This window comes from Vipera berus, assembly GCF_964194415.1.
Source record: "Vipera berus genome assembly, chromosome: 5".
Taxonomy (NCBI): domain Eukaryota; kingdom Metazoa; phylum Chordata; class Lepidosauria; order Squamata; family Viperidae; genus Vipera; species Vipera berus.
The window spans coordinates 43,580,376-44,006,770 of NC_138207.1; the positions used below are offsets into that span (position 1 = coordinate 43,580,376).

Below are 426,395 nucleotides of genomic sequence, written 5' to 3' on the forward strand. Positions count from 1 at the left end.
CTTTTCTACTTCCTTTTTATCCTTTTTTTTCTTGGATACTACTCATTATTCAATAACCCCAGGGCAACATAAAGCCAGAAAGAAAACTGAAGGGTGGCAGGCATGATGTGGCCCTCTCACAATCTCCTCAGGTCTTCTTGATCTCAGTCCTTGGAAGGTGGGGAGGGTAAGAAAGAGTTTGACTAATTCCACTATCTTGCATTGATAACTTTCTGGAATAAATAGGGTATATTTATAGGATCACCTGCTGCCGGCGTCAACTTCCCTCCGCCCTGTGCGTTCCCACAGAGAGGGCCTCCTCAGGGTGCCACCGGTCAGAGAATGTTGGCTGGTGGCCCCCAGGGGGAGGGCCTTCTCTGTGGGTGCCCCGGACTTATGGAATCAGTTGCCGGTTGAGCTCCAGACGGCGCCTGACCTTCGCTCCTTCCGATGCGATCTGAAGACCTATTTATTTGAACAAGCCGGCCTGGCCTGATGGGGGATGTGTTGGGGTTTTTATTGCGGGTTTTTTATACCATTATTTATTGTTTTAGCTCGGGCTCCTATTTAATTCTCTTTTAACTTTTGTATTTTGCATTTTATATGTGCCCTGTTCACCGCCCTGAGTCCTTCGGGAGAAGGGCGGTATACAAATATAATAATAAATAAATAAATTTTCATACTGGATGTGACCAAAGAGTACTTGTGGCTGTTGTTGAAAGTGGTAGAAAGGAGTAAGCCTTCATTACATAGCATGGGCTTGAATTTAACGTGCTCTTGTTTGGTCTGCGGGATGCTTTTGCAACCTTCCAAAATTGGTCAATGAATTGCCCACAGGATTAAATGATTTTGACATGACATAGACGATGAATTTATTTTTTTAATTACATTAAGTAGCACCTTGAAGACATGGAACAGCACCACAGGGAGGGTGGACTAAGCTGTAAAGGACAAGAAATTAGCCTGAATCAAAAAAGCCTTGAAAGTCCCCAAAATAAGAAAAGTGCTGATGCTAATTAAAATAAAAAGTAAGTGGAGGCAAGAGATAACATAATTAACCTCTTGCAGAAAAAAAGGTGGTGGAATTCTAGGAGCTGAAGCATTGACAAATCTGATGTTAGATTAAGACGATTGCTTCCTGGCAGAATGTCACTAAAAACTCGGATAATCAGTGTAAGGAACAAACAACTATTGCTCTCTGGTGCTCTCTTGTGATCACTTTAACTTGAAATTGTTGGTAGGCAATCTTAAGAATTTTAGAGGGTCCCAAGTATAAAATTAGAAGGTGTTAGTCAAAAGACCTTGTACGCTGTCCTATTTCTTAGTATATCTGTTGAAGGGCGGCAGGGCTTTAAAAAGCAATGACACAAGTGAGGGCAACAAATGAAAGAGAGTGATATCTCATACTATCACATGTGGAAAGTTTCATGAAGGACTGATTCACTTTTCAAATATCCAATATTTAGGCTAAACATTTTTGTTAAAGCAATAAACCTGAAGTAGGGTTGAATTTATAGAAAAGCTGAAATAGAGTTTAATTTATAGGAAAAAAACCCCATTTATTTTAATTAGCCATTGCTTACCTAAACAATAAGTAGAGAAGAAAATCAGAAAGAAAAGCACATGTTAAAAAGCAAACCATTCCTGATTTTCTTTTCTACATGTAGAATCCCACAGGAGCCATTTTTGTTTAACTGAAAGAAAGGCTGTCAAAGTGTATCTCCTGAGTAAATATTTGAGGTTATGGATTAACTAGTGTCCTCTGCATTCAATGGTGGAAGAATAGACTACTGTGATTCAGCCAGGGAGGTCAGTAAATCTTTTTTGTTGTTCATATATTTCATTTAAAATCCTAAACAATATTTTTACCTAAATCAAATGCAAAGAGAGATAAGAAATGCAGACTATCATCAGGGAAAGTTTAAAAGAGAATTGACAATACATTTAGTTTAGTTCTGTTATCTTGTGTATGCTTTGTTTTGGTTTTGGATTAGGCTTGGGTTCAGTTAAACATGCATTGCCTAGATTTTGAACAGAAAGTTTAAAAACACCTTAAATTGAATTATTGGCAAATAAACAGAAAGCTGCCAACTAGTTAATCAGATAAAGAGACAGAAGTGGTAGATGGGAAGACGCTACTTCCAAGGCCAATATATGGTAAAAAAAACTAAGAGTAAAGTTAAACTATGCAAGAGACTTCGGAGGCCCTACTGAAAGAATCAAATATCAGCCTGTGCTTTCTTAAATATATAATCTTGAAAATATATAAAAATATGTATTTCTCTAAAACGAATCACCATTTTTTTTATGGTTGTTCTCATAGTTGTGGAATCGGTTGTGCAATGGGTAGAATCATTTCTCTTCTGGCATTTTCAGCTGCCTTCATATTGCTTAATGGATATGGAGCCTCAGGTATGTCATCCCTTTGAACATCAGGTTAAACTATTCTGCCAGCCACCGCATAGTCTCTAAGCATAATTGAAAGAATCCAATGTCATTTGGATTCTGTACAATACAATCCTTTTTCCAATTATTCCTAGTCACACACTGGAAGTATGGGGTATATTTTACCATCATCTTGATGTGAAAACAAGTACATGTAGAATTACACAATTTACCTCACTTTGAAAAAATAGGTGTTGCAGCATAAGAGTTTACATTCATTAACAGAGTTTGGATTTTACAGAATAGCCCTAGGAGCAATAATTGTAATCTCCATTGGCTTCATTATTTTACTCCAAAGCATGTTTTTTCTTACTTTAAAAATTATTTCTCATATCAGGTAAATAATATAACACAAATATGTTTCTGAAACTAGTAATATAAAAATACCATAAATACTCCATATGCCCATTCCCAAGTGTTTTACAGCAGCCAAGAAGCCAATCGTGTCCTGAAGATTCAAAAGCGCGCAAATTCTTTCTTGGAAGAATTAAAGGCAGGTTCCTTGGAAAGAGAATGTTTAGAAGAACAATGTGATTTTGAAGAAGCTAGTGAAATATTTGAAACCATGGAAAAAACTGTAAGTTTCTTTAAAAGATTGGGAAATAGAGTGAAGCTTCATTATCCAATTGAAAGAGCAGAATAAACTAAAGAGCAGAAAGAAACATCCTAATTTAGTAATCTGACACAAGATGTTCTCTAACCCTAGCAGCTGGTGGGACTACTTTTTGTTGGGATTAGACTGTTCACTACCAAATTATCACTCCTAACATTTGCTATAAAAAAAAACAAACACTTCGACTTCTTATTTGTTTTGGCTTCTCTTGGCCTTGGTTGATTATTGTGGAACTTGATTCAAATTGGATGGTTTATATGGGTGTACCATCATATCCAATTAAGTCCACTATTACTATTTGTATTGCCCATTGCATTGGCAGTTGACTTTATGTCAAAACAATAACATCACTGCTTAAGCAAATATTGTAAACATTGGTTATATTTTCATTGTGCTGGATGGATGATAGCGGATATGATGGATAAATGACTCTGAATAATTGTTCATTCTTTCATTATCAGACTGAGAAACAATCTGCAAAATGTTGATGCTATACAATATGGCTACTTATAGAAAAGATTTTTAGAGTTTTAAATTATTATTTTTTTCTTTTCAGTTAGCTTTCTGGGCAAAATATATCGGTGAGTAAAGATGTATTGAGTATTTCTAGTGACCATTTTTATATCTCCTCTTCATTATGTATTTACTCCATTCTTATTAGTTGTGTTCCATTAGTTTATTACTTGCTCGATTTTATGCTATTGAGAGAAGTAATTCTTTCCCTTTCCAGGGAAGAACTGGTTTCAACTCAGTTCCATCAAAGCTGAATAGCAGTGGGTCTTAGGCCCCCCTGATATCACAACAAGCTATTTTTCTATCCTTGCAAGTTGCAGAGATTTTACACACAGCCCTCAGTGCCAATCATGCCTGTTCCTGATTAGGAAGCCTTCCTTACTATCATTCATGACCTAGGCCTTTGGCAAATTCATGTTGTGTGCTAGTTGCACCCTTTCCTGGATTATGAGTCCCTACAAACAGTCACTCATGCCCTGATCATCTCACATCTGAACTATTGAAACACTCTACATAGGGCTACCTTTGAAAAGTATTTGGAAGCTATAACGCACAGAAAGCAGCTGTGTGGACAGTTCTTGGGACCCTTAGGATATCCATGTAATACCTCAGGTGTGTAAGCTGTATTGGTTTTCAAAGTTGTCAATTCAAGATGTTGGTTATTACTTTTAAATCCCTTTGTGGCATGGGTTCCTCCATCTGTCTGGAGGAAGATAATAATTGTGAGTTCCTGATCTCCTATTATGGGTTCTTTTTATTTTAATTGAATTCTTGGTGTGGTTTTTTTCATTATTGTGAGCCACCCACAATACTCACAACTCATACTGGTTGAGTTAAATGGCTATATAAATTTCTTAACTTTCTTAAATAAATAAATAAATGGCTAGATTGGAATGAAACTTTCAGTTAATTGAGTATTTATTGTTGTAGCCTTGTGACTCCACAATAAATCTACCACTAAGCAAACAGCTAGTCTAAATTAACTCAAATAATGCAAAGGAAATTTTGTTCACCAAGAAAAAAGAAGCTGTTTGTGCTGTTAATGTGAAAATCAACTATCCCAAATCTTCTTAGGGCTATAATATCTGAGTTGCAGAAATCAAGAAAACTACATAATAGAAAAGAATTAAAGATTTATTTCTTTCCTAACTTATGGGTGGTTGTCTAGATATTTTGCTACCGGCATATGATAGGCCTGTTTTTAATTCCTCAGTTTGATGAATATTCCAAAATCAACTTGAGTGCCAAGCAATAACATTGATCAACAAAAACAAAAACTGCAGAATGAAGCCTTGCAATAGCAATACAAATAAAAGAAATATGATAAAAATGCAAATGAATGATTTTTCATCCCATTACAATTTAGCGATTTACATATGTCAGATGAATTTATGAGCAGCTAAGTATTTTACAGCTCTCTAACATTCAGCTTTCCAGCAAGAGAAAACCAAACCATTTTCCCTTCCAGGTTTCTTCTTGAATAGTAATTCCACTTGGAAAGGGATTGTGTGTTAATTTAAGTAGATACCTTTCTTTGGTTTGTGCGCAGGGACGTGGTGGCTCAGTGGGTTAGGATGCTGAGCTTGTCGATCAGAAGATCAGCAGTTTGGCAGGTCAAATCCCGAGTGCCGTGTAACAGAGTGAGCCCCTGTTACTCGTCCCAGCTTCTGCCAACCTAGCAGTTAGAAAGCATGTAAAAAATGCAAGTAGAAAAATAGGAACCACTACAGTGGGAAGGTAACAGCATTCCGTGCGCCTTTGGCATCTAGTCATGCCAGCCACATGACCACAGAGACGTCCTCGGACAAGCGCTGGCTCTTCGGCTTTGAAACGGAGATGAGCACCGGCCCCTAGAGTTGGAAACGACTAGCATGCATGTGCGGGGGAACCTTTACCTTTACCTTATGGTTTGTGCTAGAAAAGTTACAGGGTGAGCTGGTAGCATACTCAGTAATTATAATTATAACAAAGTAAGTACCTATTGGTTTAACAAGAGTAGCAACTATTTTATTCCTCCTGTCCTAGTATATAGAAATATTGGAATAGCCTGAAATGTTGTTGTTGTTGTTAGCTGTGAAGTCGTGTCCGACCCATCGCGACCCTATGGACAACGTTCCTCCAGGCCTTCCTGTCCTCTACCATCTTCTGGAGTCCATTTAAGCTCATGCCTACTGCTTCAATGACTCCATCCAGCCACCTCATTCTCTGTCGTCCCCTTCTTCTGTTGCCCTCAATCTTTCCCAGCATTAGGCTCTTCTCCAGTGAGTCCTTCCTTCTCATTAGGTGGCCAAAGTATTTGAGTTTTAGCTTCAGGATCTGGCCTTCTAAAGAGCAGTCAGGGTTGATCTCCTCTAGGACTGACCGGTTTGATTGCCTTGCAGTCCAAGGGACTAGCAGGAGTCTTCTCCAGCACCACAGTTCAAAGGCTTCCATTGTTTGGTGCTCAGCCTTTTTTATGGTCCAACTTTCACTGCCATACATTGCAAATGGGAAGACCATAGCCTTGACTATACGCACTTTTGTTAACAGGGTGATATCTCTGCTTTTTAGTGTACTGTCTAGATTTGCCATGGCTTTCCTCTTGAGGAGCAAGCGTCTTTTAATTTCCTGGCTACAGTCCCCATCTGCAGTGATCTTGGAGCCCAGGAAAATAAAATCTGTCACTACCTCCATTTCTTCCCCATCTATTTGCCAGGAATTGAGAGGGCCGGATGCCATGATCTTGGTTTTGTTAATGTTAAGTTTCAACCCAAGTTTTGCACTCTCCTTCTTCACCCGCAACAAGAGGCTCTTTAGTTCTTCACTTTCTGCCATTAGCCTGAAATAGATTTTGATAAAGGATTGGAATAGAATAGAGCTAGAAGGGCCCTTGGAGGTCTTCTAGTCCAGCCCCCTGCTCAAGCAGGAGAACCTATACCATCTCAGCCAAATGACTGTCCAGTCTTTTCTTAAAAACCTCCAGTGATGGGAGACCCCATGATTTCTGAAGGCAAGCTGTTCCACTGGTTAATTGTTAGGAACTTTCTCCTTAATTCCAGGTTGCTTCTCTCTTTGATCAATTTCCAACCATTATTTCTTGTCCTGCCCTCTGGTGCTATGGAGAATAATTTGACCCCCTCGTCTTTGTGGCAGCCTTTCAAATACTGGAATAGTGCTATCGTGTCTCCCCTATTTCTTCTTTAGACTAGACAAACCGAAGTTCTGCAGCCGTTCTTCATGTGTTTTAGTTTCCAGGGCTTGGATCATCTTAGTTGCTCTTCTCTGAACTTTTTCCAAAGTGTCAGCATCTTTTTTGTAGTATGGTGACCAAAATTGGTTGCAGTATTCCAGGTGTGGTCTCACTAAGGTTTTATAAAGCGGTACTAATACTTCGCATGATCTTGATTCGGTGCCTCTGTTTATATATGACCTTCATTTCTCATCCACAAACCTGATACCTACTCATCTCTGTACACATGAAATGAATATAGAATATATAGAAATGAATATATCCCTCTCTGCCTAAACAAATATCTGTATTTTATTGTAACCTTGAAAAAAGGATTAAATTCCAAACAAGTTCCTGCATCTCTTTTTCCTAATATCTTCTGAACCTCATTTACTCAAAAGAAGTGAATCATAACAAAGGGAAGAATTTGTGTGGCTGAGAGAAAAAGGAACTGCATTCTGTACGTACTAAGGAGTCAGATTAGAAGGGGAGGCATCCTGGTTCGAGTCCATCCTCAGTCACAAAAAGTCACCAAGTGGCCAGTCACTACGTCTCAGCTAAGTTCCTTACAGGGTTATCATTGTGGGGACAAAATGAAAGAACGTTTCCATTACTTTATGCTCTTGGAGTAAACATGAATAGAAATACATCAAGTGTTAAATAAATACTGTGAAGATCTGTATGATCTGGGTTTTCTGATGCTTTTTTTTTTAGATGGAGATATGTGTGTTTCCAGCCCATGTTTGAATGGATTCTGTCAGGATGGCATTGGGCGATTTGACTGCATATGTAACAAAGGCTGGGAGGGACGATTCTGCCAAAATGGTAATGCTACTTTTGATACTCAGATTTATTATCACTGATATTATACCATGGGTTCCTTATCTTATCTCAAACAACTCTAATTGATTACTTACAACTATATAATGTGCATATGTGATGGCATCTCCAATGCAGCCCTTGTTACCAACTTCCATTCCACAAGATTAATTTATAATCATAAATGTATGGGATGGTAATACAGGTAGGCCTTAACTTACAACCGTTCATTTAACAATAGTTCAAAGTCATGATGACTTTGGAAAAAGGACTTATGACTTGTAGTCACATTTACAACTGTCACATTTACCACTAGTTTTAGAGTCTAGGTCACAAGATTATGATTTGCTAGACACATGATTTTGCCAATTTCATTTTTCACATTGCAATAGCAATAGCACTTAGACTTATATACCGCTTCGTAGTGCTTTGCAGCCTCTCTAAGGGGTTTACAGAGCCAGTATATTGTCAAAAGAATCTGGGGCCTCATTTTACCGACCTCAGAAATATAGAAGGCTGAGTCAACCTTGAACCTGTTAGGATTGAAGTTCTGGTATGTGGGTAGAGTGTGCCTACAAAACTGCATTCTAACTTTTGTGCCACCACATAACTTTATAGGGAAAGGATATATGATATTAACTGATCCGTAATGATTAATTAATTTTTTGTCATAAGAACATGTCATGCCATTCTATTTTTGCTGCCCAGAGGTCATCTACACTAACTGCTCCATTGCCAATGGTGGCTGTGAACATTTTTGCCATGAGAGTGAAGGAAACAATAAGCAATACCGTTTGTGCAGCTGTGCTTTGGACTACCACCTGATGGATAATCATACTTCTTGTGCACCTTCAGGTAAAGAGATGATCAGGCAAACATACATTTATGTAAACATTATTTAAAGTGTGTTAGATTTTGCAGTGTGATTTTTAAAATTTACCAATCTCTTATTGCTTAGAACATATTAATCATGAGAATATTATTCGGTACACTATAGAAATATTGCTGTTTATTTTACTGAGGGACAAGCATTATATACTGTTTCTGTGAATCAGCCTTGTTCAAAGAAAAATGCATTTAGGCTCACCAAAAATCACATAATGGGTTTTTTTCCAGAATACCAGCTGGCTGTTTCCCTAAGACTTTTAAATACTTGTGAAAAAGTAAGTTGGAATTCTTTTGGAAAAAAAGTGAGAAAACCCTAACTGAGTTCACACCTCCCTGTGTGACAAAAACATGCAAAGAGCAAAATCCATGATCAATTTTGCAAGCAGTTCTAGTGGCTTAATGTTCTGCCAACTGAGCTGTCATGGATTGTGTATTGAATAAAATTTCCTGTTGTTGTTAGTTGCGAAGTCGTGTCCGACCCATCGCGACCCTATGGACAACGTTCCTCCAGGCCTTCCTGTCATCTACCATCTTCTGGAGTCCATTTAAGCTCACGCCTACTGCTTCAGTGACTCCATCCAGCCACCTCATTCTCTGTCGTCCCCTTCTTCTATTGCCCTCAATCTTTCCCAGTATTAGGCTCTTCTCCAGTGAATCCTTCCTTCTCATTAGGTGGCCAAAGTATTTGAGTTTTAGCTTCAGGATCTGGCCTTCTAAAGAGCAGTCAGGGTTGATCTCCTCTAGGACTGACCGGTTTGATCGCCTTGCAGTCCAAGGAACTCGCAGGAGTCTTCTCCAGCACCACAGTTCAAAGGCTTCAATTCTTTGGCGCTCAGCCTTTCTTATGGTCCAGCTTTCACTGCCATACATTGCAACTGGGAAGACCATAGCCTTGACTATACGCACTTTTGTTGACAGGGTGATGTCTCTGCTTTTTAGTGTGCTGTCTAGATTTGCCATTGCTTTCCTCCCAAGGAGCAAGCGTCTTTTAATTTCTTGGCTACAGTCCCCATCTGCAGTGATCTTGGAGCCCAGGAAAATAAAATCTGTCACTACCTCCATTTCTTCCCCATCTATTTGCCAGGAATTGAGAGGGCCGGATGCCATGATCTTGGTTTTCTTAATGTTTAGTTTCAACCCAAGTTTTGCACTCTCCTTCTTCACTCGCAACAAGAGGCTCTTTAGTTCCTCTTCACTTTCTGCCATTAGAGTGGTATCATCTGCATATCTTAGGTTGTTGATGTTTCTTCCGGCAATCTTAATTCCAACTTTTGATTCATCTACCCCTGCCTTTCTCATGATGTGCTCTGCATATAAGTTAAATAGGCAAGGCGACAGTATACAGCCTTGCCGGACTCCTTTCCCAATTTTGAACCAATCAGTGGTTCCGTGTCCAGTTCTCACTGTTGCTTCTTGGCCCACATATAGGTTTCTCAAGAGACAAATAAGATGGTCTGGTATGCCCATCTCTTTAAGGACTTGCCACAGTTTGTTATGATCCACACAATCAAAGGCTTTAGCATAGTCAATGAAGCAGAAGTAGATGTTTTTCTGGAACTCCCTAGCTTTCTCCATGATCCAGCGTATGTTGGCAATTTGATCTCTAGTTCCTCTGCCTCTTCGAAATCCTGCCTGTACTTCTGGTAGTTCTCGATCCACATACTGCTGGAGTCTAGCTTGTAGAATTTTAAGCATAACTTTACTAGCATGAGAAATGAGTGCAATGGTGCGATAGTTTGAACATTCTTTGGCACTGCCTTTCTTTGGAATTGGAATGTAAACTGATCTTTTCCAATCCTGTGGCCACTGTTGAGTTTTCCAAATTTGCTGGCAAATTGAGTGTAGCACTTTTACTGCATCCTCTTTTAAGATTTTGAATAGCTCAGCTGGAATACTGTCACCTCCACTAGCTTTGTTGTTGCTCAGCTTTTCTAAGGCCCACTTCACTTCACATTCTAGGATGTCTGGCTCTTGTACAATGTTGCGAACCTCTGTCCATAGTTCTTCAGGCACTCTGTCTATCAGATCTAATTCCTTAAATCTATTTGTCACCTCTACTGTATATTGAACAGGGATATGATTTAATTCATACCTGACTGGCCTAGCGCTTTTCCCTACTTTCTTTAATTTAAGCCTAAACTTTGCAACAAGAAGCTCATGGTCTGAGCCACAGTCAGCTCCTGGTCTTGTTTTTACTGACTGTATAGAGCTTCTCCATCTTTGGCTGCAGAGCATATAGTCAATCTGATTTCTGTGTTCACCGTCTGGTGATGTCCATGTGTAAAGCCGTCTCTTGGGTTGTTGGAAAAGAGTGTTTGCTATGACCATCGTATTCTCTTGACAAAATTCTATCAGCCTGTGCCCTGCTTCATTTTGTACTCCAAGGCCAAACTTGCCTGTTATTCCAGTTATCTTTTGGCTTCCTACTTTAGCATTCCAATCCCCCATGATGATAAGGACATCATTTTTGGTTGTTAGTTCTATAAGGTGCTGTAGGGCTTCATAGAACCGGTCAATTTCATTCTCTTCAGCACCGGTGGTTGGGGCATAGACTTGGACTACTGTGATATTGAATGGTTTGCTTTGGATTCGAACTGAGATCATTCTGTCATTTTGAGGATTGTATCCCAGTATTGCTTTTCCTACTCTTTTATTGACTATGAAGGCTACTCCATTTCTTCTGAGGGATTCTTGCCCGCAGTAGTATACCTGATGGTCATCTGAATTAAATTCACCCATTCCTGTCCATTTTAGTTCGCTGATACCTAAGATGTCGATGTTTAGTCTTGTCATCTCTTGTTTGACCACGTCCAGCTTTCCTTGATTCATGGATCTTACATTCCAGGTTCCTATGGAGAAAAAATCTTTACAGCATCGGACTTTCCTTTCACCACCAGACATATCCACAGCTGAGCGTCCTTTCGGCTTTGGCCCAGTCGCTTCATTCTTTCTGGCGCTACTAGTACTAGCCCTCTGCTCTTCCCCAGTAGCATATTGGACGCCTTCCGACCTGAGGGGCTCATCTTCCAGCGTCATATCGTTTTGCCTTTTGGTACTGTCCATAGGGTTTTCATGGCAAAGATACTGGAGTGGTTTGCCATTTCCTTCTCCAGTGGATCACGTTTTGTCAGAACTCTCTGCTATGACCTTTCCGTCTTGGGTGGCCCTGCACGGCATAGCTCATAGCTTCATTGAATTACGCAAGCCCCTTCGCCACGACAAGGCAGTAATCCGTGAAGGGGAAAATTTCCTACATCCCTTATTTCTAAAAGGAAACTGTTGTTCTTCCATGATCCATTTTATATTTTATTTAAAATTGTTTTATTTTAACTTTTCTACTTAGCAAGTGTTACAAAAGTATCTCCTGAGAACCTGTTATGTAGATTAAAAGCCCTGGTGGTGCAGTGGGTAGAATGCTGTACTGCAGGCTACTACTGCTGACTCCTGGCTGCCAGCAGTTTGGCAGTTTGAGTCTCATGGCTCAAGGTTGACTCAGCCTTCTATCCTTCTAAGGTTGGTAAAAAGAGGAGCCAGATTGTTGGAGGCAATAGGCTGACTCTGTAAACCACTTAGAGGAGAGAGGGCTGTAAAGCATTGTGAAGTGGTATATAAGTCTAAGTGTGATTGCTATTGTTAAGAAATACAAATGAATCCTCAGTAAGACAAGGTTCTTGCATTAAGAAACCTCAAGGTTATGAATTATGATCCTGGTAGGATGGCAGTTGTGGATTCAGGGGCCTTCAAAATAATTGTGACTCTGATAGCCGATCATTAACTGGAGGGGTGAGAAGTGTATGGACTAAATATCAGTTCTAGGTACTGCGTAAGCAAACATGGCTTTGGAAACTCCATGAATAAGACATACATTTTTATTGGGATTTTCTTGGTATAACGATACATTGAATTAGAGATGGATGACTTTGCATCATACAAATTACCAGCAGAAGGCATGTTCTGTTGGCAAAGAAAGACATGAATCAAATACCTTTGAAATTGCATTGATTTTAGTAATGTTTAAGATGTAATTCTAAATATACTTACTATGAAGTATGTTTACTTAAGAACAGGAGGATATAATTCCAAGTAAACAAGAATGAAACAGCACTCTTCAGTCTGAATCAAACCATCATTTCCAAACTATTTCTCCACCCCTGCCCAATGTGCTGAGTTTACTAGAATTCTCAGATTCAACATAGAATCTATAGAAACTTGAAAGAAGACAATTCAAGAAGTTTCAGTGTGACAGTTACTCAATGAATTAACTGTAACATGCCACTTTATACTTGGGACAAGAAAACATTTCTGAGTGAAATAAGGTTTCCACCTGTAGTACCCCAGCATAAATGTTGTTATGAGCTTCTTGGAACCTGAGAAATGAATAATGGTTTGCCAAATATTACTATCTCAGAACATCCTACATGTAACTCCTTTGCTGGATTTCAGCAGTTCCTAGTGGCTAAACAGAAGAAATAGGAAATCTGTACCCTAGCAAACTTGGAGATAAAGAAATAAAAAGCATCCGATTTTCCAGACTTCTCTTTTCTACTCATGAAAATATTCAGGTATTACTGAACATTTATCAGAAATAAATAAAACACAACCTCACAGTCATATAAGTATAAAAATACTTAACTTTCCTTATAAAAGCCAAAGTAATTGGGAGAACATTTCCCACTATTTGAGTAAATGAGAAATTGAGAGGGCAGTTTATAGGAATTAAAAAACCTTTAGAAAGAGGCAAAATACAAACCAGCTGAAAAATCTTGGTTGAATATTGGGATAATTGTTAGGGTATAATAGTGGTAATTCAAATTTTCTTTTCCTTCCTTTTTGCAGTGGAGTATTCCTGTGGGAGAATTGTGGAATCCAAATTAAAGGTTGCAAAAATAATTGGGGGTAATCCTGGAAAAAGAGGAGACAGCCCTTGGCAAGTATGTAGTAATGAAATCTTCATTTTGTAGTAGCTTTGATCTTTCTGTGAAATGGGCATCTGTTTTATTCCATGTATTGGCCTGTAAGTCCTTTTTATTTCAGTGTCTACAACATCAGATGATGATAACTTTATTGTCACTTTGAATGTACACCAATTGGCATACATCAAAATGAAATTTCGTTGCATACAGCTCTCAAAGGGTCACCACCTCCGATATATACTCCTTGTTCGGGGCCCGTTCAAATTTCACATTGTCCATTTTAGTCTCTAGGGAGTGAATGATGGCAAACAGGACAGATGGAAATGGGGCTCCATGTGGATTAGCCCTCAAATTCGCTTGTATTCTGACAACCTCGCCTTCTTTCCTTTTTCTGATCCTGACTCTTCCACCCTTTCCTTAAAGAGGCCTTGCTTCTTTTCGCCCCTGGAGTACGCTGCTGCCGCCGCCACCAACTCCTCCAAAAGCCTCTCTCTCTTCCTCTGGGCCTGCCGACAGCCTCATCCAGTTCCTTCACTCCATAAGCTCCAGGTCCTCTCCTCCTCTGGAAACAGCCCTGATTTGCAGTAGAATCCATCACTGGGCCAGCAGTCAGATCTTGCTGCTGGCAGAACAAATTCAAACAGCGCCAACGACTTTTAATGGTCTCACCAACAGTTCCAAAACAACTAGAAACTCGCCAGGCCAGCAAAGATTGTCGGTCGTATGTCATATGTTACCTTAGTTCCACCATGTTGCTCAAACACGTTAAAATCTTCCTGATCATGTGGCCTATAGCCCTTACTATCCCTCCCAAAACTATTCACCTTCAAGAGCCAATGCAGCCGCAGCCATTCCAGGCGCCGCCATATACTGTTCATTATATTTTCTTGACAAATACTGTCATGTCAAAGCAAAAGGCTTAGAATATATCAGATTGGAAAACTTTTAGGTATCTAGGGAACATACTTAAGAATGGGAAGATGACTTAAGGGCTACAAAGAGGAAGTGAATGACCTATAGCATATGAATGAGTAGGGCTGAATTTTGTGTGTTTTTTTTAATTGTGATATTCCTATGTTAGGACTTACAGTATAGTTTTCTACTTCAAAATGGTAGGAAGCTATGCTGTAACCTTTCAGCAACCATGTCAGAGGGATTGCTGAAGTTTGAAGTCTACAAAAAAAGAGGATTTGGAGCTGATGCATTGTATAATGGATTCTAGTTACTATAACCAGTTAAGGAGACCTGATTTTTCCAAATTGCTTTGTTGAACAACATACCAGCTTCACTTAAGCTTACACCACACAGATGTCTAAGAATGGAATTCTCAGGACTCTCATCCTGGGATTGGGATATACAGTCATTGCATTGCATTGCAAAAGGACACTGGGCAATGCAGAAGCAACTGTAATTTAAAATTAGGGCTAACAGCACTTTGAATCCTCACCTGCAACTCCATTTTAGAATTATTTCAAGACAGTAAAGAATTTTCAGAGAAGATGACAAGCACTCAGCCTGAGCTGTGACCAAATTAAGAATTCCATTTGAGTTACTGTAATATAATATATTCAAACAGTTTTCTGAGCATAAAAGTGACAACTTCAATACCAATTGGAAAGATAAGTACATCAGAAGAAATGTAAATTTAATTTTATGCAGTTCCTACAGTATTTGTCCCAATGATTTCCATTCCATTCAGAATATCCTGACCAGCAAAACATCCAAGGGCTATTGCATTTGACCTAACAATTTGGTAAATTCAGATTCTATGATCACCAGCAGAGCAAAATACAGAACGCGATGGGCAAGGGAACAGATTTAACAGCCTTTTCCTCCTTCCATTGCAGGTTATGTTGGGCAATAGTGCAGGAGAATTTAAATGTGGTGGTGTTCTCATTCATCCTGCTTGGGTATTGACAGCTGCACATTGTGTGTTTCGAGAATCGAGAATCAAACTGATCCTTGGTAAGGAAAACCCTAATGCCTGTATTCTTTTTTAATATTGCATGTGTCAATAAGTCTTTTACCCTGTATAATGCGGTGTTTCTCAATCTCACCAACTTAAAATGTGTGGATGTCGATTCCATCTTAAAGTCGTTGAGGTTGAGAAACATTGGTATAATGCCTATTTTTGTAGAGATTTCTGAATTCCTAACTCTGGGTAGATACATCCATCAAGTCTTCATGCCCAGTCTAGAGAAAAGAAGGACTAGGGTGGACATGATAACAGTATTCCAGTATTTGAGGGGCTGCCACAAAGAAGAGGGGATCAACTTATTTTCCAAAGCACCAGAAGGCAAGAAAAGAAGCAATGGATGGAAACTGATCAAGGAGAGAAGCAACCTGGAATGAAGGAGAAACTTCCTAACAGTGAAGGCAATGAACCAGTGGAACAGCTTGCCTTCAGAAGTCTTAGGTGCTTCATCAATGGAGGTTTTTAAAGAAAAGACTGGACAACCACCTGTCTGAAATGGTATAGGGCAGGGGTGTCAAACTCAATTTTATTGAGGGTGTGGCCAGGGTGGGCGTGGCCTAGTGGGTGGGCGTGGCTACAGTGCGTATGGCCTACTGGGTGGGCATGGCCAGCTCTACATCGTTGGCATCAAGGGTGCCTATGGGACAGATCTGAGGGTCTCTGGCAGAAGGAGGGTCTCTGGGCCAAGGCAGTGGGGGCTGTTCCCTCACTGTTTCCAGGATGGCTTCGCGGGCCGCATGAAACCACTTCACGGGCTGGATCTGGCCCCCGGGCCTTGTGTTTGACATGTCTGGTATAGGGTCTCTTGCTTGAGCAGGGGGTTGGACTACAAGACCTCCACTTTCCTTCCACCTCTATTCTGACTGATTGATTGAGAGCCAAACTAAAATAATATTATTCTAAAAAGATTCTACTGGTATGTCTGAACTGATCTTTCCAGAAATAACTCTTAGTAACAAGAAATTCAAATTTAAACTTCATTAAATAAACTACCTTGCCTGTGAGGCAAGGTAACTGACAATAAAAATCCAAGGCCATGAACAGGCACAAGCATTTACAGTTGACATCAGAGCTATGATTCCAGTTTCAATAAAATTTAAGAAAAACAAAAGTATCTTACCACTAGCATATTCAGAGATAAGAAGGTATGAGATCAAGGTTTCCCAGAACACAAAATTTGTTCTATTAATCATCATCCTGTTTTCAGGTGGAGGCTTAAATGCTGGAGGCACCTAGTCATCAATCAGATTTGATCTATTGGGAGAAACAGCATTCTCCTAAGGAGACCATTTGCTTTAGGCTCCTAAGTACACAGCCTTTTCACATTTCTACTTCTTGATCCTAGACCTAGGGTCTGAGATATGAATTTCAAGGGGCATAATTAGAAGAGTGTTTCTCCAATGATTTTATTATTTGTTTACTGAATTTATAAAACATCCATCTCAGTAATAAAATGACTCTGGGTGGCTTTCAGAAGATAAAAATAAATATAAAAACAATTAAAATAAAAAGAATTGTATAAAAACTAGAATCAAGGGACAGGTGGCACAGAAGTAAGGTCTTCCTCTTATCCCATCAACCATCTCCAGCAAAGAGTGTTCCCATCAGGACGCTAAGCCAACCAGCAAAACCAGGCCCTTCCAGAAGACCAAGAGGGTAAGAGCAGATCTTACCTCCAGTGGTAGAATGTTCCACAGGCAGAGACCACAGGGGAAAAGGCAAACTCCTTAATCCTGCCAGGGGAAGTTCCTTAATAGATGCTTACATCATCTGTTTACAAGAGTTGAAAACAAGCTTATGGGATTTTTTTTTAATCTAAGAGCAGGACCAAAGGATTTATAGGTAGTTGTCAACTTACAACCATCCACAGTTACAACAACCTTGAAAAAAGTGACTTATGACCAGTTTTCACACTTAACAATTATTGCAGCAACCCAATAATCATGTGATCAGAATTCAGGTTCTTGGCAACTGACATGTATTTATGACTGTTGCCCTGTCCTGGGATCATGTGATCATCATTTGTAACCTTCCCAGCCAGCTTCTGACAAGCAAAGTCGATGGAGGAAAGCCTGATTCACTGAATGACCACACAATCCGCTTAAGAACTGCAGTGATTCACTTAACTACTGAGGCAAAAAAGGATGTAAAATGAGGCACAACTCACTTAAGTCCCTGCTTAGCAATGGACATTTTGGGCTCAACTGTTAATTATAATAATTTTTAAATTTAAATAAAAATATAATGCAACAGTGATACACATTGGAACAACAATTTTAGAAAACAACAATTTTAATTTCACCTATAAGCTGAAGGGATCTAAGCTGATAGTTGCTGATCATGAACTTGAGTGTATAGCGGGTAGCTTGATGGAACATGTGAAAATAGATATAATTCAATTCAATTCAATTTATTATTACAGCCAAAGGCCAACACATAAATTAAACATTCAAATAAAACAAAACTAAACAGAACCAACACAAGAAGACATAGCAATATATTATAATTAATGATGTAATCAATGGATGACCATGGTCTGCCTAGTTATACAGAAAGTATAACAAAACCTAGCTACCTTCAGAAAAACTGAATCATACTGGCCTGACAATAAAAATACATTGAGTATAGTCTAATGCTGGATAAAAACATGTAATAAAATTAATTATAAAAGATTATTAAGAAGATTTAAAATGTTTATTTATGTTTCTGGCCAATCCCCAATGCTGCTGCGCAGAATCTAGCCACCTGTGCCGTAATCACTGCCTGCTCGTCCTTAAGCAACCACTGGAGATAAATATTTTCTGAATGACCAGGATACCTATCAATTATGAGGAAGATATGGTTTTTCCGAATATCTCTATAGAAAGAAAATTGAAGGAGTATGTGTCCAACGGTCTCCACTCTCCTGAACCACAGGAAGCAGAGTCTTTCAGCCAATGGTGTCTTTTTATACTTGCCGTATAGGATGGCCAATGAAAATGCATAGCACCGTGCAAGTGAGAATGTTTTCCAGTGGTTTACTGACTCCAACTGACTAAGATACCTGGCAGGTGTAACCACATATCTAATAGAGTCTGGAGCCAGAAACAGCAGAGCTATACCTAAGTCCCCTTGCCTCTCAATGTCCTCTACTACCCTTTGACACAAGGTTTGTTTTGCTCGGTCGTAGTCCAGTTTGAGAATTGAGGCTGATGAGAAACCTAGTTTGGCAAGGTTGGACTCGATTGCCTTGATCCATGAAGGCAATTTATCTTGAATAATTAATGGAGCAAGGCCTTGCGGAAAGCAATTAAGCCTTAAGGTAAAGGTAAAGGTTCCCCCACACATGCGTGCTAGTCGTTTCCAACTCTAGGGGCCGGTGCTCATCTCCATTTCAAAGCCAAAGAGCCAGCGCTTGTCTGAGGACATCTCCGTGGTCATGTGGCATGACTAGATGCCAAAGGCGCACGGAACGCTGTTACCTTCCCACCGTAGTGGTCCCTATTTTTCTACTTGCATTTTTACGTGCTTTCGAACTGCTAGGTTGGCAGAAGCTGGGACGAGTAGACAGATGTTTAAGGAAGCTATATATAGATTCTTGCTTTGACTTTTATCAATCCTGTCTCCAGGTGCAGAAGTGCCTTTGGGACACAGCATGGCATCTGCAGAATTGTTCTGATAAATTTGGATTGAACCAGTGGTGGGATTCAAATATGTAAACAACTGGTTCTCTGTGTGGATGCTGCTTCCAGAAGTCTGTTCTGGGCCTGGGCAACAAAAAATTGGCTACCAGTTGTGCTGAACTGGTGCAAACTGGTTGAATCCCACCACTGGATTGAACTCTTAAATAGATATAAATAAAAGTAATTGAACCAAAAGCATAACTCCCATGCCTATTTCACTATTCCATCCACAATTTGTTGACCCGTTCTATAGAAACAAATTTATTTCCAAATGTATGGTTTTATATATACGAAAGAAAGGCATTTGGGGTCTGGAAGGATCTGCTGTGTTAGTTGTGTGGCAAGTGAAACTGAAATTTTATTAGATTTATAGAGTTAGAGTCCTTCAGTTTTGTGAGTTATTTTTACTGTGGTTATTTAATGGTGCATATTGAATTTATTAGCTTTTACTTGTTAATTTTGATTGCGATTGGATTGCATTACAAGGGCGTACCTGTTACAAATATGATTTTTTGTTTTTCTATGTGTTACTCAGCAAATCTTGAAAAGCCCAGAAAAGGCAAGAAAGATAATCAAAAGGTTGGAATATTTCCAATCTGAGGAAAGGAATGTTTGGGAGTTTTAGGACTTACACAGCAAGTAAGATGGGGACCTATACTGACATATAAAATTACTTATGTAGTCCTGGACTTATGGCCACAGTGGAGCCCAAAAGTCCTATTGCTAAGTGAGACAGTAGCCAAGTGAATGCTGCCGCATTTTATGACCTTTCTTGCCACAGTTTGTTAAGTGTATTAGTGCCGTTGTTAAGTGAATGACATGGAGTTGTTAAGTGAATCTAGCTTCCCCATTGACTTTGCTTGTCAAAAAGGTCACAAAAAGTGATCCCATGACCCCGGGATACTGCAACCGTTGTAAATATGAGTCAGTTGCTCAAGGGTCTGAATTTTGATTAGGTGACTATGGGGATGCTGCAATGTTCATGTGAAGAAATATCACAAGTCACTTTTTTCAGTCTGGTTGTAACTGCAAACGGTCACTAAATGAACTTAGTAAGTCGAGATCTACCTATATACACAATGTAATAAACTAGACTAGGAGTTTTTCTCCTTTTCTTGCAGTATTACTACAATTATTTCTTGCAGTATTACATGAGATTATTTAATGAAGCTCAGTGGTGAAAGATAAAAGACTGATAAAAGAGGACTTGTTGACACTGCCTCTTTTTAAACTATGAAGATATAATGCTGTCCATATTAATTTTGATGACTTGAAAAGGGGGAATTTGACAAAGTTGTTGATGTAATTAACTATTATGGAGTCTGTCTATCACTCAGTGCCAGCTGTTGAAAAACACAAATGGCAGACTGGGGACTACCCAGGGCCACTCTTTGGTCACAATAGGAAGAAAATGCTGGGTTAGATTAGAGCAGGGGTCTTAAACTGCCAGCCTGCAGGCCAGATGCATCATGGCAAAACTGCACCCACCCCATTGCCAGCAATGGCAAAAAAGTCATGATATGTTGTGACACGTCACATGACGTTGCAAGTTTGACACCCCTGGATTAGAGGAACCTATTATCTGTTCCATGCTGTTCTGTACCAGCCTGCTACCGGCCCTGCAGAAAAGGCAGGGACAACCCCTTTACAAACGGCAAGAGGCTGGAATAAAGCCTGCCAAATTTATTAACATAAAACAGACACCAACCATGAAACAGGAGCTATGAAACGAACTATCCAAGCGGTTGCCTTCAGCAAACCAGCCCTCCCACACATTCCCCTTAAATACAGCTCAGGGCGTGGCCTCTCTCTGCCTCCTTCTGAGGTGCCCCATTGCCTTCCTCTGTTTACTCCTGATTGACTGCCTCCTGTGTCGGGCGTCCTTGAACAGGGCCAGGTGTGGGTCATCTTCATCCACGCTGTCAGGCTCACACAGCTGGGTCTCCACCAGGTGGGAGGGGCCTGGCTGAGGGCTCTGCGGAGCCTCAAAGCCATCATCAGCAAGCTCTTCAACACCCCCCTCCTCCTCCTCTGAGTCGTCCGACCCAACTGCCGAACCCACAGGCTGACCCTGAATCACAACACATGCAGGCTTTTCTTAATTTTTTAAAAATATCTGGCATTCATATACTTCATCTCTTCTTGGTTTGAAAAAGTGAAATGTGTATAAAATGTTTTTTTGCATCTCCCATCCTCTTCAACCAACAAGCTATACAGAATGAATGGTCTTCAGTCCACCCACCTCTGTTCTAATTTTCTCCATCCAATTCCATTATATGCATGTTTTCTCTTTCCTTTCCATTTTTCCTGATTATGGGTTAACAAGAACAATATAGTAGGCAATTTTCCTGCTGCATGCAAATCTGTAGTATAATTGAGTAGCTATTTATTCCTATTATAGTTTGGAGTTTGCTTATTCTAATATTCAGGGAGAATGTTCAACCTTTATTAAATGTCTTTTTTAACTGTTTGGAGAAAGATAGACTTGGCTTACTTTCAAGAAAATAATATTTCCAAATTTTTATGTTACAGGGAAATATCACCGACGACGAATAGATGAAAGTGAAATAACTATCATTGCTGACAAGATATTCTTTCATGAAAATTACTCTTCAGACACCTATGATAACGATATTGCAATACTACATCTATCCCACCCAGTTGTTGTCAATAAGTATATTATACCCATTTGCCTGCCTACCCAAAACCTGGCAAATCAACAGTTGATGACAGAAGGGATTCAAACAATAGTAACAGGCTGGGGAAGCCAGAGTGCGAATAGTAAGAAGAACTTCTCCTCTGTTCTCAATTTTATTGAAATCCCTGTAGCATCACGGAATGACTGTATCCATTCTATGTGGAATTCTTTAACAGATAACATGTTCTGTGCAGGGATACCAGGAGATATACGAGATTCTTGTCATGGAGACAGTGGTGGTCCTATGGTTGTAAAATTCAAGAACACCTGGTTCCTACTTGGATTAGTGAGTTGGGGAGAAGGTTGTGGGGATCCTAATAATTTTGGAATCTACACTAAGATCAGCTCATATCTTGACTGGATCAGACAGAAAATGAAATCATAAAATTATTATGCTAATGATCAATAAAAACAGAACATACAAGTGACTCTGCTTTGTGTTGCTTTTCTACAATAGTCTCGCTATGTATCACAGATTCTTTGCAAAAAATGTTGGCAAATTCATTTTGGTCAAATGCAGCAAAGGTTTTCTATGACAATCCTGGATTTACAACCATCTTGATTTCAAGAGAACAATTGGGGACTTTCCCAACTGCTTGATAGACAGTTCAGCTCAAAACTGGGTATCAGGATGCAAACTGGAACTTCATTCTATTACCCACGAGTAGCTTCTTTCTGGATGCCATTTTCACTTGGTGCCTTAGTTTACTAAGTCCCTCTGAAAGATGATGTCTGGAGTGGTAGTGAAGAAAGACAAAAAGCCAACTCAACCATAAATGAATCTATGTCCATGTTTGTGTCTATAATTTGGTGACAAAGGAGGTGAAACATACATATTTCTCCTCCCTTATTGCAGTCTTTAACACCATCAATCATATTATCTTACTGGACCTCCTGTGATGGTTAGGGATTGAGGAAGAGTTTTGCAGTGCTTCTTCTCCATTCTCTATGAATAGTTTTAATCTATTGTAGAAAAGGTTGATCAAGTGACACATCATTTACCAGGTACCACAGGAATCAGTCCTCACCACCTTGATTGTTAACATTTACAGTATGTGAAACTCTTGGGAAAGGTCCTCCAACATTTTAGAGTATGCTGATGATATCAAAAGCATAAATTATTATGCTTTTGATATCAAAAGCATAAATTATAAATTAACATTTCATTAGTATGCTGATGATATCAAAGCATAAATTATTACCCTGAGTTGTGCAGAGGTGCTGCTATTACTATGTCTTGGTGCCTGGAGCCTGTGAAGATCTAGATGGGAGAGAACAAGTTCAAATTGAATGCAAGCTAGTGGGAGTTGCTGCTTGCATAATGGAGTTTTCTTTTTGGTGTGTGTTATCCTGGAATAGACACGATTATAGAGTTTGTGGGGTGAAGCCCATGGCTATTTGGCATAACTCCTACGGTATTCTTTTAGAACTGTTATTCTATTTGTTTACTATATTCACGTGGAATATACATATGTACCCTCAATATGCTACCATCTATTTTCTTTCCCGTTCCCTTTCCTGAACTATAAATTGCCATCCATGGATATAAGGCTACACATCAAAATCTGTTTCTCAGAAGGAAGCCCCTCAGACAAAAGGCCATGTGTTAAAGCTACATATTTGTAATCTAATCACCTTAATGGTGTATGGGGCATCACAGCTGTCACTGTAGCTCCTTGTGTGGCAGGTTGTCCTGCTCAGATCCTTTTTAGGATCCAGATCCATCTTTTGCATCACTTTTAATTGGCTTTTATATCAAAGTGATTTTCATCTTGTTTTGTTCTCTTGATGCCAGTGACCAATTAAACTTAACAATATTTGACTATCTGGGAAGATTATGTTTAATTTAGATGTTTTAGGAGTAAAAAATTTGGTCCATCTTATTTTAAATATTTTAAATCGATTCCTTTCCATGTTTGTGACATGGGGTATTTATCCTCCCTCAAATCTCTGATACATACATAAATGCACATATTGATATATGAATTATCTTCCAGCTAGAAAACCTGTTGAGGAAGATGTATTTGCATGTGCTTAAAGTATTTGCATGTATTGCATGTGCTTAAAGCAGAATATTACCGAAATATATCAAATAATAACTACAGCTCGGAGGGATAAAAAGTGCAGATATCCAGAAAACATTCTATTTGAAAGAAGAGGAAGAGAAGGTTTTTGAGAAAGTTCCAATGTTTTTCAAAAAGTCATTTATGGTGTGATGAATAAAACATAGGAAAGCATTCTCTCTTCCCCCCCCCCATCCCAAGTTCTATAAAAATGTGAGGATTATAAAAAAAAAGAGGCCACAAGCAAAGAAAAAGAATCTGTTTAACTTTAAAATGATTAGGCTGCAGTGGGGGAGGGTTTTTTTGCCATAGTATCCTAAAACCAGAACTTCCATGTCAATATTTGCAATAGTTTAATCATCAACATATAATTTTCAGTAGCTTTTCTTTCCTAGCTTTTGTAGCTGTTCTGCACTTTTCCCTTCCTAATCAGGTAAGAGAACACAACATTTCTAATTTGCTGCAACAAATCAGAGACTGTTTCCTTTAAAGCTGCCTGGTTTTTTCTTTATTTTCTTACTTTAACATGTACCTGATTTCCTGAGCAACAAAGTTTCTGTTATTGGATGCCAATTGTTGTTTGATGAAATGAGCATAATCAACGGCTGTGAAAACAAAATGAAATACCATCTGTTCCTATAGGGTGCTTCAGTTAAAACGTTAGTTTTAACAGGAGATTAAAAGGAAGTGGGCCTTATCTGCTTGCACTACTATTCTTCAGATGTTTCTTCACTTGCACACATTGAATATATAGCCATTGCTAGTGCATCAGATCAGTGATAAAAACAGATACTTCTAACTTCCTCAACATGCTAATTTTTCCTTTAAGAGCAAAATATCTGAGTTATTATTCCAGTACATTTAATTCTGGTTTTAGGCACTATCCAAATGGCCACAAAATAAATTTGGCTTCCATTCTCTTTGTTTCTAGATCATAGCCTTCACAACTATTCCCCATACAGGATATACATAATTCTTATTGTCTAGTTCGCTCTTTCTTATCTCAGTACTTGAGGGATATTTTGTTTAGTCTTGTTTCCTATGTATAGGTGACTGTCTCCAAATCAGTATATTCTACTATTCACTTTCGATATACAATGGCTAGAATTTTCTTGGGGCCAACCTTGATTTTCCTAATCTGCTGCTTCATCATCTTTTCACATTCGTTATCAGGTACCTATTATTCATTACCAACAATCACAATATGGATCATGTATTAACAACCATAGTTAATATTTAAACCCATATGTTTCTGATTGTTACTTTAAGAACAATGCTATTTTAATTTCATAAGTGTTGTTTTGAGATGAAATTTGAAGATGAAACACAGTCACATGTTTTTAAATATATTTCATTTATGGATCTCTCCTCCCGCCCCCATATTTAAGCCCAGGAGAAATGTCCAAACATGTCCCCCAGTTTAGCCCTTCAGTAAAGCATATATTATACATGTATATGCAGTATGTTCAGTGTGAATATACATATATAAAAGGTAAAGGTAAAGGTTCCCCCGCACATGCGTGCTAGTCGTTTCCGACTCTAGGGGCCGGTGCTCATCTCCGTTTCAAAGCCGAAGAGCCAGCGCTTGTCCAAGGACGTCTCCGTGGTCATGTGGCCGGCATGACTAGATGCCAAAGGCACACGGAACGCTGTTACCTTCCCACCGTAGTGGCCCCTATTTTTCTACTTGCACTTTTACATGCTTTCGAACTGCTAGGTTGGCTGGGACGAGTAACAGGCGCTCACTCTGCTACGCGGCACTCGGGATTCGACCCGCCAAACTGCCGACCTTCTGATCGACAAGCTCAGCGTCCTAACCCACTGAGCCACCGCGTCCCTTGTTACATATATATATATTACCCTAAATTGAAGAAATTGGAATTCTTAGTGATATATTACACTTTACCTACAGTATTTGTGAAAAAAGAGAAGGCAAACCGGGTTCTGAGGATTCAGAAACGTGCTAACACTTTCTTGGAGGAGATTCTCCCAGGAAATTTGGAGAGAGAATGCAGAGAGGAACAGTGTTCATTTGAGGAGGCAAGAGAGATTTTCAAGTCAAGGGAGAAAACGGTGAGCAATGGAATTGTAGGGACATCTGACTATTTCATGCAAGTGTAAGAGGCAAGTGTGTCTAATCGAAACATCCCATAGAAACTGCTGATTCCTGAAAATAACCACATTCATGGAAACTACTGTTTTGTTTGCTTTATTGTTATTGTTGTTTGTGCTTTCAAGTCACTGTTGACACCTGGTAACTGCCTGGACAAGTCCTTTTAGTTTTCTTGGCAAGAGTTTTTCAGAAATGGTTTGCCATTGCCTGCTCCCTAGGGCTGAGAGAAAGTGACTGGCCTAAAGTCATCCAGATGGTGCTGTGATAAGGCAGAACTAGAACTCACAGGCTCTTAGTTTCCAGCATGGTGCCTTAACTACTATACCAAACTGGTTCTCGGATACCACTGTAGCTATTGTTAAAACATTTAAAATTAGCAATAATTTGGTACATTAAAATCAATAAATACAAGAATTACACATACAATGTTTGTCTGCTACTCAGATTCACTGGTTTGAGAAGGGCAGTTATACAAACTGAATAAATAAGTAAAATACAAGAGCAATCTTTTGACTTTCAGTGGCTGGAATAAATATTTCTATTTCTTTAAACAGTCAGCAAAAAATCCTCACGTATTTAAAATGGAGTTGTATACATACTTCTCCAGCTGAAATCATGATTTCTTGTGATTCATCCTTCACCTCCTACAGGTCTTACAGGATGTCACACTAAAGAGGTATGGGAATATTTTGGATGTGTTTCTTATAGCCCAAACCCTCTTTGAACAGATCAGTTGTGTTACATAACAAGGAAATGATGAGGCAAAGCATTAACACAACAGAGTATAATAATCTATATTAGTCTGGATTAGCTTCAAGGTTGTGGAAACTATATTATTTTTTAACAGAAGGGTGGTTCAAAAGTCTTAACCTAAGAAAAATATTCTGCAATTTGCTTCAAATGCTAAATCTAAACAGTGCTGAGACTAATCTTGCTATGCTTAATTACACTCGTTTTTTTTAGTTTCAGTGACATAATTGAGGGCTGAAGGAGAATCATTTCAACCAGATACCTCCTGCAGATACAGGGACACTTAACAGCATTAATAAATAAATAATAAATTAATAGCAGCTAGTAAGTAGAGTCTTACTTTGGAGCAAACTACTGTTTAAGTTACTACAGGTTCTTTCTGTAATACAATCAACAAAGGACTGCTCAGTCTTTAAAAAAAAATCCAGGCCTTTTAGAGCTTTTAGTTTTATAATCTGGTATATATATAATTGAGAAATGGGTGCCATATGTATTTGTATATTCATGATGCAAATCCTCATAATCTATGCAAATCAGTGAGGCAGATCCACCTTCTGTTCAAAACTTTTCTATAGAACCAGGTTGATTTTAAATCATACGTGTCTTAATTATTTATGTTGAATTGTTTAAATTAATTTATAAGGGTGCTTTGGCCTAATCACCTGTTTTTATTTTTCATTTATTTTGCAGATGGAGTTTTGGTTTGATTACAAAGGTAAAACTTTTGCTCATAGTCTGTGTATTCTGCGCAAATAATTGTTATAAACACCTATGCTAACATTTGAAATCTATTGAAGATTTTGCTTTTGTTCTAGCAAGAATTTTATTTACTTGATATAATTATTTTAATGTATTATTCATATAATGAACTGTTATAGTTTTCCTCCATTGTCCACTAATCTATTGTATTCTCATTTTATTGACATTATTATTTTTGTTGTTATTATTTAAATATTTTAGATTATGTAGTGTGTTATTGAAACTGAAGTGAGTAACAAATTACTTTAATGCATAAATAAGAACTTACTTCAAATATTTACCTGGATTTGATTTCTATCATCAAATCTCTTTTTCCAAACAGATTCCAACCCCTGTAAAGAAAATACATGTAAAAATGGTGGAATATGTAAAGTCAGACACTACACATATTCCTGTACGTGTCCCCCAAGGTATGGAGGAAATCAGTGTGAAATAGGTGAGTGGAGAATAACATTAGCCTACCTACTGTTGTTGTAACATTTTGTGGAAGCTTTCCTAAACTGGTGACACTTTGTTGGCCAAAAGTCATACTAGCATGGTGAATAAAAGGGTAGCTTAGAGAGGACGTATGTCAGGAAAAGCTGTCATGTAGTTGGAATCAGAGAACCAAAATAATAGCCTGGTCCCTGATTTGTCAAAGGATTTGCTTCAAACTTAAGAGCCTTGGTGGAGCAGTGGGCTAATGCCTCCTTAAGTAACACCAGCTGCCTGCAATTAGTGCAGGTTCGTATCCCACCAGGCTCAAGGTTGACTCAGCCTTCCATCCTTCCGAGGTAGGTAAAATGAGGACCTAGATTGTTGGGGGCAATAAGCTGACTTTGTAAAAATGCCGCTGGGGGGGGGCGAAAGCCCTAATAAGCAGGTGTATACATAGAATGAAGGCTATTGCTAAGCACATTGATTTGTGCTTTAGATTGTAAGCCGCCCTGAGTCTTCGGAGAAGGGCGGGATATAAATGGGATTAAAATTAAAAAAATTAAAAATTAAGATGCATCAGTTATTATCAAGGAAGAGGACTAATTTCAGAGGTCTCACCTTGACTTTTGAATGTCTACTATTTGAGCATCATTCTGGCAGAGCAAAAGTTTTGGTCACTGTTGGTGACGAACATTTTAAAACCAGTAACATTTAGGTTAATACATTCCTATTGGCATTTGGGTGTATTTAGAGTTAGGTTTTCTGGTGAATGTTACTTTATGCTTTGCTTTACAGTGTGAGATAAGGATATTGGTGGCTGTAGAATTATCCTGTGGTGCAATTTTTGTTTATGTGTTGTGCTGCAGAGAAGCATCAAAGCTATTACTAAATGGACCAATCTTTATTATTTTGAATAATAATATTCTTTTTTCTTTCTAATGTCTTATCACTCAGAATTTAAACTCAGGTTTAATTCAGTTACCATAACAACTACTTCCTAATTTCTCCTTTTCATTTCCAAATGTGAATTATAATATCTGTTTTCATTCCAACATAAATTTCAAAATTTTTTTTATAAATAACTTAAATATATATATAACTCCATTCTTCCCAAAAATTGCTTGAAGTAGCTGATTAGGTGAAGTGGCTGGGTGTGGGCCCCTCTGTATCCAAAAGTCATCTCTGGCCCTGGATAGGATTGCACTATCACACACAGACCCAGTGGATAACTTAGGGGTCCTCTTGGACCCATAGCTCCTGCTCAAAGAGCAAATGGCAGCCATGGCAAGAACAGCCTTTGGCCAACTCTGCCTTGTGTGCCAGTTATGCCCCTTCCAGGACAGGGTGACCCTCTATACCCTGGTCATCTCCCAATTGGACTATTGCAATATACCCTAAATGGGCCATCTTTGAAAAGTATCCAGAGGTTTCAACTGGTGCAGAATGCAACTGTACAAGTCATACTGGGTGAGCAAAGTAAGTGCACATACAACACAATTGCTCCACAAACTGCACTGGGTGCCAGATTGCTTCCAGGTCCAAGTCAAGGGGTTAGTCATTACCTGTAAAGCACTACATGTCATAGGGCCAGGCTACCTACAGAACTGGCTTTGCCCCCTTGTATCATCCTCTCCCCCTCATTCAGGCAACAAAGTATGCTGCAGACCCCAACAGTTTGCAGGGTCTAGAACAGGGGTAGGCAACCTTGGCTCTTTTATGACTCATGGACTTGGCGAGTTTGACATCTCTGGACTAGAATACCTCCAAGGTCCCTTCCATTTCTGTTATTCTACTCTATTCTACTCTATTCTACTCTACTCTACTCTACTCTACTCTACTCTACTCTACTCTATTCTATTCTACTCTTATCTTTACCTCTACTTTTTTCTGTTGAAGAGTAACTTAAAGTGCTCTCTGTGATTTAACTAACTCAGTATTTTTATTTCCTCCATTATTATTGCATATATTGCATGTAACTATTTAAATTAAAAGTTAAAGTTAAAAGGAATGATAACATTCTTTTTCAAAAATAAAGTTTGCTTCTATTTATTTATTGTGTGATTAATCTATCTCCTCCCAAAGGAGGACAGGCTGAATTCCCTAGTTGCATACCACAGAGTCAGAAGTTACTGCTATAGAAATGTATTTCCTTTATATATATACATGTTGCCCTTATACTTCCACACTTACTACACAGATGGCAGCCTATCTGCCATCTGTGGGAATCCTATCTCACATATGTTGGGATTGGAGAAAAGATCAGGTAGATGCCGCCCCTGGAAAGTAGGTGGTGGTAGCGACTAAGCTGCTATGTTAAGGCAGGTGGTGAAGCAGGGATCAAAAGATGCTGGGAGAGAAGGTGTAAAATTAGAGAGTAAGTCATAACACTAAACAAGACAAAAATTGGCTATTTAAAGGAACCTGGAGAGCCAGTTTGGTCTAGTACTTAAAAGCACTACAGGTGAAACTCAAACAATTAGAATATTGTGTAAAAGTTCATTTATTTCAGTAATGCAACTTAAAAGGGGAAACTAATATATGAGATAGACTCGTTACAGGCAAAGCAAGATAGTTCAAGCCGTGATTTGTCATAATTGTGATGATTATGGTGTACAGCTCATAAAAACCCCAAATCCACAATCTCAGAAAATTAGAATATTACATGCAATCAATAAAACAAGGAGTGTACATAGAACAATATCGGACCTCTGAAAAGTATAAGCATGCATATGTACTCAGTACTTGGTTTGGGCCCCTTTTGCAGCAATTACTGCCTCAATGCGGCGTGGCATGGAAGCTATCAGCCTGTGGCACTGCTGAGGTGTTGTGGAAGACCAGGATGCTTCAATAGCAGCCTTCAGCTCTTCTGCATTGTTCAGTCTCATGTCTCTCATCTTTCTCTTGGCAATGCCCCATAGATTCTCTATGGGGTTCAGGTCAGGCGAGTTTGCTGGCCAATCAAGCACAGTAATCCCACGGTCATTGAACCAGGTTTTGGTGCTTTTGGCAGTGTGGGCAGGTGCCAAGTCCTGCTGGAAAATGAAGTCAGCATCCCCATAAAGCTTGTCTGTGGAAGGAAGCATAAAGTGCTTCAAAATCTCCTGGTAGACTGCTGCGTTGACCCTGGACTTAATGAAGCACAGTGGACCAACACCAGCAGATGACATGGCTCCCCAAATCAACACAGACTGTGGAAACTTCACACTGGACTTCAAGCATCTTGCAGTGTGTGCCTCTCCATTCTACCTCCAGACTCTGGGTCCTTGGTTTCCAAATGAGATGCAAAAGTTGCTCTCATCAGAAAAGAGGATTTTGGACCACTGAGCAACAGACCAGGTCTGTTTTTCTTTAGCCCAGGTAAGACGCTTCTGACATTGCTTGTTGTTCAGGAGCGGCTTGACAAGAGGAATACGACATTTGAAGCCCATGTCCAGGATCCGTCTGTGTGTGGTGGCTCTTGATGCACTGACTCCAGCCTCAGTGTACTCCTTGTGAAAGTCCCCAACACTTTTGAATGGCCTTTTCCTGACAATCCTCTCCAGGCTGCGGTCATCCCTGCTTCTTGTGCACCTTTTTCTTCCACACTTTTCCCTTCCACATAACTTTCTATTAATGTGCTTTGATACAGCACTTTGGGAACATCCAACTTCTTTTGCAATTACCTTTTCAGACTTTCCCTCCTTATGGAGGGTGTCAATGATGGTTTTCTATACAACTGTCAGGTCAGCAGTCTTCCCCATGATTGTGATTCCTACTGAACCAGACTGAGAGACCATTTAAAGGGTCAGGAACCCTTTGCAGGTGTTATGGCTTAATTAGCTGATTAGAGTGGGACACTTTGAGCCTAGAATATTGCACCTTTTCACAATATTCTAATTTTCTGAGATTGTGGATTTGGGGTTTTCATGAGCTGTACTCCATAATCATCACAGTTATGACAAATCACGGCTTGAACTATCTTGCTTTGCATATAATGAGTCTATCTCATATATTAGTTTCCCCTTTTAAGTTGCATTACTGAAATAAATGAACTTTTGCACGATATTCTAATTTTTCAAGTTTCACCTGTAGGCTAGAAACCAGGATATGTGAGTTCTAGTCTTGTCTTAAGTATAATGCCTGCTGAGTGATATTGAGCCACTCACTATCAGTTTTATCCTTAGAGAGACAGCAGTGGCAACCACTGCCAAAAAAACATTGCCAAGAAAACTGCATGGATTGATTCAAAGACACACACACACACACACACACACACACACACACACAGAGGCCCAAGTATAACTTGAAGGTCCCTCTATTAATTTAAAAAATGGTAAATTGTGATTTGGGTTCCCACTAGTGATAGTCTATTATTATAGGATTATGGTCTGTTGGAGAGAGTAAGTAGTAATGACTCAAGGACCTTCATCCCTGTCTCCAATGCAGAGAAATTTGAATGCTGGTACAAAAATGGAAATTGTGAGCAATACTGCCAAGATACCGAACATTCACTTCGTGTGACCTGCTCCTGTGCAGCAGGATATACACTAAATGAAGACGGGAAGAGTTGTACCCCCTCAGGTAATGACTCATTTTACTGGTTTAAAAATGTGGGTTTAGAAACTAAATGTTCCAGCAGCCCTTTTCAATCTGGTTTTCCCTAAATGGGTTTATGTTATGGTTCCAGAATTTCCAACCAGTCAGCATGAAGAGCACTTTAGATGCACAGATCATGAAGTATTATGTTGAAAAAAATTGGACCAAATTTCCTCTTTATATGTAGAATAACACTTGGTCAATGCTTTAAATATTGAATTCATTTTTCCCAGCCCGTCATAAGTAAGCGGTGGCAGCTCAGGATTATCTACTTAAATATATTTAGGGATGTTAGTTAGTTTTATAAGTAATTAGAGGTACAAAGACTGATCAGACACATACATAACATTTTCCTCAACCAATGCAAGCAGGGAGGTTACCGAAATCCGTAATTAGATATTTACCATAATTTAATTTGTTGTTCCTTGATTCCACAAAATTTCCCAATGTAGAAAAGATAGCAAGAGAATTAGTAGGCAAAAGGCAGTTATAAAATTGCAGTTATGGAACAGAACAACACTTGGATGGGTTCATCTTTTGTTTTATAACCTAAAAATATTTGCCTCTGACCAACTGTTTTTCATCCATCTTGTCATGGAATATTGTTACAGTTAAGAAGACAATTAACAGCGGTATCTAGCAATTATTAGATGTTCATATTCTGGCTGGCTATTGGTACTTTGATCCATCAATCATACATTGATTTTTCCTAGTGCTTGACAGGTTACAGGTTTTTATTTATTTATGTATGCAGTATATATTGAGAATTTTATACAAAATAAAAGACAAATCTAAAAAAAGAAAGGAAAAAGGGAAAGAAAGAAAATGAAGTTATGAAATATAATGACTTTCAACCTTCCCTTCAACAGATAATTACAGTCTTATAATCTTCTCTCCTCTTAAATGTTACATCAATTCTTTCACCTCCTCACTTAGTTCACATCTTTTTAAATCCTCAAGCCCATAAATCTTCATATAACTTTTTTTCTTCTTTCAGTGAAACAAATTAGGACACAATGGAAATTAAGTACAGTTACCCACGTTGTCTCCCAAGTGTCCATCTGTATATTATACCTAAAATTAATAGTCCATTTTGTCATGCAGTCTTTAGCTTGTTCTTCGGTTTCAAATTTTAGCAAAAACATTTTTGCTATTGCATGCTCATCCATTAGATATAGCTCAATTTCAAATCCCGTTTTGTGTTTTTCAATTCCAATTGTCTTTTTATCCATATTAAACCTTTCTTTTAACTGAGCATATGAAAACAATTGAAATGTCTTCCAATTGTTCTCTTCACTTCATCTTAAATTCTCCATCTACTTGTTGTAATAACTCTTGCTACATTAGCCATTTCTCCTTATCTGCTATTCTTTTCTATAAACAACTTCTTGTGCTGAATAATTTGAACGAAGCCTGGGCTTATACGAAAAGGTTACATTCCATTTAGTCATGAGTTCTCTCTAGCCCTTGGCTCATGTGTATCCAAAATATCCTTCCAACTCAGTGGCAAAGAATGCCTTTTTCAAACTTTTCAAAATATTCATTACTTTCTAGATAGGCAAAAACCATGTGTTATTCAATGTGCTACATGTGAGGGGAGCCTTGACATTGGTCTGGAAGTTGTAGCTAGTACAAAATTCTACATCTAGATTGACACAGAAAGCCACAGACACACGACACCTGTTCTGAAGTAGAAGCACTGGTTACAAGTTTCCAATCAAGTCAAAATCAAGGTAATTGTTATAACTTATATTGCCCTGTATGACTTATAATTTAGTGCCCACCCTAATAAGTATGCGGCCATCATCAACATTCTAGTGGCAAGGTTTCCCTGAGATGCCTCTTCTGCCAGTGATTTGCTACGTGGTGACATGAAAGCCACAATTCTTGATACAAATCCTCTTGAACTCCCTAGTTAATTACATTTGGCATCGGGCATTGTATGCTTCAGTACTGGTTAAGTCTCTCTATTCATCCAGGACTTTTGCTAATACAGTTTTCAATTTCTGTCCAGGTGATATTACTGTTGGATGTTCACAAACTTTAAAGAGTTTGTAGCTTTTAAATCTATGATTTTAGAAGTCTTATTCATTGTTATTGTAACTATATTAAATTACTTTTAAATTTTAACTAATTCTTCCATATCTTGAGAAAGTAAAAAAAGAATAAAAATATAGTATATAAACAAAAAAGATGAATTACTGTTTAATGCATTTTTTCAATGACTCAGTAACAAAGGAAGCATATAAAATAAGATCATTATTTTTTTTCATATAAACTGCTCTTCATGCAGCTGCTGAGAAATACATTTCTGGTTTAAGGATTTACAGATGATGGGCTGTATTTTCATCTTTTGTCCTTCAAATCTGAAGAATTGCAAAGTCCTAAGATGAGTCTTAGTGCTGTCTTCATTAGCACTAAGTCTTCATATGTCTATTAATGTTTAAGCTAATGAAAACATGCTTAAGCAACTTTCCTTAAACTCAGTGGTTTAATCTCCCTGATTTCAGATCCGTTCCCTTGTGGGCTGATTAAGCGATCCACACGTTCTTATGAGGGAGGAAATATCACGCAAAGCGAAACAAATGCTCATGAAAACATGACCAATTGGAATCAGATGTTAAGTTGGGCTTCCTCAGGATGGTTGAATCTCACAGGAGAAACTGAAGACAACATGGAAAAGCTAGAAGGAAATTTCACAGAAGAGGATTTACTCAGATTGTCAAACATCAACTACACAGATAGGAACCCCAAAATAATTGGGGGATCTTTTTGCCGCCCAGGAGCATGTCCTTGGCAGGTAACACTTCTGCGCTTAAAGCGTTTGATAAAATAACCTCATTTTACATTGTTAGAATTGAAGGGTGAGGTTCCTTATGAAGCAGCAGGGTGCAATCTTTTCAACGGAAGTTAATTCTGAGTGGCAAGCTAGGAGGTAAGTTCCAAAAAGCAAAGAAAGACAGAACACAGATGTTGGAACTCTCAATAGTTCATAATTAACTCCTTCTATGTCATTCAAGATATTTACCAGCATCTTTTGCAGAGACGCGGTGGCTCAGTGGGTTAGGATGCTGAGCTTGTCGTTCAGATGGTCGGCAGTTTGGCGGGTCGAATCCTGAGTGCCGCGTAACAGAGTGAGCACCTGTTACTCGTCCCAGCTTCTGCCAACCTAGCAGTTTGAAAGCACGTAAAAATGCAAGTAGAAAAATAGGGACCACTACGATGGGAAGGTAACAGTGTTCCGTGCACCTTTGGCGTCTAGTCATGCCGGCCACATGACCACGGAGACGTCCTCGGACAAGCGCTGGCTCTTCGGCTTTGAAACGGAGATGAGCACCGGCCCCTAGAGTCAGAAATGACTAGCACGCATGTGCAGGGGAACCTTTACCTTTACCTTTTTGCAGAGATCTAGGCCTCCTTAAGGCTGTGGAGAATTGCATGTAGGCTTGGAGCCTCAGACCATGAACGTCTCCTTTCAACAAGCACAGTGCCAACAGGACCTCTAAAATTTGTCCAAAAAGAGCCTTGGTGGAGCAGTGGGCTAATGCCTCCTTAAGTAACACCAGCTGCCTGCAATTAGTGCAGGTTCGCGTCCCACCAGGCTCAAGGTTGACTCAGCCTTCCATCCTTCCGAGGTAGGTAAAATGAGGACCCAGATTGTTGGGGGCAATTAAGCTGACTTTGTAATAATGCCGCTTGGGGTTTGTGTGAAAGCCCTAATAAGCAGGCATATACATAGAATGAAGGCTACTGCTAAGCTTGTAAGCCGCCCTGAGTCTTCGGAGAAGGGCGGGATATAAATGGAATTAAAATAAATAAAAAATAAATAAATCCTTAAATGATACCTTTGCCTCCCAAGGGAGGACAACTGACTGTTCAGTATATGCTGTCCTTTTGTATAAATATTGGAAAAAGGAAGCTTGCAATACTGTTCTGGGTGTATGAAGAAATGTGTTGCTTCAAATCATTGTATTTTTGTGTATAACGATTAACCTCTGATTCAATACTAAATAATTGAAATGAGAATGTAGGAAATTCATACAGATTTGCAGCTGGGGTTAAAAAACAATTATTTTTTTTCTCCCTAGGTACTGATTCAAAATAATAGAGGTTACGGTTTTTGTGGAGGCAGCTTGATCAGTAGTCAGTGGGTACTTACTGCAGCGCACTGTTTTGATACCATTACCCCACATCAAGTTACAGTGGGTAAGTTGTAGAGAGACACAAACAAAATTACAGTGTTGTAATGCTTGATTTTCCCCACAATGTATTCTAAAAGAAGCAGTAGAGTCTCCTGTCCTGGTATCACATAAATAAATAATAAATGAATGAATTTCTAACCTTAGCAGTTACAGAAGCAAGCAAACGTATACCTCAGTGTTTCTCAGCCTCAACACTTCAACTCCCAGAATTGTTCATCCAGGAAGTCAACACATCTTAAGGCTGAGATTGAGAAACATTGATATATTTTAATTAATTTTATAAAATGATACTGTATCCTGATTATTTACCAGCCTGAGTATATTATGGAGGTGTACTTGATTTGCAGATCACCTGATTTGTTCAGGCCTTTGGAGAGAATTGCTAGTTTAATGCCCTTTTTCTTTCTTTTTGTTCCCCTCTGAGTTTATTTTCATTATTATCAATTTTTTTTGTTTACTTCTGTTTTGATGGTTTTTATATTGTTCTTTCTTTTTAAATGTTTAAGAATTGTAAACTGCCCTGAGTCTCTGGGAGTTGGGCAATGTATACATTTAATAAATTATTATGGTTGGTCACACAATCAGCTAAATATTTTGCCTGGATTATTATGGTTGATCATAGTTGGCCAGAAACTTAGACAGAATTTGATTTTTAATCTACCTAAGAGCCCTTTCCAAGGAATAGAGTTAGGCAGATGTTGTTTTATGGTGAGTTTATTTATTTATTTATGAAAATTTACATGGCTGCCCAAGTCACTCTCAGTGACTTTGGTGTTAAAAGATACCATCACTGGATATAAACTGTTCCAAGTAAAGCTGCCTTTTGCAATTGACTGATGATAATTTTGTTGAGGCTAATGGTTTTCAAGTGGTGCTCCAGATGTTTTGGGATTGTTCCCAAGGCTCCTGTTACTATTGGTACTATCTTTGCCTTCTTTTGCCACAGTCATTCTACTTTTTCAGTTTTCATATATTATTTCACAGAAAACATCTGGCTTGTTCTAGGGCTCATAGTCGAGTAGTAGTATATACTGTATTCTTCCTTTAAAAAAATAGTAAAAAATTGAAAGCACCAGTGGAAGAACAATGATAATGTTATTAATGGAAGACAATGTCATTTCAATTTCCCATAGAGTTCTCTAAACGAGGTAGGGTAGTTGCACAATGACAGCTTCATCTAGAAACCCCCTTGTTTTTGAAGTGCCTGAGGAAAAAAATACTTTACAAGCATTTTTAATGTACAGAATCAGTATTTCTATAACCAATGTGCAGTATTTCTACCTGGATCTAAGGCTATTCTTTTTTCCCCCCTCATTTTCCTTGTTTTCCACTGTCAGCACTGCTTAGTTTTTGTTTGTTTTCACACTTTCATTTGCTTTTCAGGAGATTTTGACAAACATCAGCGAGAACGAGATGAACAAAAAGTGAGAGTACGGCACTATTGGAGACATCCTCAGTATAACTCACAGAACTACAACAATGACATTGCTTTGGTCCAATTGACTAGCGATGTCATTTTTACCCAGAATGTACTTCCCATCTGCCTTCCTCGTCCTAACTTAGCTACTTTGCTGATTGAAGACGTAGCTCATGGAACAGTTAGCGGATGGGGTGCAACTTATGCTAAGGGTAGGTTAACTCGCTTTCTCATGAAAGTTAGGTTGCCCATTGTGAGCATGGAGACCTGTCGGCAGTCAACCAAGAAGCTCATTACGGACAGCATGTTTTGTGCAGGCTATGATGCGGAAGGGCAGGATGCTTGCAAAGGAGATAGCGGTGGACCTTTTGCTGTATCTTATCATAATACTTGGTATCTCTTGGGGATTGTCAGCTGGGGAGAAGGCTGTGCTGAAGTCGGAAAATATGGAGCTTATACTCTAGTACCCAATTATATTTCATGGATAAAGGAAGTAATCGAAACTAATTCTGGAAGTTTTTTTGCATAGCCTGCACTGAAAACCAATCTGTATAAAATATATTTTTTGTGAATTTAGTAGTAGTCAGATCACATTGCAGGTTTGTTTCCTATAGCTGTTCTTAACTGAAGTAAGTAATTAAGTTGCCATTTTTTTTTACAGAAACAATTGTTCTATAAATCTGTATCAGTATCCAATTCAGATTTGAGCATGAGCAATTGGATAGGTAGAAATACTGCTTCAGCATCCACTTCCCAAAGTGATTTTTCAACCCTTGCAAAGGGCTTCAAAGATACTGTCAAAAATAGTGTCAGTGTCCTACCACAAGCTGTGTCTTTCACATGTTTGAACAATATATGGGTTAAAAACAGGTGGACGTGCAGGGTGTTCTACAACTCTGCTTTCATTATTCTGATCCACCCTTGAAATCTTTCCCCTCCTCCTCCCAACCCCCACCCCCACAAAGGCCATGGGGTTGTGTGATCCTGCAGAGTGCAGTAGGCTATGGTGGAAAAGAAAGAGCCAAACATTCAATTCGTGCTCATATGAACATGCATAATTTGATGACTGATCAGACTGACAAGTCATTGTCATGGATTCACAAAATGTTTAAACTATAAAATAGCCAAAGATGAAAAACCTGCAGCTGCACAACTTGCCTTGTTTAGTTAGTTACTCTTGAAGCATACAACTGCAGGTTTTTAATTGACCTGGTTAGTTGTCTCTTGTTATTTTCAGAATGGTGGATACAGGAGCTGCTTCTGTCAATCCATTCCCTGCATCTAAATAATGATCTAAGTCAATGATTGCAACAGTCCAAGGAGTAAAAAGAGATATAAAGCAGCCAGTGAAATTGAGTTAAACAACAAAACCTTAAAAATATATGAATATGGTGTGATTGCTTTTGAAAGTAAGAATTGCAGTGTTTAGGTAAGCACACTATGCTATTTGAGGTCTCCATCTCCATCCCCAGATTGTGCTGGCAATTTTGGTGCCAGATCACGATCATTCAGCAGTACAGATTGGACAGATTTGTTTCTGGAACATGGAAAATAAATTGTAAATATTCAGCAGTTTTTACACACACACATATAGCCTTGAGCTGTCTCCTAAAGATTATTCAAGGCATAGACTTCAGATTCTGAATTGTGTAATATAATGCATGTTATCTGAAATAGAGACAGTGCCTCCCAGTGCTTCCAACTAGGAACATTTACAACAGGAATGCCAAATCTCTTTAAACCTCTCCCATAAAGGTCAAATGTAAATACATAAGGGATATTCTCCCTGCCCCCTCCCCCACTGCCCAAGGTTATACTTCTTCTCCACTCACTTGTTCTCTGATGAATAGTATTTAGAGACATACTGAATGTGGAGGGAGTCTCAAGCACAGGACTGAATTATACTTGAATGATGTGCTATGACTTGCATTCCATAAAGTGGGTAGGGCCAAGTGAAAGAAAAAAAATAAAAAATTTGATTTTATTCCATTAATTAATTTTGAATAAAATATGCTTCACCTTATTACTTTTGAACCAGTATGCCTAAGGATATGCTTTTATGCCTCATAGCTGTAAGAATGTCAGTACTACATTGTGCAGCTACAGGTCAGAACAATAGTGCCAACAGCAAACTACAAGGATTGCTAGAATGACAGGTGCTTGAAAACATTACCAGCCCAAGCCGATCAAGTGTATGTATCTGAGCTACAAGAACAAGCTTCTCTTCCAACATGGAAAACAGATCTACAGAACTATATCTTTTATATGATTTAAGCAAACAGTGAGGAGAAAGATCTCAAGAAAGGAATGTTTCACATTCTTCAAGTCACGTTCCCAAATATAGCTAGGATTGGAGCAGAATTAGTCATAGTCTAGCGGTGGCTCAGTGGGTTAGGATGCTGAGCTTGTCTATCAGAAGGTCAGCAGTTTGGCAGGTCGAATCCCGAGTGCCGCGTAACAGAGTGAGTGCCTGTTACTTGTCCCAGCTTCTGCCAACCTAGCAGTTCGAAAGCACGTAAAAATGCAAAAATACGGTGGGAAGGTAACAGTGTTCCATGTGCCTTTGGCATCTAGTCATGCCGGCCACATGACCATGGAGACATCCTCAGACAAGCGCTGGCTCTTCGGCTTTGAAACGGAAATGAGCACCGGCCCCTAGAGTTGGAAACAACTAGCATGCATGTGCGGGGGAACCTTTACCTTTACCTAATGTAAGCAAAAATAAAGCTTTTGAGCATTATTACAGCTGAACAGATGAGACCCTCTGAATGAAAACATATTTCATTTTAATTATTAAAATTGTGAACTAAGTGGATTACAAAAAGGAACAGGTTTCTTTTTTAATCCTTAGAAGACATTTGTTTACATCCACTTCCTCTGTCTACACCACACTTCTATTTCTAAAAGCCTCATTTATCTCCCATGTATTAGTCTAGCTGCTGCAGTTTATTAATTTAAGAAAATATTCTACTGCAAATTGATATAACAGCTTTGCAATCTTCAAGGACATTTTAGCAAAGAGGAAAGATCCTTTAGGATTTTTACAGCTGAACTATAAGGCAGCATCTACAAAACTAACAATGGCAAAATAAATCTGGATATATGCTAGAAAGCCAAGAACTTTCAGCAACGGCCTCCAGTTGCTTGAATAATTGAATAGCATGTTCCATCCAACAGTAATGCAATTATAGATTGCTATCATTGCTCCCTGAAGTGGGAGTTGAAGAACCTCCTCCCACTGAACCTCCTCACATCACATTCTTTAATGATTGCAGACTAATTTGATGGAAGAAAGCCAATTTGGTGTAGTGGTGAAGTACCAGACTAGAAACTGAAAAACTGTGAGTTCAAGTCCTACCTTAGGGTATTCAAAGAAAAATATATGCCATATATTTTATTCCTTTTACTTTACCACTAATATCTATGGTAGTTCTAAGCTCTTGTGTTTAAATTCATATTCATTCTTAATAAACAGCATATTCCTTTCCTTTGTTCTCATCATTGTTCTTGTAAGTGGATGCCTAATTTTGAGTATCAGCTCAGCAGAATGCCATTAGAGAGCAAAACAAAACTTGGCTCTTTGAGCTGTCGGGCCTAGACTGAGGGGTTTTAATTGGATTTTAATGTTTTAACTTTTCTAAATTTTGGGCTCCAAATTTAATTAATTGTTTTAATTAACTGTTTTAAATCTTCTAATTTTTGTATGGTATGACTTTAATTGCCCTGTAAACCGCCCTGAGTCCTACGGGAATAGGGCGGTATATAAATCAAAATAATAATAATAAAACAGACTGCAGGAATTTCAATAAATCCATATTCCTATTGTGATCCTAAGCATATTAATGACTCCAGTTGGTTCTGTTTTAATAATTGCCATCAGGCAATTGCAAAAGGCAGCTTTGTTTGGAACAGTTTATATCCTGTCACAATACCTCTAACAACATCAATATTAACAGCTGCCTATCCCAGATTCTTGAGGACTTGATATAGGGATAAAATCCAGTCTGAACATCTGGCTGACTCTATAATATGAAGTGGAATTTCATTACTTCCAACTATTGTTACTTAAATGCGTTCCTTCTTTCATGAGCATTAAAATGACAATACATTTATAGAAGAGATAAAGAGATTACAAGGCTTCAGAAGATTCTTAAACCCAATGATATAAGCATATTAAATGTTTAATATGTTCTTTCTTTCTCTTTTAAAATGTGATATATTTGTCCCAAAGTAAAAATGGTATTTTTTAAAGGTGCCTTATCATAGTGTTATTTGGTCAATTAACAGAAATCTACATATGTAAACAGAGCACAAACACACTTTACCTCTAATTATAAAAATATAATCATAGCTCTTGTATTCTTTGAGACTTAAGAATAGTAAAACTTCTATATACATATTCAATTCACAAAATATCACACAAACCCCACCTCAGAAACAGATTTTAATGTATGAGATTTGCAGCAATACAAGGTTTTGTCTGTACAAAGGAGACGAGAAGTCAGGGTTAAATAAAACCATAATGAACAATGTCCCAGGGTTCATAACTCTACATGTATTACAATCAGCTGAACCAACAATTTGAAGATGCACTTAAAACCCCCAAAGTTTGTTTTTTTAAAAAAATGTAGACATTTTCTGAGAGTCTATACAGGAGACATCAAAGGTGATTCTGCGGAAGGTCACAATGGCATTTTATTGCCTTCGATGCTGATTTTTACAGCATGGGATGTTCTGCTTTTTTTCCTGATGTCTGTGAACTTCCGCATCTGTTTGTCCAGGCGGCTGACCCCTTTCTTGGAACCTGCCTGGAACTTGAAAAAAACTTTTATTTAGTATTAGAACAGTCATCAATGACATCTTGATATTTATAAACCACAAAAACATACATATACCATCCCTTGCTGCTGTTGCTATCTTTCATTTATAGAAACTAGTAACACTGTGAGGGACTCTCAAAGGCTTATATTCAAATACTGTCTAGAGATGTACTGTACATTAAAGATATACAAAAAAGGTGTTGCTTTTTATAAAAATGGACACAATTCTTCATATACTGCTGAAGTTTGGAATCTAGACCATGGATTTAAAACTCAAGCACCAGCTCGGCTATTCACATAGGCTTCGTTCATAAGAGACGGATAGGAAACAAATATTCCATACATCACTGGAATATGCAAATGAGTTCACAGGAACATTAACAACATTATAAGAAATCCATTAAATGTCCTCTCTAATATCTTAGGCAAGGTTTACTTTCCTCTTTTAATGTAACATTTAGTCTTGTTTCTAAGCATTAGAGGCAGCAAGTAGTATTTAGAAGGTTCTGTGATTAACATATAATTCTGGCTATTCTCATAATAAATGCACACGTTCATTCACTGCTTAAGAAATGATTACCCTATGTTCTCAAGATTTAATACTATGTTAGAAACCAAGTTATTTTTCCTGTATTTGATTTATTTGGATTTTTGTTGTATATTAAAAAAAATAAAAATCTACTTTAAAAGATTATTAAGTCTGCAGTCTTTTGCAGATTGGCTTGGTAAATACTGTACAATATGGAAAATATAACAGTGAGGGGCAAGAAAAAGCAAATATTTATGATGCATCACCACCGCTATCTAGAATATTAATTTACTGAACCCCATTGGATTTCTTTCAACTGGCAATTTTCTGTCCCACAGTAGGTGAGTAGAAACTCTTCGAAGGAGATGGCATTATCTGTTGAGCAGTCTATCTCCCAAACAGCTATATTTTTCTCTTCTGCTTCCCTTTGGAAATGTCTATTGAAATTAGTAATAACACCTGAATCTGCATGTGAATGAGATTTTTTTTTCCTTTTTACTATCCTGCAAACCCTTTTATCATGGTGGAGTCGGGGTGACTGAATTGAGCTGCGTGTTTCCTGATGCCCTTCCTGACACTTATGTGGAGTTTGCAGCAGATATTTTCTCTTTGGGCCTTGTTAGAGAAACATCGGTCGCTGCCTAGGATTGAAATCTCAATCGCCTGATTGTGAGGCAAGGATCTGCACCTCTAGGCAACCATGCCACTTCTGAATGTGAATGGGATTCAAAACCATTAAAGTCCCTAGTATACATAATAAGTAGCTACCTGACAAATCAAAGAATATTATCACACAGTTTCATGAGAAATGTTTTACAAATTTAGCTTACACATTCATGACAACATATAGAACAAAATAAAACAAGAATCAAAATGCTGCATCATCCATAGAAAATATCTAAAAATCTATATTAGGACAAAATCTTTATTACACCTTTTACAAAATCACGTAAAAGATCTTGAGTTGGGATGTGAATTCCCAGGACTTCTAGGGGAAGATAGCTGACCGAAGACAGGACTCAAGACAGCTCCAGAAACAAGCAGAACTGACATTGGACTACTCACCTGGAATTGGTATGAGCTGGATTGGTAAGAATTGTTAGGATACAGTAAAAGCAACACGTTGGGCATGTGGAAAGCTCACCACCACAAGAAAATGCTATATAAAATAGCTGTTAGTATCCTTGCTGAAAAGCAGCCTAGTTTTAAATGTCAAGTCTTTTTAGTTTTTCAGTCATAAAACCCTGAAAACCTCAAAAAACACAAAACCCAATGTATTCGTTATTTTCCCTGATCAGAAAGCTTTAATGAAACCTCTGAGTTGATGAAGACATGCTCTTTTGTCTAAATGGATAACAATGGCAAGCAGAACAGCACATGCACAGCTCACACTTTCTTTCAGGGATACCTCTTAGATCAGGGACAAGTGAAATATAAGGCTACAAGGGCATCCGGTTGCCTTCAATGCTGAACTTGACAGCTCGATGCACTTTACTGAGACGTTTCTGTTCAGCAAATCGCCTCTTGTGTTTTTCCAGACGATTAATACCTTTTTTAAGAGTCCCGGGCTAGAAATTAAAGAATGGACTACTGATAACAGACAACATAATCACTTAACACTCTTTTTCTTTGCCTTGTTTCACATATAAAAAATAAAAGTCAGAAGAGATGAATGCTTTTCATTTCATACTGCGATGAACAGAAAGGATGGCGTAAAGAAAGTCATCTACAAGCTTTGTGGGATAATTATGGGATTGGACCGAAAAAGAACCGTTCGTGTAAATATCTCCAAGATCATTGCCAGAGCAGCAATATAAAATGGTTGATAAATATATAGGTTGCATTTTCACAAGGGACAGAATAGCATATGAAGTGCATGGATGAAGCTATGGAAATGATACTGAGAGGAGCAGTGAAGAACAATTTAAGTGAATCCTGCAACACCTAACTTAGAAGAAATCTAATTTCAACGTTACTGAATGTCTTCCTTCTCCATTAGCCACTTACCCGAGAGGACTCCATTTCCACATTCCATTTTGGCCTCACTACATAATCCTTATTGGAAGGCATTGGAACTCTGGCACGAGCACAAAATCCTGGATCACCAGGTCGGAGAGCTCTAAAAAAATATAACAAAGGTACTGCTAAATAACACGAGTGTGTTTTAAGAATCTCTCTCAATCTCACCAGTTGGCTCTTTTGTCCCACAAAAAGCTCAAAATTCTTCATTACAAACCACAGAATGAAATTGTGAGGTATCAAAACAATATTTAGAGTAACCAGCCCCACATACTTTTCCTCTCCTGTTAATACTTTTTCCAAGTCCCTGCGGGGTGTCTGACCACCAGAGCTGCAAAAACAAAAGGAGGATTGTTAGTACTACAAAATATGAGTAAACAAATATATATATATATTACTTTCATAATATCAAAACTTTTACAAACTGAATGACAAGTTCCAAAACATTCCAGGGAAGAGACTCCAGAAGACTATGTGCAGCAACTTTTTTGATTACTGTTTAAATTATACATAACTGAAATCACTACATAGCTTTTGGAGTCGAAACACCAAAGGCATTATATATTCGTATAAGATACTTACCTGCTCAATCGCCTTCGTTGAGGCATCTGCTCCAGATCTCTTTGTTCTCTTTCTTCTCTGGTCATTCCCTTATAGTTTGATGTTAAGCCAAAAATGGGCCGGGACCATTCATCTGTTTAGTTTTATTTTAAAAAAGAGAGAACAAGAGTTAATTAAGTAAAAGTAAGAAAACAGCATACACCCAGTATCTACCCAATAAGAAACGTGACTTCCAACAGCCACTTGAACTGCTTAACCTTAAAAAGATTTTAGTCCATTTAAATTAACAAAGGGTGAGTATCTTTAGAACAAAACTAAATTAGTTTAACAAATTTGTTAAACTAAATTTAACAAATTTATAGTTTCCTTTAATTAAATCTGAAAATATAGCTTTTAGAATTATCATAAATACTGAGAAATATACATTTTAGTTACTGTTAAAATCAGCACACATATAAAGACACAATACCAGCTTGACAAATATTTAAGACAGCTGTAGTTTAGGCCCCTCACTTAATAATGAGTTTAAAGAACTGAAATATACAAGTTTTATGTATATTTAAGCCTGCATTTATCAGCAGTAATCTTGCAAACACCTGAATTCCCAAACACAAAATGAAAGATAAAAATGATTTTCAAAAAAAAAAAAATAATAAATTAAAATAAGACTGCAAAGCACTGCATCACATATTCAACAGTAGGAATGTTTGGTAGCGTTTTCTATTTTAGAAACAGAAAACTGATAGTAGAAAAAAGGAGCTAATGATTCATCAGGTCTGCTCTTTGAAGGGTCTTTTTTGTTCTTTTTCATTCATTCATTCATTTTTGAATTATTATTTTTATAGTTTGTCAGACAACTAGATGTTCAGACAGGATTTGGCATTTTTATCCATTTTTCAAGTCCTTCCCAAAGACCTGGGATAGGTAGATTATTTTAATTAATGCTATTTTATTTTAATTTTTCTCAGATGATGGACTTTATAGTGAATTTTATTTTTCAGTAGAGTGCAGTATATTACTTTACTTACTAATTAGCTTTCCTGCCATATCCTTGTTGGGCCGTGATTCCTTTGGGTGTTTGTAGAGATACATCACTGCTCTTCCAATCCCACTGTGTTTTAAGGTCTCTTGGCTCACACTAGGTAACTACAAAAAAGAATGATGAAAAACCATAGTCTACTTCAGCTTTGTTTTGATAACAAAATTCTAAGCATATTAGGTTCATATATCAGGAAGGATTTTTTAAAGTAGGACAAAACAGATGCTCAGGCCAGCTGTGGAGATCCACACATATAAGATGCAAGAAATTAAGCATCTGTTGGAAATCATTTAAATCCAGAGATTCCCACATTTTCAAATTTTCACATTTTTATAGAATTTGGCCTCACAGAGCAGCTATACTTCATTATTGCATTAGTTTTAAAATGAAAATATTTCTGTAGGTACTGAAACTATGCAAGTATCACAAATCATCTTACTGTTATGTGCCTATTAATTTCTCAAATATTAATCTTAGCCGAATACAAAACAAGTCTTCTAAAGAAATTATGCTGACTCTGCATGCATGGGAGGCTGACCTCTTGCAAAATCTTCAAAAGCTCCTCTCGAATTTTTAGGGCAGGAAGACTCCGATCTGGTAATGGAGTAAGCCACTCTTTGATGGCTGACATTACACCACTGTCAATGAAGGTTTCCTTCAAGTCCTGCCTAAAAATTGAAAACAAAAGGTTAAACTAGCAGTTCAAAAGTAAAGAAAAAGGCATATTTGATGGAAGTCTATTTATTTATTTCTTTATTCCACTGTCTAAAATGACAAAAATATTAAAACGGGATGGGAAGCCATTTTCAATATGTTTAAATCACCTATGTACCTACCTTCCTGTTACAACTATTTGCCCTTCTGATCTATTAGTTTGATTTCTCTATTGGGCAAGATCTTTGAACAGACAAGCAGCATCTTTATGATAGATATGATTCAATTAACAGGACCGTGCAAATGTTTTTTTTAAACATAAACGACATCAGACTATTATCTTCTTGGATAAAATTATTAGTGGATCAGGGAATACTGTAATTATAGTATACTGGATATAACTTAACAAGGTCTTATACAAACTTCTAGTAACATACAGGTTTGATAAAACCTCCTGACTGTATGAACTGTCAACCAATTGAGCATTCTGCCATGTAATATGTTGAGTTCTCTTTTGCTACATATCTTCAAAAGACATGGATTCAGACAGTATTGCAATCTGTCAAAGGTAGTCTTATGGATCATATTTTAAACAAGTAGTTGGACTAGATGACTTCTAAGTTTCCACTGAATCCTATGATATGTATAAATTCAATAAACTCAAACTCAAACTCAAACTTGAAGAACAACTTTTAGAGGATATAGGCCAGGGGTGTCAAACTGCCGGCCTGCGGGCCGGATGCGTCACAAAGAAACCACGCCCACCCCATTGCCGGCAATGGGGCAAAAGTTCCGATACATCGCATGACGTCACGTGACATCGCGAGTTTGACATGTCTGATATAGGTTAATTTGGTGCAAAATCCTAAATAATCTAAATGCACAAAGTTATGTGGATTCTAGTTATTACAAGGAAATGATTCACTGATATTACCAACAGATTTGTAGCTAGATTGGTTACACTCCAAACAGGTTATCTGAAAAACTCTTATCAAGTTAGGTTTTATTCACCTTTAAAATCCTTTAACAATTCAGTGATTTTAATAAAACCTTCCAAGGTATAATAAACCATTAAAAGTCATAAGTTATTTTCAACAGAAAGTTAGTCTTCAAAAATTTAAATTCATCTCATTTTAAAATAATAAAACAAAGTAAAGGATAATTACAGTATCTATTTACCTAGATAAAAACAAATAACGATTTAGCATATGACCATCTACATCAAACCTTCCTTTTTTCCAAATTTGTACAGAAAAACGAATTAAGAGTTTTGCTTACTTTTTAAGATGCATGACTACAGTTGGAAGCAAAGTTAATTTCTTTAGTGCTGGTTTCTTCTGTGTATTCAACTGTCTATCTTCCTGCAAAAAATTATACATGGAATTAAACATAAGCAGAAAAAAGCAAAATGCTTAAAACATTTGCAAATCAAACCAACTACAACCTTTTGTAATGAAATAACTAAAAAAGGAAGCCCAACCAAGCCTAAACAAAATAACTGAGAAAAAAATAGCAATTATGATTGTGTAAATTTCACTGGTATTTCCTACATTTATACCTGAGGTTTTTTTATGTGCTGAATCATTGATTTCTGTATCCGGACTTCATTCAGTGTACATGTTAGCCACACAAGAGTACTTATACTCTTGTGGTATTAGGCAGAAGCAGGAATAAGAGCTTTTTTCAAGATCTTGACACTACTGCTAAGCACATTTGATTTGTGCTTAGATTGTAAGCCGCCCTGAGTCTTCGGAGAAGGGCGGGATATAAATGGGATTAAAATAAAATAAATAAATAAATAAAAATTCTCCTATAGAATGTGAACTAAGCAAGCAGTAAAAAAAGGCAAATTTAACAAGCAATGCTGCACTTTGTAAACAGAAAAAATGTGGTGAGCCTCTTTTAAAAGATTTGCAAATTATCAGCTTTGGCTCTACAGGTAGTCCAAGACTTCTAACCATTTGTTTAAGGATCATTTAAAGTTAACAACAGCATGGGAAAAAATGTTTTATGACCAGTCCTTGGATTATGACCGTTACAGTGTCCCGTGGTTATGTGATCAAACTTATGTGGCAACTGGCAAGTATGAGGGCAATTCAGAAATAAACCTCCGTCTGGTTATCAATTATAGACATTCGCAGATACAGAACTTTTATTATACACATTAAAAAACTACGACATTACATTACTTTTCAACATAATCACCATTCAAATTGAGGCACTTGTCATAACGTCTCACAAGGTTTGAAATTCATTCTGCAAAAAAAATCTCCCGCATGGAAATGAAGCCACCCTGTAACAGCATCATGAAGCGCACTGTCATCGTCAAAGGGGTGCAATGCAAGCCACTGTTTCATGTGCCTGAAGAGCACATGCCTGAAGATGGTAGTTGCTTGGCGCCAAATCTGGGGTGATCAAAAACATCCCAACGGAACTGCTTCAAAAGTTCTTGGGTGCATCTAGTGGTGTGCGGGTGAGCATTATCGTGAACCAACACACCGGAAATCAGCATGCCCCGACGCTTGTTATGCATGGCTCGTCTGAGTTTTCATAACGTTTCACAGTAGACTTCTGAATTGATGGTCGAATCACGCTCCGTGAACCTCATTAGCAGTACTCCTTTGGCATCCCAGAATACTGTTGCCATAACCTTTCTGGCAAACAATATTTGCTGAGTTTGGGGTTTCTGAGTAGTGCGTTATGACACCACACCATTGACTGCTGTTTGTTTTAGGGGTTCACGTACGACACCCAGATCTTATCGCCAGTCACAATTCTGTTAAGAAATTGTTCCTTGGCATAACGTGTGAGAAAGTCCAAAGCAGAACCCCTTTCGGTGTGTTTTGTGCTCCTCAGAAAGAAGTTTTGGTACCCAATGAGCACAGAACTTGTGGAATCCCAAGTTTTCTGTCACTACCTCATACAAAACACTCTTGAGAAATTTGGGGAAAGTGCAGATATTGTGAACCGACAGACTTCACGGACCTTTTTGTCAATTTCCTGCATGAGTTCATCGCTGAATACAGAGGGGCAGCCACTCCTTGCCTCATCATGCATGTCAGTTAGTCCATCTTTAAACATGCAACACCACTGACGTAGACACCCTCCCTCATCATGTTTGGTCCGTAAACATTACACTTCGTGATGAATCGCAGCTGCCAAAGGTTTTTTCACACATAGGGATCGTATTACTGCATGCACTACACATTTGGCGGGATTTTCTATGGCAGGGTTCAACTGCAACACAACCTTCTCCTTCCACTTATTGCCTACTGAACTACTGCGCATGGTGCCGTAGGACGGGCATCGCTATCCCCGCCCATTTCTCGCACATGCTCAAGTGAAGGCTTATTTCTGAATTGTCCTTGTATTTACGACAGTTTCAGTATCCCGGGGTCACACGATCATCATTTGTGACATTTCCAGGAGGCTTCTAACTAACAAACTCAATGTGAAAAGCTGGATATGCTTAATGATTACAGAGAAAAAGGGGTAAAACCAAGCACGGCTCACGGCACTGCTTAATGACAGAAGTCTGATCTCAATTGCTGTCATAAGCTGAGGACTACCTGTATTCAATTCAGTGAGACAAACATAGTACTTTCCTGAAATCCAGTTTAAAATAATTTATATAATGCGTGAATTATATCCTTACAAGCCTTGGAAAGCAACAAACACACCTCTGCGGCCTCATTCATCTTAACGATCATGGCACTGACTACATCGTCGGCATCGCTAATAAATGTCCCGCCATCACGATTGCGCCGGCGTTTGCCACTCATGCTCTTTTTCCGTTGTAACATCATATCAAAATCTGACATGAAATCCATACTGAAAGACAGTGTTTCACAAAATTCAAGGATTAACAGGATATAGTTATAGCTTAACCAAGTTTAAGCAAGAATGGTTCCAATACATATAATACATGATGTATTTGGGACAGATCTATCAACAAAATAAAGAGCACTTTATCTACTCCTAAAAATTATGATGTACAATTTAGAACAATGGCCACAATCCTAAAATTATAAATGTACTGGTATTTAAAGAAAAAAGGTAGCACCCTCAAGAATTACAAAAAGCAATTGTATGGAAATTTTCTGTTTTGTTATTCAGGAAAAGCAACAGTATCAAGCTGTAAATTAGGACTTAAGTTATCTGCTATCAATCCCAATATAGAGTACATGAAACAGCCAAGCGATTTTTATATTTTTACCACCTTAAGACTATAATTCCATTCTTTATCCTAAACCCCACAGGATAAAGGATCTGCATAGGCCTTATCCTGCACAGAAACACACGGAACCTAAACAAATGTTCTATAAAAGCAAGCTGGTTGTGGAACCAAAAATACAAATAATGGCTTTCAAAGGGTACCTTGTCCAATACAAAGTATAGGAGCATGGATGGATGGCTTTGTAGATAATATCAGAAATAGAAGTTTTATTTAGAGAAAGTACTGACATCCTCATCTTAGTTCTACCTCCTTTATAGAAGATGGCAATGTAGAATTCTAATAATAAAAACATTTGCCCTAATTAAAACTTTTTGCTAAAGTTTAGTATATGGCTGTTCCTCAAACCTGAACTAGGATTAGAAAAAGATATTTAAACTGGGGAGCGAAAGAGAAATACGTGTGCTACCTTGAAATGCCTGGAGAATATGCAAGATTTTTAAACATGATACATAATTTGATATACATCGTATCAATTTGGTTTCTTGTAAAATTACAAGAAGCTTACTGTTTTCCTCTTTTGATATTGTCATCAGAATCTGATTCTTCTGCTATTTCTTTTCTTTCTGCTTTCTCCTCTTCCAAATCCTCTTGGTTAAATCCCTTGGGTTAAACACAATAGAAGTTGGTTAAATATAACTTAATATAATATATATTATATAATGCATTATATAAACAGTGTTTTTAAGAATACTTAACAGAGATCAATCATAGAATTTATATAAAGCTTTCAAGGTTCATACTAATATTTCATCCAGGATATCACATTTCCAGCTGGCTAGGGTTATCAATTGTACATCCAGTAATTGATAAAGCTAACAAACAAACAAAAATCAAAGGTGATGAAATGGCATGCAGGATTTTGGAAGTGTCTAAAATATTTCCATCGGGCAAGATGATAAAAAGGTAAAGAAAGATAAGCCTGCTTCAAAAGCACAGCTGATATGCCTATGTATTTTTTTTTGACATTATGGAAGTAGCTTGCTAATGGTCTTCAGAAATGCAAATACAGCTAACCTCTGTAACTAAAGCAAATAGCATGGCTTCAACACCAGCAACTTATATTTAGTTAGGCTATTCTTTTTTTGTTTATTTTGTGTTAATTGCTATTTATTTGTTTTTATGTTTTTTATATTTTATGGTATAGAGCAGGGGTGTCAAACTGCTGGCCCGCAGGCCAGAGCGTCACAGAGAAACCGCGCCCATCCCATTTTCGGCAATGGGAAAAAGTTCTGATACGTCGCGCGACGTCACATGATGTCGCGAGTTTGACATGCCTGAGTGCAGGTTGCCTTTCAAATCCAGGAGCAGAAAAAAAAAACCAATAAATGTTTTCCCAATGAAGCATAATAATGAACTTGAAAATGGCATACTATTTTGTTACCATAGTCTAAGAAATATACTGAACAAAGATGAAAGTTACTTAAAGAAACGTGTATTGGCAGATCCGTCAAAATTACAGGAAGGAGTGATGAATGGGAAGAACAAAATATAAATTCATGATGTACTTACTGTAAATTCCTCTTCTTCCTCATCTCCAGATTCTCCAAATATATCTGCTATGAGGTTTCTGAAAAAAACACACCAACAAGCTGTTATTCATAACCATTTTCTGTACATGTTACCTAACACCACAACTTTTATTTACTTTAAGAATTTATATGGCAACCCAACTTAAAACACCACTGGATAGTGTACAATAAACAAAAAAATATTGTTCCAGAACTTAATCTTAAAATTACTTACTCTTGCTCATTTCCTGACTCACTATCACTTCCAAAAAGATCTTTTTCTTCTTTCTTCTTTCCACTGTCACCCTTGTCATCGTCTTCCTCGCTATCAGAAGCGACAGATTTCTTTTGCTTTTCATGTTTCCCTGTTGTAGCATCACTGTCTGATTCATCACCATCAGAGATAACACGGCCCTTTTTTGCAGCTGCCAACAGATGAATAAATAAATGAATCAAAAACAGAGCCAATTTGGAGCAAAATAATTATCAACTAGTTGTGAAAAAAATCTCAACATTAAAAGCAAAAGGAATTATTTACAAAGATAACTGCAGAAAAATTAAACTTGTGTCAAGTAACAGCAAGTCCTCCTAAGTTTATTAATAATTCCAGTAACCACTCTGAAGTAATAAGGTCCCATTTTAACATCTTTGTTGTATCTAGGGGCCGGTGCTCATCTCCGTTTCAAAGCCGAAGAGCCAGCGCTTGTCCGAGGACAATTCCGTGGTCATGTGGCCAGCATGACTAGACGCCAAAGGCGCACGGAACGCTGTTACCTTCCCACCGTAGTGGTCCCTATTTTTCTACTTGCATTTTTACGTGCTTTCGAACTGCTAGGTTGGCAGAAGCTGGGACGAGTAACAGGAGTTCACTCTGCTACGCGGCACTCGGGATTTGACCCGCCAAACTGCCATCTGATCAACAAGCTCAGCGTCCTAACCCACTGAGCCACCGAGTCCCTCTTTGTTGTATAGCTAGCTTAAAAACATTTTTTCCCCAAAAAGGTCATTGTAGATCTCTGCCAATTCATTTTTATCATACTTCCTGCTAATCAACTGTACTAAGGCAATTTTTCCAACCTGCTGTTATAATGTCAAATAGCAACCATCTGGGGGGGGAGGGGGGCGGAGTATAATGGGCCACTGTATGGCCCACTTCATTTAGCATGGAAGATGTTATCAAGCAAAGATCTGTTTTCTCTTCATTTTAATGAAGAGAAATCATCCACCACCCGCACGTTAGAAAGTTCATTTTGGACTGCTGCAGTATTTGTAATGCAATCAAGAATAGAGTAAAGAAGCCACTTGGATAAGCAGTGAAATGTTTTAAACCAAAAAAGGAAAGAAGTCCAATTGCCACGATTCAACTTCCAGAAAACTACAATGGATAACTGAGAATCATCGACATGCTGAAGACTGAACATAATTTCATTTTTAAACGATTTGCCCTACACAAACATTAAAAGAAATCTGCACTTTCCACTTCGATATCTCTTACTGCTTTCCCCTATCCTATAGGGGGAAAAATTATCAGTTTATGGAAAGAATAGATAAAACAGAAAGTGCTAAATGGGTAGCAGAAGTAGTACAAATATATCATTAAATATATCTAGGGAAGATAGGGAAGTTGCAATACATGCAATAGTTCCAGTACTTTTCTCTATAATTAAGTGAACACACTAAATTGCTTTTGATGTACTTTTCAATGGATGTAGATTGAGAACAACTTCTAGCAGCTGGGGTTCACCATGTCCTATTTATTTTGGTGGCCTAATGCTTCAGGTGGTAGAATAATGGCATACTGATATCAACAGAATTTGAGAAATTTTTCAGTTCCTTTCCTCCAAGTTTTGAGGATTCAGCTTTTCAAGATGTGTTACATTTAGTCCATTCCAAAGCATGAAAAGGTGACAACTGTTAGACATATCAAAATGAATCACTGTTCACACATATATATACCCTGACAAGACTGAGTGGCTGTGCGTGCCGGCATCTCGGGAAACTCAGATCATTCCATCTCTTACTATGGGGGGTGAGTTATTACCCCCCGTAGATAGGGCTCGCAACTTGGGAGTCCTCCTAGATTCACAGCTTTCTTTAGAAGATCATATAGTAACTGTGACTAGGGGGGCCTTCGCCCAGGTTCGCCTGGTGCGCCAGTTGCGGCCCTATCTAGACCGGGATGCCTTGCGTACAGTCACTCATGTGCTCGTGACCTCTCGGTTAGACTACTGCAACGCTCTCTACATGGGGCTGCCCTTGAGGACCACCCGGAGGCTCCAACTGGTGCAGAATGCAGCCGCGCGAGTTGTGTTGGGGGTCTCCCGATACTCCCATGTTACACCTCTGCTCCGTGAGCTGCATTGGCTTCCAGTTGCCTTCCGGGTGAGATTCAAGGTGCTGGTAATGACCTACAAAGCCCTACATGGCATGGGTCTGGAGTACCTTAGGGAGCACCTGCGGCCGGCATCAACTTCCCTCCGCCCAGTGCGCTCCCACAGAGAGGGCCTCCTCAGGGTGCCACCGGTCAGAGAATGCTGACTGGTGGCCCCCAGGGGGAGGGCGTTCTCTGTGGGTGCGCCTGACCTGTGGAACCGTTTACCGGTTGAGCTCCGGATGGTTCCCGACCTTCGCTCCTTCCGACGTGGGCACTATGGTTTAATCTGTTTTTAATTTTTGTATTTTGGTATTTATTGCCCTATTCACCGCCCTGAGTCCTTCGGGAGAAGGGCGGTATACAAATTAAAATAAAAAAAAATATTTGTACATTTATCCCCTATTCTGTACTATGTTTATTACTACTGAATGTGCAATCCCTAATGTCAGGATTGCTTATGCATTTTAGTCACCTGGATGATGCAAATGATAATATGCTGATGTGAGACACATCACACATAAAACTTCAGAGCCAAAACGTTATGTCACACATTTAGTTTGGAATCACAGCATATATAGACTGAAAATTACTTCTAAATTCATTTTTCCTTACGTGTTCTTTCTTCATCTTCACTATCAGAGAGCACAACAGCTTTCCTTTTGGCCAATTTCTCCTCCTCTTTTCCATCTTCTTCATCACTGTCTATCTTCTGATTTTTGGGACTTCCTTCTTCTTCACTGTCAAAACCATGTAGTCTCTTTCCAACATCACTATCTGAAAGCTGGGCACTATTCACCAGTTCCTCTTCCTTCTTATTTTCTCCATCACTGTCACCTACCTCTATTTTCTTTTTATTTCGGGGGGGATCTTCACATTCAGAGTCGCTGGACTGGACCTTTTGCTCCTCATTTTCAGAGTCACTGGCAAGAGGTTTTTGCACCGTCTCATTTTCTGAATCAGGGTCAAGGGTTTTTGGGTGCTCCTCAATTTCCGAGTCACTGGCTGGATGTTTCTGGGGCTCTTCATTTTCTAAATCACTTCCATGCCTTTTATGCAAGCTCTCATGTTCAGAATCACTGCCTGTGTTCTTGGGAGGTTCCTCACTTTCAGATTCACTGCCATGGCCCTTCAGAGGCTCCTCTGCCTCAGAATCACTGGCCTGATTATTTACAGCATCCTCATTCTCCGAGTCACTGGCGGGTTGAACAGGATTATCTTCCATATCAGAGTCACTGTCTTTCTCTCCATCAACCCCTTCGTTTTCTGAGTCACTGCCATTATGATTAACGGCATCCTCGTTTTCTGAATCACTATGTTTCTGTCCCGGTGTATCTTCATTTTCTGAGTCTGTCATGGGATGTTCTAGAGTTTGTCTGTCATCTTCCCCATCACTAAGTTCATTCTGGAAAAATAGAAATAATAATATTAAGGAAGCCACAGAAAGTAAATGAAGGCCAAATCAAATACTATAATTAAGCAAATTACAGCTGAAATGTTTAGCATTTAATTGTAAATTAAGTACAGGTAGTCCTCAAAATAAGACCGTAGTAAGACCCATTGGGGTTGTATGCCATGGTGGTTGTTAAGCAAAACAGCTTCACTTAACAACCCACTCCCTGTTCTCCCTGATGCAACCATTAAATGAATGTGAGGGTCATTAAATGGAGCACTGGGTACCTCAGGGATGGGAGAGTCCCTGGAAGGCCTACAGATGGCTACCCCAACCTCAGGCACCTTGTACTCCCACTTCTCGCCAGGGTCCCTGCAGTCCTTCAGCTTCCCTCCCAGCTAGTGAAAAGGATCAAGCCAGCCGGAGTTTGCAAGTCTCCAGCTGCCTTCCCACCTAGCAAGCAAGGGGAGGTGAGGCCAGCCAAAGTTTCCAAACTCCAGCAAAAGGAGAGATCAGGCCGTCTGGAGCCTCCAGCAAACAAGGGGAAATCCCACCGAAGGACTTGCATGACCTGGCCTCCTCCAGGTTCCAATAACACCCAACTAATGCTCTGTTTTTGTAGCTTCTGACAGAGGCACCCAGCCTGATACAGGATCAGTTTCTTTGGCAAACTCCTGCTATTTTGCAACAAGGTTTTTTTTAATTTTTTTTAAGAGGCTTCATTTTTTTAAGGAGGCTCCATTTGTTACTGGAGTTTAAGGAGCCTCCTTAAAAATGGAACCCAGTACAGGTTCACGAGAATAACACTTGTTTTGTTATTAGGCTAGGTGTGTTAAGAAAACTGATGGGTGGTGATGGGTGCCCTGTAGGAAGACCTGAAAGATTAGGTTAGGGACAGATCGTATTGAAGAAAATCTAACTATGTGGTTACTAAGAGTTGACATCAACTTCAAAGGCACATACTAAATCATTGATGCATATTAGCAATCAACTAGGTTAAAATCTTCCGTTCATACAACATAAAATCAACACTTATTTCCACTTAAATAATATAGGAAACTATTAAGTGAAATAGTTTCAAAGGCAACAATCTGCTCAATCCCAAATTATTTTTTCAGCCTGGACCCTTTCCAAAATGCTTCACTAACACTATTAATAGGTATATAGTAATGAAAGTTATTGCAAACCTTGTTGAAATATACAGTACACATGAAATTTATGCAAAATGTTTATTTCCTTGTACATTTTGAAAAATGTATATTGTTTTATAGTGAAATACTGTAATTTGCAGTTTACTTTTAAAAGATCATATGAATTAAATATTAACTTTTAACTTTTAAGAAATCCTTTGCTTAAACAGATAGGAACCATGGGCAGAATAGTTTCCAGTTAATATTTAAAAATTTATTTCATACTACCTCTGAATGTTGTCCTATGCTTCCATTCTCTGATCCAGAGTGTTGTCCATTTCTGTTATCTTCCATGTCTGATCCTGAATCACGCTCATCCTGTACTGGTGTGGCTCCACCATCATCTGTAACACATTATTTGTTTAAATCAAACTAAAAGTTGACAATGGCTTTCAATACGTAGAAACAATTACATTAATGCAAATGAATACTGTACTAGTTTTAATTATCTCTATATTCTTGTTTAACACCTATATGAGACTGCTGAGTGAGGTAAGTCACCACTTTGGAGTTAATACGTAATACTGCACTTTTCCCTTCAGAATTGATGGAGAATTTGGAGGTCTTCACATGTGAACTTACTAGCTCTGCTAGTTACCAACAGGTTTCAATTAACAGTTCAAAGTGCTGGTTGTTACCTATAAAATCTTTCGTGGCATAGAGTCTGGATATCTAAAGGATTATCTGTCGTCCATAATCGGACAAAGTTGGCATGCTCTGGATCCCATCCTTTAACCAGTGTCAACTGATTGGACTCAGATAGCAGCCTTTTTCTGCTGTTGCCCTCTCACCCTCAGGTATGTCTATCCTACACATTGGCTGTATTCTAAAGAGTTCCAAAAACTGGCTTTTTCATTAGATCTTGGGTTAGAGTGGTGTTGAAGCCTCAGTTTTAACAATAGCTTTTATTACAGGATTGAGTGTTGTTTTAGGGTTTTTTTCATTGTATCATGCTTTATGAATCATTTTGTTAGCAGACTTAAAAATGGCTAAAATAAAAATATAAATAACAGAAACAAAATGTTGAATTAAAATATTCCATAATTAAGACTTGTTTAGACATTCAATTTCAGACAGCGGCTGGAATACCATGGAGCTAGAAACTCAACAGTCAAGATTACCAATCCTGAAATACTGTAAACATATTCAGTGAACCATGGAAACAGATTCTATTATTACATACAAATAATGTAGTAAGGTACAGGAGTAGGGCGGCAACTGTTTATATAATATTCATTGAGAAAGTTTATGTTCTGGACCATTTAAAAAGGAAGACATAACTAATCAGCTTATCAAAATGAAATTAACAAGAGTTAAAATGTTAACAATACAATTGCATTTTGGGGGCTTTTTCCTAATAGTTCCCATTTACAAAAAAAAAAAGTACCGAACTCCATTAAATTACTAGCCTATTGATCTCCTCAACGTTATCAATAAATAACATGCCAGATATCTAGGTATCCATTAAGTTCTGGTATTGGCTAGACCTAGAGAAAATACATTATTAGTCAAGAAACAAGTTTACTTTTCACTATGCTCTTGTACTGAAACATTGGGGGGGGGGAATCACTTAAAAACCATGTGCAAAGCTATATGCAGCCTTCATTGATTTTATAGCAGTCCTTGATTTAATTTCCCAGCCTAATCTAGCATATAAGCTTCAAAACCTTTCTGTTTATAGATAGAAGCTTCCTTCTGCTTGTCTATAAATTATAGGACAACTCAACTATAGAGGTCAGATGCATTACCCAGAATCACTGTATCAAGAAAATGTCTGGTAACAGAAGAGTTTGGCATATTCTGGAACTATTATTTTTCAATTATTACATCAATCCTTTAGTTGCCAAGATAAACAATTTCTCCCATTATCCCTCAAAATAGGCAGAACAATATACAGTAATCTGTTTTTAAGCACATGGAGTAGTTCTGCTCTTCCAGACCTATACTGGTCTAAAGAGAGCATTGCGAGCTTTGGCTGAATACTGAATACAGTAGCCTTAGAAATCAAGTATAGTAAGACAAAGGCACTGGTGTTTGCCAAACACCGTAAAAAACATATCTGGAAATTAAACAATCGTCCAATTGAATGGGTGTTATTTAAATATCTTAGTGTTGTACTTTATGACATATCTACATGTAAAAAAAGCCCAAAAATCAGCTACAGCTCTGCAAAAATTATTTTACAGTAAATAGACATTGCTTATTCTTGCTGCATTCTGAGCGCACTCAGGACAAGTTCAAACACAATTATTAATTGGTGCCCAGATAGATCCATACCTCTTTTGCCCCCTTGGAAAGGGTTCAGACTAAGTTCCTCAGGAGCATATTCCAAGTGTTCCATATGTAATTCTACATTGAGAGGATGGTGTCAGTAAGATTGAATCCAGTGCTTGGATATGAATTGTCAGGTAGTGAACTAAATTGTTCTTTTCCCCAGAAGATCTAACTCCTCGGGTTCTTTCCAATAATTTTGTTTCCCCTTGAACTAAGGCAACACACAACGAACTGGAACTCTTTGGGTTTTCCTTAATTTAAGTATCTATGCTAGGGCATGATTATACAACAGAAGCAATCAAATGTCATAGAAACATCATTATTCAAACTAACCTTATATTTCTCCTTAATGACCTGCCAGTTATATGAACCAACTGCTGTCCCAAAACTAAGGATGGCTTTAATGTTGACACAATTCAACACTCTTCTATCAGAAATTTTAGAGGGCTGATACAAGGTTATCCCATTCAAATCCAAATTATGCCCATATAGAGGAACCACTGAACCCATCAAAGCTATATTGTTTGTTTTATGCTGATACCTATAGTGAGCTGTTAACTAAATTTCTTGATCATTTTCATCAGTTTTATTTTAAACTCTTATTCCAGGCTCAATTCTTTAAGTTGGCCAAATTATATCATGCAATATGTAAGAAGAGCAACATTTTGATTGATTTGCTTACCTAATTAATTTATTCATTACTATTCATGTTATGTATATAATATACTTTATGGGCTGGTCACTGACTGCAATAATATATATTTCTCTCTCAATTGAATTTCAGTATATTTCTATTCTACACTAGACATAAAAGTGAAAATAGAGTAGGTTCCTTAACATACTGTCTTCAACATACTGACTACAGTATTTCTCACCATTAGTCACAGTGTTTAAGGCTGACATAAGCTGTAGTTTAAAATACCTGGAAGTTAATAAAAGCCATCATCACTATTTTATAATTACTATACATGAAACAAAGAAGAGGAAACTTTACTTGAAGAATTTGGTCCACAAAACGTTTCCTTTTTGGGGGAAATGTTACTAACTCAAACCTAATTCGAAGCTAACACAAAAAAGATAAATCTATTCATCAAGTGAATTGCACACATCCCTTTCAAACACAGTCAATTGAGAGCCAGTTTGGTGTAGTGATGAAAGATTCTGGACTAGAAATCAGGAGACGGTGGGTTCTAGTCCATAAAAGCCAACTGGGTGACATTGGGCCGGTCACTCTCTCTTAGCTAATGTCACAGGTGAGGAAAATAGGTGGAGGAAGGAGTATAGGTATATTCACCACTCAAATCACTTACACAGAAGGCAGGATAAAAATCTAGTAAATAAATAATAGCTCTCCATTCTATTTTTAAATTATATTTGCTTTCCATAGTTATTAAAGACTTATAGTATAAATAATAGTACAAACAATAACCAAATTGTTTGGTTATTCGGGCTGTGCAGAGATCTGGATTCAATGGGCACCTCCATAACACACATCTCAACACACAGCTCTAGCCATACAAACTGAATTACATTTTATCTTTGTTCCTTTTTCTTTCCTCACTGATTAGAAAATTAAACAGAAGCTTCAAGAAGGGAGTTGGTGGACTGGAGAATGTCTTCAAGTCTTTTGTCCTCCCACAGGAGGTTTAACAGGATCACAGATCGTAGGAGGGCAAAATCTATTCTCCTTCCTTGTTTTGCAACTATATTTTGAAACCTGCCTATTATCAAAACACAACATAGAAATACGACACGCAGTTAAAGTAGACTGGGCAAATTCCTCTCTCTCCCTGCAGGGCAGCATCACTTTCATTAAGTATATCAGCTTCGTCCCGACGATTCCAGAAACAGCAGCCCAACTGATCTAGAGCAGCGTTTTCCAACCTTAGGAACTTGAAGATGCGTGGACTTCAACTCCCAGAATTCCCCAGCCAGCATAGCTGGCTGGGGAATTCTGGGAGTTGAAGTCCACGCATCTTCAAGTTCCTAAGGTTGGAAAACGCTGATCTAGAGGATCTCGGGTTGAGGAAAGGCTTAGGAACTCGGGCAACGGTCGGGTACCGACAGATTCATAACACAATGGGGCCTAACGGGTACGCCACGCACCCAGTTGCTGGAACAACCATACAGCAAGAAAGCTCGTGACTCCCTTGCTCTCATATGCAAGCCGTAGAGTCGTCCCAAAGGTGTTTTTTCCAAGAGGCAACGGGAGCTGAAAAAGCACTTGGGAGACAACCACGACCTGGATGACTTGAGAATCTCGACAGGCAAACTCTACAGTCCAAATCCTACCAGCCGAGAGCCCAGCTCGCCCTCCCGCCTCCTCCGACTGTACCTGACTGCTCCCCACCGTAATACTCCGTCTCCATAGCCCCGCCTCCCACTACAACCGGCTGAACAGCGGAGGGGGGGGCGCTCCGATGGGGACGGCGGGAGCCAAAAGGGAGCTCAGACACCGGATCGGAGCGGGGAGGGGGGCAAAGGGGAGGGGGGAAATCACCTTCCAGTGTCTAAGCCGGAAGCAACAGTATCCACGACCTTCCCATCAACCCCCGCGCCGTAGTTAGGCAGTTCCGTAGGTCTGAAATGGCGCCTCCGCCCCCTCCCCGAGCGGAACCCAGGAGCTCTTCCGCTTGAGATGAGCGGCAGGGCCCTTGCTGTCGCAGAAGCGTTCCAAGATGGAGGGCGTTGGCCCCGCTGAGCTCGTCGGCTCGAGGTTCTCGGACGGAGGGGGAAGAGTAGCGCTTGGGATATCCCAGGGGTAGGCAACCTCGGCTCTTTTATGACTCATGGACTTCAACTCCCAGAATTCCTGAGTCAGCTATGCTGACTCAGGAATTCTGGGAGTTGAAGTCCATGAGTCATAAAAGAGCCGAGGTTGCCTACCCCTGGGATATACCTTTCGGCGGGTTATGAGACTTGGATGTTTTGGGGAACTACTGTAGGTCGGAGAAGACGGACGATCATTTATTTTCACGAATGAAAGCGAATATACGTGTCGCAGGATAATGTCGCAGGATCCAACCTGGGTCGGTCACCGGGACCGGAGGTTTTGTCTTCCGAGCTTTCGGATTCGTGCCGGAGCCCATCTTCAGGGAACTGCTCTCTACGGTGCCATCTTCGGCGAATTTCTTTCTGCTGAGAGCAGTTCCCTGAAGATGGGCTCCGCCACGAATCCGAAAGCTCGGAAGACAAAACCTCCGGTCCCGGTGACCGACTCAGGTTGGATCCTGCGACATTTATTCTTCCTAGGATAGCCGCGAAAGTTTTTTTTTTAATAAAAAAACGGCGGGATAAAACAAGGGTTTATTTTCAGAGTGTTGTCACATTGGGGGAACACAATGGCCTTGGTAGATTGCCTGTTTAATCCACTTTGTGCCTCGGAGTTCAAAAAGCCGCACGCCTCTTAAAAATACAGTTAAGCCGAGCGGCCATGCTTACTCTCTAAACGAGAATTTTAATCTGTTTTAGCCGCTTTGGCGGAGTACAGACCATTCCCGTTTCAGCCTTGGATAAAAAGGACTACAAGTTCTTTGCTACAAAAATTCGCCCAGCCTCTAGATAACAGCAGGATTTATTTTCCTGTACCTTGTTGATGCCATTTAGCTGTCGTGCACATTTCGCATTATATTAACGCATGAAATGAAAGTCCTAATAGGGTGGCCCGTTGTTATTAATTGATGAGGTTAGAAAAAGGTTGATTTGCATTTGCAGCCTGACGTCCCCTTGTGAATACTCAGACTGCAACAAAGTTGTTCCCCCCTCCCCATCCCCTTTGCTGTTTGCCATAAAGAGCTCTCTGGCTTCTATCTCGAGCAGGGAAAAGTCTTTACAAAGTTTAAACAGACTATAAGAACATCTAGTGAAATCATAGCATACTAGGACAGGAAGATAATACTGTACTAACTCCATTAAAAAATAACAGATAACGTTACAATATTTCATGGAAATGGGATGGTTGAGTGTTATGCGCTCCTGGCTACTTTCCTTTGTGACCAGAGGCAAGCTCGCCTGACCAATAACCAGCCAAGACACAGTGAAGGCCTTTTGTTTCGTTTATTGCAGACATGTCAAACACAAGGCCCGGGGGCCGGATCTGGCCCGCGAAGTGGTTTCATGTGGCCCGTGAAGCCATCCTGGAAACAGTGAGGGAACGGCCCCCACTGCCTTGGCCCTGGCCCAGAGACCCTCCTTCTGCCAGAGACCCTCAGATCTGTCCCACTCCTGCCCAGGCCCCCATAGGCACCCTTGATGCGAACGATGTAGAGCTGGCCATGCCCACCCAGTAGTCCATATGCACTCTAGCCACGCCCACCCAGGCCATACCCACCCGGCCCCCTAAGGGCAACCGCAATGCTGATGCGGCCCTCAATGAAATTGAGTTTGACACCCCTGGTTTATTGCAATAAGTGGGGAGAGAAGATATCAAAGCTTGGTTCTCTCCAAAGTTCCCATTTTTATAGATCCCTGGCCCCGGCCACACATCCCTCCTCTTTCCCCATTGGCTGAGGTACTATGAGGTTACACTCTTTCTGACCGCCTCCAACATATTTCCTGCTACTTACTAAGTCATACATCCCATGTACATTAAAATTAAGAGGTAATTTATGCAAGGTGTGTCAGTTAATATTAATCAACTAATTGCACATGTGCAGTTGCTTGAGTTCTAGCCCCCTTTTTGTGACCACTTAGAAAAAAATAGGTTCTTTCCTGTTTTGCCACTTATCTTCTCTTACAGATGTATTGATAACTTGTCTTCTTCCTTTCCCACTCTTAAGACCCAGCTAATTTTTGCCTACGTGTTTCACTTAGCATCCTTTCTTTGTGCTCTCCTTTCCTGGTTCTCATGTTCTCCATTCACCTAGTAAATTTCCACTGCAGCATATTCAGTTTTAAATTTCTCTTTCAATATTACAATTTGGAGACCTTTCATTTACTTCTATCATTGAGGAAATTTCCGTACAGGTCAGTCTTGACTTATCACCATAATTGGGACCAGAATTTCCATTACTAAGCAAAGCACTTATTAAGTGAGTTGCACCCAATTTTATGGCCTTTTTTGCCATAACTGTTAAGCGAATCACTGCAGTTGTTAAGTGAGTCGTGATCATTAAGGGAATCTGCTTCACACATTGATTTTGCTTGTCAGAAGCTGGATGGAAAGGTCACAAATAGTGACCATATGAGCCTGGGACACAGCAGCCTTCATAAATACATGCCAGTTGCCAAGCACCCAATTTTTGACCACTTGAACATAGGAATGCTGTGATGGTTGTAAGTGTGAGGACCAGTCATGTTGCTTTTTTCAGTACCAATGTAACTTCATACTGAATGAATCATTGTAACTTGAGGACTATATGTACATGATTCCTAGCTAAATGACCAATACCAGTGATGCAACAGTAAAACCAATAGATGAAAAAGAAACTCTTGTTCTGCAAAAAATTGAACACAATCCCCCAGTAATTGATTACTTGTTGCACATTAATTATCCATCTTTCCAAAAATAAATGTATCCCTTGCAGAGCAATGTCCAGGTAAAACTCTCAGAAACAAAAGCTGGTGGGCTCTGCCAGAAATGGCAAAAAGCTGAAACTCACTAATCTGTAATGTACCCTCCAGCCGGTAATATCAACATCCCATTCTTTCTGCCAGATGTTTCTTGTTTCATGTTTAACCCAATTCCTGACCTTGGTCCAAAAGGAACCTGACAATCTTCATATGAACAATCTAATGTTGCATCTACTAATTCATTCCCAAAAATACTAACAAGAGGTGAAATCTATTGAAATCTAAGAGTGGGAAGAGGGGAACAGTTCAATAATACTTTTCCAAGTCCAAGCAACTAAAGTTGATGTTTTTCAAACTCCTGATGGAGTATGAAAGGAGACTTCTGGATGCTCAATGTGTAATTTTAGCATATGCAGAGAATGTACATCCTCTGCAGGTGGCGAGGCTGGACAGGCCTCTTGGAAATAAAAAAGATATAATTCCATTTTCTGTAACACCAAATTTTCTACAGGAGAGAAACCATGGGCCTGGTTTCATGTGCTTCCAAGATATGCATGCAGCCTCATAGGTATAATAGCCTGATATAACATAAGCTTGCTTTCTCAGAGAACTTTTCTGACTTCACACCATTACTTATGCTTCTTACCAAAGAATCCTCATAATACATTTGTTTGGCCTTATACATACTATGGCAGACATGTCAAATGTGTGATGTCACATGACATCGCGCAACATATCGGGATGGTTTTGCCATTGCCGGCAATGGGGTGGACGCGGCTTCCACATGACACATCCTGCCCACGGGCTGGCAGTTTGACACCTTTGTACTATGGTATTCACTGTTCAATTTTGTGGTACACCTTGTGTCGAGATTTGGTTGTTTGCAAACATTTAGGGGCCCTACTCAAATTGAACATTTCAGTGAAATCCCTAAGTAAAGTGAAGCTAATACAATGTACTGCGTAATACACATAATACACGGTTCCCCCCTTACTCTTTGTTGAGTTGAATTTTCAGTATTATTATTTATTAAATTTTATATGTCTCCTGACTCCCAATTACTCTACGATGTGATCTTCAGATCTGGGAACCATGAAGTCCAATCCAAATTATTTTATCATTATGTCATAGAAATACTTCATAGTCAATTGGCAGGTATATCTGAATCATTGGTTTGCTGAATAGCCAAGTGTCCTTTCAGCTTCAATTTTTTTTCATCATTTCTAAAAGATAACCCCCTCCCCCACAAATTCTAAGTACAGTCTTGGGTGACTTGCACATCACATTACATTGGTTTTGTCTGCTGCCACACCTCAGTGAATGGCTGCTGCACACTTTGAAGCATCAACAGACTCCTGTGGAGGCAAATATCAGCTTCCTAATGGACACTGCTACAATTGCCTAACCCATGATTTCTTTTCACAATGTCAGTATGGAGCTCCTACTTGCACCCAGATCACTGCTGCAATCTGAAAAATCCATCTCCTAGTTCTGGGCACAACAATTGAACAGTTGACAAATTAGGTTGCACAAGCCTTGTGTGCTGTTGCAGCATCATAACACAAGGCTGTTGCACATTGTGATGCCTACTAAATGCAGGCAGGCTCTTAGGAACATTGTCTGGAAAGCACTCTTATGTGGTAAGGCTTTGCTGAACCTTGTTATCTATCCACAATGCAACAGTGGAGACCTTTCACTTTCACTTAGGCCTTTGGTCATAATATAGAGTCAACATCCTATCAAGTTAAATCTGTCTGATTGTAGCCATTGTATTGAGGTACTACACCACATAGCTCCAATGATGGTGCTTCCAAGTCATGGAGTAGGGGTACCCATGGATGAGGTGCCAAAATATTTATTTAAAATGTTTATAGAGCAGCCCATCTTATATGGAACTCTGGGAAGCTCCCAATCAAAATCAAATCAAAATGGGCATGATGCAAAATCAAATCTCTTCCCCCTTTCCTTATGTGTGTCATTGCCATCATCCATAAATCATCGTTCAGATGGAGCATGTATTAAATATTTTAGATTGTGCTTACATCATCAGGAATGAATCACTCCAGCCTCATATCCTTCTTAACTGTACTATTGTATGGATTGTTGTGAGGAATAGGGAAATATTTTGCACCCTGCCTTACTCTTGTATAATATTTAGGCTATAAATCTAACAAATAATTAAAAGAGTAAAAAAAAACCTTCAAAAACAAAACAAAAAAAATCAAGGAACATTCATTATGTGCACATTTTATATATGCTGGTCATTGTTGAGCTAAAGACAACAGATGAATATCTGAAGTAATTTTCTGGATCAAGATTAGCCACATTTATTAATCTGAATCAGTATTCGAAATGTCTGCTGAAATGCTGGCATTAGTGGAAAGGAGAAAGATGTTTGGCATCATCCTGCTGAATATGGAATAAATTCAGCCAGTGGAAGTGTGTGTGTGAGAGGGGGGGAGGGGGTTTAACAAACCATTAATCATGGTTACAGTGAACTAACTTATTGTCATGTCAGCTGCTAAATTTGGTGGAGTGTACCTCCACACAGTACTCTCACAATTCATTGTGGAGAGACATGTTTGGAAGTATGGAAATTCTATTGTCTCATATGCCAAATTGTCAGGCTACAGCTTCTCTATTTTGTTTACAATTTAATATAAATAGTTAGTTTTGAGATCCAAATCTAAAAAGATCTTTTGTATTTTGGCAAAGTACCAGAAAAGCTCAGTTCATATTCTTCCCCATCTAACTTAGGAAATGGATAAATGCACTCATCTATTAACAAGGAAATAAGTTTTTTTCATGATATGCTTCATCTTTCTGATTTAACTGAAATTTTGCAAAGCTTCTTGTAGAAACAAGGAAAAGTTTGTGCCTGTATTACTCCAGAGGATCTGGCAGTGAAATTTGTGCAAGAAACATTACATCCCCAGTGATCTGTTCCTGTTTTTATTAGAATTTCAACCATTGCCCCAAAAGCTTATTAGGGATGATTGGATTACTCATCTGCCCATCCACTGCAACACTCTTTCCTAACATATATAACCTGATGCAGCACCTTTAAACATTTAAAACTATGTTTAAGCAAAAAAAAAGCTACCTTATGTGCTCAGGAAGAATTATTGTTATTTTGAAGAATTCTCATTTTTTATGTAGCATGTACATCAATTACATGAGCATGTATTCTAGAATGAGACTAGATTACAATAATTTATGTGTAAGAATAAAAAATATTTTTCCAGAATCTAATTCCAGAAAGCAATCTAATAAGCTCATGTATATTTATAGCTTTATTGCTTCTTTCAGGTATGTCCAGGAATATTTGCTTAGGTTAGATGAGCCAGGACTTGACACCAAATAGGTTCAATATATGCATTTAATGCTTTGTTGGCTGGATCCCAAAAAGAGGGATGGATGGATCACGTAGATTGTAATAAGATTGCCCAGCAGGGAAGGATAAACGTATAACATCCAGAGTAAGAAGCCCTAACATGGTAGTATTTATGTCCAGGTACTTGGACGGTAACCTATTTTGACTTTATTTTCACAGATGGATGAATGTGGTAATTTGGGATTATAGGGAAAACGCTGTGATCTTTATTTTAATCTCTCCCTTCCTCTCTTTCCCTTCTTGATATCCCCTACCATTGGTTTTTAAATTTAACTGTAGCAGCCAAGGACATCGGAAAGAACTCTGATTGGATGTAATGATTAATGGGAAGTTGCAGAAGGCAAAAGGTATATAGCCAGTCATCTGAAGTTAGCATTAAGCTGCAGCAATATTATATCCAGGATTGCAGAATTCCAGATCTCACAGAGGTGTAATTGGAACAGTTTGATACCCTTTCTTAGCCTATGTGACAGAAGAATATCTACAAGATTACTAATTTTCTCAAAAGAAGGAAAAGCCGTGTAAGACTTTTATGCTATTTTAATTCTTTTATCCAGGGGGGGGAGCTATTAAATAAGAAGCACCTGAAAAGTTCTATCCATATATGTTGACATAAAGAAACTTGTTCTTTAGAACAGCATAATTAAGTTGCTCAGTGTTATATACCGGTAGTTGACTTATGGTGGTATAAGTGAATTTTAATATGTATGTAATTAAATTTTCAAATATATATACAATACTACAAAGTTGTCTAATAAAACTGGGCTGATTTCATTGCAACATGACATTTTACTATGCAAGTTTGCTTTTCAATTAATCTAATGAAATAATTAAATTAGAATTTTCACCATTTAATACAAGGAGGTTAGTGCTTTTCATACACATAAAAGGAATGAAAAACAGGTAGAGAATATAAGCAAACAATACAAAGGCAAACAGTATAAAAACAAACTAATATGGCATTTGGAATAGGTTTTAAATAGTATTATCACTTGGCTAAAATTGTAAGAGATTAATTATTTCAGTCATACCTAATATCTAAAACTGTGTATGTATTCTTATTCATAATGTTTTGAGGAAAAACAAATTAAGCTGTAACCTGATGCTGTTCATGAATACATAGAGCTAATTCCAGGACTTTTTTCTTGTGTTTCATGTGATTTCTTGGAGGAAACATCATAAAAGAAGTATTCCTTCCTTCCTTTGCGAAAATTAAGAATGAATGACCCTTTTGGAAAGGCAGTTGTTAACCATGGATCTTTTATTACCTCATCAATGCTTGAAAAAGTTAACTGGTAAATAAAAACATAACTGATAATGCTTATAACCAATGAGTTTTCAATACTGAAATTATTATTACTATTATATTCAATTAGTTTTTCGTAATGTCTTCTCTTACAAAATATCAGGTGTGCTAATAGTGATCAACATAATATTTTTACCTGTCAATCTCTGAGCATCTCTTACAACCAAGAAGCAAGAATCTCGGAATTGTCTAACTAGATATAATGAAGGGGGGAAATATGTTTCAATAATCTGGGTAACTGAATATGCTTACTTTAAAGCCCAATTTATTTCTGAGTTCATCAGGGTGGAGCTTTCTTTATCTTAAGCAGTGCTTTTTTTCTAAAAAAAAAAGGTGCCGGAACTCAGAGGTGCTGTCACTGGGAGCGATGCCGGTGTCTTGCTACAGCGTCGCTGCCCATCATTTGCACCTCCGCCCCTGTGACTCGGAGCCACAGGCCGTGGGGATTCCCCTCCCCACAGTTGCCACGCTGTGGCCCGTGCTGAGCCCCCACCCGGAACTGCTCCGAACCCCGACCCAGAGCTGTGTTCCCCGTGACAGTGGTCTCCGGCGCCAAACAGCTGATGGCCTCTGGCACCAGCACTTGTTCACTTACTGCCCCGTTGCTTCCAAATGCAGTAAGTGAGCGAACGAGCAAGTGGCGTTTGGAAGCGATGGGACAGTGAGTGAGTGAATGAGCAAATGGTGTTTGGAAGCATCGGGGCAGTAAGTGAGTGTGTGAACGAGCAAATGGCGTTTGGAAACAACGGAGCAGTAAGTGAGCGAGTGAGCAAGAGGCCTTTGAAAGACATGGAGTGAGTTGGGGAGAGACTGAACGAGGTGCCTTTGAAAGAGACGGAGGAGTGAGTGAGAGCGACTGGAGGCTTTTGTGAACAAAGTGCGAGTGAGTGGGGGGGCTTTTGCGAGCGAAGGGTGAGAGAAAAAGGGAAAAATGAGGGGGAGAAGGGAAAAAGAAAAGGCATTGACTTCTGCCTTCCTCAGTTGCAGGAGTAGAAGGAAGCATTAACATTGAACCTCAACTTTTTGCTTTTCTATAATATTATAAACTAGCCATTTCTATAACAATAAATGAATCTAACCAATGAAACCCAAAATACCCCCCCTAAATTAGACATATTACATTGAGAAAAATGTTTCTCATTTCTTTCCTGTTACCTTTATTGATTTCATTGCAGAGATGTTAACATAGGAAATAGATTATTTTGTTATCTAATTTTACCTTCCAAAAGACAGAAGCAGATGAAAAATGTGAGGTTCTTTCCTGTTGGCTCTTTTGAATTAGCTGTTTTAGATTCTAAAAGTTTAGTTCCTAAAGAAGTAACCTTGTAAATAATTTTAATGTCCTCCTCTAGTGTAGGGGTAAGCAACCTTGGCTCTTTTATGACTCAAGGACTTCAACTCACAGAATTCCTGATCCAGCATGGCTCAGCTTGGAAACCTCTCTCTTTCCCCTCAGCGTGGCTGGCTCAGGATTTCTGGGAGTTGAAGTCCACGAGTCATAAAAGAGCCAAGATTGCCTACTCCTGCAATAGGCTTTTGAAAGCCAATAGAGGGAGCTTTTTTTTTTTTGCAAAACAAAGGTGCCGGAACGCCATTCTGAGCGTTCTATGAGAAAAAAAAGTTTCTTGTTCTTGTACTAACAATTTGTTGATTCCCTAAAAAATAAAAAGAAGATTCCAGATAGCTTGTAGGCTATTCCCACTACACTTACCCCACTCCTACCCACTTACTTTGCCCTTGTACATGCAGTACATCAGTGATTCAGGAATCATTGCTGTACTGCTGATCCGCTGTATTGGATTGGGACTGTTTATTATCACAGATTTATTTTGGATGGTACAAATGAAAGCAAGGCATTGAGCAGAAATATTTTTCACTTTTGCAAGTTTTTTATCCTTTTATTTTTCATAGTTTGGAGTGCGAGTCCTTCAAGGTAGCCAGGTCAGGAAATGGAGTCCAGAATAAATACTGAAACAGGCTATACTAAGAGAATATTGAAAGCCTGAAGGTGTTTTCCTTCTGTCTTCTGCCAAAGAGAGCAATTTTGGTGTAACTGTTAAACTGTTAATCTAGAAACCAGGAGACTGTGAGTTCTAGTCTTGCCTTAGGCATGAAAAACGGGCTGGGCGACTTTGGGCCTGTCATTCTGTCTCACCTCTTCACCTTACAGGTTGGTTGTTGTGAGGAAAATAGGAAGATGAAGAATAATTATTTGTTCTCTGCCTAGAGTTACTTATAAAGTAATAAAGGTGGGATGGAAAATATAATTAAATAAATATCAGAAGGTGTAGGTGTGGAGGGGGGAGTTCCTCTTTTTTACCATTTTCTAGCTATACTGCAAAATTTATTTATTATTTATTATTTATTAATTTTATTTGTATACCGCCCTTCTCCCGAAGGACTCAGGGCGGTGAACAGGGCAATACATATTAAAAAACAAGATACAAAAATTAAAAACGATTAAACAAATGCCCATGAATAAGTTAACACACATTAAAAATAGATTAAAACAGATTAATAAAACCCAACCCCATCCCATCAGGCCAGGCCAGCTTGTGCGAAAAGGTAGGTTTTGAGATCGCGCCGGAAGGAGCGGAGGTCAGGCGCTGTATTGGAAATATGTATACAAGGAAAGAAAGAGCATCTTCCAAGCTTTTTAATAAAAACTTCCTTCCCCCTCACATCTGAATCATAATATATAAGAACTAGGCTTCGAATTTTCTTCTGAAATGATTTTAATGTGTTGTGAATCTTCATTTGTGCGAGAAGCTAAGATAATCCCTGAGTGCTACAAAATCAGTCATTGATTGCTCTCACCTAATTAAAATGCCAACTTCAAAAATAGAATATACTCTGAACTAGGGGCAAAGTCCTATAATAAATAACCATGAAAGGAACTTCAGTTACTTCCTGACTTCCTCATGGAATAGAAGGAATATTTTTTCATGACAGCGTTCTTCCAGGGTTTCATTGCCAGGGTTTTCTACACATGATTTCTCTGAAACGGAGAATGGGAATTAAGCTATATCTACTCTTCTAGGGCAGGTAATGTGATTTTGGTCTTTTCTTCACTTAGTCTTGTAGACAATATGATTTCAGAAATGGATAAATTGTTACTTGGAAACCATCATTGTACATGGCTATTACTATCAAGTATTTTATTCATCTACTAATTGTAGAGCATCAGCTACTTGCTTTGAGAATAAGTACAAGTGCTGGGATAAAGGTTTATCTAACACTAAGTTAAAACTGAATCCTCTAAATTTGGGTGTTTGTTAATTTTTAATACAAATATTTGAATTATGAAAATTAAATTTAAGACTTTATGATCAGACCATGAGCTTTTATAACCCAAAATATATGGGAATTAAATTGAATATTACTATTTTTAAAAAAGATAACATTTTAACATATATGGGCCTGGAGGTCAAGAAAGATATTTTAAAAAATCTTTGAGCTTTTTTATTCATTGTTTATTTGTTAATAGTTATTCTACTAAATAAGAGCTTTTAAGTGTGAAATAATGAGAGAAAAGTTTGGATATATATATATGTGTGTGTGTGTGTGTGTGTGTGTGTGTGTGTGTGTGTATATATATATATATATATATATATATATATATATATATATATATATATATATATATATATATATATATATATATATATATATATATACACACACACACATATATATATACACACATACACATACTGCTCAAAAAAATAAAGGGAACACAAGATAAGACATCCTACTATTAAATACAGTACATTGTGTTGTTTAAGTGTTCCCTTTATTTTTTTGAGCAGTATATATCTCCATATTTTATCTTGTGGCTTCTGAAATGCATTTTTATCATAATTATATTTTATTTAAAGGCCTTGAGGTGAATTCTGCTCCACCCCCTGATGTATCCATATATCTCTAACTCTGCAAAGTCCCATTAAAATTAGCATAAATATTTAGAATAAATCCTGAGGATAAAAGATACTGTTCTGTTTAAACATGGGGCACACATAGCAGCTTTTTAAGAAAAATGTTTTACATTTGTGACTCTCAGAATATAAATTCATTTAAAGTTGTAACTATGACCACGTGATTGTATCATAGTATTATTTCGGAAGTCTCAATTCTCAAAAAGTGATTACAAAGTTTACACTTTGCAAAAGCAGAATAGGCAGAATTGCCTTGTTATTTTGCTAGACAAAGATGAGTGTGATGAGCCAAAAAATTGCGTCTTCTGGAAGGGCCCAAGACGTATGGCCGCCACTATCACAACTCCCAACAACCTATGTCAGTAGTAATCAAAATGATAATGGAAATATTTTTATGTTGCTCATAATAATCTTTATCATATAAAAATAACATTTGATAAGGGTATAATTAAAATATCTTGGGGAGTAAATATGATTGTGGGGAGTGCAGAAATCAAATAATTTTGCATTTTTGTTGCACAGAGCAAATATTGAAGAGTAGTATATAATACTTTTTAAAAAGAATATTTTGCTTCTTGAAAAGGAATAGATGACACTGAACAAATGACATCTGGAGAATAGATGGCACTAGAAAGTAGATTTTTTTCTCTCTGCTGTTGTAAGGTTTTCTCCTTGTATTTCATGAAGGGCAGATCTGTACTTACTTCTTGGCTAATTGCGGACGAGCAGCTGGCCACTTCCTCAATGCAGGAATGGATGAACGCAAATGCATGCCACACCCATGCTTTCAAGCTTTGATTCAGACCTGCTGTTTTCTGATCTGATATGCCTGAAGTCCTTCAGAGGAGACAGTCTCCAGCACTTCATTTCTTTTAGGAGCACCCTAACTCCGTCTGGCCCCAGAGTTTGGCATGTTTATTCATTTGTAGTGGCTGGTTTCTGCCCTGGGCAGCCATCTTGTTCTAGATTGTTTGGCTGTAATGTTCTCTGCTGGTCAATAACAGTCAGTACTCTGCCCTTTACCCCAGAAGCTCATGTTCCATTCACCCCTTGCATTTTCCTTTATGTTTCTGCCTAGTAAAGAGACAGAATAAGTGAGTAAAGAATGCTCCCTGTGCACTCCCACCCCTTGGCCACCAAACTGCAAAGCTTCCATTTCCCTTTCTTTGTTTTCTAAAAGCATCTTTAAGTTGCAATATAGGAAAAGTAATACTTTATTTCTATGAAGAATTCTTCCTTGCTACAAACTTTATAAGATGCTACAGAGAAATATAAAAACAAAACAAACAAAAAAACAACTATCCCCTGTTGCTTTGGATGTTGTTGCAGAATTATGATGGTACCAAAAGGCAAAACAAAAAAAAATCCACAACCCACCAGACTGTAGTTTTATTAGAGTCAATAGAGATAATGCAGGAGGGATGAGTGAAGGGATTCATGTGTGCAAACATCTGGGAAAGCAAACGAATAGCACAGGGACTAGTGAGTTAACAATCTCTAAAAGGAAAGACAGGCATTGGTAGATCAGTTCACACAAGAACTGCCTGCAAAGTTTGCTTTTCCTGCCTAGCTGGGAAGAGCAAGAAGCAGAGAAGCAACCAACTGACCTTGCAATAGCTACAGTTTGGACTGAGCACCAGCCTGGTCCCATTGCCAACCATTACACTCTGGACTGGAACTTCTGAAGTTGGTGTAAGGAACAGGTGAGAGCTGCACAGGAGGCAAGCAACTTAGGCTGTACAAGGGTGTTGAATTGCCTTAAATGTTTTAATAAAACATGTCATCTTGCTCCATGTTTATTATTATCATTTCTCAAATGGAAGTGAAAGAAAGAAAGACGTGCTGCAAATCATCCAAAGATGTTATAATTTAGCACAAAAAAAGGAAGTGTTGTCTTCCAGTTCCAGTATTTTACTCTGTGAACCTCCAAGAATTGGTGTCAATAAAGTGTCATGGTCCTTCAGTCAGCTGTTTCAGAAGGACTTGCAATATCTGACTTTTGACTCAAGTTGCTTTTAAAGCAGAGGATCAATCAACTTATTTCAACCTAATCTAGTTACATGACATAATTTAGATTTGGGGGAAACAATTTTCATTTATATAAATTTCCCAGGCATTATTTCAAGGTCGTCTAACACTCTCTGATCTTTCTTAGGAAAAATACATACTACTCCTATCTCTAAACTTATAACTTACTCGTGGATTCCAGATTCTTGTTCATGTTTTTTTGCTAAAATATTTTATCCTTCTATTGTATTTCTTACCCCCTATCCCTTGTTTTTCCCCCAACAGGCTGCAAATAATCAACTTGTTTGAACAAGATGGTTGTGCTTCAAGCTGTAAGTATATATTCATTTACATTCATATGACATTGAATAATATGCTGTTTGAAATATAAACTAGGCTTGACAAGAAGTTGAGATTCAGGTCACGTGTATAGGTAGTCCTCGACCTACAACTACAACTGAGCCCAAAATTTCCATTGCTAAGCAAGACAGTTGTTTCGTGAGCTTTACCCCCATTTTATGACCTTTCTCGCCACTGTTGTTAAGTAAATCACTGCAGCTGTTAAGTTAGTAACACAGTCGTTAAGTGAATCTGGCTGCCCCACTGACTTTGCCTCTTGGAAGGTCTCAAAAGGGGATCACATGAACATGGAATGCTGTAACCCTCATAAATATATGCCAGTGGCCAAGCATCCAAATTTTAATTTTTGTGACCCCAGGGATGCTGCAGCGATTTTAAATGTGAAAAATGTTCATTAGTCACTTTTTTTTTCATTGCTTCTTGTAACTTCAGATTGTCACTAAATGAATAGTTGTAAGTGGAGGGTTACCGGTATTTGTTGAAGGTAGGCCTTGCCCTTCCCCCTTCATCCAATGGCTTCCCAGAAGTACTATCACGAGGACTAGAAAATCTGTTTAAAAAAATAGCACACTCTGGCGCAGCTGCCTGATTGGACAAAGAGTTTCCAGAATAATTAATCCAGCACAGAAAAAGAACATTATTCTCCTATTTGAACCTTTATATTGCTTTCAGTTTTTAGAACTTTCTCCCGCTTGTGAGCTAAATAGTGATATCTTGTTAACCTCAGTTAGACTATTCTTTTTTCTGTCAGCACTACGTATTTGGGTTTAAACCAAATGTTACCTATATTGATTCTCCCTTTTACAAAAGATATAATTTTAAACATAATACTCCACTGTTTGTTTATAAAAGTGCTTAGTTTTTTATTTGGTTTAAAAAAAACCCCAACCCCCCCCAGTAAAATCAGAATTACAATAAATACCTTTAAATTCAATGTACAGTTAAAAACTTGATGAAAAAAATATGTTTTGGCCATTTACCTAAATACTGGAAGTGAGGGTCCAAGCACCTCTCCCTGAGGAGTATGGTTTTCATACCCTGCATAGCAAAAAGCTTCTGTCGGGGGCATCTTTAAAATAGCCTCTCCTGCTGATGTAAGTAATTGGGTAATTCCTAGAGAGAGGACTGGTCCCGTGCTAAGCCATTTGAGGCTTTGAAGGTCATCTTACATTGTGCTCAATAGGCAGTGGGCACTCAGTGTACTTCTTTCTGTTATAGACATGATGTCTACCTTGTGCCTTTCTATTTTTCAAAAATAGCCCCATATAAAATGTGTTGCAGCAGTGAAGATGATTGAAACGAGGCATGAATAATTTTCAGCAAGTCTGCCTGGCTCAAGGAGGGCTGGTGTTGGTGCAGTAGTTTTAGCTGTGCAAACTCCTTTTTCATTGCAGTTGCCTCTTTAAATTCAGTGAGATCTGGGGATCAAGAACCTCTCTGAAATAACAAGCTTTCTCTTTTGTGGAGAGTGCAGCCTCATCCTTGTCTGAATTTAAGCTTAATCTTTATATTTCATCCAGTTCATGAGCAAGATTGAGGGATATTCAAGGACATGATTGCTTCCTCATAGTTAAATAATAACCGGAACTCATCAAATATTGATGGTAACTCTGAATGATCCATAGTCACTTATATGCCTGGTATGTGGTGACTTGTCTTTCTGGCTTCTATAATTAGTACCTAATTTGTTCTCATACAATTTCTGCTGCATTCTCCTACAATTCATTGGGAAAGCCATTGGTCAATGTTAATCTATCACAATATGTTCCAACAGAAATGACTGCAACCACCACAAAATAGGTCCCCCAAGTTCCAACCCCACCAGATGTCTCAGATGGATAATATGATTGATAGTATTTTTAAAAAAGGACCAAGAGGTCCTGTGAACTAGTAGGAACCCCTGTTCCAGTGTAGTTTTAATTTAATTTAATTTAGTTCAATTTAGGCACAGCCTGATTCTGGAATGATTCTGGGCATCTCACAATATCACAATGAGAAAAAAAATGTAATACAATTTTAAAAAGAGTAAACAAAAACAAATAAGGTACAAACAAGAAGGCAAATGTGGCCTACAATATAAGATTGTATATCAAAAGCAATCTCAGTAACATAACCTGGATAAAATTCCAAATGAACTAGGTCCAGAAAATCTATTTCATCCAAATGCATCTGGAATTGCAAAACCACTAGTTTCTTGATCATTTTACTCAAGCCTGGAATATTTGACACTGATCTATAATTACAAAAATCTTCCTAGTCAAAGGAGGGCTTTTTTTTTAGTAAAGGTCATAACCTGGTAGGGATCACATGCTACCCTCAAGCAGGTTCACCTCCCTTCACCTCCCTTACAATCTGGCAGATTTAATCAGTCAGAAGGGGCAAGAGTCAAGCAAAGCAGATAGTTACTCTCATCTTTTCACATATATTGACTCTGTTGTATAAGCTGCAAAAAATTCATATTGACAGAACAAATGATTGCCAAAATTACATTCCAGTAATCATCGTATCGTAAAATTGATGAGAATTGCTTTTGGTGAGGCCATGGCTGCTTTTCTCTAACATCTTGATGAAAGAGATGTCATATCATACCGAAAAGCATTACTTGTCTATTCTGCGCACATGCAAGGGATGTAGAAAAGTAAGTTCTTTCAATGCATCCAGTGCCATGAACTAGGATTTAAGATGAGTCTTAAAACTGACTCATTGACAGTTTAAGCATAAAGGCTGGTGAGAGGAAGGAGCAGGTGTGGGCATTGGAGAAGAAGGATGTGGAAGTTGACAGCTCCCAGAGGACAATACTGGGAAACTTACAGAGAAAGCATTTGCTGGATTACCCTTATCAGAACACTCCACCTTTCTACGCTGCCCTGGCTATGACTCAAATCATTGCCCAGGTAGAGAAGATATTTGATTCGTCAGTCTAAAGTGTCGTCCTCAGAGGAAAGGAAGAGGTCAGAGACTACACAACTAATGAGTTGCTTATATCTTCACAGGTAAAGTTGGAAGCTTTAAGACTATCAGTATAAGACTAGGAGAAGAAACCTCAAACAGCTTCTGCCAGAATAATTTACTTGTTTGGTTAGGCACTTTATTTTGAATATTAGTGTGTCTCTAAAGAGTTTGTTTTCAAACTCAGTTCCTGAAACTCAATGGACTAGAAAGAGTAAACTTCAGCTTTTCTCTACACCATTGGAGACTCCAGTGTTTGCCTTCTGTTATTCTCTAGTCAGTTTTCCACTTCCCTGTCTACAAGAATTGCTGGAATAGTATGTTCCCTCTTTGAAATACTAACATTAGCTTTTATTATTAAATAGCTTTTGGAAGTGTTACAAAATTCTCCTGATAAAAGCTGTAAGAATTTAATGTGCATGAATAGAACTACCATACTCTATTTAATTTTTTGTTCCTTATATATGACTTATATGTGCAGCTGCTTTCATTTTGATTGAAAACCATGAATCTGTTGGATTTGGCAACACATAAAGCAAAAAAAATAAATAGATAAGTCAGAACAAGGAAAAGCAAAAAATCTTTTATAGATTATTGTTTCTTTAGGGTGATCATGTATGGCTGGAATTACATTCAGGCAAAGAGTTTAATGTGCCCATTGGGGCAGTGGTGAAGGTATCTAACTCAGGACGGTTCTTGCTGGAGGATGATGAAGGCAAGGTAGGCTAATAAACACTTTCGTCTATCCAATTTTTGTATATGAACTTCTGCATCCAATAAAGGGCTGGATAGATCTGTAATTATTAAAGGCTCAACACTTGAACTTTTAGTGGGATGTTCTGATGCTCAGTTCTAAAAAGTGAGTGTGATTACTGTCAGAATGTAAATGTGATTTAATCTAAGCTTGTATTTCAATTAATGTAATGCAACTTATTTAAAAGTAACTAATAGGAGTACTCCCTAAGTACCAATAATTTTCTTCTCTTTTGTTTTAAAAAATTACACTTTGATGAGAGCTTTAGGTGGTATGTTGGAGCATTATTCATATTTGCCCCTTATGCATTCCAGAGCTGGAAATAAGTTTGAATGTGGATATAGAGTCAAATCTTTGGATTTTACAAAGCTCTGGGATTCACAGCCAAAATTAAACAAGTGTTATGCAATGTAACAGGACAAACCAGAACCCTGTACAGTATCATGCTTTTAATTGCTCCATTTTCAGTAAGCATACTAATGTTATTTATGGCCTGAATCTAGATTGTCTTAAGAACTATTTTCAAGAGCAAACTAAGCTAATATATGAAATTCAGACAGTTAAATGCACTTGTATTTAAGGAGTACTGGATCAAAGCTCAAAACATTAGCACAGTGCGACCAATGCATCCGGCCTCCATCCAAGGAGTGGAAGATATGATACATCTTGAAGAGATGAATGAAGCTGGCATGATACACAATCTATATATCCGCTACAAAGAGAACAAAATCTATGTAAGATATTAATTAATATTCATTAATAATATGTAGTCAAGTACAGATTCTGAAGCCCCACTTTTATAAATTCTTTCTAATGAGAGAATTATATATTTTCTATTGCTTAGAAATAAAATCATATACAGAGAAATGGCTTTAAAAACAACCAAAACTTCTACAGACTGTTTGTAAGAATCTTCTGTATACACACTTTGTAAATATGATGTATTCCAAGGCCTTTCACACACTTCATTCAAATCTTCCAAAAAGTATACAAAAATGTAGATCCTTTTTACATAAACAATAAAAGTGTAAGATTTATAATGACATTGCTACATAATAATAAAAGCATATAGATTAATTACTCAAAATATAATTATTTTTATTACTAAAAAAATGACTATTCTGAAGAAATGTGATTTAGTTTAGATTTAGATTTATATTTAGTCATTCTGCATTCTACAGTTTCTACTTTTCCTAATATAGCCACCTATAATTTCACGTATTTATAAGGAGAATAAGTTGATAATATTGTTTGATATTGTAAATATTCCTATCAATAACTTATTTTGAGATAGATGTTGATACTTCATTTGAAAACTCATCACTAATTTATTCCAAGATTCTTGCATTCATAACATTTTTAGACCTACACAGGCTCTATTCTTGTAGCCATCAATCCATATCAAGTGCTGCCGCTGTATACCATGGAACAAATCCAGCTCTACTGCAACAAGAGGATTGGGGAACTGCCTCCTCATGTCTTTGCCATTGCTGATAATTGTTATTTCAACATGATGAGGAATAAGAAAGATCAATGCTCTGTCATTAGGTAAGGGGCACATAATGTGATGGAGAAAAAATGTGTTAGTACTGTAAAATATTTAAATAGCTTGGAGGAAAAGAAATAGAATAAGTACTATAGAGACTGTAGCCAAGAAATTAAAAGACGCTTGCTCCTGGGGAGGAAAGCCATGGCAAATCTAGACAGCACACTAAAAAGCAGAGACATCACCCTGTCAACAAAAGTGCGTATAGTCAAGGCTATGGTCTTCCCAGTTGCAATGTATGGCAGTGAAAGCTGGACCATAAGAAAGGCTGAGCGCCAAAGAATTGAGGCCTTTGAACTATGGTGCTGGAGAAGACTCCTGCGAGTCCCTTGGACTGCAAGGCGATCAAACCGGTCAGTCCTAGAGGAGATCAACCCTGACTGCTCTTTAGAAGGCCAGATCCTGAAGCTAAAACTCAAATACTTTGGCCACCTAATGAGAAGGAAGGACTCACTGGAGAAGAGCCTAATGCTGGGAAAGATTGAGGGCAAGAGAAGAAGGGGACGACAGAGAATGAGGTGGCTGGATGGAGTCACTGAAGCAGTAGGCGTGAGCTTAAATGGACTCCAGAAGATGGTAGAGGACAGGAAGGCCTGGAGGAACGCTGTCCATAGGGTCGCGATGGGTCGGACACGACTTCGCAACTAACAACAACAACATAGAGACTTTGTAAATGGTTCTGAAAAGTTACTAGGGAATACTTGGGAGTGCAAGCAGAACACATCTTTAAAGTAGTTACGCCACATGTCTTGTATGGAAGCCTGAAAAAGATGTGGGTATTTAAGCAAAGTTCTGTGATTGCACTCCCACAATGTACCAAAACACTTCTCATTAATAATTTTTGAAGTATGCAGCTGTAACAGAAAATAACATTAACTTTTCTTTCTCAAAAATTTAATCAATTTTACTTTTTTTTTAAAAAAAAAGTGGAATTGTGGGAAGAATACATACATTTATTTGATTAACACTTCTGATGTACCAGTTTTACAAAATTTATTCCAGTGGAGAGTCTGGAGCTGGGAAGACTGAAAGCACAAAATTAATGCTGCAGTTCTTAGCTGTTATTAGTGGTCAACATTCCTGGATTGAGCAACAGATTCTAGAAGCCAATCCGATTTTGGAAGGTAGGCTACGTGTGCAAGGCGAAATATTGAGAACTTTGCTTTTGAAATACTCTTACGTTTATAGCACATTTCATTTTCCTAAAGAAAGTGACTCTGGATTCACTGGTTTGAAACCCAATTGTATAAGGGCACTTCCTTGCAAGGATTTTTTTTTCCAATTTGAAATAACTCCAGACATCAGCAGTGTTGGAGGACAGAGCTGATTTATTCTAAATTGAATATGCTGTAAAACTGTGGTGTGGTTTGGTTTGGTCTGGTTTTGAGACACTATGGCTCCATTTCCCCATCAAAGAGTCCTCATTTCAATCTTGTAGTTTTTGAACCAGGTTAAGAAAAAAGTGGGGGAGCACACAAAAGGAGGAAGAATAAAATGGTCAGTTTCAGACAGTTTTTGTTTATTTATTCTATATTATTTATTTTGTTTGTTGCCATCTCACCACAAAGTGACTCTGTTGTTCTAGTTCCTTTTCTTTGAATCAAGGATGAAGTTATTTTTGTTATCGTTAAACTAAGAATATTTGGGGGCAGGGTGGTGATTTTCCCTCCTTTAGAGCCTTTCCAGTCAGAAATTATGGCCATCAGGGAAGTAGTTGAAAATACTTTTGAACCACCCCATCCCAGAAATCATCTCTTACCTCCTAATGTGCTTTTGTATATCGCTGCCTCTCCTCCTGCTTTGGGTCGAGCCTTTCCGTATCTATCCCATCCCCCTTTCAGCCAGGGATCAGTTGTCCTCTGCCCATCCTTGCATCACAGATATGTCAGCAAAGTATTCAGTGCTCCTCCACCAGCGTTCTATGCTATTCTGTCTGTCGCTCTCTGCTTACCAATCCTTCTCTCAGATCCAGCTTTCCTTCCTTCTGTAATAGTATTAGTATTAATACATCTGCTACCGCTAATAATACTAACATACCTTGGGAAGCATGGAAAGTATCATATGTGTGTATATTTGTCAGCTTTACACTAGGTAGACCAGATCAGGACATCAAATCCACATAAGGACTAAAACTGTTTTTACTGAGATTGGCTATAAAAACAGAATTGCAAGTCTATGCTTTACTTCCCACACCTTATACTCCAGTGAATTAGAGAGGTACCTGTCTGAGTTGTTTCCAAATGTTATCATATTGTGAGCCCTTTTTGCCTAGGCCCTAGGTAATGGTTCCTGGATACTTCTATCAAAGCCGTCTTCCTTACTTTACAATGCTTATGAGTTCTGTATTTGTATGCCTGCATGGGTGTATATGCTTAATTTCCTTACTTGGTGATCCCTCACACTTTCTCTGTATGTTCTCCTGTGGCCCTCACTCCACTAGAAATTCTGCTCCTCTGGTTTAGGTTTTCAAATACAGAAATATTTTGCAACGTATTTGAACATTGCATGTTGATAAGGGCATTCTTTAGTACTAAAGTGGAAATCTAATTGCAGTTCTTATAGCAGAAAATCAGTGGTGTTTTTTTGTTGCTAACAATGCTTTATAAAGAAAAATTCTCAGTGTTTTAAATTACTTCAAATAGTGTAGTAAATGTCATTTGCATGCCAGACTACTAACCCACAATCCAAAAACCATGAGTAACAATGGCTCTTGAAGTTGGATTACCCAGTTCTTCCTTCTACTAGAGATAGTTTTTGTCTTTTAAAAGCTAACGAAGATTTCCATCGAGAGAGGCTTGGCAAAGGAATAGGACTTCAACTGTCCTGTATAGTTTCTGATTAAACGCAGAAAATTAAAGCAGAACACCATTTATTTCAGAGTAGAAATGTAGAAATATACATGTGTAACCAGGATTTGATTTCTTTTTTTCTGTATTGCACTAACTTTCTCTGTGTGAATTATTGAACTGGGTTTTAATGTCAGCCTTTATTCATATATCAGACTACATTAATGAAAATACAATTTTTCCTTTAGAATCTTTCTGTGAATCCCTCTTCAGTCTTCTCTGGAGATTACTTTCTTTAATTGATTAATGATCTGGGAAGCCCTCTGCTTATCTTTTTCCATACCATAGAAGAAAACTGCATTTTAATTTTTAAAGTTTAAAAGGAGTTTTTTTTTATTTTAAAAAAGTTTGATTCTGTTGATCTCCTGTTAAATTAGCTTTATTTTCAAAGTGCTGAATGGAAAGAAGAGCTGAAGCCTCTAATTACCATGGCTGTATGCTACATTGGCAGGAGTTGGTACTATGGGAAACTATTTTGACTTTTATATTTTTAAACATCAGAGAGATGGCACAAATTGTGAAATCCCTATATATTTGCCTGCCAGGTTCAGGACATAGACATCAGGTGTGATGTCTCCTCTAAAATGTGTGGTGGTAGCAGGAACTAACAAGCTACTATCCCAAAACAGGAGGAGGGACCAGGGCGTGAGTGCTTCTGGGAAAGGATGTTGGGGATCTCTATCCTCTGAGCCTCCGCATTGTTACATAGGTTACATTTTTCTAATTTTGCTTCACAATGTTGTCTCATCTCTTGCAGCATTTGGTAATGCTAAAACAATTCGAAATGATAACTCAAGCCGCTTTGGGAAATACATTGACATTCACTTCAACCAAAATGGTATAATAGAAGGAGCTCGAATAGAACAGTTCCTTCTGGAGAAGTCTCGAGTGTGTCGCCAGGTAAAGAGATGTATATATTAAGAAATACTATTTCATTGTGGCAGCTTTTTTGTTTCTGCTATTAGTAATATCTTTGTGGTCTTTCTATTGTTTTAGGCTCCTGAAGAAAGAAACTATCACATATTTTATTGCATGTTAATGGGGATGAATCCAGAACAGAAAAGAACATTGAATCTTGGCACTACTTCAGAGTATACTTACCTAACTATGGTAAGGAATCAAGAGCTGGATATGTGACTTTCTACGTATCCATAGAATGGCACTTTCTAAGGTCCTAAACATTACACCAAAATTGTGTAGCTGTACTCCAGTGTATTTTTAAAAGGACTTTTAACATTATTTTGCAAAGGGGAAAAAGATAGTTATCTATAGGGAGTCCTTGCTTATCAACTACTCATTCAGTGACAATTCAGTGACACCTTGGCATGTAGTCATGCTGGCCACACAACCACAGGAAATGTTTTTGGACAATGCTGATTCCCTTGGTTGAGAAACAGAGATGGCCACTGCCCCCTAGAATCTGACATGACTAGACAGAGAATCCTTTACCTTTATATTATGCGTACTGTTGTATTTGAAAGAGATGCCTTGCATTATTCTATGCTGATTTGCAGGGCAAATGTACTTTCTGTGAAGGTCGTAATGATGCCAAAGAATATGCTCATATATGCTCAGCTATGAAAATTCTCATGTTCTCTGATTCTGAACAGTGGAACATAAGCAAATTGCTGGCAGCCATTTTGCATCTAGGAAATGTAAAATTTGAAGGTAAGCCTAGTACATGTATATATTTGCAAACATATGGGACATTTTCACGCAACTAATGTTTTCTTTCTCAAAACTTCACAGTTTTACTACACAGTGACCTCACCTTCCTCCTGAGTTACTTGAGTAGAGCACTGTCCTTTTCAGCTGTCCATTAGGGAAGCACAAAGAAGTATCAGCCAGCCATTTCCCCCATCTTTTTTTCTTTTTCTCAGTGCTCTTGATTTCCTAGTGATAAAAAATTGCTAATAAACCAGCCATTGTACTGTATATGGGAACAGATTAATTAGGATTAGGAAGGATAGGATGATTTCAAGGTTCAATGGCACTTTGAATTCATAAGAAGGAGGAAGTTCTGAGGCACTGGGATGTGATTTCCCCTATATCCTTCCTATACTCTTACAGAAAACCTTTTTGGTATACTGCTGAGTTTGCTTGTGGGGAAGAAAGTAATACATCTCTTCTGACTTCTCCGCTGTAGCTTAGCTGAGCTGAGCAAAAAAAAATTAAAGCCCTTTCAGAAAATCAAGCTTTTATTATGTATATTATGGGTAGACAGGGATAAAGGAAAAGAAACATCCTACACACCAATTTGATATGGTTTCTCTCAGCTACTGCTTCCTTTGCCAGGTTCACACATAGAAACAAGAGAATCAAATGCGCAGCAAAGATCATTCATAAAACAAATTTAAAACCTGGTCTGCATCTATTTTCACTTTTCCCTTCATTGCTACATTTTTCTGGGTTCTCCAATCCTCTTCCAGATTGGTTTTCTTTGCTTACTTATCTGGATCCCATCTAGGAAAAGATGCCCTTTTTCCTATCAAATAAAAGAACATGGACCAGTTTCTGCCTTTTAAAAGCTCAGCTGTGGAAGGAAATTTTTCACTTCCTTCAGTGGCTTTTTACTTTTGGTTTTCCTGGGCTTGACATATAACATAAATTGACAAATTCAATTTGATTGATAGATCAGATTCAGCTTTTTCCTTTAACTCTTTCATATCTGAACCTCTTAAGGATGTGATTGTCTTTAAACAGTGTTTGACAGAAGATGTTTTTCAGAAGATTCTCTGTGTCATAATGTTGTGCCATTGTTTAACTAACTGCCACATTTAAATGTGTTAATTTTATATTAAAAGAACCTAAGAACAACTTCCAATTTCAGGTCAGGATAATGCATAATATTATTGAACAGGATAACAATATAATGTTTTCCAGAAACTAGAAATTTCCTTTACTTTAGCCAAACAACTTCCTCCTGAATAAAATAAAACAAACATATTTGCATTTTTTACTTACTTTGAATAAGACTTACTGTTTTTCTACAATTAGGTGTTGTATATGAAAATTTGGACTGCTCTCATATTCTTGATTCTGTACATTTTTCCACTGCAACCAAACTACTAGAGGTATTGGCTTTATTTATTATATTTATTACAATTACTCCAAGAAGTGTAAAACAGTCCCATTTCTCAGTTTATTCTTGCAAATAATCTTTTGCAGTAAGTTTGACTGAGAAATGGTATTGTTTCTGTGTCCTATTAATAAATTTCTGTATTCCTTCATTAGATATAGCTCTATTCTTCTTTTATAAATCTTTTCTGTCTGTATAAAATCATCCAGTACAATATCAATTCCCACAGGTGGATTCTAGAGAACTCCACAAGAGCCTTACAAACCATTCCATTATCATCCGAGGGGAAAGTGTCTCTACGCCCCTAAGTGTGACTCAAGCAGCTGATGTGAGAGATGCCTTTGTCAAGGTAAAAGAGATCAGCCCTGTTTTCTCAATGTTTTGCAAGAATATGTTTGTTTTCAAAACTTAAAGATAGGAAACCAAAATATTCTGTTACAACAAGACACTCATGTTTGTCAAGGATTCTTTCACCCATCTACTGTTCTTCAAATGTTGTGTGAACACAAGGGAACAGTGCTGTTCTCATATTAACCTCCATGTGATGAATTGGATTATGGTTATAAAAAATTGTTAACATCACCAATTAATAAATATTCAGGGATATAGAGGACTCCTTAGTGTCATTATATATGTAATTCTTATATGTCTGTTTGATCTGTTAAAATAATGTGCCTCAAATATAGCCTCATGCTTCAGAGCTATGTAGAGCAAAAATAAGTGATTTAGTTGTGCCTGCTTAGCCATGGCTTCTGCCATTTTCTTGAAGTTAGTGGAACTATTTACTGCATAAAATCTCATTCTGATTACAGATAATCCTCACGTAATAATCATTCAGTGAGTGTTCAAAGTTACAACAATGCTGAACAAGAACACTTACAACTGGTTCTTGTAGATGTGGCCATCTCAGTGTCCCACAGTCATGTGATCGCCATTTCTAATCTTCACTGCCAGCTTCCGAGGAGTAAAATCAATGGGGAAGTCAGTAGGAGGTTGAAATGACAATCACATGACATGCTTAATAACTCACTTAACAACAGCAATCAGAACTGCCACGATTGCTGTCATACACCAGCGCAGTCATTGTGCTTTATGGCAATGTTGTTTAGTGATAGAATTACCAGTTCTAGCTACTGTTGTTAAGCAAGAACTACCTGTATGATGTTGCATGAAGGGGCTGCAATGCAGGTCAAATGATGGAAAATTGACCTGACCCTATTCTAACTAATAAGGAAGTTAAACAGGAATGCATCTAGCCTTCTCTATTATTCAGTTCTTATATAAAAAAACTTTGGGTGGCTGTTGATAAGCTGCCCAGAGTCACCTTGAGGTAAGATGAGCGTCCTATAAATGTTATAAATAAATAAATAATAAGTGTCCTATCTGCCACTTTGGAATGGCAGAGTTAATGTCACCTCTAATTAGAAACTTTTTAGCCTGCTCATATGACAGTCACGTGCTACCTTCTAAAAGGCCGATCTCTAGAATTGTAACCAAATTTTTTTATCATTGCTATGACAGAAGTTTCTGGACCTGATTGGTTCTCCAAGTTTATCTAATGCATGCATAAATAGGCTTTTATTTGATAGCTGTGCAATATATTTTTAAGCTCTATGTGTTTAGTGTATGAATGTACATTTTAATAAACTATTTAAAAACCCTAACTTTTCTTTATTCCTTTTCTAAACCTAGGGGATCTATGGATTCCTCTTCATCTGGATAGTGAATAAGATCAATGATGCAATTTGTAATCCTTCTCCAGATGAGAAAAATATGTACAAATCCATTGGGCTCCTGGATATATTTGGCTTTGAAAACTTTAACACTAACAGGTATAGTCTATTTTTACTTCTTTTGAAAAATTTAGGGAAATAGCTGTCAACTCAGAAATAACAGTTGGTGGCACTAACTAAATTCTTTGTAGTAGAAAAAAATGAATGAAGCCACAAAATGGGGAGCAGAGAAAATTATAAATAAGAGATGTCTAATAGAGTACTTTTTCCATAAAATCACACACACACACACACACACACACACACATATGGTAGAGCTCTAGTGTATTTAATTACTTGATTTATAACTTACATTAGTTTCCAAATTGAACCTTCAGACTGAATCAGATATTAATCTTCATATGCTTTAAGTCATAATCAAATTCTGATATTAGTTATCTTTCAATAAAGAATCCCACTAAAAATGACAGGTTGTATTGTACTAAAAATCAGGACCTGTAGATAATTAATTATATAAATTGCAATTAATATTGAATTTGGTGCCATTTTCTTCTAAACACTTCCTTACTTGTCTGACACATGACTTTTCAACATTGCTAAATAGAGTAACATTTTCTTTGAAAAAAATTAATAAAACATATTGTGATTGATCTATGTAGCCTGACTTTTAGTCCCTCCTGTATGTTTCTGATGGACACTAATAATAATACCATCATCATTCATACAATCGCAATCCATCATTTGCAAAAGGCAGCTTTCACTGGAAAAGCTTACTTACTAGGATACCTTTACTATTATTAAACAAAAAAAATTGGAAGGACTCAGTAAGTGGATAAAAATGCCAGATACAGTCTAAACATAGACTGTGAAACCAACCATAATAATAAAACCATAATAATAAATTAATTTTAATTGTAAGAAAGACAAAAAAAAGTCTGGATTGTGAACTTTGCAAACCTGGAAACAGCAGAACAGACGAGAAAGAACAAGAAACAATAACAAAATACAAAGACCCACAGATAGAAATAGAATGACTGTGGCAAAAGAAAACAAAGATGGTAACCACAGTAATAGGCACCTGGGGTGTGATTACAAAACATCTGGAGCACCACTTGAACACCATCAGCACTAACAAAATCACCAGTAGTCAGTTGCAAAAGACAGCTTTACTTCAGCTTTTATCCTGCATTGATACCTTTAATATTATTAAATAACATCTGCTTATGGGAAAGACTTGATAAATGGACAAAAATGCCAAATCCAGTCTAAACATCTGGCTGATTGCGTGACCACCACCACCAACAATAATAATTCCTTCTTTATAATAAATAGCATGTTAAAATACTGCAACTGTCTAGTTCAGGTTAACTCTAGAAGTGACTAATTAGTCTTACAAGAGGATTACAGGTAGTCCTTGATATATGTCCATTTGTTTAATGATGATTCAAAGTTATAACAGCCTCAAAACAAATTATTTACAACCTATATTCACACTACCCTTGCTCCATTTTCATGATCACATGATCACAGTTTGGGTGGTTGGCAAAACTGACTCACATTTACAACCAGTTGTATCAGCAAAAATTTCTGGCAAAAAAGCCCCATTGTGGAAGCTGGATTCCATTAATGACTATTGAAAAAATTGTTATAAAAATCAGGCCCAACTCAACTTATGAACATAACAATTTATGATGGAAATTCCAGTCCCAATAGTCGTCATAAGTCAAGGGTATCTGTATTCTGAAGTCAAGCAATGGTTTCCAGACCCAGCTGCAAATCTCTGTGACAACAACTAGATAGGAGCAAAGAAATGCAGAACACTTTTTCTTTCTGCTGCCTTCTAGAACAGTATTTCTCAAATTTAGCAGCATGGCTGACTGGGGAATTCTGGCAGTTGAAGTCCACACATCTTAAAATTGCCAAGTTTGAGAAATATTGATCTGAACCTTCAGCTATAATCCATAGCCTTGCAGTTTAGATCTGCAATGGCAGCTGGCCAAAATTGATAGCCAAAACATCTGGATTATATCAAATTGTAGAAGTCTGAATTATTGGCCATCAAAACACTAAGTACTTATTGATATCTCCTATTGTCCAAGAATCAAGCTTACAAATGGGGCAGTTGTGAAATATACAATATATATTACACCATTATTTATTATAGTTTAATTCATGCAGTATCAGTTGTTACCATGTATCATTAATATCATAACTTTTTGATGGATCCCTGGCATTTTATATTTGTATTTATTCATGTAGCTTTTTTATTTCTTGAGAGGGGCATTTGAAACATTTTCAATGAAAACTCTTCCTACAGTTTTGAGCAGTTTTGCATCAACTTTGCCAATGAACATCTCCAGCAATTCTTTGTACTCCACATCTTCAAATTGGAGCAGGAAGAATACTTAGCTGAGCAAATTTCCTGGAACCATATTGATTTCAAGGATAACTGTGCTGCTTTGGAAGTCATTGTACTCAAACCCATGAACATTGTTTCACTGATTGATGAGGAAAGCAGATTTCCCAAGGTAAGTATCATTTTTCCTTAAGGCTTCTGTGGGTATTATTATTATTATTAATAATAATAATAATACAGTAAGTGCTGCCTATGCAAAGAAGCTGAAGAAACAGTGGACCACCTGGTAAGCTGCTGCAAAAAGATTGCACAGACTGACTACAAGCAGCAGCATGACAAAGTAGCAAAAATGGTGCATTGGAAGATCTGCAAGGAATATCATTTGCCTGTAAGCAAGAACTGGTGGGATCATAAAATAGAGAAAGTCATAGAAAATGATAAAGTGAAACTGTTCTGGAACTTCAGAATTCAAACAGACAAGCACCTGCAACATAACACCCCGGACTTAACAATTGTCGATAAGAAAGACAAAAAAGTCTGAATAGTGGACATGGCAGTGCCTGGAAACAGCAGAATAGACGAGAAAGAACTAGAGAAGATAACAAAATACAAAGACCTACAAATAGAAATAGAAAGACTGTGGCAAAGGCAAGCAAGAGTACTACCAATAGTAATAGGCGCCTTGGGTGCAATCCCAAAACAACTGGAGCACCACTTGAACATCATTGGCATTGACAAATTTGCCATTAGTCAATTGCAAAAGACAGCCTTACTAGGAACTGCTTCCATCCTGCGATGATATCTGTAATACCATCAAACATCCACATCTGCCTATCCCAAGTCCTTGGTAAGGACTCGATAGGTAGACAAAAATGCCAAATCCAGTCTAAACATCTGGCTGACTGTGCAATGATCAATAATAATAATAATAATAATAATAATAATAATAATAATAATAATAATAATAATAATAATAATAATAATAATAATAAACAACTTTATTGTCACTTTGAATGTACACCAATCGGCATACATCAAAATGAAATTTTGTTGCATAGAGCTCTCAAAGGGCTACTACCTCCAATATACACTCCTTGTTCGTGGCCAGCTCAAGTTTCAGATCGTCCATTTTAGTCTCTAGGGAACAAATGATGGCAAACAGGATAGATGGAAATGGAGCCCTCAAATTAGCTTGTATTCCTGCAGAACAACCTCGCCTCCTTTCCTTTTTCTGATCCTGTCTCTTCCACCTTTTCCTTAAAGGGGCCTCACTCCTTTTCGCCCCTGGAGCATGCTGCCACTGCCACCAACTCCTCCAAAAGCCTCTCTCCCTTCCTCTGGATCTGCTGCCAGCCTCATCCAGTTCCTTCACTCCATAAGCCTTGGGACCTCTCCTCCTCTGCCTCCTTCGGAAACAGCCCTAAAACTACTGATTGTTGGGTGTTGTAGCAAATAGCCTATATTTCACTGAACAGAAATCAATTGCATTTCAAAACTGAAAAAAGAAGTAAAATAATCACACCATTTTTCTTTTGTGTTCTAACTAGTGGTTAGTTGTGAACAAAACAAATCTTTTTATTTTAATTTGACTAGTTTTACCTTTATTTCTAGATTCTGTTCTTTCTTCCTACCTTTGTGTCATAAAAGAGTGATATATTTGCACTCTACAGGTAGTCCTCGACTTATGATCACAACTGAGTCCAAAGCTTCCATTGCTAAGCAAGACAGTTGTTAAGTGAATTTTGCTCCCATTTTACAACCTTTCTTGCCACAGTTGTTAAGTGAATCATTGCAGTTAAGTTAGTAACACAGTTGTTAAGTGAATCTGGCTTCCCCATTGACTTTGCCTCTCAGAAGGCCACAAAATATCACATGACTCTGGGACACTGCAACCATTCTAAATATGAGTCAGTTGCCAAGCATCAGAATTTTGATTACATGACCGCAGGGATGATGCAACAGTCGTAAGTGTGAAAATAGGTCATAAGTCACTTTTTCAGTGCCATTGTAATTTCAAACCGTCACTAAATGAATTATTGTAAGTTAAAGGCTACCTATAATAAACTGGCAGGAAGCCAGTCCTGCCCTGCGGCTTTTTTGCCTGCCCATTGGCATTCTGTTTTTCTGCTTAGGTAAGGAAGTATCGCTGAAAGGAAGACCCAGTGACCTTGGGTTGTCTACTAATTAACAAAGTGAGGATACTTCATTTGAATCCACCATACCTCATCATAGATTAGATATGGCCCTTGTTACTTTTATCATAAATTTGTTATTATTGTTGTTGCTCTTTTTAGCATATTAACATAAAAAGAATGAATCCATTTTGCTTCAACTCGTGTTTTTGAATGTTCCCAGGGGACAGACACCACTATGCTAAACAAAATCAATTTGCACCACGGCAGAAGCAAAATCTACATTCCTCCAAAAAATGTCCATGATACAATTTTTGCTATTAACCATTTTGCTGGTGTTGTTTATTACCAGTCAGAAGGTGAGTTTCAGCTTCTTTTCCATTGGTTAATAGATATTTTTGTTCCAGGATCAATACCAGTAAGGAGATTATCTTTCTATAAATAGTTTTAGTCATTGTTACTTAAGTCATCATTCCACTAGTGATTTATAGCATCTTTAAGCCATTGTTGTAAAGCCTGATCTGAATATTGTTGTGTTGGAACAATGATGATTAGACGTTCTAGCAAATGCAAGAAAATTGGGTGGTTCTTCACTTGTTCCAGTCCTAGCTACCTCTTTTTTTTGCCATGTCCTCATGACATTTTCTTTGTCTCACCAGCCATGTCAGAAAGAGCATAAAGTGTATAAACAACCCTTACTAGTGCTGGTAATAAAAGAGGTTTTCCTCTTGTTCTGACACAACTCTTTCTGCAAATAGGGTCTGGCATACTTCACTGAGTATTTGTTGTTGATGAGGGCAGGCTTCAGAATCTGCTTCTGATATAGCTTCTGTTGGCCTCTTGAGGCTGCTGTGGGCATTTCTGTTCTTTCTGATTGCTGTTGTTGTCTTCCAGAACTGGTTTGGCTGGAGATGCAGAACAGACTGGACACCTGGATTACAAACCGGCATCTGCCCATGTAGTGTATGACTGGCACTTTCTGAAGCACTTGTCAGGTCACATGCAGGCTCCTTAAAAACATGAGTTTATTGATTTTTAAAGAGTGCCAGTCCTTGTATTGCACAGAAAATTGATTTAAACCAGAAAAGAGAGCTGAGTTATGCTAGTTGCATATTACTACTTCTGTCTTACAGGAGTGTCAGCTCAAAGGGGCTTTGTGCAGCTGTACTTCTTCCTGGTTTTATTACTTGTATTAAGCACCCAAGATCCCATACAACTGCAGTTTCTAAACTCTCTATTTGTACAATGCATCATAGTTAGTTATATCTTCATAAGTGCAGGGGAGAAGCAGGGGCCATTTGGGCACTCTGCTTGGGTGTTGGCAGCATAGCATGCTGTGAGGGCTTCATGCCAGACACAACAATAAATCTTTACTCTCCAGACATTTAACTCCATATTTAGGAATTAGAAACTGTATATGGCAGAAGATGACAGACTTCACATGACTACATAAGTTTCCTTATTACAGCTCAGAAAATAGCCATATAGAAATGGAAAATCTGCTTTCTGCAGTACTTAGAAATTAGAATGTGTCCATATATGTATATATGTATGTATGTATTCCAAGATTTAAGGACTTCTTTTTTTTCTATTCATTGGAAATTTGACTGCTCTCTTTTTGGCCTTGACATTAAAAAGTATTTGATCAATATTTACCTCATGGTTCAGTCTCATCTCAGAATTTGTCAGGTAACAGGTGTGCCATGAGTAGAGATTGCTCAAAACAAGAAACTTAAGAGCACTCTCTGCTATTTCACCCTGTACCTCTCCCTCCCCTGCTATCAGTAGATTGTTACATGATGGGTAGCAAAACTCACCTGCTCCCATCCCATAAAGGGAGAGTGATTGGCATTGCTTTTTTAATTGTCAGATACTTGGTGAGAGTGGAAACAACGCCAGGGGAATGCAACATTTTTTTAAAAAAATTGTCTATAATAAGTGAGGACAGAATGATGTTCAAGGCTTGTAACTGTGGTAAAATATGTGTTGGCAAAAATATAGGCAACACAACCTATGTCGGTATACTTTTTTTGCTAGCTCAGTGACTAATATCTAGAACTTCCAGCCCTACACTTCTTTCAGTTGCAAAGAATTGGTTTAAATGGAGTGGTGAAAACTAGCTATCTATGCAAGGAAAAGGCTTAACCTAATAAAATGACCATGAAAATGCAAATAACATCAAATGGAAAGACTACATTTATTGTGTTTCTTCCCCACAGGTTTCCTTGAGAAAAATCGTGATATGCTTAGCTCAGACATAATGCAACTTGTTTATTCATCCAAATACAAATTCCTCAAAGAAATCTTTCAGGTGGACACAAGTATGCATGTGTTGCCTTTTGGCCGTGGGACCATTAAGCACCTTGGAAAGGATTCCTTGAAGGTTAGACTGATGAATGGATAATACTTGTACTTCCATTTTCTTAGTAAATTCTGATAGATTTATGTAACAAATTTAAGCCAGTTACTGCTCAGGGCATAAGTTGAGGTCTCTGGTCCACAGGGCAAAACTTTCAGATGACAGGATGGCAGAGATCAGGTGCTGAGCCTCCAACATAACCACTAGGCTCCAGCAATTGAAGGCAAGTAGGAAAAGGAAAGAGAAGGATTACACCAGGGGTATCAAACTGCCGGCCTCCTGGCCACATGCATCATGCCAAAACTGCCCCCACCCCATTGCCAGCAATGGAAAAAAAGTCACGATACATCGTGACACATCATGTGATGTTGCGAGTTTGACACCACTGGATTACACAATCAATTTTTCCTTGCTCTAGTCTGGTAGCAAGGAATATTAGAGTTGGTGACACTTGGGGACAGAGGATGCTTGGGATTGTGGTTATTCCCATTGTAGAGGTGCAGATATGCAGTTTGTTTCTCTTGGGAATGAAGGCAATGTTTATCTTGGCTATTATGAAATTCTTTTATGTTATTCTGTGCAGAGTAAGGAAGATGATCTATCACACAGATAGATCAGATCTATGAACAAATTGACAGGAAAAAACATGGGTTAAAGTGCATAATAAGAAAGAGCAATGGGCAAAAGATGTATTCTAAATTCACACAAGGGGAGGGCATAAAGCACTATCAGACTTACAAGACTTTGTTATGATAGACAAAGTTATGATAGACAAAATAGCTTTAGTTTTTGTGTGAGTAAACTTTGTGTGGATTTCTTTGTTTGGTTTTCATAGTGGGGTTCACACATGCTTCCTATAAGATTATATAATAATGTAGCATTTTATATCTCACAAAATTTAAGGAGAAGTAACACCCTTCTTTCTGCACATGCAAAATTATTTCACAGCATCTTCTCATATATTTATCTTCTTTAGATCTGGATTGTCATATAAGTCTTGCTGAGTAATGAAATAAATGAATACACTTTCCCCTTTTAATTTTTCTGGCCTAACTTAATCATTTTTCTAATACAACACCTAATTATATAACTTGCCCCAAATATATGATTTTCTGCTTGTTAAATATCACCTCAAAGTACATTAAAACTTGATTAAGCCCAGGATTCATTGTCTGTTTTTCTAGCAGTATTGGTATTCTACTTGCAGTCCATGGTCCTCCAAACCCACAATGTAAAAGTGTTTTTCTTCTGTTTTTTCTCATTGTCCAACCTTCACAGCTATATTGTCACGCTTTAAATATTCTAAACTTTAAAATATATTTACACTTCAAGATACTGTCTGTTTTGCCATTGCCTTTGTCCCGTTTATAAATGTAATTATTTCCAGCATACCATTCATTTTCTGAGCCCAAGAAAACATTATCTATTACCTCCATTTTCTGGTAAAGATTATCTTCTAAATGTCTAACATCAACTCATATTTTTCACTTTCACTTACTTTCTTCTTACTTTCAGCTAACACAGTGATGTCATCTGCATATCTCAATGTTTCAACTGCAATTTTAATTTCCACTGTGTGATCTCTTTCAAGTCTGCCACAATGTAATTGAATCAATATGGCAACAATATATATCCTTGTCTCACTCCATTCCCTTTTATGAAACACTCTGATTCTCCAAATTCAGTCCTTACAGTAGCTTTTTTATAGTAAAGATTCCTCAGCCTTCACAGTCCAGTATGATCTACACAAAGACTTTGATGTAGGAAATAAAGAAGAGGCAAACAGATATATTCTCTTGATCTCTGCAAATCTAATTTTATATCAGAACGTATGTCCTTCTGGCTTTCCTAAAGCCTGCTTATTCATTTAGCGTTTCTTTTTCTGAATATGGCTCTGTTCTTTATAGCATCTTAAAACAAAGATTCGCCTCTGTGGATAATATGTTCAACAGTTTGTTACTTTGTGTGTTGACTTGCGTTTCCTATACTAAATACAATCTAAACTTTATAAACCAAACTTTTCCAATCTTTAGACAATCTTGTCCCATTTTGCATCTTTCACATTTCTTCCATAAACACCTGTTTGAATATTCTAATCTTAAGCATCAAGTACAGTGACCAGTTTTTCTTGGAAAAAAACAAAGGATAAACCTGGAAAAGGGAAATCTGAAAAAAGTTAATAAGGATTTCAAAAATTAATTGTTCATGTTTATAACCTTGTATTATACCATCTAGGGACGCGGTGGCTCAGTGGATTAGGATGCTGAGCTTGTCGATCAGAAGGTTGGCAGTTTGGCGGGTCAAATCCCAAGTGCCGTGTAACAGAGTGAGCACCTGTTACTCATCCCAGCTTCTGCCAACCTAGCAGTTCGAAAGCACGTAAAAATGCAAGTAGAAAAATAGGGACCACTACGGTGGGAAGGTAACAGCGTTTCGTGCGCCTTTGGCATCTAGTCATGCCGGCCACATGACCACGGAGACGTCCTCGGACAAGCGCTGGCTCTTCAGCTTTGAAACGGAGATGAGCACCGGCCCCTAGAGTCGGAAACGACTAGCATGCATGTGCGGGGGAACCTTTACCTTTACCTTTTACTATTATACCATCTGGCCTTGGGGATCAGAGAGTGGTGTAGATGGATGTACAGTTTGTGAATTATTATGCTCTCCTGATGAATTATTCCACAGTTTTAATGGTTTTCATACTTTGTATAGGAAGTTCTCAAATTACAACTGGTTACATAAAAACTGTTCAAAGTTAAGAAGGACTTCCCCAGAGCTATATATGACCCATTTCTCTCTCTCTCTCTCTCTCTCTCTCACACACACACACACACACAGAGAGAGAGAGAGAGAGAGAGAGAGAGAGAGAGAGAGAGAGAGAGAGAGAGAGAGAGATCACTTGGTTGCCTTTTGGATGCTTGGCAATCTGGCTGACCTTTACAGCCAGTTGCAGCATTCCATGGTCACATGACTGCAATTTGTAACATTTTTTTTGTCTGTTTCCAGTGTTTACTTCTGATTTCCAACAAAAAAGACCTATTTGGGAAAATATATTCACTTAAAGACAACAGCATTCACTTAAAAACTGTGGTATTTGCTTAAAGACTGCTGAAAAAAAAATGTGAAAAATTTGGGCCCAGTTACATGATGCCTCAATTTATGATCACAATGACTTATGATTATACTTCCAGGTTCAATTACAGTCATAGATCAAGGATTTCCTGTACTATTTGCATTGCTGTTTTATTCTGTGTGCTTGGTATTGTTTATGTTTTAATTGTAAGCTGCCCAGAGTCACAAATGTGAGATATGTGGCTATAAAAATTGAAATAAATAAATTCAAGAGGAAAAACAAGAAAATAAATAGTAAATTAAACTAAAGGACTTTAGCTTTCTGAAATACTGTCCTTTATAATAAAGTATGGTCACTATAGTGTAAATTCAGATGTGATGTATTGTTCTTCTTAAAAAAATCTAATAGCTTTTTATATTTGATTATTTGATAACATACTTAATTAAAATATTTTTCTTTGTTCTTTCTGGCTTGTGTTCAGTTATAATATTGTTCAAGGCTTTTTTTCTGTCTTTTCCTAACATGACAGTTTATTCTACAAACTGGATTTTTTTCAGTTTGCTTTTCATAATACAGGGTTTCTTCTCTTCCTTTTCACATAAATTAAAGACTCTCTTCTTAACACTGATTTTATATTCTGACTATATTTCCTAGGCCATATCTTCTTAGCACTACTATTCGCTTTTATTTTCAAAGTATGATCCATATGTGCATGTGTGTGTGTTTATAAATAAATAAACATTTGTTTTTGCAAAAGTCAAGCTAGCTTCTCCAGTGCGTGCACTGGGGTTCAACTTACCTGTCAGCTAATTTTTGATATGGTTTTGGGAGAGTATTTGTTAAATGAGAGTTGTAAGATTGCAAAATTATTGGTAAGATCCAATAATCTGCAAAGCTGTGTACTGCGAAGCTGAAATTTATGCTACTTCTTTCTCCTCTGAGCACTTACATGGATACAGTAGACAAACAAGAAGTTTATATGAAATCAAAACAAAGAAAGGGGCAGCCGTAAAGATGAATAATAATAATAATAATAATAATAATAATAATAATAATAATAATAATAATAATAATAATAATAAGAAGAAGAAGAAGAAGAAGAAGAAGAAGAAGAAGTTGGAAGGGACCTTGGAGGTCATCTAGTCCAACCCTTATACCATTTCAGGCAAATGGTATTCATTAGCAAAGCATCTATAATATTTTACTTGGAAATGTTATTTCAAGAAAGATAGAAAAAAGTTTTGCTGCATGTATATATATCAGGTTCATCTTGAATTCCTTTGCAAAAATTAAACTATTAAACTTGCAAAGTAAATATATGGAGAATAGCTTTGTATACTTGCATTCAACTATCTATGTCCTATATTTTTTCCTGTAAAAAATATGCACCATAGCTATAAATTGTTTGCTGATGGTAATTTGTCAATTATGCCATTTCTGTACTTTCTGCCCACAGGGATCAGATTCTGCCAAACGCTTGCCTACACTAGCAGGACAGTTCAAACAGTCTCTGGAGCAGTTGATGAAAATCTTGAATAGCTGTCAGCCTTATTTTATCCGCTGCCTTAAACCCAATGACCAAAAGAAACCCATGGTAAACTTTCATTATGCTTCTCATACGTCATGTCATATGGTTTCAGGAAGGGGGAACTAATTTTGTAAGAATTATATAATTGATTAATAATGTACTTCTTAGATTTTTTAATAGTTTCCAGAAGACATAGCTATGTTAGTCTGTGTGCCAAAAATAATTCCAGAAGATGTTTTGTGATAACTTCCCTAGAATTCCAGGAGCTTAACTCCACACATCTTAAAGTTGCCAAGTTTGAAAAACACTGTTTGGCCTAAACACAATTTTTATTTTTTTATATAAAGGATATTACCACATGAAAATATGTATTATAAAAATTGTAAATTGAAGTAAGTAAAAATTTAATAAATTTATTAAATATTTAATGTTTATCCTGCACTTGGACCATTCTTGGTTAGTTTAAGTCAGATATCACAGATATATTCAAGACATACCATATCCAGGATAAAAGTCATGATGAAAACAAACTTTTTCTTGTTGCCATTGGATTGTTCATACCCTGCAAATTGTAAATTATTTTCAGGGGAAAAAACCATTTATTAAAAGATTTCCAGACAGGGAACAATTGACTTCATTTTATGTTACTTTAGATGACACATGAACAGATACACTAACTAGCCCTCATGAGGGGCAGCACCTAGCTGAACTTGGCTGATCTCAAGATCTAGGGTAAAACTTGGTTAGTACTTGGAGGAAGACTACCAATAGCAGGGCAATAGTTCAGACTGGGATGTGGAAAAATGATAGAAACAAACGATTGCCACTTTGTTGCCAAGAAAACAAAGATAGCTGACTTGATTAAATCATCAGAGGTCAAATTTGATGCAAAGATTGCTTTCTTTCAGAACTGTGCTTCTTTCTCTGTGTGACCAGGTGGTTTACCTGTACATAGACCTACCTGACAATATAATTTTAGAAAACCTCAAACAATATTTTTTTATTAAATCAACTCTGGATTTGGTTAGCTAGAGAATGTTTATGCTTCTGTGGTAAATTTGACATTTCTTTCACTTTCAGCAATTTGATAGAGAACTCTGTATCCGACAGCTGTACTATTCTGGCATGATGGAAACCATTCGGATTAGGAAAGCTGGCTATCCAATTCGCTATAGCTTTGCAGATTTCTTTCACAGATACAGAGTCCTACGGCCAGTGTCAGCTGGAGAACAGGTATCCTGTTATATACCTTCAAGAATGGTTATTGTTTTAAATGATTCTTTTATAATAATAAGTAGTAATAAAGCAGATTGATCTGTTCTAAAATCCGTTCTTACAGCATTTATTAGGTGCAGTATCAGCATCAATATTAAATTCTATAAATAACCATAAATAAATTCAGAATAGCTCACACTAGAGAGAAGTTTCCTGAGGGTGGGGGCTCCAGCACAAGTCCAAAAGCTCAGAATACAAAACCTCTGGTCCCAGTGACCGACCCAAATTGGATCTATAAATATTCTTAGTTTTCCGTTAGTACCTAAAATTTCTTTCTTTTATTTTTGTTGAACGGTGATTATCAAACATTTTGAAGTACGGTATGTGGATAACATAAATCTATGGAAAAAGTAGTAATTGCTAACACTGGAAAATCTTAGATAATCAACAATTAAAATGTGAATTAACAAGGTTTCTTTAATCATCTTATTAGAAAAGATTGCAGATAATCTTAGAATAATGAAACATCAGAGGCAGGAATTACAGTACTACCAATTTGGGCATGTATTAAATGTAGTAATTTGTTATATGTTTTGATGATAGCACTTGTTTATATCTCATTTCTGAAGTTAGAGGTATTATTTGCAAATAGAGATGAAAAAATGTATAAAAAGGTACTTCCTAAGCATGGCCACAGTTTGAAATGCCAGTTGTTAAGAGTCATATAAATTTGATGAATAAATAAATAAAATATTTCTCATGTAGCATTTGTATTTTTACCCTAAATTAAATGTGATTATTACCTTCTATCCCAGCTGAAAAATGATGTTCGTCAAAGTTGCACTTGTATCTGTAAGAAAGTAATGGAAGATGAAGATTGGAAAATTGGCAAAACCAAAGTTTTTCTGAAAGTAAGTTACACAGTGACACAAATAGATACTTTTCATAACTAACTGTGCAAACCTATTTCTGTTTCCAAGAAACAAATTCAACTGGATTCAGGGCGGTTTGTGGAATGTCCAATTGCATGTAAATTTGATGGTATAATCTTAAGTATTTTTACTTGAAGTATTCAGATAATTTAATTCTTAGTAAAAATAGATCCCAGAGCCCCATTCTGTTTTGTGGGATAAACCCAAGGCCATGCTGGAAAGAAAGAATATCCAAGCGGAAAATAGAGATAGGCGGAGTCAAAATAAAAAATGCAGGGTATAAATTAACTTTGAGGATATAAAATAATTATTCTATTTCTGATCAAATAAATGCTCCCTAGATGTCAAAAAAAGGATGTGGAAATCATAATCATTGGAAATCATTGGTCACGCTGTTGAATGATCTCTGGAGGGCCCGGGACAGGGGATATTCCTCTGTCCTAGTCCTATTAGACCTCTCAGCGGCTTTCGATACCATCGACCATGGTATCCTGCTGCGGCGTCTCAGGGGATTGGGAGTGGGAGGCACAGTTCTTCAGTGGTTCTCCTCCTATCTCCTCGGACGTTCGCAGTCGGTGTTGGCAGGGGGGCAGAGGTCGACCCCGAGGTCTCTCGTTTGTGGAGTTCCTCAGGGGTCGGTCCTCTCGCCTCTCCTGTTCAACATCTATATGAAACCGCTGGGTGAGATCATTCATGGTTTTGGAGTTGGGTATCATCAGTATGCTGATGATACCCAGCTTTTCATTTCGACCCCAAACCACCCCAGTGATGCCCTCAACGTGATGTCCCGTTGCCTGGAGGCGGTTCGGGTCTGGATGGGGAGGAACAGACTTCAACTCAACCCCGACAAGACTGTGCATACCGGCATCCCGGGATATTCAGAATATTCCACCTCTTTCCATGGGGGGTGAGTTTTTACCCCCCATAGATAGGGCTCGCAACTTGGGAGTCCTCCTAGATTCGCGGCTTACTTTGGAAGATCATATAGTGGCTGTGACTAGGGGGGCTTTTGCCCAGGTTCGCCTGGTGCGGCCCTATCTAGACCGGGATGCCCTGTGTACGGTCACTCATGCGCTCGTGACCTCTCGTCTGGACTACTAACGCTCTCTACATGGGGCTTCCCTTGAAGACCACTCAGAGGCTCCAGCTGGTACAGAATGCAGCCACAAGAGTTGTCTTGGGAGTTTCCCGGTACTCACATGTTACACCTTTGCTCCGCGAGCTGCACTGGTTACCAGTTGTCTTCCGGGTGAGGTTCAAGGTTTTGGTAATGGTTTTTAAGGCCCTACATGGCATGGGTCCGGAGTACCTCGGGGATCACCTGCTGCCGGCGTCAACTTCCCTCCGCCCTGTGCGTTCCCACAGAGAGGGCCTCCTCAGGGTGCCACCGGTCAGAGAATGTCGGCTGGTGGCCCCCAGGGGGAGGGCCTTCTCTGTGGGCGCCCCGGCTTTATGGAATCAGCTGCCGGTCGAGCTCCGGATGGCACCTGACCTCCGCTCCTTCCGACGCGGTCTGAAGACCTACCTATTTGAGCAAGCCGGCCTGGCCTGATGGGGGATGTGCTGGGGTTTTTATTGGGGATTTTTATTATTCTACTGTTTTTAGCTCGGGCTCTTATTTAATTCTTTTTTAATTTTTGTATTCTGTATTTTTTATGTGCCCTGTTCACCGCCCTGAGTCCTTCGGGAGAAGGGCGGTATACAAATATAATAAATGAAAATGAAAATGAAATAACATATAGACAACTCATATCCATACCTCTGATTTTTTTTTTCTTACAGGTAAAATAAATTGCTCATGACCAATACAGTAATATATATTTTTATACATATTTTTGGCAGCAGAGCCTTTAAGAACAGGTTTTTTAAAAAATATTTATCAGCGCACCACTGATCAAATTCCAGTGGGTTTAGTAATAAATTGAATTGTTAAGAAGAACAATTAAATCCAGCTACTATTGTGTATACAGAATCATTGAATCTATTTTGCTATAGCCTTTGCTCAAATAGTTGGGCTTTTATTTTTCCTGAATCTTTAATAGGATTATCATGATACAGTCCTGGAGGTGCAGCGAGACAAGGCACTCAGAGAAAAAGCCATTCTAATTCAGAAGGTGTTGAGGGGCTTCAAAGACAGGTAAACATGTTTAGTGGTAGTGACAAATGTGAATTATTAACAGTCATAGTTTTGCATTGTTTAGATCAGGGTTTTCAAACTGTGTTCCATGCAGTCCTTGAGTTCCTCAAGAACAGGATGAGGTTCTGTGACAGATTAAAAAGCCACTTGAATGAAGCCAGTTTTCCATGATCGTAGCTTTGACTTTTTATCAGGGGTTCCCAATATTTTTAAAACTCAACAAGTTGGGCAGCCTGAAAAAGCTTGAAAAATCCTGTCTAGGATGCAATAAGGTCCTCATAGAGTAAAAATGGGCAGGAGGGAGAAAAAAGACGGTACTTTATAGCCTAGGAGGCAAAACATTGGCCTTCCATTACAGAATGGGAAGGATGAAGGGAAAGAATGAAGAAAGCCCATAACTAATAGTGACCATGGGGGGAGGGGTGTCCAAAAAGACAAGATGACAGCCACTGTCAGGCAATTGAAATCCCACCCATTTTTATGTTCATTGCATCACATGTTAAAAGGGTGGGCTTTGTTTGCATGGTTATGGATGCCATCTTGACTTTTGGGACTCCTTCCTGTTATGTGACCCTCCCATAACCAACAAATAAGTGTCTTGTCAACCCTCTTTGGCTAACAAGAAATGAAAAGATAAGGTTCATGAATTTAAAAAAATGTAAAAGAGAAACAAAGTAATAGTCCAGCATGTTCAGTAAGCATGGAAAGTTGGAAAAGAAATAGGAAATGGCGATGAATGGAACACTATCCATAGAGCAAAAGGATCACTGCATTTAAATTGGTCATTTACTATTTTTTCCCAAGCCTTCATGTCCACAATAATGGAGCCACAGCACATACCTAATTTCCTCTAAAAACATGCTAAATCACTTTAACTCATTTAGGCACATGAACTTTTTTCTCTCTAGATTCGTGGTACATTGAACATTAAAGCATTAGTTTTAACGGAAAAAGCACTTGGAGTAGGTCATGTCTATTTAAGATAATTCCAATACACATCATAGAAGAGAGAGTTCACATGTCATTGTTTCCATAAAGAAAACGAAATCACTTGGTCTTTTTTTTTTATTGAAAAGTTTTACAGTACATTTTATCTTTAACAATCCCCCCTCCCTCCACCCACCCCTACCTAACCCTCCCTATCCCTCCCCCCATTCCCCCCTCCCCACCCCGACTTCCCAGAGCTAAGTACAAGGTATAAAACCAAAGAACAATCATAAACATCCATATGCTAACAACAATAAACTATTAAGTCTATCGCACTCTAGCTCATATGAAATGACTACAAGCAATACTAATATTACATATAAAAAGAAGAAGAAGAAAAAGAAAAAGAAAAGAAAACTTATTCAAATGCTAAATGAAACTTTTTAGTCCCATATTTGTTCTGGATATAATCAATCCACTTTTTCCACTCCATAATATAATGTTCTTGCAAATGATCTTTCAAGTAAGCCGAAATCTTTGCCATTTCCGCCAGGTCAGAAACTTTTAGAGTCCATTCTTCTATAGTCGGCAGTTCCTCCTTTTTCCAATATTGACCTATTAAGAGTCTTGCTGCTGTGATTAAGTTCAACATCAACTTAATGTCCACAACAGTAGCATCTGTAATTATGCCCAATAAAAACAATTGCGGACAAAACTTTATCCTTTGCTTGAAGATCTTCTGCATATTCCACCAAATTTTTATCCAAAAAGCCTTAACCTTTTTGCAGGTCCACCATATATGAAAATACGTTGCATCTTCACCACCACACCTCCAACATTTAGGTTGATAATTCGGATACATACTTGCAAGCTTTTTAGGATCTAAATGCCATCTATAAAACATTTTATAAAAGTTCTCTCTTAGGTTTTGGGCTTGCGTAAATACGTTCCTCACCCAGATCTTTTCCCACGTGTCCATTGTAATAACTTCTTGAATATTCTGGGCCCATTTTATCATACAGTCTTTAACAAGTTCTGTTTCTGAGTCAATATCTATCAATGCAAGATAAATCCGTTTGATATGTGCTGGACCCTGGTTTCTAATTTGCTTTATCAAATTTTCATCAGTCATTGAGAAACCAATTTTCTGATCTTCTTTCCACCTGGCACGTAATTGAGTATATTGAAACCAAGTTTGAACGATCTTCTCATCTCGCAAGAGATTGTACAGCTTCAAACACCAGACGTTCCTTTTCAAGCTTAAGATCTCCTTATACGTAGTCACATCATGTTTGAAGCCAACATTTATATTTTCTATTGCATGTTTTGGGATTGCCCACAACGGCATCTTGTAGTCTAACTTATGTCTATACTTCTTCCAAACTTTCAACAATGCCTGTCTTAAAATATGCACTTTAAACACATTATCTACCTTCTTATCATACAACAAATATGCATGCCAGCCAAATAACAAGTCGTGGCCCTCAAGATTTAATAATCTCCCTTGTGTCAAATTAATCCAGTCACTTATTCCTGACAACGCAGCAGCTTCATAATATAATTTAAGATTAGGCATTTTAAGACCACCTCTTTCACGAGTATCCTGCATAATCTTAAGTTTAACTCGTGGCCTGAAATCACTTGGTCTTGATACAATTAGGGTACTTTCCTGATTTGTTTTTGGGGATAACTCAGTTCTCCAGTACCTGTTCCATTGAGCCTGCTTTGAACACTCCTTTAATATTCTTTTTATTTGTGGAATAACTTAGTTGTATTTGTTGTTATTCTTTCTTTGTAAAGGAAACAGTTTCTGAAGCAAAGACATAGTGCTGTAGTTATACAGGCTGCCTGGAGAGGACACTTCGCTCGGAAAAAATTTAGAATGGTAAGAGCTTGCCTTTAACCTTGAGGTCCAGCAACAGAAGATGTTTCACGCCACAATTAAAGTCAGGCTGTTCTTTCTCCCATATAGCTCATATTGGGATTTGAACGTCTGCAAGCCCTTTTCCGGAGCAAACAGCTTATGAAGAAGTACGAAGAAGCCCGTGGCAATGTGATTAAGTTTCAAGCGTTGTGCAGAGGTTACTTGATGCGCCAGAAAATTGCTGAGCAGCTGAAAGCTGTTTGTGTGATACAGGCTTATGCCAGGGGAATGTTTGTTCGTAAGAGTTTGCACAAAATGAAGAAGGTAGGAAAGAAGCATGGAAATAGGAATCACAGCACAAGTCTTGTCCATAAAAATTGTGCAAAAGAGAGATTTTGATAAGATGATAGAATAAAATAGTTATGTAATACCTAATGCTTTCAAAGAGAGCGACTAGTTGTAGTGGAGAGCCTGGAAAATCGTAAGTAGGATATAAGAACAGAATGGCTAAAATTAATGTTATAGCCAGCCTGTTTCTGTGTTAAATAAATAACAGTGTCAGAATTACCTAAGATTATTGTCAATGCAACAATCCGCTATTATACATCCCTGCCAGATGGCAATTAGGCATTTACTTAATTTTTTCAAAGAAAGAGAATTTCTTTCTTCTTCTTTCCTGAGGCAGTCGGTTTTGCCATTGATTAGCTATTTCCACCAGTACTTGTCCTAATGTCCAACCAAAATCTCCTCCCCTCCAGTTAAAACCTATTCTTTCTTGTTTTGTCTTCTAAAAAAAATCTGAAAAATTTTGCCCTATCTCTTAACTATGACAATCCTTCAATACCTAAGTTGCTGAATAATCTCAATTCTTTATTTAATAGAAGATAAAAGGTGTAAAGTTTTCTTCTACAACAATTCCTTGAAAAGGGTGAGCTCAATATTTTGCTTTAAAGTGAGTTTTAAGGTGTAATGGGATGCACTGGAAGGCATACATGCTTAGGATGTTGGTGTGTGTTCTGTCTTGACTGCCCCAGGTGGGACCCTCTAAGGCCTCTTCCTCTGCAAATCTTACAATATCCCATGATCCCAAGGAGAGCCCATTTAATAAATGCTATCATCAGGTACTCTTCCACAGAGAAATCCTTTTTGGACCAGAGTTACTTGAGAGCAGACTTGGGAGTAATCAGCAGAAGGAATACATATGATGATATTAAAACCCTTTCAGAATGGAGTCGCACAGTTAGTAAGAATCAAGTCTATATCATGTGTTTAGTTTAGTTAAAGAATTAAAAAGTTGAAAGAACAAAAGGAAAGGAAGAAAAAGATAAAATAAAACTGACTTCTGAAAAGATTATCTCAGTAGCAACTCGTACCAACTCATATTCAGCTTCACTAGTTCTTAGATTGCAAATCTGTTCTTAGGTTTCCAGCCTGGCTTCTGAATCTGGATGCTGCTTATCTTGGTTTTGAGCTAGCCCTAGAAGAGTACTCTCATTCCTCTATGGAAGGCAAGAAAAGGAAAACATCTTAGTTCATTAGTGCTTGATTTTTGCAACCTTCAGATTTCTCTGTCCATTTACCTGTATCAACATATCAGGTTCTCGTTCTGAAGCTCTTGAGTGAGATTCCTTCTGCTTAACTAGATGAGGCATTTCACTGGCCAAAATAAATAAAGAAATACTGTAGCTTTCTGTTAACAGTTCCTTGAAGCAATGTTTAATAAATTGGTAGGAACACAATTATTATTGTGTCAAATCGTTGAATAGCAACTAATTTTGTTACTTTGTTCTGATGATGCAGGAGTAGCTATAAAGTGCAATTTGTACATATAAAGTCGTAACTCAATCCCTAAGTCCAGCTTAATGGATTCCTACATTTCTTTACAGGAACGTTTGGTAATTCCAGAATCAACAGATTATGCTAAGAAATTAAAAGTAAAGGAATCTGAAGAAAAGAAACCTGAATCACTGTATGATGTCATCAGTGACCAGGAAATGGTGGACAGAGTATTTGGTTTCTTGCCTTCTTTCATTGGGGGGCAAGAAGGCCAAGCTCCTTTGGGCTTTGAGGTAAGAAGATGTGGAGAAATAATTAAATTGATTGTCTATTGTAATGGTATGCGGGAAAGAGCACATTACCTAGCCTAGACAACAGTCTGGTAAACAAAATCTGAGTCCAAAGGAGAAGGGTGGCAAAAGCATCTAGGAGGGACCCTCCCTAATTTTTGGAGAGTAAAAGTGAGGTACCAAAGGGTACTTTCAGACTTACAAGCTTCTGTTAATGTAACCTTGTAATAAATGTCAGGCTAGAATTCCTGATTGTGCTTCTTGAACAATGAAGTAATTTTGGGGACTAATAAGCACATTTGATATTTTCAAAATATATCTTGAAAATGGCTGCACTGCTAGTGGTGACCAAAATAAAAATATTGTTTTACCAGAAATCAAATTGATAAAGTTACTTCACATTACTTCCTTTATCCACCACCTCAACTTACAGTTGTCCTATTTCTGGGCAGTGAATACCTTGCAATAGCAGAGCAATGGATTTCAGCCATTCACTTTTATTTTCTATGAATATATAAATAAAATGGGAATCATGATGAACTTGGCTAGAGAATCCACATTTCTCAGAGGTCAAATCTCTGAGGTTGCCATAGCAATTTGAGCAGGATAGCTGTTCCCTCATTTCCCAGAGCTATAAACCTGCTGTAGACTGCTGCCTGTCAATCTCCTCACAAGGAGCAGCTATCTGGAGTACTTGTCCAGAGAGACCTACTTGCTGGTTCTTCATTCCACTGTAGTCATAGGTTTCCCTTTTTGTGGAATCGTCTTCTATTTTACCATTTTTTCCCTGGAATGCAATCCCTGAATGCTGGAGAGGATATTATTTAAAGCTTTTCTGCCTGCAGCTTCAACACCTTGTTCTATCAAGGCAAAAACAGGTTAAAAACACTAAAGAAATAAAACTGTTTTTTTTACTTCTGTACCTTGTAGGACCTGGAGAAAAAAACACAGATACACAAACTGAATGAGGTAGACCTGGATATGATCCCCATAACCATAGAGCTGGATGAGGAGTCAGATGACTTGGCACAATACACTTTCCCCAAATTTGCAGCAACTTACTTCCAGGGATCTGCCACTTATACACACATTAGACGTCCCCTGCGCCACCCTTTGCTTTATCATGATGAAAAGGATGATATTTTGGTAATTATTTATCATAATTTAATGTGTTTTAAAAGCAAAGCTCCCAGTTCCTTGAAGTAATGTTTCATAAATTGCCTTCGGAATAAATTTGAAACAGCTTGTTTTCTTTCCTTGATAATAAGCAGGGAAATTAAAACACTGTTTGCTACATAGCCTTCAGGGACTGAAGAGTAAGTTGTTCTGAATCAGACTATGTTTTTTCTGATAATTGAAATGTCGTGCTGCCTGTTGTAATGAATATTATACAATGGATGTCAATGCAGTGATGTGGATAATAATTGTATTTGGTTATGTTAATTTTTATTGTGTTCGTATATTGTATATTCTATGTATATTTAAGGCACCAGATTAGAAACAAGGAGGCTGAGTTTTAGTGTCACTTTAGGCACCAAGCCAGCTGGGTGACTTTGGGTCTCAGGAAGCCCTAAGTAGAAAGAAAAAGCAAACCATTTCTGATAATCTTGTGAAGAAAACTGCAATGACTAAGCAGTTGCTAGGAGCTAGCACTGCCTCAAAGGCCACAAAAAAAATAAAAAATAGAAGATGTTATTATAGCAATTGATGGTCATGGCCTTATCTCCTATAAAGTGGTCTTTCTCAGTCATCTAATAAGTGCAGATATTAATAGTTCAATCTTACTTTTAATTAATTTTAATTAATTTTAATTTTAATTTTAATTAATTTTAATTAATTTTAATTAATCCTTTATTTATAAAACAGGGAACATTTGTCATTCCAAGCTCAATGAAAAAGTTACCAACAATATAAAGATCAGAAACAAAGAAACCAACCTAACCTACCATGACAAGGAGTTCTAGACAATTGATGCAATGGCCATGTATAAAGTTGTCTGCTTTAATCCCCACATTTTCATTTTGTCTAATTGCTGAAAGACACAAGTAGCTGCAGTTGAGGAATGCAGTTTGTTCTCAAATATTGAAGCAACATTTCACTATTTCTCTTGCAACTTGAAGGGTTATCCATTAGAAATGGCACATTATGATACATTATGTTTGTTTCACTGCTGCTTAATTAAAAAATGACATCTAGCAACTTACTTCATAAAACACGATAAAGACCTAAAATTGAGATAAAGGCAAATATGCAGTAAGACCATAAGTGTAATTTAGATTAGCCTTCTCTAATCTGCACATTCCAGATGTCTTATAATATTTTCAGACAAAATTTGTGCCCATTTTTCCCTGGCAACATTTATACAATGAATTATTAATATTTGTTTCCATATTTTATTTTGGGAAGTACGCATTAAGTACAGTAACTGTATTTAATGTGAATCACATGCAGTTTTCTCTTTCCTAAATGTTGGCCTCAAAATAAGGCAACAATGAAATTGTTAACAAAATTGACTTGATTGGACAAAGTGGTAAAATCATCTACTGAATGAGTTGCTAGTGTTTCTCTTAGCACATCATGTTTATTATTATAACTGTATGGTAAACATAGAGGTGCACTAATTTTCATAATGTTCAATAGGAATTAAATACATTCATGTGCTGATGTACAAAAACCAAGGATGTTAATTTCTGTTCATTCAGCTAATAAGTATTTGTTATTTAAATGCATTATAATTGCAAGGACAGTATGTCTACTATCTGTTCTCACTAGGCATCCCTAGCTGTATGGACCATCATTTTGCAGTTCATGGGTGATTTGCCAGAAAGAGGGCAGAATATCAGTAGCAAGAGAAGTTCCAAGGAGACCCAGATTTATGAGAGCTTTGGCAAGAACAGCAAACCACAGCCTGTAAGCAGTTATCATCCAGACATAGTAAGGGGAAAATATTTTTCATTGCTATAAGCTTATTTAAATAAAAAAATTAGAATGCTTTATAATGCTATTTTGCTTTGCAGCATGCTAGCTTCCTATCATTTTAATTAAAAAGATCTAACAGGAGCCAGTAGGACAAGAAGCCTAAATAGCATCAGGGGAGGTGTCTGATGTCACCTACTATCTTGACATCTGTGATCTGGGCAAGTGTTACAGCATGTAGCTCAGTGGTTCATAATATGGGCAGCTGTGAACAATTTGAACCCTGCAGCCAACAAATATTTGTAGCCTGTGAAGAGCTGAATGTTCATCTTTTCAGAGAGATATCAAGCATCTGAAGTGTCATCTTGTGTGTCATGTACAAACCATAGACTCTGGGCTTCAGTGATTTTAGAAATGTTTGCTCTGTCTTTGGGACTTAAAAGTTAACTCACAATAGATTAACATTTAATTTCCAAAGACAGAGCAAACATTTCTAAAATCACTGAAGCCCAGAGTCTATGGTTTGTGCATGGCATACAAGATAACACTTCAGATGCTTGATAACTCTCTGAAAAGATAAATGTTATCAAACTCTTCCCAGGCTACAAATATTTGTTGGATGCAGGGTTCAAATTGTCCACTGCTGCTGGCCCACGGGCCGGTTGCATCATGCAGAGGCCACGCCCACCCAGCTCCGGCAATGCAAAAAAAGTTGTGATACGTTGCAACTCATCATGTGACACCTGTGAGCTAGAGCTTACTGATTTGAATTAGTAGAGTTACTAGGGACAGGGTAACTGTCCGTAATTGTGCTATTGTTAATTGTAAGCAGTTTTGGTTTAGCCAGAAAATTGGGTCAAAGTTCATTAGCACTCTGTTTAGTGAAAAGAAAGCACTACATTCCATTTGCATGATTTTTTATAATACTGCCAGGAAGTTAATCTAAAGTGTCTACAAAACACTAGAAAGACTCAGCATGAATCTTACTAAAAAGGAAGCAGACTCAGTTCAATTCTTTCTATATATTCCATAGTACACTAAGAAACCTAGGTAGTTCCATTCCATCAGTAAAATAAGATGAGAATGGTTTGCTGCCACAATTCCTTCTTAAATTCAGTCTTCTAAAAATCCTTCTCACTCTGTAATGTTTTTGACTTTTAAAATTTCTTTAACTATACTAGTTAATTTTCTAAAGCTTACTGTATACTGCTAGTAGAGCATTAATGTCTTAGAATGTGTCATTTTTCTACATGACAAATTTATTGAGTCTAATAAAGAATATTAACATTTTGTCAAACTCTGGACTCAGGGGAGCTATTTATTAATAGCTATTATTTAACCAATTTGTCAACGCTGTGACAAATTGAATTGAAGCCATTTTTCATTTTGGCTTCATTGCCACATTTTAGTTTAGAGATTTTAGATGAAGGAATTTGCCTTGAAGTTATTTTAAATGGTTTCATCTATCGGAACCATGACACAATTATTTGTTGCAGCGTTTAAGCCATTCCATTTCTGGAGACAAGTAACTTAAAATGCTAATATAAAATCATAATATAAAAATAGTAACATAAGTAGTAATATCTTGATGGATAATTAAGTGACACTACAAAGAGGAGAAAACAGTTGCTTTCCAAATGCTTATGAATGATGGCTCCCCTTCTGTTTAGCAGTTTCTATCGGTTTGGGGGAATCAAGCTAACTCTTTTTTTTCTTCATAAATTGGATAACCTAGGTAGACATCAAAAAAGTTAACAAGTTCTCCAAGGTAATTTCTTCTGTGAAACTGAAGCGCAACTCCAAAGTGGCTGATAAGGTTTGTTCCATATTTTCTTCTCACCATCCAAAAAGGCATTACAGTCTCCTATTGAAAATATACTTTGTGTGTGGCTTATTGCAAGGCAAAAACTTTCTGAGATAGCAGCAGACATATGCAGATGTTTCCCTCTCCTCTTGTATCTTGAATGTAAAAGAATGATGTCAGCAAAGTAGATTGCAGGTTAACAGACAGACATCTTATGTCCAAAGCGAGATGAATGGAGCACATCTCTTGCCTATAGTAGGACCTTCCTATTTTGTTTTGAGATTAGTCTGGTCCAAACATTTAAAGTGCACCAGGTTGGAGGGGCTGAGCTGGTTTTCTGTTCTAGCATGGATTGGGTGCCTTTTAAAATAATCCTAATCAAAAGAGGGCGAATGGTTTTATGTTTATTTTAGATAAAAAGCCAGTTGATGGATGGGGAAGATATGTTTCAGGAGGAATGCTCTGAGTCTGAGAGGCCTATGTCTAACCTTGAAAAAGTGCAGTTTATCATTGGAAATGCTATCCTGCGTCCTGCCATCAGGTATTACATTTATTAAATAATACCTTTATTTTCAATAGGAAATGCACAGATCCAGATGCAGAAGTGCATCTTAAAATGGCTTGAATAAAACTCAGGTTTCCTTCAGGGATTGTAATTGTGTATGTGTGTGGAATAAGGCTATATAAAAAGCTATTTAGCTTTATCAGTGGTGTTCCTGATATCACTAATTATGAGGTTGGTGGCTATGACACTTGTTCCTTGTACGTCTGACATTAAAACTCTGAAGATTATTTCTTCTGATGGCTGATATCATTTTTAATTTTCTTTGCAAGAAGCTTGAAGCAAAAAATTTTCTATTGCTCTTGAGCTGATTTTCAAGATTTTTAAAAATAATGCTGTATGCTGTTTATTTTTATGTCAGTTGCATTTTTAAACAAGAGTCATAAAATATTTTAGCTAAGATTAGATTTAATCTTAGAACAATATATGTGTGAGGTTTTAAATCTCTTGAATTTCACCTGACAGCCTCCATTTTTTGTTCAGTCAATTTCATAACAAGAGTGAAGTCTAGTGGACTCATTGGTTGGATTTGTTTTCCCTGCGTGATAGTTTAAGTAAACATTGTTATAGGTAAAACTTATGTATAGGACATGAAATAACCCTGAAAACCAAAATGCATGACAAGTAACAGAGCATGAGAGATATCTTCAACACTTTTCCATCTTTCCGCCATGACCCTTCAACTGTGCATTTTCCTATTCGTTTTGTTTTGGGTTTTTAAAATCTTTTTTTTCCCCTTCTACGATTTTCCGTTTTTCCCCTATTATGCAAAATAGGAATGTCATTAAATCTTACATTCCCAAAAGGAGGAAAGGCAAACCCTTTGGCTCTTCATCCTTGTTGTATCCAACTGAGACCACAGTCCTTTTAAAAAAAATGTAATTAAATGTAATCTCTGGCCAGAAAAGTTCGCTAGCCTCTGAGATGATGAACTTGAAACGTAACAAAATGCCTGCTTATTTGTTTTATGTAACAGGGATGAGATTTATTGCCAGATCTGCAAACAACTCACTGAAAATAACAATAAAACTAGTTATCATAGAGGTTGGATCTTACTGTCACTCTGCCTTGGTTCTTTCTGCCCTTCAGACCAGTTTGTGAAGGTACTGATTCTGTAATTGTTTGCTCATAGTGAAAGCTACCTCAGTTAGTGATTGAGGATCATGTGTAAAATAAATTTTTGGCCCTGGGGTGACAAACGTCTTCAGCATAGGGGCCAGAAGCCGTACTACTGGCACCATTCAGGGGTACTTTTTGCACAAGTTGCACAGAGACAGCTGGTCAAGCCATAGTAAAAATGGTTGCCTGAGGAGGCAGCAAGCACTCTTTCTGTGCATGTGAGGTAAATATATTTTATTTAGGACCATGGGCTACATGGTTTTGGGTATAGGTTGCTAAGCTCTGCTCTAGTCCATAGTTGCCTAATGCAAAATTCAGCAGCAAATATTCTCTATTCTTTCTGGTGTTTCCCTTCTTATTGTATATCTTGGCTTTCTTCCTGTTCACTCCCAATTCCTGGCCGCTTTCTGTGTTAGTACTATCCTAAAAACGTCATATTGGCAACATTTGGATTTTGATACCATTGTGAAGTTTGTTTCTGTCTTATACACTGAAGGTTGATATTTGCAGTTTTCAGACACAGGCCAAACATTTTCATGTTTGCAGCCTAAAAATGATTTCACTTTCTACTTTGTCAAGCCCATTCTTAAAGAGTATTTAAAGAATATTATTATACTGGAGACATGATATTCAAAGTACAAAGAGTAATATGGAATTGACTATAAACATTTTCATTATGTTCTACTTACTGTTATAGCAGATCCTAACAAATCTCTGTGGATATATGCTTTCAAATAACTTATTTTACTTCCTACTACTTCAGTATCTTCTTAATTTCATTCGGTGTGGACCATTATTGTATGCACCATATTGTTCTGAAAGGTTGAGGCGAACTTATATGAATGGAACACGATCTGAACCACCTAGCTGGATGGAGCTGCAGGTAACTGTTACCCAAATTACATTATATTTTATCTTCCCTTTTCTCACATCAAAAACTGTGATATGATAGGACAGGACAGGTAACCCTATCTAATTTAATCTTTTCCAATCTGATATCCCCCAGCTATGTTGGATTAGAATTGCCATTGTGATGAGTCTTCTGATGGGTCAGGTGTGATTTGTATCAGATGAGGGTCTTGTGATGGATCCTTTGATGGGGAGATCACATCAGGTGAGGGTCATTGGGAGGTGAAGTGCTGGGGGAGCATGGGGGGGTTGCGTGTGTTGGTTGAGGGTCGGTGCTGCTGATGTGATCCATAACGACCCATCATAAGTCCCTCACTTGATGCAACCCACACTGACCCATCACAAGACCCATGCCTCCCCATCACAAGATCTACTGCCCACACAAAGCCTTTATAAACAGAGGAACACTGACATCCCCTAAACTCCGCTGAAAATCTTACTTAGCCTGGTAATGAAATTTTCAGAAACCAACCCACAAGCTCGGAGAATGAATCTCCACCCTCATCATACAACTGAGCTACAGATATTTGCCACATTTTTAGCATTAAGGCACTAAAAGGTATGAAAAAGTTAAATATTGATTAATCTATTCTAACAGTTTCACAAAGCCTTTCCTACCTAGATGTAGGTAATCTATATACACTATATTGTAAAAGTTGAGATTCAATCTTCTTCATGTGTGGAATGGACTTCTATTTCTTAGTACTTTCTTAACTTTGCTTTTTAGGCAACCAAGAGTAAGAAGCCAATTACACTTAGTGTAATCATGATGAATGGCAACAGTACCAAAGTGCTTGCAGATTCAGCCTCCACTGCAAAGGAGATCTGCCAGCTGGTAGCTGATCAAATGAACTTGAAAGACACATTTGGCTTCTCTCTCTACATTGCATTGTATGATAAGGTGAAATGAAGTTATGTGTTATGCCAATATAAATGCACTGGAAATGCACACTTTTTTAATAATTTCATTTCTAATTTATTATTTTTGTATCCCAGAGTGGGAACAGAAAACACTTGGCTGGATGATTTGGGCTTTTCTTTTGCTGCCAGTCCAAGGCTCTAGATCAGGGGTCTTCAAACTTGGCCCTTTTATGACTTGTGGACTTCAACTCCCAGAATTCCTCAGCCAGCGTGCCTCTTTACCCTTTTCTTACATAAAAAGCACTTAGAAGTTTTATAACTGAAGGCAATTCACATAATCAGAATTGGTATCTTGCTTTTTTAATTGGTGCAGCCGGAAGACTTTTCCATGTATTCTTCTATTTAATCTGATCATATGAATGTCATTGTTTGAGAGCAAAATAACCCACATGATCTAAAGGGGTATGTATTTTTCACATACGTGTCACTATCATGCTGACAATATGTTTTATGTTCATTTTAGTCAGGCTACATAAGTAAGTCATTCTTTGCACACTCATTCTAAGTGAACTTTTTTTTCAATTTGCTCAAAAGTTACATAAAGACCCCTTGGATGTTGAGGTTGTGAATGTTCTTGGAATTATTTATTTAATAGATGGCCATAAACTGACAGAGTAAAGAAATTAATGAAATGATAGATAGATTGAGAGAGAGAGAGAGAGAGACAGACAGACAGACAGACAGACAGACAGACAGACAGACAGGCAGACAGACAGTATTTGCAGCAGAGCAAATAGTATGATGTAGTAATAAAACTTGACAGAAACGTAAAAAGTAGAGGTGCGCACAGACTGGCAAGAAGTCCCTTGGCACAAGGCAGTCAACAATTGTGAATGTAAGTGGATAGAGAAGCAAAACAAAAACAAAACACTGGACTTATCTAGTTGTACAATAAAGCCATGGGTGCCTAAAGACCACAGCTATGGGTAAGAATTCTGTGGCCTTCTTAAATATTTCAGGACATTGATCTTATCGCAGCTGATCTATGATCACTTACTGTGTTAGCTGAGAAAGTTTACTACTAAGTACTTCAATGAGATTAAGGTACCATCCGTGATATAGAGAACATACTGGTAATCCATGTGCCACAAACTGAACTTCACAAAAGTGACTCTAATAAGGAATGTGGTGATACTTACCCGTAGTACTCATTGAAGACAGGCATTAAATACTGCTAAAGTAAATGCCCTTCAATAGAGTGTGAAGGATGTGATAAAACTATTTCAGAATAAGAAAAGGAACATCCAAAAAGTGTCAATTTTTTACTATCGTTTGTGATATCTTAGTCCAGGTTTCTCTGCTTGAGTCTCCCAAGGCTTTATCTCCCCACCCCCCCCAGAGCATACAGCTAAGGGGGATAGGCCACAATCTACTTGCTTTTTCAAGGAGGAGGTATAACTATCCAAAAGTATAAGTTATTCTAAGGTTCCTTTTAGCCAGAGATTAAGTCAGCAAAGTTTCAGGTTAGCCTCAAGACAAATACAGCCAAGTTTCAGTTGAGATTCTTGGAATTAGAAAAATTGAGATATGTAATGAATGTTAGTGCAATTTACAAAGAAACGTGCCAGGAAATTTATTTATTACTTCAGAATATATATAATTTATTAGACTAGTTTTTTTAACCTGCTGCAATCCGGTAGCCTCTTGATGGCATTTTTTTCATTGTTTACCCAGACATATATAGGAATATTAATATAATGTAACTTCTCAATCTGTGTCAATTGATTGTTTCACCCTGCCCTACAATTAATGTGGAAGAACATACGAGACCATCTCTTCCTTTTGCCATCCTATTTATGCACAGCTATACACAATGCTATTAATTTTTCTTTATAACTTTTGGGCAATTTTCATTCAATTGTTATTATATTAGGTTTTTCAAGGCAATTTGTGCTTCTTTACCTGAGCAGATTTTTTTTCCTTAACAATGAGCTTAGGTCTGGTCACTGGGCAGTGGACGGGATCACATCATGGATGCCATTTCTCAGTGTGAACAACAGGAAAAAGAGAAGGGTGGCCAGGGACAGTACACTCCTTGGCGTCTCTACTTCAGAAAAGAGATCTTCACCCCCTGGCACAACTCCAAAGAAGATCCCATCAGCACTGAACTCATCTATTATCAGATAATACGTGGCATCCGGTTTGGAGAATACTGCTGTGAAAAGGTAGATTTTTTTTGGTACTCTGGCTATGAGGCCCAAGCCACCTGGAGAAAAAGTGACTTTTAAAGATCATATCTCTGCCAAGAATGATTTATCATACTAAATCCATTGCTCTACATACTATCTGTTTGTTTGTAAAATTCATTGGTTGCCCTTCTTACCACAGGGTAACTCTGAGTGGCTTACAATCTTAAAAAGATAAAAAACTATCCAAAACCTAAAAGACATAAATAAAATACTGTAGAGATCCAATTACTGAGCCCAGTTAAAAGATGGGGAGGGAGGATCTGTTATTAATCTATCAACCATCTTCCATGTGAAACCGTGTTCTGAACCAGCCCTCTTCTGGCCTTGTAGTAAGGCAAACCCCTATTCAGATAGAAGAGACTGGAGAGCGTCCAAGGCTAAAAGGCGTCTGCCAAGATTTAATACACAATTAACATAACAAGAAACAAAAACACTAGAGCTTGACTCCTCAAGCGGAAGAGTTGCTTTCAGCAACCAGCCCCTCCCCAAACACTCCTTTTATTGAGAGCTCAGGGCGTGGTCTCCCTGTGCCTCCTCCCGAGGAGTCCCACAGCCTTTCTTTGTTTGTTCCTGCTCGACTGCCTCCTGCGTCGGGCGTCCTTGAACAGGGCCAGCTGTGGGTCATCATCCTCCGCACTATCGGGCTCACGCAGCTGAGAAGAGGTCCCCGGCTGAGGGCTCTGCAAAGCCTCCAAACCATCATCAGCCGGTTCGTCTCCCTCCTCCCCCTCATCTGAGTCATCCGATACATCGGAGCCGGCTGTCGGCCCCACAGGCTGGCCCTGAGTCACAACAAACCGCTCCATTGGAGCCCCAAGCCAGCTGGCAGAACTAGGTCTTTAAGTCCTTGTGGCAGGTCAGGAGGCTTGGAGCCAATCTCACTCTGGGGGGTGGGGGGTTTAAAATATTCCAAAAGGCAGGCACAAAAGTAGAGAAGGCTCTTCTCCTGGATGCAGCCAGCTTGATATCTTAGCCAACGAGACTTGCAGCATGTCTCCTCTGCCAGCATGGATGGAAAGGTCCCTCAAGTATCCTGATCCCATGCCATGAAGGTTTTTTTCTAATTCTAAGCTTATTTCTCCTGGAAATACAGTAATATTTCTTTTGTTTGGTCTAGCTAATCAGGCCTAGGGAATGAAGGTGGATTAAGAACTCTTCCAGAAAACTGACTAATCTGATTATTATAGGAGGAGGACTTGGTGGAAATTGGAGCCAAATACTGTTACATCAAATTTGGAGAGTCCATCCAAAATGATTTGGTTCAAAGTATTCTCCAGGAATGTATCCCAGTAAAGCTACTAAGATCCAAATCCCAAGAGAAGTGGGTGAACCTCATCACATATGCTCACGCTAAGGTATGAACACCCAAATGATGTAGGATTTGACATTAATATTAGCTTCTATTTCTATTGTAGCTGGGTATGAATGGAATGCCTAAATTCATTTCCATTGTAATTTTTTTTATCTGTAATGTGCTGATTAAACAATAAATATGTGAAGATTGTCGGAGGTACTTTAGGACCTTTAGGCAATGTACTGTATTCAAGAAACATACCCACTGAACTGCAATATATACCTTCTATGTTGTAGGCTGCTTACACACAGGACCAGATTTCCCCTCAATGTGTAAAGGAGCAGCTGGTAGACTTTGCCCGTGATCAGTGGCCTCTGCTCTTTTCTAGATTCTTTGAAGTTACTAAATTCTCAGGTACCGTGATGGGAACATACTTTATGTTGGAGGAGGTATAGTGAAAAGTAGAGAAAGGCTAATATTTATATTGTGCTTGCAGGGCCCAGTCTGCCAAAGAAACATTTCATTGTGGCAATTAATTGGAAAGGTGTATGTTTCCTAGATGACACTGAAAGACGACTTCTAGACTTGTCTTTTCCAGAAATTACTGGCATCCATACCAACAGGTACTGTTATTGGACTTGCTGGACTGGAGAGAGCTCTTTGTCAACATTTAGGACAATTCTATCATATCATTGTCTGTATTTGATTCTTCTGTTATTGTGTCATAAGAATTGAAATAGTTTCCACTTTCCTCATGATTTTCTTTCCCTAAGGAATAAACCTAGTGAGTTTGTTTACTCAGAAAGTATTTTTCTAGCTCTTAAAGTATTGTGTCCTCCAGGTTGAGAATCTAATGCAATATAATTCATCTCTGTAAAGAAAGATGAAGGAGTTGAATTAACCAAAGTAATTCTATTTCAGGTTCTAGGAACATTGCAACTATTTTGATTATACAAGTATATGCTTTGTTCACAGGATTTTACACAGTATCTGGACTTCCATTTTTGGCCTTTCTGAGTTTCCATTTACGCCCTCCTGTGTTTACTTACCATATTATTTTTTCCTGTATAAAAATATCTATAAAGAAGAAAAAGCTATATAATATGATTTTTTGGTAGCACTAATGTTTGTCCATTTGGAACACTTCTATGTTTAGAAATGTTTGTTGTTTTTGTTAGCTGCGAAGTCGTGTCCGACCCATCGCGACCCTATGGACAACGTTCCTCCAGGCCTTCCTGTCCTCTACCATCTTCTGGAGTCCATTTAAGCTCACGCCTACTGCTTCAGTGACTCCATCCAGCCACCTCATTCTCTGTCGTCCCCTTCTTCTATTGCCCTCAATCTTTCCCAGCATTAGGCTCTTCTCCAGTGAGTCCTTCCTTCTCATCAGGTGGCCAAAGTATTTGAGTTTCAATTTCAGGATCTGGCCTTCTAAAGAGCAGTCAGGATTGATCTCCTCTAGGACTGACCGGTTTGATCGCCTTGCAGTCCAAGGGACTCGCAGGAGTCTTCTCCAGCACCATAGTTCAAAGGCCTCAATTCTTTGGCGCTCAGCCTTTCTTATGGTCCAACTTTCACTGCCATACATTGCAACTGGGAAGACCATAGCCTTGACTATACGCACTTTTGTTGACAGGGTGATGTCTCTGCTTTTTAGTGTGCTGTCTAGATTTGCCATGGCTTTCCTCCCCAGGAGCAAGCGTCTTTTAATTTCTTGGCTACAGTCCCCATCTGCAGTGATCTTGGAGCCCAGGAAAATAAAATCTGTCACTACCTCCATTTCTTCCCCATCTATTTGCCAGGAATTGAGAGGGCCGGATGCCATGATCTTGGTTTTCTTAATGTTAAGTTTCAACCCAAGTTTTGCACTCTCCTTCTTCACCCGCAACAAGAGGCTCTTTAGTTCTTCTTCACTTTCTGCCATTAGAGTGGTATCATCTGCGTATCTTAGGTTGTTGATATTTCTTCCGGCAATCTTAATTCCAACTTTTGATTCATCTAACCCTGCCTTTCTCATGATGTGCTCTGCATATAAGTTAAATAGGCAGGGCGACAGTATACAGCCTTGCCGGACTCCTTTAGAAATGTTTACTCCTTGCATATGTTAGAAGTTGAAGGATATCAGATTTTTGTTTTCTTGCCATTTTACAAACTATTTTCTTTTGAAATATTTTGTGACTACAGGGGAGTCAAGACATTTGGACAAAGCTGCACCCTTAGCACACTGCGTGGTGAAGAGTTTGTCTTAACATCTGTCAATAGTGTTGCAATTGCAGAATTAATAGTCATGTTCCTGGAAGGACTGAAAAAGCGATCACTTTATGCGGTGGCAATACAAGACAAAAAGCTGCAAGGTAACTTAGATATGTTTATCTTTTGTTGTTGTTCAACAGAAAAAAAATCTATAGCACGGAGAGGAAAAAGTTCAACTGCTATAAGATATAACAATTAATAATATTTATTTAATAATAATAAAAGACAGTACAAATTAAACCTGAAAAGAAAAAGAATATAAAGTGCAAGAGAAAAGAAAAAAAGGAAGAAAAAGAGAGTAACACGTGCAATATGTGGATCCATTCTTATGCCATTCTCCACTGGGCCAAGTAATATGGGGTAGGCACAGTAAGGTGATGCAAAAACAGCTACAGATGTATCGGATCCTTATCATAATCTCTCTCTTGAAAGAGTTTGTTTATACATTGTTTTTACACTCTTTTCTCAAGAAACATGATCGGCTAGAAAAAAATTGGGATTGGGCTCTTTCTCCCAATTTCTGCCAGTTGATATTGTTCTCTTATCCAAGTTCTACTTAGGCTTTTTTCAGTTTATTTCTTGGGAATTCATAAGTATTTTACTTGTTATCTTTGTGTAATTTGACTTTTCCTAGTGGTGTACACTATCAATTGCAGAGAAAAAGGTCATCAGGCTATTTCTTTTCCCAGTAATGCTAGATGAAGAAACGGTAGAAAACACTGATGTTAAACATGTTATAGCCACTGTATGACATAGCCTGAAACATCTATGCTTACACAAAATAGAGATAATGGTATTTTTTCATTGTCAGAAAGAGGACTCATCATACACTTTATATTTGATGTATAATAGCTGAAATAATATGCTTCAGTTTTTATTTTCCAGGTGACACTACCATGTTGGCCTTCAAAAAGGGGGACTTGTTGATTTTAACCCAAGACAAAAGACTAGGAGAAAATCAAGGCTGGATCCCTGCTCAAAATGAGCGAACCAATGTTTCTGGGCTTGTGTTATTAGAGACCATCTATATCATCCCTACAGTTACAAAGCCTTCCAGTCAAATATTGGTAAGGATCAAATAATGCAGATGCAATGCTTAACTCGGACAAATGACTGCCACTCTATCCCCTGAATAATAAAGATAGTAAACTAATAGTGGAAAAAAGAAGGTTTGAGGGGCACTCTTCTAAAATAGCTCTTTGTCAACCTCTAAGATATTCTTTACCATTCCAGTTTATCTTGTTCCTTTCTAGCCAGATGGCAAACAAGGCATAGTACTTCAGCTCCTAGCTAGATTTAATTTGTAAGGATACTTAAGCCAAATTCCCACTTCATTCTTTTCATTGCAAGAATTTCTTTTTTAAAAAGTCACACAGAGCAGTCTTTTTAATTGCAGTAAAGGAGGTATCTTAGGCCATCCTGATGCTTACAGAGACCAGATTAAAACAGATTAGAGTTTAGATGCTGTGCTGTTCCTTCTAACAATGTTTGACTAATCCCTTGTGATAGCCTCAATCCAACAAGCATAGTAAGCAGTCCTAAACCTCTTCTCTGCATCTTTTCAAAACTGTTGACTTGAAAACAGGCTTCTAATTATTGAAGAGATTAATGAATCCAAGTAATAAGTGATATTCTCCCTTTCTTTTCAATATGTGGAATACCAATCTTTTTAGGCATTGATAGACTTTGGTCCCTAAATCGTTGTACAGCTTCAGGTGTACTTTCTACATGCTAATTTACATGTTTGGATATTAAACTATTGCAGTGTTTTCTCTAATAGCAGATTTAAGGATGTTTTACTCTCCACTTGGAATTTTCCCTTTAACTTGGGACCTCAATTCTGTGTTTAACAGTGGATGCTCAGACAGATTCCCCCCCCCTTTTTTTTTAGTTTTTTGGTCTTAAAAGTTAACTTTGCCCTGATACTAATTTTCCTGCCTTGCTTTATATAACAGCATAATCAAGCCTGCACAGAAAATTACTGTAATCCATAGGTAACTAATATAATGTTATAAATGTGATTATTCTTATAAGATTGTTATCAGAATCTATGTGAGATAAAAATATTGTCCATTGGCCTAAATATTTAGATATATAATAATTAATTGCTAAATTTCATAATGTGTTCCATTGGTCTTGCTCAAGTACAGCAATAGCCCCTTGAGAATCCTTTTTGGGATGACTCCTCTCAACGCTGATATGCTTCCTTCCTTGTCTTTTTCTGACAAACACGTTTGAGCAAACCTAGCAGAAAGAGAAGTCCTGCTCACAAATCTTTTCCTGAAAATCCATACATGGAATTAATTTCTGATATTATGCTGCTGCCATGGCAATAAGTGGAGTGTCTTCAAATGACCTTATTTTTCCAGAGCTTGCTGATGATGTCACCTGAACAACGGAGGTTAGTGTCTCTAAACTCTCATGTGGAAGAACCTGAGGAAGAAAATGCAAATGTGAAGCCATATACTCTGGAAGAATTCTCCTATGAGCACTTCAGGTATACCTTATTGTGTTTTATACCATTTATACAGTTCCTTGAAAAGCATACCTTTGTCACCTTTTAAGCCTAACTGAGGAAGAATCGATGAGTGTTGCATTAAAACCTGTATTAGTTATTAAATTCTATTTTGTCTTCCATACTGGTCTGCTAGAAAAGGGTATCTGGTCCATGTGTGATTGTTCTGTGTGAAGGACATAAATTGTTGTGTCTAATGTACAAAAAATAGAGTGAAGTACAGAAAGAGCTTTCCTGCTTAGCAATATTGAAGTGCTATCTTAAAGTTAGCTTTCATAAACTAATCCTGACTGCACTAGTGCTGATTAGTGCTGCAAGAGAATACTAGCGTTAAATAATCACAGCACCCAAAGGCATTAGAGGGGGCAAAATGGTGCTGCTTCACTGCATTTACATGGGATATTCCTCTGTAGAACATACAAGCTTGATTGGAACAACTTGCCAGCACCACCTTGCCGCAGCCACCTTGCCACCCTGTGGGTATATTGAAGAGACAGACAGATCCTCTTCTATCTTCAACCCCCATTCATTACAGCCATGTCTGTAAGTTAGAAAGACCGAGTCCTATGTTGCTCTCTGAGTCTTTCATCAGTCCATAACAGACCATCCCAGCACATATAGCTCTTTAATTTCAAAGCTTGATAGAGTTACACATTTTCTAGATTCAGGTTCAAACATTCAAGTGTTTCCTCTCATTCCTAAAGGCCCCTTTTGTAAGAAAAAAAAATCACCATTTGACAACATGATTTATATCCATATCAACTTTTTAATTTGTTTGATTCTTTCTGATAGATGTTAACAGAGAGGCATAGGATTTTGCTTTATGAAAATGGCTTTGTCCTGTTGTTACTTTATGAATTAATTCTAATTCTGAGTGGTAAGTGATGGTAGGGCTAGAGAATCTTAGGGAAGATCCAGATCCTAACTAGGGTATATTGGCCTGTAAGCAGCAGATATAAATTAGTTGTCTGTATTGATCAGACTATGGTTTGAAACATTTTTATGTTTCTTCAGAGTACCTGAGAAGGAGTCAATCAGCAAGGCTGTTTTACCCAAGTCCCGAGGGCGGAATCATCTGTGGGCTCATTCTAGGGAGCCCCTGAAAAGGCCTTTGCTAAAGAAGGTGTGTTCTAATCCAGACCTCTTGGACTTTGCTTGCCAGACCTTCATTGATATCCTTCACGCTAAAGTCAGTTTATTTGGTAATAGGCAGAATATAATTATTTTCTCTGAACTGGATTCTACGCTTTGGTGCCTGACTTGGAACTATTTTTAATTTAAAAAATGAAGAAACAGATAGGTATTGATAAATACCTTTGCATGTTTGTTAATTGTTTGACATGGTTTAATTTATCCGTGTGCAGAAAATTGAGAAGAGGATGAAGAGTGGATCTAGATTTTAGGTAACCAAATTGGATAATCCAGGAGAAAAATTACATTAACGGTGATTGCCAGAGCAAACAAATTCATTATGCTAAGAGAATTGGGCCAAAACAAAAGGTTTTGGGCAAAATAATGAGTTAGTATAAGATAGGTATGTAAGACAGCATTATCTTAATAGTCAAATGTAGCTTCTACTAAAGAGCATTTACTAAGTAGTTACTTACTGCAGGAGTATTGAGTTGGTTTGTAGTTGTACTTATTTTTTGGGTACATCTTTCCTTATATTTTTTTTTGCTCACCCATTATGAAATACATGGGAGATTATCCCTCAAAGCAAGAGAGATCTCCTGTGGAACTTACTGACCAGATATTTTTAGTGGCAATCCAGGAGGATACTCTGCAAGATGAGGTCTACTGTCAGATCTTGAAACAGTTAACAGAAAACCACAACAGGTAATGAAAAAGTATTTCCAACCAAATATTTCAAATTGACATGACCATTTGGCTGGCACTGGACGTGCCAAGTTGGAGCATTAAATTGGAAGTTCTCTCAATAGGATAGATTTTATATCAGTGGTTGTAACAACAAAGAACAAATTGATCTATGGATCGGTGGGGGAGGGGAGGCTGCATTTGGATTCCAGAAACTCCTTGAGTTTCACAACAAAAAATTACTATAAGCACAAATCGTAAAATCAGTTGCCTAATAGATTTCTAAGTCTGAATAATTTTTGGCTTAGGTTTTGGATATTTGTATGCAAATTTTGAAATTATTCATCAAATTGGCAGGTATAGCCTGAACAGTGGTTGGCAGTTACTGTGGCTTTGTACAGGCCTTTTTCCACCTAGTAAATCATTGCTGAAACATGTTCAGAAGTTCACTGAGACTCGTCTGAAGGAGAACCTGGCATTGGAATGCAGACATAGGATCCAAAAAGTGATGAGGTACAAGGTTGTTTTTAATTCTCTGATTGGCTCATGCTTTTTATTCTTTAAATAATTCTATAAAGTCTATATAATGTATAAACCAATCTACAATCATTATGAAGAGGACAATCTTCCTTTCCTGAGGAGAGATTAATTTAGTCTCCTCATCCTTTAGTGGTTTTGTTAAGGTATTTTTGTGAATGCAATTTGTTTTCTCTCCCTTCACTCTCTGGTCCAAAATATATATGATATTTTATTGCATGCATGTGTAGAAACTGTGTTTATGGTTTTTTTAAAAAAAACCTTCAGCTTTAGTTGTCTCTATTTTTACCCCCATCTCAACTACCTTTCCTGTGAGGCTGGTGAAAATTGACTCTCTTGTGCTAGCATTAAGACCTTCTCCATTAAAGGTAGTTCTAAGAGTCATTTGTATTTCTGTTCTTCAGGAGTGGCTGTCGGAAGTGGGCTCCACACAGTGTAGAAGTGGATGCAATTCAGAATAATATCACCAAGATTTCTCACAAGGTTCATTTTCCAAATGAGACAGAGCAGGTGAGGATAAGTTCTTTTATTTTCATATTTGATATATATCCCAGGTTTAATATTTGTTATTATGGGTGGGAGAGCGGGAATAGGAGGGAGGAGTAAAGTATCCTTGCCCTCTTGAGTTATATATAAGGTGGGATAAAAATGTCATCATCCTCTGTGGAATGGGTGGGGAAGAGAGAAAAATAAAAAGTCAGCTTGGAAGAAGTGACTATTGAGAGAAACTGTTATGGTGAGTAAGAAGGGTAAGTGAGCACCTGTCCAGCCTAGACGAGTTCAAATCACCAGGACCAGATGGATTACACCCCAAAGTTCTCAAGGAACTGGCAGACGTGATCTCAGAACCACTGAACTATATTTTTTAAAGATCCTGGAGCACTGGGGAACTACCAGAGGACTGGAAGAGAGCTGATGTAGTTCCTATCTTCAAAAAAGGGGGAAAAATAGATCCAGGAAACTACAGACCTATCAGCCTGACCTCAATACCTGGGAAGATTCTGGAAAAGATAATCAAACAACAAATCAGCGAACACCTTGATGCAAACGAAGTCATCACTAAAAGTCAACATGGGTTTGTCAAAAACAGATCATGCCAGTCAAATCTTATTACATTCTTTGACCAAGTGACAAAATTAGTGGACCAGAGGAATGCTGTAGATATAATTTACTTGGACTTCAGTAAGGCATTTGATAAAGTAGATTACAACCTACTATTTGATAAGATAGAAAAATGTGGGTTAGATAGCATCACCACCAGATGGATTCGTAGCTGGCTGACAGGCCGTACTCAGCGTGTGGTTCTCAGTGGAGCTGCATCTACATGGAAGGAAGTGTGTAGTGGGGTGCCCCAGGGCTCTGTTCTGGGCCCAGTGCTCCAACATCTTCATCAACGATTTGGATGAGGGGATAGAAGGGGAACTCATCAAATTTGCAGACGACACCAAGCTGGCAGGAATAGCCAATACTCCAGAAGATAGGCTTAAGATACAGGACGATCTGGACAGACTTGAACACTGGGTGCTATCTAACAAAATGAAATTCAATGGTGAAAAAAGTAAGGTTCTACATTTAGGCAGGAAAAATCAAATGCACAGGTACAGTATAGGTGGTACTTTGCTCAATAGTAGTAACTGTGAGAGGGATCTCGGAGTCCTAGTAGACAATCACTTCAAAATGAGCCAGCAGTGTGCTGCAGCTGCCAAAAAAGCCAACACAGTGCTAGGCTGCATTAACAGAGGGATAGAATCAAGATCACGTGAAGGATTAATACCAGTTTACAATGCCTTGGTAAGGCCACACCTGGAATACTGCATCCAGTTTTGGTCACCACGATGTAAAAAAGATGTCGAGACTCAGTACAGAGAAGAGCAACAAAGATGATTGGGGGACTGGAGGCTAAAACATATAGGGAACGGTTGCTGGAATTGGGTATGTGTAGTTTAATGAAGAGAAGGATGAGAGGTGACATGATAGCAGTGTTCCAATATCTCAGGGGCTGCCACAAAGAAGAGGGAGTCAAGCTATTCTCCAAAGCACCTGAAAGCAGGACAAGAAGCAACAGATGGAAACTAGTCAAGGAGAGAAGCAACCTAGAACTAAGGAGAAACTTCCTGACAGTTAGAACAATTAACCAGTGGAACATCCTGCCTCCAGAAGTGGTGAATGCTCCAATACTGGAAATTTTTAAGAGGAGACTGGACAGCCATTTGCCTGAAATGGTATAGGGTTTCCTGCCTGAGTAGAGGGTTAGTCTAGATGACCTCCAAGGTCCTTTCCAACTTTATTATTATTGTTGTTGTTGTTGTAATAGAGTCACCTTGAGGTAAGATGGGCAGCCTATAATCTTTCTTTCTTTCTTTCTTTCTTTCTTTCTTTCTTTCTTTCTTTCTTTCTTTCTTTCTTTCTTTCTTTCTCTTTCTTTCTTTCTTTCTTTCTTTCTTTCTTTCTTTCTTTCTTTCTCTCTCTCTTTCTTTCTCTCTCTCTCTCTCTTTCTTTCTTCCTTCCTTTCTTCCTTTCCTATCTATCTATCTATCTATCTATCTATCTATCTATCTATCTATCTATCTATCTATCTATCTATCTATCTATCTATCTATCTATCTATCATCTATCTAATCTATCTACTGGGTTCCATTTAGGCACACCTGAGCAAATCATAAGGGGTGATAACATGATGGTCATCTTCTGTTGCTTGTTTCACCATCAGATAATCACATTGTGTTCTTAAATATATTTTGCTTTATTTTCCAGAAACAAACAGCCAAGTAGGCAGATAGCCTACTTTTAGCAGTCTGTACGTCTGTGCAAACTGCACCTATTCTTTTTCCTTCCAAACTAATCATTTTAGTTTCCTGTTCTTATGTTCCAGGTTTTTGATGTAGGAACAAACACAAAGGTATGGGATCTATGTCAGATGATTGGCAACAAGATGGAATTGAGCTCCTTGGATGGATTTAGCCTCTTTATCAAGATTTCAGATAAGGTAATTTGACATGAATATATCATCATCTCTATCTGATGAAGAGATTTGGAGAACTAGAAAGTTTTGATGGGTCTAAAAATATTTTTACTTCTTATTCCTCATGTATCCAAATGGCTGTTTGGTCATCTTATTCTATATTATCTCCACTGTGCCTCACTTCTGTCACTGCTCTGCAGTTTTTGTTTCATTTCTGTTCTTTATTCTGTTTGAGTTACATTCTAAAGGGATTAATGTTGAAGTTATTTTAATTCAGTGACTTTTATTTGCCATTCAGTCCAACAACTTTTAGCTTTAGACAATTTCGAAAAATATATAATAAGCAACAATAACATTCAGTGTATAAAGTCCATGAAGATAAACAAGTTAAGTTAATCTCTATGTTAAAAGTTACATTTTAAACTCCCTCATACATTGAAACTAAAAAGAGGCCACTTACAGTTATTATAATTGTTTTATACATGTGTTGTTTTATCTGAGTGTTGCTCACTTCTCAAAATAACTTTTTCTGAGATGGGTGGCTATATAAATTTGATCAATCAATCAATCAATCAATCAATCAATCAATGCATACCTACAGCTTCAATTCCATTAATTCTGCAAGTTTGGCTCCAGTACAGAAGAAGTGGAGTTGCTGCTCTTAAATGGGGACCTACGAAAATTACCCAGTTAATAATGTAAGAGCAGAAACAGACTGCTTGTGTGAGGGAAACGATCCTGATATAAGAAAGCATCTTTAACTGTGCCAGAAAGGCAGCTGACAATTTCTTATGCTGGTTCTTCTGGAATGTTATCTCAGAGAATTAATAATTCAATTTTTTGTAGTAACTCAGCTCCCTTTTATTATCTGTTCTAGGTGATCAGCCAGAATGAAGCAGATTACTTCTTTGACTCCTTGAGGCAAGTGACTGACTGGACTCGGAAGAATAGGCCAGGAAAAGAGGGTATGGACATGAAAAGATGAAATATGGGGTCTCTTTTGGGTCCTAGCTTTATTAAAGGTGATTTACAGTATCTGAGATATTTTTGTATAATACATAACCACAAACAAAACAAGATAAAAATGAAATCTTTCTAACCTCAAGTTTCCTTCTGCAGTCTTCTGCAGTCTTTTGAGTTACTGTTACAAATAAACCAGGTAAATTTCTTGGTTATTTAGCTATTAAATTGAAGCAAACCATTTGCCATGGATTTTTTTGTTATTTAGCTATTAAATTGATAGAAGATGTCTTTTTGTGATAAGGAAAAATTGCTTTAAAGTAACCTAAAACTGTTTTAGGACGCATCACATGTATGCTCCATCAGCTTTCTCCCATCTGCAACTCTCATAAGGTTGAGAATGCGAATGATCATATTGGCTGAACAGTTTGGTAGAATCATGGACAATCTCAACCCGTTTGGAATTGGCTACCAATTCTATGTTGATCACCTCTTCTTGAAAAAAAATGTATTGAAATAGCTAAGACATTTAGGCAGAAACATGGATTTATTGAATATTTATCACCCAAAGTATAATTGACTTGAAAAATAATATATCTTTTTCCCAGCTGTTATAGAAAGCTTATTTTCCTCATGCTCTGGTTCAGTGTAGTTTATATCTATGTGTTTAGGAGATATCAGGAATAGAAGTAAGAATTTTAAGTGTTTGTACATGTCTCTTTGAAATGTTTTACTTAAATGTCTGACATTGCTTCTCTAGTGTTTCCCACCACTATGAATTATCAGGTATATTTCATGAGAAAGTTGTGGCTGAATGTGATACCTGGGAAAGATTTGAAGGCTGATTGCATCTTTCATTATCATCAGGTAAACTGGATTGATGATAGCAGTGAAATAATCACTAGCAGGCTGGACTATTATCTTAATGAATGTTTGCATCAATTATTGTTTGCTTATATTTGTATATATGATTATCAAAATATAGACATTTCACAACATGTATGAATACTGGTTATACAATAGACTTGGTAGCAATGAGATAGATCCCTTGGGTGTATACATAGGATTGGTAAAACTGAAATTAATCAAATTAAAATATCAATCATCCTCATGATAACTGAACAAAAATGGAAAACTAATGTTTTACAGCTGACACTGCAGGTATCTTAAATAACGTTTTGGAACAGTCACAGCTAACCAAAAAAGCAAGCTTTCAGAATGTGTCTGAACCAGAGGTTTTTTACTTCCAGTTTGGCGTTTTATTGCAAAACAAAAATCTTGCAAAACTCTTTCTAGAAATAAGATCTAGATGCCACAGCACAAATATTTTCATGTTTTCATTATGAACACATCGTTTCAAATATGCAAATAATCTCAGTCAGTGCTAACATCTCTTCTTTACATGTACCTTTCAGCCAGCATGAGTCAATGTACTGATGGTCTTTGTTTCAGGAACTGCCAAAGTATCTGCGAGGCTATCACAAGTGCTCAAAAGAGGATGCTATCCAATTGGCTGGGCTGATTTTCAGAGTTCGTTTTAACTGTGACCGAACACAACATGCTGCAATACCTAAAATACTGAAGGAACTAGTGCCTGAGAACATGATTCCAATACTATCTCCAGAGGAGTGGAAACGAGTATAAAGGATCTTATATTACTTTAGTATTGTATATTATTTAAAACTTACATTGGTCTTCCTCTTTTGATCAGCATTGTAAAGCTACTGATTTATTTCCCATAATTTATTTATTTTCCATAATTTATATACCACCCCAAAAATTCATCTGCAAATAAGTCTAGTCTACTTCTTGCAAAATTTCTCACTGATAACAATCATTTCAGAAACTGCAATTCTTATACTTCTGTTTAATTGTTACAGGTCCCACACTTTACTTATTTCTTTGACTTCTTATTTGGAGGTTTAATTTGAAGGAATAATTTACAGTGCTCCGTGCCATCATTTTTGCCTATAGCAAAATATGTTATTTTTAATCCTGGAGTGAAAAGTTCTAAAGTAAATCAGTTTGTGTGAAGTAAATCAGTTTGTGTGTACAAGGAAAGACTACTTTCTCCCTACCCAAGAAAACAGTTCTAATGGGGGAAAAACTGATTAGTTTTGATTCATGTTATATTACAGAATATTATTTCTGCTGTCAACAAACTTGGACAAAAAAGTGTGGATGAGGCCAAAGTTGCCTTCTTGAAGTTCATATATCGTTGGCCAACATTTGGTTCAGCCTTTTTTGAAGTGAAGGTCAGTTCAATGGTTCCAGACCTCTAGGAGGGGGAGGGGGAGTGCCACCATCTAAAGTTTTTTGTCTAAAAGAAATATTTTATGGATTGCTCGCTACTGTAAATTCTAAGAGGACTCATTCTCATGGCCTTAATCTATTTCAGTTGCCTCTCAAGAGTAGCTTTTCACCTACCCCTATTCCTGCTGTAATTTGTTCCATAGTTCTGGTGATTCCTGTGCTTAATAACAGAATGACAATTAATGTTACGATATGAAAAAACAGCCCTGTGAACCACATTCTGCCTTCTTCTATTTTACTAGCAAACATCAGAACCAAGTTTCCCTGACATAGTATTGATTGCTATCAACAGGCAAGGGATTTCCATAATACATTCAAAGACTAAGGTAAGAGATCTTTTTAAAAACCTTAATTATAATCTGGAAAAGTGCACACAATTGATTTCTGCTAGAATTAATTTAATGCATTTCTTAGGTAAAGAATTGTGAGAGATTGAAACAGTCTAAATCTTTTACAAGTAAATAACTGTTTGACCATTACTGTGAATGTATCAGTTCTGCTGTTATTTCTGTTGAGAATATATACTGAGCGATTTTTGAAGCCTGAATCATTTTCTTTACTGCTCAGATTGGCTCTCCAGAATGGTTTCTTTCACAGAAAAATAAAATCAATCATAACAAATTTTTGTACTTAGGTCTGGTGAAGCTAGAAAGGATAAACTTATTGCTAAATGAAGCTAGTCATGAGATGGCTTCCAGAAAGGGAATCTCCAAAGCTGAATTGTAATAGTGACCATTGAGGAAGGTCAATCCATGATTAGAAGAATTTGGTCTAGGGATAGCTCTCCCTAAAAATAATCCATTTTAAATCAAAAGATGTTGGGAGAGTAATGTGAAAAAAACCTCATGAAAGTATTGCTTCTTAGAAGTATCTGATCTGATGTCCCCAAATAGCCACAAGTCCCTTTAAAAAACAAACAAACAAACATACTGATCTTTTCATTTTATAGCAGTCTTACATTTATGATTTGTGTTGTCTTACAGGAGATCTTAGCTCTTTATCCCTTCAATAAAATTTCTAACTGGAGCAGTGGCAGCACGTATTTTCACATGACAATAGGGAACCTGGTACGAGGAAATCGAATTCTTTGTGAGACATTTCTGGTAAGACAAACAGAACTTTTCAGGTTTGTTAAGATCTTGCATTAAAGAGGGGGAGAATGAAAATAATATAGTATAGCCCTTAGTCCTTTTTTATTGTTCAGCTCTAAGAATATGTCTACTAATTTTCTGTATAAAAGGAAAGAAAAACAATGAAAGCTTTAACTAAGCTGTACACTTTTCCCCAATCCTCCAGAAATATATGAGCTTTGGCCTGACAAGCCAATGTTTTATTTCAGACATGTCAAACACAAGGCCCGGGGGCCAGATCCGGCCCGCGAAGTGGTTTCATGTGGCCCCCGAAGCCATCCTGGAAAAAGTGAGGGAACGGCCCCCACTGCCTTGGCCCTGGCCCAGAGACCCTCCTTCTGCCAGAGACCCTCAGATCTGTCCCACTCCTGCCCAGGCCCCCATAGGCACCCTTGATGCGAATGATGTAGAGCTAGCCATGCCCACCCAGTAGGTCATACGCACTCTAGCCACGCCCACCCAGTAGGCCACGCCCACCCTGGCCATACCCACCCGGCCCCCTGAGGGCAACCACAATGCTGATGCGGCCCTCAATGAAATTGAGTTTGACACCCCTGTTTTATTTCATCACAACCCACCAGCTACAAGGAGTTCTTACCACAATTCATTTAGTGACTGTTCAAAGTTACAATAGCACTGAAAAAAACTTATGACCGTTTTTCACACTTATGACCATTGCAGGATCTCCATGGTCATGTGATCAAAATTCAGATATTTGGCAACTGGCATGTATTTACAGTATGACGGTTGCATTCTCCCAGGGTCATATGATCCTCTTTTGCGACCTTCTGATAAGCAAAGTCAGTGGGGGAGCCAGATTCACTTAATGACTGTGTTACTAACTTAACAGTTGTGGCAGGAAAGATCGTAAAGTGGGGCATAACTCATTTAACAACTGTCTTACTTAGCAACAGAACTTTTGGGCCCAATTGTGGTTGTAAATAAAAGATTAACTGTAAGTCCCTTGGTTGCTAAAAAGGAAGAAAGAAAGATCCCTGATTTCTAGCCAGCAAAACTTTGTCAGCCTACATGATTTCTACCTTTCCTAAACATATTTCATGAAGGAGAAGGAAGACAGTTACTGTATTTCCTAGAAACAATGTTTGATTCATCACATTCCTATATACAGTTTTCGATGTTTCTTTTGGTAGCATTTCATGTAACTGCTGAAGCTGTGCTAGTATATTTGTGAATCATTGTAGAGAAGTAGAAGCTACACTTAGACATTGAACCAGATTCTTCCTGTGGGGGTGTCTTTGGGAATTAGTTTCGTTCCTTTTTTGTGAAATAATCAATGATTGGGGGGAGATAGGTTTTCCACAGCAGTCAATATCTTACCTTTGGAAAGTAGTCATTAATAATTTTTAGTTCATCTGGTTTCAGGCCTGGAAAATAGTTCCCCATTGTACATTATAGACAAAAATTCTGAAACAGACAATTTCTCCTATTTCCCCTAAAGTCTTATTGGAAAAATGTTCTTCTTGGGCCAGAGCGTCAGAAGGATAAATTCCTCTTGGTTTTAGGATATTTAAGCGTATGACTCTATGAGGAATAGATGACTAGCCTTTACAGTAAATCTGGCTTGTGCAAAGATAACACTTTAAGTAGGAGTAATAGCACAATGCTTGCATCGATAGGGAAAGATGTTCTTTCAACTATTAAAAATGTTTGTAACTCTATCCAAGGGATGATTTAATATTGCTTTACCGATAGAATATTTCTAGCTCAGGGTTGAACTGTGGTGTCCTTGGTGCTCTTTCACCATGCAGACGTTTCATTACCAAACTAGGTAATATCAATTCTAGTAAGGAGTGGGGTTTGCTCTCTTTTCTATATATTAGTGGCTTGTCCTGTCCATGTTGGTGGGAGTGGTCTTGGTGGTTGCTTGATTGGGCTGTTGTTTGCTTCTTTGACTGTTGGTCTAATGTTAATCTTGGTGCTAATCTGCTCATCTGGGTGTTGATTGCTAGTGAGGAGGTGTTTTGGTATTTTTGTTTCTTTTTGGCTTTTTGATTGTCTGTTTTGATTAATATGTAGATGCTGTTTATTTCTATAAATATTGTTTTGCTTTTTTCCCCAAGGGTTACAAAATGGATGACTTGTTGACATCATACGTTCATTTGCTAATGAACATTGTTAACAAACAGAGAAAGCCCAATATCCCAGTCTGAAGATGCAACTATCATCATGCAAAAGTTGTGCCAGATTTGCAATATTTGCTCTCTTGAAAGAAATGGGATTTGGTTACTTTGCTTTTTTTTTTAACCAAAGAGAAGAGAATCATACAATTGCTGCTACACCAGAAATAAGTGTGGTCTTAGCTGACTGCAACTTAATCATATCTGGCTTGGCTACACGTTGTACTATCAACGTATCAAGATTTTGTACACTACCATCTTTTTAATAATTATAACCTCCTTCCTTGGAAATATTGATCACATTCTTAGTGTAGTCTAGCCATCAGCAGTACAGTGCAAAATGATGTTTGCTATTTTTTAGTTATAAATACATTACATTGAAAGAAAACAGCATGCTGATGAGTTGAAGACTTTATTTTCTGAGGACTACCTGAACTTGATAAAACATGCCTCTGTGTCATATATGCCTACTAGTCTGCAAATTAAAAAAAGGCACTGGATTCAGTGTTGCTCCCACTCTTTCCTATTTCTGGAATATGCTCCCGTGACGTTATTATGCATGAAGACTGAAATCTGCTTAAATAGTTCTGTAAATTTACAAAGCATTTATTGTTTGAGAGAGAATTGCAGTTGTATCCTTTTTTAAATACTATTTTAGTTTTTTGCTTGCTTTCTATAATCTATATACTATTCGACAAGCTTCCACAGTGGAATTTCAGCCTATGTAAACATACCTAAAATTATGCTTTGTCAGATCATTTCTGACAAAGCTATAGATCCGACCAAAAACAGCCTTTGTTCTTCTTGCCCTTTGCCACCAATTCTTTTCATGGAAATGATTGTTTTCTTGGAATAGTTTGGTGTAAGAACAAGGAACTTAATATCTATGGTTGATACTGCAATGTTTTGTGTATAAGAGGAGACAATGGTATTTTTTTTCTAAGATATTTCATATTATGAAAATCACAGTGCATTTTTACCTGTTCTTGAAGTATTTTTAGCAATTGATAGCAGCCAGCATGTTGGCTGTTATTTTGCCAAAGTAGTCACATCATCTCTTGTCAATTGAGATGAACGTATGGTGTTCTGCAATTAATGGTCATATGCATATGTATGACCAGAATGGGACAACTCCCTGCTGTCAGCTCACCACCAGGTTGCCTCTGCCAATTCACTGCTGTCAAGTCGCCTGCAGGACAACTCCACATGGCCAACTCGCTGGAGGATAACTCTCCACTGATGGGAGGGAGAGCCATGTGGAAGGGCAAGTGAGTGGGTGGACATAGCGCAGAGCGGCAGCAGCTGCCAGGGACTTCCCATTGTCTCACCCACCCACCATTGCTGCTGCCCCTGCCACCGAATTCTGGGCCGAAGAGGCTGGGGACACCAGCGGCAGCAGTGGGCAGCAAGGAGGCAATGGCTGCCAGGATTATCCCATTTACACACACACACACACACACATACACACACCTGTCACTGTCTCTGGCCTCTTGGCAACAGCAATAGCAGCATGGTGAGAGGTATGAAAATCTCCGGCTGCCACCACCACTTTGTGCTTTGCCCACCTGTTGCTTGCCTGCCTGGCTCTCTTGGCCATCCGCAGAGAGTTTTTCCCCAGCAAGTTGGGCATGTGGAGTTGTCCTGCAGTAACTTGGCAGCAGTGAGTTGGCAGAGGCAACTCGGCAAGCTGATGGCAGTGGCAAGCTGATGGCGGTGAGATGGCTGCACCAAGCTGGGCACAAGTTGTCCTAGACCAGGGGTAGGCAACCTCAGCTCTTTTATGACTCAGGAATTCTGGGACTTGAAGTCCATGAGTCATAAAAGAGCCGAAGTTGCCTACCCCTGTCCTAGACCTATGTATGATAGAGTAGTAATATTTCTGTGTAAGTGAAATTCCGTATTTTTAAAAATACTTTTAAAAAATGAAAAGCATAAATATATTTTATGAATTATGTTTGTTGCTGATGCTGTTTGCTGTGAAATTAGCAAGATCAAGATGACAAGGACTATACTGCATATTTTCTGAATTCTAAACGTAAATTCCACATTATGTTGCAACTAAACATATTTTGTATATTTGTTTTATGTTAAGTATGTGTTCCAAATATTTTCTCCATTTTTAAACACAAATACATAATACATATAGTTCCATTTCTTCCAGAAATATATGGTACTAAGTCAAATACTGTATAAACCAAATAAATTCCTGAATAATCTATCATAATCTGCTTTTATCAAACTCCTTAATGATTCCGACTAGATCAAAGGATGATTGTGGCAGAATAGAAGTTAAACAAATAAATAGCTGTAGCAATCAATGTATGATATATTAGGTAATAAAATGTAATACAAGTTGTTACTTAAAGTGAATGTACTTTTTATGCCCTAATCAGAGGTTGTGGATATGATGGCCATTTGTTTCATACAGATTTATCATGAAGTAGATGGTGCAATTTATCTGGAAGACTCTCACAGTTATGGAGAAAGGCACTACATTCAAAACTGGGGGAAAAATCAATGCTGTAATTGGGAATATATCTATTTCTGATAGAAAAACATATTACTTTTGTTTAGGAAGAAAAGCTGGATCCATCAAGAGGAGACAAATTGTGGTGGCTATTAGAGGCCTGTGGAATATTATTAGGCAGCATAGTTTAAAAATTCAGGATGCTTATTAGTAAGTACAATGTAACTAAACTTACTGTTATATTATGCAGAGATGAGTAATCATTATCATAGGAAAAATAGTGAAATAGTGAAAACTGAAGAAATGAACTTGCCCTATGAAATAATATCAAGAGTCTGGATGAATAAGGTCACTACAAATACCTGGTCATACTTCAAGCTGTATGCCTCATGTACGCTGAAGTCAAGAAGATTGGAACTAAATACATCATAAGAGTAAAGAAGAGCTTAAAAGTTTTCCTCAGTGGAGGAAATGCTATCGAAGGCAATTAACACCTGAGCAATGCCAGTCATTAGATACACAGCTGGATAAGTGGACTGGACTCAAGCAGAACTAAAAGCCCTGGATATGAAGACCAAAAACATAATGATAAAAAATTATGCCCTTCATCCACGCAGGGATGTTAATAGACTTTATTCAGTAAGAAGTACATACAGGTGTGGAATGTCGTTAAGTACATCAAACAGTTGAAGAAGAAAAATGGGCATTGGAAGAATATTTAAAGGACAGCGAAGAAGATGCATTGAAGCTAGTATACCATGAAAGCTTACTGAATACCTGAGAGACCCAATGGGCCTACAGGAAAGACCAAATGAAGAACAGAAAAAGACGGCAAAGTATTACATGGCCAGTACAAAAAAAGAAGCAGGGTAAGTAACTAACAACTCCTGGCAATAGAAAAGAGCAAGAACATTGAAGAAAGAGTCAGAGGTGCTAATTCTGATTGCATAGGACCAAACCTTAAGAATGAATGCACATAAAGCCAGAATTGGGGACAGCAACAGACAGCAAATGCCTGTAAGCAGGAACTGGTGGGACCACAAAGTAAACTAAGAGAAAAGAAATAAAGTGTTCTGGAACTTTAGAATTCAAACAGACAAGAATATGCCACATAGCACCCCAGATTTAACAATTGTTTTAAAAAAGAAAAGTCTAGATGGTGGACACTGTAGTACCTGGAAACAACGAAATAGAAAACAACTGGAGAAAATCACAAAATGTAAAGATCTGCAAGTAGAATAAGTAGCAAAAGAAACCAAGATAACACCAATACACATAGGATAAGATCCAAAAATATCTGGAGCACCACTTGAATACTATTGGTATTGATAAAATCACCATCAATTAATTGCAAAAAGTAACTTTACTTGGAACAGTTTACAACCTGTGATCATACCTTTAACATCATCAAACATCTGCCTATTCCAGGTCCTTGGGAAGGACTTGATAGGTGGATAAAAATCCAGTCTAAACATCTGGCTGATTGTGTAACCATCCATAATATAATCAGTCCTAATTGAATGAAAGCATATTTTACTGGAAAGGAAAATACTTTGCATAATATTCGAATATCATCTATGGAGAAAGATGCATTAGAATGAAATATCACAATGACAATGATTTCTATTAGACAGAATCCTAATAGAAATAAAAGCAATACAGTTATGTATACGTGGCTTGTAAAATAGTTTTTAATGTTATGTTTAAAAGATACATAGCTGTGCTTATCATTCCAACTATAGAAAGTAATTACAATATTTTAACCCAGCAGGAATTTTTGATAGAGAAAAGTACAGAGTAAAAATATTATGTGTGCACATTTTATTAAAAGTTTTACATCCATACATTGAAAGATAATTAGTATGTTGAATGAAAACACTCCATCAAATCTTATACAGTGAAGTGGCTTACCATGCTAATAGTTAAGGATTGTCTAAATAGTTGAGGTTACATATTTAGCAGTGCCAACGATACCACAGGATAATGGGTTAGTATGTTACAGTGGTTAGTAACTGTGCATTTAGTATTAAGAGTTATTTGCTAACTTCAGGAATTATTTATAAATTTATATAAAGGAAGTGCACATAAAATATGAAAAAAATATTTTACTTTAAGAATATAGTGCAAGCAAGTATGGTGCAACTACATTCAAGATATTGAATAAAATAATATGAACCTGTTCGATTGCATTTAACAGCAAAATCTCTCATCTACTGGTTATGTTTATATCTTTATGATCACTGAAGAAATTACCACAGATAGTCTTCAACTTATGACTATTTGTTTAACAGTCCTTCAGTCACCATAGCAAATGGGAGGTTAAAACACTTTACAAGCACTTGTAAAACATTGCACCACTTTCATCCTTGTCACATGACTGCATTTTGCACACTTGGCAACCAGTTTACATTTATGACCAACTACCAAGTGCCCTGTGATCATGTGATTGCCATTTGCAATCTTCTTTGCCGGCTTCCTCAAAAGGTCAATGAGTAAAACTGGCAAGAAAGGTTGAAAATGGAAGATTTGAGGTCCATTCTTCCAGTGCACAGAGGGACTTTTCCTGCTCTCTGGGCAGGGAAGGGAAATCCTCCCCCACGTTGCAGGAATGGAGCTCAGATCTGGTAACATGCTAGCAAACGTGCAGGCTCACAGCCTTTCAGAAAGTCAGCTTTGCTAATGGTCTGAAAGTTTCAGAACACTGAGTCTCAGAGCCTTTCAGAATTCTGGCTTTGCTAGCGTTTTCCTCTCCAGAGGACAAAATGCTAGCAAATGCTAATGTTCTCACTATGCACAATTTAGACTCCTTCTCTGAGTTTTGCAATCTGAATCACTATGAAAATGGAGCCCTTGTACAAGCTGGAGCAAGGTGGGCCTAGCCAACTGACATCTCCCAGCCAGTAGATTTCCATGTGCTGGTGGGCACTGGGCCTCCACACTGTAAGGCCACCCCACACGGCTCCTTATCGACCGCAACAGAAAGAACTTGCATTGCAATTGTTGAGAGAGGCAGTCACGTGGGTGCCTTGCTTAAAGACTACTATGAGTTACAATCCAGGCTCAGTTGTGCTTGTAAATTGAGAACTATTTGTATTACTTGAGCTGGAAACATGTCCCATTGTGGCACCTACTTGTGTGTATGCTATGGAGTAAGTATTTGTAATAATCAGGCTGTATAGGTAGAATTCATGTTTTTCTGGGTAGGATAATGCAGCAGGGTGTTTTGACTGGCTTCTGGTTATGATGGTGACATGAATAGCTGAAACCTGTGATAGCACCCCTGGGGGGGGAGGAGAGGGGGAGGGAAATCCTTCAACTTCAGTCTTCTAGTCTATTTTATGGCGATTAAAGACCATTTTAGTAAGGGATTAAGAATGTTTATCTAACATGACGTCAGAGGATGACATCACTAGAATAAATTGATTTATCATTTATATATTTTATATAGCTAAACCACTATATAAGTATTAATGTGTTCTGTGTTATAACTACTGGCTTATGCCTGTGCACTGTTCCTCAGCAATGTAATCAGTCAGTTCTGCTGCTCTAGCAAAAATGGAGCACAAGTGCTCATATACTTCTCTAGGATGTTGCAAGTGTTGTCTCAGCATTTTAATAGACTGAGCAGACAGCATAAACATAATACTTTGTTTACTATGCTAAAATGGATGTGGTATTTCAGACACATAAGCTCAAATATATTACTAGATCACATAGGAAGGTCTTGATGAAAGTAATTCATTCAATGAGAATGTGCTTACTACTCTCACTCTATTTATAAAAAATATGCTAGTCCTTGTGCATTTTTTCCTTTTCCATTATACTGAAAAGTATGATTTCAGATAAAAAAATGACCTCTCTTGTGCCAATCACAATTGCTAATAATAAACCAAGTAGGAGATAATATACATCTTTACTATAATTACTGAAGAGAAACCAAGTTTACCAAATAAGCATCTTACTCTGCACTAATCATTCTGCTCCATTTCATGTTCTGATCATAAGAACACAGTACTATGGTGCAATATTACAAAAACAGACTCTTTAGGTTCAAAATGGAAAGCCCAAAGTATTGCTATAACACCATACAGTGCAGGTTATTTGGAATGGCATTAGCAGAATCACAAAGAAATGGAGAGCAATTGTAAAGTGTAGCATATGGATTACACCAACTGATATTCACAAAACCTTCTTGCTAACAGAATAATCACTGATTCTAGCTATGTTTGCCTGAGACAGCATATCTCAAAAAGTAGAGGTTTCTACTAAATTATTTTGGTCCATTCAGGTCTTATTTTCTGCTGTTTCTAATGTGAGAAAATGTATAATAGATAGAAAGTTTAGCTTAAGCATTAGTATCTGTTTCAGCAGCTGAAATATTTGGTTGGTAAAAGAAAACATATCAAGCTTCACCATTACAGTGATATGGACAGCCATCTAATAAAACCAGTGTAGATTTATCATGTTTTCATAATGGCTTAACTGAAATTGTTAGTTCACTATTTAATTATTAGTCCCTTGCCATTTTAAGATAATGTTCACAAAGGGTACAAAGTTACCTATCTCCCACTTCTACATCTTACTTTAACAATGGAATACTATGACATATACTATAAATCTGGCTCTCTTAATACTGAAAAATGGGGGGAAAAATCACAAAACACAGTTACAAGAAAAGGAAAATAGTGCATGTTCATGTACAGCCACAGTTTCCCCCCCACCAAAGGCCAGACTCTGTGGACTATACCTGAGCAGAAAACATTTAGATTAGTAGATGCAACTGGTGAGGTTTTGTGTTTCTTGGCCCTTTAACCAATCTTGGATGACTGCTACTGGGGAAGAAGTGTGCCGTGTGAAGGAAACAGAGGCCTGTTTAAGCAGAATTCAGATCCACAGCTTTGGGTTGTGTTTTCTTGGAGGTCAGCTCAGATAACTTCTTCAGCCTTTTCTTCAGCTCCAAAGGAAACTTCTCATAGCATTTCTTGCACACTGGCTTCATGTCAAATTCCACAAACTTATTCCTTTGAAAGAAATAAATTACCAATAAATTCTACTCAGAAAGTCATGTTGGGCTTGAAAACTAAGTAGGGAAGATGTGAGGTACATTTTCCCTATAGTTACTATTAAGGGGAAAAATTCTCCAAAGTACTGGTAGTAAATCTACATACAAATAAGTGCCTCGTTCAACCTATGGTTTAAAATAGAATACTTAAGTGACTATCCAAGCATAAGATCCTATTGGTATCTGCTATACTGTTAGATATGTTTAGTTTTATTATGTACTTAATAATAATTCTTGTTTAGTTTTATTATGTACTTAATAATAATTCTTGTAATAATTAGGGGGCTGGAGGCTAGAACAAATGAAAAACAGTTGCAGGAGTATGACTAGTTTAATGAAAAGAAGGACTAGGTGTGACATGATAGCAATGTTTCAATATCTAAGGGGCTGTCACAAAGAAGAGAGGGTCAACCTATTCTCCAAAGCACCTGAAGTCAGCACAAGAAGCAATGGATGGAAACTAATCAAGGAGAGAAGCAACCTAGAACTAAGGAGAAATTTCCTGACAGTTAGAATAATTAATCAGTGGAACAACTTGCCTCCAGAAGTTGTGATGTTCCAACTCTGGAGGTTTTTAAGTCACCATGTGTCTGAAATGGTATAGGGTTTCCTGCTTGAGCAGGGGGTTGGATTAGAAGACCTCCAAGGTCTCTTCCAATTCTGTTATAATTCTTATGTTTCTCCTGTGGTCCACTGATTCTACGGTCTTGCTATGAAGGACAAACTTAATACTCTAATTCTTATACATTTAAAAGTAAAATTTCATTGACTGTTGTTGTTGTTGTTGTTGTTAGCTGCGAAGTTGTGTCCGACCCATCGCAACCCCATGGACAACGTTCCTCCAGGCCTTCCTGTCCTCTACCATCTTCTGGAGTCCATTTAAGCTCACGCCTACTGCTTCAGTGACTCCATCCAGTCACCTCATTCTCTGTCGTCCCCTTCTTCTATTGCCCTCAATCTTTCCCAGCATTAGGCTCTAGGCCACTCAGGTATGAATTAAATCATATCCCTGTTGAATATACAGTAGAGGTGACAAATAGATTTAAGGAATTAGATCTGATAGACAGAGTGCCTGAAGAACTATGGACAGAGGTTCGCAACATTGTACAAGAGGTAGCAACTAAAACCATCCCAAAGAAAAAGAAATGCAAGAAAGCAAAATGGCTGTCTGAGGAAGCTTTGCAAATAGCTGAGAAAAGGAGGGAAGTGAAAGGCAAGGGAGAAAAAGAAAGATACACCCAATTGAATGCAGAATTCCAGAGAACAGCTAGAAGAGATAAGAATGCCTTCTTAAATGAACAGTGCAAAGAAATAGAAGAAAACAAAAGAATAGGGAGGACCAGAGATCTCTTCAAGAAACCTGGAGAGATGAAGGGAGCGTTTCATGCAAAAATGGGCATGATAAAGGACCAAAATGGCAGGGACCTAACAGAGGCAGAAGAGATTAAGAAGAGGTGGCAAAATTACACAGAAGAACTATACAAGAACGAGCTTAACGTCCCAGATAACCACGATAAGGTGGTCACTGACCTCGAGCCAGACATCCTAGAATGTGAAGTGAAATGGGCCTTAGGAAAGCTGAGCAACAACAAAGCTAGTGCAGGTGACAGTATTCCAGCTGAGCTATTCAAAATCTTAAAAGACGATGCAGTAAAAGTGCTACACTCAATTTGCCAGCAAATTTGGAAAACTCAACAGTGGCCACAGGATTGGAAAAGATCAGTTTACATTCCAATTCCAAAGAAAGGCAGTGCCAAAGAATGTTCAAACTATCGCACCATTGCACTCATTTCACATGCCAGTAAAGTTATGCTTAAAATCCTACAAGCTAGACTCCAGCAGTATGTGGATCAAGAACTACCAGAAGTACAGGCAGGATTTCGAAGAGGCAGAAGAACTAGAGATCAAATTGCCAACATACGCTGGATCATGGAGAAAGCTAGGGAGTTCCAGAAAAACATCTACTTCTGCTTCATTGACTATGCTAAAGCCTTTGATTGTGTGGATCACAACAAACTGTGGCAAGTTCTGAAAGAGATGGGAGTACCAGACGATCTTATTTGTCTCTTGAGAAACCTATATGCGGGTCAAGAAGCAACAGTGAGAACTGGACACGGAACCACTGATTGGTTCAAAATTGAGAAAGGAGTCCGGCAAGGCTGTATACTGTCGCCCTGCCTATTTAACTTATATGCAGAGCACATCATGAGAAAGGCAGGGCTAGATGAATCAAAAGTTGGAATTAAGATTGCCGGAAGAAATATCAACAACCTAAGATACGCAGATGATACCACTCTAATGGCAGAAAGTGAAGAAGAACTAAAGAGCCTCTTGTTGCGGGTGAAGAAGGAGAGTGCAAAACTTGGGTTGAAACTTAACATTAAGAAAACCAAGATCATGGCATCTGGCCCTCTCAATTCCTGGCAAATAGATGGGGAAGAAATGGAGGTAGTGACAGATTTTATTTTCCTGGGCTCCAAGATCACTGCAGATGGGGACTGTAGCCAAGAAATTAAAAGACGCTTGCTCCTTGGGAGGAAAGCCATGGCAAATCTAGACAGCACACTAAAAAGCAGAGACATCACCCTGTCAACAAAAGTGCGTATAGTCAAGGCTATGGTCTTCCCAGTTGCAATGTATGGCTGTGAAAGTTGGACCATAAGAAAGGCTGAGCGCCAAAGAATTGAGGCCTTTGAACTATGGTGCTGGAGAAGACTCCTGCGAGTCCCTTGGACTGCAAGGCGATCAAACCGGTCAGTCCTAGAGGAGATCAATCCTGACTGCTCTTTAGAAAGCCAGATCCTGAAGCTAAAACTCAAATACTTTGGCCACCTAATAAGAAGGAAGGACTCACTGGAGAAGAGCCTAATGCTGGGAAAGATCGAGGGCAATAGAAGAAGGGGACGACAGAGAATGAGGTGGCTGGATGGAGTCACTGAAGCAGTAGGCGTGAGCTTAAATGGACTCCAGAAGATGGTAGAGGACAGGAAGGCCTGGAGGAATGTTGTCCATAGGGTCGCGATGGGTCGGACACGACTTCGCAGCTAACAACAACAACAACATTAAAGTTATTTAAGTTAGTAGCTATCACCAGGTCTAGAGGTAATACATTCTATAGGTTAATTGCATAACATATAAAGAATAGCTTTCCTTCGCCTGTTCTAAATCTCCTTTCAGGCAACTTCACTAGGTGATACTGGTCCTAACGTTTGAAAAAGGGACGGTGATAAAAGGTCTTTTCACTTTCTTCATGGCATAAATGACTTTTTAGACATTACTGTTAGCCTCTGTTCCAAGCTAACGAATCCCATACTCAGAGAAATGTTTCAAGCCCACCAAGCATTTGAGATGCTCAGTTCTGTTATATCAGCACCCGACACAATATTCCAGGTGTAGTGGGACTACATTAAAGATATTACTGTTCTATTTGAATCCCTTTCTTATGAAAATCCCTTCTGAGTTAGTCTTTCCTGGCCACTTACTTCAAGGTAAGCTTGATGTTGCAGGTAGAACAGGAGAAGCAGTTTACACACCAAGCTTTGTTGAGAGCAGATACCACTAGTGAGAAATAGTAAAGAATAGGATGTTATCACACTATAACATTGTTCCAAATTCAGGAGACGGATTTGAAAAGAATCATTGAAAATTGTGCATGCAGAGCTGCAATGGGTGTATTGAGAGTCCACAGCTTACCATCCCCCTCGATCACATGGCTGCAGTTGTAGCAGACGTCTCCAAAGAGCTGCATAAAAAAGAACAAAAGCAATAATTTTCATTCAAAGGAAGGAATGTTTCAGCCCTTACAGTTTATTCATTGGTGCCTCTAGAAGAGTGGTCTCAGTTATTGCTCTGAATTTCAGTCCCTTCCTTCACAGCTTTTCTTTCACAACTGAAAAGAATCAAGTTTTAATTCCTAAAAACTGCATATCTTAAACAATTTTAAAGTACAGAATCGGAGCAAAGTCTTTGATTTATTTAACCGCATTTTTTTGAAGTTGAAAGCTGTTGCTCTGATCTTATCTATCCATAAGAGAGAGGATGAGGATCTGATGAAGTAAGGAGAGTTTATTTACACGCTTGAAGGGTTTTCCTTCATAATGTTCAGATTATTTTTTCTCTAGTTTATACCTAAAAATTCATAAGAATTATACTTGTTGCTTTGGAAGAACTCATCTAACTTCAGTTATACAGTTTATCCCTTTCAGGTTTGAGAGGACCTTAGATTAAACTAAACAATTGTACATTCCATAGTTAAGGGGACCTTTGATCACATGGGAAGGCTCCTTCAATTGGTGATAAGTGCTTGATAATAATTAGAAAGTATTCCATCAGTGTGACAAGCTGTATTTTTAATTTAGTTGAATATTTAAAATATCTCTAGGTTGATCCTCCCAAACACTAATACTTTTAATGTTTATTTGCCCCACTAAAATCAATGTATTGTAGAGGAAAGAAAGGACAGTAGATTTGATGTGCGGTATAAGCCTGTTATAAGCTCTAGGCAATGTAAAAGGGATGAAGAGATAACAACGCAAGATTCCCCTCAACTGAAATGCAGTTCTGAAGAATTTGCACAATGTGAAATGAGAGGAAAGGGAACTCCATGTGCCCTTTTAAAGCCTCTTTGAGATCCTGGTCTTCCAGTGCAGGGGTACACCATAGAACAGGAGTACCCAACCCCCGCTCTATGGACCAGCACTGGTCCGCAGCATGCCAGAAACCAGGCCAAGCAAACAAGCAAAGCCCCATCTGCGGGATGCAGGCAGCACATGAAACCACGCCGCCACTGGTCCACGGAAAAACCTTTCTCCATGTAAGCCGTTCCTGGTGCCCAAAAGGTTAGGGCCCACTGGCATAGAGCAATGAAAGATTCCTAGAGAATTTCCCCAGACTACAGATTCTCTTGTAACTGAGCAGTGCTACTGATCAGTTTCCTTTGAGAAAGCTGTGGAAACCTGGGTTGTTTTTAAAGCACCTTTTTGTTTCTTTATAAGGAGCACTGTGCACAGCACAGTGAAAAATAATCTATTTCTTTCAGCAGTCTAGCTTACAACAAACAATAAATTATGCCTTATTTTCCATTGCAAGACATGATGTTTTCTTCCAGTAAATTCCAACTAGAAAACTCTTGGCACTGACTTCTCTTTTTTCTGCCCTTCATTCTGCTCCATACTCACGAATGGCTATTTATGGTTAGCCAACCTAGAGACAATTTGATTTGCATTTACTTCCCAAGTGCAAAGTATTCCTAGACATTAAGTATTTATTAAGACTAGTATATCTACCATATCTTTAAATTTTATCTTTTTAAAAATTCTCATTCAAAATTTGTATCTTACAGAAAAATATTATGCCTTGTTTCCCCTGTCAAACAGTAAGAAAAGGAAAAAAATAAAATAAAATAAAAAGAGAAATAAAATATCTTCTAAAGGACAGTAGACTTTACCTGATTGTAATGAGTCTCACAGTAAGCCAGACCCTTTTTCTCATAATGCCGGTGTCCTAGGAATGGCTTCTCACATTTGGCACAAACAAAGTGCTATAAAGTGAAAAGGACATGTTATATCAAAGGGTCATTATCAAAGAAGTTATGTCAAACATGACATAACATTTGTTATGGAGTTTCATATGGGAAGAAAGCAAAACCAGAGATACTAAGCTCATGTTATTTCATTGTTTTGTTTACAGTCACCTCCTCCAAGAGGATGTTGTTGTGCTTTCAAATAATGCTGGACTAGAAACAATGATCTAAGAAAGTACCACCTTTGAATATATTTCATTTTTATGCTACTGCATACTGATTTCTAAATTATACCAAATAGCTAAGAAGAAATGGGAATTATACAGTATATTCCAGAATCAAACTTTGCAATAAAATACGCTGTGTTTCACTCCAGATTCCTATGTCATCTTTATTATATAGAATTAGTAGTGGAATGTCAAATTTCATACGAAACTATCATTCTCAATAACACTCATATTTGTGCTGAACTTGAATTCTAGTGCTTCTAAACATATTCACAATTGCACCTTTTGAGTCATTGTTACCCCAGCAATCCTAGGTAAATATCTGTTGGTTATAAGGTAGGAATATTGTCTTTTCTTTAGACATTTGCTTTTTTATTTAGCAATATTTCTACACTGGATTCTCACAATCACTATCAAGATGAAATACCTTGAAATCAAAACATATCAAAACAGAATACTCATAATATTCTCTTAAAATATTAAAAATATCTTGGATCTATTCATCAAATATGTACCGTACCATAAAATTTGAATTACATCATTTAAAACAGTATATAAAAGTTAATACAATCAGTAACTTATGGTCTAGAACAGGGGTGTCAAACTCAATTTCATTGAGGGCCGCATCAGCATTGCGGTTGCCCTCAGGGGGCCGGGTGGGTATGGCCAGGGTGGGCGTGGCCTACTGGGTGGGCGTGGCTAGAGTGCGTATGGCCTACCGGGTGGGCATGGCCAGCTCTACATCATTCGCATCAAGGGTGCCTATGAGGGCCTGGGCAGGAGTGGGACAGATCTGAGGGTCTCTGGCAGAAGGAGGGTCTCTGGGCCAGGGCCAAGGCAGTGGGGGCCGTTCCCTCACTGTTTCCAGGCTGGCTTCGCGGGCCACATGAAACCACTTCGCGGGCCGGATCTGTCCCCCGGGCCTTGTGTTTCATATGTCTGGTCTAGAACCATGTCTTCTAATGTAGTATCAATGATAGAATCATATTGTACATATGTTGCAGCGTTTCCTATGATTCTACTTGCTTTTCAATCACATTTTAATCTGACATTCTATAAAGCTATGAAATATCTTGATATAATTGACAAAGATGAGTTAATTTTCCCCCATCTGCCCTATTAACATTTGTACTTATTTGTACTTGCTGTACAATAGTTAACTTTCAAAAGACAAAGAGAGATTCATTATAGCCATCCTGTTCTGAAATGTTAGAAGACTATTCATAGTTTTTATTGTAAAATTTTAGTAACAGGATTTAAAAAATAATAATAATTGTGGTCTTTCAGATGTTTCTGAACTCCTCCTCCTATCATTAATCATGGATCATCCTGGGAACAATTCAATACCACTTGGAGGGTCACAATTTTCCTGACCTAATATATTAATAAATTTATCTTTTAAAGCAGAAAACAGTTTCATCTATTATTGTTTCATGTATTTTTTTACTATTTATATATTTGGGGCAAGACAGGCTACAAATCTAGCTAAATGCAAAATAAAGATTGATTTCATTTAAAACTGTATTGTGTACGAAGAACAGCGGCAATATCTGTTTATTAAAGCAGGAGAACCCACTGTATCAAAAATGGAAGGGTAATATTGATTTCCAGCAAGCAGCAGATTGGGGAAGTTCTCACCTCAACGTGCCATTGTTTTCCTAGAGCATTGACCACTCGACCCTCAATAGGCCGCCGACAAGCCCCACAGATTGGAATGCCCATCTTATCATGGCACGGCAGGCAATAGAGCTCTCCTTTCAGCTCCCTGGCATCAGCGGTCAATTCCTTCCTATACCACAACATTAGTAGTTAAAGACTTTGGGACCAATATTTGTCACAGATAGCATGTGCTAATAGTCACTACATAATCTAAAACAGGCTCTACCAAACATGAAAAGGGGAAAAGTTCTTAAATAGAAATATACTCCTTAGACTTCCTTTGCCTCATTATTCATTCTTACACATACTTTGGAAGAACTATTTTTAATATAGACTTTGGTTTATCACTTGTATTTTAGAAATCAGAAATAATCAGAATTACTGAGCCACTGTCCATTAAACCTCAGAAGGGTTTTCTATTGTAAATTTTTATCTAATTAATTTTGTACCTTGGAAACTTTACATCTAGCTTCTTAATAGGCAATTCATGTTCAGAGGAGATTCAGTTCAATAATTTACTATGTAAAAGGAGATTTATAATGACTTAGCACATGGCCAACGTACCCACAGTGGGTGCAGCTGAAATGATCCGGATGATAGGAGTCATTCTTGAACATAAGAGGCTGTTCATCAATTATCAAGTGGCATTTCTGGCAAATATATTTGCCCAAGCCTTTGGCTTTCTCACGATTGTGGCAAGGCCGACAAAGGTGTCTAAAATGCAGTTGGAAAGAGAAATGCTGAGAGACATCATTCAAATAACAGTAATTTGCAAACTAATTTCTTGTTAGACTTCAGAGCTTCTGAATCTTAATGAGAACATTAATTAATAAACCATGTTTGGAACTTGTGTATTATTGCATGAATTACATCTACACTGAACTGGTTTAGGTAAATGTCAGTATTATTTTCTTCAGCAAATGGAATTTTTGTGCATCTGTTTATGGGTTTTAAAAATTCGGGAAATTTCAAATATACAAATGCACACAAATGCATTTACATTTAATTTTGCAATTTTCCCTATATAGAACGTGCTCCATTTTGTTCATTCATGGGACTGAATGCACAGATAACATGAAAAGCTAATTGATAAACTATGCAAATATCGATTAGAAAAGAGCTAAGCAACTCAAATTAATGCACAGTCTCCCAGGCTTCCTGAAAGATCCAAGCAAGGTCATTTGGCCTCTAGGTCCTTATCAATAGAAAGGAGCTAATAATAAATTTCAGTTCCATGAGGCCACTGTGAATCTTGTGTTCCTTACAATCCCCCAATAGAAAGCCCAGTCAGCATAAGTGGAAAGGAATGTTATTAGCACACTTGCTTCACAAGTCTCCTCTGCTCTTCCTCCCCAAAGCCGAAGATACTAAGACAAGAGCTACAGTTCACAGAAAGAAAGCAGACAGCGTCCCTTTATAAATGGGAGTATGCAGCTGTGTTGCTCTCAGGATAAAGGCATCAATTTTATTCCTCTCTGTGGAATGAAGTCTAATTATACAGGGCAAGACATAGAGACCCTACTGCAAGTGTCCTAAGAAGAATACCCTCCCATTTTACTGAATAAGGGGCCTTCAGCCCTTACCACTGATAAACCATTAGCAGCCCAGCTCATTTGGAAGCCCTGTCTACTATCCTATAGATCCTTGTCCAGTGCAAAGCAAAGGGAGGTCCTAGAATCACAAAGCCGTTACTATGGTAGCCGTCCTTCTCGCTCGCATTCCCACCATTATAGAATTATCCCTTTCTGAAATGTCCTGTTGTGTCTGTAGCACTAGATTTCCCCTCCCCTTCTGCAATACTCTCCAAGACCTCTAAGGCAGCCAGAGGACTCCAAAGGCACAGTGTAAAAGGCAGAGGTCCAAAGAGAGAGGCTTTAATGAGCAGGGAAAACATTGGAATATTCATAAATACAATAACAATTAGTAACTCCCTCTGCCAACAGCTTAGCTGGAATTAAGACAGTCTTTCACAGGCATGTTATCTCCCCCCTCTTCTGTGAGCAAGATGATAAAGGACAATCACACCTAGCAGAAGTCTATATAGTGCAGCTCCCTTTTCACTGAATTTCCTAAAGTCAACCTCTGATGGAACTTTTTACAGCTGTGTTCTCCTTTCTAAATTTGCTGGTGTCATAAAGAGCTCAAAGATTTTCATCACAACTTGATCAGACTGCAAGCAAACTGCAAGAGGTAAGAGCTTTGGTATCAGGGTCAACATTTATTAGCCTAGAAAATACAGCATCTCCTAACTTGTATTGGTGTTTCCAAATAAACAGTTTCTATTATTTCTGTTCAAGAATTGTTGCCTGTAATGTTAAGAACACAGTTGGGTGTTCTACTTAATATTACTAGATTATAGTATATAGTATAATGTATACATAATAGGTGGAAGATTGTTGATTAAATATTACATTTATAAATGAATTACCACTGTTACAACAAATTGATATAAGTTTATTTTTTAATGTTCATAATACTCATAAAAGTATAACTTTACATGAAGAATGAAAGGCTTTGCTGTTCTAAGAAAATAGAAGTAGCTGTGATTTCTAATGTTATTTTTTAAGACAAATAGTTATGATTCCCTTAATAAACTAGAGAATTGAATACAAACAAAAGACAATCTGCTGCATGCCTAGCACTTGGGAATGTTTGTTAAGCTTCATTAAGATATAAAGTACTATTTATCTTTTTGCTGTAGAGGAAATCCTTTATTTTATATATTTTTTAAGTATCTAGAATACTTTGTGGTCAAGTTGCAGAATTAATACTTGCCATTAGTATAAAGTGTTTATGTTCCAAAAATATTAGAATTATATTCAAATAATGCTGAATTTTTCATTTATATTATTTCTATGCTTTTCATTATATCTAAAAACTTGAATGAGATTAACCATAGGGAACAGAAGCTTTTCCAGTATTTATATCGCTTTTATTTACAAAGATCTGTCTACAAAGCACTTTGAATCAAGCAAATGGTGCATGCAATGCACAGTATATACCACTTCTGTGGAACTGCAATTGAATGTGTACACACACACACACACAATATAATGTTGCATGTTATGTATAGGGATAATTAAGAGTTGAATTGAAATATGGCTAACTGAAAAATTTAAAAGTAGAAAACCCTCTCCCAGAATTGTACCTAATTTGCATGCATAGTTTATAAAAAGAATAGCCAGGATTCATATGCCCATATATAATGTTTTTGTTTATGCATCTAATTTTAGAGGATCTCCTGATTATCTGGAGGTGGCTTTTTCAAAAGTCTGGCAATGGGGTTATCAGACAAAACCTAATCAACATCCAATAGCAAGGAAAACAAACAGCAATTTTTGCTAGTTCATATAACAAATAATAAAACACAGATTTCTTGGCACTGTAATATTTTCATCCATGTTTATTTATTTGGTATTTCAGGTTCAGATTGAAGACCAGTTGTGAGGAATGAACAGCCAAGCAGACTCTTCAGGCCTGTTATTCAACATTTCCCTGTCAAATTCAGAGCAATGTGGCAAAGAGAGTCACATGGAAAACATCCTTTTTGCTATTTTCTACCTTCTCGATTTCATCCTAGCCTTTCTGGGCAATGTTTTGGCACTCTGGCTCTTCATTCGGGACCAAAAATCAGATACCCCTGCCAACGTTTTCCTGATGCATCTTGCTGTAGCCGATCTGTCTTTTGTGCTCATTTTGCCAACTCGGTTGGTCTACCACTTTTCAGGCAATCACTGGCCATTTGGAGAGCTCCCTTGCCGACTCACAGGGTTTCTTTTCTACCTCAACATGTATGCAAGCATCTACTTCCTCATGTGCATCAGCATAGATCGCTTCTTAGCTATCGTGCATCCTGTGAAGTCCCTCAAACTCCGCAGGTCACTTTATGCTCATTTGACCTGTGCCTTCCTGTGGGTTATAGTTGCCGTGGCCATGGCACCTCTTTTGATCAGTGTGCAGACAGTTGAGATGAATAATACCACCATCTGCCTCCAACTCTACAGAGAGAAAGCATCACGCCATGCTCTTGTATCACTGGCTGTTGCATTCACTTTTCCATTTTTTACTACAGTAACTTGCTATTTACTGATCATACGAAGCCTGAAGAAGGGGCACCGCATTGAAAATCATCTGAAGGAAAAAGCCATCAAAATGATAATCATGGTTCTTATGATCTTCTTGGTCTGCTTTGTGCCCTATCACGTCAACCGCTATATTTATATCCTCAATTACGATGGTGTGAAAACTTCTTGTGCAACGCAGAGGATCCTGGCACTTGGCAATCGCATTACTTCATGCCTCACCAGCTTAAATGGTGCCCTAGATCCGATCATGTATTTTTTTGTTGCTGAAAAGTTTCAAGAGGCCTTGTGTGATTTGTTTTGCAGCAAAAGAGTTGCAAGGTTACCTTCAAGTTATGACGGGAAAACAAATGACAGCTCTTTAAGTGCTAAATCTGAACTGTAAATACCCCCCAGCAAAGTACTTCCTTAACAAAAGTTTGCTGCCCAGCAAGATTTGATCTCCTAGAAAGCAGAACAGCTTTTCTACAAAAACACAAGATCTAATACTTAATTGTTAAGGAAACAAAGCATATACAACAATCCTAACTGGAAAGGGTGACTGAGGTGGTAAATGGTGCTATTTCCAAAGCCCTCTATCCCAGGATGGATAGTATCTCCCTTTTTTTGCCTTCTACCTAGCATTTTTAAGGGGTTTGGGGATGGGTGGGTGAGGAGAATTACAAAGATAAGAGTTACAGATACTATCAGGAAACACAATTCTTTTGATTTCCTGGAATACTCTTTTGAGTGTTACTGTCAGTGGAAATATCACCAATAGATTTTTCATAAGCATAATCTGGTTCTACAGAAAACTAAAAGGCAGCTTTACCTTATCATCATTTCAGGAATCAGATCAGGTTGTGTGAAATTATGAATCTTGTGATAATTTTTGCATAGCAAATAGTAGAAAGTAATAATTCCATTAGGATATAGATTGAAATTTCAGTGAACAAAAGTTTAGTAACTTCACCAGAAATAGATGATGAAAGAATTGACCTTTTAATATATTCAAATAGTGAATAGAGAAGTTTTAGTAATATTCAGGAGCTGTCCAAATCCTATTTTGTGCAGTCTACAATATAACAAGGCAGGCAGGAATTCACCCCAAAGTTGTTTAATATTTAGCACTTAGCAATAGCACTTAGGCTTATATACCACTTCACTGTGCTTTACAGCCCTCTCTGAGTGGTTTACAGAGACAGCATATTGCCCCCAACAATCTGGGTCCTCATTTTACCAATCTCGGAAGGACGGAAGGCTGAGTCAACCTTGAGCCGGTCAGAATCGAATTGCTGAACTGCTGGCAGTCGGCAGTCAGCAGTAGCCTGTAGTAATGCATTCTAACCATTGTACCACATGGCTCTTTACATCTACAATGCAAACCTTTGAGAGGTTTACGAATATGGGGTTTAGTTTTAAGCAAACTTTATAATTCTCCCACCATAGCTGCAGAAGAATACAAAAGCTGCAGATTCTTTTTGTTATACCTCAAGATGAATAAATTACAAACATCATATTTGAACAAAATGCTCCTTTTAATTATAGCTTTGGCTGTAGATACCATTTTCAATAGCAGTGAATGCACAAAACACATTTTATGTGCAGATTCTTATAAGAATGAATACGGTTAATGAATTTTTAGACAGCTTGCTACAAATTATTAACTTAATTCAGTTTAATAATTTAAGATGTAAGTCTAGCTGGGTACTTAGCCCTACTTAAAGTAGACTGCATTTACCATAGTGTCTTAGAACAATGATTGTCTGAAGCTGGAGCAACTGTGCTTGTACAGCTATCTGCTTTACTTTGCCAATATAACTTTACTGCAATTCTATCACAAATGTGTGCTATCATGTTTATTATCTTTCTACATTTCAGATTCTAGTCAACTTTATACTGTGCAACTTATAAGTTTTGATGTTTTCCATTATGTTTAGAACACACGCACATACAAGCTAAATGTTTAGCTAAAACAATGTAGAATTCTCCCATTTGCCTTTTAGCAGTTCAATTCTAACTGTTTTCTAAATTGAAGTATGCTGTGGTCACAAATGCATAATATCTACTACAGGAAAAGCACAAGGACTGCCGTTAATTTTTCTAAAAATTCTTTTTAATTTAAAAATTGTAAATTTTCTTAGCCAATATAATAGAACAAATATAAAACACTGTAAAGATAGATTCAGAGAATTTACAAACAAATAAAACATTTAATTTTCAATAATTATTTTCATTAAGGAAAATAATATAAATGCTAAGAATAGGTTAGAAAACTGAAAGTTGCTGCACGTATTTTGAGGCTATTCTATTTTGTTTTTCTTTTTCCAAATAATTTTTCCATTTATTGTTTTTTACTTTTACATTCTTTATAGTCTCATTTGTACTTAAAATGTATATTTAAAAACTACATAACTGGAAATACATTCAAAAGGAGAATAAAGCAATTTTGTTTATATTGGTACAAAATTCTGTCTATCCAACAACATTGTTGCTAAGTATTATCCATCTTAACATAACTGTATTTATACAGACACTTAGCTACTTCCTAGCATTTTGCCTAAAAGAATTACCATTTTGAAAATGGCTGCCAACACATTCGTTCTCCAGACTTTTTGGAGACATACCTTCCTTTCCATAACATATAACTAGTTTAAATAATGCATTCAACTTCATATTTACCTTCTATGCCTATCTCATCAACTGCTAACATTTAACATATAAAATACAGACATAGTTCTATCTATTCTTACCTGCCAGCGTTCTTCACAAAACCCAAATCAGCAAGAACCACATCACAGAGTTCACAACAAAAGCATTCAGGATGCCAATTATTGTTCATTGCTTTGATGACTCGGCCAATGATGAATTCACCTTGAAACAGAAATACCACACTTCATAAACTTATTTCAATTCAGAAGACTCCTTAGTATTCCATAGTAGTAGTTAGGTAGCAAAACTTTTTGAAAGCATTTTGTAGTTTGCTATATTACAGTAAAAGGGACGCGGTGGATCAGTGGGTTAGGACACTGAGCTTGTCGATCAGAAGGTCGGCAGTTTGGCAGGTTGAATCCCGAGTGCCGCGTAACAGAGTGAGCGCCTGTTACTCGTCCCAGCTTCTGCTAACCTAGCAGTTCGAAAGCACATAAAAATGCAAGTAGAAAAATAGGGACCACTACGGTGGGAAGGTAACAACGTTCCGTGCGCCTCTGACGTCTAGTCATGCCGGCCACATGACCTTGGACAAGCGCTGGCTCTTTGGCTTTGAAACGGAGATGAGCACCGGCCCCTAGAGTCAGAAACAACTAGCACGCATGTGCAGGGGAACCTTTACCTTTACCTTTATATTACAGTAATGAGAAACCTAAGAGTAAAACTAACTTGCTCAAGGCCACTGAGACAAATCCAGGTTTGTTAGATACAGAACTAATATCTATTTCACTGAACCACAAAGACTGCCCTATAAAGGTCTGAATGTCAGGATTTTCTTTAAAAAATGTATAATTTTCCATGTATGACTTTTGTTCTTACCTATGACCAGTGGAGTTATAAAAAAAATTACAATACTTTCTTCTTAATTTGCTCTCTACTGCCTCCCCTTAATAAGTTAATGGTTATAGAATACCCAGAACCCTTAATAGGTTAATGGTTATAGAACACCCAGGATCTCATAATTAGATGGTTTACAACTAGTATTAATAAACAGACAAAATTAGATTTGAATCGTTTATGCAGAAAACTTACCACATTCCCCACAGCATGGTGCAAATAGCATCTGGAAGTCATGCTCACAATATTTTCTCCCTTCAAACTGAAAGATATATACAAGAAAACATATCTTTATAAAACACAAGAAAGTATAAGAAAGTATGAACACAAAGCAATAGAATTCTCTCATTAATATCTGGGGGATCTTGCATTATTGATTCTTACTTTTGGGAAGTTCATTCCAAAACATTAACCCACCTTCAAATCACAATAGCATTTTCGTGCATTTATTATAATTGTAACATTCATTAGATATTTTGTAACAGTGCTCTTATCTCACTTCAATAGCTATACCCTCTGATTTTAAATATGCCTTTCTTTACTGACTATAAAGAGATTTACTTTTAATGTACAAAAGATAATATCCCATGATCTTCTGATACTGTTTGGCACTGCATTTCTATTAAATCAAATCAATTAAAAAAATAAAAGGAGGCACAACTGGACCTGTAATATTTTTCTTTTAAGAAAAAGTGTTTGTTTTCCCTTCCTTCTGTTTCACTATCATGGCTTCTAATTTTAACTGACTACAGTGTACTGGTATGTTTAAAGCTGGATAAACTATGGTTACTCTTAACTATGGATAACTGAAACATGTATACTTTCATGCTTGGTTTATGACATTGGTTTATACACATCCCAGGAAAAAAAATCATTTTCTAAATGTTTGGATTTGTAATCTTCAATTAATGCTCACAGAAATGAAAGCTTCCAATATTACCTTTGCAGCTATACTAGAGGATGTGAAAGGAATACAGGCTTTCAAGCTAGTACACGTAGCTCTAAACTATAATTTTAGCATAGACTTAAATCATGCTGACTAGAATTTCTTTGAGTTCTAACTCCAACATTTGTCCAAGATTCTAAGCCAGGGGTGTCAAACTCAATTTCATTGAGGGCCGCGTCAGCATTGCGGTTGCCCTCAGGGGGCCGGGTGGGTATGGCCAGGGTGGGCGTGGCCTACTGGGTGGGCATGGCTAGAGTGTGTGTGGCCTACTGAGTGGGCGTGGCCAGCTCTACATCGTTCGCATCAAGGGTGCTTATGGGGGCCTGGGCAGGAGTGGGACAGATCTGAGGGTCTCTGGCAGGAGGAGGGTCTCTGGGCCAGGGCCAAGGCAATGGGGGCCGTTCCCTCACTGTTTCCAGGATGGCTTCGCAGGCCACATGAAACCATTTTGCGGGCCGGATCCGGCCCCCGGGCCTTGTGTTTGACATGTCTGTTCTAAGCTGAAGAAATCTGGCTAACATTGTACCTGAACTGGTGACTGCTGAACTCTTCTTGCTACTTGTCTAAGAAAGTGAGAGCCTGTTGAAAGTTGGATGATATTAAAAATTACATAGGGGACAAAAGGGAAATGGAACACTGAGATTAAAACTCAGACAACTGTATACTCCATAGAAAATAATTGAGTTAGGCTTCTCAGTCTGGAAGGAAAAAAAACTAAGTAGCTTTCCAAACTATTAAAAGTGTAATAATCTCACATCATAAAAGAGGCCATCTGGAAACTGGCGAAAGCACTGAGCACAGACAAAGCAGTTTTCATGATACAGTTCTCCATTGCTGTTTACAATTCGTTCAGTGGGATCAAAACGGGCTCGACAGCGTTCACATACAGCATTCGCGAGGGCATCTGACATATTACTGAGAAGCAAAAGAGAAAAATAAAAAATACCTCTTCTAAATAAAAAGTGTAGCCACTAAATTCAGTTACATTAATAAAAAATAACACTCCATTTTTATACCTTTATTTATATTCAAGCACAGTTGAGGTGTCAATTATAAACATGATCAGAAGGGAAATATTTAATGATCCTATATAAAGTAGAGTAGAGCAGAGCAGAGCAGAATATTTTATATGCTTAAGACATTTAAGCATATAAGACATTTTCACAAATTTTTGATGCCTGGCAAAAAACATATCCTACATTTAATGTTCTGTTAGAATTCTCTCACAGGAATGATATTGTTGGGCTAAATAAGAGGAAGGAGCATCTTTTTGATTCTGAGTGAAAAATAGGATATAAGCTAATAAATAAATAAATATCGCTAGAATATTGTCATCTCCATTTTTCGCAAAACTAAGTATAATCATTATCTTTCCTATACATTATAAATCAGGCTTTCTACAATTAATGCACTGGGTTAGTTATTCAGCTCTAATGCTATTTTCTCTATAAAATTACTAATACATAATTATAAAATTACTAATACTAATAATAGACTAATACAGCTACCTCTTCCATTACTGGTTTTCTTTGTGCATGTATGTAGAATAATGTTTTAATTTTTTTTGAATTTTTATACATGTCTCAGTTTTTATATTGTTTGTGAAAGTGAGACTACTTGTTAACTTTTCTACATGATTTCTGAATTTATTTTTTACCCTCCCTTTTTTATTTTTATAAATAATTTGTGAATTCATGAACTATTTTTTCCCAAATTAATGAATTAAAAATAATGGATCAGAGATCCATTGGAATAAAATATGGTATATTGGAAATATTATGGATATATTCTACATATCCATAATATATTTCTATGCTTTCAACTTTTATGCTAACTGTTCAAAGCAAGAACTGCCAAAATATCAGAAGAGCGTTAATAAATAAAAATGAGAGATTGTCATGACACAAATGTCATTTCCATATGAGTACTATGTGAAAAACTAAGTGCTAATGGATTACAAGAAACAGAAGTTTAAATTTTCATGAGGGAAAACATGATCTGCATCTTGTCAGAGCCATAATTATGCCTCATGTTACTTTTGACCTTACAAGCATTTCTAGATTTTCTCATCCATCCCACATAGCCACCTACTTGCAAAAGGCTAAAAATGTCAAATAGTTAAAGATTTCTTATATTAGAACAGCAGCAAGCTTTCATAACTGACATTAGGAATTAAAGATAGGAGTTAAACATTTTCCAACAAAATGGATACCCACACAACTTTATCAAAAAGTATCTAATCACAGAACCTGCTACACTCGCATATATCAAAAACATCTCAGAAACAATAAGCCAGGGGTGTCACGTGATGTGTCATGATGTATCACGACTTTTTTTCCATTGCCGGCACAGTTTCGGCATGACGCATCTGGCCCACGGGCTGGCAGTTTGACACCCCTGTCTTAAGCAAACCAAAATGACCCAGTAACCCAAGAATAAAAAACATGAGTCATCTACAACATAAAATGCAAGGACAAGCTGGAAAAAACCTAGCAGAGCACATCCACAAATTAACTTTTAGAAGACATATTCAAAACCCCCTTAATTTCACAACATATGGACTCAGTCATAACTTCAACTGGAAAACTATTAGCATCTTAGACTAAGTCAAAATGCTAGGGCAATTCAGAATTCAGCTTGGCATTCAGATAAATCAACCACCAATAGACACATAGAGATAAACCACATTCACACACCTTTCAAAAGAGACAAAAATAGTAAGTAAGAAAGAAAAAGACTAGAACCTGTTTATTGACTCATTAGTCCAGCAGTCAACATTCATATAAGCAGGGATCAGTACCAGACAAATAATCAGGAAAATCAGGAAAAACAATATTCTAGTGAAAGAGTATACTACATCACCATCAAAACTGACAGGGCAACCTATGGGATACAAACAGGCAGCAAACCATACATTGATATTACCTAATTGGGTAATTAAATGTCTACAAGCAAATAGCCAAGTTCAGAGAGTACCAAGAACTCCACAAATCAACCAGGCCACAGATATTCTCTTCTATTGAAGTTAAAGACAGCCATCCAACTAACTCTATAAAAATGAAAATGCCAGTTAATTAATAGATACTGCTGAGTGTTCTATTTCTAAAGTATCTTGGAATATGGATAAATACATAATAAAAATTAATTAATTCTAAGTGCAGAATATGACCACCATAAACCTTAAGATCTTAAATAATACTAACATGTAAAATATTAAAACAGATGTAATATATCAAACATTCATTAAAAAAATGAGCAATCCTTGCAAATTCTATTCCTTTCATTTATCCATTGGAAAAAATATCTAAATATAAATTCTTCATACGTAGATACATTAAGGTCTTAGTAATTTGATTCTACTTGCAGTTTTTGCAGCAAATGTAGAGACTGTCCAATTTCTACTCTTTGAGTTTAAAAAACAAACCCAGTGTTTCTGCACTACAAACCTGACTGCCTTATAGTATATTCCAGGCTACAAGTAATATATGGCAGAAAGTAGGTTTTTCAGCCAGCTTGATCTGCAATATATACAGACAAGGTCAAAGGCCAGAAAATGAGGACCTCTGAAAACTGCAATATAGCTGTTTCATATCATTTCGCAGAATATCAGCCCAATTAGCATTTTTCAGCCAAAGGACTACACAACAGTAGCAGATGTGTGAAAAGCAACCAGGCCAACTGTTTAGTTAGAGCACGGGTCAACCTCGCGATGTCATGTGACATGTTGTGACATATCATGACTTTTTCCCCATTGCCAGCAATGGGATAGGCGCAGGTTTGGCATGACACATCCAGCCCATGGGCCAGCAGTTTGACACCCCTGAGTTAGAGGGATGCTTTGGAGAAACTCTGTGTGGGAGAAATGGAGTACTAGAGAGATTCATTGCTTTCTTCCCAATCCTTCAAGCTGGAGGAAGTACTGATTGGCTCAGACCTTTCAGCAACTGTAGTGAGGACAATCACAGATCATCTCAGAGATGATTCCAGGGTCTGGGTAAGATGATTTCACGGTCACTGAAAGAATGAAAATCACTATGTAAAAGAACTGTAACTTACCTTGAATGTAACTAGGTTAGGAGAACCTAGTCGTGACCCTTTGAGAATTGGGATAATCTCACAATAGTTTCTTATCATTTACATCTTAACTTGAGCTTTCCTTGAGGCTGCCTTGAAGATGATTGATAGGCTGCAACTGGTTCAGAATTCAGCAAGCTGATCTTTGATGGGAGGAAGTAGGTTTGTTTATGCTATACATATGGCCAAATTGTTACCATGCCAAGGAGTCAATGACCAGAAACCAAGAAAGCCAATGCCCTTCTACAGGTACTTAGTAAGCATAGTTTTTTTTTTTATTCTTGTGTAATGAGATGGATCAGGCAACATTTTATTTCCATAAAGTTATAATGATATAACATTTCGTTACATGAGCTCCTTTTAGGGATATTCTATGTCCGTGGTGGCGAACCTATGGCATCTGTGTCACAGGTGGCATGCAGAGCCCTCTCTGTGGGCACAAGTGCCGTCGCCCCAGTCCTAGGCCTTTAGCTGGGTTTTATAAAACCTTTTCGCTTTACGCCTCCACCACCGTGTGCAAAAAAAAGAGGTTCAATCAATCAATTTCAAATTCTTGCAGGAAAAAAAAAGATCTCGCAAAGTTGGAATTGATTGATTGAACTTCTTAGTCCCACCCAGTCTGCAGTTACCACTGCAGCCACACCCACCCAATGGACCACGCCCACCCGGCACCCAACAATACATAAGTGGGTTTTGGGTTGCACCATTAAAATATTCATATTTTAATCAGCATATTACACTTTTGTGCAGTAAACTGCTACTTGGCCAATGGTTATAAATGCCTCACTATGCATCAAATTATCCATTAAGGAGAAATGAAACATGTTTGTCTGAACTATGCATAAAGAATAATATATTTTTTAAAAACTAAAGAATTTAGTCACTGCAACTAAAGAATTTCTAAAGATCATCAAATTTTTATAAGGGAGCTTTTCATATGTTTTAAAGACAGAAAATATGGAAATTTTGCCCTGCTTTAATGGATTAAAATTCCTGTTTCTTTGCAGTATGATCATGCATACTGAACACAAAAGTTAAACCAAGTATTAATATTGTAAACTTATTTTGGAAAGGAAAAATATAAATTGATTCTTGTTGCTAAGTAAGCTAAGATATCTTTTAAGTCTATTTATACAGTGCTAATTACACTAACCTATTTTAACTTCAAGTGATGGTTTCCATAGCAGGTTTCCTGTTTTTATACAGAACTGATGTTATCAGAGCCAAAGCAGCACTTCCTTCAAGCACGGGGGGGGGGGGGGGAGAGGGAGGGAATTCAAAGCTGTTTTTCCTTACTTTCCACTTCAAAGTATGTCAGAGCAAACATTCTAAGTACATCAGCAACTGTTAATCTGAGCAGGTATCCAAATAACCTACCCCAATATCCCAGTTGCCCTCTCTTTCTCATCATTCAAAAGTGACACTGTGCCACTCAGGCGCTCTTGTCGGCGTTGATAGAGTTTGGAAGATGTTAGTCCCCGAAGTCTCACACCAGCCATGGATCTTACCGCTGGGAAGAAAACTGCATGAGGATAACCGAATAGCAACTCTGAAGTACAAACTCAGAAGGTTCAGGAAATGGGTTTCTTCCAGAAAAAGTTTTCTTCTTGTATTTGCTAATTAAAAGAAGTGACGTCCATTCTTCTCATACATTACTTTCTCTCAAGAACTATACAGAATCTTTGCCTGCTTTCCTTCTTTCTTCAATCCAACCCAATAATAATGTTATGAATTCAAAATTACCTTTGTTCAGAAAATTTAAAACACCGTATTTCAAAATGTTATTCCCCTTAATTCCCTCATTAAAAATCACAGAAATGTGATAATTACTATTAATTTAATAAATTATAAATAAAAAAATTGACTAGCCATCTCAGAAAAGATAGCTAAGAGATTTTAATAGTAGATATTTCATTAGTAAATAACAATGATACTAATAAAAACATATCCTTTAGTTTTGGCCCTCCTTAACTAATTTTGCATTATTTATGCTCTATCTAGTTTTTTATGTCACTTGAGCAAAAAGTGCTAGAAAGAAGCGGAGTGGCTTTGATACTCACTCCAAAAAGCATATTCTACTAAAATACAAAGAAGCATGGTAAATAAACATATTTTACATTCCTAAATACTCCCCACCCCCAGTACATAACTTCAGACTCAGAAGGTTACTGACTCAAGCTATTGCTTTCTTTACACCCACTTTCTGAAAAAGTATCATATTACACAAATTGGAGTCATAACTCTGAAGTTTAAACTGTTTTGGTAATCCAATACGCAAGCACACAAAAAGTTATTTTTAACAACCTTCAAAAATATAACTATTGAATTTATTTAGACTATTGGTAGCAGTATTACTTTATCTTTTAGATCATTCCTAAAGGTTCAGGAGAAGCCTGAAAAATTATCCTATTTCTGGACTAATTATTTTCACAGAACTAGAAGTGAAAGATCTTGGGTATGCTATGAGTGCTCATTATCTAATTTGCTATTATCATACATAGTCCTGATAACATGCCTTGTCAGAGGGTCTTTATCTCTTAAATCTCATCAGTCATCTATTAAATGATCAAGATTCATCCAAGTAGGGAAAATTTCAAGTTCCCCCCAATACTTGATTCTATTATATTTATTATCTAAGGTAAGCTTTGTGGACTTGTAATGACTCATCTATGCTACTTCTCTGATAGTCTGCCCTATTGTCATAATCCATTAATTGGGGGTTCACAATTGTTTTGGCGGCTGTAGTTTCAAAAGATGTGATAATTTATATCAGAACAAAAGCAGAAATACTATATCATTAACAATAAAAAATTTATAATAATAGGCATTTATTTATTAATTTGCTTGCAGCAGTTAAAGACACTGAGCTTGTCAGCTGGAAAGACATTGAACTTGTCAGTTGCAAAGCTGATAGCCCAGGTTCAAGACCCAAGACCCCTGCAATGGGATGAACTCCCATTACTTGCCCGTTTCTGCCCACCTAGCAGTTTGAAAGCATGCAAATGTGAGTAGATAACATGAAGTAGGTACCACTTCAATGGGAAGGTAACAACGTTCCGGGTGCCTGAGTATATAGTCATGCTGGTCACATGACAACGGAAATGTCTTCGGATGATGTTGGCTCCCTCAGCTAAGAGACGGAGATGAATTTAAGAATCTTTAGACTGAGACAGAAACGACTGGACAGGGGAAACCTTTACCTTTCCTTTTTTTTGCTTGTAAGTATTTATGCATTTTCATGAACTATTTATACCAAATAGTTCATGAACGCTTGTACTATATAATTAATGTTTTTAATCATGTAAGACATGTTCAGAATAACCTGAATGCTATAATTTGTACTCTCAAAAAACAAAAAAATAGGCTGAGAGTCCGCCACTGAATTAATAGAGCCCCATCATTTCAGTCTCTAATGATTTCTTCTTGCTATTTATTCCTCATTGTTTATATTTTTTTGACAAGATTGATGTACTTGTGCAAAACAAAACAAAAATGCAGACTTTTTTTCCAATGACAATAATAAATAACAGAATTGTAAGCAAAGAATATAATAGTAAGAGTTAATACAGTATAGTTGCCTTCAGAAAACGCCAAATGTCAGGTGATGGCACACAAACAGCAGATTTCCTCAGTACGCATGTCTTATCTCAAACAAAAGGAAGGAAGCTCTCTTAACAGAAGCACAAGAGATTCTCCCAGCTGCCCACTTGAAAAGTGAGAGAATTTAGGCTTCAATATTTGTAAGAGAAACAAGGTATCAAGAATTAAAAAGAGTGCTGCAGACCATTTGATAAAAAGAAAATGATCTCTAAAAGATTGGGGGGGGGGAATTCATAAAACAAGTAAGGAGAGTTTGACTTCAAATACGGGGTCTTCAAGCAGCAGCCCATTCTAAGGAATAGTAAAATAGAAATATTGCATACAATTATTTTTTATTTAACCTATATTTATGTTCTCAGTAACTGCTCTCCAAATTGTCTTTTTATGCAATTTGGAAACTCTTTACAGAAGAGTTGCTCCAAATAAAGGCAGACTAAAATCAGACCAAAATCTGCCCAGAATCAGATTTTTGCTGAGAAATTCTTTTAACAATCTATTTGAATAATTCCACATTTTTATTAGTTTTGTCATTAAATGCTTTGCTTGTTCTAACATACATTTGCACAGCATTTACTCTCCCCAATAGACAGACATGTATTTTATTGTTTAAAATTATTTTATATTTAGTAAATTTACTATAGTACAAATTTACAATAATGTACAATCAATTCAATATCTGGTGAAACATTTACAATTTTAATGGTCCAGAGAGGCAAATAATAACATCTAAGATTTAACAGGTTTCTAAAGAGTCAAACAACAGGATAAAAGCTTTCACCCATTCTATGTAAAGTGCCTGTTTGATATATTTCACTATTCTATAATAGCAGGGCTTTTTTTCTCATAAAATGCTCAGAACGGAGTTCCGGCACCTTTTTTGGATGGAACCTTGTAGGGTAGGCAAGGCAGGTTGTATGACATGTGTGAGTTCCGGCACCTTTTTCTTTTACAAAAAAAGCACTGTATAATAGTTTTTTAGCTAGTAAGACATGCAGAAAGATTGTTTAAGAGAAAACCAGCCCATGTAGCAAGTGTATTTTACATGTGACTTGTTTGATCACAAGGATTATAGCAGCAGAATATTGCCTTTTTTCAGGAAGTTTTTTTTTATTTTCCAGACTAGGATTGAAAAACTGGATTTCCCTATGGCCTCCCATCTAAGTACATATCAGGATCGATGTCCGCTTTCCTTCTTTGCCATCAGCCAAAGACAGGAGCTGCCATCTGCTGTTGACAACAAGCATTTGGTTTTCAATATCTGCAAGGCCTCTCAAAGCAAAATGATCGCATCACATATAAGAGAAATGAGCGGTTTCAGCCAGAAGAGGGAAAGTTCATCGCCTTAATAAATATGTTGTAGTATAAAGGTTAACGGGAAAATAAGTTTTCTCTTCAGCTGGCAGTTATGTTTCATACCCCTCCCCCCCACCAAAGATCGCGATTTCAACACCCGACAATTCCTTTTTAAGTCCCGCGGAAGGGCGAGTCCGGACAGCTACTGAGCCCCCGGGGGTAGCGGCCGCGAAGCGCGAGCGGTCCCGTGGAAGAAGGAGCCGAGGCCGTTTCGGCGTTTAGTCACCGTCCGCCCTGGCAAGTGAAGCCCAACCGAGCTTCCAGGCGACTGCGGTGGATCTCGCTGTGTTTCTCTTCCTACCTGCCCGTCATGGCGGCCGTGAGTCCAAAGCGCTCTTGGCCAGCGAGCTTCGGTGCGAGGGTCGTGGGGAGAGCGACGAAGAGCGCGCTAGAGCACCCTGATCCCGAATGCAGTCGCCCCGCAGCCCGCCTGGTCTTGTCCTCCGCCCGGTGCTGGCTGCCGTGGTGGGCCGCCCCTCTAGGTCAGGACAGGCGGCCTGATCTTCCTCCCGCCCCTCGGCCCAGCACATATTTTTCCTAGAAAGGGAATGAAATAATAAATAATGAAATCGCGAGGGCGGCAGTCCTGAGCGGTGGGACTTCATAGTGCCGGGCGGTGAAAAGCAAACCGCAGCGACAGTACGGCTATGGCTTGCTTGCGCTATAGGGTTGCGTTCAACTCCAGAGATACACTTAATAGCTTGTAGGATTAGAACGACCAATAGGTCCTGTTAAATCCACGGTACGAGTCTCATTCTGTGCCTCTGGCCATTGTATCTCTCCATCTTTTTAGGAATATTCTTAATATCCCAGAGCTGTTATGTTTTTAGTTCAGTGGTTCTCATTTAATTTCTTATGTCCCAACAACTACTATTACAGAATACACTTATTTATTAAATTTGTTTGCAGTCCATGTTGCTCTAGGCAGCTTACAACATTAAAAGCAATAAAACCATAAGGATATACATCTATAAGCACACTAAAAATACAGGTTACGACTAAAAGGTGGGGAGACAGCACAGAATGTACAGTGGAAGGGGGATGTGCTATTAGTCCATTAACCATATTCAGTGATACTCCCCCAATAGGGTCAATCTTGGTCATATCAAGGTAAAACAAAGAAAAGATTTATGCATGCATTCTATTTTGTCAGAATACGACAAAATTTTAAGGAGATAAAGTTAGTGCAGTAATATTCACAATAGTTATTAAATTATTAATTCAAGTATTAATACAATAATTTAATTATGAAATTTAAATCACAAAAATAATTTTCATTACAAGTAAAGGTGTAATGAATGTATGTCTAGCACATGGGATTGAGGGATCCTACAAATGTTGATCTGTTTTTCAAGAATGAGTGTGGGGAATTTGAGAACATGAGGTAGAACATTGCGGTAATACATGGATTGGTATATATCTATAATAAATATATAATGAAGCTAGACATCTGGAACTGGTGTATGTTGTAAATGACCCTGGGAACGACCAAAACAGATCAGGTGTGTTTAATGTTGCAGTTACAGTATAATATCTAAGTGTCACTGCAATAATAACCCAACCTTATTCTACTGGATTTTGCTTCTTTAACACTTTTGGGTGTGTCTTGTTGATTTCTGGCTGCTAATCACGAAAATAACCTGTAATTTAACCTATCTCGTACCCTTTTATAGAAACCTTGTTTTTACAAAATGGTGATATAGACCCTTCAATACCTGTTGGTTATGCCGCATACATGAAAGAAACATACAAAAACATTCAATACACCAAGTACTAATGGAATATTGTGGAGATCTCAAAAGTAATGGCTCTGCTGCTCGGAATGCAGCTCAAGTATTATTGTTACTTATGTAAATGGGAGTCATGGAAGAGAATTGCATTTTATAAAAAATAAATGAGCACTCTCAAAAACTTTGGTTCCAGCACAGAAAAATTTGGTACATGAACCACTTGCTAACCTCCCAAAATATTTTTGGTTTTGGTTCACACATAAAGCTGTGAAAAATTTTGTGAGTGATGAACAAGGTGAAGGTTTTCATTATTTGGGACATGTTTCCAAGAATAACACCAAGATTAAGGAAGGCATTTTTGTTGGTCCACAGATCAGATACACCATTAATGACAATGTTAATGGGACCAGAGAAAATCATCTGGAAAGGATTCAAGGATGTTGAGAATTTTCTTGGCAACTACAGAGCACCAAATTAGATTCAGCTGGTTGATAAAACTTCTTAAGGCATACAAGACCACGAAGGGCAACATGTCACTGAAAATTTGTTTTTCCGCATTCATTTGGACTTCTTTCCCAAAAATGTAGGTGCAATCAGCAGCAGTCATGGTGAAAGGTTTTGGAGTAATGCTTGAAATCACAGCTGGAAGATCTGTTTAATTGCTAATGCTTTATTTTGAATGTTGATGTACCAGAGAAAATATGCTTACCACAGATGTACTACTAATGGGAAATGATTATCAATTTTTGTCCCTTTGATTACTGATTATTCGCCAAGTCATTTTAAATTCCTAGTGACCACACAGATTTTTCCCCATGACCGTTTGTCCCTAACTTGGTCTTTCAGGTCTTTTTGTCCTCTTACTTTGAAATTATGAAGTAGTGATCAAAATGAAAAGAACCCCTACTCTGGGGCCATAATGTTCCCGCTATGTAGAAATAGTGAAGTAATCTGATATCATCAACAAGCAGCACAACAATCTTAGAGCATTGTACAAAGTGCCCAGACTCACTACTAGTCCCAAGTTCTGCCCCCTCCCTAGCAATAGCCAAACGGGGCCATCTCATCTTTTCCCGCGAATGTACAGTGTGGAAGCACCGCCCCCGTTTCTCCTGCCTTCTGCGAATGCGCAGTTGATGGCTTTGAAGCCGGAAGGATGAGGTAAAGGGCGTCTAGACCAGCGTTTCCCAACCTTAGGAACTTGAAGATGCGTGGACTTCAACTCCCAGAATTCCCCAGCCAGCATAGCTGGCTGGGGAATTCTGGGAGTTGAAGTCCACGCATCTTCAAGTTCCTAAGGTTGGGAAACGCTGGTCTAGAAAATGCTCTTCTCGTTCAAGCGCCCGCGAGGCAGTGGGAGAGTGGCGGGGGCGGGGCTACCTGCGCAAATTCGTTCTCCGCCCATCTGAACCTTTGTACGAAGGCGCGCAAGCGCTTGCCTGAACGAAGATCACGTGTTTGAAGTTTAAAGAGACCAAAACCAAGGCGGCTAATCGCCTGCGTAGCAGGGGGCGCTTTGCGAAGGCGGCTGCGTCCCACCGTTACAGAAGCGCCGGGCCGAAGAGCAGCCTTCCCGTTCATCCACCGTCTTCGCCTCCCGCCTGTTCCCGAGACCGCTCGCCAAGATGGCAGATCTGAACCGAGAACTGCAAGAATATTTAGCTCAGTCCAAGGGCGGCGGTAGTGGCTCGGCGGTTTTGTCCGTTCCTCAGACGCCGCCTCGGGACGAGGCAGAAGAAACTGGCTCGGGCTTGGGCGTCTGGCTGCGGCGCATGAACCCTTTCCCCGCCACCGGAACGTGGTCGTCGTCGTCGTCCGACCCGGAGCCGGATCCGTGGCTACCGACAAGGGTGTCCCGTTGGCAGAGACTGGTGGGAAGTGCCGTGTGTCTGCTGCTGGCTGCGTTATGTTTCGGCCTGGCCGCGATTTATGGCTCGCTCCTGCTGCTCCGGAAGTTTGCACTGCTCTGGTCCTTGGGCTCGGCCTTTGCGTTGGGAGCCGCTGGTTTCTTGCAGGGCCCGAGTCGCTTTCTGGGCGACCCTGAGCGGCGCGGCCTGGCCATCCTGTATTTGGGCTCTCTGGGCGGAACTCTGTATGCCGCTCTCGGGCTCCGAAGTACGCTGCTCACGGTGCTGGGAGCTGTGGTCCAGCTGGGAGCCGGAGCCGCCTACTTCTTTTCCTCCTTACCTGGCGGTACTACCGGGTTGCGCTATGTCAGCAGCTTCCTGGGTAGCTTCGTGCGACGAAGTGTTTCAAAAGCTCTTCCAGTGTGAGTTAACCTGTCGTCGGAAGTCCAGCTCCCAGACTTGGGAAGACTGCTCCGCGAGGAGGCACCCCGGGCCGCTTTTCAAAGTAACGCGCAGAGCAGGATATGCAGGCTGAATCCCAGGAATCCTGGAATAGAGAGTTTCTTCTGCGTCTGCTTTGTGAATTCCAGAAGACAAAAGACAAGGAGATAATTCAGTTGCCTCACTGTGGCTGTTTGACTCCTAAGAAGTACGAGTAAAATAAAAGATGTGACTTAAAACTGAACTACCTACACTGGGAGGTAGAAGGAGCCGAAGGTTTTGTAGAGTCTTGTGTGTTCATCCAGCCATTGCAGAAACGTGCCCCATTAACCATTTTTAAAATGTACAGTCTCACGATTTCTCTCACTCTCGGCTATATAGGAGAGACAGCTTAACATTCCCTTTACTTATTCGTTATTGAAGTGTTTGCCCTCTTCTGACACAATTTTGGGGTGGATGTGATTAGGATGCTTTGTCAACAATTTAATTGATGGTGCTATTAGCCTTTGGACTGCTGTGATTACAACTTCTCCATTCCAGTCAGTGGTACTGCCCTTTTGGCCATTTTGTCCTGAACTGCAGAACAAACTTGGGTTAGATGAGGTTAAGTATATAATTTGTTAAAAATGTGTTCTTTTAACATATCTGTATGGTGAAATTAGCATGTGAAGCCATATACATGAAAAGGTTTTCTGTATATGTTCTGGAATCCCATTTCTCAGGAGTTTTGCCTTGTTGATCATTCCCATCCCCTTTACTTTATGCTACTCTTCTGCATTCCAACAATGCTTTTGCACCCGTATTTCTGAACAGCCCGTTTGAAGAAAAAAACCACTAGTATCAACTGTCTCTCCCTCATGCTGTCTCTCACTTTGCTTTATTTCTTGTTTCTCATGTAGTTCTTCCCTCTTCACATCTTTCAAGAGTGCTAGAATGATAGTCAGAGGATACTGATGGGCTAGTCAGAGGTACAAAACATCTTGGTGCCTGTGACCTATCTTTTGGGGAACTTGAAAGATACACCAAACGTTTGTTCCAGGCACATATTGTCTGCATGTGGGAGAGGGTTGCCCACTGAGCAGCCTCTGAACTCTTTAAATCCACTGCCAGCACAACATCAGCAGGAGAGTACAAGACTTTCCTCTCTTGCTTTCCTACCAGCCCTCTCCTAGGTCTGGACTGAGCCTGGATCTGGTTACCTGAAAAATTTGCCCCAAATCCAAATTAGGGCAAGTGATTGTTTTTTTCCTGAGGGACAATCAGCAGTAGAAATGGACCCAGAGGAATCTACGAATTATTTTGCTTTAATTGTCCCGCATTAAAAGTGTAAGAACAACCCAGTTTGCCTTGCTACTACATTTACAAACTACATAAATTCAGGGTTGGTGTCACAATTTTGCAGTGCAAATGTACTTCATATTGTAGCTCGTAAAGCATACCTCTTATGTGTTGTGTTCTCCGAAGTCAAAAGCATTAAATCTAGGGAAGTATGTTTAAAAGTCAAACTCAAATGCTTAATAAACTAGCACATTCTATAAAATAATTTCTAACATGTTAAATACATGCAATAACTGTTCAATTGTCTATTATTGAATAAGAAAGGTCTTATGTCGTAGATGTTTTATTAACTTGAAAGCAAATGCTTATATTTAAGCCCCCCAAAAATCTACAGACCTCCACCCTAGACAATTTAGTCAAAAACAATTCTTGCTAAATCTAGTGGCACTTCCACATTCGTGCATTAAGAAGGGATCAAATAGTGAGTTACAGATTAATAAAATGGTAATTTTTAATTTAAATTGGTGTTTGAGTCAGTGATTTGTGTTAGCATATATCATGCAATAGAAAATAGTTGTAAATCCAAAAGCTGCTAAATATTTAAATGTGGAACAAATTTTCATGCAATTATTTGAAGTTTCAGAAGTTCAATAAAATGAAACTTTGCAGTCCTTTCTATTTAAACTTAAGTGAGGCTGCTTATGCCCCCCCCAAATGACTATAGGATTGCAAGCCAAATGTATTTTTACTATATAAATTAGTCTACAGACTTGGAGTGTATTATTCTATTTCAGCTTTTCTCAATTTTTTTATTCTGGAAGAACTCTTGAAATGGTCTCAAGGAACCCCTGCATAAAAATGATAGAAAATGCAAAACCATCACAATACAATTCACTTCTAACCTGTACAATCCAATTTTACAACTTTTACAACAGCAAACTGGCAGGTCAGCTGCTGAGTTGTGACATAAAAATTCCCATTATTGCAAATGCTAGCATTGTGTCATTTCTTTTTTTTAAAATTAAGTTAGTCTCTCACAGAACTGTTACAACTTCAACCTTAAGAGTTTGGTAGAACTCAGTTCAGAAAGGCTGTTCTATTCCCTAGTGTGACATATGGGGGGAAATGTTATTTTAAAAACTTTAAATGGAATGTTTAAAATGTGATGGATTTTTACTTTTTATGTTGAGTTCAAAGAACATGGAAGTATGTTGTGCCAAATTACCAATTTACTAATTACATTTTTTTCATTCACTATTTAAATTCCTGCACATAGGAAGATAACCACTTTCCTGTGATGTTCAACCCTTGGGATTTATCAATTTATTTAAAATCATGTACTTTTACTATTTTCTATATTTTCTTAATATTGAATTTGATCTTGGATTCATACATTGGAATGAAAATAGATTTTATATCTATGAAATAAATTTGAAAAACAAAACTTGCCACAGGAAGAAAACTCCACATAGTCAACTATTGGTGGTGACAACTCGTCACAGTTGTCTGGCTGGCAGCCAGAGGGAGAGCCAAGTGAGCAGCTAGGAAGAGCTCAGAGCCATCAGGGCAGCCAGTGGGGAGGCGGCAGTGGTTGGGAGCTTCTCATACTCACACACACTGCCATGCTGAGCTCAGCTGCTACAGCACTGTGTTAGAAACTGCCACTGCCAAACCAGGCTTGGAGCCACTGCCAAGGTGGCAGCAGCAGGGCGTATCAAAATGGGAAGACCTTGGCTGCCAGCTCCCCTCCACCTGCCCCACCATGCTCTACCCACCTGGTCACCCGGCTCTCCCTCTGGCTGCTCACCATGCATTGTCCCCATGATAAGTTGGCTCTGTGGAGTTGAGTAGAGATGACAAGCTGGTGGCAGCATGTTGGCCAGTGAGTTGCCCTAGCCTAGACCCCAGAATTTAAGACTTTACAGTGAAAACGGGAAAACAAGTTTAAAAAAAGGTACCATCCTGCTTTTTTATTAGTTTGTGCTTATTCACTCCTTTAAGTGAAAAGAAAATTAGATCCTAATTTTAAACAGAACTACTCTGTTTAAATTAATGCAGTTTATCCTGGTGAATTTGTCATTACAGCAGTGAGACAAATTAACTTCTGAACAGGAATAGGTATTCCCAAAGCTAATTGATGTCCTCTACTTGGTAAGGAAAAGTCAAAAATATTCAAAATAGAATATGCTTTATAATTTATCTACCAAAAATGGAGAGATATCTGTACATCATATGTACTTGTTCTATACAAACTTATATAATTTGTCATTTTTCTCATAGAAAAACATGTAAAAGTCCTTTACAAGGTGGTTTAATTCACTTTTCTTTAACTGTGTAACTAATAAGTGGTGTTAGGTACCAAAGATTGTTTTGATTTTGTGACTGTTACGACTTGCAAAAAATGAAGAAATATGTCTGTTTTGCATACTTCTAATGAGCATGATTGCCTTGTTCATTGTGTTTTGAATAAGTTGGTTGGCTTACTGTACAGCTGACCCTAAAATATTTTAAATTCCTCTTACCTAAATCACATTGATCTTTTAATGGCTCAATATCTATGTACATAATATATAGAAATTTCTAGGCTGCAATTGTTTACACATTTTATAATAAATCCTATCATATATATTAGGCTAGTTATCTGCCTAGTTTTTATGCCAAATCATGATGGATTCGCACATCATGGTAAGCAAAACAAAACACATTGTGATGTGTAAAACCAACTTTTGATAAATAAAGCTTAAACTGTCTCAGAATCAGAATACTGGATAATAAACATCTCAACTGAGGACATTTTATTGTAAAATAAATGTAAAACAGATACAATACTATAATGGAAAGAAACGGTACTTACACCTTTAAGAAAAATATGGAAAATGTGTAAAGGCTTTTTTTAGGTTATGTCTAGAAATTCAGACTATAGTTAGGTATTCTTTCTTGATATTTCTGAAGCTATGTTCATCTATTTTAAAAAAATATTAAATGGTTTGGTTAAATTATAGCTTCAGAAACAACAAATTCAAGTCTTCAGTTTAGAAGCCCATTCAGATTCTTCAAAGGGTTTTCATTAGGGATTAGCTAACATTTCTTTCTTATTTGAGGTCTTCCATTGCATTTCAAAGTGGTCAGCTGGCATAATATTGGGGTGTTTTTCTGAATAAATCAGAATTGATCATTAATTATCAGATCACAGAACAATGTTCATATGTTTTAACTATATGTCCTTATTGTACCATATACAAATATCTCACTCTATGGACCAAGAAGTACTCGGAATCTGTACATGAAACTCTTCTGCTCGTTCTGGTTACGGAAGGGAAAGACATTCCTAGTAATTAACAAAAGTGATTTTCATTTATATATTTTTATAACATGCTAACTGAACATGTGAGGCTTAAAAACTGTGTGTAAGTAACTGATAGCTAGTTCTGTGGCAGTGCATGTATCCAGTACAGACAATGTCCATAGAAATTTTAGGAGATGGTTCCTCTATGATATGTGAAAACGTGTATAGAAAAATCACACACTCTTGTTAATTTTTGGACAAATTGCATTCTGTATTCATACAAAAACAACTTAACTTTTCCTGACAACTGTACATATAGAAACAAGTTCTTGACATGAACTGAAATCTGGATGTGTTCCATATCTCACATCACTAAAAAGAAAAACAAAAACACCCAGCTTTATCTTCAGATATCAATTTAAGAAATATGGATATGGCAAGGAATTGGGATGGCGTGGAAATGAAACAAAGATTGTTGTGATGGTATTATTAGCTGGTATTTAATGTTGGAAAAGACCTTAGGAACTAATGAACACTCACTTATCTCCATCTAGAGTCCATGTTTGTAGGATTGCAGAATTATTTTTGCAATGATTCTGCAACAAGTGGAAAGACTGGGTTTTTCCCCCAGTCGTGTCTACTTCTATCGACCCCTTCCTCCACCTCTAGAACCTCCTCGCCTTGACTGGCTTGAGTTCATGTTACTTCCTCTTCCCCAGTTACTCCCACTTCTTCCTCCTCTAGAAGGATTGTTTCCTGGGGGTCCTCCAAATTCTTCTCTATGATATCCATCATGGTGCTCTCCTTCCAAAGAACTGGATCTCCCAGATTTTGACATTCTCTGTGAAAGTCCCGATTTTCCACGTCCTACAATAAAAAAGGGCAAACTGAAATAAGTTCATGTTATTGTTATCTTTCTGATAGAAAATACAAAGAATGTCATCTCAGTTTTTTACACGCTACCATCCCAGAATCTTTGTGTGTGTATTTAAATGAGAGACAGAGACAATTTTTTTTAAAAAAGTTATTTATACAGTTCTGCTACTGTACTGGCTAATAAATATATTTAGAATTTGTAGCTATTTAAGAAAGATGTACAGCATGCCTTGTCAGATCACAGTCTTTGGAAATTAAAGAAGATGTATACTATTCAATGGCATCTTTCAAACTAATGGCCAGCATGGGTAGCATCACCTGTCTTAGCTTTTCATTTGAATGTCCCTCAATATTTTATTTTCACCAGCCCTTCCGTTATTATTTCTAGCACAGTATGAAGAACCAAGGAAACTGCTATAAACACCTGCTTCTTCAGTGTGGTGCAACAGTGATGCTAGGGAGATCCCCCCTCCCCTTTTTAATGCTACATTTAATTTATAATAAACTATATATATGGCAGTTAGACTGGGTAGTTTCAGGGTTTTAATTTTCCAGGTAATGTTATCTGTATGAGATAAACGGGAATTTTTTGGCTTTACCAATTTTTAATATATTTATTATGGATCAGTATGAAATCTATTATTTTGTGGGGAATGACTCTTATTTTTATATTCTCAGTCTCAAAAGTAAATACTTTCAGAGGAAAAATGAAGGAATAGGAACAAAAAGTGACACAGAAGCAGATTACAGTAACAAGGTTTTTATTTGGTCACTGCATCAATCCTAGGGAACCCCTGAGAGATAGTTTCTGAAATAATTAAATATAATTTACTTTCATTTATTTAGATAAGCCTAAATTGGAGTGAAATGGTAAGAATAAATTGTTTTGCAGTCCCAAACTTTTACATATGGATTTAATTTTTAAAAAGAAAATAGTTACGTTTTTAAATATTTTATTAAGATTCATTTTTATTTTATTTTTTATGTCCCCTTATTTTTTTTACAAATAACTCAAAGTGGTGAACATATTCAATATACCTTCCTTGTTCTATTTTCCCCACAACAACAACCTTGTAAGGTGGGTTGGATTGGGAGAGTGACAGGTCTAACTTTATCTAGCTGGCTTTCATGGCCAAGCAGGACTTGAACTCATGGTAAATTGATTTCTAGCCTGGTGCCTTAATTACTAGACCAAACTAGCTCTCATTCCCAGCATTTCTCAATTGCCATTTGCTATATATACTCATGGATAAGCTGAGATATTATATGTTGGACTATATACGATACTACTCAATCTCTCAAAGAATTGTAATTTACCTTTTCCTCTCTCCTCTGGATGCCCAGCTTGCATTTCCATTTCCCTGTGGTCAGAGGTTCCTGGTCCATCATGCCAAGGACGTTTGCGGGGTGGTAGTGAGGCCATATCCATTCCTTGCAGTGAGGAGGAACGTTCTCGATTTGCAGGAGAATGTCCATCGTGAGAAGGATGATCTTGGCGGGGACCTGATCATGACAAAAGACAATGAGGTGAGAAATTTAGTCCAAGTAAATAATTTCATAGTAGAAATTTTTCTGTAAACTCTTTTTTGTTAAAACCAAAACCAAACCCAGTGTGACAGAGATGCATGCCTTAAACTCCTTTCAATTAGATATTATCATTTATTATCAACTCTTAATTACACATGCACACAATTATTTGAAAGAATATTTGCTCCCTTTCACTTTTTATGAATATTGGTATACTACCAGTGTTATCAGAAGTTCCGTGGGTCATTCAGAAAGGGGAGTCTATGTGAACAATAACACGAAGGCTTGATCCTTGTTTAACTATAATTACTGAAACCTAACACTTTATAATTGGTGATTGGTCTTTCAAAAAGTCATAAGAGAAACAATAAAGTGAAATATATTTCTTGTCTTTATGACTCAAAGTACAGGGAAAGCAAGCTATACGGATGTCAAAAGAGACAGAGTGAAATAAAACATATTGTTTAACTTTTTAAAAGTAAACTCAAATGACTGATAGCTCTTTATGGAAAGCTGAAGCAGAACTTGAAGGTGCATGGTAGAATTTTTTTAGAATGATCTAAGCAGACTGCCTAGCTTTTGGTAAGTGAAAGGAGGCAAGAGATATAGCATAGCATTTGTCTTTCAAATCAAGTATGTGAAAACAGCATTACTTCCAAGCAAGTGGAAAATACTGCATGAACACTAGTATTCAATAGTGCTCAAGTCTAGCAGAAATTTAAAATTTTCACCTGGTTCTCGATTTGCATCCATTCGGCCTTCAAAATGAGGAAATTCATCTGGAGTGGGAAGGAGACCTTTTCGTCCTCCTACATTAAAAAAAAACATATGGGATATTACAGTGCACAGTACTGTAATACAAAGTACAAAAAAGGCTTAGAATAATGTGGACCGTATCACATTTTATTTTCAACTGAACATGAACTATACCTCTTGGAGTACCCCGACCTCTTCCCCGACCACCGTGATCTCTTCCCCTTGCATTTTCCTCTGACGAGTCAAAATTTTCTTCTGGCACAAAATCATCAGGTCCAGGAAAACTGTCTCTTCCTCTTGGTCCTCGGCTTTCATGCCTTGAGGGTGTGCCTCTCCTAAAGCTTCAGCAAACAAAGTAGGAATATTACATTATGTAGGAGTTCATGCTGTCACGATTATGTTCAATTAAAATTTTAATTTCTTTACAAAATAAACTTTGACACACTACAATTGTTACACAGAATGACATTATTAAACTGGAAAGGCTTCTCAGCCTTTTGACTAAAATCAAATGTAGATATTAACAACTATTTACTTATATTCTTTGACAGAAATCAGAACTTTTGTTAAAGTCACAAAGTGACTTTGCAACAACAAATGTGTTTGCTCATATGAGTTCTAATCAATTAACTAATCAAATTGAATACATTCATATATGATATAAAACTCATGAAGTACTCATTGAGTTTGAAAACACTGGACAAAGTGTTAATCTATTCATGGTGGAAAGGGGACAAACTTATTTCTATTTACAGCAAAGAACTTAATGAAAATGGATTCAAATTTGTGAACATTCAAACTCCCATTTGTATTATGTTCTCATTTTCTCTGTCTTAACTGCAGTTTTATTAGCCTCTGACATTCATTATCACAAGAAAGGCCACTGTGGTACCACACTGCCTATTAGGAAAAAAATGGTTTAGTATTATGACTGATTAATAAAAAAAAGCAAATTACAGATAAGAATTAGTGGGTTATCTGTTGACAAATAATGGCAACCAAACTGCAAACCAGATTCAAAATTAGCAAGGTATCATTGATGCCAACCATACCTTGTTTATATCAATAAAAATTGTTGTATAGAGAGAGAGAAGTGAATTTTTGAATACTCAGCTTCGTGAGACTTGAGTGAGTGAAAATTTTTTCACTATGAACTCTACAAAATTCAGCTGGTACAACTTCATTAGCAGAGAAAGGGAGGAGTGTCACAGATAAAAGCAGGGCTTTTCAACCAGTGGTACGGGTACCACCTGTGGTACATTGGTACCTAGCAGGTGGTACGCAACCATCCTAGAAAAGTGGTAGTGGGAGAGGGGAATGAGCTGATCCGGCGGCAGCACCACACAAGCCTGAGCGAGAGATGGCTGGAGCTGCAGGGCTGTCAGGGCTGAGCGGAAGCACCAGGATCAGTGACAGGCTCCAGCTGGAGCTCGGCGCTGATCCTGGTCCTTCTGCTGAGCCCAGAAGAAGTGCCGATCAGCTGGAATGTTGCAGCATCTCCAGGGTCTTGTGATTTACATTCAGATGCTTGGCAACTGATTCATATTTATGATGGTCACAGTGTCTCAGGGTCATGTGAAGTGACCAAAACCTGCTGCAACCACCCAGCAGAGGGGGGGAATAAAAACCAAACATCCCCGACCCCACCCCCACTGCCATTCCTCAACAGAAATGCTCACAACAATGAAAACCTTGGACAGGAGGAAGAGCGCCGCCGGGTGGGCAGGCAGGTATCTTGCTCGGCTGTGGATTGGGGGGCACTTTTTTCAGTGTCATTGTAACTTCGAACAGTCACTAAACAAACTGTTGTAAGTCGAGGACTACCTATACTTCATCACTTTTTTCCTTTTTTTTTTTGGTCATCAAGTTTTTGACACCTTGCTAGACAACTGGTGGTACTCAGATGTTGCCATATCCTAAAAGTGGTACAATGGGTGAAAAAGTTGAAAAGCTCTGGATTAAAGGTCTGATTGTTAGGCCTCTAAGTTGAAATAGTTCTTTGCATTCTACCCAAAGGGACTGATCTGTATTCCTAATAAATCTGTTTCTCACTTCCTTTATTTGATGTCTAGAGATAAGTACTAAGATATAAGTGCTATAGAAAACCATTTTTATAACTTTGTTTTAATAAGGATCTGATAAGACACATGCATAGGAATTTAAATATGTACAAATATTTAAATTAGCTGATTTATTATTAGAATTAAATACTTTTCTTTAAATATGAAACAAGAAAGAATACTTTGCCTAATTTTCAACTAATAAAATTATTAGAATTCTTACTTTTCATCTCTTCTTCCTCGATATCTTGTTTCCTCTGGATCATGAGAGAATCGCTCATCTGAAGTTCTCCGTCCATCCCATGACCCAGGAGGTCCACGGTTTGGACCCCTACTATCTCCTTCATTGAATTCCCTGTGATCAGGAAGGAAAGGAGGGCCTGGACCGCTTCTTCTCCATTTCTCTTCTTGAGGTGGACCTCCTCTTCCCTCAAATTCGCGTAAACGGTGCCCAAATCGCTTGTCTGGATGAAAGTCTTCACGAAATTCATCTGTTCGATCAAAGTCATCATGGAAATCTGAATGAGGCGCCCTCCTGTCTTGCATACCCCTACTGTCTCTACCATCATTCCATTCTTGACCACCTCGGAAGGGACCTCTTTCAGGACCATGATCTGGGCCACCACTATTCTGGTCATGTCGCCTTTCTGAGAGTGGGCCAACTTGATGGTTTGGTGGACCACGCGAATCACCTTAAAAATAAATGAAAAATATCTGAAATATTTAAAATATTTTTTTAATCCACTAAACATGTATTTTTGCAGTTTTATGAAAAAACTTTCAGCTATTAAAGGCAAGTGTAATAGGAGGAGAATAACCTTGAGACAGGAGGAAGAACTGCAGCCTAGACCCGAGCTCCCCAACCTTTCTGGGTTGGTGGCCTGGAGGGAAAAGGAGAAGCAGGGAAATGTGTGTATGCGTGCACATGCACAAACAGGCACACACACAGCAGTGCAAGCGCTCGCGCACATGCGCTAGTGGGCTGCTAGTGCCTGTGTGATGCTGGTGGCAGACCTAACGCCCCCATGTGCAAATGGGGCCGCTAGCACCTGCACGGCAGTGCTAGCCAAGTCGGGGTGCAAGCACATGTGCGCGCACTCACCAGTCATTCCTGCGGCCCAGTGGCCAAAAGGCCATGGCTTGGTACCGAGACCCCTGGCCTAGACAATAGTCTGATTAATAAAATCTGATACCACATCAGAAATGTAATTTGAGAAAGTATCTCAGAACTAACCCTCCCTCGTTTCCAGGAATGAAAAGTGGGAGCGCTTTCAGACTTGCAAGATTCTGTTATGACAACCTTGCAATAGAAGTGCATTAGTATTTATGATTTTGGTTTTCTGTTTTGGACTGCTTCGAAGGGTTGACAAAAAGCTACATATGATTCTGTCTGTTTTTCAAAATCTCATAAAGTGTGTGTGTGTGTGTGTGTGTATGATAAAAATAAAGCTGCCTTTAGCAATTGACTGATGAATTTGTCAATGCATATGGTGTTCAAGTGGTGCTCCAGTTGTTTTGAGACTGCATCCAAGACACCTATTAGACTCTAGTGCAATCAGCTCAGTGAAGGCCACCTAGAACCATGCTCACCTTTGCTCCCAAACCCCCAGGGAATCACAATTCACAATTAAACTTCTGCTACAATGCATGTTATATGACCAATTAAGCTACCTGAGTTAGAATCACACACATCTTTTACTGAAATAATGGGAATACTTTTCTTTAAACGTATCCTACAGCATATTCATTTATTTCATTCTATTGGTTACCTTACTGTCCTATCATCATTTATTATGTGTTGTAATTGAGATATTAAAATAAAAGTTTATCAGAGCCTTTCCAGAAGACAATTTCATTCATAATCCTGCTGTTCAACTATTGCTTACAGCTAGTTAGCTGAAACACTAATTTAAGTATTTGCATCATTAGATTTGCTACACTTCTGGTCACAATTAAAATTATTATATGTTTGAATATCTTTGAATACACACAAGAAGCACTAATATATTATTTTTCATGGTTTTGAAAATTATATGAAAATTATATGAACAATCTAGGTCATTTACTTCCACCTACTATAAGACTTTAGAAATGCTTTGGTCATCCATTTTGATCCAACCATGTGTTTCATTACCTTTACTAGAAACAGGTCCTTGGTTGTGAGGGCCATGACGACCTGGTCCTCCATGCTGCCCCAATCCTGGTATCAATGGTGGAGGACCAGGATTCTGTCCTTCCTGTAAGTTTAATTTAAGTGAGATGAAATGAAACAAGAATTTTAACTTATATATGCTATTTTATAAGCACCATAAGCACTACTGCCTAATTCTATATGGATTTGTGTAAATAAATATTGTCACAATAAAGAAGTTATTTTTCTTGTTTTTGAATAATGCAACAAGGTAATATGATTCTCAAGCAGTACATCATTTTAGAGCTGGCCTGTACAACAAGCCAAGCAGCCTTGTGCTGCACAGCATCACTTTTTGAAGAAGTCAATAAATTAACACCTGCCCCCAAAGATCACTGCCAAGCACCACCAATAAGTAGCATAATAATTGCCAGCTCCACTAGTCATCAAACAGCTGGCCAGTGTGCTAGGTATTTTTTTTTGCAGCCTGTGATAGTTTTTAATTTATCAATGTGTCCCTTTCCCCTCCACAAGTTGTACAGGCCTGTCCAAGTAATCAAATAAGATGGACAAATCCTAAAATTGATTTAATAAATTTAACGTAATATCAGAGACATCCATGAGACTTAAGTTCAAAAGTACAGGTAGTCCTCAACTTAAGACCACAATTGAGCCCAAAATTTCTATTGCTAAGCAAGACAGTTGTTAAGTGAATTTTGCCCATTTTACAATCTTTCTTGCCACAGTTGCTAAGTTAATCACCACAGTTGTTAATAACATGGTTGTTAAGTGAATCTGGTTTTCCCTTTGATTTTGCTTGTCAGGAGGACACAAAAGGAGATCATGTGACCCTGCGACAAAGCAACTGTCATAAATATGAGTCAGATGCCAAGTGTCTGAATTTTGATCATGTGACCATGGAGATGCTGCAACAGTCATAAGTGTGAAAAATGATCATAAGTCACTTTTTTCCAGTGCTGTTGTAACTTTGAATGGTCACTAAAGGAACTGTTGTAAGTTGAGGACTACCTGTAATGTCAGACAGTATTTACTTCACAGAAAGAATAGTGTAAGCTTGGATCCAATTTCCAGTGGAGGTAGTGGACCAATCATCAGCAACTGAGTTTAAACATGCTTGGGATAAACAGATCTCCATCTTTCAACAAAAATTAAAAATAATAAAATAAAAATAAATAAGAAATAAAAATAAGAAATAAAAAAAGAAAACAAAAAAATTCAAAGGGCAGACTCAATGGACCACTAGATCTTTTTTTGCCATCAGTTTTCTATGTTTCTATACTGTATATAACACAAAGTACAAAAATGCCAGGTCCTATATTGTTTTCAGACAGAAGCTTTTAATGTACTGCTTTTCAAACAACATGCAAATATAGGTAGTCCTTGTTCAGTGACTGTTTAAAGTTACAATAATGCTGAACAAGGGCATTTACATCTGTTCCTTGGAATTGGGGCCATCACAATGTCCCCATGGTCCTGTGATTGGCACTTGGCAACTGGTTTGCAGTAACATTGGTCGCAGTGTCTCATGGTCACACGATTGACATTTATTTCACTTCCAGCCTCTAACAAGCCAAGTTAAAGGGGAAGTCAGCAGAAAGTAACAAATGATGATCATTTGACCATGCTGCAACCAGGCCAGATTCAACTAATGATGGCAAGTGGAACTGCTGCAACTGCTGTAATGTGACACTGCACTTTACAATCGCATTGCTTAGCAACAAAGTTGCTGGTCCCAATTAGCATCATTAACTGAGGACTACCGGTACTGAACAAGCTTAAAAACATACTAATGATTCATCTGGACATAGATAAATTAAACAATTATTACTGAAGTATTAGAACAGGGCTTTTCAACCAGTGGTACAGGTACCACCTGTGGTACATTGGCACCTAGCAGGTGGTACGCGACCATCCTAGAAAAGTGGTAGTGGGAGAGGGGAATGAGCTGATCCGGTGGCAGCACCGCACAAGCCTGAGCGAGAGATGGCTGGAGCTGCAGGGCTGTCAGGACTCAGCGGAAGCACCAGGATCAGTGACAGGCTCAACAATGAAAACCTTGGACAGGAGGAAGAGCGTCGCCGGGTGGGCAGGCAGGTGTCTTGCTTGGCTGTGGATTGGGGGGCACTTTTTTCAGTGTCATTGTAACTTCGAACAGTCACTAAATGAACTATTGTAAGTCGAGGACTACCTGTACTTCATCACTTTTTTCCTCTTTTTTTTTGGTCATCAAGTTTTTGACACCTTGCTAGACAACTGGTGGTACTCAGATGTTGCCATATCCTAAAAGTGGTACAATGGGTGAAAAAGTTGAAAAGCCCTGTATTAGAAAACCCTTGAAGAACAGAGTTCTGGATTTTCCTAGCCTTTGGATGTTTAACTCTCTTTCTTAATGCTTAAAACAGCAAATTGTATTGTCATGGTCAGTGAGACAAAATATTATTTGGAATTCCCTTAGCAATGTGCTTTTACATACCCCTGAATAGAATTTTTAAGTCCATTATTAAAATCTACATTTTGAGATTTGAAACCTAAACTATGTCCCTTAATTTCCAGTTAACTTTATTACTACTGAAGTTACAACAATATTTATACACTGTTTCCAACTGGACCTGATGAGCCAATTATTGCTCTCTCAGATAGTTAAGTTACTTTATAGAATACATTTATTATATACTTTGAATTGATATAATTTTCTTCCTGAAGATTATTATGCAAGAAAAGCTACCTCTCCCATACATACCTGACCAAACGGGGCTCGAGGACCATCACCAAGTAAAGGAGTTTTCTGTTGCTGGAAAGGTGGAGGACCCTGGGAAGGGTGGGGCCCCCTTGAAGGATTCTGTTGTCCTTGAGGCCCAGGTGGCCCTTGCATATTTCCTTGAGGTGCTACCATATTAGCTTGTGGAGGTCCTTGTTGTCCTTGTGTACCTGGTGGCCCACGCAATTCCTGCAGAGGTCCCATCATTGAACCCTGAGGTGGAGGACCTCTGAGCTCCTGGGGGCCATGCCCCAACAAACCATGAGGTCCTCTAATTTCTTGTGGTGGATGACCCATCATCATCCCCTGTGGGCCAGGACCCTGAGTCTCTCGTCCTGGAGGACCTTGCATGCCTCTTGGATTAAGTCCCATCAAAGGTCCTTGGGACACAGGACCCTGCATCCCTTGAGCTCCCTGTACTCCATGGGGTCCTTGTATCCCCCTTGGGCCAGGTGGTCCCTGACCACCAGGTGGCCCCTGAGGACCTAGATGGCCTTGTGGTGCAGGTGGAACTTGTTGACCTAAGTGACCTTGAGGCCCAGGTGGTCCTTGTGGGCCTAAGTGACCCTGTGGTCCAGTATTACCTGGTGGACCTGGAGGGCCCATGGGCCCATGAGGACCAGGATGTCTCTGCATTCCTTGATGTCCATGAAGTTCTTGAGGTCTTGGAAGTCCTTGTGGAGGTCCTTGAGGACCAACAAACCCTTGTGGTCCACCACCTCCTTGGTGTAAAGAAAGACCTTGAGGTCCCATTTGTCCTTGAGGTCCTGGAGGCCTGAACTGTCCCTGTGGCCCTGGTGGTCCAATCTGAGGCATATTCATTGGCATCTGCTGAGGTGGATGGGCTTGTTGAAATCCTTGAGGTACCTGAGACATTGGACCTTGTCCTGGAAAATGTTGGGGTCCATGAACAGGTCCTCCCGGAGGAGGTTGCTGTTGACTTTGTTCTGCTTGCTTCTGTGCAAGTCTCTCAATCTTCAGTTGCTGTGGAAAAAAGCAATGTAGTTACAACACATATGCCTAAAATTGTTAGGAACAAATGGAAACAGCTATTTCTACTTGTAGTTTTTATTTTTAATTGTTGCTTCAACTGAACAAATTAAGAAATCTGACTGGCAAGCGATTACAATATGTGACTGAACACTACAATGTTATAGCATAACAAAAAGGAGTTGCCAGGAACAGTATTCATTTATACATACAATAAATGAGCACTATCCATATATTAAGTATTAATGGCTTAGTACTCTATTTTTCTTCTTTCTATATTTCTGGACACTTTCTCATCCAATCAACTCAAAATAATAGCAACTGTTTTCTTCAGCTTAAATATTATATGTATTATACTTCCAAAGATAACACAATATATCCTAGCAGTATCCTTACTACTGTTTTCCAATTCCTTTAATATGATATAGATGTTTTGAGGAATTCTAATGACTAATCTTACTTTATTTTACATACCTCTAGAAGCTGTGGATTAGTGTACTGAAGTGCTGCCATTTCTTGCTCTATCTCTGCTTGAGTCTTCTTTTTCTCCTCTAATTTAAGATCTTCCTTTCGATCATTCAGAGGCTCAGCTGGTGAAGGGATAGGAACTTTATTCTGCATCCAAGCCTAAATAGAATAATTAAAGCTTTGGGTATACTAATACTGATATTATTTATTCTACTGAGATTAGTAAATTAGATACTGAATGCTGAAGAAAATAGTGAAAGACAATAAAATATTAAAGCCTTCTGGTGATTTGGGGGCTCCTTAATTAAAAAAGAGAGAGAAAGATTAGCAAATCTTTACAAATTTTATCTTGCAATACTTTCCCTCTTTTATTTTCTAGTGGCAAAGGCTGTACTTGCTACAGAAATTATATCTGGGTATCTAAAATTGGCACCATGCTAAGGATGATGAGAGATGAGGGAATTCTGGCAAAATCCAAATTATGTCAGCCTTAAGTTAGAGGAAGAATGTGGATTCTTACTGTTTAAAATCATCATATCTCTCAAACTCTGGTCAATCTCTTTTAAAATTTTAATTACAATTATAAGATACAAAGAGGCCTAGGACTTGAGATAATGGGGTAGGGATTAAGGAATTGGACTTGGATCAGGGAGACCCAGCTTCAAGCTTGTCTTTGTGAAATTAAAATGAAGCCCACTCCATGTGTACTGTCTCATCTATCAAGAGAAAGGGCAGGATACAGATACAATCATTAATCCAAAATAGTCTGGATTTGTCAAATATCTGTATGCCACATATTTTGTGTGTTCTGAAAACTTTGTACAGATAAAATACTTTAGAATGCAGGCAAGATTTTTTTTAAAATATACAATTTCAAAGTAGGCAGAAAAATGTTTCAGAATTGAAATCCATTGCCTTATTTTGTCCATATAAGAAGCTAAAGGCCTAATGACAATTGATCTAAATCAGTAATATTGCATATAAAGTACATATGTTCAATTTAACTAGGTCTTTTATATTATAAACAGTTCATTCATTAGTATGCATCTGTCTTTTACATTCTAATAGGTACTGGAATGTGAAATAATTATTAGACACCAATGTGACAAAGTAGTAAATTCATTTCAATAAAAATATTTAAGGCATACTAACCTGTTGAAACTGGGCAGGGATTGGTTTTGCATAGGGAACTTTTTTTTGTGGTACTTTCTTTTGGTCCTTTTGCATTACCTCTTCCATACCCCAGTCTAATCCTGGGATAGTCATTTCAATTTCACTTGTCTCATCTTTCCCTTCAAAAATAGGTTGAAACAGTCAGTTCTGTAGTTTTATATTTTACATTTTTTCCACCCAAATAAGATGACAAATAAAGAAATAATTTCCCCAGTTCCTATTATTCAGGGAAAAAATCATTTTCATTTTCAGATGTGGCAATACAATGTCATCCATATTTATTCAGCAGCAGTATTTCACTGTCTTCAAGTAATGGATTTCCAAAAATGTATTATTTCTGCATGATTTCTCTCTTACCCATCTGTTCCTGTTCCATGGCTAGTTTCAATTGTTCAGGAATTCCCATCCCTGGAATCACTGCAAGGCTATTGGGTTCTAGGTCATCTAGAAAGAAAAAATACAATTATCAAGTGAAACATGTTTGCCTTGGAACATGTTGAAAATATTTAATTCCTATAACATCAGTATCAAGAGAGACTGAAAAAATGCATGTTTCCTACTCAAGATTCTATGTTGGATGGACTAAGACAGGGGTGTCAAACTCAATTTCATTGAGGGCCGCATCAGCATTGCGGTTGCCCTCAAGGGGCCGGATGGGTATGGCCAGGGTGGGCGTGGCCTACTGGGTGGGCGTGGCTAGAGTGCGTATAGCCTACTGGGTGGGCGTGGCCAGCTCTACATGGTTCGCATCAAGGGTGCCTATGGGGGCCTGGGCAGGAGTGGGACAGATCTGAGGGTCTCTGGCAGAAGGAGGGTCTCTGGGCCAGGGCCAAGGCAGTGGGGGCCGTTCCCTCACTGTTTCCAAGATGGCTTCGCGGGCCACATGAAACCACTTCGCGGGCCGGATCCGGCCCCCGGGCCTTGTGTTTGACATGTCTGGACTAAGATGACAAGAGTGGAATAAATATTGGGTCTGTGATCATGCATGCTCCCTTCTGAATCTGAATTGCCGTACAGCCCTTATGCATGGACGTATGTCATCTTTTCCTTGGGAGCTCAAGGTATCCCATGGGCCTTCTTTCACCTTCCCTCCACAATAACAATCCAATCCAATGACAACTGGACTGAAAGTAAGTGGTGCCAAATCACCCAATGATTCTTCCATATCAATTAAGGACTTGAATTTTAATTGAGTTTTTGCAGTCCAAATCCAAATTCTACCGTAAACCATTATAATATGCTATATAGACCAAAAATAACTACCATATTCTACTCCATCTTCTGACATTCCTGGAAGTAAGTTCAAGTTATATCGGTCTCGCATTTTATCTCCAGGTCGATTCCGGGTCCAGAATTTGCTGTCAAAATAAAACTACATGATGATATGTTCTCTTTTGTCTGTTATGAGGATTAAATCTCTTCCCCCTCCTCCGTCAGGTATTTTCCTGCTGCAGAGGTAGGGTTAGCCATCAGGTGAGTCATTGCTATCCTTCAGGGAAAAAGACAAGAAGCACACCAATGGGAATGGAACTAGTTTCTACATTTTTATACTCTGCAACTTCAGACTATGATGGCTTATGGAATTGGATGGTCAGTTACTTGTACACAGAGCAGATGGAAAATATATATTCCTTAGGAGGAGGAGTAAATATTTAATCAACTTAAAAATGGTGGAAATTTGTTCACCATCTCATGTGTTTCCTATCTTCTTAGATGTTATTTATGCCATCTCATTTCTTTAGATACCAAAATATAATTTATTAAAATATGTATATACTATCTTTAGGTATGAATGTTATCAGGGAAATGAAAAACAGATTTTTTTATTTTTTATTTTAATCCCATTTATATCCCGCCCTTCTCCGAAGACTCAGGGCGGCTTACAAGCTTAGCAGTAGCCTTCATTCTATGTATATGCCTGCTTATTAGGGCTTTTTTTGGGCCCCCCCAAGCGGCATTATTACAAAGTCAGCTTATTGCCCCCAACAATCTGGGTCCTCATTTTACCTACCTCGGAAGGATGGAAGGCTGAGTCAACCTTGAGCCTGGTGGGATGCGAACCTGCACTAATTGCAGGCAGCTGGTGTTACTTAAGGAGGCATTAGCCCACTACTCCACCAAGGCTGCGGGTAACCTGTAATAAACTTGACTAAATTTAAACATGAGCAATTAAGATTCTTCAATAAACATGATACTAAAAATGTGGATTTGCTTTACTGTTTCTGAGAGTGTTGTGAGAAACTGCTATTTTCTTGTTTTATTAATCTGGTAAGAGGCCCAGATATTACAATAATGTAGACGACAATGTTTTCTTTAAATCTAATTTTTTTATTTTGAATTATAGTAGAAATATAAATTGTCATAATTAGATGTTTGCAGCTAATTACAGTAGATGTATAAATGGAATGATTTCTACTAAAATTAATAAAAAAATAATTTTTCCAAACATATATGTGTAAGTATGCTACCTTTTCTCTGGGACTCCATAATTCAAAATGAATTATATTTTTTTCTAATTTTTATTTTTCACTAAACTAATAAAATTAAATGTGCCTTGTTTTTATCTCTTATTAAAGAGAGAACAATAATGATAATGATGGCTGTTAATTAAGAGAGAAATGTTCTTGGGATCAAAAGAGTGCCAAACGTCATACTGCACTCAAAATACCTGGTGTGATCATTTGATCCTGAGCACAGAATGTGTCCTAGAGGATGCCAAGCCAAGCTCCAAATCATTCCTTCATGGGCTATTTCCATACCACCCACTTCCTTTTCAACCCTGAAACATATAACAAACAGTAGTTAAATAAATAAATAAAATATCTTGGAACAAGCCTCCAAATAAATTTGCTATACAACTTCTTAATCTTGGTCAATGCATGTTCTTTTTCTGTTGAATACAAACACTTGTTGCAGATTTAAAATATGAAAAGCTTATTCAATTATGAGTTCTGGTTTTTTAATTTTTCAGTTTTCAAAGAATCTGTACATATAATTTACATTCTTTCCATGTGTACCAAGGTTAAATAGAAATATTTACAAGAAAAATTTATCTAACACCTGATGACACCAAAAATCAAATACTGTAAGCTATCTTAGATTTTTAGAATAATTAGGAACATGAATCCTGAAGCTTGAAAAAGTTATATTAAAATATGCTGAATGTCTACTGCAGTTTCACATTTGATGGGTGAATGAGATACTTACCCAACATGCCAGAACAGCAAAGAACCATCAGATCCTCCGCTGGCAAAAAGACCTTCATGAACAGGATGCCAAGCCACAGCTATATTACCGATTAAAAAAAATCACTATTAATGCATATACTTTTGTTTTCTGTTTTCTAATACAGTGCTAGATCATAAATGACAGTATCTATCTTGAGATTTGATGTGCAACATGGAGAACAGGAATCAGCATGTGGGAAGGACTGGGAAGGTTAAGGATTAGCAATGAGCATAATGGAAATTTAGAGAAATATCACAGTATGCCTTGGAGTTTAAATGTTCTGTGTTCTTTTTACTCAAAGGTAAGTGAAATGATTCAAAACTGTAGCATCAATTACATTTCACAACATATAAATCTGCATAAACATATGAATTAGAATTACAATTGCATCAGTTTGATGATTTAGGATGGACTTAAGCAAAAACAACCAACAGAAAAGTAACTTTAACCTGTGGCCTCTTTTTTATGACCTCTGAAGACCTGTAGTTCTTCTTTCAGATTTCTGATGTCAAAAAGTTTACAAAGGTGATCACGAGATGCTGTAAGCAGCCAATTGCCATTGAGATTCAGCTTCACTTCCATCACAGTGTTTTTATGAGCGTGTCTGGAAGAAATTGCATTAATGAATAACAGTATAGATTGTAATATGGTAACAATTACACAAAACTGACAGACCCTCAAAATGTAATTAGTTTCATTTAGAGTTTAGCATTTAATTCAAACAGCTCAATTTTTATTTTACTAGAAGTCAGAATTGCTAATCTCAGAAAAGGGGCAAGTAGAAACTCATATTAACTTTCTTTCTGAGATAAAATTCCTAAAAGGTATACACAGTAAGCAGATGAAAAACCCAAATATAAATGCTTCCATAAAACATTACTATTTTAATAGCTGTCATCGTTTTTAATAGCAGATGATTGATTCAAGCATCCTTAGCATACTCTTTCCACACAGCCATAAAAGGGACACAGAAGTTAAGAAGTGCTAATAAGCTCCTGAGAGGTTTTTACTTTTTTTTTTTTACAAAAATAAGCCTGGAAGGGACAGGATTGTGTTGGGACCATAGTGCTTAGGAAATAGGGATTAATCCCTCTCTCTCATATTTTCCAATGCAAGCCCACCCTTAGCAAAATTTTCAAGTGTATTTTCCATATATATCAGCTAGCAAGTGGATGAGAAATAGAATATTGAGAAAATGGGATGGAGAAAAAGATTAATTTCCTTTCAGTACCTTTGTCCCAATGTAATCCCATCCTCCTCCTTTATCGAGATGGAAAATCAGATCATAGACTTCCAATGTCTTATTTTTCTCTATCTATTATAAAGTCAGTCTATATTAAAAATCAGGCTACAAGAGCAAAGAGCAATATTAGACTGGTAATTTACTGAAGGTAAGATCAGGAGGGACATTAAACATTTATGACTGCATTGTACCCCACTTTTTATCCAAAGAATTTGAAGAAATGTACATAGTTAAAAGGACAAAAATATTCGACAACTACACTTACAGGGTAGCCAGGCTTTGGCCAGTCTTTGGATCCCAGAATTTGATTGGCTGCTGGCTATCTTTACTTCCAGAAACCACCAACCCCTTTGTTGGATGCCAGTCAACGCATTTGACATCAGCACCATGACCTTTTAATAGTGCAAAATCAATTAGTTAATGTTTCGCCCAACAATGACAGGAATTAAAATCTAAACAAATTCAGAATTAGCAAATTTCTCTGAAAAAGCTTCACTGGTGTTTTAAAAAGCTTTAAACAAGTTTGTAAATTTTCAAATTACATAAAACTTTATTCCCAAGTAAAATCTTTCATTATTAAAATGTAATAAACAATTGCAAATGTAAATAGGTGTTCAAAATTTAGGGAACTATTGTAAAATATTGTTCTTTTTCTAATCAGTCTAATCAAATGATATAATGTGGTATGATTTGAATTTATAAAATTATTTTTAAACTTTTTAAATTCAAATATTTTATAATATTATATTGGTCTCCAATAATATAGGGATTAATGAATATAAGATCAATGTAGGGTTGAATGTTATTTTATATACTGTATTACTACATACTAAAAGTCCTAAGTGTAGAGTACATCCAAAATCATTGGAAAAGATCAATAAAAACCCACTATATCTGATGAACTGATTTCCCATTATTGCTGAATGAGGATGTATAGTTGCACTCCAAAATGAAAAGAGGCTAATACAGCCTCTGTCTGATAGGAAAAAAAACCATATATTTATGTTGTTTATAAACTTGTATACCATATTCAAAATAACAAAAGCAATGATTATGGCAGTGTAGGAATTTGGACACCATTCCAATCCTTTATAATACAACCTTGGGCAAAAATAACAGCTTCCAAATGTTTCCTGTGGTCAGCTAAGTTTTTCTATTCTTGCTTTTGGATCTTCATTCCACTTTGTTGGGGGAATTAGCAATTAGCTCACAAGGTGTAACAAGATGGTGAGTCTGTTGTCACTGTGAGTTGTAGTGGGGGGGCACAAAGGGAGGCTCAGCCAATCTCACTGTAAACATGTTGTACTTTGATAATAAAGGTTCATTCATTCAATTGTTTTGTTGATTTTTTTTCCACCTCAGAAATATTTTTAGATCTCTTTGCATGCATTGCATGCTTGAAATCTGCCTACATAGATTAAGTAATATCCAAATATGAAGACTGTGAAGACCATTCCTACATGTCCCTACTTTTTTTTTCTATTAGTACTTCGCAATTCATTTGGAGGTATGTTCTGGATTGTTGTTTTGCTTAAATCCAACTTTTTTTTCAGTTTATTTTTTTTCACTGAGAGAAAGATGTTAAAGGAAAAAATGTATTTCAAGGTAATGGGGAAGCAAGGATAACTGACGGATAATTTTTCAATTTGTAATTGTCTTTTATATGGTTTTATTTCTTGTATCCATAAATCTTCCAGAATTACTTGAATAGTTACTCTGTGGTGAGATGAGCAGACAATAAATTTTACTGATAAATAAATAAATAAAATAGTGAGATGGGCAGTGCCCAAATTTGATAAATAAATAATGAAGAGATATGGTGAATAGTGCTGGGATGTATTCATTCATTCTGATCTACAGAAGGAGTGAAATATAAAAACAGATTAGTAGAATTAAACATAATTAATCAGCTGAAACATGTTTGTGCTTGGAAGCACTGAAATATGTGTTTTTTGCAGAATATAAACTGTTATGTGGTAACACTATCTATAAAGATGTGCTTATCAAACTTGTAATGTAGATTTTTTCTCCCAAAAAATACAATTGTGTAAAAACAAAACATGCTCATTTATATGTAAGACATGATGACTATGATATATTAGACAGTGATGGCAAGACAAGAACATCCAACTGTTACTGAGTCCAAAGTGGAAAGAAAAGGTCAATTCTGCAAAAAATATATACACAATTGGTGTATATGGGATGTTAGAAACATGAACCAAGGCAAACTTAGTCCTTGTTACTGAGCTCTTGTTAGTAAGTAGGTAGTCACCTAAAAGGCATTATGGAGAAACATCGACAAAACACTACTCAGACCCTTGAGCTGGTGTCTATCACTATGTTGAGAGTCAGTCTGATTAGCAGTTAAGGCACCAAGCTAGAAACCAGGAAACGTGTGAGTTCTAATCCCACTTTGGACCAGTCATTTTCTGTCAGCCAACTCACCTTACAGGGTTCTGATTATGAGGAAAATAGGAGAAAGGAATATGCTGCCTAGAATTATGTATGAAAAAATAATAAAAGCTGGTTACAACTAACTAACTAAAAATATTGCACCGGTAGTCCTCCACTTACGACCACAATTGGGACCAGAATTTCTGTAGCTAAGCTAGGGCAATTGTTAAGCAAGACAGACATTATTATTACCTTTTTTGCCACGGTTGTGAATCACTGCTGTTGTTAAGTGAATCGTGCAAATGTTAAGCGAATTTGGGTTCCCCCATTAACTTTGCTTGTCAGAAGCCAGCTAAGGTTGCAAATGGTGATCATGTGACCCTGGGATGTTGCAACTGTCAGAAATACATGCTGGTTGCCAAGTGCCTTGATCACGTGACTGTGGGGATGCTGCCACAGTTGTAAATGTGGAGATCAGTTGTAAGTCATTTATTTCAGAGCCACCGTAACTTCAAATGAAACAAAAGGTTGTAAGTCGAAGACTACCTGTACTGGGTTCAGACATTACTGATCGCAGGCAAGAGCACATATAGCTTCCTTATGACTGACTGATGGCCTTTTGATTGAGTTGGAAGTGGGACCATACATGGTAGCAAGAGGGGACGAAGCAGGTTTGCTGCAGTCTCCATTTGTACATTGTTGTACTAAGCTTTGAAATCACTATTATATCACTATTATATTGGATAATCTATCCACACTGAAAAAAAGTTGCTACAATTAAGTATTTTCTTGTCTTCTAGCAAATAAGAGAGGAATGGGGTGACTTTGGCTATGAAATAACGCTATACATAGTACAGTATAGATCAATGATATCCAACCTCAGCCACTTGTGCAAGTTGAGATGTGTGCGCATGGGCTGGCCAGCCGTTCATGCAGCCCAGTTCCAAACAGGCTGCAGCCCAGTAGTGGGCCATGGCCCAGGGATTGGGGACCCCTGGTATAGATGAAGCAAAGTTTGAAGATTTTTTTTATATCCAACGTGTTTAATTTCCTGCATCCTTGGTCCACGAATACAGAATGGAGCCTGAAAGTGATGTTTCCAGTATAAAAGTTAGCTGATCGATGTTGGAATAAGAAATGACATCCTTTCCCTTTGCTTTGTAAAAATTCAAAATGAAGTTGAACTAACTGGTGTACCAGGTCTTCTATCATCTGAGGTAGCTGTTAAATTTCAAGGCCAAAAATATATGCTATCCTAAAAAAATATGTTTGCTGAAGAAATCAAGAAAAGCACAAGCTTTTCTAGGGGAGGCAGAGGATTAATAGGATAGATCTGATGTTCATAACCGATACTAACTGGCTTCACTGAATGTAGGCCTTACTGACCGAGGGAAGATAGTAATTTTTGGTAAGAGGCCATGCTGGGTCTGGAATAAAAAATAATTAGGTGGCAAAAAAAGAATACAGAACAGAATACTTCTATGCATAATAGGCTGCCTCTTTAGCTATTACCTAGTCCAGAGGTGCCCAATCTTTTGGGCACCAGTTCAGAGGAGAAAGGTGCATGGTTTTGTGTGCTGCCTGGATCCCACGGATGGGGCTTTGCTTATTTGTGCGGACTGGTTGCTGTCATGCTGCAGCCCGGTACCAATCCACAGACCGGAGTTGGAGACCCCTGACCTAGTCCACATTAGTTTCAGGGTTCTAAAATTAGTTCAGTCTTTGGAAACAGGACAGGTGACTAACTATGATAACAGTCACAATATAGTTAAAGAAGATCTGTTGTAACCAATCTAATGGTAAGAGGGAGGAAGGAGTAAGTATCAAAATAAATCTGTCCTGAATCTTCCATTCCAATACTGTATTGATTCCCATGCCCAAATCAGAACAGTTAGAGACTCAACAGTATGAATTTAGGAGTCTGTTAAGAATAGAATTGATAATAGAATTTAGAAGGCCATTATAGAAATGTATAGCTTCCAGAGGGGATGAAGGGTGTGATTAGATTGGGGTGAGCCAGGCATCTTAGAAGTTTTATTAAAAATCCCTGGTGATTTCCTCAGTGCAGTTAATGATTCAGAGTATATTCTGTAGGAGCTGGATATTTTAACTAATGTCTTGAAATGACAAAGATGTCATGAGGGAAAAAAGGGGGGAAGGAACACCATGGAATTTTGATGAAAAATAGAGAAATGGTTAGAGAAAATAAAATTAAGAATGAAAAAATAAAGGATTTTGGCAAGGCGGAAGGACAACTAGCTCAAGGAGGAATGTGCTAATTTTGTAGTGACTGAAACAAATTGAAGAAGTATAGTAGAACTCACACCCACTAATTTCACATGCATGGTGAGACGCTCCCACCCAACAATTCTGAAAACAATACAAGGTCCTGACTGGGGCTCTGCTGAAGTATATACAACATATATACATGGTATGTATGAATTCACAAACTACTATGAACTCTTGTTAAAACATTTCTTTTTTACAATTTTGTTAATAGAGATTTACTGATTTGCTTTGTTATATAAGCTTATGGAGGTATTTTAATTGTAAGTTCTATAAAAATATTCTAGAAAACATATGTCATATGTATTATGACTTTTATTTTCCAAGAAAAAATGGCCCAGCTTACTTAACTCTTTAAATAAACGTTTAAAGCTTTGGAATTTAACTGTCTTAAACTATATAAAATTAAATTTAGCAGAATTAAGCACTACACTCTACTAAAGCAAAATTTGTTTTTAAAAACAAGGTAATTTCAGTTGAATTTTCCCCCCAGAATTTAACACTTTTCATAAATAATGTCCTGAATAACTGTATTGTAAATGCAAACAATCAAATTAAGAAAACACATTTGGACATTACCACAGATATAAAAATGAATTTGTTTTATAGTTATATAAAATGAAATTATTTTATGCTGATTAAAATGTAAAAAATATTGTATTTTTACAATAAAATATTACAAGCAAAATTGACACAAAACTGCTATGAAAAGGAAGAAATCAAGCCAAAGCTTGATCTACAAACAAACAGTATTTATTCTATGCACTCAGGCCATGGATTAGTTAGTGCATTCATTAAAGAAAAGTTTATAAACCAGTGACAACTAAAAGGATTTCATGATAAACCCTCACAAACTGCAAGATGGGAAGCATGTAAGTATAATAATAAATAATAACCTATTACAAAAATTTTTAAGTACATATACCGATTGGTATGTATACTGATTAACTATGTAACAAACTGATAATCATCCTAAATATGTTTAATATGCAGAAATAAAAAAATACAAAGCAAATAGTATTAAGCAGAAATATAGTAGGTGTTGAGACTGATTTCCTGTGTTAGGCTTTCCGTTTTTTAAATTATGCCTGATCTATAGTTTAAGATAATTTGGGAAAGACAATTTGAACACGTGTCAATAGTAAAATGAGTAATTTTTCAGTATGTCCTAAATAAAACACGGGCATTTTAAGAGCTATTTACATAGAATAGAGAATAAAGAATAAAGAACAGAACAGTCCCTTAGCTGCTAGTGGAACAAAATGGTGATTCATTTCTCCATTATTAATTAATTATAACAAGTAACAAATAATATATTTCTAAAAACAGTCATCAAAATGTATTTCCTTTTCATTCTTGCACAATACTAACAATATCATCCTGGTATGTTATTGGGAACCAAACTAATCAAGGATAGAAGTAACCTAGAACTAAGGAGAAATTTTGTAATAGTGATGACACTTAACCAGTGGAATGACTTGCCTTTAGAAGCTGTGGGTACATCGATGCATGTCCACATATTATCCTATATTTAATTAGGAATGTATGCTTAATGCAGAAAATACAGCATCTGATTAATGCACGAACATGTATATATTCCAAATATTTACCTGACAATAGAAGCAACCATGCTGTTTAAGGTAATGCAATGTGCAACACTTAATAGTCTTTTCAGCACAAAAGCAGAGTAGTTAATAGATGCTTGAATCTCATATTAAATCATAGGAACTTGTCTGGTAACCGTTACTGTAACAGAAAATTTGGGTGCTTTATAGAAAGTTTTATAGAACCTGGTAATTACGGTAGTGTTGTAGAAATCTCTCTTCAAGAATCAGCAGTTAAGGTTTGTTTGCCCTCTTTGAAAATTCACAAAAATCGATTTTTTGAATAAATAAAAAAAAATAAACTAACTTTCACCCACTGAAATTTCTAGATTGATTTTAGAGATTTTAGTAGTCTCTACTAATTGTATCTATATCAGTGCAAGGCCATTTTTAAAAAATGTAAATTACCTTCTTCAAAAAGGTAAAAGAGCAATACAGTGATAAGGGAAAGTTTGTGAACCCTGTAGAAATATCTGACATCTATAGAACTACAATCACATCAGCTTAATCTAAACCTATTAATAATTCTGGCTGAACAAACAACACACAAAACAATGTATGTCATGCCTTTATTTAACACATTAAACCAACATTCACTGTCTTTGCTGGAACAAGTACAGTATGTGCCTGCAAGTCTGCAGATCTGTTAAGGGACTTAAGTTGAGTTTGATGTTCCAATCCATGAGATGATAATCAGGCTCGGTTCTGAGAGGCTTTTGTTTTTACCATCACTGAAAACTGGTTTTCGTGATACAGGTGTAGAAGTGAATCATGGCCCTCAGATATCATAAAAAAGATTGCAGATGATAAAGCTGAAAAGGACTACAAAACCATTGCCTCTGTCAAATTAGTGAGGCAAATAATAACTAAATGGACAAAATGCAAAATGTTGCTTTTCCTAGCAATGACTGCCCCACAGAAATCACTCCAAGAGCAAACACACTGAAATGAATTGAGAATTTGTATGTTTGCAGAAAATTAAGTTCCAGCAAAAGTATCTCATTCCATCCATGAATCAAGACAGTAGAATTATCAAGGTTTGGAGCTGTTTTGGAACTTCTCCATCATTAAGAGGCAAGGGACTCTGGATTGTACTAGCAAACTGTATAGGAGTATGTACCTATTCATGACCTGAAACCTAAATCAATGTATGTCGCAAAGCATTAAAATAATCCTACGATGTAAATTTGGATTTTGAAATGGCCAATTCAAAGTCCTGATATTAATCCTACTTAAGTATTGTTACATAACCTAAACTAATTACCACATACAAGGCAACGCAGAAATATAGGAAGTCCTCAACTTACAACCACAATTGAGTCCAAAATTTCTGTTGTTAAGTGAGACATTTGTTAAGTGAGTTTTGCCCCATTTTACAACCTTTTTCCCACAGTTGTTAAGTGAATCATTGTAGTTGATAAGTTAATAACCCAGCTGTTAAGTGAATCTGGCTTCTGCATTGACTTTGCTTGTCAAAAGGTTGCAAAAGTTGATGACATGACTTTTGGACACAGGAATGGTCATAAGTATGAACCAGTTGACAATTTTGATCACATGATCATGGGGATGCTACAACGGTTGTAACTGTGAAAAATGGTCATAAGTCACTTTTTTCAGTCCCATTATAACTTTGAATGGTCACTAAATGAATTGTTGTAAGTCGACAACTACCTGTACTGATGAAGTTCTGTAAAGAACAATGGGCAAAATGCCTTCCAGTCAATGTGCAGGATTGATTATGAGTTACAAGAAATGTTTTGATTAGGTAACTTCCTTCTAAAAAAGGTACCACCATTATTCAAAATAAATATGCATATTTTTTTTAAAAAAGGTCCTAAACATTAAGAAAATAACATATTAACCAGAATCTGGGTGACTAGCATGAGTAAGATGAAATCAAGACCATAGTACTGCAGGAATTACCGATCTAAAGTTTTCATAACCTTTCCCTTCCTCAGCATACAAACAGGTGCCTTCTTCCCATATAGGACCAAAATAGCAGACAGAAGTTGGAAATAATTTTAGTATAATTTTTTCTCACGACTGCTTGGTGTTAAACATCTGGGGAAGTAAAGTTGAACTAAAGACAGCTCCTCCACTGATAGCAGAGCCAACAACTGTGGTGTAACACAGAGCTACCAAATGGATCAGCTTCAGCTCAGACAGTAGCTTCTCATGAGGAGACTGTAGTACAACAATTTCCAGGGAGTTTAGAACTCTGGGTGCCAAGGGATTGCAATTTTCGCCCAAGTTGCAGTTGGTGACTTTATAGATACAGGATTTGCATACTTGCTTTCTTAATAGTTTTTGGAAATCCCTTTTTAACATTTTTTAGAGATTAAGAATCTCCACTTTTGCCTACCTCAGATATGAGAGTGATATGAACTAGGAGAGTCATACTGGCTTAGACACTGTCTAGATTAATAAAGTCCACATTAGATTTTGATAGATCAGGTCAATCTGACAATAAGTAGGCTATTGGAACAAACATACATTAATGAGACAAGAGAACCTGGAATTGATGGATTGCTACAACAACAGTAGGCCTAATGAGAGAGGATATATGAAATGTATGGGCGAATTATGGATGGATAGAAGACCTGCATCTACACTAGAAAACAGCTAGTTAGCCAATGCTTCAACATGTGAAGATAAACCTGCTCTCACCACTTTAGACAAACTACATATTATATGCCAGACTCAAGATGACCTGAAAAAACAAGTAGATGTGTATTCAACATCTGAAGTTGGAACGTCACTCCCATCCCCTCTATTAGGGAGCATGGTAGCTGATATGAGGGTTAAGAGTCGCTTGATAGTGAGATGGGTGGCATATAAATTGAATGAATGAATGAAATGGATAAACTAGCTATAGTCAACCGTCGAGACCGTTTACCAAGGCTCCGTGGAGAAGTATCATCAGATAAAATGCTAGAAGATGCCAACCAAGCCCTCATGGCAATCCCTGTCCTTGCTACTATTCTGCATAGCTTGAACCTCTTCAAAGTGTTACTCCTAAGTTGGGAGAGTGGATTCAACAATTCCTAGCATCAGAGTTCTCTGTCCAGAAGATAGTAGTGTCTAAGATACTGCACAGAACCTTCAAATTCCTAAGCCTCTGGTAGAGGACCCAAGATTAAGAGAGACACATACCACCTGTAGTGGCGAGAAAGGAATTTTTGAAATTAAATTAAATTAACAAACCTTCCTGTGGGTAAATGCTGTTGATTAGATAAAGTGGGACTTTAAAGATTGAACATAAAAGGGAACCAGAAAGAAGAAAAGATTATCATTAAAAGAGAAGAGACTCATCAGTACTGAATGTAGCAAAATACTCTAATTTTGAAAGAATTCAAACATATTTGGGGACAATACACTTAGAAGTTACACTTAAGATTGTCTGCTATCAGAAAAATGGCTACACAAGAGGAAAGCAAAGGCTCAGAATGAACAAAAACTTGCAACAGAAATCATGGATAATAAAAAAAAAGTTTCTTCCAACATTTAACAAGAAAAAAGCCAAGGAAACTCTAGGTCCACTAAAGAGAGAAGGTGGTAAAGAAATAACAGGCAATAGGGATAAAGAAGAGCTGCTTAACTCATACTTTGCATCAAACTTCATACAAAAAGAAACTATAGCCCAATATACCAAAAAAACCACTGCAAAAGACAAATTAGAAACAAAAATTAAAATAAGCAAGAAAATGGTAAGAGAACACCTATCTGACCTTGACGAATATAAATCACCGGGGCTGACAGATTACATCCCAGAGTTCTGAAGGACTTGGCAGATGGTATCTCAGAACCACTGCACCACATCTTTCAAAACTCCTGGAGCATCAGGGAAGTACCTCAGGATTGGAAAAGGGCTGATGTGGTTCCCATCTTCAAGAAAGGAAAAATAAAATGGACCCAGGAAACTACAGACCAACCATTTTAATATCAATACCTGGGAAGATCCTAAAAAAGATAATCTAAAAACAGTTCTGTGAACAACTAGAAGCAAACAAAGTTATAACTAGTAGCCAGCACAGATTTATTAAAAACAGAACATGCCAAACCAATCTTATTTCATTTTTCAACAAAGTGACTAAACTAACAGACCAGCAAAACACTGTGGACATAGTATAGTTAGATTTCAGTAAGGCAGTTCATAAAGTAGACCGCAACCTACTCATTGGTAAGCTAGAAAAAGGTGGGATAGACAACATCACCCCCAGATGGATCTGTAGATGGCTAGCAAACCGTAAATGAGTAGTCCTCAATGGCACTACATCCACATGAAGAGAAGTAAGCAGTGGGGCACCACAAGGTTCCGTCTTAGGCCCAGTATTCTTCAATATCTTCATAAATGACTTAGATGAGGGAATTGAAGGGGAACTCATCAAATTTGCAGATGACACCAAACTGGCAGGAGTAGCCAACGCCTCAGAAGACAAACTCAGGATCCAAAAAGATCTTGACAAATTTGAACAATGGGCCCTATTCAACAAAATGAGCTTCAATGTGGAGAAAAGCAAAGTTTTACATTTAGGCAAGAAAAATCAAAGGTGCAAGTACAGATTGAGTAAGACCTGGCTTAAAAACAGTAACTGTGAGAGGGATCTTGGAATCCTAGTGGACGATCACTTAGCCATGAGCCAGCAGTGTGCAAGAGCAGCCAAAAAAGCTTGATACAATCCTGGGTTGTATAAACAGAGGCATAAAATCAAGATCACATGAGGTATTACTACCACTTTACAAAAGCCTAGTAATACCACATGGAATACTGCAGCCAGTTTTGGTCACCATATAACAAAAAAGATGTTGACAGTTTGGAAAAAATTCAGAGAAGAGCAACTAAGATGATCAAAGGCCTGGAGACTAAAACATACAAAGAACGACTTGCAGGACTTGTGTTTGTCTAGTCTAAAGAAAAGAAGAAATAGGGGAGACATGGTATCAGTATTTCAGTATTTGAGGGGCTGTCACAAAGAAGAGGGAGTTACATTATTCACCAAAGCACCAGAGGGCAGGACCAGAAACAATGGTTGGAAACTGATCAAAGAGAGAAGCAAACTGGAATTAAGAAGAAACTTCCTGACAGTGAGAATTAACCAGTGGAATAGCTTGCCCCCAGAAATTGTGGGCGCTCCATCACTCCAGATTTTTAAAAAGAGGCTAGACAGTCACTTGTCTGAGATGGTATAGGTTCTCCTTCTTGAGCTGGGGGCTGGACTAGAAGACCTTTAAGGTCCCTTCCGGCTCTATTCTATTCAAAGGTTCTTTTTCAAAAAGCAACTGGAGATGTTTTGCTTCTCATCCAAGATGCTTCTTCAGTTCTGAATGGTGGTGAATGGGAGGATTTATATTCCTTGCATTCATTTGATTGTTAGCACTGTCTGAGAGTCGTTGAGACAGTTCTGAGAAGATTCCACACCTATTTGCACTATTCAATGAGGGCACAGATAAACCTCCAAGTGGCCTCAACAATTCTCAGAGAGAGTGCTAACAATCAGATGACTGCAAGGAATATAAATCCTTCCACTGTCCACCATTCAGTCAGAACTGAAGAAGCTTCCTGGATGAGAAGCAAAACATCTTCAAGAAAAAACAAAGAAAGTCCAATTGCCTTTTGAAAAAGCACCTTTGGGACAGCTATGTGTTGGGTTATATATTGTCCTAATTCCAGCTGGTACATTCTGACAAAACATTGTTTTTCTTCATGAGACATATTTTCTGCCTCAATATTAATTTATAAGGGGCCATACTAATATGCTCATTGAATTCACCATTTATGTCAAAAATAATTTTACTAAGGATAGCATTATTGAACCATGATTTGTTGAACTATTCTAATTGGTTTATAACACTATGTCATAAACCTTTTTAACCAATAATATTTCAATTGACACATTAAGCTAACCCCAAAGGAAACAAGTTAACATTATACTTTAGCAAGACAGAAGGAAAGAAAAATTAGAAGCTTTCATTACTCATACTTCTAGCTGTTAGTATTTGATTATGTATTCTGGGTTTTAGGCTGATCCACTGGTTATCATTTTCTTTCATTATTCATAAAGGAAAATAATAATCAATGGATCAATTTTTCTTAATCAACTTAACTATTCTGCCACTTTTCAACCTAAAATCCAGAATACATAATTAAATACTAGAAGAGACACTGCATCTAAATGCTGTCAGCCAAAGTTGGCTATGTAGGACACAAATAAAATTGTAACCATTAAAACAAATAGGATTATACAATAATCTTTTCTCAAGAGTATAGTGCCTGATGAACTAGGCTTTGATCTTTATATAACTATATCAGTCATAAAACTTGTTTTGTAGGAAATAACTGACAGGTTACCATTTTAGAATATAATATATGAAACTAGTAAGTCTTCCTCTCAAATTATAAAAATAACTTCTGAGAAGCATTTTCAAAGCTTGTTTTGTCTATAGGTATTTATGCCAAAAAAGTAGCATAATATTCAAAAAAAAAATTAATATAGAACCTGGCACTATTTTTGGAAAAGAATTTATAGTACTTCCCCCAGTCTGGTTTTAAAACTCAGAAAAACTAGATAAGAAGTGGTAAGGAAAGGAAACATAAAAGGAAATGTGTAGACAGGAAACAAAATCTTTGAATTACTAAACTAGCAGGGAGCATCACTGAAGTCCAACTAGGTGGTGACAAGTGGGGTGACAGAGGAGAAAACGACAGATAGTTGTAAGTATTCAGATAAAATTAAATTATGAATATTGAACAATTGATATTTTAATTTTTTTATAAATTTCACACTAACTTTTCTCATGTGGGAGAAACCAAACCAAACAGCAAACAAACCTATCAATCTATAATAAAAAGATCAATTTAAGACAATCAAGATTTTAGCAAATCATGGTTTAAATTAAATCAAATTTTACAGTTAATTTTTCACAGTTAATTAAAATAGCATTAAGTAAAACATTTTGTTCTCAGATATTCTTGTGAAAGCAACAAAAATCTCTACTTGTGAAAATATACTAAGATCTTCGATATGTAAAATATTAAGATAACTGGAAGAACCCGTTACTTGCATCTTAAGATGCTAACTGAAGCAATGTCTTCTAAAAATGTGTGTTTGTACATGTTACAGATTATCCTACTCCTAGCGTAAAGTCTCTGTTCACTTGTCCTTAAATGAGTTTCTGAAGACAACACAATTTGGCTTTCCCAGTTAGTAATGTTTGAAGATGAAGTGACAGAATTGTTGATCTCTATTGAGCATACATGGCATGATCTTCTGCACAAACAGATCTTTGGATTCAAGCCTTTGTTTTCAAACGAAGTTTTTTTTCCTATTAGAAAATATCAATATATCTTTGACAATCCTTATTAGCAAGAGCTAGCAAACAGCAATACTTCATTTCACAGAGAATTAATGCAACTATTTCTCTATATAACTATAGAATATTAAAACTAGATGATCACAGAAATTAAATTTACATCCCACTTTATTTGTATAACTCAAGACAGAATACATAATTCGATTTTTCCATACCATAACAATCACCCTATAAGGTGACAGTTAATGGATGAAAGTCATTCAGTCAGCTTTCAAGGAAGGACTAGAATTCATGGCCTCCAGCATCTTTAACACTACACCAAATTGAAGACAATTATCTTTTTTTAAACATCCTCAGAAAAAACAGTGAAGCAGTGTCATTAGATTGTCTTAATTGCAAATTCAGTGCAGGTTTGCAACATTCTTTTTATCCTTCTAACTATGGCCAATATAGAACATAATGGATCATATTCTGACCTATTTATCAATAGTTTTCCAAACATATATCAGTGAATCAGGTTTGGTCAAAGATACATAGTGAAGCTTTTTCTGTATTGCACTTTAATTCAAGAACTCCCTTCCCATGCAGTTTTCCTAAATCTAAGACATTTTTTGGAAACATGAGATCTTTTGAAATATAACAGAATGATGAATAAAGAATTTAGTGGGGTTATTTCATATTACTATGAGCTTGCATATTACAAATCAGTTATCACACTCAATTGAATGCAGCTTTATTTCTCCTGGATAGTAATATATTTGCAATACAAGTATAATATTTTGCATTATATTTTCTCAAGATGGAAAACAGATCATAATGCATATTTTCCCTGTTTTTTGTTATTATTGTTTAAGATTTTATATTGGTATCCTATAGAATACTTCTCAAACAAAAATGGATACTAGTCTAAAATCAGGTAAATAAAGTAAAAAAAATATAATGGGGCCATTAATTTTTAGTACTGTTTGAATTATCAATCAATATGGATAGAAAACCGTGTCTTTGTTTGTGTTTTTGTGTCTGTCTGTCTGTCTGTGTCTACACCTTCAAGTCAATGTTTGCTCCTGGTGAATGCCTGGACAAGTTCCTGCAGTTTTCTTAGCAAGATTTCAGAAATGGTTTACCACTGCCTCCTTCCTCAAATGGATGTGTGACTGGATGTCATCCAGTTGGGTTTGTGTGTAAGGCAGGACTAAAACTCTTGGTCTCTGGGTTTCTAGCCTGGTGTATTAATCACTACAACAAACTGTCTCTCTTCTAGTATTATAAATATTTTCAAATAGTTTTTGTTGCGTGAAATATGGTTTGATTCTGGATTTTAAAGGGGCAAAGTTCATATTCTGATATAAATGGGAAAATGTTTATAAAATCACTTTTTCCATTCCTTCAAGTCACTTCCTTAATTTTGTGAAAATAATTTCTCATTCTATAACATTGCACTTTTACAGAAACCAGGTGAACATTATCATTTCTCATAAATTATTACAAAGTAACATAATACAGTAGTGTGAGCTAATGCATTTATGATTACCATCATTATATTTCTATTAAAGCACATGCAGTGTCAAATGCAGAGATCCATACATATTTTCTGATAAAACCATTAACGTTTCATATAGCATTAGTATAAACATCTTGACGTTTATACTAATGATGGAATACATATTGAGTTGTAGCCTGTATATATATATATATATATTTATTTTAATTCCATTTATATCCCGCCCTTCTCCGAAGACTCAGGGCGGCTTACAAGCTTAGCAGTAGCCTTCATTCTATGTATATGCCTGCTTATTAGGGCTTATAAGTATTCTTATAATGAACTCCGACTGAAGAGAAATCTTTATGTAGCCATTTATATAAAAAACAAAGCAACTCTCTTTCTTAGGAAAAGAAAAAGGGTGGGGGAAAAACCTCATAAGGATAAACTATGCTTAACAAAAGAATTCTTGATTGGCATTTTTACAATGAAAAAAATGGATGGGACTCTATGCCAAACAAAAACATTATTTTATCTTAGTTTAATAAATATAAATATGATCATCAAAATCAAGTCATTATTTCTTCCTATTTTCTAATCAAAAGCAAAAGTACTCACCTTGTAATTAACTATGTCAACCTATAGTATTTTTGGATTTTCATGGATTTCCAAAATAAATAGTCCCAAAGTGAAATGTACATATATACAGTCCTAAAATACAGGATTAAAACAATTTCTTTTCCTGTCTTTAATTGCAATTCTTTCATAAAACATCTGCACAATGTTGGTATGATGTATAAGAAACTAATTAAAAAGTTCCATAATAGTTCCATATTAAAATTACCATGGGAATTCAGTAAAACGTAGTATTTAAGGAATTTAAAGAGGGGAAGAAGATAATACAGAAAATTATTTATGAATAAAGGCAAGAAACAACACATTTTAAAAAATTGTTTATTTTTTTAGTTGCCATTTTGCTAGGTTTCTGACAAGATACAAAACAAGCCAGACACAGGCCTGTTTAAGATATAACAAATTAACCAGTGCATTGTAATGTAAGGAAAGAAACAGAAAATTTATTTATGGCCAGAATAATAAGCCAAGTAAAGATATCAGTATTGTACATTTACATCAATGGCATATTTGTATTTCTGAGCAACCATAAGGGATAAAATCAAACTGAAACTCACATGTAGTGCAGCATTTACAATAGTTATCAAAATGTTATTGGGACATATAGATATGACAGATCAATATGGTGATTATACTGTCAACCAACTATATTGGTACAATATAACTATCCTAACTGGCATATGGTTGCATTTATTCAGTAGGAAACACATCAAATGGGATATTGTGTTTTAAATGCTGTGTTTATGATAAAAAAAATTAAGCAATTTTCTATAGATCTAATAGCATTTACAAGTCACTACATGTTAAAATTTAGACTTATTGGCTGGGAACCTTTATAACAGAATGCAACTACGAAAGCTGATGAATCCAAATCCAATTTAATTAAAGCCTTTGTTCTCTGGAAATAAGGAATGCCTGGGGTATTGGCATGATGATTGTTTCCAAGTGTTCTTTTTTGGTCAGAAAAGTCAGAAATAGTTCAACTGACCATTATCCAGAATCCATTTGTTGTAGCAGTGATAATAGCAATTGTTCCTCTCTGATACTCTTGAAAATAATTAATAATAATAATAATAATAATAATAATAATAATAATAATAATAATAATAATAATAATTTAATTTTTATACCGCCCTTCTCCCGAAGGACTCAGGGCGGTGTACAGGGCAATACAATAAAACAAAATGCATATAGTTATCCAATAACTCTTGTTCTGAAGAAGGGATCAAGAGGCTAAAGCACCAGTTCACAAGACCATAATAATCCACTCAGACCAATTTATACAGGAGTCTGTAGATAAAATTGTCCAATATTTTACCAGTGTGGACACTATTATTGATGCCAGTTCAGCAAATATAACTTTCAATGAAAATTTTCAATTTCTACTATTGAAATATAAACAGAAATCTTGGAAAGTGTTATCTACCATCTGCATGCTTGAGTTTTGCTCATCCTGGCTAACAGTAAGCAACTGGACTAGTCAGTTGCTTGAATCAGTAACTCTAAAGAATGTCTTTTGTAAGGACTTCATACTCAAGAGGCCCTGGTGAGACTTTTTTTAAAAAAGCTTCTCCCATTTTGGATAATGTCCACCCATTCTTCAATATTCCATTCCATTCCTGGTCTGGGTGCTGGAATATTTCATGACATCTTAATTCTAAAGTTTTTTTGGATTATGCTAATAATTTAGATCCATTTTCAATCTCACTTCAATTTTCCAGGTGATCTGTATAGGAAGCTGGAGGGAGTTGTGTTTTTTTTCTTTCTTTCTCTTTTCTTTCTTTCTTTCTTTCTTTCTTTCTTTCTTTCTTTCTTTCTTTCTTTCTTTCTTTCTTTCTCTTTCTCTTTCTCTCACTGTCTTCTTTCTCTTTCCTTTCTTTCTCTCACACTTCTTTTTTCTTTAGACTGATCTGGTATGCTCTGAATATTTACATAGGATATAACTTGAATTCACTGTTCTTTGATGGAGCCTGCAGATTATTTTAAAAGTAGCGGAGAACTCTTTGAAAACAGGTTTTGTCTGTAGTTTTCTTCAAAGCTTCATCTTGTTCACCACAGTTATTTAACTGACAAATACATGAACACATTAGATGACGACTTTGGGGAATCACATACATTTATGCTCATCATATTGCTGTGGATGATGGCAACCATATTGAAGTGTAATCCAACAAAGACAAGAAGTGTTCTTGCTCACAAAGAAGGCAGAAGTTTAAACTGTAGTGAATAGAATCTTAGAATGTGATTCAAATTCAAAATCTGGGGGTGCTTTGGGCACGAGCCCTAAACCAGAATGTAATTAAGTAATCAGATTTATATTTGTCCTGAAAATTAGATTCTAGATCACTCTCAAGAATAATTCAACAAATAATCCTGTTTGGAGGCATCCAATGAATGACTTGTAGAGATCAAGTGAATTTTGTCCAGGAATGTGTGTAGTAGTAGTATACAGGACTAAGCTAGTAGTAGTGCTTGGAGATATAGAAATTAACTGTCTTTTCACTGCAATAACAGATTCAAGAGCATCACAAAATGCAAACCTGTTTCTTCTGGGTAAGTGTCTGTCCATAATAATATTTCTCTAATTTTTGGAAGCAGGAACCAGTCACAGACCTCATTGACCATGCTGTTTAAGCAGCTGTTTCATCATATGCAACTTCTTCTGATTTCAAGAAATCAAAATGGATGCCACTGGTATGTTAGTATATCCCAGATCCTTGACTGACTATACCCAGTGTTTTCATAAATATTAGATAGCACTGTAGAATGAATAGCAGCTTAAGGAAAACTTTTCCTCACAGCAAAACTTACAGAGGAAGGAATAACCCATAATTCCTCTTTCTTAGAGGACAGGGTTTCAGGTTAAAGTGGGAAAAATGTCTTCAACTCCCAATCCAAGGAACCAATACAGGAGAATACTATGGTAAAAAGGTACCAAAATCAAGTAAAGGACAATGCATTTGTCTGTCTCCCAATAAAGAGTGTTTTAAGATAACCAATGTGATACCCCAATTAGATCAGAATTCAGAGTAAAATAGATCTGAATAATCAGTACTTTTTTCTAGAATATCTGTAACTGGATTTATACCATTTTCTTGACCATCTTCTTCCTAGGATATTCACCCTTAGACAATAATATTTATAAGCTTCAGGATCCAGGATTTTTTTTTTATTCTCAAGGCATAAATGGGCATTCTCCTCACACATTGGTACAATCATTACTTTCTGAGCTGTTGTAGCAACTTCTTCCCACTATTTCCAATCAAACATAGTAGGTAAGAGTAAAAAACAGTTATAAGCATACTGTTTATATCTTCAGAGTATAAAAGCTGAAAATGATATCTTGTTTGTTATAAACAGAGTGGCAGATTGGACATATGAAAGCAATAAAGATAAATAATTTATTCTTAGAAATACCTTGAAACATGATTTACAGCAGGTCACTAAGAGATACCAACATTTTCAAGGTTAAAAAGTAACATTTTCCAGGAAATATACAATCTGAAAAAAATTCTGCTGAAAATGTAAAATATAATGGAGGCAAGAAAAGAAGCATTCTTTCTTGTCTGTATTATCACAAAAGAAATAATAATAGCTCAGTCAACTTCAGTGCCACCTGCACTTAGCTTCATAGCTTGAAGCTATTTAGAAAAGCAAAATTACTCAAGGTTCACAATATCAGAAGGATACTCAGTAGCATTCATGCCTGTTGCCTGCTCCATATTTTATTATTCCATAGTGACGTACTTAATTAAGAAAAGTCTCATATCTCGTAAACCAGAGGTCCCCAACCTTTTGGGCACCAGGGACCGGTTCCATGGAGAAAGGTTTTTCCGTGGACTGGAATGTGGTTTTGTGTGCTGCCTACATCCCACGGATGGGGCTTTGCTTGTTTGTGCAGACCGGTTGTTGGCATGCCACGGACCGGTACTGGTCCACGGACCAGGGGTTGGGGATCCCTGTCATAGAGTCCATCTCCCTTTTGTAGGACAGGTGCATTAGACCAAGTAATGGCCTGACAATGACAACTGGATTGGTAAAACCTATCATGTTGTATGAAAAAAGACTAAAGGCTACATTCTACATGAATGGTTTACAACAATGACTACATGATTCACATGGAAGCCACAGTGGTTGACTCACTTACAGTGACTTCATATTGAATTTAATGTCAAGGACAACTGATATAGCATTCTCTAGCAAAATTTGTAATATCTGCCAGATCTGTATAACTGCTTAATTTTTATCTTTAGCATGCAAAACAATCTTACTGAACTCATTCTCAGAGTTCTCCAAATGCATGCTAAATTAAATCGTTAAAAATCTTAACTTTGTTGCAGAGCAATTTGACATTAAATAACACCACTGCTAAATAAGGGGATACAGTAATTATCAACACTCTTAATTTTAAAGGGTAGTTCTGAAAACAAGGATGATTTGCAGATGTTTACCTTTTCCTGTTCTGATTCCCTACACCATTTCCCCTTTTTCTGGTAACTTTTCTTTTGGTGCTCCTTCAGTAATTTCCAGCAATGCTACATCATAAACCTCAATAAAAAAGAACCTAACCTAAACAGCCAACCTATTTCAAGTAATGGAAAGCCCACCCAAATCCAAGCATTGACACTCTATCATTATTGTATTTTCCGCATACAGTTTTAACTCATTGACGCCCAATCAATGGCTCACCCTGATCAACTAAATTTTCACTTTTGATGCTATCAGTAATTATCTTCATGGTTTTACTCCATTCTCCTATCCAGGAGATAAAACAAAATTAGCAAAACTCATTATTAAGAAACATTAAAAAAATCCATTTTTGTTCTGGGAAGAAATAAAATGGAAAACACTGAAATGGCATAGTACTGACTGAAGTGAAAAAGGAAGAAAAAACATTACAAGCATACCCCTCACATAGTTTGTTTCTAAGGGAAGCTGTTCTGATCGCAGCAAAGCCGCAATTCGCCGGACTTTTTTTTTGACGAATATTTGACATAACACAGATGATGGCGCAACCTATGTAATTGGATAATTGGCAATGTATCCTGTTAACTTCAATATCCTTAAGTCAAATAATCAACAAATCCAATTAAAATTGAGCCACATAAGCATAAAGTCCTAGTGTACAGATCTAGTATTAGTGATCTTCAAACCTCCCCTAACCAAAGAATAATAATATCCACATTGCCAAGTCTTAGTGTCTGTTGCAGAATTCCTGGTCATTATAGAAAATTCTGGTCATATTCTAGGGGAGGAAATGGGAATCAATTGCCACCATTCCTGACTATTGAGAATCTTCTGAATCAGATTATATATAGGCACAGCCTTGCCATTGGAAGTATAATCACTCAACTTAATTAGTTTCAATCTACTTCCTAGATTTCAGGCAATTAATAATGAACAAATTGTCAGGTTTCACAAGATGAAACAGGCAATGGTATTCTGCTAATCCAGAATGCTTGTCAATTTCTATTTGCTTAAACAAAATGTTTTTTTCTTTGGATTACATCTAATGTTATGAGAACAGATTACAGGTTATAGAGATTACCTATACAGACTGAAAAAGATTTAATTTAATTTAATTTAATTTTTATTACATTTATATCCCGCCCTTCTCCAAAGACTCAGGGCGGCTTACAAGCTTAGCAGTAGCCTTCATTCTATGTATATGCCTGCTTATTAGGGCTTTCATACACCCCCCAAGCGGCATTATTACAAAGTCAGCTTATTGCCCCCAACAATCTGGGTCCTCATTTTACCTACCTCGGAAGGATGGAAGGCTGAGTCAACCTTGAGCCTGGTGGGATGCGAACCTGCACTAATTGCAGGCAGCTGGTGTTACTTAAGGAGGCATTAGCCCACTGCTCCACCAAGGCTCTTAGTAATGGTTTTGTATAAGCTATTTCAGTCAAAAGCACGCAATATAAATCCACTAACTGAATCATGGTTGGGGCATGAGAGGGGAAACCCCAAATCTAAGCAGTAACCAAAGCAACTGTTAGTCAAATTCTCTCCTTGTTTAGCTCTGATACCTAGACCTGGATGGCAGTTATCATGAAGTTAAACCTCTGCCCTTTTATATTTCTCTGGGCACAAGGGGTAATCAGAGACCTGTATGCCTTATCTTGCAAACAGTGTTTCAGAATCCAGCTGGGACATTTTGTTTTTTTAAACTATGTTCCATACAACCCGCACAAATGGAGCAGTTCGATATCTCACAAGAATAGTGATGTCTCACAAGAATAGAACTTTTTCCAATTCTGTTACCAGATCGCCAAGTATACAGTATTTAGATGGTAGAATAGCCTGTGGTTTCATTTGTGATTTGTGAACACAGCCATACAGTTACATTATATGATATATATCATGTAAAGTCTATGATATAAAAACTGATGATTTGGAGAAAATTACCCAGATATTAGTGTGTTCACTTATATGTACTGATGAAATCTAGATGTGTCTAACAGAAATCATCAAATTCTGCACAGCTGCAATGTGGATAATACCTAATGTAGCGTAGGGTCATACTAGGAAAACCTGGGGAACTCTCCTTTTTAATTCAAAAGTACTACTAGCTATTGCTGCAATTTTATGTTTTCAGCTGCTTCATTCTTACCTGAAGGGTTCAAAACTATAAAGCTACATTATCACAGTAGTGGAATCACATGTCCTTACAAACTTCTGAAGAAACTGTAACAGCAATGTTCTTTGAGAACTCTCAAACACACCTCTCTAGAAGATGGTACATGTATGCCATCAAAGCATGCTTTTTGCAAACTCCCTTTGCAAACTTAGAACAAACAGCAAGTCAATGAAAATCAAGGTACGTATGTATGTGTGTATGTATGTATGTATGTATTAAATTTACTGGCCATCCATCTTATCACTGGGTAATTCTGGGCAGCTTACAATATCAAAATATATGTATTATCATCTCTATAGTTCTTTTCAGTTGCAAAGCTGGACCATCAGAAAAGCTGAATGAAAAAAAATGATGGCTATGAATGGTGCAGGAGAAAGTTGATCAAAACACCTTGAACTGCAAGAATTATAAACACTATATTTGTAATAGATGGAAGTAAATGCAGGCTGCTCACTGAAGTACAAATAATGAAACTAAAATTAAAACATTTTAGTGTTGTAACAGAAAGGCAGTCATTATAAAAGCTGCTTGAACTTGGAAAAAATGAAGACAAAATGTCAACAAAAGACAAGATAGTTAAGATACCATCACTGATAATCCAAACATGAGCTTGAAAGAACTTAACGCAGCACTGACTAAAAGACAATCTTGATCATGTTTCTTGAGTCATTGAGCCTTGAATAACAAAGAATATGATTTTCTCTGTGTTTTAAGTACAAAACCAATATATTAGTTTTTTTTAAAAAAAATCCATGAACTTAAAAAAGGCCTAGAAAATTACATGCTACTTCTTCCAGTTGTTATTCTAGCCCTGAGTCACAAAGTGGATTATGAAAAAAGGGTGCCCCGACCACAAAAAGAATCTTTAACATGTTCTAGAATATTTAGTTTCAAAAACATTTCAGCACTTCAATGGTACTGAAGATGAAAAAAGAAAAGCAACAAATATCATGGAATTTGTCCCTCCAATATAGTAAAGTATTGATGGCTTCAAGCTCTTTACCATGACTAATTTAGAAACTAAATTAAAATATATATAAGAATAGCCTATAGGTCTGCGTGAAAGTGTAAAATAGCAAACTTCAGGACTTCAGATCAAAGGAGAAGGTTGGACTGGATTTAAAGAAATCAAAAACTCAGGGAAAGATGGATTCTTGTTTAAAGCCAGAAACCCTATTAAGATTTTCCAACCAAGAGCAACCTATTTGCTTGCTAATAATTATCTATGTGAGCAAATATTGGATTAATTTGGATGATAGTTTTGGACTTCAGTGCTTATGCTTCCAAGTGTGTTAATTATGGAGCCAGTCTTCTCTTATTTAGATGTAATGATGAAGTCATTGTTTCAATGCTCTACATTTGTACATGAAAAAATAAGGGAAATGGTGAGAGAACTTCTAGTCATCTCATATTTATGAAGTCGTGAATGACATCTGAATCAAACAAAGTAGAGCAGACATGTCAAACACAAGGCCTGGGGGCCGGATCCGGCCCGCGAAGTGGCTTCATGTGGCCCGCAAAGCCATCCTGGAAACAGTGAGGGAACGGCCCCCACTGCCTTGGCCCTGGGCCAGAGACCCTCCTTCCACCAGAGACCCTCAGATCTGTCCCACTCCTGCCCAGGCCCCCATAGGCACCCTTGATGCGAACGATGTAGAGCTGCCCATGCTCACCCAGTAGGCCATACACACTCTAGCCACGCCCACCCAGTAGGCCACGCCCACCCTGGCCATACCCACCCGGCCCCCTGAGGGCAACCGCAATGCTGATGTGGCCCTCAATGAAATTGAGTTTGACACCCCTGAAGTAGAGCTTTGGAAGGTAACACTTAATCTAATCAATACACAAAGAAAAACACTGAGTTTCCTCCCACCTTGTATATGAAATAGTGGCCTCTATTTAAGACAAATTCATATAATTTTGTCTACAGAATAGTATATTCTATATAAATCCCAGATAAACCAGGTTTATTCCAATCAGAAAAACCTAAATAACATATCAGATAATGGAAACAACCCCCAATCCCAGAATTAGCTATGTGGAGCGCTTCATTACTTACCCTACTCAAGTTTACAAACATTGTGAGTGAAGTCATAGAGAATACAGTACTGAAAGAATATAATTTCATATTGGATTATAGACTTGTATAATTTATGATTCCTCACTCTCCGATAAAAATTTTATTGGAAACATTTCCATTAAACCCAGGAACACAAAATATGAATAGTAAATGATCTATTATTTTCAGACTTTCTGATTTCAAGTACTTCCTTCTATATTTGCCTGTAAGGGGTACTAATTGTTGCATGGGAATCCAAATGTTTTTACAGTGGCTTTTTCAAATGTCAGGATGTCCATGCAAGAGATGATAAATAGCAAGTTGTAAACATTGTGCCTTTCAAAGAAACTTATCCACTATTATTGATGACCTAATTAGGAAAAAAAGTGATAAACCATCTGAGGCATTGAAAGATTATAATTTCTGATGAATGGGAAAACAATAAAAAGCAATATTCAATGTTCTAAACATTCATTCTGAGAGTTGCAGCATACATATCAGGACAAGCTCCTATCAAGAGATACTTGTTTTCTGATAAGCAGGATACTGCCGCCTATGTTCATTCTGTTTCCTAAGCTGTTTTTATCTCATTTCTTTAGAATTCTCTATGGTTTAGCTCAGTGATGGCGAACCTTTTAGAGATCAAGTGCCCAAACTGTAACCCAAAACCCACTTATTTATTTATTTATTTATTTATTTATTTATTTATTTATTTATTTATTTATTTATTCGGTTTATATACCGCCCTATTCCCAAAGGACTCAGGGCGGTTTACAAGGCAAAATTTAAAAACAATCCAATATAAAATTAAAATAAATTAAATTAAATTAAGTCTAGCCACTTAAGTATCGTCGTGTGCCATTGGCTGGGAGTGGCTGCAGTGGTAAAGGCAGACTGGATTGGACTAAAAAGTTCAATCAATTCCAACTTTGCGAGATCTTTTTTTTTCCCCGCAAGAAGTTGAAATTGATTGATTGAACCTTTTTTTTTTTTGCACATGGTGGCGGAGGCCTAAAGCGAAAAGGTTTTATAAAACCCAGCTGAAGGCCTAGGACTGGGGCAAGGGCGTGCATGCCCACCGAGAGGACTCTGCGTGCCACCAGTGGCACACATGCCATAGGTTCGCCACCACAGGTTTAGATGATATATCCATAGTAGGTAACTTTAATTATTTTAATAGAAAGCTATTTTACTTTTGAAAAATTGTTTATATATTAGAATTATCAAGAGGAAAGACAGACAATATAAGGTATACCATATTCTAAATCATTAATAGTGTAAGACATTTTTTTAATACTACGGTAGGCAGTCTTTTCTACGATGCTTAAGTGTCACAGAATGGCTTTCAGTTTATTCTAAGTTTTCATATATCTTTGCTTTGCAAACTGCTTAACTGATATCAATGTTTATATTTTAAGAAGTATCTTCTGTATTTGGAGTACATGTTTGCGAGATATACCTTCATTGCTGGCCACTCAGTCCACTGAAATAAAAACTGAAAGCTCTTACAACAGATGTATACTAAATACCTTAAGGGAGCGCCCTTATTAAATTATTAAACTGCATGGGAGTTATGTAAACACTGATTTTCACAGACAGTCATAAACTACAGCCAGTTATAAGTACATTTTGCTTACCTGGATATTCTTCTAATTGTTTCCTAAGCAGAATGACTGACTACTACAGCTACATTTGGGCTCAGAAATGAAAACAACTGCAGGAAAGGGTTAGCATTTTCTGTATTTCTCTGCTGCCAACTACTGGCTAACTAGGTTTTTTGCAAATCAGTTATAGTAACCCTCCGGGTTGGGTGAAAAAGATTTTCAAAATCATAAAAATAGAATTATGGCATCTTGCAATGGATTGGAATGGTAGAGAGCAACGTCTTTTTAAAAAAAATTCCTATGAAACAGTGATTAAAGGCTTTGTCGCTTACAATTCGAAAGAAAATAGCTCTTTGCTATCTGTTGCAAAGGACAGGGAGAAAAGTATATATTTCTTTTTTCCAATGAGCACTATTGTAAGCACTCATATTCTTAATTTTTTTTTATTTTATTTATATCCCAGCAATATCTCAAGGTGGAAAATATATCCAACACATCTTCCTCTATTTTCTACAAAATCAGCAACAATTGACTGCTGAACACATGAATATCAATATCAAACTTATTCTTTATAAAGAGTTCAGAGACAATGAATAAGGGGGAAATGAAGCTATGTGCCATCTGCTAATGATTTTCTTCTGCTGCTATCATTGGTCCACATCTCTCAATCTGTGGTTGAAAAGTTGGAAATTCTTTGGGAATGAAGTGCAATGTAGTAGAGAATACTGTAAATGTAGTTTAGTAGAACTGCACTCCATCCTTCTGTATATAAGAGCAACTGAATATCCAAACCAATATATTTTCACTCCAGTTTTTATCAATTTTATCTAAGTTCAATCAAGATTAGTGGAGCTTATACACATATAACTATATTATGACAAGGCTGCTAAATGTAACTGCTTCTATTTATTTCACAATATGAATTCAGCCTCAAACTGTCAAAAGATAGAAGTTTATTTATTTAAAACCTTTACATAGCCACCCATCCTATAATTAACCCTCCCAATCCAGCCATATTAAAATTATAAAATCTAAACACTTTAAAACAAAAAAGTGGCGCCAAGTGGAATTTCTGTAGTGTATTAATTTCATCTTAGCCCAGCACGTGGGGGAAAATCCAGATCTTCAAAGCTTTATGGAAAGCTAGGAGGGTAGAGGCCTCCTGAATTTCGGGGACTACCAAAGAAAAAGCGTGCTTCCTAGTTCCCATAAGATTTAATATTTAGGGGAAGGGAGCATGTCCATCCTATCTGACTTGGTAGGACAAGTAGGTCTTCTTAAGGAAAGGTGGTCCTGCAGACCACCTGGCCTGTGCCATATAGGACTTTGAAGGTGATAACTAGCACCTTGAATTGCATCCAGAAAGAAAGTAAAAGCCAGTACCCTCACATAAGGTGTTATATGGGGAAACACGGGAGGCCCCATTATTGTGCATGCTGCTGCATTATGGACCAGTTGAAATTTCCAAGTGATCTTCAAGGGTAACCTCATGTAGGACATATTGCGCTCTACACATGAGGAAGGCATGAATAACACTGAGCAAGAAGTTGGACTGCTTTTCAATGGTCCCATTTTTTTAATCATGAGGTGTTTGAATTGTAATAGATATTCCTTTGTTTTAGTTTTAGACACTGAATAAATGTAGTACATATATAACCTATTAAAGTGGAAATAAGACAAGTGCAGAATCTGAAATGTGCAAATATACAGTTCTCACAATTCAGAAACCTGAATGTGGATGTATTTCTTATATTTTGGAAATATTTGCATTTTTGAAACCACCATAGATTTCAAAATGTCTTGCTGATGATATATCAAAAACAAACCCAATGCAAAGCAAGGGTGTCATTTCCTGAAAAATAGAACTCTTCGGATGGTTGCTGCTATTTATCTTCTATCTTACAATCTGCCAATCCAAGTCTAAAACTATGTAGAAATTTATCTAAAGTTCATTTCTCAGTAATATGAAATCAGCGGTAAATGTAGCAAATATAATGAAAATAAAACCAGTGGAATGACAACCTTTTTATCTTCTTGGTTTAAAATTGTTTTCACATCCTTAATAATTTTAAGAATATTGTTTAAACATTTTTTTCTTTTAAAAATGTGTTATCTTTTATTAACTGGTAAAATATTATACTGTGTAGTGACCACATAGGTTGCAAAATCAAAGAATTCCAGATAGGCTGTGTTAGTGTGGTTTTTACTTGCTGAAAAGCTCTATTTCTCAAAGGTGGTATATACCTGATATATTTAAAACTATAAAAATTGCAAGTGTCAAAAAATTAGAGGCAAATAATTATCTATTTGAGTGACTGCTTTTGGAATAACTTATAAAAGCCGGATACAGAAATATTAGATCAATAATTCAGTTTGAATTACTAAACGTTTCAACAATGCTGAGGATAGAAATAACCACAATACAAATAGCTCCAACGAGACAACAAAGTTAGGTTATGAATAGTACTGAATTTTGAAATTCTTGTGACATAACTTTTTGAAGGATTAAGAAAGTGGTGTCACACTTTGGAGTGGAAAGAAATTTGTACAGTTCTTGTTGGGCAACTAATGTTTTCCCTTTCTGAAATATCCCAATCAGTACTTTTTTGAAAACATACCTCGAAGAATTCTCTCCTCATGGCAACGGAGAAAGTCCCAGATTCTAACAGTGCCGTCATCAGAGCATGTAGCAAATTTATTATCCGTAGGTGAGAAACTGTTACATGAAGACACACAGCAGGGGAAAGAAGTCAGCATTTAACAGATCATCTAAACTTCTTAGGGCAAAATTTAGTTCAAGTGTAAAAATATATTGATGGAGGGATCTGAACATACTGTGCATGGCAAATTAAAAACTTCATCCTGTTGGTATAATTGAGTCCATTTGTAAAAGAGTTCTCATACAGACCATCTGTGGAGCAAAGTAGTTATTCCTGAATTCGGTTCCCCCAACTAAATGGAGATAATGTCTGCAGAACTTTGCCATGTTTACCCTTGAACGAAGGGATCATTGTTTTCTGCTATATTGATTTAAAAATGCAAAACTGATGAAAGTAAACATTAACTACTGTTGAAATAACTATATAAAAAGGAATCCTGGAAAAATTAATAAAAGATATAATTCTTCTTCATCAATGGTTTTCCTGTAATAAGACAAATGGAAGGGCTAATACTGTTTGATTATTTAAAAATCATGTAAGACCTATATATATATATATACACATATATACATATATACACATACATATATACACATACACATACACATACACATACACATACATACATATATATATATATATAAAGGTAAAGGTTCCCCCGCACATGCGTGCTAGTCGTTTCCGACTCTAGGGGCCGGTGCTCATCTCCGTTTCAAAGCCGAAGAGCCAGCGCTTGTCCGAGGACGTCTCCGTGGTCATGTGGCCGGCATGACTAGACGCCAAAGGCGCACGGAACGCTGTTACCTTCCCACCGTAGTGGTCCCTATTTTTCTACTTGCATTTTTACATGCTTTCGAACTGCTAGGTGGGCAGAAGCTGGGACGAGTAACAGGCGCTCACTCTGCTACGCGGCACTCGGGATTCGACCCGCCAAACTGCCGACCTTCCGATCGACAAGTTCAGCGTCCTAACCCACTGAGCCACCGCGTCCCTATATATATATATATATATATATATATATATATATATATATATATATATATATATATATATATATATATATATATATAAAAAGCATTTGGATAAGACTGAATGCTACAGTGACATATCACCACAATGGAAGAAGCTTTAGAAATGGTGAAGCTTGCTATAAATATGAAGATATGATGTGCAAATGCTTATGGAGCTATTTTAATTATGGATGGATAGCATTGCCTTTCTAGTCACTTGGGAAGAATCTACTTGGATTGCTAAACAGTGGTCCCCTTGAAATATGTGGAACTGAAGTGTATGTGAAGAAATCCATTTGGTAGCTACATTACACTTAAACGAAATCACTTCTTCTTAAACTTTACCAGGAAATATTGAACCAAGATGGAAAGTGACAAGTTCAGTGGAAAGTACTTCAAGGATAATATTATCTTCTCCAATGGATAGCACAGTACCAAAACCCAAGGGAATACTGTTGTAGGTTGGTTTCTCCAGTTCCTCTTCAGGCAGAGTTTAATATTTTTAATCCTTTTTCTGTATTCCTTGCTTAGAATATTAAAATTCTTCACATGCATCTACTTATATGTTTGGACAACCGGAGTATTGACACTGAACCAGGAAGATGTCCTAAAGATGTCTTATTAGCTTTACATTCCAAACCTGAAGAACACATTCAGTATTAAACATGACTTCTGAAGGTAGAAATCTCTGTTGATCCTTCATACTACTGGACATGTTGGCCTCACCAAGCCAAGCAGTTCTTCACTTTATTTTGCTTTCTAATATTGTGAGAACTATGGAGCTGTTTTTATTTCTGGATTATATTTTATTCAATTATATTTTTAAAGACTGAATTCTTTATTTGGAATGAAATAGTCATCTTACACAATAGCATAAAAAAGAATATCTAATACACACTGTGACCATATATAAATGAAACCAATACCAATGCAAAATGCAGCAGAAAAATACATCTCTAACATATTGCAGAGGCAGATAATGGGACAACACTATTTCATAGAAATACCAGCAAATCTGTGAAATCATAGAAACAAAAGTAAATAAGTTCATATGGTGTGAGATATCTCCCAGAATCTGACAATACCCATGCATGTTGGCACCCAGAATACACTTAGAGAACGGTTTAACCATGGAAATAGTAACTACATAAAATTGTATATTGTGTATAAACCTGGCCTCTCTAATCGCCTCCTTATGTGCCTGGAACATCTTGACGTTGTTCATGTTGGACTGCCAATACTTCACATATCCCCCATGGTCTGCTGTCAACATCCACATATCATTGTGTGACCATGTCATAGCTCTTACTGGACTGTCATGAGCCTGCAAAATCAGAAAGAAGAATTCAACAACAATTACTTTGGTGACTCCATAAACACTTTTACTACAAGTATTGTAAGCACATTTGGAAAATAAAATAAATCATATGTACATCCATACATTATTTTATGCTACTTAAGAAACATTCATGTGCAGATATACATTTATATACAGCAGTCAACAATTATTCTGCAACTGTCTCTCATATTAGAAGTACAGTAATACATGATTCAAAGGATCTTATAAAAATCTCAATGATAAAAAAATATAAAACTTGAAATATTTCACTCTTACTTAATATTTAAACATTTTATTACACAACACTATTGAAAAATTACAGTTCACACAATTTATGTACTGATTTACCTGTAATATTGTTTCAAAATTGAAGGTAAGCCCATTCCATAAAGTGAATTCTCCACTAGAAGCCCCAGTGACCAAGCGTCTTCCTTCAGGTGTCCACTGTAATGATGAACATGAATTAAGGGCGTGCTAGGACACAAATTGTTGCAACACCACTGCAGAATTTATTGTGAGGTAGATAATATATATTCAAAATTATATTTTCCAGAACTGTCTATGTTGCTTTGTTTTTATTTATACACCCAGAGTCAAACACTATTTTTGTCATATGCTCTATTACCAATATCTTCAATTTAATAAAATAACAGTTTCAGCAAAACATAGTCATGTAAAACAGACTAAAAGTGATTGACATATTAAGCAATTTGACATAAATTATATAGTATTCATATTATACTTACTCTAACAACAAAAACTGGACATTTTACTTTATTGGTAGAAGTCCTAACAAATTTTGTTGTCACAGCATTCATAGGGTTATTCAACATTCCTATAGGTGGGACCAGCTAGAAGAAAAAAGAATATATTGGCTTAACCAAAGCAACAAAATAGCAATGTTATATTTATAAGCTTTTATTACTGAAAATATAAAAATCCATCTCCAATCAAAAGCTCTGACAGCAAATCCAAAGCACTTCCAAAAGCTGTTTTGAAAATACAATTAATAAAGGGAAGAAAGGATGATATATTAAAAACATAGCAAGTAAAGACTTAATTTAAGATCAAATTAAATGTAGTTTTTGTTCTGGCCAACCAAGATTTGGGACTGCACTGTCGCTTAATAGTGATATATGGCTCTCAGTCTGAAAAAGGACATATATTCCTGATGGAAGCCAAGCAGGGCCAACTTTTATGACTACATCTTGAGCCCAGTCACACATTTTACCAATTAGCCTGCAATATTGCATTTATACATAACTGTATAAAGGATACAAACAGTATACTCACATCATTATAATATCCTCCATCAGGCTGAATTGCCCGCATATCCCGTTGGTCTCTTTGCCATACTCTATTCTGAAAATGAAAAGAGAAAAAACTGAGCATTGGTCAATATGGAATAATTGAGAAACAGAAGTAATTTCTCAAAAGAACTAGAACTTCATACTCTCCCATCTAAGTCAGGCTTATGGGAAAATTAAAGGAAGCACTGGTTTCTTTCTTTTAAATAATTCTTTTAAGATTTAGGGTTTCCACTGCTGTCATTGCTACTTTAGGGCTTTCAAGAAATGTGGTCACAGAACTACAGGAGCTATAAAAAGGCAATCTGGGGACTGCATGCAAGTCTGGGGTTTCAGATGACTTATTCTAGCTCAAAGAACCTTGTTAATTTTGAAGGGATGAAGGGAATACATTTTATCCTTTTTGCAGGGTGTTTTTGATTTGAAGTTTTAACAAGAAACAATTAAAATCTGGTAGCAGAGTTATTTTCCTTTTCTACATTGTCTGAATTTCAAGCACTATGTATTTGAACTGCAGATGAAGATGAAGCATTTCTGAACATACCTCTAAATATTTGATAACAGAAGGATTATAGTCTATTGTTTTTCGGTTCACTGCTTTTCTCATACGCTTTCCATCAAAAGTAAGTTGCTGCATTGCTTGCTGCTGAGCAAAATCTGGTCTCTTATAAAATAATTGCCGAGGGGCCTGGTGCTGAAACTTTGGCATATGGAAAAACCGTGGCGGAGAACCAATCTCTGTGGCCATGATGACTTTTGCTTAGCAAAATCTAAAACAGAACAAAACCAAGCAGTTATAACAAAGCAACAAAATCAAGCAAACATAACAAATATGAGGCAGTGAAGTCTTTCTCAAGTAATCAAGATAACATTTTATTTCATTTCTGAGAAGAATGGCACCCTAAGCTATGTGAGTATGCACCAATGTCAAAAATAACTTCATGTACAGTCATGGCTGAAATTGTTGGCACCCCAGAAATTTTTCCAGAAAATCAAGTATTTCTCACAGAAATGTATTGCAGGAACACGTGTTTTGCTATACACAGGTTTATTCCCTTTGTGTGTATTGGAACACAACAAAAAAAGGGAGGAAAAAAAGCAAATTGGACATAATGTCAAACAAAACTCCAAAAATGGGCTGGACAAAATTATTGACACCCTTAACTTAATATTTGGTTGCACACCCTTTGGAAAAAATAACTGAAATCAGTCGCTTCCTATAACCATCAATAAGCTTCTTACACCTCTCACCCGGAATTTTGGACCACTCTTCCTTTGCAAACTGCTCCAGGTCTCTCTTATTGGAAGGGCACCTTTTCCCAACAGCAATTTTAAGATCTCTCCACAGGTGTTCAATGGGATTCAGATCTGGACTCATTGCTGGCTACTTCAGAACTCTCCAGCGCTTTCTTGTCATCCATTTCTGGGTGCTTTTTGATGTATGTTTGGGGTCATTGTCCTGCTGGAACACCCAAGATCTCGGACGCAAACCCAGCTTTCTGACACTGGGCTCTACAGTGCAACCCAAAATCCTTTGGTAATCCTCAGATTTCATGATGCCTTGCACACATTCAAGGCACCCAGTGGCAGAGGCAGCAAAACAACCCCAAAACATCATTGAACCTCCACCATATTTCACTGTAGGTACTGTGTTCTTTTCTTTGTAGGCCTCATTTCGTTTTCGGTAAACAGTAGAATGATGTGCTTTACCAAAAAGCTCTATCTTGGTCTCATCTGTCCACAAGACGTTTTCCCAGAAGGATTTTGGCTTACTCAAGTACATTTTGGCAAACTGTAATCTTGCTTTTTTATGTCTCTGTGTCAGCAGTGGGGTCCTCCTGGGTCTCCTGCCATAGAGTTTCATTTCATTTAAATGTCGACGGATAGTTTGCGCTGACACTGATGCTCCCTGAGCCTGCAGGACAGCTTGCATTCCTTTGGAACTTGTTTGGGGCTGCTTATCCACCATCCGGACTATCCTGCGTTGCAACCTTTCATCAATTTTTCTCTTCTGTCCACGACCAGGGAGATTCGCTACAGTGCCATGGGTTGCAAACATCTTGATAACGTTGCACACTGTGGACAAAGGCAAATCTAGATCTCTGGAGATGGACTTGTAACCTTGAGATTGTTGATATTTGTCCACAATTTTGGTTCTCAAGTCCTCATACAGTTGTCTTCTCCTCTTTCTGTTGTCCATGCTTAGCATGGCACACACAGACACACAATGCAGAGACTAAGTGAACTTCTCTCCTTTTTATCTGCTTTCAGGTGTGATTTTTATATTGCCCACACCTGTTACTTGCCCCAGGTGAGTTTAAAGGAGCATCACATGCTTGAAACAATCTTGTTTACCCACAATTTTGAAAGGGTGCCAATAATTTTGTCCGGCCCATTTTTGGAGTTTTGTTTGACATTATGTCCAATTTGCTTTTTTTCCTCCCTTTTTTTGTTGTGTTCAAATACACACAAAGGGAATAAACCTGTGTATAGCAAAACATGTGTTCCTGCAATACTTTTCTGTGAGAAATACTTGATTTTCTGGAAAAATTTCTGGGGTACCAATAATTTCGGCCATGACTGTATGTAAGTATGTATGTACATAAATATAAATATACTGAATTTAACTTAGAAACCATTTATCAAATAAAATTATTATTATCGACTCTAATTTTACACATGGACTTGTAGCATTTCTGAAATTGGGTTTCTCTTAATGTAAGGCTTTAAAATATTATATCTTGCATCATCTGATAAGGAGTTTCATATTAGAAACTTCTGTTGTTTACTCTGATTGACAATTGTTATTGGCTGCCTTTGCTAATTATTATTAATTTGATTTTAATAATGGTTTCAAAGTGCTAAAGCATCTACCATCTGGCAACTCTAAAGCAGCTTGGAAGAGACTGGGTGAGATCTACCCCTCTTACAACCTAATTACTTACTTACCTGCATAAGCTACTAAAGTACTTTCCCCCCTGTGGTAAGGGAAGGGAGATTTTAGCCCTCCGTCCAGAAACAACGGCGATTGACTACCCAGGGGAGTTTAAAACGTTGGAAAACACTGGGACCCTAAAAGGAACTCTACTTCCTAAAATTGGATTACAAGATTCGTAATTTTCTACTTTTTATTTTTCTCTGATTTTTATGCTTTATTTTTATTGAAGATCTGGGTTTTTTCTCTTAAAATAGAAGTAAAAAACTGAAAAGATCCAAACAACTCTGGGGTGACATCTGGTGGCTAAACTTGAGATTGTAACCTGTTATTCTTTAAGAGAGACTTGTTGACAGCTTTGAAAATACATAAGATATAAGCAACCTTGAAACATCAGCTGCAAGGAACTCAGCTCAGCTCAGCTCCTCACTTAGTGGATTCCCTGACTGTATGCTTTTAGTTTAATATACTATAATGGAAGAACATGAATGGATTTTTCCTCCAGAGGAAGAACAAGAACAAATTCTTTGTACGTTAAAAGCGATGGTCCAAACTCTCCTTACATTGGTGATAAAATAAGAAGCGGCAGGAAAAAACAAGAAAGCAGCCTGGTTATGCAAACTCAAATTATGACTTTAACTAAAGAATCATCTATACAGAATTCTACGGAGAAAGTGGAGCAATCAAATGCTATGACAGAAGACTTAGCTACTCAACAAATACAGATAATGAAAAATACAGAAAAGAAATTGATAATAGAGAACAAGGAAAGGACTTTTCTTATATACCAGAAGGAACCTGAAGATCAAGAAGAAAAACAGATGAAAGAGAAGATAAACACTTCGGGACAACCACGTCAAGATGGGAAAACAAGGAGACGACCTGCTAGATCAGCTAGTCCTCTTAAGAAAATGGCAACTGGATGGTCTTTTCAACACCAAACAATAGCCACAACAATACAAGGAGATCTATTTGATGATTTAAAAGCAAAGACAGGAACGATGATTTGGCAAAGAAAAAAAGTTAGAATAAGACTGAAAAGGATTGGGGTTTTGATTTACACATGAGATTTAAAATAGAATGTATCAAAATGGATAGAACATGTATTCTAAATATAAGATATTGTAATGACTTCAGTTAAAGAAAATTTTGGTTACATAAAATCTAGAAGCATAAATATTGAAATAAGAATACTATATTGTTTTATTAGTTTGTTAAGGTAGATGGTAAGAATCTATATATAAGGTGTGTATTTTAAATATTAGATTGTGTGAGGAATTGTGATAAAGGAATGGTGGTTAATTAAAAATTTGGAAAAAATATCAAATGTTAAATTAAAATATTAAGGGAAAATTAATTATCAGTTCACTCATTGACCAGAGGTTTGAATGTTTAAAAGTAATTAAGATTTGAATTCAAGATATGGTTATGAGTTGAGACAAAGGTTAAGTAAAACTTAGAAGTATAAACACTAATAATTAAAAAAGAGGAACAGCCACTACCACACACTTCTCCCAGAAGAACGAAGCTGAAGCCACCAGCCTGAGGATGACGGATGAGATTTCGTCGAAACGTTGCTCTTATACCTTCAATTCTACGTGGGGAAAAACCCGAATGACCAAAGATCTACATACAAACACCCGCGAAAACCTCAGAAAACTAATAATTAAATTTGTATATTGGTTTGTGGTATAAATGCTAAGTTTTTTTAAAAAAAAATAGCCTCAAATATGAGATAGGAGACATAAAGAGGAAAAAAGAAGAGAAAATATTAACTGTGGAAATAAAAGAAATTTTGGCTATTAAATTTGAGGTTGTAAGACATTTGAGAATTACTAGAAAAATAAGAATATTACTTTATATTACTAATTGGTTGATGTAGATGGTGAGAATCATGTATAGATAAGAGGTGTATCTGGAACTTTAGACTGTGGGGGAATTGTGATAGAAATTGGGGTCATTTAAAATTTGGAAATGATAAAGATTAAATGTTAAATTTAAAATATCAATGGGAAATTAAAGTTAAGAAAAATTTATTAGGTCATTTGATTGTCTAAAATGGACTGTCAAATTAATTAAGATATGCATAAACTGAAGATTATTGATGAATGCTAGAAAGTTATTTTTTGCTTGATTGATAGAATAAGAACTGTGTTGGTTCAAATATGAGACAGTATATATTACAGGGGAAAGAGAGGGAATTAGTTGTTGTAATACTTTGAGATTTGTATTGATGATATTTAAATGTAATGGAATTATTGTACCCAGCCACCACGTTACTTTTCAAATATGTAAATGTAAAATGTGAAAATTACTAAAAAACCTGGAAAAAAAGAATTTATTATTTGCAATATTCAATTTTATATACCTTCCAAATGTCTGCTATTTTTTGATCCTTTTTCCTTTTTCCTTAGTTATACTTTCATATATCTGTTAAATGCAAAATATTAACAAAATGTGCTCAGTGATTAAGGTCCTGCCTGTTTTCAATGTATCACATGCATGTAAGGAGTGGCAGAGCCCAGTCACATTTGCCATTTTAGAGTATTAAAAGTAAAGGGCAGAAATATAAGATTGGTTTATTTGTTAAAATAGAGATGTTGTTACCTCTAGTAACATATCTATTTTAATGAACTTTTGCTGACAAGACTGAATGAGGAAGCTTTAAGGTTATGTTTATAGATAAGAGATTAGATATAGGAAAAACAGATTATTTGCTACATTTTAAGAGAAGGCAATAAGTTATTGAATTGTTTATATTCCTTTTCTATTCCATGTAACCTCTTTTAAATGATTAGTTTAGTTTTAAACCTGATTTTTTCTTTTTATTGAACTGAAATTTAAATGTCTACGTGTATCATAACTTTTTTGATGGATCAGTATGTATTTTCTAGTAAATTAATGTATATATAAACATTTAGGTCTTTTTATTGCACTTCCTCCTTTTAGACTGAGTGGGCTTTAGACTGCATAGTAAATGGCTAAACAGAAGAAGAAGTCTTCTGAATATAAAAATGACATGCATTTTCGGATTACATCCTAAGCATGTATACTTGGAGTTGTAACTTCCTGAAATCGTTGGCATTCTTCCAAATAAATATGTTTAAATATATAAAATTAGACCTGACAATATCAATCAATTTTTTTCATTTCTCTCTTAAGAACTGTAAGGGTGGGTTAAACCCTCAGTTTACCCAAAGCCATCAAGTAAAGTTACAGGATTAGGTTTATGTATTCTGCCAAGCAAAATGTAATTTGGTTCTGATTTGTAAATTATGATTTTGGTTTGCGAACCCAGAGAACTGTAGTTTGCTATAATACTCATGTAAAGATACCATGACTTAATAGAAACAAAAACAGCATGTAGTTTTTATGTTAACAAAGCCAGAAATTAATAAATGTCTTTAACAATTAATAATGCAGTTTTATAGTAGCTCAAAAAAACCTCCTTTATGTGTATGTGCATACAGTGCTATATATTTAGTATTACTTATGTGCTTACTCAGACATCAAAGCATCCTTATCTATAGGCTGTAGTTTATCTATAATCATTTGCAGCACTTCTTCTCAGCAGATATCCATCTACTTTTGTAGTGACTGGCTAGCTGTTATGTCTGGCATCCCTTTAAAACAAAAGCAACAATTTGCAGATCCATGATGGCCCAACTGTGATGAGATTCACCATAACAAGAGAGTGACCCAACCGGGTAAGATCCAGCAGGGTGGGGAAGGTGAATTCCTCCTTAGCTATTTTATTATAAAAAGTAAGCTCTGTTTTCAAGAAAAATGGGTGATGATGGTAGAGTAAAAATTAAATCAGAATAGCAAAGTCTGAGGGGTGATGTTGGCGGAAGTACCTTGCCTTGATTTGGAAAATTACTGCCTACCTGATCAGAAGTTATAATTAAGACAGGTAAAAAGCCATGGTTAACAAAATAGTTTTACTCTATTATAATCATTAAGAGATAATAGGGCTGGTTCCAAGATAAATTAACCCAGGATTGCAATTAAATCTATTACGTATACAGAATCCATGAACGTTCCAAAATAATTTTTAAAAAATATCCTCATATTTAACCTTTATAGAAGGAAAAATTATGGAAACTTTTTGCTGTTGAAACAGTTAATAATAATTTTTCTGAGTATCTTGGACAATGTCTATGTAGGAGAAATTCTAATGTGCAAAAATGAGATATGAATAGAAAGCTACAGTTAATTATAGGTTTCCATTAGTTCAAATTGAAAATCTGAAATCACAATTTCAAATTGATTTAATTTGAAAACCCATTAATTATAATTCTACTTCATATGTTAATTTAAGTTACTAACATTCAGTTGTCTAAATACAGCCTCACCCATTCCACAGATGGCAGTAGACCTTATCTCAATGTAGGGACAAGACAAATGGCAATTAGCAGGCAATGTGTCTTTGAAATGAGAGGACTTCTTGCAGGCCTTAATCCTAAGAAAATTTTGAAGAGGCATAAGGACTACAGTACTATTATGGGGAAGGAGTTGTAAAGACTTTGGAGAAACTTCATGAGCAAGTAATGTAATTATATAATATGTTTTGGATCCTAGCTCATACAGGAAAATTTTAAAAAATTATAAAATTCATTAAATTACAAAGGCTGTATCTATGAAGAAAATGAATTACTAAATCTATAAAGTGTGGAAATGTACTTTCCCAAGAAAACCTAGTGATGTAAAACTGCTACATTTCTTAATAAAACTTCACTGTCCTGTTTAATGATGTTACTTAGCAGGGGTGTCAAACTGCCGGCCCGTAGGCCAGAGATGTCCTGAGGAAACCACGCCCACCCCATTGCCGGCAATGGGGAAAAAGTTTCAGTACGTCATGCAACGTCACGTGATGTCACGAGAATAGGCCTGTATTTCTTTGTAAATAATTAATACTATTTTAAACTGATTTTTCTCAATTGTTTTATTTTTGAACTGCCCATTTCCCTCAGGAATTAAACTTCATATTCAATTGTTCATGTACTGAATTCATTATCCTGAATGAGGAATGGCACAATGCCTTTAGATGAAACATATTAACAGTACAAACAGTGTTTAAAGGATTGTATGGGACAATTTAGATGTAGCACCTAACATGCCAGAATTTATTAGGATTGCTGCTACATGGTACCCGATTACTACCTACCAATCTTATTAGCAGCATGCCTAATAAATTAAGACTACTGGTCTTCTAACAAGCCAAAATATAAAACAAGTCTATGATTAAAAGAATGAAGCACTCACTGATACTGCTTCCAACAGAATTTCCCTGTTTGGTTAGTTTTGCTGGGAGCTTACTGTAAGCTAAACTAAACCATCCTAGTTTTAGTATAAACTATCAATTGTGGCTTCAACTGCAGGGGGCCTTCAACATTAGGAATAAATTTCCAGCCCATTTGGAAAGCAATTCTGCCTGTCATCAAAACTACAGGTACTCTTGCTTAGCAATGGTAATGACAACTAGATTTCAGTCATTAAAGCAATGCAGACTTAAAGTACATCATGTGAGTGCATTGCTTAGTGACAGCAATCCCTGTCACTAAGCAAAAATTTGGGCACATTGAAGATTTTCATGTGATTCCAATTGTGACCTCCTACCGGCTTCCCACAAATAAAATGAATGGGGAAGTCAATTAGTAGTTGCATATCCCGGGTGGCTGCCAATGAGCAGGTGTTACGAAGTGAGGTGGGGAGGGTTGCTGTGGTGAATATGCACAGGCTGGAGAGCGGGAGCTGTGGCGCTATGCAAATGCATGCAGGCTGGGGAAGGGATGCTTCAGTGCGAGTGCTCTATGGAGTACAAGATCCCTGGGAACTCGTATTCCATAGTGGGGCTCCTGGGCAAAAAAGGCAGTAGGAATATCATCACTCCAGAGTAAAACAAGATAGGAAACACAATTAGATGAGCTATATCTACTTTATTCTAAGGTTACATTAATAGAATCTTGCAAGTCGGAAAGTACAGTTTCCCACTGCCACTTTTAACTGCTTGATCCATTAGGGCAGGTCCTTTTCTAAGTTTCTTTTTCTGGGGATCCTGCTCCAATGGGGGATCCTGCTCCTCTTGCTTTATTGTTTCCTTAGGCAGTATCTTTTCCCCTCTTTCCCCGAGGTCGTTCCTGCATTCTACTAACTATAAGAGTGACTTGCAGTCTTCCCTGCTGGCTTCCCCATTGACTTTGCTTGTGAAAAGCTGGCAGGGAAGGGTGCAAAAGGCAATTATATGACTATGAAATGCTTAAGCCACTGTGGGAGCTGAATAAATGGTCCTTAACCAAGGACTCTTGTAATGTTTTCTAACATACTGGCTGAGATAGTATTATTCAGTTTGCTGGCTCTATTTCACTGCAAAAAGAAATACCTACCCTCAATTGCTATTATGCATTGTGGCAAGTTTCTCCCCCCCACAGGTGTCTTTAGTCACTGCCCTCCCATAGGCATTTTGTTGTGGCTTGCCAGGCTGTCTATCACCTTATGATCAGACATCCCCTTCTGAATCTTCCCCCCTTTCCTTTCTTTGATTGCCTCTTTTTAAAAGACTAAGTAAAATGGACACCTCTTTCCCCTACCATGAGGGGGCAGAGGTATTTCTAGGAAGGATGATGAAGAATGCCAGGAAGGCATCAAACAGGGTCATCCAAGGAGTGAAGGCCATCCCAGCTGCTAAACTAAAGCAAGCAAGTTTAAAGTACTCAGAAATTACTTACAAGATTGTCCGATACTATAAAAGAGGATACAGAAGAAAAACAAATATTATAGGATAAAATGAAGACTTGGGATTTTTTTAAAAAAATGCCAGTTTACGAAAGTGATAAAAGATGCTATGGATCTGAACACGGACTTTAAAATGCCAGAACATAAGAGTGATATGAAAAAAGATGCCACAATGGATTTACAAATGAAACCACCTGATGTCTTAATGATTAAAAGAAACATAGAAATAAGAACAACCTGGTGAGCACTCTTATTTTGGACTTGATAAAAGGATGTGTTAAACTAATGAAGCTGTTCCTAAGAGGAGACAAAAAGAAATGATAAGAAATATGTGTGTGGGAGGGACATTACTTGATGGGATTAAAGACCAATAAAATAAAGAAATAAAAAGTAGACTTGTTTAATCAAGTTTCTGACAGCTATTAATGGAATTTCTTTTTGACCATGATTGAACCAGGAGTCTTTAAAGATCTGTTTATAAATGCCAAGAGATTTCTTCTGCTTGATTTCTTAGATCAAATGTTAAATCGGAGTACAAAATGGATTTATTAGATTCAGATTAAAATATGTTAGTATTTCTGTTAGCTCTTAACTGAATTAGCTCTGCTATTAGGACAATGAGTTTTTATAATTTAATTATTGAGAAGGAATGAGATATGGGAAGAAAAATATTTTTAATGAAATGTTAGAGAAGAGTTAAGTTATGTTTCTCTGGAGAAAGTAGAAGTCGTGTTTTTTCTTATTTCTTATTTTCTATCTTTTTGCACTTCTTGTTTACTTTTTATATTTTTAAGTTTTATCAGTTTTAACTTAGTATTTGTAAAACTAGTAAAATTATATTTTTATTAAAAATATAATATAATTGACAATATGGTTTCAGATGATCAAGTCAGATAGCACTCAACATGCTACTAAGAACAAGCTGAGGATCTTGTATTAATGTGTTTATTATGTGACTATATTAAGCAATTTGAAATGTCTAGTTGATGTTGCTATACAGGAAAAGAAAATCTGAAGGTGCAAACATAAAATTACAGTGGGACACAAAACTGAAGAAACATGAACTTATTAGGTAAGTTTAACACAGTGAAAGATGAAATGAAGTGTTTGCACATTGACATCTTAGGCATGAGTACAATGAAATGACTGGATATTAATTAGACTTCACAGAAAATTTTTAAATATCATTATGGTCCGTGTTCATGCTCAACATTAGTGCAGGAGAACAAGTTGTTGTTTTATGATCAAGTTCAACTTGAAATTGATAAAACATGAAAAAAATGTGCTGCTTGTGATTTGGAAAGTGGACTGCCTAAGTTGGAAATACTAAGAAAAATGTAGTTGGGCTTTATGGCTTAGGGAATTAAAATGAGGCAGAACAAGTTATCAATTTTGGCCACTCAATGATTTCTTCATTGCTAACACAGATTTCAACAACCAAAGTAATGTCTATATGCATAGACATCACCAGATGAAATGGAGAGAAATAAAACTGACTTTATTTATTGGTATAAAGAGAGGGAAAAATACAATTATAACAGCATACACATGGTCAGGGTATGACATTAGAAAAGATCACACACTGCTCATTTGCAAGTTCCAAGATAAGCTAAAAAAGAAAGCCTATCAGTTTCCATGATATGATCTCGACCACCATTTTCAAGAAAATCAGAAAGTGTGCTTTGGAAATCAAGAGTCTCTATGATAAGAAACTAACAATTTCAGAAACTAACTGAATAAAAAAAATCAAAAAGCTGTCAGAAGTGACAAGAAGCAGTATTACAACACCTGTAAAGACACTGAAGATGGAAATAGACAAGGAAAGTCTTTGAAAACATTTATAAACTCAGAAAGAGGTTCCAAGTTGAACTTGTATACTAAAAGACAACAATGGACAGACAGTAACTGATCCCAGTAGGTCAAACATAGGAGTATAACTGAAATTCTGTAAAGTAGAAATGTCCACATCCAAAATAACTTAGAAGTTCTGCTTCCAAGAACTTCTAGTACAGAAGATGAAATCAGAACAATAGCTAAATCATTACCAAGTCAGAAGGCTACAGAAATTGATGGAGTAACTACAAAAATATGGCAAGCAACAGAATAAGAATCTGTAACTGTTCTAACCAAACTATGCCACCCATTCTGGAGGATGACACAGTGGTCAAGAGAATGGAGAGTCAGTCTACACAATACTAAACAAGAGACTTTGAGTGTGGAAACTCATGTATCATCTTTAATTTCACATGTTAGCAAAATACTCCTGAGGAGCCTTCTGTTCAGTTTACTGTAGAGCCTTACACAGAAAGAGATGCCAAATGTTCAAGTTGGCTTTCCAAAAGCCAAAGAACATGTGACATTACTGCTAATACAGTCTGGATAATGGAAAGCCAAATAATACCAAAAAGAAGCTAGTATGTGCTTTGCTGATTACAGAAAGGCTTTTGATTATTTCAACTATACCAAACTGTGGCATGTGCTTAGAAAAACGGGAATCCCAAAAATATCAATGTGCTTATTCAAAACCTACACACAGATAAGATATGTATTGTACATGGTAAAGAAGTGAAAGAAGACTGTATGTTATCTTTTTATTTATTCAGCCTATGTACTGAATATATATTGAGGGAAATTGGGAAAGGGAAACACATAGTTTTAGCTATGTTTGAGCATAGTTTTAAAACTAAGGGAAGAGGCATCAATAACCTGCACAATGCTGATGACACTGCTGATAGTCAAAAATCTAAATGATTGCAACACCTGGTAATGAAAGTCAAGGAGCATAGTGGGGAAAATAGAAATAAATTTAAATATAAAGACCAAACTAATAACAAGAGATAACAGCAAGTCTTAAAATTGACAATGAAGATACTGAAATGGTGGATAGCTTTAAGGTTCATCTACAAACAGTAAAGAAACCAAGAAATATACACAGATTAATTAGCACATGGTAAAGAAGCAACAAAGGCCTTAGGAAAAAGTATTCTGACAGCCTACAAACATCATAAATATACAGACAATGGTTCTTCCTGTAATGTCCTATGGAAGCAAGAGCTGGAGCTGAGATCAGGATAGAAAGAGCACTGACAATTTGAGCTTGGGTGTTGGAGAAGACCCTGAGAATACCACGGATAGCAAGAAAATAAATAAATGGATTACTAAACAAATCAAACCAGTGTTCCCCCTCGAGATGCAAATAACCAAACTCAAAATATCTTGCTTTGGACATATTATGCAAAGACCTAGGTCTCTGGATACGTCTATGATGCTTGGAAAGATGAAATGAAAGATGATCAGCAGCAAAATGGATGGACTTACAGTAATGAACGAACTGATGGAAAACCTGAAAGACCAGGTTGGGGAACAGATCCTCCTGGAGAAAATCTATCTACATCGTTGCTGAGGATACCAACTTGACAACAGACAATTAATGAAAAACATTAAGATGATCTTTGCCAGTTTGTCATTCCAGTCTATGTGAAATAAGGATAAAACAGAGGAGCTTTTTTTTAAACTGGTCCACTGTTAAATGCAAAAGATACCAAAGTATTATATATAAAACTGAACAGGAAGTGCTTCAAATAACTGATCCATCAACAGAACCACATGTTCTTAAAACTCAGGAAAGTGATTGATGTTTGCTTTTCCATGTAGATGAGCAGGTAAAGAAACAGGAGAATCCCCACACCTGACCCTAAACACCAACATTTGGATTATTGTTGTAATAATATTGTTGGGCCAAACTATCTATTTTACAACCCAATCTAAGTATAGCTGATCAATTTCAAAAATATTTAAACTGATTTGCCTAACAGAATAACTCCCCTATGGGAGAAAACCACAAGCAAAGACGTAATTACTTCATGTATATATAATGAAACTGCAAGCTTCATTGTTTTGTGAGAATGAACTCAAACACAAGGCAGACAAGATGTGCACTACAGGCAATCCCCAACTTACAAGTTTGTTTAGTGACTTCAAAGTTACAGCAGCACTGAAAAAAGTGACTTATGACCATTTTTCACACTTACAGCTGCTGCAGCATCCCCATGATCATATGATCAAAATTTAGATGCTTAACAACTGACTTGTATTTATGACGTTTGCCATGTCCCAGGGATCATGTGATCACCTTTTGCAACTTTCTGACCAGCAAAGTCAATGGGGAAGCCAGAGTCACTTAACGACCATGTTAATAACTTAACAACTGCAGTGATTCATTGAACAACTGTAGCAAGAAAGGTCATAAAATGGGGTAAAACTCACTTAACCGTTTTCACTTAGTAACAGAAATTTTGAGCTCCATTGTGGTTGTAAGTCAAGGACTACCTGTACTAGACAATCTACCATCACCTGATCTAAATATATTTAATAAACAATAAATCAAAATCAACAATAGTCTCTTTCCAAGTGTACTTGAAATATACATAATCTGATGGAGCAATCTGACAAAATGAAATAATTGCTACCCTGGTTAGTTAACAAATTGTTAAACATATTAAAACAATTAACACAAAACAAAAAAGAACAAAGATGGCAGAGATAGTAAACCTAGATGCAGCAAATGGGGCTTCAATCACACTTACCGAAGGCCTAGGTGAAGAGTAGGGTCTTTGAGGCCTTTTGAAACACCAGCAGAGTGAAGTCTGTTTGAATCTCATTTAGAGGGCAGGGGCTAAAGTTGGGGTGTGCTTCTGGAAGCCTGAGAAATAGCATTTTTATTTGTGTCCTGCCTTTATTATTTTTAATAACCAGAACAGCCAGACCTGCCAGAGCAGATCAGCTGGGCAAATATTATGGGAGACAGGTCGCTCTTCAAGTAACCATGCCCTATGAGATGTAGGGCGTTATAGATAGTGAGCAGCACCTTGAATCACAACTGGAAGCAAACTGGCAATCAGTGCAACTCGCAAAGCAGAGGTTTTATATGAGCATATCAAAGAATGCCCATCATTAACCATGCCACTCTATGATTTGAAGCTTCTGGGTGGTCATATGTACACTGCAGTAGTTAAGCTGTGAGATAACTAGGGCATGAGTGACTGAAGACTCCCACCATCTCAAATATTTGACAATGTAGCGAAATACTATGCCTGCTTTTCAATGGTCCTTTGATGTAACAGTTTAGAACTGTGAAAGATTTTCAACTGGCCCAGAGAAATCATTACATGGAATGAATGGTTCTATATAACTGTCAGACATTTCCACTAGGTAGATATTAATCTGGGAATTAATGATATAGACAATTAATGATAAGGTATGTATTTTCTGGATTTTAACAAAATAGAGCAATTTTTTTTAAAAAAACGAACATTTAATTTTGAAAGCTGAGTTTATATTTGATGAATATGCCTTATTCACCCTAATGACAGTTGGCGTATTAAGTCAGACCCTTAATCTTATAACGTCAATGTGTTTATATCACATTCAAGCAGAATTTATAAATACACTCCAGAATGTTCATTTTGCACCCTAGCAGCAAGACTATCTAAGTAAACCAGGCTCTTTCCATGATCTGCTATGTTTAAACTGGAAAAGTTGGCTTCTTCTCAAAAGCCAGAAAATTGGAAGTCATATTTGTTGTTTGTCTGAAGGTAGCTACTATGTACATATCTGTATGTCAAAGGACTAATTCTTAATTTAAATTTTGAAATTGCATGCTGTAATTATTATTGTATACTAATAGCTTTATAAAGTAAGGTATATATTTGAGGAAAAATATATAATAATGTAAAATGTTTTATCTTAGCAGCATGCAAAAATTTCAAAACTACAAAGACACAGAAAAATTACACTCTTATTTCACTTTTTAGGTGACAATTCTTAAAATACAAATATAACTATCATGCTATTAGATTTCAAGATTAAAAACAGTGAATTATTCTTCATGTGCTCTTATCACTTTACTGGCAAAGGTAGTAGAACTGTAATTCAATTTCACTCAGATGGAGCCATTTCTATTTCAGAAGTGTTTTACAAGCAATTTTAGCAAGTGTGCTTTTCAAGTTTTACAGCATGTCAGTTAAAAATCTTAGAAACACTTTACTGTATGTTAATCCTCAATATACTTAAATATGCATATCTTTTCCTAAACTTTCAACCTAGCAATTAAGAATCCCAGATCTATTCAAATTACCTGCAGAAAAAGTTAATCAAATTCATTTAACTTTAGAAACTTCAGTTAATCCCACATATCTATGGAGTACAACTTTTATTTATTTATATTTCATATTTCTAAATCGCCCATCTCCGTTAAAGAGGGCTCTTTATGGCTTCCAATACCAGTGGGTTTGCTATTAAGCTTCTGTAACTTCCTTTTCAGAAGCCATGATTCTAAGCAATAGTTCCCAGAAATTCTACAGTACTTAAAAGAAGTAATTATTTAAGTTCAGATGCCTACGATATTTAAGTGATCCACAAATATTAGGAAAAAATGCCAGAACACAATTTGTAGATCAAATAGTATTTCCTCTGACTTATATTTCAGTTGTTTCTAGAAGTATTATTACAGGATCACATTAAGAAAAAATGAAATTTTAAATGGCTGGTATACTGAACAGTCAACTATCATATTAATTATAGGTAGAATAAAAGGGATTATCTAGAGACTTATGTGTTTTTTTAAATACAGCCCTATGAATAAGTACCCACTAACCACAGTAGAGAAAAGAAATAGTTTTAACCATTTTTTCCTTCCCAATCAATTGTAGATGACCGAGAATCATCTAGAACCAGATAAGAAACAGTATAGGGCATTTCAATAAAGAGAAAATTGCAAAAATGACCTTGTTATCAAAATTATCTGCTAGACAAACAGCCCTGCATTTCATATTATTTTTCCATGAACAAAACAACCTACAACACTCTTTTATCAATATGAAGTTATTTTTACAATAAAAAATAGAGTCTGAGCCTAGCCTATTTAGTTTACTTTCTTTAAATGCCTAAAAGATGCAGCATTACTATAAATGACTTTGTATTTGCAAGTTATGATTTAACTAAGTACCCATTGACTTTGTATGTGTCCCCTCCACATAGCATTGTTTCCACGGGAAGTCCCAAAGGTGATTTTTACCAGACTTTGTTCTTCCTTGGAAATGTTTTAATTCTCATCCAATATAAATATAAATCCTTCCATTCTCCACATTCAGTCAGAACTGAAAAAGTTATCTTGGATGTGAAGCAAAACAACTCCAAAGAAAAACAAAGAAAGTCCAGCTGTCTTTTGAAAAATCACTTTTGGGACAACCATAACTTGGATGACTGAGAATCTCCACAGACATTTTCACACAGGGAGCTACTTATGAAAGCCACACAAATTAGTTTGATATTCAAATTTAATGTAAGAAAAATAGCTTTTCTGAGGAAACTTCATACAAATTCTACCTGGTTAACTTATTTTCACGTGACTATTTATTTGCCAAATTTACAGATATGTGAAATTAAAGCTTCTAGTTCAAATACAAAATATTTTGAATCATTTTATTTGAAATAACATAAGACCAGGATGTTTGAGGACTAAGCTAATAGCTATGAACTGCTTGTACCGTAGTAATACTTCATTTGTGTAGTTATGTTTTATCTGAAGATTAGTTGAAGGGTCTCAAGATTCTAGTAAAATGCAATGACCCCCATCAGGTTTCTACCTAGACTAGGTATAAATGATAACTTTTAAAAATACATTGAGAACTTCAATACATAATCACACAATTGAAAAGAAAAGACATCAAAATTCTATTAACTCTACTATAAGGACCTAGCTTCTAAGAATATGTAAGCATGAGTACTGGGAAGTTACACATTTTTATAATGAATGTATTAACCTTTAGCACAAACTGTAAACTAATACTCAAAATTCAGAATGAACTTAAATTTTCAAAACTAAGATTTGTAATTAAAAACCCTATGCATAATTATATTTTGAAAGGAAGATGGTAATATCTGCAAATTGTGTAAGGATTTTGGAAATATAAAAGTGACTTCCAATGTTACCAATCTCTAACCTCTGTAGCAGCTCTGCAAGTTTATCAGTGTAATACCTCCTACATTAAGTTTGCACGTTTTAAAACAATGACTAGAGAACACACAATGGAGACGAGATGTGAACAGGAAAACTCGGCTCATGTTATACACGTATAGCAACTGATCTTGACCGAAGAACCTCCGCTATAAGTATTCTCCACCTCTTAAACTTAGGATGTGACTACATAATCTTGTCCTAAGGAAAAGGACAGGATGTTGGCTACTTGCTTGCTTTTCCCAGTTTCCTTCCAGACACTAAATTTCACCTCTCGTTTAGAGTGAAGGACTTGCAGCTTTTATTGAGCTACACTTCGTAGCTTTTATCTAGCCTTTCCTCTTCCATTCACGACGTCTGCCTATTCCGGCTTTCACTCTCAAACCCATTCGCCGCCAGTTAACAGCAGCAGCAGCAGCAGCCCTCGCGGCCTAAAAATGGCGGAAACGGCTTGGATCTTCCGACGTACTGGGCGCCTCCAGGCTACTCCCCAATTTTCTTGATGTGAAACACTCACAAAAAACAGCCGCTCACGGAGTTTTATACCGTGGGGCCTCGACGTCCCGAACAATCTTATTCCGGAAGCTGCCGCCTCACGAGCCGTCTCTGCAACAATCCGCCATCTTCCCCAGCAGCGACTGGAGACGGTGCACATGATGAACGTCATCAGGTACACCAACCAAAAGTAGGCGGGCAGAGGTAAGACTTCAGGATACGCATGCGCTCTTTGATAGAAGCACGATACGGCATCTTTTTGCGACTACCATGGAGTGGTGGGATAGAGGCTTCTGACTAGCTTTTCCGGAAGAGGAAGTGTTAATGTAAACTAAAGAACGGAAAGGGAAGGCCCAAACAATATAGGCTTGTAGTTTGAAAAAGTCACAGTTCCACCTGGGAAAGAACAGTTATGGCTGAATGTCAATTAATCACTGGCCAACAAAAATAGTAATTTGTCAAACTATTGTCATATGAGATGCTTACATGGAAGAGGATAAAAGTATTTAAGGAATTATTTCACCATCCAGTCAGAGCTGAAGAAGCTTCTTGTATGAGAAGTGAAACATCTTCAAAGAAAAATAAAGTCCAGTTGCCTCCTGAAAAAGTATCTTTGGGGTTAATCATTAGATATTACATTACTACCTAAAATAAAAACCACCCATTGTGTTTAATGTTACAATTTTTTTATTTAATATTAAGTAGAGACACCATTATTAAAATTACATTCATTTCTGCAAGGAGGTTCCGTATTAAATAGTATCCGCTCTTACTATAAGTGGTGACATTTGTGAGACTTGAAGAAAGTCATTGACAGTTTACAGCCTGCCTTGGAGGTAGTATTGTAAGAATTGCAAGATGGAGGAATGAATTTTAACTTCTATAATAACTGCATTTCTGCTTTGAGCAAATTTCTATGAACTAAGCAGTGATGATTAAATAGATCATGCACTAAACTTGATCCTTTAATAATATGCACTATTGCTTTCCAATCTTTAGTTTTAAAAAAGCTAGAAATATTATCTTATTTCAAATGCACATGAATCCAAAGTATACATAGCAATGCATATACTGTATTTAATAAGGTAGTCCTCCACTTACAACAGTTCATTTAGTGCATGCTCAAAGTTACAACAGCACTGAAAAAAAGTGACATAACCGTTTTTCACACTTACCTTTGTACCAGCATGATCAAAATCCAGATGCTTGGCAACTGAACCATATTTATGATGGCTGCAGTGTCCTGGGTTCATGTGATCATCCTTTGCACCCTTCTCATAAGCAAACTCAATGGGGAAGCCAGATTCACTTAATAACCGTGTTACTAATTTAACAACTGCAATGATTCACTTAACAACTGTGGCAAGAAAGGTTGTAAAATGGGGGGAAATTACTCAATAAATGTTTCACTTAGCAACATAAATTTTGGGGTCAGTTGTGGTCATAAGTTGAGAACTACCTGTATTTCAATAGTAAAAACATTAGATCTAATTTAATAATCAGTAATCCCCTTTCCCACCTTTATAAAAACAATGAAAAAGGACAGTCACAAGATCTTAAAAATATCTTACTTTAATTTGCAATTATTTTTGAAGGAGAAAGCTGAGTATCAAGAACAAGCCCAATAAAACCCCACAGGTTTATTATGATTCTACTGTACTGCTACAATTCTCAAATAGTAATTCAAATTAAATACAGTAATATTTATCCTACTTTACACATGACATATTCAAATTAGTATTATTGGACCCAAAAATATTATTTGCACTCTTAAGATGAAGTTATGTTTAATATTCACTTTCAATCAGGTAAAACCTTCCTAAGTTCTACAATTTATGCCATTCAACTGTTTAAATTCTTCATCATTAAAAAGTTCATAAAACTGGGAAACATAACTTGGCCAGAATACAAAATACTATATTAATATTAATAGATGTTGGCCTCAAAAGGAGTACAAAAAAACAAGAATGGGATCCTCAATTCCCCTCGCAACCCCACAAAGTTCAGAAGAATCTGGTAATTCATGTTAATATTGAAAGCTTCGTTTGGTCTGAATGTCATCAAGAATTTGCTGCAACTCTTCATCTTCAAACCGACCCTCTAAGCTGAAAGATAAGAATAAGCAGTATATTTCTGTTTATATAAAAAAGTTTTGATATATAAACTCTCTGAAACAGAACTCCAGGGCACCAGTTTCCAGAGGATTGCAAGAAACTACCAATAAGATGTAAGGATTTTTTCCTCTCGATATTATTTAAAGGTAGACTATTTCAATTTAGACTAGACATGTGACTAAAAAAATACTAATTTCTCACCCCCACTTTGCTATTAGTTTATAACATGTATCTTAATCATTAAAAATGTGATAAAATTATAAAAACAAATTAGTTGAACTACAAACTGTAATAAGGAATATATTTAAAGAAGGCCTCCAGGAAGGCCTGGAGGAACATTGTCCGTGGGGTCACGATGGGTCGGACACGACTTCGCAACAACAAATTTAAACAAGGGTGCATTCAGATTTCCTCTTCCTATTTTTTGTTTGATAGAATCAAGCCTATAACTAATTTTAATTAAAACAGAACATAAATATAGCTAAGAAATTACAATTTAGCAATTTTAAAGGCTGTTGTTCCAATCGCGTCACTATTTTTAATTTCATAATATCATGATATTTGACCCCAAAATTGTCATTATTTGACTGAAGAATGGATATTTAAGTCTAAATGCTGTTTTTTTAACTAGGTAATGAGATTGTGGCAGTTCGTTTTTTCTGATGTTTGAGAATCACATTCACTTGAATCATGACAAGCTTACCCTTTTACTTAGGGCAACTCACCTGGGAATTAAAGCTTTAGCTTCTTCAGCTGTTTCAGGACCCAGATTAGCTAAACATGCTAGTTCAAATTTATGGAGCTTCTTCTGGAGCAATAAGCTGCAAGAAAAAAAAATACAATTTAAAATTGAAAAGATGTACTGCAGTAGAAATTCTTTTTACAGTACCTCATACTTTCAATGCAATTTTACTATCATGCGTGGGAGAGTATGATATAGTCTACAGTGCAATTCAAGGACACATCCACAAGTACCCAGAATATATGTATGCATGTGAGTGTACTTTATATAAAAAATCTTTGCATCAAAAATAACACTTCTATTTTAATATTGGTTTTATATAACACAGCAATTACAGTTACATTATTTTAACTTAATTTTTTTTAACTTTGCATCTGTTCTGATTAACTATCCAGAATATTGTCCTCAATTCCTATATTCTTACCAGTTACAAAACAGGGGAAGATGGTGAAGTTCCAAACTTGTTCCATTATTCTGTTCTTTTCTATTTATGGCCAATATCTATATATTTTATATATATATTATTTGTATTTATTATATTTATAACCCATGTTTATTTTGTACAATTCAAGGTGGTAACCATATTGCTTCAACTTGTTTCCTCAATACCTAAGACAGTTACATTGCTCTCCAAATCTACATTGTCATTTATCATTTTTTTAAAAAAACTTTGGGCTGATTAGGAATAGAGTAATAGTTTGCCATGGCAAATCTAGACAGCACACTAAAAAGCAGAGACATCACCCTGTCAACAAAAGTGCGTATAGTCAAGGCTATGGTCTTTCCAGTTGCAATGTATGGCAGTGAAAGCTGGACCATAAAAAAGGCTGAGCGCCAAAGAATTGAGGCCTTTGAACTATGGTGCTGGAGAAGACTCCTGCGAGTCCCTTGGACTGCAAGGCGATCAAACCGGTCAGTCCTAGAGGAGATCAACCCTGACTGCTCTTTAGAAGGCCAGATCCTGAAGTTGAAACTCAAATACTTTGACCACCTAATGAGAAGGAAGGACTCACTGGAGAAGAGCCTAATGCTGGGAAAGATTGAGGAGAATAGAAGAAGGGGACGACAGAGAATGAGGTGGCTGAATGGAGTCACTGAAGCAGTAGGCGTGAGCTTAAATGGACTCCAGAAGATGGTAGAGGACAGGAAGGCCTGGAGGAACGTTGTCCATAGGGTCGCGATGGGTCGGAGACGACTTCGCAACTAACAACAACAACAATAGTTCTTATTCACTGCAACAGAATAATAATGCTGTATGCTGCTGTTGCTGTATTTTCCCACCACTCTCTACCCACTGAAGCCACCCCAGCTGACCTTTGTTGTTACTTACCTCTCTTCCCCTCCACTAAATGCCCTCAAGTTCTATATCACATAGGCTGTTGCCCATGCTGTGCAGGTCATCTTTACCTCTTGCTGCCAGCACCCTGACTGTCAGCCTCTTGGTGGGCTTACCTCACTTCAACAACCTCAGTCTGTCACCAGCTGGGAGGGCCCTTTATGCGGAAGATAGTTCCTCCACTGACGTTGAAGTTAGCAGGGAAGATTGCAAGTGGTGACCATGTAACTGCAAGGCATTTGGCAACTGATCGTAAGATGCCAGGCATCCAGATTGTGATCATTTTCCTTTGGTGGGGTGTGTGACAGTGAGAAGTGCATTACAGGCTAAAAAGATTCTTTCTGGGGCATTTGTAATAACAAAATATCACTAATTGACCATCATTAGGCAAGGAATATTTATTTTATGAAATAGTAAAAAACAACTTTGTACTAAATTTTATCCTTGTTCAGTTTAAAAAGACCATATTAGCTCTCTTATTACCTAATTAAAATTATTATTTTTTAAACTAACTCACCTGCGGACACTAGCAATTGTCTCCCGGTTTTTGAAGCGGCTGAAGCGACCTGTATAATTCAAAGTTTTCATAAACAGTTCAGAAAGTTCTTGTTCGTCTTCTACACTCTCATTCTGCTGTTTCCGATGTTCCAGAAGCATGTGCACTTCTGAATTTAAAAGAGTTTCAGCAGTTTCAAATTCTGCACATAAATATAGGTGCCAGGGAAATAGATTAAAAAGAAAGAAAGATACATTAATAGTGGTATTAAGCCTTGACTATATGCAAGGCAAAAGCATAATAGTGTTTCAGGCTGTGAGTGAAAACATCTTTACCTAAAAGCATCTCCACGTCAAACATAAATAAAGCAAACCATTAATCCCTATGTAGCAAATATAAGTTTGAAAGATTCTAGTTATTGTTTCTTATACATATTTGTGTCACCTCACAGGAACTTTTACATATATGGAAGAATTGAAAATGTGATTTCTTCTTGAAATGATAAGCAAGGTAGCTTTTATCACCTTCATTCTGCAACAAAGCATATATCACTTCTTACAATGAATCTTGCAATAATCTTCTACCTATGAATGTAGAAGCTATATTGTAAAATTTATGATACATTATCTTCCTTAGTCTTTTCATATATCCATCAATTTCTAAGTTTCATATTATATTAGCAATTCCACATACACATATACATTTTTATATTACTGCAGATTCAGAAAGGTTTATGATTCCCAGTCACTTTAAAGAATATAATTTATGAACATTACCTCGATGTTCACAAGTTTCAATCCAGTTAGATAAGCATATATCCCCACACTATTGTTAGAACTGGTAACACATGCTTAGAATGTATAAGTGAAACAGCTGCCAAAAGAATAATATCTTAGTTTTACAGACAAAAAAATTAAAAACTCCTATCATTCCCCAAATATAGTCCTCGACTTATGACAATTGAGCCCAACATTTCTGTTGAGTGAATTTTACCCCATTTTACAACCTTTCTTGCCACAGTTGTTAAATGAATCACCGCAGTTGATAAGTTGGTAACACGGTTAAGTGAATCTGGCTTCCCCACTGATTTTGCTTGTCAAAAGGTTGAAAAAGGTGATGACATGACCTTGGTAAACAGCAACGGTCATAAGTATGAACCAGTTGCGATGCATCTGAATTTTGATTGCATGATCATGGGGCATACAAAGAGTATAAGTGTGAAAAATGGTCATAAGTCACTTTTTTCAGTGTTGTAACTCTGAATGATTACTAAATGAACTGTTGTAAGTGGAGGACTACCTGTATAAGCTATGTAGTCCTGCACAAATTATTTGCCAGTCAATTATCCTTTGCATGTATGTAGAAGGACAATAGTGATAGGATACTACTTTATTATAATCATGCATGGAATTATGACGATAAATATAGAAAAGGATCTCAAGCAGTTTCCCACCCAGGAAAAGCCAGGGATCTTAGCTTTACATTTGCTACCCCTGGTGCTTCTAGCCCACATACCTAACATGGATTGAAAACAAGAGCGGGCCTTTAAAAGTCACAGCAGGATCTTTTTGTACATCTAATATGGATTACACTAGATTGCAAGCTATCTCCATCTGGTGTCCCCCCCCCAGGCCAACTCTTAAATTCTCAGCCGCAGAGCTCTTACAATTCTGAAGAACACCAGATGGGAAAAGACTATTAAATGATCCTCAACTCTGTCTAGTTCTTCAATGTCCATACACCACCCAGGAAAAGCCAGGGATCTTAGCTTTACATTTGCTACCCCTGGTGCTTCTAGCCCACATACCTAACATGGATTGAAAACAAGAGCGGGCCTTTAAAAGTCACAGCAGGATCTTTTTGTACATCTAATATGGATTACACTAGATTGCAAGCTATCTCCATCTGGTGTCCCCCCCCCCAGGCCAACTCTTAAATTCTCAGCCGCAGAGCTATTACAATTCTGAAGAACACCAGATGGGAAAAGACTATTAAATGATCCTCAACTCTGTCTAGTTCTTCAATGTCCATACACCACCCAGGAAAAGCCAGGGATCTTAGCTTTACATTTGCTACCCCTGGTGTTTCTAGCCCACATACCTAACATGGATTGAAAACAAGAGCGGGCCTTTAAAAGTCACAGCAGGATCTTTTTGTACATCTAATATGGATTACACTAGATTGCAAGCTATCTCCATCTGGTGTCCCCCCCCCCCAGGCCAACTCTTAAATTCTCAGCCGCAGAGCTCTTACAATTCTGAAGAACACCAGATGGGAAAAGACTATTAAATGATCCTCAACTCTGTCTAGTTCTTCAATGTCCATACACGGGAATCTCCTTTCTTAGCTTCTCCGGCTGCTTTAGTCTCCCCAAGACTGCCGCTCACCCTTGGGAAAAACAAGCTGAGAGGCATCCTCTTCCACATCTACGGCGCGAATGTCAGTGCCACCTACCGCCATCGTTTCATCCGGCCCCAGAACACGCGCAGCGGGCCGGAAATACGAAAAACGAGCAAAAACATGGGCGACTCGTTCCGACGCCCCCTGGAGGGGAGAGAACGAAGCGCTTCCGTGACGTTGGCCCCAGAGGGACGGAGGAGGTGGGCCTGAGAGAAAAGCGAGCGCAGTCCTGAGATCAATGCGCTCGTATCGCAAAGCGCGCGCTTGTCCCAAATACATTAGCTGATGTATTCCGTAGAGCCGCCTCCTCATAAGGAAATTCAGGGTTTGAAAGCCTTGCTTTAGTGAAATTTAGTTTAAAATTAAGAAAAGACATAGGGGGCAATGCTCTGCATCTTTTTTTTTATCTTATTAGGAAGATTCTAAAATATGAAGAGGATGATTAGAAGTCAGGACAAAAGAAAAGATTACTAGGTTATCCTAGGGCAGGGGTAGGCAACCTCGGCTCTTTTATGACTCATGGACTTCAACTCCCAGAATTCCTGAGCCAGCTTGGCTGGCTCAGGAATTCTGGGAGTTGAAGTCCATGAGTCATAAAAGAGCCGAGGTTGCCTACCCCTGCCCTAGGGTTATTCGTTGACTAATTAATAAATGTTTACTTAAATTGATTTCGTTGCTTTCAGTATGATTTATTGCGAAGTGAATGGATAAATACATGTTTCTGAATTTTTTGCAGGTTTGATAGTCCCCATCATTACTAAGTTGCCATGAAAAATGAAATTTGCTTTGGAAACGTGCTTTTCTTGCCTCCCCCCTTCACCCCCCCCCAAGGTTCTAAATAATCTTTATTGCGTGCAAGTTTAATATTCTAGTATATTCTGGAAGGTTCAGTTCAATGCATAGGGTTTGCTTTCCTTGCAGAAAGCCTCATACAATTCCTGCCTGATATCTCCAATTGAAAGGAGAGAGTAGCAGGTATAGGGTTTTCTGCCTGAGCAGGGGGTTGTCCTAGATTTACAGAGGTGTCAAACTGCTGGGCTAGTTGCATCATGCACAGGCTGCACCCACCCCAGCAATGGCAATGTGAAAAAAGTTACGATATGTCGCAACACGTCATGTGACGTGGCAAATTTGACACCCGTGGACTAGAAGATCTCCAAGGTCCCTTCAAACTTTGTGATTCTGTTATTCTGATTTTCTGTATCATTTTTTCAGGTCATCCTTATTTTCAGGCAATAGTGTTGTATCATTTGCATACTCAAATTATTTATGATTCTTCGTCCAATCTTCAGGCCCAAATCAGACTGTTCCAGGTCTAATTTCTGAATTATCACTTCAGCATACAGATCGAACAAAAATTGGTGATAAAATACATCCCTGTCTAACTCCGTGACTGATTCAATTTGTGTTGCAATAGTGTTCTCACTGTTGCCTCCTGTTCACTGTACAATCTGATCAGGTGGATTGGGACACCAAAATCACACAGAACCGCCCATAGCTTATTGTGTTCTACACAGGCAAAAGCTTTTCTCTAATCAATAAAACACATATATAGATCCTTTTGATATTCATGTGCCTATTCCATAATTCATCTAATATTGGCAGTGTGATCTTGAGTGCTATGCCCCTTTCTAAAGCAAGGTTATACATCAGGTAACTTGATCAAAGTCCTTCTATAGTCTCTGTTGAATGATCTTTAACAGAAACTTGCTTACATGAGAAATAAATGCAATCGTGAAATAGTTGAAGCAGTCTCTGGCACCACCTTTCTTTACTAATGGGATAAAAACAGATCTTTTCCAGTTGTGAGGCCATTGACGTGTAGACCATATTTCTGACACAGGGCTGTGATGATGTTAACTGGCACTGGTTTTAGTAATTCCAAAGGTATTCCATCAATACCTGGGGCTTTCCAATTCAGCAATTTCTCCATGGCCCATTCTACTTCTTTCAAGATGTTTGGTTCTTTATTAATTGGGCTGTCATTATTGTTATCTTCATGGTAAGCCATACTGCTATAGAGTCCTTCTATATATTCTTTCTACCTGTTCTTGATCTTCTGCTGGTCACTGAGTGCATTCCCATTGCAGTCTTAATTCCTTGCCATGCTGAAAAGCTGGATCACATCATTTTCACTACGACAAACATGACCTTAGTATGCCCTTCCCTGTTGGCTTCTTCCAGATGTTCACACTGCTTCTCCCACTGCCTGTTTTTGTCTTTCCTGGCGCATTTGGAAAATTGCATTCAGTCTTTTAACTTTGTCTTTGTTATCTTTCGCTTTGGTCGCTCTACACTGATCAGCTATTTTGATGGTGCCATCAGATAGTCCCTTGTTTGTTCTCTTTGGTTTTGGCATGACATGTTTTCAAGAAGTTTCCATGATGTTACCTTGGATCTCTTGCCACTGTTCATTTGTATCTTTCCCTTCTAGATTCAGTGGTTCCAACTATTCTTAAGGTCTATGATATACATAGGTGACATGTTGTCCACATTGAATTTGGTGTGTGGGGGGAGGGGAATAGTACCTTTTTCACTTTGCAGTTTGATCTTCACTAATAGCTGATGGTCTGAGCTACAATCAGTGACAGGAAGCATCTTAACAGATGCAACTGAACCTTTCCAGCGTTGGCATAAAATGAAGTCTATCTGATTTCAATGTTGTCTATTTGGTGCTGTCCATGTGTATATAAACATTGCTTCAATTGAATAAATCACGTTCATTACTCTGAGATGATTTTCCTGGCAAAATTGCACTAGGCGATCGCCATCTTCATTCCGTTCACCTTCCCCAAACTAGCCTACTTTTTTTGCAATTTCTCCTTGGCCTACTTTTGCATTGAAATCGCTCATAATATGCAAAATATTCTTTTTTGGTATTTTCATGAGAGCACATTGAAGCTCACTGTAAAAAAGTTCAATTCCATCAACGTTTGAGTCTATACTTGGAGCATAGATTTGTAGTATGGTGATGTCGAGTGGCTTGCTTCAAATTTGGATAGATATTATGCAATCACTGTATGCTCTGTGATTCTCAACACATTTGAATTATTTGCTTACACAGAATGCAACTCCTTTTCATCTGATATCGTTTCCAGAAAAATAAACCATCAACTCATCTGATTTAAATTGACCACTGCCTTTCCAGTGTAATATCTATGCCAAGGATGTCTTATGTTCACTCTAATCATTTCTCTTTTTACAATTTGAGTTTCCAAAGTGAGATTCCTCTAACATTCCATGCTCTAATTTGATATAAAATGCTTTATAGTAATGCTGTATTAGATAAATTAAAAAGGGCAAGGCAAATTTTACTCTTAAGTGACTTATTTTAAAAATAATTTGCATTAATTCTGGTGTTGCTAGAATAATAACCTGTTCTTGTTTATAAACGGGGAAAAAAACCACACAAGGCCCATTAATCAATATTCTGTATGGATCACAAGACAAAATACCACAGCCAAACTATCATGAAGGCTTTATTTTTTTTAACAAATTGTCCAATCTCATTCTTTCTGAGAGTTGATCTTGTAAAACACAGTACTGTTAAAGATTCCCACCCATTTCATGCTGGTTTTGCCACCATCTTAAGAGTTTGATTTATTTATTTTTTAGAAACAGAATTTGAATTATTAGATTTCTGTGTGAAAAGTCAAAACGGACAGACTCCAATAAAAAAGGGACAAGATAGAAATGTATCCACTACAATTTATTTTCTACAATACTTCATTAGAGGGTAAAGTTCAATGATTTACACTCAGAAGTTATATAGCTAGGAGGCAACCAAGTGTAATAACAAAGAATTGGTCTGACATCTCTTCACTGAAGGTTTAAAGAGGTTCTTTAAAAGGAACAACTTAAATTAACCAAAGCATTATTCATTTTAGAATTGGGGAAAAAGTAGAAAGCAGCACTCAGTCAGAGAAGACTGCAATGTTAAAATGAGTAGGGAAAAGGGTTATCTGCAAAACTTGAAATGTGGAAGGTTAAAATATGCAACTAAAAATAATATTCAGAACAGGTAGATGTAACATGTTAACTGTAACATCTTTTGAATTGAAATGCCTCTATTGAGATTGCTATTTATTATGAAAAGAAAATCTCTTGAAAAATATTAAAAACAGTGAACCTCTGATGATTAATGATATCCTCTGCTATTACTTGGAAGGGATGGGAACAACAACAAAAAAATCCCTTAAGAGTCTCTAGGCTGCAACAAAGGAGATTCTCAACCACTTACAATAAATTCTTCTAAACCAAAAGGCACTTGCTTGTAGCTAAGGATGAGCCATTTCCCAATCATACCAGAATACTATTGCTAAGTTCGCTGTATAATTACATCACTCTTTAATCAGATAGAAAATACAACATTTAGGACTCTTGAAAAGACAGCGCTCTTCTGGCTTTTTTGTTGGTTTCCATATCTTTTGTGTGTTTATTAATTTTGGGCTCATCACAGTACATCACTACTATGCATATAATATATAGATCCATGATCAATTCATTCTGTAGCATTGATATATCATATTGTGACTGAACTCTATTTGTGATCAATGTAATTATATCCATTTCTCTTACTGTTCTGTGTGCTCCATTGCCTGTTGCTGTTTTACTTACTAAAAGAAAATCACAATCCAACTTTAACAGAGGCATTTCCATTACTATGGATTAGGAGATTAGATGGAAACAGGGGCATGGAATGGGACCAGCTCTCACTCCAAAACTATTTTGACTTATTTCATTATAATAAAATTAGACCAAATAAGTTGTCACACTTAAAAGTCTGTTCTTTAAAATATTAAGGCCCCCATCTGACTCCTAAGCTCCCCTACACTCATTAAAACAAAACCAAATAATTAATGCTATACACTGTTGATTACATGTAACAGGGAAAACATTTTCTTTTTTAAAAAAAGCAATATTTGTACGGCACTATATGCTTGCATGACCAGTCTTACCAAATGTGCTCAGGGGTGAAAGTTTAGCACCATTGTTTTCCGTTTTGCTTTAAAAAAAATCTTTAAAATTGAAATTCTAACATAGAACACTAATAGTAATTTGTGTAGCCCTATAGTTCAATACTGTTTGAGAGCAGAGATGGATGGCATGACCGGAGCTTAACTTTCCCCTCCCGTTCTACAGTTTCTTTTCTGTTGAGGGCACCAGTAAGAGTAGTAACAATTCATTTTAATTTGTAAGAAGGCTAATTTACTCTCAGTAATAGAAAACTGTGGAAATGTCCCTTCAGATATACGTACTTTTCAGCATAATCAGAAGGGAAAATCAGTAATCCAAATGAATAATACCTGTGCAAAACTAAAAGTTATAACAGTATTGTGCATGGCTAGTGTGTATTCCTCTTTTACCCCTTCCTTCTACAAGAATTAAATAAATTTTGTGATTTTTTTTCCTGAAATATGTGAAGAGTGCAACAAAAATAATGCAGTTTGAATGAATCCTAGATTCTCTTAAGTAGGCCTGTTGCAAAGAAGGTACATACATTTGCCATTTTCTAGCCAGCAGTTTAAGTGATGACAAATAATGTTTACCTCAGCATATAAGCAATTCATGTCTACTTATACTTCTTTCCAAGAATGGGGCATCTGCTTGGCCTTAAAGGCTTTGCTTCGAGATTGCATTTACTCTTCTGTTTTACCCTGATAAGATTAATTTGTTCAAAAGATATGGAGATTTTTATCCTGTATTCAAATGGAATTTCTAGATACTTTTTGGTATTTTTTTTACAAAAGCAACTGTTGTTCCATATAGTGAAATATGGTATCATATTGGCATTATGCTGAGTTCATCATCTGATTGTTCCTGTTTTTCAAGATGATTATCACTTTTTTCAGAAATCCTGCATTTCATTTCATTTAGAAGATTAATGCTACATTTTATGAATTAACTTTTGAGGATATTGTTGTTCATATGATAACACTTAATGACTCACACAGGGAAATTGAGATAGTGAATATTTTGAAAAAAAAATCTGTTTACTGTTCAGTGTCCTGCATATTCAATTAACAATAGAAAAGTTGAAAATCTACAGGATATTAAAACCTGGATCCCAGTTAAATTTTCTTGGTGGGTAAATCATTGTTTAGATTCCAATTCTAAGAACAGTTAATTGGACACAATTAATTTAAATTAATTTATTTCCAATTACTGTATATTATTTAGGGCTAAAGTATCAGTGCAGCAAGAACACATGCAGATCTGATAACCCATTTCAGCTAACAATTAATGTGTCTTATTACCTATTAGTGCCACACTAGCAAAACACCCTACTGCCTGTGAAAAACACAGGCCTCATGGAATATTTTCAATAACAAAAATCCACTGTTTTTATTACAATAAGGATAGCTTTATGGGAAAAGATCTGCTGCAATTCATTTGCAAATCCTACTATCTGAACTTTAAGTAAGACACCCCAAAACCCCCAAAGATTATCCTTTTGGGATACAAGGAAACCTATGCTACTTCCATACACAACCTTTAGTGGTTTGCCTTCTTGTATGCAGTACCTTATCTAGTAAATTACTTTCTTTTTGTGTCAATAAAATAAACAAAAGTAGCTAGGTGTATAAATTGAAACCTTCTGGATATGAATAGGCAATGCATTTTATCTGCAGTAAATTTTATTTTACTTTTTAAATCTTTGATTAATTGCCATCTTTTGCAAGGAGGAGAACTTCCAGACATACCATCCTTATAACAAGTCATAACATGTTTGCTTGGGACATGTTAGGACTACTTAGCTTATGGCAGATAAATATTAGAGATTAAAAAAAAAAGAAAATACAAATAACCTAAAAATCTTTTGTTGGACTCCGTTGCCAGACTGCCAGAAGAAATCTCCTACTTGATCAGGGGGCATTGTAATTAACAATTCAAATGAACACAGTGCAATTTAACACAGAGACAGAGCAGTGGTACTGCCATTCCTCAAGTTTTTCTCTATCCAACAGCCATGGTCCCAGGTACTCAGTCCAAATGAACCCTCATTCTGAAAAATGAAGTAAGCTTGGGCCTCTGTCAGTTGCACTCACTTTGTAGCCCCCACCACCCATAATCAATTGGAAGGCAGACTTGGCAACGGAAGCTAGCATCATAAAATGGTGCAGTAATAGAAGTAACTGGACCAGGAAGAGGAGGCATCTGTTCCAATGATGTCGTAGCTGGCAGCTGGGGGGCGGGACTGGTCATGCAGCTTTGTGTCAGGAGTAATGATTGTAGAGGGGTGGGGCATGAAGAGTGCCATTTTGAAAACAATGCTGTCGTGAAGCCATGTATTCTGCATAACTGATTGTCACCTTCTCACTACGGTATCTGAAAGGAAAAATGACAGAATTAAAAAAATATATTTATAAATAAAACAAATAGATGAAATTTGCCATAGGTGAAACTGAAATCCTATTGCTATATGTTGATGCAATAACCTATTAAATTTCCTATCAATACAGTTCTCTTAATTTAACTTCTTCACTCTGCTACCGGCTGGATATAAACTTCAGAGTTATGGAAGCTGTAGACAATAACTGAGACAATATCAATTTTGTAGGAAAGGCTTTTTATATTGTTAAGTATTCAAATAACATGAAAGATCTATATTCCAATAAAAAGTGGTATGTTATTATCACCCTTTTTCTATAGCAGTGGTCTTCCACTCAGTCTGGAAGCAGAACTGAAAAAGGCTTTAAGTTGCTTCTGGTGTGAAGAGATATTTCCTTCCAGGTTTTGGAATGACAAACCAGAAAGAGCAAGGGATAGGAAAATGTGATGTGTATATAAATTCAATGTACCATTTTCTTACAGAAGAAGCAGACAATTCTCCAGTGGAACGTTCCAGAGGTATCCCTAAGAGTGGGATCATAGCCCTTCTTATGAAATAATGGAGTTACCTTTTAGCTGAGATACACTTTAAGCTTATACAGTAATGCTTTTTAAAGGAGGACATAGAGAGCCATGTGAAAATCCTACAGGTGCCTTTCAGGATAGGGGCATTGGTGATACAGATGGCTGATCATAAAACCAATGGAGTAAAAACAATAACCAAGTCAAGGATAAACATACTACGACAACCAATGAAATCAGCAACCAACCCCCCTTGCTTCAATTAACTTTTCAACTCTGGCCTTAGCTGCTTGACCAAAGACTCAGAAATAATTCTAATAGGAGAAATGGGGAACAGTCTAGTTTTTTGTCCCCCACAACTTGGAATAGTTGGGGAGACCCAACATGGGCTTTGTTGCTTTTTATTTTGCCTCTGGGGTATGGTTAGTTTCTGGTACACTATGTGCCTGGTTCAAAGAGTCTGCAAGCCTGCCTAGGAATGCTTTGGATTTTCCCATGAACTTCTAGGAAGAGAAGATTGTCAATGAGTGGGAGTGAGGAGAAATTACCTGACTGAATTAGTTAGGAAGGTTGAGGTGGTTGCTGCCTTGATGAAGGGATTGTGGGACTGGGTAATAGCTAACATCCCCTCTGGTGTCTAGGGTCCCAGTGGTGCAGTCACTGTTGGCCAGTACATCTGTGGAGAGTGCAGTGGGGAAATGAGAGAGCATGTTGCTGTTTCACTGGGGGCTGGACCTCATGATTGGCCCATGCTGTTGAAGAGGTCAACTGCTATAACCCCAGGCAGCAAACTACTATACATGTACGGAAGAGTAGAGGGATCCATGTGCTCTCTGTAGTGAAACAGGACCTGAACTGAGAAGAGGTCATCTTCTCCCACTCCTCTTAACATCAAAATATTTTAAGCCCACATAACTCCCAATTTAATATTGATACATGCTTGATAAGAGGAACTTCATAGAAGGAACCTTCCAACTATAATTGAAAAGTTTTACTATCTGTTTCTCTATTTTTTTTCTTTGTGCTTCCTTTTTAGTTCAACTAAATCCACTAATGGCAGTAGTGACCAATAATACTCAATATTAGTATGGTAGGTGTTATTGCTATCTAGTATTCTGCTCACTACTGGATTCAAAATGTAAGCATGTGGGGAAGGAAAAAGTGAAGAACCAGCACACGTGTACAGAAATTATGAATAGAAAAACAGAACATTAGCTAATCAAGTGAAACCGGGCATGGGCATATTGTGTACAATACTAAACTGTAAAATTAGCTACCAACAGATGTGAGATGTGATGATGGATTCTAGTTTAGAGCATCTGAAAAAGGAACTAGATAAGTTTATGAATTATCAATGATTACTAATATTAAGGCCATTGCCTACCTCAAGAAGCAAAGATGGCTCTAGGAGAGGAGACCACAGAGTTGGGAGAGAGTTAAGTGCATAATAAGCTTAGAATTATGTTCCCACAAATGGCCCAAGTCAAATCCCTCATAAATTCTGCTGATGCTTATCGGATGCCAATTTGCTGCTGAACTTTAGTTGACTGAATTCTTGTGTATAGGCTTGAGTAATAAGTTGCATTCTTCTGAACTGCAACTTAAGTAATGTCCTGATACTTTATGCCTGACATTAATCTAGTCAGCTGAAGTTCAATACTAAAATGTCGAGTCCTTAGTTAATGCCTGGCAACAGGCTGCTTCGGAGGCTCTCGACCGCGTTGTCCCTTTGCGGCCTCTGACCCGGCGCAAGTCCCGACTCGCTCCTTGGTTCACCAAGGACCTGCGGGAGATGAAACGCCAGAGAAGGGGCCTAGAGAGCATTTGGAGAACCAGTCGGTCTGAGTCTGACCGAACACAGTTAAGATCCTTTTCTAGATCTTATCTTGTGGCAATGAGGGTGGCAAAGCGCGCCTACTTCACCACCCTCATTGCGTCCGCAGATAACCGCCCGGCCGCCCTATTTAGAGTGGTCCGCTCCCTTTTAAGTCAAGAGACGGGAGAGGACCCCCTACATGGACGGGCTGAGGAATTTAGTAAATATCTGGTGGACAAAATTGCTCAGATTCGGGCTGGTCTGGACTCTGGGCAGTATCTAACGAGAGGAAAACGATGAAGTTGGCCGAGTACATTTGGGAAGAGTTCGATCCTGTGACTCCGGATGAAGTGGACAAGATCATGGGGAAACTAAGTGCCGCCCCATGTTTGTTGGACCCGTGTCCCTCCTGGCTAGTCTATGCATCTCGGGAGGTTACACGAGGCTGGCTCCTAGCAGTTATCAATGCCTCACTGAGTGAGGGGTACTTCCCTGCCACCTTGAAAGAGGCGGTGGTAAGGCCCCTCCTCAAGAAACCGGCATTGGACCCAGCTGTTTTAAACAACTTCCGTCCTGTCTCCAACCTTCGCTTCCTTGCGAAGGTCATTGAGAGCGTGGTGGCACGACAGCTCCCTTTGAACCTGGAGGAAGCTGAATATCTAGATCCGTACCAATCGGGTTTCAGACCCGGGCACAGCACGGAGACGGCATTGGTCGCACTGGTGAATGATCTCTGGCGGGCCCGAGATAGAGGTTATTCCTCTGTCCTGGTCCTATTAGATCTATCAGCGGCTTTTGATACCATCGACCATGGTATCTTACTGCGTCGTCTTGAGGGGCTGGGAGTGGGAGGCACCGTTCTGCGGTGGTTCTCCTCCTACCTCTCGGACCGTTCGCAGACGGTGTTGGCAGGAGGGCAGAGGTCAAGCCCTAGGCCTCTTAGTTGTGGAGTGCCTCAGGGTTCGGTGCTCTCGCCCCTCCTGTTCAACATCTATATGAAGCCGCTGGGAGAGATCATCCGTAGCTTCGGGGTGAAATATTATCAATATGCTGATGATACCCAGCTATTCATCTCCACCCCGAACCAACCCAGTGATGCCCTCGATGTGATGTCCCGTTGCCTGGAAGCGGTACAGATTTGGATGGGAGAAAACAGGCTTCGACTCAACCCGGCCAAGACTGAGTGGCTGTACATACCGTCATCTCGTTTAGTCCAAGAGGTTCCATCTCTGACTATAGGAGGAGAGATGTTACCTCCCATTGATAGAGCACGCAATCTGGGCGTCCTCCTAGATTCACGACTCAGTTTTGAAGATCATATTGGAGTCGTGGCTAGGGGGGCATTTGCACAGATTCGTCTTATATACCAATTGCGCCCCTTTTTGGACCAAGATGCCCTACGTACAGTCACCCACGCACTCGTAACCTCCCGTATTGATTACTGTAATGCTCTCTACATGGGGCTGCCCTTGAAGACCACCCGGAGGCTTCAGCTGGTGCAGAATGCAGCTGCACGGGTTGTGATGGGAGCACCCCGATACTCCCATATTACACCCCTCCTGCGTGAGCTGCATTGGCTACCAGTTGCCCTCCGGGTGAGATTTAAGGTGCTGGTACTTACCTTTAAAGCCCTACATGGCTTAGGTCCGGGATACTTGCAGGACCATCTGCTGCCGGGAACAAATTCCCATCGTCCAGTACGCTCACACAGAGAAGGCCTCCTCAGGGTACCGTCAGCTAGGCAATGTCGGCTGGCGACCCCCAGGGGGAGGGCCTTCTCTGTGGGAACGCCAGCCCTATGGAATCAGCTCCCCCCTGAGCTTCGGATGGCCCAAAACCTCCAATCCTTTCGCCGCGGCCTCAAAACACTCCTGTTCCACCAGGCTGACCTGGACTGACAGGCATTTTAATTAATTTATATTTAGAATTTTTAATTTATTTTTAATTCTTTAATCTTAATTTATTGCACAGATGATTTCAATTTTATTTTTATCTTGATTTCTGTACTTATTATATGTTTTGTTGTTAGCCGCCCTGAGTCCTTCGGGAGATAGGGCGGGATATAAATCCCATCAATCAATCAATAAATAAATAAATAAAAATGACACAAGAATCCCCCGTTAGTGGGAACATAATGACTATAATATACTTATCCCTTTTTAGGGAAAGGGGTAGAAATGCTTGGCAGCTTCACAGGATCCTGGATGAAACAGATTTTCTAGACTCCTTTCAGTCTGGTTTCAGGCCTGGTTATGGGACAGATACTGCATTGGTCACACTAATGGATGATCTCCAGTGAGGGTGGGATGACAGCAGTGCAACCATCCTGATTCTCCTTGACCTCTTAGCAGCCTTCGAGATCATTGACCACGGTATCCTTTTAGGCCAACTACAGAGCTTAGGACTGGATGGCACAGTTCTATGCTAGTTTAGCTCCTTTCTCCAAAGCCACTCCCAATCAGTGTTGATAGGGAGTGAGAAATCCAGCCCCCGGCTGCTCTCTTACACTGTACCGCAGGGCTTTAATACTCTCTCCACTCCTGTTTAACATCTACATGAAGTCGCTGGGGAGATCATTTGTCACCGTGGGTTGAAATATCATCAATATGCTATGTTAATGCTTTAGATCTCCACATCTTGTGACCCAAGTGAAGTTGTCGCTATCCTCTCATGGTACCTGGAGGGCTGGGGCCTGGATAGGGGATAACAGGCTATATGATTGAATCCTAGCAAGACCGAGTAGCTTTGGGTGAATGGAACTTCAACATTTGGGTCTGAACGGGGTTGTCCTACCCCATTCAGATTCAGTTTGTAATTTAGGGGTTCTCCTGAACTTGCAACTCCTGCTCGAAGTTCAGGTGGTGGTCCTGATTAGGACAGCCTTTGCACAGCTTCGGTTTGTACACCAGCTGCAGTCTTTTCTGGATCAGGACTCCCTGTGCTCAGTCACTCAAGCCCTAATCATCTCTTGTCTGAATTACTGCAGTGCACTTTACATGAGGCTACCCTCAAAATCCATTTGGAAGCTTCCACTGGTACAGAGTGCAGCAGCCTGAACAATCTGTGGGGCCCATAGAATGACCCATGTTATACCACTGCTCTATGAGCTACACTGCTGTTGGTTTGTTTGAGTGCAATTTAAGTTGTTGGTTATGACCTTTAAAGCTCTCCATGGCCATAGGTCCAGATTACTTGATGAGCTATCATCTCACCAAGACAAGCTTGTCCTATCTGTGCTGGCAGGAGCCCTGCTGAGGATCTAGTCCAGGGGTAGGCAATCTCGGCTCTTTTATGACTCATGGACTTCAACTCCCAGAATTCCTGAGTCAGGAATTCTGGGAGTTGAAGTCCATGAGTCATAAAAGAGCCGAGGTTGCCTACCCCCGATCTAGTCAGTCAAGGAACTCCGACTGACAGGATCTAGGAGAAGAGCCTTTTCTGCTGCAGCACCAGCTCTCTGGAACTTTCTGCCCTCTGGGTTATGGTTTGCCCCACCCTCCTATCCTTCCACAAGGGCCTGAAGCCTTCCACAAGGCTTTGCAAGTTGGCCTGGGAACCCAACAGAGGAATATATTACTAGAGGTGGCTACTGTACTAATTAGCAGACCCCACCTCTCCACTGCGCTTCCTGCTCCCCTTTTGCCCGTCTTTTTAATTTTATATTATTGTACTTCCTTTGTTATTTTTTATTATTTTATTCAATTGCTATTGTTATGTTTACATTCTTTATCATTTTTCCCCATTTTATTGTTGTAAACTACCTAGATTAGCCAGATGGACAGCAAATAAATTTAACAAACAAATACATAAACTCTGCCCACCACCTCTGCCTACTCTTTTCATACAAGAGCTGACTTAAATACCTGTTACAAAGGAGCAACAATGGAAAAGGACATTTACAATTCATGAAATTAAGCAATTCATTTTCATCTTATTAAAATAATATGGTTACTGTACCTAACATTATCATACTTTACTTCTAAAAATATCAAGGCCTAAATATTCCCTAATGTTTCCATTTTATAGCCTTTTAAAAAAGAAATTATTAATTATTGGGGGGAAAAACTTGTTTTCGAATGGGTAGAAAAAAATAAGCAAGATCTCACTAATTAATTCATAGATTATCGACTCGTGAGAAGTAGATGGGCCTCCCCTGCTATAGCCCCTAGTTTTTGGAATATTCTCCCCTCAGAGATTACAATAGTGCCAACCCTGCTGGCCTTTCATAAGGGGTCTGGAGCTTGGAATGTGCTAAAGGCCCTATTTCTTTGCTTTACTGTTAGTTAATTATCGCGGTTGCTATATGATACTTTGGATGTTTTTATTGTTTTAACTGTATTAATAGCTTTAGAATTGTAAGCTGCCCAGAGTCACTTGACTGAGATGGGTGGCTATAAAAAATGAATGAATGAATGAATGAATGAATGAATGAATGAATAAATAAATAAATAAATAAATAAATAAATGTTTAATGCTGTTAAAATGGTAAAATAAAAATTTTACTTTCTCAAAATGTCACTTTTTTTCTAAAATTCCTTTGCAGTTTAAAAAAACATTAAGAAATGTAAAATAATTTCTAATAATTCAAAATTGTTGGCAATTTGGGGAATGAGGTGATGGTGGTGGTAGGAACTATAGGATCAGGAACATCTAATTTAAAATTTAAAAACTTGCTTGGAAAAAAACAATTTCCAGAAATATGCTCTTCCAATTAGAAACAGAAGCAATGATAATACTAATACAAAAATAACAAGAAAGTTTACCTGGTGAGTTTAATAGTTTTCCTAAAGTCATTGGTAATTGGAGCCTTAAAACCACCTTTCCTGAGCAAGGAGTCTATTGTTTGAATCTGATCCCAATCTGTTTGAAAATGACAGCAGCAGACTTATAAATACAAGCTTAATTTAAAAAAGATATAGCCCTTTAAAAGAAAGCTCAAGTTACTCAGGTTATTGATAAGCTGCTGATAAATAGCTACCGATAAACAGAATAGTAACTATAAATATTGAATACTACATGACTAAAATTTCATACATACGTATTTCAATAATAAACAAATATAATCATGTTTTAAATGAAGTATACTGTAGCTATAATTTAAAATTTTAAATCTACTAAATTTCCCTGAAAGGTTTAAATTATACTTTGGTTTTTTCATGCAGGAAGAGAAAATGTGATTCTCTGCATGCTGGAATAAATAATTTGAGGAAATGTAATATATTTCAGGGCAAAACATCAAAATAAATCATTGACTTAAAACCATACATCTGTTTTCACTGTTTGAATTATTTAAAAATCCAGTTATGAATAATGCAGCATTTAAAACATGATTGCCACCTTGTTCCTCTACAAAAATTAACATGTAAATCTAACAAATAAATAAAAATGAAATATATGTCTTAAAAAAATCACCACACACTGAACGTATTACTATTTTGAGCCATTTAAGGTCAAAGCCTCTGAATATTTCAACCAAAGACGAGGAATGGTTTTATTCAGCACTGTGTATGGTATCTCCATGATTTACATTCTTTCATTTACACAGATTTTACTTAAAATAGAATTACATTTTATTCCATACTCACCCTGTTCCTTAGCAACTTCAGGTAAGTATGTAGCTGTGCGCTTGACACCTTTCTCATTGATGAACTCAATTCTGATCCCATGGATTCCAACCTAAAAATAGAAATATTAAGTCAGCTGGGAGGTATTTTCTGGGGAAAAGGATTTACCCTTGCCATGGATCTTATTCAAAGATCAATCTGAAAAAAGTCTTGCCTTGCCTCCAATTCATTTATTAACCCTTATTGACCACAAAGACAGCTTCTCAGGGTGATTTTTGCTTAGTATTTATTACCCAAGAGTCAAAGGTGACTGACTGATCATTCTTGCTCTCTGTTATTCTTAATAACTGTTCCAAATCCCTAATTTAAATGTACCCATTTCTTTTTACTTTCTACAGTGTTCAATGCTTTAATTGTAATTTTGGTTGTCATTGACAAGATCATAAAAGATCACTGAAGCTATTGCGTCCTGCTTTTGTATTAAAGTAATAATCATTTGAGAGGGACTGAAGTAATTTATTCAGTAATTCAGTTTTAAATTCAGTCCCTTTTTTCAAATCTCATTCTTTAAATTCTATCATTACAAGTTACCCTTACTATGTAGACAAAGTACAAAATATTGATCTGAATCCAAATGGCACGAAAGAGTGATAGAAAATTCAGATTCACAGTTTTACCTCCCAGTCCAAGTAGTTAGTGGCATCCTCAAAATTAGTGAGGAGGGAGACAGAGCAAAAAAGTTTAGGCAGCTCCTCACGAGTCAGGGGTGGAAATCTACTGTCCTTAAGTGCACTAAAGTGGAAATAGAACATGGTCACCAACTTATATAAAACAGCTCACGATAGTATAATTTGGAAGGTTTACTACATTCTAATAATTTAGTCAAACTTAAGAAAAAATTACATCCCTTTGAAACAGAACAGATTTATACATACTACAAGCAGAACTAAATAAATATATATATACAAAATGAATTGGGCTTGGTTTTCTGAGAGATCACTGTTGATTTTACCTGGTTAATGTGTATTCCCTGAGTCCTGAGTGAAGATTCATGGCAGAGAAAGTTCCAATGCAGCCCCGAAGTCGTTTGTCTCGGCCTGTCTTCCATGTCACAAAGAGTGGGCTGAAAATGCATAACACAAAAGCTTCAAATAATTTTTGCTGAGAAAAATTAAAATACAAAAAATATGACTGCATTTATAATGAAAAATCAATTTATGTCTTTTGCAGCTTTCAATGCCTCTGTTTCACCGAAGTAATGTTGAAAATTACTAACTGCTTTCCTTCTTTTATAGTTTCCAAAATCTTAGAAGTACTTAAAATGACAGGTTACATTGTTTTTAAGAATGCACAGGAATTCAGTAGCAGTATTTGAAAAACAAGCTTTAATAATACTATTACCAACACAAAGACTATTATTTAATAATTTCACTTGGCTTAAGTATGCAGAAGATTGAGTACCTGCTTCCTTTCTGTGCAAGAAGAGAGAAAATTGCTTCTTTTTTGGGCAGGACTTGGCAATATTTTTGGATGATCTAAATCAGGATAGGTAGGCAGCATAATCCTATTGATTCTTCTGAAGCGTTCAAATGAAAGGCAGGGAATCCAAGGCCCAAACAAATTTGGTTAAATGTCAGCTACCAACTTCACTTTACCAGCTATACTGTTGACTGTTTTTATTTAGCAACATCTGAAAGGCCACAGGTTTCCTGCTGCTCTGCTAGTGACTTTTAATACCTCTGGTAATCGTTTAGTACTTGACTGGTGTTCCAGTCCGGAAGCAAGATTTTATGATGGCTTTTTCCTCAAGACAACAGGTTCCAGAAGGGTTGGGAGTATGATGTTCTTCCTCATGGAAGCCATCCTATCCTCAGTGTTCATTTAATTGTCTGTATTGCTGTAGAGGTTAAGGCGTCAGGCTAGAAACCAGGAGACTCTGAGTTCTAGTCCCATTTTAGGCCCAAAGCCAGGTGTGTGACTGTGGGCCAGTCACTTTTTCTCAGCCTAGGAAGGAGGCAATGGCAACCACTTCTGAAGAAACCTTGCCAAGAAAACTGCAGGGACTCGTTCAGGCAGACTCCAAATATTACACGCATTTGAATGAAAGGGGAAAAAATGTTCACATTATATATAAAGCATTTGTTTTGTTACTTAACAATTTCCCCTTCTCTTAGTCAAAAGAGATACAATTTAAAAGTGACAACTTAATTCTTAAATACAAAGGGACCAATATTACAAGAATTTTTGTTATTCTGGATATAAAATACATTAAAAAAGTCTGATCAGACAATCAAATAACTGATTGCATATCTAAGAGCACTTTAGACTCCATGCAAATAAATAAAGTTAAGTTCAGTTAACACAGAAGAGTTGGACAACCCACTTAACTGCTGTCAGGAAAAATATCCGTTCCTGGACAATAAACTCTTTTGTCTAAAATATTAGCTTTGAACTTGGGGAAGGGATACTTCTAGATATTTGTGTGACTCTGAGAAAAAGTGTTGTTGCTTTCGTATTAAATTTAATGAGCGGATTCCTTAAAGCAACAACACTTTTTCACATTCACTGGGTAGCCTGAAAATATAAAAAATACTTTTTTATATCAACGGAGAGAGATGAGGGCAGGAGCACTTCTAAAACATTTTTGAAGTTTGCAGTTCTGATGCGCTAATTCCCTAAAGACTGGAAGCAAACTTTTGTGTTTCATTTTCTTTTTTACACTTTGTGCTTACAGACATTACAAGCTTCAACTTGGAATTAGTGCTAAAACCTAAGTAGGTCACTGTTTCAGTGAGGTACAGTGAGCTATAGTCAACAGCAAATTACACTTGTATTTTAGTTTGAGCTTGAACGCTGTATAAAATAGTAAATTATCACTGGCAAGAAAGAATCTGAAAGCTCACAGGTAAAGAAAAAAGAAGAATAATGCAACCCTGAAATATTTGGGTCTATGACAATTTGCCGCAGCCAACTCACCACGGCCAACCAGCTGCAGCCAACTTGCTATGGGACAACTCACTGCAGTTACATTAATATCAAAGAAATGGTGGAATAGAATTATTAAAGAAATGGTGCAAAAGGAGGGGCAAAATGAAATTTGAATGACAAAAATTAAAATAATTTTATTTGAAATAATTAAATTGAATTGTTAAATTGTCCCGTGGTGAGTTGTCCAACGGTGAGTTGGCCGTAGCAATTTGGTCACAAAGAGTTCTGCAGCAAGTTGTCCCATTCCAGACATTTTTCAGACTATTTGAGTCTTCATGAAGCTTTTCTTAAAAGCAATTTGAAAACTCTGAATGTATCCAATTATTAGTCAATGTAGAATTGGAATCGCTTAAGTAATTGTATTTTAAAATTATAGTTTTATTTCTAACCCCAGTGCAAAGTGCTATTTTTGATTTACAAAATCCTAAATGATTTGACTCTTGGAATTTTGGGGCAGTCTGGTTATGCCTTTTATAATGACCAATAAGATCCTGTTTTCAAGTGTCAAATGATATGGGTGCTAAATGTTATGGACCCACAGCATTTTGTACTGATTTCTGCAGTATAGGTTGTTTAACAGTCTTTGCTATCCATATTTTTTTTAAAATAAAGCCTTTTGACACATTTTATCCAAATATATTTATCTGTATTAATATGCTTCCACGATGCCTAAGAATTCTTAAGTCGCCTGCATAATAGAAGTTTTATAACAATCTGATCCTGTTTCAAGTATTCTCACACATAGATTCTAAACAGTAATAACATGTGATGGAACTTAATAAGCCATAATTATAGTGCACTGTAAGATAAATGAATTAATACATACAAAATTTTATCTCTACTTCTCTATTCCATGTCTTACAGTACTGCCAGAAACCTTATTTAAGGACCGAACTAAATACTATATGACAGAACTTGTGCAGGTGAAGAAAATATAAATCAGATGTTTTTTGAAGGAATGCCATCCATTTTAGAGGGATTCTCGTACTCCCCCCTCCCCCGCATTATGATTCTAATTTAGAGTGTTCTTCTATTATGGCTATTTATCTCAAGAGGACAGTTAATTGGAACTGGCAAAGCGTTAAAGTGGTCCTCTGAACCAAATCTAAATAAATTCTTCAAGAATTATTTTTTATGAAGAAATTCTAAAGCCAGGATGTCATGCCTAACTTAGATTAAATTTAGTTTTTGTAACAGAGCAGTTTACTCTTAAAGATAATTTGAGAAAATATAGTAATTGTGATATGGTTGTTTTTAATTTGTTGACTATCAGATTTGTATTTTTAATTTTATTAGTCTAATGTGCTTTCAAATAAAATCTTAATTGTTCTCCTCTGTAATTACCTCCTGACCTAGTTTCTGAGTTCTTCAGTATGCTACACTTCTGTTGATATCCAATGATTAAGAATATCATCAATGGAATTAAACTAGTTGTAATAAGTATTCCAGATCTAAATCTGAAGCTCGTTGTGGTTATTTGGTGTATAGTTTTCAATTTTGTTTCTATTTTTAACAATATGTCAAAAATGCTACAAAACCCTACTTTGCTAGACAATTAATTCAAACATACAAAAATCTGGATGAAAATTAAACCTGCCATGTCCATTTGAAAAATAAGCCTGCTGTTCCATTTCTTTATCTGATCAGCAAATAATCTATTAACATTTATCTTCTATTTGTAATATTTTAAATCAGCTCTTACGATTTGTAATGTTATTGTTACATAAACTATTTTTAAATATATGAACCTGAAATCCTTGATAATAACAGTAATCCCATTAAGTCACAGTAAACAGTGTCTAAAACAAAATAGCTACAGAATCACATATTTGATTCTGATTTAGATTCTGTCTGTGTCTTGCAGTTGAATATGCAGATTGTTTAAAACACGTAGGTTTCTTAATTCAAACTACAGATGACTCCCTTAGCTTTTTGTTTGGTTAACATTGTAAACAAAGTAAATATGCTCTTCTCAGCCTCTCTGTTTTGAGCTTCATTTGGTTTAGTTATCCCTACAATGGGAACAAAGCATAGTTAGAAGTAGAGATTCTCCCCCCCCCCCCCCGCCAAATTGGTATTGACTACTCACTGACTTTATGTTTTTGGTATTCCAAGCTGGAAGCGAAGAATTCTATACTGCTAGGATTGTAAGCCACTGGTAGAACATTAATAAATTCTCAGTGCCATGGATTAAAGAGATCCACTGAGATGGCTTGTGTGTGTGTGTGTTCTTTTAACATTAACATTAACATTAACCAGTAATGTTAAAAGAAATAAAAACCTGCATCTTTTTTTATAATAAGCTAACTTCAAAATATAGGCATAGAACATAGCTATGTTATCCAGTTACAAAATAACAAACAGTACAGTGTCTTCACTAAGGCCAAAGCAAACAAGTTTTGAACTCAGAGCTACTCTTCAAATGGACTTTAGGCAAATAGGTGGATATGACTCAAAAAACAACATGCCTCCTAGAATACTCTGTCTTGTAGAAACTGTAAATTTAAGTTTCAAGTGAAATCTGTAACAAAACATTGCAATGTAGAGTGCTCTTGTACAGGATAATAACTAACATCTTCTTTTTCAAGGTAATTTCCCCTTACTCTCCTTATCTGCCCCCTTTTAAGATGAACAGTTTTCATATACATTGTGCATGGACAATGTGCATTATTAACTTGCTCCTCTCAAAAACATTTTCAGTGAAGCTTTTCTATTACTTTTGCAAACCTTAGTGTTAACAGAAGATTCCCAATTATTCGTCCTCATTATTGGACAATGTTAATTACTGCATAACCCTAACCATATCCTGGTTATAAAAACAGGAGAACTAAATTTGGAAAAAAGCAAGCATATATAGTAGTAAAAACTGTTGTATGCCACACTGCCAAACCTAATAATAATCTTAACATGGAGAAAATGTTCTCTTTCCCATCAACAGTAGCCAAGCATGAAAGAACTTCACCCATAATGGTGTTTGTTTCATTTTAGTGAGCTTTGTGTGAACTTACCAAGCAGAGTTTATTCCAACAGCCATGGTTAACCAGCAACTTCTGCACTGTGATAGAAAACTATCTCCAATCACCTTATTCTACCAAATAAAACATGATTACCAACACAGACATATCATGGCAGACTGAGGTAGCAGAAATCTAGCAAGTATGAGTCTCTCAGAATTAATATGCAATTTTCATTTACTGAATGGGAAAAACATTATTTATCAAGGAGGCTCTAAAATCCTGAAGACATAAATTCAAGCCCTATTGGGAGAAATGGTAAGAGTAAGGTCCAATTCATCTTCTGTATACATTGATAGCTAAAATTAAGTTAAGACACAAGGATGAAATAGTAGGCAGAACTAGAACCCACACTAGTCCAGAGCAACTCCTTACTCCATCATCAAATATATTCCCTATATACTATCTATATACCTGCTCAGACATTTACACCTTTAGTTGACAGGCTGTAAAGGAACATTAGATCTTTATTGTATTATAGCAGTTGCATATACAATAGCTTTCAGTTCAAGCTCTGAATGCAGTCTCACAACAAAAGAAGTTGGAAGAAGTCCACACAAACAGATATAGATATGTTTTCTTAAGTAATCAAGGGAATGCTAAATAGGCATGCATACAACAGCTTGCTACTAATAAGTTATATCTTTGTATTTTTCTCCCTCAATCAATGTTAAATGACTGTCTTGTTTACAGAACCAGAAACCAGGCCTCCTGTTGAAAGCTGAAGGGCCTATTTCCTTAGTATAACTAAAATTCAAGTGGCTGGATGATAGAACCATCCATGCACCAAACCTTAATGGTAAGAAATCTCTCTTTTTACCCAGTATCATTCTGAGCAATAGAAACCAGGAAGCGTTAAGTGAACATTACCATCTATACTAACAAAAAGACAAGCGCTGCAATAAAGTGAAATCCTTATTTTTATTTTAAATATTATGTCCCACTCTTCTGCATGTAGCATATACAGTGCTTTAATTCTAAAATAAAACAAAACCACATAGAAGGGATTACAAGCCATCCTGTCACATTTTATAAATGGAAAACTGTGTAATAGTAGTGGGTGTGGGTACTCTTGCTTAATTTACCATAGAGAACATTGTTTCACTTGTTATATAACTGGCTGCTGAAATATGGAACCTATTGGCAACCACACAGTGGAATAATTGGATTCACATTGGTCTAGTTTTGCTGTAAATTTTCCTTGTAGTCTGCATGGCACCAAGAATGGAAAATATCCAGCCCTCCACATCTAGTAAGTACAGTTTGTAGAAATCTGAAGATATAAAGAAAGAGAAGCAATTAGCAGATGTAAGGCAGCCTCTGAATTTAAATACATGGTACTTATTTGTGAAGAAACCACTCAATACTGCTGTAGGTGCTCAAATAGTATATTAAAATCTTACCCCAAATACCCACTTTTCAAGGAAGAAAACCTCTGTATGTTTATTCTCATGTTCAGGTTTTGATGCTGTGAAGCAAAAGGGATCAAAAGTATATGATTAAAAGCAGCAAGATTTAGAATATCTAGCCTTCACTAACAGTTATGTATTGGCATTTACTGTTTTCATGGCTATTGGAGCACACACACTATACCTTTGGTGCCTCAAAATATTGTAGAAGAAAACATCAATTTACTGAATTTACCAAGTAAATTCATAGCTTGTATGGACTGTAATTAAAGTAGTTACTCTAGGTCATCTTTTTCATGTTTCTCTCCTCTTCCAGACTGAACAATCTGCTTCACAGTGCCCCTATTTCCTCCTCCCTTAACTGTTTTGCTACCACTTTGTATTCCCACTCTGCATTCCATCATACATAGCTTACCTGTTCAAGATACTTTGTCCTTTTATCCCAGTTGTAGGAGTAGCGCTGATAATCGACGTTCATGTCTTAGGGTAAGGTAGCTGTTTGGAGTTCTCTAACAAATGTCAGCCATGTCCTCTGGGCAGGTTGAACTATTGTGGAAAGTATTCTTCTGTATTTCTCATCACCACACAGCCCCTTGGTCAGTTGCAAATGTTCTCTCATTCTCATTCTCACACTGTTTCCCTCCCTCCTTCTCTCACATAACACAGACAAGAGCACACCCTAATATTTCAACTAGAAATCTTGTGTGGAGTTTATATACTGGTAAAGATACACTAGGATTAAAGGCAGGATTAATTGAAATCTTAACTACACCATAACGTAGGAATTCTGCCATAATTTTGTTTTGGCTCTCCATTAAATATAAGAGGACATTTCCAATCACAACAACCCCTTTATCAGTGTAATGCTACACTGATGCAATAGTATTAGGATGAAACACAGTTCTTACAGTATCCTATTGGCAGAACATCATAGTAATAAGGATATGTTTATTTATTACCATTTTTATTCAAAAGAGTAAATCTCAAAATCAGCTGGCAAAAGAAACTTCATTAAATCCTACTTTTCCCACCACGTCTACCATAGTGATTGGCATCTTAGTTAGACTCCATCTAAAGTTCCATTTGAAATGGTTTCTATAGCATTGTATTTTGTTAAGCTAAGGCCAGTGTAACTCTATGTTAGGTCCTGTGCTGTTCAACTGAGGCCATTCAGAAATTAGTTCTGAATGGTATACCGCAAAACTACCATTTTAAGTCCTGTGATGTTCAACGTATTTTTAAGCAATTTGACTAAAGGATTAGTATCTATGTTTATCAAATTTGCTCATGACATGAAGATGGGGGGACAGCAAATTCCTTAGTACATAATATAAAAATTCAGTAGTAATACATATGAAAAGTATCTAGGTGTTTTAGCAGATTACTAGCTGAATATGACCCCAGAATGTTGTGCAGTTCCCAAAAAAGAAACAAGAAAAAGCAATCCTAAACTGTATTAATGGAAGTAGAATATCAGGATCAATATAAATTATTGTTCCTCTCTCTTCTGCATTAATCAGACTATTTCTAGAATACTACATCCAGTTGTAGGCACATATTTTAGAAAAGACACGGTCAAACTAGAACATGCCCAATGGGAACCATGATAAAAGGCCTGGAAAACAAAACAAAAAACAAATCAGGAGCAGGTGGAGGTTTTGGTATGTTTAGCTTGAAGAAGACTGCAGAGACAAGGTAGATGTCATCAAATCTCTGAAAAGTAGTCAGTCCTATTGGACAGAATTTAGAGCTGTTCCAGAAAACAGGACAAGCAAAAAAAGGGTTTAATTTAGCAGGTAGTAGTGGGGGGGGGTTGCGTGTAGATTTTACTAGAACATAAAAAAATGGTAAGAATTGTCCATTATTGAGCAGATTGCCTAAAGAAGTGGTGGGTTGTTTAAACAGAGACGGTGTTTAGATAGAGACTGGGTTAGCATTCTGTAGGCAATGTTGTAGTACTAGATTTGTGCATCACCAGAAGGATGAATCTCCAAGTTAACTTCCAACCCCTGCATTATACAAGTAGCATTTCACAGAGAATACAAACAAGAAAAAAATATCCAACTACTGAAGTCAAATGATTTAAGTTTAACTGATAATATATGCAATATAGCATGCTTCACATAGGCTAAGAAACTGTCAAAGTATCACCAGTATATGTATGTGTGTTTTATTTTAAAATCTACTAGAATCACTGATCTCCAGGACAGAAAAAACCTTTTAATAACTGAGCTTTCGTCAATCCACTGTTGATGTCATCAAAGTATGAGCTAGTAGCAGGAAACACTTGTTTTTATAACTGTGCGGATGTTAACGATCTAGTCATGGAGCGTGTTGATCTGCCCGTTTTCCCATAGTTGGCTGCGTTGATTGTAGTTTTGCCGTACTAGCCGGTATCCACTTCGTTTTTGACGTTTTTCCCTCCCCCCGCCCGCCCCGCCTGTTAGTCGCGTCTATCCTGTAGTGCACGGCTGTTCGGCGTCATTGCCGGATCACTCCTGCTGCTATCCTGTCCGGCCGTGCTGTCAGCCTGCCATACAGCTGCGTCTGCCAATGGTCCTCCTGTTGTGTGCCTCTGCTGTCTCTTAATCTTGTAGTGGGTTCTACTTGTGCTTCCGTCTCCCCATTCATTGTGACACCCTGCCGTTCCATGGGTAAGCGACCCAGATCTTTTGTATTTCTGTTCGCCCGGCATGGGGGTGATAAGAGATTTGCCTGCTCTGATTCCCTGCGCAGCTGTTCATGTCTTCTCAATACTTGATATGCTGGTAACAGTTCCACCTGCCGATTGATGGAGTATCGATCAGACAGCCAGGCTTCTTTTAGTAAGCGGCCACCTTTTGTGGAATCTTGGGTGATGACCTTAGCCCCGGTAAAATTAAATGTATGATCATTCTCAGCTGTATGTGCTTATACCTGGGAACGCTGTGCGTGTCGTCTGACCGCTAGTTCATGCTCGTGGACTCTAGTCCGGAGGCGTTTCGCAGTTTCCCCGTAATTGCAACGACAGTCGTTGCAATTGATTCTATAGACTACGGATGATATATCGCCTTTGGATAGCAGTTCCTGCTACTAGCTCATACTTTGATGACGTCAACAATGGATTGATGAAAGCTCAGTTATTAAAAGGTTTTTTCTGTCCTGGAGATCAGTGGTTCTAGTAGATTTTAAAATGAGTGTACCTGGGACTCAGGTTTTTAAAATAATTTATATACACACACACACACACACACGTAAATATTGTTGTATCACCATCATCTAGAAATTCTTCCCATCATCTAGAGCAGACATGTCAAACTCGCGATGTCATGTGACGTTGTGCAACGTATCGGGACGATTTTGCCATTGCCAGTAATGGGGTGGGTGCGGCTTCCGGATGATGTGTCTGGCCCACGGGCCGACAGTTTGACACCCCTGATCTAGAGATTCCCAGGTGATCTTGAATGTTTATTCATGAGACAAACATAAAAGAAATATTTTGCCATGGGATAAAAATCTATTAAGTAGACTTCTAGTTATTTATTACATTTATATCTGATTTCTCTTTCAGGTGTTCAAGATGCCATATATAACATTGCCTTTCTAATATTTCTCACAACTTCATGGCGAGTTTATGTAGAAAAGGACATGGCACAAAGTCACTCAGTGAGCTTCCATGGCTGACGGTAGATTTGAACCTATGTCTCCCCAGTCTTCATTCAGCATGTTCATCTCTATCCCATACGACTTTATTAAAGTCTTTCCAGTTATTAAATATTAAAATATTCCCAGTTATTAATATATTCATAATTTTTTCCTATTCTTTTAAAAATTATAACAGTATAGAGCAAAATGTTCACTGACACATATTGATATTACTATAGCTACAGTTGAACACTACACTAATTGAAGATTACTGAATTAACCAAAATGCTTGGTTCACACAACACTTTAAACCATAAACTAAGCACAGTGGATTATTTAACACAATGTATTAAACCATGAAGTAGCCAATCATATTTTATCCTAGAATATTGTGCAGAGTCACCTTGCTTATCTCTAATTACAAACTATGCTTCAGGAAATGTATGAATCACAAAACTAGGAAACAGTGTAAATTGATCCTGTATGTTTATTTAAACCATCACTTTTAATATTTGAATCTGATATTGATTTCTCCAATTTTTCTTGATATAAGCATGTCTTTAATAAGTGTAGGATATATACTATGGTACGTTCTATTAGATTATATTACTTTATCCCAATACCACTTCTTTGGTAACTAGCAATGCTTCCCAAACATATGCAAGAAACTATGCAAAACTGTCATCTTTCAACATACTACTTTTTGCCCTACTGGGGAGGGAAGCTCGACTTCATGTATAGTTGATTTTGTTTCACATAAATCAGACATGTCAAACACAAGGCCCGGGGGCCAGATCCGGCCCGCGAAGTGGTTTCATGCGGCCCGCGAAGCCATCCTGGAAACAATGAGGGAACGGCCCCCACTGCCTTGGCCCTGGCCCAGAGACCCTCCTCCTGCCAGAGACCCTCAGATCTGTCCCACTCCTGCCCAGGCCCCCATAGGCACCCTTGATGCGAACGATGTAGAGCTGGCCATGCCCACCCAGTAGGCCATACGCACTCTAGCCATGCCCACCCAGTAGGCCACGCCCACCTAGGCCATACCCATCCGGCCCCCTGAGGGCAACCGCAATGCTGATGTGGCCCTCAATGAAATTGAGTTTGACACCCCTGACATAAATGGAATGCATAGTGATTCTTAACTAACTACATGAGCAATATAGCTGACCATTTCAGTTATACTGCATATGAGATTTTATTCCTTTAAGAAACTTTTTGCTTTTTCAAAAAAAAAGCAAGATACATCCTGAAACAGGACAAATTCATCAACCTCTCTTGATTCCCATCATGAATCCAACGGCAATGATGAGAAATTGCTGTTGTATCCAGATTCCTGATGCAGGAAAAAGACATGGAAATGTATCATACAGATCAGAAATTCCAGAAAAGAAGTGCAACAAGCTCCCCCTGTTGCATTCCATTTTCTACATGGATGCTGTAAGTATGAATAATCTAGAAGTCAGTGGATACTCAAAAATTAAGGATGTGTAATATTCTTGGTTCAAGAAGAGAACATTCTGGATAACTCACAAACTTTCTGTTCTCCCTCTATATCTCGCTGACTCTTTTGCTCTAACTCCCCCCTCTTTTCTCCTCTCCCCCATGGTTTTGGAAGGCCCGGGTTACAACCACTGTGGGAGGGTGGTTTAGACTTTACATCTGCTACCTCCTAGAGGTGAGAGCTCTAGGCGGTATTGCCTTCCCCGGTTGTATGTTCCAGGCTGCTCCCCGGTTCTAACCGTCGTGAGAGGGCGGGAATCGACCTGTCCCGGGGTTACCCAGCTCTAGTGGCAGTGGAGCTGGGTTTGCACTCTGGACATTCTCCTTCTATCTTGAGATCCTCTCGTTTCGATCTGGGTCTGCCTTTTTCTGCCGGATTGGTCTAACAACCACCATGCGTCTGACTTATCCGAGCACGGTTTTGTTCGCCCTCAGGGGGCCTCCCCATCCTGGGTGCGACCCGCCTCACTTTTTACATTTCCTCTTGATGAAGGGCCCGATTGCTGGGACCCTGAGAGATGGTTGGGCAGGGGCAGGGGCCTCCGGTATAAATTTAATAAGAGGCCCCTGATTACCTTTTTAGTCAAATTTTTTGTGGGGTTAGGGAGGGGGGAGGATCGTGGTTGGCTGGAAATGGGGGGCAATCCACCAACCGTTGTTCAGGCCAGGCCTGGGACAGATCGCGGGGGGAGGAGCCGGGGTCTGCTGCCTCCGGATCTCGGGAGCGGGTCGTGGGACTTCCTATTCCCACGACGTTAGGGAATGGCAGCAGGTGTATGAACAGAGGGCCGTATCGATACCCGGGAGGGCATCCCTGCTATCTACAAGCGTTGAGGCACTCCGACCCTCTGTCTTCACCCCAAGGCCCCGGGAGCGAGGATGTGCAGCCACCTGAGTTCCGGCTGGTTTACTTGAACGCCAGGTCCATCGTTAATAAGGCTCCTCTCGTCCGGGATCTGGTCGAGGGTGAGCATGCGGACCTGGCTTGCATCACGGAGACCTGGTTGGGCCCAGAGGGTGGTATCCCCCTGGTTGATCTTTGCCCACCAGGCTTCCGGGTGCTACACCGGCCTCGGACTCAGGGTAGGGGTGGGGGAGTGGCTGTGGTTATGAGGGAGACCTTATGTCCGCAGGAGGCCACCGTTCTTCAGATAGTCGGGTGTGAATCTCTCTTATTGAGGTGTGGTCCTAAAGCGCAGCTGGGCTTGCTGCTGGTGTACCTTTCGCCTAGTCGCGCAGCAGCAGCCCTGCCTGAGCTTCTCGATATCCTCTCGGGGCTGGTGATTGAGTTCACCAAACTCATGGTTTTGGGTGACTTCAATCTACCATCCCTGGGAGGATCATCTGAGTTAGCTCAGGAGTTCATGGCTTCCATGACGGCCATGGACCTGATGCAAGTAATTCATGGACCGACTCATGTGGGAGGTCACACCCTGGATTTGGTTTTTCTATCTGGACGATGGTTAGATGATCTTGGTGGGGGCTCCCCAACTGTTATGCCCCTGTCATGGACCGATCATCATCTCCTGCGGCTGGTCTTCCGTTTTGCCACTCCCCACCGTGGGTGTGTTGAGCCAACTAGATGGTTCCGCCCCAGGCGCTTAATGGACCCTGAAAGGTTCCAGGCAGCGCTGGGGTCCCCACCTGCCTCCTCTGCTCACAGCTCGGCAGATGCCTTAGTGGAAGCCTGGGAAAGGACGGCCACTGAGGCACTTGACCGAGTTGTACCCTTGCGGCCCCTGACCCGGCGCAGATCCCAGTGGGCTCCATGGTTTTCCGCGGAGCTCCGGGAGATGAAGCGTCGGAGACGGGGCCTAGAGGTCCAGCCGATCGAATCCGACCGATTGCGACTAAGAACCTATATTAGGTCTTATCTCGCAGTGATAAGGGTGGCGAGGTCTAATTACTTCGCTACCCTTATTGCGTCCGCAGATAATCGCCCGGCCGCCCTGTTTAGGGTGACCCGATCCCTCCTCAATCAGGAGGTGAGTGAGGAACCCTTGCAGGGGCGTGCCGAGGAGTTTAGTCAACATCTGTTGGATAAAATCGCTCGGATTCGGACCGATTTGGACTCCGACTGGGCAGAGTCGGACGATCAGGACACGGGTGATCTTGTCAATGTGATCTGGGAGGAGTTCGATCCTGTAACTCCGGAGGAAGTGGACAGGATTATGGGGAGGCTGAGCTCCACATGTTCATTGGACCCGTGCCCTTCCTGGCTGGTTTATGCAGCCCGGGAAGGGACACGAGGCTGGTTCCAGGCGGTTATATCTGCCTCCTTGAGTGAGGGTAGTTTCCCCGCCGCCTTGAAGGAGGCGGTGGTGAGACCTCTCAAGAAGCCTGCCTTGGACCCAGCTGTGTTAAATAACTTTCGTCCGGTCTCCAACCTTCGCTTTCTTGCGAAGGTTGTTGAGAGTGTGGTGGCGCATCAGCTTCCTCTGGTTCTGGATGAAGTGGATTATCTAGACCCGTACCAATCGGGCTTCAGGCCCGGGTACAGCACGGAGACGGCATTGGTCGCTCTGGTGAATGATCTCTGGAGGGCTCGGGACAGGGGATATTCCTCTGTCCTAGTCCTATTAGACCTCTCAGTGGCTTTCAATACCATCGACCATGGTATCTTGCTGCGGCGTCTCAGGGGATTGGGAGTGGGAGGCACGGTTCTTCAGTGGTTCTCCTCCTATCTCCTGGGACGCTCGCAGTCGGTGTTGGCAGGGGGGCAGAGGTCGACCTCAAGGCCTCTCGCTTGTGGAGTCCCTCAGGGGTCGGTCCTCTCGCCTCTCCTGTTCAACATCTACATGAAACCGCTGGGTGAGATCATTCGTGGTTTTAGAGTTGGGTATCATCAGTATGCTGATGATACCCAGCTTTTCATTTCGATCCCAAACCACCCCAGTGATGCCCTCGACGTGATGTCCCGCTGCCTGGAGGCGGTTCGGGTCTGGATGGGGAGGAATAGGCTTCGACTCAACCCTGACAAGACCGAGTGGCTGTGCGTACCGGCATCTCGGGATATTCAGGATATCCCATCTCTCTCTATGGGGGGTGAGTTATTACCCCCCGTAGATAGGGCTCACAACTTGGGAGTCCTCCTAGATTCACAGCTTTCTCTAGAAGACCATATAGTAGCTGTGACTAGGGGGGCCTTCGCCCAGGTTCGCCTGGTGCGCCAGTTGCGGCCCTATCTAGACCGGGATGCCTTACGTACGGTCACTCACGCCCTTGTGACCTCTCATCTGGACTACTGCAACGCTGTCTACATGGGGCTACCCTTGAAGACCACGCGGAGGCTCCAGCTGGTACAGAATGCAGCCGCGCGAGTTGTGTTGGGAGTTTCCCGACACTCCCATGTTACACCTCTGCTCCGCGAGCTGCATTGGCTTCCAGTTGTCTTCCGGGTGAGATTCAAGGTGTTGGTAATGACCTACAAAGCCCTACATGGCATGGGTCCGGAATACCTTGGGGAGCACCTGCGGCCGGCGTCACCTTCCCTCCGCCCAGTACGCTCCCACAGAGAGGGCCTCCTCAGGGTGCCACCGGTCAAAGAATGTCGACTGGTGGCCCCCAGGGGGAGGGCGTTCTCTGTGGGCGCGCCGGATTTATGGAACCATCTTCCGGTCGAGCTCCGGATAGCGCCTGACCTCCGCTCCTTCCGGCGCGATCTCAAAACCTACCTTTTCGAACAAGCTGGCCTGGCCTGATGGGATGGGGTTGGGTTTTATTAATCTGTTTTAACCTTTTTTTAATGTGTTCTAACTTATTCATGGGCATTGTTGTTTAATCGTTTTTAATTTTTGTATCTTGTTTTTTAATATGTATTGCCCTGTTCACCGCCCTGAGCCCTTCGGGAGAAGGGCGGTATACAAATAAAATAAATAAATAAATAAATAATATATTGTGCTATTCTGGGAAAGTTCAGTAGTTTCCAGGAAAAAACTCCCTGAAACTGGATTTTGGAACACCATGCTTCAGATTACTTTCAGTTTGGGGCTTTAGAAACTAGTAACTGTCTCTAGAACAGCATAGTCCAGAAGAGCTTCAGTACAGCCTAGACAGAACACTCCTGAACTATTTTGTGTCTTCCCACTCAAAAAAACCCAAAGACTATATTGTATAAATATGAAATATGTAAGTAATTTTAAAAACTTTCTAGCAGAGCTTCGGTCTCTATCGTTTGCATTCTTCTCTATCTTTATCACAATATATTAGCGCTATATAAATATTTCTGGTCTTACAAGTGTATACTTTCCAGTGCCAGTAACACAGTTATAGAAGTTCAATTTTGTTCAATAGGTATTCTGAATTTAAATTATTTATTCTATAGAAAGTATAACCCTTCTGCCTATTGATAGTCCTCAACTTATGACTGGTTGCTTAGTGACCATTTGATGTTCCGTTGGACATACCTGGCGGGTACTTATGATCCAAATCTGAAGTTCTGACAACTGACCACCATGAGTCATGTGAACGCACTTCTGGTACTCAGCAACCAGGTCATATTTATGGTGGTTTGCAACATTCTGTGGTTATGTGATCACATTTTACAAAGTTTTGCCAAAAACAGTATTTACTTCTGATTTCCACCAAAGCCGCATTGGTTTGCTTTAAAACTGATGTTTGCTTAACTATCACAGATTCACTTAACGACTATGCTAAACTTTACAAACATCACAATTGTGATGGACAGACTCCATTAATGTATCATGTTATGATAAAAATATTTGGTTTCAAATTCCTGAATGTAATCAAAGTTGTTTGGGGCATGCAACTTTCATTCTGACTATCTCCAAATGATTGAAAATTGGGTTAATCAGCTAAAAACACTGTGTGAGTTCAATTTTCAATGACTTAAATACAATTGTACAATTTTACTTATATAATTGTAGTTGTACTTATATTTTGAGATTTTATTTAAACTGGAAATCTTTATGTTAGCTGATTATCAGGTGCAGAATCTTAAAAATATGGATTAAAATTGATTTTAAGATTTTGGTTTATTCTGACCTTAGTAACTATGGTTAACTGAAATTTCTGGTTTGCATTTATGCACACAAAGAACATACTTGAACTGGATGTTTTCTTATTTTCTACCAGTTTTATTACTTTAAAATGTTTTTTTTAATTGTAATATATATTTTGAATTGTAAGCAACCCAGTCATTTCCTGAGATGAGTGGTTATAAAAACTGAGCAAATAAATAAATAAAAAATATTGAGTTGAGCAAATAGCAGAAACTCTGTATGTATATTAGCTTTTTCAGCCAAGATAGGCTAACCAAATTGAGCTCTTCTTTTTGTGAAAAACTAACCGGAAATAGTGACCAATCAACTAATGCCTTGGGTAAAAAAATTAGAGAAAGGAAAATTCTGGGTTCCTTGAAATCATTTGTAATTACAGCTCTTTTGGAGACCTTAATTATTAAGTCTTATTCATACTGTGATATTCAATATGCTCAGCACCCAGTAGAATGTAAAAGATGGGAACAAACCAGAATAGCTGATTTAGTCTACTGCTGGACTTTTCTTTCCTCAGCTCTCCAAATCCTAATGCTCTCCAACTACCACTGCACAGAGCTGTTGTACCTCATAAACACCAATATATGCATGCTTTCTATTTATACCAGTTTCATTTTATATGTTAACCCATCTACAAAAATGACATAATATTTTAGATTTCTTAGAAGATAACCTGTTTTTTGAACAACTCTTTCATTATCCTTTTGGATGGATATTCAGTTTCCCTCCCATGCCCATAAATTTACTCACTAGGGATCATTGGTAAATCGAGGAAGTCGTGGCTGAGGGAAACCATAAAGATGACAGTAGAGTACATCAAAGCAATAGCAGCACATCTCCGCTGTCACGACTAGATTTTTGGTGCTGTTGGCAGTTCCATTAGACCGGGCAAGTGGACTCAATGCTCCTGAAGTGGGATTCATTCGAGTAATTGGAGAATTTCCAGGGCATAAAGTCAAATCCGATACATTCTCCCTTCCACTGCCCCCATCTCCATGCTGGTGGTTCTGAAGAGGACCTGAACTAGAGACTGGCACAGTTGTGGCTTGATTCCCGTGACTATGTGTTCCACTTCCAGACAATTTGGGTTTCTTTACCCCACAACAGCCTGCTGCCAACTTGGGCTCAAGTGGAGGAACACAGCGTCTTTTTCCCATCCTGATTCAGCACCTACTGTCTGAAGCACTGTAGAACCCTGACAAAACATACAATATGCAACATATGTCATCTCATTAATGAAAAAATATATAACAAAGTACTTTTTCCAGTAATAAAACAGCATATTTCATATTATAACATATGTATTATACAAGAAGACTTGCATATGACATAGCCAAAAATTAAACAGAAAAAAAATTGAGATTACATGACCTCAAAAGTTAGTTAATTTAAAAATGTATCAGCAATTCTGGACTAATCAGAAATCATTGGACTGCCATCTTATGTAGTCCTCAAGTTATTACAATTGGGACCGGGATTGCTGTTGGTAAGTGATGTGGTCATAAAGTGTGATGTCACATGACTGCATCACTTAGCAATGACAATCCTGGTTGCCACTGTAATCCTGAGATATGCTAATCGGTAAGTGAAAAGTGGCAGGAGTTCTAGGGCTGTGCAAGTTAATGGAGATAGGAGAGAAGCTTTCAAGTGTGAAGCTTCAACTAATATCTTGTCTGGAGTGCAAAATTGTCGTTTTGACTACAGCTTGGCTGCTTGAATGTTTTGGAAATATTCCAAGCTAAAACCAGAATGAGATCTAAAATGCTTGAAAGTGCATGTTTCATACTTGAAATAGGACATATTGTGAAATTTGAACTTGAAAAATTTAAAAATGAACACATCCCTACTTTCTATTTTTGGAAATAATCATCAGAGAAACCCAAGAATGATATTTCTTTTTACTTAGGCTTCTGTTCCTATTAAAAATATTCTGGATCAAGACAGATGGTTATCCACACCTGCTATTTATTAGGACAAATACAATTTTTCTTTCCTTGCAGCCACCCTGCATTGTCTTCTAGAAACAAAATAGCGGTATTTTGATATCTTTGCATTAGTGAGGGCGTCCATTCTTGTGTTATTTCCTCAGTTATAATAGGGCAATGCGGTACAAGCGATTCCTACTGTCTTTGATCAGGGAATCCCAAATGATAACATAAATACTTCAATCTCTGGCAGAAGAGCTGTTTCTGCAGCATAAGTAGCTTTATTTCAAATTATAATGTGAGCAGAAAAGCATTCTTAGCTGTAGGCCTCAAACTCTTTTATTGAACAAAACTGAAATAAATTACCCCAAAATGTGATACAAAATTTGTAAAAATATTTAAAAAATCTTATTTCTACACTGGCAGCTGATATGCTAAATAAAACTTCAGCATGCAATATATTTAGAAATCTATCTTTATGCTAAATTGATACTGTGTACAACTATGTGTGAGAGAACTGTATATTAATACTATGTGCAAAAGTTGTGAAAATGTGTATACACAATGCAGGTATTTAACACAATACTTCATGTTAAATATTTGTAAACATCAGTCTCCAAAAAATTAAGAATTAAGTACCTATTCAGTTCCTTTCGAGAGAGAAAGAAAGTAAGAGGAAAATATTGCACAGCTACATGACCTTCCCACTTTGCTGGAGTGTGGAACAGCAACAGCTGTCACAAATGTTAGCATTACCATTTACAAGCTATTTGCATTTTTACACAAACAAGCTTTTGTATATTAGGCTTCAGATAAATGCTTACTGAAAGCAGAAACCTTGTACTGCCAAGGAGGAAGTAGACAGGTGGAAGGGGAAGCTATTTTATTTCTGGAATGAATTTCCTTTTCTCACGGCCCATTCCTGTTTTCAAATCTGAAAAGAAATAAAACCCATAAATTTTTAGATGTAGTTGAACACCATTAGAGGGTTAGCTATCAACAGACGTGCAAAAGTGACTAAATATACATTGCAAAACATTTCCTACATGGATTTAAAGTAGTTCTATCTCAATGTCTGGAACAAATGTTCTTTAATATATAGCATAGAAGGAACATATTGTAGAAAAAAATGAGAAAAGTAGAAGAATACAAATTATTAGAAATATCCAAGAACAAGGAGGGACAAGGACATGAACTTATCACTGAAATATGTAAGATTGGTGGAATAAAAAGATTAGCATTTGGGGGGAAAAGTGACCTGGAATAACAAATAACCTTTATTAGAAAAATGTCTACAGAGGAAATCAAGAATTTTCAGAAAATCCTCAGCATATTTCTTCCAACATTCAAGTGGTGACTTTTACTTCTAATTAAGGTACAATTATATGCACACTTAAGTTTCCTTTGACCCGACCCCCCCAAATAAAAAATAGGTAGTTTACTGTAAATGAGTTTAGCTGACTGTAGCTGCAATTCTAAGAACATATTAGGGACCAATTGTACTGACGTGGGGCATGTTCCTGTATAGAGGCACTATTGTACATACACTACAGTACAGAACAAGGAACAACCTAGATTTTCTCAGCAAATGCAAAAATATAACCTGGATTCTCTTCATTCATACATTTCCCCCCCCCCCAGTACCGTGCTATATAATTGAACATGACAGGAAAGCAAGCAAGAAAAATTAAGCTTGCCAAAGTCACCCAGCGAGCTGGATCCGCTCCAACCGGGGTTTTTGATCCTAATGTGGTTACCGCCTGCTAGCTAGCTAAGAAACTGCCAATCAAACAGACTCAAGACCCCGACCTAAGTGAGGCAGTGGACCAGAACAAACGCGAAGGGAGGCTGCTTAAGAGGAGCCGCTGGCCTGGCAGGAAAGGGAGGCAGCAAGCAAAGCTTCCAAGTTTGCCGGCAGGCCAGGAGAAAAGGAGGGCGCGCTTACACGAAGGTCTGAAGCTTCGCCTGCGGGATAGAGGCGAGGCAAGCGGTCTGCGGTGAGATCTGAGGTGAGCCTAAAGGCTGGCTACACTCTGTGCCTGCCTCTGCCCCCCCCCTCCCCCAGGGACGGGGCTGCCCCAAAAGATCCTGACACCGCGCACCTTTTCTTTCCTTGACGCGAAGACGTTTCCCTACTCCAATTACTTTTCAACCTAACCACCGCCGTCGCCACCACCACCGCCGCCGCCACCGCCGCTCCTCCTGCTCTTGCCTCCTCCCCGCCGCCGCCGCCGCCACCTCTACTACCCCGCGCTTCATGGAGCCATGGGCCAGGGCGGGCGAGAGCTGGAGAAGTGGACCCAGCCGGGCAGGGGAAGGGAGGACAAGACAGGCTGTGGGAAAGAACCGCACAGCAGAATCGGACGAAGAATCGCGGAGTCGCCGCCGGCTAAACAGAGCTGAAGCAAGGCGGTAGAGCCCAGGTCCTCCACCTTCCCGGCGGTCCCTTCTTGTGAGTGTGAGGTAATGGGAGAGGAATGTGCACACCGACCTCCCATCCGGCCCTATTGAAAACCATAGACAGAGTGAGGACAGTTTCTCCAAAAGAACCATAGATTACAGGAACTTCCACCCACCGCATAGTGAGCCGTTAAAAAGGTCACGTGAGAAGCCCTGGCGACTATAGAGAACGAAGGGAAATGGAGAAGGTTCCCCCTTTTAACGGATACTAGAGTTGATTGCGTATGTTAGGCTTTCCTTTGGAATTTCCTCAAAAAGGCTATTTTGTCGGTACACCGGTAAGAACTGGCAGCCTCAGGATGATTAGGACAAGCTTGTTACGTCTTTAACAGCATGAGGGCGACGAAAATAGGTCGTGAAAAGTACTTCGGGACAACTGGTCAATGTTTAGAAGCTCTGGCCTCTTTTGTACTCGTCTAGCTAACGATTTGAATTTTTTAAAAAAATAATAATAATCTAGTATTGAAATTCAAAAACGCTCTGTTCTGCCGATCAGGTTTTTTTTCTTTTTTAATTTTATCACATAAATTAGAAATGCAGCACTTTCCAGCCCAAAGTCTCACCACTTTAAGTGCACTCTTAAAATAAAGGAAACCAAACTACCGGTTTAGAAGCTCCGGCTAGGGCTAGCCTACGTCTTTTATTGCACAGGGCCAATTTCTCACCGGACGAAGATTGACTGCGGTTAATAGCATTATATACATCTCAAAAGTGGGATTTTTTTTAAAAAAAATCGTGCAACAATATGCCTTTTAGACTTCTTCAAAAATTTTACAACATATACATTGCAGGTAATGTATAGCTACAGTTTACCTGATTGTAGAAAGTAAGGTGAACCAAATGGAAAAGAACTTTCTTCTAGCTTTGAAATACCTCACTTTCCGCAAAGCTGTTATTGGCTACTAATCTCAGCCCCTTACTGGCAATATTTCAAAACAGAGGTCAGCCAATAAACTAACATTTACATAATGCTGCATCTAAGTACATAGTAGACTATTAATGTCATGCATCTGTGCACATAATATTCTTCTATTTCAGACTTGTCGTCCAGTTACTTCTTGACTTTTTGTGATCTGAGGACTGTTTGTACTTATAAGCTCATGCTTGGGTGATTGGTGACATTATTTAACCACTTTTTCTTCCTGTCAACTTCTTTTTCAATTGTTTTCAATTTTTCTGAAATTCATGAAATAGGTTTATTGCACTTGTTAATTACAAGAGAATTAGGATTCAAATATCCAAAAACATAACTGATAACACCAGAATAATTAGGAAAGATATATACAAACAAAGAATTTTGATTAAAAGACAAACTATTAAGGGCATGCGCTGCACATATTGAACCAAGGAGAAAAGAAATTAAAATTTTCAGCCTGGTTAATATAAACTTTAAAATAGCAATATAAAATAGATACACCCACACACACGTATCCACTTCAATTTTTCTGAAAATCAGGTTCTTTTCCAATAACACTCATTTCTGCGAAAAGACATTCTTAAGATTTAGCTTTATTATTTTTCTACTGAGCAGTCTGATTTTATTTCAGTATTATTTGCTCTTTCTGTAACTTCATTAATTTTCTCCAGAGTTACAATTGAAAGACATCCATTTTTCTTGATTCAGATTTTCAAATGGTCCAGCTTTCACAGACATGCTACAATTGGAAAAAAACATTTCTATGACAGAGCATACCTTTGTTATCATGTCTTTATGCTTTACATTTTAAAATCAAAATTTAAATATTCAAGATAAATTTGATTAAACTTAAGGACTAAGTAAGTGTCTTTTTTTCCAGATAATTAAATCAGCTATTTTCATGAAGGTGCTGACAATACTACACATTTTTACTGAGATGTACGTTCAGCTGAACTCATAGAAACTTCCTCCCTTAGTAAGTATGCTTAAGGCTGCAGATTTAAATGACAAATGTAAATGTATTGGCAGATTGAATTGTAGAGCAGGCAAAATCTATTGCAGATGTTTGTGACACAGCATTTTAAGGAGGAGTTTTCAGATTTTGCATTGCTAGGACTACCTAAAATGATAAATAGTAAAGCTTGATTGCTGTAGGTAAGGGCCTCAATTCCCATGTCCAGTAGTATTTGAGAAAATGATACAAAGCTTGAGGCTTTGAGTGAAACCTCAGCATACCAGAACACAAGATAAAATTAGGCATCCTGATTCAGGAGGCAATTTTGGGAAAGAGAGTAAAGCGTCCATAGCCTGCAAAACCCCCCACCATATATTGTTTTTCATGCATTTTATACCTCCTATATAGAATATCAATATATTGTATTTATGTAGAAGACAGCTTGCTATTCTTGCAACTCTTGCTTCTGGGATTATGGATTTTGGAACAAACAGGTTTCTGGGGACAATCTACGGTGACAGTCGTCATCTTCTCACTTCCTCCATGTAAATTACTCCTTCCTTAGGGACTCCTTTTAGAAGCATTTCATCCTTTGCAGTCTGTCTACCTGACTAAACATGACAATGGGAGGGAAATAAGTTCACTTCCTTTGAATACATGTAGAGTCAAGTAGGCTTCTCTCCAAATAATTTGCTTTATCCTTAATAATCTTGGCCCTAAAGTTTAAGGCTGGACTGTGGCTAACCTGCAAGTTGACCTGCAGGATTAAAACTTGTAGTGGACCTGCCAAAAAAATTAGGAATACTGGTCACAAGAGGGAGAGCTAGGCGCCTACTTTAGGTTAGATTGGGAAATGGTCCAGCAGGTTCATCTACAGGCCCTACTGGCAGGTAGAATCTGTTGTCTCAGTGGGGTTCTTGTACTTTCAAAGCTCCCCTTCCATTTTTGAAATGGACATATATTATCTACTACCTAGCAGGTTGGGACAGCATGGCTAAAAGTTGTTTTTTTCATGGATGGCATAAAAATCCTTCTCCCCCCCCCCCCAGCACAACTGGATCTATCTGCAGCCGGCGGCTTGCCCTTCTCTGACAAGAATAGTGCATTTTTGCAAGAAAGGCATTTGTTTGTGCCTTAGGTTTGTGCTCAGACCCAAAACTCTACAGAAAATTGATCTTGCTCTGGAATAAAATTCACAGATGCAACATTCTGTTGGCAAGTCCATCCAAATCAGATTTGCTAATGGCACCCCTGGGGATCATGAGAATCATTTTGTTAGAAAAATAGAGCAAAGAATTCCCCAATTGACTGCTAGTGAGTCTTTTCTGTTTTCTTGACATCAGTATGGGTGTGATTTGTGATTGCCTTCTTACAGGATGCTTTTTCATTGTCCGTGGTCCTGGGGTTTCCTGGTGGTCTGTCATCTCAGTACTTATTAGATCTGATCCTCTTTAATATAATTATTATTGCGTTTATTATATTTATAAGGCTATTCAAATAGGAAGCACTGTAAGTTATTAACAACACAATTCTTTACATATTTTTAGAAATAAATCAGATGAATTCATTTAGTCACTTATGAGCAAGCAAATTTAGATCAAGCCTAAAAGTCTATTGATTTTATGTACAAAATTCTACTGAATCTTGCTTCTAAATAGAATTACACTGTCACATAGAAAAAATTAGTTTGAACCCAGTGACATGTTTGCATACCAGAATCTTAGTACCTTTGCAGAATTACTTGAATTTAAGCCATTTTTTAATAAATATAGTTGCTTATTAGAATTACTTTTCCTTTTACATAAAAATTGTGAAATCAAATGTAATTTTTGATTTCATACAAAAAGATGTCAAGGGACCCTTGATGTTGCCCTACAATGTAAGTAGTCTTGAGCTGTAGGGATGGGCAGCATGCTATAGAATCCAGCATGCATAATCAGGTTTATTGTATATATGTTGACTCATGAGCCGAGAGCATATAAAAATTCAGGTATTCATTGCTGTTCATTGTTAATTGAGGAAACTTGTACATTAGAAGAAATCCTCAGTTTAAGGTTCTATAATTGTCTTTTTAGAGCTAGTAGGTTGGTCTGAAAATGTGGCTTTGGGATTTTATTATATGATTGTGTGGTCTTTTCTACACTTATTCAAATGGCCTGTATTTTAAAATAGCTCTGTAAATGCACAGAAATAAATGCAGATAAGCTGTACCTCAACTTTTAACTGTCACATCTGCTACATAAACTCTTACACAAGTGCAAGCAAAAAGCCTTATACCAGAGCAGTCCATTATAAAGAAAATACCCATCTTGTGCAAAAGAGTGGTACATAACCTTTACATCATGCTGGCAGGAAATAAGAGGCACAAGAATTTGAATTTTTATCCCATTAGAGTTTGCATTTGCTATAGATAAGTCATTAGAATTTCTTTTGTGGCATCTTTGTTAATTTTGCTACAATAAATCTGATCACTTGGGATCCTTGGAAATCTATTCTTTAAGATACTTTCCTAGCTGAGCTGACAACAGTACAATTGTTTTGTAAGTAGAACACTAGAATTGTGTAACAGAGAAATGTAGCACTTGAAAATTGTTCCATTTTCAAAAGTCTTGGTTGCTTTTTAGTGTTGAATCTGTGACAATAAAACGAGGGCAGGCATATTATTGGTGATTAACAATAACATTTAACATATTTAATAACAGCATGTTCCATAGAAGATAGGATTATCTTAGAGAATTTTCTATTTTATGAGTTTTAGAGGGGGAAGTTTTTAAATGATGTCAAGTGTCACAAAATTTCTACGGTAGGAATCTATACAGTGCTGTCAATTTCTGAATTTGAAATTGGAGAAGTTTCCAGAGTCACAAAGATACTGCGGCCTCTTTGATTTGTGGGGCTTGCTAATCTTTTCAGTAGAAGGAGTTGACATGGTTTTATTATCCAAATGTGAACATTTTTTTCTTATGTCCATTTTGATGTTACTCTTCTTATCTGATATTCAATGTTATTGGAAAATAAATTAGTAATAGTAAGAGTTGTGTGTGCTTGGGTTTTTGTGGATTGGTCTTTCTTCCCCACTATTAGAAATTGGAGCAACCTGAAGCTTCAGTACAACAAGAAGAATTAAAACTGAAACACAAATCTAGAGAACAATAATCTTGGATTACCCTCATGAGACTGGATCATGAGCATAATGGAAACTCTGATAAAAGTACACATACGTATTAAACAGAGCTCTGTTTAATAGTGGCATAATCTTATTCTGCGCAGCCCTAACTGAAATCAATAGGAGCAGAATTTCCATAAAGTTTGGATTCTTTTTCTGTCAAAATGACAAATTTATACAATCTGGATATTTTTGTTTATCCTATTTTAGCATAATATAAGATTGGATTAAAGAACTATTGGCTTCTAAAAATCAGAAAAAAGTCATCAAAAATTACCTGCAATCTTGATGGATTAAGAGCATTATCACTGTTCTTAACAGCTTTGAAGGAAAATATATACTGTTATACAGACTCTTCTCTTTTTCCATTTCTATGTTTTCACACAATTATAACCATTGTTCTTATACAAAATTCTCCAAATCCTTTATTTATGTTTTCAGATGTTATATAGCACAACTTTATGCAATATAATGAACAGTATCACACCAGCTACAGAAAGAACTGCTGTATTTGAAAACAATATCCTGGAGCACCAACATGGGCACAGCACAAAATTCACAACACTACAAATAACTTTTGAAATGTATTTTAAAAATAGTCAGCTAGAGACTGCAGAACCACTTATGATTCTAAACATAGCAGAATTGCCAGTGCAAGGGCACTGGTTTATGAAGGCTACTTCAGACATTGCAAGTTCATAAGGAGCCTGAATGGGCAGGGCTTAGTTGAAGTAGTGTCATTTCCCCAACTTTTTCAATTTATGTCAGTTTGCTTCAAGATAGATGGCTCTTGAGGTCTGTTGCAGGAATCCATTGTACAAATCAGTGAAGTAATGTCTAAAACTGTTAAGATGAAAGGAAGGGGACTATCACACCTGCGTCAATGGTTCCAATTAGTAGGCACTGGGACATATCAAGAGAGCTAAACAAAATGAGACTGAAGAGTTTAAACAGGGACAAGCCTGAGAAAAATCTTTGTTCCATTGACAGATTATTAATCGTCTCTTAAGGTCACTGGGTTCCATGTTTTAATTCATCAGCTTTCTCATCTTTTTTTACTTAAATGTTGCTTCTTATAAGAAACCTCCAATAAAAGAACTTTAACACTGTTCTGTACATGTTTTGTTTTCAGAGTCCTTTTAGGTTTTTTTCTAAACTTTTTCTTTTCTCTTCAATTTGGATACCTTCTTGACAGTTCCATTTTTGTTAAGGAGCTTCAGAACGCGCTCTTTGTGATCCAAGACCTTTAGCATGGATTCTCGAGCTTCATTTATTTGATCCATTACAAGTTTACATCTCTGCATATTTCCCTGAAATGTAACAAATATAGCACATTGAATTTAAAATGTTAATACTTCAAAGTACTGCATTTTATCTTCAATCATCTTGAAACACCAAAAAGTACAAAAGCTGAAGAACTGAAGTATTACTATAGCATATCAGAAAGGACCATTCAGAACAATGTTCTCATGTAACTTCCCTCCCCAGTTCTTGCTGACAGTTTTCTAATACAACTGGCTCCTATAAAAAATGTGAACATTATTGCACACGACAAAAGTAAGATAAATGATAACAAGGCAGGTATTGCATAGGGAGCCACATGCCAACACCATAATTTTGTCCCGCAACCCTGCATCCTCTCCCCCACTCTGCCCTTCAGTAAAATGAAGTTTCGGATTTTTTATGCAGGGCCTAAGGAACTTCAGTTGAGAAAGATTCCCTTTCTTCTTTTAAAGTGTAGGTGAAATATTCAGTGGTGTTTAACAGGAAATGGACACCAGAAAGGGGAACGGGTGGCCTGAATGTCTAAATGCATAGCACAAAAACTATGCAGCATGCACAAATTTATGGATCATATTAAGAGCCTTGGTGGAGCAGTGGGCTAATGCCTCCTTGAGTAACACCAGCTGCCTGCAATTAGTGCAGGTTCGCATCCCACCAGGCTCAAGGTTGACTCAGCCTTCCATCCTTCCGAGGTAGGTAAAATGAGGACCCAGATTGTTGGGGGCAATTAAGCTGACTTTGTAATAATGCTGCTTGGGGGTTGTGTGAAAGCCCTAATAAGCAGGCATATACATAGAATGAAGGCTACTGCTAAGCTTGTAAGCCGCCCTGAGTCTTCGGAGAAGGGCGGGATATAAATGGAATTAAAATAAATAAATAAATAAAAAATAAATGTAATGCCATGCTTTGAATGCAATACTGTCTGATAAAAGGAAGAATTTAAAATGGGTTGATATGTTCTAATATCAGGGCCTAAAAAACCCCTTTATAATGCCAAATTATTTCTTTATAACTTTCAGTTGAGAACATGCAGTTTTATTTTTCAGATGTTAAACATCTATCCAAAAGTAGTTCAGTTTTGATTTACAGTCCAGGAAATATGAATTAAATCAGTTTGCTAAGAAAAAAGGAACCAAATGAAAATCTCCAGTTTACGTTTTGTATTGATTAGCTTTCTTTTACACAGTTGTTTCATCTAGAAAAATCAAGGCTTTATTCTGCAGCTACAGCAGAGGCCAAAGAAAATGAGCAAAATAAACACAACTCACCTGTATCAATTCATTTATTTGATGCAAATCATCATCAGTTGCTGCCTTTTTCTTGGGGATAATGCCTTCTTGTAAGGAGGTGAGTCGTTCGTACACGTCATGTTCCAGATTAGTCTATAAAATATTAAATATTGAGAATATTTAAGATTCACATTTTTTCATAACAGGGTACAAAATTAGAAATGCCAATTTGGTGTTTATCTGATTTCAACAGATTCTCAATACAATTTCATTGCTTGCAGAACAGCAGCAAAATCTTGATACTGATAACGACATCAATATGTTTCAAAGAGGAAGAAGGAACACCCTAATTCACTGAATGGGAAAACATGGACTCTTAATTGCCTACAGTGTAGAAACACCATACCACCCTTCCATATAGGCCCAACCCTTCTCCAATGCCTGAAAACCTTTGCTTTTAATTCTTCATTTTCATATTAACTACCACTTTAGTGCTTAGATCAAAATCTTAATTTGGTTTAAAGCTTCAGATACTTTTTAAAAATCAATTGTTGTCTATGTATAACAACCAAATCTTGGTTTTCCTTTCTACACCTCTGGAATATTGTACAAAGACTTAAGCTCGGCACTAAGCTTAAGCACCTACCTCTATTGCAATAGGAACAACCAGGAATATATAATAGTGCTGCCTCAGATCAGTGGCTCCACACCATTTCTTTAAACCAGTGCACCAGAGGTAAGTTTTGAGCATTTGAACAAAATATCAGTATTTATGCCTGACTCAAAACCTTCCTTACTAAAGTTTTAGGTTTATGTGATACAAATTATTTTATACAGAATCAACATGACTTTCCCACTTACCAGCTGTAATAACTGTGCTGCACAGAGATGGACTTTCCATCCCTGTGCACGGCAAGATACCCCTTTCTGATTAGCTATCTCTTGTAGCATAGCTTTCTTCTCTTCTAGAAGGAATGAGAGATGAGAAGGAAGCAAATAACGATATAAAAAAGAAAGTTTTTTATTTTTACAGAATAAAAGGAGAGAGAAATTGTCTAGTTGAAGTATGTATACAGTAGTTTATACATTAATTATCTAATGGTCAACTTCAGTTATTGGAATAGAACATATTGAACTCTTGATTTCAATATGTGAAGATGTTTTAAACAAAAGCAAAACCTTTATTCAGATGGAAATGAATGGGAAAGTTATTTCAATCTAGATGGTAAGAATTTCAAAGTTCGTAAATAGGAACTTTTAGTTAGGGAATGTTGATTTCTGATGATAAAGAAGAATGGCAGCATGCAATGGTAAGAAAGGTAGTGGATCTGGAGCTGAAAGATGAATCAAAGAGTTACTCATGAAGAAGCGCATGCCGGTTGATAATGCTGGCTTATGGCAATGGGCAAGGTTGGCAGAATCATGTGACACAGAGATCACGTACACTGGGAGGAGCATCTGGAGATCTGAAATGTGGGCTTCTTCAAACAGAGCCACTGGCTGGAGCTGCTGAATCTCTGAATGCTGCTGTTAGTGATCAATAAATAACTGGATGCCTAAATAGAGTGCTTAAAATTCTGCTATTCAGAGTATTAACTAAGACCGCAAAAGGAGTGGAAATAATTTGGTTGCAACAAATTAGAAGTGAAAGGGGGGGGGAGAGGGAGGGAGGGAGAGATGGAAGAGCAACTGTGACAATGGTAGTGGACTGAATTAGATGAAAGACAGAAAAGAATTAATTGAAGATTAAATTGGAAGAGTGAGTTAATGTGAGTGGAGCATGAGATAAATTCTCTCACTCCCCCAAGGAAAAAAGATAGCAACAGGACTCTGAAATACTGCCTAGGTTAAGAGCAAGGGAAATGGGAGAGGAGGAAACAAGGAGAAGACTAATATAAAGCAAGTGGTAGATCTATGAGTGGGTGAATGGAAGGTAGGTTAGATGACTGGTCGTCCTTTTGAGTGGGATGGTGGTTGTATATCCATCCTTGTTTGACTTTCGCTCTCGGCAGCTTTCGATACCATCTACTCAGAGGATAGGGGGTAGGTAGGAGAGTTTTGTGCTGAATCCCTTTCTCCAGGGTTGATTCCAGTTAGTGGTGATTGGGGAGGAGAGGTCCCTCCTTTGGCCCCCTACTATATGAGGTGCTACAGGGATTGGTGCTCTCGCTTCTTTTATTCAATATCAGGAGACTGCTGGATGAGATCTGTCACTAAGAGGTGAAGTATCATCAGAATGCTGAAAATACCCAATTGTGTATCTGCCCCTGGTGAATTAAGCAATGCTATGGGTATCTTATCCTGATGCCTGGAGATTATAAGGGTCTGAATGGGGATCAGCAGGCTTCAACTGAAACCTGGCAAGAATGAATGGCTTTGAGTTTTAGGGCTTTCTGCTTTTAGGACTATGCCATCTTTGGTGCTGGATGGGGTTACACTGCCCCAAACAGACCATGTATGCAATCTGGGGATCTTCCTGGACTCATAATTCCTACTCGATGAGGTGGCAATCATGGTTAGGGAGTTCTTTGCACAACCTGCCTTCTGTGCCAATTATGCCAGTCCTAGATTGTGAGATGCCACTCATGGTCATTTATGCCCTGCGTACTTCCTTGTTGGAATACTGGAATGGGCTCCAATTGTGGCTATCTTTGAAGAGTATCTGGAAAATTCAGCTGTAGAAATGGCGGGAACAGTTATACGTGTTTCTAGCAGAACACTTGTTACAGTCCTGGTTTGGAAGCTGCATTGATTATCAGTTTGCTTCCAGGTCCAATTCAAGTGCTGGTGTTGACTGGGTTATTTTAGGGACCCAATTTTATCTGCGTGTCCTACTACTTCAAACAGAGAGAGCATGTTATTGGCTTCATTATCTAGAGAGCTGCATTTTGCTGGCCTCAGGCAGTGTGTTTTTTCTGCTGTGGCGCCCATGTTGTGGACCATTTCCCCCCCAAAGTTAAGGCTGGCTCTATCACATCTGAAGATCCCTCAAGACTTCATGATGCTGCTAGGGGACACCAGGGGACTGGTGAAGTAGTGTGGTGGCTCTGTTATTATCAACATAATCTGTTACTTCTTATTTTTAGCTTTGTTTTTATAGTTAATGTTTTTTAATAACAATAACTTAAAATAGTTTTATCTTTCTTGTATGCCATCCAGAGTCATGTATTTTGTGAGATGGATGGCTATATAAATTGGACAAATAAATAATTGGTTTATTGAAGGTACTGAGTAATGTTGATGCCAAAATATGCCTACTGGGATTTCTGGTACCATATCAGCCTCAGGGCAGAGTAGCACTTTTTCATTGGGAACCTTGATAATATTAGAAATTCTGTTTTACAAATGGCTCTTTGTGGCCTTTGTATGTATGATTGAGCCAGAGGGACCAGGTAGAAATGTTTTTTTATACTGTCCTGCACATGGTCATCCCTGCTTGAATCAGTATGTGGTTGATGGTTTCTACTCCTAGGATGATGATGCTGGACAATTTATATTTGCTGTCCCTAGAGATAAAATTGGAGGTAATACAGCATTTACTACAGGCCTACACAATATATGGCCTGTGGGCTGCATGCAGCCTGCCAAACATCCCTATTAGCCTGCTGGCGTTTTTTTTTATAAGGTCAATAAATTTGCAATCCTCACTCTCCCAAAGGCAGCTGTTAAGCATCTCTAATGCCTTCAGGTCCAGTGCTGCCACGTGTTAGTTGTGAAGCATATGATCGACACACTGGTATTTTTAATGTATCAATGTGACCCTTTCCCTTCTACAAATTGTGCAAGCCTGCACAAGAAGGTGGGTATCACTTGTTATGTCTACTTCAGGGGCCCACAACCCCTGGTCTGTGGAGCAGTACCAGGCCGTGGCATGCCAGCAACTGGTCCGCACAAACAAGCAAAGCCCCATCCACAGGATGCAGGCAACAAACAAAACCACACACCCTCCAGTCCGCGGAAAAACCGCTCTCCACTTAACTGGTCCCTGGTGCTACTTAATACTTCACAATAGAGATACTGTACAGGATCTATTCATATGGTCTGATCAAGTTGGGTTCCAGGGAAAACATGGGAATTTCCCAACAACCTGGAGAGTAATTCCGTTGGGAGACTTATTAACCTCTGGAATAGAGAGATGATGAGAGCTTTTGATAAGCAAACAGTCACTTGTGCCCTTGTTTTCTCTAGACTGAATTTCTCTAATTTGGGCTTGCTAGAAACTTTGGCTGCTACAAATTCAAGATGTTTGTAATAACTTATAAAATGCCGTGGTTTGGCACCTGGGTATTTGTGAGACTATTTGTTCCATGTAGAATTTGCTGACACAGAATGCATACTGGGAGTCTCTCCTCCCTATTAGATGTAGCAGGAGCAGATTAGGTGGCAAGTATTCTCTGAAGGTACTAAATTCGGATATCCGCAGATGTAAGACTGCTATTAAGAAACATCATACTTGCTAAGACCTGGTTACTAGACAGGTATTTTAACAAATGAAGAATTGATGAAAAATGTATCAGGAATGTATGTTGGCACTGGTTATGATTATTGATAGTGGGTTGTATTTTATGTGAATATTAGAATAATATAATTGCTTTAGGGCAGTAGGCACACTACACATACAAAGGTCAGACCTTATGATCCAAATATGTAATGCAGCATAAACAAATCTGATTTTTTCCCCATGCAATTTGTTCTATTTGTGTTAGCAATCAAGAAAAATCATGTAACTTGCAAAGCAGGGAAGGTCCACTTTCAGCTCAGAGATGTAGATTACCTTATATATACAGCTGAAATATTATATACTTTCAAATAGGCTTTTGCATGCATTGTTGGTGGCTAATACATCATTTCAATACACTAGTACAAAACGTGTAGTGGAAGACATACCTTTTACTCTGACATCACTGTATCGCTGGAAATGATGATAGGCTGCTTTCCATGGATTGCGATAGTGACGGAGCAGAGTTATGGGTGGCCGTGGACGTACAGGCACATACCTCACTCCTTCTTCATCTAAGACAATTTTAAAAATAATTATTCAGGCTTTGCTAAGAAGTTTGTATTATGAACTACACAAATGAATGTAATCCTATGACTGACTTTTAAACCAGAGGTCAGTTCTGCTTTGTTTAATGCTAGTTCCAGCACTAATCTGGGAAAAATATTTAATTTGTAATATTTTTGGAAATAAAGCATCCCTTTTACTGAAATATGGTATTTGGGTGGATGAATAGATATGGTTTTGAGAGATGGCTAACTAGGAAAGTTTTGTTTCTGAATTCAAATAATCACCTATATATTCTTTTGGAGGTGATTTGCGCTTTTCTGCCTTTATCAGCAAGTTTTTGGTAGTGGATTTCTCATCATCCGTGCTATTGGTCTCCATCATATCCCCTTCCTCTGTAGAGATGATGTGTTGCTGCTTACGTGGTTTTTTCCTTGGGGAAGCACCTGGTGGCAAGTCACTTTGGGGTACTGTGAGATTGTTGGCCAGCAATGTAACAGATGGAGATACACTATTTGTGCTCAGTGGAGGGACTGCTGGAAAGGAAAAAGAGAAACAAGTTTAAGAAATTTCAGATAGCGTTTACAAAACACTCCAGATTTTCTGGCTTTTTCTTTCAGAACATGCAGTGTGCTGCATCATCTATTTGTCACATGCATTTATATGACACTTTTAGAATATTCTGCAAAATTATTCTCTGAAAATGGCTTAAAGGCTTCACAATGGTCTGTCACTCTATTTAGTGTTCTTTTCAATAGTTTGGCCTTGTACTAAGAAATCAATTAGCCTTTTTGATAACATTTGAGAACCATACAGTAACTATGAAAATTTCAAGCCTCATAAAATATAATAAAATATTGATAATATTAAAGTTGGGGTAACGTAAGGCAACATTCTTTTCTGTAGAAGAAACAAACAAAAGATCCTCAGGGAGCTTTATTAATAAGATGCCTCACAGTTTTCCTTTTATCTTGAACATAAAACAATAATTTGCTTATTATTTAATCAAATTAATATAGCCATCCATCTTCCTCCAAAAGCAAATCAAGGTTTAGTTGAAGCCTGTTGTTCCCCATCCATTTCTGAGAACTGAAGAAGCTTTTTGGATGAGAAGTGAAACGTTTTTAAAGAAAAAAAATCAAGTCCATTTGCCTCTTGGAAAAAGCACCTTTGGGATGATTCAGATAATCTGCTTCCTCCAAAGTTCTCTGGAACTGTTGCTCAACCACTGCCTCTATCACCACCCTGTCCCCACCAAAGTAAGTGAAATACTGGACAAAAATTGTCCAGAGATGGCTCAAGAAGAGGGCAAGCCACAGCCTCCTTAAGAGATAAATGGATAACCCCCTTCACTCAGAGAAGAATTCACTACCACCAGAGCTCATTCACATGATACCCCCTCAGACCACTTTAACCAACCAGGGAGTGCTATGGATCTAAAGAACGGGTGGCCAAGCTCTCAATGCTAAAGCCCTGTCCATTTTGGGGGGCCAAATAGGTTCAAACGGTTTCCAGATAACTGGGCAAAATTCCACCCCAAACATCTCCTCTGGATTTGTGTCAACGTGAGTATCCAACTGGGAATGAATTTATCTGACAGATACTATACAAATTCTTTCATACAGTATCCCGTTAATCAGGAGGTCTTGGGTTACCTAAAGCAGAGCTGCAAGGCAGTAGTCTGAGGCTGAAATAAGGGCAGAGATGTATTGGTGCTTTGCTACCCTTACCACCACGAGGTAGACTTTAATAGCGGCTCTAACCTATGTTCGGTTGAGTTCATCCTTATTCATGTCTCATAGTTGCACAAACATTAACAATGTTTTTAACAGATACTCCAATTATAGGCAATTACAATACCTGTGTAGGAAATTCCCCCCCCCCAAGTTTTCAGTGATATGCTAATTTTTGGTTTAGCATCAATTTATGAACTTCTTTATGAAATAATATAGAAAATCAAAGTAATTAAAATGAAACAAGTCATTTTACCTTTATTTATTTGATTGATTGATGTGCTGCCCATTTTATCTCGAGGTGACTCTGGATGGCACATATTAAATCATATTGAAACAAATGCTTAAGTTGGTTTTCCTAAACAATTCTTATCTCTTTTTTGTAATAATTTACACAAATCTAAAGGTTTTCAAAATAGACTGGAAAACCATTTTACTTGGATGATATAAGACTCTTGCTGTGAGCAGAGGTTCAGACTAGAAGACCTCCAAGGTCCTTTCCAGCCCTATGATTCTATAAATCAAAACAAAACCAAACCCTACCTGAAACTGGTCGCATTATATCCAAAGGTTCCACTTCCTCTTTTATTTTTATCTCTGGTACAACAGGACCCAATACTGTAGAGAGGATACCACTTATGGTTGATGGAGGTGGAGGAACAGTTACAACTGTGGCTGAAGTAGGTGGAGGAGCTGGAAGTGTTCCTGGAATGCTTGACAGAGCAGCTGTGGGCTGCGAAGGTGGACTAGCTGTCGTAATGATTGTTGGAATGGCAGATTGTGGTTGCTGAGAAGTAGGAACTGAGACAGGAGGTTGCTCATTACTCTGTATGGATACTGCCTCCACAGATACTGTCACAGGAGTGGCCATTGACACATGAATTTCTGGTTTAGGTTTAACACTAGACAGAACACACACATTAAAAAGTTAGATCCTTTCTTCAAGATCCTACAAGAGTAAACTTACAGTGGTCATGGTGAAACAGTCACATAAGTGTAGAAATTAAATCACCATGAACCCACTGCAAATTTTGAAGCCTTCTCCAACACAAGTTCTGTGCATTTCTCTCATAAGAGCCTCTTGGTCCCAGCTTCTACTTTCTTCTGAAACAGGAGCTATGAATCTAGGATGACTCCCAAATCATCTACCACCTTCTTGGGGGAGTGCAACCCTGTCCAGAATAACTATGGAGACCCTATTATTAAATGTTTGCTGAGGATCAGCAGCTTTATTTTGGTAGGGTTTATTCCAAACCTGTTCCATCCCATCCATATCCTCAAGCCTCCAGATACCTGTGCAAAATTTCTGGTATCGTTCATGATGGCAATATATTATCATGACTTTGATCGACGTACTGATGATACCTCACCTGAACTAATGGATGACTTCTACCATTTGTTTCATTTAAGTATTAAACAGCATGGGGGAAAGCCTTAAGCCTTATGGAACCCTTATGCTAGAGCTTCTATGGATTTCAGCTCTTTGCCTCCATGACCACCACTGAAGCAATCTACTTGGGTTAGGGTTAGGCTCTTGCAGCTGGTCCAGTAGTAAGCTGTAATTGAATACTACCTACAGGTCTAACAGGACCAAGACAGAATATATTCCCTACATCTATGTTCTGATGAAGTAGTTTCTTTCTCACGATGGGGTCTGAATGCTGATTAGAAAGATCCAAACAACCATTTCCTTTTTTCATCCTTTCTAGCTGATTTTTTATGATTTTCTCAGCAATTTTCCTTAAAAACCATGCGTGGAAATGGCATCCAGGATATGCCCTACCACTCCTTTAAAAAAGCAGATGGCATTACCGGCGGACAATACCCAGGGGGAGGGCCTTCTCTATGGGTGCACTGGCCCTCTGGAATCAGCTGCCTGTAGAGCTTACGACTGCCCCTGACCTTCGCTCATTCCGCCGGGACCTGAAGACCTGGCTCTTTGAGCTCTCTGGCCTGGTCTGAGCATATTAATTGGGATTTTAACTGTTTTTTTAACTGGGGTTTTATTGCAAGGTTTATATAATTCTTTTAATTGATTTTAAGTTTTGTAACTGTTGTATCTGTTTTTTAAATAACCTTGTGAACCGCCCTGAGTCCTACGGGAATAGGGCGGTATATAAATTGAATAAATTAAATTAAATAAAATAAATTACCCTCTTCCTTAAAGAAGTATTAATATTATGGATTCAGCAACTCATGCCCTACTTAGCCCCTAAAGGAGTTAGGATGGGTAAGGATTGAACTCATTTGAGGCAGAATTCAAATTGCAGAAAACCTTGCCCTATTACCTTGATTTACACAGGCTAAAACCTTGCTCAGTGAACATTTATACATACGTTTTCTTATATTACTTGTTTTAAACATTTACCATTGTGTGATTTATACGAGATATGCTTTTGTTTGCAAAGCTAAAATATACTTTTTTTTAAAGGCGGGGGGGGGGAATCTTACCCAGTTGGTCTTGGTGATCCACTTGCACTTCTCACAGAACTTTCTACACGAGTGCCAGCAACCTCAGTTGGTTGAGGAGGAATTAGGCTTTTCCTCACTGCCAGCCTGCAAAATAACATGCTAACTATTGTGAAATTTCCCTTGTTTATAAGCACGAATATCTGTGTAAAGAGTATAGATCAACACTGTAATTACTTAAAAATATTATAGTAGCTCTCCAGTGGGGATAAAACAAGAAAGGTAATGTATTATTCTGTTCTGCAAGTCTAAAACATTTATTCAAAATTGTCCTGCAATTTTGACAGCACCAAGAAAGAGACTTAAAAATACTTTTTCTAGCTTTGATCCTTCATATGATAAAAATACAGTCAGATATACAAAAGATTGTTATAGTTTCTTTTATGCTTTATTAGTGTATTATCAACCATATGAAATATGGTTGATGAAATAACTGTTACAAAATAAACTTACTTCTGATATGGTGATGAACAGATCATAAATATAAATATTTGCACAAATAATACTGCAGCTGCAATTCTACTTACCCATCAGTAGTAGGTTTCTTTCGGAGAATACTTGGACGTGGGGATGAACCCTGTGCTGATGTGCTAGAATTGGCATTCTGGCTGTGAGTTTGCACCACTGTAGTTGAAGCTGAAGCAGAGTTGAATGTATTGCTAATTGGATTGGCCATAATGGTGGCTCCATCTGCCAAGACCACTAGTGAAAGTGGTCAGAAGAATAGAAATTTAGTTGAAGTGATTATCTAAAAATTATAATTTGCTTTCCTTAAAATAATCCATGTCTACACCATAGATATTGATATTTTTAATTTATAGGGTACTCTTATCTGTATTTTTCAGAATTAAATCTAATGATGTACAGTATAGCATTCTCCTTCAGTAAGTCTCCAAATAACTCAGATTGTAGTTAACTCCTTTGTTAAAGAAAAACGTGATACATATTTCTATTCTTTGAGGTTGAAAGAAAGAAGAAACTTTATCCTGCCTGATGACACCAAAATATTTCCAATAAAGTTCCTAGTACAGACAACAAAATAGCAGTCTATATGCAATTCCTTAAAAATTGCAGCATAATCAAAAGAACGTCTTAAAAAGCAGTTATTCAGAATGTGTTTTCCTAATGACACAAATACTATCCAAATAGCAGATGGCTACCAGAAAAAAAATGTTTAACTGGGGCCTATATTATGGTCTTTTTACTACTAAATGAAGACCATCTTAAATGGTATGCTTTCAAAATTCTTTGCATACTATTACATTTTATTGAAATTTGGTTTTATATTGTTGATGATTTTGTTTTAGATTTAATGTCTGCATCTCACTCTTATGCTTTTAAATTTTATATTGCAATCTACAAAAAAATAATTACTGGAAAATATATCTATATGTATATCACAAATAAATCAGAATAAATAAAAACCTGATGTCTTGGTTTCAGTTTGTGGTTGCTGAGGCCCCAGTGGTGTGGTTTGAAGACCTTGAGTGCCAATTGGTGTAGCTGGATGTAGGCCTTGGGTTCCAATTGGCGTAGACTGTATTCCTTGAGCACTGATGGGTGCTGGCTGTATCCCCTGTGCACCAATTGGTGTAGACTGGATGCCCTGTATATGACGGGCGTGGGATGCATCTACTGTCATCAGCTGCATAGGATTAAGATGCACTGTCGAAGCTACTCCTACTCCAGTCTGAGCTGCTATGGCAGAATTCGGAGCCTGGGCTGAAACTGGGACAACATGCTTAATAAATATTCTGGTTTGTGTGGGAGTAATTAAGTACAATAATCTCAAATGCACCTCATACCTGATAATGTAATTATATATCAGTATTTTGATAGTTGCAAAAGTTTAAGATTTACGTGAATCAGATTTAGCTTTAAATCCACACAATGAACTATGCTGTTTCATATTGCTAAATATATTATAACTTGGATGAACATGATTAGTGCCACTAAACTTAAATTATTTGCTTTCACACCAACTCAAGAAAATATAATCAATTCATATCCCAGCTCCATTCATCACAGCATGTTCAATTAGCCAAACTATTATAGTAGATGATACAGTCTAGTATAGATAAAAACAAACCATATAATTGCGGAACTCATATAATAATACAGTGATGTGAATTTGAACCAGAAAGTATCTATTTCAATATTCTTTGAATTTACACGTATTGGATTTAGCTTGTATTTTCCAACAGTGCAATTTATACTTACAATGCAGAGAGCCTGTTTGCATAACATACAATCGAACCTCATTGCCAGAGTTGTTTCTTTGCAATGCATAAATCAGAATATTAATTTCTTATATGATGTTTGTAATTATTACTAAATAAATCATGTGGCTAATCTGGACACTTAGAAAAGCACTGAAAAGGCATTTTTCATATAGATTTCAGATTTTTATTAGTCATCTACCATTAAGACCGCTTATTTACATCTGAAGAAACTAGTTGAATAAATTACAAACATTTTGTTGTAAGCCAGCCAAAGACATTGGATATGACGGGTGGCAAATAAAATTTCATCAATAAATAAATATCTTAACAGTTTCAAAGTTTTCTTATATTATTTTAATTAAGCAAAAGATGATGAATGTGTTTTTCTACTTTTGCGTTCGGTGGCCACACTTTCACCTTAAATACTGTTTTTATGTACTGTATAAAGTTATACTGCTGTTCTAAGTAAAGCACCATTGTAAATTAGAGAAATTAGTGAATTCTTACCGGGATATTGGCGGATAGTGGATACAGAGCTGGTAATAGGTGTGTAAGTGTGGGCAGCCAAAGGGTACGAAGGAGGATATGTTGGTAAGAAATACTGAAATTGAACAGGCACTGACTGTCTAAAGGAGCAGAAATGAGAATTATTAAATATAGTCTTGCAATTAGATCCATTTAATAAATTATAGTTATGATTACTACATTTTATAATGCAAATTATAGATCTTATTTGTTAGCTTATTTGGAGACAACAGATTTGAAAAAAGTTTAGAAGGACGTTTGAAAAGATTGTGGAAGCAACTCATTTCTTTCTATACCTTGCTACATTATAATCCAATAAAAAGAATTAATATGGGGGTAAAGGAAAGAATTTTTTACGTATTACTTATTTAATGCCTTGGTATTTTTTTTTAAAAAAAATATCTCTCCATTCTGTTGGTAATTATCTAGGACAGCACTGTATACATTTGACAAACTTAGAAATGCATTTTTAAGCACATACACATTACAATCCATTTCTAAATACAACTGGGTTTGACATGCAGCATTTGACAAGGAGCGTTATACGTATGGTAGTACTTGACTTATGCCCACAGTTGAGAACAGACTGTGTCATGAGTTATTGCAGACATTAGTTGAGTCATTGCATGCACTCCTAACTCAAGTCATCATGATCATAAGTGCAAAATCATCTTAACCAACTGGTTAAAAATATAGCAAATTGCGATCACATGACTGCAGGATGCTGCAACAGATCATAACTGTGTGCCAGATGCCAAGTGTCTAAATTGTGATCATGTGACCGTAAGAGCAGGTGATAGTCATAAGTTCAAATTTAGATCGTAAATGACATTTTCAAAGGTTGTCATTAAGCAAATCGTTGAAAGTGGAGAACTACCTGTATTTACTATTAATTATCCTTCATTTCCTTGCATCTACATTACTAAAGCAACATAATTCAAGATATTTTCTGTCTGCATTTCCTAAGTGGGTTTGTGCCCAGGAATTTTAATTCTTTCAAAATCATAACAGATATCCAATAGAATTACACAATTACACAAAGTAACACCAGCTGCCTGCAATTAGTGCAGGTTCGCGTCCCACCAGGCTCAAGGTTGACTCAGACTTCCATCCTTCCAAGGTAGGTAAAATGAGGACCCAGATTGTTGGGGGCAATAAGCTGACTTTGTAATAATGCCGCTTGGGGTGTGTGTGAAAGCCCTAATAAGCAGGCATATACATAGAATGAAGGCTACTGCTAAGCTTGTAAGCCGCCCTGAGTCTTCGGAGAAGGGCGGGATATAAATGGAAATAAAATAAATAAATAAAATAAAAGGTTAATTATTTTAGAAACTGTAATAATATAGATTCCATGTAGCCAGGATTAAGATTCCTATATAAAAAAAATAAGCTCAGGTACCTATTATCATTTCTAGCTTCCATTGCCACTGGATTTGGAGATGCACGGTGACTAGATATGGGAATGAGATTACTCCTCTCTGCTGTATAATCAGACTGGATGCGGGGAGAAGTATGTGTGATTTGCTGGGGGACGACTTTAGCTGCATAGTAATAAGAGACAATCCAGTTATTCACCAAACTCAGTAAACTAAGACTAAGAAAATAACATATGTAGAAGATGATGTTCACGGAACCAAGCCTCTCTGTATTGTCCTTTTTAGGAGATCCTTTGCACAACTATGTGTTGTGTGCCAGTTGTGCCCTTTCCTGGATCTTGTGTCTCTGCACACAGTTACTTAAGCCCTGGTCAGAGCTACTCTTGAAAGGTATTCAGAAGCTACAACTGGTACAGAATATAGCGATGTGGACAGTTCTTGGGGCCACTATAGTGGTTCAGGTTGCATTGCTGTTAGCTTCCGGGTCCAATTAAAGATGTTGGTTATCATCTTTAAAGCCCTTCATGGCATGGCTCCAGGCTATCTGCAGAAACATCTCACCCCAATAGAAGTGGCTCATCCCACCCATGTTGGCAGAAGGGGCATGCTGCAAACCCCATCAGCTAAGGAATTCCAAGTGGTGGGATCCAGGAAAAGGGCCCTTTCTGTCCTCCAAAACATCATGCCCTCCAATGTGAGATTCACACCCATCCTTTTGGCCTTCTGAAAAAACCTGAAGACCTGGCTCTACCAACTGACCTGGGGCCCCACTGGGGACATGTCATTCTGGGGCTAGTTAATGAACTCTCATCTTCCCCTGTGTGCATCTTGCTCTCTTCCTTCCCATTTTGTCAATTTTAAATCAATTTTAGTGATAATATTTATCATTTTAAGGTTTTACCTTGTTTTTATGATTATAAGCGACCTCTAGGCAAGATGGGTGGCATATAAGTTTAATAAATAATAAACTGCCTACCTCTGGGAAAAACAAAAATAATACTTAAATATTACAAATCAAATTACAGTATAAAAATAGAACCTACTCACCAACTGGGATGTTTGAAGTGGTCACAGCTGTTGCATGGGATGAATGTGAAGGCATAGTCACAGTGACAATTGTGCTAGTGGCTGCTTGAGTGTGAGATATGGAACCTAGAAGAAAAATGTAACACAATTAAATCTTTGTTTAGAAAATGTCAATGAATATAGATGAGAAGAACAGAATAATCTATGCAAGAAAATATATTCTATCGATAGAAGCAAATTAAAAGAAATGTCAAGCAGTATTTTTCACATGGTATTGCACTGTGGGGCTAATTAAAAGGGATATACCCCAAATCCTAGCCCTTATCTGTGCCCCTACAATATTGCTTTCTCCCAAAATGTTACATATGGCTCATGACCACCAAAATGTTGCTACTCTCACTCATTTCATTATTGTGAAAGACAAAATATTTAGTTTGAACAGGGTTTTGCAACATTAATAAATAGTTTTTCAGTTTTACAAATAGTTCCGAAGAAATGCTGAACCACAGATACTTACCAGCTGTAGTCACAGAAGGAATAGTATTAGTTGCTAAAATTGGTGCCACAGTTGCTGCTGCTACTGGAGTACCAGTACTAAAAATTGTTTTCTGTAGAGGAAAGTTGTATATGAAAAACTGTTGAAAATGTGCTTAAAAATCTTACTGTATCAGCTTGAACTAGTCGCCATGCTATTAGCCCTTACAAAACATAATACTTACATGTGGTTAAAGCCATGGTTTATTGAATAAAGTAAATGATCTCAGTTACTGCATTAAGCTATCATTGAGCATAATATGCAGTAATTGAGATCATGCAATTTATTAAGTTAAAAAAACCTCTTGCTTCCAAAATGTGATGTGTGAATGCCCCAATGGAGAAGTAACTGGTTGGATTGCATTAATTTACCTGAGCCATGGGGTGAAGCTGTTGTTTTTGTGTTCCTATGGCTGGATGGGAAGGCAAAGTAATTCTGGTTGCTGTATCCCTTGGTTGAGCAGGACGCTGAATACTGATAGGTGCAGAAGGCGGGTGCTGTTGAATTGACAGTGCTGGCCGACTGTTTTTTAAAAGAAAGGTTATTGTACTTACGATAATTAAAAGACACAAAGAGATATAACTTAAGATATGGATTATCTAAATTAGTATGTAAACAGCAAGTACTATCATCTTGGAACATGAATCAGGATGATTTCATATTACATAGACAACTTACAGTGCATGGAAGCTGATTAGCATAGCAAAATACTGAGCAAAAATGGCTTGGCTCATGGAGCAATTATCTAAGAAGGCAATCTGAAACAGCTTCTATATAGCAGACAGATCATGCAATGTGATCCTCTAGTGCAAACAGACCAACATGCAAATACATATATGCATTCCAATTATATACTTGGTCTACTTAATGCCGTGTTCTGTAGTGGTTACCTGAGAGTAGATTCTGTAGCATGTGTGGTTGTTGTAGTAATAACAGGTGACTGAGCCCTTGTGGCTGAGACTGTTGCAACTACAGCAGGCGGAATAGTACTAGAAGTTGTCACAGCAGGCCGAGACTATATGTAGGCAAGAAAAAAATAGCATCTTATCAGCATTGCAATTTCGTTATTGTAAGAAATTTCAATTTCAGAATCTGCTTCTTTAAAAAATGAGACCTAATATTTAAGTTATATCCTAAATAATATTAAGCTGTATAAAATATGATAAAAATTGTCAGAAGGCATTATTTTTAGAGCAGTAGAAAAGAAAAAAATTCATGACAACCTCACAAGAATAAAAAAATACTTTACATATAAATAAGTTTCAAAAATTAATCAACTACCACATTGAAGCTCTTAAATAGAAAGGCATCTTGAAGTTCATTATTAAATATATTTTATTTACAGTAGTTTTTCCAAACTATTCCTAGAAGAAAAGAAGTTGCCAGATTTCCCAGATTATTCATGCAGTGAGCCACCAAATCTGCAAAGTGATTTCTTACTGAAAGAGACAACAGAGAAGCATTAAAACACTTGCCTGGATAGGTTGATGAATGATATGCTGAACTGCTGGTTGAGCTGTTGCTGCATTTGGCAACTGCGAAGCTGGCCTCAAGACAGTTGTTACTTTAGAACTTGACATCACAGCAGCAGCAGCTGCACCTGAAAGAAATCAAACTCATATGACTGAACATTTAATGTTCCATTTTAAAAGTGTCAGATTAGTTGCAGCTTTTATGCAGGAGACACGATAAAAAATTAAGAAGGAATACTACCAGTACACATGATTCCAACTGTATACAACAGTGAGATTAGCCATACTTAAAACCACAGATTGGAAGAAGCCAATTGGGCCATCCAATCCAACATTTTGTGCAGAACTCCAAATTAGAGCATTCCTAACAAACTACCCAGTGGTTAATCTATCCAGTGAGGGAAAGCACATCATTTCCCTTGTAAGTTGGTTTCATTATCAATTCCATTATCATAAGGGAAAAACCCCCAAACATTTAATTGTAATTTGTCTTCCCTTTAAGGCCATTATTCTGACTCCTCCATATGGGATGACAGAGACCATAGAGAACTTTTTTCCATGCAACTTCCTCTCAGAACCTTAAGCAGTGGTAGATTTATCCACACCTAGTCTCTTTTCAAGGCTAGATATATTCAGTCTCCTTAGTTTGGTCATATAAATTTTTAAGGGTAGCTTATCTGTGGGTAGCACATTTTTATGGCATTTTGACTAAAAATTTGAAGGCTACCTACTACAGCTTACCCACAGATGGTCTTATTCCAGAGTATATACAGAATATAATAATTATATTCATAATTATTAAGTTATTAGAAAAAATCATTATTAAGAAAATATGCTATCGATCTGGTTAAACCTTTGTTATCGTTGAAAAATGGAGAAAGAGGGAAAGACCATATGACTTCAGGAGAACAAATGCCACTATATGTATAAAACACTATCCATCTGGTTCAGAAGATCTGAAGTTATTTAATGTCAGAACATCCTCCCCATGTTTCTATGATAACATCAAAGAAATTCAGCCACCTGGATTGCCCAATGGAACATATATTCTGCTTTCAAAGAAGATAAGTCTGACTTATTTTGATATTTTTTTTTAATAATTGTTTGGATAAATTACAGTGAATCATACACTGTGGTAAACCATGAACTATAACATCACCATTTCAATCAGGCTGCTAAGACAAACCTAAACAACTGTTCTTCTTAGAGCTTAGCATAATGTAAATGCAGTTCAAGACTTAATTTCTTTAATGGGACTTGAAGTGTGAGTCTCAATGACTAACTGCAGTCAACATTAACATACAATCATAACCATACTGTGATATGTCCTAAGCAACTGAATTTTTTTAGGATCAATGAAAAATTTCATACCACAAAGATGTATTATGATATCTCCCCACAAGAATGTAGTTAAATGAAATTGCTTCAGATTCAACTCCAGCCTTCTCTAGATGCTTCACTTTAGGAGTAACCTCTATATCAGACATGTCAAACACAAGGCCCGGGGGCCGGATCCGGCCCGCGAAGTGGTTTCATGTGGCCCGTGAAGCCATCCTGGAAAGAGTGAGGGAACGGCCCCCACTGCCTTGGCCATGGCCCAGAGTCCCTCCTTCTGCCAGAGACCCTCAGAGCTGTCTCACTCCAGCCCAGGCCCCCCATAGGCACCCTTGATGCGAACGATGTAGAGCTGGCCACACCCACCCAGTAGGCCATACGCACTCTAGCCACGCCCACCCAGTAGGCCACGCCCACCCTGGCCATACCCACCCGGCCCCCTGAGGGTAACCGTAATGCTGATGCGGCCCTCAATGAAATTGAGTTTGACACCCCTGCTCTATATTAACCATATCTGAAACTTATCCAAACAAGATTGCTATATAATCATTTGCTCCAAGAAAATACAATTAAATTTATTACCTCGAGGCAAATGAGAAGCTCCAATATGTAAGGGAGGCCCAGGAGCACTACTTCGGATAATTGACATCTGAACATTGGTTGTCATAATGTGGTGCACGCTGTTGGGATGCCCCTGCATATAAAATAAAATAATTCTTTTTAAAAATTACATAAAAAATCTTCTGTAGAATTGATTGGAAAAGTTTAATTCACAAACTACAATTAACTTAATTGTATAGCTATTATACAATTATTAACTATGGTTAATCTGAAGTTTGAAAGCAAATACAAAAGTAAAATTTAAATATACATCTTTACAGTAGAAGCATATTCAAGGCTTTTTCATTCTTTTTCATAGCCTTAAGATATAAGCATTGTATTTGAGCAGGAAAAAAATAATACCTGTTGTCCGCTTATTGTTGCTACAGGGATAGCAGATGCCTGTGGGATGCTACTCTCCATTGTTACAGTAACCTGCCCAGGGACTTTGGTGGGACCAGACAGAGTAGATGGTGGTGCTGGTGGTGCTGGTGCAATAGGACGACTGGGTATTCCGGTCTTCAAAGAAGACTGCAAATAACATAAAGATACAATTGTTGGCTCTTTACATAGAAATAATATGAGTATGTAACAGTTATTTTTCCTTGTGGCAGGAACAGGCAACAAGTAGCTTTTCAGATATTGCTGCATTATAAACTCTCAACATCCCTACGGCCATGTTGCTAAGGTAGTTGGAATTTGGCAATATCTGGACGTCATCGTGTACCACTGCCTTAGAAGTCAGAATTGCAAAGACAGCAAAAGACAGCAAGCGCTACCTATGCAAAGCTGAAGGAACAGTGGACCACCTACTTAGCTGCTGCAAGAACACTGCACAGACTGACTACAAGCAATGGCATGACAAAGTAGCAACAATGGTGCATTGGAAGATCTGTAAGAAATATCATTTGCCTGCAAGCAAGAACTTGTGGGATCATATAATAGAGAAAGTCATAGAAAATGAAGAAGCTAAATTTGCTTTGGGATTTTAGAATTCAAACAGATAGGCACCTGCCACATCTGGTAGTTAACAATTATCGATAAGACAAAAAAGTCTGGATAGTGGACATGGCAGTACTTGGAGACAGCAGAATGGAACAGAAGGAACTGGAGAAGATAACTAAATACGAAGACCTATAAATAGAAATAGAACAACTATGGCAAAAGAAAGCAAGGGTAGTACCAATAGTCATAGGCACCTTGGGTTCAACCTAAAACAACTGAAGCACCATGTGAACACCATCAGCATTGACAAATTCACTATCAATCAATTGCAAAAGTCGGCTTTACTTGGAACAGTGTACAGCCTGTTCCTTAATAAAGACAGAAACAGATAGCAAATGCTGCCTCTGCAAAGAAGCTGAAATTAGCTGCCACAAGATCACACAGATTGACTACAAACCTTGGCATGACAAAGTAACAACAATAGTGCATTGGAGTATCTTCAAGAAATACCATTTGCCTGCAAGCAGTAACTGGTGGGACCACAAAATAGACAAAGTAGTAGAAAGTGAAAATGCTGAAGTGCCCTTGGATTTTATAATTCAAACAGATAAATACCCCTAATAAGAAAAGTTCAGGTTTAAAGTCTACATGTTTCCCCAGCATCTTTTCTAGCCAAGTATGTATTTTTGTCCAATATTTCTTTGCTTTAACACATGTCCACCATAAATGATAATAAGTACCTGGTTTGTGATTGCATTTTCAATATTTATCCAACATATTTTTAAACATTTTTGTTAGTCTTGCTGGTGGCAAGTGCCATCTATAAAACATTTTGGGTACTATACTAAATTTCATTACCTTGATAAGCCCCTCAGGAAAGGGAAGTGACACTGTTGGAGCCAAATGAGCTGGAGGAGCTGCCACTGTAACTGGTACACCAGATGGCACTGTATGGTGTTGAGTCAACATTTGCACTTGTGGATATGGTCGAACTACCACTGTTTCCTGCTTCTCTTCACGGGACTGAAGAGAGCCAGCAGGAACCACATGATCTCTGGGAGTCACTTCCAATTCTCGATTCGATTCATCACTTACTACCGGAGAAGGGGGGGAAAAACAGTATAGAGAAATTAAACTATTATGAAAGGTGACTATCAAACTCTGTAAACATTCTGTTTAGTTTCAGTGGATTTGCTTCCTTACAACATCATTTTTGGTAAAAATGCCTTACCTGTTGCTGGATTTATCAGTCCAGCAGATCCACTGGTGGAGATTGGAGGAACTGGACCTAGACTTGGGGGAGGGGGTCCAGTACGGGGAAACTGCTGAGAACTCATTTCCACCTGTGAAGCACACATGCAGTTGTAAGAAATTCAAATGCCCAAATTATGGAATACTTTTGTTGAGAATTCTTAGTGAAATCCAGTGCCTGCACTTTTGCTTTTATCATATTGTTATTTACAATTGACTTGTAAAGCACTCTCAAACCAAAATTCCAGTTATATAGTTCAAACAGCTCAATTATGTTTATAATAAATGAATGCAACAGCAGCTGGAAATCAAATCAGTTTTTAGACATTCAGAAGACAACTATCAATGTTAAATAATAATGTGAAACAAATCAACTAGTTGTGTTTATGCAAAATAAGTTGCACTGTGTTCAGAGATAACCAATTAAGTTTGCAGAGAAAGGAGTTTTAAATGTGTTTTGAGTAAGATTTTTCTATTGAAATCAGTTTTAGGAAGCGTAATAAATACCATAACCATGAACTTGTATAAGCCTGACACTGAACTCCAAGTATTAGTCACATACTAAAGATCTGGCTCATTGCTTAGCACAAGTTATACAAACTGGGGATAACTATCAGTGATTTCATGTTTTTGTAAAGTAATGCAATTTTATATACATGTCTCTGGAAATAATCCTCCTTAAACTAATTTAGGAGAGGGTGGATGGATGGCTGGACTAAATGAGGGATAGATAGTAGTTCTCAAAGCATAAGAACACTGTCCTCTGAATTGTTTCTCTGCTTCCTAGTGGATATAAAACATTTCTGTATCAAAGTCTGAGAATGAAAGCATAACAAAGAACACCATTGTCTATCAGGTGTCAGACTGAAGAGCAAAAATTGGCTATTTCTGGGAACTGCAAGCAGATATTTCTTAATCAATAAATTAGTCTTAAATTGTAAAAACGGTGTCATTTTTATCACACCATTGATCCACATTATATTGGTACTTTTTGTTGAAATTTTCCGAAGACCCAGTCAGAGGTCCTAGCCCTCGATTAGATTCCCTGCGTTTCTCGTTAAGCTTTCAGTCTCCTGGACTCACAAACTACATTGCAGGCATGCCCTAATGCAGGCTGTTAGGACACCCAGGGTGAACATAGTGCTGCAACTTCTATTCTACATATTACAAATTTATATTTAAACGAAATGTGGCTCGCAGTGGCTCCAAGGCGACCTAGCCTCAAGCCCGATAGCAATGGGAACTTCGCCTTCCAAATAAGGCAGTCCGGGCTAAAGGCTGTTTCCAACTTTCTGTTTCGGAGAGCGTCGCGATAGGAAGAGCTTTGAAGGCAAAGCTCTCAGACGAAAAGCGAATCATGACGAACGCAAAACGCTCCTAGAACTAGCGGCGAAGCCCACAATCAGACCCCAGCCAGAGGCGTCACATGAAGCTCCTCCCTTTCTCTCGGATCCGGGCGGAATTATTCTCTTGAAATAAGTTCGGCCCACTGGCTTCGCCGTTAAAAGTCCAGCCCCTTCTCACACCGGCCAATTGGAAAGCCTTATCTTCCAGCAGTTTACCAATCCGGATCAAAGAAAAGCCTTACGTGCCAGCCAATAGGGAAACGCAGATTGGCTACGCCTGGTTACCAATAAGAAAATAAGTAATGGCTAATTAGGGCCAGCTAAAGCCCGCCTCCCATCCCTCCCTGGTCACTATGTGAAAACAGACGCGCAGAATAAGGGACCCGGATGTTCAGACAGAATAAAAAAGCTGCAGCTACCGACAACAATCCCTCTTCCCCCCCCCGCGCGCACAGCCTCTAGGAGAAAAGAGAAAGGAATCGCTCGGGTTAATAGCTACTGATCCGTGACTAGAAGGAACGATGAGGGCTTCAGGCAGACCCCTATCTTCAAGGCCAGCCCTTCCCTCGACCCACGACTTACCTGCTGAGGAGGGCGCGGCGGAATCCCTCCGGAAAAACTCGCAGAAGCACTACGACCCGCACTGACACCGAGGGGGCTCAGTCGGGAGTGTTGCTTCCGCTGCTGCAGCAAACCACCCCTCCCCCTTCAGATCGATTGGGTCTCGAGGCGTCCCGCCCACCGCGGTGATACTTTCGCCTCGTTGTGCGCGGCCATTGGCTGAGCCGCGGGTGGCGGAAAGAGTCTTGGGAGTTGCAGTTCGACATCCGAACGGTGGCTAAGTCAGGTGTCGCGAGATGTTGAGGCAAAAGAAAGATGCGATTGGTCGCCTACAAGGAGACGGAACACTACGCTTGTCTCCGCCCACTAGCCACAGGATTGGCTGACCGTCTCCCGTGGAGACAGCTTTGGGAGGCGGAGCGGGGCTCTCCTGTTCCTAGAAGACGGCGGGAAATTGGCTTGCTGTCGGTCAGTGGTAACAAAGATTGAACGCCCTTTTTATTTTTTGTTAGTTCACGTCTGTTTTCCAAACGGGAAAAGCAAAAGCAGGATTATCTTCCGTGAAGTTTTTCTCCATACATGAACAGTATTTGATGAGGAGTTCGACCAGCTCTATCGCGCGCGTATTGTTAGTACAATATGTAATATGGCTCTGTTCAAGCAGCTATTGGTTGAATAATCTTCGCGATCTATTTGCCAAATGTGTTAGGTAGCAACCCCCAAAATCCCTAGTACAGCCTATAACTCGACAATTGCATGGTAGGAGCATCCCGCTACGTGTGGACATCAGTTTGAAATCCCAGTTGAGTTGTGATGCTCAGGAATTTCAGACACTCAGTTCTTCCCCCTCTGTTTTTAATTCCCTAACATTTACACACAAGATAAAGGAGGCTCGCATATGAAGTAGACTCTGGTGTCTGAAGTAAATTCTATTTTCTGTGTTAACACAGGAACAATAGTGAGCCTTGCTGGCTTGATTAGCCAAATTATCTTAATCCTGAAGATTAGCAGAATTTATCTGTTGTCATAGATATGTAGGATTAAAAGTGTTTCTCTACAATTTCAGAACATGATATAAATTACATTTACTTTTCATTTTTAAAGCTTTGGAGAAACTAGACATATGAAAGATTTTCCAAAAGTTTTTCTACTGCAGCGTTTCCCAACCTTAGGAACTTGAAGATGCGTGAACTTCAACTCCCAGAATTCCCCAGCCAGCTATGCTGGCTGGGGAATTCTGGGAGTTGAAGTCCACGCATCTTCAAGTTCCTAAGGTTGGGAAACGCTGTTCTACTGGTATTCCAGTAAAGTTCCAGATTTAATAATAAGATTTGTATCTAAACTCCTCAACCTTTATTAGAAAGAATATTACTAAAAAGCACTATGTAACAAAAATGATTCCAGCTTTACAAGCTGCAACAATTTCCTGCTTCAAATATATAGAAATAAAATATTTTTCTTCAGCCACACATACAATTCTTTCTCTATAGCGTTCTAATTGTGGTTGAAATGGCTTCTGACAGTAGGATTAACATATAAAAGTACTTATATTGCTCTGCCATGAATGGAAGTCTTGCATAATCTCGCATGAATTGACACTAGAAACATTTTCTCAATTATAATGTAGTGGCTCCCTATTAGCATAACTTGTTTTTCAGTGCTTGTATGAATTGTGAATGTGGGGGATTCACAATGAAAGGTCTGACCGTCAGAAATTCATGCTTATTGGAGGAGTCATATAATAAATGAGCTGACTACAGAAATAGATTGTGGATAGAGCAATGTTACCTTCTTGTAATTGCAATCTAAAAACATAGGTCTTTAGAGTCTGATCTCTGCTTTCATGTGCATTGCTAAAAAAAAGTGTGAAAAGGGACAGGGAAAAGAAGCTTAAATGATAAAGTTTGGCTAAAAAACTGAAAATTATCCTGGCCAGCTTTTAAGTAATAATGCAATGTAATGCTCACTTTTCTGAGATTTCTCCAGGCTGTGCTGTATAGGTAACCTAAACACCTTGAACAGGATGGGATGGAACGGAACACTCCTAGATTCTGTTGCACAACTCCCTACACGCAGAGTTGGTAAACAATGAAAGAGATCGTGCAATTTCCTTATTTGCGAACGTAAATGAGAATATATTCACAGGCAGAACGGCAAAATAAGAATCTAGGATCCCGGAAGAGCACGGCCGATATTTGCAGCACTTCACAAAAGAGAGACAAACATTAGAAAACACGGTATTTAATGAGGAGACATGGGAAACCAACTTCCCACCGTCTTTTGGCGAACCCGAAAGCCCTGCTTTGCCTTCCGAAGCCGTATACCCGGAAAAGGGCAGCCAATCCTGGGGCTAGTAGGCGGAGACAAGCCTTCTAGGCGGCCAATTACATTTCTCTCTTTTTTTTCCTTGCTATCTCGCGACACCTGACTTAGCAGCCGTGCGGATTTCGAACTGCAATTCCCAAGGGTCTTTTCGCTACCAGGGGCTCAGCCAATGGCCGCGCACAACGAGACGAAAGTCTCACCGCTTTGGGCGGGGCACCCCGAGACCCAATCACCGTTCTGACGGTGGGGAAGGGTGGTTTGCTGCAGCAGCGGAAGCAAAGCTCCCGAGTGAGCCCCTTCGGCTTCAGCGCGCGTCATAGCGCTTCTAGTGTTGGGGACGTTTCCGGGGGGATCTCGCCGCTCCTTACGCAGCAGGTAAGGCAGTGGATCGAGGGAAGGGATGGGCTCGAGGACAAGCTCTGCCTCGAGGAACCCTACTGTCCTGCTAAACTTTACGTCAGCATTCCCCCTAGCCCAGGGGTAGGCAACCTCGGCTCTTTTATGACTCATGGACTTCAACTCCCAGAATTCCTGAGCCAGCTTAGCTGGCTCAGGAATTCTGGGAGTTGAAGTCCATGAGTCATAAAAGAGCCGAGGTTGCCTACCCCTGCCTTAGCCAGATGTCCTGGATTGCTCTCATCCCCGAATCTTCACGCTTGCGTTGGGTGGGCATAATAGAAACTGCAGCGCCACATATTTGGTCTGTCACGCGTTAGGGGATCACGTTACATTCAGTTATGCACAATAACCTGCCATCGGTTTTAGACTGATAATGTGCCCGCCCCGTTTCCTTTTCCTGTATTTGCAAAAGAAAGTACCTTTGGGTTTTTGTGCCAGTGTCGTGTAATGTACTTAAGCAATTAGGACTTTTTTATAAATAAATAAAAAACTTGCTAGTTTGGCAGTTGGAAATGGAGCGTTAAGGCATCGTCCGATCTTTTACGAAATCTAAATGATCTGCGACTTTCTATAGAAATAATGAGAATCTGAAACGCAGAAACCCTTTCTATTCTTTGCGTGGGGAGGTAGAAGGATGAAGAGCGGAAAAGTCTGCGATGGGAATTTGCTGTCTGGTGCTTTTGAGGAGTTTTGTGCCTACATCTTTGTTTTATATATTTATTGTATTAAACAAGCACATACGGCAATCCATCCACTAGAAGGGACTCTGGAAGGCTAAGAAATACACAAAACAATACAATTATAAATACTATTTGAATGCAAAAAAGCACTGGTGCTTTGATAAAACTGACATCCATATTCAATCACACCATGCCAGCGCCATCAACTGCCTCATATCCTGATCTCTACCTGGGGAAAGCCAGATTTTCACATTTTTCCTGAAGGCCAGCAGGTTTGGAACTATATGCATTTCTTGTGGGACTGGGGGTGGCTCTTTCATAAGGAAAGGGCCATGACAAAGAAGGTATATTTCTGAGGTTCCCACCAAGTGACACTGTTTCATAAACAGTGCTCTAGTTATGTCATGAACCACTTCATACCCTGCAGTGCCTTTGGGACCTGCAGGGTACCATCCATGCATAGAAAGTTTGCATAGCCACAATCCAATCTGAAACTGCTGTCGCTTTCTTATTACAAAGAGTGACTAAGAATTGATTAAACTGCAACTTCAGGAACTATTCCCAATTTCCTCTGGAACTCCACTGGGTTAAACTTCAATAAATCCCTACCTTATGTGGCCAAAATTTTAAGGATAATTATCTGACACATAAGGAGGGCACCAGACTAGTTACTCCTGATCTGTAATTTAAATCAAGATCAGGATTCTCAATTATCTTAAGTGTTCCTGGATTTTCTTCCATTTTTCTTTAGTTAGTATACAGGAATAATGGATGTTGCAATTTCTGTAGCATCGATTTTATTATCATTGAATCTGTCCTATATGCTCTTTAAATTTTTGCATAGAAAAAATTCTGATAATCGTTGGAAGTCTTATTACTATGGGTGGGTGGTTTACATTTCTTACGGACTGAATTTTAAAGATTCATATTTTCACTTTTTTAGTGTTTTTTAAGATGGGGACTGTAAGTGCACTTATTGGAATTTGGATGACCTTCTCCCTAGTTGAAGCACATTCAAAAGCTGTTACAACATCCTTAACTACCAAGTGGTTTTCCACACCTCTGTTACTTGAAGCAAGGTAAAAATGTTGACAGTGTCTTACCCCCCCCAAAACATTTTATGTGTATATATAAAATCTCATTTATTCATGTTACAGTCTTGTATGTCTTAACACTATTATCATACGTTGCTGTGAGTTGGATTGTCTTAGAAAGTTGATGAATCAATATATAAATTCAATATTGTAAATATATGCAGGTAAGCTAAGAGCCCTGTTTTGCTTAAAAATGCCCAGTGAATTCATAAAAAATGACATTTGAACCAACATCTTCTAAACTGCAGTGTTTTCTCGGTTTTTAAAATTTAATGGATACAGTGCTACCTTTTTAAAATGAGACTATTTTTTTCCAGTGAATTTTTAGCAGAAGAAGATAACGAGAAATTCTGGAATTTTGTTGAGACTTGCCAAAACTTTCAGTCATCTAATCATGATGGTAATTGTTTTTATCCTTGTTTGGTTTATCAGTTAGATAAATTATTTAGTCTAGAAGATTTTTTTAAAATTAAATAACTTCATTATAACTGCAGAATGTTACATTTTACTATTTATCTGACTGTTCTGCAGGCTATGTGGACAGCAGTGATATTAGGCATGCCTTAATTATTAATGGATTATTTATTTATTTATTATTTATTTATTTATTTATTTATTTATTTATTTATTTATTTATTTATAATCCCATTTATATCCCGCCCTTCTCTGAAGACTCAGGGCGGCTTACAATCTTAGCACAAATCAATGTGCTCAGCAATAGCCTTCATTCTATGTATATGCCTGCTTATTAGGGCTTTCACACACACCCCAAGCGGCATTATTACAAAGTCAGCTTAATTGCCCCCAACAATCTGGGTCCTCATTTTACCTACCTCGGAAGGATGGAAGGCTGAGTCAACCTTGAGCCTGGTGGGACTTGAACCTGCACTAATTGCAGGCAGCTGGTGTTACTTAAGGAGGCATTAGCCCACTGCTCCACCATTTTATGTTATGATTTTGCATTTTACCCTAGGCAATTGTATTCCTTATTGGAAGAAGCCGGATTGTAGAACCAACCAAAACAATTGTTTGAAATCCTTCTTGTCTTCCCCTAAAAACTAAATGTATCTTGTTTATTGGCAGGTAGTGATTATTCCTCTTACAATGCAGTGCTGCAAGCTGCTTCCGAGAATCTTTCACCTTTGCAGCGGAACCTGTTGAAATTTGCTTTGTCTTTACGCTCTTATTCAGCCACAGTTCAAGCCTTTCAGCAGGTTAGGCAAAACCTTGGGAACTTTATGTTGTATGTTTTTTTTAAGCAATAATAATGCAATAGAAAAATAACAGGTCGAATTTCCTTTTAACCCATTAGGACTAAACCTTAAAGTTGCACCCTCACTATTAAAATTGGTTAAATTAATTGGCATCAAATTTGGTGTTATCCTAATAGCTATTCTCTATCCTTCCATTTTGCTACCAATCGAAAAACAAAGTCATCGTAATTAATACTGTAAAATTATTGCAGGGAAACCCTCCTGTTTAGATTGGAACAGTTACAATTGCAAAAGCAAATAATTCCTTTTTTATCTTTCTTATTTGACTGCCATTCTTACCGTGAACAGTATGCATGAAAACAAAACAAATTTGCAAAGAGAAAAAAGTGCTAAAAGAGATAGGAGAGAAAATCAAACCAGATTATTATAAGATTGTTTCCTGCTTTTCATATAGCTTAGTGATGATTTATTTCCTCAGTTGTAAATGAAGTTACAATTTCTTTGTGGGATGTATGTCTGAAAAGACTGGAGAAGTTGATTCTGTATTACTTGTTTGTATCTGGACTGAAAGCAGAAAAATTATGAAAAATGTCTTATTCAAGTTACAGCCGGTAAAAATGATCAAATTATGCTATACCACAGGTCGGCAACCCACGGCTCCGGAGCCGCATGCGGCTCTTTGAGCCGTCTCCTGCAGCTCCCAGCCGCCCGGTGCGCGCGCACCTCTTCGAACGGGCAGTGGTGCACGCGCACCTCTCCAAATGGAGAGTGGCACCGCCCGTTTGGAGAGGTGCGCGCGCACCTCCCCAAACTTTTGGAGAGGTGCGCGCGTACCTCCGCGCGAAGGGGCAGCGGCGCCGCTCTTTGAGGAAGCTGCCGTGGCCCGTCTGCAACTTTCTCGAGCGACGCCGCTGCCCATTCCGAGAGGTGCGCGCGCACCTCCCCAAATGGGCGGAGGTGCGCGCGCACCTCCCCAAACCTTTGGAGAGGTGCGCGTGTACCTCTGCGCGAACGGGCAGCGGCGCCGCTCTTTGAGGAAGCTGCTGCGGCCCGTCTGCAAAGCTGCTGAAAGCGGCAGCTTTGCAGACGGGCCGTCGCCGTCAGGCAACCGGGAACCGGTTCCTTGTCACTTTAAAAAAGTGGCAACCGCGTGCGTCCGCGCATGCGCAAAAAACCATTTTGCGCATGCGCAAAATATTTTTTTTTTGCGCATGCGCGTGCATGGACACACGCACGCGGCTCCCACTTTTTTTAATTTGTGATGGAACTGGTTCCCAGTGGCTCTTTTCCTTTTTTAGGTTGCCGACCCCTGTGCTATACAAATGAATGCACTAAAATACTGTACACTAAGATCCCATTGCTCTGATTAAGATGAGATGGAGGCTGTCATCATTTTATTAAAACAGACACATTTTAATACAGATAGCTGCTGATGAGCCTGCACCAGAACAATGTAATACATTCTTCGTTGTTCATGGAGAGAAGACTTGTGAAGCCGACAGACTTGGAACACTCATACAGACAGCATCCAAAAGGTTGTTTTGCTTTTTTGCCAAGACATCCTAAAGATCTCATTTTAATAAATGACATCTTTATGTAGATGTTATTTCTGGAGAATATGTAAGCCTCAATAAAACATTCTTGCTCATTTTGAATGATTCAGTATTACTTGAGATGTGGATGTGATCTTGAAAGGAATGGATATTTATCTGTGATTTCAGGATTACTCCACCAATGAGGGCATTTTGATCTTTTTTTTAAATAGTGATCTAAGAAATGGAAATAGTCTTTAAAGTTTAATATGAGGATTTTTGAAGATTAATTAGAAATGAGGAATAAGGGATTATTGAAAATATGTGGGAGGTCCCCACTCTCCTTATTCTGGTCTTGACTATAATAAAGATTTAATTTTATATGTGAAGAGGCAAGCAAAAAATGCTTTCCTTCAAAGTCCTCATTCGTAAACTTCAGTCTGCTTGATTTAGCAAGCAAAGCCCCTAGAATTCTTACCTACGGCAACACCTGCGGCCGGCGTCAACCTCCCTCCGTCCAGTGCGCTCCCACAGAGAGGGCCTCCTCAGGGTGCCTCCAATCAAAGAATGTCGATTGGTGGCCCCTAGGGGGAGGGCATTCTCTGTGGGTGCGCCAGACCTGTGGAACCGCTTGCCGGTCGAGCTCCGGATGGCCCCCGACCTTCGCTCCTTCCGGCGGGATCTAAAAACTTATTTATTTGAGCAATCCGGCCTGGTTTGATGGGTTAAGGGCTGGGTTTTTAATATGGTTTTAATTACTGTTCATATAGGGCATAATATTTAATTGTTTTTTAACTTTTGTACTTTGTTTTTAATATTTATTGCCCTGTACACCACCCTGAGTCCTTCGGGAGAAGGGCGGTATAAAAATTTAATAAATATAAATATAAATATAAATAAATATATTTAGTGATTTATAGTATTCTTTCAGAAATAACTGTTAATAAAATAACATTTTTGGCTAATTTGGATCAAAGTATAATTTAACATATAATTTATAATTTAGGCCTTGTCCATTCAATTTCATCTGTTTTTCATTGGATTGGAGCTAAGGTTCTCCTACATGGTATTTCACCTATTTTCTTCTGATAATATCCATTGTATACATATTTCCAAGGACAGTAAAACCTATGTCTTTTGGAGTATTAATTATGCTTTCTTATTTCAGAAAACAGAACAATATGTTTCATGTGTGCATGAATTAAAAGTCTATGTGTCTCTGTTGTCGTCTTTGTGTGATCAAATATTGAATGACGACACCTTACCTTTATATAATGTTCTTATGTCTCTGGCACCTGATTTAATAAAGCACTGCTTTTATTTATATATATATTCTCTTGCTCCAGGCCAAAACCTTTTATGTTCAAAGGGGACCACAAGTACCCAGGAACAAACTCTGAAAGTCCCGTTGTAGTCATGTATGCTGAGATTGGCTCAAAGCAGTTTTCTGAATTTCACAGACTTCTTGTATCAAAAGTCATTGCAGGAGAAATCAACTACATCCTTAGGCATTATGTTGCTGTAAGTGCTAACACCATCGTACAGAGCAATATTCATTGTTTAGAAATGTTTTATCTTTACTGTATTCCAGTCTAAAATTTTGTCTAAAGGCTTTTATGCAATCAAAATAATTGCTCATACTGTTCCATAGTTATGTGGTTTTCTTTCACTATATATTTCCAAAGCATTTTGCAAAATACTTCATGATATTTTTATTAGTTATGGATGGCATATTGGTAGCTAACTGTATAGCTGAGTGAAAACTAAACTGAAAATATTGTATTGCATTCTCATCAATCTGGATTTAGTTATTGCTTAGATATTCAGAAGATTCAGTCCTTAGTTTTCTACTTTTTAAAACATTTTAGTAATGATTTAAGAGGTAGAGATTTTGAGATAATCCAAAATTGGATACAGCAACTAATACCATACTAAATAAAAAAATTTAAAATGGTCTTGATAATTCAAGATGGGTTCAGGAAAGGCAGTTAATATTCCTGAAAGGATCTCATGGAGAATAGCTTAAATTCTGTTTTCTCTAGCAAGCAAAAGACAAAATAATGGATTAATCTTACAGAAAAATATAATCCACTTGAATTTTAAGAAAATCATCACAATTATAAGACTGCTTTGTAGTGGAATAGTGACAGAGTAGTTGGGCTCTCATTCATTCATGTATTTGGGCAGTGGCTTCTATTAAAGGAACGTGTTCAGAATGTTTCTGGTTAAAGCCTTTTTCATGTCTTTGGGTTCTCATTCTATTTCTTATGACTCCAGTATTATTGCCCTGATTTGTAAACTGAAAGTTATTAGTTAGCAGCTGAATATTTCCCTTCTATCAGTACTTACTCTCCAAAGTATAAGCTTGCTGAAAATGAATACCATTGTGATCAAAAGCATCACAATACTTTTGTCTAGAATAATGTTTTATTCCAATTCATTGTTTACATTCCTGACATGCTGGAGAATATCATGATAAGATTTTTAGATAAGTAGATCATTTTTTCTTCCTATCCAAAGTTACTTTCAAGAAAACAAGAGATTTCCTATTGCAGGTTGTTATGCAGAAGCCATAATTCTCCTTTGATCAAAGAAAGTTCTGAATTAATTTGTGAAGTATTTCATCGACAAGCCTCAGCATTGTTTAAATATGGTTGGATAATATATGTTGCAAAGTTATAAAAATTAATCTAGCAAATGTTTTGTTGGACAATATTCATGTGATTTTACCTTTATTTCCTTGTAGAATCCAGATAAGGAAAAAGTCTACCTGTCAGGCTATGGAGTAGAATTGGCCATTAAAAGCACAGAATATAAGGCTAAGGATGATACCCAGGTGAAAGGTGAATTCCTACCTTTAAAAGTAGTAATAGTTTCATGATGAAATAAGATATGACGAAAAGATCATTGTGATTCTCTTCATAACAGTTTTTCAGGGCATTTAAGGCTACTTAGTTATAATCTTGGTTTCTTTATAGTATTTATATCCCTTTCTTTAGCTAGGAGTATTCTCAGTGCAATTTTCATATCAATAAAAGAAAGCAGTTCCTCTCCTCAGGTTTACGAACTTAAAAAGTCATGATATAAAAGAGAACAATAGCTTAGGCAAAGGAAGAAAAGGATCCCTTAGTACTCATTCTTAATGTTATAAGGATTGTAGGCCTTTTGTTCCAGCTCAGTGGAATTCCTGTGAAGAAAGAGAAAGTCTGATGAATTGTCCTCTAAGGCCTGCAGCTGATAGAGATGCCATTTTCCTCTCTCCTTTCACAGCCCTTTGTTAACACATTTGTCCCTGTTCATTTTCTATAAAGTGGGAGATTGTGAGTTCTAGTCCCACCTTAGCCATGAAAGCCAGCTGGGTGATCTTGGGCCAGTCAGTCTCAGACCAGCTCACTACACAGGGTTGTTGTAGGGAAAATAAGATGAAAGAGTTTTACATATGTTCGCCATCTTGAATTATTTGTAAATGTTTAAAGGTGGGTATAAATAATTATATTTAATTAGGTGTGTGAAAGCCCTAATAAGCAGGCATATACATAGAATGAAGGCTACTGCTAAGCTTGTAAGCCGCCCTGAGTCTTTGGAGAAGGGCGGGATATAAATGGAATTAAAATAAAATAAATAAATAAAATAAATAAGTAAATGTTAATCATAAACTATCAACACTCAGAAAAACAATCAGCAAATAACGTCCTTGTTGCTTGATTTTCTTGTTATTCTGGATTTGTCTCCTGGTTGCCTAAAGCAATATTAGGCTAAATCAAGGAACCTGTTTTTAAATTTGACTATCTGCTTATATGATGAGCCATTCTTTTATGCTGTTCTTTGGGTAGAGTCTCTGTTGGATTCTGAAGATGGTATCCCTTGACTTAAGAATGATTTGTTGTATGACTTGCTACTGGCTTCTGAAGAATTTTTCTTAGAAACTCTTTCTTGGAGATTAGATACACACCAAAATCTAATACTATCATACAGTTACTTGTCTAGTGTGATTCTGCCTTTTTATTGAAAACAGCAAAATGATGTATGTATGAAAAGAGCCAGTTTGGTGTAATAGTTAAGGTACTAGGTTAGAAACTGGTAAACCGTAAATTCTAATCCCACTTTAGACATAAAGCCAGCAAGGTGAATTTGGTTCAGTCATCCTCTCCCAGGAAGTCCTAGGAAGAAAGAAATGGCAACTATTTCTGAAAAACTTGCCAAGAAAACTGCAGTGATACATCCAGAAAGTTGTTAGGAGTCAACACTGACTTAAGACATCCCCCTAAAATGAAATTTACCGTATTTCATCAATATACTCCATCCTGATTGTTATTAATGGCTTTAAAATCTTGAAATTACATGAGAATGTGTTGACTTAGCAGTCTTATTTGACTGCTAATAAAAACTGTATTCTGATTGTTTCTGAGGCACAATGAAGAATGATAACACTGTTGTATGCAGTTTGGTCAAGAATAAAATATAGGAATTATAGAGTAGAGTAGAATTAGAATAGAATAGAATAGAATAGAATAGAATAGAATAGAATAGAATAGAATAGAATAGAATAGAATAATAGAATTCTTTATTGGCCAAGTGTGATTGGACACAAGAAATTTGTCTCTAATGCATAAGCTCTTAGTATACATACAAGCAACAAGTGAAAAATCATGATTATCATAAAATATGATTATCATAAATCATAAGATAGTGCTTAGTGATAGTCACAGGATACAAAGCAAGCAATTAACATAAATCATAAGATTTAAACAAAGTCATAAAAAGCTAAGGAAATAGATAATAGAAAAATAGAAGGATAATACTAGGAGAATGCCCTATTAGGTGGTTTGACATCCCAGGGCGAGTTGTGGGAATTAGTTGTTTAGCAGAGTGATAGCATGGGAGGGGGGAAAAACTGTCCTTGTGTTTAGTTGTTTTGGCATGCAATACCGTATAGCTTTGAGGGAAGAAGTTGAAACAGTTTATGTCCAGGATGGGAGGAATCTGTAGATATTTTCACAGCCCTCTTTCTGGCTCACGCAGTATACATGTCCTCAGTGGAAGTCAGGCTGGTTGCATTTATTTTTTCTGCAGTCCTAACTATCCGTTGAAGTCTGTGTTTATCTTGTTTGGTTGCTGTGCCAAACCAGATAGTTATAGAGGTGCAAACAACAGACTCAATTCCTTTGTAGAACTGTATCAGCCACTCCTTGGGCAATCTGAGCTTTCTGAATTGGCTTAGAAAGAAAGTTCTTTGTTGTGCTTTTTTGATGACGCTTTAGATGTTAGGTGTCCATTTTAAGTCCTGAGTGACTTAAATAAGTGACTTCTTTCAGCTAAGAGAAAAGTTTTCAACATGAATCTCTTTTGATGAGGTTGATGAGGTTCAGCATAAAAGCAGAACAATCAAGGTAGTTGGGATAATTGGAAATTGCCGTCCCGTTAGAATGTGGCTTTGATAACAGGATACAAAATACAAAATGAAGATTAGTAATATGTGATTCTTAAGAAATGGAATGATCATTATATTTTAAAAAGTATAGTGATTATCCTCGTATTAGAAAAATAGAAATGACTTGCTTTTATCCTAGCCTGTCTTCTCTGTTATTGACTGTCTCCTATTTAGTAGAATAACTTCTTAATTTACATGTTCATATTTTTGTAGGTACAGATATAAATTCAACAGTAATAGGTGACAGTGACCCAATTGATGAGGTGCAAGGATTTCTGTTTGGGAAATTAAGGTATGTCATTATATATATATATATATAGGGATAAATCTGCTGAACTTTTTTTATATTTCCAAATCAAACATTTCAAAATGTGGCTAGCAGTTTTGTTTTTCCCAAACTAAAACCTATAAGATAGTGGAAAGGTAATCTAAATTCATATTGACCAGGGCAATTGTTTGTTTGATGACTGAGATAGATTGATGTTTTTTGCCCTTTCAGGCAACTGCATTCCCATTTGGAAGAAGAACTGAAAGAACTAAGAAAGCATCTTGTAGAAAGCACCAATGAAATGGCACCATTAAAAGTGTGGCAGTTACAAGGTAAACTGCCCTTATTAGATTTGTCTTTTGCATCTGTAGTAAACTTTATAGAGGCAATTGTCTCATCACAAATTGATATATATATATTCTATTTTTACAAACAAGTGCTTAATAGACAACATGTTGACTGGGTCCATTAATAATTCGGTGGTACATATAAGCTTCTTCAATCTAAATCCAATATTACACCATCCAATACCTCCTCTCTTCTTCCGGTAATAAACATTTTTCCACATTAAGCAAATACAATTCTTATTGTTATTAATAGATATACAGTTGAATATCAGCATTTATTACAGTTTTCTAATAGTATCAATGATACCAGTTTATAATATCTTTTCTAACCAAAAAATATTTTAATTGCATTTGCACTCAATATCCATTTGTTCAGTATCCTGTTTTCACTTTTTTTTACAGTTTTAATTTCCTATCCATATTCAAAATATCCCATCATTTATAGTTTCAAAACAAGTTATATTTGGGTAACCAAAAGCTTCCCTTACTCAAACGTCTTAGCATTTTCTTCTTTTCATGCCAAATTATGATATTCTGATTACCAATCTTATCTATCTAGTTGTAATATTTCTATTTCTAGCAATCTATTCTTCCTTTATTTTTGTGCATATTATTTGGAGCAAAAGGAACAATTTAGTTAAAATATTTTTGGAAGAGCTAGCCCATTGATATTCCTTCCTTCTCCAATTCCCCACAGTTCTGGTAATAGCTGTGTCTTCCATTCCATCGGCTTTTCTTCGTTATCCTCTAGTATGCTCTGAAATCTTGGTTGATAAAATGTCTTTTCCATTTCCAATATTATTGTTATGTCTTCTAATTCTTCATTTGTCTGAGTCTGGCTGTTTTTTCCTTTGGGTCCTCCATATTTGGGTCAGCTTTCTCTAGTTTTCATTCTATTTTCTGAGTTGCTAGTTCCTTCTCTGTTTATTTTCTGGATTTGTAGATTTAAATTAGAAAATTATTCTTTTATCTCCTTTGTCTTTTAATCTCATCACGAGCTAAGGCAATTGTTTCTTGTATTAATTTCAACATGGAGAGAATTTCTTTCTGTGATTCATCAGTATTTTCTTGGTAGTATGTCAAACAGAGGCTTCTGGAGACAGACATTAAGGATGGTTTTTTTACCATTTAGAGCTAAATATGGATCATCCATTTTATTTTTTGTAAATAGCTTTTATAGAAATCTGTTTGAAAACGTAAGAAGTTTTAGTTAATTGTTATTGGAGCTCCAGATTATCCAACCAATTTATCAATCCTTTCTTAAACCTCCCCTAAGCAAATATAAGTAAAATTCATTTTTTCTGTCCAATGGGAAATATATCCATTTTGTCCAGGGAGAAGAAGGAACTATTAAAAAGTTGTTTATCAGTCAAGATTTATAATCCAAAATGTTCCATCATATCAGGCAGTAGTATATATTTCTTCTATAGGAAAATAGTTCCACAATACAGTTCTGAAAGTCAGTATTTGTATTCGTAGTTTAGACAAGCCAATTTTAGAATAGTTTATTGTCTCTGCCACACAGATAAGCAGCCCCCAAGCCTTTTCCAGCTACAGTCTTCAAAAGTAAAAGCTTCTAAGGCCAGCCAGAGTCTTATCTAAATCTGGGCTTCGAGCCAGTTTTTTTTTTTAGGCATAATAAGTTGTGCTGTAAATTCACCACTAGATGTCATTGACGCTATTTTCCAAGGTTTTTTTATTTTTTAAATCCAAAACTTATATTGCAGACTTTTCAAGTCTCTTAAAAAAAAAGGTCTTAAAAGCACTTTTAGTCCCCAAATTTCCAAGCCATATATATATAAATTCCAACTTAGTCTTGTAGTTTTCTCCATTTTCCCCAAGTAATTAAATCACCGCTTTTCTTTTCCTGAGGGAATAGGGCAGAATTTCCCCTTCCCTCATCGGGGTGAGTGCTTTGGGCAGTTTTTCAGGAAGAGGTCTTAAAATTGTAAAGAGAGGATCAGGTCTCACCCAGCTTCATCCACGTTGCTGTAATGTTGCTTGTTAGTGCTTATTGTCTTCCGTTGTCAACAGCTTAGGACTGGCTACACAAATGTAGTCAGTCTTTCCTCCGCTGGTTTGGAGGACTTCCTCGGATCAAACAGGAGGGCTGCCGCCCCCCTCTCCCACGATCAACAAGGGGCCCCTGCTTGCTTGTCATCTCTATGGGGCGCCTTTCGGCCCTTTCCAGGGTCTCCCAGTGGGGCAAAATCGAACACGAAAGATGGAGCCCCATCTTTCTGAGTCTGGTTCGCCACAACGTCAAAACCAGAAGCCCTTTGGTAGTAGTTCTGTAACTTCAGCACAAAGTATTCTTGTGACAACAAAATTATTCAGACATATAAATGTGTTTGGAAGTGATGCGAGATTTATTTCTGCTATAAACTGAAACTTTGCAGGAACTCAGACCCAGCAGATATTGGCAGACATGTGAAGCCATCTTAAAATGTATTTAGAATATGCTAATATTTAAAACATTTGAAAAACAGCTTGTTCGAAGCTATTTTAAAATGCAAATAAGAGCATAGTTTATATAGTAATAGAAACAAATTCAATAAGTTTGTGATGTGTGGGCGTGCAGGTGTCAAGGCCAAGTAGTTCTTTTACCTTATTAGCCAAATACAATTTAACAATTGTCATTTCTTCCTACTAAGGTATTCAAGAAGAAGTATGTAATCAAATTAATAAAATGTTTACTTGCTTGCTTGTGAAGTTTGTTGTACTATCAGAGAACGCCCTGTGATCATATTCAATAAAGCAGCTTCAAAGCACTTTTTAACTATTGATTTGTAGTTAATTGGAATTAGGTAGAAAATCTTCCATAGAAAGATGGGGAATGTCACAGAATTTATCTCTTATAGCCACATTAATACTTTATAGTATATAATATTGTTCATTGTGTTTATCCTAATGTGTTTAAGAATATAATTGAAATAGGTACAGGTGTGCTTGTATTTTTTCTTTGGGTGACCTTTTTGGGATAAAAATACAATTTGCCTGTTTTTTTAGTATTTAAAAAGGTGAAATGATTAACATACTAGCTTGGTAGAGTGAAAGTCCCCAAGTATGAGTCCATTAACCATGTGAACATTCTCATCAAACTTATATTTTTGATTTAAAAGAATTAGCTTTTGATTGAACCAGTTGTCTTCATTTATAGATTTAAGTTTCCAAACTGCTGCTCGTATTCTGGCTGCTCCCACAATGGATGCTTTGACAGTCATGAAAGATCTGAGTCAAAATTTTCCTACAAAGGCTAGGTAATTATTCTTGTTGCTGTTAAGTAGATGTATAAATAATATGAGTTAAGAGGACAGAGAAGAGTCTTCATTGTAATATATTAAAAATATTTTGGGAGATGTAAAAATATTGAAATTTCCCTTTGACAGTTTATCCATTTCTATTTGATCAGCCCACCCTATGTGCTTGATGGACCCAATTGGACTTAAGAAGGAGCTTGGTGTTGTTCCTAGGGTTATGGTACATGGCTCAGCCAAGGCCTTAGATGCTGCTTGGAATGAGAGGGAGGCAATAGCTTTGGACTGGATTAGACCCATGTACTCTCCTTATGTGCTTGGATTCAGAAAAGCTCTGGTTTACAGAGGAACACTGGGTGATGAAGCAGTATAAAATGTTCCTAGCGCTTTGCTGAAAGAAAACAAAGAATAAACCCAATTCAGTGCAAAGCTTTTCTTTAGGATTTTCCATCTTTATTATGTCTGGGGAGAGCCAACGAGGAATCTTTTTAGGATAGTCCATTCCCTTGGGGGTAATCAGGAGAAATTCCCTCCTTGAGTAATTTCTATTCCTTCCTTGGTAATGAGGCACCAGGCATTTGGTTGAATCCTGCAATGCGTTTTTATAAGAGAGAGTAGTTCTGCTTGCCTCGAAAATATGTGGTGGTTTGCTTCCTCTTGAAGAAGCCATTGCTGGACCCAATGGATCTGGACAATTTTTATCCAGCCTCCAACTTTCCCATTTTAAGAAAGGTTGTTGAGATTAGCTCACAGTTCCAGAGGACTCTGGAGGGACTAGATTATCTGTACCTCTTTCTGGTCATAATATTGAGATGCACTTGTCAGTAACCTTAATTTAGTAAAAGAACAAAACTGAAATGGGATAATGATTTAATGGACAATTTGGTCTTTTGTAGGGGAATAACGAAGACAGTTGTTCCTTCAGAACTGAGATCAGAAATTGAAGAGAACCAAAAGGTAAGAATATACATGTAGGAATATATTCATAGCTAAGAGGGGATATGTCCTAAACCAGGGGTCGGCAACCTCGGCTCTTTTATGACTCGTGGACTTCAACTCCCAGAATTCCTGAGCCAGCATAGCTGGCTCAGGAATTCTGGGAGTTGAAGTCCACGAGTCATAAAAGAGCCGAGGTTGCCGACCCCTGTCCTAAACAGACATTAAGGTGAACTAGAAATGTAGTTATTGCCAGATTCCTGCTCTCCCTTTCTATCAAGGCAAGTTTTTATACTGTTAAGTACTTTCAAACAAATAGTTCTTTTAAGAATAGATTGTACTAATAAAATGCTTACCACATTTTATATTTTTAAAATTTCTTCAAAGCTTGTTCAGATGTAAGAAAAGCAGAATAATTGCAGAGTGTCTCTTTTCACACAAAAATATTGCTCAATGACACCAAATACCAAATTACCTTTTTCTAATATATGGATGTGAATTTGAGGATTTGTCATGTAAAATCTTTTCTTCCTAGTATTATGGTATATAAAATCTAAATGTTAAATAAAAATAAAACATTTTGATTCATTTCCCGAGAAACATCAATTAAAAATATCTCATACTATTTCTAAATGCTCAGAAATAGTGACCCAGTGTATTCATAACTAGTTTGATTCTAAACATTTCCTTGGAGATAACAGTTAGGGGTTTCTCATGAAAAACCTATATTGTACCACGTAAGATGAAAGCTAGAAAGTTTATTCATTTAAAAAAATAGTGTTGTGACTAGTTTTTTCTAGTAGATCATAATACAGAAATTGATATTGTAACATTTTTTCCTTTAAATAAATTCCCCACTTCTGTCAAGGCTTATGGTTCAATGTGAACTGTTACAGGATTAATTCAGTACAGATCTAATTGGCAGAATAAATACTGTGAACCCCTTTCCATCTATATGTTTATAGACTGTTCCTTCAAACCAAAGCTTTCTTTTGCCTGACAACTGCTGCCTAATATTTGTTTCATTTTTTTGTTCTGTCACTATGGGAACAGAGTCTGTGAAAAATACTTAGGGACAAAACTATTTAATGAGCCCTCAAGAGTCCTATTCTAGAAATAGAATTACTCTAGAGGAATTGAATTGACACAACACTAAGGAAATAAATTATGGGACAAACTTAATCTAACTTGATGTCTGACCAAAATGGGGCAGTCGTTTATGATTGAGGATATCCTTTTTGACTTGCTTTAAATCAGCATTTAGTCAACTGAGTACCATCCAGATAGAGTGGAATGTAACTCTTAAAATTCCAAGTCAGATGGCAAAAATATCGCTTTCTTTTTTTCCTTTACAACTTCCTTGTAAAGTTGAAATATTATGGCCAAATTCATCATTTTATCTGAATTAGCTTGCATATATTATTTATCAGCCATCATATCAGATGTTGTCATTCATGAAAGCCTGTGCATTTGTATAGAATACCTTGTCTTCGTGGATAAAACTTTTCGTTTCCATCAAGTATTTTGCAATCATCAAGGCCATTTAACTATTGTTAGTAGTCATAGATCTTAAAGCTGTTTGGTATTTCTTTTCTTTTTAAAACTATTCTCAGTCTCTGCTCTGATTATATTTATTTCAAATAAAAATACCTATTTATTTTTGTGACTCTATATTTAAAAGTTTAAATGTTTTATTTACATGCCCGTGGGTAAGATGATGCATAGCCTTCTCCAGTCTGGCATCTTGTAGTTATATTGGTAAAGCTACTGTATGGTATTAATACTTTGGGAGAATGCCAGGCATGAAAAGGCTGAATCGAGTCTTCCTTCATCTTACTTTCATATGGGCATATAAATTGAAATCTTACAAATAGTAGCAATAAAATACATAGCAAAGAGGGAGTAGTTACCATGTTCTTTACAAAAAGTTAACTTCTCTATGCTGACATGATAGTGAAAAAGATCAGCTGCTCGCTTAAAAGTGAAAATCAACTTGTGATTATTATGACTCACTGCAGACAGTGGGTTAGGACGCTGAGCTTGTCGATCAGATGGTCGGCAGTTTGGCGGGTCGAATCCCGAGTGCCGCGTAACAGAGTGAGCGCCTGTTACTTGTCCCAGCTTCTGCCAACCTAGCAGTTCAAAAGCACATAAAAAATGCAAGTAGAAAAATAGGGACCACTACGGTGGGAAGGTAACAGCGTTTCGTGCGCCTTTGGCGTCTAGTCATGCCGGCCACATGACCACGGAGACGTCCTTGGACAAGCGCTGGCTCTTCGGCTTTGAAACGGAGATGAGCACCGGCCCCTAGAGTCGGAAACGACTAGCACGCATGTGCGGGGGAACCTTTACCTTTTACAGACAGCAAGGTTATTTTAAAATGTTTTCACCCATTATTCTGTTTCTGCAGAAAGCCAAACCATTTATTTCACTATGCGTGATCAAAGCTGATCTATATTGTAATTTTATTAAATAGTAGGAAAAAAAGGCAAAATGAATGAACTCTAAATGGGAAGGCTAGGCCAACCAAACCCAAATCCCTCAGTGTGGATGAGAATTACATTTAAATGTATACGTATGAACAATTTGACAGCTTTATGTGTGAACAGTTTGAGAAAACTAGACAAAAATGGCCAATTTCAATTACTCAAACTGTATTAATGGCTTTTCTGCATTCTTTTTCCAGTACTTCAAAGGGACCTTAGGTTTACAATTGGGAGATTCGGCCCTATTCATCAATGGACTGCATATAGATCTAGATACACAGGATATATTTAGGTATGAACTCTTCAGAATGTTCCTTCTTGCTTACAGTTCAGTATAATAATTCTAAAATGCTATAGAACATCAGTACCCATGTTTTAAAATTTAATGTGATCTGATTTGTGATTTTTCTAGCTTATTTGATGTCCTGAGGAATGAAGCTCGTGTTATGGAAGGGTTGCATAGTTTAGGAATTGTCGGGCATTCCATGCACAATGTGCTGAAGTTGAACATCCAGCCATCTGACTCTGACTATGCTGTAGATATCAGAAGCAGCGCAATTTCAGTAAGTATATGCTCTGTCTACATTATGGTGATGTGATAATTCTAATGGAATTGCTAGAACTACAATAAATTCTTTGTGCAGTGAATTTGCACTTTAGCAAAGAAGCCCCAAGAGTGGGCAACGTTTTCAGCAAAAAGTTTGCTCTGTGGAATATTAAGACAGAAATACTGGGAAGATAATGCTGTATTGCAACATTACAGTATTATATATGCAATGGTATATAGTCACACCTAACATTTTCATTTAATATCTGCTGCATTTCATTATTTCATTTAAGTGGAATCTCTAAACATGGTATTTAGGTAAGTGACAAAATTTAGCTCACCTTTCTCTGACTTAATATCTTCCAATAATATTGACCTATAATGGCCATGCTAATGGGAATATGGAGTTGTGCTTAATGGATCTGCTTAGAAAGGCTAATCTTAATCTTGGGAATTTGTTCTTTTTTAGTGGATCAATAATCTTGAAGTTGACAGCAGATACAATTCCTGGCCTTCCAGTGTCCAGGAACTGCTTCGTCCTACTTTTCCTGGTGTGATCCGACAAATAAGAAAAAACTTCCATAATTTTGTGAGTAATATTAGTTTACACTAATTGTATTCTAAATACCCAAGATAAGATGGGTTTATATTTGCTTATTTTTTGCCTTCTAATAGTGCATTTGAATAGGGACGCGGTGGCTCAGTGGGTTAGGACGCTGAGCTTGTCGATCGGAAGGTCGGCAGTTTGGCGGGTCGAATCCCGAGTGCCGCGTAGCAGAGTGAGCGCCTGTTACTCGTCCCAGCTTCTGCCCACCTAGCAGTTCGAAAGCATGTAAAAATGCAAGTAGAAAAATAGGGACCACTACGGTGGGAAGGTAACAGCGTTCCGTGCGCCTTTGGCGTCTAGTCATGCCGGCCACATGACCACGGAGATGTCCTCGGACAAGCGCTGGCTCTTCGGCTATGAAACGGAGATGAGCACCGGCCCCTAGAGTCGGAAACGACTAGCACACATGTGCGGGGGAACCTTTACCTTTACCTTAGTGCATTTGAATTAGATACTGGAATATTTCAGTTTTATTCTGTATATTCATTGTGCTCTTGAGGCTTATTATAATTTTAAAAGATGACATTCTTTCATGAATCATCTAGCAAATTTGAGGGAACAGTGCACCCAATATTAACTTACCATATTTTTCCGTGTATAAGACGCTATTTTTTCCTGCAAACACCCTGTTCAAAAATCTGGTGTGTCTTGTACAAGTGCAGCCTCTTACACATGAAAAAATAATGGTAACCTCCGCAGCCCAGGGCATGCCTGTGTGAGTTTTTTACATGCCGCTGCCATACCGCTTGATGCAGGTGTCAAGCCCCTGTGGGCTTGCCACTAACGGGAGGGGGCAAGATCATCAGATGGCAGTGTCCGGAGGCAGCGGATGGGACCAGCAGCATGGATGGCAGCGACAGCCCTTTCCCTCCCTCATATCTGTATGCTGGCCAGGGACCCTGTGGAACACAGCTGCAAGGCCGTCCTGCTCGATAAAGTGGCCGGCCGAACTTCTGGATTTACTGGCTCAGCTGTTCTGCGCTCCGCCGAACAGTTGATCAACGCAGAGAAACGGCAGGGAGTTTGAAAACCTGCCTTTGCTTCCCTTTCCTTGTTGTCATGCCGGTGCTCACGCCAGTTTGTTTACCAGGGTCGGAAGGCTGCTGCTGTGAACTGACTATGCATGCTCATCGTGTCGGATGCTGGTTAGGTGGGTGGGGGTGGTGGGGCCGGCCGGGAGGCATCTATTTAGAGCGCTGGGAGGCGGTTGCTTCCAGCGCTGACTGTTTGCTGTAAGCTTGGAACTCACATGCCAGAGCGTCTTATACAAGGGTGCGTCTTATACACGGAAAAATATGGTATGAAGTTGGATAAAACAAATGTCTGCATTTGTTTATTTGCTTGTATGAAATATTTAGCTAAAAGGAGAAAATGTGTATTCTTCTGCATTTAGTTAATTACACCTTTCTTACTAAACTAGGAAGTATAGTTAGTAACTGCAGTGTTATATTATCTCATTTTAATTCTATCCAGAGTTCATTGCTCTAGCTGTCAGAACAAATCCTTGTTTACAAGGAACAGTACAAGTTTCCAATGTCCAATTTCCCTGTTAGCCATGTGGAGAAAGAAGAGTATATAAATTTAGAAGGAAATTGTTGTTCATGCCATGGATTTGTACATTGCTTTAATTTGACCCTTGGACCTGCATGCTAAAGATCTAATTATTAGACAACTGAAGCCCTAATTTAGAAAGCTTTGGAATTTGGCCACACTGGGACACAACTGAATATTAGGCAAACCTGTTTTAAATGTTAATATATTTTGGTTTATTTGCTTTCGCTAGACCTAATTGTACACTGTACTCTTTCAGAAGTATGGAATGAAATTCATATTCATAATTTTGTTATACTTTCAGGTGCTTCTCCTAAATCCATCCCATGAGAGTTCAGCAGAATTGCTAGGTGTGGCTGAAATGTTCCTGTCTAACCATATACCACTGAGGTAAAATTGCGGCTTTTTTCATTCAGAACTTTTATGTTTATTTTTGAAGCTGAATAATATTCTCATCTATTCCGTTTTTGATCCCAAGAAAAGAAAACATTTCAGCATGTTGAAAGTCTCATTAGTATTTATGCAATCTTCCCACATCCTTTTCCTAGCCATCTGGGAAATATGAAATAGAACCCTTTTGAGTTTGTTGACAAATGAGAATTATATATATATTCTGATACTGATTTTAGAACTCTTGTGCATGCTCCTGACTGTTTATTTAGTACCGAAGACAGACGTCGTCGTTTCCTTCAGTAAGAGTTAAAATTAACCTTAAAACATTTTCCCATGCCTCACTATTTCTTTGTGTTGCTTTTGTTATTGTACTAGCACATGATTTGGTCTGTCTACAAAGGTATCAATCATATTTAAGGTAAACTAGATTTTATTCCAAACTCAAGATTTCAATATTAATTTGATGAGAGTTCCAAATTTTAGCTATGTATAACTTTCAGAGTACTTAACATATTTGATAACAGCAGACATTAAGTGATTTGTTTATGCTTGGTTGATCCCTAATCATTCCCATTCTCTTGATTGATGTTAAGGAACGGACAGAATTTGCATCTACCGAAATGATGGACGTTGCCATTTAGTCATGTAGCAATAGTGTTCATGCTTTCAATTCTTGATTATGATTTAATCCTTTTTTTAAAATAGGATTGGTCTGGTCTTTGTAGTTGATAATTCTGAAGATGTTGATGGGTTGCAGGATGCTGGAGTTGCTCTTCTTAGGGCATATAATTATATGGCAGAGGAAGTAGATACGAATTATGCATTTCAGACAATTATATCTGTGAGTAATCTGTCCCATATTAATGTAAATATATGTCAATTATTGTAACCCTTGGTTGTGATGATGAGAAGAGACACCCAAGTTATCTCTTTAGTATTATTGGGCTTGTTTGTTTATTTCTTATAATCAAATTTATATGGCTGCCCACCTCACAGATCGTGATTCTGAGTAGTGTACAACAATCTTAAAGAGTTAAAGTCAATTTGTTCCTAAAGCCTATTTGTTTCTGAAAGGACTTCCTTCTGAAAAGGCAAAGCATCTTTCTTTATTCTTCAGGATAAACTAGACTGCCTATGATTTCTCTAAGAAAAAGAGATGTAATACTACCCAGTGCATCTTCATTTCTCCTCCTCATTCTGTAATTACACTGATACCAGTGAAGGATATACCTTTCAAAAAATCTGTTAAAATTTCTCTGTCTCTTTCAGTTTCCATTCTCTTTCTTCTTTCCTTCATTGCCATTATATCTATGCTATGAGGTTAGCTATCTCTTGGACAAGAATCATATGTATTATACAGAAGGGAATATTTCGATCTCTCCTAACTTTAATGGTGTTTATTTTCACAAATGATTACCTTCTAGAAACACAATTAAATTAAATTAACTCTGCTATCTCTTTATGAGATCATACTAGACACTTCCTTCAGGGAAAAGTCAGAAGATGGAAAAAATGTTTTATCAATAAAAACTTGTAAGAATTATAACAAGAAAGTGTTTAATGCATTTAATATATTTATGTGTGTCGTGTGATACACTAATTTTGATGGTTAAACAACTTTCCAATAAATCAGATAATAAAGGTATTGTGTTCCTATACAAAATGCCGAACATGTTTATGAGATTAAAAAGATAAAATAGTCCTACAATGTAATAATAATATATATTACTGGGTGTGGGGGAGTGAGTAAAAAACTAAGCATTAGCATCATGGCCAGTTTTGAACTATTTGAGGAAGAGAAAAAGTGATGCCAACTAGGTGTTCCAGGAGAGATATTTCAGTAATCGTCTGAAGATTGTGTATTTCACATTTCCCTTTATAGATGTATAATAAAGTGAATGCGGGAGAAAAACTGAAGGTGGAACATGTGGTTAGTGTTCTTGAAAAACAGTATCCTTATGTAGAAGTAAACAGCATCTTAGGAATTGATTCTGCCTATGATCAGAATAGGAAGGTAAGGAATTCATATTATTATTACTATTTATACTTTTTAACATCAGTATATAAAAGCATACATATGGATAGTTTAGATGTATATGAAAAGAAAATTACTTTTATATGCCTGTGGTAGCATCAAAAATGAAAGTTAGTTAAATAACTTCCTGTGTGGGAAATAAAGTATAGGTATTTAGTGAATATTATATATTCATTTAATTATTATAATCAGATGGAATAAGAAGTAAGCAGTACAATTATCTTCTTTCATTACTGAAGTTGGAAAGCCATTGTGATGAGTTAATAGTATGCATGGTACTTGAGACCAATGTTCCCCAAATGTATGCCACCCCCTCCGATATGTTGGTATTATCCATGATAATTGGGAATTCTTAAAATAGTAGTCCCATGACACCTGGAAGGCATTAGGTAGGAGAGGTCTGGGCTTTGAACTTTAGGGGAATTATTTTAAAAGTTTATTTTGTTTATTATATAGCGGTAGATCAGTGCTTTTCAGACTTGCCAACTTTAAGATATGTCGACTTCAACTATCAGAATTCTCCAACTAGCATTTCAACACATTTCTATACATGATACTTGAGCAGAGAATTATTTTATAAAATATCTGTTAATTATATAAGGACCTACTAATTCAATTGACTATCTAGTTTACATATAGAATATTTGTTCCAGATGTTTGCATTTAAATTAGATTAAATGGATAAATAATACTGCATAAAGTAAGGATATTGTACTATGTTGGTAAGTTTATTCATAAAACCTATTAATGGAGTATGTAGTAATAGAAAATAGGAAAGTCATTGTACTTTGTCTTCTGTGTATTTCAGGAAGGATATAGTTACTATGAGCAGACTGGTGTTGGTCCTCTACCCATTGTGCTTTTTAATGGAATGCCATTTCAAAAAGAACAACTGGATCCAGATGAACTAGAAACAGTAACTATGCATAAAATCTTAGAAACTACTAGCTATTTCCAAAGAGCTGTGTACCTGGTAAGTTAAATTTCTGATTATCAGGACTTCAAAAAATTCATTGAATGTTTTTGTGTTACAGCTTATTTTGTGTTTCTTAAAGAGCTTTAGATCTAGATTTGTCAAACAATCTTTATTGTGCTACCAAATATTTTTAAATGGAGCATATACAATATACAGTATATCAAAAATTAGTTTTTAACTTAATATGTATTGATTTTATGGGCATGATGTTTAATTGGTTTTTAATGGTTTTTTAATTTTTGTATCTGATTTTTATTGTGTATTGCCCTGTTCACCACCCTGAGTCCTTCGGGAGAAGGGCGGTATAGAAATCAAATTATTAAATTAAATTAAATTAAAAGTAGTTAATGTGATATGAGTTAAGCTATTACAGAAATAAAACAGCATTTTAGTCGATGTACAAAAATAACATGGTGGCAACTTTACAATAGTGGAATACAATATGTAAACGATTTTTAATTTTTTTAAAAAACTGATTTTTTTTATTATTCTGATTTCCCAAATAATTCCAGCATTTTGATTTTGATCTGTGTTTCAGGGTGAATTGTCCAATGATCAGGATGTAGTTGAATATATCATGAGCCAACCCAATGTTGTTCCAAGAATCAACTCTCGGATATTGATGTCTGACAGAGAATATCTAGATTTAACTGCAAATAGTAAGGCCAATAAAAAGCATTTCTAATAAACATGATTTGGAACGCAACAAAAAAAATCATTGTGTCATGTAGTGTTCATAAGCCTGCTCCTCCTCTCCCAGTTCTAGTTTAATCATAAGGAGGCAACTGAACGCATAACCCTTCTTTGTAAACCAATTGCAATTGTTCCTTTATTCTGAAAACAAGATATTGATTAGCTTACACTATAGAAAACCCAGGATCAGAAACCCTGATTTATTGTTTAAACTAACTGTAGTTTGTCATAGTAGTTTGAAATAACAAACAGGTGCTATTTTAAAACAAAAACAATATTTCCAAACTCTTATTGTAGCCATAGTAGGTGAAGAGAAGAAGATATGTATGATTTGAGAGGAATTTAATATTTAGCAACGATACCAATACTTGAACTGGGGGATCATCTAGGCTCTCTGAGCTTGGTTGTTTTCTTGCAGATGTTTCATTATCTAACTAGGCCAGGGGTAGGCAACCTTGACTCTTTTATGACTTGTGGACTTCAACTCCCAGAATTCCTAAGCCAGCCATTGCTGGCTCAGGAATTCTGGGAGTTGAAGTCCACGAGTCATAAAAGAGCCAAGGTTGCCTACCCCTGAACTAGGCAATATCATATGTGCTAGAAGGAGTAAGGTTTTGTCTCTGTTTATATACAAGTGGCTTACCCTGTCAGTGTTGGGGAGGAGTGTTCTTGGTGATGCCTTGATTAGGCTGTTGTTTATTATTAGCTTGTTTGTCTGAGTTAGTATCCTACTCCCTTAAAGTGCTGATGATGTTATCTAGTTGGGTAATGAAATGTCTGCAAGAAAACAACCAAGCTTAGAGAGCATCACATTTGGACCTAGGATCTTGACCAAGTTGTTACAAGGACTCCACTTCTTGAACCTCATTGAAACCGTATTATAAATGGGTGAACGGATAGATTGAAAACAGTAGAGAGTAACTTGTAAAGGGAACAGAAAATAGAGTGGAAGTATGTGTTGTATATTTGTTTGTCTGCCCTGATGCAGTATTATGTAAACATGTACAATCTTTTGCCTGTCAAGGAATGTATTATTAAAATATTTTTTTTCAAGACTCAGGAGATAAGATTTCTTTTAAAAAATATTTTTTATCAAAGAAGTTTTCAACAGAATACCTCCTCAAATATGTACGGGATGCAAAAAGTTCCTTCGTACATATCTAAAAATGTTTAAATGCACACACGGGGTTTTTTATTTATTTATTTCCTACATGAAAGTCTTCATATCAGCAACAGGATATCACACAACCTTCAAAAGCAGCTCTGGGAATTTGAGAAGAAATTAAAAGAAAGCAGAGGGTAGAAATATTTTTATGAATAATTGTCAATTCCACTTGTATCGCAATGATTGCAGAATGTAAATCCTTTCACATTTGAGGAGGTGTGTTTGCATAAAATGCATACTGTACAAAGATGATTATAATTTTGCCAGATCTATAAAATCAAACATTAAAATGTTGATATGACCATCTTTGTGCTTATAAGTGGTTTGTTGATAAGGTGTCTCATTTATTCTAGTTGCTCATGTTAAGTTAGACATTTCTATTCTTGAGAATAATCACAATTGGGTTTTTTTCCTAGATAATTTCTATGTGGATGATTATGCTAGATTTAGTACCTTGGATTCCAAGGACAAGACAGCTGCTATAGCCAACAGCATGACTTACCTAACTAAAAAAGGTATCATTATGAATTCTTTCTTTGTCTTTGGGTATTGCATCTGATGAAGAAAATACTTATACCATATTATGCACAGTTGTCCTTTGTTGAAAAAACTAATGAAGCATTAAAAGTTTTCTGGTGACTCTTTATGCTAGTTTAAAACATATTTCCCTCTCAGTCTTAGTACATAACCACTTTCATTTACATTTAGTAGTCTGTGGAGCAGAATATAAAAAGTCAACCTGTTATAATCTGTTTATAAATAATGTAATTATTACATTAAACAATCCAAATAATTTAGGGGGGAAAAAGTTTCCATTGCAAGGTGAAATTATTTTCCTCTGTCCTTTTGTCTGCTCTACCAGGGCTCCCCAAACCCTGGTCTGTGGACCACTACCAATCGCAGCCCAAACCAGGCCACACAAGTGGTGGGTGAGCACGCAAGTGCACAAAGCTCCATTTGCACAAGTGGCAGGTGTGCACACAAAACCATTCCTTCCCCCCTCTGCCATCGCTGCTCATGGTCCATGGAGCCTGGAAGGTTGGGGACCACTGTGCTATACTATACTATACTATTTTTTTATGTGCAACACATAATTTCCTGTCACTTCTTTGCTGCTCTGCTGTTATACATTTGTGTCTGTAAACCCTGTGGTCAACTGCCAACTCTGTTTATCAATAAGTGTTGAATTTTATCTCTGTTACCCATGTTGGTTGCAGTCATTGCAATGTGAAACTGAAAAATGAGGAATTCTGGGGAACCAATGCACATATAGTAATTTTATGCTAGATAAGCTTAGCAGTTCTTCAGAACAAATCCAGACTTCTTAAACTGACTCTGTTCATATTCTGCAATAAACCATTGCATGTTTTAAGCATGATATGCTGATTAAGCTAAAATGGCTGAGTTCACAGATTGTGCTAGGCTAAAATATAGTTTGGATTTTGTGTGAATGTAATCATTTAAATTGTGAATAATATTGTAATATTATGTGTTAATAAACCAGTGCAAGTAATTGTGATTCATAGCCTAGGATAATATATAAATCTTACCAGTTATTACAGTTATGGCACCTACTTCTCAGAGTAGCTGATGGGCAAACGTTTTGCATAATAGAAATTATTTTATTGTTTATTGCTGCTATATGACTTCCTTTCCTTTCCTTTCCTTTCCTTTCCTTTCCTTTCCTTTCCTTTCCTTTCCTTTCCTTTCCTTTCCTTTCCTTTCCTTTCCGTAATATAATATTTGATAATTTACATTGATATTTGTATCTGAGATGTTTCTGATTTAATTCTGTTTCCTACATCACCTTGAACATTTGAGGAAAGGTAGTAAAGAAATTCAATAATTCAGTTAAATTAATATGCCCATCCAGATTTTTAAATATCTATGGAGATTTTCAGTCATTCAGGTCATAGTTATCCCAAAGATGTTTTTTCATGAGGCAACTGGACTTTCTTGTTTTTTTAAAAAAAAAAACACGTTTTGCTTCTCATCCAAGAAGCTTCTTCAGCTCTGACCGGATGGTGGGGAATGGAAAGATTTATACTCCTGCAGACAGCTTTCATTTGCATTCTTTTAGTGATAATTGTTAATGGAAGTTTATCTGTGTCTTCAGGGTCACCTGAGTAGTGCAAATGGCTGTGGAGCCTTCTTGGAACTGTTGAAAGGATTATATTGTAGACTAGAGGTAGATGATGTCGTATCCCTTTGTTGAGAGACGGCTGTTTAATTTTGACATAGATGGCCTCTTTGACCCCTCTTTCAAACCAGCCATTCTGTCTGTGCAAAACGTGAAGTTTGCGGTCTTCGAAAGAGTGGCCTTTGTGTTTTAAGTGCAGATGGACTCCTGACTCTTGTCCTGATGGGTTTGTTCTCCTGTGTTGTGCCATACATTGTTGTTCCGTTTCCCCCAATGTAGATCTGTACATTGGGGAAACAAAACAACAACTTCATAAACACTAAAATAATGCAAATGAACAGCTCTCTGCAGGAGTATAAATCTTCCCATTCCCCCCCCCCTCATCCAGTCAGAGCTGAAGAAGCTTCTTGGATGAAAAGCGAAACATCTTCAAAGAAACACAAAGTCCAGTTGCCTCGTGAAAAAAGCATCTTTGAGATCCAGATTTTTAACTAGCAACTATATTAAAAACATTTCATCCAATGTCTAGGGGACAACATTTAAATTATGGGGTATCCTGAACTTTCTCTTTTTCTCTCTTATTCTATTATTTTTACTCCTTGAATGAGTTTTAGTAATGGAAGTTTGAAAATATAGATGAGAACTGGGGAGTTGTTACTCCAAAATGTTGTCTTACTTCTGCGGTAGAAACGAGCTTAGGCCAATAATCTCTCTGTTTTATTTATGGAAGGAATAGTTCAAGTTTAATTAAAGGAGTAAGACACCTCTTTAGACATGATGGGACTGTATTTTTGGAGGGGTAGCTAGTCTCATCCAATAGAGCATGAAATTGACTGGCTAGCTTCAGATTAGGTTTCATTACAGAAATTATTTTAGTCACATCAGTGAGTCAACCTTGCTAAAACAGTGGACCATCCCTATGTATGATTTTGTTCCTCTCAAAGACTTTTACAGTAATATCAAATATGGTGGCTAGTTATACCTCTGAAAGCCTCTAGTACGGTGGGCTGCAGATTCCACGCTAGATAATTGTTTAATAGAAGAACACCTGAAGCAAGAAGCTTCTTTTAACATTAGGGATAAACATTCCTGCAAATTGTGGCCAATATTTCTGGCAAAGGAAAGGCAACAATTTTGTTTGCTTTCTTTGGGAGAAAAGGGCAGTTTAGGCTACTGTCTTTCTTCCTACTGAAGGAGAAAAATAATTTTAGTAAAAGGAGTTCAGAAGTGCATCTAAAAAAAACCAGACCTTAGAAGTCAGATGGTGCTGCTAGGGAGGTGTATGTGGAATTCGAGGTGACAAGAACCTGATAGATAATTGTAAAGAAAGAAATATGAAATGTCAACCTGATTTCAGATCAGATATGATACAGCTTTGAGATACGGAGGTTTATTTTCCATTTGCTAGTAACAAAGTCATTCTTAGTTGATTTGCATTTGAGTTGGTTATAAGTGTACTATATGCCCTACAATGGCTGTTGGATATTTAATGAGGTCAATTCTGTCAACTAATTTTATGTTTTTCCACTCTTTCCTGTTTTACTTTTGTCAGGAATGTCCTCCAAGGAAATTTATGGTAATGACCTTGAGTGTTTGTTTTTCTCTCTCTCACTTATATTACTAATTTTAATCTTTTAAGGGGTCTTTAAGTCTTACTGGCTTAGGACTTATTGCGAATGAATCATTGCATATTGTTTTTAAGAAATCTTTGAATAACAATTTGAATTTATAGTATTCATATAAAAATGGATCTATTAACTTTCTTGCAGGTTTTCTATACAGTATTGCTTTTTAAAAATATTCTGAAATTAGTGGTCTAATAATAACTTCATTAGAATAATAACTTCATAAGATATCACATGCACATGCTTATTTTTAATTATTTGCAAAATAGGCTTGATTTAAAATAAGTAGTATTTTTCATAAATACTAATAGTTCAATAATGTTGATATTGTCTAAAAATTGCTTTCTACACACTGCATATGCCCAACATGTGCATTATGCATTATGACAGGATCATGTTCAATTTTCTTCCTTTTATCTTTTTCTTATGCAGATGATACTTTTGTCAGACCAGTGACATTTTGGATCATTGGAGATTTTGATAAACCATCTGGAAGACAACTATTATACGATGCTATCAAACACCAAGTATGCAACTAACACCTTCATCAAAGAGCGAGGAGTGGGGGAAGACTTGAGTTTTACGACTTGTTTGATTTTTGAAGATAGATAAGAAAAACTGTTGGGCTTTTATATTTTCAAATGGTTCTTCATTCTGCTATGTTCATTGGCTCCATTTCTCACAACTGCCTTCAATCTGCCATTTCTTCTTACTATTTTTTAGATTTTTATCCTTTTTTTATAAATAACTCAAGGCAGTGAACATACATAATATTCCTCCTATTTTCCCTACAACAATAGTCTTGCTGAGATAAGTTGGGCTGAGAAAGAATGAAGCTTGATTTAGAGTTGCCCACAACTGCACATAGGTCTTGCTGCATACCTACGCTGTGAAGGGGTTGATGGATAGCACAGTCACTCATGCACTCGTGACCTCCCGTTTGGACTACTGCAATGCTCTCTACATGGGGCTGCCCTTGAGGACTACTCGGAGGCTCCAGCTGGTGCAGAATGCAGCCGCGCGAGTGGTGGTGGGAGTTTCCCGATACTCCCATGTAACACCTCTACTCCGTGAGCTGCATTGGCTTCCAGTTGTCCTCCGGGTAAGATTCAAGGTGCTGGTTATGACCTATAAAGCCCTAAATGGCATGGGTCCGGGTTACTTATGGGAACATCTGCTGCCGGCATCAACTTCCCTTCGTCCAGTGCGCTCCCACAGAGAGGGCCTCCTTAGGGTGCCGTCGGTGAAAGAGTGTCGACTGGCGGCCCCCAGGGGGAGGGCATTCTCTGTGGGCGCACCAGACCTGTGGAACCGTTTACCGGTGGAGCTCCGGACGGCTCCCGACCTTCGCTCCTTCCGACATGACCTAAAAACATATTTATTTGAACAAGCCGGCCTGGTCTGATGGGTTTAGGGGTATTTTAACGTTTTGTAATTTATTAAATTGGGCTATTGTATTTAATGTTTTTAAATTTTTATATATTGTATTTTACTGTATTGCCCTGTACACCGCCCTGAGTACTTCGGGAGAAGGGCGGTATAAAAATTAAATTAAATAAATAAAATAAACTAAATAAATAAATAGCGCAGGTTGTAGATGTCTGCAAATAGGCATATCTCCTAAATCCCAACTGTGTGTTGTGTGGAGGTGCGTGTCCTATGTTTTTGATTGGCTGATCTGACTTTCTCCTTGAGCCCCCCCCCCCTAGGCAGAATGTTAACATTTGCAGAAATATAAATGCAACTTTGCACCTTTGCAACCATCCCCGAACGACAGACTCAGGTGTTCCCTGATGTGCAAGTGATGTAGAAATCTAATCCAGGCTTAATTGCCAAAGTCACTCAGCTGATTTTCATTCTTAAGGTGGCATCACAATTCACAGTCTCCCAGTTTCTGGGCCAGCATTTTAATCACTATACCAAACTGGCTTGTGATCTCTGTTAAAAAAATAATAATGCTGATTTGCTGGTTGTCACAGCTCTTTCTTTCACTTAAGAACTGTAAAATAACACATATTTAATCTGCAATTCATTTTCTTCTGTAGAAGTCCAGTAATTTTATCCGGATTGGTGTGATTAACAATCCCAGCGAAGACCCAGCAACTGAAACCACAATTATTGCCAGGGCCATATGGGCAGCCTTGCAGACACAGACATCAAACAGTGCCAAAAATTTTATCACAAAATTACTTAAGGAGGAGAATGCAAAGATGCTGGAGGCTGGAACAGATATCACAGAATTTGCTGTTGGAGTAAGTGTTGAAGATGGCCTTTTTACTGTAAGATTAGAAACATAGCAGGAATAATAGCAAAACACAGCAACATTCTTTCTAAATTCCAGCTTCCTTCTGAAGTAACCAGACAGGATAAGATGCATCACATTGTCTTTTAATGAAATATCCCTTCCCCCCCCCCCCCATTTTAGGGTATGGAAATCAATACATTTAAAGCAGCTCTTGATGCTCCTGAAGTGGATTTTATTCTTTCACATGCTGTGTACTGCAGGGATGTTCTTAAACTGAAGAAAGGACAGAGAGCTGTGATTAGCAACGGAAGGGTGAGCAAATTATATTTATAAAACAAGCAGTGCTTTACTTGCAGATGTCTTTGGTCCTAATGTGGTACTTTTTCCCCCTCTACACAAGAGAATGCTAATTTTGGATTCATTTTAATGTAAATCAAACTCCTGACTATATTTTTAAGTCCTCCTATGGGGATTCTGAAAAGATAAAATGGGCTTCCTAAAATGGAATTATTATGTATATTCTTTGCTGCAGTGTATGTTTATAGCTTTTCAACTGTGAATCATCTATCTCTGAACTCGAAATTCTGATGGCCTATTATTATTTATTTATCTGTTTATTAGATTTAACCTCACATAGTATAATAGTTTCTTGGCAACTTACAAATTAAATACAGAAATATAGAAATACAACAAGAGATCTAAAACCCATTAAACATACAAAACCTAACGAGATGTTATGAAACCAATATCCTTTGGAAGAATTAAGTCTTTAACATTTTTAGAAGGTGGTCAAGATCTTCTAAAGCTCTTCACCACTAATACCAAAAAACACTTCTGGGTTTACCCGATCTCCCAAAATTGGAGAACAATCATCTGCTTCTCCCTGCATGAGTGTAATAATCAGACCAACGTTTATAGGCAAATGTGGTGTTGTAATCTGTGGTAATATGTTCCAAATCCAACTTGTTGGTGATTATTCAGGATGGCTTTACAATAGCATTTATGTGAGAATATTTTGTCTTTCGTAACTAGTTGCTCCAAACAGATCCTTTGTGATATTAAGATCTGCTCAGAAATAACTTAATAGACTGCTATAAAGCTGAAGGCATATCCCTCCCTCCTTATACCTGGTCCTCCCTCAATTATTTTCTATTCCAGACAAAACTCTCTTATTCTCCCAGGCATTTTACTTTCTCTTTTTGTGCTACATTGTACTTATGCCACTGCTCTATTTTCCACACTAACAGCTGTTTAAATTTACTGTTTCCAGTGCTTGTATTATATTAAGCTATTGTAGGATTCATTTATTCTGCTGTTCCCAGCTTCATTCTTTAACTGTTGTTTGATGTTCTGTATTAAAAATACATCTTAACATATAGCAATGAAATGTTTCCGTATTTTTTACTAGCAATGGTGTACAGTAAGCAATCAATGTAGAAGTATTTGTTTGTTCGTAACTATCGTGAAGGACTACCAAGGTAGTTAATAACAGTAGTGACCAAACCAAAATAAAACCATTGCATCAAATAATCAAGCAGCATATTGATCCTGCAGGCAGCAAAAGCTGGTACAACTCAATATCAATGAGCCCTAATACTGAGAGAAACTGAACAAATATCTTGAAAGAGAATATTCTTATGCTTTGGTGACATAATCAGAATGGTCCCGTTTCATATGAAATCATCTGATATGGCAGGGTAGTACTGATACTGATCTAAATGAAATATTGCCATTTTTTTACCATTCAAAAAAAAAGCTTTGCAAAGGTATTGTATATGTATTATATTCCCAATGGTAATGCATATTAAAATACTGTGCATGTTGATCATACCATTTCATCTTCATTTCAGATTATTGGTCCATTGGAAGCTGGGGAGCTTTTTAACCAGGATGACTTCCACTTGCTAGAAAATATTATTATAAAGACATCTGGTCAGAAAATAAAATCTCATGTACAACAGTTAGGAGTGGAAGAAGATCTGTAAGTAAAAATTGAGTAGGTTTTGGAAAGGAAGTGGAATTCTTCACTGAAGAATGTTGGTGGTTTCAGTGTTTATGGAATATATAAGAAACATTCTTCCTATATCGTGCCCCCCTCCATCCATATAATGGTATTTGGCAGTTGTGTATTAAAAAGAGAAGAATAAGGTCTTTGGCAAAACCAGGGCTTATTAGGCGGAAAAAGCATGGTATATTCTAAGTTTATTTTGCAGATACAGAAATATCTTTAAAATACAGGTGATTTTAAATGTAAAGAGACTGTATCATAAGATTTTAACTTACATTGATTCTGTTACTTTTATTTACATTTTTTACAGTTTGTCTCCCAGTCATAGTATTTAGAAGAACACTTGACTGAAAATATTTAAACCTTATTTTATAATAAGGTTTTATAACATTTATTATATTTTATAATAAGGTTTTATTTTATAATAAGGTACATGAGCAGATAGTATAAAACATGATGCAGGTAGTCCTTGACTTATGTCCACAATTGAGCCCAAAATTTCTGTTGCTAAGCAAGACAGTTGTTAAGTGAGTTTTGCCCCATTTTACAACCTTTTTTGCCACAGTTGCTAAGCAAATCACTGCAGTTCTTAAGTGAATCAAGCAGTTGCTAAGTGCATCTGGCTTTCCCGTTGACTTTGGCAGCTAAGGGGGTTAAAAATGGTGATCACATGACCCTGGGACAGTGATCATAGTCATAAAGACATTCCAGTTGCCAAGTGCCCAATTTTAATCACGTGACCATGGGGATGCTGCTGCAACAGTCATGTGAAAACCGGTCATAAGTCACTTTTCAGTGCTGTTGTAACTTTGAATGACACTAAATGAATGGTTGTAAGTTGAGGATTACCTCTACATTGCTTCTTTTTGAAAAGCATATAAAAACCAACTTCACTGTTCACAGAATGAGTCTCATCTCTTATTCCCCCTTTGCCTTGTAGTTTTCTGGTTGCCTTAAGTTGATTTTTTAATTTGCATTCTAATGGCTTCATCCTTCTTCTGGTCCTTCCATCCTCCAGTATCCCTGTGTGCCCCTCCCAAGCCAGTCGTCAGAGCGAGGGAAATGAAATAGATATCTCTCTTCTAAGCAAGCAAAGAGAAACAGCCAGTTTGCTTGCATTTACTGCCACTGGATTTCATACATAGATTGTTTTATCATTTACAAAAGCAGCACTTATGGTTTGTTTTTGTTTTTTTTTTTGTTACTACATCTCATCAAGTGACCTTTTTAACGAAAATTACATTGGAAGAAAACATTGGCAGGATGGTCTTTTTCTCTTTCCTCAGTGCAAGTGACCTTGTCATGAAGGTGGATGCTCTTCTGTCTGCTCAACCAAAGGGAGAAGCCAGGATTGAATACCAATTCTTTGAGGATAGATACAGGTAAAATAAACTGTAAGAGTGGTTCTTAATTGGTCTTGTCTGTCTGCCAAGAATAACATGCATTCAGGTTCTATAACATATAAATAATCCTGAAAAGATTTCATTCATTAGAATTTCCATGCATATTTTCTTCAAAAAGTGTTAAGGAAGTATTTAAAAGATAAAATAGTAATGGATTATATGTACAGATGAGTTGACTCATTAACTGAGTACATATAATCCACTAACTAATTAACTCATTAATTCTGTTCTAAAAACAGAATTCATAAATGTTTTAGACTTGCTGATTTTTCTGTCATAGACTAAAATAAAAATCAAGATTACACGTACTGTAGTTTCTTTTTCTTTTTTCTTTTTCTAGTGCAATTAAGTTGAGACCAAAAGAGGGAGAAATATATTTTGATGTTGTGGCTATTGTTGATCCTGCCACTAGAGAGGCACAAAGACTTGCTCCACTGCTTATGGTGTGAAATTATTATTGCAATCATCATCATCATCATCATTATTATTATTATTATTATTATTATTATTATTATTATTATTATTATTATTATTATTATTACATTGATAACTGAAAACTGTTTGAAATATTTTGGTGAGTTATGGATGTTCCTTCTTTGATCAGCAGAGGAAATAAGCTTCTCATTTTATAAGCAATGTGTGAAACATCTTGTAAAAGAATTCACCCTTAACATGCAAAATATACAATTATCTTGCCTTTTCTTAGCTTATTGTGAGTAATAATAACTCTTAAGAACACACTTGTAAAGCTTTAAACCAGACATGTCAAACTCGTGACATCACGTGCCATTGCGTGATGTATTGGAGCTTTTTCCCCATTGCTGGCAATGGGGTGGGTGCAGTTTCCTTGTGACGCGTCTGGCCCACGGGCCGGCACTTTGACACCCCTGCTTTAAACAAAAGAGACCTACGATGTTAGATTTAAAAGCATTATGTATTAATATGGAAACTGCTGAAATACATAATTAATGACCTGTACAAATCCTTTGAAAAAAGTGCTTTATTAAATTTAAAAAAATTAAAACAGATGTACTTTCCTCCAGATTTGACTTTTTTCTGTGTTTTAAGCCAGAATCTATTCTCCCCTGCACATCTGCTTCACTTAACTGAGGGGAGGGGGAAGCAAGGAGGAGAGCCTGAGCATGCAATTGCATATGGAGACAGGAATTCATTTAAGAAACAGCTGTATGAACTTAAAAAGATGTGAGGCTGTTTTAGAGATTCAAATGTGCTCCTTTATGTTGCACAGTGTTTCTTTCAAGGGATTTGCACAGCCCACAAAGATAAGAGATATGAATTAAATTGAACGCATTTGGACAGGACTTTGATTTATCAAGTAACTAAGTTTTAACCTTTCTTATGTTTGCTATATATGTAATATAATTTGCAGATTAATAACTTTACAGTGATCCTGTAATGATGAGTGCATTTCAATGTTAACGAGCTAGTAGACAGAACATTAGGGATATGAAAAGAGGAAAAAGTTGCAAGAAGTTTGTACTTTAGTTGCATTTAGATTTATGTGTCTTTTTCCCTTGATTTAGGTATTGAACAAACTCATAAATATGAATCTCAGAGTTTTTATGAACTGTCAATCCAAACTCTCCGACATGCCTCTGAAAAGGTGACTCAAATGCAACAGAATATAGTAATACTGATAAAGTGTTATGATTACTGTGCTTTTTAATACTAATGTTTGAAAACTGCAGGCTGCAACTAGTTATTAATTTTATTTTTATTATTTAAGTTTATTGATTTTATTTTTGTTTTCATTGTCTGGTGTTGATCCAAACACCAGAATTAACATTAGAGAATCAAGCAATAAACAACAGCCCAATGAAGGAACTACCAAGGAGAAAACAATACCCCACCCCCACCAACACTAACAGGGCAAGCTACTGTATATAACAACAACAACAATAATTAAGTTGGAAGGGACCTTCGAGGTCATCTAGGCCAACCCCTGCTCAGGCAAGAAACCCTATACCATTTCAGACAAATGGCTGTCCAGCCTCTTCATAAAAACTTCCAGTGTTGGAGCATTCACAACTTCTGGAGGCAGGTTGTTTCACTGCTTAATTGTTCTAATTGTCAGGAAATTTCTCCTTAGTTTGAGGTAGCTTCTCTTTGATTAGTTTCCATCCATTTCTTCTTGTCCTGCCTTCAGGGTGCTTTGAAGAATAGCTTGACTCCCTCTTCTTTGTGGAAACCCCTGAGATATTGGAACACTGCTATCATGTCACCCCATATAAACAGAGAACAAATCCTACTCCCTTCTAAAATGAAGAGATTATCTAGTCTGGTAATGAAATGTCTTGCAAGCAACCAGCAAAAGAACAAATGTTTAATACTAAAACATTAAATATTTGTCATCTTTACCTCTAAGCTTTTATCGCTACGTTCTGGAGCCAGAAATTACTTTTACAGCAGAAAAACATCTTATTCCTGGACCACTTGCCAAATTCCTGGATATGCCTCAATCTCCATTATTTACTCTGAATCTAAATACTCCAGAGAGCTGGATGGTGGAGTCAGTAAGAACATCATATGATCTTGACAACATTTATTTGGACGAGGTAAATTTATTAATATGTATTCAAGTTTTAGAGAAGGATAGAAGTATTCCATTTGGAAAATAAAGCTTGCAGCTAAAACCTGTTAGTCAACTAATTGAAGATTAAAATCTGTACTGCAGTCATGATGATTTGGAGGTTAAGATGCCTATAATTTATTTGCTTTTATCTTCCAATAATATATGCTGATTTTTGTTTCAAGGAGTTTGATTTCTCTATTATAGAATAGGCTTTTCAATCAGTTTTTTTATGCTTTGATGTTAAATAGCAAGAAGAAAAGTGAAGCTGGCAAACTATGAATGCTAATTGTTAAATCAACTTAAGAATGGTAATTGGGACCAGCAACGCCATTTTAAGCAAGTCAGTTGTAAAGTCAATATCACATGATTGTGTCCATTTATGACAGCAGTTGTGGCTGGCACAATTGTTAATCAAATCCTGCATGGTTGCAGTATCTCGCTGTCACATGATCTCCATTTATGACCTCCTGCCAGTTCCACATGGACTTTTCTTGTTGGAAGCCTACAATGTAGACAGAAAATGGAGATCATATGATTGCAGAGTGCTGCGACCCATCATAATTGTGAGCCAGTTTTCAAGTGCCTTGTGACTGGTCATTCAGCAAAAACTACCTTTGTAGGTAGGGTCTCTTGGAGCATTTTCCAGAACAATTATTCCAACTTTGTACTCCCCAAATGAATTGGCATTGCAAGTTCCAAAACTGTTTACCTGGCAAATTATTAATCCCACTTGCTGGGAATTTGAGGTATTGTAAGCTCCAGTATCTCTGAAGAGTACATACTTGTGTAAGGCTGTCTTAGTAAGATGGTTGCAGAATCTAGAATAGAAAAAACCTGTATTAATATTACAACAGAACATAGCATGTGTCACGTTAGAGTTGCCTCCAGGTGAGCTGGGTGTCATATAAAATAAATAAAAATATCTGTACCTCTCTTAGTGGTAGATGTTTTCTTGCAATGCTGAGTTGTGAATATTTGGGGTACATATTTCTGGGTACAAATCTAACAGAAGAGTAGTCTTCCTTTGCTGCAGCTATCAAGGCTGGAATACCGCATTATTTCTTGCAATGCTGAGTTGTGAATATTTGGGGTACATATTTCTGGGTACAAATCTAACAGAAGAGTAGTCTTCCTTTGCTGCAGCTATCAAGGCTGGAATACCGCATTATCTAAAATTGTAAGATAGAATTATTTTATCGTACTTTTCCAACTTCAGCTGTAGCTTCTTGATGCAGATCATTGTTTTTAATTATTTAAGCTTTTGAATGCTAAACTAGTGGTTATTTCTTTCTACACAGGTTGAGAGCGTAGTGGCAGCCGAGTATGAATTAGAACACCTCCTTTTGGAAGGGCACTGTTATGATATCACTACAGGGCAGCCTCCCAGAGGCCTTCAGTTCACTCTTGGAACATCAACAAACCCTGTTGTAGTTGACACCATTGTCATGGCCAATTTAGTAAGTGACTGACCATCTTACTGACGTTAAGTAGAATGCTTTGTGAAATAGATTTGTAAATGTTTAATTGGCCATGCATATGACAGACTGTTTTATAAAAGCAAGCAAGATATTTTCTGGAATCCAATATTCAGAATATCCAATAGTTCACCTTATATCTTGTATGCAAACAGATGCCATTTTTTATTTCTAGGGAATTAATCATGTAAAGAGAGAGAAAAAATCCCACGCCTCTTGACTTTCACAAAAGTTCTTATTGTGGCTTTTGCTCAGCCAGAAACATAAACAAACTACAGGCTAGGTTGAGTTAAGCGTTAAGCATTATTAGGCAATTTAAGATTTTTTGGAAGTTGATTTTTTTAAAAGCAGTTTGCAGTCATAACATAGAGAAAAATAATCTAATAACAAAATACAATTCAAAATAGTAAATGAACACAACCAGCATCCTTAGTTTTTGTTTTTGTTTTTTTAAAGTCTGGGTGAGAATAACTGATACTTTCTTGAGATCTTGGGAACGACAGACTTCATATTTGAATAAGTATCTATAAATTCACTGGAAAAAGCAATTGTATTTGGAAGAGTTAGCGGTAAAAGGAAAGCAGGCTGCCAAAGAACATGGTAGGGGGTCACCATCAAAGCTGGCACCAACCAGAGCATAGAACAACTCAAAGCAGTACAAGAATGGAAGATGTGAATAGACTTTGTCTAAAGAATTGTCAAGAGTCGGACACGACTGAATGGATAACATCATCTATCTATAAAATAAGTGTGTTAGGATTCATGATTCAGTCTAACAGTTGATAGGTATCCATTTGGTATATGCATTTGGTATTATATCTTAAAAAGTATTTACAGCCCACCATCTTCCTTAAGTGACTGGAACATCAATATATAAATAATAATAAAAACAATAAAAAATACAACAATTTTATTTGCTTGGTTGTATCAAATAAGAATGCCAACTTGCATTACAAATTATAATTTTAATGTTAATATGGTAGGAATGATCCAGTTTAAAGAGGTTAATACGATAAGAAAAAAGTGAGCTATAAATATATATATATGTTCTCAACTGGTCACCTTAATAGGATAATATTCGTAAATCGTGTAATTTTTAAAATGATCCTCGACATTTTATGAAAATCCTGTAATTCTTTTCTAATATTTCTTTCTTGTGTTGGTTTCAGATTATATTTTATTATCAGGTATCAACAATACGTTACCTATGTTAAATACATACTGAAAAATATGTATGCCTAAAGGTCTAATTAAAGTTTATCGATAGGACATTTTAGACATCAGAGGTTGATAATCATTTATTAAGGACATAATATTTTCTGTGTAATGAATAATTAAAAATTTGTAACCTGCAAATTTTGATGTAGTGGTTAAGGTACCAGGCTAGAAACTGGAAAATATTAGGCACAAAGCCAGTTGGTTGACCTTGAGCCAGTCATTCTCAGCCCTAGGAAGGAGGCAATGGCCAAACCACTTCAGAAGAATCTTGCCAAAGAAACTGCAGGAACTAGTATCCAAAAGTCAAAAAGGCACACACGTGCACACACAACTTGCCAAGCAAAATCCAGCTGAATTATGCATCGAAGTTTGATACTTAGTAAATTGCCCAAGGTCAACTAAAGTGTTTTCCCTTTCCCTTTCTCCTTTTTAGGGATATTTTCAGTTAAAAGCCAACCCTGGTTCCTGGTTTCTGAGGCTCAGAAAGGGAAGGTCTGATGATATTTACAAAATTTACAGGTAGGCTGGTAAAAATCATGATACTACTTATTTGTTTGTTTCTAAACTCTGTGGGATGTAGCCATTCCATCAAGATGGCATTGGGTTGTTTATTTAACATTCAGTATTTCTATGCTACCACAAGCCTTGTTAGCAAGAGTTAACAACAGTTGTATATAGACGTTTTCTTTATAGAAAAAAAGGCATCCACTTAACAAAATCCCACCACAGTGGTGCTATAACAAATCAGGGAAAGGATCTTGGAAGCAGCTTGGTCTTGAAATGTATTTTTGAAAGTCCAGCAAAGAGATAACTAGCCTGATCTCCCTAAGGAGACAGTTTCAGAGAATTAGCACTGCATTGGAAGAACCTGGGTGGTCTTATGAATTGGCACTTCAAGCAATTCAAGAGTAAGGTTGGCTTCATTTCACTTCTCTAATTAAATCATCGGGAGAGTTTTGAATTTGAAAACTTCTGAACTTAACATGCCCTCCTTTCAGTTTAGAACAGCTGTTCCTCACTAACTGGAAGCGTTGTGATGTCCCAACTATTCCAGGAGTGTCCTGAGATTGAAACAGCGCTGAGGTTTAAAGCTGAATTTCAAGCTTTAAACAACTATCCTGAATTCAAAATTAAGAATGTTTCCCAAGATTTTGAAATATTTTGAGCAAGATCATTTTAATTTTGAAGCTTTTCCATTTGTAATAGTCGTGTTTTTTGTTTCATACGTAAAGGTTTATATGAAGGTATATATCCATAGTTGGATTAATATGATTCTGAAATAGAATTTGGGGAACATAAACTATTTGAAGTAAAACCACTTTTTGACAAAGCAGAGAAAAGTGGCAGCAAAATAGTAATTACTAAGCTAATATTTTAAATATAATTAATTTTTAGTCATGATGAGACAGATTCTCCTCCAGATGCCAGTGATGTTGTCGTTGTTATCAGCAATTTTAAAAGCAAAATTATTAAAGTGAAGGTGAGTTTGAAAAGGATGGTAAAGTACTATTTTCAACAAGATTTTCTATATATATTTCAAAAAAAATATTTTTATTATACTGGTATTTGTAATTTAGTTAAAAAAAGAATATTAACAATGTTAACACTTAACTGCTACAATGTTGCAGTTTTGTTTAAACATACTTAAGCGAATTTACTATTTTCTCTTTTTCAGGTTCTTTGTGTTCTCTGAGTTTAATTTTCTTTTAGTTTTTAATGACATTTCATTAACAGATGTTTCTGCAAGGAGAAAAAGAAGCTCATAGATCACTAAGAACCCAACAGTTCAATCCTCAGCACGTTACATTCTCCTCTATTGTATTCTGTCTTTGTAGGTTCAGAAAAAGCCAGATATGCTAAATGAAGATTTACTTAGTGATGGTACTAATGAAAATGAGTCTGGATTTTGGGAATCTCTGAAATGGTAAAGATACTTGCAAATCCTTCACTACCAGTTGAATTTCCTTAACCTAATTCCTTACAACATAATTTTAGGAATATTTGGAATGAGCTTATATTATTAATATGTTTCTATTAAAGCCATCAAGGGACGCGGTGGCTCAGTGGGTTAGGACGCTGAGCTTGTCGATCAGATGGTCGGCAGTTTGGCGGGTCGAATCCCGAGTGCCACGTAACAGAGTGAGCGCCTGTTACTCGTCCCAGCTTCTGCCCACCTAGCAGTTCGAAAGCACGTAAAAGATGCAAGTAGAAAAACAGGGACCACTACGGTGGGAAGGTAACAGCGTTCCGTGCGCCTTTGGCGTCCAATCATGCTGGCCACATGACCACGGAGACGTCCTCGGACAAGCGCTGGCTCTTCGGCTTTGAAACGGAGATGAGCACCGGCCCCTAGAGTCGGAAACGACTAGCACGCATGTGCGGGGGAACCTTTACCTTTACTTTACTATTAAAGCCATAATACCACTATCTGCAATAATGATTATTAGTTCATAAAATGACATAACATGAAAGAAACTTTTTTTAAAAATGAAGCGTTGAAGAAAGTACTTTTTTGTTTGTTTGTTTGTTTTTTTTAGGGGGTTTACAGGAGGCCAGAAGAAAGAAGAAGTGAAACAGGATAAGGAAGATGTGATCAATATCTTTTCAGTGGCATCAGGGCATCTATATGAGAGATTTCTTCGGTAGGTCTTGAACGAAGGCTTTACTCAAATTGTAAAATGCTGCTTATATACGACATTTGCAGGAATTTATATTTTCTTCATTTATTAGGTTTTGGGGTTCATTGTACCCAAGAATCCTTCTAGTAAATAAGAGAAAATTTTTACAATTAGAGATGCATACCATTGTAGAGTTGGAAGGGACAGCCTGTTTCTAAAAAGGTCCAGAGGAAAAAATCCATAGCATCCATCGAAAGATTATTGTACAGATCTTACCATCAGAAACCTTTTCCTTATATATATATTTTTTTTTAAATTCCATTTATATCCCGCCCTTCTCCGAAGACTCAGGGCGGCTTACAAGCTTAGCAGTAGCCTTCATTCTATGTATATGCCTGCTTATTAGGGCTTTCACACACACCCCAAGCAGCATTATTACAAAGTCAGCTTAATTGCCCCCAACAATTTGGGTCCTCATTTTACCTACCTCGGAAGGATGGAAGGCTGAGTCAACCTTGAGCCTGGTGGGATGCGAACCTGCACTAATTGCAGGCAGCTGGTGTTACTTAAGGTGGCATTAGCCCACTGAAACCTGTATATCTATAGCATATATCCATTATTTCAACTCAGTGGCAGTGGAAAATTGCTTCTCCCAGTTTTCCCTATGGCACCCTTTTAAGTATGGAAACAGTAATATCATAATGTTGTTTTTTTCAGTATGATCCATATCTACATTGACGTTTCCTGTTTCCTCAGTACTAAAGCTATGCTCTTTATTGATTTAACAGTGGTGTGCTTACACTTGAATGAGGATTTATTTTATAGTATTGATTCTGCACTTGTGAGCTTTTGTTAGGTAGTGATGAGAATTTTCACCCACTGTTCACTTTTTACATACATAAGTACTGATGTACATCTCTAATGGGCCTTCAGTGGAATTTCATAAACAGTTTTAAAACAGTTGATACCTGACTCAAAGAGTAAAAATAAAGCAAGTAAGTTAGTCTAGATTTTTTAAAAACTATTATCACAATCTTTTAATGATGTATTTTAAATTAGCTATTTCTGGGTTTTTTTAAAAAAAAATCCTACCCCCATTTGTCAATTGTGCATTTGCAGAAATCCAGAACACCTAGTCGTAGAAACCAAGAGGTGTCAGTAAAGACTCAATATTCTAGGCTTGGTACTGACTACATGCTCACGAAGCCAGAAATATGAACCCATATTTAATACATTACTTAAAAGTTTTCCTGCCTTCATATTTGCACCAAGTCTTTTTCAGCAATATTAATTAGTGGGAAATCAGAAATTCTTACCAATTTGTTAGAGAGTACCCAGAAAGCTATCAGAGATCCCTGTCTATTTTCAGCCTATACCTGTTCTTAAATTATCCAGAATCATTCTAGCCAATCAGAAAAATGGCAATTCTAAAATATAATGTAACCACCTACAGATCAGGCATATCAGGTGGAGTGCTACATTGAGTAGACCATTTTATATATTCTCATTCAGCTTCTGATATAGTGGTGCTAATGGGAAATCCTACAATCTGATTTGTTTTCATTCTTTACAGCCCTTTGTTCAAGAACACCTTAAAGCAATTAACTATACTTTTTAAAGTACAAAACTACTTTTATCTCCTTCCAGTGCTCTCTAAGATAGTTGATTTGTTAAGATTTTTCATAAGTTTTTAATTACAGTTACAAAATTAGTTTAAATTAGTTCTAGATTTTTACTTTTATTTCTTTTAACAGCATAATGATGTTGTCTGTGCTGAAGCACACAGAGACTTCAGTGAAGTTCTGGTTTCTGAAGAATTACTTATCGCCCACAGTTAAGGTTTGTTATAAGGAAAAAAAACTTTTTTATATTTTTAAGAATTTTAGTTACGTTTATTTATTTAATAATAACATACAGTTGCCCATCTTCCAAACCTTAACTTAGGTGGCTCACAGCAATAGTAAAAAAGCAATAAAATCGCAAACAAAATCTCCTCCTAAACCTTAAACCTCAGTAGAGAAAAATAAATGTAACCATTGTGCTCCATCCTTACCCTGTCCCAATACGTCTGAGAAAGCCAGCTTTTTAAGAACTGGTGGATCTGGGAGGGGGGAGTATTCCTTAGAGCAGGGCCACTATTGAGAAGGTGCATTTCCTGGGTCACACTAGATGAAAACATTTGGGAGAAGGTACCTGGAGCGTGCCCATCCTGTCCAGCCTGGTGGAATAGGTAGATATACTTAGGGAGAGGCAATGCCTCAGATAATTTGGCCCCATCTCAGACACGGCTTTAAAGCTAATAACCAGCATCTTGAATTGTACCTGGAAAGAGACTAAGTCACACAACAGGGTTGCAGTATGGAGAAACAGAACTGTCCAAAACAGTAAACTAGTGAGCTCAACCATAAGTAACTTGCTTAAAAAGCAGAGATGCTTCTGCTTTTGCTTCAACAGAACATTCAATCCATAGAAAACAAATTCTCTGCATTTCAAGCAATTCATCTGGCCCAGATTTCTTTTTCCTTTCCGTGTGCTTGTCTGCATCCCAACATCTTCAGCCATTTCATGTTCTGTATTTTCTTTTCATGGCTGTTTCTCATTTTTTTCTAAACAACCAGGTCCCCATACATTCATTTTCCCACACTTTCACGACCTGTTCTTATTTAATTATTTCAGTTTGATATCAGGTAGTTACAATGGCTGGTATGGGGGAGTAAGATTTTGAATCCAGGTTGCAGGGAATCTCAGTTAAAGAATATAGCTAGCTAGAATGCAGTTAGTCTGGAAATATATGTATAATTTAGGACGTGACTCATTTATTGCTAGAACTACAAGCATATTCCTAGCCATTTTTCCACAAGGAATGTCAAATAATATAAGAAAATATAGTCCATTATTCACTTTCCTCAAACTGGAAAATAAATTACATTTTAGAATCATTACACATTCTTGTGCCGAGAGTACATTGACAAAGGTGGAAAATTTGTCTGAAATGGTATATGGTTTCCTGCCTGAGCAGGGGGTTGGACTAGATGACCTCCAAGGACCCTTCCAACTTTATTATTATTATTAAATACAGATTAGGCGAGACCTGGCTTAAAAACAGTAACTGTGAGAGGGACCTTGGAGTCCTAGTGGACGATCGCTTGACTGTGAGCCAGTAGTGTGCAGCAGTAGCCGAAAAAAGCTAATACAATCCTGGGTTGTATAAACAGAGGCATAGAATCAAGAATACGTGAAGTATTAGTACCGCTTTAAAAAACCCTAGTAAGATCACACCTGGAATACTGCAGCCAATTTTGGTCACCATATCACAAAAAAGATGTTGAAAGTCTGGAAAAAAATCCAGAGAAGAGCAACTAAGATGATCAAAGCCCTGGAGACTAAAACATATGAAGAATGGCTGCAGGACTTGGGTTTAGCTAGTCTAAAGAAAAAAAGAAACAGGAGTGACATGATAGCAGTATTTCAGTATTTGAGGGCTGCCACAAAGAAGTGGGCATCAAATTATTCTCCAAAGCACCAGAGGGCAGGACAAGAATCAATGGTTGGAAACTGATCAAAGAGAGAAGCAACATGGAATTAAGGAGAAACTTCCTGACAGTGAGGACAATTAACCAGTGGAACAGCTTGCCTCCAGAAATCGTGGGCGCTCAGTCACTGGAGATTTTTAAGAAGAGGCTAGACAGTCACTTGTCTGAGATGGTATAGGTTCTCCTTCTTGAGCAGGGGGCTGGACTAGAAGACCTCAAAAGTCCCTTCCAGTTTTGATTCTATTCTATTCTATTCTATTCTATTCTATTCTATTCTATTCTATTCTATTCTATTCTATTCTATTCTATTCTATTCTATTCTATTCTATTCTATTCTATTCTATTCTATTCTATTCTATTCTATTCTATTCTATTCCATTCCATTCCATTCCATTCCATTCCATTCCATTCCATATATTTAATTGCAGATATTCTCTCCCTCTCTCTCTCCAGTGAATTCTGTAACTCTATTCCTGGTTGTTGTTGTTTTGTTTCTAGTTAAAAATCCTCTTTGCTAGATGGTAGAAAGGACAATATACCAATATCTCTTAAATTTCATCTTCTTATAATATTTTTCCCCACATAAATCTTTGCTTATAAGACATGTAGGAGTGCAAGAAAATTAAACCTTGTTGGTTATGAGACCTAGGCAAAATGTGAAGATTCCTGCTTTTCCCCCTTGCATATTTACCATTAGCCTTGAATATTTTTCATAACCAAATGTCTGGCTTTGTTAAGAATAATGTAACATGTCCTCTCTGGTTTTTTTTGCAATTTGTATTAAAAGCTGTTAGGACAGTAACTAATATTTTGTTCCAGGAATTCATCCCATATATGGCTAAAAAGTACAATTTCCAGTATGAGTTTGTCCAGTACAAGTGGCCACGCTGGCTTCACCAGCAAACAGAGAAGCAACGTATTATCTGGGGTTACAAAATTCTTTTTCTGGATGTGCTTTTCCCCCTCGCTGTTGATAAATTCCTTTTTGTAGATGCTGACCAGGTAAGTGCTTTTGAAGATTCAAACATTACTTATTTTAAATGTCCGAGGTGTCTTTTTCAGTTAGGGCCCCCTACAACTTGTATTTTAAATGTCAAAAATAATTTACCAACCTTGAAATATTCATAGGTAAAAAAATGGCTGATAATGTAAAACCCCTTGAAAATTAAATGGGTTAAAATGATTTAATAGTGCAGTTAAATCTAAAGAAAGAAACTACATTTCTACTCTCTTTAAAGAGAGTATTTCACAGTTTAGATGCTAGTATAGAAAGGGCCTTGTCCACTGTCTTCATAAATTAGCCACTGTTGATGGTGGGACATTCAGAAATGTATCCAAAACAGACTCCCATAAGAATTGAGATCCAGGATCCAGAATTTGTAAGGCTTTATAAGATCAGCCTCCTGGATACATGCTTGGAAACGCAATGGCAACCAGTGCAATTGGTTCTAGAATCATAATTAAGCAAAAGCACAAATCAGAAAACAGTCTGGTCGCCACTTTTCACAATAACTTCAGTTTCCAAAACTTTTTAGCATAGCTCTACATATAACACAGCTCCTAATCTGGTTGGTGATTAAGGTATTGATTGCTATGACTAGCTCTAGGACTAGCCACCTATAGGGCCACCTGATTCTTCATGATTGGTAGCAAATTACCAAAGCTGCAAAACTCAGTCCTGTATTAGATTGTCTACTCACTAACAGTATGCTTGCCATAAGCCACTTATTGTGGCTTCTGACATTAATGATTTCCACAGCCTTCTTAATGACAAGAAAATGATAAGACCTGACAGGATGACTCTTCCCAGATAACGAGAGTATTTGTTAGGATTCTTAGGGAAATCCTAACAGATCAGTGGAATAATATTCCCTTTTAGCACCACCTTTTAGGAGACAGTGCTAAGGAAAGATCCACCAAATTCCCATATTTGATACATGCCAAAGAATGGCACCATGTTTGACATATCTAGTAAAATGAATGGATATACTGGAATCTCCCGCCTATTTCCATGAAGATTGTATGTCATATCCTGGACTTCTGATTGGAATCTTATTATTTTCCCTCTATAAAACTTTGAACTTGGTTGCCTTCATTAATTTTAGAATCTTTCTCAGAAAACAAATACTAAAAATCAGCATATAGTTTACTGTGTGATGAACAACTTTTTTTCCATCTGTACTGATCTGCATAATAGTTGCAGGAAACTGTAAGAAAAGGAGTGGTGATATGAAAATCTTTACATTTGCAAGCAAGCTCTCAAATGATCGTAGGATGTTAAACAACAATTGCTATCGGGCTAAACATTTTAAATGTTTGTGATCTCTAGTAAGAACTGATATGAATTCATTCCAACTGGTATCTGCCACTTGGCTTCACCTAATTCTACAAGCCTTTTTAATATACGTTTTTTTAATTAAAATGTATTAAACTAAACCAATTGATTAAAATATGTACCTTGCTTTGGGTTCAAGCTGGCTTTTGTTTTACTACTTATAGTATATACACCAGAAGTGAAGATAATGGACATGGCTCCTTATTCCTCTCCTGAAGGCAGCTCCAAGTTTGGGAACATATAATAGTATTTTGGACATACCCTTTCCCATAAAAGTCCATATATTTGGGGTATAGCTTTTGAGAATGGATGGGAAAGTATTGTTGCCATAGATCATGTTTAATTAAGAGGAAAGTTAATAGATTAAGATCCAAATTCTATGTTTCCTATGTAATATCTAAAATTCTAAACTGAACTATTTTTTCCTTAGATTGTGCGTACAGACCTAAAGGAGTTAAGAGATTTCAACTTGGATGGAGCACCTTATGGTTATACACCGTTCTGTGAAAGCCGCAGAGAGATGGATGGCTACCGATTCTGGAAGTCAGGATACTGGGCAAGCCATTTGGCTGGACGAAAATATCATATTAGGTGATAAGTGTGCATCCCAAATACTTCTGAGAGTAATTAGTACATTTATTTTGAATGTTAGAAATAAATTCCAATCTGAATTTATTTTGCGTTTTACTTATTTAGTCTATAATTCAGATACAAGTGAATCTAACAGCTGTTCTTTCTCTGTCCTTAGTGCGCTTTATGTTGTAGACCTGAAAAAGTTCAGAAAGATAGCTGCTGGAGATCGACTCAGGGGACAATATCAAGGGCTTAGCCAGGATCCAAATAGCCTCTCCAACCTTGATCAAGTAATTATAACTTTATATATGTGTACACACACACACACACACACACACACACACACACACACACACACTGCAGACATGTTGCTATTCTGTGCAAAATCAATCTTTAGAAACTTGGAGAATGGGCATTCAGCTATGATTTTGCTTTATGGGACACAAATGTAAGAGATTTAAGAATAACAAATATTGAGGAATAATGTAGAAGTTAAGGAAGATAATATTTTGTGAAAAGATTCATGAATATGGATTATGGTCATTAGTAGGTGGACAAATAGGAATATTAGTCTCAGTGGCATCTGAAGTAGTGATTATAGGTCTGCAGGAAAGATGGCCATGATAGAAAAGAGGAATTCACAAACTCTGCCTGCCTTCTGAAGTATATGGATATAGCTGTTCCCAAAGCAAAAGCAATCCATCTGGGTTAGTCAAGCTGGTATCCTTATTCTTGACTCAGCAGATGTCACCTGGTTTTCTGGAATTTAGTTGGGACAGCCCAGAAAATCTCCCTTCCCTAGGACTAGGTTATTAAGCAATTGTGTTGTTCCTTGTAACAGGATGAATAGGGTCAAAAACTTTGGAATATATGGTGCAGTACAAACACAATACTGGAGTAGCGATGAAGGATTTTAATGTTAAAAAATAGCTCTAAATATATATTTGGGGAATAACATAATGGAATCAAGTTGTAGGCAGTTTAGATTTACATACAACAGGTGGCAACTATTAATCCACAAACAGTAAAAGAAAGTACAAGTGAATGTAAAACTATGCAGCTGAGTAAAACAGCACTGAAATTCACCCACACATACACACAGCCAACACCAAAATTCTTTTGCTATTCTTTCTCTGCCAACTTTATCCTACTGATTTCAGTTCTCTCAGGGCTTTTGCCATAGGACTTAAATCCCAAACCCAGTTAAGAAATCTGCTCCTTCATTTCTTGATACTCTGAGGACTTGCAGCCAAGACTGCAGGAGAAAAATAAGCATCCATTTGTTTCTTCTGGTTAGAATCCCAACCCCTGCCTCTCACTGAATGAGGAGAAAGGCTTTATAGAGCTGTAGAATATATGAACTTCGAGATGTAATGCCTTAATCTGCTATAGACACTCAGATGAGCCCTGGTTGCCATCTGTTAAATGCAAGGTACTACAATAACTCAATACAATTTAAGAACTTGTGAAACTTGTCAGTGATAGCAGTATATCAGACATGTCAAACTTGCAACGTCACATGACGTTGCGCAACATATAAGAACTTTTTCCCCATTGCCGGCAATGGGGTGGGTGCGGTTTCGTCGTGACACGTCCGGCCCACGGGCTGGCAGTTTGACACCTCTGCAGTATATGGTTGCAGATGAGATAGGCTTAAAGGTAATTAAAGATAAATGTTTTCCATTGATGCTTGATCTTTTCTAGCATGCTCATCCTAAGGTTTTATTGTTTTATTCTACATATTCTGTGTTTTGAAAAATACATCTCCACTGTATTCCTCAATATAATTGCTTGCCCCTATGGCAAGTTTTGTTGTTTTTGTTTTTTTAAGTTTGGTCAGCAGACATTTTGTACATGGATTAATCTTAATTTATATGCAACTGTAATGCCATTGAAAAGTTTTTAGAAAATATATTATACAAAAAGAGAACTGTAAATTTCTGTTTTATAGGATTTGCCCAATAACATGATCCATCAGGTCCCCATTAAATCACTACCACAAGAATGGCTTTGGTGTGAAACTTGGTGTGATGATGCTTCAAAGAAGAGAGCAAAGACTATTGATCTGGTAAAGTTGCTTCAATATATTGTATGGGGGGTGGGGGTGGGGGGCTTGTCTCTTGCTCCACCTAGGAATCCACCAGACCTGCCAAGTGGTCATTTAGAAAACCTCCAGTTGGAAGGAGTCCAGCTTGCTCTTTAGGCAGACTGTTGCACTGTTTCACAGCTCCTAGTTTAAGGATGTTCCACTTGATATTCACTCTGAATTCTTTTTTCTTTTAATTTCAAGCCTTTTGTCCTTGTCTGGTCCTTAGTTTCAATGGGTCCTGCCTTCTGTTGCATATGCAGCCTTTCAGATATTTTTATCCCCTTTAGTTTTCTCTTTTGCAAGATAAACAACCCCCAGGTTCCTTAACTATTCCTCAAGGTAGCTCTTCTGTAAACCTATACCAATATTTCCATTTGAAGTGCAGTGCCCAGAACAGTACATCAAGTATAGTCTGCTGAGTGTAAAGTGTGGTGGGACTACTATCTTCTATGAACTGAACACAGTGCTTCATTAAATTTAGTTAAGGACTACAATGTTTTTATTAGCTGCTGGAATATAATGCCTATTCATGCTTGGCATACAATAGCATTTTTAGGTCCATCTCATATGAGCTGCTATTAAGCCAATTCTTCTTACTCCTCTTTACCAATGAATTTGTTGGCTGGTTGAGGTGTCCTTGGTGCTCACTGAGCTTGGTTGTTTTCTTGCAGACATTTCATTACCCTAATTAGGTAACATTAAGGACCCCTCATCATTGGCTGGTTATTGTATCATATCTAGGTTTTAAATTTGCTGATACAGTAGATGAGATTTTACAAATCTGGAAAAAATGCAGCCCTTGGTAGTAATAATGAAACTGAAAAAGAAGAGTAATATTGATTTTCTGTTGCTATAGAAATAACTTAATAAATAATAATAAAATACAATATAATAAAATATAGCTATTTTATTGCTATATTTATAGATTTTATTAATCATGCTGTAAAAGAGAAAAGACAGGAACGCAATAGCTGTCTTGAGAAGGGCTGTCACATAGAAGATTGTTGTTGTTGTTGTTAGCTGCGAAGTCGAGTCTGACCCATTGCGACCCCATGGACAGGCCTTCCTGTCCTCTACCATCTTCTGGAGTCCATTTAAGCTCACGCCTACTGCTTCAGTGACTCCATCCAGCCACCTCATTCTCTGTCGTCCCCTTCTTCTCTTGCCCTCAATCTTTCCCAGCATTAGGCTCTTCTCCAGTGAGTCCTTCCTTCTCATTAGGTGGCCAAAGTATTTGAGTTTCACCTTCAGGATCTGGCCTTCTAAAGGGCAGTCTGGGTTGATCTAGGACTGACCGGTTTGATCAAGGGACTTGCAGGAGTCTTCTCCAGCACCATAGTTCAAAGGCCTCAATTCTTTCACATAGAAGATAGGGCAAAATTATTCAGAATGATTTCAAAAGATATCAAGAAAAAAACGCCATTAAATTACAATGGAAAAATGATAAAGGCCACAGCTGTTTATCAGTGGAAGATATTGCCTTGGGAGATGGGAGACTTTCCTTACTGAAGGCCCTTAAGAAGAGCCCAGCTAGCTATCAGCCAGGGGTGCTGCAGTAGTGAAGCTCTGTACCAAGCAAGTCACTGGACCAGATGATATCAAGGTCCCTTCCACAACCCTCTATGATTCCATACCTTGATCTTAAATTCTTAGGGAGTGTTCAGTAAAATTTTCACTTATGTGTATGAAAGCTCCCCATTGCCATTGACATATGTGTTACATTGCAGTGTAATAATCCAATGACAAAAGAACCCAAGCTGCAGGCAGCAATGAGGATTGTCCCTGAATGGCAGGATTACGATCAAGAAATTAAACAGTTATATAATCAATTCCATCAAGAAAAGGAGTCGGGAGTACTAATTACAACAAATGAGACTGAATCCCAAAGTCAGAAAGGTAATTATTTTTCATGGCCTTCATTATTTTAAGAAATATCTATTTCCCATAGAAGTTGGGAGGTACATGAATGTAACAAGGCAGAAAGGGGCTAAAGCCATTGTGTCCCCATTTTTAAGAAGAGAACTTAAATGTGAGCTGTATGCCTCAAGAACAGGTCATATGTAACTTTTTGAGTCCTTTTTCAACTGAATAGGCATTAAGCGACAATTGTACCTCAACCACTGCTTGTAATTTGAGTTTAGTGAAAAAGAAAAATATATAAATTGGATTTTTCTTTCTTTCTTAATATTGTTTATGGGTAGTCCTTGCTTAATGTCCCTTCATTCAGCAACTGTTATGATAGCGCTGAACAAGGGATACTTACGACCGGCCCTTGTAGTTGTGCCCCTGCATTCACATGATCACAATTTTTAACCCAAAATTATGATGTTGCTGCATCCCACCATGACTTGATTGTCCTTTGTCACTTCCTTCACTGCCGGCTTCTGACCAGTGGAGTCAATGGTGAATTCAGCAGGAGATTGCAAATGGTAATCAGATGACTGTGGAAAATTGTATCAACACATGATTTGCCTAACAATAGCAACTGGCACTGCAACAATTGCTATTGTAAGTTGGTGTGGTCACAGGTGCCTTACAAACATGTCACTTAGTGACCAAGTTCCTAGTCTCAATTACTATCAGTCAGGACTACCAGGAGTATTGTTCATGAACGTATTGCATAATAGTCCATTTATGAATTTGAAGGGTTTTTTTGCTGAAAACAACCATTGTACATTTGTTATAAGGTCTCTTATTAGTTGTAGGTAGAGCTGTTATGTAATTTAACCATGTTTGCTTTCTAGTTGAGGCTTGTCTGTCAGAAATAGCGGAATATAATGGAATGGTACTCTTATTTATTTTGTCATAACAATACATTATTTGCCAGACCTATGCTATTACTAGCATTTAAATGATACACAGTTATTATATTTGTGCTTCTTCATATTTACCTGCATATTTCTCTCTCTCTCTTTTATTTTTCTACAGACACGCTACTGCATGGGGAATTATGATCATGGTGACATACTGAGTGAGACTGTTTCATAGACAATTTTTCTATCAAATACTAGTTTTTCTTAATACACTTGCAAAACTGCTGAGTAAAATGGAAGGTGGGGGTCATGCATAATAATTGCAATTCAGTTGATTCTGACAGATTGAACGAGAACTGGATTATTTGAAATAGCTGAACAGGTTTTCTTTGCACCTATGAGAGATTGAAGAATCTAGAGAAGGATACGGAAACTGAGAAAAATGGTGTGGGTGAAAATCCTCTTTTACCAGCTTTTGGCCAAGTCTACCACTTTATGGCAATCTATGTCAATACATCTCTACACCTTTCTCAGGAGTCCAGAGAAAGGGTAGCGACTTAGAGGATGAAATATGGAGAATACATTGGCATTTCCATCATTTCAAGATGCTGAAGTAGAGATTGCTCTTTCATATTTGCACAGGGATTTTTATGATATTTTGGACTGACTAATGCAGTCAGAAGTCAAATGGATTTATTTTTTTTATCATAGACTTTGTCCTAATGGGAAAGTCACAGTTCTTTATTTAAATCCAGTACATTGTGAATATCACATCAGATAACACATAACTGAGCAAAAATGTCAAAGCAATCCACAACTTTTGAAGTATATATTTGCAATTGTGTATTTTAATGAAGCAGACTTCCTGTGGTACTTAACATCTTTTTTCCACTGACAACCTAAAAGGACATTTCTCTCCAGTTTATTGAAAACTGCAAAAATATTAGGGCATTAAGACTGCTGTAATTTGTCATCATTCACTGAATGTACTTTTTGTTCATGCAAATCTGTGGAAACTTTTTGATTATGTAAATTTGATAAGTTTATTTTCCCCCCTCAAAAAAGCGATGTCAGGTGAATAAAGCCTTAGAGTTCCTATATTTTTTTCTTTAATTCCTCTCTTGTGGATCTCATTTTCATAGTAGTTGTCTTGTTTTTTGCACATTATTTATGCACAAGTTCCTGGTCAAATTTTCAATTGTACAACCACACTTGCAATAGTGGCAAATAGCTGTAGCTTGGGTGTAGGATGAGGGTGAAGTTCCATTCTCTGAGCTTGTGGGTTGGTTTTCGAATGTTTTTTTTACCAGGCTAGGTAACATCTTCAGAGGAGTGTAGGGAATGTCTGTCATGCTCTTCTGTTTATAAGGGCATCAAGTGTGGGTGTGTCAAGTGAGGGTCTGGTGATGGGTCAGGGGTGAGTCATCCATGAGAGGCTTGTGATGGGGAGGTTACATCAGGTCAGGGTCATTGGGAGGTGAACTGCTTGTGGGAGGGGGAGGGGGACCTTGTGTGGGTTGGTTGGGGGTCAGTGCTGACATCCCCTAAACTCTGCTGAAGATGTTACCTAGCCTGGTAACAAAACATTTGGAAATCAACCCACAAGCTTGGAGAACGAACCTTCACCCTCAACAAACACATTTACTTAGATGTAAAATGGTACCTAAGGAATGTCCAATTTTGTAATGTTCCCACCTCCCCACTTGTAATACTTTTTGTTACTGCTTTTCAGACGAAATAAGCAACTTTTGTAGAAAAACATTGTATCCTGGATATTTTGAACTACTGCCTGCAACTTTGAAACAGTTTCAAATACTTATAACTTGGTTTTTTATATAAAAATGTCCTTTGCTAGAAGAACTAACATCAGAAAGCTATAAAGCCACCAGATAAAATCTAATCTGTGAAAGAATAATGGGTTTGCAATTCACATCTAATACTGGATATTGAGAACAAATTACAAGCTTTTCTTGGCAAGGAATAATTTCTAATTTTGCATTCATATTATGAATTCTATGAATTATTATTATCTACACTGAGTGTAGAATTTAAAGTGCAGATTTAAAACATTGTCAAATTGTATCATGCAAGGACACACTATAATCCCTCATTTGAAAAGTCATGTTTTGGTTTGTGTTGAAATGTTTATAAAGTCCTCACTTGCCAACCACTCAGTCAGCGACCATTCAAAGTTCGACCACAATTGAAAAAAAGACTTATGACCGGTCCTGAAAGTTGCAGCAGTTGCAGCATCCCTGTAATCACACAGTTGCGATTCAGGTGCTCAGGAACTGGCACATATATATTTATTTCCTTGTTCATTTTTTATTTATATCCCACCTTTATTATTTTTACAAATAAGGCGGTGAACATATCCAGCACGCTGCCATCCTCCTATTTTCCCCAGAGTAACAGCCCTATGAGATGTGATAGGCTGAGGGAGAATGATTGACCCGAAATCACCCATTTGGCTTTCATGGCTTTCATTCATGACGCTGCTTGGAACATCCTGCAGTCATGTGACCGCCATTTGCAACTTTCACAGACAGCTTCCGACAAGCAAGGTCATTGGGGAAGCCAGCAGAAAAGTAAAAGTCAGAGACACTGGATATTCACTTAACAACTACAGGTGATTCGCTTAACAGCTTAACAATTGTGGTCAGAACTGATGTCATAAGTTGGCATGGTCATGTGACATTTCACTTAACAGCCACATCAGCCTGCATAAAATCATACATACCCCCTTCCAATGCAGCACATTTCTAACCTACAATCCACATTTTAAAACATTTACAGCAACATGAAAGCTGCAGGGTGGCAGCTGAGTTATGGTGTGTGAAAATTCCCATTGCACAATGTGCAGTGCATAAAGTCCCAAAATGATTTGGCTTTTTTCAGTCTTGATCAATTGCAAAATCCCAGTGTTTTATGGACTCGCAGTTGAGAAAGACTATTCTAGAACAACAGCAAGCAATTGTTACAGTCAAGAGCTGCACTTGGTTTTCTTAAGGGGATACAAATTAGAGATCAGGATTATAGATTGAGAGCGTTCGCAGATGATCTGGTTGTTACAGTGACCCAGCCAGAGAACTCTGTTGTGGACCTGATGGAGATAATAATGCAATATGGGAAGGTTTCTGGATTTAAAGTTAATGCACAAAAAACTAAAATTCTGGCCAAAAATATGACAGTATCGCAAAAGGCTCTTTTAGAAGGACTAACTGGATTTGAGATTGTTAAAAGGGTCAAATATTTGGGGGTGTTTTTGTCACCCTCTAATACAAAGTTATATAAAAATAACTTTGAAAGATTGTGGGGAAAAATCCAAAAAGAAATGGAGAGCTGGGAAAAATTGCAATTGTCTGTTGGGGCGAATCGCAGCAGTGAAAATGAATGTCCTGCCTAAATTTTTATTCTTATTTCAAATGATACCGGTTCTTAAGAAAGATTCTAATCTGGAGGAATGGCAGCGAGGTATCAATAAATTTGTTTGGGCAGGGAAAAAGCCACGAGTTAAACTTAAGATTATGCAGGATACTCGTGAAAGAGGTGGTCTTAAAATGCCCAATCTTAAATTATATTATGAAGCTGCTGCGTTAGCAGGAATAAGTGATTGGATTAATTTGACACAAGAGAGATTATTAAATCTTGAGGGCCATGACTTGTTGTTTGGCTGGCATGCATATTTGTTGTATGATAAAAAGGTAGATAATGTGTTTAAAGCGCATATTTTAAGACAAGCATTGTTGAGAGTTTGGAAGAAGTACAGACATAAGTTAGGTTGTAAGATACCATTGTGGGCAATCCCAAAACACGTAATAGAAAATATAAATGTTGGTTTTAAACATGATGTGACTACGTATAAGGAGATTTTAAGTTTGGAAAGAAATGTCTGGTGTCTGAAACCGTACAGTCTCTTGCGAGATGAGAAGATTGTTCAAACTTGGTTCCAATATATTCAGCTACGGGCCAGGTGGAAAGAAGATCAGAAAACTGGTTTTACAATGACTGATGAAAATCTGATAAAGCAAATTAGAAAGCAGGGTCCAGCACATATCAAACGGATATATCTTGCATTGATAGAAATTGACTCAGAAACAGAACTTGTTAATGATTGTATGATAAAATGGGCCCAAAACATTCAAGAAGTTATTACAATGGATACGTGGGAAAAGATCTGGGTGAGGAACGTAAAATTTACACAAGCTCAAAACTTAAGAGAGAACTTTTATAAAATGTTTTATAGATGGCATCTAGATCCTAAAAAGCTTGCAAGTATGTATCCGAATTATCAGCCCAAGTGCTGGAGGTGTGGCGATGAAGATGCAACATATTTTCACATATGGTGGACTTGTAAAAAGGTTAAGGCCTTTTGGATAAAAATTTGGTGGAACATGCAGAAGATTTTCAAGCAAAGGATAAAGTTTTGCCCGCAATTTTTTTTGTTAGGTATAATTACAGATGCTGCGGTTGTGGACACTAAGTTGATGTTGAATTTAACTACGGCAGCAAGACTCTTAATAGGTCAATATTGGAAGAAGGAGGAACTGCCGACTATAGAAGAATGGACTTTAAAGGTTTCTGACCTGGCAGAGATGGCAAAGATTTCGGCTTATTTGAAAGATCACTCGCAAGAACGTTACATTATGGAGTGGAGAAAATGGATTGAGTATATCCAGAACAAATATGGGACTAAAAAGTTTCATGTAGCATTTGAATAAGTCTTCCTTTCTTTTCTTTTTTCTTTTTTTATATATTTAATAGTAATAGTGTTTGTAGTTATCCTATATGAGCTAGAGAGTGATAGATTTTAGAGTTTATGGTTGTTAGCATTTGGATGATTATGAGTGTGTTTTTTTTGTTTTTATACCCTGTACTTAGCTCTGGGAAGTGGGGGGGGAGGGGGGGAGGGGTAGGGAGGGATGGGTATGGGAGGGGGAGGGGGGACTGTTAAAGATAAAATGTATGTTAAAACTTTAATAATAAAAAAAAAGAGCTGCACTTGGTTTATATTACATTTAGGCTACAAATAATACATTAGAAAAGTAACATCACAGGAGAAGGGTGAAGAACGAATATTCAGCTTTCTTGTGTTATATTTTTAATTTTACTAAGGATTATATAGTCAACATGTGCTAGCTTCAATGCATGTATTTACACAAATGTTCTTCAGAATTTTACTGCCAGATTTTTGCAGTTTGATGTTGGGTGAAAAACCACCTGTCACAGACTGCTCTCCCTGATCCTAGATTACAATCTTAGATGAAAATTACATAGTATTTTCTAGAATACAGGTAATATTTTAGGGACATGGCAGTTGTTTGGAAGGTTAGGAAATCAAATAGCTTCTTGTGCTGTTTCCTTTAGTAACCCAATGTTGATGCATAGTTTAGCAGCCACAACTTTTGTGCTTTAATGTCACTAATTAATTTTGTTTTATGAATTATTCAAGGGTTCAATGCCAATACAATGCTCTTTGATGAGTGAAGACTGTCCCATTGCTTATAAAGTAAATGTGGCTTCCACTGTTTTCCTCAGATCCTCTTCTTCTTTACTTCCTCTTTTACTGCTTTGGGTATCGAGGGATCAGATCCTTTTTATTTCTAAAAAAGTTTTAAAATACAGTTTTCCTTTAAACCCCCCCCCTTCCCCCTCCCTCCTCCCCTCCCTACCTCCCCCCTATCCCCCCCTCCCCCTCTCCCTCCTCCCTCCCCTGCCTCCCCCCCCCTACTTCCCCTCCTCCCCCCCTCCCCCCCCCGACTTCCCAGAGCAAAATACAAGGTATATATCTAAAAAGCAATCATAAACAATCATATACTAACAATTATAAATTCTAAAATCCATCACTCTCTAGCTTATATAGAGTAAACCAATCCTTAATAATACTAAATGTGTATAAAGAACTAAAATAAAAGAAAACTAGCGTCATTCCCATCTATGTTCTTCCACAATTCACTATTTCCTAAACATATTCTCATTTACACATCACAAACACCTATCCCTATTAACCTCTCTAGCCAAAATAGGCTATAATAGATAGTTCTTACACAAATTAACCCACATTAACCCACAAAACTTTCTTCCTCTTCCTCTGTAATAAATTGTCCATTAATTCCAAATTAAAGATTCTGTTACCATACATATCATCCCAAAACTCTTAAAAACACAACTACCACTTGACTATCAGTATGTTGTGGAAGTTCCATAGATTTCTACTAGACCTATTTTCTTTTTTGAGCGTTTTAAGGCAGCACGCGTCACCCTCTGTTCTCTAGAATCATCCAAAAGAGTTGCATCTTGATCTCCTCCTGTACCATTCTCGTCTATCTGTCCATCTTCATCCTCTTGATGTTCTCCTTCTCCAGATCCCTCTGCAGCTTCCAAAAGTGTTGATGGGGTTACTTTTAAGACATTGTTGTAAAAATCATGCGCTTGCTTCACAGTACCCAAACAGTACCTTTTGCCTTCATACAAGAAGCTCAACCCAGCTGGGATCTCCCATCTGAACCTTATATCCCTTTGCTTGAGCTCTTGCACAAGAAATATAAAGTCCTTCCTTCTCTTTAAAATCTTTGGAGGAATTTCTTTTAGAACCAAAACTTCTTGACCAGCAATCACAACTTTAGTATCATAGGCAGCTTGTATAACTTCATCTCTAATTTCCCTTTTTACAAAATAAACCACCACATCTCTAGGCAACTTTCTCTGTTTAGCAATCCACGAGTTCACACGAAACACTTTGTCCATGCCTTGTTTTATTTCAGATGCTGGATGGTTCAATACCACCTCAAAAGCCTCAGAAACCAGCTGCTTTAAATCTTCCTTAATATTCTCTTTTAGGCCTCTAATTCTAACAGCAAACTGCATCTGATAAAATTGAGCCAAACTCAGTTCGCTATCCATTTTGTCTTTTAAATCTTCAATTTCCAATACTTTTGCTTCTAATATAGCATTCTTTTGAGTCAGTTCTTCCACTTTGTCATCCAGCACCTCCACACATTTAGCTACTTTATGCACTGAGGACAAAATGTCTACCTTTATCTCTCTAAGTTTCTGTTCCATCCTTTCTTCCATTCTCTGCTCCAATTTCTCCAATTTCTCCTCCATCTGTGCAAATTTAACACCCATTGACTCCAAAATTAACTGGGTATGTTTTTCAAGATCCTTCGATGTCACTACATCTGGAGAATGCAACGCCTGCAGTAGTGATTGTTGTTGCACTGGAGAATTTCCAGCACTCCGAAAAGTTCTAGGGGGAGGTTTAGACGCCATCTTTTACTTACAATTGTGTCGCACTTTCACTTTAAGTTTTAAGCAAAGTCCATCAAGCTCGAGAGTAAAATAAAATAATCCTCTTCATCTCTTCATCTTTCCCTCTTGTACTGCTCTGCCTGCTCTTTTCCTTTCATAGTCTCTCCTTCAAGCAGGGATGGTCGCAGACGCCTGGCTCTGCTCCATTCCGAAGCAGAGACGCTAGCCAGCTGGGAGCAGCCCAGGCTACGGGGGAGTTCAATCCTTCAGCCGCCCAAGCTCCAAGCTCAGGCGGCCCCGGAGAACTCAACCCCTACCTGGGGGCTCACCCCCTCCTCTTCTCCCGAGGAGGGGGCTTCAAATTCGCCCGAACAGCTGATCGGCGCTGTTTCGGGCGAAAAATCACACAGCTGGGCGGCGGGCAGCCCGGGAAGGCTGTCTCCGGTGCCTCGGAGCCACCGGAAGCCAAGGGATCAGATCCTTTTTGATTGCCCTCATGAAAATATCTTTAGAGCTTTCGGAGCAATATGGTCTGTGCAATTTTGTTGCTTTCTCCCTTAGCCTTTTCTTTTTTATCACTTAGTTGCTCAATTAATGGCCATTTCTTTTATTTAAGCGCCCTATGATATTACAGCACTTTTCATACTTACAGCCTCTTCACCTCAGTTGCCGTTCACAGCAGATTTCATGAATAGCCCATTCTTTGAGCACTGAGATCCATCATCTGGAACAATTGATACAAGTTAAGGTCCTCAGGATTGTGTAGCTTTACCATTTCTAATTCAGACGGCAGTTGCTTCTGGCGATACTCCTAATTCTACAATTAGTGAGATGTCCAAACTAGATTTTAAGGAAAAACTCATTCTGCACTGAGAGATAAGGAAAAAGAAACTGGCCTCATCCATAGGCTATTTGTCTAATGATAAGGACATTTTAGGAGACATTTCTATGGTCTCCAAGTGCCAATCAATATGTGAAGGCACAATGAGGAAGCTGGTGTAAAAGCTGTTTGTTTTGATACCTGACTCAGTCCTCAGCCCTGAATCAAAATACCCAGTCTGGGATGATGGACTTTTCTTTAGGGACACGTTCTTTACTAAGAACTCAGTAACATCTTGGTTAAGGTGCAAGCACTCAAGACAATGACTAAAATGATGTATCTTTGGTTTTTGAAACTCTTCTGTTACTGATCTTAATACTAACATTGGAAAAGCTGGTTGTGGCATTTATCTCTTCATCCTATACTTAAAACAATTTCTAAAGTCACTCCATTCTCCTTTTAATGTGAATAAAAAAGTCATTTTGAACCACTGATTTGTCTTTCTTGTTACATGAAATATGTGTTAATGGCAGTGTGAGTCAGTGTGAATCCAAGATGTTGGTGAGTGATGTGCACTTTGGTTAATTTTCCTCATATGAACCAAACCAGATAGTTTGCTTTTTACCTCTTAGGGCTGTAAAATCTGAAAAGTCGGGTGATGGTTGTAGCTGTAGCTTTTATCATTCTGATAAAAGTAACTTTTGCTATCATTTAACAGTCCCAACTTTCCCCAACACTATCAGAAGCCCATCTATTCATGGCATAGTGACATCTGCAGCAATGGGCACATTCCATTGAATGAATTATGCAGCTTAGGTGCATAGCCATAGCCATCATTATTTGTAGTGCACAATTAGATGAATATACAGTAACATGAGAGAGTCTTTAACTGTGGAATGTTTTAAATGAAGGCACTGAGTATATGCAAACCCCAAGTGTACGAGTTCATAAGTGACTGGTTTAAGATAGTTTCAAATGAGTAACCAGTTATGAGCCGCTTATAGCCCTACAGAACATTATTTTGCTTTGAAATCTGATTGAACTTAATATCAAATAGTATTTTAGGTAACAAAACTATGTCAATATGCTGGCCAGTATACAATGTGAATATAGAATATTTAAAGAATATCACTTCTTATACTAATGATTTAAATTTTGTGGGGTTTTTTTTAATGCTGCTTATGAGCCTGAGAAATACATAATACATGCTACTGGTATCTGTTATGGATTGTAAAATAGGAAATGGGTGTCTAAATTTTCCATACTGAAAATAAACAAGTAATGTAGAATGGAATATGGCACATTATAGTATCTCATATTCAAGGCAGAGAGTTTTATCTTCATTTTGTAAAAGTGAAATAAATTATGGCTTACCATACATTCTCTCTAAAGACAAGACTTTGCTACAAACTCCCTTGCAGATTGTTTTTTGTTGTGCATATAGGTAAGCAAGCATTTAGCTCTAGATTAGTTCTGTCATCTTTGTACAATTATTTGTAATGTACAGCATATGGAAAAATAAGAAGCACTGAGGACAACTGAGGAAAATGAATCTGTCATCTCAAATGTATGGTTCAACATGAAGATTTGTGCCTATCCTAATCAGAATGATATGATGAAAGTCTAAGTGTGAATAAAGATTTAATTTAAAGATTTAAAGTTCTTGAATGAGCTACGAGCTTCATAATTTATACTTTCCAAAATTGGACTATGATTTTTATGCTCATACTGCCAATGAATCATAAAGTATAATACTGCTGTACATTTTTAAAAAGATGATACTTGGAAAGTTTAATAAATTTGTTTTACTCTGAAAGCTTTATCTACCTGTAAACAAGATTTCTTTTAACACAGCGTATATCCTGATTGTGGATATGTGCTGTCAGTTTTAGCAAAATGAAAAAAAAGTAATAAGTTTGAAGCCACTTTTACCCTTACCCCTATATTACAATTGTTATACTCAGGTCAAATGATAAATAGGTCATATTGATTTGAATTATTGTTTCCTAACTCGGTGGCTCAGTGGGTGGCTCAGTGGGTTAGGACGCTGAGCTTGTCGATCGGAAGGTCGGCAGTTTGGCGGGTCGAATCCCGAGTGCCGCGTAGCAGAGTGAGCGCCTGTTACTCGTCCCAGCTTCTGCCCACCTAGCAGTTCGAAAGCATGTAAAAATGCAAGTAGAAAAATAGGGACCACTACGGTGGGAAGGTAACAGCGTTCCGTGCGCCTTTGGCGTCTAGTCATGCCGGCCACATGACCACGGAGATGTCCTCGGACAAGCGCTGGCTCTTCGGCTATGAAACGGAGATGAGCACCGGCCCCTAGAGTCGGAAACGACTAGCACACATGTGCGGGGGAACCTTTACCTTTACCTTTACCTAACTTTAGCAGCTCCCAGACAAGTGGAAGATAAAAATGCCAATTTTGAACACTTCCTGTCCTTCCTACCCTTTATTGGCTTTAACTTCAAGGGAGGAACTAGAGTCTTTAATGAAATTTGATATTTAGATATTAGCAGATGAATAATGGCTTGTTACAAGTTTAGTAAAAGGGATCAGTGATTAACAAGGACCTGAAAATGAAATATAAAAACTTGTTAGATCAGTTGTAATTTTTTATGAAGGATGGCTACAGCTGGTCCTGACTTCTCTACTTACATTAGTTAAATTTTATATTTAGATTTGCTTATTTCCAAGCTTGTGCACTTTCACTTCTGGGAATTGATACTAGGAAAAATGTTTAATTATGAAAGCTAGTTGGCTAAAAACAGAGGTTGGCTTCCAAAACCATTATTGTGTGATCGTTAACATTTGGGTTTTGCGGTACCTTGAATTCAATCAAGAAAAGATGCTTTAGAACAGGGGTCCCCAACCCCTGGTCTGTGGACCAGTACCGGACCGTGGCATGCCAGCAACCAGTCTGCACAAACAAGCAAAGCCCCATCTGCGAGATGCAGGCAGCATACAAAACAATGCACCCCTCCGGTCCAAGGAAAAACCTCTCTCCACGGAACCGGTCCCTGGTGCCCAAAAGGCTGGGGACTTCTGCTTTAGAACAGTATTTTTCAATCTCAGCAGCTTTATGATGTGTGGACTTCCACTCTCATAATTCTCCAGCCAGATCTTAAAGCTGCTGAGGTTGAGAAACACTGCTTTAGAGTATCAACATAGCATCTGTCTGCAACATCTTAAGCAGTTACATTTCTCCCAAGGAGTATATGGCTTTTTAAAAATGTTGCAGACAGCTGCTACGTTCACATGGTCCCTCACCTTTTGGAGATTGTAGAAAAGCATTATCCATTCCATGCTGTTGAATATTTTAAAATGTAAGCAATGTCTCGTTCCTTTCCAAATTTCATTCAGTGCCTTTTAATTTTTGTTTATTTTCCCTACCACATTACCGCTAAGGGACGTTTCATGTTTCTTTATGCACATTTTTAGCAGGTGGGTGTTTATCTCTTGGAATCAAAAACTGTTAAATCAGTTAAATAATAGTGTTTTGTTATCTGTTTATTTAGAAAAGATCACTATCAATCTGACATGGTTTTCTGTTGGCAATTCAAAATAATCAATTTTATTGAATATATTTGTCTCCCTTTGTGGAATGTTTCAGGACGTCATAATGCAATGAAATTTAAATGTGCAAATAAAACCACAAGATCAAATACATTATGTTGTAAACATACAAGTAACCAACAGTATTAGTCACTTAGTCATTAAATCAGTTAAGGCAAGCCGAACAAATATCTTCATAGTGTTTTAATTCTGACTGAAGAAGCTTCTTAGATGAGAAGCAAAATGTCTTCAAGGAAAAAACAATGTCCAGTTACCTTTTGAAAAGCACATTTGGAAATTTTATTAACAGTTTTTTATAGCTGTCTATGTTATGTAACAACTGACAAATAATAAAATAGTAAAAAAAAGTTAAAAGCACGAAAGCCAATAAAATAACACTCCAGCACCCCAAACAGAACCCTTCCCCACACATCCAAAGACATTTTCCAGGTTTTGTGGGTAAAGCCAGATCTTTACAGCTTTGGGAAAGTCAGGCACGTAGGAGCCTATGTAACTCATAGACGGGCAGCTACCAAGAGGTGTGCTACCAAGATCCCACTGGATGGCAACTTTTAAGAGACGGGAGCTAGAGTGTGCCCAACCTGTCAGACCTAGTGGAATTGGCAGGTGACCTCAGAGAGAGGCAAGCAGCCTATTCCTCTAGCATACAAGGTTTTAAAGGTGATAACCAGCACCTTGAACCACACCCAGAAAGAAAGTGCAGCTCTCGCAGCAATGTGGTGTAACATGGGTAAACCATGGTGCACACAAAACTGCATGTGCTGCTGCACACTAGACAGCTGTAATTTCTGAATGGTCTTCAAGGGCAGCCCTATGTAGGCAGCACTGCAATAATTCCACATGGAGTAATGAGGATGTGAGTGACTATGAGCAAGGCCTCCCAATGCAGCAAATGGTGCAACTGACACACAAGATGGATCTATATAAAAGTCCCCCTAGCTATGGCTGCCACCTGCTCTGTGAGCAAGCGCTGTGAGTCCAGGAGGATCCCAATGAGGGTATGCAACCTGGGAAGAGTCAAAGTTGGTATCTTACCCAAATCAGATTAAATCAAATAAAACAAAGAAATTGGGAAATTTTGAGTGTCCTTGGTGTCTCAGATCTAAGTAGGCAAATCATTCAAGAAAAACTTTCTGGTTTTAATTTGTATGTCAGACTGAAAACATGACTTAAAAGATAACTCTCTAAATAAAGAGTAGCGCTTATTTCAAGGTCCACCAAGCATTGTGGGCTAGGAGGCAGACTTGGAATTTGGAGCATTGCCTCATGTTGTGATGTCACTCTTGAGATGGATGTAGTCAGTTACAAAATAACATTTTTTTACTCAAAAATGTCGTACTACTCCTTGTCAATCTCTATAAGACATTTTCTCCATTTACCTCTTTTTCTGTGCATAAACACATACATCATAAAGTACTAAATTTCTAGTGAGTTATTATCCATTATTTTATTAGTTAGTGGTGCATTTGGTGGCCATGGCAACAATGTTAAGAATCCAAGCTTAGAACAAACAAAAATATTTAAGGCAGAGATAGAGAACCTGTATTTTGTAGGACTGATCCAGTCCATCTTCTAGATCAAATAAATATTTCCCAATGAATAATCGATTATTACATCCCAATGGAATTTATACCACACAGTAATTTTAATTAATTCTGTGTTTGAATTCTACAATAGATTATTTTCAAACTAAATAAACTCGGGGAGAAGCTACTCTGGTAAATATGATGATGGCATTGAAAATAGGCTTTAGCTGCCACGTGCCTGGATGTCTGTGTGGGCAAAGAATGAATTGGAATTTTATCCCAGCCAATTTAATTAAAACTTAACCTAAAACAAGCATCATTACAACATTTCTAGAGAAAAAATAGCAAAAGACGCAGCAGATGCTGCTGAGAAATTTACTAGTTTGTTTGGGGGGGGGATGGAAGTCCATGTCATGAAATAGATCACTAGGAATATTCATTCATTCATTCATTCATTCATATTTATATAGCTGTCCATGTCACAATCAAGTGATTCTGGGTGGCATACACAAAGTTAAAAAGAAAATATACAAATTAATGTTATCAAAGAGCCACATATAATGATATAATGTGGCGTATTTTCATCTGTGGAAGATTTTACATTAGAAATCGAGAATTCAAGACATTAGAGATGAATTCAGGTTTGTATGGTAATTGTTTGCTATTAAGTTCAATAAACAGATTAGTAGCAAATTTGATGTAACAACAGGAAATAACACTGGAGGGAAAGACAAATGTGTCTCGTTTGTATTTGCAAGAGGAATTACCTAATTTTTATTTTTGGAACCACTTTTAAATAGAACACAACTTTTGGGACGTACTTATATAGAACATAAAATACAATAATGCACTTTCTTAATTTCCTAAGTATGAAGAAAAATGTTTATTAGGAAAATTGCTTGCGATGTGTTTATCAGTAACAAAAAAACCTCTACTAGCTACTGCTCTGAACCAACCCATGTTTAAATCTTCATGGAGGGAACCACTCCTGGTCTTTTTGTTGAGGCACAGTAAAACTTGGCTATAGAGAATGCAAATTGTGTTGACATTCTTTTTGCCAATTCAATAATGTGAGGAATGGACATTAACGCATGTGTGAAGAGATATTTATTTATTTAGATTCAGGCACTGGCCAATTTCAAAGCCGTTTACAGTGAAATAGAAAATAGAGAAAAAACACAATGCAACAGAAATAATAAAGAAAGCATCCAACTTATTAATACAAACACATACAAAACCTCACCCAGTCAAGCTTAACAGATGATATCTCAGATATTTGGAGGTAAGAGGTTTTCTAGAATGGATGCTATCTATGAATTCCCTCAAATGGATGCAACTTACAACCAACAACTGGGACTGGGAACTTCTGCTGCTAAGTGATATGTTTAAGTATTGTGTCATGTTAATTTTACAACCTTTTTTGGTGCAGTCATTAAGCAAATCCAGTTTCACCCACCCCATTGAGTTTGTTTGTCAGAAGATGGCTGCAAAAGATGAAACTTCAAAAGAACTTCAAGGCATTGTTTACCTTAAAGAATCTTTTATTCGAGAAACAAAGTATTGGCACTACATAGTTGTAACCAAAAACTAAATTCCCCTTCCCTGGGTACAAAGTAACAAAGCACAATTCCCTCCTCCAATACAGAGTCATAAATCACATCCCCCAATTAGCTTGAAGTGTAGGCTTTCTCCCCAGCTCTCCAGCCCGCCAAAACTCTTATCAACTCTGGGCCCAATGACCTTGGGTTCCCACGGCTGAGTTATTATTGTTATGACTAGCTGGACTCTCATCCACATTCCCCCTCCTAGCATCAGCTAACTCTAAAAGCAATGGCTGCATTTCCATCTGTTGTCAAAGCAAGAACATCCAATATTAGCAGCATTGACATCGACCTCAGAACTCTGCAACCATTGTAAACACACGACGGTTGCCAAGTGCCCAAATTTTGATCATGTTACTACAGGAACTCTGTAATGATCATAAGTACAAGGACCAATCATAACCCACTTTTTTTCAATACCATCATAACTTCAGTTGCTAAGCGAACGATCATAAGTTGAAGAGTGTAACTTTCCTGAGGCCCAATGCTTTTCTGCCATCCTGGAGTCATTCATCACTTTCATGCTTATTTTTCATCCATCCCCCACACTTGCATGGAGAATATAAGGCATGACAGAAATAATTAATGGTGGAGGTAAGAACTACAGAAATATAGGCTAGAATGAGGTGGTTTCAAAACTGGTTCCTTCATCTGTTTGGCTTCATCACCTTCCTCCAAATATGGAAAGTAATGTTTCCAAATATGGAAAGAAATAAGGAAGTAATGTTCTAGGGGAACCATATGGAATACCATAGTCCCAACCCTTATTTTTATGGGGTTTTTTTTACAATGAGGGAGGAAATATTTTTATTAAAAGTTCTATGTTCCCATACATATAAGAATTTGAGTACATTTTCATAATGCAGAATTATTGAATGAAATAATTCTCAGCTTTAATACTGTTTTCCATCAAGAGTCTCTTGTTGAGATAGGCAGCTATAAAATTAAAGGAAATGGCTTTTCCTTTGTAGAAGAATTCAGAAATCAAACTCTACCATCCTGAAGTAGGAAAAGGAGTCAACCAAGAGAGATCCTTACAACATCAAAAAGGACAGAATTTCACAGTTTAAAAACACTCCATGTGTTCCAGTCACTGAATTTTTAATTTTATGTCCTTAAAGATTAAGATGGTATTTTAACATATGGTACCATACATCCAGAAGTAATTTCTTGCCAAAAAAACATGTTCTGATGAGCCATACCCAATCTGGGGAACATTTAAATGCTACCAATTGCATATAATTCTTCCTTTTCAGTTCGGAAGCATAGATGAATCTCTATCTTGTCCTTTTGAAAATAAGATAAATTTCAAGTTGCTACTCTTGCACTTCATTTTTTTACATGTCACCTAACCTTGTTATTCCTCTGTGAATGAAATATTTCTTTGAAGTAAGAAGTCTGAATTTTCTTTCTGTTCTCATATTATCACCACAAGGTCTGTTTTCAAACTGTTTTCAAAAGAAAACAAAGCTGTGTTCATGCAGTATAACATAGCATAACCAGTTTGGTGTAAAGGTGCAGAACTGCGAGTTCTAGTCTTCCCTGAGGCATGAAAATCAGCTGATTGGCTTTGATCCAGTCAGTCTTTTACAGAGTTGTGGGAAAAGCAGGAGAGGGAGTATCACGTATGTCTCCTTAAATAGCAGAAAATAAAGATGTGATAAAAAAAATACTATGTTTAAAAACTGAGTTAACCAGTGTGCACCACCATGCCACACACACCCCTCCACCTGCCCCTGTATATAGTGCAAACTGAATTTTAACAGGATATACCTATGTATCAGGAAAAATGGAAAGATACGGATCAGGATGGATAGTCCTCGTGGCCCAAATTGTCCAGCATGACACTAACCTTGATTATACCACAACATTTTTCTTCAACTTTCCTCTGATTAAAATAATATTAAATTAGGAAATTACAACTTCCCAGTTTTTTTTACCGAGAGTATTGTAAAAATAGTTAGCTCATAAAAGACCCAGCTGTTGTGTGTTGTGCACTGCAGATGCACAAATGGAATCTGCAAGGCGTAATTTAAAAAGTGAAGATGTAGCCACAATGGTGCAAGTGCTGCATGTGTGGTGCATATATAAAGTGGGCAGAATTTTAATTGCCACCCTGATAACCTCGCTGACCACAACCTGTGGACATCCAATAGCCTGAAGATATGGTAATTGATTGAAGGAGGGTGTTGCAGGGTTGCTCACGCCATTCTGAATTTCTGGAAACTATGACTTGTCCCTAAGATTTGTTGGGGTTACAAAATCTGATTTCTGGACATTCAAAATGGATAATGTAATAAACCATAAAACATGGTTAGCTGATCTGTGGAATGGACACAAAAAGGTAGCATGAGAATACTGTTTGAATTTTAATTTACAGGCCACCATTGCTCTCTAGTCCTGAACGTTTATCCAGTGGCATGGTGAATCATATATAAACCAAGTGGTGGGATTCAGCCGGTTTGCACCGGCAGAACTGGTAGCTAATTTTTTGTTGCCCAGGCCCAGAATGGACTTCCGGAAGCGGCATCCACACAGAGAACTGGTTGTTCACATATTTGAATCCCAGCAGTGTATAAACCCCACAATGTTCTTTATTTTCTCCCTAGTAGATAGGGATTAAATTACAGTAGGGTGGCTTTTCAATGCCCTTATAGTTTTGAAAGGCTCCCATGTCCAGTGTAAAAATAAGTCATAAACAGAAAGGGCAGGGAACATGGAATTGATAGCACCTAAAGTGTACTTACGTAATTGTACTTACATTTTATATTTTAAAATTTGCACTTAGCTTTTATAAATTAATCTACTTATGTTTTTGCAATTTTTATTTTGTGCTTTTGTCTGCTGCGGACTGATGACATATTTCCCTTTCTTAGTGATGCCCAAGTTGCCACTTTATGTTGCAACCATTATCAGATCTGCTGCACAAAGGGCTTTCTTGCAGTCATTCCTATCACAATGAAATTTAAAAAAAAGTTTATTTCTTATTTATGGAATTAATTAAAGAGGAGCTGTATTTCATAAACACAACTCTGTTTGAAAAATGGTATGACAAATAGCGGTAATATTTTGCAAAGGTGCATTTTCATTCAGAGTTCTTTTGATAGTTCTTTGAAAGAGTTCTTTTGAACAGGGGGAAAAAAACCACAAAAGGAGGGAACTGTCACTTTGTTTCTTCAAAGGCTCACTATGGAATGGCCTGACTTTCTAGCTGCTAAAGAACAGTTTGATGCATTCTTTTTAATGGCTGCTTTCCTATTATGCCTTTCAAGTGAAATACTGTACCTTTTGTCCCCAAAACTAGAGCGCACTGATTTCAGACAGTGCCTTCCTGAAGGTTGACTGGGCAATGCGTAAAATGCAATTCAGATTTGAGGTGCTGCTGAAGCATTGGAAAAGCACGCAGCTCTAGAGGACCTAACAATGCTGGTGACTCATGGGATATGATGAGGGCAGGGAATGAAGAACAAATAAGAAACCAGACTTAATTGTTTGTTCCTCCCACCCCCTTCAGCTTGCAATAGCAATTCTCAGCTGCTACAGTATTTGAAAAGAGATTTATTTTGTTTGCCTGTTTGTTCTTTAGTTGGTTTTTTCCCCCCCTTGATTGGTAACCAGAAGCTTGGCCTTTGAGCCTGCGGTGTCGCAGTTTTCCATATTGCTGAGAAGAGGAGAATGTGCTTAGAATGTATTCTATCCTCCACATCTAAACAATGGCTTTTCCTACTGCAGACTTAAGATGCTGGACACCCATGTGTAATTTGGCTGGAAAGGAAGCAGATTTAAGACATCTCTTTCCTTTCCTTTGTCCACAGTGATAGCCTGATATTCTGTTTAAATCAATCTTTCTCAACCTCAGCAACCTTAGTAGCCTAAAACTCACAGATTGTGAAGATTCAGAGCAAAATATTCCAGTATTGTCCTAGTAGATGCTTATTACCTTTCTTTGTGGAGGTAGGAAAAAAATATTATTCTAAAAAGTGTCAGGAGGCCTGACAAAGGAGAAAAATAGGGTCTCAGGAGCCAACCAGACAAACTTCAGCATGTAAAACTTTCATGTGAACTTTTTTGTAATCCTGCTTTATTCATAGCTTTTGGAAAGTAGAAAGAATTGGATTCTCTTTTGATTGTGCAAGGCAGTACAGGTGGTATTTTAGCTCAAACTTTCACAAAAATTCCTCCCCTTTATAGCTTCTGTCTTAAAGACTCTCATATATATTAAAAAGAATGATTTATTGCTACTTCCTCTAGTATTTCTTGGATAACTATTTCCATGCCTGAGAAACTACAGCTTTTTCCAGTGACTTTGTGCCTGATCTATTCTATTGTTCTCTATATTAGCTATAGGCAGTCCTTGTTTAATAATCCATTTTTCAGTAAATGTTCAACATTATGTCCATCTGCACACCCTCTTGCACATCTAGCAACAGCCACCCCCAGCCCTGCTGCACTCACACTGCACCAGCCACTCACAGCTCTCTCCCACTTGGCAACAGCCATTTGCTTCCCTACCAGCCTGATTTTGAGCTGCCTGAGATGTGCAATGTCTTGCCAGCTTTGCCACTGCTTGCTGAAAGTCAACAAGAAGTTGCAGAGAGATCCTTGCTTAATGGTCTGTAGTCCTTGCTTAACAATGGTAAATGGGAGAACTAGGATTGGCATTGCTAAGTGATGCAATCATATGATCTCACCCTTTACAACCACATCACTTAGCAAGGGAAATTCTGGTCCCAATTGCCATCATAACCTGAGACTACTTGTTCTAAACTCCTTCCTTATAGTTAATCAAGAGCATTGATTATGCTTAGTGGGTGATTATTAAGATTAATGGCATCCTGATTTTCCTTCTTTGAATGTTCTTCTCTCCCTGGCCTGATAATGATCTTTCAGGTTCTGGTTCTCCCTCTTCTTCAGTTCTGTTCTATTACTTCTGGAACCCTTCTGTGGCCTTTACTTATCCTGGCACCATCTAATTTTCAAGAACCATACTGTCTAGGTGTATTTTGGTTCACTACCCACCTTCTTCTCAACTCATCAACTCATCTTCACTTGTTTTCTCCTCTGCTATGAGAAGGGACCTGGGTTTGTGAATATGTGAGAAGCAGCTTATCTAGTTTACCCCTTATTTTCTTCACCCAAACTGATCACTCTAGAACAGGGGTCTTCAAACTTGGCCCTTTTATGACTTGTGGACTTCAACTCCCAGAATTCCTCAGCCAGCAGTTGAAGTCCACAAGTCATAAAAGGGCCAGGTTTGAAGACCCCTGCTCTAGACGTTATAGTTATCTTCTATAACTATAACTTCTAGATTCTGTTACATAACTTTTCCCTTAAAATGAGGGTTTAGGTAGCTTTCCCAAGTCTTACTTTGGACATGTTCATGAATGTTTTTCAGATAACAATTTCTGAGTTAGTTCTATATCTAGACAGAAAATCAGCAACTTGATACAATTTCTCTGGCTACTACCTTGAGGAATAAGCCTCTTTTTAATGGCATTGTATATATTTTTCCCCTCTAGGTAAGAATGCTGTTAAAAGATAGAACATATACTGGATAAAGAACAGCATATGGGGCTTTACCTTACCTTAGGAAGCATATGGTGATTACAGCTTGAAAGCAGGCCTGCCTCTGAATTAGGAATGTGTTTCTGTATTATGAATCTAAACGTGACAGATAACTGTCAGAGTAAGAGGCATAAAAAGGGTGCAATGATACTGAACCAAATCTGTTTTGTATATTAAGCAACATTCCCATAACATTCAAATATTTATTTGTGAAACGTGTGTTTAACCAATAATGGCTGAAATTTTAAAAGGGTAGTTACATTTTAAAATGGCTATTATTAATAAAACTATATCTAAAGCATGCATCATGAACATTTGCATTAAAATTTATGCATTTATTTGTTAAATTTATTTGCTGCGTATCTTGCTGTGGGGCTAATCCTGGAGGCTTACAACAATAAAAAGGAAAAAAATGAAAGAGTATAAATAAAATAGAAGTAAAATAACCAAACAGAAAGTAATGGTAAAACAACCAATGAGAATACATCAATATGATAAAAAAGGATGACTGATAAGAGTGCAGAGATTAAGGGGGAAGGTGGGGGTCTGCCATCAATCCAGTAGCCATCTCCAGCATTAAACTCTCCCCATCTGGTCCACAAGCCAAGTGGCAGAACTAGGTCTTCAGGCTCCTACAGAAGGACAGGAAGGTGGGCGCAGATCTTACCTTAGAGGGTAGGATGTTACAAAGGCAGGTGCTGCAGCAAAGAAAGCTAAATGGTGCTAAGGACTGCATATATTGGGATAGTGGGGAATAGCAGCTCTGTCAGAGAAAATTCTTAATGACAGCAGATTTTTCTAACCAAATGCGCTTTTAAACAAATTTGTTAAAAAAATCCATTTCTTCCTGTTTTCCTAATATAGAGAAATATAATCACACAGATTTACACTAATCTACACATCCTTACTTATTATGTATGAAGAGACCTAGATTTTTCATGTGCTAAAAGTTTTGGCAAGTTGCCCCATTCAAACCTTATATCTTTCACAGAATACTGGAACAGAATTATCCCCTCCTGAATTCTCATTTTAGAGTTGTTTCAAGGAAAGATAGTCTTGACTTTTGTGCTTCAAGCCCTTTTATAAAACTCCTAATAACGTGATTCTTTCCAATAATGCTGACCTTCATGGTTCAATTATTTGCTGACAGAGATAAGATACACTTGACCAAGAAACACAGAATGACCAAATAAAAGAAGTCTGTGGAATGGAGACTGCATTTTTTAAAAAAAATACAACAAAAGTAAGATTATTGTTCTTTAAGCCAAACACACATTGATACATTATTTATTTGTATTATTTATTACCTGTCATCATTTGCTTGTGGACAGGATTTTCGATGTCACTGAAGAATCATGTGGTCATTTATAACTCATAGGAATGAATGAATAATGTATTTATAGATGTGTTAACAGAAAAGCTGTCCATATTGTATGGGGGCACACCTACTCATTTATGGTAGAGATTTTGCAAATGGTAAGTTTGAATGATATGCATTACATGATGAGTTTAAAACAATGTTTCTCAACCTAGACAACTTTAAAATGTGTGAACTTCAACTTCCAGATTGCTGGTGGGAGAATTCTGGGACTTGAAATCCACACATCTGAAAGCTTTCAGGATTGGAAAAAAAATATTCAAGAAATAGTTCCTATTGAAAGCTGTAAGTCTCCAAATAGAAAATAACAGTGGACGTTCGAAAGGGTGTCAAACTGCCAGCCCTGGGACCGGTTGCATCATGCGGAGGCCGCCCACCCCAGCTGCGGCAATGCAAAAAAAGTCATGATACATCACATCATGTGATGCAGCGAGTTTGACACCTGTGTTCTAATGATACTGCTTAAACTGAAAACAATGGCCCTCAAAATCTTGTGAATCAGACCAAGGCCCAGCATTTTATTCTCAGTGAATATATTGAGATCTATGGGAAATCCATCCACAGGGCATAAATGCTAAGACTACCCAGAAGCAATATTGTTATATAGTTGCATTTTTTGGTAAGGGCTAGAAGTCCATGATCTGTAAATGCTTTGAATATCTATAATATTAATTTAATGATGAGCAAAGCAAATTGAAACAGTTAAGCATGGTGTTGTTTCTATCAGCAAATCTTGAATTCATGAAAGAATTATGATAAAGGATGGAAAAGTTCTGATCCCCACTTAGTATTAACTTTTCTCTTTATTTTTTTGCAATTACAGATTCAAATAAGCTGATAATTATGTCAGAGATCAGGGTTTTCTTTCTAATTATGGATCAAATGCCAAGTTGAGTATATTTTATACAGAAATGAGAGTACAATATAACCTGAGTGAATTAATATGTAATTGGCTAAATTATGAAAAGTGATCCACATTTAGAATAATCACTATTTGAAAAAAAAAACCAAAGATATACTCTACTGATCACAAAGTCTATTAGGAAAGATTTGGAGCAGAGTTTAGATTTTCCCTACTGATCACTGAATAAATAAACATGGATCAGTGATAGATTGGGAATATATATTATGCTGAACCTTATACAGCAAAGAGATTTAGTTGAACTGAATTTGATTGTGAAATTAAACAATGCCTTAGAATTATTTTTAAAGATGGACATGCATCAGGAACAATCAAGAAAACAATATTCTTTAAATTTAAAATTTATCTTTTCTGCATATTGATTGTAAAATATATTCTGAATTAATAGTGCAAGTTTTTACATATATGCAAGTTTGTTAGCACACCTTGCTATTATTTCTCCCAGAGTAAGAGACAATTCTGTTAGAATACTGAGATGTCTTTTATTTGCTAACCCATACTAAGAGCTCTAATGTAAACTGGTGATAATTATAATAGCTTATAATGGCAAGTATGGAGGGACATTTTTCTTGTGAACAAAAAAATTAACGAGGTCTCTATATTGATATTTTTAAGATACTTTCCAGATGATTAGTGACAGCCAACTGACTGAAATTTATATTTAATACTGACATACCCAGTGAACACAATATGAATGGCTGAGTAGCTGCATTTCTATTTTTCTTGCTCTTTTAAAATAAGGATAAGTATGTGCCAATTATTTTAATGAAGCAATGAAGAAAAAGGCGAATGAAATAGTAGAGCATTGCTGTGGAATAGTTTTCTTCAGGTTGGCATCTTTCAGATACAAATTATGATTCTGAGTATTCCAATTGGGGATGATGTACTTGCAGTCCTGGAAACTGACAGGTTGGGAAATTGAGATGTGGGAGCCCAATTAGCAATGGAATCTTCTGTACTATGTAGTTGAGCATTTTGTATTAGAGGTGATTCATATATGATAAAGGTGAAAGAATGTTTGGTTTCTAGAGCAATTAATAAAAAGCAATTAGCATGAGTATCTGTCTTTCATTGCTGTGGCACAGGCCTGGTCAAGTAGGTGGCTGAAACAATAAGAGTAATTTCCTAGGTGGGATATTAAGCTAATAGAAAATATTGTGCTTTGAATAAACATAGAAAAAGACAATATTCGTCAACATAAAGTTCCAAGGATGTATTGGATCATCACAAATACTGAACAATTATATTGTTGTTGTTAGTTGCATAGTTGTGTCCGACCCATCTCGACCCCATGGACAATGTTCTTCCAGGCCTTCCTGTCCTCTTCCATCTTCTGGAGTCCATTTAGGCTCATGCCTACTGCTTCAGTGATTCCATCCAGCCACCTCATTCTCTGTCGTCCCCTTCTTCTCTTGCCCTCAACCTTTCCCAGCATTAGGTTCTTCTCCAGTGAGTCCTTCCTTCTCATTAGGTGGTCAAAGTATTTGAGTTTCAACTTCAGGATCTGGCCTTCTAAAGAGCAGTCAGGGTTGATCTCCTCTAGGACTGACCGATTTGATCGCCTTGCAGTCCAAGGGACTTGCAGGAGTCTTCTCCAGCACCATAGTTCAAAGGCTTCAATTCTTTGGCGCTCAGCCTTTCTTATGGTCCAACTTTCACTGCCATACATTGCAACTGGGAAGACCATAGCCTTGACTATACGCACTTTTGTTGGCAGGGTGATGTCTCTGCTTTTTAGTGTGCTATCTAGATTTGCCATGGCTTTCCTCCCCAGAAGCAAGCATCTTTTAATTTCTTGGCTACAGTCCCCGTCTGCGGTGATCTTGGAGCCCAGGAAAATAAAATCTGTCACTACCTCCATTTCTTCCCCATCTATTTACCAGGAATTGAGAGGGCTGGATGCCATGATCTTGGTTTTCTTAATGTTTAGTTTCAACTAAACTTTTGCACTCTCCTTTTTCACTCGCAACAAGAGGCTCTTTAGTTCCTCTTCACTTTCTGCCATCAGAGTAGTATCATGTGCATATCTTAGGTTGTTGATATTTCTCCCGGCAATCTTAATTCCAACTTTTGATTCATCTAGCCCTGCCTTTCTAATGATGTGCTTTGCATATAAGTTAAACAGGCAGGGCGACAGTATACAGCCTTGCCCGACTCCTTTCCCAATTTTGAACCAATCTGTGGTTCCATGTCCAGTTCTCACTGTTGCTTCTTGGCCCACATATAGGTTTCTCAATAGACAAATAAGATGGTCTGGTACTCTCATCTCTTTAAGAACTTGCCACAGTTTGTTGTGATCCACACAATCAAAGGCTTTAGCATAGTCAATGAAGCAGAAGTAGATACTTTTCTGGAACTCCCTAGCTTTCTCCATGATCCAGCGCTTGTTGGCAATTTGATCTCTAGTTCCTCTGCCTCTTTGAAATCCTGCCTGTACTTCTGGTAGTTCTCGATCCACATACTGCTGGAGTCTAGCTTGTAGGATTTTAAGCATAACTTTACTAGCATGTGAAATGAGTGCAATGGTGCGATAGTTTGAACATTCTTTGGCACTGCCTTTCTTTGGAATTGGAATGTAAACTGGTCTTTTCCAATCCTGTGGCCACTGTTGAGTTTTCCAAATTTGCTGGCAAATTGAGTGTAGCACTTTCACTGCATCGTCTTTTATTTATTTATTTATTGAATTTATATACTGCCCTATTCCCGAAGGACTCAGGGTGGTTCACAGGGCAAGTTAAAAACAATACAAAAAGAGAGAGTAAAATACAATTAAATTAATACAAGCCCACAAAATTAAGATAACATTAAAATTGAAATTTAAAATTAATTAAAATTAGTTTAATTTAATTTAATTTAATATGATTTAAAATCCCTCAGTCCAGGCCAGACAATTCAAACAACCAGGTTTTTAAGTCCCGGCAAAACGAGCGAAGGTCAGGGGCAGTCCAAAGTTCCATTGGCAGTTTGTTCCAAAGGGCGGGCACACTCACAGAGAATGCCCTCCCCCTGGGAATCACCCGCCAGCAATCTCTAACTGGCGGAACGCTAAGGAGGCTCTCCCTGTGGGCGCGCACAGGACGATGGGAAGCTGATGCTGGCAGCAGGTGCTCCCTAAGGTAATCCGGACCCATGCCATTTAGGGCTTTATAGGTCATCACCAGCACCTTGAATCTCACCCGGAGGGCAACTGGAAGCCAATGCAGCTCGTGGAGAAGAGGTGTTACATGAGAGTATTGGGAAACTCCCATTACTACTTGCGCAGCTGCATTCTGCACCAGCTGAAGCCTGCGAGTGGTTCTCAAGGGCAGCCCCATGTAGAGAGCATTGCAGTAGTCTAACCGGGAGGTCACGAGCGCATGAGTGACTATGCATAGGGCATCTCGGTCCAGATAGGGCCGCAACTGGCGCACCAGGCGAACCTGGGCGAAAGCCCCCCTGGTCATGGCTCCTATATGATCTTCCAAACTGAGCCATGAATCCAAGCTGTGAATCCAACCCAAGTTACGAGATTTTGAATAGCTCAGCTGGAATACTGTCACCTGCACTAGCTTTGTTGTTGCTCAGCTTTCCTAAGGCCCATTTCACTTCACATTCTAGGACAGAGGTGTCAAACTCAATTTCATTGAGGGCCACATCAGCATTGCAGTTGCCCTTGGGTGCCGGGTGGGTGTGGCCAGGGTGGGTGCAGCCTACTTGGTGGGCGTGGCTGAAGGGCGTATGGCCTGGTGGGTGTGGCCAGTTCTACATCATTCATGTAAAGGGTGCCTGTGGGGGCCTGAGCAGGAGTGAGGGTTTCTGGCAGAAGGAGATGGGACCGGGGAAGTGCCAAGGCATGGTCCCCTGGAGGAGCCTCCCTGTTCCTCTCAGGCCATGTGGAGAGGGGGCTGGACAGTGGCACGAAGGTCAAATGCCCAGCCCAGCCCTCAAGCACCCATGGCACTAAGCCCAGCCCCACTTCCCCAAGGGGTGCCCAGCTGCATTTACCTTCCTTCCTTCCTTCCTTCCTTCCTTCCTTCCTTCCTTCCTTCCTTCCTTCCTTCCTTCCTTCCTTCCTTCCTTCCTTCCTTCCTTCCTTCCTTAGGACAGAGTGGTGGGAAAATATTTGAGACGAGGGAGGGAGAAAAACAGGCAAGAAACATAGCTGGGGAAATGTCATCCTTTGTGAGGAAAGAAGAAATGCACCATCGCCTGGAAGTGGCCAGCACATGGCCCTCACCTACTTCACATATCCAGCTTGGTGGGCTCTGTGGAAGGGGATGCCATGAGAAGCGAGAGAGTCGATGTTATCTGCACAATGCTGCCCAGCCCCCAGCCTGCCTGGTTTTGGCAGGCAGCGGGGTGCTCTCCTCACAGTGCCGAGAGGCTGAGCCAGGTGGCATGAATCTTAAGAGAAGCGCAACACTGCCCAGCCCCTAGCCTGCCCGAAGTAGGCAGGGCCATGTGCTGGCCACTTCCAGGCGATGGTGCATTTCTTCATTCCTCACAAAGGGTGATACCTCCCCAGTGTGCGCTGAGGGGGCAGGGATGACGTGGCATGGGCCGGTCCCTCGCTGTTTCCAGATAGAGCTAAGACTGAATGTATTTCAGCATAGATGACCACCACGAAATTGTACATTGGCTCCCGACCAGCCTGGGCTGGGGCCAAGACAGCGGGGGCCGTTCCCTTACTGTTTCCAGGGTGGCTTCGTGGGCCACATGAAACCACTTCGCGGGCCACATCCAGCCCCCGGGCCTTGTGTTTGACATGTCTGTTCTAGGATGTCTGGCTCGAGGTCAGTGACCACTTCATTGTGGTTATCAGGGATGTTAAACTTGTTCTTGTATAGTTCTTCTGTGTAATTTTGCCACCTCTTCTTAATCTCTTCTGCCTCTGTTAGGTCCCTGCCATTTTGGTCCTTTATCATGCCCATTTTTGCATGAAATGCTCCCTTCATCTCTCCAATTTTCTTGAAGAGATCTCTAGTCCTCCCTATTCTATTGTTTTCTTCTATTTCTTTGCACTGTTCATTTAAGAAGGCATTTTTATCTCTTCTAGCTATTCTCTGGAATTCTGCATTCAATTTATTTATTTATTTTATTTTATTTTAATCCCATTTATATCCCACCCTTCTCCGAAGACTCAGGGTGGCTTACAATTTAAGCACAAACAATAGCCTTCATTCTATGTATATGCCTGCTTATTAGGGCTTTTGCCCCCCCCCCCAAGCGGCATTATTACAAAGTCAGCTTATTGCCCCCAACAATCTGGGTCCTCATTTTACCTACCTTGGAAGGATGGAAGGCTGAGTCAACCTTGAGCCTGGTGGGATGCGAACCTGCACTAATTGCAGGCAGCTGGTGTTACTTAAGGAGGCATTAGCCCACTGCACCACCAAGACTCATTGGGTGTATCTTTCTTTTTCTCCCTTGCCTTTCGCTTCCCTCCTGTCCTCAGCTATTTGCAAAGCTTCCTCAGACAGCCATTTTGCTTTCTTGCATTTCTTTGGGATGGTTTAGTTGCTACTTCTTGCACAATGTTGCGAACCTCTGTCCATAGTTCTTCAGGCACTCTATCAGATCTAATTCCTTAAATCTATTTGTCACCTCTACTGTATATTTGTCAGGGATATGATTTAGTTCATACCTGAGTGGCCTAGTGCTTTTCCCTACTTTCTTCAGTTTAAGCCTAAACTTTGCAATGAGAAGCTCATGGTCTGAGCCACAGTCAGCTCCTGGTCTTGTTTTTACTGACTGTATAGAGCTTCTCCATCTTTGGCTGCAGAGCACATAGTCAATGTGATTTCTGTGTTGACCGTCTGGTGATGTCCATGTGTAGAGCCATCTCTTGGGTTGTTGGAAGAGTGTTTGCTATGACCATCATATTCTCTTGACAAAATTCTATCAGCCTGTGCCCTGCTTCATTTTGTACTCCAAGGCCAAACTTGCCTGTTATTCCGGTTATCTTTTGGCTTCCTACTTTAGCATTCCAATTCCCCATGATGATAAGGACATCATTTTTTGGTGTTAGTTCTATAAGGTGCTGTAGGGCTTCATAGAACCAGTCAATTTCATCCTCTTCAGCACCAGTGGTTGGGGCATAGACTTGGACTACTTTGATATTGAATAGTTTGCCTTGGTTTCGAACTGAGATCATTCTGTCATTTTGGGGATTGTATCCCAGTATTGCTTTTCCTACTCTTTTATTGACTATGAAGGCTACTCCATTTCTTCTGAGGGATTCTTGTCCGCAGTAGTATACCTGATGGTCATCTGAATTAAATTCATCCATTCCTGTCCATTTTAGCTTGCTGATTCCTAAGATGTCGATGTTCAGTCTTGTCATCTCTTGTTTGACCACGTCCAGCTTGCCTTGATTCATGGATCTTACATTCCAGGTTCCTATGGAGAAAAAATCTTTACAGTATTGGACTTTCCTTTCACCACCAGACACATCCACAGCTGAGCGTGCTTTCAGCTTTGGCCCAGTTGCTTCACTCTTTCTGGCGCTACTAGTACTAGTCCTCTGCTCTTCCCCAGTAGCATATTGGACGCCTTCTGACCTGAGGGGCTCATCTTCCAGCATATCTTTTTTCCTTTTGGTACTGTCCATGGGGTTTTCATGTCAAAGATACTGGAGTGGGTTGCCATTTCCTTCTCCAGTGGATCATGTTTTGTCAGAACTCTCTGCTATGACTTGTCCGTCTTGGGTGGCCCTGCACAGCATAGCTCATAGCTTCATTGAATTACGCAAGCCCCTTCGTCACGACAAGGCAGTAATCCATGAAGGGGGAACAATTACATGCTAGTTGAATTATTTATTTATTTATAAAATGTATTGGCCGCTCATCTTACCATAGAGTAACTCTGAGCAGCTTACAGTTACATCTAAGTTAAAATATAAAAAGTTAAAATCAAACATTAAAACCAAACACAGATGGGGAGGGCGGGGGTGGAGTGGGAGGGGAGGTGGGATCTGTTATTACTCAGACAACTACCTCCACTGCACTGTTCCCCCATTGGGGCCCCCAAGCCAACTGGCAAGTCCACTTTAGGCCCTTACAAAAAGATAGGAGGGTTGGGCCAACCTCACATCTTGTTATGAAAATTAAAATGTTTTTCCACCCCTCAGTTTTAATTCCTCCTAAGCAATTTATGGTCCTTATGGGGGCAGCCAGTTTAAGAACTGAACAGTTCTCATTGATCTAAGGGGCAAATTGTCTTTAATAATCATAATGTTTCGTTAGAATTGGCTCTAACTAACAGACTCTGTCTAAGTTAATTATCATTTGTAAGACAATTAATCATCTGTCATGTGGACCTGATTGTAGTCCCGAAACGTAAATTGTATCTTCTTGAGGTTCCTCCCTCCTTCCAAGTCAGAAGCAATTCTCAAAGAAGTATTAATCCAACAGAAGCTGACTGGTATTATAACTTTATAGTCTTATCTCATAATATGATGAAAAAACTTTGTGAAGAGTGGGTAGAATGGGAACTCAGCAGACCATCTGGAGATGCAATAAATCTGACAGCCACAGCAATTCTAAAATCAAATACAACTTCATTATATTAGGAAAATGTCTTTCTAATTAACTCGTGAGGAAACCTTGTGATTCATTCACCCTAATAGAGTTGGAGGGTTCAGACTTCTTCATCAGTGTCATAAAATCATTGTCCCTTGTAAATGATCACTTCTAATATCAGTGAAGAGCTTGATAGTTTAATTAAGTATTTAAACAGGATACAGATAATTCTAGTAATGATTCCAACATGTATCTAGCTATAAGCAGTATTTAAGAAAAACACTGTTGATAATAAATACAATTTAATTCAGAAGAATTAAAGAATCATCTTCATCAAGTAATTTCATACTGAACAAAATTTTGAAAACAAAAGCATTTGTTGTCCTTCAAGCCTTTCATGACTTCTTTTGTTTTTTCTTGTTATACGTCTAGGAAGTTCTGCAGTATTTATACAGAAAAATAACTATGATAAACATCAGAGAGAAGCACAAGTATTTGTCCCCACTGATAATTAAAACTCTTAAAATCATTCTGGTTTGCTCTGACCAATTTCAGAGGCTTTTAGCAAGACATGATTTACTGATTCACCATTTAAAGTAAAATGGAAAGTAACACTAGCAATTAATCTTTCAAAATTTCTGTAAAAAGACACCCACACCTAATGAGGTACCTAAATAGAACTAAGAAACATTTCAAGAAAGTAGACAATGCAAATGTATCTTCTAATTTTATTCTTACCACACATGCTACCAACATTTTGCATTCTGCCTACATAGTTAAAATATTTTTGTCCTTTCTATGTCAAATCTAAATATCCATGTTGAGAATAAACCTGAAGAAATGTAAAAAAAGATCACAAATACTTTAGCATGATATTCCTATGAGCATCATGCCAGCATTACTATTTCTATTCCGACAATAATATAAGTGATAATTCTGTGTACATTTCTTTGTGTGTGTTTATGGAGATGTACATGGAATAGACATACTTCTGGTTTACATTGTAAAGAAAATAGAAACATACGAATCTTCCAGTGAAAGCACACTCCACTTTTCTTGGACTTAAGGTTCAGCAGTAGGGAAAGCAGAAAATCAGGCTTCTTTCATATAAGCTTGGGCAACCAATGACCCAGCATAACTAAGATAAGTTTTAACCAATGGTTAGACCACATAAACAGCTCACAATAGGATGTAGTGGCGCTTATCTAATATATCATTGTAGAAATGATGAGATGATTCAGATGTATACTGGTAATTTACATGATCTCCACAATGATTTGTCCCATTTTCCTGGAGTAGCAAGTTATAAAGTGCCATTGACTAACTCTGTATCTTTAGGTATGTGCAAGACATTACCCTAGGATTGACTTCTGATAATGTTATTAAATTGAAAGTAGTAATATTCTCCAGTAAATAAAGCAATGGGATGGATCATGATGATGCTAATGGTTCCCTCCTGGGTGGAGCAGTCATTAATTTGTCCCCCTCTAAGCATTCCTCAAAATACTTTAGTTGAATGAAACTTCTTTCCTGACTTGACTGTACTGAATAGGAATTCTAGAAATTGCAGTTTGCTGGGTTGGTGCATTTCAGTTTAGGGAAGGCTAACTCAGAATATTAAGTATTATATACAGATTCCATAAGCAATCGATGAATCTTGTAGGAAGTTAGAGTAGAAGTGCATTTTTCTGCTTCAGGTTGAGCCCTGTCTAGTTCTTGTTTGTCTGTTAGCAAGGATTCTGCCTTTAATAAACAATGGCTGAAGAAACAGTAAGGTCATCTGGCAGAGATGCAAAGCAGCTAATTTTAAACTGGGTTTAATAATCCTATCAGGAGAGGTCTTATTTAGTTGACAATATACGGTACACATCGGTTAATCTGAAAAAAAAGCAGACTCTGAACTTCCATGAAAACATTAAGAAGAAAAAAGTTGGATTAGCTCACATGGAAATTGTGGTTAATGTGTTCTGTTAGGTCTAGGATTTCTCCTATTCATTCTGCTGAATGGGGTCATAGAAAAGGATTACATCATAATGTACATTTCCATTGATCCACATCTGAATTGACATGTACGGAAAGAGTTCATCTACTCCTTGCTTTTACTGCTCATTTCCTTGAATCATGCCCCGGGTTAAGAAACTAGCTGGAAAGGAGGAGTTCTAACAGTCTACTGTACACAAAGTGGTAAAGGAGCCCATTGGCTGAAGGTTAAATTCTAATAATAATAATAATAATAATAATAATAATAATAATAATAATAATAATAATAATAATAATAATAATAATAATAATAATAATAAGAAGAAGAAGAAGAAGAAGAAGAAGAAGAAGAAGAAGAAGTTGTTGGAAGGGACCTTGGAGGTCCTCTAGTCCAACCCCCTGCTAAGGCAGGAAATCCTATACCGTTTCAGACAAATGGCTGTCCAGTCTCTTCTTAAAATTCTCGCTTTGTGTTTCCATAGATATATTTAAAAACAACAAGAAGAAATACTGCAGCATTGTTTTGTTTTTTAAAAAAGTTTCTATCATATGGCATTATAAGGACAAAAATACACACACACATAGAAGCAGGTGTCCAGTTTAGCCCTTCTGCTCTATTAAGCTGCCACAATATTAGCCCCCTCTACCACAAAGATCCTGCAGGAGAAGGGCAGTGTGGACAACTGTGGGGATTTGGCAGGGTGAGAGCTGTGAACCATAAACACAAAGCTTTTGCTGTGTCCCTGCATAACAGATGCGGTGCCCTTGCTGACCTTAATAGGGACACTAAGGAGATAGGTCAAGGTAGTTGTGATGATGATAACTCACATAAGCAGGGGATTGTGGTCTGAGAGGAAGAACAAGTTTTGGAAAGGGGAAAGTGTGAATCAGGTATTACACATCAGTCATGCAAGAAGAGCAAGGCATCCAAAAAGAGAAGCCACCTTCTGGTTGGTGATTCAGCTGTAAGGGATGTAAATTTAGGATAGGATACAGAGGTTTGAAAAGAGGTCAGGTGTCTTCCAGGTGCTACTGCCAGTAAGGACAAGAAGCGCATTTGTAAGGTAGTCAAGAATGCCAGCAAGGTCTGTGATATGGATGCTATTAATAGGTAAATATTGCAATCTTATCTAGTTTACCCCTTATTTTCTTCACCCAAACTGATCACTCTAGAACAGGGGTCTTCAAACTTGGCCCTTTTATGACTTGTGGACTTCAACTCCCAGAATTCCTCAGCCAGCAGTTGAAGTCCACAAGTCATAAAAGGGCCAGGTTTGAAGACCCCTGCTCTAGACGTTATAGTTATCTTCTATAACTATAACTTCTAGATTCTGTTACATAACTTTTCCCTTAAAATGAGGGTTTAGGTAGCTTTCCCAAGTCTTACTTTGGACATGTTCATGAATGTTTTTCAGATAACAATTTCTGAGTTAGTTCTATATCTAGACAGAAAATCAGCAACTTGATACAATTTCTCTGGCTACTACCTTGAGGAATAAGCCTCTTTTTAATGGCATTGTATATATTTTTTTCCTCTAGGTAAGAATGCTGTTAAAAGATAGAACATATACTGGATAAAGAACAGCATATGGGGCTTTACCTTACCTTAGGAAGCATATGGTGATTACAGCTTGAAAGCAGGCCTGCCTCTGAATTAGGAATGTGTTTCTGTATTATGAATCTAAACGTGACAGATAACTGTCAGAGTAAGAGGCATAAAAAGGGTGCAATGATACTGAACCAAATCTGTTTTGTATATTAAGCAACATTCCCATAACATTCAAATATTTATTTGTGAAACGTGTGTTTAACCAATAATGGCTGAAATTTTAAAAGGGTAGTTACATTTTAAAATGGCTATTATTAATAAAACTATATCTAAAGCATGCATCATGAACATTTGCATTAAAATTTATGCATTTATTTGTTAAATTTATTTGCTGCGTATCTTGCTGTGGGGCTAATCCTGGAGGCTTACAACAATAAAAAGGAAAAAAAATGAAAGAGTATAAATAAAATAGAAGTAAAATAACCAAACAGAAAGTAATGGTAAAACAACCAATGAGAATACATCAATATGATAAAAAAGGATGACTGATAAGAGTGCAGAGATTAAGGGGGAAGGTGGGGGTCTGCCATCAATCCAGTAGCCATCTCCAGCATTAAACTCTCCCCATCTGGTCCACAAGCCAAGTGGCAGAACTAGGTCTTCAGGCTCCTACAGAAGGACAGGAAGGTGGGCGCAGATCTTACCTTAGAGGGTAGGATGTTACAAAGGCAGGTGCTGCAGCAAAGAAAGCTAAATGGTGCTAAGGACTGCATATATTGGGATAGTGGGGAATAGCAGCTCTGTCAGAGAAAATTCTTAATGACAGCAGATTTTTCTAACCAAATGCGCTTTTAAACAAATTTGTTAAAAAAATCCATTTCTTCCTGTTTTCCTAATATAGAGAAATATAATCACACAGATTTACACTAATCTACACATCCTTACTTATTATGTATGAAGAGACCTAGATTTTTCATGTGCTAAAAGTTTTGGCAAGTTGCCCCATTCAAACCTTATATCTTTCACAGAATACTGGAACAGAATTATCCCCTCCTGAATTCTCATTTTAGAGTTGTTTCAAGGAAAGATAGTCTTGACTTTTGTGCTTCAAGCCCTTTTATAAAACTCCTAATAACGTGATTCTTTCCAATAATGCTGACCTTCATGGTTCAATTATTTGCTGACAGAGATATGTGATATGGATGCTATTAATAGGTAAATATTGCAATCTGAACAATTTATTAACTTTCCACTGAATGAACTTAATACTTAACTCCTAGGATATATTTAACGATGAAATAAAGGAGGGTGGGGGAATCTGAACTTATTCTTTTACAGTATTTATTGCTTATTTCTCTTTGTATCAACACAAAGATAATTTTGCAGACAATTTGGAACTCTGCCCCATTGAGAGTCCAATCCATTCAGCATGATAATACTAGCATTTACAATTTAAAGTTTGGAAATCCTAATCCAGCTTGCTCTTTTGATGTTTGTAAGATCTTAAATTGAATCCTTGGCCTGTTATTAGACTATCTGTGGTTCATTACTTGCTTATGCCAGTCACTTAATACAGGGGTTTCCAAACTTTTTCAGTTCACAGTGCCCTTAGTATTTTAGTATTTTTTTTCATAGCACCTTACTCTAGTAGATCATATGTCTGTTGAATATTGCTGCATTATCTCATGGTGCCCCTCTGGGTGGCTGTGGCACTCCAGAGTATAGCAGTGCACAATTTAGAAATGTGGACTTAATATTTTATTTACAAAATATAAAATAGAAACATTTGAAGAAGAAAATGTAAGTCTTGATACAATATTCATTTTCACTGTTGCAATTCATGCTAGCTATGAGAGATTATTCCCATTTGGTAATATTGCTAATTTTTGCACATCAGTAAGTAATTATTTTTAAATATTTTTTTGTTAAGCAAGTTCCTAAATATTTTTTACAAGTTATGTTTAACCCTGTTGTAAAAGCAAGCATTGCTTTTCTTCCTCTATGTCAACATGTATTTTTTCTTTATTTATCCAATTATCTGAAACAAGAGCATATTGTTGTATACTATTCCATGAGCAGTATTAAAGAATCTTTTAGTTGGATAACTATAAAAATCACATACTTTGTTTTCTTTTAACTGAACAGTATAGTTGGTTAATCTGATAGGAAATAAGAAGAACTAAAGTCAAAACAAATATTTGTCAGGAACATAAATCAAGGATATGACCAATTTTCAACACTTATCAATCTATTGGCAATTAACCATTGTTGCTATTCTATTTGGTGATAAATAATATGCAAAGAATACAGTAGCTAGAACATATAATCATGGATTTTGAAGAACATGAAAGGAAGCCAAAGAACTAGGGTGCTCACATGATGTTCTCATCCATCTGTGAAAAGGATTGGAAAGGGAAAGAAAAAAATATGGCAAATAAATGGCTGGCTAAGTAAACAGTGTATATGGGAGAAATTTGATCTCTTTTCATTCAGCCAGGTGAAATTGACAAGAATTCTGTCAGCTTCCTTCTCCAGGCCAAATGGTAGAAATACATAATTGGTGAAAGTGTGATGGTTTCTTTCTTTTTGGTCCACTAGTGAATCCTTGAGAGAGGAAGATATCAAATATGAGGGGACAGTGGTTGTCCTCAGATTGTGGGAAGGGAAGCACTGGCTGTTACCTTTCTAGTCTTCTTTTCACCCCCACTTATTGTTAGGAGGAAGTACTCGATATATGGAGTAGAAGACTCAGAGCTACAGTCTGTCTCCATGCCACGAACTCATTATGGAGATCATAATGCAATAAAGCATTGTGATAATCAGGGATGTTTTTGACATCTATAAATACTTTTTTGCACATATCTATTATTGAAAAAGAGCAGATGTCTGCTGTTTCAGTCTTGTAGGTGGCTTAACCCATTTTCAGTCAGCCTTAAAAAGTTAGCAGAACTAGGATTCAGGATTTATTTGGATTTTCGCAGAGACATCTGCAGGCTTGATGATTTTGTTACAGCATTTTCCCTGCCAGGTAGGCACATTGATTTTCAAATCAGCCTACACCTAATATCTAATCTCACATTCCATGGACTTTTCCCCCCAAGGAGTCATGTGTGATCACCCTATCTTTCTTCCATTATAGTTTTACAATTTGTTGGGCCTTCATCTTGGCCCTATTGATCACATTATTCTCTGCAGCTTTATTGGAGCAAAAATATCCCCCTACATCAGTGCATAGACCCTTGTAGACACGATTCAGTAGAGTCCTTGAGCCATGTGCTCCTCTTTTCATGCTTTTACAGGGAATCTCAGATGACATTTATGCCATTCTGAAAAGTATCCTGGAAGAGAGTATAAAGCATGTTTGTCATTTCTTCTATGTGGTCTGGTCAGTGGTGGGATTCAAATATGTGAACAACCGGTTCTCTGTGTGGATGCCACTTCTGGAAGTCCGTTCTGGGCATGGGCACCAAAAAGTAGCTAATGGTTCTGCTGAAGTGGTGAGAACTGGCTGAATCCCACCACTGGGCCAGGTCTTTGAGATACACTCCCAGGTTGCTTGATTTTGTGCTTCTATTTGTTTTGTTCATTTTACTTGTAATTGAAGAATTGTATTAATATTTGTGATCATTATGATTATCTCTCATACTTTGCTAAGTTACTTAGCCTCAGAATAAACATACTGAAGGTCTGTCTGATGTGTCTACTTATTTGTCTTCAAGTCAGACTTGATTCCATTTATATCTTATAAATACTGTAGTTAGATGTATTGAATTATAATCTAATGGTCAAATATGTTTGCCAATCTCTTATTACAAATTAGTACTACACATAAAAACTCCTGAATTTGCTTTTACCAGTTTGATGAAAGTAAATCTATTTTTTATGTATTCTTACAAAGGAGAAGATAACTTCCATTACATTTTCATGGAGAGTGGGGTGTTCTGATTATGTAGTCATGAGTTGGCCACTGGTTTGGCAGAATTGTTCTGCTTTTTCTTATAGAGTTTTATCTCCAGTGATCTGCCTTGTCTTTCCAAGCTTTCATTAAATTTTAAAACAAGATGTCCTGAGGGGACTCTTCCCATGGTGCCTTTTCAGATTGAAATATGTGTAGCCATCTGGTGAAGGGGAAAAAAAGCACATAACAAAAGCAACAACAAAGTCAGCAATAGGACTTTCTGTCATCTCTTTGTTCTCATGCTCCACCTGGAAAATCAAGGAAAAAATTCTTCAGCATCCTGGGAATTTAATAGAAAAGATAAGTCACTTTAAGAGGTTTTGAAAGAGGTCAGGTGTCTTCCAGGTGCTACTGCCAGTAGGGACAAGAAGCGTATTTTTAAGATAGTCAAGAATGCCAGCAAGGACTGTGATGTGGATGCTATAGTACATCTTGGCACTAACAATCTGTCCCAAAATGATGTACTCTCTGTGCAGAATGATTTCCAGAGCTTGGGGCAGGAATTCAGCAGGATAGGTTGTAGGCTTACTTTTTCAGAGGTTTTACCAGTGTATAAGGAACAAAATGGAAAAGGCCAGCATATAGCAGATTCAACATGTGGCTAAAGGAGTGGTGTAAAGGGGAAGGCTTTGGTTATATTAGTTACGATATCTGCAGCTGGTCCAATTAAAAAGTGTACAAAAGAGATGGCTTGCATCCATCAAAGAAAGGGACTGAGTTAGTTGGCAATAAATTCACAGATTTTCTGGAGAAATATTTAAGCTGAACAACGGGGACAGTGAGTTAATTGATACAGAACATTCCTGTCCCCGGCAATCTAAAAATTACAGGGTTATCAGTGCATGTAATGTACATGTATGTGTGGACAAGAATATCAACCTTGATGTCAAGCAAAATCAAGCTTTTAATAGCTAGTGCCACACAAAGTGCACTAATCAAACAGGTGGTAAGAAAATAGAGGAACTCAGGCACCACACAGGTTATACAGAACGTAAACACAGGGTTAGTTATAAAGGACTCAAAGGTCTATACACCAATGCACAGCACATAATCAACAAGCAGAGTAAATTTGAAATTCAGGTAAATGAGGGCAGATATGATATGATTACGGAAACTTGGTGGGATGAAACCCACAAATGGAACACACAGCTAGAGGGATTTAAATTATTTAAAAGAAACAGACCAAATAAAAGAGGAGGTAGAATTGCTCTCTATATAAGAAATAACTATATCTTTACAGAAATAGAGCACAACAATGATGAAAACTGGCTCGAATGCATTTGGGTCAATATAAAAGGGGGAAAAATGACATTGCCATAGGTGTATACTATAGGCTACCCAACCAAACAGAGGAAATAAATGAACTTTTTGCTAGTCAGCTAACTAAGGTATGTACATCACAATAGTAATGGGGGACTTTAATTACCCTGACATCAACTGGAAGACAAACTCTGCATGAAGTAGAAAATCAAACAGATTCCTGACAAACCTAGCAGACAACTTTGTCTGCCAAAAAGTAGAGAAGGGGATTAGGGGATCAGCCATATTGGACCTAATTCTCACTAACAGGGATGAAATAATAGAAGGTGTTGAAGCCACAGGAACCTTGGGGAGGAGTGATCATGCAATATTGGAATTCAACATTATGCAAGCACAAGCAATAGAACACAGTCAAACTAGAGTCTTGGACTTCAATTCAGCTAATTTCAATAAACTTAGAGACAGCTTGGGAAGGATTCCTCAAGGGGAAAATAACTCAAGAACTTGGGAATTTTTTGAAAAATGAGATTATAAAAACCCAGATCAGCACAATATCAAGTAGAAGATAAATAACACCTCTCAAAAGAAACCAGCATGGCTGCACAAAGTGCAAACATAACTAAGGCAGAATATCAGCAAAGATCCCAAGCCTGCAAAGATGAAGTGAGGAAAGCTAAGCCGCCCTGAGTCTTCGGAGAAGGGCGGGATATAAATGGAATTAAAAAAAATGAACTAAGGCTTGCAACAAAAGTAAAAAATACCAAAAAAAGCTTCTTTCAACATGTAAAAAAACAAGAAAAAAGTTAAGGAAATGATTGGTCCATTAGTGGGAGAAAGTGGCAAGAAGGTGACAAGCAACAGGGAGAAAGCAGAACTATTAAACTTGTTTTTTTGCATCAGTCTTTACACAAAGGGAAAAAACAGTCCAACCTATCAAAAACAGTACCGTAAAAAACAGATTAGAAACACAAGATGGGCAAGAAAATGGTATAAGTGAGCACCTGTCCACCTTAGACAAGTTCAAATCACCAGATTGATTACACCACAAGGTTCTGAAGGAACTGGCAGATGTGATCTCAGAACCACTGCACTAAATCTTTCAAAGATCCTGGAGCACTGGGGAACTACCGGAGGACTGGAAAAGAGCTGATGTAGTTCTCATCTTCAAAAAAGGGAAAAAAATGCATCCTGGAAACTACAGACCTAACAGCCTGACCTCAATACCTGGGAAGATTCTGGAAAAGATAATCAAACAATGAATCAGCGAACACCTAGAGGCAAACAAAGTCATTATCAAAAGCCAACATGGGTTTGTCAAAAACAGATCATGCCAGACAAATCTTATTGTATTCTTTGACCAAGTGACAAAATTAGTGGACCAGAGGAATGCTGTGGATATAATTTATTTGGACTTCAGTAAGACATTTGATAAAGTAGATCACAACCTACTACTTGATAAGATAGAAAAATGCACCAGATGTATTTGTAGCTTGCTGACCGGCCATACTCAGCGTGTGGTCCTCAATGGAACTGCATCTACATGGAGGGAAGTGTGTAGTAGGGTGCCCCAGGGCTCTGTTCTGGGCCCAGTGCTCTTCAACATCTTCGTCAATGATTTGGGTGAGGGGATAGATGGGGAACTCATCAAATTTGCAGATGACAGCAAGCTGGCAGGAATAGCTAACACCTCAGAAGATAGGCTTAAGATACAGAAGGATCTTAACAGATTTGAACATTGGGTGCTATCTAACAAAACGAAATTTAATGGTGAAAAAAGTAAGGCTCTACATTTTGGCAAGAAAAACCAAATGCACAGGTATAGTATAGGTAGTACCTTGCTCAATAGTAGTAACTGTGAGAGGGATCTCAGAGTCCTAGTGGACAATCACTTAGATATGAGCCAGCAGTGTGCTGCAACTGCCAAAAAAGCCAGCACAGACAGACAGATAGAATCAAGATCACGTGAAGTGTTAATACCACTTTACAATGCCTTGGTAAGGCCACACTTGGAATACGGCATCCAGTTTTGGTCATCACGATGTAAAAAAGACGTTGAGACTCTAGAAAGAGTATAGAGAAGAGCAACAAAGATGATTAGGGGACTGAAGGCTAAAACATATAAGGAACAGTTGCTGGAATTGAGTATGTCTAGTTTAATGAAGAGAAGGACGAGGGGTGACATGATAGCTGTGCTCCACTATCTCAGGGATTGTCACAAAGAGGGAGTCAAGCTATTCTCCAAAGCACCTGAAGGCAGGACAAGAAGCAACGGATGGAAACTAATCAAGGAGAGAAGCAACCTAGAACTAAAGAGAAACTTCCTGACAGTGAGGACAATTAACCAGTGGAACAACCTGCCTCCAGAAGTTGTGAATGATCCAACACTGGAAGTTTTTTTGAAGAGACTAGACAGCCATTTGTCTGAAATGGTATAGGGTTTCCTGCCTGAGCAGAGGGTTGGACCAGATGACCTCCAAGGTCCCTTCCAACATCATTATTATTATTATTGTTATTGTTGTCGTCGTCATTGTCACCATGATCAACATCATCATCATCATCATGCAGGAAGAAAAGATTTGAGAAATTGCAGAGCCTAGCATTATTAGAAATACTATCTCCTTCTGAAGCAAATTGTTTTGAGTTTCAGTCTGGTTTAGGCTGTGATGTTATGAAATGTGGCCTGGATGCTGCACAGCAAATATATGTTTCTCTTTCACCAGAAATCTGTGCTTGGTCCCAGTGGGAGCTTTTAGTAAAAGAGAGCACGGGCACCCTTCTCTGTGCAGATATCTAGTAGCAGCTATTAATTGACTCTTGTTCCTGTGCAGGGAGCTGATGGTAACCATTAGTACAAGCCAGATGGTGGTTTCATACTAACGAGACTTTGGGTTGTAGAAAAGTAGAAGCAGCCTCTACTTACACAAGTATTTTTTCTTTAGAAGCTTTGTCAGCCAGAAAAGCAGGAGAGATTAATTTCTTGTTTTTGAGATACTAACATATCCATGATATATAATATATTGCCGAGATGTTATTTTTTTCTTTTTAAATTGACCAATAAATAGCATAGGTATATTATAGCTTCCTTGGATATTGAGCAATCTTTCAGAAGTTGCCATGTATAGTATTTTTTTTTCATAAAATAAATAGTTGCATCATTTCATGGTGAAGCTTGAAAATTTAAGTCCGGTTATAGTAAGCAGGCTCCATGACTTGGTTAGGGTAAGATTTTTCTAAAAACTACTTTTAAATTGTGATAATTTAACATACAAATAAAGCAATAAGCTTGTAAATAGTCAAGTTAAAATCTGAGTTCCTTTATGGGAAATAGTAGAATCCAATGATTAATAATAATTCATAATCTGCAAATTAAAATAGGCTCTGCTTACTTCTGATTTCCCCCTTGCAAGGAAGATTCTGTATTTACAATAGGTTTATTTCCCTTCCGCCCACAAGCTCAGAGCAATTTTACTCCCATGGAACAGATCAAAGGGAATTAGAATATCAATGACCTGGCATATAGACATAGACGCAGACATAGCAATGGAGAATGCACATATCCCAAAATATAACAGCAGGCCAAAAATCGTTCTGTACGCTTTATTTAATTTGCTAAGATCCAGTCTTGATCTAGACAGAAACAATTAGGTGACTATTCTTTTATTTTGTTTTGTCTGTTTTCGTAGTAGTTACTGAGATGAACAAAGGAACACAATTCTTTCCCTTTGTAACATTTTTTTAAAAAGAAGCTATAAATAAATATATAAAGCTTTAGAAGTCATTTGATTCAGTTTAAACATTGCTTTCAGTTTCTGCAGCAAACATGCAGATCTTAGAGATTCGGTCCATTGGTAGATGCTCTCAGTGTTAATAAGAAGAGCCTGTTTTGAGATCTCAAATGGGGGAGAAAAATGGAGCATAGAAAGATACCAGTTTATTGGATAAAGTCACCCAAAGAAAGGAGAGGAAATAGATCCTTGGGAATAGTTTGTTCATCGGCTTCATAATGTAACCTAGACATCTTAGTGAAATTAAAAACAGTTTGCATAAAGCAAGCAACATTTACATGATATCTGACTCAGTTGCAGAAGTGCTGATAGAAGCACTAGCGCTGACCAAAATTTGCTGAGGCATGGACGCAGATACTGAAACCTAAAATGATTTTGTAAAATGCAATTGAAAATCAGTTCAAGCCAGGAACACAAATAAATAAAAACATATACCAACATGTACAAAACAAGTCATCATTTGAAAATAAATTCAACAATTATTTTTCATAGCTCAGCACGTGAGTTCAGTGTGTAGGAGGGAGCACCTGGGAAAGAGGCAGAGCAGAAAAAGCGGAAACTATAGGACAGAACGGGGTAGGGAATCATATGGTGGGGCACTTCCCCATGATGCGCTTCAGGATTTATTAGAAATCAAAGATATTAACATAAAACCTTGACAAGAGGAAAACCTCAATTGATCAGTATGTGAATGCATGCAGCCAGTCTTGAAGACAATCCTTTGGTTGGCCAACTCCTCTTTGCTTTAAGGTCAAATATATATAAAATCTTAAACCTGTCCCTATGATTAATGAATGTGAGCAATAACAAAAAGAACAATGATTCTAATGGTATCATAGGAAACGTTGCAGCTTCTGTTACCTTCCAGGTAGTTATAAAGAACTGCATGGCTCGAATAGATTTGAAGACAGTAGAGGACTGTAGTATTCAAGTGATCAATGTATGTCTGTCAAAACTATCCTTAATTTGTGACTCATCTATAAATGTAAAATTATTCACTTCTAATTTAGATGCTTTAGAACTAAATTGACATTCAAACTTACCCTTTCCATTCAAAGCTAGACTAATATAGCACAATATACTGCTAGTCGTCTATGATTTTCCAGGTGAAGGATCAGAGTGGCTTGGTGAAATGTGTGTAAACATGAATTGCATGTGTCAAAGATGAACTGGAAGCGAGCCTACATTCAGAAAGAAGACTTTGCAGTTGCCTCCTAAGGCCTTCTGCCCCCCCCCCCTTTGTCTCTCATCTTAAAAATCTTGTATTTCTAATTGAAAAAAACCAATGTAAGTCCAGCCTCATGTAATAGCACGGTTGTTTGGCAGTCCTTTGCATTCAGCATTCTAAGCAACTTTCTTTGCGCTTGCACAATTGGAAGCCTGGTGGGGTTTCATCATAAGAAATTGCTATTGCATTTAAAGAAAAGTCAAATAATAATGCATTCAGAAAATGAATTTGTCTCCAGAGAACATGATGGTATGTGTGTGTGTGTGTACGCTAGATGGGAAATGTAGGAATTTATCAGGCTGACAGTCTTCTCCAGCTCTTAAGCAAAAGTTTTTAAAATTAATGTTTGGTATTTTTTTATTATTAAAGTAGAAACACTTGAGGATAAACTTGGCATTGGCATATACTCTACCATTGAACCATGGCTTCCCTTGCCTAGACATACTGATCTTGGTTAATGTTGGCCTTTCTCTTCCATATAGTCTGCTAGTTAGGGTGCAAGCATGCAATCTATATTTGCTCTGCCGTGCCTTTGCAATTCCACAGCCCCATTCAAATAACCTAACAAATTCTTTTTTAAAAAAAGATGCAGTAACTTTTTGCATAATTTTTTAAAAGCCATTATATTCATACTTTATTCTTGTCAGTCATCCTGAACCCCATTCTCTAGATGCATTTATATTGCAGCTACAGAATTTCCAGCCAGCAAAGGAAAAGCAATTTTAGCCAAAACATATTGGTGAGAGCCTTGGTGGAGCAGTGGGCTAATGCCTCCTTAAGTAACACCAGCTGCCTGCAATTAGTGCAGGTTCGCATCCCACCAGGCTCAAGGTTGACTCAGCCTTCCATCCTTCCGAGGTAGGTAAAATGAGGACCCAGATTGTTGGGGGCAATAAGCTGACTTTGTAATAATGTCGCTTGGGTGTGTGTGTGTGAAAGCCCTAATAAGCAGGCATATACATAGAATGAAGGCTACTGCTAAGCTTGTAAGCCGCCATGAGTCTTCGGAGAAGGGCGGGATATAAATGGAATTAAAATTACATTGACTTCCGGTGGCGGCGCGGCACCGAAGACAGCCTTCCCGGGCTGCCCGCGGCTCAGCTGTTTGTTTTTTCGCCGGAAACAGCGCCGATCAGCTGTTCGGGCGAAATTGAAGCCCCCTCCTCGGGAGAAGAGGAGGGGGTGAGGCCCCAGGTAGGGGTAGAGTTCTCCGGGGCCGCCTGAGCTTGGAGCTTGAGCGGCTGAAGGATTGAACTCCCCCGAAGCCTGGGTCGCTCCCAGCTGGCCGGCGTCTCTGCTCCGAGCTTCTTGGAGCAGAGCCAGGCGTCTGCGAACCATCCCTGCCTGAAGAAAGGACTATGATTTAAAGGAGCAGGCAGAGCGGTGCAAGAGGCAAAGGTGAAGAGGATTATTTTACTATACTCTCTAGCTTGTTGGATTTTTTAAACTTTAAGTGAAAGTGCGTCATAATTGAGGATTAAAAGATGGCGGCGAAACCTCCCCCTAAAACTCTTCGGAGCGGTGGATCCTCGCCGGGGCAACAATCATCACTACAGGCATTGCACCCTCCTGAAGCGCTGACATCGCAGGACTTACGAGATGCTCTGGATAAACTTTTGGAATCAATCAATCAATCAATGGGTGATAAATTTGCACAGATGGAGGAGAAATTGGAGAAATTGGAGGAGAGAATGGAAGAGAGGATGGAACAGAAGTTCAGCGTGATGAAGGTAGACATTTTGTCTTCAGTGCATAAAGTGGCGGAATGTGTGGAAGAATTAGATGAAAAAATGGATGATCTGGCTCAAAGGAATGCTATATTAGAAGTTAAAGCACGGGAGAATGAAAATGCAAGAGACAAAGTGGAAAGGGAGTTAAGCCTAGCCCAATATTACCAGATGCAGTTTGCTGTCAGAATCAGAGGTTTAAAAGAGAATATTAAAGAAGATTTAAAGCAGCTGATTTCTGAGGCTCTTGAAGTAGTATTAAACCAGCCAGCATCTGAAATAAGAGCAGCTATGGATAAAGTGTTTCGGGTGAATTCATGGATTGCCAGACAGAGAAAGTTGCCTAGAGATGTGGTGGTTTATTTTGCAAAAAGAGAGATTAGAGACCAAGTTATACAAGCTGCCTATGATGCTAAAGTGGTGATTGCTGAACAAGAAGTCTTGGTTTTAAAAGAAATTCCTCCAAGGATTTTAAGGGGAAGGAAAGACTATACATTTCTCGTGCATGAGCTTAAGCAAAGAGATATAAGGTTCAGATGGGAGATTCCAGATGGGCTGATGGTGATGCATGAAGGTAAAAGATATCGGCTGATTACTGTGAAGCAAGCGCGTGATTTCTACAATAATGTCTTAAAAGCAACCCCATTAATACTTCTGGAAGCTGGAAAGGGATCTGAAGAAGGAGAACATCAAGAGGATGAAATAGAGGAAAGTGGTGCTGGAGGAGATCAAGCTACAACTTCTTTGGATGATCCTAGAGAGCAAAGAGTAACGCGTGCTGCTTTAAAACGAGCAAAGAAAATAAAAGAACAAGATCAGCAAAAGTCTTCAGATTCTTCACAACGTACATATAGTCAAGCTGTGGGAGGAGCACGGCCTAAAGAAATTAGCCCTATCAAAGCAGTGCTTCAAGAGCTTTGGGAGGATATGCATGGCAACTAAATTTCTAACCTGGAATGTTAATGGACTAAATTCACCGCAGAAGAGGAAGAAAGTTTTTCAATATTTAAAACAATTTAAGATAGATGTTATATGTTTGCAAGAAACGCATATTAGAGTTTTGGATCAAAAGCATTTATTGAACTCGAGACTGGGTACGCAATTTGTTGCCTCTGCAGAGAATAAGAAAAATGGAGTGGTTGTTTATGTTAAAAGTGCATTAACAGCAGACTTAATTGAAGCAGATAAGCATGGAAGATATGTTATGATTGAGCTGTTGTTAGAAGGTAAAAAGACGCTTTTAGTTGGATTATATGCACCTAACCAACAACAAGCTGATTTTTTTAGCTTACTCCATACAAAGCTTACCCAGTTGGATTATAAATCTTTTATTTTTATGGGAGACTGGAATGGTGTTTTGGATGTACAGTTGGATAAGGCTGGAGCTTTTAAGCGCATTCCAAGTCATGCTAGACTGCCTAAATCTTTTTTTGAAATGAAGGATGACCTGGAATTGCGAGATATTTGGCGTGAGAGACACTTGCAGGAGAAGGATTATACTTTTTATTCTGACAGACACCAATCTTTTTCGAGGATTGATTTTATTTTGTTGACTAATGATTTTTTTTTGAGAACTAAAAAGGTGAAGATTTGTGCAAGAACTATTTCTGACCACAGTCCAGTTTGGTTGGAGATTGATAAGGAGAAAAGAGACAGGCGCTCGTGGCGCGTAAATGAGAATTTGTTTAGAAATCAGAGAAATGTGGAAGAATGCAAACAGCGGATGAAGGATTTTTTTGAAACTAATATGAACAAAGGTACTTCTATGGACATGGTGTGGGATGCTAGCAAGGCATATATGAGAGGGGTGTTGATATATATGAACAACAAACATAGACGTGCTGTGGAAGCTAGGAGGAAAGAACTGGAGAATGAAATAAAGGAAAAAGAAAAGGCTTTGATTTTGAATTCAGAGGATGTGAAGACTAAGGAGGCTATTAAATTGTTAAGAGGACAATTTGATAAATTAATGGCTGACCAAAATTACATTAAAAAAAATTAAATTCTCTGTAAATTTTTAAAAAAATGGTTACAAGATCAGACATCTTGTAACATCCAAACCCTTAGAATGTAGCATTTCAGTGCATTTAATAAGACAGTGAGAGAAATGTTGCACAAGTACAATGAGCTATATTTTTCCATGCCAGTAATGGAGGAGAACCACTAGTTTTTTGTTTTGTTAAATTTTCCTAATAATTGTTTTGCAAAATCTTGTATCAATTCAGCC

The 426,395-nt window shown here is 37.6% G+C and overlaps 12 protein-coding genes and 1 long non-coding RNA gene across 27 annotated transcripts; 7 read left to right on the plus strand and 6 right to left on the minus strand.

The window, feature by feature from the left end:
* The first annotated feature begins 1,753 nt into the window (after positions 1-1,753).
* On the plus strand, positions 1,754-22,129 carry PROC (protein C, inactivator of coagulation factors Va and VIIIa). Of its 3 annotated transcripts, XM_081328757.1 has the most exons (9): positions 1,754-1,788; positions 2,303-2,391; positions 2,841-3,001; positions 3,594-3,618; positions 7,473-7,583; positions 8,286-8,432; positions 13,302-13,396; positions 15,226-15,343; positions 21,548-22,129. In XM_081328757.1, exons 2-9 carry the CDS (start codon positions 2,322-2,324, stop codon positions 22,096-22,098), a joined length of 1,278 nt encoding a protein of 425 aa, XP_081184883.1. In that variant the 5' UTR covers positions 1,754-1,788; positions 2,303-2,321; the 3' UTR covers positions 22,099-22,129. The 3 variants fall into 3 exon arrangements, with proteins under 3 accessions (XP_081184883.1, XP_081184882.1, XP_081184881.1); XM_081328755.1 differs by lacking the exon at positions 1,754-1,788 and having other exon boundaries at positions 2,161-2,391; XM_081328756.1 differs by lacking the exons at positions 1,754-1,788; positions 8,286-8,432 and having other exon boundaries at positions 2,160-2,391.
* Positions 22,130-25,174: 3,045 nt separating this feature from the next.
* On the plus strand, positions 25,175-38,538 carry LOC308668550 (coagulation factor X-like; the record flags this gene model as incomplete). The annotated part of the gene is made up of 8 exons (XM_081328555.1): positions 25,175-25,268; positions 25,689-25,849; positions 27,330-27,354; positions 27,721-27,834; positions 32,241-32,375; positions 34,901-35,190; positions 36,479-36,596; positions 37,976-38,538. The coding sequence occupies 8 exons, from the start codon at positions 25,175-25,177 to the stop codon at positions 38,536-38,538; spliced, it is 1,500 nt and encodes a 499-aa protein (XP_081184681.1).
* A 3,902-nt stretch (positions 38,539-42,440) lies between these two features.
* On the minus strand, positions 42,441-63,238 carry IWS1 (interacts with SUPT6H, CTD assembly factor 1). Of its 5 annotated transcripts, XM_081329651.1 has the most exons (16): positions 62,940-63,076; positions 60,608-60,679; positions 58,559-58,674; positions 56,363-57,152; positions 53,612-53,801; positions 53,378-53,435; positions 52,374-52,468; positions 51,312-51,462; positions 48,910-48,992; positions 47,516-47,645; positions 46,967-47,084; positions 45,960-46,071; positions 45,652-45,708; positions 45,366-45,477; positions 44,767-44,926; positions 42,633-42,823 (listed from the first exon to the last, which is right to left on the minus strand). In XM_081329651.1, the coding sequence occupies exons 1-15, from the start codon at positions 62,971-62,973 to the stop codon at positions 44,798-44,800; spliced, it is 2,247 nt and encodes a 748-aa protein (XP_081185777.1). In that variant the 5' UTR covers positions 62,974-63,076; the 3' UTR covers positions 42,633-42,823; positions 44,767-44,797. The 5 variants fall into 5 exon arrangements, with proteins under 5 accessions (XP_081185778.1, XP_081185776.1, XP_081185780.1 ...); XM_081329652.1 differs by lacking the exons at positions 44,767-44,926; positions 62,940-63,076 and adding an exon at positions 63,105-63,139 and having other exon boundaries at positions 42,441-42,823; XM_081329650.1 differs by lacking the exon at positions 44,767-44,926 and having other exon boundaries at positions 42,441-42,823.
* An 8,306-nt stretch (positions 63,239-71,544) lies between these two features.
* On the plus strand, positions 71,545-141,301 carry MYO7B (myosin VIIB; the record flags this gene model as incomplete). Its single annotated transcript, XM_081328556.1, has 48 exons — positions 71,545-71,609; positions 79,828-80,011; positions 80,673-80,786; positions 81,402-81,554; positions 82,184-82,368; positions 83,369-83,490; positions 85,970-86,112; positions 86,209-86,322; positions 86,727-86,880; positions 88,210-88,286; positions 88,521-88,640; positions 89,984-90,123; positions 92,342-92,552; positions 94,736-94,871; positions 96,732-96,884; positions 101,339-101,538; positions 102,553-102,705; positions 103,503-103,598; positions 105,662-105,756; positions 108,484-108,568; positions 108,656-108,871; positions 110,434-110,616; positions 111,544-111,759; positions 113,386-113,547; positions 115,265-115,345; positions 115,747-115,874; positions 116,872-116,998; positions 117,778-117,897; positions 118,651-118,824; positions 120,782-121,009; positions 122,221-122,388; positions 122,624-122,741; positions 122,824-122,950; positions 124,512-124,681; positions 125,466-125,647; positions 126,950-127,077; positions 128,110-128,297; positions 128,778-128,931; positions 129,268-129,423; positions 129,852-129,957; positions 132,320-132,433; positions 133,287-133,374; positions 134,130-134,236; positions 134,822-135,007; positions 135,508-135,624; positions 135,925-136,008; positions 136,666-136,785; positions 138,894-141,301. 48 exons carry the CDS (start codon positions 71,545-71,547, stop codon positions 138,981-138,983), a joined length of 6,738 nt encoding a protein of 2,245 aa, XP_081184682.1. The 3' UTR covers positions 138,984-141,301.
* A 1,789-nt stretch (positions 141,302-143,090) lies between these two features.
* On the minus strand, positions 143,091-173,042 carry LIMS2 (LIM zinc finger domain containing 2). Its single transcript, XM_081329014.1, has 10 exons — positions 171,771-173,042; positions 163,198-163,357; positions 161,692-161,758; positions 160,701-160,821; positions 154,451-154,600; positions 153,866-154,016; positions 151,926-152,018; positions 150,173-150,221; positions 149,962-150,037; positions 143,091-146,438 (listed from the first exon to the last, which is right to left on the minus strand). Exons 1-10 carry the CDS (start codon positions 171,779-171,781, stop codon positions 146,291-146,293), a joined length of 1,026 nt encoding a protein of 341 aa, XP_081185140.1. The 5' UTR covers positions 171,782-173,042; the 3' UTR covers positions 143,091-146,290.
* GPR17 (G protein-coupled receptor 17) lies at positions 157,337-158,353 on the plus strand (the record flags this gene model as incomplete). Its single annotated transcript, XM_081330129.1, has 1 exon — positions 157,337-158,353. The coding sequence occupies one exon, from the start codon at positions 157,337-157,339 to the stop codon at positions 158,351-158,353; it is 1,017 nt and encodes a 338-aa protein (XP_081186255.1).
* A 1,478-nt stretch (positions 173,043-174,520) lies between the features above and the next one.
* On the plus strand, positions 174,521-179,536 carry SFT2D3 (SFT2 domain containing 3). The gene has a single exon (XM_081329016.1). The coding sequence runs from the start codon at positions 174,825-174,827 to the stop codon at positions 175,470-175,472; it is 648 nt and encodes a 215-aa protein (XP_081185142.1). The 5' UTR covers positions 174,521-174,824; the 3' UTR covers positions 175,473-179,536.
* A 758-nt stretch (positions 179,537-180,294) lies between these two features.
* Positions 180,295-247,946, minus strand: WDR33 (WD repeat domain 33). Of its 3 annotated transcripts, XM_081329012.1 has the most exons (22): positions 247,817-247,946; positions 230,157-230,382; positions 229,599-229,667; positions 229,052-229,156; positions 228,654-228,749; positions 228,139-228,290; positions 225,915-226,012; positions 197,548-197,674; positions 196,489-196,643; positions 196,019-196,097; positions 195,480-195,590; positions 194,075-194,169; positions 193,169-193,255; positions 192,791-192,930; positions 191,645-191,797; positions 190,163-191,164; positions 187,405-187,507; positions 185,494-185,962; positions 183,385-183,551; positions 183,186-183,263; positions 182,245-182,430; positions 180,295-180,918 (listed from the first exon to the last, which is right to left on the minus strand). In XM_081329012.1, exons 2-22 carry the CDS (start codon positions 230,358-230,360, stop codon positions 180,695-180,697), a joined length of 3,900 nt encoding a protein of 1,299 aa, XP_081185138.1. In that variant the 5' UTR covers positions 230,361-230,382; positions 247,817-247,946; the 3' UTR covers positions 180,295-180,694. The 3 variants fall into 3 exon arrangements, 2 of the variants coding, with proteins under 2 accessions (XP_081185138.1, XP_081185139.1); XM_081329013.1 differs by lacking the exons at positions 180,295-180,918; positions 182,245-182,430; positions 183,186-183,263; positions 183,385-183,551; positions 185,494-185,962 and adding an exon at positions 189,611-189,702 and having other exon boundaries at positions 187,423-187,507; XR_014026595.1 differs by lacking the exons at positions 180,295-180,918; positions 182,245-182,430; positions 183,186-183,263; ... (9 more) ...; positions 196,019-196,097; positions 196,489-196,643 and adding an exon at positions 199,929-200,185 and having other exon boundaries at positions 197,567-197,674.
* A 531-nt stretch (positions 247,947-248,477) lies between these two features.
* On the minus strand, positions 248,478-255,012 carry POLR2D (RNA polymerase II subunit D). Its single transcript, XM_081328246.1, has 4 exons — positions 254,870-255,012; positions 252,504-252,684; positions 250,634-250,729; positions 248,478-249,899 (listed from the first exon to the last, which is right to left on the minus strand). The coding sequence occupies exons 1-4, from the start codon at positions 254,940-254,942 to the stop codon at positions 249,821-249,823; spliced, it is 429 nt and encodes a 142-aa protein (XP_081184372.1). The 5' UTR covers positions 254,943-255,012; the 3' UTR covers positions 248,478-249,820.
* A 3,563-nt stretch (positions 255,013-258,575) lies between these two features.
* Positions 258,576-291,822, minus strand: AMMECR1L (AMMECR1 like). Its single transcript, XM_081328664.1, has 8 exons — positions 291,694-291,822; positions 290,416-290,525; positions 288,417-288,861; positions 271,129-271,239; positions 270,794-270,908; positions 270,138-270,228; positions 269,316-269,412; positions 258,576-262,211 (listed from the first exon to the last, which is right to left on the minus strand). The coding sequence occupies exons 3-8, from the start codon at positions 288,821-288,823 to the stop codon at positions 262,100-262,102; spliced, it is 933 nt and encodes a 310-aa protein (XP_081184790.1). The 5' UTR covers positions 288,824-288,861; positions 290,416-290,525; positions 291,694-291,822; the 3' UTR covers positions 258,576-262,099.
* Positions 291,823-292,154: 332 nt separating this feature from the next.
* Positions 292,155-319,826, plus strand: LOC308668632. 2 transcript variants are annotated; one of them, XR_014026554.1, is made up of 3 exons: positions 292,155-292,842; positions 293,848-293,943; positions 318,514-319,826. It is a non-coding gene; the product is annotated as an uncharacterized lncRNA (long non-coding RNA). The 2 variants fall into 2 exon arrangements; XR_014026555.1 differs by lacking the exon at positions 318,514-319,826 and adding an exon at positions 297,530-297,626.
* Positions 298,164-322,142, minus strand: SAP130 (Sin3A associated protein 130). 4 transcript variants are annotated; one of them, XM_081328662.1, is made up of 21 exons: positions 322,024-322,142; positions 320,076-320,187; positions 319,703-319,938; positions 318,263-318,430; positions 317,882-317,993; positions 315,968-316,092; positions 315,383-315,507; positions 314,864-315,014; positions 314,475-314,565; positions 313,979-314,083; positions 312,955-313,096; positions 311,538-311,656; positions 310,234-310,536; positions 309,336-309,510; positions 308,791-308,895; positions 306,883-307,241; positions 304,894-305,142; positions 304,489-304,614; positions 300,463-300,566; positions 299,641-299,754; positions 298,164-298,398 (listed from the first exon to the last, which is right to left on the minus strand). In XM_081328662.1, the coding sequence occupies exons 2-21, from the start codon at positions 320,179-320,181 to the stop codon at positions 298,240-298,242; spliced, it is 3,174 nt and encodes a 1,057-aa protein (XP_081184788.1). In that variant the 5' UTR covers positions 320,182-320,187; positions 322,024-322,142; the 3' UTR covers positions 298,164-298,239. The 4 variants fall into 4 exon arrangements, with proteins under 4 accessions (XP_081184788.1, XP_081184789.1, XP_081184787.1 ...); XM_081328663.1 differs by lacking the exon at positions 322,024-322,142 and having other exon boundaries at positions 304,894-305,076; positions 320,076-320,410; XM_081328661.1 differs by lacking the exon at positions 322,024-322,142 and having other exon boundaries at positions 300,463-300,563; positions 320,076-320,410.
* Positions 322,143-324,561: 2,419 nt separating this feature from the next.
* Positions 324,562-379,644, plus strand: UGGT1 (UDP-glucose glycoprotein glucosyltransferase 1). 3 transcript variants are annotated; one of them, XM_081329852.1, is made up of 41 exons: positions 324,562-324,702; positions 326,350-326,485; positions 326,818-326,900; positions 327,584-327,714; positions 329,137-329,249; positions 330,593-330,767; positions 331,993-332,089; positions 334,891-334,969; positions 335,177-335,277; positions 338,453-338,552; positions 339,446-339,506; positions 342,172-342,263; positions 342,384-342,534; positions 342,988-343,107; positions 344,981-345,066; positions 345,775-345,910; positions 346,952-347,083; positions 347,913-348,077; positions 348,619-348,739; positions 350,355-350,453; positions 353,631-353,654; positions 354,136-354,230; positions 355,749-355,955; positions 356,129-356,260; positions 357,799-357,929; positions 359,243-359,338; positions 359,700-359,802; positions 360,904-360,983; positions 361,746-361,935; positions 363,251-363,409; positions 365,079-365,164; positions 366,041-366,125; positions 366,481-366,569; positions 367,183-367,287; positions 369,018-369,102; positions 371,616-371,798; positions 373,562-373,722; positions 373,880-373,994; positions 375,656-375,772; positions 377,521-377,689; positions 378,722-379,644. In XM_081329852.1, the coding sequence occupies exons 2-41, from the start codon at positions 326,361-326,363 to the stop codon at positions 378,745-378,747; spliced, it is 4,605 nt and encodes a 1,534-aa protein (XP_081185978.1). In that variant the 5' UTR covers positions 324,562-324,702; positions 326,350-326,360; the 3' UTR covers positions 378,748-379,644. The 3 variants fall into 3 exon arrangements, with proteins under 3 accessions (XP_081185978.1, XP_081185979.1, XP_081185980.1); XM_081329853.1 differs by having other exon boundaries at positions 326,818-326,896; positions 327,583-327,714; XM_081329854.1 differs by lacking the exon at positions 353,631-353,654.
* Positions 379,645-426,395: the final 46,751 nt, after the last annotated feature.

Bases quoted from the DNA above. Each gene is read 5' to 3' on its own strand.
- PROC (XM_081328755.1), top strand. From the start codon at position 2,166: ATGCAAGAGACTTCGGAGGCCCTACTGAAAGAATCAAATATCAGCCTG. The intron at 3,619-7,472 runs GTGAGTAAAGAT...TTTTTTTTTTAG, and splicing joins TTTCTGGGCAAAATATATCG to ATGGAGATATGTGTGTTTCC. The intron at 15,344-21,547 runs GTAAGGAAAACC...TTTATGTTACAG, and splicing joins GAGAATCAAACTGATCCTTG to GGAAATATCACCGACGACGA.
- AMMECR1L (XM_081328664.1), bottom strand. From the start codon at position 288,823: ATGGGAAAAAGACGCTGTGTTCCTCCACTTGAGCCCAAGTTGGCAGCA. The intron at 269,413-270,137 runs GTGAGTATGGAA...ATTTTCAAACAG, and splicing joins TGAAGTTGCTAAGGAACAGG to ATTGGGATCAGATTCAAACA. The intron at 262,212-269,315 runs GTAAACTTTCTT...TTTTCCTTTCAG, and splicing joins AAAACTATTAAACTCACCAG to ATACCGTAGTGAGAAGGTGA.
- IWS1 (XM_081329650.1), bottom strand. From the start codon at position 62,973: ATGGAGACGGAGTATTACGGTGGGGAGCAGTCAG. The intron at 53,436-53,611 runs GTAAGTAATTTT...TGTTTTTTTCAG, and splicing joins GAGTCAGGAAATGAGCAAGA to AAACCTCATAGCAGATATAT. The intron at 48,993-51,311 runs GTGTGTTTGTTG...AATTTTTTGCAG, and splicing joins AGATGAATGAGGCCGCAGAG to GAAGATAGACAGTTGAATAC.
- UGGT1 (XM_081329852.1), top strand. From the start codon at position 326,361: ATGGGGACTGTAAGTGCACTTATTGGAATTTGGATGACCTTCTCCCTA. The intron at 345,911-346,951 runs GTGAGTAATCTG...TTCCCTTTATAG, and splicing joins CATTTCAGACAATTATATCT to ATGTATAATAAAGTGAATGC. The intron at 375,773-377,520 runs GTAAAGTTGCTT...GTTACATTGCAG, and splicing joins GAGCAAAGACTATTGATCTG to TGTAATAATCCAATGACAAA.
- POLR2D (XM_081328246.1), bottom strand. From the start codon at position 254,942: ATGGCGGTAGGTGGCACTGACATTCGCGCCGTAGATGTGGAAGAGGAT. The intron at 250,730-252,503 runs GTGAGTTAGTTT...TTTTTCTTGCAG, and splicing joins ACAATTGCTAGTGTCCGCAG to CTTATTGCTCCAGAAGAAGC. The intron at 249,900-250,633 runs GTGAGTTGCCCT...CTTATCTTTCAG, and splicing joins GCTAAAGCTTTAATTCCCAG to CTTAGAGGGTCGGTTTGAAG.
- SFT2D3 (XM_081329016.1), top strand. From the start codon at position 174,825: ATGGCAGATCTGAACCGAGAACTGCAAGAATATTTAGCTCAGTCCAAG.
- SAP130 (XM_081328660.1), bottom strand. From the start codon at position 320,202: ATGTGTGCTTCACAGGTGGAAATGAGTTCTCAGCAGTTTCCCCGTACT. The intron at 310,537-311,537 runs GTAAGAATTCAC...ATGTTGTCCCAG, and splicing joins CACTATCCGCCAATATCCCG to TTTCAGCCCAGGCTCCGAAT. The intron at 305,143-306,882 runs GTAGGGTTTGGT...TTTCCTTTCCAG, and splicing joins TATAATGCGACCAGTTTCAG to CAGTCCCTCCACTGAGCACA.
- LIMS2 (XM_081329014.1), bottom strand. The intron at 154,601-160,700 runs GTAAGAATAGAT...ACTGCATTTTAG, and splicing joins TTTGTGAAGAACGCTGGCAG to ACACCTTTGTCGGCCTTGCC. The intron at 146,439-149,961 runs GTAAGTGGCCAG...TTTCTTTCAAAG, and splicing joins AACATCAAGCTTACCTTGAA to GAATAAGTTTGTGGAATTTG.
- WDR33 (XM_081329012.1), bottom strand. From the start codon at position 230,360: ATGGCCACAGAGATTGGTTCTCCGCCACGGTTTTTCCATATGCCAAAG. The intron at 191,165-191,644 runs GTATGTAAAATA...TTTTTTCCACAG, and splicing joins CTAATCCACAGCTTCTAGAG to CAACTGAAGATTGAGAGACT. The intron at 180,919-182,244 runs GTAAATTACAAT...TTTTTATTGTAG, and splicing joins TCCAGAGGAGAGAGGAAAAG to GACGTGGAAAATCGGGACTT.